At 39.3% G+C, this 576,716-nt stretch overlaps 1 protein-coding gene, 2 long non-coding RNA genes, 1 other non-coding gene and 1 pseudogene across 17 annotated transcripts; 3 read left to right on the forward strand and 2 right to left on the reverse strand.

The window, feature by feature from the left end:
* The first annotated feature begins 13,971 nt into the window (after window positions 1–13,971).
* LOC105499370 (ARF like GTPase 15) lies at window positions 13,972–451,405 on the forward strand. Of its 13 annotated transcripts, XM_024786935.2 has the most exons (8): window positions 14,009–14,128; window positions 40,918–40,935; window positions 43,985–44,041; window positions 123,893–123,961; window positions 153,858–154,002; window positions 171,253–171,312; window positions 216,918–217,126; window positions 448,621–450,570. In XM_024786935.2, exons 3-8 carry the CDS (start codon window positions 43,988–43,990, stop codon window positions 448,771–448,773), a joined length of 690 nt encoding a protein of 229 aa, XP_024642703.1. In that variant the 5' UTR covers window positions 14,009–14,128; window positions 40,918–40,935; window positions 43,985–43,987; the 3' UTR covers window positions 448,774–450,570. The 13 variants fall into 13 exon arrangements, with proteins under 13 accessions (XP_011770222.1, XP_011770218.1, XP_024642703.1 ...); XM_011771919.2 differs by lacking the exon at window positions 123,893–123,961; XM_071098939.1 differs by lacking the exon at window positions 43,985–44,041 and having other exon boundaries at window positions 14,010–14,128.
* Window positions 71,612–81,445, reverse strand: LOC112423180 (uncharacterized). Of its 2 annotated transcripts, none has more exons than XR_011625031.1 (4): window positions 81,331–81,445; window positions 72,371–72,523; window positions 71,853–72,060; window positions 71,612–71,710 (listed from the first exon to the last, which is right to left on the reverse strand). It is a non-coding gene; the product is annotated as an uncharacterized lncRNA (long non-coding RNA). The 2 variants fall into 2 exon arrangements; XR_003013650.2 differs by having other exon boundaries at window positions 71,628–71,710; window positions 71,875–72,060.
* On the forward strand, window positions 421,125–421,228 carry LOC112423202 (U6 spliceosomal RNA). The gene has a single exon (XR_003013676.1). It is a non-coding gene; the product is annotated as a U6 spliceosomal RNA (small nuclear RNA).
* A 23,880-nt stretch (window positions 451,406–475,285) lies between the features above and the next one.
* Window positions 475,286–476,564, reverse strand: LOC105499369 (argininosuccinate synthase pseudogene; annotated as a pseudogene).
* Window positions 476,565–508,628: 32,064 nt separating this feature from the next.
* LOC139363613 (uncharacterized) lies at window positions 508,629–556,080 on the forward strand. The gene is made up of 6 exons (XR_011624287.1): window positions 508,629–508,828; window positions 512,176–512,312; window positions 546,900–546,964; window positions 547,905–548,065; window positions 553,679–553,788; window positions 554,836–556,080. It is a non-coding gene; the product is annotated as an uncharacterized lncRNA (long non-coding RNA).
* Window positions 556,081–576,716: the final 20,636 nt, after the last annotated feature.

Raw genomic sequence — 576,716 nt, forward strand, 5'->3', positions numbered from 1 at the left:
TGGCATGAGACAAAGCTGATATTTTTCCTTGGTAATTCAAAGCATCACTTTCATCTGGATACTTTGTGTGTGGCGTGAAACTTTTAGTCTAGTCGTCTAGACATTATCAAAGTAATATGTTGAATGGAGAACATTTATGAAAATAAGTGACTGGGAGTTTGAGATTCAAAGTATTTCTTCCAACACAGCTATTTTATATAATAATTTATCTGTTATTTTACTTAAAAGTACCGAGAGCTCTACCTATTTGTATGATCCCTACAGATATTTCTGCTATCAAAGAGAAGTGCAGTGACTCTCCATTTATGTGCACTGCCATCTGTCACATAGCGACATAGTGTTGTGTCCACAACGTAACATACAACTAAAGCTTGTACATTACATACCTACCATACAACCAGGCTGGAGGGCAGGCATGGTTTATATCAATGGAAGTGGGCAAATGAACCAAGCAGCCTGTTGAAACATTTGAGAAATTTAATGATTGATCACTCACTTTAGCTGCAGCAGAGGTCTCCTATGGATGCATCTTATGGCTTCCATATAGGTAACACAAAATATAGAGCTTAGTGGCACACAAAGCCAGCTTACTATTCCTGACTTGCCCATCTTACCATTTATTTTGATTCTGAATTACGCTGCAAAGAAGAATCAACAAAGCCATCATCTCTCTATTGCTCTTTATTTTTCCCTTTTGCTTACTTTCCTTTATTTCATCAACATTTTGAAGATGATACTGTAACTCCAAAGTGGAGTAATTTTCCTGAGATCCTTAAAAGTCCATGGCGGAAGCAGGATTCTTCTACTTCTCCAGACTAAGTCAAAAGCACTGTCTATAAAAACATAATTCCTCCAACAAGGCTTTCAGTACAGAGGATAGCCAGCACTTCAGTGTTCAGTATATTTGTTTTCGTTTTATTATTTTTTAAAAAATTATTTAGTTAATTTATTTTTTTGAGATGGAGTCTAGCTCTGTCACCCAAGCTGGAGTACAGTGGTGCAATCTTGGTTCACTGCAACCTCTGCCTCCCAGGTTCAAGCGATTCTCCTGCCTCAGCCTCCCCAGTAACTGGGATTACAAGTGAGCCACCATGCCCAGCGAATTTTGTATTTTTAGTAGAGATGGGGTTTCACCATGTTGGCCAGGCTGGTCTGGAACTCTTGACCTCAAGTGATCCACCCACCTCGGCCTCCCAGAGTGTTGGGATTACAGGCATGAGCCACCTCACCCGGCCATATTTGTTTTTAATCCTTACAACCTTGAAGAAATTACCTATACTGTTGTTAATTTCCATTTTAAAGATGAGATAACTGAGTTTCAGGGGTTAAGTATCCTTCTCAAGGTCACACAGCTAATAAAGCACCTGGGATTGAAATCTAGATCTGTCTTCTGCTAAAGCTTGATCCTAACCATTGAGCTAACTGGATCAGAATTATATGAAATAGCTGTGCCACCACATGTGATTATGGTGTGGTAAGTTAGCCATTACTCTTTAGTCACATGCCTTGGCCCATTGCTTCTTTCAGTTCCTATTAAAAAAACTAGCCAAACCTCTTAGTCTGTAATATTATGATGCCCTTTATAATGCCAGAATGATTTCTACCAATTCCAAATTGCTTCTGTTCTCTGAACTATTCCCCTGGAGGCAGCCTGAGAAGTAGAAAGATATGGTATAATATCTAGCATGCTGTTCTTCCTTGATGTCTTCCAGCAGGTCTAATAGTACCACGGGCACACCATCATTCAGCCATAACGTGTACCAGAACATACACTTGCACAAAGGGAATAAAGAGAAGCCTCGGAGGAATAAGCACGTCCAGAACACATCCATTGACTGAGTGTTTATAAAGAGTGATTCACTGATGTACGTTGGCTGCAAGCATACAGTACTGTCTTCTCTAGCTCTCATTCGCCCAGAGAATTCAACACCACTTAGGTACATGAAAAACCACAATTATGTTAGAGACTCCTGTTTGAAGAAAAGCTTCTCAAGGACAAAGCATTATAATGAATCAGTCTGTATGGCATGGCATTAAACACAAGATGCAGGCAAAGACTTCAAGGTCATGGCAAGGAGACAGGGAAAGCACTGGAAAAGCTTGGCTCTCATGAATGTGTTAGTATCTTTCATGAACCCATTAGTTAATTAATTATTAAGATACTTAATAGTTAATTCTTATGCATTTTTTTTTCTTAATCCTCTTTCTTCTAAGAAGAGATAACGTCAGGTTTAAGCAATTGATATAAAAGTAAACTGTCTCTGGGCCAGGCCCGGTGGCTCATGCCTATAATTTCAGCACTTTGGGAAGCTGAGGCAGGAGGATCGCTTGAGGCCAAGAGTTCCAGACTAGCCTAGGCAACATAGCGAGATCCTGTATTAACAAAAAAGTTAAACATTACGTGGTTCCAGCTACTTATGAGGCTGAAGTGCGAGGCCCAGGAGATCAAGGTTAAGTGAGCCGTGATCACACCACTGCACTCCAGCCTGGGTGACAAAGTGAGACCCTGTGTCAAAAATAAATAAAATAAATAAATAAATAAATAAGTAAAACTGCTTCTGGAGTATTAAACTTTAAAATAATTTATTTTGAAAGCAAAATTAAACCACAAGGATTTCCTCCTTTGTTTAATTATAGGCCTTGCAGACTAGTACTGAATGGAAAGGCACATTTGAAGGGAAGAGCAGAAAGGAGACCAGTAGTATGCCATGATCAATGCATTCAGGAAGGAACGTATTTACTGGTGTGGGTGTGCACAGACTCCCCTAGTCTCCTGCCAAAGAGAACCCTGAACTTAGAATCTCAGTGCTCTGCCTTTCGCTTCCAAAAATGCTTTCTTGCAGTATTGAGAATGAAGCCAATATACATAAAAGGAATTGTGGTAAGGTTCGAGAGAAAAGAAAAAAACAGAGTGATGTGTTCTGTATTGTCACAGAATAAACAAATCAATAAAACACAGGAGAGCTCAGAGGTAGAGTCATGTATGGAAGGCATTTTATGTAGGTTAAGGGTTGGCATCACCTCACTGGAGAAAAGAATGAATTGTTTAGCAGATGGTTTTGGAAACCTGGTTAAACAGATGGACATAATCTCAATTTAACCCCACATACAAAAAATAGACTAAAAATGGATCAAAGACCCAAACGTGAAAGGGAAAGCTATAAAGTTTACTGAAGCTGTGGCCTCTTGATTTTGTGGTAGGAAAGGACTTTTTAAACTTCAGCAGCATCAGCCATTAAGTTCAAAGTTGGTGAAGAGATTACATCAAATGGATTTTGTTCAACTATGGACATCATGGACAATGTTGACAGGTAACAAAGTAGGAAAAGCACATCAGGCATATTGGGATGATTTCCTGTTAGAGGAAGGAAAAGGAAGTAGTTAAGAGGGATTAAAAGAAATAATTAAAGAGAGAGAGGAACCCTGTAGTGGACCAATAATGATAATACAGGGTACTGTGAGCTGAGGTGTCAGGTCCATTCAAGCCTTCGTACCTTGAGTACCATGATAATATGTTGGGAGAATCTCAGGCATTTGGTGAAAAAAAGCTTCTAAACAGCTAAGAAGTGAAGGACAAATAATTATACGGGTACTTTTACAAGTGCTATGGGTCATGCTTTGGACATTTAATATTCAAAATAAGTAGAAAATGGACTCCCTTTTCAAATACTTTATGCCACTGAATAAGGCTTCTTTAAATATGACACTTCAGGACAGTGGCTCATCCCCAGCCCCCACTGCCAATGTATGTTATGTAACAGGCACTGAAGTAGGCTCCAAAGGGGCACAATCCAATGAGACACTGTTTCCTTCCTTCAAGGAACTCCAACTAGTGGGAGAGAGAACAAAAACAGCAGCAGCAGCAGCAGCAGCAGCAGCAGCAGCCAACACTTACATAATGCTTACTATGTGCCCAGCACTGTTCTAATGTACGACATTAACTACTAATCTCAATAATCCAGTAGGTTGATGATGTAGCTATTTGTTTCCTTACCTATAAAATGGGGTAAATAAGTTACAGAGATATTAAGTAGCATGCCTGAGGTCACAGAACTAGAAAGAGGGAAAGCCAAGAGTCAAGCCCAGGCAGACTGGCATCTGTGCTCTTAACCACTATACACAAAACAGTATGGTAAATGCCAACAGAAATATGCAGAAGACTGGCACTTCACTCACAAAAAGGAGGGCACTCCCCTCAAATTAAGAACAGTTAAGAAATGTTTCTATACAGTGTGCTCCATGATTTCAAACATTATTGTTTTAAATCTATAAGTTAAGTTGGGGAGAATTCACATCTCTACAAACAGTCTTTCCATCCATGAACAGCATATCTCTGTATTTTTCTAGGTTTTTAACTTCTCTCAAAATCTTAAAGTTATAACAATTATTCTTAGGTGCTTTTAAAGTTTCTACTTTAAAAGTCATTAAGAAAACATATTTAAAAACACATTTCCTAACTTTGTTGCTATGTAACTAGAAATATAATTCATTTTATATTGATTTTTAAGAAGTAACAGATTTAATTTTAACTTTAATAATTGATTTGTGTTTTACATACACAACCACAATCTTCTGATGAATTGTCTCTTTCCTTCCATTCTTTATTGTTTATATTTCTTCTCTGGTTATACTGTCTGGGTTCTCCAGCATAATGTAGAATAGAAGCTGTGATAGCTGACACCCTTGTCTTGTTTCTGACCTTAAAGCACATTTAAAGTTTCACAACTGAATATGTTTGCTTTAAGTGTTTTTGTAGATATCCTTCATCAATTTGAATAAATTCCCTTTTACTCTTAGATTGCCAACCATAAATGGTGTTATGAACTGAATTATGTCTCTCCCAAATTTATATGTTGAAGCCCTAACATCCAGTACCTTAGAATGTGGCCACATTTGGAGATAGATCCTTTAAAGAGGTAGTTAAAATGAGGCTGTTAGAGTAGGCCCTAATCCAATATGGCTAGTGTCCTAAGAAGAGGCAATTTGGACATACAGAGAGACACCAGGGGTACATGACTACAGAGAAAAGACACAGCAAGGAGGCGCCCATCTGCAAGCCAAGGAAAGAGAGGCTTCAGGAGAAACCAAACCTGCTGAAACCTTGATCGTGGACTTCTAGCCTCCAGAACTGTGAGAAAATAAACGTCTGTTGTTCGAACTACCCAGTGGATGGTATTTTGTTACGGCAGCTCTAAAAAACAAATACCAATGGATATTTCATTTCTAATGGTTTCTTTTTTGTATGTGTTGAGGTGATTCTGATTTTTCTTCCTTAATCTGATAATGTGGAGAGTTAGCTGATTTTCTAATGTTAAGAACATCTGGCATTCCTAGGATAAGCCTGGCTTAGTCACAATGTGTTTTTTTTTTTTTTTTTCTACTTTTCTTGGATGTTTTACAATATTTTTCTATCTGTGTTTGTGAGTGAGACTGATATATAATTGTTGATGTCCTTGATCAGGTATCAAGATTAGTCTAGTTGTTTGAGATTACCTGGCAAGCACTCCCTCCTTCTCTACCCTGGAATAGTTTCAAGTTGGAACATTTTGTTTAGGGAATGTTTGGTAGAACTTGATGATAAACTTGTCTGGCACAGTGCTTCCACATGATGGCTTTTAAATAGTTGTATATTTAATGGTAATGGAACTTTTATTTTTTTCATTTATTGTTCTGAGCACTTGTGTGTCTTTTCACTCTAGAAATGCATGGTCTTCAGTTCTGGAATGTTTACTAGAATTTTTGGTAGCTTCCTCCCATCAATGCCTTTGTTTTTGTTTGCTTTTCTTAAAACATCTAATTGGGTATCAAACCTTCCAATTGATATTTTAATTTTCTTTGCTTCACTGTTCCATATTTTTGGGAGAGCGATTTCCTTAGCTTTCTTCCAACTTTACGAAGTTTCTCTTTGCCTTTAAGTTTTATCCGGTGTTTCCGAGTTCAAGCCCTCTCCAGTTTAACCTCAGGAGTAAATTTTCACTCTGGTCTGCATTGGGGCGGTGACCTGGGTTCACGGAGAGAGGCAGATCAGTGGCTCAACTACTCCTTTTAAAGGTTCACAAGCTGTTTTGTGTTTTCAGTCTTTCCCCCTCAGAGACCCAGGTGGTGCTTATTACTGAACTGATGAGAGTTCTGCAGCAGGAATCAGCTTGTTTCTGGCTGGCTTCCCCTGCCTCTTGAACTTAGCCTTCAGCTTTCTCTGTTCTGCTGCATCAGTTGCTACTTCTCTACCCACTTTCTGTTTTCCTAAGTGGTTGACCTCTTATATGCTGGTGTCTCGTCTTTAATTCTCTGTCTTGGTAGGTCTCTTTTTATTCCTTTACTGGCCTGTCGGGGTGAGGGTGGGGGAGATAAGCAAGTATATTTAATATGTCATGTTTAAGTGGAAGACCTCCATTCATATTTTTACTGCACACCTTCATTGTTCAATACAGTATCCACTACCTGCATTTCTAGTTCTCAATAGCTATGTGTAGCTAATGGCTACCATACTGGGCAGTACAAGCATAGATCATTTCCATCATTACAGAAAGTTCTATTGGACTGTATCACTTAGCACAACCCAGAGATGCCATCCACGACTATCTGTCTAGAGTATGCTTCCCTGTTACTCGCCAGCACATCTCTTTAATTCCATATAGCACTTATCACTAGTTGATATCTTTACTGTCTCCAATCACTAGAGACTTAGCTTTATGTGAACAGGGATAATATTTCTCTAGCATCCCCAATATATAGTAGGTGTTAAATAGGTATGTAGAGTGAATGAATCCATATTAGCCTGTGCAGAGTACATACATGCCTGTCTTTCTCAATTTAAACAACATAGATTCAGAATCACAGTCCTGGATGAGATAGGAAGCATTATTATCTAGATGGAACATGATAGCCACTTTTTTCATTGGCCTTATTTTATAGTTTCTTGTTTCTGAGTTTCTCATTTCCTTGCAAGCTGCTTTGAATCAAGTGCCAGCTTGGATTAAGGCTTCCTTATATGTAAGCCTTAAAAGAAGAGATCAAAATTATAAATCAGGAACATTCAAGACATTTCCAACTGTCAGTGGAATACCTACAAGAAAGCAATTTGAACAGTTTCTATATTATCCCAATGGCTGATGATCTCATAAGAAGCAGGCAAGAAGCCGGGCGCGGTGGCTCACGCCTGTAATCCCAGCACTTTGGGAGGCCGAGGTGGGCGGATCGCGAGGTCAGGAGACCGAGACCATCCTGGCTAACACGGTGAAACCCCATCTCTACTAAACATACAAAAACTTAGCCGGGCACGGTGGCAGGCGTCTGTAGTTCCAGCTACTTGGGAGGCTGAGGCAGGAGAATGGTTTGAACCCGGGAGGCAGAGCTTGCAGTGAGCCGAGATCGCGCCACGGCACTCCAACCTGGGCGACAGAACGAGACTGTCTGAAAGGAAAAAAAAAAAAAAGCAGGCAAGAAAGCAAGTGCCCAAACACTTTTTTGGGATTTGCTTCCCTCTGTAGTTGGCACATCTTTATGCTAGTCTTAGGGACCAGAATGAGGGAGCAATTACACTGGATGGAGCTGCAAATCAACTTCCACCAACACCACATGGTGAGTTGGGAGGCAATAATCTGCAGAGAAGCTCCTAGGTGAACCCTGACTTGCACCAGTTAGACTTCCCCAAATTAAACCATCTATACCTCCTATACCTTGAGCTCAAACACTCATCTTCTTTTAAGTAAATAATGCCTTGTCCCTAATTTGTGACTATTGATTTTTATATGCTGTTTTCCCATCTGGAAAGTTCCCCTCACAAATCCTCCAAGAGAAATTTTTTCTTTCTTGGAGAGTTCTATTAGAATTCCAGAAACTTTGGCAAACCCTCACTGAGTTTTCATCCCTTAAACACTTTAGTAACTCCTCTGGCACCAGGTTGACTGTGTGCACATTTGTATCGGGAAGGCCTTTGTCTATTCGCCTTTCTTTGTCCTGTTATTTCTAATAATTGGAAGTTTCTCCATGGTAGACTCTAGGCCTGCTTTACTTTCTTGTCACATTGATCCCAAGATCTTGTCACTTCCACAGTAGTATAGGTGAAAAATAGATATTCCAGGGTTATGGAAGGAAAATCCTTAACTCTTGTTACTTAGTGTGTGATCTTGGGAAGCTTATTTTATCTGTGATTTTTGCTGTGAGATTTCAGCATGGTGATCACGAGGCCTAATGGATTTGTTGATTTTTCTCCCTCACTTGGAGCTGACCGTGTCAGGAAGTATTAACAAGTATGCTCAGGCAGTGACACATTGACACAATGAGGTTGGCTGTAAATAGTGAGGTCTATGCTCTAAGCAACCAATCAATCTTTAATGGTGCCAGGGCTACATGCAAGGTGTCAAGCCAGGCTGTCGAGGGAGATTCAGACACACGTGTGTGGCAGAAAAGGAGATTCACCATTCAAGAAAGGACCTGCTGCCCAATTGCAATGAGTGTGATTCACTAATGGCCTCTATCTATCTATTAACTCTTTTAGCCCTGCTAACCCCTTTATTTTAGTCCCATAAGGCTCATAACTGGCTTGCAGAATAGGATATTAATACAATCAGCAATGTGGAAATGTATCTACGAGATTAAATGAACTCGCTGGGGTTGGTATTGAGAGGGATTTACATAGCTTCTTGATACTTGGTGCTTGAATGGTGGTTGCTTGTGAGGTCTAGTTACATTTCCCTTGTATGATTATTTACCATTTTCAGTGGATGTCTTATCTTGCTTTAAAACCCCAAGACCCAGCAAAGCCTTTTTGGAAAAGTTGAGTGATCCTTAATCATGGTAGTAATTAGTTGAACTGTATCCCCTGGCTGAGTAAACAGGAGCCTGGAAGGAACAGGTGACCTGCCCAAGTTCATCTAATTAAGTAGTGACAAATCTTCATCATGACTGCCAGAACTGATCTTTGAAAAATAGACATATAAGATCTACTTGCATGAGAGAAAACAAGTTTAAACTGACATGGAGATATTTTAGGTTAAAAACTTCAGAGTTAGCCATTTCACTGAGGGTTTTCCTCTAGTTTGAGTTGCAAGTAGGTCACCATGCTAACAGAAGAAAACCCTATTCTAATTCCAACCTCTGACCTCATTCAATAATCATTGGCTTGATTCCACTTATGAATCAAGTTCTGTTAGCAGCTTCATGTGGGGACACCCTGTACTGATGAAGATCATCTTCTGGGACACAGTGATACTTCGTTTAGGTTTAGGAAGCAGAGAAGAGGACTGGGGTAAATCAGAGGTGGGTGTCAAGACATCCACTGGAGAGAAAGGGAAGAAGGACTCAGGAGAAAATTTTAAAGTCACAGGAGTTATTGGATATGGTAAGTGATAAAAAGTGCCTGATGACCTCTGCAGATCTGACCACTTTTTCTGAAAAAGAAGTGTCCATGATTTAAGAGTCATTATAACGAAAGATACCATCTTTCGGCTATTGAGGAATAATATTAAGGCAAAGATGAGACAAGATAATCATTCCCTACTTTGGCGTTGTGGGGTAGAAGGAAGAAGACTATATAAACTAGGTCAAAACTGAGTATTAAAAGTGCTCGGCTGCCTGTAATCCCAGCACTTTGGGAGGCTGAGGCAGGCAGATCACGAAGTCAGGATACAGAGACCATCCTGGCTAACACGGTGAAACCCCGTCTCTACTGAAAATACAAAAAATTAGCCGGGCACAGTGGCGGGTGCCTGTAGTCCCAGCTACTCGGGAGGCTGAGGCAGCAGAATGGCGTGAACCCAGGAGGCGGAGCTTGCAGTAAGCCGAGATCGCACCACTGCACTCCAGCCGGGTCGACAGAGCAAGACTCCATCTCAGAAAAGAAAAAAGAAAAAAGAAAAAAAAGTGCTCAGCTGGGCGTGGTAGCTCACGCCTGTAATCCCAGCAGTTTGGGAGGTTGAGACGGGCAGATCACGAGGTCAGGAGATCAAGACCATCCTGGCCAACATGGAGAAACCCCATCTCTACTAAAAAAATATATAAAATTAGCTGGGTGTGGTCATGCGTGCCTGCAGTCCCAGCTACTTGGGAGGCTGAGGCAGGGGAATCACTTGAACCTGGAAGGCAGAAGTTGCAGTGAGCCAAGATTGTGCCACTGCACTCCAGCCTGGCAACAGAGCGAGACTCCGTCTCAAAAAATAAAAATAAAAAAATAAATTAAAAAAAAAAGTGCTCATACTCTTTGTACTAGTAAGTCTATTACTAGAAATTATTCTTAGGATAGTAAGATGTGGACAGTTTCACAAGCAAACGTTCACTGTAATATTTATAATAGTAGTAACTAATAAAGGATTTGTTAACACAGTAGTACATTTTTACAATAGTTTTATGTATCCTTTAAACATTTATGAAAAGTTTCAGTGAGATAGTGTATGCGTGATACAAAATTAGTGAAGGCAGTATTCTCCTTGGAAACAACAAAAGAATAGCTGGAAATAACAACTAATATGTTGAATTTTCTGGAAAGTTGGGGACCAAGTTGCAAAAATGCATTTCTGTTTTCATTTCTTGCAAGTTGACAGTTTAACAAAAATATTTCATCCAAATTTGGCTAGCCAGCAGCCTTTATGGAATTTTAGAGTATGGACTGTCAAAATAATTTCTCTTTGCTTTTGACAAGCAACAGTGATGGCCTCTGTATTAGTCTGTTTTCATGCTGTTGATAAAGACATACCTGAGACTGGGCAACTTAGAAAAGAAAGAGGTTTAACGGACTTACAGTTCCACATGACTGGGGATGCCTCACGATCATGGCAGAAGGTGAAGCAGGAGCAGAGACATGTCTTACATGGCGACAGGCAAGACAGAATGAGAGCTCATGCTGGGAAATTCCTCCTTATAAAACCATCAGATCTCATGAGACTTACCACTATTATAAGCACAGCACAGGAAAGACTCGCCCCCATGACGCAACTTCCTCCCACCGGGTCCCTCCCACAATACGTGGGAATTCAAGATGAGATTTGGGTGGGGTCACAGTCAAACCATATCAGCCTCTTTCCTCAAAACCTATGCAGTAAGGCAATTGCCTCATGAGTTTACATGTTTCTTATGCATCTGGAAGAGGGTGATTCTTTTTACTGACAGCAAGGGCAGAACTAGGTTAATGAGATCATGTCTTGTTCTGGATGGCAGTCTTATTTGGCATACAGTATGGTAGGTTGATTAAATGCATTCTAACTTCTCTACACTCTTTCAAAAAGCAGGTATTGAGGCGATTGCTTCTGTTGCTACCAACCCTATCAGCTATGACTGCAGCTTCATGTAGTGGGTAGTCAAGTTAGCCTCTTTCCTCTGTAGAGGCAGACTCATTGACACCTCAGAAAATATATAATTGGAAAAATGTGCTCCGTATGGAGTTCAAAATCTACAGGTTGTTGTTGTTGTTGCTGTTATTTTATAAGGACTCTTTCCTAAAATGCAATATGTGATTTTTTAATACATTACATTGACTACAAGGTTTTCATTGATGCCAGTCATAATGAATGTGCAAATTGTGTGAAATAAAGTGAATATTATGGTGCAGTCTTTGGAACTTTTCCTTGAACATATTCTTTCATCTCCCTGCTTTGGCGCCATATACTAATTCTTAGAGGCAGCAAGAACCACATTGACCCTAATGACCTGTTCAGGACTATCTTTCCCTAAGCTTAACTTTTAAAGGAAAGGCAGAAGTCACCTGCTCCTGAGTGGCTATCCTCCTCCGCAGGGACACTGACAGGCCTCTCAAAAGCCTGATTGGGCTGTAGCTAACACACCATTTATCACTAAGACAATGGACCAAAAGGTGTCTCTTTGCTAACTCAAGCCCTTTATCTTAAAGTGTCCTTATTCACCAGGAAAAGCAAAACAAAGCAAAACAAACAAAAAATGTTCCATGACTATTTCTGCTCATTGAGAGGTTTTGTTTTCCAAATTAGTTTCAAACAAATTGTGCTGAAGAGTATAGGTTTATGGACGTCCATCTCCTCCAAAATCTAGGTGAAAATCTCTTCTAAACCTACATGTGTTTGAATTAAGAGAATGCCAGGGAAAATCAAAATTGGAACTAATGGCACTTTGGGAGACCGAGGCGGGCGGATTGCTTGAGTCCAGGAGTTAGAAACAGGCCTGGGCAACATAGTGAGACCTCGTCTCTACCCCCAAAATACAACAAATTAGACCAGCGTAATGGTGGACACCTGTGGTCCCAGCGACTCTGCAGGCTGAGGTGGGAGGATGCTTGAGCCGGGGAGGCGGAGGTTGCAGTGAGCGGAGATCGCACCACTGCACTCCAGCCTGGGCAACAGAGAGAGTCCCTGTCTCAAAAAAACAAAAACAACCTCCCCAACCCTTCCCGCCCCCCGCCCCCCGCCCCCCGCCCCCTGCCCAAACACTCACAACTCTCTGGTGGTAGGAATTCTCGTTTTGCAGCTGAGCAAACAGGTTAGGAAATTAGACAGCATACGTAAAATCACTTGGCTCACCAACCTACAGCTCCCTCTAGGGGGCTGCTTCGCTCTTATTGGTTATATACACATTTAGGGTTAATGCCACGGTTATCTAACAGAACTGTTTTGGTAGTCTCAGGTAAACTTACGGTACGGAAATTTGTTTCTTGAGGATACAAAAAAAGAAAAGTGTCAAGTTAGGGGGAAAGTAAAAATTCAACTCCTAAAACATGTGTACAGTCAGGCAGTCACTTCATAAAGAGTTCAGTTGATGAAGTTTCACTCTTGAAATTTCACTGTATGTATGCAAACCCTAACTATTAATACAGGTGAGAGCATCCACCTTATCTTCCATTCTCCCTAAGCCCTGAGGGTGGGAATGGGGGGGCACTCCAATCACCTGAGCCTAAGTACATAGCTGTGTCTGGCATGGTCTAGTTATTTATAGCCTCAAAAAAACAAAAAAAAGAAAAGAAAAGAAAAAAAAAAAAAAAAAGCCAGTTTCTTGTCCGATTCAGGCTTTCCCTGCCTAACCCCACTAGCTTAATGCGATGTTGACATTACCAAGAAATGCACAAGTCCCAAATGCATCTTACAGATGTTTTTACCTCTTGAAATAATATCGGGTCACAAATAGTTACTTGTGTGTGTTGTTTTTGTTTTTTTTTTTTTTTTTGCAGAGATTCTCTTGCTCATTTGACTCGGGGGCGTTGGATTTGTGCTGAGTGTAATTTCACTCCAAGCATGCAAACTGATCACTTCCTCCCGTGTGTTTGGGGAGTACAAGTGACTACTGCGAGTCCTCACATGTTTTTCTTTTCCTTTTCACGTGGAGGAAAGCGAATTCTCCTAGGACTGTTTGGCATTCTACGCAGGGGTTCGAAGATGGGTTCCTCAGTCAACTCTGGCTGCGCCGGGGGGCCTGTGTGTACTCAGGGACACCAGGCTGGAATCGTCCGCCTTAGTTTCAAATGATAAAAGTGCGGAGGGTCTTTCTGCCCCTAAGTCGCGTACAGGACTGCCTGTTTACGGGGTACACTTCCACACACTTCTTTCCCGGTGGTGCCGTCTCGTGGCGGCAAAGCCTTTAGGAAGGCTCTCTGGGGAGAGAGATGATCAGTGGCGACCACGCCTCCCACGTTACAGCGCTCGCTTCCTACTGGGGGTAGGCGGGGACACCAAGGCTCTCCAGCCCGGGAACACGGAGTTCAGCTTCGCTGTACCCAACTGGGAAGCTGTAGAAACACAAAACTCGGGCGGCGACAGCACCAGTCGCTTTTCCGCTCTCTTGGCTCTTTCTTCCGCTTGCACCACCCCCACCCCAGCCGCACCGCCCCAACCCCGGCTCCTCCGCTCACCGCACACAAACCCACACCCCCCGCCGCTCCCGCGTTTCTCTCTTACCACCGACTGGGGCCTGCCTTTTATAGGCGCCGCAGCCAATGAGCGCGCCTCTTTCCTTCTGCCCTCCCGCCTGGCCAATCGCCGCGCCCCTTGTGTAATCTCCGGCTAGTCGGCTGCTTTCGGCTATTTTCGCTGTTGCTGGCTTTTTCAGCAGCTGCTTGTTCGCAGCCAGAGACGCTGCTTTTTTTTCCGGGTTCGGAGCCGTTCCGGATGCTTTAGGCTGCCGGATGTCTGATCTCCGGATAACTGAGGCGTTTCTGTACATGGATTATCTGGTAGGTGCATGGCAGGGGTGGCATGTCGCCTCTCGGATCTCGGCGTGCCCGATGGCCCCCTGCCTTGAGGAGCAGCCTTTTTGCTTTCTTTCTTTGGGATAGGATGCCTCTGGGGTTCTTTCTCCCGCAGCCGGCTCGGAAGCCGTGCCCTGGACTCGGAGGGGCAGCCTCCAGGGCGGCGGGTGGTGGAGCTGACAGGTAAAGGTGCGGCCTGGGCCAGCACGGCTGCGGGGGAGGGTCGCGCTGGGGCTGCTTGAGAGATGGGGCGGCCGCGGCGGCGCGTCCCCTGCCCGCGATCGGTTTCCTGGCTTCCCTCTGCGCTCTCCGCAGAGGACTTTCTTTCCGGGGGAGCGGGAGTTTTCCGCTCTCCCTGGAGCAGAACTCCAGGTGCTATTAAAGAGCCATAACCAGAATGGCTCACTAAGTGCCCAGCAGCCCTGGTCATTTGATTGTTATTAAATCTCTAAAGCTATGACCTCGGTCGTGGCGGGGTTTTAAAAGCACATTACCATAAAGCAGACGGGTCTAAACTACCTCGCAGGCTGGTCCGAACAGGACTGAGTAGGGACAGGTATTGCCCCACCATTCCGGTCTTGGGTGCGTGCAGCTGTTCCACTGTGCACGGACTGGAACCCGGCTGTTTAGGCCAGGCTTGTGCTGAGAAGTTTAGGTGGGAAAAGTGTCAGCACAGTGCTGGGACCGAACATCATTTTAAAAATGGACTTCTGTGTGTGTCTTAGTGGAATTATGCGAGCGGAAATTATGTTTCCCCAGAGCTGCTTGTTTGCGTTTAAGGGGATCCTCATTTACAGGGACTGTGTTCGATCCTATATGATTACTTTGTTTACCATGTTGGGCAGAACCGCTATTGCCATGCAGACTTGAAGTAGACGGTTAGAAACATTGACCCTCCTGTCATCTTGTTGAGCACATGCACTCGGTTTTCGACTGCAGAGTCTCTGCCTGGCAGAGATTTGCCAGTGCCTTCTAGGAATTACACTTAAGGCTGTACAGAGAAAGTCTGTGCATGCTTTGATGGCCAAGAAACGCTGGACCGGCTTTGTACTGTCATCTGTGTATTGGGCTTATTTTAGTGTCCATAAAGAAAATGTTTCTCCTAATGCTTCAGAGCTTGATGGTCTTGGTGGGAAAGGATGGTGATTGCAGTTAATGCATGGCCTTGTGAATGGAGCTGAATCTAAAATTCTGAGTTCAAGTTCTGTTTTGTTGTTCATTTGTTGATGGCAGTAACTTCCTTTATCTTTGTGATAAAGGGATATTATTCACTCAGTACTGTAGCTGGTTAAGGGGGTTGTCTGATTATGAACACTCTTCACAATACAAGGTGCCCTGTAAGTTAAGAGAGCTGCCAAAGTGTCCAGAAGATTGTTTTCTAAGTTAAATAACAGATTTAATTTGTAACTTATCTTATATATTACAATACATGGTTTTTGTCTTGCAGTCTGCGTAAATTAAAGCCAAACTTTGTTGGGATAATTACCAAGTAGGAAAGGGTGACATTCTGTACTACTAAAAGCTAATTTTGAATACTTAAATAGTTCTTAAAAAAGAAAATCAGGTGGTTCTGACATTTTATTATTTTCTTTATTTACTGGATGTGTTTTAAATTTATAAATTGCATCACAAAGCCGTCTTTGAGGTGTCAAACCTATCAAAATGATTAGTGAAAACAAAATTGATAACTCTGGTTAATTACTCAGGCTAACCTCTAGATAGGCATAGTCTTTTTTTTTTTTTTAAATTTATTTATTATTATTATACTTTAAGTTGTAGGGTACATGTGCATAACGTGCAGGTTTGTTACATATGTATACTTGTGCCTTGTTGGTGTGCTGCACCCATCAACTCGTCATTTACATCAGGTATAACTCCCAATGCAATCCCTCCCCTCTCCCCCCTCCCCCCTCCCCATGATAGGCCCCGGTGTGTGATGTTCCCCTTCCTGAGTCCAAGTGATCTCATTGTTCAGTTCCCACCTATGAGTGAGAACATGCGGTGTTTGGTTTTCTGTTCTTGTGATAGTTTGCTAAGAATGATGGTTTCCAGCGGCATCCATGTCCCTACAAAGGACACAAACTCATCCTTTTTGATGGCTGCATAGTATTCCATGGTGTATATGTGCCACATTTTCTTAATCCAATCTGTCACTGATGGACATTTGGGTTGGTTCCAAGTCTTTGCTATTGTGAATAGTGCCGCAATAAACATACGTGTGCATGTGTCTTTATAGCAGCATAATTTATAATCCTTTGGGTATATACCCAGTAATGGGATGGCTGGGTCATATGGTACATCTAGTTCTAGATCCTTGAGGAATCGCCATACTGTTTTCCATAATGGTTGAACTAGTTTACAATCCCACCAACAGTGTAAAAGTGTTCCTATTTCTCCACATCCTCTCCAGCACCTGTTGTTTCCTGACTTTTTAATGATCGCCATTCTAACTGGTGTGAGATGGTATCTCATTGTGGTTTTGATTTGCATTTCTCTGATGGCCAGTGATGATGAGCATTTTTTCATGTGTCTGTTGGCTGTATGAATGTCTTCTTTTGAGAAATGTCTGTTCATATCTTTTGCCGAGTCCTCAGAAATAATACCACACATCTACAGCCATCTGATCTTTGACAAACCTGAGAGAAACCAGAAATGGGGAAAGGATTCCCTATTTCATAAATGGTGCTGGGAAAATTGGCTAGCCATAAGTAGAAAGCTGAAACTGGATCCTTTCCTTACTCCTTATACGAAAATTAATTCAAGATGGATTAGAGACTTAAATGTTAGACCTAATACCATAAAAATCCTAGAGGAAAACCTAGGTAGTACCATTCAGGACATAGGCATGGGCAAAGACTTCATGTCTAAAACACCAAAAGCAACGGCAGCAAAAGCCAAAATTGACAAATGGGATCTCATTAAACTAAAGAGCTTCTGCACAGCAAAAGAAACTACCATCAGAGTGAACAGGCAACCTACAGAATGGGAGAAAATTTTTGCAATCTACTCATCTGACAAAGGGCTAATATCCAGAACCTACAAAGAACTCAAACAAATTTACAAGAAAAAAACAAACAACCCCATCAAAAAGTAGGCATAGTCTTAAGGTGAGTGGATGAATGTTTGTGGCCTCAAGGTTACCTTAAAAGCAGATTAATTTATTTGCCAATTTACTAACAGCTTTGTGTCAAATCAACAGGTCACAACTTTGACTTGGCTTTTTTATTTTCCCTGGGCTCAAGGTTACCCTAAAAGCAGATTCGTTTCTTTGCCAATTTACTAACAGCTTTGTGTCAAAATCAGCAGGCCCCAAATTTGACTTGGCTTTTTAGAAAGTTTTACCTGCCATACATCTTAGTTTTACTTTTATATTTTAAAAAAATCATTATTTTGCCACTTTATCCGTCTAAAATTCACAAGTGCAGTGACCAACCCCATAAAAGCCACTGGCTACTCTTTGGAGGTGAGAAAAGAAATCTTAAAGGAAACAGTTTAGTTTTTGTGAGTGTGCTAAGTGTCCCCTGTGAAAAGATTTAAGAAAATTCTTTAGCATTAAACTGGATGGAAACAAACAGAAAAACCATCTCAAAACAAAAAATTAGCCCTCCCGAGATGGCCTTTTTGTGTTCACTTTTGCTTATCGACTTTGAGAGAAAATGATGTGCCACACATTATTCTTCTCTTCCTGTCTTTCGGATTGATTTGCTTGCTTATGCATACTCTGTGTGGTGTTTATTAAAAGCCTTATTTCTGAGGAATAATAATTTATTTGCATCTGGTATCTTATTAAAAAAAATTCCTGAGTTCTTTTACTTACCTTGCAGGAAAAAAAAAAAAAAATGCATCTTTCATTCCAAGTTTGACTCCAGACTTTGCTGAATGGATTAGAGTAAGTTCCCTTTCCATGCACTTGACAAGAATAATGGTTTTTTCAGCAGTATTTGACAGTCTTGTGTTGTTCCTGTTGGAAACTGGAAGAGAGAGCTCTGTGTGTGTATGTATTGTTCATTGTTCTTTGGGCTGGATGTCATCACTTAACCTTTTTATTTGGAGGAGAGTGGAAAGGAAGAGGGGAGAGAAAGGTGGAGGTGCTATTTTTTTTTTTAACAGGATTAATCTTTTTAATAGGATTGAGTTATTAAAACAGATGAAGAAGCTCTACTGATCTTCGAGGTCGCTGTTCATTTCTTAAAACAAATGTTCTCAGAAGTGACAGTCAAGGTGAGGGACAGGGTTAGTACTTTAATATTTAAGACAGGGTTTTATTGATTTCAGTCCAGGGAAAGAATAGAAATTTGCTAATCCTAATCAATTAGATGTATCACCTGGTGCGGTGCCTGACTTGGTTGTTGGCATGTACTAATAGTTAGGGCCCGATATTTTATTTGTTGAATCAGATGCATATGAAATGGAAAGGGAAATTCTGCTTTTTTCCACCAGTTTTTAAACAGAGACAAGATAAAATCTGTTTGGATTAGGTGTTTTGTTCTGGGGAATGCAGGATGTATCCTTTACTCTTAACTTGAAGATGATCAAGATATAATCCGTTTAGCCGGGGTGACAATTTAAACATAAAAATCTGTTTTCCGGTTGATGAGTGATTCTTCCTTGAAGGGCACACAACTTTTCCCCTTTCATGATGGGGTTTAAAGGCCTTGTTTACATCTGCCAGGTTTTTTGGGTAAACATTTAGCTGCTGTCCCAACAGGCAGTATCAGCATCTTACTCTTTCTTCTCATAGGTATAACTAGTAACACAATGTGCAAAGGTTTTTGAATAAGGTAGGAGAAAATAGTCAGGTTAAAATGAAAGAGCAAAACACATTTCTCGAGTTTTCCTGGGAGGTTGGACAAGATCAACTTCTAGATTCCATTCAGTTCAGAATTTTCTGTCTTGACTCATGTGATGGTTGATGTGGAATTAACCTTTTTCCCTTTGTGCCATCAAAACAACAGTGGTAGAATTGGTTGTACTCTGTGTAATACCTGTGATGATTAAATGAGATAGTGGAGGGAAAGCCATTTGTAAACAGTATGTTGCTTTTCAAATATAAAATGTTAATAATTGTGTGACTGGGCAAGGTGGCTCATGCCTGTAATCCCAGCACTTTGCGGGGGCGAGACAGGTGGATCACTTGAGGTCAGGAGTTCAAGACCAGCCTGGCTAACATGGAGAAACCTCATCTCTACTTAAAATACAAAAATTAGCTGGGCGTGGTGGCGCATGCCTGTAATCACAGCAACTTGGGAGGCTGAGGCAGGAGAATTGCTTGAACCCGGGAGGCAGAGGTTGCAGTGAGCCGAGATCACACCACTGCACTCCAACCTGGGCAACAGAGTGAGATTTGGTCTCAAGACATACAAAAAAAGACGTTAATGTATTGTGATTATGTTGCTGATGTTACTTTTATACGTCCTGTAGAATGACTGTTACTGCTTAGTGGTATTGACATACCTTTTAAACTAGTCTCAATTTATGGAAATACTGGGAGTTGTAAGCAACAGTCAGGAAGTCACAAGACTCTTTTAAGATTCTTTTAAAAGCTATGAAAATAAAACCCATTTGAATAATTTATCTATTCAACAAATATTTATGGAGCCCCAACTTTGTGCATGGCCCTGAAAGTCATGGAGGATGAGCCCTCAGCTATAATATCCTCCTTGGCTGCAGGACTGGCAGGTGTTTGGCTCTAGAGGAACCTGTGGCAGGACAGGTTAAGTAAGGCACATAGGGGAGGGGTAGCTTCTGATGTGCTTCTTTGCTTTTTGTACATTTCTCTCATTTTATGTGTTTTATTGTGAACTAAAATATAAACTTAGACTTGAAAATGTGACAAGTAAAAATGGTTGATAAGTCTTGGATGCTAATTGTCAATTAATATTCATTGCATTTGTATATAGTAGCCCCCACCCTCCTATCCAGTTTTACTTTTCAAAATTTCAGCTAACCATGGTCCACCGAGGTCTCAAAATAGGTGAGTACAGTACAATAATATATTTTAAGAGAGAGAGAGAGACCACATTCACACAACTTTTATTATAGTATATTGTTATAATTGTTCACTTTTATTATTAGTTATTAATCACTTACTGTTCCTAATTTACACATTAAACTTCATCATAGGTGTGTGTGTATAGGAAAAAATATAGTGTGCTATTTGCTATGTTAGTTAGTTCTATGACAGCTCAGTACTATCTGTGGTTTTAGGTATCCACTGGGACTTGGAATATATCCCCCATGGATGAGGGGAAACTACTGTACCATGTTGGGGATTTTTTTTTTTTTTTTTTGAGACAGAGTTTCTCTCTTGTCACCCAGGGTGGAGTGCAGTGGGGTGATTTCGGCTCATTGCAACCTCTGCCTCCTGGGTTCAAGCAATTCTCCTGTCTCAGCCTCCTAAGTAACTGGGATTACAGATACTCACTACCATGCCCAGCTAATTTTTATATGTTTAGTAGAGATGGGGTTTCACCATGTTGGCCAGGCTGGTCTCAAACTCCTGACTTCAGGTGATCTACCTGCCTCGGCCTCCCAAAGTGCTGGGATTACAGGCATGAGCCACCGCGCCTGGCCAGTGTTTGGCATTTAATAAGATTAGATTTGATAAGGTTAGTTTAATAAGATTTCTTTGTAAAGACTGGTAGACCTGACCTATTTAGTTTCTTGGTTATAGGCTGTATCTGCCATCATAAAAATTTATGTGTCAGTGGGGAAGATGTTGCAGAGAATTGGGTCGATTCAACAAATCTCTCACCATTTGCAGATAAAAACCAGCTAACTAACCAACAATAGAAACCCATAATGTACTACAAAGGGGAGAGCCCACAGGCACTATGAAATTGTCAAGGATCCTCCTTGAAAAGAGGAGTGAAGGTACATTTGTGATTTCATATTATGTTCAGTTATCTGTGAACTGAACTTCTTTATTGATAAAAAAGTACATTGTTTTAAACTCTGAATATCTATGAACATTGTAAGTTGTATTTATTTTGACTAACTGTAAAGTGATAATGTAGGTCAAACACTTTTTAGTCTAAATGTCGACTGGATTAGGCAGTCACATTAAATATTCCTTTCTTAATAATTTATAAGATAAAAATTATCTGAGCACAATAAACAGATCTACCATATATGGAGTTCACATAGCAAAAATGTTTTGAGCAAATCCATACCATTAGGTAGGAACTTTTCTCCAAAGGTGTTAGGTCTGGTTCCCAAACTTCTGTGGCTCTAGTCTAACAGCATGAGCCCTTGGAGAGGACACATAGGGACCTTGATTCATGCCCTCCAGGGACTTGCATTCTGAAAGATGTCAAAGCCACATGCTTGTTGGCATGTGGGCAGTGCTGGGGTGGGGGGTGAGAGGAGATAAGCATATGAGTTATAATTAGTAGGGCAAAATCTGTTAACATTTGTTGAACACTTACTCTGTGTCAGTGTTCTAAGTGCTTTGCATGTGTCTTAGCATTAAACTGAGACTCAGGGAGGTTGTGTCATTTCCTCAAGTTCACACAGCTAGCAAGTAGTTGAACTGCGCTTGTGGCCCCAGGGCCCTCCCTCTTCATTGCCTTCTACCTACAAGTAGTTCCTTTGTGTTGGGCAGAGGCTCAGGCAGCTTGGTGTTAAAGCAGTTGGGATGCACTCAAAATTTTTAGTATATTGCTTCTTAAGTAAACAGGTACAGAAAAGTGGTACTTGACCACTGCTATGTTAAAGAAAGCAGTGGCCATGAGCAGGCTGGCTGATGCGCCCTTGTCCCCAAGGACTGTGGCAGGTGATTGTTACAGAGAAGGCTGGCTAGGAAGAGAACTATGTTGTGTGCTGGGAACTCCTGCCTTACAGTCTCCTTACCCTGGTCCGTCACTGAGGTGATCTTCAGTATCTAATGTTCCATCAGGTGACCACATATAGATTTTCAGGCAACCTCCTTACTCAGCCCCCTAGTGTCACTTTCAGGGCACATTCCTACCTGCCCCAAGCCCCAGTTTTGTTTCGTTTCGTTTTTCTCCCCCCCCCCACCACCCTCTCCTCCCCTCCTCTCCCCTCTCCTCCTCATTCTTCTTTTTTTCCTCTCCTCTTCTTTTTTTTTTTTTTTTTTTGACAGGGTCTCACTCTGTCATCCAGGCTGGAGTGCAGTGGTGCAATCTCCTTACTCAGTCCCCTAGTGTCACTTTCAGGGGCACATTCCTACCTGCCCCAAGCCCCAGTTTGTTTGTTTCTTGCTTGCTTGCTTGGTTTCTCTTGCTTTCTTGCTTGGTTGCTTGCTTGCTTGACAGGGTCTCACTCTGTCATCCAGGCTAGAGTTCTGTGGCTTGATCTCAGCTCATTACAACCTCTGCCTCCCAGGTTCAAGCAATTATCCCACCTAAGCCTCCTGAGTAGCTGGGACTATAGGCATGTGGTTAATTTTTGTATGTTTTGGTAGAGACGGGGTTTCACCATGTTGCCCAGGCTGGTCTCGATCTCCTGACCTCAAGCGATCCACCTATCTCAGCTTCCCAAAGTGCTGGGATCACAGGTGTGAGCCGTCGTGCTCAGCCCCGTTTCTTTTGAAGGGGTACTGAGACTGCTATGTTCCTTTGCCACATGCTGCCTGGGAAGTCGGCTGTTCCCAGCAGACACTAGGCCATAAGCAGCCTGTTGCTTTTGGACTTCAGCCGGGCAAAATCTCCTGATGGTATTAACTTGATAAAGGATTTATTTCTAAGGTAGACTAAAGAGAAGGAAAGCTTGTTAGGGAAGGTCTTGTAACTGTTGTAGGTGACAAGAAATGGGAATTTCCTCTGATACCTCCCACAAATTAAATTATTGAGGGGTTTTTATTTTGGATCCTGCAGCCCCCTGTGTTATGACGTGGCTCTCCCCTGTTGTCTCTCCGAATGCCCCAGGTGTTTGGATGAGTCTAAGAAGCCCAGTTCTGGTTGACCCTCATTTTCTGAGTGTCTGTAAAGTACCTAGGCACATCTACCTTTAGCAGGGCTGGCTTCCCAGCCGTGCGACCACTGGGTTCAGAAGAGCCCCGTGCTTGGTTTACTGCTCTTTGGTCACTATCCTGAAAAAAAAAAATCTTAATTTTAGAACAGGGCTTTGCGTTTTCATTTTGCACTGGGCCCCACAATTTATAAGGCCAGTTCAGATTTCTAGCACTAAATACATAACTGGCATCTTTGTCTGTAACCTGCATCATTGCTGGTTCCCTGACCATCTGAATCACCATTTTATCACTGGAATCTAGTCTGGTGTCTGGTAAATACAGGACTGTGTACCATTTACAGTGCAGAGTGTTTTACTTGGATCACCAAATTTAATCCTCCCAATAGTCCTGTTAACCAGGTATTGCTGACTTACAAAGACATGGCAACTTAGAAAAGAGGAAACTTGAGACTCTGAAAGGTTGAGTGTTGCCCAGAATTGCATAACCAGGGGAGGGTCAGGGTCAGGGTGTGGGCTTGTCTGATTCTAAGCCCATGGCCGTGAGCATTCTTTGGTGCTGCTTACCTATTATAATTAATAATTATTGGGAGGATGAGTGAGAGAGACTGTGGGAACCATAGATAACAATTCTGGAAACTGAGGCATCACTCGATTGTTTCTGTCACCTGGTTGCCTGTGAGAGGCCCTCTGGGAACTCAGTGACGGTGCAGCTCCCACTGGGAAAGTTGTGTGGGTTTGTGTTTGAGGTGGGAGTCTGCTCACTGATTTTATTTTCACTGATTACCCACTCTCTGCTTCACTGTGCATAAAGGTAGGTGTTCTGCCCTGTGGCTCATGGAGCCACACACTCCTACATGATTTTGATAGTAACTCACCATCTGAAAAGTTGCATTTGCAAGCCCCTCTCATTTATCAAGTTCCTCTGTACCTAGACCTCTCGACTGCTGCTTTCAGAGTTGAGGACTTATCCCACTAATTGTATCCATGTCTCTCCGAAAGGGATTCCCCTGCGTTCTTTTTTCAGCAGGAGAGCTGCTGCTCTGACCTCTTTCTCGGGGAAGGGAATGACAATCTGGAGGCACTCCAGGACCGTTGATTGAGGCATTGGAGGTCTATACCCGTTCCTAATCAGTGTAGACATGGAGTCAGGAGCTAAACAGAGATACAATTCTTTCAGAGTTTTATTTCTAATTATGAATTATTTTAAGCACTCAGAAAAGTACAGAAAATAATACAACAGACTTCTGTGTACCTGCCTTCCTGATTGAACAGGTGTTAACATTTTGCCATTTTGATTTCAAAACTCTGGTGATCTTTAAATGAAAGTAAAGACTCCTGTTCCCTGCATGCTTCCTCCTCCACCCTTCTCAGTGGTGACCACTATCCCGAGGTTAGTAACAGTCTCATGCATGTTTTTGGCTTTTTATCATATATGCATGTGGGTGTAAACCATATATAGTATCATTTTGTGTGCTTTAAGAATTTTATCAAAATTGGAACATAATGTCCTGTCTTTTTAAATTTGCTTTTTTCCCTTTAAAAAATAGTTGAGTGAATAAGACGTTGGTCTGCCCTCAAGGTGCTTATGCTCCTGTAGGATGAAAAATAAACAGTTACATTTTGGGGTAGCATAGTCTATCTGGAGGGAAATAAAGACGACTAGGGTAGCACATGAAAGGGAACCTAACCTAGATTCCAGGGCCGAAGAGAACTTCCCAGGGGAGTCTTTTAACGTCTGCAACATTGAAGCTGAGTAAAGTTGGCCCAGTGACAGGCAGGGCCAGAGCCAGGCAAAAGGAATAGCTGTGCGGAGATTTGGGGGTGAGTAACCCCATGACTTCAAGGAACTCCAGGGGTTCTGTGTTTTTGGAGCAGGGTTTGGAGCAGTGCTAGACATGAAGCTGCAGAGCCCAGCTAGGGTCATGTAAACCCGAAATGTTTGCCTGCAATGATATGGTCAGATCTGTCTGCAGTGCGGAGAAGGATTGGAAAGGGAGGGCAGACTGGAGCAAGACTAGTTAGGAAGATGTCCTGATCCAGAAATGAGATGATGGTGTTCACAACCAGGAAGGGGCAGGAGGGATGCAGAAATGTAGATGGATTCAGGCAACATTTAAGAATTGCCAGAATTTTGTAATTGGATGTGGAAGATGACAACAGAATAGATCTCAGGGATAATTCTTAGGTTTTTGGTTTGAGCATTGTTCTGGTTATCTAATACTGAGTAATGAACCACCTTAAAACAGTAGTTTAACACAATAACAATGTATTTTACTCGTGAATCGGGGGTTGACTGGGTTCAACTAGGCAGTTCTTGTCCAGGATCCCTCATGAAGTTGTAAACAGATGGAGGGTGGGGTCACCTCAAGGCTTCATACACATGCCTGGCATCTGGGCTAAGTACATTTCAACAGCTGGGTGCTGGACAAGGGTGGCCCCCGGGGCATCTCTCTTCATGTGGTCTTTCTGTGTGATGGCCTCAAGATAGCTGGACTTTTCATATTGAGGCTGAAGGCTCACAGAGCAAATGTACCAAGAGAAACTGGCAGAAACTGCCTGGTCTTTTCTACCCAATCCTCAACAGTGATGCAGTGTCACTTTTACTGTGTTCTTTTCATCAAGATAGTCAGAAAGGCATTGCTAGGTTCAAGGGCAGAAGAGAGATATCTCTTAGTGGGAGGAAGGTTGAAGAAATTTTGGACATGTTTTAAAACCACTGTAGGTATTGAGGTGGGTAATGGGGTCATGCACTGTGATCTGTAATCCCGAAGAAATAGCAGGTTGGGTGGGAAGGAGAAGTTTGATTTCAGAGTGCCTGAGTTTGAACTGCTTGTGCAGTAATTCAACTTGAGATTTCACGTAGGTAAATGGAAACTTAGAGGTGAGATTTGGAGATGTAGTTAAAACTAATACCTAGGGCCGGGTGCGGTGGCTCATGCCTGTAATCCCAGCACTTTGGGAGGCCGAGGCGTGTGGATCATGAGGTCAGGAAATCGAGACCATCCTGGCCAACACGGTGAAACCCCGTCTCTACTAAAATACAAAAAATTAGCCAGGCGTGGTGGTGCGCGCCTTTAGTTCCAGCTACTCGGGAGGCTGAGGCAGGAGAATTGCTTGAACCCAGGAGGCAAAGATTGCAGTGAGCTGAGATCGCGCTACTGCACTCTAGCCTGGCGACAGAGCGAGACTCCGTCTCAAAAAAACAAAACAAAAAAAAGCTAATAGCTAACATTTATTGTTACATACTCTAACTATATTATTAATATTTTATGGGAGGCACAGTGCTTAGTGTTATTTATATGATATACATTTACTATTATCATTTTAGAGATTAGAAAACTGAAGCTTAGAGAAATTCAGTGTTGTGCCTAAGATGTGGTGGAGCCAGAATTTGAACCTAGGTCTGGTTAACGTCTGAGCTTACGTTTGCAACCACTTAGATGGTAGCTGAAGCCGTAGCCGTGCATGAGGGCTCAGTTGTGTGGGAAGGGAAAAGACTTGAGGATGCATATGGCCTCAGCCACTGCTGGCATGTAGTACACATGCAGCTTTTATGGGATCACCAAAAGAAAAGGAACCAAAGAGGAGCTTGGCAGCCAGGCATGGTGGCTTGTGTCTGTAATCTCAGCACTTTTGGAGGCCAAGGTGGGAGGATCACTTGGGACCAGGTGTTTGAGACTATACTGGACAACATAGTGAGACCCCTGTCTCTACAAAAAAATAAGATAGCCAGTCATGGTGGCATTCACCTGTGGCCCCAGCTACCTGGGAGGCTGAGGCAGGAGGATCACCTGAGTCTGGGATGTTGAGGCTTCAGTGAGCCATGATCATGCCATGGCACTCCAGCCTGGGTGACAGAACAAGACCCCATCTCGAAACAAAAAATGAAAAGAAAGAAAGAAAAAAAAATACCAACAACAACCAGAAAGAGGAGCCTGGGAGAAAGAGAACTGAGAGGCTGGAAGGAAACCTGGAGAGTGTAATGTCAAGCAGGCTGAGGATAGAGACTTTCCAAAAGGAGAAAGTGGCCAATTTTGGTAAACGTTGACCAGAGATCATGGAAGATAATGACTGGAAAATGACCACTGAATTCATGTCAGTGGTGACCTTGGCCAGAGGGCTGTCATCGGCCTTCTCGGGGTGCCGATTAGTGGAGGAGTGGGAAATGAGGAAATGATGCTGCTCCAATGAATGTTTTGTGAGACATTCACCAGGAAAGAGAAGAGAAAGGGCTGGAACCGGAGGGGCAGGAAGGTTGGGGGGTGGCTTTCCTTCAATGGGACTAGAGATGGTGCAGTGCTGGTGAAGTAGCATGTGAGGTCACTTTGCCAAGAGTGACTGAAATGTGGTCAGGTAGGGGCTTTAGCTGAGGAGGATTGAAGACTACTGAGGGCCGAGGATGACCAGGGACACAGAGGGTTGGTAGTTGTGTGGTGCTGAAGTCACAGACCATGACTTGGTACACATTTAGATGGTTGTGTGATTTCTTTTTTCTTTCCTTGTAGCCTTTGTAGCTGTCTAGATGTAGTTTTAAGAAGGTGGGCAATTAGATTGGTAAGGGTTAGGGTTTTTCCTAATCTAAGGTGAATCCATAGGTAGACAATGGGGTGCGGAAACTTAGTACACTGGTAAGAGAATGTTTGAAATGATAGACTGAGATCTGAGTTATTGGAAAGGAAGGAAGGAACAGCAAATAGAAAGTAGAAGATGGAAGGGACTGGTTATCTTGATAAGGCTGAACCATAAATGTTGTAAGGAGTAACAAGTCAGAAAACTGGAGGGAAAGAAAGTTCAATGTGGTTAGATAATAGGGGTGTGAACTGAAGACTGCAGAGGTAGACTCTCCAAGGGGAGGCCCCAGGGTGCGGCTATGGCTGGCAGCAGGTAAAAGATGGGGAGATCATGAGGCAGCAGAGGAAATACAGCCAAAGTGTCAGATGGATCATCCTCATGGAAGAAGTCACCAGGACCATAGCAGGGCTTGTGTTCGAGTGAAAGACTGAGCCAGATATCAGAAATCCTTAGTGAATGAGGCAGGGTTGGTTGACATCATTAACAAGTAGCAGTAGAGGACACTGGATAGAGTGTATTGTCCTGAGTCTTGAAAGGAGTGGGACGGTTGTGGCCCAAGAGTGGGGGAGGGTGGTTTCAAGGGATTGAGTTAGGCCACAAGATAGAGGGTACATTTAACAGAGCTTTTGTGGATGTAGAGGAGTTTGTTTCATGGTTGAGTGCTGCAGGCTTTGGGTTGAACTCCTTGGCTTCACCAACTATTCTGTGTAACTTTGGCAAGTTAGTTGCCTTTTCAGTGCCTCACTTTTCTCATTAGTAGAGTGAGGACAGTAAGAGGAACCTCCTCTTGGATTTGCTGTGAAGAATAACTGAAATAATACACATACTCTTAGGTTACTGCTTGTTACTTCCTCCTTTCCTGCCTCTTCTTGTTCTTCATAATAGCAAAAAAGCAATCACAGTATTTATATTGGTAGATACTTTCTAGGGGCTTTACTTATTGAATCCTTAAACCAACTCTGTGAGGTAGGTGCTAGCAGTATCATCTCAATTTTTCCGATGTCAAAACTGAGATGTAGAAAGAATAAGGACCTTGATTAAGGAAATACAGCAAGTTAAGAGGCAGAGCTGGGACTTAAACCCAAGAAGTCTGGCTCCAAAGCCCTCCTTCCTAACGAGTACTGCAGAGTTAATGCACCACCAGCACTGTGGCAGAGGGTTCTATGGAAAGGCTGGGGAGGGCGGGTACTAGTGTGAGATGGGCTTGTTGGAAGGGAGGCACAGAGTAGTGTACAGTAAGGATGACCTTAACATGAAAGATGTTATTTCATCTAGCAGTTCCCTGGTTTAGGGAGCTGGGAGAAGATTAGGCCCAGGTTAATTGTGCTACAGAGGGTCCTCGTTCAGATTACTAAACCCACAGCTCAATTACTGGATTCTTAAGACTCTCGGCCTATTTTTTTCTACTAAGAGGGGTTGCACTTCCGGGGGAGTTCTGGTTCCTGGTGAATGGGCAGACTGGACCCCCTCAGGGGACTCAGTTGCTGTCTGGATCTATCACAGGGCTGGATTTCTTTGGAGGGGTCCCTGGGTTTGAGTCCTGCCAGTTTCAGGTTCCCAAGGCAGAGAACTCACAGTTTGAAGTGCTGAGTCCAGAAGCTAATGAAGATGGCCCAGGCCAAGTCCTTTCCAACAGGACTGAAATCTGGTCGCAGGCAGTTGTTGGAGCCTGGAGTTTGTTTTGTTGTGGGCAGCCTGCTTAGGGCTGTTTTGTTAGGGCAGTTTGTGAGGTTAGCCCTCATATGTTATGTCTGGAACAATTGTATAGTAATCTGGATGCATTGTTAGTAAAGCTAAAATGGGCTCTGTGATCCTGACTTCTACCTAATTAAAATGATCAGAAGCATAGTATTGTGGAAATCATTTTTAGTTTTCTCTCCTCCCATTATTTAAACTTCTCTTCTCCCAACCTTTCACTACCAAAACAGAATTCAGGGTCCTTCCAGGGCCACTGCAGGGCTGCCTTAGACAGTGAGGCCTATTAGATGCTGCACAGAAGTGCCTGGCCAAGGGGGCAAGTGGGGCTGAAATCCAGCCCCTGCTTGGCTTGCCCAGATCCCCATTGTGAACTGGCACAGAGGTGCCTAATGTGCTAGCCATGACGCTGCCTCGGGCCTTTGGTGCTGTCTGTGTTATAGGACAGAGCACATTGTGGCATAGTGCAGGGCTGGGTTGCAGGCCTCTTAATATGCGCAGAACCTAGCACAAGTACACATGACAGGTGCTGAGTAAATATTTGTTTGGACCGAGATGCTGCACATAATAATGGTTAGGGGCACAGCCAGACTGCCTGCCTTTGCATTACAGCCTTGCGACTTACCTGCTCTGCAGCCTCTGTGCCTGTTTCCTTCTATGCAAAGTGGGTGTAATGATAGTATTAAATACCTACCTCACAGAACTGAGTTAATGTATATATAAAGCATTTAAAAGAGAGCCTAATTCTGTAAGTACTAGAAAAGTGTTTGTTTGTATGTGAAACAAAGACTTATGGTACTGTTGTCACCAAAAAGATTTAACTCCATTTTGATTCATTTTCTCCATACCAGCCTTTCAAAAATCTCCCTGCCTCTGCTTAATAAGCATAGTGTAGGGTAACTGGGTTAAAGACACTGCAGCTGCCTGCTGGTGTTTTAAGTGGTGGCTATTTCTGATTCACAGGGTGAAAGGCCCTGGCAGGGAAGAGGGTGGCCCACATCTCTCCTCAGGCCAGTTCTGCTTACAGCTGTTATCTGTGTTTGGCCACACGAGCCGACTCACTTTGAACTGACTAGACGAGTTTTCTGAGGTGCTACTCTGGAATTCTGTTACTGTTTGGAGCCTTCAGTTCCTATTTCGTTGGAGTCCAACAATTTGAAAGTCAAGTTTCTGCTTTTGAGAAGCAGAGCATGTGATTTATTGGCTAGCTCTTTTATCCCTTCTTCCTGTATGAATGTTTCCTGAGAGGCAGGGTATGGTAGAGGAAGGAGCATTGAGACGATTTATTGGGTAATGTTGCTGTTCTTGGTCATTTTGAATGTTTCCTGAATGAGACTGGTTCTTTTTTCAAGTTACTGGGCTAAAGTAGAAAACCTCTTGGGATTATTGGTTTCCTCTCTTTGTTTCATTTTGTATAGAAATGTATATTTTATATTGTTCACCAGTAATTTTTTTCAGGGTAACATACTTTTTGCTATGATTTCTTGGGATTTCTATGTGTATTTTAAAGGTTGGGTCATTTAGATGGGATCACTCAATTGCTCCTAGGTTTCCTTTGCACTTCCAGACTCTCAGGGTCCCTACTGACCTGGCCGTGGGCTGTGGGTAGCATTACTTTTTGAGTCTGGAGTGCAGCCCCTCCTTACTATTTCTGTGGGATGCAGGCTGCAATTTTTGTACATTCTGATATTCCTGTGCTAGTGATGTTTTAGTTTAATTATGTCATTATTTGGGCAGAATACCTAACTAACCTTGGGATCTTTGTTAATACCCTTAGGTGAATATTTTCCATTTCATGTCTTCTGAGTTCTTCCGGTTTTATCATAAATAATTAATTATGTGAGCTTAACATTCACTTGGAATAGTTTCATAAAATGGACTCAGTAAAAATTTTGATTCTATGTTGAGAAAGATCTTGCGTTGCTAATTCTTACTTCACATCAGATTCTTTGTAAGAGAACACAAGTATAATGAAACAAGTTGCTTAAAAAGTTGAAATTATAAAAGCTATGCAAGATGTGATGCATATTTTAATACTTTCTACAAAGGTTGTCTTGAATAAACCATCGTAAAAATGAGTGATTATTAAAACATGAAGGAGATGAAGAATCAAGAGTTATAGTAAGCTCACTGATGATTCAGTCTTTTCCTCATCTGTCTTAAAGCAGTTCTTTTCTGTTTCCCCAAATCCAGAGTGCATAAGAGTTCATCTGAGGGAAAGATTATTTATCCCAATTGCTTTATATAATTGCAGTGAGTGATATTAAGACAATAAGCAGTAGCAACAATAACAAATACATATGCTTCTAACACTGAGTGTGAGTAGTATTTTCCCGTGCATTCAAAATTAACCAAGACTTTTGTTTTATTAAATGATATTTTAATCAATGTTTATTTGCCTGAAATGAAACATAGTCACTTTAGGTCCTCGATTTTAATTCTGCTGTGTAGCACTGTGTTAAAAGATGTTGCAGCAAGACAGGGATCTGTCAGGTTTTAAAGTATTCTATAAGGCTGGATTTCAGTTAGTTTTGGGAGAAGAAAAGCCCTACCTTCCCTTCTTCCTAACCATCATCTTTCCTTTTCTGACTTTCCTTACTCAGCAAATACTTCTTGGGAGCTTAATGGTTGGCAGGCATTTGGGCATCCTAAATAATGCAGGGATGACCCTTGTAACTACTGAGACTGTAGCCTATAACACTGAACGTAAAATACATACATCTTTCTTTCAACTACTGAACTCTGACTTAGTAGTTTGAAAGCAGCTGTAGATAATAGACAGGCAGATGGATGTGGTTGTGTTTCAACAAAACTTTGTTGCCAAAACCAGGCAGTGGACTGGATTTTCCCACAGATTGTAATTTGCCAGCCACTGGGTTATTGCATGATATTTTTCATTGGCATTGGAGTTTTGGCTTTTGGACTTGGGGAGAACCTTTAAAGAAGAGCAAGACAGTTTGGGAGGCCGAGGCAGGAGTTCAAGAACAGCCTGGCCAACATGGTGAAACTAAAATACAAAAATTACCTGGGTATGGGTGACACTCGCCTGTAGTCCCAGCTACTTGGGAAGCTGAGGCAGAATTGCTTGAACCCAGGAGGTGGAGGTTGCAGTGAGCTGAGATCGTGCCACTACATTCCAGCCTGGTGACAGAGTGAGACTTCATCTCAAATAATAATAATAATAATAATAATAATAATAATAATTTAAAAAGGATGATCTAATCAGTGGCTTTAGTTGTTTGAAGGGCATAATGTCTTCTATGAGTCTGAGCAGGTCAAGATCACAGGAAGGCCAGGTATTGGTTCAGGTAAAGAAGAATTCTCTTAAGATTTGTTCATCTTCCTTGAGTAGGAAATGACAGAACCGAAGCTGGCTCCCTGCTTGTTAGGGACATCATAGAAAGGAGTTCATGTACTGAGTGAGAGGTTCAAGTAGATGCAAAGTTCCTTTCAACTTTTTCCTTCTAGGTTGGTCCTAATGTATCAGCCAATCTCTCTTCACTTTAGTATGAGTTATTTAAGAAAACATTGTGGTATAGGGGAGGAACTAACATGTTTCTTTTCATTTAGGCAGTGGAGTTTTTTCCAATTAATTTTATGCAGAACTATTAAACAAGTGATATTTTAATGTATTTGACTTTTTACAAGCCTATGTTTATGATATTTACTTACATGTTTATTATTATATATTATCAGTGAGGACAATGAAGCTGTTTTGATGAACACAAAAACTGCATTTAGACATGGTTGAGAACTGAAGGCTTATCAAATAGTTTATTTGGTTCTGCATTTTGTTCTCTTTTTGGTGTAGCATCAAGGAAGAACAGGATTCCAACAGAATCATAGTTGCAAATGTTACAGATTGGAAAGTAGCTCACTGTGCAATGCTGAGCTGATCTTCAGTCAGAAGGCAGAACATAGGTTTTATCACGAGGCTTGATCTCTCCCCCCCACTCCAAGTTACTCTGGCGGCATGAATTATGCGTGGGTGGTTTCCAGTGTGTTAAAATTTTATATACAGTACGTTTGAATATGTTGTTTCTCATTTCAGTCTCTGATTAAAATTCGATTTCTACTTAAAAGTATTTCTTGAATATCCAACTGTCTCTTTGCAACACCGTGTGGGGTTGCAGAGTTGGAAAAGGACTGGCTTAGAATTAGACCTAGGCAGTAGTCTACGTTCTGCCACTTACTAGCCTCAGGCTAGTATCCTTTAGTTTTTTTTCATGTGACAGACAGGTCTGGAAATACCTACATTGCTCTAATTGTGAGCGCTGAGTGAGATGACAGTATAAAAATACCTAGTGCGTAGTAGAACCTTAGTAAATGCCTTTTTTTGCTTCTCTTGTGACTTGTAAGATAAGGCTGTCCTTTTAAATTGAATTGTGTGTGATTCTACTCGATTTCTATAGGTATAGTTACTAGACATTATTCACCATGTTAATGAAATGCTTGGATAGAAACTCTGCCCTCAGAAATGCAAACTGCTCATCTGAAAGGAGTGGACTTACGAGGGGCTATAGCTCACCTGGTTCATGGGTTGTGATTCAACCTTCTGGTTTGAGAGTGAAGGGAGGGCTTTGGAGAGATCCGCTTGCTGATAACAGGTGGAGGGCAGGTGTTTCAGTGGCTTGTTTATCCACACGACACGTCAGAAACATAGGCAATGACTATACTGCCTTTAGTTGTTAGATTTTTATATCACCCTCCACATATCTGTTCCTTTTAGTCCTTAGCACTAAAACCCATTCATAAAGAAGGGCCATGTGCACACCTTTGGAGAAGCAAGAACATAACAGCAAGGAAGGGAGGGAGGGCTTGTGCCACTTGGCAGCCAGGCTTTAGGGATAGCGGTAAGGAGAAAATCTACAAGACTTAGGAAAAAGTGGAATCCCTTGAAAAACAAAAGGGAAATAGGGTGGGTCCCTGGGGACAAAAGTAGGTAGATACTACCACCTGAGTTGGGCACAGGGATCCCTGGGACTTACAGAAAACGCCAGGTAGTTCCCTGAGCGTATTGACTGGGGCTATTTGCCTTCAGCAAGTATGAGACAGTGGTATAGCTGCTCATAGGAATCTCAGAGGTTGGGGTATCAGATACTAAGAGGGCTCAGTGAAATTGGCTCTGAACCCAAGCCCCAGGGGAGCCCAGTTAAGATTCCGTAGGGCCTGGCGGTTGTGACTGGGAGTTGGGTTTCTGTTAAGATTGCTCTTAAACTATGAGATTAAGCAGGAGGTGATAACACCAGATTTACATGTTGAAAACTTGCTCTGGCTGTTGAGTGGAGGATGGATTATACAGGGATCGGATGGGAACTAGTGGGGCCTGTTCAGGAGACTCATCCACATTCCAGTAGTAGATGTGGGTGGCTTGGCTTTGGATTCACTAGGTGTGAGAAATTATCTTCCCTCTGCTAAGCACCTGATGCTTGCTTATTTAATTCAATAGAGTTAGCAGCTTTAGTATTATTATAGTGAACCCTCTGTATCTGCAGGTTCTAGATCTGCAGATTCAATGAACTGCAAATTGTAAATATTTGAACAAAAAAATGTAAAAAATAATACAAAGTAAAAAATACAGTCTAATAATTACACAACATTGTCATTGTATTAGGATATGTGTAGGTTATATGCAAATATTACAGCATTTTATATAGGAACTTGAGCATCCACAGATTTTAGTATCTGCAGAGGGTCCTGGAGCCAATCCCCCACGGAAACCAAGGACTATCTGTCCTTGGATGGATGAGTTTTCTAAAGTGACTTCTTGAATGGTTCAAACTCAGGTTTGTCTAACCTCAAAGCTTACCTTTCTTTTCCCTCCACAGTCAGAAAAACAAGAGGAAAAGTTGAGATTGTCTAATTAATAAGCAAATAGAAATCTTTTGGAACCTTTAAATGGTTGTTTAAATGAGTACACACTCTCCTGTAGTCAGCCTTTTCTTGGCAGTACAATAATTTTTGTGAGTTAATATAGATGTACTGATTCAGTAAAAGGACTTGGCCATTTGAATATTTTGAGGACTTTAAATATAGATTTGACAATGTAGGTATCATGCCCAAAGATGTGACTTAAAAAGATAAATCAATGGAAGAATTCTTAAACAATGATTTCTAAGGTTTTAGTAGAAGGACAGTGCTGAAAAGTTGTGTTCATTTAATTATATTAAAAAGGAATGGGACATAGGGAATAGAAGATGAATTCATACTCGATAATTGAATAAATGTAATTTTCCTTATGATTCTAATTAATTTTGCTCCTAAGTGCCTAATGGACAATGCATGGCAAAGTAGATACCTATCATTATAACAGCATTAAAAATATTAAATATTATTGAATATTAAAATGTTGAGTGAGGCCGGACACAGTGGCTCATGCCTGTAATCCCAGCACTTTGGGAGGCCAAGGAGGGCGGATCATGAGATCAGGATATTGAGACCATTCTGGCCAACATGGTGAAACCCCATCTCTACTAAAAATAGAAAAATTAGCTGGATGTGGTGGTACTCACCTGTAATCCCAGCTACTCGGGAGGCTGAGGCAGGAGAATCGCTTGAACCCGGGAGGTGGGCGGAGGTTGCAATGAGCCGAGATCACGCCACTGCACTCCAGCCTCGTGACAGAGCAAGACTCTATCTCAAAAAAAAAAAAAAAAAAAAAAGTTGAGTGGTAGTTAATATAATTTTATATAATGTAGACTAAAACTTTGTCAGTTTAAACATTGTGCATTGCCAATCTGGACAATATTGTGAGGCCTGGCTAAAAATGGATGTTGTTTATTGTTTTGCTTCAGTTGCTGGCTCTGTTGAGACAGAGTGGTAAGAGAGAAACTTGGATTTGTAATGTTTACTCCTTTAAGGAATCTCAGAGTTACCATTCTGGGTTACAGTATTTGCAGTAAGAAGTTGCAGGAGTTAGTCCTGGTAATGCAGGTGACAGCAGGTGGAGACACCAAGAGTACAGACAAGGCCTGAATGCAAGGCATCTGTAGAAGCTCATGGCAGAGTGCAGCCCCTGGGGCTTCCTGGTGTCTGGAGCCCCTTTATGCGAATGCTTAGAGGAAGTTGTGTGCCTGGAACATAGTAGATATTCAATTAAAATATATATTATGTGTCAATTACAAAGTACGTAAAACAAAATACAAATCTGGAGCTCACTGTGTTTCCTTTTATAACTCATTGAATCCTCTTAGTACCCAATGAAATAGGTACTACTGTGATCCTTACTTTACAAATGACAAATTAAGATACACAGAGGTTAAGCAACTTGCCCAAGCTCCTACAAATAGTAAGTTGTATGGATGGGATTTGATTCCAGAGAGTCTAATACCCAAAGCTGTTAGATTTGCTCTTAATGTCTCCCAGAACTGCTTCTCAATAAATATTTGGGGATTATTGAATTGAGTGTCTAATGCTGTGACTTTTTATGGTAGAATACTGTGTTTGCCTACGCAAGGGGTTTGGGAAGCAAAGCTGTTGAAAGCTTTTTTGGCATCTCTTTTATTGTCTATAATATTGTTAGAATGACCACATCTGCTCTTAAAAATAGCAGTGCCTGAAATCCACCCTCTCCTGCACATTCTCTTATTATTATTATTTTTTTCTTCATAGAACTTGTCACCATCTAAGTTGATTTTATTTGTTGTTTTGTGTGCTACTACCACTGGAGTGTAGGCTCCATAAGAGCAGGGACTTTGCTCACTGTTCAGTCCCCAGGATAGGACATGGCTGGGCACAAAGTAGGTGGTCAATGCAAATATGAAATTGTTTAATTAATGAAGAGAATTAATACCAAGTTCATTGGTGCTTCAGCTTGGGCATCTAAAATCCTTGAGCCTTTCAAAGGAATTGCCGATCTATGCTACACTTGCCACACTGGGGCATCAGTGGTTTAGGGAGTTACAATGCCCAGGCTGAGTTCTTCTAGTTGTTAATGACGTATGGAAAATTCTTTTGCTTGAAGTTAATGAGAAAGGCCTCTGACTTCCTTACAAAATGTGCTGCAGGCTTTCCAGAATCCTGTGTGCTCTTGAAAATCTCCTCTACTCATTATAAATCTGAATTTGATAGGTTTCTGCCATCCATGAGAAGCTGGTGCCTATATTCAGTTTTTATTGCCCATATACCTTATTGTAGGTACTTGTGTTCGGGGAAAAACCTTGTATGTCCAGGTAGGCTACAGAGTCAAAGAGGCTTGTCCAAAGTGTCATTTGTGGTAGGTGAGTGACACTGCATCAGCATGTTTTTCTTTTTTATTGGCCTTTGGCAGTCAGACTTTTATGATTTATTGAATCATAAAATATATGTAAACTGTAAACCTGCTTTACTCAGTTTGTTTGACTTTATTTGGTAGCACTTGCTCATGATGATTAAGTTTGGCCCCCAAGTCCAAAAGACTTGAGTTCAAATTGTGGTTCTGTCACATTCTCTCAACCACTGTATCAATTAGGACTGGAATTGGTTGGAATATAGTGGCTTTGACAATTTCATTTTTTGCTCAGGCAAGTAAGTCCAGAAATCACTAGGGCCCCAAGAAGCGTGTAGACTTTAAGCTTATGGTCCAAAATTAGTGCCAGAGCTCCTGCCATCACTTCTGCATTCCAGATAGCTGGATGGAGAAAGGGCAGAAGAAGAGTGTGCTTCCTTCCTGGAAGACTTGTAAGACTTACTGATTATATCTCATTTACTAGAATTTGATCATACCGCCATTCCTAGCTGCAAAGGAAACTGAGGAATATAATTTTTTAACTAAGAAACAGACTTGTCTGCAACTACACTCAGTCATTCTTCACATACCGATTTCTCTCTGGGTCTACTTCTCTTGGGGTTATTAGCAGGGTTGTTATTCTCCTCTGCTTTGCATAGCTTTTCTTTTTCGTATAGTTTCTTTTTTTTCATACTCGTGGCTTTGTAAATTTAGATTGCCGTGATTCTTCATGGTTATGAAGTTATTTAATAGCTTTGTTTTTGTATTCCCTCAGTTTTATTTTGCACTATGAACTGCTTCATCTTTTCAGTATTTTTCAACTCAAATTTAGGAGAAAGAGAATATGATTAGGTTAGCCTGGCCCTTCCTGCTAGGCCACACCATGGTTGTTGGTCAGCTACTAAGGCTAAACTGCCTGCTAGTTCAGTCAGCTGTGGCATCTTGCTTGTGGGCCTTTGCATCTAAAAGGGTGGGGAGGCAAAACAGACTCTATAATGTGACCATGCTAAGTCCCTGACAAATGGAAATTCCTTTGGCAGGGAGTTAGAGATAAATCTTAAAATGAGGATGTTTTGTATATTGATATGAATACATTTTAAGTAGTATGTAGATTGTCAGTTAATAGTTATCAATAATTGATATCGGACCGAGAAGCAATTATTTGCAAAGTCTAGGAAGGTGTCTAGGGCATGCATTAGCAACCCTCAGGTGCTTGCACATTATGGGATGTTTCTTGCTTTCACTTTTATCTGGAATGCTGTTTTCTTCTTTGCTCCTTTGAACTTGGATAACTCTCAATCTTTTGAGACTCAAAATTCAGGAGATGCTTCCAAGTCTTTCCTGACATGCCTCTAAGAATGAGTTCGATGCCTCTACTCTGTTTGCCTAAAGCCCATTGTGCATACCCCTGATTGTGCTGAACACATTTACCTTGCACTTGTCGGGCACAGGTATGTTTAATTACTGCTTTCTCCTGAACTGGAAGATCACTGATGCTAGGGTTTGGTCTTCTTTATCTTTGTATACTTAACACTTACCTAGAAGTGCTTGCCACATTAAGGATGCTCTGGGCCAGGTACAGTGGCTCATTCCTGCAATCCCAGAACTTTGGGAGGCCGAGGTGGGAGAATCGCTGGAACCCAGGAGTTTGAGACCAGCCTGGCCAACGTAGTGAGAACTCATCTCTACAAAAAAAATTAGCTGGGTATGGTGGCATGCACCTGTAATCCTAGCTATTTGGGAGGCTGAGGTGGGAGGACTGCTTGAGTACAGGAGGTCCAGGCAGCAGCAAGCCAAGATTGTACCACTGCACTCCAGCTTGGGTGACACAGTGAGACCCTGTCTTATAAAAAAAAAAAAAAGCCCTGCAATTTTTTTTTTCGTTTTCTTTCTTTGGACTGAGTTTTAAAATTCCCAGTGCCTGGTCAAAAGTGAAGGAATAAATTCTCTAAGGTAAGTGGTACTCATTATTTTACTCTGATAAGTTAGAAGGGGATTTCTCTCCCTCCATACTTTTGAATCAGAATTTTCAGAACGAGAACTATTCTTAACTTCAGCATTTCAGCCAAAATCTGCCTGGATATTACATATGATTTTTTAGTGATGTTTTGTAGAAGATGGGCTAACATTTTGCTGGATGAAATCTATAACTTCTGATATAATGATTTATGCTTTCATTTGGTTATTTTTGCTAGATGACTTTTCAAATCTCAGGTTATTTCTGCTAGATGGCTTTTCAAATCTTTGTGATTGAATTTCACAAAGAGATCATGTTCTAATGATGATGATTGTTATTTTTTAATAGGGAGAGGAATGATTCCTTTTTGAATACTGGTTGAACTCTTACATATTCCATGCATGGACATTTGTGGATTGCTTGGAAGTATAGATGCTCTTGGGATGCTGTTGGCACTGTTACCACTGAGAACATTTTTAGAAAATGTTGAGAAGCTTTAGCTTTGCTTTAGATTGCAAATGTTTCTCTTTGGGTAGATTATCATCATCCTTTTTCCTAATTTGAAAAAGCTATAAAATATATGCTGAGGAGCAAAATGCTCTACATTTTGTAAACAAATCCTCATTTTATTTTGTAATTAGTTAAAAAAAAATTACTTTTTTCCCATTTGGGGAAAATTACTTTCGAGTATACTAAGGGAGTTGTTAAATAATGCCCTGTTAATGTTTTCAGTGACGATATTAACAGAAGGAGATGCCAGTTCTGAAGTAGGTGGCATTTCCAAGTGTTTATTTCCAATCTGGAGGAGTGACTAAAGCATAATTGACAGACATGACCTTTACTCAGAGAGGATTCCACCCACACGGCACTTTAGCGTTCCCATGTACCTTGGAATGGGTCATCACTCTCTGTATTCCCCATTTATTGCATCTTTGCCTTCAGCCCATTTGTCTGCTATTGAGAGGAAATGCTGGATCTTTGATAACCTCGTTTGGAAATAGATGATCCAAGCTAGGGCCTCATTCGAAGGGGTTTTACTGCTCCCCTATGCCCTTTCTTGTTTTACCAGTTTTAACATACTACTTGCAGGACTCTGAAGAATTGGCTTGGCTGTCTTAACTTTTTAATTTTCATCAAGCAGAATTATAGAGGAGAAGATAATATAACTGTCATCTTGCTTTGCATCAGGATGAGGGATTGCACAGGACATCAAAATTAGAACTGTCAACTATATTGAGTATAAAAAATAGCTCTCTAAAAGAAAATTGTGTTTTTAACCCTCTGATGGAACTCAAATTATACCTTGATATCATTTTTTTGGACTGCATAGTAAATAACATTCATTTTCTGCCATCTTGTTGAAGTTTTGTTTTCTCCTTTATTTTCATGCTTACCTTTGAAATTTCTTAGGGGAAACAACAATAAACTGTAAGTAATCACATTAATTTCAAATTTAGTGTTCTTTTTCTTTTTTCTGTCTTAGGCATTCTTTTTCTATAGACCTCTCTTAAACAGATTGTAACCAATCTGTCTTGTTTTTGACATCTTTTTTGCTATTTTATTACATGAGGCAGCAAAGAAGATGAGATTTGTTTTTGAAATAATATTCTTTACTTCTTCCTCAGGCAAGACTAGATGTAGATTTGTGAGTATCACTGTAGAGGCTACTGGGCCAGAGTTTATCTGGGATAGAAAGTCATTCTTTTATTGGGAATAGTTAACTACTTATCCTTCATTCCAAGTTATGCCTTATGTCTCATGGGTTTACAGTTAAAATAGTTTCTTGCAAATACAGCATCTATACAGGGAAATAATATAATTATTTAAAATTTATTACCAGTTTATATACTGTGATCAAAGGAAGTTTGGTTATGTTTTTAAATATCTCTATGTATCCGACTCCTAGTAATTAGAGGGAAGAGGCCGTTGTTGAGAACATTATTGTTAGAATGAATTTACAAGCTGGCGCAATAGACATGCCACCTGGCCTGAGGTTGGATGTTCAAGGATAAGGCAGTATTTGTAAGGATTAGAGGTTAGAGAGAATGAGGTAATATGGTTAGTCAGAAAAAAAGTTACACAAAATAAATTGAGGGTTTTCAGGGTAATAATTTTAGCAATCCCAACAACAATACTTGTACTTTTTGAGAATATGAGAAGGAGTGGAAAGTAGGTTTTTAGTAACTGAAGAGTAAATATTTCTCCCTCTTTAAAAGATAAAGCTCATAAGAAGAGTTATTCTCTCATGATAGGTGCTAGAGCCCTTTCATATGGCAATGGGGATACCTACTTTTTTAAAACAAATGTTGCTCTCTACTGCATAGGATTAGATCAGGCCGTGAGAGACACACAACAATTTTTAAATAAGTTAGAGGGCTGAGCGCGGTGCTCATGCCTATAATCCCAGCATTTTGGGAGGCCGAGGCAGGTGGATCACTTGAGCCCAGGAGTTCGAGACCAGCCTGGGAAACATGGCAAAACCCTGTCTCTACAAAAAATTAAAATATTAACTGGGCACAGTGGCATGAGCCTGTAATCCCAGCTACTTGGGAGGCTCAGGTGGGAGGATCACTTGAGCCCAGAATGTTGAGGGTACAGTGAGTCCAGATTGTACCACTGTACTCCAGCCTGGGCAACCAAGTGAGACCCTGTCTCAGGAAACAAAAAGTTACAGGTTGATTTCTATTTCATGTACAAAGTCTGGAAGAGGAGGGAATGGCAACTCCACGGTCATTTGCATCTTTGGGTTCTCTTATCTGTATGCTCTACTTCATGTGTCCACTGTTCTCATTGTGCCCTCACAATCCAAGATTGTCACTGGAGCTACATTAAGTCTCTGTTACAGCCTGGAAAAGAAGTAGGAAAGGCAGAAGAGCAAAAAGGGGCCCTTCTCAGAGTCAGTTCCCTATAAGCATCTTTCAGTTACATCTCATTTTGAAGAACTTAGTCACAGGACAACACTTAACTCCAAGAAAAGCTGGTAAATCTTTTATTCCAGGTGGCATAAAATACGACAGTAATCTTTCAGTTGGGGAAAATAACTTTTCCAGCTTACTCAGAGTTGTTCAGTCATTCACTATTATGTTAAAAGGTACAATTTGGGGTAATTTCCAAAGGTAGGTGGGAAGAATGATCTTGGACAAGGTAATGAGCGTTCTTAGTCTTGGGCTCTGAGGACGCCAGGACATGGCCTTGGTTTGTTTTCAGTAGTGTATTTCATTCAAAATAAAACCAATAGTGTTACAGTCATGATAGTAGTAACTTCATAATAGATGTGATCATGATCCCTAGTATGAAATCATCAGCTATTTGTTTAACAATAGCACCATTGAATGTTTGGAATTATTTGAAGGTTTAGATTGAGTTTAAGTGCTTCAGGTAACAGATTGTCTTTTTAGTTTGATTTTCCATTGCTTAATTTTTATTTTTAATATCCATGTATATAGCCTTTGGCTTTCCAATCTTTTCTTTATCAAATTCCTTCAATTATACAGAGTTCAGTTTCTTGTGGATATTGTCTGAAGAGGCAAGAGCCTTTGGCAGAATGGGTCTGATGCGACTTGTTGGTCTTCCTCAAGGACTGCATCTTTGGAAGTCTTTTGGCTCCCACAGAAAGCCAAGGATCCTGTATCTCTGCCTCCTTGCCACAATGGATAAAACCATGATTGCTGAGATTTATGACATTATAAACTTTAGGGAGAAGCTTTAACTTGTCAACAATAAACCATAATAACAGTGTTCGACTGTATAAAGTTAGGGTTATTTTGACTACATACTAATTTAATGTGCTAAAAATATTTCTCTCAGTTGGGGAAAATAACTTTTTCTAAAGAAAGGAAAAGAAACCAGTAGTCATGTTTGGTATGCATGGTTTTGTGAGTGGGCATGTGTTTTAGGAATCTGAATTTGATTTTGGAGTTAGAAGTTGTGAATTCTAAGTTGAGTACTGCCATTGATATTCTGAGACCAAGGACCTCAGTTCTCTGTCAAAATTTAGCCCATTCATAACTTTCAGCATTTAACTATGAGTGTTTCCTTTTTACAGAGTTTTTTTCTATTATAATGATTGTAGACATTTATGATCTAATAAGAATTGAACTGAAAAAGAAGTGCTTAAAAAGCTACTTATAGCAGCCAAATATTTATCATTAAAATGGGATATTAGAGCCAGATTTGAAAGAAATGAAATGAAACCATTACAGTAAGTTACACTCCTTAAATGATGCTCTTGTATTAGAGGTCAAAGTATCTGCCTTATAGTCCCAAGATAAAGCCACATGCCCCAGACTTTATTATCCCTGTCTTATTTGAGTTAGCCTAGAAAACAGACGGAAGAAATTCAGCCACTTGCTCATAAAACAGATGTTGGAATATAGCAGATTGTCTTTAAAGAGGGAAACAAGAGCAAGGGGAATGAAGACAGTTCTTTGGTACAAACATTTTGTTGTAATCTCTTATTCTTATTTTAATCTTATAGAAAATGTCTGAATGTATCCAGATCTCATTTGCTGTTTGTAGAGTTGGGATTTACACGGTAAGCAATGTATATTTTTGTGGTACCACATGTTGTGAAAAATAAGTGAAGACCCTAGTGTTGGAAATCATGTGGAGTGATGGCAATTACCCTCTGCTGCTGATGGGGGTATAAATTTATACAACCACTTTGGAAAGTAATAAAGCTGAACATGAGCATATCTTGTGACTGAGCAATTCTACTCCTATGTATATAGCTCAGAGAAATTGTTGTGTAATTACCAGAAGACCTGTGTAGGAAAGGTTCCTAGTAGAAATATTCATAAAAGCAAAATGTTAGATGTAATATGAATGTCCATCAATAATAGATTGGATTAAATAATTATGGAGTCACGGATTACAATACAACAGCAAAAATATATGAAAAAATGACTGTATGAATTACAGCTTGTAATAACACACCGTGGATGTATCTCACAAACAATGTTGAATGTAAGAAACAAGTCACGGGAAAACACATGGAGTACAAATTTCATTTCTATGAAGTTCAAATGCAGTAGAACTAAGCGACACATTGTTTTAGGGTTACATATGTTGATAAACTATAAATAAAAGCAAAAATTCAGATTATGATTACCTCTAGGGTGGTAGTTCTCAACAAAGGGTGACTTTGCCCTCCAGGGGGATATATGGAGACATTTTTGGTTGTCACAGCTGGTGGTGATGGTGGTGGTATACTACTGTCATCTTGTGGGTTGAGGACAGGGGTGTTGCTAAGCATCCAAAATGTTCTGGTTAAGAATTATCTGCCCAAAATGTCAATAGCGTGAGGTTGAGAAACTGTTCTAAAGCAGTGGAGGGAAGAAAAAGTGCTTTAAAAGTTATAGTGGGCCAGGCCCGGTGGCTCACGCCTGTAATCCCAGCACTTTGGGAGGCCAAGGTGGGCAGATCACCTGAGGTCGAGAGTTTGAGACCAGCCTGGCCAACATGGTGAAACCCTGTCTCTACCAAAAATACAAAAATTAGCTGGGCGTGGTGGTGTGCACCTGTAATCCCAGCTGCTTGGGAGGCTGAGGCAGGAGAATCGCTTGAACCCAAGAAGTGGAGGTTGCAGTGAGCCAAGATCGTACCACTGCACTCCAGCCTGGGCGACAAGAGCGAAACTCAGTCTAAAAAAAAAAAAAGTTATAGTAATATTTTGGTTTTTAACTTGAATTGTGAGCACACAGTGTTTTTTTATGTTGTTCTTTAAACTATATATTTGCTTTATATACTTTTTTGTATGTAGATATTTTACAATACAACAACAAAAATGAATGTTTTAAGATGTTTGGGGATTTTTAATTTTTTTTTCCACCAGCCTGTGTCAGTTGACCCAAATGCCTTGAGCTCATTTCTTAACTTGGGATTTTGGAGATGTATCTATGTAGATGAGCATGAAGGACTTTTCTAATCAGATTAAGTGATAAAATGTCTTGACATTTTCCCTTTAGAGGCCTAGGGAGGGGATTTGGAGACTGTAGATGGGAAATATAGTAACACTTACTTTTAAAGACCAAATTATTTTCTAAGTAAGGACTTAAAAATATTTACATGAATAATCTTGTTTACTCATCTACTTTGTACAGAAGAACATATATATATGTGCACAAAATGCTTAAGGAATTTGTTTAAAATGAATGATGTAAAAATTCTGAGTAAAAGATAGGAGTGCAGCTTGTAAGTTCCTTGAGGGCAGGGAGTCTATCTTGTGTTTGTCTTTATAGCCTTTACAATACCTTGCACAACATCTGGCCCTTGGCAAATGCTCAATAGCTGTATGTCCAATTATATTAAGTTGTAGGGAGAATAATTTTCTGTTTTGCCTTTGTTTGAATATAAGAAAAAGGAGATTTTCTTATGTCTCCTATCACCTTTTGTTTTAGCTGTCTCAGATGAGTATTTGTCCCAGTTAGATGAATAGGTTGCTTGAAAGCTAAACACATTTTTTAGTTATTTTATGTGAAGTTAATTCCTGAGTCTGTTTTCCCAGATCCTCTGAGAAGCAGGTGCCAGGTTGGGATTTGCACCCAAATTAGGGGGATGTTCATGAAGTGGAAAGAGGGAGGAAACCACAAAAGGTAGAGAGAGCCTTCAGACCATGCTGTAGGTCTGACATCTGTGAAGGAAGAGTGGGAAGGAAGGAGGGATGGGGAAGAATTTTACAATGTCATGTATTCCTGAGAAGTCTTGGCTGGACGGATAGGGCTTCCCTAAGCAACGGTGCCTGTTGCTGGAGTTTTGCAACAACAGCAGTGATTCTAGTACCTCTGTACACTTGGGTGCTGGCTGGCAGCCCAACAGAAACACAATGTCTGCATGAATACCATAGTAGACCTGATGCTGTGGCAGCAAGAGGCCGTCAGTTAGTTGTGCTTCTCTAGAAAGGGAGCTCTGACTGGCATATTTCCATGGCTGCTGCAGTAAGCCAGCACAATAAGGTATTTCCATCTAGAACTTGGGAATATTAGAACTGCTGATATCAGAAATTGTATGTATGCCTCTTTGAATACCTAGCACTGAGCCTGGGCTTGAGACCTCACAGGTGTTCAGTCTCTGTTCCTGCTTATTTAATGAAGAAAGGCTGGTCATGGATTCATTCCAAGGCAGATAAAAATCGGCCCTAAAAGGAGAGAGTGTGACAATCTTAATTGTGTCCCACACAAAATTCATATGTTGAAGCCCCGACTCCTAATGTGATGATGTTTGGGGATGGGGCCTTTGGGAGATAATTAGGTTTAGATGAGGTCATGAGGATGGGGCCCTCCTGATGGGATTAGCGCTTTTATAAGAAGAGACACCAAAGGGCTTTCTTTCTCTCTCTCTCTGCCTGCCATGTGAGGACGTAGGAAGGTGGCCGTCTTTAAGCCAGGAAGAGAGCCCTTAACAGAAACTGACCAGGCTGGCACCCTGCTCTGGGACTTCCAGATTCTAGACCTGTGAGAAAATAAATTTCTGTTGTTTAAGCCACCCAGTCTAAGGTATTTTGTTTTGGCAGATTAACACAGGGAGGAGAAAAAAAAAATTCTTGTAAATTACAGCTAACATAAACAAACCAGAAAACAAAAACAAAAACAAACTCTTATTAGCTCCTGTTGGAAATAAATGCTGAGTTATAAGTAAAACAAAAAGTAGAAGAGGAAACCTAAAAAGATTATGGGTTGGTTTATGGGATGAGAAATAGTGTTAGATTGTTGAGCTGAGTTGTTTTTCTAGGTGCTTTTAATGTTATTGCCAAATAGCAGCTAGTTAAATACTTAGAAGTTAAGGAGCAAAAAGCAATATATTTTACATATTAGGAATCCATATCTGAAGTGAACAAGACCAAATTGGAACATATATAGGACAGAGACACTGAAAGCTTCCTAGGTTAAGCGTGTGATATACAGGTGAATGTATGCTACCATTAAAAAGTTTAATAAAGATCATTACTCAGAGACAACAAAGGATATCCAGTGCATGCCGTCCACCTTTCCCACTGAGGTTTGGAGTAGACAGACCTTTCTCCAGACCCTGAAAAGCAGTGATGCTTATTTAAAGGGCCTTAACTCAGGAAGATGTGGCAGGAAACTTAAGGTATAGGTAGAAAAACTTAGACATTATCAGTGGTGGAGATATGAAGGCTTCCAAAGCCCAGAACAAATTGAGACAGAGGGAAGCAGATAAAAAGCAACAAACAAACAAACAAGCAAGCAAACAAACAAAACAATCTTTAAAACCAAGCATCTGCTCCAAGGAGATAACTCTGTACTTACAGCACAGGAGATAGTGTTATTATCCTAATGTAATGTAGGGATGTTTCACAAAGAAGTAATTTAGTTTCTGAAACAAAAGGAGTCCTGTTATATGGATCTGTTTTGGGTCTTAAGCAACATTCATTTGGTTCTGTTCAGGAGGAAGGAGGGGACGTAAATTTAGGCCAAGAGTTTATACTACAATTGTGGTTCTATGATTTTATGAAATCCTGGCAATGAAAACAGGCCATGCTTAAGAATGTGATCTTGAAGTGAACCGTCTACAGTCAGGCATAGATGAGCTCCAGGCCAGAGGGACGCATAAGGGCATTGCTTTGGAATTCTCTTAGGAATGTCAGGGTAAGCATTTTCCAAAGGTGTTGCGCCGAGACTTCTCTGATTTGGGAGCTATAATACAACCATCATGGAGCAGAAGCACAATGGTGGGCAATTAGCTGGTGCCGACAAGAAGCAGGTTAAGGGAGCAGTGATAATTTTTGCTTCTAGTGACCTTTCTGTGGGTTGTGGACCCTTTTGGCCAACATTGAATGGACCAGATGAATGAAGCTAAGGCCAGTGAATCTTGCCCTTCTCCAGGAATGGTACTGTTTGAAGCACACCAAAGCCACAAGGGTGACTGGTTTTCTGTACCCAACAGCTGCATGAACTAAAATTGAAACAAGTGATGGAGGTTTGAACTAAATAATACCAGGAGAATATCCTGCATGGTTACAGATTTTGGTTATCAATAAGAGCTTTAAAAACTCTTTAAATTCTTCTTTGGTCTTTGCAGAAATTATTGAATGTGTTTTACTAGCAGAGAAAGCATTCATCCTTCAAAACAATAACAGTAAAAATGGCATTCAGTTTCATCTTGAGATGAAGAGTCATTTGCTAGTGGGTATAAATCATCCTTTTTATCTAGTTACAAGATTTGCTTGTACCTACTCATATTCAATTTCTGTGACTTCTTTTTTGCTGGGGGAGGGAGGCAGGGGAGTTAACTTTGTGATTACAATAAAAAGACAAAACAATTGTATGTTATTATTAGTATTACTACTGATAATGTTAGTAACAACATTATTAATAAGATTGTATATTATTAAAATTGCTTATTTCCATTTAGCTCTTTAGGTCTGGACAAATCCTACCCTAGTTCCGTTGGGTTATTACAATATACAGTGCTACATGTAAGGACACTGTATTAGTTTCCTATGGATGTTGTAACAAATTATCACAAACTTTGTGGCTTAAAACAACATAGATTCTCTTATAATTCTGGAGGTCAGAAGGCTGAAGTGGGTTTCACTGGGCTAAAATCAAGGTGTTGGCTGAGCTGTGTTCTTTCTGGATGTTCTCGGGAGGAATCCTTTTTTTGCCCCTTTGAGCTTTTAGCAGCTATCTGCATTCCTCAGCTCACGGCCCCTTCTGGCAATGCCATACTTCTAACTTTTGCTTCCATTATCACATCTCCTCTATGACTCTGACACTCATGTCTCCCTCTTTATAAGGACGCTTGTGATGAAGGTGGGCCTACATGAATAATCCAGAAGAATCTCCCATCTCATGATCCTTAATCATATCTGCAAAGTTCGTTTTGCCATGTAAAATAACATATTCACAGTTTCCCGGGATTAGGAAATGAACGTCTTGGGGTTGTGATGGTAATTGACTCTATGGGGGACATTATTCTGCCTACCATAAGCATCAAAGAGGAAAGTATACTTTCCTCTTAGTACAATCTGTCTTAGTACAATCTGTACTTAGTACAGTACAGATCTGTACTTAGATCTGTACTTAGTACGATCTTAGGACTTAGTACAATCTGTCCTCTCCTAGAGAAGAAAGAAAACCAGCATAGCCTAGTTCTAATGCTGGGTGTAGAATGTTGTCATCATATATAACACCAAGGTTAAAAATTTGTCAGATAGATCGGAAGTCTTGCACTCTGCAAATACTGGTTCTAGCAACAAATTAAAGAGCAGATTTAATATATGACCATTTGGTGGGGAGTGGTATTAACTGTACCTGTTTATTATGCCCCTTGGAGATTCCAGCATAAGCATTTATTGTAAACTGTGTGGAATGCTGAGATGTCTGCAGTCATTATAAAGGAATGAAAAACTCTAAAACAAAGTGATCCACACCTTAATTACATAAATTCTGCATAATCATACATTTTAATGATTTGAATGGAAGTGAATTAAGATGTTGGCTTGGCTGTTTTTATAAAGACCAAAATAATAGTAGCTTAAGTAGAATAAGTTTGTCATATAAAAATCCAAGCTGGCCTGGCATGATGGTGTGTGCCAGTAGTCTCAGCTACTCAGGAGGCTGAGCCCAGGAGTTCAAGTCCAGCCTGGGCAACATAGCAAGAACTTGTCTCTAAAAATAGTAATAAAATAATATAAAATTTTAAATTTAAACCAGGAGTCACTTTGGAATCTAGCTCTTTGCTTCATGAGTCAGGAGCTCAGGCTCTTTCTAGCTTGTTGTTCTTCCATTGCCTCAGTGGTCCTGCTCATGTGCAGGCTGCGGGTGGTTCACCACTCCTGTATGTTTGTTTATTCTGCGGGAAAGAGAAAGTGGAGACCAACTAATTCCCTTCTGTGGGCATGATCTGGAAATCACAGACATCACGTCCCCTCACATCCCAGTTGCCAGAACTTAAGGCATGTGATGATACACGACTACCAAAGAAGCTTGGAAAGGTGAACTCTAGTAAGCATCCAAGACTCTGGGGGTTCTACTGCTAAGGGGGCATATAGAATGGATATTGGGGACAGTCAGTCATCTTTTTCACAAGGAAATGAGCGAAGGCAGTTTGATCTGAGATTCAGCCAACAGACGGTGCAGTGTACCTCAAAGACAGTGTGTAGGCAGAGAGTCAGTGTTGCCTGTAGCCATTGTCAGGCACACACTGAATGAGCACATAGTGTGGCAGCAAGACTGGTTTTGTGTTATGTGGCAAATCTAGCTTCTGGTTGGATTGATAATTGAGACTCTATGGGCCAAGATTGAATCTAGTGTTTTCTTTATATCAATATAGTATATGTGTTTTTGCCCACAGGCACATGAACACACATAGTTAGAGTTGTTCCTGGCAGTTTTATTTCGGTGGGTATAAGTGAGGGGTTATATGTTTTATAACCTAGGAAATGAGAGTTTATAAAGGTCTTTTTTTTTTTTTGAAATGGAGTCTCGCTCTGTCACCCGGACTGGAGTGCAGTGGGGCAATCTGGGCTCACAGCAACCCCTGCCTCCTGGGTTCAAGCAGTTCTCTTGCCTCAGCCTCCTGAGTAGCTGGAATTACAGGTGTGCGCCACCATGCCTGGCTGATTTTTGTATCGTTAGTACAGACGGGTTTCACCATGTTGTTCAGACTGGTCTGGAACTCCTGACCTTGCGATCTACCCGCCTCGGTCTCCCAAAGTGCTGGGGATTACAGGCATGAGCCACCATGCCTGGCCTAAATGTTTTCTTTCTTACCTTTAGTAAGCAAAATAATGTTCTCAAGTAGAGTGAGAACATCTGGCTAGCATACCACCTTTCTAGCAGGGGAATTTAAAATTTTAGGTTTAATGCACCTATCGAGAGCCACAAATATCCCTCCTAATTTCTATTTTTACAGTAAAATAGTTACACTGTGAAATACATAAGATTGATAGGACTGCTGTATTTTTCTTTATCATGTTTTGAAATTAGAGTCCAGGCAAGAACAAGATAAAATCTGTTTGGTTTAGGTGTTTTATTCTGGGGAATGCAGAATGTATCCTTTTCTCTCAAGATCAGGGCTTCTCTGCCACATGCCTTTGTTATTCCAGCACAAGTCCCCTTGGGTGGCCCTTCGGTTGAGTCTGACCCAGCATGAGCCCACTCTCTTTCTGCCCCTTAACCTGCTCATGCCCTGGGCTCCTTTTTCTCAGTGACTGGCACCACAGCCCATTCAGCTGCCAAGCCAGGAACTAGACTCAATCCATAGTACTCCCCTGCCTCATCATCCTAGCAGTCCCCAAGTTTGATCTCTCCTACCCTAGTTGCCGCGCCTCTCTGTCATTACCTGGATTCCAGTGCCAGCATTCCTTGCTTAGAAAGACCTAACGGCCTCCTTTGAACTCTAGAGCCTTTCATCAGCCAAAGTACATCTATTGCACTGTCTTAGAATTGCCTGGTCATTTTTCTGTAACTCACGTCTCACTGTAAGCACAGTAAGGACAGTGACGATGTTAGTCAGTTTCTCTGTTCCCCTCCCCCAGCATCTGGTGGCTCTTCACCATCATCATGGTCATGATCACCACTGACATTTGCCGAGCTTTGCTGAGCACTTCTTAAGGGTTAAGCTGTGTCTGTGCTAAGGCTTTTATAGACAAACTCACTGAACTAGGTATAACCTTTTGAAGAAGGTACTGTAATATTATTATCTTCATTTTACTGAGAGGACATGGCGTGGTTAGATGTCTTTTCCACCTGGTAGAGAGAGGATTTTGAGGCAGAATTTGATACATTCTTAGCCACCACACACTGTTGTTATCCGGATAGTAGGTATTCAATATGAATTTATTGAATTTAATCTGGAATAACTTCTCAACATTTTTTGTCTTTTATTCCTTGACATTTTTGAAGAGGCCCAGGCCAGTTGTTTTACAGAATTTCTTTCAGTTTAGATTTGTCTAATTGTTTCTTCATGATTAGGTTAAGATTAAACATTTTGGACAGGAATATTCCATAGGTGACATTGTATACCTCTCAGTGCATCTCAACAGGAGCACAGGGTGCCAGTTTATCCCATCGTTGGTGTTGATTTTTTAAGTTCATAATCAACCGAAATTTCAGAGGCTGGTAATTTCTGGCTTTACCCCAAATTTATGGACTGTACCCTATTTAGAACCTACTATATCTCTTATTTGTTCACTACACAATCTATTTTTTATTGTATCTTTATAGCATGTTTAGCGTTTGGATATGGGACTATGTAAGTTTAGTATGGTTTGCTGAACTTTGGAATGTTTTTATAATCATAATATTTTGATCAAGATGGAACCTTAGAATTTTCCTCTCATTTGGATTAGAATGTTAATTCTATACTAGGTAGTTCTTGTGGCTAGACTGTTGCACTTTTGAAGGCAGATTTAAGAGTTCCACTTCCATGTGGTCCAGCCAGCATTCTTCTGTGTCACTCTCAGAGGTCTCCTTACTCTGCTAGCTGCCTTTACTTTCAGGGATTAATGGTATGAAATAGTGGCTATCGAATTGCAAGCATATTACCACAAGTGGAAAATAAGTTCTAATTATGTATTCTATATTAACTTCATATAGGAAAAAATGATTTTTACCTCCGACTGTAGATGTCCTAATGATAATTTAAAAAGGCACCACAGAAGAGGGAGTGGGAAATTGACTAGCTACGTGAGGATCATCCTTTACAAAGCGCCATTGTGAGGTTTCTTTTGGTAATTATAAATTGTAGCTGTGTGTTTAGGTGGAGAGGCTTTTTTCTTGATAAGAAACATTTGGGGTTATTTAACTTAGGAACTTAAAATACTTTTAATTTTGCAATTTAAATGACATGGTGGCCTTTGATTTTCACCAAGAGTATATCTGATTGATGGAAATTTCCACCCTAGGAATTGTACATTTTTGTGCACTTTCTTTTCATGGATGGTTGACTTTGTTTTCTTGACAAACCTTTAGTGTTTTATCCTCTGAACTAGTACTTTTTTTCTTGATAGGAAGAATAATTTGTTTTTGTCAATGATTAAAAATTATCCTAGAATGCAGTCACTGCCAAGGATGTGGTTTACTCCTATGCATAGTTTGGGGACAAAATTATGTTTTAAACTTTAAGGCTGGGCACGCTGGCTCACGCCTGTAATCTCAGAACTTTGGGAAGCCAAGGCAGGAGGATCGCTTAAGGCCAGGAGTTTGAGACCAGCCTGGGGAACATAGCAAAACCTGGTTTTCAAAAAATTAACAACAACAACAACAACACAACAACAACAAAAGCCAAGAGTGGTGGCACACACCTGTAGTCCTAGCTATTCAGGAAGCTGAGACAGAAGGATCTCTTGAGCCAGGAGTTTGAGGCTGTGGCAAGTTACGATTACACCACTGCATTCCAGCCGGAGCAACAGAGAAAGGCCCTGTGTCTTAAAAAAAATTAAAATACATAAATAAATAAATAAATAAATAAATAAATAAATAAATGTTAAGCATAGCCAGTAGATTAATATTACATATGCAGAGGAGAATCTGCTTGACCCTGGTGATGATTTGATCTTTGCTTTGTAGAACTTAAACTTATTTAAACAGTGACTTAACATATTGCATAAGGTAAATCTGAATGAGAGGTTTATGCTTATTGTATAGTGTGTAGGATCAGTCTGCATCCTCTCTATTCTTTTGGGTTTAGCTAAGGTTCTGGCATGTAGTAAGCACTTCCTAGCTCTTTGTAGACTAAGTTGACATAATAGAGTTCTCCAGAGAGAATCAAAAGGATATATATATATATATATGGTGAGTAGATTCTGTATCCATGAATTCAACCAACCACCATTGAAAATATTTGAAAACAAATTTGCATTCGTACCCAACATGTGTAGACATTTTTCCTTGTCATTCCCTAAACAATGTTTCCCAAACAGGGTAACTATTTACATAGCGTTTGTATTGTATCGGGTACTCTAAGTTATCTAGAGATGATTTAAAGTATGTAGGAGGATGTGCACAGGTTATATGCAAATATGATACCATTTTATATCTAGATTTGAGCATCTGTGGATTTTGATATCTGAAGGAGGTCTTGGAACCAATTCCCCATGGATACTGAGGGACAACTGTACCACTGTTTAGATATATAAGAGGGGATTTATTAGGGGAATTAGCTTATGTGATTATAGAGTCTGAGAAGTTCCACAACAGGCCATCTGCAAGCTGGAGACTGTGGGATGCTGGTAGTGTGGCTCAGTTCAAGTCCCCAGGGCCTCAGAACCAGGAAAGCCAATGTTGTAACTTTCAGTCCAAGGCTGAAGGCCGGGCAAGCCAGGGAGCCACTGATGTAAACCTTGGAGTCCAAAGGCCTGGGACCCTGGAGTTCTGTTGTCCAAGGCAGGGGACGAGATAGAATGACACAGTCACCTTTTTCCTGTTTCTGTACTGTCTTCACCACCATCCACCAGATTGGATGGTGCCTGTCCACATTGAGGGTGGATCTTCCCCACCTAGTCCACTCAGACTCACATGCCAGTCTCCTCTGGAAACACCATCCCAGGCACATCCCAAAACAATGCCTTATAGGTTTCCAGATATTCCTTAATCCAGTCTCATTGGCATTTCAAATTAAGTATTACAGTGGGAATACAGTTCTTTGCAGTAGAGAGAACAGCAGGCCACAGGAGGCTCCGGCAGGTGGCTGTAGCACCCAACACAGACCTAACAGATTGTGTGCTTCCTTTAGAAGGGCCGTGAGGTTAGGGGATTTCTTGTTTTGTTCACTGCTGTATCTCCAGTGCCTAGATAAGTGTCTGGCATGTTGCAAGTGCTTAATACATGTTTGTGGAATGAATGCATGAATGAACAGAGCCCCAGTTAGTGTGTCGAAACCAGGATACACATGCCCCTGGGGATACATGGGCATTCTAAGTTATGGTAGGTAAGCAGTGATAGAAGTCTAAGAAAATCAGTGTTCATTTGTGTGGATTCTACTTTATCACCATCCCTTTCATGACTACTCTATTTTCAGTTAGGAGAGAAAGGCACTACTCTCTCATCCTAAATCTTGGTGCATTGGCCTTGGATATAAAAACCTCCAGGGCATAAGCCAAAGGAAAAACTCAAAATATGGTATTGGTGTTGAGAAAGTGAGTGACTCTAATATTACCAGATAACAAACCATTTTCAGTTCTTTGCTTTCGATAAAATAAAATATACTCAAATTGTCAGCTGATCTTTAAAAATATTGATAATTCATATGTAATTTTTTGTTACATAACTAGGAAGAAGTCCAAAGAATTGAATGATTTCACAGTCGCTAAACTTCTATTCCTATTTTATTTATGAGAGCAGGTTTCTTATATTTTATATCTACATTAAAAAATATGAAAAATAGGAATAGAACTGATGCTGAACTATATGTCATTCTAATGATAAATAATAATCCTCAGGCTGGGTGCTGTGGCTCACGCCTGTAATCCCAGCACTTTGGGAGACCGAGGCAGGTGGATCACGAGGTCAGGCGTTGGAGACCAGCCTGGCCAACACAGTAAAACCCCGTCTCTATTAAAAATACAAAAAATTAGCTGGGCGTGGTGGTGGGCGCCTGTAATCCCAGCCACTCAGGAGGCTGAGGCAGGAGAATCGTTTGAACCTGGGAGGTGGAGGTTGCAGTGAGCCGAGATTGCACCACTGCACTCCAGCCCAGGTGACAGTGTGAGACTCCATCTCAAAATAAATTTTAAAAAAATCCTCTATGTTACGTAAATAAAAACATAACCTACCCATCTCATTAAGAGATGTATTACTGAAAAGTTTTACTTTTTATACTATAATGGATTTATCAACATTTATTGTATATCAATTGTGGACCAATAATAATTTTAGGAACTTAGTCCATAAGAGAAAATTTAAAAATATTTAAAACTTATGGTCACAGGAAATGTAAGTTGTAAGATTTCCATTATATACACAGTTCATTTGTGGGGGAGCATGATAGAGTGATCAGTAAAAGATTTACAAGCATAAAAATATGTGATTGAAGTTCTGCTGGTGTATGGAAAAGATGTGTGAATTCAAGAAAAAATTAAAAAAGGATATACGACTGAAGAGGAGCTTGTTCTTTTTTTTAAAAAAATAAGTAATGTTTTTCAAATCTCTGTGATACTTAGCTTTTTATCCATGTAAGGGAATGATTAACAGTTTTATTTATAAATCTGGATATTTATAACAGGTTGGAAATTATGTTCTTATGCAACTTGTCAAACTAGATGTCATCTTAAAAATGGATAAGTGAGTATAAGTATATAGCTTCAGAATATTAGTGCAGAGGATGCGGGAACAATCAATTTCGAGGTGCACTGCTTTAAAACACAGCTCCAGCCAGGCGCGGTGGCTCATGCCTGTAATCCCAGCACTTTGGGAGGCTGAGGCGGGCAGATCACGAGGTCTGGAGATCGAGACCATCCTGGCTAACAGTGTGAAACCCCGTCTCTACTAAAAATACAAAAAATTAGCCGGGTGTGGTGGTGGGCTAGTCCCCGCTACTCAGGAGGCTGAGGCAGGGGAATCGCTTGAACCCGGGAGGCAGAGGTTGCAGTGAGCTGAGATTGCACCACTGCACTCCAGCCTGGGAGACAGAGCGAGACCCCATCTCAAAACAAACAAACAAAAACAAAAACACAGTTCCATCCCCAGGGAGTGATTCTGTAGCTCTGTGTTGGGATACAGGAATCCACCATTTAATACATATTCAGATGATTCTGCTGCCTAAAAATCTTTGAACACAGATACAGGGAATATATGGAAATTACTTTTTGTCTGCCTGAAAATAGAGCCAGTTATATTTTGCTTCTCACGTGTGTGTGCATTTTATTGTTAGTAATGTGATGGCAAGAAGCTTGCTTTTTTGGGTCATCTTCTATTGCTGCTGCTCGTTGTGTTTTAGTATCTCACATGGTTTTCCTGTAAGTTCATTTCATCTTCTAACTCTTCAAGATAAAAGCATTTTCCTGATGTCTTCTTGAGACTATCACAATTTTGTTATTTTAAAGATGATTTGTTCTTTAGGTTAATTGACTATATTTCTAAATACTGACATTTCAAATCCTTTTATGTTCTGTTTTCTTTTTGCTCAGTGAAGGTTATATGGTTTTCAGCCCCATGTATAAACCGAGATCTGAATATTGAATAACCAAACTTTTAGTTGAAGTAACAGGAACCCACTTAAACCACTAAATACAGACAGAGAATAGATTTTTCCGGTTTCTGGGATTTCTCATGAAATCCAAAAGCAAGGACATACCCATACTCAGGAAGATTTGAAACCAAAACCAGGAGGTCTTAGTGACATACTCTGGGATTTTTGTCTCTACTTTGTGATTTTTCTCCACACATCTACTTCTTTCTCAACAAACTGACATTTTTCCTGCTACTTTGCCTACAAAGCAGGCGGAAGCTGGTCCCAAGGTCATCTATTATGTACAGCCATGGGGAGAGGTCTGCTCTCATTTCCAACTCTGAATTCCCAAGAGGTGGATTTTCCTAACCCTGTTCTAATCAGTTGAGGTGGGATTCTGTTATTCAAATATGGCTGCTATGACTCTGGGACTAGTTAAGATGCTTAGGTTCAAAAGGTGTTGCTGCAGCTGGTAGTTAATGAAGTTAGTCTGTCTCTCTTTCATACATTTTAAGTTCGAGGCAAAGCAGTAAGCCTGACATGGAGCGGTTTAGAACAGGAGATCTGAAATGAAAACTGGATGTATTTAGTAGTTCTGTGACTTTGGGTAAGTCACTTAACATCTCTGAACCTCCGCATTCTCATCTGTAAATACGAATAGTAATAGTTCCAACCTCATAGGGTTGTGGTGGAGGTTAAACGAGACTTAATATGGAACCTGATATATAGTAACTCTTTCGTAAGTGTCAGCCATCATTCTAAAACTCATACACAAAGTCAGTTTGTAGTGTTTTATAAAATGTGTTAAGGAGCTTTCTTTAAGTATGTCTGTCTAAATACAAATGTTTCTAAATATATGGAATAGATGTGCTTGTAAACATAAACAGAAAATCTGACTATAAAAACTTTTGTTTCATTGACATTTTCTTGGCAAACTTAGCTACAATAGTTACATTTTTTATATAAATTTGAAAGAGCATGATAGAAAGTACCATAAAAGTGCAAAATCTGAAATAATTCAGAGTCCCTCTTCAATTTAAAAAGAATCACTGTGATACATTCAATTGCAAAGTGCCTGAATAGAGCTCATAGATGTTGCCATTGGCTGAACCTTATTGCTGGCAGAATTTTTGAAAGTGTACCGTGCTCTTACTTTAATATTTATGATTATTTAAGATTGTTTTTATGTCCCCTAAAATGTCCTGTAAGTGGTCTTTAAAGTGGCAGCACTCGTGCTCAAAAAGATTTTCTTTTAAAGTCAATAACTTTCTAAAGGAAACTAGGTGAGTTAAAACGTCGTGCAGAAGGCTAGACAACCACTACATTCCAGGAAGAGTATTTTGTAAAATACAACGATTGTACTAAAAACATTAAAAGTGGTATTAAAGCAAAAATGTTGAAAGGAATCAGCAAAAAGAGTTGGATTTTTTTAAGGGGAAGTCTGATTTATATTTTTATTTAAAAAAAATTACAGCAGGGAGTTGATGTCATGAGCCATGCTTGAAAAAGATGACCTTGGGGCAAAGATCCTGCAACCAGGGTGATCAGTCGGTTCATTCAGTCAGTATTGAACATTTAACTATGGCATGGTACTTGAGGCAGTTGGCATAAAACCCTAAACAAAGAGAAAATCTCTCCCCTTGTAGAGTTTACATTCTAATGGGGAGAGACATACTAAACAATAAAGATGCTAAGTAAACTACATATCGTATGTTAGATGATAATTGCTTTGGGGAAAAAATAGCACATGATAAAGGGGTTGTGAGTACAGAGGAGGAAGTTGCATTATGAAATAGGTGGTCAAGGTAGGCTTCACGGAGAAGGTGAGATTTGAGAGAAGTCTTGAAGGAGTGAGGGAGTTAGCCATGTGGATATATAGAGAAGAATGCCCCTGGCAGAAGGAACAGCCTATGCAAAGGTCCTAAGACAGGAGCACTTCTGTGTTTGAGGAATTTGTAGGAGCCAATGGCTGGAGCTGAAAGAGTAGGGTGAGTGATTGAGAGAATAGGGGAGATGGAGGTTAGGAAATAAGAGGCCAGATCATCTAGGGCTTTGAGGCCTTTTTAAGGACTTTGGCTTTTGCTCTGAGTGACTGGGGGTGTCTCACAGAGTTTTGAGTAGGGAACAATATTGACTAACTTGCATTTTTAAAGGATCACTCTGGCTGCTGTTTTGAGAATAGACTAACCTAGGGTAAGATTTAAGCTGGGAGGCCAGTGAGGTATTATAGCTATTGTAGAGTTGAATTTAGTTTGAACCAGTGTGGTAGGGGTGGAGGTGACAAGTGGTCAGAATATGGATATATTTTGGAGCCTGAATCAATAGAATTTCCTAGTGGATTGGATGTGGGGAAGAATGAAGAGAGGAGTCAAGGATTCATATGGGGGCTTTTTAGCGGGGAGAAAGGATGTGATTTTCATCAACTGAAATGGAGGATGTATTGAGCAGCTTTCAGAGGGAAGACCTAAAATCCTCAGGAGGCTTGTGCAGTAATCTAGGCAAAAGATGATTAGGTCCTTAATGGTGGAGGGAATGAAAAGGTGGAGACAGAGTCAAGAAACTTTGTAGATGTTCATTAATCAGGTATTCTGTGATATATTGAAGGAGTTGGTAGAGGTAAAAATGGAGAGGTTGGAGTTTAACATGACTTAACAATTTGGTGGTCAGAAGAAATGAGTGGATGCTAATGCTTTTAACTGCGACAGGGGACACATAGAAGGAGTAATTTGGGGAGCAAAGAAGATGATCTTGCAACTAAGTGTGTGAGTTGGAGGTGCCATGTTGGAAATACATTTTTGCAGCCTAAAAGCAGTATTAGAAATGGGGGGTTGTATGGGTGGGGTTGCTGTCTGTTTGGTTCACTACTCTATCCCTGTTGCTCAGAATATTGCCTCATCCAAAGTAAGCATTCAATGATCATTTTTCAGATGGATGGATGCAATTTTGGAAGTCATCCAAATGGAGAGGGTTGCTGTTTTACCCTTTTGGCCTCATTGGTTCAATAGATGGCTTGCTCCTGCTTCCTGTTTCCTTTCTTCGTGGAAACATAGGTTTATAGACAATAATGGGCTAGGAAGCATACATACATGCATCTTCCTTATTATTTTACACTCTATGATTAAAACGCTCCCTTTCCCCTTCAGCCCTTATCTTTTTAAATTGTGTGACTCCCTTTTGTTTTTCTGTCTACACCGTAGGGGGAGAAAAATCTTTAAACAAAAGTTGCTTCATTGTGTCTTACTTTTATCTACTCTTTTTTTATTTGTTAACAGTGACAGTGGTTAAAGGGAGATTCGAACTGCCATTTGACTTCAGGTTTATCTGCACAGGTTCAAAATGCAAATTATTAATTACAGTTGTGTTATTACAAAACCACTAGTGATATTAGAATTCCTTTTTTGCATTTCTAGTTTTTATAAATGAGTAATTCACTTCAGCCTGTGATTAATACTTTAAAAAAACCTCTAAAATACTGTACTATGCTACAGGGCCTGCAGTCTCTGCCTTAACATTTTCCCACCAATGGTGGCAGCAAAGTGGAAAATTTGCCATATTGTTATCCTACTTTCCCACCCCATCCAAATGAATTCAACCTGGATGAGAAGATAAGCCAGAAGTTTTACTGCCCAGTGACTCCCTTTGTGCCTATTATGTTCCCAAATACTTTTTGTTGCTAGTGCCTGGCAAACAGAATTAAAGTGCTGTTCATTCCACTGAATTTCATTATCTGGTTTCCTGTTTAAACCTTTAATACAAAAGAAATACAAATGGAAATTTTTTTGTGGGGAAAAAATAAGTGAATTTAGAAATTAGATAAAACTTTTAAAAGTTTGGAACATGAAAAGTATTTATTTTAATGAGATCATATGAGGAGTACAAGAAGGGGCTCTCAGCTCTGCTTGGCAAAAGGATCAATACACTTTGCCATTATTTCACTTAATAGAGATAGGAGAAAATAATTATTAGCTACAACAAGAAGAAATAACAGAACTAGCAACCTCTAGCCATAGCATATGAAGTAGAAATATAGTTATTAACAAAGGAATGAAAATAGGTAACTGGAGTTTGATCAGTTTTTTAGGGAAGAGGCAGTTTTTCAGTAATAGGTTCTTTGAGAGTCTCAAAATCAATTCCATAAAGGCAGACAGTTTTGTGGATCACAAAGGCAGATTCTGATTCAGGCCCTGCTGTTTAATTGAATGACCTTGGGTAAAGTATTTTATAATCTGGGCCTTCTCTTCTGAAAAACATTGAGTTTGAATGAAATTCTCACTAAAATAACTCCCAGTTGTGCTTCTTAAGAGTCCAGTCTTGGCTATAAAGCAGCATTGAAACCAGAGGTTTACATGGTGGCTTGGATCTTGGGGATGAAAATGTTGTTAAGAGACAGGAATATACATTTTAATCTAAGATTGTGTGTGGGAGGTGGATGGTTTATATACCGAAAGGTTTATTAGGAAAATAGACTTCTTAAATGAGAGGGGTTGAAATACCAGATCCTTCAGAGAAATGGCCCTTTACTTACATGTGAGTATTTATTTCAAATGTTCATATTTTTCCATTGATTTAATGATTTTTAGAAAAGATCTTATATTGAAAACATACATTATCCCAGATAAACTTAGTCTACTAACTAAATAATTGGATGATTAATTTAACTTAGCACATTATCCTCTGGAACACATTAATGTGAAACTTCAAATTGATGAGAACCAAGTTTACCAGCATGTCATTGGAATTTTTGCTTGTTCATTCCTGGATGATATGAGCAAATGACCCCTACCCTCCCGAAAAAACGGTGTGGTCATGGGGGGTGGGGGGAGTGTGTGTAAGATCTGATTCAGTAACCCATATAACAGGTAAGTATGGAAACATTCACTTATCTGTCCTGAGCCTCAATTTTCTGCTGTATAAATATAAAGGACTTGACTAGATATTCTCTGAGGATATTTTCAGTACATATGCTATATCATTACAAATCATCATAATAATAAAACCTAGACTTCTGAAGTTCTCTGGGTTTTTTTTTTGTTGCATATTTAGTCCCAATATTAACATACCCAACATATGTCCAGTTCAGTATGACAAATAACTATTGAGTATCTACTATATGTCATTTAAAGTGGTTGGCCCTGAAAGCAGGACAGCATCTTGACCCTTCAGGAATCTACCGATGATTTTAGAAGACCTTTCTGAGTTAGCTTAATATATTTGAGCAGGGTGACATACCTTATCAAAAATCCTACCTAGTGAATTCCCATGGTTCGTGAAATGTAAGTACTAGATCACTTAAAAACAAACTGTGGTCTATTAATGGGTGCAGCTGGCAAGGAAGAAAGTGTTAATACCTATAGAATATCATAGTCCTGGTGTCTTCCCATAGGATGGATGTGGCAGGCAATGCTGTGTTGCTGTGATGTTAGTGACCAGTTGTGCCATGTCTCTCCTACTGGGTCTATAAGGAAACTCATGGTGAAGTTACCCTCTGTCATTCTCATACTTCCCCATGACATTCTCACATTTCCCCACTTGCAGCCCCTCATTCCTCACAAATGAGAGCAGGACCTGCTACCTACTGGCCTGTCTTCTAGTTTAGATCAGAAGCAGGGGGAACTAATTTTTTTTTCTTTGGCTCATACTGTTAAAGCCTATCCAGAAAAGCATGGAATTTACTCATTATCCAGGCTACATTCCAAGTTCTGAGATTGGGATACCTGGGGGATTGGTGGTGTCAATTAATGATTGAGTATAGGAATGTAAGTGCCAACAGATAGTCATATGACTTTGGACACATTTGTCACTCGTCCTAATCTGCTTCTGTAAAACAAGAGGGCTGGACTGCAGCGTGGAAGATGTCTGTGATTTCTGTGTTCAGAAGAATGCTCCTTGAGTCACTGTAGAGAGTTTCATCCTGTTTAGAGCACTCTGCCCTCTTGAGATAGGAAAAATATGCCTTTTATAAAGAATTTTTTCAAATCAGGGTTGAAACCAGTAGGACTTTTATTTCTTTGTTAAGTGGTAAGTCAGCCTAACTAGAGCCCTATGGTCTCTTGGCATTTATGTCTACGTGGAGCATAGTGATCTTTGAGTTGGGTTAATATGAATGGAGCTTCTAGGACTTGGTCAACTCTTAAATTAGTTCCTGAGGTACCAAAAGTGACACACCAGACTCTGAACAGCATAGACATGTCAAAAGAAAACAATTTGGAATTATGGAATTCATTTTAATGAATCTGTAATGTCAAATAGAGTGGTGACTTAGTACCTGTGTAATTGTTACGATAATGGTTGAAGGAATCATACTTTCATCCTATCTACCCTGGTTCTTCCTTTTCTGCTAGGACAGAGAATCTGGTTTGCATTGAAGCTCAGAGTGGCTCTGAGTAGGAGTAGGACAAAGAAAGAAAGAAGAGTGCAGAGCACAGGATGTCCATTCCAGAGTGGCACTGTTAGAGATGCGCATGCTGATTACCTCACGGTAGCATGGCCAGGGGAACATTAACGTGCTTTAATAAATGTGCTTTCCTCTGAGACTATGGGCTTGGACAGTGGTTTGCATCACTCTTGAAATCTGACACATTCAGGGTTTATTTGGGGAAATTATTTCAGGTTGACGAATGAATTCTAGCATTTCCTGCATTCCTGTTTGTATTAACCAAATCAGTTGTAACAGTAAAAGGGGTGGAAATTCTAAGTGTTTTGGGTAGACATCCTTTTCCATGATTTTTTAAATATTGGGTATCTGTATAACAGTCAAGTTGCTGACCAGGAATGAAAAGGATTTTTGCTCATTGTAAAGCAGTGTTACCATTTTGCTATGATGTTGTAAGACCGTGTGATAATGTTATATACTACTGATTGTCCTATTTGTCAGATAGCACATTACTTGGCCATTCGTTATGCCTGTATGTTCTCTGAGATACAGAAGACTTGTTGTAGTCATTTACCTCCCCTGCAGTGTAGGGGTCTATAGATATGGTTGATTTTTGGATGTCTGAATTTTGATGACCTCCCAACCATGAAAATCTGTTAAAATCCTGGACTGTTTCTTTTTTCCACTCATCTCTAACCTGTTTCTTTCACTTGCCATCACTTCAGGGAATTTCAACTAGTTTCAGTATTGGGAAGGAGAAGATGTGTGAGATAAATAAGCTAATAGAAATATTGAGTTGCTGCAAAATCACATCCTCATTCCTGGAAAGAAATGATTTAGGGATGATTTGTAGTTTTCCAGTTTCCTTATATATCTATTCCTCTGGCATGAATCATCAGGAATGGATGACAGAACTGTTTGACAGCAGCCAACCCCAAGGTTAAGTTTATGTGTGTGTGCATATGTGAGTATGTATGTGTGTGTGGGGTGAGTGAGTCCTGCCTATTCAAATGAGTGACTGCCCATGGTTCACCCCAGGCTATTCTGTTCTTTGTTTAGAGGCCTGATGAATGCTGGGTCCAAGATGAATGATCATAGGTGCACCGTGTTAGGCTCTCTAATCATCCAATCACTTGTAGGCCTCTCTGTCCTAAATTGAGAGCCAAGAGGATAGTTTGGCTGGATTGAGAGTGTCTCCACTGGACAACGAGGGTTGAAATAGCTGTCTAGACTGAATACAGTCTTGCCCCTTTCTTTGAATTGGTCTACATGGCTGTTCGTGTTTCAAAACATGTGTTTTCCTTACAGAGCCTGAGGCAACCACCTCTGGTGTCATGTTCTTCCCTTTCCATGACACTGCCCTTGTCTCCCCACCTCAGCTTAGCCTGGAGGGGCTCAGGGTGGGTGCTTTGGGCCTGTAATCTTCGTGTTTCTTGGCAGCTTTGGCTTGATCACTGAATCTTAAGGAGAGTCTTAAGTTTTTCATTTCATGCCCCTCTCCTTCCATTCCACTTCTGTTCTAGGTGGCTTTCCGTTATTCCAGAGGGCGTTGAGCTGCACTGGGGACTTTTTGCCCCAGCAAGAATTAAGTGCCCTGGGGAATTTGTATATTCTGGAGCTATTCTAGGGACAGTATGGGAATTATATTTGAATTAGGATCAGCTTGTGATCTAGGACTTCCTCCCAAGAGAAGGTGGACTGTAGTGTAGTTCTTTAAGGATTAGTAATTGCTCTTTTCCCAGCACCTTGATTTTCTCTATGATTATAAGCTGCCTCAAATCCCTTAAAAAAATGGGGTTAGACAGACATAGCACATGAATAATGTAAAAACTCGACGTCCCTCCATGAGTATCCATCTGTAACGGGAGGATGGGTTGATTTCTTTTTGAGACAGGGTCTCACTCCATTGCCTAGGCTGGAGTGCAGTGGCATAATCACAGCTTGGCCTCCCAGGCTGAAGCGATCCCGCTACCTCAGGCTTCCGGAGTAGCTTGGGCTTCAGGCACACACCACCATGCCTCACTCATAATTTTTTTTTTTTTTTTTTTTTGTAGAAACAACGTCTTAACTATGTTGCCCAGGCTGGTCTCAAACTCCCAGACTCAAGCGATCCTCCTGCCTCTCTGCCTCCCTCAGTGTTGGGATTACAGTCGTGAGCCACTGCTCCTGGCCAGGATGGGTTGATTTCTAAAGTGCTTTGAGCACAGCAGCCCGTGTGGTTCTGACTGTGTGTCTGACTTAGCCAGTGTCTACAAAACAGTTCCCATACCTCCACTTAAGTATGTTTTGCAAATACAAGGTGTTTTTGTTATGGCAGTAATAAGTCAATACTCCTGTGTTTATATGCAGCTTTGAAAAAAACCAACAGGAAAGCAGAAACCAATAATTGTGGTCTGAAAACAAGTACCTATCCCTGTTTTGCCTCCAGCACTTTCTTTGTGTGGGCTTGGAATAGACGCAGGTGGTATTCACCGACAGGAAACTAGTATCCTCTTCTCTGACATGTAATCAGATACTTGGGTTATTTCTTACCAAACGTTTTTGCATTTGCTTTTAATTTTGAAAGTAATATATGATTAAAATAAAAATACATCAAACAACGTATCTGCTTATTTATGTTGAAATTGGCTCCACATTCCACATGATCACTGGTCCTGACCCTGATTCATAGTGCCTCAGATCCAGAGCCTACAAGCACGACTTGGCTTCCAAATAGGAATTCCTAATAGAGAGAAATTTGGCCCAGTTTATCTTTGCAGCTCAGGTCAGAAGTCAAACGTTGGCTTCCTTAGGGGTGTGTTCCTCTTTGGTGAACTGTTGGCTTTGATCCGTCTGCTGAGCTTGGATTTTGGGGGAGAGAGATATATATATCTCCTTGCAGAGATCTTTCATCTCCTTGGTTAAGTGTATTTCTAGGTATTTTATTTTTTGTAGTTACTGTAAAACGGGTTGAGGTCTCGATTTGACTTTCAGCTTGGTCGCTTTTTGTGTATAGCAGTGCTACTGATTTGTGTAAACTGATTTGGTAAATTGAGACTTTACTGAATTCACTTATCATTGGCAGAGATAGTCTGACATCCTCTTTTCTAACTTGGGTTCCCTTTATTTCTTTCATTTGCTTGATTGCCCTGGCTAGGACTCCCAGTACTATATTTAGCAGAAGTGGTGAAAGTGAGCTTCCTTGTCTTGTTCCAGTTCTTAGGAGGAATTCTTTCAACTTTTCCCCATTCAGTATGATGTTGGCTGTGGGTTTGTCATATATGGATGGATTTTATTATTTTGAGGTATGTTCCATCTATGCCTAGTTTGTTGAGGGTTTTTATCATAAAGGGATGCCGGATTTTATTGAATGCTTTTTCTGTGTCTGTTGAGATGATCATATGTTTTTTTAAAAACTATGTTTATGTGATGAATTAAATTTATTGACTTGAATATGTTGAACCATTCCTGCATCCCTGGGATGAACCCTGCCTTGATCATGGTGAATTGTCTGTTTGATGTGCTGTTGGATTTTGTTTGCTAGTATTTTGTTGAGGTTTTTTGTATCTATATTCATCAGGGAAATTGATCTGTAGTTTTCTTTTTTTTTTTTAACATCCTTTCCTGCTTTTGCTGTTAGGGTAATACTGGCTTCACAGACTGAGTTAGAGAGGATTCCATCTTTCTCAGTCTTTTGGAATAGTTTCAGTAGGGTTGGCACCAATTTTTCTTGAATGTCTGGTAGAATTCAGCTGTGAATCTGCCTGGTCCTGTGATTATTTTGTTGGCTTTTTTTTTTTAATAACTGATTTGATCTTACTGTGCGTATTGTTCTGTTCAGGGTTTCCATTTCTTCCTGATTCAAGCTAGGAGGGTCATATGTTTCCAGGAATCTATCCATTACTTCTAAATTTTCTAGTGTGTATGCATGGGGTGTTCATAGCAGTCTCAAACGATCTCTTGTATTTCTGTGGTGTCAGTGGTAATGTCTCTGTTTTCATTTCGAATTGAACTAATTTGAAACTTCTCTCTTCTTTTTCTTGGTTTGTGTAGCTACTGGTCTATCAGTTTTATCTTTTAAGAGAACCAACTTTTTGTTTTATTAATCTTTTGTGTTTCAGTTTCATTTAGGTCTGCTCTGATCTTTGTTATTTTTTTTTTTTCCTTCTGCTAGCTTTGGGTTTGGTTTTTTGTTTTTTCTCTAGTTCCTTGAAGTGTGATGTTAGGTTGTCAATTTGTGAACTTTCAGACTTCTTGATGTTGGCATTTAGTGCTATAAACTTTCCTCTTAGCACTTTCCTCTTGCTGTATCCCAGAGGTTTTGAAAACTTGTGTCACTATTATTTATCTTGAAGAATTTTTAAATTTCCATCTTGATTTGTTAACCCCAAAATCATTCAGGAGGATATTAATTTCCATGTATTTGTGTAGTTTTGAGGGTTTGGAAGTAATTTTATACAATATTTTAAAATATTTCATTCATGAAACAAAGTTTTGACTGTTTTAGACTACAGCCCATCACATGAGTTCAACTGTGGAATTTTCCACGTGTGGTATCATGTTAGCGCTCAAAAAGTTTTGGATTTTGGAGCATTTCAGATTTTGGATTTTCCAATTAGGTATGCTCAATCTGTTGTTTATACTTCCACCAGCTTAGTATGAGAGAGACTATCCTTTTCTTCACCTCCTTATCTCAACTCTAGATGTTATAATTTAAAGTGAGACGAAACAAAATCTTCACTACCTAAGATAAAGTATCTTGTGGATTTATTGAGTTAATAGTAAGTAATTGTTAATTTGCATCTTTTAGTACCAGTGAATTAAAATTTTTTATGTTTATAGGGTGATTTGTATGTTTTAAACATTCTCCTTTGTTTCTGGCACTTTCCTTTTAAACTTCCCTTTCCAGCCTTTAAAACAAAGAGTAATTGCAAGATTAAAAAAAAAAATGACGTGGAGTAGAGTTTGGAACATTCTCTAAACTAATTATATGTGTGTTCATTTCAGTAACTAGCTTTTCCTGGGAACATAAGTTCCTGGAATTGAAGGATTGGAGTAATGAAAAAACAAGGTTACAAGGTCATGCCTATAATTGGCCAAGGTGGTTAGCTGTACTCTGTCCCATGTTTCCAGATCTTGTCTCTAAACAGGCATGATAGAAAAACATTCAGATCACAACGGGACTGGAGTGAGGATTTAAAAGCGCAGCACGGAGCTGTGAAAGACTGGAAACCAATTTAGAGTTGCTAGTGTCCAAAGCAGAAAGGAGAGCACAGTTGCTCTAATGCAAAAATCAACCTTCACTAATATGATTTGCAAATCCTAAGTTCCTATTAAACTTTATGTAAACAATTTTGTGATAACATTTATCCCCTGCCCCTCTCCCCTGTTGATCTTTTCTGGATGAGGAAAGCAAGGCTGTGCCAGCCACATAACTCGTGTAAGCACACACTTAACAGTGCTTATGTCTCCATCTTCAGGTCAAACCACTTTACGAAGGGCCTACTACATGCCAGACACTAGACAAGGTGCTAGGGAATTGAAAGGACCCTTTTCATAAAAGCATCATGAGGGTCTTTGTGATTTAGAACTCTTGTACTAAAAGAAACTATGCCTTTACTCCTGTCAAATTCTTTATGACTTATGTATTAAGATTAGTCATAAAAGAAAATACAGACCACAGACTATTGCTCTGGCTGGTCCTCAAATTCATTTAGTGGTGACAGAGCCCCTAGAAGTTTTAGCATTCTTCCTGTGATACCTCAAAATGTTAAAAAAATAAGCTTCAAATAGCTAATGTATAATTTTGTCATAAGTCAGACTCCTTATATAATAAAGGGTTGTGTAGACAAGCTATATAGCAAGTACCCAAGGTTACAAAATGTGAGTGCATCATGAAATTGACAACAATCTTCTTAACTATTCTCCTGTGTTAGCTGACAAAGGATCTTCATTATCTGATTTTGGGTAGTGGAATGACTGTTCAAGTCACAGAGAATCAGTGATCCACGGAAACAGTTTGAAGATCCTTCTTTTAATGTGCAAAAGATTTTCTTAATTTTGAAAGAAAATTTGTGCAGAATAGAGTCCAGTTTTTCTGGCTCTATTTCATCACCCCCCAGCTCCTATCTTAAAGTGCTCCCATGTCTTAAGAAACTTGTTAGTGATCTTCAAAGATTGCCAAAATTGGTGGAAGTTCTTTTAGTTTAGGAAAATAATCTCACTGGTTTCTTAACCTTATGTAAGTACTTATAATGTATCATCTGGGCTGGGCATGGTGGCTAATGCCTGTTATCCCAGCACTTTGGGAGGCCAGGGCGGGAGGGTTGCTTGAGCGCAGGAGTTTGAGACCAGCCTGGGCAAGATGGCAAATCCAATCTCTTTTAAAAATAGGAAAATTAGCTGGGCCTGGTGGTGTGCACCTGTAGTCCCAACTACTTGGGAGGCTGAGGTGGGAGGATCACCTGAGCTCCGAGGTCGATGCTGCAGGGATCTGTGATCATGCCATTGCACTCCAGCCTGGGTGACAGAGTGAGACCCTGTCTCAAAAAAAAATCTGATCCCTTAAGTCAATTACATAAGTAACTGTAACTTTAAAATTAACCTATTTCCAGTTTTCTCTTGAGGCTTGGTAGGGAACCCACTTGTGTTTGAATTCAGTGAGTGTAGATTTTCATTTGGTGGTACTTTGTTTTTATCAGTTCTTCAGTCTTCCTAACCTCTACTCCCAGCTCCCTGGGCTGGTGTTGATTACATGGGGTTACATGTTGATTACTTGGGCTACTCTTGGTGCCCTGTGGAAGTGGTATGACCCAGCTTCATAATCCATTATTTGAAGAACATGAGCCCCTTTAAATTTTCAGGCCCAAGAGAGGCATTGGAATGAAATAGCAGTCACGCCACTCCTCTTGAAGCCACTTGCTATTTGACCGCTATGCTGACTGCTGCCAAGAAGCCATAAAATGCCATATACCCTATAGTTCAACAATGTTTAGCCAATAATCAATGTTATTTTTGTAAGACAATGAGAATTCCTGGTGAACAATGATTGTAATTGTCCCCTCTCCTGCTTCTTGCTTTTTAAAAAATACTTGACCTCTCAGTCAGGCATAGTGGCTTATGCCCGTAATCCCAGCACTTTGGGAGGCTGAGGCGGGTGGATCGCCTAAGCGCAGGAGTTTGCAACCAGCCTGGGCAACACGGCAAAACCCTGTCTCTACAAAAAATAAAAAAAATTAGCCAGGCATGGTGGTGCGCGCCTTTGTGGTCCCAGCTACTCAGAAGGCTGAGGTGAAAGGATTGCTTGAGCCCAGGAGGCGGAGGTTGCAGTGAGCCGAGATTGGGCCACTGCACTGCGGCCTGGGTGACAGGGTGAGACCTTGTCTCCAAAAAAACAAAACAAAACAAACTTGTTCTCTCTTGTTTTCTCTGGAGCCACCCCCAAGGCAACTTGGAAGTGTCCCTGGCTGCAGTCTTCAGCCTTGGCCCAAATAAACTCTATATGTTAATTTTGCCTCAGCTTCTTCCTTTTAGACATCATTTTGACCAATCCTGATGGACCCTCATCCTGTGACATGAACCCTGCTGGTGGTTAAAGTGGTGAGAGAAATCTTGTCCTTTGTTAAATGCATGGTATCTTTATTAAAGACTTGTTCGCTGAAACTTCAGAACGTCCAGGGAGCAAAAGCATAGATGAACTTCTAAGCAGCAAGTGTTTTCCTTTTAAAAAGAACAAAATAAGTACTAAAACCTGGACTTCAGAACTTTCTTGATGCTGTTTTGCAACAGAAAGGTTTGAAGAAATGAACTGGATTGCACAAGGTGACTTAATGAGGCAGTCTCTTCCTTAAAGAAAATTTACCTTAGATCCACATTCCTTTTACCTGGAGTGATGTCGAGATCCTTTTACTAAATGTTAAATGCATTCAGGAGTTTCCTAACACATTGCCACCTGCTTAGTTTGGTTTCTGATGTCTGCCTGATGACTCATAGACAGTCTCTCCGGTTACTGTAAGGTCTGTAGCCCTTTGATCCTATCTGCGTGTTGCTGATAGTGTGGAGTATCATTTCTTGTGTTCAAAAGGGAAAAATTGAGAGAATTATAAATTAGTCTTTTTCATTTATTCATTAAACAGTTGCTTGAGGTGGTCCTCTGCTTCACTGGTTGTCAACTTTGATTGACTATGGGAATCCTATGGGCAGCAAAAGGCCAATATCTAGGTCTCACCCCAGGGATTCTGATGTGCTAATTGGTTTGTGGTGTGGCCTAGCATTGGGATTTTTTAATGTCCTCCAGGGTGATTCTATTGTGCAGATAAGGCTTGAGAACCACGGCTGTAAAGCTGATGGTGCTCTTAATTGGGGACATTTCATGCTTACCTTATTAAACTACAGGTGTTCTTAAACAGGACAGTGTGGTAGATACTGAGGAAGATAAAATCTACTTGTTGGAGCCTTATTCTTGGAGATTCTGAATCAGTAGGTTTGAGGTCTTTAGGAATAGCTCCTTAGGTGGCAGTTCTGATGACATCCCTTTGTGAGACACAGATACAGAATAACCATTTAAATAAACTTTAGAAATCTAGTAAGGGTACAGATAAGATGCCAGTACAGTTTATCAGCAGCTTCCGTTTTCTGCCATCTCTGGGTGCTGCAGTGGAAATACCATATTACAAACTGTTGCTGTTGACTAATGCTAATATTCAATTACTTTTTTAAAAGCCTAGCTTTCCTTAATTTAATTGTTTGTGGAAAAACATACTCAACAAACAAGAGTAGGAAAATTAAATGAAAATACCTAGATGTTTGTCAAAAGCCTACAGACGTATCTCTTTCTTTGCATTAAAGTTCAGAGCATGCTTAAGAGTTGTTTGGCCTCCTTAGAATTTTGCAGTGTGTGTTTTATCATAAAAAGTGTTAGCCAGTAATTAAAGCTTTACATCATTGTTTCCTTCTCTTCTTCCTTCTTACCTAAATTAGGGGAGGGGCTTTCAAGTGAATCACTTTCTAAGCCTCTGTGCAAATTAGCAGTGTTGTGTTTTCTTCAGCTTTTCCAAGCCATGCTTAATAATTAGGAAGATAGGCTGATTTAATTTAATATAAAATTTGATTGAAAGCATTTGAAGGTAGATTACTAAATATAGTAAAACTATATTTAGTTAAATAAGGTTAACCTGTCACTGTTAGGAGGTGGACCTTTCTTTTTATAACTTCTTTCAGAGAGTGAATTGTGTTTCAGATAGACTAAAATGGTGACCCTAGTGACCTTCGTTGTGCCTACTTGTAAGTCTAGATCTCTCCAGAGCTGGGTTGTTCTGGGATCAGAAGATGTGGGATTTCCAGTTCATTTCACAGCCAACATGGTTCTCCCTCCAGGCTGCCCCCAGGACCTGTGGACTCTGCTCGTCTTCAACAGCCCTTTGTTATCAGCTCTTGGTGTTCTTTTTGATCCCATCCCTACTACCCATGTCCCTGTATTTCTCCCTCTTTCCACTGTCATGTCTCTCATCAAGACCACCAAAATCATAGACCTTCATCTCTTAGCGACCTTCATTTCTCCTCCTCAGAACTTACTGAACCTTGTTCTTCCCACTTCAGAGACTGCAAAATCAGGTATTTGCTTCTCCAACTTTAACTCAACTTGCTTCTCATCATCATGCTGATTTTGAAAATCTGATCTCTTCCCTGTTCTCCAATTCTGTCAGCCTCACCCACACCTGCTGCTTTTATTTCCCTGCTCAGCCAGAAGCCCTGTGATATGGTTTGGGTGTTTGTCCCCCCAATCTCATGTTGAAGTGTGGTTCCTGGTGCCGAAGGTGGGGCCTGGTAGGGGTGATTGGATCGTAGGGGTGGATTTCTCATGGTTGATTTGGTGCTATCCTCTTGGTGCCGTCCTCATGATAGTGAGTTCTCAGGAGATCTGGTTGTTTAAAGGTGTGTGGTGCCTCCCTCGACCCCCACCTCTTGCTCCCACTCCCACCATGTGACGGGCCTGCTCCCTACTAACCTTCTGCCATGATTGTAAACTTCCTAAGACCTCACCAGAAACAGATACCAGTGCCGTGCTTCCTGTACAGCCTGCAGAACCGTACAGGAAGAAAACTCTTTGCTTATAAATTACCCAAACTCAGGTATTTCTTGATAGCAATGCAAAAATGGCCTGACACACCCTGTGACCAGTCATTGAATATATTCTCCACAGGACTCTTGAAATGCAATCCCAGGCACAGCCACTCTAACTCAGTTTTTCTCCTGGCAGGCTGCCAATTGCTGTGTGACAGAAACCACTAAAGCCCTGTTGGCTGGCTTTGATACTGATTAATGACTTACAAGCTCTCCTGGCTCCTCTGTCGTGCCTTAGGAATTCTGTGTATTCCTTAGACAACTAGGAATTGATTTCCTTCTTTTCTCCTACAGCTGTTAAAGATTTTTTTTTTCATCTTAACCACAGCCACACTTCTCCTTTCTTACTCTCAGAAATGACCTCATGAACTCCTTCACCCAGAAACTAGAGACAGGAATTCTTGCACTTTTCCTCTCCTTCCAGTTTTTCTGTATATTGTTACCTCTCTCTCTCCTTCCTTATTCCCAAGGTTAATTGGTTACCTCTGCTCTTCCCATTCCCTTCTGAACTTTTTTCTGTTACGTTCACTTCCTCTTATATCTTCTTCTGTCTTTTCCTTCTTCATTGACTCAAGTGTCTTCTGTTCTGAAAAATACCTTCTCTGCTCTATTTCCCTGCCATTGCACATTTGACTCTTCCTTCTCTTTACTGATGGACTTTCTAAAAGAGAAGTACATCACCAGTTCTACCTCCACTTCTTTTTTTTAGCCAACTGCAACTGGGTCATAGTTGGATTGTACTACCTCAGCTCAACTAATTTTATATGCATCCACTTCTTCTCAGCCCCCATCCTGTCTACCAAGTTATGACACTACTGATGTTTTTCCTTTGGCTTCCACAATACGCTATCCTAATTTTTCTTCTGATTTTTGGGTTGCTTTTCTGTTGCTCTTCTTCTGTCTCCTCCACTGGCTTCTTTTCCGTCACTGATTCTTTTTTAAAATTTATTATTATTATTATTTTTTTAGAGACAGGATCTCATGGCATTGCCCATGTTGATCTCGAACTCCTGGGCTCAAGTTCTCCCTCCTCGGCTTCCCAAAGTGCTGGGATTACAGACGTGAGCTACCACACCTAGCCGTCAGTCTCATTTTTTAAGTATTACCAGTCTCCCAGTGTGGCCTTTTTCTCTTCTTCTGACTTGAGGAGTGAATTCATCTATTCCCATGACTTGCTTCCTTTGAATACTCATTCGTTCAACATATATACAGCTAGCACCAGGCACTAGCAATTCAGAGATGAGCAAGACAAACTCATTCAGCAAATATTTAAAGAACACCTAGTATGTCTAAGACATTGCTCTGATGAGCTAGACAAAATGCTTGCCTTCATGGAACTTACGTTCTAGTAGAGAAGACCTACTATTAGCAAATAAGTAAATGAAAGGATGTCAGATGATGGTAAGGGCTCTGGTGATTAATAAGGCAGTGAGAAAAAAGAGTATATGGGATGGGAGTCAGAGAAATTTATTTCCCTGTAAGAGAAGAAGCTATAGGAGTAAGCCATGCAGACAGTGGAGGGAAGTCCTTTCTAGGCAGAGGAGACAGTATTGTAAAGATCCTGAATCAGAGCAACCTTGGTTAGTCAGTGAACAGTGAGGAGGCCAAGAATGGTTGCAGGAGAGTGAGCCTGAGAAAGAGAAGATGGAGATGGGTAAGGTTGGTGGTGGGTGGGATAGGATGGTGAAGAGAGATGGTCTTGTTGGTCATGGTAAAAGACAGTTTTGTTGGTTTGACTTTGATTCTGAGTGAGACAACCCTCATGACCTCTCAAAACCCAATTATTTCCCAAATGCTCCATCTTCAGAAACCATCACTCTGGGGGTTGGAGCTTCAACATATACATTTGGGGGGAGATACAATTTAGTTCATAGCAGGTTACTAGAAGCCCTCCATTTTTGATGGTGTATTAAGAATCTGGTCTTTACCATCAGCTTGCTTCCCTTTATTGTTTTTATCTTTTTTTTTTTTTTTTTTTAATCAAATGTGCCCTCATGTTTCAGAGACCTTCCAAAGCTAGGAATTTTTGTCTTCCGTGCTGTAAAAAGCTCCATCATCTTTTTCTCCTTCACATTCACCAAGTCTCCCCATTCATGGAAGTTGCTCTGCTGTTGTTGGGTTTTTATTATTTCATTTTTTTTTTCTGTGACTTGAGGTTTTCATTTTTATAACTGCCCAACCTGACAAGCATTTGTCCATAAATTAATATGTTATATTGAGTAAGGATGTTCTATACACATCAAAAATATGCAGCTAATGTGATATTTGTTTCTCTCATAGACTCACCTGTTTCATTTTTCAGATTTTGAAGGGGAATTTTTGGCCGAATTTAAAAAAATAGGAGAGGACTCTTAATGGTACCTCACAATGTGCCTTTGTTTCTAAACATGTTCAGTTTTTTTTTTTTTTTCTCTCTTTCTTTCCTCCCATTCTTTGTGTTTTGGAGTTTGAAAACAGGGTTTGCAGAGGAAATGGGACAGTGACATTTTGGTTTTTGTTTTGAAGTTGTTGAGTTTAGCAGAGTATGCGTTCATAGGGTGTGAATTGCAGGATGTAGTTCTGGGGTCCTCCCTACCAGCCGACCCCACATCAAGGTTATTCTGGGAAGCCTTATCCAAAGCCGACTATAAAATATGGAGCTGAACATTGTCAAAAGGCTAAACAGGAAACAGATATAAATAACTATTCAATCTTAATTCAGTCCTACCTACTTTCTCACACATATTTTATAATGTGTTTTAAAAAACAATTTCCTTCAAAAAAAAAAAAAACAACTTTAACTCCTTATTTCTAGGTTACTTTTAATAGGAAATTCTTCACCTTCATGACTATCCAGTGGCATCATCCCTTTGGCAGGGGGAAAATTACACTTAATATCCAAGATACAAAAGAAATTTTTGGAGAAAACAAAAATGCAAATTATTTTAATTTGAATTATTTATCTTAGAGCTTTTATCAGGTGCATTTATACAGTCTTTGCTGATAAGGAGCTATAAATCTAATAACTGTAGTATTTCTCAACCTTTTCATCATTATACTTCCCTGACCATCCTGGCCTTTTTAGACATTTTTTTCTTAATCGTCCTCTCCCTTATGATATTTTAATACCACAGAGATACTGTATATATGTTTTATGTACTGTGTGTATATACGCTTTGTATATAAAAAGAGGTTTTGCCTCCCAAGCAGGAGGTGGTAAGTACCTAAGCTTGATGGAAACATGTGAATAAAAGAAAAGTTACCTGAACTTGGTGATGGTCGCAGGGATAGAGAGAGAGAAGGGGGCAGTTTCAAAACATATGTAAGAGATAAAAGCCTTGTCTGTGTATCATGTATGTTGAGTCAGAGAGAAGAAGGAGTGGTGAGGTAGATTCCTGACTCTGGCTGGGTGCCGGGGATGGTGGTGGGCATGAGGTGCTGTGAAGTGGGATAGAGAATTTGGGAGGAGGAACATGTTTGGGGGAGGTTAGTTTTTGACATGTTGAGTTTGAGGCATCCATGGGATGTCCATGTGGCTTTGTACAACACATAGTTTCTATGAGAGTCTAAAGCTTGGGGGATAGGTTGGGGCTATAGAGCAAGAGCTTTGGGAGTGTCTTCTGAAATGTAGGGAGTGGGCAAGTTCGTCGGAGGGATCGTGTAGATGAGAATAGCTTCATGTTAATGAAAAGAAAACCCAGAATAAGGGAGCATAGAAGAGATTGTAGACCCTTATTTGTGAAGTTCACCTTGAGGGAAATATTTTAATTTGACAGAGAAAAAGAAAAAGAGGAAGAAGGGAAGGCAGTTTTGTTTAAAAAAAAAAAAAGTGAGTGAAGATATTTATAGACTTTCTAGGACACACCTAATGTTTCTGGGACATTGTTATGATTTAAAGGATTAAGTCTTGGAAATCTATCAATGACACTTCCCCTGAGTGGATATACAATGAAGAGCTGACAAAGGGGTGCAGTGTTGATAACTCTTTGACCTATTTTAATTATCACATCAAATGGATTCAATATTATCAGAAAGGGGCTTATCATAGAATTATGATGGACTTTAGAAGTCCACACCCTAGGCCAGGCGCAGTGGCTCGTGCCCGTAATCTCAGCACTCTGGAAGGCCGAGGTGGGTGGATCACTTGAGGTCAGGAGTTTGAGACCAGCCTGGCCAATGTGGTGAAACCTCGGCTCTACTATAAATACAAAAATTAGCTGGACATGGTGGCGAATGTCTGTAATCCCAGCTACTTGGGAGGCTGAGGCAGGAGAATCACTTGAACTCAGGAGGCGGAGGTTGCAGTAAGCTGAGATTGCTCCAGTGCATGCTAGCCTGGACAACAGAGCAAAACTCCATCTCAAAAAAAAAAAAAAAAAAAAAGTCCACATCCTCATTTCACAGAGCAAGAGTGCTCAGGACCCAGGGAGCATTTTTGAACTTGCCTGAAGTTACATCATAGCCAGTTAGCAGTAGCACCAGTTGGTACCTGATTCCAGATCACCAGGCTTCTGTTTTGTTCTTTTGTTAATACATCAGATTGTCTCTTTTAAGAGATTTTAAAAATTAGAATTCTGTTAATTCAAAAAGTGTCTGCTCATTTAACCTGAAAGGAGTTTTTAAAATTTTTCACTTAGTCTGATTTCTGCCCAGTTGAATAAGGCAAGCAAGGTGTGACTATTTGTTTGACACATACTATTCCATAGATTTTCTTTTGCATAATTCCTGCTAAGATTCAGTGGTTATTAGTTACAAATCCAGAATTACTAATTTCTTGTGAATATTATAAAACATTCTTAAAGATTTCTTTTAGAGCTTATCTTAGAGAAGTAAGATAAAGGAATAGAACACTATCATAAAATTAAATTTATAAAGATAGTGGGAGGGAAGATTGAAGTTAATGCAGGCAGTCCCAAACATAATTATACCCAGACAGAAGAATATTCCTCTCCTGCTGAGTTGATTCTGGTTCCATAAAGAAAATTTACTTGGGATCATTATTAGAGTATTTTCTTCATTTTAGAAATAGCACACATTGAAAATTAATATTGATATTAATAACATTAAAATTATACTTTTAATATCAAAATTTTCAAATTTAAAAATGCTGAAAAAAACAGCAGTGCTATAATTTTTAATAAATGCTGATGATTAACCTTCTTTTTTTTTATGGTTACCTTTTTCTTTGTTTACTTGATGTGCAGAATTAGGGAAATCATTAATGGTAATAATGATGGGGAGGGACAGTGCTGGAGAGAGGCAGATAGTGTCCGCCTTGGACTCAATTTCCAGAGCCTGGTAGAATGGCCTTTCTATCAAATTGCATTTCTGATTTGAAAGCCCATTACTTTATATTTAAAACAGGAAGTTACGATATTGCTGCCTGTCTAGATGATTCTTTAGCTTGACCTTTATTGTGTTTGATTTTGTGATTTCACCTTTTTTTCCCCTTTTTCAGAAAAACTTTTGGGTGTATATAGGAGAGAATTCCTTCCCGTGTTTTAGGGAGTGGTATTAAAATACATTTATTTTGTTCAGTAGTTCCGTTCCATATTTCCTACAGATAAAGACCCTTTCTGTGTGATTGTGAGATTTTGAGTTTGAGTGTGCTTTCTCTAATGGTATTTGACATGAAAAACTTCATAAAATTCATGAAGCTACTTAATACACAGGTCTGTGAAGCACATTAGTCTGTCAGTTATTTTATACACTCGTTTACTAGTATGAACAGGTAGTGGGTGTTTCTCCTTTGTAAACTATTTTGTACATTATTAGATATGGATGAAATCTAGAATTTTTGCTTATAGGGATGCTGTTTTAGGGACTTCTTATAGAATGATAAAATTGTATTGCTGAAGGAAATGTTCATATTATTACTTAATCTGGTTTTGTCATTTTATGGAAACAGGCCCAGAGAGGGAAGATGACTTGTCTAAGATCTAAGAATTAGAGATTTGTGCATAACTGCTGGGATACTTGCTCTTTGATCTTTGCTCAAATTCCAGCCCATACTTGCTCAGTCCTAACTTTGAGCTTCTTTAGAGATTAGGTCCGAATCTCTCATCCTTACATCTTGGACAAGGCGGCAACAGTCACTTACAAAACTTCGTGTGAAATCTCTAGATCTTAAATGTCTGTGACAAGTTTTAAGAAATTGTGTGTCAAGCAAAATACTTTAGAGGCCAATGGGCCACATGTTTTGGATATCAAGATATTTCACACAAAATTTGTTTTCTAGCTTCTTTTCAAAAATCAGAATTGGGAGGATGTATTCATGAGTGACTGCTGCCCCCTTTGGTTTGGACTCGTTCCTTCAGGTTCATTACATGGTCATCAATAACCACTTCCTTGGTTCCTACTTTGTTTTGTCTGGACTGTAAGCATTTGAATTTTTAGTGTTATAAGAAAACTTAATACTTTGCTATCAGTCACCACCTACATGTGTTTCTATCTGTGCTACAACTTATTAAAAGCCTTTTTTCCATAGCCTCCATTTTGGAGGGGGGGATTTCAACTGGTGCCTAGACTAGCAAGGATTTGTTTATAACACAGTCTGTGCAGATGAGGAGAATACAAAGGGTGGATAATTTCAGCTTGTCAGCTTGAATATGTTATATTTATACAAATAACAGGCTTTTGAGTTTTCCTAGATTACATCTATTTACAAAAGGCTGTAATCAAGGTTTAGCAGCATATTTTCAGGAATTCTTTGGTGCATATTTTCCCAAAAGATATTACCAGGACAGTTTCATGACACTAATAATAGTTTTATAGAAATGATTTGTCATATTGTTTTTAATGGCCTGCCACCTGCTTTTAAAATCTTTTTGAATCTGCCTATTCCTAAGCAGGTAATAATATTCTATTATTGTTGATACTTGGAGATGTAATCTTCAAATAATTAAATGATTCAAACATTGTTGTAGCGATGTTTACAGGAGGATGTTTTTCATACTGTGACAGGCAGTCACATTTTTAGGTTAGTAAGATTGTGTACATCTAGGGATTGGTATTCAGAGCTTGATTTATATTCTCTATATTGAAAAGGTATGAGCAAAGAGTTTTTTTTTCCTTTGTGAATTTTGCAATTTTAATTTCATTTGGAATGCTCTAAGGAGGTGTGTTCATTATAATTTTTGGTTGCAGCCCCAAACTGCAAACTGACCTAGGAAAAAAAGGGGTAAGTGCAGCTTTAGGCAGTTCTGACACGAGTGACATCATTTAGCTGACTTGCTTACCTTACTCCCTTTTCAGGTCCGCCTCATTCTATGCTGTCTCCATCTTCAGACAAGGCTTCCCTTCCTGGTGGCAAGATGGCTGCCGAGAGCTCTGCGTTTGCATTCTGGCCTCTCGGCAACACTTCCAAGAAAATATATTTGTTCCCAGTAGTTTCAACAGAAGCCTTATTTTAGACCCTCATTTCCTCTGATTGCCTTGGCTTAGGTTATGTGTCCTATTCATGAACAGACCCTGTGACCAGGAGGGTGTATGAGACCATAATTGGCCAGGCCCACACCCATGCTCATCTTCGGAGTTTGAGGTTGCTCATCCCGGCCCAAACCACGTGGACTGAGTGGGAGCAATTGGTCCCCTAGGACCAATCAAGGCACTGTTGAAGAAGAAGGGTATAGAAGGCCTTTACCTGTACAGGATTGTAAAAATACTTCCCTATATATTCCCTAAATACTTGTTATTATTGCTGTTACCATTATTAGTTTACCATTTAGCCCTTCAAACCATCTGGATTTAACATGTAAATTATAACTTAATTTTGTGTGTGTGTGTGTGTGTGTGTGTGTGTGTGTGTGTATACAGGTTAAAAGTAATGCAGGAGAAGAGGAGGGGCACATAGGTCCCTCAGGAGGCATTGCTGGGCCATCTTGCTAATTGGGATAGGTAAGGACATCCGGAATTGGGGTATTTACCTAGACTATGTGCAGTGTTTGACTAGGCCATTCAGCCCGATTTCTGTCTTTGTATGTGGCTCAGGCTATAGGTGAGGCTATTCCTTTATACTTCTGTCAAGTCCTTTATGACTTAGATATTAAGATTAGTCTTAAAAGAAATACAGATTCAAAATTATTGTTCTAGTTGGTCCTCAAACTCAATGGATGACAGAACCCCCAGAAGTTACGGCATTCTTTCTGCAACATCCTGAAATCTTGAAAGAGGAGAACATTTAATATGACTTTTTGTCAATTTCAAGATGTGCTCATGTTTTTTAAACCTTAGGTGGTTGCTACATATCTTGTCTACACATGCCTATTATATAAGGAATTGGATTTAACATGGAATTATATAATTAGTTATTTTAAGATGACCCACTCTAATGAGTCATAACAAAAAATTGAATTATGTTTAATTTATTCTACTTAAGAAGGCAGCAAATTATTTAATAAACACTATTATTTTACCTTTCATTGAGAGAGTATTATTTGAGAAGCACATTAAAAATCATGTGGTCTTGGAAAAAAAGAACCTATGAAGTGACTATAATTATCTTCATTCTATAGGTAAAGAAATAAAAGACAAAAAGGCTGAGTATATTACATTTTAGAAAGAATATTCTTATGTAGAGTGGTTTATTTCCTTATGATTCTGAATAATAATGACATACAGGGTGATCTTTTTACTACCACAACCATTGGATGAATTATATTTAGATTACTCTGGTAATCTAGATTAGGGATTTTTTAGATATTAGCTTTTTTTAGGTAATCTAGGTTACCAGGGTAATCTAAATATAATTCTGGTACTGGTTGTTCTCCTGGCTTATTATTTTTTCTTTTTTTTATGGACAGAACAGTATAAACATATGCAGGCTTATTTTTAGTAAAATAGTTAAGAATTGGGACTTTGATTAAGTGTCATTATATAGTATTAAGCGTCATTAATAATTCAGAAATTTGGAGACTTTGTTAAAATGATTGTTTATTTATTGTCAGATTACTGATGGGATGTGAGTAATTTCAGAACTCATTTGGTACCATATCTAACTAGTACCAATTGAGTGTTTTTTATCTGAAGTGCGTGGGATCAGAAGTATTTTGGCTTTTGGATTTTTGCAGATACTTTAACTGTTTGAGCATCCCCAATTCAAAAATTGGAAATCTGAAAACCTTCAACGCTTTCTTTGAGCATCATGTTGATGCTCACAAAATTTTGGATTTTGGAGCATTTCAGATTTCAGAGCATTGTGGATTTTGGATTAGGGATCTTCAACCTGTACTTTGAGAGGATTTCAAATCATGAGAAGGGTCCTTATTGTGAAGGCCAGTCTTTCACATGTTCACCCAGTTTTTTGACTGCCTGGCACAATGCTAGGCATTGAGGATTTGATGGTGAACCAGAAACTTCCTAGTCTAGATGGCAGGGAGTGGGAATGGTGTTGGTAAACTCATAAATGAACACTTGCAATACAGTATGTTAGGCAACACAATCTTTTAGGTGTTGTGAAAAGGACCTAAGTAGGTTTCTGTGCAAGCGTGGATCAAGGATACTTGATGTATCTCACAGTGGGACTTTTGATCCTTTTTAATTTTGCAAGTGTCCCCACTCTACCTGCATGTATGCTCAGACATGTGCTTGTGGAAAATATTTTATAATTTGAAGTAAATTAAAATTTTGATGATTTAATGACACCTTTTGAGCTAACTGATAACTTGAATATTACAAAGCAATAAAAATTATTGGTGATTTTTTTTTTTTTTTTTGAGATGGAGTCTCGCTCTGTTGCCCAGACTGTAGTGCAGTGGTGCGATCTTGGCTCACTGCAAGCTCTGCCTCCCGGGTTCACGCCATTCTCCTGCCTCAGCCTCCCGAGTAGCTGGGACTACAAGCCACCTTGCCCGGCTAGTTTTTTGTATTTTTAGTAGAGACGGGGTTTCACCGTGTTAGCCAGGATGATTTCCATCTCCTGACTGTGTGATCCGCCTGCCTTGGCCTCCCAAAGTGCTGGGATTACAGGCGTGAACCAGCGCGCCAGGCCTGTGATATGTTAGAATTAAGTTCTACTCTCCAGAGAACAACAGCTCAAACAAGTTGGAAAGTTATTTCTGTCTCAGGGAAACATACTTGCAGGTAAATAGTCTAGGGCTAATGTGGGGATTCCTAACCTTCCAGGACCCAGCCTCCTATCTTGTCGCTTCACCATCTGCAACTGTAGCTTAAACATCATTGTCCAAAATGGTTATTTGAGCTAAAGCCATCACTTCCACATTTTAGACAGTAGAAAGGAAGAAGAGCAAAAAATATGCCCCCATTCTTTAAGGAAACATTCTAGAATTTAACCTCTTTTTGTCCTCATATTTCAGAACATAGACATGTGGTCACACTTAACGACAAGTGAGGCTGGAAAACACATAAGTCTATGTACCCAGTTCTCTTACTACAAAGGAGAGGAGAATATATATTGGGGAACCCCTGGAAGCCTCTTCTACAGGGACACAGACTCCCTTATGCCAATCCAGAGAAACCAAAGATTTATTGAGCATTTCTTTCAGGTGATTCTTTACTCACATAAATCTGAAGTGTATCATCTTAGCTACACTAACATTTGGGGGGTGGAAAAGAGTCCTTTCCAACTGATTCATACCATTATTTTACTGTGGAAGAGATACCTGAACTATATACTTCAGATGCCATTTTTAAAATCTGATGCCTAGGATAATAGGGTTAGTTACTTTTCCAGAAAAAAAAAAAAAAAAAGGCATTCATAAAAGGCTTTTCTCTTGTCATTGCCCCAAGGTAAGTCAATTTCCTATCTGTTAATAGTTGTACAGCTAGTCTGTCTTTTTCAGATGTTATAAATTGACCTAAATGTTGTTTCCACCATGGAGGGTGCTAGAGGATGGAGTCAAACACCTTTGATTGTAGAGTCAGAGGGCCTCATCTGAGTCTTGATTCTGTCATTCACCAACTGCTGTATTACTTAGAAGAGTCATTGATGGTTTCGTTCCCCATCAATGACTATAAAAGTGGCACCTTGGTATTTTACCTTAGGATGATTGCTATGGATTAGATTAGAAAACTGTAACTTGAATGTCAAAATGAGTTAGTTCATTTCATCTCTCTCTTTGCCAGTCAAAACATCAGGCCCCAAACCTTTGACAGAGTCAGTCTACCCTGGGTCAAGCGTTCCTGTTTCTGAGGATACCTTTTTAGCTCATGAAATGTGTTGATTACATTCTTTATTACAACAACCTGATCTGTTTCCTTGGCGAGTGATTTGAAAAACACTTTTCATTTAACCTTTACTCAAGGTTTTTCTTGTTCTTTGAAGTGACAGTTGGTCTGTGAAGTTGGCTTAATGTCAAGGTCAGGTTATTCAATCAGAGCTGCTGAAGAATATGAACTTAAGATGGCTTTAGAGATAACCACTCATTCTAGTGCTCTATGCTCCTAAAAAATGGTCTCTGGCAGAGTGATATGGGAAGAAGGGGGCATCCTGCGAGACTCAAGTTCACAGACTTGACTTGGAGCTGGTTTTAGAAGTCAGGAAGGGGTCACTCACTGTTGGCTTCCTCAGGGTTTCAGCAGTTGCTGGGTTTTTTGTTATTGTTTTTTGTGATTCTTGTGTGTGTTAGGGCCAGGTTTAGGGTAAAGAGTATTTCAGGCTCAGAAACTGGAGCTAGTAGTGCTGGGGTCACGTGCAGTGCTGCGCGGGCACAAAGTGTCAACCCCTGAATCTGGGCTTATAAAAAATTGAGTGACTTTGGCATGAAAAATTAAGTGACCGGGTTGCTCCCTCTTTTTCCACTCCCATTTTGTTTTTTAACTTTGTTAAACTCAGGGGTGGGGTAACCATAATGCCAGGAAGGATGTTGGGGAGTTAGTGATATGGAAAGAATGGTCAGATGCTTTCCTTCATCCTTTGAATGCTCTTCCCCGCCCCTAAAAATATAAAGATTTAAAAATTATTATTATAGTAAACATCCTCTGGTACTCTTGTGTGTTTGTTTTTTATATTTGAAATTCAAATCCCTGTGGAATTATTTTAGAGTAAGTAGTGAAGTAGGGATGCAACTTTGCTTTTTCCCCCCATATGGTTAGTTGGTTGCCCAGCCCCATTTGGTGAGTCATCCATCTGTTTCCCGCTTTTTGACATGCTACGTTAACCATAGATACATCATTTTTGGCTAAAAAATTAGTTTTGAAGGTTTGGCAAATTCAAGACAAATTCTACAAAGGATCACCCTCATTTCTTCTAGTCAGCTGAAGTGGTGCCCTCAGGTAGTAACAGTCTTAAAAACACAGTTTACATTCGCTGTACCAGGTTTCAGATTGTGTTATTCTTGATGAGTTTTTACTGACTTTATTAATAGTCTTCTTTCCTTTTAAATAGACAATACTAATTTACATAAAATGCTCCTGCTTTTTAGTTATTCCACGTATATACTTAGATGTATTCCCCCTTTTTGGTGTGTATATTCATCTACCTGTCTAATCATGCATTGTCAGCACACTGTTTCTATTAAGATAATTGTATAATGTTCTAATAGTTCAGGGTACTGCTCTACCAATAGGGAAGTTGTATTAGGTCATCTCATGCTCCTATTAAAGACATACCAGAGACTGGGTAATTTATAAAGACAAAGAGGTTTAATGGACTCACAGTTCCACATGGCAGGTGAGGCCTCTGGAAACTTACAATCATGGCAGAATGGGAAGGAGTAGCAAAGGCATGCCTTACATGGCAGCAGGCAAGAGAGCATTTGCAGGGGAACTCCCCTTTATAAAACCATCAAATCTCGTGACACTTATTCACTATCACGAGAATGGCAGGGGAAAAACCCACTCCCATGATTCAATTACCTCCCACCAGGTCCCTCCCACAACACCTGGGGATTATGGGAGCTACATTTCAAGATGAGATTTGGGTGGGGACAGAACCAAACCGATCAGAAGTAAAAAGAGTGGAAAAGGAGAGCAAACAATTCCTTTGTACACATCATTTTCACTCATGTTCCAATGATGTCATATGGCCATACCTGGCTGCAAAGGAGTCTGGAAACTGCATTCCCTAGTTGTGTGGCTATGTGTCCAGCTAAATTCTATTCACAAGGAAGATACCAAGGTTCAACATACTCTGGTGGGACACTTTTCACTTTAGACAAATGTCTAAATACAAATATTAATTGAAGTAGGCTTGAAAAATAGATAAAAGATTAAAGAGTTTTAATTACTTGAAGAAAATAAGGGTTTTGTTTAAATGCAAACATTTATGCGCTGGGCAATATATGATTAGAGAGTGAAACACTGGCACATTATAAGGGACCAGTAGAATTTCATAGAAGTGTTGACAATAGAAATTTATTTTTGCCCAGTCTGCTCCATCTAAGTTGTTGACTTGAAGATATTGTGTGTTCAGATTAGAATGACAGACGAAGCTTACATATTGTTTCTGTCTTTTCGTGTCTGATGCTCAAATTAAAATTGGGTGAGTGCGCTCCTTAGTGGTTGTAGTTTGGTAATACCACTGATTTGTGTGTGTGTGTGTGTGTGTGTGTGTGTGTCTGTGTCTGTGTGTGTGTGTGTGTCTGTGTCTGTGTCTGTGTTTAGTTTTAGTTCAACTCGGCCACTTCCAGTTGAGATTAATAAGGCCAGTTATTCACTTAAAGTACCTGTATCCATCAGGCTGTGTGGCTAAGGCTAGATCTGTCAAAACGTAAAGCTAGAATATGCTTCCATAACTATGACAGTATCTCAGCACTTCGGAAATTATAGAATTTGAGAGTTTGAAAAGGAAAATAGTTATCCGGTCAGACACTATCAGTTGGAAGGAGTAGCTGTCTCTGCCAGAGTTTAAAAATGGCAGAGAGGATTTTATATACCACTTCAGCTTGCATTATCATCAGGGGAGTCAGACATTGTGTTCTGGTGATAAAGGCATTTCAAAAGTTTTCTTTTCCAAATACCAGTCTCGTGATTTAAAAACTAAATAGCTACATCAAATTTCATATTGTTACTCAAACCTTTTAATGTCCTAGTTGGTGAAATAACAATTCCGTTTCATACAATTGAATTAATTATAACTGTGATTTCTTGAATAATTCCGTATTTGATTATTTTGAATTAAAAATGCTCACAGCATCTTAACAGTATAGAAGTATAGTCAAATGCCCTTCTATTATTTTTGCTACTAATGCATATTCCTTGCCAGAAATAACAAATGTTAATACTTTACTGTAGCCTGGGGTGGTGGCTCACACCTGTAATCCCAGCACTTTGGGAAGCCAAGGCAGGCAGATCACTTGAACCCTGGAATTCGAGACCAGTCTGGGCAACATGTTGAAGCCCTGTCTCTACAAAAATTATACAAATTAGCTGGGCGTGGTGGCACATGCCTATATTCCCAGCTACTTGGGAGGCTGAGCCCAGGAGGTCAAGGCAGTGAGGCATGAGCGAGCCACTGGGTTCCAGCTTGGGTGACAGAGCGAGACCTTTTAAAAAAAAAAATAGTTTATAGAATTAACATGCATATGTGCTCACAAACATGGGTACACATGTGTACATTTTTTAAAACAAATTAGATCATGCCACCCATTATTCTGTGACTACATTTTTTAGTTTAACCATATATTTCAGACTTCTTTCCATGTCATTACATTATTTTATCTGATAAGGTTGTGTGTATTTTTACACTGTTTTTCTTATGTCGTCCTGGAGAAAGATGCATAGAATTAAATCCTTTTAATATTAACATACAGAGTTAAAAGTATACCCCAAGTATTGGTTCTCATCCTTTTCCTTTGAAAAAGGACAAAGGTCCTTTTTCAGATTTTTTGTGAAGGCCATTGGAATGCCTAGCTCGTAAGTTGAGTGTAGTTTGAATATTTGGAAATTGAACTAATAATAATCCCAACTTTATCAGTGTTAATGCTTCTACATATTTGAAGTTATAATTAGTTAAAAAGACATAATTTGAACAGATTATTTTGGATAGCTGATATATAATCAATTCATAGGAATTTAAGAAAGAAGTTTTTTGTGTGTGACCTCAGGTTCACTTTTCCTTTTAGTTATGAACTACATTCAAACTAGATTTGGTTTCACATTTTCTTAGCTCTTTTAAAAACATTATCAAAAAATTAAGATTAATTTCCCTATGCTCATATATTATTATTTTATAATCTGAATTTTCTGGGACGGAGTTGTAATTCTTCTGACAATCCAATAAATTTCTGTTGTGTTCTGTGAGCTTACAAGTCCACTAGAGGGTGCATTTTACTCTTTTTTGACACAGACAGAAATTTAAGTCCATAATTTTGTTTCACTTTCACAGAGCTAGTTGGGTTAACAACTTTGGAAAGCAAAGTCCCTTAAATTCTTAAACATGGACACCAGGAAACTATCATACAAAAACACAATTCACTGATATAAAGCAATCATATGCCTATTAAAATAGTGGCCTTACCAGTGAATGTTATAGTAGGATGCAGAAGAGAGTACGGTGGGGTGGGGATGTCTAGGGAAGCTTCAAGGGCAAGATGGGATCTGTAATGTTCAAACACCTGGTGAAGTCAAACATTTTGGTCTCAGGACCCCTTTACACCATTAATAATTATTAAGGCTCCCAAATAGCTTTTACTGATGTGGTTATTGATATTTAATGTTCTAGCAATTAAAAGAGTGACCCCTTTGAAAATATTTTTTGTTACTAATGCATTTAAAAATAACAATAATAACAGGCCAGCCATGGTGGCTCACACCTGTAATCCCAGCACTTTGGGAGGCAGAGACGGGCGGATCACCTGATGCCAGGAGTTCGAGACCTGGCCAACATGGAGAAACCCCATCTCTACAAAAATAAAAAAATTAGCTGGGCTTGGTGGCATGTGCCTATAATCCCAGCTACTTGGGAAGCTGAGGCAGGACAATCGCTTGAACCAGCGAAGCGGAGGTTGCAGTGAGCTGAGATCTCGCCATTGTACCAGCCTGGCACAGAGTGAGACTGTCTCAAAAAAATAAAAAATAAAAAATAAATAAACCCATTACATGTTAATATGAATAACATTTAAATGAAAAATAACTATTTTCCAAAATAAAAAAAAAATAATGAGAAAATGGCATTGTTTTACCTCTTTGCAGATCTTTTTAATAGAGGGCAGCTAGAGTCTCTTATTTGCCTCTGCATTTAATCTGTTGTATGTTTTGGTTAAAGTATGTGAAGAAAATTCAACCCTACGCAGCTATGAAGTTGGAAAAGAATATATTAATAGCCTTCTCTGATAATTGGGAATAGTCTTCTGTGATTCTATATCTAAACAATCAAATGGTAGTTCCTTAGGAGCTAGTTGCAATGTGGAACCTGAAACCATATCAGTGAACTTATTCTAGTTAGTTATGTTAAAATTCAGTAGTCTCTCTTGGACCTTGAAAGACTCTTTTGCTCAGGCATGACTTTGTAATATTATGCATTGGTCTTGGAAAATATTGGTTCATCTAGTTAGGTAAATCTTCCAAATGTTGACACAATATCAGCCTTGTAAATATGTCAAGTTCATGGTGGCAGATACAAGTTTTCTAAGAATTTAATTTTCATTTGAAAGCTTGAATTTTATCACTGGCAACAAATACTAACAGTTGTTTTCCTTGAATTGACATGCCTACTTCATTTATTTTTAGAAAATATCTGTGAAATACCCAAGTTTGAATAATTATAGTTTGCCTGTAAGTCATTTTTTCAAGTAAAAATGGTGTTCCACGAAAAGAGAAGTTAGGTTCACGAGTACTTTTCCTTGAGACAACCCTTAGAGTTTTACATAGAGCAGAAATGCTTTGTATGTATTTAATCACACAGAATAGTAAGGTGTCAAGATTTAATAAAATTGATAGTTTACTGCTTCATCAAGGCCATTTTTATGTAAAACGCAATGGCAGCTGGTAGAGTTCGGTGCCACCAGCATGATTTGTACTAAAGGGCCAGCAGTTTCACTCACTCACTCTCCATCAGTGTTAATGCAAACACAATGCAAGAAGTAAATAATGTCTTAGTACGAGGACATTAGTTTTGACCCTGCAGATCCTCTGAAAGGGTCTTAGGGACCCTCAGGAGTCCATGCACACATTGAAAACGGCTGGACTAGGAGAAGCATAGGACTGGGTGTCGTGAAGCCATTGCAAACAAGGGTGGTGTATGAGGGCAGGTGTGAACATGAATGTCAGCCAAACAAGGGACTGAGGGTAGGCTCCAGTTCCTGGCTCTTGTGGGAGCAGAGGAAATCAGAAGAGAAAAGAATATGTCTTGAAGGCGGAGCAGACCTGAGAGGTCCCTGAACACAAGTTCTGAGAAGCTCTTTTGTGGCTTTCCTGGTAGGTGGGCATGCATCTTTAATTAAGCACCCCTGCCCTTCTCACTCTGCCCTGTTTCTCCCATAGTTCTACCTATTGGTTCTATTTTTACCCTCAAAGGCAGCATAAGATCCTGCTTTCTCCTGTGCAGCCTTTCAAATATGAACTTAGGGTCTTGAGGTCCAGTGGAAGGGAGCTTCTAATGTCAGAACAACTGGAAACTTTTTTCCATAGATAGTAAGGAGCCATTGCTTACTCTGCCTCTCCTTCTCTTCCTGTTTTTCTGCCTACCTTTTTGAGAATGGCATTTGACAATGATATTTATTGAAAGAGCACTGTGTATTAATAGTACTCTTGGGATATGTTAGGGATGCAGCTGTGAACAGACAGCCTGAGTACCTGCTTTCAAAGAGCCAAGAATCTAGCAAAGGATACAGGCAAATGTGATCAGGATCATGGGAACATTTGGTGAGGGCCTCTAATCCCAGAGGGGAAAGGGCTTGCAAGTGAGATTGCAGGACTTTCTGGAGGAACTAAGACTATGGAGGCTGAGACTTAAAGAATGAGGGGTTAGTTAAGCAAACGGTACAGGGAGCCTAAGGAAAAGGAGAGGGTTCTGGAGAGGGCTCCACGAGGGTTTGGAGGTAGACAGCACAGTGAGCAGTGTGGCCACAGTGTAGACTGCTAAGCGGTCAGGTCTTCACTTGAGATTGGAGAGTGAGTATGGACTGAATTGTGTCTCCCTAAGTTCATATGTTGAGGTTCTGTCCCCCAGTGTGACTGCATTTGGAGGTAGGTCTATATGGAGGGAATTAGGGTTAAATGAGGTCTTAAAGGTGGGGCCCTAATCTGATACTACTAGTGTCCCTATTTTAAAAACACCAGAAAGCTCCCTCACTCTCCACACTCATGCTCCAAGGAAAGGCCATGTGAGGACAAAGTGATCGTTTGCTAGCCAGAAATAGAGCCCTCATCAGAACCTGAACCCTCTCAAACCTTGATCTTAGACTTTCCGACCTGCAGAACTGTGAGAAAATACATTTCTGTTGTTGAAGCCACCCAGGGTTTTGTTACTTTGTCATGGTAGCCTAAGCTAAGATAAGGAGTTACCACCCAGAGAAGCTGATGAGCTCTGTCAGCCTTGTTAAGGAGCTTGGCTTTTATTTTGAGGGTTTTGGGGAGACATCAAAATGTTGTAAGAAGCAGAAAGATTATTCAAGGTGAAGTGTGAGGGATGGATTGACTGGGGCTGTGCAGATAAGAGTGTTATGAGAGAGACAGAGAAGTGGACGTTATAGGCTGGATGAGGGTAGCAGAAGTGGGCAGTGGGGATTGAGAGAAACTTGGTTTCAAGAAACAGTTTAATAGTTTTGTATACTATTGAAAATTGGTGACTGGGTGGGTCAGTGAAGGAGAATGAGGAGTCAGGATTTCCAGGTTTCTAAGTGGGTGACCTTTGTTCACTGAACTAGAGAAGAGCAGAGCAGCAAGTTGAGAGGAGCCAAGGATGCATTTGGTTTTGGACATGATGAGTTTAATGTGTTTTGGGGATATCCAGGTGGAAACATTCCCCAAGCAACTGGCTTATACAGTGCTGGAGATCAGAAAGAGCAGGGGAAAGAGGGAGAGAGAGAAAGAGGAACAGAGAAAGGGAGAGAGAAATGGGCCACTGATCTAGGTAAAAATGTTATTAGTAAGATTTTCTAGTGGCAATGGCCAAATCGGTTAATTCCTCTCAATATTTCTTTCATCTCCTTTTTTTTTTTTTTGCTCACCTACCAAGCTGTTATATCACTCAAAAATAAAACTAAAATAGAAAATACTGCAAAAGCACGTTGTAACTGCAAAGGACTGCACACATTTGAGTAATTTATTATACTGGGATCTAAGGGAAAATACTGGATGCATAGGAACAAGAAAAAGGCCCTAGGGGGTGAGGGCCTGGATGAGGGCGCACAGAGGAAGAAGACAGGATTACAGGGAAGACTTGCTCATACCTCACAGGGGAGGAGAGGGTCCAGATGACACCTTTTCCAAGTCCAGCTGGCTGGGAAAGTGATCATTTCCTTGAGAGAAATGGGAAAATCAAGAGCAGGAGCTGGTTCATTTGAAAGATATATATATTTTTTTGACGTAGCCCCATGGCATTTGAGGAAACTGTATTGAGGCATCTGGGTGTACGTCTTTGGTGGTTGGGAAAGGCCATTCAGGGCATTCTCTTCTTGCTTCTTTGTGCTTTTTTGGTTTTCTTTCTTTCTTTCTTTTCTTTTCTTTCTTTCTTTTTTTTTTTTGAGGTGGAATCTTGCTCTGTCTCCAGGCTGGAGTGCAATGGTACGATCTGGGCTCCCTGCAACCTCTGCTTCCCGGTTCAAGTGATTCTCCTGCCTCAGCCTCCCAAGTATCTGGGACTACAGGCACCAGCCACCATGCCCAGCTGATTTTTGTATTTTTGGTAGAGACGGGGGTTTCATATTGGCCAGGCTGGTCTTGAACCTCTGACCTTGTGATCCACCTGCCTCAGCCTCCCAAAGTCCTGGGATTACAGGGGTGAGCACAGCACTGCTCTAGAAATGTGTTTTGGGCAACGTAAAGTTAATTTTAAACAATGGAGTTTGAATGCCTTTAGGAAGCCATGTTCCTAGTCACCACAGGTCGCGTTGTTCCTCAGTCTCCTTTACTCCCTCTTATTGCTACCTCATAGGCTTAGATTTTTGCCTGCCCTGAAGGCATTTGAGTTTATGAGTCCAGGTTTAAAGTCACTGTGGACAATTTGGCCTCAAAGGGGAGAATGGGAAGTAAGATTGCAGGTGGGGATCAGAATCAGCCAGAGCCAGTTGAGACCAAGTCCCAGAGGGAGCCCCGATAGTGTGGAGCCATGACCACGATTAAAATGTGTTTCATTTTCCAAGATCTTAGCTTGAGATACACTAACCTAGACTCCTTCTGCCGAATGACAATAATCTTAAGATTATAATTGAATTGGAAGAAGCTAGGACAACAACAGGTGCACATCTTAGCACAATCGTTGCTCATAATCTGGCAGAAGGAGCCTAGGTTAGTGTATCTCAAGCTAAGATCTTGGTGACTTGTCTCTAAAACTGTTTCTTAGTAATGTTTTCCTCTTTTAAACTCTATTTTATTTCATTTTATACCAGATCTTCTTAATACTCCAATACAGCAAATTCTGATTTGTGTGCTTGCTTCCATCTCTCTTGTGTCTGATTCTGATGCAGGTACCCGAAGGATTTCTATGGTGTGTCCTTCACCCCACCAGCCACCAGGGGGCAGGCACATTCAGTCAATACTTTGACTATTACCATCTCAAGGTGCATGTTGTAACTGCTAGAGAAGAAAACAAAAATTAAAAAGAAAGACATACTTGAGATCCTATTATGACTTGATGTCGTTAGCCGACCCAGCAGACTTTTTGCTACTGCCCAAGCATTGTTTTCTAGGAAGGCTATAGTTCAGTAATCTAGTGTAAAGGATAGGTCACCATGGTTGAAGTCTTGCCCATAGCTCAGAGAATGTTTAATGAATTGAGACAACTCAGTCAAGCAATGAGTAGTAAGAAAACCTGTGTGACTAGTGACAACCAAAGTGGAGAGAGGGGCCCTTGTATTCCTAGAGTGTCCCAGATGTCCCCCAGAAACACGGGTCAGAATAAACCCCAGATGTCTCTTGCAGACACCTTACCATGCTTCTCCCCACAGGAAACATGTGATTTTCAGGGATGCTATGTTTGGTGCTTTTAAAGTAATACCATGAGGCCGGGCGCGGTGGCTCAAGCCTGTAATCCCAGCACTTTGGGAGGCCGAGACGGGCGGATCATGAGGTCAGGAGATCGAGACCATCCTGGCTGACACGGTGAAACCCCGTCTCTACTAAAAAATACAAAAAACTAGCCGGGCGAGGTGGCGGGCACCTGTAGTCCCAGCTACTCGGGAGGCTGAGGCAGGAGAATGGCGTGAACCCGGGAGGCGGAGCTTGCAGTGAGCCGAGATCTGGCCACTGCACTCCAGCCTGGGCGGCAGAGCGAGACTCCGTCTCAAAAAAAAAAAAAAAAAAAAAAAAAAAAAAAAAAAAAAATAAATAAATAAATAAATAAAGTAATACCATGATATCTCCTTTTAAAAATGCACAGCTTGTTTAAAGGAGATTGGGGAATAAGGAAAACAGATCTCTTAAGTGAAGAATTCTTCGAATCCTTAAAATGAGATCCATGAGACTAGAGCAGTTTTCTTCCTGATTCCTGAAATTCATTAAAGGGAATATTTTTCTTACCATGAAAGTAAAGGTTGTGTTGGTATTTACATGGGCTGGAGGAAAAGGATGAACAAATAAGCAAACTACTTGTGGAAGAGGTTAGAACTATTTCAGATAGCTATACATTTTCATTGTAAAACTTCTATCTTGTCTTTCTCTTGGTTTGAGAAGATGTTGTGGTTTTTTCCAACCCATCCTCTTATCTCCTGCTTCTGCCAGTCCAGTCTCTTCTCAGAAAAGATGTTACTCTGCAGAAAATGTTACCTCGTTCTGCACACGTAGAGACCACTTACTATTTGTACCTACAGCTCTGAAATGATGATTCTGTCACTTTTGATTTCTGTAGACTCTGGGTTTTCTTGTCTTCTCATGAATTGTGAACACACTGACAATTGTTCAGTGTGCTCAGATGTGGAAAACTTGTCTTTTCCTTCAGTTGCAACTGAAGTATCCCTAAGGAATACCTGTTGATGCTGCTTACGTTGCCTTATGTTTTAGCTGCCCTGTGTGACTTTGAGAATGACCCCAAAGTATTCAGGCCTTTCTGAACTGCGCTGTCTCCGGTGCATCTGGCCCTTACAGTGATTCAGTTGGTGGGATTTAGTGGAAAGGGCTAAATTCTGGAGTGGGAGGGCCTTGGTTTCTGCCAGACTCAGTGACTTTGAGCAAGTCTTCTGGCCCAGAAGTCTCTATTTTTTCATTGACAAAAAGCTGCTCATAGTAATACCTGCCTCCCAGAGAGCCTGTGAGGATTAAGAGAGGTGATGGATATGAAAGAGCTGTGTAAAGGCAATGAGGTTAGGTCTTGTGTTAGTCATGCCACCTTGCTTGCTGCAGGAGGATGTGCTGTGGCTCACCTGTGCTTGAGCAAGCTATGGAGGGATCCTGTCACCAGGCCTCCTCCTTCCCCAGTGTATCAAGGCAGCTCAGACAACTTGGCCTCAGTGCTTACAGGAGCAGTGTTCTTTCCTTCTGTTGTTACCAGTTACTTTGCCATGTTGTTTGAATTAGTGTATTAGTCTGTTCTCATGCTGCTAATAAAGATATACCCGAGGCTGGGTGATTTATAAAGGAAAAAGGTTTAATTGACTCCCAGTTCCACATGGCTAGGGAGGCCACACAATTGTGGTGGAAAAGCAAGGGATGTCTTACACAGTGGCAGGCAAGAGAGAACTGAGAGACAAGTGAAAGGGGAAATCCCTTATAAAACCATCAGATCTCATGAGACTTATTCACTACCATGAGAAAAGAATGGGGGAACCACCCCCATGATTCAGTTATCTCCCACTGGGCCCCTCCCACAACACTTGGGAATTATGGGAGCTACAATTATTCAAGATGAGATTTGGGTGGAGACAAAGCCAAAACGTATCAGATATGTTCAGTTGAAGAACAAAGAGTCGATCCTTGATTTTTGCTTCAGTTGAAGACATATAAATAGTGGAATGGCTTTTTCTGCTGGGGATTTTAAAGGTTTTATTCGTTTGATTTTAATAAGACTTAGACTAAAAGCAAGGCATTATTTGTAATGAAAGATTAGTTTTAACAGTCTTTGAAATTAATCTATTCAGAAAGTTATATTTTTTCTGTTTCCCCCATTTTCTCCTCGTTTGGATCTCTTCCTTTTTGTCTAGCTTGGTCTTCTGATATTATCATAGGTAACCACGGCTTCCAGTGTCATGAATGGCTGGAGGTCTGGCCTTTTGATTCCAGGAATTTCTGCATTCCCTTCAATCAGCCAGCTTCAACACTTTGCATGGCCTGGAATTGCCTCATTTCCAAGGATTCAAGCTTGGAGCTGTCTTCCAGTCACAGCCTTCTGTTCTTTCAATTACTCATTACTTCACTTCTTCTAAACCTGCTTGTTCCTCATCTTAAATCCAATTAACGGCCATTTTCCACCTGCCACTTTTCTTCTGTCACTCAGTCTCATCCTTCCTTCTCTGCTCAACCTTCAGGCCTTGACCTCCCCAGTCCACCGTGTCAGCTGTTTGCTCACTGGCATCCTTAGAATTCCTTGCCCTTTTAACTTCTGCTTTGCCCACTATTCTGACTGCCTTCCCACTCCCTCCATGTCTATATCCTAGGCCACTGAAAATCACTGGAGGAAATCACATTAGCCCAATCGCATTGGGCTAAATGCTTAGTATTGATGTGTGCCACCTGCCTGTGCTGGAACCTCACTGCTCCTGGGAAGTCCTTTTAGTTTTCGATCCTTCTTCACCCTGGGGTCCCATTTCCATCAGCTTTCCTTATTTTGCTGGTAATCTTGCTTCCTTTTTCAACGAGAAGGTAGATGGTAATCCAATTGAATTTCTTCAACTCTCCTTTACACCTGAACCTTTGTCTGTATTTCCAGGCTACTTCTCACACTTGCTTTCCGATGCGGTGGTGTGTCCTTACTCTTCCCAAGGTCAGCCTCCTCACTTTGGGCACCCACTCGTCAACTTCAGGGCCTTACACTGTGAATGAACTCTGCCATCTCCTCCCTGCCATCACTCTCTCCCTTTCCACAGACTCTCCTCCTTTTATCCTGTGAGCTACTTAACTTTCCTGAGACCTTCGCTTCACAAGAGCCTCTCGTTCCCTTAGTTACAAATTTCCCAAAGAACTGCCACTTCTTTCTACTGTCACTCTTCACCACCCAGTCATTCCTTAGCCCTCTGCTCAAGTAGTATCTTCTCCTCCTGTTCTGCTGGGACTGTTCTTACAAGTTGGCAAGGACCTCTTTCCTAGTTGTCAAATAATCTACTTCTCACCATCTCCACCTCCTTTGAATAGTTATCCACTCCAGCAGGTCTTAATGCTTAGTACATTTATGCTGAGTGGATGGATAAAGGCACTTTGCTTCTCTCCCCCGGTTCCCATGACCTGATGCCATCTTTTTTTTCTGCTACGGTCTCTCTGACCACTTCTTTTCAGTCTCTTTTTTATACCTGACTGAAAATTTGAGTTTCCCCATCTTGGCAGAAGGATGAAAAATCAAGGAATCTTAATTGAGTACCTACTGTGTGCCAAATGCTGCCCTTTAGGGGCTTTAATTACGTTAACTTGTCTCATCTTTAAAATAACCCTATGAGGTATTTTTTGCCTCATTTTTAGAGAAGAACATTTAAACTTGAGGGAATTTAAGAATTCACCTATGTAACTATTAGTGGGAGAGGAGTTTGAATCCTGTTTGACCCCGGTGACTGTATTTTCCCATTAGATTCACACAGGACTCGGGTTGAAATCACCTTTGTGTTTCTCAGTGCCCACCTGAGTGCTTGTGTATATTGACTGCACATATTTGAGAAGTCAGTTTGTGATACTGCCTATTCCTATGGCTTCAGTCCCTTTGCTTTTTTTTTTTTTTTAAACCATTGGCTTTTAAAAGATCACAAAAAGTAGTATGTGCTGTTGATAAAAATTCAAACAATAGAAGTTTGTTATAAAGTAAAAAAATGAATATTCTCTCCCTTCCCTTCCCACCACTCCCACTCTCAAGGGGTGGTGACAACTATCATTTTTACACTAATGATGTCCAAGTTTTCAAAAAGTTTCAGTCCCTAGATCCCTCTTGAGTTTCACAATCCAATCTCTGAATGTTGAGCCCAGATGCTGATTTATAGTTATTTATATTTTTCCATATAATTTTCTGGACTCACATAGTTGGGCCATTGAAATTCTTTTGGATAGTGGATGTGAAATGCATCAATCAATCAACTAATTAATCTGTAATTCCACCCATGCATGTGTCTGTCCTGCTGGCCTTGCAAACTTGGATTCTTCAAGATTAAATCCTTCTCCTTCTTCCTTCCATCAGTTCCATTTCCTGTGCCTTATCTCAGTTGTGATGCCATCTGCCTTGTCATCCTTGTCTCATCCCCCTTCTTCACATTGCCATGCAGTCAGATGTTATCTCCTTTCAGTTGCGTGAGGGTCACCACGATGCATTCCCACTGCTGCCGTTGGAGTTCAGCCCACATATCCTCTGGCTTGGACAGTTACCCCGGCCTCCTTGTGATTGCCTTCGCTCCTCCTCACTCCGCTCCGCTGAGTCTTAACTTTCTAAAACCTAACTTTCATTGTGTCCCTATGTTGTATCGCCACAAGCACACATCATCCTAATATGATGTAAGCTCTGGCTTGTCTGTTTGTGGATGATGCCCTGAATTTTTATTCTCTTGCTTATACTGATACATACGTCTCGCTCAGAATGCAGCCAACATTCAGGGTGCTGCTTAAATGCCACAGCATTCTTATAACCTGTTCCTGATGTGCCTCCAGTACTCAAGTCAAGGAAGCTCTTCCCAACCCCAGCACTCTCATAATTGCCATTTGTTCTCAGTATTCAGTCCATTCTGCCTTGTGTTAAGTTTGTTGTTCAGACCAACCATGGAGGTAGATTGTAAATTTTTCAAAATGACCGTGTTGCAAGTATTTTTATGCCATTTGATTAGTACATAGTAAGTTCTTAGTCATATGCTGTTTGGATCTATTTTCTTAAAGCTCTGATTTGAGAATCTTAAAATTGATTGTTATTTTCATATTTAGATAATGCTGTTACCAAGTTTATCTGTGAAAGCCCAATAATCTAATAGAAGTTTATGCCTAGTGGGCCAAATAGTTTGTCAGTTGTCAATCAACCTGTAGCCCCTTTTCTGTCTCTGAAGTGGCCTATTTAAAGAGACTCTGGAATTGCAAGTTTCACTCCTAAACCACGGCCTGCTGTGTGTGAGCTCTGAACGCCGCAAGAAAGCCACCGTTACATTATTGAAAATATTCTTTCATAAAGAATTTTAGTTCTTTAAATCTCTACATTTTAACAAATCTGAACGCAGACATCTCCTAGGTGGTCTTTTTTAACCAAGCCATTTTGGACATAATTTTTTTATGTGACGTAAGTTTTAATAAAAAATATAAGTAGTTTATTTATTTATATTTTTGTACATGGTGGCAGGATGGTTTAGTGTTCTCGTGAAAGGAGGAGGGAGGACATTTACCCTTCCAACAGTCACTGCCTTTTGATAACATGATGCGTGATAATTTTAAGGCCCAGTTTGACTGTCAAGTAACTTGTCTCCTTGCCCAGGTGGGCGGATCGTGAGGTGGGGAGTTCTAGACCAGCCTGGCCAATATGGTGAAACCCTGTCTCTTAAAAAAAAAAAAAAAAATTAGCCAGGCATGGTGGCGCGTGCCTGTAGTCCCAGCTACTTGGGAGGCTGAGGCAGAACAATCACTTGAACCCGGGAGACGGAGGTTGCAGTGAGCCAAGATTACGCCACTGCACTCCGGCTTGGGTGACAGAGTGAGACTCCGTCTCAAAAAAAAAAAAAAAAAAAAAAAAAAAAAAGATAAAGGTGCGGGGAAGAGTTTTCCCATTTTTCACTAGGGCCCTCCCTCCAGTTTTTTCCCACAGTAGCTGGGTGGGTGAACAGTTTCCTGCTGCTCCTCCACCCTGGGAAGATCAAGAGAACCCGAGAGTGGAATGGGAAAGAAGGAATCCTCATCCCTGCTCCTCCCCTCACCCCATTCCCTACCTTCCAACAGCACAAATACTTTCATACCATTTAAGGTGATGATTTTACGTACTTGTGTGACGAGCATAGCTTTGATTTATTGCTGACCAGCAGTGTCAGTGTTAACCTAGACGAGAAGCTCCTAGAATACTCTGATGACTTCTGTGGAACAAGTACCACAATGTCCAAACAGGCTGCTCAAGTGTGTTTGTTTGTTTGTTTTGGTTGTGTTTTGTTTTTTATGTGGTGAGTCCTAGCCAAATCATTGACTAAATAGAATCTCAGCTTTGAAGCTTTTGGGGGTTTCCTTTTGAAACACAGTGCCACTTTGTTGCCACACTATTCCTAGATGTTTTGGGGAAAATAATCAGTATCACTTTTTTGAATAAAATCCCAGGTAGCTAACTTAATTATACTGTCTCTTTAAGTTTAAATTTTTGTTCAAAGGACAACTCAAATAACTGAATTGTGCTTCTTAGAAATGTGAGATTCATTGGGGTTCCAGAGAAACTTGCTTTCTGATTCTTTTAGGATTGATATTTCCACTCCAGCTTGGCTAATTTTTACTTTCCATCCTCTAGTATTTAAAATTTGCTTTTAGAATTTATTTTGTTTATGCTTATTTGGCACAGAAAGAGTATTTCCCAAGACACTTAAATTTCTCTTGCCTTTTCATTGTTCAAAAATGTGCCAAACGAAAAGCTGTGTATGTGTGCACACACACCGTGCATGCACACATGTGCATGGGGTGTGTGTGTGTGCGTGTGCGTGCGTGTGCATGTTTCTGGCCAAATGATCTAAAAGTTATTTCTCTGGCCCCCATGACTTCTTTTTTTTTTTTGGTCCTGTTGTAAGCTTGACAGAGATTTTATTTATCCTTATTAAATGTGGCTTGTTTATATCTAGTTCTTTGTGTGAAGTTTATGCTTAAGAAGAGTGGGATTGTTTTGGATATATTATCTCAGAGACAACTGGACTCTTATTAGCCCTTGTCTGAAAATGGGTGTGTGTGTACATGTACAGATGTATGTATGAAGTATGTGTGTGTGTATACACACCCCATCTTCTTGAGTGGTTTCTCAGTTGTAGGATTTGAAAGAAATAAAGGAAAGAAAGGAAAAAGAAAAATCCCTTAAGTGAGAGGACAAAGGAATGCTGTCATAACTGGGCTGGAATTGGAGTTTGTGTTTCATTTAAAATGACAAATCAGCAAATCCCTCTTCAACTATGTTACATCAAGGTGAATTTTCCCTTCATTCTGGACTTTGGACACAATTTGCCTGGACATCTTCCCAGGAAAGCCCCTGTGTAAAACCCCTATTAAAGCAAAGTCATCATAAAATCATTTCATTTCCATAATGCTTGTCTTCTGACCTGTGTGAAATGTACCACAACTCTTGAGGTACATATTTTGAGTCCTAACATACAAGAAAGTTGTTAGTTGTTCTTAACTAGCAAGAAAATTAAAAGTGAACACAAAATTCTTGTATATGCCCAAACTGTGATACAGATTGAAGATAAAAGGTGGAGATTCTTTCCTTCCATATGGTGAAGCAATTTGGGGAAAGAGAAATTAGACTTTCGGCAGAAAGAAAATGTCAGATTTTTTTGGCGGGGGTTGGGGGAAGTGTTTTTCACTCCCTAAATTCTGGAATTTTATTCAGAATTAAAGGGAAAAAAAAAGGACACATGTCTACTGATTTCACTCTTAGGACTTATCTATCTTAGTGCCAGGACTAGAGTCGGCTCTGTGGATCTCACTACGGCAAAGAGGGTGCTTCAGGCGGACTGCATAATTTATTGGTCACCATGAGTTAGTTCCCAGTAAATTATATGACATGTGTTGTCTCTTATCTCTTGCAGGGGAACACTGCTGATTTCAGAGATAAATTAAATGGGATTGACTGTTTAATTTCACTAGTAAACAAACTTGTAGGAAAGTGGAACTAGCACGCAGCGTCCGAAGGTCTCTTAGTACCATGAAACGTGGGATGAGTGTGAAGGTGCTTATTATATGAAAAAATTAAGGTGATTATTATATTTAAAAAATCCAGCAAGAAGAATGTTTCTAACTTAAGACCAGTAATAGGTGCATTTTATGCCAGAATTTTCCAAGGAAATGAAACATGTTAAACAGAAACTTCAGTGAAGACGTGCTCTGGGGAGAAACCAGCTGAGTAAAGTTCAGTAGCTGACTCCACTTAGATAAACCATTGACTCTGAAAAGCTGTGTATCTCTTTAGAAGCTTCTATTTTTCCTTCTTTCATCCACAGGAAAAGCAAACAAAACAGAGGTGGGGGAGGGGAGTGGACATAAATAAATCACATTCATATGCTAAGTCAATTTTTAAGCCAAATCTGATCTTTATGGTGAAGTATTTTCCACATCTGCCAACCACAAATGTCTACATAAGGTAACAGGTAACTTTCTTTAGTGCTATATAATCTGTGAGACATACATAACTAGGCGTTGTAATTGTATGGCAGTTACCATACAGTTGGAATAGTTACATGATTATTAGTAACCCATAAAATAAGGTGGTAGTGTTTTTTTTCTAATAATCTGTTGTAGGAATTTCTTGTTTCCATACTTTTTTAAAGACCATAAAGAATCTTGTTAGGCTCTGACATTCAGTAAGTCATTGCAAAGAAATACGTTTATTCTTCAAGATGCCAATAGATTATCCACTTCATGAAGAAATGAATATTAAATATGGAAGGACACATTATGTCCTTTTCATTTTAGTTCTAGATTTTGCCATATGATTGCCCATGGCTTTTAAAGAACAGTTAGTTTGAGGAATGAACTTTTTAGCCACAGTATTTCTGTGATTTTTGGAAATGTGATTTTTAGAAATTCTTAACCACATTTTGAAATATTGGTAGTTACTGTTGTCATTCTGTTTCTTTTCTTTTTCCCCCTTTCTTTCTCCCTCTCTCTTTTTTGTGACCGGTGCCTCTTCTCACAGATAAACCAGTACGATACAGACTTTTTGTGTTTAAAAACAAAACCTAGACTTACAAAAAAAGTCCCCAAATAACTTGTATTTAATTAGTTTGTAATTTATTTAATTAGTTCCCTGTCTCTTTCTTTGCAGTGATTGTCTTGATTTCTAGTTCCAGTTTTAAAACAAGGAAAATTTTAGGCCTTTCTTGATTCAACTCATGTTGTCCATAGCACACCTCACTGTCCCTACCAAAGAAAGGCATTGAATTTGAGATTTGATGCATTTTAGTCTTTTTTTTTCTTCCACCCTGATCTTCTATATATGGCTGCTTTGCAAAACAGTTTTGTGCAAGCAGACATGACTTAACTCCATTCCCTACATAGAGAACTATTCAACTTTACTTTTATGTGTTTTGAATACTGCCTCATGTGAGACTGTGACAGCAATAAAGTATGCATGGCCAACCTTATTTTAATAGCGAAAGAGAGCTGCTTTTAATTAATAAGTGGATCTCTTTATGTCTGGGGTTTTCGGTTTATTTTGTGGTTCCTTGGAGTTCTTCAATTATGTGGCCTAAAAGGGCTATGTTAGTGCCGACTAAATCCTTTTTAAAATCTGTCATTTACATGTTTTCTGTCTGTAACCTGTTTTCAGATTACTGTCTTAAAAAAAAAAAGCAGTAGCAGTTTTTCCATAAAATGTTAAAATCCATAGACAAAAATTATATATATTTTACATTATTAATGGGATGCAGCATCTATGTACACAATTAGAAGACTAGCTGTCCTCTTCAGCTGCTCCATCATATAGGTTAAGGAGTCTTTATGTTGCATATTTCCCCACTCAACATCTACTTTTAAATTACAAAATCGATAGAACTTGTGTAAAGCATCTACTTGGTATCTTCTTGAGCATTATAGAAGGCTCTTCCCGCTGGTGATGCCATTGCCGTCTTTGGTATGCATGGATTTTTACTGAGTTCCGTCAAATCTGGGATGTCAGTGTGCTCCATGACTTCCCCACCAAGCTAACCCCTAAGGGGTTTTTATGTTACCACAGGAATCCAGTGCCAGACTTGGACCCACAGTGACCCCAAATAAAGTGATTCCTGGGTGGTAATATGGATATTTTATGATTGACATATAAATAAATACATCCAGTCTTGCTTATGAAGTTTTGTGATCTGCTTTTGTCATTAGAGGATGTAGTGAATCTAATTCTGCATCAGGGATACGGGATACAGTGTATTACTGCTTTGAAGGAGATTTGTTGTAGGAGCATGAGCATTCTGTAGCAATAGGCATAGCCGTCGTCTTGGCTGGATGTTAGTAGGAAGTATTCATTGTGTGGGTCACTATATTTTAACAACTCAAAAATTTTTTTAAAAAACCATACTCTTTTTGAAAAGAAAGAGAGAAGATATTAACTCTTTAAAAGTCAGAGGTAAAACCGTGGCCAATCTGAATGTTACTTCTTTCTGGTTACTTGCACAGTGTCTCTGAAGTCTTCCTTGGGGCAGACACAAATAAATGGGAGGTTGCTCTTGGTAACACTCCCTAGGCACTGGTAAAAGTTGTCGGTAGATGGCAGTACTGTTCTACTACAACATTTTTTAATCCCTGCAAATACTGCCTAACATTACATTCCCAGTCTTAATTTTGAAAATGCTTGATTAGTTACATTAAGTAATGTTTGGGTGATTTTTTTTTCTCCCTTTTCAACTTAACAGAATTATAGCCACAGCCTGAAAGAAAGCCATTACTGGTAGACAACATATTCTTAGTCGTAATTTAGTCCAACATAGAGAATGACATATAGAGTTTTAATTATATTTGTAAAATGGCTGTATAAATATATGAAATAGTTAACAATAATGATTATAATTTCTCACTTACTTTGCATCCGCGTTTTTTCCCCTAATTCTACCGAGGGTAACATCTGATCATTATGGTGAATCATCTGAGATGTACATTTGTATGAACATGTTTATTTCTTTTTATTCCTACAGGTCTACATGTATGCCTTGCAAATGGAATACTTTTGAATTCTGCTACAATATCTTGGCATATACAACTAACTTGTAGATGAAGAAAGCTAATATCTTTACAGTTTTTATTTGGAAAGTCAGGAGTAATGCTATCCTTAGGGAAGGGTGGTTTACCTTCTTATATTAGTTTTTTGTAGGTCCCTTAGGAAACATGCATTACAGAAAAATAGGCTGCTCTTCTGTTTGTCTTTGTGATTCAGATTATAATAACTAATTTTCTAGGTTAAATATAACTAACAATCTATGATCACCATTTAAAATGGAATCTTTTACAGTAGATTTGCAATTGGCATGTTTCCTGGACTTCTCTTATTTTAAGATACTTTTAGGGAAGATTTCATATAGGATGGGAGGTGAAATTGGTAGTGTTTTCTCCCTTTTTTTTTTTTTTTAAAAAAAAGAAACAAGCATTGTCCTACTAAAATTCCATTGGAAAAGATAAATATATTTTGTTTTACAAAATACTTTGGGAAGAGAAATCTTCCTTTTAAATCGAACTGAATTTTAAGAAAACTGTGGCTTAACTGTTTATCTCTTGTTTTCTAATTTCTTTACCTTATTTCTATCTAGAATTGTAAAATGATTATTTAGAGACTTAATACAGCTTTTGTTTTTACCTTAAATTGTTTAAAAAACTAAAATGTAATATTAACGTTTTTTCTTCTCTATTACCTTTAAAGGCATTAGCAGGTAGAATAGAAAGAGATGAAACATCTGGGTGCTCTGAGTAGAAGGGTTCTGTTTCAGTTATCATTTTATGCTTAGCTTGTATGGGTCTAAGGTATATACATTCTCTTAACTACTGTATAAACTAGAAATTTTCAGCATAAGCCACAACCTGTGCTAGCTGAAGCATTTAGTTACCGCATGTAATTCCCGACAGATTTTTCTGTTATCTTTTTTACTCACCCTCCATGGAATGATTAGTGCATTTTGGGGATTTAATTAGTTGTGTGTGTGTGTACACATACATATACATATATCCATAATATAGCGACAACTATTTTAACTGCTATAATGTAAAATTTGCTGGTGGGAATTTGCACATAGCTATGCTAAGAATGTGGAAATTTGGGACATAACATATGCAGTGTCTCTCAGCAAACAGAGATAAGTGTAGTAATAACGAATTTATAAGATATTTGTTGGTTATGTTCTTCTATCAGATGCTGATAGACAATATAAGCCAGCCAAGAAGCACATGAGTCAAAGTTACTTTGGAAGTACACAGTGGAATAAAACCCCTGTGTAGTGAGAACTTTCTATTTCCTTGAGAAGTTTGGATCACAGAGTGGTGAGGATGAAACCACTGCTTCTGTGGTTTGCAGTTGAAGTGGTGCTGTTGAGTGATACTTTTTGAAAGAGTAGCTTAACGTTTCGAAGGAGTAACATATTTACTGAAAATTTTCTGTCAAAGTGAAATCCTGGAGACTAGTATTCATTTATGCCTTGTTACATATTTGGGAGACGTAAAGTTTCTTCCTGTTTGACTTACAATAGATTTCTCAAGCAATGTTTCTCTCCAGCCAGCTATAGGATGAGGGTGGACAAAAAAAATTGGCTTTGTTTCTATTTTATGCACAGCCAGACTTGCTCTTATGTTTGTAATATTTAAAGGAGTTCAATAGGAGGCCCTTGATTCTTTGATCTAATGCCACAGTGCAGTTTAATGAGAAAGGTTTTTAATATTGTATGCAATATTGAAAATTTCTACCAGCTCAGACCAATATAATGTAATGTTAGATTTACACCTTGGAACCATTCTTTTATTTCTTGTGATGAATCCACTCCCCCAGTCCCCCACCCCTGACTGAAACAGGTAATTACAAAGGTCTTCAGATCAATTTTTGTAAAGGGGCACCCTGACGGGTACCATGACTGAAGTGTGACATGAGCCTTTTCCAATACAATGGGTGGCCTAACATTCCTCTGGAAGCCCAAGCTCATTAAATATTCAGTTCCTTTTTTCCCCCCTCTCCCCCCTTCGCACACTTAGCTTGAGTCGCACTAAGTCTGGGGTTTCTTCACTGAAGACTTAGGAAAATTGCTTCGAGTTCTCAGATTGAATTTTTTATGTGTATGACTTCATGATAGCATTAGCATGTGCTTTGATCCATGTGTGAATGGCGCTGGGTCGGCGCTTATTGCCATATCCAGATGGTGTTACAGGGAACAAACAGTTGTGTTTTAGGATTTCTCAATAGACTGTCTAGACTGGCCGTGCAGCAGACAGATACAGCCACCCATCAAATTAGCGTTTGTCAGATTTATGGTAATGGTTCACCAAAGCCTTCCTGTCATTGACATTAAGATTTACGCCTCCAAAGTTATTTTGTCTTCCACAGAATATAGCTTGTGATTGCTTGGATTTAAAAAAAAAAAAAAGTTTAAGACAGAAAAGTCTTACTGAATGTGAGCTGTTTCTGAATGAAAAGAAAAATATAAAAGGCATTAAACAGTGGCTGCGGCTTAGGAGCTGTATTGATTAGGGAAAGGCCTCCTCCCCACCCCCAAGCCCCCTCAAGTGATAAGAAGGATGTTCTGCTCTGGCTGGTGTCTCCCATTTGCCCTTGTTGGAAAGAAAAACACGTATGTGGGTGACTATGGCCACATTTTGCCCTTTCATGTTGTTACTCTGTAGTAACGTGATCTGCTGCCCCAACGCGGTGGGAATAACCTTTTGACAGGCAGTATGTCCATTCTCAGTGGAAATGTTTTCCCAAGTCTGGCCAGGCTGCCTTTGATCATACCTCCTTCCAATGTGGGGTCACAGCTACTATGCTATGCAAGAGTCACAAGTTCCTGCGAGGAAAGTGAGAGACATGAGGGTTTAAAATAAATAAATAAATATGACCCAAACCTTCTTAAGTTCTCAATCATTGATATTATGAAGCCAGAAGAATGGAAATGGCCACGGGAAGCGTTCAGGACGTTTCATGTTAAATGTGGTGTGCGTCTTTTTGTGTAAGTGGGTCAGGCAGTGCATTTCACACATTTTCATGTAATGCGGCTTAGTAGTGAGGGTGCATCTCATTCTGGACATGCTGAGGCACGTCTGAAAATGTGTTTTCCTATTGTATGTTGGTGCAAGTGACAAATAGTGAAGAGGCTGGGAGCTGATGAAAACGCTGAGATGGCCACGGAGGACAATATGTAAGGAAACAGGCTTTGCGGAGGTGAAAAGCTCCAGCATTTTTCAAAGGAAGTTCTTTCATCTGTCTGAGAATGGGCATTTGGGGGAAACTCCTGCTAACCCCTTCGGTATGTCAGGATTGAGAACTGCTGCCTGTTCTATTACAGGGCAGAATCCTTGCAGAATTTTTACTGGAAGGATATCTCTTATCTACTCCAGTGGCTGTAGCAAAGTTATGTCAGTTACTGAATAAAGTATTCTCTATGAAATGTGCTGGAGCTGAAGGCTTCTTGTTAACCTGCAACAGCCCCTGCATCTCTGTGTGGTAGTCCCTCTACCACCCCCGCTTCCTTCCTTCTCTCCTTTTTCCCTCCTTCTGTCTCTTCCTCCTTTCCTTCCTTTCTTTTTTGCTCTTGCCATGCAGGAATCATTTGATTACTCTATTTGAGACTGCTATTTTGGCCTCTTTTAAAAGACTTCTCTCTCATATATGTGTTCAAATTTAGTTGTAAGTATATCTTATAAGTTGTAGCAAAAACAACTGTTGCTCAACTAAATTGAATCTCAAAAGATTACATTCTTTCCAAGCAATAAACTGATGGATTTTTTCAGTTTTGTCCATCTTCAGATCTTTGAATATCAAGTTAATGGTACTAAATTAAAATATTTTGCTGCAATGATTTCTTAGAGTGTTAGAGCTTTCACTTAGTTTGTGGTTTTTTTAAAAATAAATTATGACCCATTTATAGAAGATTTTGATTATCTCTGTTATATGGATATAAAACTAGAAGATTTCTCAGAAAAATATGGGAACATTTTTGCTAAACAAAATTTTCCTCCAAAACGTTCTCTCCTTCTCCCTTCCTGCCTCTCTTCTTGTCTTCCTTCTTTATTCCGGTTTTTCTCAAACTGCTAAAAGAGTTATTCATTTGGATTCCTTTTGAAAAGCCTGTTTCTTAAGGAAACTCAATGGTCCTGACTGTCTTTTGATTAATTTCCAGTGCATTGTTAAAAGGGCGGTTATTTGAGAGAGCATCTCAAAAGTAAACCTAATTCCTGCCACCTTATATTTTGCAATGCTTATTTGGGGTTGTGGCAGTGGAGGGGGTGACTCGAGCATCCTCAGTTAGTCATCTAGCTAGAACAGTTACCATTTTGGACTTGAGAACTATTTTAAGTTTGTTGTAAGAAACAGTATAATTTTTATAAGACACATTTATAGTGTTTTAAAAAAGTTAACTACCCTTCTTACACGTGTGTTTTCTTAGAAATTGGAAGGGTTGAATGGAATGCCAGTGTTTTAGCAATGTGTGAAAAGTTATTTGAATAAAATCCTTTTTCTTCTTTGGTTTAAAACTTTATTCCGCCTGGGAATCCTCCACGTTTGTGATTTGAGCTTTACTATTTTTAGAAGGAAATTTTAACTGGATACATTGTGCTATGTTTGCTTGATCAGACAACATGTTTAAAGGAGATATAGGATGTTAGTGTGTCAAGGGACCTTAGAGACATCTAATTTAACAACTTTATTTTTCCAGTTGGAGAAACAGAGGCATGGGTAGCTTAAGTGTTTTGGCTAAGGTCATAAAATTGGGCTGGCAGGACTGCCATTCGGGTTTCTCACTCCTCATCTCCCCACCATTAAATCACTATTTTTAGGTAGCTAATGGTTGATTCACTCTTATTTCTTCCCCACCCCCACCACGAAACAAGCTTAATCTTTCTCAATCTCCATTTGACTAATTAGTTCAAAGCTAAGAAAGCATATTTTCTTTGAGCAGATTATACCAATAGAGAAAACAGAAAAAATAAAGTCCAATAGGACAAACACTGTTCATTGTACACCCAATAACCATTTATCCTTCTTGCTAAAATACCCTGGTCTGAGGCAGCAATGTGTCTAGCCCTAGGCAGTGAATGAACTGTGATTGGTCTAAGCCACTTAGACTCCTGTGTTCCCTGTTTTCTCGACTTCTCTTACAACTAGATGTGGCTGTGTTGTTTGGTTCGGACTAGTGATCTTATGGGGGAGGGGGTCTGCTTGAGGTGCTTTGGGGAAATTTTTTGCTTTCTTGTGAAAAGGGACAGATGTGGCCGAGTCCCCTCTACCTTCCTTTTCCCTTTTCCTCTTCTTAAACAGAAATGTGACAGCTGGAGCTGATGTGCCCTTCTTACTACCTTACAGAAAAGGCCAGCTTCTTTTTAATTAAGTCTCATTTGTTTAAACCAGGGATTGACATTTTGGTTAAACCACTGGTTGGCAAATTATGACCCATTGGCTGATTGCCTATTTTTGTAAGGAAAGTGTTACTGAAACACAGCCATGTATTGACTGTGGCTGCCTTCATGCTATGACAGAGTTGAGTAATTGCGACGGAGACTATATGGCCCTCAGGTCTTAAATATTTACTCTCTGGCCCTTTAGGTTTGGCAATGCCTGTTTAAAGCACCTAACATGAATTTTCTGTTACCTGTAGCCAGACACATTCCTAATGGAATCAACCAATAACCGAGATCCTTAAACCAATTAGTGACTTGGCATTTCTTCCTACTCAAAGTACTCTTTCCTGGTTAAGTAGGTGTGCTCCAGATGAGCATATTCCTCATTTTGGACTTTATCTACTCCTCTTTATTTCCTTCCTGGACTCTCTGATTATCTTTATCATATTCTTTTTAAAAGTAAGATGAGAACATAAACGTGTTTCATTTGGCTGGGTGCAGTGGCTCATGCCTGTAATCCCAGCACTTTGGGAGACTGAGGCGGTCGGATCACCTGAGGTCAGGAGTTCGAGACCAGCCTGACCAACATGGCAAAACCCTGTCTCTACTAAAAATACAAAAAATTAGCCAAGTGTGATGGCGGGCACCTGTAATCCCAGCTACTCATGAGGCTGAGGCAGGAAAATCGCTTGAACCTGGGAGGCAGAGGTTGCAGTGAGCCAAGATCGCAGTACTGCACTCCAGCCTGGGTGATAAAAGCCAAACTCTGTCTCAAAAAAAAAAAAAAAAAAAAAAAAAAGTGTTTCATTTAAGTGCTACCTAAAACTAACATCAGCTCTTTGATATTCTAATCTTTTAACTGTCTAAGGAATTATTTTCTGGAGCTCAGATAAAATTGCCAGGGCTTTCACTCAGTGTGTAGGGTTTATTCATGGATCTTAAAACCTGAACCGATAGAACAGCTCTCCAGCTCCTTGTATTCTGCTCCCAACCTTCCTGTCCCCTCCAAACTTGTTGCCTTTTGTGGTCTGGTGGGAGCAGGAGAAAACCCTGCAATAGCCCCCACTCTGTGACATTTTGTAATACTTTGTGCACACCAAACAAACCACTAACTTGATTTGGGAAGATAAACTGAAAATATATTTCTAGTTCAGTAATAGCTATAATTGGACAGTCTGTCTTTTGAACAGTAAAGATAATCCTAGTTTCATTTTGTGTAAAAGATATAACATCCTCTTATGTGTGACTACAAAAATAAGCAAAAACTACTTATTAAAATATGTGTATTTTCATTTTGTTTGCTGACAGTATCAGGTAGTAATTGCACTGGTTTTGCAGACTATGTAATGTGTTATTGCAGAAAGAGCACTAGATTGGGTTCTAGGAGACTGAATTAACCATGAGTTGTTTATCAACTGAATTAACTTCTCTGTGCCACAGTTTTGCATCTCAAGGAAAAGAGATTGAACTATATGGCATATAAGGTCTCTTTTAATTCTAATATGTTTATACTTGTAAATATTCTACAGGGTGGCTAGAAGCCACTTGAAGATTAGTCAATTCAAATAATAGCAACAGCAGCAACAACAGCAACAAAACTTCCTTTGGAAAATCAACGTACTTTAGTCAGAATGGCCCTTTAATTTTTAAAGCCCAGATGCCTCAAAGGGTTTGTCATGCACAGTTATCCTTTGCTGTCAGAGGACTATTCTGGGGGATAGAATATTATGGGTTAATTTGGGTTCTGTGATGGCCATTTGCAATGCTTTAGCTTGATAATCAAATATAATATATTTCACAATACATTTATCATTTCGTAGAAATAACATTAGAGTTAAGCCACTGTCTTGAAGTACAAGTTTCCAAGAGAATATTCGAAGCAAATTGGTTGGAAAGTGAATGGATTACGGTAAAATAATAGATAATATGCATCATTTTTATTTAAATGTTCTTGCCTTGCTTAAGAAATATAGTTCATGAAAAAGAAAATTATAATTTGATTGGGAGAATTTTATGGTGATGATGCCTGTGTCACAGAATCTTACAGTATATTTTGAAGTGGGTACATTAAAAAATGTCTTGCTTTAACCGAATCCAGCAGCACATCAAAAAGCTTATCTACCACGATCAAGTGGACTTCATCCCTGGGATGCAAGGCTGGTTCAACATACGCAAGTCAATAAACGTAATCCATCATATAAACAGAACCAAAAACAAAAACCACATGATTATCTCAATAGATGCAGAAAAGGCCTTTGACAAAATTCAACAGCCCTTCATGCTAAAAACTCTCAATAAATTTGGTACTGATGGAACATATCTCAAATTAATAAAAGCTATTTATGACAAACCCACAACCAATATCATACTGAATGGGCAAAAACTGGAAGCATTCCCCTTGAAAACTGGCACAAGACAGGGATGCCCTCTCTCACCACTCCTATTCAACATAGTGTTGGAAGTTCTGGCTAGGGCAATCAGGCAAGAGAAAGAAATAAAGGGTATTCAGTTAGGAAAAGAGGAAGTTAAATTGTCCCTGTTTGCAGATGACATGATTATATATTTAGAAAACCCCATTGTCTCAGCCCAAAATCTCCTTAAGCTGATAAATAACTTCAGCAAAGTCTCAGGATACAAAATCAATGTGCAGAAATCACAAGCATTCTTATACACCAATAACAGACAAACAGAGAGCCAAATCACAAATGAACTCCCATTCACAATTGCTTCAAAGAGAATAAAATACCTAGGAATCCAACTTACAAGGGATGTGAAGGACCTCTTCAAGGAGAAATACAAACCACTGCTCAGTGAAATAAAAGAGGACACAAACAAATGGAAGAACATTCCATGCTCATGGATAGGAAGAATCAATATTGTGAAAATGGCCATACTGCCCAAGGTAATTTATAGATTCAATGTCGTCCGCATTAAGCTACCAATGACTTTCTTCACAGAATTGGAAAAAGCTACTTTAAAGTTCATATGGAACCAAAAAAGAGCCCACATTGCCAAGACCATCCTAAGCCAAAAGAACAAAGCTGGAGGCATCATGCTACCTGACTTCAAACTATACTACAAGGCTACAGTAACCAAAACAGCATGGTACTGGTACCAAAACAGAGATATAGACCAATGGAACAGAGCAGAGCCCTCAGAAATAATACCACAGATCTGCGACCATCTGATATTTGACAAACCTGACAAAAACACGAAATGGGGAAAGGATTCCCTATTTAGTAAATGGTGTGGGGAAAACTGGCTAGCCATAAGTAGAAAGCTGAAACTGGGTCCCTTCCTTACACCTTATACAAAAATTAATTCAAGATGGTTTAGAGACTTAAATGTTAGACCTAAAACCATAAAAACCCTAGAAGAAAACCTAGGTAATACCATTCAGGACATAGGCATGGGCAAGGACTTCATGTCTAAAACACCAAAAGCAATGGCAACAAAAGCCAAAATTGACAAATGGGATCTGATTAAACTAAAGAGCTTCTGCACAGCAAAAGAAACTATCATCAGAGTGAACAGGCAACTACAGAATGGGAGAAAATTTTTGCAATCTACTCATCTGACAAAGGGCTAATATCCAGAACCTACAAAGAACTCAAACAAATTTACAAGGAAAAAACAACCCCATCGAAAAGTGGGCAAAGGATATGAACAGACACTTCTCAAAAGAAGACATTTGTGCAGGCGACAGACACATGAAAAAATGCTCATCATCACTAGCCATCAGAGAAATGCAAAACAAAACCACAATAAGATACCATCTCACACCAGTTAGAATGGCCATCATTAAAAAGTCAGGAAACAACAGGTGCCGGAGAGGATGTGGAGAAATAGGAACACTTTTACACTGTTGGTGGAACTGTAAACTGGTTCAACCATTGTGGAAGACAATGTGGTGATTCCTCAAGGGTCTAGAACTAGAAATACCGTTTGACCCAGCCATCCCATTACTGGGATTTATATACCCAAAGGGTTATGAATCATGCTGCTATAAAGATACATGCACATGTATGTTTATTGTGGCACTATTCACAATAGCAAAGACTTGGAACCAACCCAAATGTCCATCGATGACAGACTGGATTAAGAAAATGTGGCACATATACACCATGGAATACTATGCAGCCGTAAAAAGGATGAGTTCATGTCCTTTATAGGGACATGGCTGCAGCTGGAAACCATCATTCTCAGCAAACTATCACAAGAACAGAAAACCAAACCCCGCATGTTCTCACTCATAGGTGGGAATTGAACAATGAGAACACTTGGACACAGGAAGGGGAACATCATACACTGGGGCCTATTGTGGGGAGGGGGGAGGGAGAGGGATAGCATTAGGAGATATACCTAATGTAAATGACGAGTTAATGGGTGCAGCACACCAACATGGCTCATGTATACATATGTAACAAACCTGTGCGTTGTGCACATGTACCCTAGAACATAAAGTATAATTTCAAAAAAAATATTTTTAAATAAATTTACCACTAAAAAAAAAAAAGTCTTGCTTTTCGAGACTCTGTCTCAAAAAAACTCTTGCTTTTTAGAAGAACTACTTAGTAACAAAGAAAAAGCATATTTTTCTTAATTTTACTTGTTATGCCTCTTTGCCTTTTCAGCTTTCATGGAAGACGCTAAGGAAAATAATTTTGATATTGTATTCAAGCCAAATATTAGGACACAAAGAATAAATTAATGTTATTTCTACCATTTAGTCCCTTTTTGTCCTTTCTCAAAGAACTCCTTAACTATTCTGTCTTATTAGCATTCTATAATCCTCTAAGTCACTGTGTATCTTTATATTTTGAAGAGAATGTTGCCATGTAAGAAAAAGATAGCTGTCTTACTTCTTTGAGAGAGAAGGTAGGCTGTGAATAAATAAAAGATAAAAAATAAGAAAGGCTGTCAGTTTCAAACATTCTGAAGAATGTTGACTTTGCAAGTAACTGTTCAAAAATTAGCCTCTTTATACAGCATGTCTGGCCAATGTCTAGGTACAAGAAATGACCTGAAGCGAATGATTTTTTTTTTTCATTATATGGCTTTAAGCTAAAGAAGACCTCAGAATAGTCTTTTAAAAAGAATGATACTACTTGTGCTATGAAATACAGGTATACGTATTTTTCTAATAGTATAAGGGAGACAGAAGTGAATATTCAATTCTAGTCCATATTTCTTGGCTTTTTATTATTTTGTCGTTGTTTTTTTTTTTTTATCAGGGTTATACATGAATATTTTCTAAAAGATCAAATAATCTTATAGAGCCTATTATGTGAAAACCAGTGGTCAATGGTCAACTTCTTCTTCTTTCCCTCCCTTCAAATGCCCTCTCTAACTTCTCTTTCTCTAGCTTTCTCCATTTCAGCTACTGTATTTAGCCTCTCTCTCTCTTTCTCTCTTTATATTTACCTCCATCATTCTAGTTAACATACTTATATAGCTACTTCTTGATTTTTCAGGTTTAGGCATTGTCTATTGGCTTCTGCTTTGGAAATTGAGGGTTTTGCTCTTTTCTCTCCCCATTCACCCCAACACACGTCTTTACCTCCCCCCACTCCTTCATTCTGCCCATGTGGTTAATGTTCTCATTTTGGGTAAATCCATGTGTTTATATTATTATGCCTTTATAAATGCCATTCATTGCTATCATATTAAGATTTCTCCTTTATTCAACTCCACTTTCTCTTGAGTTAGTCATTGTCATATTTTGTCATTTTCTTAGTTTGCTATGTCCTCATCATTCAGTCAATATTCATTCTCTCTTGAGTTATATAAATCTCCTCTTAATAATTTCAAATAGGTATGCTATAAAATTCTATCTAGTTCATCTTCTTGGTGACATTCTCTCAGAGCTTCTGATCTACTCCAATCTGGACTGGTTGTTGACCAGCCCTGCTGCATGGCTGTCGTCTCTGGGGGGCCCCCTGAATTATCATGCTGAGGGGACCCTTTCTTCTGTAAGATGCTTGCTGGCTTCCAGGTCTTTGTGTTCTTTAGCTTACTCCAAAGTTCATTGGAAGTCGGTTTTCTTGAGATTTTGCTTATTGGACTCATGACTGATGGTTTAGTTGATATAGAACTCTAGCTTGGAAATAATTGTCCATCATAGTTTTGAAGTCATGAAGCCATTTATTTCTAAGCTTCTAGCTGTTGCTATCCAGAGCAACATCGTTGTTTTGATCCTGAACTTTTGTATCTGAAGTACTTTTTCTGGTGGTGGTGATGATTTTGTTTTTAATCCTGTTTGGCAATTCCAGTCTTCTGAAATTTCATGGTGTGCTTTGGTGTATGAATATATATGTGTGTGTGTGTGTGTGTGTGCATGTGCATGTATGTATGTATTAGGTTTTCATCTCATTGTATGGGGTAACTGCATACCCCAAGTTAAAAAAAATTTTTTTTCCTGTGTTAGGTTTCTGTCTTTCATATTAGTGACTTTTGTTAGATGCTTGGCAATTCTTGTCTATTTATATTTAAAAGTGGGGCATATGAAGCTAATTCAGAGTTCTGTGTGCAAGAGTGAAATTTACCTACTGTGTGTTTCTCCCATGGGTATTTGGCTGTTTTATCAGAGAGCTCCCAATAAACATACCTTTAGGTTTTCTCTCTTGGGGTGGTTAGATATTCCAAAGAAGAATCTTTCAGGCTCCCACCTGGAGAATGTAAGCCTGGGCCTCCGTGGTGGGGGAAATAAGGGGAAAAAGGGCGTTGGGCTCTCAATATTCACTATGCTAAAGTTTCACTTAATTCTCCTTTTCTGTACATTCCTCCTGCTGTAATATGTGCCTGGTGGTCTTCAGTACAGAAAATAAAAGGTGTAGCCTTCTACCAGGGTGGCAGGGCCAGTTGCCCAGCTCTGTGAAATCAGAGAGAGGATCTAGAACTCTTAAGTCCTTAAAGGCATCTGAACCAATCCTCTTGTTTTTAGTCCCTCCTTCATCCCCATTTATAAGGGATCTTGGATTCCACCCATTCCTGAGCTTCTTGGGAATCCTAGGGAGCAAACTGTCTTGTGGCTTCCCTTTTTGTCACTGCCTGTTTAGAGTCAGCTTCTGGTGTGCTGGACCAGTTACCACTTGTTCTTCTGCTTTCTAGTTTCCAAAATGTTGTGGTTATTTTTTATATCCAAGTATGTTTGTCTTTTCTTAAAAAATGTCTTTTAAAATCATTTTAGTGCAATTTTAGGAGAAAGTGGAACTAAATGACTGTGTTCAACCTGCCACTTTAATCAGAAGTCTTTTCTCATTTGTGTAACTACAGATTGTCTTCTCAACAGGCAGTTTGGTCAGAAAGTGTAGGTGCAGTGTGAACAATTCTGTAGAACAGGAATAGGACTCCATAGAAGTACGCTGTGTCTGTGTGTAGATGCTTATGACTGTCGTGTTTTTTTTTTTCTTTTTTTTTTTTTATTATACTTTAAGTTCTAGGGTACATGTGGATAATGTGCAGGTTTGTTACATATGTATACTTGTGCCATGTTGGCGTGCTGCACCCATCAACTCGTCAGCACCCATCAACTTGTCATTTACATCAGGTATAACTCCCAATGCAATCCTTCCCCCCTCCCCCCTCCCCGTGATAGGCCCCGGTGTGTGATGTTCCCCTACCCGAGTCCAAGTGATCTCATTGTTCAGTTCCCACCTATGAGTGAGAACATGCGGTGTTTGGTTTTCTGTTCTTGCGATAGTTTGCTGAGAATGATGGTTTCCAGCTGCATCCATGTCCCTACAAAGGACACAAACTCATCCTTTTTTATGGCTGCATAGTATTCCATGGTGTATATGTGCCACATTTTCTTAATCCAGTCTGTCACTGATGGACATTTGGGTTGGTTCCAAGTCTTTGCTATTGTGAATAGTGCCGCAATCAACATACGTGAGCATGTGTCTTTATAGCAGCATGATTTGTAATCCTTTGGGTATATACCCAGTAATGGGATGGCTGGGTCATATGGTACTTCTAGTTCTAGATCCTTGAGGAATTGCCATACTGTTTTCCATAATGGTTGAACTAGTTTACAATCCCACCAACAGTGTAAAAGTGTTCCTATTTCTCCACATCCTCTCCAGCACCTGTTGTTTCCTGACTTTTTAATGATTGCCATTCTAACTGGTGTGAGATGGTATCTCATTGTGGTTTTGATTTGCATTTCTCTGATGGCCAGTGATGATGAGCATTTTTTCATGTGTCTGTTGGCTGTATGAATGTCTTCTTTTGAGAAGTGTCTGTTCATATACTTTGCCCACTTTTCAATGGGGTTGTTTGTTTTTTTCCTGTAAATTTGTTTGAGTTCTTTGTAGGTTCTGGATATTAGCCCTTTGTCAGATGAGTAGATTGCAAAAATTTTCTCCCATTCTGTAGGTTGCCTGTTCACTCTGATGGTAGTTTCTTTTGCTGTGCAGAAGCTCCTTAGTTTAATCAGATCCCATTTGTCAATTTTGGCTTTTGTTGCCATTGCTTTTGGTGTTTTAGACATGAAGTCCTTGCCCATGCCTATGTCCTGAATGGTATTACCTAGGTTTTCTTCTAGGGTTTTTATGGTTTTAGGTCTAACATTTAAGTCTCTAATCCATCTTGAATTAATTTTCGTATAAGGAGTAAGGAAAGGATCCAGTTTCAGCTTTCTACTTATGGCTAGCCAATTCTCCCAGCAGCATTTATTAAATAGGGAATCCTTTCCCCATTTCTTGTTTTTCTGAGGTTTGTCAAAGATCAGATGGCTGTAGATGTGTGGTATTATTTCTGAGGACTCTGTTCTGTTCCATTGGTCCATATCTCTGTTTTGGTATCAGTACCATGCTGTTTTGGTTACTGTAGCCTTGTAGTATAGTTTGAAGTCAGGTAGCGTGATGCCTCTAGCTTTGTTCTTTTGACTTAGGATTGTCTTGGCAATGCGGGCTCTTTTTTGGTTCCATATGAACTTTAAAGCAGTTTTTTCCAATTCTGTGAAGAAATTCATTGGTAGCTTGATGGGGATGGCATTGAATCTACAAATTACCCTGGGCAGTATGGCCATTTTCACAATATTGATTCTTGCTATCCATGAGCATGGAATGTTCTTCCATTTGTTTGTGTCCTCTTTTATTTCACTGAGCAGTGGCTTGTAGTTCTCCTTGAAGAGGTCCTTTACATCCCTTGTAAGTTGGATTCCTAGGTATTTTATTCTCTTTGAAGCAATTGTGAATGGAAGTTCATTCATGATTTGGCTTTCTGTTTGTCTGTTACTGGTGTATAAGAATGCTTGTGATTTTTGCACATTGATTTTGTATCCTGAGACTTTGCTGAAGTTGTTTATCAGCTTAAGGAGATTTTGGGCTGAGACAATGGGGTTTTCTAAATATACAATCATGTCATCTGCAAACAGGGACAATTTGACTTCTTCTTTTCCTAACTGAATACCCTTTATTTCTTTCTCTTGCCTGATTGCCCTGGCCAGAACTTCCAACACTATGTTGAATAGGAGTGGTGAGAGAGGGCATCCCTGTCTTGTGCCAGTTTTCAAGGGGAATGCTTCCAGTTTTTGCCCATTCAGTATGATATTGGCTATGGGTTTGTCATAAATAGCTCTTATGATTTTGAGATACGTTCCATCAATACCGAATTTGTTGAGCGTTTTTAGCATGAAGCGCTGTTGAATTTTGTCAAAGGCCTTTTCTGCATCTATTGAAATAATCATGTGTTTTTTGTCTTTGGTTCTGTTTATATGCTGGATTACGTTTATTGACTTGCGTATGTTGAACCAGCCTTGTATCCCAGGGATGAAGCCCACTTGATCATGGTGGATAAGCTTTTTGATGTGCTGCTGGATCTGGTTTGCCAGTATTTTATTGAGGATTTTTGCATCTATGTTCATCAGGGATATTGGTCTAAAATTCTCTTTTTTTGTTGTGTCTCTGCCAGGCTTTGGTATCAGGATGATGTTGGCCTCATAAAATGAGTTAGGGAGGATTCCCTCTTTTTCTATTGATTGGAATAGTTTCAGAAGGAATGGTACCAGCTCCTCCTTGTACCTCTGGTAGAATTCAGCTGTGAATCCATCTGCTCCTGGACTTTTTTTGGTTGGTAGGCTATTAATTATTGCCTCAGTTTCAGAGCCTGCTATTGGTCTATTCAGGAATTCAGCTTCTTCCTGGTTTAGTCTTGGGAGAGTGTAAGTGTCCAGGAAATTATCCATTTCTTCTAGATTTTCCAGTTTATTTGCGTAGAGGTGTTTATAGTATTCTCTGATGGTAGTTTGTATTTCTGTGGGGTCGGTGGTGATATCCCCTTTATCGTTTTTTATTGCATCTATTTGATTCTTCTCTCTTTTCTTCTTTATTAGTCTTGCTAGCGGTCTATCAATTTTGCTGATCTTTTCAATAAACCAGCTCCTGGATTCATTGATTTTTTAGAGGGTTTTATGTGTCTCTATCTCCTTCAGTTCTGCTCTGATCTTAGTTATTTCTGGCCTTCTGCTAGCTTTTGAATGTGTTTGCTCTTGCTTCTCTAGTTCTTTTAATTGTGATGTTAGAGTGTCAATGTTAGATCTTTCCTGCTTTCTCTTGTGGGCATTTAGTGCTATAAATTTCCCTCTACACACTGCTTTAAATGTGTCCCAGAGATTCTGGTATGTTGTATCTTTGTTCTCATTGGTTTCAAAGAACATCTTTATTTCTGCCTTCATTCCGTTATGTACCCAGTAGTCATTCAGGAGCAGGTTATTCAGTTTCCATGTAGTTGAGCGGTTTTGATTGAGTTTCTTTGTCCTGAGTTCTAGTTTGATTGCACTACTGTGGTCTGAGAGACAGTTTGTTATAATTTCTGTTCTTGTACATTTGCTGAGGAGTGCTTTACTTCCAATTATGTGGTCAATTTTGGAATAAGTGCGATGTGGTGCTGAGTAGAATGTATATTCTGTTGATTTGGGGTGGAGAGTTCTCTAGATGTCTATTAGGTCTGCTTGCTGCAGAGATGAGTTCAATTCCTGGATATCCTTGTTAATTTTCTGTCTCGTTGATCTATCTAATGTTGACAGTGGGGTGTTGAAGTCTCCCAGCTTGCGCTGGGAGTTGGAGACTGGAGCTGTTCCTATTAGGCCATCTTGCTCCGCCCCGTTTTTTTTTTTTTTTTTTTTTTTTTTTTGAGTCTTGCTCTGTCCTCCAGGCTGGAGTGCAGTGGCGCAATCTCCGCTCACTGCAAGCTCCGCCTCCCGGGTTCACACCATTCTCCTGCCTCAGCCTCCCGAGTAGCTGGGACTACAGGCGCCGGCGACCGCACCCGGCTAATTTTTTGTATTTTTAGTAGAGATGGGGTTTCACCGTGTTAGCTAGGATGGTCTCGATCTCCTGACCTCGTGATCCACCCGTCTCGGCCTCCCAAAGTGCTGGGATTACAGGTGTGAGCCACCGCACCCGGCGACTGTCGTGTTTTTTAGAAGAGGAAACATTGGGGGTGAAGTAAAATGTCTCTTTTGGAGGGATTTTAAGTGCAGTTTGGCCTCTTTTTAAAATTCTCTTAGTCTCCCTGTGCAGACAGATACCTACATACATTTGCATATTGAAAGGGGCCATGGGAGTTAGTATCATGCCACATCCTGTGCACCTACCGTCCAGTGGCTTCTGTGTCCCTTTTGTATAGGATATTGTCATCATGTGGTGTAGAACAACCCTTCAGGACAAACAAGACTCCTCTCTCTGCTAGAGGAACTTGGGTGCTTTGAGAAAGGAGATTCAGAGAGGATGACAGCATCTCATGCATGGGCATGGGGTTTCCTTTCTTATTTGAAAGATGTAGGGCTCATTGGACTAAATGAGCCTTTCTAGTTACAAATCTTGGTCACTTGAGAATTTTGAAAATGTATTGTATTTTAATTGCTTACTTTTTTACATATGGGCTTTCAATATTCATTATTATTTTGTATCAGAGACATTATTGGAAGTCATTTGAAGACTTCTGGTTTAGGTATGTTCATATCGTTGGCTGCCCTTACATTTTCTTGTGTTTTTTTGTTCTCCTCTTTCCCTGATGGCTACTTCTTGACCATGCTAGCTTTTTCAGTTTCCATGACAAATCAAGTTCTTTTTCCCCTCAGGGCTTACATAACTATAGTTCCTTCTTTATGAAACGTTGTTCTCCTCATTTTTTGTCTGGCTAACTCCTAATTATTTCAGCTAAGATATTTTTTGTTTTCTTATCCCCCACAGAGGGTTTTCCTAACTCTTCATCTAAATATGATCACTTACCTCTTAGATTTCTTTCCCTGTCAGCTTTTTGAAGTATCACGGTATACAATCTGGTAAACTTTTAAGAGACACCCTGTTCTTTCCCTTCACAGTGCTTCTCATTGACAGTATTTCAACATGCATTTCTGACTCTGTTTAATATTGACTTTCCTTCTAGACTATACCTTCCATGAGGGCTGTGGGAATATCTTCCTTGTTCACTATAAATATCTACCTCTTGGTACTGGTGAGTACTCAGTCAATATTGGTTGAATGAATGAAGAGTACCAACTCAGAAAGTTGATCCTACTGGCACCCTTTTCAAGCTTCGAGAAGTCCTAATTATAGTATTTGAGGTGCTGGGATTAGTTTTTTACCCCCTTGCAACTGTACATAAACTATGTAACGACTAGGATTAAACAGACATAGACTTTGGGCCAGATCAATATAATACATTTATTACTCCCACTGTTTGGTTTCTTTTGTTTTTCCTGTCCAGTTCTCTTAATTTGATATCACTAATCTAGATTCTGGGGTTAGAGGAGAAAGGGCCAAACCAGAGGAAGAATAAGGGGGAAGGAGGACAATTTAGTCTGTTCCAGTAGATATTTTTTAAGTATTAAACAGTGTTCATGTCTTCCTTCTCCATTCCCCAGAAAATTATGAATTTGAGGAAAAGGACAAGGAAGTTAGAAGTGGTCATCATGTAACTTTAGTTACTGTTTCTGGAGCAGTCTTTGTTTTTACTGTGCCTTTGACCAGTAGTTCCTAGAGGACAGGAACATGGCTTTCACATATTTAGTCCTCCACAGCAGAATTTCAATTACTTAACAGTTACTTAATTATGGTGGTGCTCAAATAAAATTTGTTGAATGATTAATCATGAACATGGTATCAGGTTTCAGTTGCTGGTTGGAATTCTAGCGTAATAGCTTAACTAACAGAGCCCTCAGCTTCTGGAAGGTTATACTCTAAAGGCAAAGAACTGCTCTTCAGTAAGTGTCAAATGGGCCAGCCAGTAAGGAGAGGCAATGATTCTGGGACATTGGTATTTTGCCAAGGGTAGTCCCTAAACTTTTGTTCTGTTTGGAACAAAGTAACTCGAATACCTTTTTATTCCCTGATGGGTTTTCCCTAACAGGCAGTGCAATGCAGTGGTTATTTATTTATATATTTTTTGAAAGCAGGTTAGACCTGTGTTCAAATCCCAAATCTTGTTAGCTGTGTCATCTTGGGCAAGCGATCTCTGAGCAGATGACTTTAAGTCACAGGGGCCTGATATAAAGCGTATACCTCCCAGGGGAGTTACGAGGATTAAATGCAATAATCCTTCCAAAGTGCTTGGAAAGTACTTCACCCAAAGTGAGAGCTCTTCATGCCATAGCAGTTGTTGGGATTTTTGAGGAGTGTGCAACCAAGGGAGTTAGAAAAGTTCAAGGGAGGCTGGGCGTGGTGGCTCACACGTGTAAATCCCAGCTACTTGGGAGGCTGAGGTAGGAGAATCGCTTGAACCCGGGAGGCGGAGGTTGCAGTGAGCCAAGATTGTGCCACTGCACTTCAGCCTGGGCAAAAAGAGTCAGACTCCATCTCAAAAATAAATAAATAAACAAATAAATAAAAATAAAAGCAAGGGAATTGATAGCAAAGATGATTCTTAGTAAATGACTATACATTCCTCCAGGTACTGCCATGAAAAACAGTGCACAAGCTACACAAATACCTGGATTGGATTCTGAGTGATAACTACTAAATGAGCTTTGTTTGCTCCAAAATCAGTACAATGTTCAGAACTGATCCTTTGATTATGGCCCTTGATCCAAAATACCTAGGGTGTGCTTTTAAGCATCAGCTCCTTTACGTTTTAAACACTTATTCATCTGCACTGAAACGTAAAGAGGTTGCGAAAAAAGTGCAAGATGTGACTGGAAACTTTAGAGAGTTGTGTGCATTATCTTTAGTTTCTAGAAAGAAGTCTGGGCATTGGGTAATTTGTCTGGATTTTAAGAAGGCCACCGTCTGGAGTTAATGTAATTGCCAAGGGAATAATGGAGATTCATATTTAGGCAATATAGGTACAGATGAGCAATTCAAAGCAGTGTATGTCTGCCAAAAGTCTTACCTTATTTATGACAGTTTAAGACTGGGTTCTCAGCAGAAACTTGGAGAGGGAAGGAAAAGTCAAAGTCCTAATTCCTGAAAACATGGGCAGTGCAGAATTCCTGCACGTCTCCTGTGGGAATTACAGCCAATAGAATGGAGTCTGGCATATGTAATAGTTATATGTGATTTGTTTTTCATCATGTGTCTTCATGGATGGAAAAGTTCAGTCTTGTCTTCACCCTCACTGTTATTAATATAATTATCACAAAAAGATATTTTGTGGTTTGGTTAACATTTTATAAACACAGATGTTGATTTCCTCTCTCGAAAAGAAAATTGTATGTAACTTACCACTATGTCCTTTACCACTCAAATTTTCAAAGTTGTTTAGGTGGCAGCTTCCAGATTTTTGGATTTTATAGAACCATAATATTAAAAATAAATAAAAAAACTTTGGCGGGTGGGCAAAGGTGGGACTTAGCCAATAAGGACATTAGAAAAACAACCCTCAGGGACTATTACTAAGTTCAGTTCATGACTTTAATACCCTCCTGCCCCTGCCTGTAGGAAGATTATAATCTTTGAATAAATAAGTCCTTTTAAATTGAAATAAAGGTAGTTTTATGGGAAACAAACCAACCAACCCTTTTTGTTCTTGGTTTTCCTCAGTTCACTATGGATTACTGAAAACGTTATTGACCAACAGTGGTTCCTTACATGGAATGGTACTAGCTGATGGCTCCACACATACATAAAAATGTTGTCATGATTAAAATTATCTTCAAGAATCTTAAAACCAGTGTTACTGAGGGGAAGTAGAAGCTTGTGTGTGTGACATGGAGATCCCCTAAAATATAATTTTATAGAATTGACTTTAGTCATTGGATAGTTTCTCATACTTTCACAGACTTTATAGAAGGAAATAAAAACAAGAGATTATTATTTTTATTTAATTTGTGCTTATAAAAAGACATCAAATAGTGTTAAATATAAAATAGTTGATTATCCAGAATCTATTCCAATGGATGAGAAAGGGGAGTTGTGATGCTGCAAAATATTTTGTTTTTACAGAAGTTGATATTCTTGGCTATATGCTATATAGTTAAGGTTAATGGTGAGTGACCAAGAGAAGTTAAATGTTGCTCAGTTTGGTTTTGAAATATATTAAAACTCTTTGTATCTAATTGATTAGGGATAATTATATTTTCTGTTGGTATTAAAGCTGATTTGTGTCCCCTGAGGTTTACACCAAGAAATGTGTATTTAACAGTGAAGCGGGGAGTGCGGAGCTGAGTATGGTAAGGGTGGAGTGGGATGGGACTTACTTGATTCAGGAGAGTAAAATGAGGCCAAGTTGTGAGGAGAAAACAAGCTAGGATTATTTTAAAGATAATTTGGGAGCTTTATGTAAGTACTTGGAAAATAGGGAACCCCCTGAAATCATGGCATAGAATGGGGAATAATGACATTAACTTTTTCCATCCTTATAATAGAAAAACGGTGCTTCCCTAGGACTTCTGGTATATATTGCTTATGTATTGGATATATTCTGGCACATCAGAAATCTATGAAGACTTTTTTCCATTGATTTTATTCATGAAAGGTGATATTTCAGATAATAATTTGACTTTAGAAAACCTTGTAAATAGGTACAAAGAAAACAACACCCTCCCTTCCAAATACTTTAAGGATAATTACGTATGAAATGACCTTTTATATAACTGGAAAGAGCTAGGTCTTTATTATTCACTGTTTGGCATCCCACTTGTATTAGTTTTGTGTTGCTGATATAACATATTACCACATACTAAGTAGCTTAAAACAACACCATTTTATTACTTTACAGTTCTGGCAGTGAGAAGTTCAAAATGGTCTCACCAGGATGAAACTAAGATGTCAGCCAGGCTGCATTCCTTTTTGCAGGCTCTAGAGGAGATTCCCTTTTCTTGCCTTTTTCAGCTTCTAGGGGTCGCCTGAATTCCTTTTCATTTTCAAAGCCAGTGGTGATTAGTCAGTCTTTCTTACAATGCCATCTCCCTGATTCTGACTCTTCTGACTTCTCCTTTCTGCTTAAGGACAATTGTGATTACATTGAGCCTACCTGGATTAATTCAGGATAATATTTGTAAGGTCAGCTGATTAGTAACCTTAATGCCCCCGGCCATGTAACAGTCACAGGTTCCAGGGGTTAGGATATGGATATCTTTTAGAGGAGCCATTATTCTGCCTACCATATACTGTATCACACAAATTATACAAATATAATTTTTCTATCTTGATTATTCTACAATATGGGTGGTTGTTTCTTAATTACACTTGCCTAAGAAATAAATAAGAAACTTCTTAAAGGGACAGGAGTCATTAAACTTGAGCTAAAGAGAGAGCTCATTCATATGACTTTCAAAATGTCAAATTTTGAATTTATTTGTGCCATATACTCTAGTTGGTACCCATGTTTTTGGGCTGTGAGGGAATTCCTTCTTGCTTTGAATTTCCTGCCAGTTACATAGCTTGGTCACTTGATTTTTGTCCCTATATAATTTTAAATTCTGACTTGAGGTTTTCTAAGAGGCCCTAGTTACTAAAGTTAGGAGGTCAAGGAGATGGTCCACTGTGACTTTGGGTTACATGTTAAAGAAAAATTATTCAATGATGCTCAGCAAAGGCTGGGAAGACTATTCAGGACCATCACCATAGGTATAGGGACCACTGCAATGGGTTCTTGCAGTGCAAGAGGAAAGATTGAGTTCAGTTTCAAATATAGCATGGGGAGGTAGGAATTTATAGCCAAAGAGCAGGGTAGGGGTCAGTGGATGGAAAATTACTAAGAAGAAACTTAAGGGGTAAGGGGGACTCTGGCTAAACCAACCTAACAGGATTCTTGCAGAAGACTGGCTGAGGTGATCAGACATCACCTGGGGGATGGTGGAGAAGGATGATCAAATTAGATATGGGGGTTCTCGCTGAACTGACTTAGCCAGGCTCTTTGCTAAAATGGGATTTCACAAAGAAGTGCACAGATGGTTTAGGAGAAGGTTCGGAAGCCTGACTGAAGTTTGACCAAGCAAAGAATCTTTTTCATATCTCAGACTCTGAAAACACAAAAGCTTATTCCTTTCATGGTGATGTGGTGGGTATGGGGTAGTTGGTGAGGTGTAGAGTGAGGTGGGTGTGGGGTAGTTGGTGAAGTATAGAGTGAAGGAATTGAGAAGGATGGGAAGAGGTGCACCTGGGAAAAGAAACTCAAAGTCATTCATTATGGAGTCAGGACTAAGGCCATGGAGATATTGTGCTCTGGTCTTCTCTCTGGTCAGCCATAGATTTGAACTGAGGGTAAAACCAAGGAAAGCTATTGAGATAAATAGAATCACTCAACTTTTTTTTTTTTTTCTAACCCACTGAATATGAGGGATTTAATTGGAGACGAAGGGCATAGGTGTTATATGTATCGCGATCATCCGACTGAGCTGCAAAAAAGTGGTGAAAGTAAATCCGATTAGTTGAGAAGGTAGGCTTTTTGTTGTTATAACAAGTGACGTTTCAATAAAGTGTGAGAAGAAGCGTTGCAGAAGAAGTATAATTGTGGTTCAGTTTATTGAGTTGTTGTTTTCGCCTATGTGTGATAGAGTATGGAAAGATGAATAAAATTGTATATAAAAAGTTTGTCATCAACAGCTGAAGTGCTTATTGCCAGGTGAAATGTATTTTCTGTGACCTAAGTGAAGATATTCCCTGTATTTTCTCTCAGTCATACCATGAATGTGAGGACAGAGCAACACTGACCTCTGCCTAACTCTTGTACAGGTAACCCTTTTAGGGTATTGTTTATGATTATATCAACTAATTTTTTAGATAATTCTTTTATCATCCTTCCTCGGGTAACGTAAGTACCTCAATTGGTTTGTAAACACTTGTTTCTATAGCCTGTTTCTTAATGCAAGTCATGGCATAAGTTTTTCCTTCTCTAGAGTTTTCATATCTTGGCTGTTTTTCAAAGCTTGAGGTAAGCAAATTTGGATGCAGTGCCTCCAATGAGGACTTGTCATTATGATACACCATTATGCTCTGTGTTTTCTAAGCCTTTTAAAATAGCTGAATGTTTTAAATAAGTGAATGAGCTGCTGTTGTTTGGACTTGCATTTCCCCCCCAAATGTTGAAGTACTGATTGAATCTTGGTATAAAACATGCAGACCTTTTTTATGTACTGTACTGAACAGAGTGCTTGTAAAAAATGTAGGCAGGTAAAAGGATTAGTTTTAATTATGTTCAGAGCTAGTGTGATCATGAAGCAGGGGCACCCCCTCCCGCTCAGGTGCTTTTCTGTGACACTGGCCTTAAGACATTTGCCTGAAAGGTGTGTTAAAAGAGCAGTCATTTAAAGTTCTTTCCCTGGCATTCATGAGATATTTCTCATTACCTGGGGAACACCCAGACAAGTTCATGCTGCTTTTTTACAATGAATTGCCTGATAATGTTGTGTTCTTGCAGCTGAAAGATGTTCAAACAATTTGGACTCTGCTACTACACTTCAGTCTAGTGTGTTCAAGTAAAAAAATTAAAAAAAAATCTGAAAACAAATACCACGAATGTGAAAGGAAGTACAAATCTATATGTTGTGAAGAGCTGAAATGAACATATCTGTTTCCCAAAAATATCTCAGGTGTTTTTACTACTGAAGAATCAATATATATTGACTAGTATATTCTTCAGAGTTTAAAGTTTTCATCCTTTATTGTGAAACTCATATGAATGAAAATGCAGTAGGACTGATGGTTTTTATTTTCTTGTTTTCTTCCATTTCTCATTTGAAGGAGGCTTCTATAGGTAACAAACAATTCTAGCAGAAATATATGTTCACATTTCTGTTTGGAATCCTATTTCAGTTTAATATGCTCAAATCCTTTATTATTCAGTATATCCCACTGCAGCTGTTTAATCACAGTTTTGTATTTTAATAATGAAAGAATAATGAAGAAATAGCATTGAATATGTAAATGCCAAAATCTCAAGTAACAACCAAAAGTTTGTGTTTTCTGTTCTACCCACACCAAGAACAGAAATTTTAATAATTTTTTAAAGTAAGCTTGAACTAGTATGGCATAAATAATAATAATTATTATTATTAGCACTTACTGCTTTATTTCTAAGTCAATACTCTAAGTACTTTATGTTGTAACTAATTTAATCCTGACAACAACTGTATATTAGTCCATTACTGGGATGAGAAAACAGGACCAAATAACTTAGGTGATTTAGCACAGGTGGCCCAGTTTTTTAGGTGATTTGGCAAAGGTGGCTGAGTAAGTGTTGGAGTGGGAATCAAACTCAGAAATCTGGCCTCGAATTTGAGCACTCAACTTCTAAATAGTGGAAAAAGCTGCAGCCTACCATCTCCTGTCTGCTACCAAGGAAACCTGTGATCTTTTTGATGAATATGCTTCAAGATTTGGGGCTTTAGTATGTTCGTCTATCTTGAGAACTTTTGATTCCGTAAAACATATTCTTTAAGGTATTTTCTAGCTCTAAAAATCTAAATTCTATATAGTTTAAAATTAACCATGTATTTAGCCACCAAATGGAGACTGATAAATTTCGGGGTAGGCATACAATATAATTCTATGCTGACATTAAAAAGAATCAGGTAGGCTCCTCTTCTGTTTTGATGAATATGTGCTAGCATGTTCATCAGAATAGCACAGGTTTGCTTGGTAGCACACAGGAGAAGATGGGCTACAGCTTTTCCGCTGTTTGGAAGGGGAGCAGTCAAACTCTACAGTCAGATTTCTGGTCTTGATTCCCACTCCATCACTTATTAGCTGAGTCACCTTTGCCAAATCACCTATTCTTTGGGTCTGTTTTCTTATCCTAAAATGGGACTAATACATAGTTGTCAGAAAAATAATGAGCTAGTTGTATAACTGTATGCATATTATGATTCTATTTTTGTACTAAAAAAAGAAAAGAGAAAGGCATATATATTAGCATATGCATAGAAAAGTTGAAGGACTGAACACTGATCATCTATCTCTAAGAGGGTTGAATATGACAGGACATTTCTTTTTTCCTTTGCACATTTCTGATTGATCAACTTATTCATTCCAAGTATTACTTTAGACATGAGAAAAAAACAGAGAAAAACAAATTAAGTGTGTGTCCTCATACATGCTTATAAGTGGACTAGAGATAACAGAAAAAAGATCTCCTGAACTATCAGAGGTTGGGCCAACTGTCAGATTAGTGGAAAGAGCAAATTACTTCCTTCTTTAGCTTGTGAAATGACTGTGGGGCCTTCAGTTGTTGTTGTAGCTATTTACACTATTGCCATGTTTTGTAACCTTTTAAAATTCTTATGTGAGCTTTTTGCATGATTCCTAATGAATAAAGGATGAATACAGTAAAGTCTGGATTGATTTTTTTCTGTATTTGCATTGATGATAGTCTGAATATAGGATCTATCTTGAACTTTGCTGTCCAGGTATATATTGACCACAGGTGGCTTAATTTGGCTTGTACGTAGTTAAGTACGTAGCACATTAGCAACATTAATTAAGTATTTTGAGAATACAGAATGTAGTGTAAACCTTAAGTGGGGAGAAGTAGTTACGGACCTTGGGCCTTGAGAAATAAGAGTAATATTGCCTGTTGGACAAAAGGAACATAGATTTACTTTCTGAGTAAATAAACATCCTGAGTGTCTCGCGATATCTCCATGTCATTTCCATCTACTAGTAGAGGAGGACTGGGACACCCTACTCTTTGTGGGATACCTCACTACACAGACCTTTGGGATTTTAAGGAACATAAGTAGAAGTCCTCTTGGGAAGTTGGTAAAGCTAAAGGTAAAATTCTCCCGTGGTACAAGTTAGATGAAACAGGGTTCATTTTGTGCCTGTGCTGTATCAGGTATCTGAAGTAGATTCTTTCCAAGCTTAACCTTTCAGACAGTTTTTAATCTATAAATATTGGTGTTTAAAAGTCAAAACCCTGTAAAGTCATTCTACCATTTCTGTTACCTCCCTCCTCTCCTCACTTTACCACAAAGGTATATGTTTCTTTTTTTGCCAGGTCAAAGATTTTTATTAGAGTGAGATTAGATTTTTCATTTTAGGTGGCTGGAAAGTACAGCCAGCTGAAAACTATCAACCATTTAGACTACATGCTTCATTTGAATTGTGTTTCTGGATGCAAGTCAAGTATGACAACTGTGAGTTTCATAACTTTCTCTAGCTTGATTCAAAAATGTTTTAGGGCCAAAATAATTCTGAGGTCTTTTCTATCCTTTCTTGGTGAGGCCCTATGGAGGTTATTGGGGTTAAGACTATGTTGTGGGTCTCATAAAAATGACGGAGAGGTGAGGAGCCTTGCATATTAGGCTTGAATAATCTCTTATCCTTGCCTGTGTTCTCCCAGGAAAGACTTATCTCTTCTTGTTCAAAATGAACATCTCAGTGGGCCCATGCCTCTGATAATAATTTATGTCGTGTATTTTGTTTGCTTTAAAAATGCTTAGGTTCTTCGATTGAAGTTACAGCTTTTAGACAGTATAGAGCTAAATTATGAAGGGGAAACATGTTGTCAAAGAAGACTGGGTGGATAAGAAGGGACTAAAGAAAGTAATAGTCAAAATAATTCCAATGCATGGCGATTAGGATTTTAGTGTTCGCTACCATAGTCTCCCAGGGGACACCCACGTCCATCAGAACTTTCTGTTTTGGTATGTTTTTATTTACAGTTATTATCATTCATGATATCCCAGCCCCCAATTATTCAGTTTGTTTTTTAAAAAGTTCAACCAAGCTTTCTAAGGGACAGCATTAATTTTATAAACCTAGATCTGAGTAATTTATAACAGAGCCATATGAGCTATTTCAGGAAATCAACAAATATTTATTGAGCTAGGTAGAATACATAAGTTGAAGTAGTTATAGTTCTGGCATAAAAATAATGAAGGCTTTATTGTAAAACAATAGGAATAGATTAGAGCACAGGCTCCCAAGCTTTTTGATACCAGGGACCAGTTTTGTGGAAGGCAGTTTTTCCATCGACTGGGGTAGAGGGGATAGATTCAGGATGACACTGTTACACCTCACGTCATCAGGCATTAGATTCTCATAAGCAATCTAGGTCCTTCATATGTGCAGTTCACAGTAGGGTTCCTGCTTCTATGAGAATCTAATGCTGTAGCTGATCTGATAGGAAGTGGAGCTCAAGCCACAGTGCTCCTTTGCCCTCCTGCTGCTCTCCTTCTGCTGTGAGGCCTGGTTCCTAACAGGCCATGGACCAGTACCAGTTCACTGCCTGGGGGTTGAGGTCCCCTGGATTAGAGTATTACAGAAACATTTAAGAGGTGAAATCAATACAAATAGGAGACTTGCATCAATTTTGGACATTGTGAGACACAGGATTGAGGATAAGCTTTGGGTGATGGATTGGATGATGCCGCAATTTACTGAAACAGGAAATAAAGAAAAAAGGAAGAAGTTTCTTTCGTGGGTGGTAGGATTGATACTGAGTTTGGATTTTTATTAGTTTGAGAGTACCGAAGGGATATCTAGATAGAGATGTTTAACAGAAAGTTTAAAAACTCTAGTTTGGCTCTGCAGAATGAGACGTTGAAGCAGATATGGGATTCAGAAGTCATCAGAATAGTTGAAGCCCTGGGAATGGAAGGAATATCCTATGTGAAACATGTCAAATGAAGAGTGTCACTGGACCTAAATACATACCCTTGATTTCTGTCTTTACCACCCCAGAAAGATGGTGCTGGTGAAGATCACCGATATCCTCCATATTCCCAGATACAATGGTTATCTGTGTGTTCTGATCTAACTACTCAGAAGCATTCATCTTAGTGGCTTACCTCCCCCCTCTTGAAACACTTAAGTTTTCTTACTTCCGTGACACTTACGTTTTCTGTTTTTTCTCTCAAAAGACTGGTTTCTCCTCTTGTGTCTTCTTATAAAGATTAGAAAGTAAAACTCTGTCTAGACCCACCCCCACCCCAACTCTTTGTCATTAGCATGACCTTAGTGTTATAATTCTAGAGGAAGACAAAACACAGGAGTCACATAAAAGTATAAGATTTGCCAAATTTAATAGAATGTGATTGAAAAGGATGTATGTTCCTTCCATTCAAGAAAAATGTGGCTAGAATACAGAATTCCATCAACCTCTGTCGGATGTAAAAGGTTAGGAAATAATTCAATAAAACAATTGTAAAAAATCTTGCCATCAAGGGACTTACGTTCTAGTGAGGGGAGACTGACAATAAACAAATAAATAAGTAAATTACTGAGTAACTAAGAAGACAGTAAGTTCTGTGGGAAAACATAAGGGGGATAGAACATGTTGTGGTGGGAAAGGTTGCACTTTTTTTTTTTCCTGACTTTTTTTTTTTTGAGACGGAGTCTCGCTCTGTCACCCAGGCTGGAGTACAGTGGTGCGATCTTGGCTCACTGCAAGATCCACCTCCCAGGTTTACGCCATTCTCCTGCCTCAGCCTCCCGAGTAGCTGGGACTACAGGCACCTGCCACCACGCCTGGCTAATTTTTTGTATTTTTGGTAGAGACGGGGTTTCATTGTGTTAGCCAGGATGGTCTCGATTTCCTGACCTTGTGATCTGCCCGCCTCGGCCTCCCAAAGTGCTGGGATTACAGGTATGAGACACTGTGCCTGGCCCTTTTTTTTAAAAAAAAAAAAAATTATACTTTTAAGTTCTAGGGTACATGTGCAATTTTTAAAAGTGATCAGGGCAGGTCTCACTGAAAAGGTGATATGTGAGTAGAGACCCAAACAACATAAAGGGGTGACTATGAATCATGTGTATTCTAGGGCAAGAGATTTCTAGGCAGAGGGAATGGCAAGTACCAAGGTCCTGAAGTTGGATGTTACCGAGCGTGGGCCAGGAACTGCAAGAAGGCCAGTTTGCTTGGAGCAACTGACTGAGGGAAGAAATAGTAGATGTTGTCATAGAAATAATTAGGAGTCAGGGAGGAAGGAGGAAAGAGGCAGATTTTTATAGGACCTTTCAGTCTGCTATAAGGGCTTCCATTTTTAGCCTGAGTGAGATGGGAGCCTTTGGAGTATTCTGAGTGGAAAAGAGACTTGGTCTGACATATGTTAACAGGATAACTCTGGCTACTGTGCTGTAAATAGACTATAGGGAGGTTTGAGTGAAAGCAGGAAGCCAGTGTGAGGCTTTTGGAATAATCAAAGCAACAGACGATGGTGGCTTAGATTGGGGTGGTAAGGGTAGAGGTGGTGAGAAGTAGTTGGAGTCTGGATATATATTGAAGCTATTGCTGACAGAATTTTCTGATTGATTGGATGTGTGGTTTGAGAGAAAAAGAGGTGCCAAGGATTATTCTAGAGTTTTTGGCCTGAGCAACTGAGAAAATGGAGCTGTTGTTAACTAAGGAGGAAAGTTTCAGGAGGAATAGGTTTGGGATGAGTTATAAATCGTTGTGGGATTTTTTTTTTCAAAAAATTTTTTTTAGTTTTGTAAAATACATATAAAATTCACCATCTTAACTATTTTTAAGTATGCAGCTCAGTGGTATTAAATACATTTATAATATTATATCACCACCATCACCACCATACATCTTCATGACTCGTTTTCATCTTGTAACACCGAAATTCTATACCCATTGAACAATAACTCTCTGTATCCCCCTCCTTGTTTCCTGGTAACTACCATTCTACATTTGGTCTTTATGACTTTGACTAATTCTGTCTTATGTAAGTAGAGTCAAATTGTGTTTGTCTTTTTTATGGCTGGCTGGCTTATTTAACTTAGTCTTATGTCCTCAGGGTTGAAACATGCTGTAACATGTGTCAGAACTTCCTTCTTTTTTATGGCTAAATAATAATCCATTATATGTCTATATCACATTTTGCTTATCCGTTTATTTGTTGATGGACATATAGGGTACTTCCGTGCTTTTGCTGTTATGAATGATGTTGCTATGAACATGAGTGTACAAATAACTCTTCCAGATCCTGCTTTCAGTTCTTTTGGGTATATACCCAGATATGGCATTATTGGATCAGATGATAATTCTACTTTTAATTTTTTGAGGTACTGCCATATTGTTTTTCACAGTTGCTGTATCATTTTACATTCTCCCCAGCAGTGTACAGGGTTCTAATGTCTCCATATCCTTGTCAACACTTGTTATTTTCCATTATTCTGATAGTAGCTGTTATGATTTGAATGTGCATGTCCTCCCCAAAATTCATATGTTGGAACCTAAGACCCAATGTGATGGTATTAAAAGGTGAGGCCTTCAGGAAGTTATTAAGTCTGGGGGCTATGGCCTTATGAATGGGATTAATACCTTTATCCAGTGCTTCCAGAAAACTAGCTAGGCCCTTTTCACCCTTCTGTCTTCTGCCATGTGAAGATGTAGCAGAAGGCCCTCACTAGACACAAACTGCCAGTGCTTTGATCTTGGACTTCCCAGCCTCCAGAACTGTGAGAAAATAAGCTTCTGTTCTTTGTAAATTACGTATTTTGTTATGGCAACAGGAACAGACCAAGATAGTGGCCATCCTAATGGATGTGTTAATAAATGATATCTCACCATAATTTTTTTTTTTTTTTTGAGACAACGTCTTACTCTGTCACCCAGACTGGAGTGCAGTGGGGTGATCTTGGCTCGCTGCAACCTCCTCCTCCTGGGTTCAAGCAATTCTCCTGCCTCAGCCTCCTGAGTAGCTGGGATTACAGGTGTGCACCACCACGCCTGGCTAATTTTTTTGTATCTTTAGTAGAAATGGGGTTTCACCGTGTTGGTCAGGCTGTTCTCAAACTCCTGACCTCAAGTGATCCACCTGCCTTGCCTCCCAAAGTGCTGGAATTACAGGTGTGAGCCACCACACCTGGCCCTCACTGTAGTTTTGATTTGCATTTTCCTGATGATTAGTGATATTGAACATCTTTTCATATACTTAATTAGCCTTTTGTATGTCTTCTTTGGAGGAATGTCTTTTCAAATTCTTTGTCCATTTTTGAAAAGAGGTTTTTTTTTTTTTATTGTTCAGTGTTAGGTGTTCTCTACATATTCTGGACATTGATCTCTTATTACAGATATGATTTACAAATATTTTTTCCCATTCTATGGACTGCCTTTTTACACTATTGACATTTTCTTTTGTTGTACCAAATGTTTTAGTTTTGATAAAGTCCAGTTTGCCTATTGTTTCTTTTTTCATCTGTGTCTGTGGTATCATGTCCAACAAATTATTGCCAAATTCAGTCATGAAGCATTTGCCCTATGTTTTTTCTAAGAAAAAACTTTCTATGTTTCTATGTTTTTTATACTTTTAGGTCTTACATTTAGTGCTTTTATTCATTTGGAGTTAACTTTTGTATATGGCATTAGGTAAGGGTCCAACTTTATTCTTTTGCATGTGCATATCCAGTTTTCCTAGCACCATTTGTTGAAAAGACCATTCTTTCCCATTGAATGGTCTTGTCACCCTTGCCCAAAATCATTTGACCATACATGCAAAGGTTTATTTTGGGGATCTCTATTCTATTTCATTGGTCTATATGTCTGCGTTTATGCTAATAACATGCTCTTTTTGTTACCGTATGTTTGTTTTGAAATCTGGATGTGTGAGTCTAGCTCCAGTTTTGTTCTTTGTTTTCAAGATTGTTTTGTCATTTGTGATTCCATATGAATTTAGGATGGGTTTTTCTATTCCCATAAAAAATTATTTGGATTTTGCTAGGATTGCATTGAATCCCTTTGGTTAGTGTTGACAGATTAACATTATTGTGTTTTGTCTGTGAACATAGGATGTATTTCCGTTTATTTGTATCTTTTTAAATTTCTTTCAGCAATGTTTTGTGGCTTTTATTGTACAAGCTTTTCACCTTCTTGGTTAAGTTAGTTCTTAAATGTCTTATTCTTTTACATGCTATTATAAATGGAATTATTTTCATAATTTCCTTTTCAGGTTGTTAATTATCAGTGTACAGATATGCAACTGACTTTTGGACGTTGACTTTGCCAGTGATATGAACCTATACGTAGAAAACCTTAAAGATTGCACAAAAAAATGGCTAGCTTGAGACATAACCCTTAGGCAAAGAGAAGTTTGCAATTTGTCAGAAATTTAAAATTAATAGGATTAAAAAGAGAGCTGTGGGGTCCTTGTTATGTATTTGCTTTGGAAGCCCTCTAAGAAAATTTCAGGGCAATTGTTTATTCTCACCCTACCGGAATGCCCCCAGATTATGTGACGATGAGGTCTTATTTTAGTATGTGCAGAATTTGTTAAGACTGACATTCTTTGTTTAAGATTTTTACATATCAGAGAATTCTTGCATTTTTCTGGTGATGTCTTATTCCGCTTGTGTAGGTACCAAGTGAGCCCTGATCCTCTCAGATACATTTTATGTACTCTGTTGGTGATGAATATTTTATCTCTGGCAAATATTGTCTCTAATTTGTCCATGAATAATTCCCTTGAGGACCTTGGTATCCAATATTATTGTAATTATAAAATCAATGTTAACACTAAAGTCAAAGAGTCACGAGCATGCCCTTTCTTGCTTATGAAGAGCCATGGGGAGATAAGCAGTCTGTTCAGGATGGAGTCATAATTCCTTGTATAGAATATCATAAATTATTTCCACAGATTCACCAAGCAAATGAGGCCTAATGTCCTTTTCTATAAAACACAAACCTTTACCTAATCCTTTACCTCCCACTCCCATTCCCCAACTGCTTTTTCTTAACATGATAGTTTACTGTGAACTTTCAGGGTTTTTTTCCTTTTGGGAAAGCTGAGTTTGTTAGCCAAGGACCTTTAGTTATTTATTGCTAACCATAAATATGATTGCTCTATTTTTTGTTGCATGTTCCAGATGAGTAGTTTTTTTGTTCTTGTTGTAACAGTTGCTTTACAATTATGGTGTGATTTGCAAATTGGAAAAGGGAGACTTGAAGGATTGTACCTTACTTAGACAAACGTGTTGAAAACCGGAATGGTTTTATTTTAAAAAGAAAGAAATAAAAGAATGGCTAGTCACACATCCTTAAGGAGTTTATATCTATCTACACTGCTAGTGACAAACAATAACTCAGACTGTCCCACTGAGTTTTTGTGTTTAATTAACAAAAGCTAGGTGCTACACATGGCTTCAAGTATGTCCTGTCCCATTTTCTCCCATATAAGATATTGAAGGTGAAAGGAAAGCAAAAATATGCAAGTATGAACTTAAGAACTGCCAGGCATTTGCCTCCTGTACATTCACAGCCAGCCTCATCTTCTTACATGTAATAATTTATCAGTAGGAAAATATAAAGGGAGAAGGGAGTACATGTAGAATAGGAGAGCTGAGTATTAAATAACAAGTGGGACTCTGAGAGGGCAAAATGTGTTTGCTCAGGAAAATTCACTCCAGGTTTTCTACCAGCCCTCATCCTGTCCCCTGCCTTGGTTCAGACTGACTCTTAGCCATTCCCAAGACTCTGGCACATTCTGTCAGAATCAGTCTGTGGAATTGGAAGATGAATAAATATGTTCTGTTTTATGTCCTTCAGTTGTAGTATTAGATAAGTTCTGCTGTCTGTTGGGCCAGTGGACCAAATGTATAGTTGATACTGGTTTTGGCTGCCCTGCTTTGGACAAAATCCCACAAGAACTTGGAATCAGGGTTCCCTCCTTCCATTGCTGATGGTAGGGGGCAGCAGTTTTTTCCTCAACAACTTGGTAGCCAGGGCCCCAGCATGAGACCCAGCAAGGCTTGGCTGGTTAGATACTCCAGCTCAGTGGCACACCGCACGGGGTTGGAGCCTTCTCATGTCATTCTGGTGGCTGCAGTGGAGTTTGGTGCAGGGTGGCAAGCAGTTAGCATAAGTGGCAACTCCTAAACTTACAATAATGTTACCTTGGGATGCCTTGGTTCTTGCCGTTCTTTAGCCTTCTCATCAATTCTGTGAATTATCAGTATACTTCCAATGAATTACTTTTCTGTTATTTGCAATCTGAACCCTGTTTTGTACAAAAGGAAAATGAGGATATCTCTTTTTAAGAAACACTTGGGATGTTCAAGTATCATATTTTCCTGGTAGTTTGAGAACTCCTTTGATAGAGTGAGTGCTTTGTTTGACAAAAAAATAAAAAATAAAAAATAAAAGTCAATGCTACTGAGACTATTCTAGTAAAGCTCTAGTTAAATGTATAAGGCCCATGGAGCCTGTCTAATATCTTCATGAATCTGTATATGGTACTTGTATAATCTATATAATTCGGGCTATAAATTCAAGAAACATAATTTAAGGCATTTGTGCCCATGCTAATTTCAGGGAATAATATAAAGCAAATACTAAAAGCATTAGTAATGTAAATTAAGTCCACATGCTACATTTAATCTTGAAGGGAAACTTTTTTTTTGGTATTTCATTTTCAATAAGTGATTTGTGGGTGCTGAAAGAGATCAGTTGACATCTAATAGGTGACCCCACATAGATCTGCCTTTATCTATGTGTTCAGCTTTTGCTCGTGAAGTTTGACAGTAGTCAGAAAGTACCTCTTTAATAAAGCACACCTTTAAATAACTCTCACAGATTCATTCCAGCTTTTCAAGTGAGAAGATGACTTGAACTCCCACTGCTGCCAGCTCAGCTGTGGATCTGAAATATCCAGCTGTGCCCTCTCTGCCTCTCTCATCACCAATAACAGACTTTGCAATCAGAACCTGTCTGGCACGTGTGCTGATGTGTGAGGCGAGATAGCATTTCGCTCACTGTATTGGCTTCTCCGCGCTAGACCATAGTAAACATTTGTCCTTGTCAGCAGTTAAAGCAATGTGACTTGAAGATGTACAGGGATTATGGACACTTCTGCTCTATTATGCTTTTGTCTAGGTCTACATAGAAATTTATATTCAAAGAGAGTTGATTTAACTGGTAGGATAGACCAGTAATCCTTGAAAGTGTGTTTTTAGGGGTTTTCACCTTTAGAGGAAGAAAAAAATCCAATGATTGTCCCACTATATGTCATACTATGACCTTTTAATTGTTGTTATTATTGCAAACCAAAAGGGCTACCTGTATGTCATTAGCCACCATTAGGATATGGCATATCATATCAGATCTTTGACCAAATTGATGTTAAAATAAGCCCAAATCCTGAATCATCTTTAATTATCTACTGTGAGAAGAATTCCCTAATGTGTGGTCATAAAAATAAGTTTTCTTTGGGAAAACACTATTGTAAGTGAAAAATCTAATATTAGCACTCATGATGATAATAATACCTCTTGATTATTGAGTACTGTGCTGAGCATTTTGTATACAGTACCTTATTTGCTACTCCCAGCAATCCTGTGAGATGATCCCTATTTTCTAGATTAGCTGTCAGTGAAGTAACTTGTCCTAATTGCCATAGGGTTTGATTTCAGGCTTGTCTAACTATGCTTTTAATCATAGCCACGTACATCACTGAGGAGCACATCCGGCCACATGGCTTGGTCAGATACTCATGGTCCAAAGTTGAATTAAAAGTAGTGCCTGCATTCAAGTGCTCTAAGTCCAGCAGGGGAAGATGGATGGCAAATCAACTGTACTTGACAGAATGATAAGTGTTATGACAGTGAAATAGAAAAGGTACTCAGGGAGTTTGGAGAAGGTCATCTAAATCAGTCTGAGGGTCACAGAAGTTGTCTTGCAAGAAATAATCATTGAGCTGAATTTTGAAGGATAACTAAGAGCTAGCCAGAGGAAAATACTGAGGAAGGATGTGTAAGCAGAGGGTCAGCCCCTTTGCTGACATAGAGCAGGAAAGAGAATGGATCAGAAACTGCATGGAGGTGCATATGATTGCCTTGAGGGCCATGTGTATGGTGGGAAAAATAATGATTAATATTATTATCAATTAAGTGTTGTGTGTCAAACCATGTTTTAGCTGTTATAGACATTATTTCACGTGGTCCGCATAATAACTATTGGACACCAGAAAGGAAGGCAAAGGTCAGATCATAAAACTCCTTGTCTGCCTGGATAAGGAGTCTGTACTTTATCCCAACAGCTGTGGGTGGCTATAGAAAAGTTTTAAGTCAGGGGAAAAACATAGTATTCTGGAGACTGAATTGAAGTAGGATAAGACCTGAGCTAATGACACCAGTTAGGAGAAAAGATAGTGTGGTTATCCAAAGGACTGTGGTGATGTCCTGAACAAAGAAAGGCACTGGGGTCCAGGAGGAACGGGGAAATAGTAGAGGCAAAGTTGGACAGATCCATAGGAACTGGTGACTAGTAGAATATGTGGGACTGAGCTCCATCTTTATGGAGCCTAAAAGATTGTTAAGTGAAGAATAGAATAGGATTTCCACTTTTAGAGATTACAAGAAAAATGATTTTAATTTGTTTTCCTTTTTTTTTTTTTTTTTTTTTTGTTATAAGCCTTTCTAGCTTCAGTTCCAAAAGCACAAAGAATGGAAAGAATCTACTTTATTGAGATCTTTCCTCCTAGGGATTTTTGTGGTGATATTTAAATCCATTTGAGGGTCTACTTATGGAACCTAGCGCTCTCTCTCTCTCTCTTTTTTTTTTTTTTTTAAGACATTGTTACTGTTGCCTAGGCTGGAGTGCAGTGGCACAATCATAGCTCCCTGCAGCCTTGAACTCCTGGGCTCAAGCAATCCTCCTGCCTCACCCTCCCCAGGATCTGGGACTACAGGTGCACACCATCACGCTTGGCTAATTTTAAAATTTTTCTTTTGAAGAGATGGAGTCTCGCTATGTTGATCAGGATGGTTTCAAACTCCTGGCCTCAAGTGATCATCCTCCCTTGACCTCCCAAAGTGCTGGGATTACCAGCATGAGCCACTGTGCCTGGCCACCTAGCTCCTTTTAAATGTTTTCATGTCCTGACCCTTCTCAAGTGTATAAAATATAGAAAATGCCCTTGGTAAGGAATGTTAAAAGTGTTTGTGTATTTTTATGCCCTACTTCCTGTTTAGAAATGTTCTGTTCAGGTAATCACCAGTGTTTTCTTTGGGAAAACACTATTGTAAGTGAAAAATCTAATATTAGCACTCATGATGATAATAATACCTCTTGATTATTGAGTACTGTGCTGAGCATTTTGTATACAGTACCTTATTTGCTACTCCCAGCAATCCTGTGAGATGATCCCTATTTTCTAGATTAGCTGTCAGTGAAGTAAAAAAAGAGATTTGCTGTAAAATGCATTAGTTTCTCATTCACTTTCCTTTAAATTGTATTACTTTGCTCTTTAGGAAAAAGTAGTACATGGTCTGAAACTGACCTAGGTGAGGCCCTGATTTGGAGATGTTTGTGAATGTGGCATATAAAGCTTAGGTCTCGTTACAGACATTCACGCCTGGGTATTTTATTGCTGGTTTTATTGCTTAATTCTGTTATTATACAAATTGATTTTTTCCCATCAAGCCATTACAATATGAGAATTAGATTTTTTTTAAAAAAGAAACATTTATTTTTTTACTTAGTTTCCTTTCCTAGTAAAAGAAAAAAATCCTATTCCTATGATCTATTTCCAGTGTGAGAAGATGTGAAATTATGCATAGCTGGGAATTATATGAGAATCTTGAATTCATTTCTTTAAATCTAATCATCAGATACATGCCCTAACTTTTAAAACCTCCCTTTTGGTTCATCTTGAATTCCACATACCGAGACTCTTGAAAGCCACTGATCGGGATGACTGATGCAGACTGGGAGCCACGTGGGCCCCGGGTCTGGTTCAGCGCAGCGGCACTCTCTTCCATTCAAAGTCTCAGATGTCTGCCCCTCTGCAAAGCCGTGAGGCCAATGTCTATAGCTGCTAAGCATGAAATCCCCTGCTTCTGTTTGTTTCTTTTGTTGCCACGAGTTAATAGGGACAGAGACAGGAGACAGCCCAGAACAAAGCAGAAATAATGGAGTATTTCACCCCAAAAAGGAATGTGGATTGAGAAATACAAAGGGTAAGGCAAAGACAGACTTAGTGTCCTGAGGCAGTGTGATGTATTGGCCAGAAGCCTCAGCCCTGGGACAATTCCAGTCCAAAGCCTTCATCTGTGTGCTCCCAGCAGCCCACATGGCTGAAAGGTTTGACCCACCTTCTGTAAAAACAATTTGTTGTTTTTTTTCCCACTAGGGTCTTAAAGGATGACAGGATTTCCACCTCAAAACATAGGTTGCTCTTGGAACATGGAGAAGTCTTCCGTCTGGCAGCCAGGGACCTCTTCACAGCACTCCCTTGCCCTGTTTATTATTTCTCTTGCTATAGATGCCATTTTGAACTTGTTTGCAAGAACCAGTAGTCACCCTAAGACATCGAAGCATATTTGATTTTTGTTTCTCTTCTTACAACTAGAAAGATAGGATTAGCTGAGAGATTGCATGCTCATTATAGACCTTCTCCTTCACGTGCCTTTCTGCACAACCTAGTTTATTCATATATTTTCTCCTATACTCTCCTCCAACATATTTTATTTAGTATTTGCTTATTTATTTTACTTTATTGAGATATAATTTATATACACATATATTTTAAGGTATAACTTATATATGCATATAATTTGAGGCTGTTTCAAAAGAGATTTTTTCCTTACTGCTATGCTTAGGATTGGAAATCTCTGCAGCTCACATGGGCTTCTCTTTTTTTTCTTTTTTCTTTTTTCTCAAGACAGTCTCGCTGTGTCGCCCAGGCTGGAGAGCAGTGGCATGATCTCATCTCACTACAACCTTAGTCCCCCAGGTTTAAGCAATTCTCCTGCCTCAGCCTCCTGAGTAGCTGGGACTACAGGCACATACCACCATGCCTGGCTAATTTTTGTATTTTTAGTAGAGACAGGGTCTCACCACATTGGTCAAGCTGGTCTCGAACTCCTGACCTCAAATGATCCACCTACCTTGGCCTCCCAAAGTGCAGGGATTACGGGCGTGAGCCACCGCACCTGACTGGCTTCTCTTAATACATAAGTTTTGTCCTTTCCAGAGGACAGAAAAGGGTTAAATGAAAGAAGCAAACAGTGTGAAAGAGAGAAGCCAGCAGGACTTTGGTACCCGCTTTTCTTCCATCCCAGTCAATCTCCTCTCCTCTTCCTCCCCTGCTCTCTAATTCAGCAGGGCAAGAACCTTAATGATGCTATTTCTCACCCAACTCCTCTAACTCCAAGAGAGCTGCAGGTCCCTTTTGCCTGGAATGAGAGATACTTTAGCCATAAACCTGCTGGTACAAGTAAAGAAGCAATACAAAGACTTGTATCTTCGACTTCCTTTGCCCGGTGTTTTTCTCTTCAGTTACACAGGCAAACTTACTTAAAGCACTCTTTCACCCCCTCAAAAGAACAGAACACCCCACTTTTGATGCTCTGATCCCTGACTTGAGGGCATGAACCAGGGCTCTGGAGTGGAATAACCCTGACTCAAACCCTAGCTCTGCCATGAACCCCAGCTCTGCCACTTAATAGCTCTCTGGTACATTTTCTTATCTCTGTGTTGCCCTCTATCTACACAGAATGGATCTAAAGTTTCCTTTGCGTGACATGCCCTTGGAAATTAGAGGCTTATCATTGCAGAAGTTTGGAAAACAGCTCAGGAGCCAGACTGCCAGGGTTTGAATCCTGTTCCACATAGGCAAGTTACTTAACTTCTTTGAGCCTCAGTTTCCTCCTCTTTAAATTGAAATCATATAGTACTTTTTAGGGAATGGATACATTAATACCCATAAGTCACTTATATCTGGTGTTCAATATGGTTTTATTTTTAATTTATGAGGACACCTGTCCCCAGTGTCTCCTACAGAGCTCAAGCAACTCTGACAAATCCTGTAACACATTTTGTAGCGTGTTGTATTTTGTATGGGGTTTACATTTTCAAAAGACAGAGCCATATCTGACAGTTACTGACCTGGAAAATATTTTGTTCTAAATCAAGTCATTTTAGATATTTAAGCACTTCTTAATGTTTTACTCATTGAACAATGCTTAGTGTTAGAAAACACGTCTAGAAATTGACTTATTTTTAGAAGCTTTTTTTTCTTCATTATGAGAGTTGGAGAAGGGTCAGAATGAATAGCTGCCTCTTTTTGGTTTGGAAGCCAACTATGTGAGAAATATATCCACTTAAAATTATGGGTGATTTTTCTCTTCCCTTTAGGTACCAACTCATGGATGTTTTGTTAATCTAACAAGTATTTATTGAGTGCAGTGCTTGGCCCCACCCGTGGGCCACATAGAAAAAGACCTGGTGAGCTGTCACAGGAGAGCTTGTGTTTCTGTCTGGCGAGACCAGTATTGAAATGAGAAGGAAACAGTGTGGGGCTTGGGTAGTGTGGCTGTGGGGAGGTCCCGAAGCCGACTGAAGAAAAGTTTCCAGCAACTATACAGAGCTTCAATCAAATTGAAATCATGCTCAGAATAAAATCATGTATTCATGATGAAAAACAGAGCATCAATTGAAACAAATGCCATGTCCCAAAGGGCTGGGAATTTAGCGAAACAGGATGGTAGGAAATACTGGCAATGCAGGGGCCAGTGCCAAAGTGGGAGGATTTTGAGCTGGATTCTCATCTAGGAACACATATTTGTAGGACAACTTTGCTGCTCTGTTTTGGTGCCTGGCCACCCCTTGGTAGCTGTAAAATTAAGCTTTTTGAACCTATAATAGGACCAAGAATGGATATGCCTTTGCGTCTATGTACATATTTCTATCAGCCAGTGAATCTTAGAAAAGAATACATGTGGCTAGTATTAACTGTAGTGCTAGTGTGTGTGCAGGACCAAGAAGTGGAAGAAAGGGTTATTTCTCTCTGAGAAAATTGAAGACTTCTCAGAGGAGGTGCCCTTTAAACAGAACTTTGAGTAGGAGTTTGCCAAGTAGGAAAATAGGGAGGAACTTTTATTCTGTGTGCACAGGAACAGGCTGGCATAGAAACGTTAAGTGCTCAGATCATATGAAGGAATAGTGGTGATTTGGAGGGTAGCTGGAGTCATTAAGGTAGAAATATAGAGGAAAATGAAATGTACAATTAAATGCTTAATTAGTGCTTTGCAATGTTGACATGAGGGGTTATTCATCAAGTACCAATTGTGTACAGTGCTCTGCTAGACCTACCAAATGTCTGGCACTGTTCGGGAAATAAATACCTTCTTTCTGTTCCCAACACAAATGGGGACATTTTAAGATCATCTTGCTGTCTTAGTGCTAGGTCATCAGACTGAAATGCCAGTCCTTATTTTACTCTAGTAATTTTATCATTTGCTTTCATTTCTTTCCAATATTTGTAGTCACCTTCCTTTTTAAGCACATATTTCTAAGGGGTTTGCCTCTGCTTTTAAGCTAATCTATTATTTTGGCTGTTGACTATATGATTGTATGATTTGTCCAAAGTCTACGATATAGTCACTTATTACTGGTGATTCTGGTCTTTGCCCTCTCTCAAGACCTAGGCACACCGTTTCTTCAAATACAGCACTAGAAGTTTGTGGGTACACAGAATGGGGAAACATCCTGTGTCCTGACATAATATGGTAGATACACTGGGTTCTTTTAAAAAAGACCGAGTCATGACTGTCCCCGTGTGAAAAGGCCTGTGAGCTGAAGCAGTCTAGGCAATGGAGACCATGACCTTGGTCGGTCCCCCAGAGGGTATACTTATATTCAGACTGGCTCTGTTCTCTATTTGCTGCTACCAGGGGATTGGGGACGGGTGGTGTGTGTTTAGTGTCTTGGGCTGAAATGGGATAGAATGGAGCATGTGGAGGCTGCTGTGGGCTATTGGAAGTACTACAGTCTGGGCTGTATATTGGGCGGCCAGGCCCTTGTCTAAGGAAGCTAACTGTCACCTAAGATACCTTGGGAAAATGAACATCGTGATGAGCAGTTATTTACCCATATAGTGCCTTTCTTAGTAGCATAATGTATTGCACCCAGGCCTCATAACATCCTCCTGAAGAAAGGAAGTAGCAGAGAGTGTTAAAACGTTACTGGTTAATCATGGGGAAACTGAAGCATGGATAGGTTTATGAGGCTTGAGCAGAGTTACACAATGCCTTAGTGTCTGGCCTGGGAATGAGGCCTGAGTTTGCCGCTTGCTGTCAGGGCTGCCGACAGCATTGTGTTTTGCATTGTATGACAGTGAAAAGGGCTTACTCTTAACAATGCAAGAGCTGCTGTAGGAGACACATACAATGAACTTTGGTACAGTATAGTCTAGAGGCCAAAATGAGTAATTTTAAGTAAATTGACTATAGGATCCAAAGCTTCATTAAGTTTTAAAACAAAAAACAAATGAAAACTCTTTACAGTTTTTAGGAACTGACTCAGAAAACATGACCATTCCTTCCCCATTGGAAGTAGCATACTCTTAAAAGTTTTATCTTGTTGCCTCAAAATCTGACACTATTCCTGTTACCCATAGGATGATTTATTCCGTCATTTCAAATACCTGTTGATTTCTAAGAGTCTGTGATTTATTTAGAAGATTTTGCCTTGTAATAACTATCAATCTAGATTTTAAGTTCCATAGCCTGTGGTTTTGTGGAGAGGCTTTTGTTTTATTCAGTTTTGGTTTGGGTTCTTATAGAACAACTGAAACTACAGAGCCTGGACTTTGAGAAAGAGCTTGGGGAGGTGCAGGGGGAGATGTCACGTTGGATGTCTTTATGTCATTCAGTTATATGATTGAAACCATGGGACTGGAGATGACATCACTGGTGAGAATATAAAAAGGGAAGAGAAGCCAGACTCAGTGGCTCACGCCTGTAATCTCAGCACTTTGGGAAGCTGAAGTGAGTGGATCGCCTGAGCTCAGGAGTTGGAGAGCAGCCTGAGCAACATGGTGAAACCCCATCTCTACAAATAAAAAAATTAGCTGGGTGCAGTGGTGCACACTTGTAATCCCAGCTACTCAGGAGGCTGAGGTGGGAGGATTGCTTGAGCCTGGGATTTGGAGATTGCAGTGACTGGAGATTGCTCCACTGCACTCCGTCCTGGCCGACAGAGAGAGATCGTTTTGAGAAAAAGAGAAGAGAAGGCTGGGCGTGGTGGCTCACGCCTGTAATCCCAGCACTTTAGGAGGCTGAGGTGGGTGGATCCCCTGAGGTCGGGAGTTTGAGACCAGCCTGGCCAACATGGTGAAACCCCGTCTCTACTAAAAATACAAAAATTAGCCAGGCGTCGTGGCGCATACCTGTAATCCCAGCTACTCAGGAAGCTGAGGCATGAGAATCAGTTGAACCCGGGAGGTGGAGGTTGCTGTGAGCTGAGATTGTGCCATTGCACTCCAGCCCAGGCACCGGTCAACAAGAGCAAAACTCCATCTGGAGAAAAGAAAAAAAGAGAAGAGAAAAGACAGTGGAGTAGAATATCACTGCTATCATTATGAAATCATCTTTTATGTCAGAAGTGCCTTAGGTGATCTAGAATAAACAGGTGAAATAGAATGGAGTTGGCTACAAAGTTTTTATACTCTGGATTTTAAAAAGAACATGAAGATGAAATTCTGGAGTGTTTGGCAAAAATATGAGTGATAATGTCATGAATAATTTAAGCAGGATGCTCTAGCAATCAGTTACATACAGTTTCATTCGATATTTTAAGATTTATGATAGTCAGGCCAGCCCTCCTCCAGGAGATAGTCCAGAGGAAGGAGCTGAGTGAGAATGAGGGCCTCTGGAGCAGGAATGGTATCTCTTCTCCTTGAACCCCAAACAAGACCAAAGCAGCCCAGTAAAAGAAACTGTGTGACTAGTTTTATTGTTTGTCCTAATTGAATGTGGAAGACCTTTTCGAAGTCTGAACAGCTGCTAGCCAGTGGCCATCTTTGAGGGAATAGATACATACATAAATAAACCTATCTCTGAGAAAAACTCTCATTCTGAGTCTGGGAGACAGACTTTATAAAAAAGCTTGTAAAAGTCAGACAGTATCAGCCAGCCTTCATATGAATCCACAACACGATGTGTTGGCGTCTAGAATGCTCTTAGTAGTTATGGTCATTAATCTTGTGGGAGAGGGTGTGCTGGAACTAAAGGAAGGTCAGAGAAGAACATCTCATAGGATGAAGACAGACTGAAATAAGTAGGACTCCTCAGGCTTGAAAAGACTGAGAGGAAATACAATTAACGTGAATAAACCCACGAAGAATATGGGTCATAGAATTGTTTACCAGAAGCAGGCAGAACCTCTTGAAAATGGAGGAAAAGTGAATCTAGGACAAAAAGAAGCTCTAATTTACCAAGAAAGTTGATCGTGTACACCAAAACCACTATTTAGGGAACTAGGCTAACTAATGGCATTGAAGTAAAGTGAAAAAGTCAAGGGTTTCTAATTTTGACATTATTTTCTTGAAGCGTGGAGGGCCCAGAGAGCATAGATCAAGCATCCTATTAGTCTCTATGTTTTCTTTTTTCTTTGCTTAGGTAAAATTTAAGTGTCGTTCATTCTTCATTCAACAATTATCTGCTGAGGGTAGATTCTATGCCATGTTCTCTGCTAGACACTGGGGGTACTGAGATGAAGGGGGACAGACATGGTTCTTACAGGCTGGTGACTAATAAGAAACTACAATTGTCTGTGTAATGAATTTACAAAAGCCCTGTGGAGCTTGATGTGAATTGCTAACACAATCTTAGGATTGGAGGAGACTGCCCTGAGGACCGGATGATTAAGTTGAAACCTAAAATTGATGAGGTGTTGGCTAAGTCCAGAATAGGGGAAAGAGGGAACCGCATATTAGATGCCTCAATTGAGGTAAGAGAGGGAATGGCTGGAGGATCTAGGGGAGTGAGGGCAATGAGGCTTGTGAGCTTGGCTGGAGCATATCATGGAGTGTGGGGTAGACCATGGTAAGGGTTTGGGCTGGAGAGCTGGGCAAAGTCACTGGGATGGCTTAAGCACGTATGGTCAGATTTTCTGTTTATAAGCAATCCAGTGGCTGCAGTGTGGAGAATAGGGGGCACAAGCGCAAATATACTGGACCTAGTGGGAGGATATTGATGTTGTCCAGGTGATGATGGCCTGGGCTGGACAGAAGTGGACAGATCCTAGAGCTACTTCAAAGGTCATATGAACTGGATTTGTTGATTAGATGTGAGAAATGAGGGAGAGAGATAATCAAGCTTCATTTACGAGAGTATGACAGCCAATTAGGATTCAGATTTTATCTAAGTGAGATGAATCAACAGACTTTTTTATAGGTCTCTTCTCTCATGATCTCCAGATGACCCAGAAGTGAGTAGATCTGCCTTCTTTCCTCCCTGTTTCCCCCTTTCCCTCTTTCTCTCATGAATCATTCAGGGTCTAAATGTTTTGGGCTCTATAAGCTGGCACATCGTTGGCCCTTATGGATAAGTAGAAAGATCAAAAGCTGCACAAATGATACCCTGTCTCCCAAATCCTCTTGCCTGCCTTCCTTTCCTTTCCTTTCCTTTCCTTTCCTTTCCTTTCCTTTCCTTTCCTTTCCTTTCCTTTCCTCTCCTCTCCTCTCCTCTCCTCTCCTCTCCTCTCCTCTCCTCTCCTCTCCTCCCCTCCCCTCCCCTCCCCTCCCCTCCCCTCCCCTCCCCTCCCCTCCCCTCCCCTCCCCTCCCCTCCCCTCCCCTCCCCTCCCCTCCCCTCCCCTCCCCTCTCCTCTCCTCTCCTCTCCTCTCCTCTCCTCTCCTCTCCTCTCCTTTCTTCTCCTTTCCTTTCCTTTCCTTCCTTTCCTTTCTTTCCTTTGTTTCTTTCCTTGCTTTCCTTGCTTTTTCTGAGATGGAGTCTCACTCTTGTTGCCCATGCTGGAGTGCAGTGGTGTGACCTTGGTTCACTGCAACCTCTGCCACCCAGATTCAAGTGATTCTCCTGCCTCAGTCCCCTGAGTAGCTGGGATTACAGGCGCCTGCCACCATGCTTGGCTAATTTTTTTTTTTTTTGTATTTTTAGTACAGACGCGGTTTCACCACATTGGCCAGACTGGTCCCAAAGTGCTGGTATTACAGGCGTGAGCCACCGTGCCTGGCCCAGATCCCCTTGTCTTTAACTCTTGCAGAGCAAACAGGTTTGTGCAGTGAGCAAACAGGTTTGTGCAGTGCACAAACTATTCTACAGTTCATAGTACCCTGGTTGGTTGACCTGAAACAGAATTTAACAAAGGCCAGAAAGGCAATGGTATATACAGAGACTGTATTTAATGACTTTAAAAATCTTTGTATTTTGAAATAATAGCAGTGGTAAGACCAGAATAAGGAATTTTCCTCTATTCTCTTCACTCAGCATCACTAGTCATTAACATTTTGCCATGTTGACTTTATCACTGTCCTCACCAGATAAAGATGGAGTTGGAGATTTAGAATTTTTCTGAGCCAGTTAATTTTGGACATCAAGACCCTTCACCTCTAAATACTTAGAGGTATTATAAATAATTAGAATATTTTCTCAGAACAATGATTTTTCTTACATAACCACAGTACATTGATTAAATTCAGGAAATTTAACCTTATACAGTACTCTTATCTAATATGCAGTCTATATTCAGTGTTCACTTATTGTCTCAATAATGTCATTTATGGCTTTTTTTTTTTTTTTCCTTCTTGATCTAGGATCCAGTCCAAGATGTACTGCATTTTTATTATGTCTTTTTAGTCTTCTTTAACGTGGAACAGTTCCTCAGTCTTTCTTTGACTTTTAAGAAGTTGGTATTTTGGAGGAGAACAGCCCAGTTGCCTTATGGAATACTCCTTAGATTGGCTTTATCTGGTTTCCTCATGCTTAGATTCAGATTGTGTGGTTTTGGCAGGAAAGCTGTGGGATGATGTCATGCTTTTTGCAGTGCACCTGCCATAGCAGGAAGGCAGCCATGAAGTAGAAAAACATTTCATAACTAAGGATATTAACTTTGATCACTTGGCTAGAGTGGTGTCTCTAGGTTTCACTGTTCTAAAGTTACCATTTTCTTCCTTATAGGTAATAGTGTTATTCAATTACTTTTTAATACTTAGTCAGTCATTGTAAATGTGACTAAGGTTTATTTCCACACTCTCATTTAAAGGAACATTTTCCCCCCTTCTTTTGGCAGTGTTTTAGAGCACTTTGCTGCAAGGGACCACCACCTGCACGACCAGAATATGACCTGGTTTGCATAGGCCTCACAGGCTCTGGCAAAACCAGTCTGTTGTCCAAACTCTGCAGTGAAAGCCCCGAGAACGTCGTGTCGACCACAGGTGGGTACTGTGCTGGGGTTCTGTCCCTTCTTCTTTCTCATCCCAAGATGTCCTGGTTTCCTGTGCAATTTATGTGGTTCCTCCCCTCCCTTCTACTTATAGTTTAATGCTTTAGTCAGTTTATTAATTTTAAACACTGTCTCTTTTTCAAAAAAGATTTGAAATGGATTTAATAGCATTAAACTGCTGTATCCTGCATCCCTCTAGCAGGTCATTTCAGTGGCACTAAATAAATGAAGCTTGGGAAAATATTAATACAAATGAATCCTGAAATCTGGAACTCTGATATATGACAAAATGGATTCATCTTGGGTCCGTGGAGTACTTTCCTTCCTTGAAGTGTCACTCCAGCCTATGTTTCTTGGCCACACACTCCCTGAACAGTAAACTGATGTAGTCTGAATTTTCTTCCCTCGTCATTTTTCACCTGGAGGAAAGTCAGTGCAAGAGATTATCCATCAGCCTTTCCCTATTGCTTCCTGATGGAGCCAAGCAAAGTCAGTCTAGGGCACTGGTTCTCAATCAGGGGAGATTATGCCTCTGAGGGGGACATTTTGGAGACATTTGTGGGCAGGGGTATTACTGGCTTCTGGTGGATAGAGGCCAGTGGTGCTACTAAACATCCTACAATGCACAGGGTAGCCCCCAAAGAAAAGAGTTATCAGGCCCAAAATGTTTTCGGTGTCAAGTTATTAGTGAGAAATCCTGGCTAGGGTTTTTTTTTTTTTTTTTTTTTTTCACTTTCCAAGTGTGTCCTCTTTCTCTTCTGACAATGAAGAAGGAAAGAAGAGTATAAGTTAGAGGAAATAATGGAAGAACAGTTGTAAGAGATGGAGAACAGAGCTGCTGTGCAGAGAGAGCTGATAAGGAAGGAGAAGGGTGAGACGTTGTCTGGAAAGTTGAAAAGATTGTGCATCAGCCAGCTTATTTTGAGCATCTACTATGTGCTAGGTTCAGTGTTAGACATGAGATAAACAATGATTTCAGCATTCCAGGAGTCTCAGTGTACTGGCTGCATGAACATTAAGTTCATATCCAGAAATCGACGGGGCATGGAAGGAAGGGGCATGACAGTGTTGCCTGGACCTGGGGAAGGGAAGGATGCATGATGTGGTTTGCTACGTTAGATGTGAAGTTGATAAGTAGGTCTGGTACAAGAAACAAGGTGAGGGGGTGGAAAAGAAAGAGGACTTAGGAGCAGAGGGGCAGAGTGAAGACAAGGAGTGTGAAACAGATTGGCAACCCCTAGAAACTGCATTTCTGTGTGGCTGCAGTGTATGTTTAATAGAGTGCCAGGAGACAAATTGTATTCAATGGTGGCTGACTCTTAGCAGACCTTTCATACTCTGCTCAGGAGTTTGGGCTTTTTTTGTAGATAGTGCAGAGACATCAGACTGTTTTAAGCAAGGAAACTACATGATCAGATGTCCATTTGAGAAGAATCAAACTGGCCATGATGTGGAGGCTAAATTGTGAGTAGTACAGTTAGAGGTGGAGTCAGAAGATTACTGAGATGGTGCGTCTGAGATGATGAAGGCCTTGGCTGAGGCAGTTACAGGGGGAGGAAGAGGAAGGAATAGGTAGGATACATATTTGAGGGCTAGAATTGACAAAGCCTAGTGCAGTTGAGTTCAGAGAGTGAGAGTGAGAAAGCCATGGCTGTCTCAATTCCTGGCTTAGGTGATGATTGGATGATGGAATTATTAATTAGGATTTCCTACAAAAAGTAGAAAGGATATTGTTGATCAAGAACCTTACTTCAGTTCAGGTCAGCCTTTGCCAGCAAGTAAGCTAGAAAAAAAGTGCAGGTTTTGAGAACTTTTCCGATTTTAGAATTGAGATGAGAAACTGTGGAGCTGTTAAAGGAATGAGACATCGCTTGGTTTTAGGATGAGGGAAAGAATAAGGGGATTGTAATGAGTAGAGAGATCCCAGAGAGGATTAGCAGAGCTCATGTATAGCCTCTTTGCAGGAAGCTGTTTCTGACTACCTTCTTTTCTCCTTGGACAGAACTGAGTACTCCTTCCTCTCCCCACTAGGCATTGTCTGTATTTCTCCCAGTTAGTGCCTGTAGCACTGCTTTGTGTACATGCCCATCTCCCCATCTTGGGTTAGAATCTCCTAAGGGCGGATAGAGCATTGTATGTGGTATTGTATACCCAGAGTCTGGCACAAGGTTTGAGCATGGATACAGATGTCTGTTAAATTAATAAGCAAATGAAAGTAAATTGAATCTATATAGTCCTCTGTCAGCCTTATAACAGCGCTTATATGACAGGTAGGAATCTTTTTCCATATTCTGTTTCTAAATTACCTGAAGATCAAAGGTATGATGACATGGCTATTGTTATACAGCTAGAGATAGGATGCCAGTTCAGGTGTTCACGTGAAGTTTAGTGGTATCCAAGGTTTAGGATTTCTGATGGAAGTATGTACTTTATTGGTTGTTTGTAAAACTGTGAATATCTTTTGACTAATGTGCAATGAAGTTATATAAACTTTATTAGCTTAATTCTTTTCAAGGAAAATAGCTTCTAAAATATGTGTAAGAGTAACGCAAAGTATGCTTTTCTTCACTTACCAGAGTTATCTTTCAGCACTATGGCTGGAGGAGCAGTTTCGAATTACAGTGTAAAAGATTGTCTGTATATAATTTTATTACTTGTAAGTTATGTTTTGTATTTGTTTTTATTACATTTTTTAATAATATGTTTTACCAGAATCATTGTGTGCTAGTTGATTTTCTGATTAATTAATTATTAGATTGGCTAATTTTTTGGATATCAAGCTTCTTTGAGTGGTCATTGTTCTGAACCTGGCATAATGCCTTTTTGGAGGCCTCCTTGGAGGAAGCTGCCATCAAGAAGTTTACACCCAGGTTAGGTAGATAAGTTGTGTATTGATAAAAACAGTTCACATATATTGCTTATTTAATATACGCCAGGCTCTGTGCTAAGACAGAATGTGATATATGGTATACTTAATGGTGTAAATATGAAAGTTAAAAGAGGAGAGTGATCATTTCTAATCTGAAGGGTCAAAAAAAGCTCATAGTTAAGGTTACATTTGAGTAGGGTCTCATATGATGGGTAAGATCTAAGCAGAGAGGAATGGGGTGAGGAGAGTTGGGGATAGAAAGCATAGGTGTATTCAGAGAAAGATTAGTGGTCTTATTGAGTTAAGGCATAGCATGCAGAGATTTAGGGTATGTTGGGATCTAAGGCCAGAGACTAGAGAAGCTGTTGGGGGAGACCCGTTAGATGTAGAGGTGATCCAGCAGGGACAATACTTGTGGGGATGTTACTGCTACTGTAAAAGTGACAGTTATGCTGGATATTCGAGAGGAAAGGAAGATAAAACAATCAAATATGAGTCAAGTTTATAGCTTTGTGTTTTGGTGAATTGTTAAAAAATAAAAAGTAGGGAGAACATGACAGAGAGTTTTAAGATAAAAATAATGAATTTAGTTTGGGGCATGCTAATTTTGAGGTTTGACAGGACATCCAGCAATGATCCAAATGCTAAAAGACAAGCAGACTAGAGAGATTTTGGAGATAGAGAGATTTGAGAGAGAACTCAGTCGTGGATTTGGATGAGATTGTCCAGGGGTAATGGGTAGAAAGCGGAAGAAAGGTGCTAAGCACCAATTATATTTTGTTAATTCATTCCACATTTCACTGAATGCCTGTTATGTGACTGACACTGATTTAAGGACTGAGGATATATCAGTTAACAAAATATACAAACAACCCTGCTGTTTGGAGCTTACATTACAGCATCTGCTTTTGATAAGGAATATAAGTCAGACAGTTCTATATAATATCCTTTAAGTCAAATATGGGCAAGAAATCAAAAGGACCAGTCAAATAAGGTAAACATAAGTCTAAAGTCTGAGAAAGGTCATTGGATGTGGTGACAATGTGCTAATTAATAACCAATGGTAGAAACAGCTTCATTGGAGTATTGAAGTGGAAACCAACCTGAGAAACGAGGGGATGAAGAGCAAGCAAAGGAATTGAAGGGTAGACCATGATTTTCACTCCTTAACTCTTTGGAATATAGACAGTTCTTTCAAGAAGGTGGACATAAAAAGAGAAAATAGTGCTAAGAGAATTTATTTCTATAAGAAAAGGTCTCACGAGCATGCTAGTAGTCAAGAGGTTTAGAGTGGTCATCAGGGGAAAAGGCGAGACTGAAGATGCTCAAGAGAGGGCAGTGAGCCCAAGAATGCGTGAGGACTTGTTGTTCTGGTAAGACGGAATAACTGGAACTGGTTTACTCTCCATCTAAAAGAAGAAGAAGAACAACAACAACCAGCTCATGAAATATACAAAACAACAATTTTCAAGCCAGTAAATACAGTTATCCTTGAGAGATGAGAAACAAATGAGATGTGCGCTGTGATTGTCCCAGCTTAATGCCTTGAGAGTTTCCAGGCTGTGGCACAGTTCCAGAGGGAACTGAGGTGGTGCTCAGTGAACTCCCTGCATTGAAGAGACGAAGCTGAGAGCAAGGGGAGACCAAGATGGCTAAGGTCCATAGAATCGAGTACTAGAGAAAAGAGTTGTAGAGAGAGAGAACACTAGAGATTTTCAGAGGGTCTCCTTGAGTATCCAGCAGAATATTCAATCCATGCATTTGAGGAAACTTCCCAAGGCCAGGGCAAGAACCATCTTAAAGGACTAGAGGAAACAGTGGTTGGTGTTCACACAGGGCTGAAAACTATGCCTGTAATCACCAGATGGACTGGAAAACTTATAACTCGCCAGGAACTGGGTAGAGTACTTGGCAAGGTCAGCCGTAAGTGGTGTTCTACTCTGGACTCACATGACAGATAATATTAGTAAGTCCCAAAACCTCAGATGGTTGTCTAGTAATGGTAATGCATCTCAGTACAAAGCTGTATAGGATTTAAAGAAAAAATATTCATCACTCAACAAGGTAAAATTCACAATGTGTGACAGTCAAAGATTATCAGGCATGGGAAGAGGCCAGAAATCATGATTCATAATGAGAATAATCATCGAATTGGAACTGACCCAGAACTGATATAAATATTAGAAGTAGCAAAGGGGGTCGTTAAAACTGTTGTTATCACTGCATTGTATATGTTCGTAGAGACAATCTGAGAGAGAAAAAAATGCAAAGAGCATCCAGTGAGCTGTGGGACAACTTTAAACCTAAGCTAGGGTAATTTGAGTCCATAAAGGTGAGTGGAAAGGGACAGAAAAATATTTGAAGAAATAATAGCTGAAATGTTGTCAAACATGGAGAAAACTCTACACCTACAGATGCAAGAAGCTCGTTGAACCCCAAACAAAAGGAACATGAGCAAGGCTGGGCACAGTGACTCATACTTGTAATTCCAATACTTTGGGAAGCTGAGGTGGAAGGATCACTTGAGGCCAGGAATTTGACACCAGCTTGGGCAACATAGTAAGACCCCCATCTCTACAAACAAATAAATAAATAAATTAGTTGCACATGTTGTTGTTCGCCTGTAGTCCCAGCTACTTGCGAGGCAGAAGTAGGAGGATTGCTTGAGCCCAGGAGTTTGAGGCTGCAATGAGCTGTGATCACACTGCTTTACTCCAGCCTGTGTGACAGAGAGAGAGACCCCATCTCTGGGGGGAAAAAAAGAGAGAGAGAAAGAAACATGAATATAACTATACCAAGGCACATCATAATAAAATTGTTCCAAATCAGTGATAAAGAATATGGATGTTTAATTTTATGTGTAATTGGCTAGGTCCCAGTGCCCAAATATGTAGTCAAACATTAGACTGGATGTTTCTATAAGGGTAGTTTGGGATGAAATTAATACTTAAATCTGCGGATTTTGACAGATTGTCCTCCATAATGTGGTTTGGCCTCATCCAGCTAGTTGAAGGCCTGAATAGAATAAAAGACTTGCCTCCCTGGAACAAGAGGGAATTCTTTAGTAAATGACCTTTGGACTTGAACTGCATATTGATTCTTTCCTGGATCTCCAGCCTGCAAACCCAAGCTTCAGATTTTGGATTTACAGCAACTGTAATTGTGTGAGCCAATTTCTTAAAGTATTTCTCTGTCTCTCTCTCTCTCTCTATGTATATATATGTGTATATATTATATATTATATATAGATAGATATAAATATATATCATATATGTCTATATATGATATATATTTATCTCTATAAATCTCTATTATAGAATATCTATATATATAAATATATCATATATAGATATAGAGATATAAATATATCATACATAAATATATATATCTGTATATGATATATATTTATATCTATACATGCACCTATATGTACATGTAAATATACATATAAACACACATCCTTTTGGTTTTTTTTTCCTCTTGAGAACAAAGTAGTACAAAGAAAATACCTTAAAAGCAGATAAAAGATGTTACATGAGTAAGAATAAAAAAAAGCTATAAGGAAAGTTTATACCACTAAATGGAAAAATGCAGGTAAGAAGACATTGGAGCAGCATCCAAAAGGGAAAAAACTGTCAACTAATATCCAGCAAAAGTCTCTTTTAAAAAGAAAGTAAAAATAAAGACTTTTTCAGATATACAAAATCTGAAGGAATTTATTGCTAGCAGATAAGCATTATAAGAAATGTTAAAGGAAGTCCTTGAGTCAGGGAAAAAATGATACCAGATGGAAATCTGGATCTATATAAAAGAATAAAGAGTGGCAGAAATGCAAATTATATGGATAATTATATAAGATTTACTTCTTATTATTTAAATATCTTTAAGTGGTATCTCTTTAAACAACGGTAATAACCACATATTATGGGGTGAACAACATGTAAAAGTAAAATGCCTGAGAAAAATAGCATAGAGGCCATGGGGACAAAGGTAAGTACAATATTGGAAGATTCTTATACTATATGTGAAGTTGTATACTAACACTTGAAGGTAGACTGATTAAAGATGTACTATATAAACCCCAAAGTAACCACTAAAATAGCAAAACAAAGAATGAGAACGAAAAAAGCAACAAATGAGATGAAATAGAAGTATTGAAAACAATCCAAAAGAAGGCAGAAAAATAAGAAAAGGGGAATAAGAATAGATGAAACAAATAGGAAACAAGTGGAAAGGTGATACAGTCAAATCTAAACATCAATAATAGTATTAAATATAAATGATCTAGACTCCTAATTAAGAGACAGAGATTGATATAATAGATTTTATTTTAAAAACCAGGCTGCAACCAAATATTGACTTTAAGAATCAAACTTTAAGTATAAAGACACAAATAGGGTAAATATAAAAAGGTGGAAAAAGATACATCATGCTAATACTAGTCAGAAAAAAGCTGGGGTAGCTGTGTTAATATTAGACAATGTAGATTTCAGAGCAATGAATGAGGCTGGGGATAAAGAAGTTCATGATGAAGGGATCATTTAATCAAGAGACTGTAATAGTATTATACATTTATGTACTTAACAGAGCTTAAAAATATGTGAAACAAAAAAAAGATAGAACTGCAGAAAGAAATGGACAAGGCCACAATTACAATCAGCAACTTCAATTTCTCTCAATAATTTATAGATCATGTGGGAAGAAAATCAGCCAGTACATAGTAGACTTCAACAACACTAACAGCTAACTTGACTTGATTAGCATTTTATAAAGTACTCCACCCAGCAACAGAAGACATTCTTTTCTTTTTTTTTTTTTTGGTTTTTTTTTTTTTTGAGATGGAGTCTCGCTCTGTCGCCCAGGCTGGAGTGCTGTGGCCGGATCTCAGCTCACTGCAAGCTCCGCCTCCCGGGTTCCCGCCATTCTCCTGCCTCAGCCTCCCGAGTAGCTGGGACTACAGGCGCCCGCCACCTCGCCCGGCTAGTTTTTTGTATTTTTTAGTAGAGACGGGGTTTCACCGTGTTAGCCAGGATGGTCTCGATCTCCTGACCTCGTGATCCACCCGTCTCGGCCTCCCAAAGTGCTGGGATTACAGGCTTGAGCCACCGCGCCCGGCCTAAGACATTCTTTTCAAGTACACATAGACTATTTGCCAAATGAGGCCATAACCTGGTTTATGAAAACAAGTCTAAATACGTTTAAGTGGCTTCAAGTTATGTCCAATATGTTCTCAGACCACAATAGAATTGCATTAAAAATCAATAACAAGAAGAAAAAAAATTCTCCAGTATTTGGAAACTCACTTACTTCTAAATGACCCATGAATCAAAGAAGGTATCAAAAGAGAAATTATAAAGGATTTTGCACTGAATGACAATGCAACATATTAGAATTTGTGGTGCCTATAAAATGGGACTTTAAGGAATGTTTATACCACTAAATGTCTGTTCAGAAAAGGGCCTCAAATCAATGACCTCAGCTGTCACCTTAGGGAACTAAAAGAAAAATGAATTAAACCCAAATAAGCAGAAGAAAATAAAGATCAAAGTGGAAATCAATGAAATAGAAGAGCCATAGAGAAAATTAGTAAAACCAAAAGCTGGTTCTTTGAGAAGGTCAGTAAAATTGATAAAACTCTAGCCAAACTGATCAGAAAAAATAAAAAAGACACAAGTAACCAATATCAGGAATAAGAAAGGTGACATCAATGTAGATTCTATAAATAGTAAGAGGTTAATAAGGGAATATCATGAGCAACCTTATGCCAATAAATCTGACAACTTAGAGAAAATGGACAATTTCCTTGAAGGACAAACCATCAAGTCTCACTCAAGAAGAAATAGAAAACCTGGATAGACCTATATCTGTTTAAGAAATTGATACCTTTTCTTTCTTTTTTTTTTTTTTTTTTAAGTCTAGTTGGTTTCACTAGTGAATCCTACCAAACATTTTAAGGGGGAAATAGTGCCAATTCTTTACAATCTCTTCCAGAAAATTGAAGAGGAGGGAAAAATGCCCCAACTCCTAAGATCAGCATGAAGCTGATACCAAAACCACACAAAGACATTGCAAAAAAAGAAAACTGCATACCAATAACCCTCATGGACACAGATACAAAAATTTTAAGCAAAATCTACCAAATCAAATTCAGCAATAATATTTTAATAGGATAATATGTCATGACCATGTGTCATTTATTCTAGGAATGCAGACTTGGTTGCACATTCAAAAATCAACTTAGTTCACAATATCAATAAACCAAAAGATGAAACTGATCCTGTGAAGATATGCAAAAAACAAAAACAAAAAAATCTCAGCATCAATTTTTGACAAAAACTCTTAACAAAGTAGGAATGGAAAGGAATTACCTCAACTGTTAAAGGGCATCTGTGAAAACCCTACAGCTGTTGTCACAGTTAATGGAGAAAGACTGAATTGTTTCCTGATCAGATCAGGAATAAGACATGGATATCTGTTCTCACCACATCTATTCAACATTGTGGTAGAGATTCTAGCCAGTAAATCAGGCAAGAAAAATAAATAAAATGGTTTCATTTTGGGAAAGAATAAATAAAAACTTACTTGCTGATGACATGATTGTTAAAGTAGAAAATTTAATTGAAACTACAACTCTTTGCTATAAACTGGAGATGGTTGATGTGAATTAGAACTGATGGTTTCAGAGATCTGAAAAACTGTCAGAAACTTAGAGGATAGCTTTGGCTATTAGTTTTAAGAATGTTGCCCATAAGAATAGAAGCAGATAGGGTGTGGTGGACAACTGTTAGCCAAATATTGACTTCATTCAGATAGATGAACAAACTCCCTGAAAATTGGTAGGTCGGAATGCAGAGGTCCACATATAAGTAAACGTCGTAACTCAGGTAGGATGTTATTAACAAGTGGCTACGATGAAGTGTTCTAAAAGCATAGAAGGAAGCAAAGTTTGTGCTGAGAGGCGCTGATAAGAGAAGGAAAAGCTCTGTTTGCTAGTGTATGGAGGAAGAAAAAGTGTGCAGAGAAATGCTGGAGCATGAAGACTTCTTAACAAAGGTAAGGTTCCATATGATTTACTGAGAGGGCTCTGTAGTGATAAAGGTAAGGCTGAGTTGGCCATGGGAGGCAGGAAGTAATGATGTAGGAGAAAAGGGGTAGATGCTTGTTCTTTGGGCCTGTGTGTTTGTTATAGTGAAAGAAGGAGGGCAAGATGTTGGAGAAACAAGTTGCCGATGGTAGAGAAGGGTTCGCGGATAGGCAGCAGAGGAGGTCCCACAGGCTGACTTTAGTTATCAGGGGATCCACAACTGTTCAGTGCTGGAGTTTGAGATGGACATTGCTGACATCTTCAAACTTACTGCCCAGGTCCAGAGTTCTTTTTATTGTTCATAGCAGGTGCGTGCGTGCGTGTGTGTGTGTGTGTGTGTGTGTGTATAAAAGTAAAGAAGAACAAAGGGGATGGAAGGAGGATACTGAAATAAACAGCAAATTCCAATAGTAATAAAGGTAACTTGGAAAAGAATTGAGGAAGTCAGAAATCCACATGTGTATGTAGACACTCAGTGTGGAAGATGGCAGAATAGCTGGACTAGGCCTCCAATGAATCATTCACAAGGAAAAGATCAAGGAACTTAACTATATAAAAATTTAAAACCATTGGAAAGCTAAAATTAAGATAAATATAAAAAAAATACTGTTGGAAATATTTGCATCAGATATTACAGACAAGTATATGGCTGACCCTCTTAGGTAATTCAACCACCCTTACAAATAACATCTAGAATCTAATAGACACACTATGCCAAGTCTATAAAGAGATAATTCATAAAAAGAATAAATGGCAAACAAATTAATGGAAAAGTTTCAACTTTACCAGAAGTTTAACTTTACTAGAGAATAAATAAGTAAACATTAGTTTTATACTTAAATTTTTAAAATCTGTTTCTTTATGAGATGAGTCAGTGCTGGTAAGACTGTAGTGGCATTGGTATGCACATGTATTACAGGTGACATTATGGTTGTTACATTATGACTGTTATGATATCCCTTTTCTTGGAAAGCATTTTTCTTGGAAAGCAGTTTTTCATATTAAATCAAAAGTTATGAAAATGAAAATGTTCACAGACGTAGTAATTATGCCACTGGCAATTTATTTTAAGTAAGTAACTTAAGGGAAACTATATGCATAAAGCACTTTCTTGCAACATTTTGTATTGTAACTAAAACTTTAAGATAGTTTAAATGCCATACAACAAGGGAGTTGTTAATTACATTATGGTAACTTGATCAAAATAATTATAGGTTAGAATAATATATTCAGTTTTCTATTTAAAAATTAAAAATTAGATTTACATTTATTTTTGAAATTAAACCATGAAAAACTATGCATTTGAATAAAAAAACTGGAGAAAAACTATAAGAGTAACAGTGTACTTTATTGATGTGATTGAATTATGGGTAAAATTTCTATTCTTTTAAATTATTTCTCTATGATGTTTTGAAAATATAAAGCCAATTGAAAATGAAATATTTATTGAAGAGTTTTGAACATTCGAAAAGAGAATCTAATTTCAGAGTTGGTTTCATAAAATGAAAACACATGAGAAGGATGTTTAATTTCAGCAAGGCGAGAATGTCTGCCTTTTCTTCAGAAAGAGAATTCAAACTTTATTAGTTTATTAACTTCAGCAATTTTTCACCTCTGACATGACATAATTTTTAAAAGATACTTAAATTGTCAAAACTCAAAGAGCCAAGAAATCCTCCAGAGAGCAGGACCTGTTGGTGAGGAGAGAAAAATTGAGTAATTTGCACCTTGGTCTGGAAAGAAAAGTGAACTCTATCCAGACTGAATTCCTTTACTGTATATATGAGGAATTTGTTGATAAGAGGGGTTGTTAAACTGTAGATGACATAAATGTTCACTATTTTTTTTTAAAGCAGAGGAATGGAATCTAAAGGCTTAGGATAATATATTGATGCTACATGGAGAATAACCTAGAGAAAACTGAACACTTTGAATTGAAAAAGGTTGAAAACATCTTCTAGGGATATATACCATATTTGAAAAATATTGAAAATGTTCATGAAAATTTGAAGAAGACATTTAAGTGACTTCAGTATTAGCTTCAAATGTGTTAAGCCAACAAGAGAAACAAGTTAGAAAGTCAGATTTTGATATCTTTTAAAGGATTGTGTTTTATAAATGCCAGTAGATTAAATTTCCTTTTATGATGTTGAAATCATAGTTAGAAGAATTTCGTTAGTCTATTGTCCAAACATCACAAAACTGCTGTGGCATAAATCATGCCCTTGGTCCAGGTCAAAGCCACCAGGTCTGTAGAATGTCTTTCCCTTCAGCAATTCTTAGAGTGACCCAGGAATTTCAGAAGCACACAAGTATCTGTGTGTGTGCACTCAGACTGCAGGGAAGGGGAGGAGGGTTCAGTCTGTAGGTCCAAGTGAAATACTTGTGTGTTCCACACAATGAATAAAAATAGACTAACCTTCCTCCCAAAACTAATTTTGTTACAATTCCAGGAATGCTTTCAGTGCATGAAAAACTTCAAATTCATCTTTCTTGTCTCACAGGTTTTGTTGGATTTAAGGATTGCAAAACAAAGACTGAAAGGCTATGCAAACAATTATTTCCCCAAAGAGTTACTAAGTCATATATTTATTAAAAATTTGTGGGGTTAAATCTTAGGGGAGGTTTCAGTCTTACTAATGTAGCTTAGATAGGCCAGGAAAAAATGACTGCGTAACTTAGGTTTCAGCCATCAAATTGTTTGAATGGAGCCTGGGGAGACTTACCCATGAAGCCTTCAGCCAAATACTACAGGCCATTGATGATTGACTCAGTGGTTACTTTTATTTCCTCCTCCTTGTTTAATATAAATAATGGAATCCTAATTTTAGAGGAAATCTCAAAGAGCCAATTTAGTCTTCATTTTGCAGATGAGGAATTCAAGGCCAAGGCAAGACAAAAATATGGCTGGTGAGTCTAAGAGCTGTGGCTCGGACTTCTAGGATAGTCCCTTGTCATGTTAGCACACTGACACCCTGAAGATAGCATCGTAGGACACTTCTTGTTTGAATAAGCAAGAGAGTAGTTACATTGTCATGGATGAGTCAGTTGAACATTTTCCCTCCCTCCTAAGTTGTTGATTTTATTATTTCTATAAAATGTACATTCTAAACTCATGCTATTATTATTATTTCATTAAGAAAGCAATGTCATATGGACCTGAAAACCCTTATTTGGGTTTCTTGTGTTGGGTTATTTATAAACAGGGAGGACAGTAAATTAGTGGGTTTATTAGGCCCATGTGTATTTGGCAAGTTGACTTCACCAGTATTTAGGCTCAAAATTGGACAAAATGGTGTGAATCTCTCAGTTTGTTGGTATATGGAGGAGACACTACAGTGTAGGGCTCGGTGATGAGACCTGGTTTTAAGTTTTGAATATAGCAGTTAGTACTTTTTTTTTTTTTGAGACAGAGTCTCACTCTGTTGCCCAGGCTAGACTGCAGTGGCCTGATCTCAGCTCACTGTAACCTCTGCTTCCCGGGTACAAGCGATTCTCCTGCCTCAGCCTCCAGAGTAGCTGAGATTATAGGCACCTGCCACCGCACCCAGCTAATTTTTGTATTTTTAGTAGAGATGGGGTTTCACCATCTTGGCCAGGCTGGTCTCGAACTCCTGACCTCGTGATCCACCCCCTCGGCCTCCCAAAGTGCTGGGATTACAGGTATGAGCCACCGCACCCGGCCAGCACTTAGTACTTTTGGCAAAGCACTTAATGCTTGTAAGCTTCACTTTCTTCTTAGGACGGTAGTACTGACACTAACTTTAGGATTGTTATAGCAGCTAAATTAGGAAATAGATATTAATACTTAGCGTATTGAGATCCTATTGTGTGCCAAGCACTGACCTACAGGATACACTAGCTTGTTTCTTCATTATGGATGCTTGCAGTCTAGCCAGAGAACAAATATAAAACAAATCAACCCATATGTAGTTACAACTGTGAAAATCACTGAGGAGGGGACTGAATACTGAAAGAACACGGACTCAGAAAAATCAGTCTAGTTCGAGGACACCAGAGAAAGCTTCCCTGACAAAGTAGCTTGCTCAAAGTCAAACAGTTAATCAATGGAAGAGGAAGAATTTGAACCCAGACTTTCTTCCTCTAGAGCGAATGCTGTCTGGTAGCTTTTATTCCTCAAAGCAACTCTTTGAGAAAGGTATTTTGATGCTTTGACCTTTGGTATCCCTCCTAAGTATTATATTAATTCTCCCCTTTGGCCTCATCCAACCTGATGTAAAGGAAAAAAAAAATAGTCTAATAATTTCCCTTCTTGATTGTCCTTCTGGTGAACTGAAAGTGTGACTTCAGATTTTTAGTTCCATTTAATCCTTTCAAATGTTTAGAATGACTAAAATAGAAAAAAACATTGTTTCTGTTCTATAAATAGTACATTTTCTTATTTTCTGGACTAGTCAGTCTATCTAGACTTGGTCTTTTGAACATTAATTACTGAAGCTAAACCATAAAAATAATACGGAGACAGCAACATGGATGACTGTGTATACCTTTGCCGTATAAATCTAACTACACGCGTTCTATTTGGTTAGAAAACATTTATGAGTATTTTGTCGGGACATTTATATGCCTATAAATAACATTGCTGGGATACTTTGCTTAGCGTGAAGTTTTGAAGGCGTTTTAGTAGTCACCTTATTATGAAGACAATCTGCCTGTTGGGTTAATAAACTTCAAAAGTTGTATTTTGCACATAGGTGCAACAATTTCTGGAAGGATATTACTTCCCTTTGAGAGCCTGCATATTGTCAGCTTTTAAGAATCAAAGCAGATTAAACATTGGTGGTGTACTCCATACCGTTTTCTTTTCAAAGTTGAGGCCTGTGCCTGTCCTACTTCTCTAGAAAATCTACACTTGAGTTGTCCTGAGCATATCCGCTAATAGACTGCTTAATATTTGCAGAGAGCTTTTCATTTTGAGGATTTCACAATCATTGCCTTTTAATCCATATAACACCCATGTGAGGTAGGTAGATCCATTCAAGTATCCAACTCTCCTGCAGGCGAATTTCTGTGCCAGCAGGAATATTATGATTGGCGCTGACTTTCCTTAATTTCCCAGAGGCCAGACACCTGGAGAGGCTTTCCTGCAGGCTCAGGTACATGCCAGTGTTCCAGCCACATGGGACTGCCTCCTCTTTCCTCCTGCTCATTTACTAAGATTCAGTGACTTCATGCACCATTAACCATAATGCTGTGCTGACCGTGTCAATCTGCGTTAAGCCCACAAAGGAAGGGGTGTGTTTTCGAAGATTATTAGAGGACCCGATGAACATTTTCCGTACTTTCTGTGCAGCAAACTTCAGCTGTTGACAACTTCATCGCTTCAACAAAAGTACTTTTCCTTCAATGGCAACTTTTACATCTCCAGCTACATACTTAGATTAATAAGTGAGCACCCAGAATCGAGTTTATAATTATATTCAGGCAGGCAGAAAATATGTATACCTAATGATTAAATCATCGATGAAAAAGCATCAATGGAAACATAATGAAAGCAATCATATATTAGGTGCTTATGGTGCACCAGGCACTGTGATAAACACAACACATATATTATCTCATCCTTATAACACCCCTATGAAGTAGATATTATCATCCCTATTTTATAGATGAGAAAGCCAAGCAGGGCTAGTAGGTTGCCCACATTCATAGATCTAATAAATAACAGAGCTAGAATTTCAACCTAGTTCTGTCTGACTCCAAAGTCAGTTCTTCAAACATTATATACTATGTACTACCTTAGGTGGAAGGTAATGTACAGATTATTAAAGTACTGGGATAACATGCAGAAAAGAAGTGCAAAAGATAGGCTGGACTAAGAAGGTGTGTATTGATTCCCTGCTTTGTAAAGCAAAACAAAGCCATTTAAAAGAATTGTTTTTATCCATATAATACTTTATATATTTTTTCATAACTTACCTCAAATGAAAGACTCATAATTTGTCTTCTTTGTTGATAAGTTATTGAAAACCTGTTTTTTAATATTAAAATTATACATATTAAATAATGCTTAAAACCTTAAGTAGAATGGTTGCTCAGAAACTATTGATAAATTAACTGCTAGAAATTCATAGGGCTTTTAATTCAAAAAAGAAATATAAGTACATGGCAAAACATTCAAATGAAACAAAAGAATGTTCCTCCTATTTAAAATTTCCAGATTCCCAGTTTTTCTGAGAGTCATTATTAGCTCTGGTTTCTTGTGGATCCTTCAGAAAGAATCATTGTATATATTTGTGTGTGTGTGTGCGGGTGAATAGGTATATGCACACTTGCATATGTCACAGCTGAATTTATTGTCTTGAATGGTAGTAAAGTTGTAAATATATGATTAATCATAGAACTATATACTCTGAATATATTTTCATAATACAAATCTTGTATTACATGTATTATAAAATGATTGTGCGTAAGTGGATAATTATTGTTGTACTTTTAAGAAAAATAGATATATGACATATTAACCATATCCTTTAAAGAAGATACTAACATAAATACTATGTAATTCTAATATGAAATGGTTATAATTTAAGTACCTTAATTTCTAGGGTTGCTGAGTTATATGTGAGAAAGAATTATAAGACATTAACTTTAAGAATTAAAGTTAGATGCAGAGGTCCTCACAGATTTAATATTTTCTTTGAAATTTCTCTATACTTTCAAATGCCTTTCTTACATCTGATAAAAGTTGCAGAGTGACATTACATATTAAAGAATAAGGCAATATTTTGAAGTAAAGGGGATAGTATTGTATATTGCCGTAGTACACAACTATGTTTTTTGTTTGTTTGTTTTTAAGATGGAGTGTCACTGTGTCTCCAGGCTGGAGTGCAGTGGCCCGATCTCAGCTCACTGCAACCTCTGCCTCCTGGTTCAAGTGATTCTTCTGACTCAGCCTCCCAAGTAGCTGGGATTACAGGCATGTGCCACCAGGACCAGCTAATTTTTGTATTTTTAGTAGAAATGGGGTTTCACCATGTTGGCCAGGATGGTCTCTATCTCTTGACCTCATGATATACCCTCCTTGGCCTCCCAAAGTGCTGGGATTACAGGCGTGAGCCACCGCACCCAGCCCCAACTATGTTTTCATAATGGTAGAAGATAATATTCAGTTATCAGTTTACCTTGGAAATTATGTGTTTCTAGTATAAATATCAGCTACAAAAAGTAAATCTTAACCAGCCTAAAAAGAGAAGATTTGAGCATCGTATTTTAATTTAAAAGTTAAGTTGCTAATTCTTTTTTATGTTTTTGTTTTCTAATTTTAGGTTTTAGTATTAAAGCAGTGCCATTCCAGAATGCCATCTTGAATGTAAAAGAACTTGGAGGTATAACATTTCAAATCATTTCTATGTCCTTAATGTTTATTAATTTGGTAATAATGTATTATATGTAATTCAAACATAATGATAACTTATTCTAGTAGGTGGTTCATTTTTATATTGATTATATATTTCCTAGAAATATTTCCTTCTCTTTGTATACATTTTAAAAATTGTTGAAGAGTTCTAAGTAACATAAACTTTGGGTTTTTTTAATGAATCAAAGAATTACACGATTATTGGCAATTTATGCAGCATACGCATTTCTTTTACTTGTTCAAAAAATTCTTGAATAAAACATATGAAGAGGATTTTAATATCATCGAAAGATCAACTATACGGGGAAATGATTTGTATTTTAGAGTAATTTGTGTTTATACTGCAGGTTTTATTGTATTAGGTCTTTTTAGATTGTATTGGTTCCGATAATCTTTGCCAATAGGTTATTTGCTGGCCAAGCACATTTATCGGATAGGCTGTGCCCCAAACCATACATCAGTCAGTCTTTCATTACAGTCTCTATCTCGCATATTTTGGTTGTGTTTTATGTTAGTCAGGGTCTTAACCCATGTAAATAGATTAACAAAGAAATCAATCAATTCAGTGAACCCACTAAATTCTCTAATGGCACGTGAAAATACTAAGTGCTCTGGAGTTCAGTATGATATCGGTGAGTTTAATGACTTAGAAGAGAGTTATCTTCCATCTCTTTAATCGCTTTGTGATATTGGCCTTACGCTCTTTTGTTTTGTTTTGTTTTGTTTATTTTCCCTTAAAGTCATTCTTACTGTAACCTATTTTTAGCTTGATGAAATTGTAACACCAACTTTATGCCATTTTAATAGTGTTTGGTACCTTCTTATTTTTATCTAATAAAGTATTGGCTGATCTTTTCAGGTGTCTGTTTTCAGTTCACTATATGTAGGACAGGTTCACTTCTGCCAGTCAGTTTCATATTCACTTTTAGCTTTTATAGCATTGATATATAAAATAACCATGATCAATACATTCCAATTTTTCTTTAAGACATTTGGTTTTGTCATTTTGACTCCAAAAATTATAAAACATGAATGTTCTTGTAATAATTTTTCTATGCAAAGTTTTTTAAAAGACTGTGTTCTATTAGGTTGAATATTTTAAATTATAATTGTACTTTTAAGAAAAATAAATGTATGGCATATTAACCATGCCATAGGCTTAAAACCTTAAATACAATGGTTGCTCAGAAACTATTGATAAATTAACTTCTAGAAGTTAGTATAATTTAATTCAAAAAAGAAATACAAATACCTGGCAGAACATTCAAATGAAACAAAATAATCTTTCTCCTATTTAAAATTTCCAGATCCCTGGTTTATAAAAAAATGCTTTTTTGCTTTGTGGCTTCTGGTGGTTTATTCCTTGGTGACAATAATATTACCTATGGATATTTAAAAATCAGAGAACACATTGCAAAAGTCCATGGAATCAAAATGTATGGTTTGAGAATTGTATGGATTTTAAATATGGATGTTACTAAGTATTTTATTTTTAGGTTGGACACAATGCTTTTATTGAACACCTTCCAGGTATAAGAAACTATTGGTTGGTTAATAAGGCATTTATTATATATGATTGAAACAAACAGTAACTGTATGTGGACAGTTTTTATAAAAGTGAACACCAAGGAATTTGTAAGCTTGGCTCTGTGCCATCAAAATTCAGTACAATGAAAGATCAAGTTAGGAGACTAGAGGTGGAAATAGGTCTGTTCTCAGGCAAGGTTTAATTTTGCTGAAAGAGCTGTGCCCTGACAGTTGCTGAAATGGAAATTACAATGGAGAGGAGACCATAGGATTTGGTGGTTATGTTTTAGTTGGTACCTATTCTGTAGTGAGGTTAAGAGATACAGGTAAAAGGCAGAGCCTCAGGGATCAGAGCAGATACAGTCATTCCAGGCTAGTGATACGTAAGTTTTTAGCATGTGTTAGTATTGAAGAGCAAATTTCTAGCTTAAGCATAGATTCTTTTACCTCCTCAACTTTAATAGCTCTGTTTCCAGTTGACAGAGTGTCTGAAAGAAGAGGGGACTTTCTGAGTAGAAGCTAATTGTGTATCCTGTGTCACATGCTTGGGGGCAAGCACTTAAGGGAATGACTTCTTGACAGCTCATTCACTAAGTCATTTCCTCAAATATTTTTTGAGACTAGGTACTAGGTTATGTCTCAACCAGGAACACAGGAAAAGCTAGGCTAACCCATGTAAAGTGTAGCTTTCCTAGGAGTTAAAGTGTATCCTAGATATGAAGGGGATCATCCCAAAATAAGGTGTATGTGTGTTTAGGGGGAATTATGACTGACTGAAATCAAGTTGTCTGAGAGGGAGCTGCTTGACTGAGAATTTCTGGGAGGATAGAATTAAATGTTTTAGGATCAATGTGTGAAGATATGAAGTTTTATTCACCAGTGGAGGGTTGCTCAGAAGACGGGTTAATCAGAGTTCAATCATATTGTCAATCAGAGAAAAATTCTGAATTCAAGGGAGGATCTCAAGAAGATAGGTGGTAAAGATAGAGATTGAGAGCCAGGACAGTGATGAATTCTTAGTGAGGAATGCCCAGGTAGTTCTCCTTATCCTGGGGTTAATTCAGGAGAACAGCATGGCCCCTGTTCTCCCTGTTAATGTCCTTCCTCTGCCCCTTTCAGATAGTTCCAAGGCTCTTCTTCACTCTCCTTCCCAATCTTAAGTTAAATTTCTCACTTCTTCAAAATAGGGAAGCGCATAAACCTGTGTTCATTATCTATTTAGAAGAATGGTATGGGGTGAAGAAACAATGAATAATGGAGTTACACTCAGTGAAAGTCACTTTGGGGAATCTTAATGACAAACTGTGTGTTTGCACTCACAAATATATGTTTATGTGTGAATATATTATATATGTGTTGAATATATATTACTTACATAAATTATTATTTCCTCTTACCAATTTTCTGTTTTGTGAAAGTGTTTTTATATCTTTTTCCTGAAAAATTCTTAAAATTCTCATTCACATCAGTTTCTTTTCATGTAGTGTTTTCTTACTGTTCACTTGATCATTTTACCACAATTAATTATGGGTCTAGCATGGTCCTAGGGGCAGAGAATGAAAGATCTAAGCACAGCCTTCATCTTCAGGGAACTCATCATTCAGTGATGGAGACATTCATGAAAAGAGAAATAGGAAATTAGTGAAAATTTTGAAAATAAAGAAATGAAAGGGAAAATTAAATTAAGTGCAGAAGTACGAGGTAAATTATGACACAGTGATAGTCTAGCCCAGTGTTTTGGTGGGCCATTTCTGTTTTATTATTTTACGAATGCCTTGTTCTGAACTACCTGTCACACCCTCCAGGCTGCAGTGATTATGCCTATCCTTTTGTGAAACTGGAGCTCTAAATCGTCTTCTTCTATTTTGCCCTTATTCCTTACTTTTCAAAACCCCTACCAGTCTCAATCTTTGCAACTTCAGGCCTAGAGAGTAGATGCTATTATTATCTCACAGATAAGATGACACTGTACATGATGATTTGACCACAGTCATTTGGAGCAGGAGGTGGGAATCAATCTGAGCTCTTGTGCCTAACCAGTGCACGCTATAACTACAGCACTTCACCCAGGGCCTGGCACAAGAGAAGTGCTCCCACCTGTTATTTGCTGCTGTTTGTATCATTATTATTTGCAAGATTTAAAGTCTTCACATGCTGGTTTTTTGTTTGTTTGTTTGTTTGTTTGTTTTGTTAACAGTGTGTTGATAAAACACCATTTTTTATTTTTTGAGGTGGAGTCTCGCTCTGTCGCCCAGGCTGGAGTGCAGTGGTGCAATCTCGGCTCACTGCAACCTCTGCCTCCCGGGTTCAGGTAATTCTCCTACCTCAGCCTCCCGAGTAGCTGGGAATACAGGCATGAGCCACCACACCTGGCTAATTTTTGCATTTTTAGTAGAGACAGGGTTTCACCATGTTGGCCAGGCTGGTCTTGAACTCCTGACCTCAAATGATGTGCCCTCTTTGGCCTCCCAAAGTGCTGGGATTACAGACCTAAGCCACTGTGCCTGGCCCTAAAATACCGTATTGAGAAAACATGAATACCTTTCTCTCTGCTCAAAAACATTTATAGGACTTAATCTCTAATTATTGCTGTTGCTTTTATCATTCATTTTCTCTCTCACACTCTCTTATTTAGAGATCTTTCAAGTCAAACTCTTGCTCAGTTATGGTTCTTACTTCCGGTTCTGTAATCCTGCTCCCCTCCTTTGATTTCTTCAAGACTACCTTCTGAATCAAAGTCTTACCTGTGCTTTCCAAACTATCTAAAACTTTCCACAAACATTTCACTGTTATATTCGTTTATTCTTTGTAATTCATTCATTCAGCAAATATTTACTGAGCATGTATTACATGCCAGGCTCAGTTCTAAAAAGTTGTGGTGGTTATAGTGTCAAAACAAGCACTGTTCCTGCATAAACCAGGTAAAAGGTGCCAGGGGAAGCTCTTGGATACTTGACTTCTCCTTAAAGTCAGCTATTACTTCTTAGAAGCCTAGAACAGATATCCATTTAGTCCCTTTCACACCTGAAGGGGTTTTCTAATACCATCCAAGCTATTAGCAAGGCTGGGTATTAGTTCTGATTCCTACGTAGGACTTTTTATAGTATTACTTCGTGAACTTTTTGTTTTCCTATATAGTCTTTTATCCAGGAGGTTTTTGGTGAAGCTAATCTCAATCCCTTCTCTTTTAGTTTTAATTAGTTACTCTACTTGTCTTGCTCTAGATTATTTTATTTTTCTGGATATTGTACAAGATACCTAACAAGAATGCTGAATGGACAGATGGATTAATCTTTAAAGAATTTGCCTTCTTTCTAATGACTTGTTTCAAAGCACAGGCATTCTGTGTGATTCTAGGCAAGTCTACCACCTTCTTGTATCTCTATTCCCTTATCTGTAAAGTGAGATAATAATAGTTCCTATGTCATATAATCCTTGTGAGGGCTAAATTAGTAAATGCAGGTCAAGCACTGAGAGTTTGCCTGGTCTATAGCTAACATTATGGAAGATTTACTTTTGTAATGATCATACTCTGACTTTGTCACCTCTCAATTCTGTGCAATAAAGGACACCTTTCAATAAAGCCTTTTTTTCCAAGGTCAGAGATAACGCAAATCATGTATTGATTTTTTTTTTTTCCTCTTTGTGGTCATACCTCTCTTCCACTTAAACAAGGTGTTACACCTGTTTAAACTGAGAAGCAACTGGAAAAGGCCCTTATTGGAGTCTCTGTTTAGCTACCTAGCATAGTTTTGGCACTCTACATGGGTTAATATCAACTGATCTTGTCCTGCTCTGCCTCATCACCTTTTCTTCTGTTTTCACATTTCACCTGGAAAATCTCTTCTATCGTTTCCTCTTAATTGCTTTCATTTTGTATTTGGCTTATGTACTTTAAGCACATTATGAAAGTAAGTGAAGCATCTGGCATTTAGCTAAGTCGAAAGCAGTTGTCCACACTGCAGTGATGTCACAGCTCTGATAATGTTGCATTTTAGAAATGTCCAGTACTTAAATTTACAAACAGATTTCTGTGCAGTCATGAATGTTTTTCTCTTGATTTTGAAATTGTATGTGTGAATTGATAGAATCCAGAGATGGAAATTTTTAGTTCTTAACATGTTTGGTTTGTTATTATTTATTGATAAGGACCCAGACATCATAATACTCCCTAACTGAATTCTGGAACCAGGATTGGGTTTGTCAAATGACTTGTTTTCTTCCCCTAATATTCTAATGTGTTATGTCTGAATTGTCTCCCCATGCCCCATCCCAGCCACCATCCTTACCCAGTGTTCTGTTTGGAAGTGATGTCTTCACAATTGACATCGAGAAAGGCAAAGACAAGCTGAAAAGCAGCTAGCTGTCCTTTATGATTTAGTATTCATTGCTGCCTGTTGTCAATCAAAAGGGGAAAGTTCATGAAGATTTTTGTTTGCATTTCATTTTAATTTTTTCTTCCTATAAAGAAAAGACAACTTTTTTAGGGTAATATAGAAAGTGCAAGCTGTGTTCATTTACTCATTTGCTTCGGCCCGTGCAATAGTGATTGAATGATTTTTGTGGATTGTCAGCTAAACCTTTTTTTTTTTTTTAAGGTTTCTTCTGTCAGCAGCCAAGCTGTTATATGAAACAGATGTTGACTCTGTCCTATTTCTTTGTTTGCCTGGAGGAATACGCCTCCTCATAGTGAAAGGTGCTGTTTGTTTGTATCCTGCTAGTTATCTCGGGTGCTGTTCATCTGCCCAGGTTATTTGCATTTCTTAATTTCTCCAGAAACTATACAGGACAGGCAACCCAGGGGGCACTGCTGCCTGTTTCTTTTAGTTTCTGTCTTTTGTACACAGGCCATTTGATGTCTTTCACCAAAATAAAACTTTCTTTCTTCAGAGTCTCATTTTATTAAATCTTACTTTAGAGGGAAGAAGGCTTCTTTAATTTTTATCTTATACATTTTCACAGTCCCATGTGTATTATGCATCATCCCCCTCCAGATCCCCACTACCGTCTCTCATTTTTTAAAACTCCAGCTAAATACTTATGAATGTAATGTAATCATTGGCTCAGAGAGTCATGCCACACTGCAAAGCCAGAGGAGATGTAAAGACGATATAAACCAAGAAATTGGTTGGGTATTAGAAAAATAAACAATGTAGGCAGACAGACTTGCAGACGTTATTGTGGCCACATTGCTTTGAGGGACAGGTGGAGTTGCAAAAATTTCTTGCTGGTATAGGAGAAAGCAACTTACCATTCGAAAAGTGTTTTAGACATTTCCAGACATGGGTGTCCATGGGAGGGATGGTGAGAAACCATGTCCCTGGCAAAGGAAAATGACAGCACAGAAGAAGGACTCAAGGAAAACCATGTCCATAGAATGCCTTTGACCTTACTATAGGTAAATCACAGGAGCTACACACAAGTAAATATATATATATTCTGTATTTGTTATATAATTCTAAGGAAGAAATGTGGTTCAGCAAGTAGAGGATACCCTCAAGATCCTCTGCCACTCTCTGCAATTGAATTTCTTGTTGTTATTTTCTTATATGTAAAATGTAAGTTGTAATACAGCACCTCTATTTATTTCCCAAGGGATTGAGCTGAAAGAGAAAATTTTAAATTATCTAAAGCTCCTTGGAGAGATGCTTTAAGAATAGATGGTGGTATTTCCACTAATTCTTTTTGTATTCATGGATCTAGTGTGATATGTAATATTGAATGACTGCAACTTCTTGATATAGTATTGTTTCCTTATCAAGGAAAAGAACCAGGCAGGCCTTTTGGGAATGGGAACAGCCAGTTAACTCCTGGCTCCCTGAGCTGTGTACTTTCTCACTTAGGCTTAGGCTATACTAGGGGAAATGATATTGGTATAAAGCCAAGTCACTTGGATGTGAGTTAAAAGGCCACAGCTATCTGAATTGGTTGAATAGGATCCCAGAGTGGTGGTGTTTAAGCGTTTTTTACACTTGCTAAGGGAAAACTGAGCCAAACAGTCAGCAGAGCCAAATAAATGAATCTAGGGGCCCAGAAGTCTGTTACTGGCTGAGGTAGACCTGACCTTAATTTTTGTTTTCTTCTGGAGAAGTGCCCTAGGAAATTTTTTAAAATTTATCTTCCTAGCCATAGTCTAGTATAGCACTTAAGGATCCACTTTTTCTAAGACTGTATATACATGTAGAATGTTCTAGAAATGATTTTTCCGGCCTTTTGACCCCCCCCCCGGCAATGGGGATCTCATGTGCCTCTGAAGGTTGCTGCTGCACCACTGTTTCCTCTTCAGGGGCCATCAGGCCATTTCGTATCTTCCAACTCTACTAAACTGCCTCACAGAACATTTGTGTTGGGTTCTTAGTTTAGCTTCCTATCCCTCACAAGGGAATAAGTATTTCTGTTTCTCCCAGGGATTGCCATAATAGCAACTAATTTTCATTGTGTATTTAGTTTCAGTGTGGTATTGCAGCAACAGCACTGGAAGTCAAGAGACCAGTATTTTCCTCTTTAACAAAACAAGCCATGGGATATTGGGCAGGGCGCACTTAACTTTTCCAAGGCTACTTTTTTTTTTTTTCCAGCAGCCGAAGATGCTGATAACACTTCTCTTATCTAAGTATAGCATAACTACTTTATTTTTATCTTGAAAGTCATAGTATCTATCTCGCTTTGGCCCCTACAAATCGTAGATCCCACCTCTAACCTCTGTACAGGATTATGTAGCATTGTTCACTCTATTTTTCTTTTATTCTGCCTTCTTCAATTATTATTATTGTTATTTTTTGTACAGTAAACATTTGGATAAGTCTCAAAGCTTTTTGTGTGTATGGTGTGAGGCAGGGTATATACATAAAATAAAAAATAACTAATACTAACTTGACAAAGTTCCTGTGATTCTGGTGTTTTCCTTGAGAAGCATTACAGTTTGGTGTGGTAAGTCCTGTAACAAGACTGAGTATAAGATGCAGTTAGGATTATATAGGAAGGAGAAAGGAGACTTCACAGAGGAAAAGAGTCTAGGAAAAGGGACAGATGAGACAAAAGTCATGGAGATACAGTAAGTTTAGTTTACAGATGAAACAAGACTGGAGAATTATGAATCATTGAAAAACAAACCATAATCTTAAGGATTCACTGTACTGTAGTATAAAATATCTCAGCAGTTTCAAGCTGGAGGGAAATTTGCCAAATTATGACCCAAGAGGCAAGAGTAATGCTAGACCCTTCACACGCAAAAGATTGTTTTGTTATTGTTACTTAATTCATTTCAGTGGATATTTAATGAACACCAACTCCATGCCAGGCCCTGAGGATGCAATCCCTGCCATGCCCAGGTGTGGGTGAACACACACACACACACACACAGAACACACACACACACACCATCCTCTGAGCCTGTTTCTTTGTATACTTTGGTGGTATAGTGATATTGGCCATAATGATTATGGAAGTTCTCAGAAAAACATAAACTTCACTAGATTCCTATAAATGCAATGGCAACTCGACAACTGTTGTAGAGGTAATATGCTTATAGCTATTTATCACTTAACAAACTAGGTTGATTCTCTGACACGTTCAAAGCTGATTAAAATAGATCTGAGTAGCATTCTTTTGAGGAATCAAAAATTTGTTGCATTTAATTTCTTGCGGTCCAAAGTATCGTTGAAAGATTCTACTGAAGATGCTTGATTATTCTAATCTTGAAATTCCCTGGTATTTATGGCATCACTGTGAGCAGCAATAATGAGAAGAATTTATGTAAGGTTAATTATCACTGTTAGTACAAGTATGTGAAGCCCTTAAATTTAAGCAGCACACATGATTGAAAATCGGAAGTTGATTTTTTAAATGTCTTTTTTTATATGTCTTTATATTTTTCCTCCATAGCCAAAATTGTATTTTATGACAAAAATGGTAAGAAAACAAACAAATAACAAATTAAGTCAATAACAAAAATAGATTTAAAACCTCAACAAAGAAAGAAAAGCAAGACAAAGCTTAAGGTACAGACAATGGAAACATGAAATAAAAGAGGAATTCGTCAGGATTATTAATCAAAGGGCTCATCAGAGTTATTAATTGGAGCTCCACATTTGGAGCTGTGCCTTTATTTTTCTTTTCTCCTTGTGTTAACTAGTGGATAGCAGCTGTGTTTACCCACAAACTAAATCCTTGAGTGTGGGTGCTAGACCCAGAGAGGTAGGGCAGTGCCTCAGTAATGTGCTGAATGCCAGGTGGGTTAGAACGCCCACCCACACAGGAGACAAGCCACTTGTCTGTCCCTATTAATCACTGGAAACAGACAATGGTAAACAAAAGAGCTGGCACACAGAGATTCTCAAACAAAAGATGAGCATATAATTATGACACACCACAATGTGAAGAAAATCAGTACCATGAAAGAAAGATGTCAAATGAAAAATGAGAAGAAAAAATATTCCAGGACCTAGAGGTAACAGAGTGATCAGAAGAAGACATTCAGAGAGATGTATTCATGAAAAACACTCAAGCACAGATATTAAGAATTTAAAGTTTGACTTTAAAATGAAAATGTTCATTAATACAACTCACATATAAATTAGGGAAATGAAAGATTGAACTAGGGAATTTTTTTCAGAATGATATACAAAAAGAATACTTCAGAAATGTGGGAAAAAATTCAAGAGACATAGAGAATAGTTACAGAAGTTCTAGCATCCCTGTAATTCTCTTAGAGAAAAGAGAAACTGGAAAGGACAAAATTATCAAAGAAATAGTAGGGGAAAAAGCATCAAATATGAAAAAACAATATTCAGATGTAATGAGCCCTGTCAATTCCAAATATAATTAATAAGAAAAGAACCATTCTTAGAAATATTATAAACAAAAAGAAACTATTAATTACGATTTCTCTCTCTTTCTCTCTCTCTCTCTCTCTCTCTCTCTCTCTCTCACACACACACACACACACACACACACACAAACACGCACGCATGCACACATAAAATAGCTTTATTTCTGATTTTAACATGGAAGATGGCAGGGTCAGGTAAAGAGAAAGAAGCATAAAAGTATACTATGTTCCTTTCTTATTTAGGTTATAGATTATAATTTAAAAAAGAAAAAAATTGAAGTTTATGTGTCTTGAAGACAATTAAGAATAAACATGATAATAAGAATAGGATGATATATTCATAAATGAATTTTTAAGAAGTTTTGAAAATTTACATATTCAGCTCATATAAGAAATTTTCTTAGGGAATGGAGTAAGAGTTCACTGGGATCAAATACAAATTTTGCTTTATCTATATTGCATGAATTTTTTTCCATAACTTTTTTTTAAAAGCATAAAGATTTTTTAAGAAAGGAAATATACTATAAGGAGAAAAAGCAAAAAATATTTGATACATTTAGCAAAGTTCAAGAAAGACAGAAATAAAACAATCAAAAAAGTTGTGATAAATAGGAAACACCTATATCTGTATCAATAACCACAATAAATGTAAGTAGATTAAATTTCCCTTTTCAAATATGGATAGCATAAAATATTACATGTTCAACTATATATGGTGACAAAAGGCACTTATACAAAAAAAAAGATACGTTAAGGTAAAAATACAGAGATAGAAATGATACCCTTAAAAAAGGCCATAAAAAAGAAAGTACTTAAAGTAATATGAGATGAAATAGAATTCAAGGAAAGATCATTAAATAGATTAAAGAAAAAGATTTCATATTGATATACTAAGATGACTAAGTAATCATGAACCTTTAAATATTTAACTACATAATCCTGAACCATGTAAAACTAAAACTAAGAGAAATGTAAAAAAAAGTCAACAGATCCATAATTAGTAGGGAAATTTAGCCCTCCTTATTTGAGCAGACAACAGATCAAATAAATAAAAATATATAAAGGATTTAAATAGCCAATTAACAGACTTGATCTAATTGATAATTGTATATTTTTATACTCAAATGGAAAATATATGTTCTTTTGAATTATCCATAAAATGTTTACACATGTGACCATATTTTGTGTGTTTTCTGGTTAATATCCAGTAAAATTAGAAATTAATAGCAAATAGACAAAAATAATGGCACAGCCAACAAAATTTAAAAGTACTCCAGTCTTGTGTCATGAATCAAAATGGATCCAAGGTCTAAATTTAAAAACCTAAAACGATAAAACTTCTAGTAGAAAACATGTAAGAAAATCTTTGTGACTTTGGGCTAAGCAAAGATTTCCTAGACAGCAAAGCATGATCCATAAAACGAAAATTGGTAAATTGGATTTTTTTTTTCACTTCCAGTAGACTCATTTATTGTCAGATGCTTGCTTCCTTTGTTTAGTTTTAATCCCCACACTATTAACATCGGAGCATGGAACATGTTGGCCTCCTAACAACTCCTGGAACCACAGTCATTTAGGATAGAAAGTAAACAGCATATTGTCCTTATGGGGGGTGATGGGAGGTCAGTGGAGAGGGAGGCCACAGGCATGAATGGACCAGCAAGGTGAGTCCAGGAGAGCATGGGCTTTCACTGATCAGCCCTCGTGGCTCAGTTTGGTCCCCTCTTCTGAGATGTTCTTTCTGACTGATCTTTACTTTGTCTCCATCATCTAGGTTAGCTCCAGGTACCAATGAGATAGGAATTACTCAGTTCCCCAGGCTGTGAGCATCTTTTATTTTTGCCATTAGACTAGCTCCCCCATGTTGCTCCTTAAATTCCTATCTCCTATAATCCAAATTCCCCCATGCCACTCTTTAAATTTCCATCTCCTATAATCCAAATTCTGGCCAAAGCTAATGTCTAATTTAGAAAAAAATGCAGCCGACGGAAGATAGGATCTGGAATCTGGCCAAGCTGTCTTCACACCCTAACTCCTCCACTTACTGTAGCTGTAGAGCTGGTGAAAGTGTAAAATGGCACAACTGCTTTTGAAAACAGTTTAATAGTCTCTGAAAAAGGTAAATGTACACAAATTTGATAATCCAGCCATTCCACTCTTAGGAGAAGTGAAAACTTACATCGACACAAAATCTTATACACAGATGTTCATAGCAACTGTATTTGTAGTAACACAATACTGGAAACAACCCAAATGTCATCAGTTGGTGAATGGATAAACAAATTGTAGTACATCCATATAATAGAATACTATTTAGTAATCAAAATGAATGAACTATTGATACATGCAACAACATGGATGAATCTCAAAATAATTATGTGCAGTGAAAGAAGCCAGACAAAATAGAATAGTGTTCTCCTACTGGGATAAATTTGTATTCTATTTATATAAAATTTTAGAAAATGCAAACTCATGTTTAGTGACAGAAAGACCAGTGATTGCCTGGGAGTGGGAGAAGGAAAATATGGCAATAAGTGAAAGAGAGAGATTAAAAGGGTCATGAGAAAACTTTGAGGTGCTGAATATACTTATTATCTTGATTGTGGTGATGGTTTCATCATGTATACATATGTCAAAACTTGTCCAATTGTACATGTTAAATATCTGCAGTTTATTGTGTGTCAGTTATACCAACTAAAACTATTAAAAATATTTCTATAACTTGCAAAATTAAAAGATACTCTTAATTATCTTCAGTTAAAAATCATTGAAATTGTGTTTTGTGGAGACTTTGGGCCCTTTTCTTGGATTGCTTTCCAATGAAAAGTTATTTTAGACCGATTAAGGTAAAAAAAGCTTGGAAAAAAAAATGAAAGTGACTGGGAAAGCACTCGGAAAGAAAAGGTGTCAGTTTCTAGATAATCATATATAGCTGAATTGTTAAGATTGAATATGTAAGCACTTCAAACTCTAAGATAAAGAAATTATCAAATCAATCAACTTAATGTGTAGACTTTTAAAGTCTCAGTGCTAATAAGAGAAGACAGATTGATCTGTTTGTGTATAGCAGCACTCAGTTAATCATAAAAAAAAAGACAGATTCATTATATAAAGAGTGAGAGATTTCTCAGTATAACCCAGTTGTGGTTCATGCCATAGTGATACTCAAAACCATAGTGATATAACATTTTCTTCCCAACCATTTTGGTTATATTTATAATAACAATTATTCACGTTGGTGATTCTGCATTTGGCAAAGTGCAGATCTTATAGAAAGTAGCAGGTTGGGGAAAAATCGGTAATGACATTAAGGTGAAGAAATATATTAGAAAGCATCTGCTTCCAATATACATTAGGACTCAGTTAATTAAAAAAATACATATGACAGATTCATTATATAAAAAGTAATAGATTTCTCAGTATAACACAGTTGTGGTTCATGCCATGGTGATACTCAAAACCATAGTGATATAACATTTTCTTCCCAACCATTTTGGTTATATTTATAATAATTATTCACATTGGTGATTCTGCATTTGGCAAAGTGCAGATCTTATAGAAAGTAGCAGGTTGGGAAAAAAAACGGTAATGATATTGAGGTGAAAAAATATATTAGAAAGCATCTGCTTCCGAAATACATTAGCATAATTCCTAACTAGACAGTTTGTTGTTTGTGTATGTGTAGTGAAATACCATTTTTTGTTGTTCAAGAATCTTTGCAATTTCAAATCATATTCTTCGGCTGATCTTCTACAAGTCTTACCATATCCAGACCATATCTTTGGTTAAAGTTTTCCATCCAGACCTTATATTGGCATAAAAAGTAATTCTATTTTTCATTTGCGTTATGCCTCATTTCATTTTTCCAAGTCTTGGCAAAATGCCTGGTTGAGATTGTTCTATTTATAATATGCCAAGCGGGTAAAACATAAATATGTTTTCCCGCTCTGTACTTTGCCATCAGTGATCTCCATGGAGTGGGAGCCAGCACTATCATGTTCTTTTTCTTTAAGATAATGGTAGATTTTAAATGTGGGCTCTGTAAGTATATCTATATCTATTTATCTGTCTATCTATCTGTCTATCTATCTACACACACACACACACACACGCACACACATATTTAAACCCTTTATTTCAAAATCATAGTTGGTGGTACAACCAGAACTGGTAGTGAGATTATCATATTATTATAAACAAGTCATACTTTAGGAAGAAGGGACAGAGCACTTGCTGCCTTGTTTTGGTTTTCTTTTTTTTTTTTTTCTTTCAAAATCTTCTAAATTTATTTAGATATCAATTAATCACCCTTTTACTGATTAGACTGAATCCCAGTAAGTAAAGAGAGGCCTACTATAATCTAGGAAGTTAAAAACGCAGAGGAAACTTCTTGGACACTTAGTTGTCAGACTACTGTGGACTTTAAGAATGGAGAGTAGTCAGAACACTGATAGATTTTAAATGTGGGCTTTCTTTGCTGCTACTCTTGTATATGTAGTTGTCTATTTTGCAAACATTTATCAAGTTGTAGGGCTAAATTATCTCTACTGGAGCAGATGAAAACTTGTTTAAATGGTGATTGGTTAAGATCCAAAATGATTATGCTTTCAATTTAGAAAAGTAGAAAAGATGCTTAAAGTCCTTAGGTATATCTCTGAACATTCTTAAAATACTTTTAAAAGTCTTTTTTTTTTTTTTTTTTTTTTTTTTTTTTTTTTTTTGAGACAGGGTCTCACTCAGTTGCCCAGGCTAGAGTGCAGTGGCATGATCTCAGCTCACTGCAACCTCCACCTCCTGGGCTCAGCCTTCCAAGTAGCTGAGACTACAAGTGGATGTCACCATGCTCAGCTAATTTTTAATTTTTATTATTTCAGTAGCTTTTGAGGTACAAGCGGTTTTTGGTTACATGGATGAATTGTTTACTGGTGAAGTCTGAGATTTTAGTGCACCCATTACCTAAGTAGTGTATATTATAACCAATATGTAGTTTTTTATCCCTCACCCACTTCCCAGGCTCCCATTTTTAGGTCTCCAAAGTTCATTGTACCACTCTGTCTCCCTTTGCGTACCCATAGCTTAGTTCCCACTTATAACTGAGAACATATAGTATTTGGTTTGTCATTTCTGAGTTACTTCACTTAGAATCATGACCTCCAGCTTCGTGCAAGTTGCTGCAAAAGTCATTATTCTGTTCTTTTTTAATGGCTGAGTAGTATTCCATATGTATATGTACCACATTTTCTTTATCTACTCATTGATTGATGGGCACTTATGTTGGTTCCATATCTTTGCAGTTGTGAATTGTGATAAATGTGTGTGTGTACAGGTGTCTTCTTGCTATAATGACTTCTTTTCTTTTGGGTAGTTACCTAGTAGTGGGACTGCTGGATCGAATGGTAGATATACCTTTAGCTCTTTGCGAAATCTCCATACTGTTTTCCATAGAGGTTGAACTAATTTACATTCCCACCAGCAGTGTATAAGCATTCCTTTTTGACTTCATCTACACCAACATCTATTTTTCTTGACTTTTTAATAATGGCCATTCTTGCTGGGGTAAGGCAATATCTTATGACTTTAATTTGCATTTTCCTAATGATTACTGATATTGGGCATTTTTTCACATGTTTGTTGACCGTTTGTATATCTTCTTTTGAAAAATATCTATTCATGTCATTTGCCCATTTTTTGATGCGATTGTTCTTTTTCTTGCTGATTTGAGTTCCTTGTGGATTCTGGATATTAGTCCTTTGTTGGATGCATAGTTTGCAGATATTTTCTCCCATTCTGTGGCCTGTTTACTCTGATGATTATTTCTTCGGCTGTGCAGAAGCTTTTTAGTTTAATTAGGTCCCATTTATTTATTTTTGTTTTTGCTGCATTTGCTTTTGGGGTCTTAGTCATAAATTCTTTGCCTAGACCAATGTCCAGAAGTGTTTTTCCTAGGTTTTCTTCTAGAATTCTTACAGATTCTGGTCTTAGATTTAAGTCTGGATCCATCTTGGGTTGATTTTTATATAAATGGAGAGGTAGGGATCCAGTTTTGTTCTTCTACATCTGGTTATCCTGTTTTCCAGCACCATTTATTGAATAAGATTTCCTTTTCTCAATTTATATTTTTGTATGCTTTGTCAAAGATCAGTTGGTTGTATTTAGCTTTATTTCTGCGTTCTCTATCCTGTTCCATTGATAATTTCTATTTTTATTTTTTTAGAGATGGGGTCTCACTATGTTGCCCAAGCTGGCCTCGAACTCCTGGCCTCAAGTGATTCTCCTATCTTGGCCTCCTGTTGGGATTACAGGCATGAGCCACAGTACCTGGATCGAGATCCTCCTATTTTAAAATGTGTGGTGGTACTCTTCTGGAAGAAAATCCTTAATATAATAATAGAGATTTATACATTAGTTAAGTCTTATTAAGTAATTTATAGCATTACAAAAGAATTAGTGGTTTTATAAAAGGTTTCACTCCAAATTTTCTGTAAACATTGAAGTCTCAATACATATTAAGTTAATTGATTTAGCTACATATTTTCCAGACCATTTCTAAGGCATACTTTGATTCTAAGATTCTCTTTTGTAAGTGATTAGTCACTACAATGTTCTGCTCATATTATTTCCTCATCCTACTTTCCTTTAAAAAAACAAAAACAAAAAACTTTCTCTCTTAAAATCCATGTTATGGGATTCAAAGCTTCTGAAACCCACCATGCACAACTATAATATACAATTTAAAGTTCACGTTAAATTTCATTGGGAATATTCTTTATAGGCTGTGATGAAATTAAAATCTTACATACTCCTCCATTTATCATCTGGAACAATATCTCTGTGAACAAGGAACAAAAGAACAAAGAAATGACGGTTACAAGATAATGAAATCTAGTAGGTAAGAGCCTGCACAATTTTGAGATAAAGTTCTTAATATTTACTTTTCTTGTTTTTATATATTGTATCATGATGTCTACCCCAGGTTTATTAGAGAAGCTGAAATATTAACCTTGATTGGCAGAGTCGCTATTATCGTTTTTGTGTAGTAGGCTAGGGCTAGGCCGCCAGTTTAAAGAGGTGTCAACTGAGGAGTGGAGGAAAAGGTTGTGGCATGTCAAGTTATATCCTAAAAGTGTAAAGTCTCATGACAATCCAATGTGAGCCCTAATGCAGAAAATACTCTCAGAGGAACATGTCCTCTTTGCATAGCATCACTGGGAATCTCGTCCAGGGAGTTCAATGGGGCAGGTCACCAGAGGAGGACACAAGGGGCAAGTGCAGGACAGCCATGTGCATCATTTGGCCCATGTGCTGACCATATGAAACCTGCTTTGGGACTGGAAAATGCCTGACATGGCTAACCTAGAATATATCACTTTGCTGGTTCCTGGCACCATCCTTGTTTTTAATGTGCAGTGGCTGCTATTGCACTGTTTGAACATTACTATGCCTTGCTGACTTAGGGGAGCCTGAAGCAAAAAACAAAAAACAAAAAACAAAACAGTTATCTGCTGCAGTTCTAAATCAAATTTTAAAACAACAAAACATTTTAATATCTGTAGCTGGAAGGAAAATGTTTGGAGCTGTGCAACTGGCAGGCAGGAGTGTAGTGACTGAAGAAGAGATGATTCTTGGGCCAGTTTTGGACACAAACTGGACTAAACTTAAAAAAAAAAAAAAAGAAAAGAAAAAAAGAAACCCAGGCAGACTGTCCTGTCTAGCTTCCCAGTAAAGTCAGAGGGGACAGTCCTGGCAGTACTATGGATTTGTATGCTGGGATAGATATAAACAGCAAAACTGTCAGCCCTGTAGCTATAAAAAGAATTATTTTTTATGATGTGTTCGTTGTTTAAGAGCAGGCTGTGAGTTTTGTTTAACATTTAATTCCCATGCAGTTCAAAAACCAGAATTCTATCTTGTGTGCTTAAGCTCTTTCAGATGTTTTTATTGTGTAACATTTTCTCCAGATTCTTCTTTTAATGTATGTTTTTTTTTTTTTTCCTCACAATCTGTTAAAAGATCAATTTGTGTGAATCTTGACACTGTGCTGCTATTTCATGGTTTTAATTTGAATGTGAGCTGTTGCAGCTGGAAGCATATGATTAATGGTACAGACTTGTTTGTCACAAAAACAGATGATATTTTACATTTAGTCAAGATGCATTGAAAAATTGACTTGCTTATATTTTACTGGTTGTAAGTCACATTTTAACTCACTTTTGAATTCTCCTTATAATTTGAATTAATCTTAAACACACAGATATATCTCCCATGATGTAGCTGGCTATTGAAGGTATTTGAAGGATGATTAGAAAAACTGCATATTAAATATACATTATCCAGTAGTTAAGTAGGCATTTTTAAAATTTTTTTGCTGATAAAATTGTACTAACTGAGACAATGAATCTGGGAGTCAGTATACAAAGAGAGTGGGAATAAAGCGTAGAAATTCATTCTTCTTGATGGCTTATGTATTTTTATATACTTTTACAGTTTACCTGAATAACAGGGTGACGTTCCTGATCTCTCTTGCCTCCTGCTGTCTTGAAACTCTGCCCCACATGAGACGCGGCAGTGTCTTCCAGACCCTCTACCATCACTCTGGAACCCAGAGTGGGCTATGGGTGCATTTGCTGCAGTTGGCAGTGGTCTAACCTGTCCTTCTCACAAGCAGTGTCAGGAAAGTTGGGTATGCAGTCTCCTTCGGAAATGAGACTTACAAGTTATTTGAGGCCTATTATAGCATTCTACCTTCCAGCAGTTTTATCTCATAAAAGAAAGTGAAACCATATTTGTTAAATCAGACATTTCTTGCTCAAACCTGTTACACCAAATAAGAATTTGCTGTTTTCAAATCTCTGGCATGTGACTGGACTGCACAGTCCCAAACTGAGTACTTGGATGGTGAGGAAGTCAGTCTCAGAAAGCATGTATGTATGCCATGTTTGAAGAGTTTTCATTATTATCATTCATTATAATTTACTAAAATGGAGCTTTCTGCTTCTTTGTTAAAATAATCTTAGCTCTTCAAAGAAGATATTTTTTCAATATCTTCTTTGGATATTGAAGGATAATTTTTCAATCTAATTATCTTCAATTTCTTCAACTATTTTTCCTATGATGTCGTCTCCAGGTCTACCACTATCCTCCTTGTCTCCTGGAGAAGTGTTAAATTGTGGTGGTCCCTTGTAAAATATGTGCCTAGAAGAATGATGCTATAGATGTGGTCTGACCAGTGATGCTCATCTCTTTTTAGGTTCTCTTTTTCTTTTCATGCCAACAACACAAGCCATAGCACCCTACTGGCCCATGTTGGATAAGCTGTCAAAACATTCAGCTGATTTTAGTCATGTCTTTCCCATTGTGTTCTTCAGTTGATTTTTTTTTATTCCAAGTACCAGACATTACTTATATCTCTATTAAATTTCATTGTGTAAGCGCTGGCTCATTGTTCCAGCTTGTCAAGAACTTTTCGGCTTTTTTCTTTTATCATCCAACATATTAGCAATTCCTTTCAGCGTTGAGACATCTGTAAATATTAAAATAATGTCTTCAGCTTTTTAATTCAATTAAAATATATAAACATGTATCAAACTGTCTACTCTGTGCTATTCTCATGCTCCCTGCTAGAAATAACAAGATGAATAAAATGTAATCATTCTGGCTGGGCACAGTGGCTCATGCCTGTAATCCCAGCACTTTGGGAGGCTGAGGCGGGCAGATCATCATGTCAAGAGATCGAGACCATCCTGGCCAACATGGTGAGACCCCGTCTCTACTAAAAACAAAAACATTAGCTGGGCGTGGTGGCACGTGGCTGTAGTACGAGCTACTTTGGAGGCTGAGGCAGGAGAATCGCTTGAACCTGGGAGGCAGAGGTTGCCGTGAGCTGAGATTGCGCCACTGCACTCCAGCCTGGCGAGAGAGCGAGACTCTGTCTCAGAAAAAAGAAAAAAAAAAGTAATCATTCCTGCAGGGAGCTCACAGGCTATAGGGAATAATAGACATGTAATTATAAAACTGTAATGGAGTGATAATTGCTGTAATAGAGTTATGTGTGAAGTGCTGTGAAAACCAAGGTTGGTTGCAAATCATAGAAGACCTAGCCCCTTTCATGTTGGCACAAATCCATGAATTTGGGGGCATGTCAGTTAAATCAGCTACAAAGCTACCTAACTACTGCCAGCTGATTTCTTTCTTTCTTGTCCAAGGATACTGTAGGAGACTTGTCAAATACTTTCCTGAAATGATCCTGTACTATGGTATTCCCCAAATTGTACCAACCTGGCAAGTCAGTCCAAAAGGAGCTGAGAATTATTTAGAAACACTTATTCTTAGTGAACCCATGGTGGTTCACAATGATCCCAGTTTTTAAATCTGGGGCAATATTTGCCTATCACCAATCATCTGGTAGCTTTCCCATTCTCCGGGGTTATATAACATTGCTCAGAGCAGTTTTGCAGTTACATCTGAGTTTTTCTGCTGTCTTATATGTAATCTGTCTGGATCTGGAGACTTGAGTTAACTTAAAGAAGTTTGATATACTCTCTCCTTCTCCTATCTGCAAATTTACTTTCCTCTTAACTCTTTCCAAAGTTATTCTTTTTATGCCCTCTCTTTTTTTTTTTTTTTTTTTTTGCTTATCTGGTCTTAACATGTTTGCAAGTATAACTTCATTTTAGCCTTTAATTTTTGCCTTTCTGAGAGCTTCATCCTCCTTTAACTGTCTTCCTCTTTAGGAGGACCATTCATGGTCTCCACCTTCTCATCTTCTTCCAATTAATAGGTCGAAATCCTTTCTACAGTCTAGGGTAAATGATCATTTTTGGTAGTATAGTCTCTAGAATAACATAGCAACCGTTTCTTCTTTGATGGTCACAATTAAGTTTGGAGACTTAGATTTGTCATTGTTTTCTTATCCTTCTTTGCTATGAAATTGTCAGCTGAATAAGGTATACATTTCTCAGAACTGAGGACCTTATAGCAGCCACATGTCTAGTGGCATCTGGCTCTGATAGTGTGTCTGTTAATAGCAATATGCCTGCAACCAAGACTGGACAAGTCACGTATTTGGCCATGAACAATACTTGTGTGGGGTACTGCCAGCACTTGCCACTTTGTCTCTCCTCGGGGTTTATTGCTGATCTACCCTCCTCCTTATCGATTCATTTTTATCAGTACATCTGTCAGTACTCCTAACTGAATCTGACTTGTGTGGAACTTTGACTCTTTAATATGGTTTGGCAATTTCTAATGATTAATGATAAAATAATTTAACCTGCAGTATCTATGTCCTTGTTAGGCACTTCCAAGATCTTTTATATGCCCATGTTGTCCTGTGTAATTTGGTATAGATCTGACACTTAGTATTTATCTGATTTTCTTTTAAAAGTGTATGTTTGAATTGAGTTTCTAAGTATTTCCTTAGATTAGATATTAAAAACAGAAGATTCAGGATTAAAACATTATAAGACTCTTGATACATAATATAAAACCACTTATTAGAAAATTTATGTAGATTTACATTCCTATTAGAAATACATTCTATTATCTTTGTTATTGGATCTTTCCTGTTGTTGCAGATCATCGTTTAGATTTTTTTAGGCAGTTGGATAAGTGAAAAATGGTACTATGCTGCAAGATACAGGTCATAAAGACCTTGATGATAAAAACAGGTTGCAGTAAAGAAGCCGGCTAAAACCCACCAAAACCAAGATGGCCATGAGAGTTACCTCTGGTCGTCTTCACTGCTACACTCCCACCAGCGCCATGACAGTTTCAAATGCCGTGGCAACATCACAAAGTTACCCTGTATGTTCTAAAAAGGGGAGGCATGAATAATCCACCCCTTGTTTAGCATCTAATCAAGAAATAACCATAAAAATGGGCAACCAGCATCCCTCGGGGCTGCTTTATCATTCTTTTATTCCTCTACTTTCTTAATAAACTGCTTTCACTTAAAAAAAAAAAGTACCATGTAATTATAATTTGTATTTTTTAAATAACAAATTAAAATTCTTTGTGTTTGTATCTCCTTTGTGTCTATTGATTATTTTTCTCTTAAAAATATGACTAATTTTAGTGAAATTTTGGATCAGAGATTTTGGGCTAATGATTTCCAGGTGAAATTTTGGGTTAAAGATTTCCTTGAGATTTTGATTAGTAATGTTTTAAACTCACTACTAAATTTGGAAAGATTAAAATTTTTATTATATTAAACGCATAAATATATTTAATAAACATTCATTAAATTTGGAAAGAATTAAAATATTTCTTACACTATATTGGAAATATATAATTTCCTATATATATATAAGAATTTAAAAAAATTAATTCTTGGAAAGAATTAAAATATACTATATTTAGTATATTTCTTATACTAAATATTTCTTATACCAGGATGGTCTAGATCTCTTGGTAGTATAAGAAATATTTTGTGTGTGTGCCTGCATGCATATGTGTTTGTGTGTTCATCCATATACATATTGGGATATTTTTCCACGTACATATTGGTATATTAAAATATTTGTTAAAATGGCTGGATTTTTAAATGTTTTTTAATGTATTATAAAAATCTTTGAAAACATTTAAATTTTGTTTCTTATCACCTTATGGAACCATACTTTTCTCGTTAATTATTTTGGGTTTGTATCTGTAAATAATCGTACATTTTCCCCTTGCCAGTGGCAGTACCTCTTACATTAGTTTTCTGCCTTATGATGTTGACTAGAATTTTAAAAACAATACTCAATAATTCTGGTGATAGTGTAGCCACACTAATTTTTATATCCTCTACACCTACTATAGTACTTGGCACATAAAAGTTTCTCAGAAAATGCTGGAGTAAATTTACTTGAATTAAGCAATCAAAGAGCTTTGACTCTAGTTGGTAAACTAAAAGCATTTTACATAAGTAACAATGGTACAAAATAGAAAGTTATGCATGACATTAAAAACTATAGATAATCGACTACTCTGGTTCCTTAGTGGGGGAAAAAAGATTATATACAAATACAGTAAAAGGAAGGGTTTTGTGATACAGGTGGCATTTAATGCAGGCTTAGGAATCGATTATACTTGCAAATATAAAGATAGGAAAAAAGTAGATTCCCAGAAGAAGGAGAAATTCAAACCGGAGGCAACAGCAGTTGAGAAGCATAAAAGGTATAAGGGGAAAACACGAGCAGTTCATTTTGGCCAGTGTAAAGGTTTCATAAATGGTGTGAAAAGATTCAAGGTTAGAAAGGTCATTTGGGTCAAGTCATCAAGAGCCTTGAATGACAGGCTAATAAGCTCTTTGGACTAATGCTTTGCAAGGTTTTTCACATTATCAGACATTGAAAATGATGATATTTTAATGGTATATTAGGATAAACAGAAACTGCTTACTGCTAGAGGTGATGACAAGAGATGGGGAGAGCATGCCCCAGGTCCCACTGGATACCCCAAGAGTTGCAGAGATCTCAGCACTTCTGTAATCCTTCCAAGGCACATCTAAGTTAGGAAGAAGATAAGATTTGTAGTTTCAGATTTTATCTAAACATTTCTCTCTCAAATTCAATTTAAAGCTGTTTTGTGTTCTGCCCATCTTCTCCCCTCCACACATACATACACATCCTTCCTTAGATGTGCCAAATAGGTTTCTAGTTTCCAATTGAACTACCTAGAGTCCCATTCATTTAAGTTTCCTTCAAACCACGGCTTTTAATTGAAAGAAGAGATGATTATGTACTTGTGTCCCCAGTTCTTTAATTTTCTACCTAAGTTTTAGCTACCCAAGACCAATTCTTTATTTCCCAGGTATATATCATTGTATTTGTTTTGCCCTACTTGTTTTTGATTTTATGATCCTTTTGAAGAATAATTATATCTCAGTACTAATGCAACTAATTTTGACATGAAGTTTTCTCAAGATAGCCTGTGATCTCCTAATAAGTTAATAATATATTGTTTCTGATACTTTCAGGGAATTAGTCTATGACCGTCAAATAATAATAAATCAAATTGTTACCTTTTAAAACTGAAAGAGCTACTGTAGACTAAACAAAATTTCTTTAATGATTTTCTATAAAAGGATTTTCCTTAATTAAAGAATTAAGTTTCAATATCATAATTTAATGATGTCACATCTTCACTGGGTGTTGCATTAGCAAAGAGAGTTCCCAGAACATTTTTTAAAAATCTCTCTTGACGTTTAATCAATTATTGAGAATATAAAAATATATTTTGATTTAATATTTTAAAACATTTTATGGTTTTGTTTGTTTGTTTGTTTTGTTTTGAGATAGGCTAGAGTACAGTGGTACAATCATGGCTCTTCCATCTCAGGCTCAAGCAATTCTTTTGCTTCAGCCTCCCAATTATTTGGGACTACAGGCATGTGCCACCATGTCCGGCTGATTTTTTTACTTTTTGTAGAGATGAGGTCTCCCTGTGTTGCCCAGGCTAGTCTTGAACTCCTGGGCTCAAGCAGTCTTCCCACCTTGGTCTCCCCAAGTTCTGGAATTACAGATATGAGCCACCATGGTCCAGCCAATATTTTAAGATATTTTAATGCTGAAAATGGACTACAAACTTTACAATTGATTTTAATTTCTTTTACATATATTGATGGTACTTTGGTTATGTTTTAAAGAAGAATTCTTATCTTTTAGATATGTACCAAAATATTTACAGATGAAAGTATGTAATATTAACGGTTTGCTTTAAAATAATAGAAAGGAGGAAGTGAGTTGAAGCTGGATTAGACAGGATTGTTGGTAATGGCATTCATCAGACTTTCCTCGTTACATTTATATGTTCAAATGATAATAAATGAAAATGCCAGGAATATAATTCATCATTTATTTGATGGACATCAGAAACCCTACAATACTATTGGGAAAGTGGGTGGCTATTGCATGCTACATTAAATCTGAACTGCTGTGCTTTTAATTTCTGTTCTGCGCCTTATTTTCTTTCATAGTTATTATCTCTTCTTGTTTAATTTCTTAATTTCTTGATTTAGTCTCTGTTGTACCTATCTCTTCTTGCTACTGTCTCTGTGCCTGTTTCTGGCAGATTCTCTCTCTCTTACCTCACCCACATAATGATTTACTACTTCTAATATGCTCTGAATAGGGAGCCAAGAAATTAAGTGTGATCACTTTTTTTTCTATGCCAGATTTCTGTGCGGTCCTGAGGGACTTTTAGAATGTTAAGCATGTGAGCTTTAGATTATTAATTTGGAGACATTTCTGTTGGCTGCCTCATGGTTCCTAATTTTTAGCTGTGTTTTGGATAGTTGAGGCATCCTATCAGTGTTCAGATTTAGATATTAAATATTTAGGTTTAGGTATTATACAAACAGTCATGTATGTTGAAAGATATCAGGAGAGGATTGGTTTTTTTGTTATTTTTAATGCAGTGCTAATGATGGTAATAAAATTTACTTATAACTCATTAAAAAGAAATTTAATTTTCCAGTTTTTATTTAAGAATCAAAATAGTAAGGCCAAGTGCAGTGGCCCACACCTGTAATCCAGCACTTTGAGAGGCCAAGGTGGGCAGATCATGGGGTTGGGAAATTGAGACCATCCTGGTAAAACCCCATCTCTACTAAAAACACAAAAAAATTAGCCGGGCATGGTGGCACACATCCCAACTACTCGGGAGGCTGAGGCAGGAGAATCACTTGAACATGGAAGGCAGAGGTTGCAGTGAGCCAAGATTGCGCCACTGCACTCCTGTCTGGGCGACAGAGCAAGACTGCATCTCAAAAAAAACAAAACAAAACAAAAAACAAAAAAAAAAAAACAAAAAACAAAAGAATCACAATAGTAAATATAGGAAATACTTGTGTTGCTCAGAGATAGGCTGAAGCCTAAATGACATAGTGTCATAAATGTATTATCAATTCAGTGACCTGCGAGACTATGAGCTCATGAGTCAGGCAGGGAGTCATGTCTATTTGGTTTGCCACCATATTCCTTATGCCTAGTGTTACGTCTGATACATAGAAGCTACTCAATACATACTTGTTAGTTGATTAAGTGAATTATAATATAAATCAGATGGCTATTTTAAATTCAGCACGTATGAATTGAGTGAAGATTATATGTTGATTCCTATATTAGCTACCTAAAATATCCAGAAAAAATGGCCTCAAAACATAAGTGCAGAAATAAAAGAACTAGGCATGTAAAAACTGATGCTTTGTTATATGTCTAGCTTTTGAAATTGAAGAGATAATCAGTTTGCTCCAGGATCAAAATGGATAGAGAAAGTAGTCTTATAAAAAATAAAATTAAGGAAGGCTTCACAAGGACATAATATTTGGGGTCAGGCTTGAAATACGCATAGGAATTGTCTAGATAAGCCATAAGTGTAGCAGAGGAAAAACAGCCAGAGGAACATCTTAGTCCATTTGTGCTATAGTAACAAAATACCTGAGACTGAATAATTTATAATGACCAGAAATTTATTAGCTCAAGGTCTGGAGGCTGGGAAGTTTGGCATTGGCACTTGGTAAGGGCCTTCTTACCGTGTTATCCTGTGGCAGAAGGCAGAAGAGTAAGAGATTGAACTCACAGCCTGAAGCCTTTTTATAATCAGCATTAATCCATTTGTGCTGGTGAATCCCTCATGACCTAAGCAGCTTCCATTAGGCCCTACCTCCCAACACTGTTGGATTGGGGACCAACTTCCCAATACACGCTTTTTGGGGGACACATTCAAATCATAACAGAGAAATTTTAAAAGTGTCAAAGAGCTTGGCAGTTACACAGGGTTATAGAGGAGAGGTAAGTTGGGCAGTTGACGATTGACAATTAGGAATAAAGGATAAGGGATAAAGAATGACTTAAGATTCACAGTTTCAATCTTGGCTGCTAAGTCTGATAGGGAATTCAAGAGGTTGGGCTGGAAAAGAGTGTGTAGCAAGAATTAGTTTATTTGGGGACAAGTTGAGTTTAAAATATCTGGGGAATATCTAGAAGGGAATATATGGTAGAAGAAGTAAGAGTATGGGTGCTCAGGAGAAAATTAGATGAGAGCGTTTGAACTGAGTGTTTTCATGATATTAGAGGTGGATGAAACAATGTGAGTACAGACTTTCCCAAAGAGGATGTACAACAAGAGAAGAAATAAACTGATGAACAGAATTCTGGAGAATATCAGCAGAAGTAATTCTTAAGTGGAAATCTGTGCACTCTGAGGGTGGAGACTGTGCCCTTTTCTTTTCTAAAAAAAAAAAAATCTCTGCAATACAGCACAGCGCAACACATGGCGCCCGGCAAAGCCTCATAGCAATTTTTTTAATGTTGCTTTTGAAAGAAGTATTTTGAGAATGCAGTAAATACTATTGACTGGGGGAATCATGAGTTGCCAATCAGACGAATTGTAAATTATTATTTTTTTCTTCCTGTAGTTCATTAATTCACATTTGGGAATTTCTACCTAGCTGCAAATTCATTTTAAACTTTACATTAATTGTCTATTACTGTGTAACAATTCACTACAAATTTAGGGACTTAAACAACACACGTTTTATCAGCAAGTTAAACATAGAATTACCATTTGACCAGCAGTTCCACTTGTAGATAATATATACAAAAGAATTGAAAACAGATGTTCAAACAAAAACTTGTGCACCAATATTCACGGCCACACTATTCGCAATAACCAAAAGATGGAAGCAACGCACATGCTCATCAGCAGATGAATAAACAGTGTGATATATCCATGCAATGGAATATTATTCATCCATAAAAGGATCTCTTTCTAATTCTTGTTTTTGTTGGCAGATTTCATTTCCTTGTGGGGGCAGTGTTAGACTGAGGGTCTCAGTTCCTAGCAGCCTCAGTTCCTAGGTGAGAGAATGCACTCAATTCCTTGCCATGTATGACTCTCTAGTGTGGCAGTTTGCTTCATAAAAACTTGTATACTGGGGCCGGGCGCAGTGCCTCATGCCTGTAATCTCAACACTTTGGGAGGCCAAGGCGGGCAGATCACCTGAGGTCAGGAGTTCGAGACTAGCCTGGCCAACATGGTGAAACCCCGTCTCTACTAAAAATACAAAAATTAGCTGGGTGTGGTGGTACGTGCCTGTAATCCCAGCTACTCAGGAGGCTGAGGCAGGAGAATTGCACTCCAGTCTTGGCAACAGGGTGAGACTCTGTTCCAAAAAATAAAATAAAACAAAACAAAACAAACAAACAAAACAAACTTGCTTACTGGGAAGGCAATAGAGAGAATCTGATAGCAAGACAGAAGATACCTATTCAAGGAAGTGACATCCCATCACCTTGCCACATTCTCTTGGTTAGAAGCAAGGCACTAGCCAAGTAAACACTCAAGGGGAGATTACACAAGGTGTCAATATCAAGAAGTGGGGATCACTGGAGGTCATCTTAGAGTCTACCTGCCACAAACATGAAGGGGTAGCCTTCACCATGTAACATTTCTGTGGGGACAGCTTGGGATGACTTTTTGCTGTTCCTAACCTTATTTAAATCCAAAATCACTGAGCACCTATGACTCCATTATGGCAAGTATAAAGAAAGAAAATATGTGGTTTCTGGCTTTATGAAAATACAAAATATGGGTCATTCTAAAGTTTTCTTATGTATTGATTATTAACAAGGATGCATGACCTTAGATTGATTTTTGCTAAGACTATGTTTGTGTGTGTGTTGAATAGAATGATCTGATTTTTGAGGTTTGTAGCAAAATCCTCATTTTTCTAGTTAAGGAAGAGACAAAATCTTGAAGGATACAAACCAAAGGATGGAGGTGTGATGGATAATGCATTTTTTTCTTTGCTATTTTTTTCTGTGGTCAGTCATTTGTATATAAGAAAAAATATTCAGAACAGCAGCAAGCCTATGATAAATGTGTTTAAAACACATTTTTAAAAAATGGACGTTGATCCTATGTCTGAATTACAAGCTTAAGCAGATTAACATACTTTTATACATGTTGCCCTATAACCGTTTCAACCTGTCTAGAATAAGAAGAACATGAAAAAGTGATATCTTCTTATCAGTCAACTATGAAAATAAGTCCTAATCTATTATCAGAATTGTAAGAAAATTCAGCATTGTGGAACCTTACTGGATACCCAATAAATGTGTCTTCTCATGTAGCCTATTCTCTGTCCTCAGGCAAATATAGTTTTTAACTATCCTAATCTAAATAAAATTTAGACAGTAGGTGTAACATCATTCAAATTACACTGTCTCTCTCCCTTTTCTCCTGAGTGTGTTCTTCATGGAAACTGTATTTGGAAGTGAAGTGCTTAACCTCAGGCAATGTTTCAAAGTCATTTGTCTTCTTTTTGGCTAGTGCATTGATCCCTACTCCTTTAATGCAGTGACACTGTCTTTCGTATAACCTTTTCTTTCCAAGTGCTGTATGACACATTCACATTTATATTTTCAAGTTAATTAAAATTAATTTCGTTTTGAGAGTTCCACTTGCCTCTTGAGACAGTAAGATGCATTCCAGAGCATAAGATAGAAGAAACGTGCTTGATGGTATACGTGATGGAGTGGGCTAGTCTTGTTTTCATATATAGTAATTGTGTAAAGAGGGAAGTCTGATCACCTGAAGACATGATTTTAATGGTTCATTCATCCAGCTTCACTGATAGAAAGTATTCATTTAGAATTGTCTGAAATAGGATGATCATGTTACTAGCATCCTCTTTAAAATGGCAATTTCAAGCACAAAGGGGAAGCTTGCTTCTGAGAATAGAAAAAAAGGGACTGTACCACGTTAGAAAGAAGCTCACAGATAAGCAACAGTATTTCAGATAAGAAATATAAAAGAAGCCAGGCGCGGTGGCTCACGCCTGTAATCCCAGCACTTAGGGAGGCCGAGGCAGGCAGATCACGAGGTCAAGAGATCGAGACCATTCTGGCCAACATGGTGAAACCCTGTCTCTACTAAAAATACAAAAAATTAGCTGGGCGTGGTGGCAGGCACCTGTAATCCCAGCTACTTGGGAGGCTGAGGCAGAAGAATCACTTGAACCCGGGAGACAGAGGTTGTAGTGAGCTGAGATCGCACCATTGCACTCCAGCCTGGGCAAAAAGAGTGAAACTCCGTCTCAGAAAAAAAAAAAAAAAAGAAGAAATATAAAAGGAAGAGAGGGTATAAGAGTTTATTTTAGACTATGTAAAAATGAGACTTCTTATCCTTGAATTGATGGGTAAATAGTTTACATAATCACTTTCCATTCGTTCATTAATTAACTTAATCAATAAATATAGATGGCCTGCTCTGTGCCAGATTCTGTATAGATACGGGAGACACAGTGATGAACAGGACAAACGAGAATCTTGGGGTGTTTTATGAAAGTTGATTAGTAGAGCTATGGAGACAGGTAACTGGTGAAATTAGAATGCTTAAGCAAAAGCTGTGAAAAGGCTAAAAAAGTGGGTTATAAACAGTTACAAGAATTATTAAGAAAAAGCCCATTTTGTGCTTAGATTTGTGTTTGCTTTTCTTGTATTCACAAGCCAATTATATTTTATTTAAAAATCTACTTGACAGAAAAAAAGAAGAGTACTTGCCTACAAATGGCACCCCCTGCCTTAACCCATGCTGCCTGAGCTCTTATTCGTGCAACTATGTATAAACCACTGAAAAAAAATGGTACCAATTTTTGGTTATCTGTGCTTTATAACAAAAGAAAGAGAAACGTCATAAAGTATAATAATAGCTTTATATGTATGTGTACGTATACTGTATGTCAGCCTTGTAGGTAATATCAACTCTCAAATGTATGCGTACACGCACACACATGCGTGCACACATGCGGACAAAACCAGTTTGTATTAGTGATCTGTTTTGGCTTTCATAAGAGTGTCACCTGAATATTAACATGAATAAACATGCTGTTTGTGTTCAAGTCTAGTTGAAGACACCTGTACTGAAGGAACATGCGTTTTCATCTGAAGGGGAGAAATTTCTTATTTGGTGTTAGTCAAGGGAAGAAATCTAGACAGCAATGAGAGAGGAAGAAATTGGAGATTATAAAATACTGAGGCTGGCCGGGCGCGGTGGCTCAAGCCTGTAATCCCAGCACTTTGGGAGGCTGAGACGGGCGGATCACGAGGTCAGGAGATTGAGACCATCCTGGCTAACACCGTGAAACCCCGTCTCTACTAAAAAATACAAAAAACTAGCCGGGCGAGGTGGCGGGCGCCTGTAGTCCCAGCTACTCGGGAGGCTGAGGCAGGAGAATGGCGTAAACCCGGGAGGCGGAGCTTGCAGTGAGCTGAGATCCGGCCACTGCACTCCAGCCCGGGCTACAGAGCAAGACTCCGTCTCAAAAATAAAATAAAATAAAATAAAATACTGAGGCTGAAGGTGATACAGGACATAAGAGAAAGTTACTTGAACAGAAAAAAAAGGGACTGTCCCAGATAAAAACTTTGGTTTATTTTTTATAATATTGGTTATCTCAGGAATTGCAGAAAACCTATTCTTTGCCTTTTTTGTTCAGCATCTGGTAGACTTTTACTTCCAGGTACTGAACTAACTTGAGTTAGTTCTTAGTTCAGTAGTTCTGTGAGTTATAGGCTTAAATGGTGGCCAAATAATAATAGTAACGTCCATAACAAAATGACAGTAAACACTTATAAGCAGTTAGCATATTCTATGTACTGTGTGAAAAAAGTTAATTAATCCTCACAATCCTATGAGGTAACTAAGTATTATTATTTTCTTCTCTTTTATTGAGAAGGAAACTGAGGCTTGGAACAATTAAGCTGAGTTTTCATGTTACATGATATGTGGCAGAGCCAGGCTTTGAACTCAGTAAGCCTGACATCAGAGTCCATGCTGTTAATCACTCTACCATCATTCTGTCTTTCAGGGCTGAATCTCACTCCTGAGATTCACTGCTTTGTTTTCAAGGAAAATTGTGTACTGAATTCTGAAAAAAATTAGAAGCTTTGGAAAGTTTTGGAACATACTTGATCCCTAAACTTAGAGCTGCCCAAATTTATTTATGATTTGTAAAGTGCATTGGCTTATCTAATTACAGAATTCAAATTATAATGTATATTAGCTTATGCACATTACAAAATTAAACATTGATGTCACCTCCCTAAAATCCAGACTGTTCCTTTGCCATTCACTATTTTATGCTTGAGCCTGAACATGATGCTGGGTGACCTTCTGTCATCAACAGGGTGACAACAACTAGAACAAAGGGAATGGGGCAAGTGGAGAAGTGGAACTCTCATTTTAGGAGCTCTGATAAGCATTTCCAACAAGAATGTCATAGAGACAGTTAAAAGATGAAAGAACAAATGTAAATGCAATCGTATGTTGTAGAGCAAATATACTTCTCTCAAGGTTTTGTTATGTGAGTAAATATGGTAATAACTTGTTTTGAAGTCTGATTAGTCACAGAAGAAAAAACACTCAAAGTGAGGGATACATTTAATATTCTACTTTTGAGCATCAAGGCTTATAGTATGTGACTCTAATTACACTTCACGCTATGTAGGATGAGACATTAGATGGTTTTTAACTTTTTCCATGAGTTTGTCTTAATCTAGAACCTCTTGCATCTTTGTCAGTTTTGTCACAGGATTGGTAAGTTAAAGTTTCTGATAAAAAAGAAAAAATACTGGTTGGGGAAATTGGCAAGTTGTGCTAGAACGCAGTAGCATTTCTGCAGTATTAAAAGATCTTATTTCACCCTGGGTATGCAACACATATCTTTCTATCAGCCACAACGTCTCCATTTTGGCTCTTCCTAATTTATTGCTTTGGTCAGTGTCAATTGCCGCAAAGCTGTTCTCACTAGCTTTTCTAGTCTGGCCACCAGATTTTCTAGAATACCGCAGAAGTATTTTGCTTTTGGGTCATGCCAGTAGCTCAAGAATTAGCCGCTTAGGGCGGGGCGCAGTGGCTCATGCCTATAATCCCAGCACTTTGGGAGGCCAAGGCGGGTGGATCACAAGGTCAGGAGATCGAGACCATCCTGGCTAACATAGTGAAACCCCGTCTCTATTGAAAATACAAAAAATTAGCCAGGCGTGGTGGCGGCCACCTGTAGTCCCAGCTACTCGGGAGGCTGAGGCAGGAGAATGGCGTGAACCTGGGAGGCGGAGCTTGCAGTGAGCGGAGACCGTGCCACTGCACTCCAGCCTGGGTGACAGAGTGAGACTCTGTCTTAAAAAAAATAAATAAATAAAAATAGCTGCTTAGTAAACATTTGTAACTATGCAAGTTGTGATCACCTTGGCATCTGTGGGTCTTCTAAGGAGTCAGCTGTTGGCTTTTGCAGTAGTATGGAAGGGAACATTTCCCCAGAACTGTTCCCACAGCTTTTTCTTTCTATGCTTTCAGTTTCTCTTGGGTACTGATTCTGTTGGGTATCAGAACAGTATAAAGGTTCACAAACAGGATAGAATCAAAAAGTATCCCAAAGAACATAGGTTAATGTACTTTGTGTTTTTAGTACAGTGCTTAGCACAGGCTGTATTATGGCTGTGTATTTTCAAATACTACTAAAGGACTCTGAGAAAGGCTTAACTATGAGTAGAGTGAAGTTTCACTGTAAATATGTTTAAGGAATTCTTAATATCAGATGTTGAATAAGAGATTCCTTGCAGAACTGGGTATGTACCAGAAACATAAAAATTAGTTGCTAATAACTGTACTCAAGCCACCACCATCAACCAAAAAGATAGATTCTTTGTAGAGCAAAGAATGATTTGCTTGGTAAATTCTACATTCTACGTTTGAGAAATCAGAATAAGTATTCTATAAAAGATTAATTCATTAAAAACTATTGAATTTCCATTATGGGTAATACTGTTAGCTGTGGTCAGAGTATGGTGATGAATCAGACACGAAAATGCACAAAACTCCCATGTGGTTCTTCCAATGTAATCAGGAAGATGAAATATGCATTTAGATTACTACGCTACAGGGTAGAAAGTGTTACAAGGAGAACCAAGAGAAACAGACCAGAAGGTTTTTAGAAATTATTATCAGCTGCAAGATCAGGTAAAGCTTGGTGGAGTAGGCAACATTTGATCTGGCCCTTGAAGTGCATGTAGTGGTTTGAATGTACAAGAACTAAGGGGACAACTCACATGGTAGGAACTCCAGGCAAAGGAGCTAACAAAACCAAATTCATAAGGGTGGAAACCTTGGGTCCAGTCCAGGAGAGCAAAACGTTTTGCTCATTTGTGGAGTATCTAAGGAGATCAACAGAGGAACGTGGCAGCAATGGCAAAGTGGCGTCAGATTATGGAGAACTATAAATGCTAAATCAAGTCATTTGAGAACTTCAAGTTATAAGCACTTAATATTTTTGAGCAGAGTAGTGATATAATTTGACCGAGTTTTCTGGTCAAGTGTTAGTATATTAGTGATAATTTGTGCCAGTTTTCTAGATAAGTATCTTAGTTCATTAGAGACTGGGTAATTTATAAACAATAGAAATTTATTTGGCTCGGTGGGGCTGGGAAATCCAAGTTCAAGGGATCACATCTGGCAAGGGTCTTCTTGCTGCATCATAACATGCAGAAGGCATCACATGGTGACAGAACATGCAAGAGAGAGAGGAGAAAAGGAGAAAACTCCTGAAATGAACCTATTTCCAAAAGAACAGCATTAATCCATTTTTGAAAGTGAAGCCCTTGTGACTTAATCACCTCTTAAAGGTTCTACCTCTTAATTTTTGAAGGGGCATTCAAACCATAGCCACAAGTATGAGTAATTTAACTGAAGCTGTGCAAAGACCAGTGGGAAGGCCATCCTACTGATCCAGCTGGAAGGTGATGAGGGCATGAACCATAGTGAGAACATAAAGGAGGGGCCAATGTCAGAATGCAGGCATGGTCCCCAATACGATTGTTAGGAATTGACATAGAAGATAATGATGTAAAATTGTGTTTGGAGTCACATAGACATCTAGAATATGTGTTGAGGGAGGATAAGGTGAGGAGAAGGCAACTGGCATATCAGCTTGTATGGTATGTAGAACTTTGTTTTCTAAAAGGTAGGCTGAGGACCACCTGCCTTGGAATCTCCTGGAAGGCATGCCATTTAAAGTTCCTGGGCAACACACAATTCAGTAATCTTTCTAGGCCTTAAAGTGTGTGATCACCGGGTTAGAATTCCAATATAATGGTACCGAGGAGATTAGGATGCTTCCAAAGTGGACCTCTTAGTTTTGAGATTGCCCTCCCAATTCCAGCTCTTCTATCTTGGGACTTGAGTCAGCCAAAGTTAGAATAAAGACAGTTTAAAGAAAGACTTTTATTCCTGCTAGAAAATAACTCTAAATTTATGCATAAATTTCAGTAGATCTTAAATGTCTCTTTCTCATATTAAAGACAATGGGTATATGTGCCATGTCAGAAATTAAAGCCATGTTAAACATTTTTATAAAAGAATAATAAACTCATAACATGTTAATATAAATAACATTTTTAATGAAAATAAACAATTTTGAAAACAAAAAAATGAGAAAATTGGGAAATCTTTTTAATCTGGTTAATAGAAGAGGGCTGGATTCTCGTATCTGCTTCTACAGTTAATCTGTTGTTAATATGTTGTTTGGGTTGAAGTACATGAAGAAAGTCTAGTCTCACATAGATAACTCAATAAGGGAGGCATGTTTTAATAACCTTTTTAGGTAACTGTTGATTGTCTTCTTTGATACTACACTGAAATTCTTCAACAGGTGGTTGTTTCTTAATCAGTTGTAATGTGGAATCTGAAAACCGTATCAGCAAACTTTTTGTACTCAGTTAATTAACTTGCATGGGTCTCTCTTATACTTTGAATGTGTTTTTTATCTATGCATGGCTTTGAAACATCATGCATTGGTCATTTTGAAAATATTGGTTCACTGAGTAGAGCTTCCAAGTGTTTACAGATTACTTTATGAATATCTGTCTGTTAATATCACCACCAGTCTCATCACTGAAAAGCTGTCGAACTCACTCAAAACTTAGCAGAAACAAGTTTTCTAAAACTCTAGCTTTTGCTTGAAAACAAATTTTATCATTGACAACAAATACTATCATTTGTTTTCCTTGAAATGACAGGCTTGCACATCTATTTTTGAGAAAATGTCTATCAAATACTCAAATCTGAATAATCGTAGTTTGTCCGTTGAAATTTCAAGTAAAAATGGAGTTGTGTGAAGTAGCTTACAGCTCAAACAGTTGTACAGGTGCTTATTGTCAAATCAACTGTCTACTTTGGTATGTAAGCAAAAATGTATTTTGCTTACTTCTCATTTAGTCACAGAATATTTTAAAAGGTGTGTTTAAGAACTAATTTAATAATATAATAATTTACTGCCGTACTAAGGGAATTCTTGGGTGAAACTGGCCTTTTCTGCCCCTGCAAGTATGTGATTAGTCAAGAATACAGTGACTACTTGTTTGTTGCCAGTACCTCTGTCAGTGCTGAGTACCTTCGCTCACCACTGCTTTCGTACCGTAAGTGAAAATAGCAAATAATGTCTTAGTATAATTATTACCATAGTTTTGATCGCCTGTGCCATCTGAAAGGGTCTTGAAGACTACCTTTTGAGAACCGCTGCTTAACATTGCAGACTTATTGGCTGTCTTCTGCTAAGTATACGGATGTTACATAAACCGAGTCTTAGTTTTTACTTCCAGTAATAAGGATTGTATTTTTTGTGTCTCTGCTATAGAGCCACCAGCAGCGAAACAGCCTAAAGTGACACTTAAATGCTTTTCTTTGGGTAGCTGAGGGAGGCCCTTTTGGTGTCCCAGCCATAACTCCATTTCCATGGGTATCAGAAGCCTTCTCATAGCCTTTGCCTTCAGGGTGAGAGTGGGGGGTCTCTGACTACTGCAGTTTGCTTTGCTTGGGTGCTTTGGGCAAACCAGAAGTGCTGGGAAATTAAAGCCTGCCCTCCTCAACAGCCCTGAAGCCACCACTGATAGGCAAGGGGGCAGAGTCGGGAGAGGTGGCTAAGACGCAGTCCCTTCACCCCTAGCATCTATTCTGTGCTATAGCTCCCAGCGTTCCAGCAAGATTAAACTCTTGTTACCCACAGCGGTCTCTGGCTCCTTTTGTGCATTGTTATCTCTTTCTCTGTTTTACGTCCAACTCTGCCACTGGTGTTTCTTATAGTCACCTCTCAAACTGTTCGTACTGGGGGAATTCAAAATAAGGCAAAATAAGGTTCCTTTGCTGACTATCTTCTAGCTTTTGGAGGAAGGAAGAACTTTTTTTTCTTCTTTTCTCACATTTTCTTATGGTAGATTTCTAATAAATATAAAAATACCTTACTAAACTAATCTTTCAGGTTTTGCAGTTAACCATACATCCAGGAGCGTGGCAGGTATTTGTTTGTGCTTGGCAGTTTGGACTTGGAGGAAGTGCAGGTATGGGTGGGTGGTACTGTTCAACTTAAGTATTAACAGGCAGTGAGTGGGAGACAGGGTCCTTAAGCAACACAAAACCACCTCAGGTAGTTTTCCTCAGGACTCTATAATAATTATTAATTTCTGAATCCAATCTAGACACTCTGTCTGACTTACAAAGCCATCCATATTCTGTTTTCACACTAGCCATTTACTTGTCACTAACTCAGATTTTCTGTTTCACATTCATACTTCTCACTGTGCCCCATAATCCACCTGTTCCTAATTTCCTCCAAGGTTATGCTCTGCTGCCCCCTACTAAACTCGTTGGATGCCTTGTCTTCCCCTTCTCTACAATATCCATCTTAACCATTCTTTACAGCCTATGGCTCTTAAACATGCATGCTTATTTGAATAGAACATTCTGTCCCTTCCCGTTTCACTGGAGCCTCTGACATTTTCTGGGAAGCAGCACCATGTAGTGGAAAAGAGCACATGGTCTTTGGAGTCAGATAATCCAGAGTCTGAATCCTAGATCTGCCACTTATTTGCTGGACTTCAAGCAAAATGCTTGTCTCAATTTTTTCTTCCATTAAATGAGGATAAGAAAGCCTAAAGGGTTAAATGAGATGATGTATATAAATACCTTACAAGGTTAGTTGCAATGTGGTATGTAGGTGTGGTAGGGGTTGGCGATGACTATATGTTGATCATCTTTTATTTCCTATGTGGATATTCACAGCAGATCTCACTGTAGTCTGGGGACTTTGGTTTTCTTCAGCTTAACAGTAACCATTGTCTTTTTGACACTTAGTTTTTTGACTGTTTGAAAAGTGAAATAGGAAAGTACATCTCCCTTTAGATTTCAATCTTTATATCATCTTCCTGATTACGCTGGAAGAACCATATGGGAGTTTTGTGCATTTTTGTGTCTGATTCATCATCATACTCTGACCACAGCTAACAGTATTACCCATAATGGAAATTCAATAGTTTTTAATGAATTAATCTTTTATAGAATACTTATTCTGATTTCTCAAACGTAGAATGTAGAATTTACCAAGCAAATCATTCTTTGCTCTACAAAGAATCTATCTTTTTGGTTGATGGTGGTGGCTTGAGTACAGTTATTAGCAACTAATTTTTATGTTTCTGGTACATACCCAGTTCTGCAAGGAATCTCTCATTCAACCTCTGATATTAAGAATTCCTTAAATATATTTACAATGACACTTCACCCTACTCATAGTTAGGCCTTTCTCAGAGTTCTTTCGTAGTATTTGAAAACATGCAGCTATAATACAGCCATAATACAGCCTGTGCTAAGCACTGGACTAAAAACACAAAGTACATTAACCTATGTTCTTTGGGATACTTTTTGATTCTATCCTGTTTGTGAACCTTTATACTGTTCTGATACCCAACAGAATCAGTACCCAATACAAAGTTTGTATTGACTATTTAGTGGGAGGGCTTAACTTACTTTCCTATATTTTGGCTTGTTTTGTTGTGTGGGTGGGAAAGTCCATAATAAAAGTTTGAGTTTAGATATGTATGTCTTAGTCCTGCCTGAATTATTAGTTGTTTATTTAAAAAAAAAGATTGAGTCTGTTTAAAAGATGAAAAAAAGTCCAAAGAATCACCAATCTAAAAGACCGAGGTTTTGCAGATGGGAGGAGTTTAAAAAGAATTTAAAAGTATTGCGTTTCTCCTCCTTCTCCTTTTCATCTCCCATGCTGGGAAGCATTCCTCTGAAAGTATTAACAATACTGCTGAGGTAACCTGTGTTCTAAGGCTACAACATTCACTAAGATTCGAATACCCATTTACAATTCAAGTTCTCCCAAACTGGCTTGTTTATGGGTCTCCAGTCCCATTCAATTTTCCAGAAGGAATTTATTCTTACTTACTTTTATTTTTTAAGACTGTGGTAAGATGATGGAAAGAGGAGAACAGCTGAACTTCTCACCCTGACTCTTCCACCACCACAGTGTGGCTGGCAGCAGTCTTGGTTGGCCTGTTGCAGAGTCCTTCAGCAACTGCCCTCTGGGGAACCACAGTTGGATAGGGGTGACAGCAGCCCCTCCTATACCAGCAAGGCCTTGTGCTCTTCCTTTCAAAGACAGAATGAGATCTCTGTATCTGCTCCTGTCTTAGTGGTTTCTTGTGGTCTTTTATGTCAGCAGTCACTGATGGAAATGTCTAGAGCGGCACTGTCCAATGTGGTGTTTTAACTTTAAATAGATGAAACAAACTATTCAGTTTCTCAGTGACACTAGCCACATTTCAGGTGCTCAATAGCCATGTGCAGCTAGTGCCTACCGTACTGGAAAGCACAGATGTAGAATATTTTCATCACTGCAAAAATTTTAACTGGATAGCAGTGGTCTAGAGATCAGATTTTCCACAGGGATAACTTTGAGTACCTGTTTTTATTGTTGATTCCTGAATATCCCTATTTTTAAACTCATTGGTTACATCTTTCAAAGAACTACTGTTTTAAGGAACCTATTCATAGCCTTTTAATTTAATATGAGGGAACCTGGCATCTTTTTGCTTGCAAATTGTCCTAAAATTGGCTTGAGTAATAGGCATTTATTGTGCTGACATAATAAGGAGTCCTTATAATGTATGTAGGTGGTTTGTTCTGCTGCTCAGGGATGTGCTTGAGGACCCAGGCTCTTTCTGTTTTCCTATTCTGACATCCTCAGTGTGTAGATATGTCTCCTTCAAGGTTGCTAGAAGGCTGATGCTGTTCAAAGATTCAGCATATCACTCAATGATATCTAAAAACTGTAAGAGAGGTGGCTCTCTTTGGGCATCTCTTTTTATTGAAAAGCTAAGTCTTTTTCAGAGGTTCTCCACAGACCTTTGCAGACCTTTGTTAGGTCTCAGTTGGCCAGATGAGTACTTGGGATTTTTAACCTCTATGATGATAGGCTGGCTTCGCTGTGAGCAGTATAAAGACTGAAATTTTTCTCTGTTTTGTTTCCTGCTGTTTCCTCAGCACCTAGAATGGTGCCAGGTGCTCAGTAAATATCTGTTGGATGGATGTATTAATGAATAATGAGAGGATGTTGTTAACATCTATAGTGTGCCACAGAAATGAATTTACACAGTGAGGACTTGTTATGCTCCTGTGTCCTCCCTCTACTCTTATTGTGGTACCCTGAGCCAGACTCTCCTGGTTGGCCCTCCTGATGAGCTTAGATTCCCAAGTGTTTATTCCAACTTTTAGTGAGGCAACATTGGATGTATAATTAGGACATTTGGCACCACCCTCACCCAGCCCCACTACTGTTAGGACTAACCCCTTTGCTTTTTAATCTGACTGTACAAACCATAGACGAGGTTTGAGTTTGCTCTTTAACCACGTTATGTTGCAATTGTAATTTAAGTGACACAGAGCATGGCATTTTCAGTCATTATACTAAGAGTGGCCTTAGCCTGCTGTAAGACGTCACTTCCTGTGTTTGTTACTTCTTTTGGATTTGGTTTGAGGATTGAGAATGTGGGCATCAGACAGGTGTCCCTAACCTTCCCAGTTAGGCTCACTCCTCAAAACAGCCGGCAGCTGGGTTGATGACACAGCCAATTTTTATTTTAATCTGGTGACTAAACCATGGCCCACTAAGCTGGACTGAATAACTGCATACCACTCTTCACCTCGTTGCTGGTGAAGTGCCCTGGTCTCAGTATGGGTTAGGTTGCTGCTGACCAAAGCCATGTGCAGAAGACAAAAATGGGAATTTAGAATTCCAAGTTCAGTGTTGATGATGAAAGGAATGCTAAGACTGGGCACGAGACTGGGCAGGAGATTAAAGAAAAGGGTCTTTTCACTATTAACATATTATTCATACATTATGTCATATAAGGGACATTTTTTAAAGTTACGGTATTTCTCTTTGGGTTTGTGTGTTTGTGTGTTTGTGTGTGTCTTACTATTTTCAGGTACCATATGTACTCATAAATGTGGCAAATGAAAACATAGTTTCTCATTGAAAGAGTTGACTGCAGAAGTTGAATTTCCAGGTGTCCTGTGTTTCCAAGGGACAAGCTCTATTAAAACATGCAACCAAATTCTCTTTATATCTGACTCACTGGACACCATCTAATGTGTGGACATATTTGCTCTGCCTGCTGTATTTGCAGGCCTCATTGTAATTTGTATTAGTTTACAGGATTTGATGGTTTCAGTTAAGAGGAATAATGGCTTTCTAAATATCTCTTTAGGTCCTAGCTCAGAGACTTGTATGGATGGAATAGGTACTTAATAACTATCCATTGCATTAACCAGTTGGGAAATGTTTTTGGACATATTTCCATTAATGTATGTAGGCATTTACTTACCTTTTGTTCCAATAGGGTTCCATTTCTTTTCTCCTAGTTTATGTGGTAATATAGTTCTTTATTTAGCCTCATTGCCTTTTTAGTCCATGACCTCTATTTCGAGCACATTAGACCTAAATGCATTTATTAGGTGTGTAATCTTGGACAAGTTACATAATCTTTTTGTGTTTTGGTTTCCTTGTTGATAAAATGAAATAGTATTGATAACAGTATTTACCTCATGAGAGTCATTAGACTGTCATGGGTAAGTGATTTAATATACATAAAGCACTTTGAGCAGCCACCATTCATGTCAGAACTACACTAGTTGGTCAGTTGCAGCCATTAGTTGGCTATGGATGCAAACTCAATAAAGCATTCTGTGGGCATTCGTTGGCTATGTGGAATTTACAATAAAGCATGCTGCATTGATTCTTATTATGAAAACTGTGCGCTGCACATCCTTTGTGTTAGTGAAATTTATAACAAGCTTGTGTACAGATACACATGCACACTATTTTTGTTGTTTTAAACACTTACCAGCGGGTAACACTGCCTCCAGTTTTGTCCCTCCAGCTTATGGATGGTTCTCGAGCATATGGGTAGTGTCTGGATGTAGCCTGTACCAGATGCTATTGGTTTCCTACCCAGACCTCCTTTACTGGGCCAGTGCATCCATCTCCCAGCTGCTGCGAGTATTGGCTGGTAATGACTCACACCTGTACCCTTCTCCAGAGGCCTGCCCTTGGCTGACAATAATTGCCCCAACCAAATGTGTTTGGGAGATTATAAGATCATGCCCCATCCCCCTCCTGTTCCCCAGGGGTGGCTAATGACTATACAAGGGTGTAATAGCCCAGCCCCCTTGCCTTTGGACTAGACAACTTCTGTGGTTCAATCCTTGCTGTAGAGTTCCTCATCGCATCAAGCTGAGGCTAGATTTCTGAAACAATGTCTCTGCCTAGCTTCTTCTCCCATTCTAGCCTACTTCGTTCACTTCTAGTTTCTCCTGACAGCACTCCCTCTAAATCAGGTGTACAAGAAATGCCATCTCAGGCTCTGTGTCTAGGGAACCTGACCTAAGATGTTGCTTATCTCAGTACCCCTGCTGTTTTCTTAGTTCCACCCCCACCTAAGCCACTAATTCCCTACACTAAATGATCTCTGGCTTACATTCCCTCTTTATTTTTGTTTTGTTTTCTTAGTTGGACCCTGCTTGATATGCATCAACCCTGCTCATATCCCATGTCTTCACATATTTAACATTGCTCAACATCAAATGTCCATGATCCTCTTATTAAATATATACCTAGTTATTTTTGTGTAGTATAATGGTGAAATCACAGATTTTAGGACCTGAAAATTGGTTTCAAAGCCTTAGTCAATTATACTTCCCTCCTTAGATTGTTGTAAGAATTGTATGAGCTTTTCTTTTTAAAACACTTAGTACCTGGAAGATAGGAAGTGCTTAATAAATGGGAGCTGTTTGGCTACTGATATTATTCTTTCAAGACATTTGCCCCTCTGGGCACCGTGGTGTGTGCCTTTAGTCCCAGCTACCCAAGAGGCTGATGCAGGAGAATCACTTGAGTCTTGAGTCCAGCCTAGGCAACATAGTGAGAACCCATCTCAAATTTAAAAAATGAAATTAAAAAAGAATTGCTCCATTCTGGGTGAAATGCCTATCTCTTGCTCCCAGAAGACCTAATGAGTGCCTCTATGACAGCACTTCATTGTACTCTATTATAATCTTAGAGTTTTCTTTTCTATTTCTCCCAGAAAATATAAGCTGCTCAGTGTCACCAGTGGTGTGTTAGCTCTCTGGGAGAGGAACAGACTTGATATGTAGGATTTGCTGATTTCCATAGTGACAGTCCTTTCACCCTGATTGATTTCAAGCTACCAACAGGATGTCACTGAGCACAGAGTTGGGAAGAGAAGCAAACAGGTGACCCTTGCCAGCCAGGCCACACCAACTCCAGTCCCCACTGTTTCCCTAACACATAACATAGTATGTCAAACATAGGAGCTAGATGTTCAGTGAATGACTAAAATACAGTTATTAACTGGTTAGGACTTGATCATATGCAATAAATTGGTGAAATTCTGTGAAATCTAATTGTCGTTATGTAACCAGTAGCGCCCCTTTTCTACACATGCACACATATTGCCCCTCCTATTCTTGAATGAAAGTAATGAAAGCAGTCACCGTGATGTAATGGGAAGTGCCTGTGCCTTCCCTGGGCAGATTGTCTACCAACTCATGCAAATCCCAATTTTGTGATTTATTAGATACATGACAAGGGATCACTTACTTTACCTCTCTCTGCCTCAGTTTCCTCAGAGAGTTGGACTAAATAATCTCTAGAGTTCTAGTCTCAAATTTGTAAAGCTTAATTAGTATATACTTTTACTCCCTCATTCCCTCAATTTTCATCATTCCAGTACTGAAGTTTGAGTTAGGTGTTGTGCTATATAATGGAAATACAAAGAGGAATAATACATGACATGCCTTGGCAGACGAGATTCTCCATGTTTTTTTTTTTTTATTTTTTTAATTTTTTTCTTGAGATGGTGCCTCGCTGTGTTGCCCAGGCTCAAGTGCAGTGGCACGATCTTGGCTCACTGCAGCCTCCACCTCCCAGGTTCAAGCGATTCTCCTGCCTCAGCCTTAGCCTCCCAAGTAGCTGGGATTACAGGTGCCCAAGGCCACGCCCAGCTAATTTTTGTATTTTTAAGAGAGAAGGGATTTCACCATGTTGGCCAGGCTGGTCTTGAACTTCTTACCTCAGGTGATTCACCTGCCTCAGCCTCCCAAAGTGCTGAGATTACAGGTGTGAACCACCACACCCGGCCTCTCCATATATATATATATATTTAATAAACATCTTATCGTATTGAGACCGTAAGTGCACTCTTGTCGTCTGTTATTTTTCCTCATGAGTTATGAAGCCAGATTCATACAAATGTATCAAAGGCCATGATTTTAGTTTTTCACAACCTTTAGCACTTTGACACATAGAGCTATTGTGCTAATAGCTCTCTAGGTGAAATTAAACAAGGCTGTCCTGATCAGCAAGCAGTTCTGTTAAAAAATATCACCAAGGTAATGTTAATGGTTTGGAAAGAAGCCTTGTTGGATGTCTAGGTCATGCAGCTCTCTGGGTCAGATTCAGTCTCAATTTGTAGAGAGTATAGTTCATTTGAGACTATTAAAGTCTGAATTTTTTTTTTTTTTGAGTTTAAGTCTAGGAGGTTTTATCCTGGTTCTCTCACACATATTTTTATATAAAAGTCATTAAGAATGGCTTAGATACTGTGTCTTCGTTCAAGGCCAAATCTGCCTATTGGCTCTACTGCCTTCTTTGTTCCTATCCACTGTGATCTCTGACTTTTCTAAATTCCTGTTTTAATCCATATCACAGAGTTTAGCACTTAATTTTTAAAAGATACATTGGTTTCCAGTAGAAATTACTGTTGGGAACGTTGCTGAAAAGCTCTTTTTAAAACAAAAATTTGTTTTGTTTTTGACAGGGGCTGATAATATCCGGAAATACTGGAGCCGCTACTACCAAGGATCTCAAGGGGTAATATTTGTATTAGACAGTGCCTCTTCAGAGGATGATTTAGAAGCTGCTAGAAATGAGCTGCACTCAGCTCTTCAGCATCCACAGTTATGCACTTTACCCTTTTTAATATTGGCCAATCATCAAGACAAGCCAGCAGCTCGCTCAGTACAAGAGGTATGTCTCATTAATATGACAACTCTTCGTCTTCCTTACTTGTACTTTTGCTGCCACATTGCAACCTGGAAAAATGCATATAATTAGGAATGTGCTGGTTATGCTGTTTTCAACGTGAAACCTTAGTTTTCGTAGGAAGCAGAAAGCCTGTATCAATCTGTTAGCACTTGTTTACATACCTAACCCTACTTGGAGAGCACAGTTTTCTAGCTATTTAGCAATGGTTAGAAGATGTTTCTGGTTATATTTTTCATCTATTCTGAGAGGCTAAAGGCCTGGTTATTTACTGTTGTTTTAACTTGTGGACTTAGTTCATTCTCTTCTTCAGCTTTTCTAGGAACACATCATGAGCATTCCCATGCATTACTTGCCCTCAGATGTCATGTTCTTGTTCCTCTGAAGTGTTCAACGTTGACTAGGATTCATGGATCCTATTCTGTAATCTGCTAGGCTGAAAATTGATGTCTTGTCTTGCAAATTCCATGCCATCAAATACATTTCAACATGGAACCAATGTTTATCTTCCTCATTTAATTTTATTTCTTAGCTTATATTTCTCCTATAAAAGCATGAGACTAATTGTGGGCAAATAGTGTCTCAGTCAACAGAGCCTCTGATTCATGGTACTAAAGTAATGAGATATGTGAATAGTTTTTAAAACTTAAATTGTAGTGAATTATAATGTAAGTACAGTGAAATCAAAACTCTTGATGTATTCCTTTATACTTGTAACTTTCAGGATATGTTTTCCCCTCTGCTTCAGAAAATTGCGTGCTTCCTCAAGTGATTTTGGAATAAGATGATTGATACGAACAATCTTGCCCTTCAGCCAAGAACATAACATGTTCTAACTCCAGACCTCCCTCACACTTAGCGTGTGACCCACGGCAGATAGCCTTATTCCTTGTGCCTGGCTTCTCACCTATAAAATGAGAATAATGCAATTTATTATGATAAGTTAATAAGATTAATTTGGATAATTTATTTTGAAGTTTAAACACTTAAGTAGAAGAACCATATAAACCAAGTAAATAGAGTTTTCATTCAAATTTTAGAAGCATAGTAAAAAAAAAAAAAAGGCAAGGACCTATTATTCAACAGACGGAGCTTGTGTCTCACTTTAGTTGCCTCATTCAGCGTTAAGTACATAGCATCTTTTAAAGAATAGAGTTTGCAAAATACCTTATAGATAATATTAAGTAATTAAATAAAAAATAGCAATGAAAATCTATTCAGAAAGTCATGAATGTGAAGATCTTCAGCATTATAATGATGGTGTCTCCTAATGTGCTTTTAAGACCTTCGGTAAATCTTTTAACTTCTCAGCATCAGTTTTTCTACCTATAGAGTAGATGTAATAGTATGTTATGATGGGTAGTTTATTATTATAAGGTTGTTTGCTGAGGATGCATTGTTATTCTGCTATTCATTCTGAAAAATCTGGTAATATGTATGTGTGCACTACTATATGTAGACAGTATAATGTGTGTGTGTAATATATACATAATTCATATACATATTGATAAAACATAGATACAAGTTTAACTTCAGATAACTTTATTCAAGTTATTTGCAATATCTGAAAAAAGATTTTCTTTTTGCTTGCAAAGTTATGAACCTGTTTATCTGTTTTCCTTAGACATCATATAATTAAAACTAATGTATCTTTAAACCTAACATATGACTTATGGTTACCCTCCATAGGAATGAAAGATGATCACATTGAATAAAGGAAACTTTTAGCAATTAATTACTTCTGAGTATTCCTTGTGTATGTTGGCTGGCTATCTTTCCTAGGTGAAGAGCAAATATCTTTTTCCCTCTTTTTGTAATTCATCTTTCAGTAAGACTGATAGCTATAAATGTAGTGTTGTCATAGATATGGTCTGAAAATGATTCTAAACTTGTGTATACTGGAGCATATGTGACTTTGAGTTTCCTTTTTATTTGTATCCATTTTAAATTTACTTTTCTCAAAACTTTTGCTTGTAATGGAATTTGCATAATACAAACATGGGGACTGCTTTAAGTAAAGCATTTTTCCCCATGATTAAATAAACATATACCAAACAGGTGCATGTCTACGCTTTAGACTGCTTTAATGGGATACATGGGCAAATTCCATTATAGGTCTTGAAGTTTATGGAAGCACAGTGACATGGTTATACTTACTTTGGGTCTGGCCTAAAAAGAAAGGGATATGTCCTAGATTTTTCCCGTTTCTTGATGACAGAGAAGTTTCTCTGTGTAGTGTATTAAAATGCCTTATTGAAGTGCTCTCAGGAATGTTTTAAGAATTAAATCAATACCTTATTGTTAGCATAAAAATGGAGTTGTGGAACTGAATCTTAAACATTTTGTAAACAGTAACTTTAAAGTGGTTGGGAGCAGGCATTGGTATTATAGAAGAGGCAGTGAAAGATTGAAAAGTGAGCAAAGTCACGTGTTACTAGAAATATATTTAGATAATGGTCGTCTTTTTATTCTCTCTTTCATAAAGGTGTTGCACATCCTGTGCCTTATTGCTGATAAGCATTTTTATTCATTTGCACCTGCTAATTTGTGTATGTTTTATAGAATTTCCCAATGCTGAAAAGATGATGTTTTACTCTGCAAAATACTTGTGAATTTTAGGCAAAATTCTGATTTCTCAGAATCAAGGAAGATGCATTCAACTTACCAAAAAGCACTAAACTCTGATTCAGTTAGAAAAGATAATCAGTCATAAAGGCTATTGATTCTTCTTCTCACTCCATTGAAATTTTTACATTTTATGTTTAATGCAGAAAATGTGCAATAATTTATCCTGTCACTGGAGTGAATCTTTACAAACACACTATTGCTTGATGAGCATATCAGGATACTGTTGACTTTAGAAGTGGGGAGAAGGCAGTGAAATTCAAAAGAGAAAGTTGAATTATCAGTGGGACTCCAAAGAGAATAAAAATCATAAGGAAGTTATATATGTAGTCCCCTCCCTTACTATGAGTTTTGCTATGTGTGGAGCACTGAGTTAAGAAATGAAGACAATAGTTAAAATTACTATATAACCCACAGACAGAGGGCAACATGCCCAATTATTTTCTTGCCCTTTCAGAAGCAAGTGGAGTCTTGTACATTACATATTTTTTCTTTCTGTAAGATACCTGGTAATGACCTGTGTTTAACTTACCAGAATTTTAAGATTTTATGACTTGAGAGCTGATAGTGAAAACATGTATTTTTAAACAAGCTTAAAAAAAAAAAACAACAAAACACTAGGAAAAAGAACACCCTTTACATACTGTCTGAAAGCCAAGCAATTCTTGCAGCAGATGTTTGTTGTATTCACTTTGGGGAGGTGTAGTTACCACAGTTTTCCAGAATTTACTCATATCAACTATTTTTCTCTATAGAAAGCATTCGAGAAAAATTTATAATTTTGTCAAGAGGCCCACTTGATACATTAGGGAAAATTCGGATCTAATTTAAGCGATAAAGCTATAAAATGAGAGAAATCTTAAGGGTAAATAGGTTGGTTTCTCATTTGTATTGAATTGTAATTGTATCTCATTTGTTTTACAACTCCCATAGGAGAGCATACTTCAGTTCTGAAGTTATTTAATAGATCAGGAGGACTTTATGAGAAGTTAAGTTGATATAGTAGCCAATAAATATAATCCTATTTTCCTTCTACACAGTTGCTGATTATGATTCTTTTACCTCCTGTTTTTTAAAATCTTATTTTCATTTTATTGGACATTGTTGTGTCTTATAAAAGGACACGTTTTGTTAACATGAAACAGTCTTTATTTTCTAGCAGCGTCATCTGATGTGATGTTTGTCTATATCCTTAATCCAAAAGTATTTAACTTTTTCAGAAATAGTATATCAAAAGTACAGTGTTAACTATTTGTTGAATATTTTCTATTAAAGTGAATACTAACTGAGAAATAGGAAGACTGTGAAACAGAGTTTTGAAGCAGAATTATAAGGTTGAATGACTCTATTGGTGCCAGGGCCCATTAACACAGGAAAATACAGCCTCTAAATTAGGGTGTCAATATTAAAGTTAAAATTTGTGATCAGGCCATTTCTCAATTTTTATGCAATTTTAATTCAGTTTGTTATTGTGATGTGCATCGACCTTGGTGTTATGTTTGAAAAACAAAATATGCAAGAAAAGTATTTGCAAGTATTTTTGTAATGATATAAACATTACTGGTTTTTTAGACCATGTTTTATTTTGGTTATAAATATTCAGATTTTTTTGAACAATGCATTCATTACTCTGTGTCATGAATAGTTTTTTTTTTTTTTTTTTTTTTTTGAGACGGAGTCTCGCTGTGTCTCCCAGGCTGGAGTGCAGTGGCGTGATCTCGGCTCACTGCAAGCTCCGCCTCCCGGGTTCACGCCATTCTCCTGCCTCAGCCTCCCAAGTAGCTGAGACTACAGGCGCCCGCCACCACGCCCGGCTAGTTTTTTGTATTTTTAGTAGAGACCGGGTTCCACCATGTTAGCCAGGATAGTCTCGATCTCCTGACCTCGTGATCCACCCGCCTCGGCCTCCCAAAGTGCTGGGATTACAGGCTTGAGCCACCGCGCCCGGCCTATGAATAGTTTGTTTATTCAATTTTCGCTTTTTAGTATTAGACATCTTCTGGAAGAGGGTGCTAGTATGTTTCTGTGGTATTTAACTATCACGTTTAATTACAACTACTTATTTATAGGTGATTAGTTCTCCATTGTGTACTTTTTTTTTCTCCTTTCTATGAGGGATCAGAGTTTTGAAAGACTGAAGTTCTTGGGCAATCTGTGTCCCTAGATAATAAACTATACTTTAAATTATTTTATATTTATATTGCTTGATAACAGATCATTTCTTTTTTGGTAATTTTATGGAGTACTATCTTCTCTGACTTCATGTGACAAATCTTTTATTAAAAAATGCAAAGCAGTGTTTAAATCATGTAAAATATTAGCTTAATTTAATACTACTTTCTGTATATGTAGAGAAATATGTTTGTAAAATACTCATTGGAAAGTGTCATCTACTTTAAATCTTAAGAGTTTTCCAAGTGCCTTGACCTGCCTCTTGGCAGCATTTTAGAATACTGATTTGATTTCACATGGAACAGTGTACATACCTATGGTGTGAGCAGTTTGAAAATTCCCCTATGGGACATATACTTATTCTAAAATGATATGAGAGATACAAACTGTTTTTTGCTCATTCCTTACAGATGTACTGCACGCTGTTAAAATAAAATCTTGAGGAAACAATGAGAGGGTTTGGAAGTCAATTTTCCACTGAATGACTCAGCTATCTCTTGAAAATATTTATTTCAAGAGAAGTAAATATTTCTGAATTAGCAATCATTTCATTAGGTACAAAAATGTCATTATTTTAAGTGAATTTTGAAGAGTAACTTTTAAGCTGAAAGTACTAAAACAGCCAGAATATTTTATTTATTATACATTCATTCATTTTTTTCTATATGCATTCTTTGAGAAAATTAATTTTGTATACCTGATTTTCTTGATTCTATGTCTAGCCACCTCGATCTCACTATTTTTTCCTTTGTATACCTGTGTTTCTTGTATCCACCAAGCAATGTGATTAAAATGTGCCTTGTCCACCAAAAGCAAAATTTCCATGAATAAATACATTGTGTAAGAAAGGTCCATTTTATCAAGCAAATTATTTAGGTGAGGGTAACAAAGTAATACATCTCAAAATATGACAATGTATAATAATAAAAGGAATTTTTTTATCTTCTCTTTTAAAACCCTCATTCCTTTCCACTATCTTCCTTTCTTCAGTCACATACATATCTTCATTTTATGTAAAGTGAACATTTTGAAGCCTCTTTCAATTCTTACTCTTTTTTATTCTCCACATCTAGACTTTTCACTGTCTCATTCTCCCACTTCTTCCTCTGCAGTGCTTCTCAGAGTTTCCTAATAGTTTACACCCCCGGAGCTCCTCATTTCTCACTATTTTTCAACACAGAGCAGAAAAAGCAAACTTCCTATCAATTTTTCATGATACCCATATTTTAAAACCTTCTAATATTAAAAATCTTTTAATTCCTTCTGGAATCGAATGAAATTCCATGGATCTTATATGTTAATGTGCATTGAATTCCTTTTTCTTCACTCACTTATGCTTATCTACCACTCACTATTCCTAATTTACTAGGAAAACCCCTGATATGGTTTGGCTGTGCCCCTGTCTAAATCTTGACTTGAATTGTATCTCCTAGAATTCTCACGTGTTGTGGGAGGGACTCAGGAGGAGGTAATTGAATCATGGGGGCCAGTCTTTCCTGTGCTATTCTCGTGATAGTAAGTCTCACGAAATCTGATGGATTTGTTAGGGGGTTCCGCTTTTGCTCCTTCTTCATTTTTCTCTTGCCACCACCATGGACGCAGTGCCTTTCGCCTCCCACCGTGATTCTGAGGCCTCTCCAGCCATGTGGAACTGTAAGTCCAATTAAACCTCTCTTTCTTCCCTGTCTTGAGTATGTCTTTATCAGCAGTGTAAAAATTGAGTAATACAACCCCCTCAAGATTATGTATCACATCAGGAAGTCTTCTTGAATGCCCATGCCTGAGTTGGGCTCTCTCATCTGATTTCCCTTGGCAACCTGGGCTAATCCAAATCGTAATATTGGAATTTTGCCTATAACTTTTCTGTCTACTCCTTAAGGTTGTAAGTTTGTTGAAGGACAGGAATTATGGCTTGTTTATGTCTCTATGCTCAATAAACAGTCAACCCTCCATATCTGTGAGTTTTGCATTCATGTATTCAACCAACCACCGATCGAAAATATTCAGGAAAGAGCACCGTTCTCTGAATTCAACATGTACAGTCTATTTGTCAATATTCCCTAAATAATACAGTATAACAACTATGTAAGTAGCATTTACATTATTAGGTATTATAAGTAATCTAAAGATGATTTAAAGTGTATGGGAGGATGTGCATAGGTTATATGATAATATTGCTTCGTTTGCTATCAGGGATTTGTGCATCTCAGATTTTGGTATCTATGGGAGGTTCTGGAACCCATCCTCGAAAGATACCAAGGGATAACTGTATTTTGTTTGAAAGAGTGACTACCTCAGATTCTTACCACACATCCTTTCTTACTGGCTTCATATCATCAACTTTATCCAGATTTCCTTACTCTCTCTTTACTCAAGCCAATGAATCTATTTTTATCCTTGAATATAAAAATTTTTATTTTCCTGAAACACCAAACCTGACCTTTTAATATTGCTTACAAACCACATCTTCCTCGAATCCTCACCACTCTGACCATGTTAATACATAGTTTTAAAAAGATTCAACTTGTTAATTATCATATTTACAAATGTTTGATTTTATGTTTCTACATTTGCGTTTGTCTATTTGTGGACTTTGTTTAACACCATATCAGGGTACTATTCCCTTTCCAAAATCCCTCATAGAAATTGGCAAGACATATTGACCAAATAATATTCTTTTAATATATTTTTAAATAATTGCCTATATTTATGTTATAGAGCTTATTTTGTTTGCTAGCATCAAAATCTATTTTTGCCTGTTTAGATTTATCACATAGAGACTGGTAACATAATGAAGCTCTAAAGGGAACATAATGACATGGTTTTAAAGTAATGAATTCAATTTATTAAAAACAAATGAGGCCGAGGCAGGCAAATCACTTGAGGTCAGGAGTTTGAGAACAGCCTGACTAACATAGTGAAACCCCGTCTCTACTAAAAATAGAAAAATTAGCTGGGCATGGTGGCGCGCCCCTGTAGTCCCAGCTACTTGGGAGTCTGAGGCAGGATAATTCTTGAACTCGGGAGGTGGAGACTGCAGTGAGCTGAGATCACGCAACTGCATTCTAGCCTGGGTGACAGTGTATGGCTCTGTCTCAAAAAACAAACAAATAAAAACAAAGAAGCCTTTTATTATTACATTAGTGAAACTTAGAAGGATTTTTAAAAATTCTTATATTTAATACGTTTTCTTTGTATACATATTTAAATATTTTATAATAATCATAACTAGTAAAGTTAGAGACTGATTTTATCCAAACAATATTATTTGGCTACTTTCTGATCCTTTTGAAGTAGTATGTATTTGTGTTGTAGTGGTGATCTTCACACTTTATATCTGTATGTTAATATTATATTTTATAAAAATTAGCATTTCATTAATCCTCATTCCACAAAGACAGTGACTGATTTGAGGCAAAAGTTTAAGGTACCCTTTCCTTGTCCTGTAGTTCCTTTCATTTATTTTTTTATTTGCAAAAGAGGACTCAGTCAGTACACATTCCACAGCTTACAAAGTTAATAAAACATTTGTCGAGGTAAATTAATTTGAAAATAGACACATAGTTAATGTCAGTAAGGTGCTTTGAAGATAAAAAGCACAATAAGCGTTAGTTATTATCATTATGATAATTATTATCATTATTATTATTACATAGTGTCTGCTTTAAAATACCCTTGGTTGCTCTGGGATGGCTGAGACTAATGAGAAGGGTTAATCTGTTGGAGTTTATCCAGAACTAAGGATTTGAGACATAATGCACAAATGATTTACTTTTTTTCTTAATAGATCAAGAGATATATTTGTTTATTCCTTCCCCTGAAAAAACAGAAACAAAACTTCCTGTTGATTTTGTAATGCAGAAGCATTGGCACTCATTTTGAATAGTTTTAATGTTTTCTTATATAATCTCTAAAAATATGTCTGAGGAGTAAATACAGGTCTTCTTAAAAGGTTCTGAAAACATAGCCGTTGATTTCTACTTCACTATCTCTGAGTCGTGTGGAGCTTAAAATTATATTTTTATATATTAAAAAAGAGAATAGAGCATAATATGGGAAGAAAATATGAAATCTTAGTTCTTATTATAAAAAAATGAGAAGTTATGTCTTTGGGAAGTTATACAAATAACTATAACTAATTATATAAATTAACCCCAATTAGAATATCTTAAGGAGGAGTCTTGAGATTATTCTTTAGAGAGAAGACTTCAGCATTAAGCAAACTTCTTTGCAAGGCACTGCAAATATTGGCATCACAAGTCACAGGGATGAAGGAAATACTGAAACATTTTGACAGGCGAATGTATGAAAGTCAAATGTACCCCCAGCCTCATAATCAGTAAGGCATTAGTGACATGTCTGAAGAAGACATTCCCTAATATTATTGCAAATTAAGTAATAAAAGACCTCAAGAGAATGAAAAGAGAAAAGGTGGCTGAAGCCAATGAATTACAATTGACAACCTAAAGGCAGTTGAAGAACCAATTGCTAGAGTGATTGCAAAGCTATTCATAATGTGCAGCAGACAGAGCACACCAGAAAGCTGGAACAATGCCTTCAGTTCAGCAATATTGCTTCAAAAGAATGGAAAGAGGGGAACGGGAAGAGCCACTGACCCTGAGACCAATTTCCAGGCAGCTGCACAAACTATATACTGTAATTAAAGGTTTTGACCAGTAATCACAGCAAAGCCAGACTACAGAAGTCTGGGGGAACCAGCAACGTTCATAATGCGGCAGACATCCGTAACTTAAAGCATGGAAAAAACAGGTAAGAAAGCTGGTCCATTTCTGGCAGTGACTTTGAAAAGTTCTGCTGTGTTAGCACAAGTACGAAAATCACATATTTTTGGCCTTGTTCCTCTGAGAACAAAAACATGTAATAAGAGATACCTGCTTTTATCTTTTGCGATGAATAGAATACTCTCCTACTTAGAAACAGGCTTTTTCTCCTTGCCAGTTTATTTATTTTTTTCCTTACCTATGAATTACATGTGCCTTTGATGAAAACAAAGAACTGGACATGTGCAATGGTACATATAATAGACTGAATGCAACTTAGAAGTGGCCACTCTTCCAGTGTACATAGGCTCGGAAATGAACTAATCCACACCTGAGTAATTTGTTTATAGCACCTCTTTTCACTTTTGTTTATTGGTACTTACCATCTCTCATTCTTTTTCTTTAATAATACCTCTTTATATAGAATTTTATATTCAGCCATGATTGTATTATTTCAATAGTCACATAACCATTTCGAGGATTTATATCATGAAAAAAGGTTATCTTAGTAGTTTTGAGTGAAGATTTGATACACACTTTCAATACCAATAAGAAGGTATACTACAAAGGTCTAATGAAGAAAAATATCTTATTTTGAAGGTACCACATAGCTTTCAACTGACTGGGCCTGTTATGGTCTTTGCTGTGTTTGATATCACAGTATCTAACAGTGAAGTGGTAATTACCTTCTTTAGTAGAAATTCCAAGATCTAAATTGGTACACATATAAATCTTTGACAACAAAAAAAATTTACAAGTTTTTTTACTAGGTTACAAAGGAGAAGAGTCAAGTAGGGTTTAATTTTGTTTTATTTACGCTTATATCTTAATATGTTCAAGTATCTGGATTCAGTTGCCCTAAACACAGTATAAATAGAGTTATAGTTCATGCTACACCTGACATAAGATTATGGGGTTTTATAAGAATGATCTATAATGTTTAGATGGTAACTAACTCCATAAAATAACTGGGATTGTTTTCATAAATGAGAATTTAAACCAATGGAGCCTTATGGGAAGAAGGTTCTACATATGAGCTGTGAAATAATTTAGAAGTCACATAGAACAATATAATTTTAGCATGTAGAATTTGTAATGTTTATTTTTGATACTGGTTAGGACTAATTATTTGTCAAGCCAAAGCAATTCTTTTCTGAAAGGGGCCAGAGTGGAAAATCTGGGTAACTTGTGTACAGTTTAGACAAGGAGAACAAAGAAATAATGCAATGAAAATAAGAGCTTGTCAGGGGAATCCTTAGAGAACAGCTGGTTGAAGAATTACAGTTGTTAACTGTACTATAAAAGAAAAATACTCTCTCATCAGGTGTTAGCATATTTCATTGAAGACAATACTGAATAATACTTAGAGGGATCCTGAAAAATAGGCCAAAAAGAATCTTGAGATGGAGGTGTAATGTATATGCACTAAATAGTATTTTTATTACTGTTGTTATTATTATTATGGGAAAGCAAATCATTGTGTCCAGATAAATGCTCCGATTTTCCAAAACATGGCACAAATTGTTTAGAAAGAACACTTTCTTTCTTGTTATATATAAATATTTACATTTTACTCAGTTTTCATATAGTTTCATTTAAAGTGGTATTTATTGGGCCAGGCATGCTGGCTCACACCTGTAATCCCAGCAGTTTAGGAGGCCGAGGCTGGTGGAGCACATGAAGCCAGGAGCTCTAGACAAGCCTGGCCAACATGGTGAAAACCATTCTCTACTAAAATACAAAAATTAACCAGACGTGGTGGTGCACACCTGTAATCCCAGCTACTCGGAAGGCTGAGGCACGAGAATTACTTGAACCCAGGAAGCAGAGGTTGCAGTGAGTCAAGATCACATCGCTGCAGTCCAGTCTAAGTGACAGAGTGACACTCTGTCTCAAAAAATAAAATAGTATTTGTCAAATTTATTGGAGTTAAGTGTAAATATTTGAATTATTTAAATGTTTATTTAATATGTGAATTATTTAAATAAACATCCATAAATATGGAAGTATATGTTTCTGCATATTTTGAATACTAATTTTGCATATTAACTTTGATGTTTTTCTTTAAATATAAGTTGGGACATCTTTCTGTTTTCTTAACCCTGGCTTTTTAATGACTTTTATGTTAATAAGCAAATTAAGTCCATTTTTTAAGTGAAAAAAAAAAATACAGATTTTAAGGCAAAGCATGAAGTCACCAGGCTACTTGAGTAATGAATGGCCTGTTACTGTTAATGGAAATGTTTTTGAGCACTATCGCTATCTTTTTTTCTTTACCAGAGAAGCTCCTTGTTTTCTTTCAATATTAATAAATCTTTTAAACTGTATTAGCACAGTTTTCTGCTCTAGGGAAATACAGTCTTCTTTAATTATTCTGAATATTGTAGTAGCCCTTCGATTAGAACATTAGTTCTAGCAGTGTAGATGCAGAAAATATATTTTGTTGAAGCAATGATTGACTTTTAGGTTCTAGACATTGCTTTTTTATAAAACACTCAATATGAATCTGTGATTTTGTAATTTCATCTGTTAAAAATGGAATACAAAAATTATAATTCTTTCATTACTTGTTTTTGTTTGTACTCTAGTTAGTCAAAATTTTGTCATATGTTTCTTTAGCCATGGTAATGCTGAACTGAAAAAATATACATTCAAAGTTATATCATATTTTTAAGATGTTAAAGGAAGAGATGTGGCTGTAATTTGTGGATTTACTTTCACCACAATTATTTTTATAATAACAACTCTTCTCTCACTCATTTTGTTTACAAATATGCATACATTTGTAAAGAATTGTAGATGAGGTTACTTGATCCATCCTCTGTCAGTTAAGATTGTATGACTAAGGTTCTATAGAAAATGTGTTTCTGGGCCGGGCGCAGTGGCTCACGCCAGCCGATAATCCCAGCACTTTGGGAGACCGAGGCGGGCAGATTACTTGAGGTCGGGAGTTCGAGACCAGCCTGACCAACATGGAGAAACCCCGTCTCTACTAAAAATACAAAATTAGCCGGGCGTGGTGGCGCATGCCTGTAATCCCAGCTACTCTGAAGGCTGAGGCAGGAGAATCACTTGAACCTGGGAGGCCGAGGTTGCGGTGAGCCGAGATCGTGCCATTGCAGTCCAGCCTGCACAACCAGAGCGAAATTCCATCTCATAAAAAAAAGAAAATGTATTTCTATCATTTTCATTTGGATCCCCATGTGATATTACGTAATTTTTAAATCTTTAATCTTATTTTAATAATCAGCATGAATGATTAATAAAGCCATGTGGTGCCATTTTACAAAAAGGTATACAGTGAAAAGTCATTCACTTTTCTACTCAAGTGCCCTGTTCAGCTCTAATTTACAACTCTCAGTCTGAAACCAGGCTGCTTTATGACTCAACTTTGAATGTCAAAAGGTTAGAAATGCCAACTTAATGAATTTTCTTTAGCAGCAAAATGAAACGTGGACTATTTATTAATATAGTCCATATTTGAATTCATTAAATTCCTTCAAATTTAGTGATTTTCCTAAAGATGGTACTTCTAAAACACTTTCAAGAAAATTAATTTTAATAGTTTAAGCTCTAACTTGTTACCAAGGTATGAATTTTTAGCAGTTTACTGAGTCAAATGAGGAAGAAGACTTAGAAGAACCATGTACAGTAATTTCACAATTTATTTGTGATTCCATGAGGTAAACATCTAAGCAGTCATACTGTGTTTATTAATTATTATTAATTATGAAAAATTTCAAACATATAGATAAGTATAGAAAATATCAGACAAACCCATCCAGTTCATTACCCATTAACATGTTAACATTTTATCATAGTTGTTTCAGATCTTTTCTTTAAACAAACAAATCATGAAAGCTGCATTTAAAGCTCCTTCCTTTCCCTTCCTCATCATTTTTGCATCCTTTCTCCTTCAGAAGCAAGGAATATCTTTAATTGACTACATATGCATGTGTCTCTAAATAATATACAATAATGGTTTGTGTGATAAAAATTTATGTAAGTGATGCCTTACAACATTTTAAAAAAATGTTCTGCTGTTATATTTAAGTTCTTTCTGGATTTTTGTGATTATAAACAAAGCTGTTGATAAATATCTTTGTACATGTTTCCTTGTATATGCAAGCATTTCTCAAGTGAATACATGGAAAATTGGAGTTATGGGGTCACATGATATACCCAAGTTTAACTTGATTAATATTTAACTTGGCACTTTGGTTTGGAGATGACAAACAGTAAGACTCGGAAGTCAGAACTTCTGGATTTCAGTCCTTCTTACTGTTGACCATCTAAATTATATTGGGCAAAAACTTAAAAGTCTGTTTTCTCATCTGGAAAATGGGGCTAATCCTAGAACCTACCTCGTAGTGAATGGTGAGGATTAAAGGAGGGTATAGCACATAGAGAGTCTTACTCAGTGTTAACAGTTGCTCCCTACTTTCTTCCCCCTCCTCCTGACAGGGTTGTTATGAGGGTTGAAGGAGTTAATGTTCCATAAGGCAATTATATCAGTGTCTGGTATAGAGTAAATGTCATGGGAGTGCTTTTTAAATACACAAAAGTCAAACAAAAAAAATTTAATTTCGTCGCAAAGGAATATATTTATATCCCTTTGAGGGTACTTGAAGAATAAACTCCAAATGTAAAAAAGAAAACACTGCAAAGCTATAAAGCCCTTACACAACCCTTACAACTTTTGTTAGGTTAAATTATAAACAGTTAACTTATTTTACTTCCATTCATATGTGCAGTATTCCGGGCAGAAGTTTTTTTTTTAATCATTAGCCAATAAAATGTGCTTTTCTCTCTAGTTATGAGGAAACCAGGAAAACCAAATCTTTTGATTTTCACTTGTGACATTTGATACTAAGTCTTGTTCTTTAAGATGTTCCAGATATATCATTCTGCCCTCATTTTTAATATGTCAAGTGTGCAGTACTGTTACATTAGTAGTGTTGTTTTTTCAAAAAGTACAAATGCAAATATAGAATGTTATACTTTGAATAGCGTAGAAGAAATGAGGGAGATGATTAAACAAGGTATAAGCCTACCTGCATATCTTTGCAGCCTCACCAAAACCCAGAAATCTGCCTTTTTATAGCATGTCACTTGTGTGTGCTCCTAACGTGATTGACAGATTGTTGTTTCCCTTCTTTGAAGGCTCAAGAGGTTGCTCGGATTATTTTAAAGTGTATGTCACACCAACTCTTACTCTCAGATTTAAATAGGATCTTGTCAAGCATTAAAGATGGATTACTTTGTATTACTTTTATTGCTTTTCAAGTGTTTTTGGAAACATTTAAAAGTCCTCCTTAAAACTGGATTTCCTAGAATGGGTTTTCTTTGGGGGAAATTTTAAGGATTAGTTGTAGACTTTCCAAAGTCTGAAGTTTAACAACCAACAGGACCTGATTAAAACAAATTGCTTAGTTAAAAAATGAAAACAGGGCAGAAGAGGAGAAAACCCCATCGTATCTCTGTATTCCTTATAATAAATCAGTGTGTTTTTAACAAAAACGAGGGTATGCTTTTTTCCCCCTTCATTCTCAGTTTCTTTTGATCATTGATCTGGGTGACCCCACGCTCAGGGTTTTTTTTCTTCATTTGACATGGACAGATTTTTGAAGTATAGCTCTCCTTTGGGAACCCCGGGCAGTTCCACTTGACTAACCTGTGATCTAATGAGCAGTGATGCAGGGTTACAGTGGCCATTTTGTGTGCTTTGACGGAGGATGGCTAGACAGAGAGTGGGAGAAAGGCGATGTCTGCGGAGAAAAGAGAAGCAGGGGGATCGAACAGTGTGAAAAAGACTTGTTAGCCCACATTAGTTTGCCTGATTTACTTCACAACAGGTCAGAAAAGGCCAACAGCAGGGTTGTCATTAAATTGCAGCGTTGAAAATCCTGGTATTAGAAAGCTTTCAGATCTCTGAAAGCTATTAATTCCAAAGTTGGTTTTCACTTACCTTTGAATCGCAGCAAACAGAGGAGCATCCAGCTTTCCTCAGTCTTACATATATTTATGAAATAATTATATGACCCTAGATTATTTTTTAATGCTATAAGTTTTAAACATCCTTTCATGGTTGGCCTATTTTACAAGGAACTTGGATGTGAAAGAAAAACCAAACCCAGCAAGGTTGTTGTACTTTTTTATGCCCTATGTTCGACCCTTGATGAGGTGCCCATGCTTTCCATTTGGAAATGCTGTAAGAGTGTGTTTGTGAATGTATGTCCTCATAATGGGAGGTAGCTCTGAAATTTGTCCCTGCACATCAGCACCGATGTCTGTGTGTGTATGTATACACCTCGTGGGCTCTCCCTGTAGAGCACAATCGGAATGTTAATTGGTCAAACCAAATTAGATTTTAGAGTTCTTCCTTCTTCCGCCTTAAGCTTAAATGAGTATATTTTACATCTTATTCTTCTTTTAGTCCTTTTAGATGAAAAAGATGGCTTACCAAAAAATAACCAGGTTCTGGTAGCATGTTACCGAGCTTAAATGTTATTATAGGAACCTAAAAGTGATTTACTTGAATGTAAAATTTTCTCTTCTTCACATTCAAAAGAATTTTGTAACTTACATACTACAGTTTTACAGTTATTGATCACAATTATGCTTTTATTTGACTACCATTTTTGTAAGACTAGCCAATTAAAAGTCATCTCCCTATAGATTTAGATAACATTTGGTAGTGCCAGCTTCTTGATTTTAGTTAAGATAGAGAATCTAAAACCTTGTGTTTGAGATAAAAATGGAAGCCTAAACAAATGGCAATGTTATTGGCTGATTGTGGCAGACATAAGTTTGTTGTTTGTTTGTTTGTTCATTTGTTTGTTTTTTGAGACGGAGTTTCACTCTGTCATGAGACTGGAGTGCAGGGACATGATCTCGGCTCACTGCAGCCTCCACCTCCCAGCTTCAAGCGATTCTCCTGCCTCAGCCTCCCGAGTAGCTGGGATTACAGACGCGTGCCATCACATCCAGTTAATTTTTTTCTATTTTTAGTAGAGACGGGATTTCACCATGTTGGCTAGGATGGTCTCAATCTCTTGACCTTGTGAGCCACTGCGCCTGGCTTGTGTTAGACATAAGTTACTCCGTGGGTAGTTGTTGCCTTAGAGCTATAAAATGTATGTAACTTCTTTTCTTTGTGCAATAAGGGTGGACAAAGATGGACTGGCTACTCCTATAGTCTTGATTCAGATACTCTGGCTGTGTTAAGAATAATTTTGTTCAACAGGATAAAGAATTTTGTTCAACATTAAATAGACCAAATTTAAGCCTTACATAGTAACCAATATATGAAGACTTAGCTATAGAAAACTGTCCTGTTTGTAGATAGGCCTGCCTATCTACGAATTGGCAAAAGCAACTTTTTCAAAGATGAGAAATACCTTGGTTCAGAATTTTAAGCATACTTCCATGTTTTTAAAATATTATTAGGCTGGGCATGGTGGCTCACACCTGTAATCCCAGCACATGGGAGGCCAAGGCGGATGAATCACTTGAGGTCAGGAGTTTGAGACCAGCCTGGCCAACATGGTGAAACCCCATCTCTACTAAAAATACAAAAATTAGCCGGGCATGGTGGCGAGTGCCTGTAATTCCAGCTACTCAGGAGGCTGAGGCAGGAAAATCACTTGAACCCAGGAGTTGGCGGTTGCAGTGAGCCAAGATGGCACCAGTACACTCCGGCCTGGGTGACGGGACGAGACTCTGTCTCTAAAAAATAAATAAAAAATAAAATTAAATGAAATGTCATTATTCATTTAACAAAACAACTTGTGTTCATTCTCTTCAAACAATATTTTTTGCACACTTATTGTGTGCCACCATTGTGTAAGGAGGTAGAAAAATGAATAACAGAATGATAGGTACAAAGATTAATAACCTACATATAACAGATAATCACAATATATTGTAAAAGCCACTGGAAATATGTAAAAAGTACTAAGGGAGTTCAGAGGAGGAACTGAAATTAATATGAACTAACGTGAACAGTGGTAAGTGTGTTTCACATACATTGTATCAGGCACTTCTCTTGATTGTCCTGGGAAATGTGGTATTATCTCCTTATCTATTGTATAAATGAAAGACTTAAGGTCCACAAGAATGAAGTAATAAATTATGCAAGATCCAACTTCTAATACTGACCTAAACCCAACTCTTTGGACTTTGTATCATATGCTCTTTCATTCTACCATAACAATCTCCTGTCACTAAATTTTTTTTAAAAAATGAAAACATTTTATTTGATTTTTAAAATGTAATCTAATTTTCTTTTTTTCTTTTTTTTCTTTTTTTTTACTTTGAAGTCTTGTTCAAGTTTTTTTCTCTTTGGATGTTTTTTGCTACTTGGACAGACCCCAGTTGCTAATTTGCAGATGGGCCCTTTTTACAAATGAGCTCAATTGAAATGAGAGTAATATATTGAAGAAACTAAGCCAAGTGTGTTTTTATATATTTGTGAAACAGAGTGGCTATTGTATTCTAGTACTTGGGGGAGAAAGCCTGCTGATTTGGGCTTAACTTACTGCTCTGTCTATCTTTGTTTTCAGAAATAACACAGGACTTCGTTACAGAACTAATGACACCTAAAGCCATTTCTGTAAACATCCAGCTTCCTCCCTAAGCTTTCCTGGCTGTAACCAGCCTTTACCAGCTCTCAACATCCATTCATTCATGTGCTTTTTCATTCATCAGTTTAACAAACAAGAGATGAGAAGGGAAAAGGACAGTAGAAAAGGGTCTTTGGGGAAAAAGAGAACAGTTTAAGAAAAGGCATGAGGCTACAAAACATGTCATATTCTGGTCACTGTTAGCCATTCTATAAAGAACTATAAATTTTCTAAATATGCATCTTCCTATGCATAAATGGGAAACAACTATTACACAGTTTAAAAGGCAACCTTGTTATTAGATAGTAGTTCCTTTTTTTTAATACCTCTTATTAAATTCATGCCCTCTATGACCCAGGTAACATATGATGGAGGAAAGATGAACTGAGATTTTAGATCAACTCATATGACCTCAAAGTGACAGTGAATTCCTAAATCCTTTTCCCTGTGCTATGCAATGCTGCAGGCCCACTGAAGGACAGAGGCATTAGAAAATATATCTTGGTTCTCAGAAGAATTTCAAGTCTTGATTTCACACTGTCTTCTTCTTTCATTCTTATAGTTGTGCCACATCTCTATGTCAGAAGTAGCTGATATTCAAAGAAGGCTACTGATCTAACTTTTATCATGTCAGCAAATATCCATTGGGCAGGTATCTTTGTGTTGATTATTGTTGTATTTATAGGTGCCTAGAACAGCTCCTTAAACATAGGTGCTTGTAAATACTTGTCAGATGAACAAATTTATTCAGTGCTTATGATGGGAAAAACAGTGCATTGTGTCCTGGGTGTAGAGTATTGAGCAGTACAGACCCAGGCCTGGTCATTGTGCAGTGTTCCAAGTGGGCAGTTTTCAGAACTGTTTGCTTTATAGCAAAGTGATAATAATTCTCTTTTAAAGGTAGATTAAAATGAACCATGTAGATAATGGTAATGAATTATTATTAAGGTATTATAGTATTTCTTTAAATGCTTTATTTTATTAGGGCATTTAAGAGAAAATGGTAGTAGTTACTTAAAATACATATATGAATTATATACCCCCGTATCTTTTTTGTTACTGTTATTTTACCTTCATGTGGTCTCTATATCATTAATGTTTATTTTTGTGCTATATTAGATCTTAGTTGGGAATTTCCATGTTTTATTCCTAATTAAAAATCTTTAATATTGTTGTTTTAAAACAGAATTCATGTACTTCTGACAGGATTTAATCAGCAAAATTATTCTTTTTTTCCTCTATATTTTAAGAAATTGAAGTCCTATTAGCTATTGGGAAAATATGGCAATTTTTAAGACAATCCAAATAAAAGACTTTCAAGACTCGACATGGTCTGGTCTAGGAAGTCACAAATTTGGTGAATATCAAAATGAACTGGTATGACATTTGCCAAACAGGTGGTAAATGTCAAAAATGTATCTACTAGCCCAGTATGGCATATATGCATCAAGACTTGAGAACCACTGTGTCTCTAGGGTAATCATCTGAAATGCCTTTCATCTGTTTCCCGAATTGTTTCTCAGACTAAACCCTGTATAGAAACCTTCACTCTGAGACCACACCGAAAACACATCTGCACTTAAGGATGTGGATTTTAAACACTGTGTGTGTTGCATCCACATAAATTATATTTAAGATAATCTGTTTTTATAGCAGACCCTTGATATTCATCAGGATGCATTCTAAACTTCCCAGCAATAGTAAAATCACTTAAATATTGTGTAATAATGGCATTTAAGTAAGAAAAGAGTAAAAGTCATTTTTGCACATTTCAGAAATCACTTTCGTATTTAAAAAGTTTAATAACCCAAATCAGTCTTTTTTCTTTTTTTTACTTTAAATATTTATATTATACTTAAATTATTAAATTGCCTCCAGCATTCGATCTTTGCAAGAAATCCAAATCAGTCATTTAATGGGTAGACTATGTGCAGGAAGCATAGTGTTACTGGAGACCTGCACACATACCTTCTGTCTCTGCATTATGAGAATCAGAACATCCACTAAAAGCCTAGCTCTCTATTAGGGAAAGATAGCAATCAAATAGAGCATTGCTGAATGTGTGCCAAAGTGTGTGCAGGGAGAGTGAGCAGGCTCTGTCACATCCTTACCCTGGGGCCAAATGCTGCCCAAGTTTTCTCGGTTCATGTCAGGCCAGGTTTGGGGTGCTTGCTTTGGTCTTTCAGTGACCCCAGCAGGATCCAGAGAACACCCTGGGCTAGGCATTTGGCTCAATGCCAGGACGCCTTTCATGTTTGAGTTGAGCTATGGAGAATTCACCTTAGAACAGAGCAAACTCCCTAGACAAGACTTCTGTGAGCACTCTACATTCAACAATAGACACCATTCTCAGTAATTACCAAGAATTCAATTACACATCCTTCTCAACAGTGAAGGACTGCATCTTTAACATCAAAGCATGGCTTTGTGTTTGTTCATCACCCATCCTTTATGAATACTTCCTTTATATGTCCACATGTAAATGTGCCTATAATATGTATGTGTATGGGATGTAGCTGTGAAGCAATAAGACTCTTTAAAAGCTATCCCAGAAATGTATGAATGCTGCCTTCTTCTAAGCACAGAGACTTTTAAAATTTATGATATGTTGTTTTACAGGAAAAAATAAGGTAAGTTGAAATGATGTAATTTGGGTCTTCTTTTCCTATTTAACATACATCTAGGTTTGAAAATTAGTATCAGTGTAGGATTTAATAAAGATCAGCCTAAAGATCCTCTGGATGTGAGTTATCTCTAAGATCTGGTCAGAGGTATCTTAGAAACCCAGCCCAGTAAGGGAGAGAGCAGCCTCTTGAGGCTTGGTGCCCTGGTGATTTCAGGACTAGAGGATAGGAGAAGACAAGGAGGAAATGGACCTAAACCCTTTCAGGAATAATGCAAAGATTAAAAGGTGAATAGTCTCTACATCCAGGATCACCTTGAGTGGTTCTCTGGTTATTTCAGTGGTCTCTTTTCTTCTACTGAAATGGTCTTCTGGGTTCGACCATATGAGCCATACAAGAAAATCTCTATTTTTTATTTTTTGTTTGTTTTTTTTAAAATTAAAACATTGTACATTCCATGCTTGGTCACCCATTTAATTAGGAATTTGTCTAAGAACTATCGGTATGTGTTTGTTTCACCCATCCATTTATTCTTATATTCAGTATGGATTGATGGAGCATCTAATTCCATAGGCCTGGTAAATAAAGTGTACTCTTTAGAACAAAACATCTTTTGTCACTGAGGGTATTGACAAGAATATGCCAAGGATTCTAAAGCCAGATGCCAAAAGAATTCCAAAAAGATTTTGGACATCGCTTGGAATAAATACATAGCACAGAGCTTCACCAGGAGACTATATTTGTACGTGTATTTTCAACCTAAACATTCTGGAATGAACGTGTATAGATTCCATATCCTGGTGGTGGTGGTGGCGTGTGTGTATGTTTTCAGTCTGAGCAGTCTGTCTATTAACCACATGTAAGTAGCGAGAGGCAGGAGAGGGAGAGGAATGTGCGGAAATGCGTTTGACTTGGGATGTCTCGTTTTCCAGAATCCCTGCCAAGGGCTGGCAAGCCCAGAAAGGCAGAGGCTGGCACCATTCCCTGCCAGTCTCCGCCCTCTATGGCATACCCCGTCAGACGCCTGTTCTAGGCGTGACCTAGATTCCCTAGCTGATGCCTGGGACCAGCAGGGCCCATTGCATTTTTTTTTTTTTTTTTTTCCTGTGTTTCCTCATCTCTTCATCTCAAGTCCTGCTCAGCCATTAAGTTAAAGAAACGCTCCAAAGTCCTGTGCCAAAATGTGTCTGCCCTTATTCTCAGTGGCACAAGCCCAACTGTCAGTTGACAGGTGGGCACACCACCTGGGGAACAGTTAGCTTCCCATACCAGATGGAGTTTTACTGGTCCAGGAGAAGGCCCACAACTGGGTTGCTGGAACAGATGCTCTGCATACAGTCTCTGGATCTGTTTCCTTCCTCCTCCCCATGCCCCACCTTTGCTTGCTGCATGTGAGCAGTGCCCTGTAGTACTGCTACCGACTGCAGCTCTGTAGCATTATAGGAAATTTCTAAGCTTAAAATTTCTTTACTGACCTTATGTTTGAGTAACATTCTCCAGCCCTTCAAAACCTGAGAAATAAAGTCTCTGAAAAGAGAGAGATGTATAACTATGGAATTTGAATAGTGACCTTAAAAATCATAGGTTATGAAAACATTTATATTAGCATTTGCCAAAAGGTTGTTTGGCTGGCCTTGGGAGTGTTGACACTTTCATTGCCTTTTTCACCTCTCAATAGCACAATTTAGATTAAATTTAATTATGGTAGATGGTAGTACATAAAAGTAGTACCTTTTAGATTTCCAAAGTGTGGGAGAAAAAGATTTTCCCCATGGTCTGATAGATATTCTTGTTTTATTGCGAATAATTGAAGAAAAGTGAAAGTAGATTCCTCTGGTTTTCAACCTAGTACTTAAAAATTTTAGAGGAAACTTAATCTAGAGAAACTCTTGTTTTTCACATAAGAAAATACCAGTGTTTTCAGTCATTCCTTTCAGCCATAAAACATCTGTATTATGACAAATGACTCATCAATTTTAGTGAAAGGAGTCTAATCTCAGCCCTAAGTGTGCTGTGTTGTTATAGCCTCTTGCGGTTGTGTTGCACATATTTCTTGCTACAGTAGTGTTTGTAGAAGTATGTGTACTTTCATTTAAAAGAGTCCCATGGCAAGCTTACTTCTTTTCCTTAGCATTCCAAGGATTTTATAATTATCCTTTTTTATCTTTCCTTTTTCTATCTCCCTCTCTCTCTCCTCCTTTCCTTCTTTCCCTTTCCTTTCTTCTTTCTTTTCTGTGATATGTAAAAGAGGTAAAATGTTTGTAGTTTAAAGAGTAGTATTAGAGCAAATTGCAATGTCTCCACTACCCACATTAAGAAACAGAAATAGAAAACTCCCTGTGCTGATTATTCTCTGAGTCCCTCATTTCCATGAATCCTCTGCCTCCCCACCTAGAAGTAACTACTGTCTTGAATTTTGTGTTGCCTGTTTTTTTGTTTCGCTTTTCAATACTTCTGCCACCCATGTATACATCTCCAAATAATATATGTAATAGCCGTCTTATATTTTTAACTTTATATAAATTGGGAATCATATTAAATACATTCTTCGGTGGTTTTCTATTTTTGTTCGTTATTATTTTGAGATTCATCCATACTCATCTCTGAGGCTATGGTTTATTCATCTTTATTGCTGTGTAATATTCCATTATATTTAGTGTATCACAATTGATTTATTCATTTTGTTGATGGACATTTGGGTTGTTTTCATTGTTTGGATATTACAAACACTGATGCTATGAATGTTAATGAATGTAACATTTGTATATGTGCAACCATTTCTCAATGGTATGTACCTAAGAATAGAAAGAGTTGTAGGATATATGCATATCCAACCTTATTCGGTACTACCAAGAAGTTTCCCCGAGTAGATAAGAATTTCCATTTGTGGCCGGGTGCGGTGGCTCACGCCTGTAATCCCAGCACTTTGGGAGGCCGAGACGGGCGGATCACGAGGTCAGGAGATCGAGACCATCCTGGCTAACACGGTGAAACCCCGTCTCTACTAAAAAATACAAAAAACTAGCCGGGCGAGGTGGCGGGCGCCTGTAGTCCCAGCTACTCGGGAGGCTGAGGCAGGAGAATGGCGTGAACCCGGGAGGCGGAGCTTGCAGTGAGCTGAGATCCGGCCACCGCACTCCAGCCTGGGTGACAGAGCGAGACTCCGTCTCAAAAAAAAAAAAAAAAAAAAAAAAAGAATTTCCATTTGTTTATATCCTTGTCAGTATATGGTATTATCTGGGTTTTAAAATTTTGCAAATCTTTGTGCATAAAGTGACATTTTCTAATTGTTGCTGTAAAATACAAGAAATGTACATTTGTTTTTGTTTTTGTTTTTGTTTTTTTGAGATGGAGTCTCTCTCCGTCGCCCAGACTGGAGTGCAGTGGCGCGATCTCGGCTCGCTGCAAGCTCCGCCTCCCGGGTTCACACCATTCTCTTGCCTCAGCCTCCCGAGTAGCTGGGACTACAGGCACCAGCCACCATGCCCTGCTAATTTTAGTAGAGACTGGATTTCACTGTGTTAGCCAGGATGGTCTCGATCTCCTGACCTCGTGATCCACCCACCTCGGCCTCCCAAAGTGCTGGGGTTACAGGCATGAGCCAACACACCTGGCCAAGAGATGCACGTTTGTATGTTGGTTTATATAGACAGAAAACTTAGACTTTTAATCCTTATGATTCATTTGAATATTATATTAATACATGTCTTCACATATTCATTAGCAGATGAAAATTTCTTCCTTCCTTTTCACGTCTTACTTTGATTACTTTTTCTTGTCTACCTACATTGACTGGTATCTCCCGAACAATTTTGAATAGGATTGGTGACAGAAAGTGTTCCTGACTTCCTCTGGCTTACAAAAGGAATGCTTTCAACAATTTTCCTTTAAGTGTGATGTTTTCTGTGGGATATTTACTTATTTAAATAGATAAATGCCTTTAATCTGGTAGTAGGTAAAAGACATTTTTATAAAAGATATCCTTTTCTATTGTGAAGTGAATTTTATTATGAATGGATGAGGACATTTATCAAATGCTTTTCCATAATTATGGGGAAGATTATGTGATTTTTTTCCTATTAATAGTAACTATTAATGTGGTAAATTACCTAAATTTATTATTTAATATTAAATCACCCTTGTATAGTGTTAGATGTGATGGCTACAGAAGAAATGTCTGAAACTCTTTACCCTTAATTAACTTACAGTCTAATTGGAGAGACAAAACATGATTAAAGAAAAGTTAATAGATGCCACAAGGGTAGATTGTAATTATTTTCTGCATTAATGGGGCTTTGAGTTCAGTTGGCAAAAACCGTTATGGACTGCAGTGGGCTGAGCCAGCTTCCTGGGGGTGGGGGGGTGGTACTGGAGCTGAAACTAGAAGAATGCCTGCTTATCTTTTTACAGCGCTTTGAATAGCATTACTTTGCACTACCAAATTACTTCTTTTTGAGATTCTATCACTGATTTCAAGTAATCATTCATGTGGGACAAGACTCCATATGAATGCTGCTCTTCAGTGAGATTTGTCGCACTTTGTCTGACAAAACCACCTTTAGGATCTACTTTGTTCCCAGCCAATATTTTGCTGCAGCTCAATTTGTAGGTCATTGGTCCCATCCTGAATTTGCTGCTACAAAATTCACTTCCAAAATACTTGGACTTTTTTTTTTTTTTTTAAATAAACTACTTGATTGCTAAGGCTGATTAGAAAAGAGAGCTACTTAAGTAGAAGTTAATTCAACAAACATTCATAGAACACTTACAGTATGAAAAGGACTCTGCTAGGCCTCCATGTAAACAACAAATTATAGCTGCCCTCAGGAAGCTTCCTGTCTGCTAGGAGTTTATGCTTCACTGGGGTTGCGCTGCCCACTGTTGTCCTCGGACACGAACTGATTAAAATACTCATTACTTTTCACATTGAGAATGGGTTTTGCCTTGATTGTTTCATCAGGTTACTCTACCTCTGACCAAGCTCAGAAAATCATTTTCATGCTAACAATGGCAAGGATGGGAAAATGCTTATTTTCAATGGTCAAATAGATGATTTTTTTTTTTTACAGTTTTGTTTTAAAGTACTATGTGTATATACTATGTGTCTTTGTTCTGTTTAATTTCATTTTGCAGGTTTTCTTTTACTTCACATTTTCTGCCATTTTAGTCACATATGTCTAGCCCAGTTTTGACAATCCCATATGACCTCTTCAGTCAGCACTGCATACTTCACATTCCTTTATCTTAATTTATACATATCTTTGTCCTGACAGTTCCCCAATTATAGAATTAATTGTTTTCTTCTCTTGGTCTTTTTGTGTTTTGCTCTATTATTTGCCCCTTCTTTATCACCTTCCCATATGCTTTCTGGAAACAGCCATGTTAGTTGACAGTATATCTTGCTATCTTAACAGGAAAATTTTAATGGAGAGTTCCTAGGATGCATCATATTTTTGTAACTGTACAATCAATCAGCTAATATCCAAAATACAGTACCCTGATTATGCTTATTAATATTTGGAGTCGACTGGGCACAGTAGCTCACACCTATAATCCCAGCACTTTGGGAGGCCAACATGGGCAAATCACTTGAGGTCAGGAGTTCAAGACCAGTCTGGCCAACATGGTGAAGCCTCATCTCTACTAAAAATACAAAAATTAGTCAGGCGTGGTGGCATGTGACTGTAATCCTAGCTACTTAGGAGGTTGAGGCAGGAGAATCACTTGAACCCAAGAGACGGAGGTTCCAATGAGCCAAGATCGTGCCACTGCACTCCAGCCTGGGCAAGAAAGCAAGACTCTGTCTCAAATATATATATATATTTGGAGCCATTTAGTTTCATTTTTGTTGTCTGTAGATGTAGCAGTGTTAATGGCTTCTTCCATTGTTGTCTTTGTGAAAGTGGTGAATACCAATGGAAATGAGTCACATGTTTATATTTTAACAGTCACATGTTTGTATTTTAAAAGACTGGAATATTTGTGGTAAGTGCAGTTGTGGCTTAATACCTCTGCTATTCCTTTTAGCTATCCAAACCAGAGGTGCTACTTCCTGAAAGTGGCAGAATTCAAAGGGTCTAACCATAACATGCTTTTATTAAGGAGATCTAGGGCTGGAAATTGCTAAAGTAGCATAATAATACAGCTTAGTATAGAAACCAGGAGCTGCAGCCCAAGATCTCAGCAGTACCATGTATAGGTTATATGACTCTTGAGTTTTTTTTTTTTTTTCCTTGAGACGGAGTCTCTCTCTGTCGCCCAGGCTGCAGTGTAGTGGCACGATCTCGGTTCACTGCAAGCTCTGCCTCCCGGGTTCACGCCATTCTCCTGCCTCAGCCTCCTGAGTAGCTGGGACTACAGGCACCCACCACCACGCCTGGCTAATTTTTTTTTGTATTTTTATTTTTAGTAGAGACGGGGTTTCACCGTGTTAGCCAGGATGGTCTTGATTTCCTGACCTCGTGATTCGCCTGCCTCGCCTTCCCAAAGTGCTGGGATTACCGGCGTGAGCCACCACACCCAGCGACTCTGAGTTCTTAAACACCTTACTTCTGCTTACCCAGTTTTAACATGAAAATATTAATTCAGCTTTGAACATTTTTTAAATTATTAAAACCACGAAAATTATTTAGCCATAAAGTATGTGTTGACTTTGCATATATAAATTCCTCATCTCTCCCATATGGCTTCATGTTTTGTTTGTCCTACTGTTTTCAAATCATTAAGTCAACTGCCTACAGGAACTTGATTGCAGTTTTTGTGAAAAGCAAACCCAGAGCCTAGAAAAATGAAGGCCAAATTCATTGTACTTATCATTAGGCTGGTTGCCTTGTTTTTTTAACCCATTCTGATTTCTTTTGCTCCTAGTATAGTGGGCCAGTGTGTATTTTTTGGCTGTAGCATGTATGTTTCATAGAGTATTTGTTAGGATTAACTAATAGCAAGTAGAGGAAGGGTTAATACTCTCATTTTTCCCTCCTGTTCTATCTGGAGAGACCATAAAATACACTGCAGTTAGAGTCAACAATCACCACTTGAAGAAATCTCTTCAACACAAAGCCTGATAAAATTTACATCTGGTAAATGTCTATTTAAGCTACTGCGAAACACATACTTAAAAAAAAAAAAAAATGGCCTTTTCATTGCCTCAATGTCTTGAAGGCTTGAGATTGTAAAACACTTCCCTAAAGTTCCTATAAGCAGCATGAGGCTATTTGCCTTTATAAAACTATAGAACTAATAAGCAATTAAAGGGGATTTTGAAAAAAGCCTGTAACTTCCAAAGTGATAAACTATGGAAATATTCATTGGACCTGTCCCAGATTAGCTGAAGTATCCATATGCTAAGCTTATGTGTAGAGGTCAGGTACAGTGGCTCATGGCTATAATCCCAGCACTTTGGAAGGCCAAGGCGGGCGGATCACCTGAGGTCGAGAGGTTGAGACCACTCTGACCAACATGGAGAAACCCTGTCTCTACTAAAAATACAAAATTAGACAGGCGTGGTGGCGCATGCCTGTAATCTCAGCTACTCAGGAGGCTGAGGTGGGAGAATTGCTTGAAACCGGGAGAGGGAGGTTGTGGTGAGGCGAGATAGCGCCATTGCACTCCAGCCTGGGTAACAAGAGTGAAACTCCGTCAAAAAAAGGAAAAAAAAAAAAGCTCATGTGTGGTGCCCGGAGCCATGGGACGCTTAAGAGAGAATATAGGTATTTTAGTCTGCCTGTCCTGGGACCCATCTACCTCTTCTCTTTTCTTCTAAGCCATGGTTACCACCTATGGCACTGACCATTCTCCTAGTGAAAACCTGCCAAAGACAGTGGAAGCAACTGCAATGTTCCAGATATCAAGAACATCTTTATTCTGTATCTAAGAGTACAAGTTAGAAAGTGTTAGCCTAATAAATTTTGCAATAATTTACATATTGATAGCTGAAGGGAATTTTAAAATATTTTATGCACAACTGCCAGATGTTATAAACCACTACTAATAAAAATATTTGTGGTGAAGGACCCCTGTTTCCTCCCTAATTCATCGCCAACTGGTAATTTTAGTCTGTACGTTCAATGACATGAAACCACTGATTATATATTTGGGGGTCACAGCTAAGTCACACTGCAACAAAAATTTCTTAAAAACTTATTCTCAGTTCTGGATTTATTACATTTTGTCCTCGGATAATATTTTGATTTGCTATTTCAAATTGCTTTGCTGTAAACTATAGGAAAGGAGAAGGAAATGAGGCCACTGGGAGTAAAATAAAGGACTAATAGGTAAGATAAATAGAATTATAAGACCTGTTCAATACTGTCAAGTAAAGCCAAAGATTGTTCTGCAGTGTCTTTTGATTCACAGTAGCTTGCTAAGCGTTCTGAAGATCACAGGGTTAAACAATTCATTTGTTCTTATTGTCGTTCTTTCCCTGTTCTGTAGAGAAAAGACATGGTAGCAGTGTCATTTCAGTTCACCCAAAGTGAATGATTTCAGCCTTACCCAAAATGTAGTATTCAAGATATATTTGTTCTATAAATTCAGTGAAGTGGATTCTCAAATTTCATGGTTGTTTTTATTAAAATCTGTGTATACATATACTCAGACATTAGCCAAAGCAATAATATCTGAACCATAAAACAGCCTCACTAAGGATTCATAAATAGGACCTCTCCCACCCAATCATTTTCATATCATGTTTGTCCCTTTAGTAGCTTCCAAGATGATGTTTTTCAACTCCCATTACACCCTAAGAATTTGTTTGGATGAGTGAAATCAGTTGCAGTTTTTTTTTTTGCCAGAACATGGTGCCACACCCTTGGCAGGTAGGCAATGTTGTCTTCATATGTTTGCAGAATTACTGAGCATTAGCACTTTGTCCTCCAGAGAGTATCCAACCCTACCCCTCAGCTTTCAGTGCACTAATGCCACAGACAAACCTAGCTCTGGAGGGGAGAGGGCAATGTGAAGGCTCCCCACAACTTTGTGCATCCTGGGGATCGTACAAAAACAATGGCAGTCTTACAGCTTCTCCCAGGGAGATGTCGAGGGGCAGTGCTGACGAGGAAGGGTAGACTGATTGTTCTTTCTGTTGTGCTTTTTCCCTTAAAAATAAATAAATTTAGATCACTTTAAGTTATAGCCTCTCAATTTTTTTTTTTTTTTTTTTTTTTTTTAGAAAGTCAGTACCACTGTAGTGGCCCCAAAAGTATCCTACTCCTCCACCCCTCTGGGAGTCTCCAGATCTCTAAGATTAGATGAGCCCAAGAATAGTCTTACCCCACCCAGCCACTCTATCAAGAACCATCTGTGGACTGAGAATCTGCTCCTATTCTGAAGCATACGGTGTCCTGAAAGGCCTTCTAGACCCCTTGTGGGTTTGGTTCCACAGGCTGAGAGTGCCAGGCCCACTGGCTAAGCTAATTGTACAAGAGCACTCCAGGGGCCTGCAGTGCCCCTGCCCTTCGCCCCTAGCCTGGCTAATGTCCAGTGGTCCTCCTGGAAGACTTCCTGGTTTCCTCTGAGATGAGACTCCTCCCAAAGACTGGGCGACTTAGCTCCTTGGTTCCCGTGGCACCCTGGCTATGGAATAAACACTGGCAGTGTGGGGATTACTACCCCTGTATAGATCACTCAGTCATCTTCTCTTCTGTATGATTAATTCCCCAGCCTCCTCCCTACTCCATTTAATTTTAGCATATGTATGATAAATCTTCGTTGAATAATGAACAACTGATCACTGATAAACCTTTTCTGAAGTATTGTTGTCCTTTGAAACAGAAGAACTCCCAGATTAAATGGTACTCAAAACGTATTAGATGTTGTGCAGAAATCACAGTTCTACATTATTATAGTCATGTATTATAGTCATCGATTTACTTTAGGAAGTTTGAGTTGAAAGTTTGACAGCTCAGAGAACCAACATTTACATCTATTACTAATAAAGACAGGTACTGCACTGATAAATAGAGTGAATGTATTCCTAAAAGAATCTAAATGAGGAGAAAATGGCATTTTCTCCTTGATTTTAGTTAATTGGTGATATTTTCTCATAAAAAACTTTTGACCCAAAACAACAGTATATATCACATTTAAGTATATTCAGATTCATTTCATTGTCAATATCCAGCCAAGGCACATTTAATTCTTGCACAACCACCCCGCGGTAAGTTAGTCAAATGAGTACTCAATCCCTATTGCATAGAATATTTAAGAAAAACACTTAAAAATTAAAGTGTACCATTGAATCAATCTCAGTTGCATTAGAAGTTCTCCTTAATTCCATTGGCCTCAATTGTTTAAATAGCCACAGTGATACTATGTATTTGCTACACACTCAATGGAATATATGAGCTTTTCTCTTTCCTTTATTCTTTTTTAATTGGAAGGCATCGCTCAAGAAATACAATTCTTTGATTTGTTCTCTAGACAGTAGAAAGACATCATGGTTATTTCTTCCTTGGTAAATTAAGCCCCATTGTCAAACATAACTAGTGAGAAAAATAAATGCATTGTGTGAAATCCTAACCTTTAAACATACCACATTTGCTTACATATTTTTCTTTATGTTTCCCGTATTTTTATTCTAAAATGTGAAGATATGTTGGCCTCGTCTGTCTTTTCATTTTCCCATTATTTTCAACAAAGGTCGCCACTCCTCCAGAGTCAGAAATAAAATGACAAAATTAGTTCAAATCTAGGTCTTTTACTATGCCCAATTCTTCAGCAGCCCCTATTTCCTTAATATCCCATTTAATGGAAAAATTTGACAAATTTGCATATAATCAAAAGGTGATTTTGCACCTGATTTTCCCCCATCTAAATATTGGGCTTGAGAAGGAAAAAGTAGGCCTTAGCTGAAGCTTCATCTTCCTTCTGAGCATTAAAGGTACAAGAGAAATATGCACTCAGAAACAAACGGGAGAAAAACAGAGAAAAAGGAGAGCCAAGGGACTGGTGTGAGGGCTTCTTCCTGTTTTAGCTGGGTAATAGTTGATTAGATGATGTGTCTTTAGTGTATCTCTGGAAAGTAGAATGTATTCAGCTTGCAGCCACAAGAGATACTTTTTCATGATGATAATTTAAAAATGTTACCAGGACTTTTTCCTTCCAAATGTGAGTGTCTGTCTATACACACATATGCATATGTGGTTTTTGAAGGGGCAAAACTTCTAAAACCACAGTGAATATTATGGTGGTTAAAAAAAAGTCAGCCTATAAGGATAAAAATTATAAAAAGTTAAAATTTCCTTTGAAAATCTTTTAGAACTTTCATGCTATAGTTTTCTTCCAACAGTGGAGCATTTTCCTGTTTCTCTTGTTATGCACAAGATGTAGTATTTGATTTGCATTCAAGGGCAGGATGAAAAAGAAATATTCGTTTTTAAATACTAGAATCACACACTGTGGTGGAGGTGTTCTCATCATGAGAAGCCCCCGAGAACTGAGACCTATTGTGGGGATTTGTATTTGTCTCCCTCCCTTTCTCCCTCCCTTCCTTCTTTCCTTCCTTCCCCTTTTTTTTTTTTTTTTTTTTTTTGGTCACCCAGACTGGAACTCAGTGGCTCAATCTTGGCTCACTACAACCTCCGCCTCCTGGGTTCAAGCAGTTCTCGTTCCTCAGCTTCCCGAGTAGCCAGGACGGGATTACAGGTGCCCACCATCACTCCCGGCTAATTTTGTATTTTTAGTAGAGATGGGGTTTTGCCTTGTTAGCCAGACTGATCTCAAACTCCTGATCTCAAGTGGTCTGCCCACTTTGACCTACCAAAGTGCTGGGATTACAGGCATGAACCACCATGCCCAGGCTGTTTTCATACCGCTATAAAGAACTGCCTAAGACTGGGTAATTTATAAAGGAAACAGGTTTAATTGACTCACAGTGCAGCATAGTTGGGGAGGCCTCAGGAAACGTACATTTGTGGCAGAAGGCAAAGAGGAAACAAGGCACCTCCTTCACAAGGCAGCAAGCAGGAAGGAGAAGTGCTGAGCAAAGGGGGAAAAGCAACTTATAACACCATCAGATCTCATGAGAACTCACTCACTATTACCAGAAAAGCATGGGGGAAACCACCTTCATGATCCAGTTACCTCCACCTGGTCTCTCCCTTGACACGTGGGGATTATGGGGATTACAATTCAAGATGAGATTTGGGTGGGGACACAGCAAAACATATCAGGATTCGTGTCTTCCATTTTCAGAACATAAGTTCAGATGGAGTGGTGGTAAGGGACTGTTTCAGTTCTTTCTTTCTCGAGTTTAATATGCTTATGATACAATTCCATCTTTAGATTAGTACCCATAGAAGAATTTATTTCAAACAAATAGATTGAATACTTTTAACTGCTTTGTTAAAAATTTTCAAACTAGGCTAAATGGGCATCCCACAAGAACTAATAACTAGACACAACAATCCTTTATATAATGCATGCTTTCATGAATGACATAGGACATAATTTTCTTTTTAAGTTATGGACCAACTTGTGCCCTTCCCCCAGTCCATATGTTGAAGTCCTAACCCCCAATATGACTATATTTGGAGATAGGGTTTTTAGGAAGTAAATTAAGGCTAAATGAGGTCATAAGGGTAAGATCCTCATTTGATAGAGTTGGTGGCCTTGAAAGAAGAGGAAGAAGGAGTAAAAGAGCTCTCTTATTCCCTGTGTGAAGACACAGCTAGGAGGTGGCCATCTGCATGCCAGGAGAGGTCTCACCAGAAACTGACCATTTGGCATCTTGATCGTGGACTTCCTAGAAAACTAAGATGCTTATAGACTTGAAATTTAGAAAACGTTTGGGTCCCCATCTTCTTCTGATGAATGAAGAGAATTGTCCTCACTCCTCTGTTGTGATATTTAAAGGAGAGGGGAGTTTCACGGCACTCAGCTGAATTTGCTCTGATGAGTAGACTTCTCAGGGTTTTGTGTACTCCCTGTTTGATATTTATATTTTGTGAATTTTGAACTACTTTGAATATGAATATTATTAGAATTTTATTAATACTCAAATACTTGGTTTTAACATGTTTCTATTATTATTTCAGATGAAGTTAAGAAAATCTAAAAACGCAAAACTTTAGGCCTTTTTCTTCTTGGGGACGATGGGGTTTTTCTTGGGGATGATGAGAACATGATACAAGCAAAAATGATTTTATAGCCGTACCTAAATGCTTATGTAAAAAATAATTTACTGGCTGAAATTGTCCAGCCCCAAAGGCATCTTTGAAGAAATTATGCATAAAAATGAAAAGCTTGAAAAAGTGACTTGAATACCATATCATTTGTAACCAGCAACACTGAATGAATTATGTGCTTAGCAGCGATGGCTTTTGCTTCTGTCTCTAATCCTTTCAACTCTTCACCTCTCTCTTGTGCAGTATTTAAAAATTGTTAATCTTCAAGAATATTCTTATTTAACAGAATACCCAAAGCTGTTTCAACTTTAGAATTCCTCTGTCCTATGTTTTATTGAAAACGATTACACTACCTTGGAAGTACATGGTGATTCAGATATACCTAATATTGGGCCTTGTTCATAGAAAGTACTCATAGCATTCATAGAAGGTTATTTCCTAAAGGACTAAGTGATTAAATTAATATACATCCATGGGTGTGTGTGTGTATGTGTGTGTGTGAGTGTGTGAGTGACGGAGTCTCACCCTTGTCACCCAGGCTGGAGTGCAATGGCATTATCTCAGCTCACTGCAACCTCCGCCTCCTGGGTTCAAGCAATTCTCTGGCCCCAGCCTCCCAAGTAGCTGGGATTAGAGGCATGTGCCACCAGGCCTGGCTAATTTTTGTATTTTTAGAAGAGATAGAGTTTCACCATGTTGGCCAGGCTGGTCTGGAACTCCTGACCTCAGGTGATCTGTGCACCTCTGCTTCCCAAAGTGCTGGGATTACAGGTGTGAGCCACCACACCTGGCCTTAATATGCATCTTTAAATTTGTTTTTATTTTGAATTTTTGGTGTTCTAGTACAGTTATATCACTGCCTGTACTCACTGCCCAATTTTCTACAGGTATCTACCTATCTTGTTCATTTGAAAAGAACATTTAGAAAGGGGGATGATAGAATTTTTTTTCTCTTCAATGTGTCTTAATTTTCCTATACTTGAAAATAAGAGGAGTTATTCAAAATAAGTTTCAGAAAATGTTGACAGTATGTAAGTTTGCAAGTGAAAAGAAGGCAATGGAATTTTGCATTAGCACTTAATATTGGGCGCTATTTGCTTGTTACTTGTTTCTGTTAAGATCCATGGTTATATCCAATTTTATTTCAGTTCTTTCTTCTGTGGTTATTGGGTTGGGTGATTTTGATTCTGTTCAACAATGGATGCTTTGAGTAATGAACTTCAGTGCATAATTATCCAGCGAAATCATAGCAAAGGGATGAGATGACAAAAAGCCAACTTATTTTCAGGAACTAAAAATAATGGTATAATATAGGCATTAATACATGCATGACTATTCCAGCATCTGACTTTATTCTGATCATTTATTGTTATATAAATTGTAATTTAAAATTGTAAAATTTTAAATACTTGCTATTAATCTGTAAATCTTGTTTACTTTTTTAAAATAACAGTAAATTAAATCTGATGTTTTAGCGAAATGCACAAATCACTGAATTCTTTTGAATTAAATAAGGTATTGATAGTAATTCATTTAAATAGTTATTTTCCCCTTTTTATCACTTTAGTTAAGCGATACTTTACTACTAAAACAAGCATATTATTTATAATAGCACTTAATCGTAATAAAATTTAATAGTTATGTTAAGCTGATTTTTATGCTATCAAGGTTCACTAAGATAGTGAGTTAACTTATATGTGATTATTTTTATTTATGATTTAATATTTTACACCTATTAAGATGTTTTTGGTATTTGGGAATGATGCTCATTGTAATTGTTTTGTTTAGGAAATGTTCGGTCAATGTTACTTTAGCGAGAATAGTCATTTTAGCTATTAATGTTAGGGAGGTCAGAAATTTTGGAGGATACTCCTGTCTTATACCATCCCATGAAGTAAGGATAGAGTCAGGGTTGAATATTTGCCATGGGCCAGTGCTTTTAAAACTAGTATGTGGAGTACTAGTATGCCTTCTCATATGTGTCTAAATAGAAGTTTAAAATAAAATTTACCCCTGAAGGAGTTACTGAGCTTCCTTGTGTATCATTTAGTGACTTGAAGGTTCTGTGTGTGGTCATTCGTGTTGTTTCTTCACTCATATGGTGTTGGTCAATGAATTATATACAGAGAGTGTAGTACTGCTACTGTCTGACTTGTCATGGGTTCTACACTTTGCTGTTATTCAGACCAGCCCGTGGAGTAAGCACAGGCTATTCTGAGGATTTTCAACTGATAACAATGTAAGCATGCTTAGGAGCAGATGCGATTCAGTAATGAGAAAACCCCGTCAATTTGGGTGTTAGGAATAACTCATTGTGCTTGCTTTTTGTTAAACTTTAGACGGTATTATAATAGACAAATTAAATTAAATTCAGAAGACTCTTGTGGGGACAGTCCTTTAAGTACTGGAAATGCTGTTATTTGGAAGAAATTATTACTTTAGAATTTTCTTAGATTTATTGTAATCAAATTAGCATAACTCAAGAAAGACATTGTCTTCACACATCTTTCCCACAATACTTTATTAATTACATATTTTCAAATGAATGGTGTCTTAAGGTCCCAGAATCCACCAAAGTGTTCACAAACACATCATAAGGTATCCCTTGAAAGGTAGTTAAAAATCAGGTCATGATAGAACTGCCCTACATACCTACCCTTTCTTGAGGTGAAAAACCTCACATCTTTGCCAAATGACAGACAGCTTACCTGGATTAAGGTTCACAATTTAAAATAGAATATTAGAAAAAGAGGCTGAAGCGACTTACCCATTATTAAGGCTAGCTGTTGTTGTACACACTCCAGACTTTATGTGTGCATGTTAATTAAGTAATGAGAACCCCAGGGCAACATTTAGTATAAATGTTTGAACATTTTTCTCCTTAGAACAGTGAGCATCATGTTTCCCCATATAATGGCTGACATAGACAACCAGATTCCTTCAGACCTTTTCAACACTTGTTTGGAAGATTGCTTCCTTTAGAGTTCTTTACATTTATGGCTCCGTGTCTGCATTCATTTTCTAGGGGAATGCTTCCATAAATTTCATAGCCAATGCTATAATCTCTCTAGTGATTAATCTCTGAAAAGTTTAATGAACTGTCTAAAGAGGGTGATTTTCTACTTGGGCCTGGTAAGACACTTTTTACATTGCTTCTCTGGAGCTATGTTTTCTGTGTTATTTTCATGATATTCCTACCACATTTATTTTCTTTCTTTGAGTGGTAGATATCCTTAAATAAACATCACAGTTTGAGAAAGTATCATCCTTCATCCTGTTGCATTTCAGCCAAAAGGAGGTCAGAGTTTGAAGAACTTGAGTAAATGAATGACAATATGTTAACAGACATAAAAAAAAATTATCAGTACTCTTAGTTTCTCCCTGTTAAGTCTTCATTTATGATGATGAAGCACAACTAAATATCTTCGGAGTTACTTGAAACATCCTGGATAGCACAGAATATGTAATCATACGGGAATCTAATAAGAAGTCACCACTCCTTCAGCAACTGCTGAGAGGAAGAATCTGCTTCAGACAGATTATGTGGCAACTACAGTGGTCCAGTGGTTGGAGGCCTCTGGTGATGAGCACAGGAGCCTTTTTAGGAATTACGCTGATGTCTTCCTCCACGGATGTTTTGTACATAGTCTAGGGGATTAAAAAAAAAAGCACTCCTACATTGGACTCTATTAACACTATGAATTTTATTTTTCATTTAGTTTCATCTTTTAAGTGTTGTAATTATACACCTCCACGATCTGTTAGAACTTAGTACCTTTGTAACAAGAGATGTCAGCTAAAAATGTAAGTTTTGGCCTTGGGAAGGTGATTTTTATAGGATTCTTACTTTCATTGTGATTTAATTCTGCAGTGAGGAATACCATCTCAAAGAGTTTCTGTATGTTCTTTGTCACTGTTTCAAATAGTTTATCAGAAAGGCTTTAATATTAATGTATATTATGATATGCAACCATAATTTTTCATCACACTACCTGCTATACTATCCTGATTTCTTAGTTTGCTGTTGAGTGTCTGCCAAGCATTGTGCTGGGTACTCATTTAATCCTCATACCAACTCTGTGGTGTGTGTGTATGTATCATTTCCACATGTACACACGTATATTCAGATACAAATTTATTATGAATACATATAAGATAGTATAATGTGTTAAAAGACAAACGTCAGAGTCAGTGAATAAATCCAGGTCTTTCTGATTCTAGATCTCATCCTCTTACCTAGTCCGTACTCTTCATTTTACCACATTTAATATGGTATTTATTGAGGTTATAGCTTAAATACAAGATTACTACAATTAAAACCCCACATGAACTCTATGGTAGTTGATTGAAAAGTAAATCTATGACTGGGTGCAGTGGCTCACGCCTGTAATCTCAGCACTTTGGAAGGCCAAGGCGGGCAGATTACTTGAGGCCAGGAGTTTGAGACCAGCTTAGCCAACATGACAAAACCCTGTTTCTACTAAAAATACAAAAATTATCCAGGTGTGGTGGTGCACACCTGTTGTCTCTGCTACTCAGGAGGCTGAGGCATGAGAATCACTTGAACCCAGGAGGTGGAGCAGGTGGAGGTTGCAGTGAGCCAAGATCATGCCACTGCACTCCAGCCTGGGGGACAAAGCGAGACCCTGTCTCAAAAAAGAAAAAAAAAAAAAAAAAGAGGAATATATATTATTAACCCAAAGACTGTTTTGTTCTAGCTTCTGTTTTTGCTTTTTGCCTTTGGCTGCTTTGTGAATAAAATCTTAAATGAACATGATAGAAAAATTATGGAAATTAGTATTTGCTAAAACTTCACATCTATAATTCAATATGAAGAAGCTTCACGTCTACCTGGGGAAAGTATATCAGTTTTTTCTCAAGTCTACCTTGTGTGTCTAGTGACAATAACAGATTCCTAGGGTTGAAAGAACCCCCTGTATTTATTCTCCTGAACTTGGCAAAGATCATGAACATTCATTTAACCATCTAAATTGTAAATTCTCTTATAATAGCTTATTTGGACCAGGAGACTTTAACTCATTTAAAGTAGTACAGTATAATGATAGGCCAGGACTTTTTTTTTTTTCTGTATTCAGTGCTAAGAATCATTCTGTCAGATCTGCTTTGGGTTTTTCTGTAAGTGTTTCTCTTAATTTGTATTTCTAGAGTTTTTCTGTTTTGTGGGGATATAAAATTCCTCAGGAGTCTAGGGAGTAAAAGACTAAAGGACATGAATAGTATGTGAAGACTGCTACCACTGAGGCCTAGGGAAGTGAAATACGGGCAAATGGACTCATTTAATTTAAAAATCTTTTTACTCTTTTACCTTCTTGTATGTGTCTTTTATTTGAGCATTTTTTAATGTGACATAACTTAAAAATTAAGCTTCATAGTCAAATAGAAAATATCAAAATTAAGAAAGAGATGTATTTTTCACTGTGCCTCTAATACTATTAAATTAAAATCTCTCTGACTTGATGAATGATAGAAACTGACAATTCTGAAAACATGTGCCTTTTCTTAATAACACAGGCAATTGTCTTTTATTTATTTCATCAGGGAAAGACACTTAAGCTTGCGTAGATTTCAGTAGCTTTATTCATCAAACTTTACAAAAGCAGAAAAGCAGACACAAATTAAAAGTTAAATATCTTTTCCTCTTAGGATCTTATCCTCTTTATTATTCTTCCTTCTTCTCAGTTGTTTATTAGCTTACTCTTGGATTTACAACATTTTATTGGCAATCTGTGGTTTGTGGAGTTTATTAGTCCCAGTCTGTCACTTTAAGAAGGAGGAAAGGAACAGAAATGGATTATAGCCAATATTTTTGAATGTTCTCTAGGTTTTAGGTGCTTAGTTCTCACAAGCACAACGTGAAGTAGGTGCTTGATAATCATGCTCTTTAGATGAGGCTCGGGTTGTAAGCAGTGGACCTGGTGTTTGAATACCAATCTGTACGATTTAGAGACACAGGGTTTCCCACCGCACACACCATTTGAACATGTTATAATCTAGATCTGGTATGTAGTAAAGATGCTAGTCAACAGTAAAATTACCAAATTGGTGAGCTAAAAGAAAGGCTGACACAGAGTGTGAATATTCAGCTATCACTCCGTAAATAAAATAGTTCCACTCTGGTTTTTCTCTGCTGCCAACACAAATGAGACTGGAAGGCAACACCTGGAATGACGGGACCCCACCCAGTCTCCATGACATATCTTGGCATTCTTACTGAAGCTGTTAAGAAGCTTGGAATGCTAGAAAAACTAGGAAGCGGCATAATAGTCAAGATGAGTTTTGTGCTTACAGGTACTGCTACATTCCCACCTGGCTGCTGTTCATACATCCCATTGTAAAGTTTCTTGTTACTGCTAGTTTGAGAGCCACCTTCATGTCTCTTGGCTTTTCTTTTAATCAAGGGGACTGGAAGTAGGAAAACATTTCTTTGGGGCTTAAATGATGTCAGTAACTGGCAGTGGAAAAAAGGAAACTTAATCTGAGGTGATCACAGAGACACTGGTCTTTTCCTTTTATAAGGAGACACCACCAGACTATTTCCATTTGCTTTCCCCAGAGTGTTATATTGTTTACTACTCCATGTAAGCCAGCCATATCTTTAAATGAAAGCATTTTCTAACCAACTTCTAAAGTGAAATGGTAACACTCTCACTTGAAACCTGTGTGTCAGTACATCCCACAACACATGAGTTTGTTTCAGACTTTGAGTCTTCTTATACATGTGGTGAGAAGTTCAAAATTACCCCTTATTTATACAGCCTTTGGCAGTTTGGGCAATGTGTTTTGTCACCTGTTTGCTGTCTTACGAAGAGCTGGAAAGTTTATGAAGAAATAGAAAATATGACTTTGAGCCCTTGACATTTTAAAATAAATGTACATATTGTTAGTGACAGATTGCTAAACTTGGCTTTAGACACTTAGCTGTGTTTCTTGCCAAAAGTAATCCAGATGTGCATAATTTATCCGACTGCCATATGTGCACTGACATGTCGTTCTATAATCAACTGTTCAGTATGGTTACAGTTACATGTTCTTTTTTATCAACAATCTTTTGAAATATCACTGACTTGATAACTTATTTTAAGTTTTAACAACTTCTCAAAAAGTAATGCATAACCAATTTGGCTTTAAACCTGAGTGACCAGACATGTTGAGTGTCTAGAGAAGACATTGACAATCCACATTTCCCGGGGGCCATATGTATTTCAAGGGGGAAAATCTAGGATACCATCTTCAGTGTGATTCTCTTTTGATAAGTGTCTTAGGGGTATAGAATAGAAGATGTATGTACCAAATTAAATTTTGTTGAAACAAAAACAAAGTAAAGTCTCTAACCAAGTAATTTGTTTTGGAAAGGGAGTGGGAAAAGGAAATTTTGATACATATGAAATAAATATGTGGAAACAGGATATTTCATTTTTACCCTAATGCAATATCTTCTGTGTTGTGTGCAGGCCATGCTTGTGACATTCACATGCAGTATGGCACTGTGTTGATTCCCAGGCTGTATCTTTTTGTTTAAGAAAGGCATTTTTTTCCCTTGAGAATTTGAGAGAACGTATGTATGATAGGAAATATTACTTGTCTACTACCATTTCGTAAATTGATACTTAAATATCTCGGAGACATTTAGACCACACGATGATAGCATTTGTACTATCCCTGAGAGATAGTTACCTTGAAACTATGTCCTTGTTTTTTGTGCTTAGTGACACTGAGCCACCATCAAGTCTAGACAGGGGTATTGCCAACCATGTGTGTCCTTGTTTGTGTTTATCCACAGCTGCAATTAGGTTTTTCACACTGTCCCCATCTGTGGAGGCTAGCTGTGCAGTGACCTTGGCCAGTTCAAAATCTGTTCAACCAAGGCCGTGTATGGAGAAAACTGGGAGGACAGATGGTAGGATTGATGACGGGGAGCTGTTTTGTTAGTGATCGTGTCTGATAGTATCCAACCTGTCTTGTACACGGTATGATTTTTAAAGACATATCCTGAAACCTCTTATAGTTAAACAAAAATTGGCCCAGTGTCAGTGCAAATGTCCTGACAACAATAAGAGTAATACAATGGCAGGTTTATGGGTGTGGGATGTCTATTTCATTATTATTATTATAGCAAATGTGTAGCTCTTATTTTCTTTTCCTTTTTTTTTTTTTTTTTTCTTTTTTTTGAGATGGAGTCTCTGTCGCCAGGCTGGAGTACAGTGGTGCGATCTCGGCTCACTGCAGCCTCCACCTCCTGGGTTCAAGCGATTCTTCTGCCTCAGCCTTCTGAGTAGCTGGGAATACAGGCGCCCGCCACCAAGCCCAGCTAATTTTTTTGTATCTTTTAGTAGAGATGGGATTTCACCGTGTTACCCAGGATGGTCTTGATCTCCTGACCTCATAATCCGCCTGCCTCGGCCTCCCACGGTGTTGGGATTAGAGGCGTGAGCTACCGCGCCCGGCCGGGAGCTCTTATTTTCTAATCAGCTTCCACTTTCCCTGACATAGTTCAGTAGGAGGTTTTGAACATTAATGTACCAAAAAGCACTTCTGAACACTAGTGTACCAAAACTTCCTTTGGGACTTCCAAGTTTCCTACTTGAATGCTGAGGTTAGGGCCGGCTTTAGGGGGGGAAAAATCTGATTTAGACTGAACTGTAACTGTTATTTATCTTGCCTGTGATTCCCTGTCACTTTGAAGTCTTATGAGAATGATCAGCTCTTCTTCTTTGAAATTTGAGATGTTCAATATGTATATTTTCAGGCTTCCCATCATTTCTTTCTGATTAAAAACATTTATTTATTGGTATATCTAAAGATACCATTTTAAGCAGACACACACACACACATAATCATACTTAGTCCACTTTCTGTTGCTATAATCAAATACCTGAGACGGGGTAATTTATAAACAAAAGAAATGTATTTCTTTCTTTCTTTTTTTTTTTTTTGAAACAGGGTCTCACTTTGTCATCCAGGCTAGAGTGCAGTGGCATGAGTATGGCTCAATGCAGCCTTGACCTCCCTTGCCTCAAGAAATCCTCCCACCTCAGCCTCCCAAGTAGCTGAGACTGCAGACATGTGCCACTATACCTGGCTAATTTTTGTTTTTTTCTTAGAGACAGAATTTCACCATGTTGCCCAGGCTGGTCTCAAACTCTTGAGCTCAGGAAATCCTCCCTCTTTGACCTCCCAAAGTGCTGCGATTACAGACATAAGCCATTGTGCCTGGCCAAGAAAAGAAATATATTTCTTTCTTTTTTTCTTTTTTTAAAATTTTTTAAATTTTTTTATTTTTTTTATTTTAAGACGAAGTCTCAATCTGTCACCCAAGCTGGAGTGCAGTGGCTCCACGATCTTGGCTCACTGCAACCTCCACCTCCTGGGTTCATGCGATTCTCATGCCTCCGCCTCCCAAGTAGCTGGGACTACAGGCGCTCACCACCACATTTGGCTAATTTTTTTTGTATTTTTAGTAGAGACAGGGTTTCACCATGTTGGCCAAACTGGTGTTGAACTCCTGACCTCAGGTGATTTACCCACCTCAGCCTCCCAAAGTGCTGGGATTACAGATATGAGCCACCAGACCAAGCCAAGAAATGTATTTCTTATAGTTCTGGAGACTGGGAAGCCCAAGGTCGAGGAGCCACATCTAGTGAGGGCCTTTTGCTGGGAGGACACTTTTCAGAGTGCTGAGGTGACCTAAGGCATCACATGGCAAGGGGGCTGAACCCAGAGCCAAACTAACTTTTATAACAGACCTTCCCTTGATAACTAAACCACTCCCATGATAATCCATTAATCCATGAATGGGCTACTCCATTCATAAAGGCAAAACCCTTCATGACCAATCACCTCTTCTCACGCCTGTAATCCCAGCACTTCAGGAGGCGGAGGTGGGTGGATCACTTGAGGTCAGGAGTTTCAGACCAGCCTCGCCAAGATGGCGAAACCTCATCTCTACTAAAAATACCAAAAATTAGCCGGATGTGGTGGCGAGTGCCTGTAATTTCAGCTACTCGGGAGGCTGAGGCAGGAGAATTGCTTGAATCCAGGAGGCAGAGGTTGCAGTGAGCCGTGAGTGAGCCCCCGTACTCCAGCCTGGGCGACTGAGTGAAACTCCGTCTCAGAAAAAATAAAAAATAAAAAAAGCCCTCCCTGTCTCTTAATACTGTTATATTTGAGATTAAGTTTTGTTTTTTTCAGTTTTTCTTTTTTTTTTGAGACGGAGCTTTGCTGTTGTCACTCAGGCTAGAGTGCAATGGCGTGATCTGGGCTCACTGCAACCTCTGCCTCTCAAGTTCAAGTGATTCTCCTGCCTAAGCCTCCCGAGCAGCTGGAACTACTTACTGCTCACCATTTCTCCCAGCTAATTTTTGTATTTTTAGTAGAGATGGGGTTTCGCCATGTTAGCCAGGCTGGTCTCCAACTCCTGACCTCAGGTGATCCACCCTCCTTGACCTCCCAAAGTGCTAGGATTGTAGGGGGGAGCTGCTAAGCCCAGCCAGGATTAAATTTTAACATGAATTTTGGAGGGGACAAAGATTCAAACCCTAGTACATACAATTATGTTTTAGAAGAATTACTACTATTATCATCATTATTACCCTCATCATCCATATTTGTTTGGCTTCACTTCATTAATTTTGAATTAATGAAAATGTTCCAGATTTCTAGATTTATCCAAATATTAACAAATATGTATTTTCACTTTCAGTAATTTTAGAATGTCATATTGAAGTCCCATGATTCTTTAAAAATTTATGTGTTAATATAACATTTTGAAAATGACAGTGCAATTAACAGCAAACATTTATTAAGCATGTGTATTATACTAGGTACTATTTTGCTTTGCATAGCTCTCATTTAATCTACTAACAAGTGGCACTATTAAGTTACCTAAAGTCAGATAGCTAGGAAATGGCAGAGCTGAGCTAAAAACTCAAGCAGTGAAGTGAGCTCCAGAGCTCATTTTCCTAATTACTCTGTCATTTTGTCTCTAACAAATAAAACCAATATTAACATATTGTACTTACTAAGAGCCTGTTCAGGGTATCATTACATTGAGATGGCATGACCCTGATAAGCATTTCAATTTTTTGTACTTGGAAAATTCCAATTAGGTTAAATTTACTGCAGAATCTCTTGTCTGCTTTGTTTTGGTTAATTTTCCAGTCTGATAATTTGCTGCCTATTAATAGGATTTATCTCACCTCTTTCATCTGTTGGTCACTCTACAGGACTGCGATCTCTTTCACTAGGGTTATGTCATATAGTCTTTCATTCTTCCAACAAATTATAAATTAGAGATAAAGAAACAGAAAAGAGATTCAGTTCTTCCCCTCTAAAAGTTCACCTAGATTGGTCCAAATGATTGTGGTTGATTTTCCATAAATGTTAGATACATTGACTTTCTAGAGACTATTTCTGAGGTCTCTGCAGTTGTCCATATCGATTTCTTGAATTGCGCTTTCTGTTCCTCGGTGTTGATGCAATAGAACCCACTGATTGGGTCTTACTTAGCTTCTAAAACTTCTTTGTTCTGCTTTATCTTAATTCACACTCTTCTCATCCCACACTCTGCCTTCACTCTCATTTTCTCTACAGTCTGGTAAAATGGAAAGAAGACAGTTTGTAGTGAGCCATCCTCAGTTCAAATCATAGCCCTACCACTTTTAAATTATGAGACTGTAGGCAAGTTCTCTGAACCATTATTTTCCTTTCCTCAGCTCTTTATTGAAGATTAAATCAGAGAACAAAGTGTCAAGACATGGTCTCTGTCTTTGAAGTGCTGACACTTTAGTGAGAGAGATAGACATACAAACCATTAAAACAGCAAGTGATAAATATCATAAAGGTGGTACGTGTGACATGCTATAAAAGCTTACAGGTGGGTAGTAAGGTTTTGATGAGTGAATGAATGTGTGAATGAAACTTAGGAGAAAGGGAACTGAAATATGACTTCTTGTCAGGAGATTTGGCACAACTCTGGATAGAACATGGTATGATTTTATAAATGTTCATTCATTCACCTAACATTTATTGAGTGCTTACTATGTGCCAGGCAGTGTGCTGTTTACTGGAGATTACAAAGACGACGGTTAGTTCTGAGAGGAAAAAACTAAATTGTTCATTGCTCTGGCTATATTGAGTAAAAGAGCTCTTGAGTTTTCTGTGGTCAAATGATGCAGCGCAAGCATTTCATAGACTGTGATTAGGCCTTCCTTATAGCATCAATAAACCTATTTAAATAGGTTCTTCCTGTAGATATTTTTATTCTGAAATTCCCTTTTTGATGTAACTGAATGAATGAACAAAAAGATGAGTATTTAAACAGCTTTCAGATTTCCTTTCTTTCATGCCTGCAAGCATGGCATGTATACTTACTTTTGTGTAATCTTTAATCAGGTAATCTGTTAGTACAAGTAGTTAAGCTCACAAAATGAGTAGTTTTTAAACAGAATTTATACAAGTGTGAGTTTTAAGCTTCTGGTTTTTATCATAATGATGCAGATACTGAAGAAAACTGTCAGAAAAATTCTCTCTTCCCATCTCTTCCTAAATGCAGTGTAAATAGCAGCATATATTGTCAATCTCAGTAATAATAACACCCATGTGAAGCCCTACTTGCTCAAAGGAGTGAGAAAAAATATTTTGATGTTTAGCAAATGCTATCCCAACAGTGAAAGGAGTGCCAATTTCCTGTTAGATGTTGAAACCGTCATTCCAATGGCAAGTAGTGATTGAAGAAACACAGCCAAATTTTAATCTATGTGTAATTGCAGATATCCTTTTCAGATGTCGTTTTTAGTGAATCTAAGAAATATTTAGAAGGAATTTGCTACTATATTAAGAGACCCTCCTCTCTTACTTAGCGTCTACCCCCATATATAAAATAACCTTCTATGTTGGCGATTATGCTTTAGTTTCTGTTGCTTTTTTAGTAATAATTTTTTATATTTTTTTAATTTCGTTTTTTGTATAGTAAGACAATTTAACATTATCGAATGTGGAAGGCAGAGGAGGAAATTATGACACCATTACCCTATTACAGGATTTTGTAATCTCAGCAATTTGAGGAGTAGTTTTGTGTGTTATAGGATGTTTAGAAGAATCCCTGGCCTCAGTCCACTAGATGCCAGTAGTACCCCCTGAGTTGTGTCCATCAAAAGTATCTCCCAATGTTACCAAATGTCCCCTGAGGATCAAAGTCCCCACCCCACCTGCTCATTTTTGAATTGCCTTAATTCAAAGATATTATCAATTTTGAATGTTCCTGTCAGTCTTCTTTCATGATACATAGATCCTTTTACAGAGCCGAGGTAAGTGTATGCATAGTGTTGTATTCTGATTGTTCGTGTCATACAACATCTAAGCATTTTCTGCTGTTAACTAGGTATCAGATTTAGCACTTTTAAATTAATTCTGTATTGAAATTTTTATGAAAACATGGCAAATGGCCTCCTTATGTATATACTTTTTCTAATTTACATTTTTGCTTTTCATATGTGCACTATGTCGCTTGTGAATTATTTTCCTACCTTTTCTGTTGGCAAGTGGGGGCTTAGGCCTTTCTAGTTCCTTGTGGTCTCTGTTATAGGAGAAAGCACCAGCCTTTGCACTCAGACAGATGTGGATTCATTCCTCCCCTGACACTAGTAGCTTTGTGATTTGGGGCAATATACACCCTGAGAACATCTCATCTTATAAAAGGAGAGAAAATATAGGGGTATCGTGAAGCTAGAAATAATATATTTCGAACATCTAGCAGAGTAAGAACTCAATAACTGTCAGTTTGAAGTAGTGGTAATAATAGTGCGGTTTATATTCCTTATTGATCCAAATATAATGCAGACCACAAAAGTGAGCCACGTACATAATATAAATTTTCTAGTAGCCGTGTTAAAATACATAAAATAAGTGAAATTATGTTCAACATTGCATTTTATTTAACTCATTTTATAACTTTTGCTTGTAATCAGCATTATTAATGAGAGGTTTTACATTATTTTTCTCATGCTAGGTCTTTGAAATGTAATGTACGTTTTATGCATATAGCACATCTCAATTTGTTTTTTGTAGTTGTTGTCGTTTTTTGGTTGTTTCCTTTTGTTTGTTTGTTTGTTTGTTTGTTTTTGAGACAGAGTCTCGCTCTGTTGCCCAGGCTACAGTGCAGTGTTGCGATCTCGGCTCACTGAAACCACCTTGCCTCCTGGATTCAAGTGATTCTCCTGCCTCAGCCTCCTGAGTAGCTGGGACTACAGGTGCATGCCACCACACCCGGCTAATTTTTGTATTTTTAGTAGAGACAGGGTTTCAGTATGTTGGCCAGCCTCATTTCGATCTCCTGACCTGAGGTGATCTGCCCACCGTGGCCTCCCAAAGTGCTGGGATTATAGGCATTAGCCACTGTGCCCAGCCAAGACATCTCAGTTTGTACCAGCCATGCTTTAAGCTGTCAATAGCCAGATGTAGCTAGTGGCTGTTATATTTGTCAGCATAGCTCTAAGCAATATGTGAAAGATGCCAGATTAATATATGTGCATTAATGACAAATTATTACTAAACATGATGGGAATACCTACCTTAAAGATTAGTTTAATTAATCTTAATCTTCCCTTTTTTAATAGCAGAAAACTATTAAAACTCCTTTATTTTGCATTTTACTTCTCAAATTTATTTAATTCTATGGTTGTAGCTAGAAATAGCTTACAGATCCTGTCATTTTAATGTACATTATATCTTATTTGCTATTCAGTTTAATGTTTGACTTAGTTTGTCCAAACCCTTCCATTCAGCAAATGTTTATGGAGTAGAGTTGACCCTTGGTATACTCAGGGCATTGGTTCTGGGACTATCCCCACCCCATTCCAAATCCACACATGCTTGTTCCTGTGGAACTCAAGTATACAAAAAGTCGACTATCCATCTATGAGGGTTTTGTAACCCACTAATACTATATTTCTTTATCTACGTGTAAGTGGACTCAAACAGTTCAAAGCCCTGTTATTTGAGGATCGACTATACTTAATATGTGCCAGGCACTATTCTAAGTAAATGTTTTGTTTTTTGGTGTTTTTTTTTTTTTTTTTAGATTTTTTAGTGCTCATAAAACCTCAGGGAGAACAGTACAAATATTATCCCTATCTTCCAAATGAAGAAATTAAGGCACAGAGTGGGCCAATCACATGCCTGAGGTCACATATCCAGAAAATGGAAGACTTGGGAGAAATATTCAGGAAAACTGGCTGTGTAGCTTCATACTCTCAAAGACTACTGCAACACTGCCTTTTTCTCAATCCTCGTTTCTCTAAGCACAATTCAATTATTTTTACTTGTTCCGTTATTATATGTGGTTAGCCTCAGGACCTATTATTCCCACTGGATGGTCACATTTCCTCTTTGGTCTTCTTTAGCTGCCCTACTATGCTGAAAGCACTGGTGGGTTTTTTTGTTTGTTTAAGGTTGGGGGAACTGACGGGGGAGTGCAGAGGGAGTCATAGGCCACATTATTTCGTATGGATCATGTCCTTTGCATCCTTTCTTCGTTTTGAGAGAGAATCTCATCATTGTATTTCAGTGTCATATTAGAACACTCGTGACAATGTTCTTGCTTGCCCAGTCTGAGTCCAGGCTGGAGAAGGGAAACAGAGGCGGAATAGTGCTTAGTTGTTACACGGCACCCATGCACTTCCGTGGGAGAAAGTGCTGCCTCTGGATTTCTGAAGAAAATCAGAGAAAGAAATGTATTATGTAAGTCTGACTCACTAAGCAGAATGGGTAAGATAAATGGTAGGAAAACCCAAACCAACTTTTCTGTGACCCTGTGTGAAATTCCTCTGTGTGCCCTAAGAAAAATGCTAAAAATGATGTGGTCAGAGTGGGAATGCTGCAGCTCAGAATCAGTATTGGAAGGAGAATTTCTAAGTTTTAGAAAGAAGCTTGCTCACATCATAGGCACTGCTAATGGCCATATAAATATTAATAAAGCTTTAAACACCTCCAAAATTAGCTTTATTTTTACATCAAAAGTGCAAGACATGGAAGTGGTAATTTGTGTTAGTCCAGCAGACACAAAATTAATTGAGATAAAAACAAGATGTAACAGGCAAACCCTTTGGGTGAAAAAAAAAAATGAGTTATTCTAACTCATTTAGACAGCTTCAAGTGAAACATAATAACAAGAAATGAGTTCACAGTATTGAATTATGAGTTTGTCATACATATCCGTGCTCCTCAACACCAAAGTCAAAGTAGTAAAAGCAATTAAATTCAGGTGCTGTGCCATCAAGGTACCGTTGTGCTGTGTGAGAAAGCTGTACCTCATTTAAAGCTTTGGGTTTACTGCTCATCTTACTATATCAGGTAAGCATGCTGCTTTATGTCTGCCCATAAGCTGGACTCAGGGATCGCAGAATGAGTGTGGCTCTGGTGGACACAGGGAAGCATGGGGATAAAGAAGTTCATTAGTTTCTCTAAATCTGTTTTTCCCACAACAGTTTGGCAGCATGGTGAAAACCACCTGCAGAATCCTCATTTCCTAGGAAATGTGTCTATCAAGCCACAGACCCCTTAACTTGTCAACAGCCCATAGTCTGTCAAGGCATAAGGCAGTTGTACTTGGAAGACATGCTGTATCCTCGCGATGCCTTGCCTTGTACGGGATTTATTATCAACTGTTACCCATTGTTTAGGGGTTTTTTCCCCCTCTCTCTTCCTGACATCCTATGCCTCACGTATGAAGAATTTCTTTTTGAAGTTAAGTAAAATGATTCTACTGTGAAAGGATTATTGTGAGAGCTAAGGAAATTAGATTGCATAACTGGGAATTTAAACATAAAAGAAGAAAACAAGCAACTCCAGAGGAACTACTTCTTGAAACTACCATTCTACAAGTCCTGGATATCTCTATCTTTAGCGTCTGCTAAAATTCACATCTTCCACTGGCCATTTTATTTCCTTGCTGTTTCTTTTTGTGGGATTCCTGATGAGGAATGCCATTCACCGTTTTTTCATTCCTGGGCTCAGCTCGTGTTTTCTGTTAACCTCTCCTGTTAACCTTTAACTTTCTTGCCAGGTTTTCTTATGGTATATATATATTAGTCCATTTTCATGCTGCTGATAAAGACATACCTAAGACTGGGCAATTTATAAAAGAAAGAAGCTTAATTAGACTTACAGTTCCACGTGCCTGGGGAGGCCTCACAATCGTGGCAGAAGGCAAGGAGGAGTAAGTCACATCTTACGTGGATGGCAGCAGGGAAAAAGAGAATTTGTGCAAGGAAGCTCCTGGTTGTTGTTTTTTTTTTTTTTTTAAACCATCAAATCTCATGAGTCTCATTCACTATCATGAGAACAGTGCAGGAAAGACTGGCCCCCATAATCCAATCGCCTTCCACCGGGTCTCTCCCACAACACATGGGAATTCAACATGAGATTTGGGTGGGGACATAGCCAAACCATATCATTCTGCCCTGGGCCCCTCCCAAATCTCATGTCTTCACATTTCAAAACCAATCATGCCTTTCCAACAGCCCCCCAAAGTCTTAACTCATTTCAGTATTAACTCAAAAGTCCACAGTCCAAAGCCTCATCTGAGACAAGGCAAGCCCCTTCTACCTATGAGCCTGTAAAATCAAAAGCAAGTTAGTTACTTCCTAGGTACAACGGGGGTACAAGCATTGGGTAAATACAGCCATTCCAAATGGGAGAAATTGGCCAGAACAAAAGGGCTACAGGCCCCTTGTAAGTCTGAAATCCAGTGGGGCAGTCAAATCTTAAAGCTCCAAAATTATTTCCTTTGACTCCACGTGTCATATCCAGGTCACGTTGATGCAAGAGGTAGGTTCCCATAGTCTTGGGCAGCCCTGCCCCTGTGGCTTTGCAGGGTACAGCCTCTCTCCTGGCTGCTTTCATGGGCTGGCATTGAGTGTCTGTGGCTTTTCCAGGCGTGTGGTGCAAGCTGTCAGAGGATCTACCATTCTGGGGTCTGGAGGATGGTGGCCCTTTTCTCATAGCTCCACTAGGCGGTGCCCCAGTAGGGACTCTGTGTGGGGACTCCAACCCCACATTTCCCTTCTGCACTGCCCTAGCAGAGGTTCTCCATGAGAGCCCTGCCCCTGCAGCAAACTTCTATCTGGGCATCCAGGCATTTTCATACATGCTCTGAAATCTAGGTGGAGATTCCCAAACATCAATTCTTCTTCTTTTTTTTTTTTTTTTGAGATGGAGTTTCGCTCTTGTTGCCCAGGCTGGAGTGCAATGGCGCAATCTAGGATCACTGCAACCTCCACCTCCTGAGTTCAAGCAATTCTCCTGCCTCAGCCTCCCAAGTAGCTGGGATTACAGGCATATACCACCATGTCCGGGTAGTTTTGTATTGTTTAGTAGAAATGGGTTTTCACTATGGTGGTCAGGCTTATCTTGAACTCCTGACCTCAGGGGATCCACCCACCTTGGCTTCCCAAAGTGCTGGGATTACAGGTGTGAGCCACCATGCCCAGCCCCAAACTTCAATTCTTGACTTCTTTGCACCCACAAGCTCAACACCATGTGGAAGTTGTCAAGGGTTGGGGCTTGCACCATCTGAAGCCACAGCCTGAGATCTACGTTGGCCCCTTTCCACCACAGCTGGAGTGGCTGGGACACAGGGCACAAAGTCCCTAGGCTGCACACAGCTGGGACACCCTGGGCCTGGCCCACGAAACCACTTTTTCCTCCTCGACCTCTGGGCCTGTGATGGGAGGGACTGTCGTGAAGACCTCCAACATGCCCTGGGGACATTTTTCCCATTGTCTTGGGGATTAACATTTGGCTCCTCATTACTTATGTAAATTTCTGCAGCCGGCTTGAATCTCTCCTCAGAAAATGGGATTTTCTTTTCTATCACATTGTCAGGCTGCAAATTTTTCAGACTTTTTTGCTATTTCCCTTTTAAAACTGAATGCTTTTAACAACACCCAAGTCTCCTCTTGAATGCTTTGCTGCTCGGAAATTTCTTCCACCAGACACTCTAAATCATCTCTCTCAAGTTCAGAGTTCCACAAATCTCTAGGGCAGAGGCAAAATGCCGCCAGTCTCTTTGCTAAAACATAACAAGAGTCACCTTCCACATTTTCAGGTATCTTTTCAGCAATGCCCCACTCTACTGATACCAATTTGCTGTATTATTAGTCTGTTTTCACTCTGCTGATAAAGACACACCTGAGACTGGGTAGAAAACGAGCTTTAATTGAACTTACAATTCCACATGGCTGGGGAGTCCTCAATCATGTCAGAAGGCAAAGAGGAGCAAGTCACATTTTACATGGATGGCAGTCGGCAAAAAGGGAGTTTGTCCAGGGAAACCCCATTGGGAAACTCCCGTGGTTTTTGTTTGATTGTTTTTGTTTGTTTGTTTGTTTTGAGACACTGTCTCGCTCTGTAGCACAGGCCACAGTGCAGTGGCAGGATCTGGGCTCACTGCAACCTGCGCCTCCTGGATCCCAGTTCAAGCAAGTCTCCTACCTCAGCCTCCTGAGTAGCTGGGATTACAGGAATGCGCCACCATGCCCATCTAATTTTTTTATTTTTAATAGACAGGGGTTTCACCATGTTGGCCAGGCTGGTCTTGAACTCCTGACCTCGTGATCCTCCCACCTCAGCCTCCTAAAGTGCTGGGATTATAGGCGTGAGCCACTGCACCTGGGCTTGTTTTTGTTTGTTTGTTTTGTTTTTTTTAATCATCAGATCTCAGGAGACTCATTCACTGTAATGAGAACAGCACAGGAAAGACCAGTGCCCATAATTCAATCACCTCCCACTGGGTGCCTCCCACAGCATGTGGGAATTCAGGATGAGATTTGGGTGGGAACACAGCCAAACCATATCAGTATAGAACGTTATAGAGGGTATCAGTTATTAAGAAAATTGATATTCATTATCACCAATGGTCCAAAATGTTGTGAGTAGCCAGTGTTCCTTTCATGAATCTAAATATCAGCTAGGAAAGGAACTTTTTAACTATTTCCAATATTTTGTTATAAGTAGAATATGAAATACAAGCATTAATGCTCAATAAAACTTTTTTTTTTTTTTACACATTATGGAATTCCATCTACCTCAATTGTGCTGTAGGAGCCAAATAACTAAAATGGACCCTTTCAAACGTTAACTACACAATAAGAATAATTTATTCTCAAAAGTAGGTTGTACATTACTATCAAGCAAAGTGTCCTTCAATCACCCTGCTTTCTCATCCTGGTTCCAACTGCCACTCGGTAGAGGTAACCATTGAAACTTTTGTGTATATCTTTCCAGACCTTTCTGTATTCTTTCTCACGTTTTCTCAAATATTGTTTTCTGTCTCTGTAGTTTTTGTATAAATGCCATAATGCCAATCCATCCTGGTCTTCTAACCAAGTGATGAACAGGTTCATGCCATTATTTAAATACAACTGGTTAAGCTGTCACTTGAACATCGAAGCCCATGCACTATGTTGAATGAAAAATTGGAAAAACACCAGAGGACCCACAAGATGAGTTCTGATCACTTTGTATTCTCCAGGTTGTCTCACTTCACAGTGAAGATCTTGTTGGAATGGAGGCCCTAATCAGACAAGAGTGTTCTAGACTGATGAGCCTTTTAAGCCTACTCCACTGTCATTTCTTAGGAAGTAGCCATGTTATATCACTTGGCTGACTTAATTCGTGTGTTTCTATTAGGCGAAGACACCAATGACCTTTAGTCTATACAAGAAAAAAAGCAATTTGCAGGTACGGATTAAGGAAAAATAGAAGGGTTTATATAAGTGGCTTGGAGACCATTAGGTTATTTAAAGCCTTTCTTGGAGAAGGTGGCTTTTAGACTGCAATTTAAAAAGGGAACATGTTGTGACCAATGGAACAAGGGTGTGCAATTAAAATTATCCTTTCAAACTGTATTCAGAACCTAATGACGTCTCACCAGCCCCAGTGCTTCCATCATCACTCCTCATGTGCAACAGCAAAGGTCTTGAAAGTTCTCCCTGCTTCCCCCTCGCTTCTCTATATGCTATTCTCTCACGGTAACCCGAGGGAGCCTTGAAACTGTAGTTAGATGATATCACTCCTCTGTTCAAGACTCTCCTATGGCTCCCATGGGGAAAAGCAAAAGCTCTATCTGATCTGGATTCCACCACTTCCTGGACTTCATCTCCCAGCTCTCTCCCTGTCGCTCCCTCAGCTCCAGCCACACTGTCCCTCTTCTGCTCCTTGAACCTGACAAGGGTAATCTTACCTCGGAGCTTTTGTGCTTTTCCCTCTGCCCAGATTTCCCCAGAGCTCACTCTCTTGCTGTTTTCAAGACTTTTTCTTCATAGCATGTATTTCCTTCTCACATATTACATATTCATTTGTTTGTTTGCTGTTTATCACAGTTCATGAGAACACAAGCTCCTGGAGAGGAGGATCTCCATTTATTTTGGTCCCAGTTGCTAAAACAATGACTGGTATAAAGTAAGATTCAACAAATACTTGTTTATTTAATACTTAATTCATGTAAAACAGCCAAGCTACAAATTTGGAGGAAAAAAAAGAAGTGTGAGGGATCTTTTAAAAAATCAGACTTGGCCAGGCACGGCGGCTCACACCTGTAATCCCAGCACTTTGGGAGGCCGAGGCGGGCAGATCTTCTGAGGTCAGGAATTCGAGACCAGCCTGGCCAACATGGTGAAACCTCATCTCTACTGAAAATACAAAAATTAACTGGGCATGGTGGCAGGTGCCTGTAATCCCAGCTACTCAGGAGGCTGAGGCAGGACAATCGCTTGAACCTGAGAGGCAGAGGTTGCAGTGAGCCCAGATTGTGCCATTGCACTCCAGCCTGGGGGATAAGAGCAAGACTTTGTCTCAAAAAAAAAAAAAAAAAAAAAAGTAGTCTGAAATAGGAAAAAAAAAAAAAAAAAAAAAGGAACCAGTAAATTAGTGGAGACAGAGGTAAAATGCCACTGTGATTTCTTCACAGTTTCTTGAGATCTTTATATATTATCAAATTTTGGGATCATTTATTTATTTTTGGGCCCATACTGTTTTACTTTACTTTATTCTTTAGGCAGGGACAGAGTCTCACTCTGTTGTCCAGTCTGCAGTGAAGTGCAGAGGTGCAACCATGGCTCACTGCAGCCTCAACCTCCCAGATTCAGGCCATCCTCCCACCTCAGCCTCCAGAGTAGCTGGAGGTAACCTCAGGTGCATACCACCTTGCCTAGCTAATTTTTACATATTTTTTTGTGGAGACTAGGTCTCATTATGTTGCCCAGACTGCTCTTGGGCTCAAACAATCCTCCCACCTCAGTTTCCCAAAGTGCTGACATTACAGGCATGAGCTACTTATGCCCCATCCATAGTATGCTTTAAATGGTGCTGTACAACTTCTGTGGGTTATTACAATTTGACTATGCTACTACATTTATAATGTTTAGTGAATGGACAAATACATCCTAAGGAAAAGAACATGATGGTACTTTTTAAACAATGGCACAGTTGTGTGTTAAAACCTGCCCCATCACCTCTAAATATGTTACCAGTCTTATGGTTTTCATTTTTGAAGGAAAATCATGTTGATGGACTATTTTTAGAGGCTTCAGAAAGAACATTTATTTCTTCAGCTCTGCTCCAGGAATATCAGACAGAAAATACTAGAAAGTTTAAAATAAGCCAGTTCGGAGAGAGAGCAAGATGAACAATGATTAATTTTATAAACATCTTTTATTCCTAAAGATCCCACATTACTTTACCCACTGATATTTATAAGATGCTGTTCCTACTGCAGGCTGACTATAAATCACTTTTCCCAAAATTTAATCTTCCTTTTAAGGTGATTTCTATCCTCTTTTTTCATTAGACTATATATTTTTCTTTCTAAAACTTTTCTTTCTTCCAGTTTATTAATTTGTTATTGCATTATTCTGTTTGTATGTGTGTGTTCATGTATTTTTGTGCACATGTGTGTATGTTTGTGTTCTTGACTATTACCAAAAGCCTACTACGTAAGCAGTTTCTCATTTATTTCACGAAGCTGATCTGTGAGCTAGGTATTTGTACTCCCCCATATACTCAGGAGGGAATTGATGTTTGGAAAACAGTGATTTGCCCAAGGATATGCAGTTATTAAAAGGCAGAGCTATGATTCAAAAATCAGCTATGTTGTGCTACATGGTATGTGATTATTCCGTTACACCATGCTCCCTCCTTAAGTGGCCTCCAGCATCCCCCCTAACCCCACAAGGTGTTGGTTTCTTTATTTGTAAAATTAAGAATTTGAATCAGACTTCTTTTTTTTTTTTTTTTTTTTTTTTTATTAGACAGAGTTTTACTCTGTAACCCAGACTGGAGTGCAGTGGCACGATCTCGGCTCACTGCAACCTCTGCCTCCTGGGTTCAAGTGATTCTCCTGCCTCAGCCTCCCGAGTAGCTGGTACCACAGGGGCACGCCACCACACCCAGTTAATTTTTTATTTTTAGTAAAGACAAGGTTTCACCATGTTGGCCAGGCTGGTTTCAAATTCCTCATCTCAGGTGATCCACCCGCCTCGACCTCCCAAAGTGCTGGGATTACAGGTGTGAGCCGCTGTGTCCGGCCTGGATCAGACTTCTTAAAGGTCCCCACCCCTTCCCCAACCCTTCTGTTAATGGCTTTTATTGTTGGTGATAATAATGGCTACCACTATTGGGTTAAACTCTTTACAAACATAACTTATTAAATTCAGTAACCATATGAGTGTGATATTATCCCCATGTTTCAGATGGAACTTAGACTGATTAAGCAGCTTACCCAAGACCACTGAGTTATCAAAAGCAGAACTCATATGTGAGCCCAGATTTGAGACCATAGTAACCCTGCACTGTTGCACACACTTTCTACACTATGCATACTCCTTTTGTATAATAAGTGTGAAATTGACAAATGTGAGAAAACCTACTCGTTCACTAATTCAATAAACATTTGTTGAGTAGATATAGTTGGTCAAATTCTGATAACTGCCATGAACCCAAAGATGCCCAAAGCTTTGTGCCCGCACCTGGGGAGCCCACAGTTCACTAGTGGGTGGAGGAGGAGAAATACACATGGTAATTATAATACAATGTGACAAGTGTAATAATATGTCAATAGAGGGCCATGGGAGTTAGGGAAGTAATCTCTGATCTGGGCATTGAAGGGTGAATAGGAACTTGACAAACGGAGAGCAAGAAAAAACTGCCAGTGACAGAAGAAACTGGATGTACAAAGGCAAGTGAGTATAATCATACAATGGCATGTTATTTGGCAATAAAAAGGAATGATAGGCCAGGTGTGGTGGCTCATGCCTATAATCCCAGCACTTTGGGAGGCCAAGGCGGGAAGATCACCTGAGTTCAGGAGTTTGAGACTAGCCTAGCCAACATGGTGAAACCTCATCTCTACTAAAAATACAAAAATTAGCTGGGCATGTTGACATATGACTGTAATCCCAGCTACTTGGGAGGCTGAGACAGGAGAATCGCTTGAACCCAGGAGATGGAGGTTGCATTGAGCCGAGATCATGCCACTGCACTCCAGCCTGGGCAATAGAGCAAGAATCATCTCCAAAAAAAAAAAAAGAAAGAAAGAATGATGCAACTGATACATGTTACAACATGGATGAACCTTGGAAACATTATGCTAAGTGAAGAAAGTCTATCATACTATGCCGTTTACTGCAGATGAAATGTCCAGAAAAGGAAAATCCATAGACATGAAAAGTAAATTGGTAGTTGCCTAAGGCCAGGGAGAGGGTAGGGATTGGCAAGAAATGGGATTTGACTGCCAATGATTATGATGTTTCTTTGTAGTGTGATAAAAATATTCTAAAATTGATTATGGTGATTGTCACAAAACTCTGAATGTACTAAGAGGCACTGAACTGTGTTCTTTAAATGCATAAATTGTGTGGTATATGAATTGTATCACAACATGCCTTCTTAAAAAAATAAAAGCTAAGTGGGTGTCCAAGAGCGTGGAATGTTTAGGTCACAGGGAGAAGTTTCGTGTGGCTGGATATAGATTTGGTGAAGTGAGATAGATGAGGTAGGTTGTGGCCATTTGGCAACGGGCCTTTTGCATCAGATTAAAACCTTTACCTTTTCTCTGGCCGGGTGCCATGGCTCATGCCTTTAATCTTAGCACTTTGGGAGGCTGAGGCAGGTGGATCACCTGAGGTCAGGAGTTTGAAACCAGCCTGACCAACGTGGAGAATCTCCATCTCTACTAAAAATACAAAATTAGCCAAGCGTGGTGATGAATGCCTGTAATCCCAGCTACTCGGGAGGCTGAGGCAGGAGAATGGCTTGAACCCGGGAGGTGGAGGTTGTGGTGAGCTGAGATCACGCCATTGCACTCTAGCCTGGGCAACAAGAGTGAAACTCCATCTCAAAAAAATAAAATAAAATAAAAAATTAAGTAAAAAAAACCTTTACCTTTTCTCGTCTAGTATTCTTTCTCTAAAGCTCATCCATTTTGTTGAATGTAGTTTATATTTTTCACTTTTGTGTAATATTTCATTGTGCAACTATACCATTACTTATTTGTCTGGGATATTTGCTTTGTTTCCAGATTTTTCTTTCATAAAGAGTGCCACAATAAATTTTCTTATAAATAATCCACTGGTGCAAGTCTCAGAAGATAGTACAGTACCATTTTTATAAAGCTCAAAAATAAGCAAACTCTCTAAAGGTATATATGCATACATGTGTAATAAAACTGTGCTAAAACAAGGAACGATATTAAGTACAACATTCAGGATAGTGATTTATTTAAGTGGGGGAGGGGTACAGGAAGTAGGGGGGAAGAAGGAGCACAGAGGTTGAGTGTAGGTTACAGGTAATATTCTGGTTTGTAATTGGGTGGTACATTCATAGCTAGTTATTTATTATTAAATAAACTCTATTTTAGAATGACTTTAGATATACAGAATTATTACAAAGATAGTACAGACTGTTTTGTATATCCCATACCCATTTTCCTCTGTTAAGAGTTGGGGGCCATTTATTACAATTAATGAACCAATATTGATACATTGCTTATAACTAAAGTTCATATGTTATTCAGATTTCCTTAGTTTTTATGTATGCTTTTCTCTGTTCCAGGATCCCATACAGGATACCACATTACACTTAGTTTTCACATCTCCTTAGGCCTCACTTAGCTATGACAGCTTCTCAAACTTTCCTTGTCTTTGATGACCTTGACAGTTTTGAGGCGCACTGGTCAGGTATTTTATAGAGTGCCTCTCAATAGGAATTTGTCTGATGTTTTTCTCATGATTACACTTAGAAGGAAGATCCCAGAGGTACAGTGCCACATCATATCATATCAAGGGTATATACTATCAACATGACTTATCACTGTTGATATAAACTTTGATCACCTGCTTGAGGTAATGTTTGTCAAGTTTCTCCACTCTAGAGCCACTCTTTTTTTTTTTTTTTTTTCCTTTATCATACTCTACTGTTTGGAAACAGGTCAATATGTACAGCCATACTTAGACAGTAGTTATGCTTTACTGCCTTTTGGGTAGAATATCTACATAAATTATTTGGAATTATTTGGAATTTTTCTACATAGTAGGTTTATCTCTTCTACCTCATTTATTTGTTGATTTATTCAATTATTTACTTATGTCAGTAGAGACTCATGGACATTTATTTTATACTTTGTTTTCTGTTTGTTTTGTTTTGGGGTTTTGTTTGTTTGTTTGTTTGTTTTTGAGATGCAGTTTTGCTATATTGCTCCTAGTCTCAAACTCCCGGTTTCCAGGGATCCTCCTGCCTCAGCCTGCCAAGTAGCTAGGATTATAGATGTGTGCCATCAAGCCTGGTTTATACTTTGGATTATAATTCAGTACTCTGTTATTTTATTGCTCAGATTGTTCCATTTTTGGCATGGGATGTTCTTTTAGTTAGCTCCTACGTCCCTTTGACGTAGCCTCATCATTGTGTGGTTGTAGTTGATTTTTTTTCTTTTGACTCTTCCTAACTCTGGCACTGTAAGAGGCTCCACACTCATCTTGGGTATTTCTTGCTGCAGACACAGGATCAGCCTTTTATTGAAAAAGCCCTGGTTCCTTTCATTGGAAAATGGAATCAGAAACCAAGATCTGCGTGCCCTGTGTGCTACTGGGGTATTATTGCTTCTAGACCTCAGCTGATAGAGCAAGCTCTGTGTGTGTGCGTGTGTGTGTGTGTGTGTGTGCGCACGCATGTGTGTGTGCTGGCCCATGTATATACATATAAAAACATTTTTATATGTAATCCTCTGTATATTAAACTAAATATGAGTTCATACTGAGGTCTTCAGCTCTAATTCATTCCCATAAGGATCTTTCTAGCATTTTTACCCTTGCTTATCTGCAATCTCTCAGTAAGAAAGATACTTTCTTACAGTAAGAAACCTGGCTCACACTATCCACCATCCATTTACTCAATTGTTTAATTTTAGTATACATATATAATGGTTTCAAAATTAATCCATACCCCTGTGGGAAATAATTCTTATGTACAGTTCCCTTTGCCGTTAGTCTTCCAGACTTCACTTTCTTCCAGAGTTACTTACTTTGCACTTTATACCCCAATACTTTTCAGGGAAGTTGTATATAATGTAATATAGTTAGATTATTTATAATATATTTAGATTGCATTTCATCTTAGGCTCCCCCAACTTTCTAGTTAATTTTTTTTAATTTGCATACATTAAGATTTATTCTTTGTGCTATAAAGTTCTTTGGGTTTTGGCAAATGCTTAATGTCTTACATCTGCTTTTAGAGTCCCAGACATAATAGTTTCACCTCTGTAAAAAATCCCCTGTGTTTTACACATTTGTCTCTCCCACCCTGAAGCCATGGCATCCACAGATCTTGACTTCTATATTTTTGCTTTTTCTAGAATGTCATATAATTGGAATCATACAGTATATAGCTTTTTCAGACTGACTTCTTTTACTTAGCAATATACATTCAAAATGCATCTTTTTGTGGTTTGATAGCTCATTCTTTTTATCACTGAATAATATCCCATCATATAGCTGTACTACAGTTTGTGTAGTCAGTTCTTCTCTTGGAAGACATCTTGATTACTTCTAGTTTTGTAGCAATATAAGGTTGCTACAAACATTTGCATATCGGCTTTGTGTGAACGTAAGTTTTAAAATCAATTGAGTAAATACCTAGTAGCATGATTGCTGGGTCATATTTGTAAGAAATTGCCAAACTGTCTTCCAATATGGTTGTACCATTTTGCATTCTCACCATCAATGAATGAGAATTCCATTTGCTTTGCACCCAATAGTTGTTGGTGGTACTGTTTTGAATTTTAACTGTTTTAGCAAACGTGTAGTGGTATTCTTTGTTTAAATTTGCAATTCCCTAATGTCAGATGATGTTGAGCATCATTTACTTGCTTACTTGCCTGTTTGGTGAGTTGTCATTTATCTTTTGCTCACTTTTAAAAACTGAGATACTTATTATTTATTTTTAGGCTCTACAATTTATGTTTGTTACATGTATTCTTTTGTATATATCAAATAGTATGTTAAACTATTAAAAGAAAGGAACAGGAAAAAAAAGTTTGAGCTGCATGTTGTAAGTGTGAGGGGTGATTAAGAATTCAGACTTAACTTCAAACTCCAGCTTTGCTATTTATTAGTCTTGTGATTTTGAGAAAGTTATATAATCTCTTAGGGCCTCAGTTTCTTCATACTTAAAATGAGAGTAATACCTGCCTCATCTGTTTCTTTGTGAGAAAATCATTAAAACAACAGGGTTAGCTAAAGATCAAGCAAGTGCTGGAGACTTGATGCATACGCCACAAAGGAGATGCTCAATAAATGTTGGCTTCTCATAAGCCCAACAATGGAAAGCTTACTAATTCATTAAGCAAATATTTCTCAAGTGCCTATTCTGTGCCAGGCACCGTGGATACATTCATGGGTCTCTGTGTAGTAGTATTAATATCTTATATCTACCTTTACAGTATCATCAAACTAGTTATATGACTTACAGTTTAAATTACTTTATAGTTAAAAATCACATTTAAGCCAAATTGTGATATTATATTCATAATTTAGAAAGTTAACATAGGGAAAGGACCAGAAGCAGAGGATTAAATTAGTAGACTCTTCTAAAAATTCAGACAAGAGATAATAGGACCTAAAAGATAAAATTGGGAATAGAGAGAAGGGAACAGCTGAAGAGATATTTCAGAGGTAGAATTTCATAGACACGGAGATTACTAAGTGATCACAGGTAAGAGAATGGTGTTAAAGATTACTTTTTCTGGTCATGAAATTTTAAAATACTGGTTTATAAAGCCTTATATTCACTTAGCATGTGTTGATAATCCCCAGTTTTAGACACACTCACATAATATCCCTGGCCAAATTTTCTTTTGCAAAATTCTTTAATTCAGAAGTGCTCCTTCCCTAGCAGAAAGCATCTGAAGAGAAAGTCAGACATTCAGACATTCAAGTCAAGTGGGAAACTTTCAAGATTAATTTCCGGTACTCCCTAGCCACCAAAAATTTTCTGTGTTGATTCTAATAGTTATACTGCAGAGCATTTTAAGAGACAGCACAGTATTCTTGCTTGTCTAGTACAATGGGAAGGTAAGTTTTTGCTCAATGGAGTGATTGGCTCAGCAGCAACAAGAACTGCACAATTTCATCTCTAATTCTAAGCTAAACAGAGCTGAGAGATGATTCCCTTGTGTATTTATAAGTAAGAGTTAAATCCCTCCCATTGTAATGTAGCACCAGATCGAAGTAAACAGACAGTGATTTCAGTGCTAGACACAGCCTTAAGGCAGAAGAAATTACACTGTCATGCAGAGGATATGTAGCTGCTGCTATTTTGGTGCTTGAGTTCTTTGTTGTCACATAGTTGAAGGCAATCCAGATGAGGAAGAGTGTTAACCAACAAAAAGAGAAAATTCCCTGCACATGGCTAGGAGGATGGAGGGGAAGAGGAAGGCTAGTACAGTACCATCTGAACACACCAATAAATGATCTGTGCCAATAAATAGTGGCTTCAACTTGTCTGCCCGTTCTTATTGAAAACAAGTTGTTTAGAAGAACAAAATGCAAGCTGAAGATCACAATTTATATTTCAGGCTAGGAGTGGTGGCTCATGCCTATAATCCCAGCACTTTGGGAGGCTTTGGTGGGAAGATCACTTGAGTTCAGGAGCTTGAGACCAGCCTGGGCAATATGGCGAAACCACATCTCTACAAAAAAATCAAAACAATTAGTGAGGTGTGGCGGTGGTAGGAGGATTGCTTGAGTCTGGGAGGCAGAGGTTGCCGTGAGCCAAGATTGTGTCGCTGCACTCCAGCCTGGGCAACAGGGTGAGACCCTATCTCAAACAACAACAACAAAAACAAAATTTCTGTGTCACCAAATGGTTTGCCTGTCATTGATTAATTTAATTGGATTAGCTTTCAGTTGCTTATAAAATAAGTTAGGGAAAAAATTAGAGTATTTACTTTCTTGATACCTCCAAACCATAGGATATATCCTTTAAGATATATCCTTTAAAATGTATATTTAAGATAAATATAGATAATATGGATTTAAGATACGTATATATAGTGCTGAGCATGGTGGCTCATGCCTGTAGTTCCAGCTGAGGGACTTACTGGGAGGCTGAGGTGGAAAGATTGCTTGAGTCACAGATTTTGAGGCTGTGGTGAGCTATGATCATGCCACTGCACTCCAGCCTGGGTGACAGAGAAAGACCCTGTCTTTAAAACAAAAAATAAGTAATTTAAGAGGCATTATAGTATTTGCTTCTCTATGTCCATATCTTAGGTACACATGTAGACATTATAGGCAGTTACTTTTGAAATCAAAGGACTAATTCTGAACACACTAGATATTTGTTTTACTACCCAAAATGGAAGGTAGAGAAGATTCTAATATAAGAAACATTCTATATTCCCCACCCATGTAGGGATTCTGCTAGTTTCTCAGTAGCTTTTTTCCAATTATACATTTTGGAACTGGGGAAATAACCACAGGATGGGTTCAGGGACCCACTGCACCCACTATGGGACTGACCTGAGCTAAAACTCCTTGATCACCTGACCTCCACTAGCCCCTGCTCTGACTGGTGGGCCACAGTGATGTTTCGGATCTCCTGGAATGTGTCAGTTCAGGGCCAGTAATCCCCAAATATCTGTTTGTTGTTGTTGTTGTTGTTGTTTGTTTGTTTTTTGGTTTTTGGTTTTTTTTCTATAGCATAGTCAACCTGGTAACAGGCAAATGGTTCCTTTGGGGAAGGCTGAGAGAAAGAAATATATAGTATCATAAAATACAGAATTTTGGCCAGGCCCAGTGGCTCACACCTGTAATCCCAGCACTTTGGGAGGTCGAGGTGGGTAGATACTTGAGGTCAGTAGTTCGAGACCAGCCTGGCCAACATGGTGAAACCTCATCTCTACTAAAAGTACAAAAATTAGCCAGGTGTGGTGGCAGGTGCCTGTCGTCCCAGCTACTTGAGAAGCCTAGGCAGGAGAATTGCTTGAACCCAGGAGGCAGAGGTTGCAGTGAGCTGAGATAGTGGCATTGCACTCTAGCCTGGGCAACAGAGTGAGACCCCATCTCAAATATATATATATATATATATATATATATGTATGTATGTATATAATTTTGATGAAAGGTAATTGAGTATGAAAGTAGCATATTTTAAAAACAAATAAGTCCGATGAGGTGGCATGCGCCAATAGTCCTAGCTACTCTTGAGGCTGAGGCAGGAGGATTACTTGAGCCCAGGAGTTCTGGCCTGTAGTGCATCATGCACATTGGGTGTCCACGGAGGGGTGACCACCAGGTTGCCTAAGGAGAGGGGAACTGGCCCAGGTTGGAAATAGAGCAAGTTAAAACTTCTGTGCTGAACAGCCATGGGATTACTCCTGTGAATAGCTACTGCACTCTAGCCTGGGCAACATAACTTTACCCCCTTTCAAAACAAAAACAGAAACAAAACAAAGGGAGACAAAACTGAAATCATCTTTCCTAAAGTAATTTCTAAAAACAAGACGTGAACCAGTAGAGGAGAAAGATATAGGATATATTTGGAAATCATCATATCATTAGAATGACACACAATGCTCATATAACTTTAATATATCTGTGAATAAAAACGCAAGCTCCATTATGTGATAACGAATTAACTCAGGATAACATAATTAAATGCATGACCCATGCCATGTTTATGGTCTTCAATCATGGAAGAATTTATTCTGCCTTGGTAATTCAGTGTGCCTTCAGTGCGTACTGGTTATAGTGAGTAACTGTTGTCTTTCCATCCATTCTTTCAATGTCTCCTGAGAAGATCATTCTATATTCTTTTAGTCTGCAACTCTCTCCACAATTTTTTAATTCAGCTGTGCTGTCACTGTCAGTACTCTACCTCCAGGCCACAGCGATGGTCTAGCGGAGTCCTTTACTGAGGTTTTATATGAAGATGTTATAGTAGGGGTTATCTCTTTTTCTGCTGTGGCTAAGATGATTACTTTCTTCTCTGCCCACCCCCAGCCCCACATCCACCATGTTGCGGGAAGACACGAAACATGCAGTAGGAGAGAATGAGACCAACACAGAGAGACTAGCATGACTGAGCTATTGATTGATTTGTTTTGGCATGCTAGTATCAGTCTAGCTCCACTGATCTCTTTTACATGAACAAGTCAATCTCCCTTACATTTTGAACCTTTCAGTGGAACTACTTCTGACTTGTTTTGTTTAATGCAGTCCCTCAGTACCAGCTGGCTAGAGTATACCTCCTAGAATACTAAATTTTTGATTTCACTCCCTTACTCAAGAAATTCAAATATCCCCACCAGCAAGACCACTGACTTTGTGAGCCAGAGAGTCTGAGGTTGAATTTTGGCTCTTTCACTAACAAGCAAGTCTCTTCAACTCACTGACCCTCCTGATCCAAAGTCCCAGTTCCCGGGATTACTGAGAGATTGCAGCATGACAGGGTAAATGTAAAGCCCTTGATAAAGACTGAGCATGTTGAGCATTCAGTGGGAGTGTTGAGACTCCTGAGCACAGCTGTCCAGGCCTTCCCCATCAGGCCCTGGCCTGCCGTACCATGCTAACCATCCACTCCCTTCCTGACCGAACTCTGTTGCCCCAATCTGGCTTACTTGCTGTCCCCAATAAGCCCTGCATTTTCCCACCATGTGGCTCCCCTTCTGCCCTTCATCTACCTATCTGAATTTAGCCATTCCTTTAAAAATCAATAAAGTCAATTCCATTGCTCTACAGCAATTGTTGACCCATCATTCTAACATGATCATCTCCCTCTCCAAATCCCTAGGACATTCTGTTGCCTCTAGCATTAATCTAGCAGTTAATCATAGAATGTCCTGGTCTTTCCTTTTTTTCCTTCAAACTGGTTTGTATTTTGCATGATTTTTTAATTTTTCAAACACTTTCATTCTATTTTTATTCTCTCTCTCTCTCTCTCTCTCTCTGCTTATATATTTTGAGACAGAGTCTCCCTCTGTTGCCCAGGCTGGAGAGCAGTGGCATGATCTTGGCTCACTGCAACCTCTGCCTCCTGGGTTCAAGTGATTCTCCCACCTCAGCCTCCCAAGTAGCTGGGATTACAGGCACATGCCACCATGCCTGGCTAATTTTTGTATTTTTAGTAGAGACAGGGTTTTACCATGTTGGCCCGGCTGGTCTCAAACTCCTGACCTCAAGTGATCCATCCACCTTGGCCTTCCAAAGTGCTGGGATTACAGGCGTAAGCCACCACACCCAACCCATTCTATTTTTAATCCAATTGTATGTTCCTTATGGTCAAGAACTATTAATACTTTTATTTCTTTTCTCCTTTCTAGGACTTACTACATACTAGTTCAATCAAAAAGAATATATAATTTAGTCAATTTTTATAGATCTGTTTATAACCAGTCTGCATGAGAACACTGAACTATGTGAAAATTTAGATATTTTGAACTATTCTTTTTTTTTTTTTTTTTTTGAGACGGAGTCTCGCTGTGTCTCCCAGGCTGGAGTGCAGTGGCGTGATCTCGGCTCACTGCAAGCTCCGCCTCCCGGGTTCACGCCATTCTCCCGCCTCAGCCTCCCAAGTAGCTGAGACTACAGGCGCCCGCCACCAAGCCCGGCTAGTTTTTTGTATTTTTAGTAGAGACGGGGTTTCACCATGTTAGCCAGGATAGTCTCGATCTCCTGACCTCGTGATCCACCCACCTCGGCCTCCCAAAGTGCTGGGATTACAGGCTTGAGCCACCGCGCCCGGCCTGAACTATTCTTTTTATTACAGATATAATCTTATTCTAATAAGTACCCTTCCACGAGGAAAGAAAGCAGTCATAGGTAATGCAGGAAATACCAATCAAGTAGGACAGAAAGAGAAAACTAAGAGTAATTGATGGTGACTATTCTTTTATTCTGTTTTTAGCATTTCCTTCAAGTGAGTTGGCTCTTTGTAGTCCACTGAGGAATTGTACAGAGAAATGGTGACTGGAATTCATTGCCTTCTGTTGACTGAGAGGTAGATGCTAAGTCATTTCTGAACCTACAACCTTGGCAAGCTCTGCCCCACTCTCATTCTATGACCTAAAGATTAGACAGCCAAAAATGAAATGATAGCCATGTTAAGGTGGCATTTTTTTTTCCTTCTTGATTTCTAACTTGTTTGCTCTAAGGTAAATGATTGCCTGATTACCAAAAATCTCTGTTTGACACATAATAGAATTGCCGTCACATGTTGTTTAAACAATCTGTATCTGATATGACGTGCATCTAGTCACACTTTAACATCTACAATAAATGAATAGGAGACAGAACTAGAATCTTTAGGAGAATTTTGGAGTTCAGTTTGACAAATTTAGCTAAAGGTTATGAAGAAAATACAGTTCTTAGCTCCAGTGTTCTTGTAGTCAGGCCTTCCAAGCAATCAGCATGATTTAGTCCAGCATTTAAAGCAATCAGCTTTGTTATGCAACTATACTTAGAACAAATGGCGGCCCAATTGTGTGTGTGTGTGTGTGTGTGTGTGTGTGTGTGTCCCCCAATTATTAAAGGTATGCTTTGTGTTTTCTGACCAGGGAGCTACTTTATAATACTGGTATTGGGGGTAGGAATGCCATATTTGGTACAGGTAAGGTACAGTGAACCAAGTTTTGACTGTTTCTCAGCAATTACATTTCTGGGAACATTATATAACTTGTGGTATAGCCAAATCCTTGAGCTAAGACGTAGTGATATAACTAGGATTACTGCAATTGTTCTGAGTTGAAGAAACTTCTAAAATGTGTAGTGTGAAATTTGGCTTGCTGAAATCATGGCCAGAGAGGTGCATTTTAAAACAAAACCAATAGGGAAATCTTAAATCCAAAATCACCTTACATTTGTTAAATTAGTTTAAAATAAAATTTTGTCAAAAGGAATAAAATTGTGAAATTGTCCAAGTTTTGTTATATGATATTGGCTAATGTTTGTAGAGATTTAATGGTCACAATTTTGCAAACAAGATATAGACCGATATTTAAAGGCACACAAAAAACTGTTATTTAAACTAGCTCAAGAAAATGATCTGAATATAAAACCTCCTATCTTGGGCACATTATAATTTATAAATATTATGTATGAGGGATACAATGTTTTTTCCCCTAAAAATTGCATATTTACCTTTTTTTAAATTCAAAATGTGTCTTTAAATAATGGCCTGTTTTGGCCGGGTGCAGTGGGTCACACCTGTAATCCCAGCACTTTGGGAGGCCAAGGCGGATGGATCACCTGAGGTCAGGAGTTTGAGACCAGCTTGGCCAACATGGCAAAACCCCATCTGTACTAAAAACACAAAAAATTAGCCAGGCATGGTGGTGAGAGCCTGTAATCCTAGCTACTTGGGAGACTGAGGCAGGAGAATTGCTTCAATTCGGGAGGTGGAGGTTGCAGTGAGCCAAGATCGCACCATTGCACTACAGCCTGGGCGACAGAGTGAGACTCTGTCTCAAAAAAAAAAAATTAAATAATGGCCTGTTTCTAGATTTCAAAGCAGCTTGGACCTGGAAATTGAATATTTGGAATCTATCCAAGTTATGTACTTACAAGAAACTTTTGTATGTTAAAGGCACATCTAATGTGCTTAATAAATTTCATAATCAATAAATGGACTGAGTGAATTAATGAGTGAGTAAACTAGTAGTCATGATGCAATAGGAGTGATGAGATAGAATTTTCTGAGTTTTTTGTTTGTTTGTTTTGAGATAGACTCTCTGTCTCTGTCACCCTAACTGGAGTGCAGTGGCACGAACATGGCTCACTGCAGCCTCAAACTCCTGGTTCAAGCGATACTCCCACCTCAGCCTCCTGAGTAGCTGGGATCATGGACCACAGCATACCACTAGGCCTGGCTAATTTTTTTTTTTTTTAAGAGATGGGGTCTTGCCATGTTTCCGAGGCTAGAATTTTCTCTTATTAAGAGCCTGAATTATTTTAATATTTCCAAGTTTCATGGTCATTGTTTATAAAGTAAAAATAATAGAGCAAATTTGTTTTCAGTGTTGTATTAAATGAAATGATATATACAATATGCTTGATGGTGCTCAGCCCGTGGTGGTAAATGTTTTCTTTCCCTATGATGGAAATGTGGTCTGATACTTGGAGAGACAAATCTAATTTCCATGACTTCTATCATCATGTATCTGGAGATCACTTCCTAAAGGAAATTTCCAGGCTTTACCCATCTCATTGACCACAAGCCCATATTTCCAATTCAAGGGTTGTGAAAAATGTTGCTGGAAAATATCGGGACAGTATTACCATGGTTATTATTACATAATTATCTCAATCTTTAGCAGATTCTAATCCTAGAATGTCAAAGATTACAGGTTGAAAACCAGTGACTACCATTTACTCAGACCCTTATTGAAAGCCTGCTACATCCAAAACACTGTGCAAAGTGTGCTGATAAAAAGATAAGTAAGGCATACCTCTAGCTCTGGGAAGGTAATTGTATATGGGAAAGATGAGCTTGTTTAATACTATTTTAAAAAGTATAAAGTACTGAAAAGAGAGGCATGTATAGAATGGGAGAAGAGAAAGAGCAAATAATTCAGCCTCGGGAATTGAAGAAACAGAGAAGGTTGTGCTTGTTTTAGAGCTCCAAAATATGAACAGGCATTTGCCAGGAAGGGATGAGGTGAAAATAGTGTCTAAAGGCAGGAAGGCATGTAGTTAGTACTTAATTGTACTATTAGAGGTGCCATGATGCCTTGGTGTATCTGAAGCAGTGGTTTTCTAAAGCTATGCCGTTTTAAAAAAATGAATATAGGTTCTTTTTTTAATGAACCTATATACATGAAACGTATATACATGATCTATATATATTAGAAAGAGATAAAAGCAAAGCTGCCTTCTCCAAGCAGGGAGGAAGGCCTAGTGTCACAGCTGCTAGCCGTGTTACACCTTCCCACCCCCGCTTGGTTACACCTGAGGCACTCTCAGGAAAGTTAGAGAAGTGTGGTAGAAGACCATGTAAATTCAGGTGTGTAGACCAGAATATGTCACTTTAGACAGATTGGGCTTTGTCCTATGATGACTTAAAAGTTATCAAATATTTTTAATCAAGTTAATAGCATCAGCTGTATTAGATAACCCTACGTGTTATGTAAGGTCAGTCAGAGTAGAAAGATTGGGGTAGAGACCTGTCAGTCAGATGCTCCAAGAGTGCAGCTATTAAAGGAAGGGCAGAGAGCTAATCTGCATAGATCTGAGTTCTGATTTTGTCTCCTTCTCTGCCAGACTCCATGACCTGTAATTACAGAAGCTTAGATTTCAAGATCTTCCATGTATCATTTCACTGCCTTCCAAATTTAGGTACCCCTCTGATAATGATACCAACAAGATAGGCTGTCACATTACCTAGAACGTTTTCATGATATGACGTATACTTCTTATATTAGGAAAAATCCCATTATTTGATGGTAGCCCTAATTACATTTAGAAACAACAAAATGAAAAAAAAGCAAAAACAAAAACAAAAACAAAACACTCTTTTCTTTCATTCCCAACTAGAATAAATGATCTATTGGAGGATCCTTTTTACCAAACAATCCTTTGGATATTTATACACAGTCCTCAACTCCTTGCTCTGCCTTTTCTTCTTTCTGCAACTCAGAGTTCCCTGATTCAGAGTTCGTGGGTGTCAATTTCAGATTGCTTGCTTTTCTCATTGCCATCTATGGATGCTCTCAATTCCAACTATGAAATGTTGAAAGATGCCATCCAACGCTAAAATAAAGTTCCTCAGAGTTGGGCTGAAAAGTGTACTATCCAATAATGGAACTGGTAACTTCTTTGATTTGGAAGTACTACTCTTTAAAGAAGCATGTGATTGTATTAATAGTTTAATAGCCAGGTCATACTTGTGGCTCATGTAGAGCCTGTAGTCAACTCAGACCCTGGAGCTTGAGCAAGTCTATTAACCTATCCTGTCCTTGGTCCCTCTAGCTTAACCATAAGGGTCACACCTGCCTCCTGTTCATCATAATTATGGATAATATGATGTTAAATTAAATTTATAGGGCAATCTTGTACTTGAAATACAAGGTGACCTAGTTGTTGTGCAGCTGTAGTTTCCAGAAAGACAAAAGAACCATTATCAATAAAGTAATCTATATCAAAGGCATATTAAACAACCTTTGGAAAAAAATTGTGTTTCCTAGGATTTTGCATTCTTTGACCCTTACTACTTCTGTTTTAGCAATAAGAGATTTAGCCTGACTACTCTATAAATAGATTTTCAATTTATATTGCCAGATAATACACAATTTGATGAGACTGAGGATGGTTTTCCTGAGAGGCTAATTGGTTTATATATTATTGTCTTGTATGTATCTCATTTTTTCCTTTGGCTTCCAAGTCTTTGAGGCGTATGTTACTTTGTCTAATAGAATATTTTCTTGGCTGACTTCAGCAAAGGAGTGACCAAGTCTGCTCTACACTTACTGGCAGGGATATTGCAGTAATCACAATAAAATAAGGTCCTGAGGAGAATCTGGCTCAGACAATAGGAGTTACAAAGTAAAAACAAAGACAGATCCTTACTGTTAGCCTTCTACATGCTGGGAGCCGAACAATATTTGATAATCACATTTCCGTATATTTTATAGATGCACTATAAAAACTACACCATAAAAAATTTATAAAAACTGTTATAGAGCAATTTCCCTGCATGATTTAGACAAGACCCTCCCCTTTTTTTTTATTATGTCAATAGCACCTACAAGTTTTTAGAAGATACTTTATATCCTTCACAGGTAGTTTAAAGGAATTACTAAACTTCATTATAACACTGAAGCGCTGTTGGACATGGTGGTAAAAACTGTATTTGGCTTTGAGGATTTAAAAACATAATGAATGCAGTTAGCAGCTCTACTGTGATCAGTCTTATTCATTACTGTTTGTCATGCCTTATTTATACTTTGTGGCAACAATGAATATAGAATCCAAGCTTTTAGGTGCTGCTATTTCATGATAAAACTAAGAGAAATATGACTTTCTGCAAAAATTTTAGAAGTTCTTTCTGAAAATTATGGTTGTATTTTCAAGATCCTATTGTTGCTTTTATTAACAAATACCTTGTTAGACCTGATATTTGATTTTCTCTTCCCACTGGAACTTTAGGTATGTGATAGTTCACCTGTTTAAGTATGAACTTTCTTTTATTAAAAGAGGGACAAAGTGCATTGCTGATATGCCCTTGACCACTTTTTTTTTTTTTTTATACTTTAAGTTCTAGGGTACATGTGCATAACGTGCAGGTTTGTTACATATGTATACTTGTGCCATGTTGGTGTGCTGCACTCATCAACTCGTCAGCACCCATCAACTCGTCATTTACATCAGGTATAACTCCCAATGCAATCCCTCCCCGCCCCCCTCCCCGTGATAGGCCGCGGTGTGTGATGTTCCCCTTCCTGAGTCCAAGTGATCTCATTGTTCAGTTCCCACCTATGAGTGAGAACATGCGGTGTTTGGTTTTCTGTTCTTGCGATAGTTTGCTGAGAATGATGGTTTCCAGCTGCATCCATGTCCCTACAAAGGACACAAACTCATCCTTTTTTATGGCTGCATAGTATTCCATGGTGTATATGTGCCACATTTTCTTAATCCAGTCTGTCACTGATGGACATGTGGGTTGATTCCAAGTCTTTGCTATTGTGAATAGTGCCGCAATCAACATACATGTGCATGTGTCTTTATAGCAGCATAATTTATAATCCTTTGGGTATATACCCAGTAATGGGATGGCTGGGTCATATGGTAACTTCTAGTTCTAGATCCTTGAGGAATCGCCATACTGTTTTCCATAATGGTTGAACTAGTTTACAATCTCACCAACAGTGTAAAAGTGTTCCCATTTCTCCACATCCTCTCCAGCACCTGTTGTTTCCTGACTTTTTAATGATTGCCATTCTAACTGGTGTGAGATGGTATCTCATTGTGGTTTTGATTTGCATTTCTCTGATGGCCAGTGATGATGAGCATTTTTTCATGTGTCTGTTGGCTATATGAATGTCCTCTTTTGAGAAATGTCTGTTCATATCCTTTGCCCACTTTTTGATGGGGTTGTTTGTTTTTTTCTTGTAAATTTGTTTGAGTCTCTTTGTAGGTTCTGGATATTAGCCCTTTGTCAGATGAGTAGATTGCAAAAATTTTCTCCCATTCAACACGATTAATATCTGCAAAATGCTGTTAGCCAGGAAGAATGTGCCATCGGTGCCAGACAAGTCCAAAGACGATTTTAATGCATGACAAAATGTAAAGATAAGAAATATTGAAGAACAAAAAATTAGAATTTGGTCAGAGCTCTTCTGTGAATTACAGGAGAATAAATCCAAAGACGACTAAAGCTGATGCTTGTCAAATGAGTCAAATGTCTAATCTGCCCTTTCTTGTTTAAAATTGGAATAAATGCATTACCATTTCAACCACACAATTTTATAATTTTGCATTCACACTGTATATGATCTTTTGTGGCTTCTTTTCCAGTGGACCGGACAAAAGTTCAAAAGTAAATACATTTTTCAAAATAAATTTCTATCCATTTCTAACTGCATTTATTAATTTATTTGCCTATTTATTTATTTATTTATTTATTTATTTATTTATTTATTTTGAGTCAGTCTTGCCCGCTGCCCGGGCTGGAGTTCAGTGGCACAATCTCGGCTCGCTGCAACCTCTGCCTCCTAGGTTCAAGTGATTCTCCTGCCTCAGCCTCCCAAGTAGCTGGGATGATAGGCACCTGCCACCACACCCAGCTAATTTTTGTATTTTTTTTAGCAGAGACGGGGTTTCACCATGTTGGTCAGGCTGGTCTTGAACTCCTGACCTCAGGTGAACCGCCTGCCTCGGCCTCCTAAAGTGCTGGGATTACAGGCGTGAGCCACTGCGCCTGGCACTATTTGCCTTTCAAAGAACTTTACAGTTCTCCTGACGTCATCGTATTCTTTAACATGTCATTTTATATTATGTTCCGTAGAAAACTCATTATCTAAGAGATAAGTGAGTGATAGAAATGTAACAAGTAAGAATGATTATCTTGTTTTACAAGATATATGTAACCTATTCTACACTTTTTATTTTTCTCTACTATGGTCTTAATTTTCCTTCTTTTCCTCTTTTCTGTCTTCATTTTCATCGGCCTATTTTTGGGGTCCTTTTTCCTTTCTTAAAAGTGTGAACTTCTAAAGACGTGGGCAGCCTTACTATCCCAACCATGTGTCACAAAATACGGCAAACATTGGGTGTATTTAGTTGAGTAGGTGGATGCCTAGGTACATGGGTGGATAGGTGAGTAGATACATAGGTGAGTAGGTAGATATATGAATAGAAGAGTGGACAAGTGGCAACTCTTCCCTGTCACCATGATTGCTGGAATCCCAGAGACCTAGTGGTTGGTCTCCTGTAATCTCTGGCAATCTCAGTGCTTCATTTTGATCACTAAGAACTTTATTGCATCTTAGAGTACGTTGTGAAATTACAAGGCATGGAGGAAGAGCTTGGTGCATCTAACACCTTAAAAAGAATTGTAAAGGCACAGATCAACTCTGTTAACTTTTGTGTCAATATGATGCAAGTTTTTGATTTTTCCAAATGAATTTATAATTTGGAAATGGGGTATGAATATATGGCAATGATGATAATTTCTCCAAAGACAGCAAATGTCTTAGTATCTGATTGTCCCTTATTTTATATCTGTGAATGTTTTATATATATATATAATCTGTGAATGTTGTGTGTATATATATATATGCACAAATAAGACCAGTCTGTTTTATTAAGCTAAAAATTATATTTATAAGTATTAGTTTATCACTTCATCTTATATATAAATTCACAGAGTGAGATGGAAACAAATGGAAGTCTTACTTATATCATTCTAATTTTGATTTATTTCATTGTTCAATAATTCAGTTGCCTTTAAGGTATTCATTGTTTTCAATGTCTTACATGAGGTTTACACTTGGGTTTTGATAGAACTTAGTTCTCTGTTATTTTTGGAATGCCGGTGTTTGGGATTTTATATATGTTTTAACAATTTATCATTATAATTAAGTAAACTTAAGTTCATCTTGTGACCATCACAAGAGTATTGGTAAAGATGCACTTTAAAATAAATCTCCTTATATTTAGTCTAGACTGCTAAGTACTAACTACATCTGCTCTGCAGAGAATCAGATTAGGCCAGGAGAGTCTTCTGTCTTCATTATGCCATTATTGCAGTGCATAATGTTTGGATAAAATATAATTTTCCTGTTAACTCTAAGCAAGGTATAAATAAGCAAAAACTTTTTAGAAATTACAGCAATTTCATTACATTCACTTGTACATGCTCTCATTAAAATATACGTTACTATAATCAGCTATAAATTACTGGGTATTAAATTAATTACATAGGTCATATATATTCAGTTGGCAATTAAAGTATGATTTTCAATTCCAGGTATAGATTAGACAATTAAAATGGATTACTAAATAAAAAATTATTTCTAAGATATGTAATAGTTTGGAGATTAGGATAGATAATCTAATACCTTGATGAAAGGTCCATAATGTTTGCAGAATTTGGAAAGCCTCAAATTAAAATCATTATATTGCTGCCAAGAAACAGTGGAAATAAATGATAGGTATGTTTTAGCTTGTTAGCATACTATGATGTCCCCTTGAGTTGCAAATATATTATTTTTAGGACTATAATGACTCGAATGAAATGGAGGTAAAAACAAATGAAGTTTTAAAAGCGTCTATCATCCACTTTCAGGTGTACTTAAACATTTCATTATTAAATACCATAATCATCCCTGAAGTTCACAATGGTTGTCAATAGTCCTGGGTCAAGCATACTAAAACCTTTGAAATATTTTCTAGAGTGTCTGTTTTTACTCGGCAGGTAAAACCTAATGATAATTAGGGTGGAGGCATTAGACATCACATAAACTTTTTCTAGCTATTGCTTTTTTAGTTCAGTGGCTAGTTTTCAGTGGAGATTAACTTAATCTGTGCAAATAAAAAATGAATTATTACTTTCTTACATTTCATTCATGTATTTACTAAATTTTCTGTATTGGTCATCATTTTTCATAGAAAACTATGTAAACTTTTTCTTTACCTTGGACATATTTCTAAGTTCAGTGTAGTCCAACTAGAAAAATAAACGGTGGAAAGCATAAGGACAGAATATTTCCTGGAAACGTAATAAATACATTCTTTAAAATGTTTGTTAACTTTTTTAAGTGTTTAAGAAATACGCATTTAGTACTTGGAGACGACTTTGCTTATAGTTGAAACAGTAGTGTGTTTTCTTTCAAGGGTAAAAGTTTTAAATATTGTGGGGATTTAGAAAAAAATTTATGGCTTGGTAGGCTCAATATCATTTAAAATCTAAGAATTTCTGTAACCTAATAATAGACTAATTTCTGGCAAATAAAAACCTTTATAACACATTTATATTCCCCACAGTTTTACTTCTCAGGTTTAATTATAAAAGATATAAAACAAGAAAATATATTCTTCCTTATATATGATGAATCGCCTTTATGTAAATTACCATTTAAAAACAAAATCATCCCTTTGAACTTTGTGTCTTTGGATTTATTAAGATGTGCTAAAATTGCTTATCTTTACAACCCCAGCTAAAGCCATTTTTGATATGTAATCTAGTATAGGAAACAAAACACTAAATCTATTTAATTTTGGGACTCAAATTTCTCATGGCAAAATACCATTACATTTTTTACATTTTTGGACTTTAAAAAGTTAGTCATAAATATAATTGATTCTGAAATAATTATGTTTGTATTAGTCTGAAAATAGAGCTCATCTCAGCCCTTTTATTCATCTGCCACATTAAGTATCTGACAATCTTTACAGGTGCTTCTCATTCAGCTTATACAAAGTATAGATTTTTTTTGTCCCCCGCCAAGTGAGTTCACAGGAACAAAGTATGGATTTGAAGGAAAACAGAGTCCTACTCTTGGTATACCCTCAGAGCTCTTATCATATCCGGGTAAACACTGAAGGAAGTGAGGTGTTTGCCTTCAGTCAGTATTGGAATATGTAGAAATGTGGAAGTAGAAATTGGATGGACTATATCTTTTAAATCTTATTTTAAATAAAAAGCATTTTTATTTAACATATTGATATTATTACTGGTGTCAAAAATAAGACTATAAAGTCATTTATTGGATAAATTTTATTTGAAATTTTAAAAACATTGCAAATAATGTGCAGTCACTTTTAAAACTTGTAATTTACTTGAGGGATATTTCTTTTTGAATAATTTGATATTTTTCTTTGATTGCCAGAATGTTTCTTATATCTGATCAAAATCCTTTTTTTTTTTTTTTTTTTTTTCTTTTTTAAGAGGCAGGATCTCACTCTGTTGCCCAGACTGGAGTGCATTGGTGTGATCATAGCTCCCTGCAACTTTTAATCCCTGGGCTCAAGTGTTCCTCCCACATCAGCCTCCTGAATAGCTGGGACTCTGTAGGCATACACCACCATGCTGGGTTTATTTTTTCTTTTTTTAGAAATGGGATCTTACTATGTTGCCTAGGCTGATCTCAGACTCCTAGCTTCAAGTGATCCTCTCACCTCAGGCTAATATTAATTTTATTTTTCTCACTTTGTAAGTAAGTAGGGGAGACTTTAGCTAATTTTTTCAAGTAATTTTTCTTAACTCACTGTTTAATGGACTTGCATTTTAAAAAACTCATCAATTTCTATTGAAAGAAACATAGTTCAAATATGACTCTATTAAAACAAAAAAATGTATTGGAAATAGACACTGTATTGGAAATAGTTCTCATATTTAAAAGTGGGCTTTATCATTACATTATCTTAAGATATTTTTTAAAGATTTGCTAATTTAGTAATTATGTCTAGTTCCTGAATATTCCTTTATTTGGAAAATTTGTGCAAATTTCATTTGACTCATCTTGATTTGGAAAAGATGAGGTATACTCTTCAAAAGAGTTATGTTTTCCCTTTCTGTTACATTTCTGATGACCAAGTATTAATATATCATGAATACATTTAATTAATTTTGACACTGCCTAAGGAAACCTATAAGGATATGTGTTTTATTCTAAAATAATCAAAGTTTTTTTAAATTAATTTTAAAATAAGATGAATCATCTTTTGGCTTACATGTCATTCATTAATCCTGTATGAGAATTTGATTACTGTGTCTGTACATTTCTTCCTCCAGACAGTTCCTTTATTTGATATCATAACTATTCATCAGGATTGAGTTCTTAATGTGAGTTTAACAAACTTGTGAGCTGATTTCATAAAGCTATCAAAAGCGCTTGCGGATAACTGAGGAATATGATTCAGTATGTCTCTGAACTTAAAATGTATTTTAAAAATTTAATTAGCTAACAGGTTTTTTTTTTTTTAATTAACCTATTTCATTTGCTATATTTGTCTTGCCTCTGTTCTCAGCCAGAAATCATTTTCTTTTAAAGGGTGCATGTGTTTTGACTTTTTAGAATTTTAATATTTTAGATTAAGTCATTCAAAAAGTATATTTCTTAGGCCAGGTGTGGTGGCTCATACCTGTAATCCCAGCACTTCGAGAGTCCAAGGCAGGTAGACTGCTTGAGGCCAGGAGTTCAAGACTGGCCTGTCAACACAATCAGAGACCCCTGTCTCTAAAAAAAAAAAAAAAAATTAATTAGCTGGGTATGGTGGCATATGCTTTTGTAGTCTGAGCTACTCAGGAGGCTGAGGTGAGAAGATTGCTTGAGCCCAGGAGGTTGAGGTTATAATGAGCTATGATTGTGCTGCTGTGCTCCAGCCTGGGCAACAGAGCAAGACCCTGTCTCTTTTTTTTGTTTTTTTAAAGTGTATTTCTTTTCTTTTTTTTTTTTTTTTTTGAGATGAAGTCTCGCTGTGTCTCCCAGACTGGAGTGCAGTGGCGTGATCTCGGCTCACTGCAAGCTCCACCTCCCGGGTTCACGCCATTCTCCTGCCTCAGCCTCCCGAGTAGCTGGGACTACAGGCGCCCGCCACCACGCCTGGCTAATTTTTTGTATTTTTAGTACAGAAAGGGTTTCACCGTGTTAGCCAGGATGGTCTCAATCTCCTGACCTTGTGATCCACCTGCCTCGGCCTCCCAAAGTGCTGGGATTATAGGCATGAGCCACCACACCCGGCCAAGTGTATTTCTTTATTAGTTGATGTTTACAAAGTATGTCTTCATACCCACCAAATTATATTTTACTTCAGAAATTTATGTTATGCCTGCCTACAGTGTAGAAATATTTCCAGAAGTAGTTACATAGCAATTTGGTAGGGTGACCACCTTTACTTTAACAAATAGCTATCATATGTTTTGAATGCATTTTATTCACAGTAGTAGATGGGAGTGACTGTAAACAGTTTACTGTTTGTTCTCTCTTGCTGTATTGTCAATTTCAAGATTCATGTGCTTGAAGCTTAGAGGATAAGAATGTTAGTGTCCATAGTGTGGGTATTATTTTTGTAAGCTATTTATTTACTTCAGTAAGAGCTGAACAGGCAGTATCTATGAGTCCTGCCTTACATTCTTATCCTAGGAGTCAAATTAATCCACAACAAAATGGATTAATTTTTCAATTTTAGTGAAAATAATGGGAATGCCTTTATGCTTAAGAAAACACTAGTTACACCTTCTCTTCCTTTTTCAAAATATTCTGGGGGAATAATGACAAGACAACCTAAGACAGACCTTATAAATATTTGTCAGTAAAATTTTAATGATGCCTAAAGTACCATTTCAAACTATTATTTCTGTGGTATTTTCTTAACAAAATATTCAACAACTCTAAAGGATTTCAAAGTATTTTTTTTTTTTTTTTGAGACGGAGTCTCGCTCTGTCGCCTAGGCTAGAATGCGGTGGCTCGATCTCGGATCACTGCAACCTCCACCTCCCAGGTTCAAGCAGTTCTCCTGCCTCAGCCTCGTGAGTAGCTAGGATTATAGGGCAGCGCCACCAGGCCCAGTTAACTTTTGTATTTTTTTTAGTAGAGACGGGGTTTCACCACGTTGGTCAGGCTGGTCGAACTCTTGACCTCATGATCCGCCCACCTCAGCCTCCCAAAGTGCTGGGATCACAGGCATGAGCCACCACACCCAACTAAAGTGATTTCTTTTGATTGATTAAGCAAAAATTTTCTAAGCACTATTTGGTACAGTCTGTACAGTCTTTTTTTGTTGTTGTTCTTTGAGACACAGTCTTGCTCTGTCGCCCAGGCTGGAGTGCAATGGCGCAATCTCGGCTCACTGCAATTCCAACTCTCAGGTTCAAGCGATTCTCCTGCCTCAGTCTCCCCAGTAGGTGGGATTACGGGCATGTGCCACCACGCCCAGCGAATTTTTTTTACTTAGTAGAGATGGTGTTTCACCATGTTAGGCTGACCTTGGGTGATCCACCCGCCTCAGCCTCCCAAAGTGCTGGGAGTACAGTCGTGTGCCACCACGCCCAGCCAGTCTTTTTTATTTTTTTTAAACCTTATATAACTGTAGATTCCAACTTCCACAGGCATGAAAAATACATGCTTATGTACATATATACAGACACACCTACCTGACTCCAAATATGGGGATCAAGTAAAACATTGACCAACATTTTCAGTTCAAGGTGGCCCGTTAATCCAGGAAATAGAGTACAATTAAAATAGAAGAAGAATAGAAAACTTGGGCCATCAGAAAATGTCAGGAACCAGAACTTTATGTTTAATTCTAATTTACAATAAGAGTCAAGAGGTTGAGTAGCTTTATGTATGATTAAAATAATAATACCAAACATTTCTACCCTTAAGTTTTACTTTTGTGCAACAATAATTCCCAAGGTTAAGCACTCTCTTCTCTTATCCTATGGTCTTATAGTCTTATTTGCATTGTGAGAAATTTCTTCTCTTGCCTGTCCGGTTTTTTTTTGTTTGTTTGTTTGTTTGTTTTTTTCTGGTCATTGTACCTGGCACCTAGTATATTCTCAACATAGATGTACCAAAAGAAATCATGAATAAACAAGCCAGGTGCAGTGGCTCACACCTGTAATCCCAGCACTTTGGGAAGCCAAGCCAAGACGGGTGGATCATTTGAGGTCAGGAGTTCTAGACCAGGCCAATATGATGAAACCCTGTCTTTGCTAAAAATACAAAAATTAGCCAGGCAGGATAGTGGGTGCATGTAATCCCAGCTATTCAGGAGGTTAAGGCAGGAGAATCGCTTGAACCCAAGAGGCAGAGGTTGCAGTGAGCCTCGATGGTGCCACTGCACTCCAGCCTGGTCAACAGAGTGAGACTGTCTCAAAAAAAAAAAAAAAAAAAAAGCCAGAAGAGTCTTCTAAATTTTCTCTTTTGAGGATGAAGTCCTCACATGCTCCATTCTCAGCCTTGAGAGGGATAGAGTAGGAGTTTCTAGAGCTTGATTGTCTATCCATGTAGCCAGTATGAGGTGGAAAATGTATTTTCTGCTAATAAGTAGAAAGGCTGCTCTACCTTAATCATGCCAATTATATATTATTTAATCATATCCGACCAGTGATTTGAATGATGATGATGCAAATGTTTTTCTTAGGAATTAGGTGTTTCACAAAATTTCCAAACATCCTTTTTCCTTTCTGTATAACTAGCCCAAGAAAAACTTTGTCATTGATATCACAAATCTAGTATGTGTGTGTTGGGGATTGTGGAAGGGTATAGATGATCTGTGTCATGGGGAAACTGCATTTAGTTCTTGCATTTTGTGAAGCCTCGGGGGAAGGACAATTATTTTTTAGACAACAAAGACAACAAGAGCATGTCAAGCACTCTCTCCATGAATGGTGGTATATTTTGGAATTTGTTTTTTGGTGGAATGGGGCGCATTCAGTTGGGCCTTTATATGATGCAGCTCTGAATAAACTTTCCATAACATAGCTTTATTTCTCAAGTGAATTATATCACTGAAGCAACAGGTCGCATGGTCTGTTCCCTCCAGGGTGGTACCTCTGCAGCTGGGCAAATGTTATCTAGAATAGGACAATCCTCTTTTCTCATAAGTGCCGTGTGTTCTATCTACACTGCTTCTGCACAAGATAAAACTTGAATGTTTCCTTTAAGACCTCTTCCAAAATCTTCCCATCATGAAATAGAATGTCGTCTATTCATCTACTTTGAGTGGCCAAGATGACATTTGAGCTGGTAGTTCCAGGAACTAGATGGCGTTACTTTAATGGTCTGAGCATCGGGTTATCTTTCCCAAAGTGGTGCATAAGAGTGGCTTAAAGGTATTAATTTTTGTCTAGATAGTCTTAAATGTCTGTTTTAGTATTAAAAAATGCTTTGTCGGCACAAAACCTTTTTCTCATTTTGAGTGCCTCGATAATAAAGCTTAAATCTGTTAGTCTTCTAACCATGATCTTAGACTTCGCCTGGTTTGGGGGAGTTTATCTTATCCCAACCTGTACACATGTACCACCTGTACATAGTGGCTTCCACATGTATAGATGTAAGCAGGCTCTCAGTATGTGCTACTTGTGTTTAAAGTGTTTCCAGGTAGCTCCTTGCTTGTGTCACATTCTCTTCTTTTTTTTTTTTTTTTTTTTTTTTTTTTTTGAGACGGAGTCTCGCTCTGTAGCCCAGGCTGGAGTGCAGTGGCCGGATCTCAGCTCACTGCAAGCTCCGCCTCCCGGGTTCACGCCATTCTCCGGCCTCAGCCTCCCGAGTAGCTGGGACTACAGGCGCCCGCCACCTCGCCCGGCTATTTTTTTGTATTTCTTAGTAGAGACGGGGTTTCACCGTGTTAGCCAGGATGGTCTCGATCTCCTGACCTCGTGATCCGCCCGTCTCGGCCTCCCAAAGTGCTGGGATTACAGGCTTGAGCCACCGCGCCCGGCCCACATTCTCTTCTTAAATTTAACATGTTGACCTAAATCATCCTAATCCTTTTAACCATCATCACTTCCTAGTTTTCTCATTAGCTTGAACGGTACTTTCAACGTTAATGTAGCTCTAATATTAGAGCTGATTTTCCTTCCATTTTAGTGCTCTTTGCCCTTTAGCAGGTAGGAGATTCCTTCTCATTCTCGTCTTGATATCATGTCACATCTCTGCTTAAACCCATCAAACCCAACTTAAGAGTTTATGTAATCTTGTTTCTGCTTGTTTGTCTGCTTTATTTTATCCCACTGGTTCCCTCTCTGTTCTTGGCACAAGCCAAACTCACTGCTGCCTCGGGACCTTTGAATTAGCTGATGATGCTTCTCAGAATTACCTTGCTTCAGATCTTTGTATATCTGGCTTCAGCTCTCAGCTCAGGTAGCTTTCTCACATTCCTCAGTCACTCCCTATCACATGTCTCTGTTTCAGTGTTGAAAATGTAAAAAACCAAAGACATAAAATTGGAAAGACTTCTAAATTCTGATCTTATGTCCTTCCAACATTTTCGTTAATGTCCTTTCTCTTAAGAAATGATAGTTATAATATGTAGTCATGTGTTATTTCTATGGAGCAGTCCACAACCTTTTATTTATTTTTTAAAACATTATCCCCCCTCCAAAAACTCTGTGTTGAAGCCCTTATGTGTCTTATACATAACTGCTGCTTTGGCTTTGCTTGTCGTATAGGAAGTATTTTTCCACTTATATCCTGACTCACTTTCAGAAGTCCTTTTTTAAAACAGGGTCTTGCTCTATTGCCCAGACTGGAATACAGTGGCACAATCATAGCTCATGGCAGCCTCAAACTGTTGGGTTCAAGTGATCCTCCCACCTTAACCTCCCAAGTAGCTGAGACTACAGACACATACTACCACACCTGGCTAATTCTTTTTATTTATTTTATTTTATTTTATTTTATTTTATTTTATTTTGAGACAGAGTCTGGCTCTGTCACCCAGACTGGAGTGCAGTGGCACTATCTTGGCTCGCTGCAAGCCCCACCTCCTGGGTTCACATCATTCTCCTGCCTCAGCCTCCCGAGTAGCTGGGACTACAGGCGCCCACCACCACGCCTGGCTAATTTTGTTTTTGTATTTTTAGTAGAGGCGGGGTTTCACCATGTTAATCAGGATGGTCTCGATCTCCTGACCTCATGATCTGCCCGCCTTGGCCTCCCAAAGTGCTGGGATTACAGTCATGAGCCACTGCACCTGGCCATTCTTTTTATTTTTTATAGAGACAGGGTCTCTCTGTGTTACACAGGCTAGTCTCAAACTCCTGGCCTCAAGAGATCCTGCAACGTTGGCCTCCCAAAGTTCTAGGATTACAGGCAGGAGTCACCATGCCCAGCCTACTTTCAGAAGCCGTTTGAATATGAATACTTTATTATTTATATTTCACTGAAGGTATGATATGTGTGTATTTATTGCATATGTTGCATATGTTTAATATGTCTACCATATTTTTAGAGAATGGGGGTTTTTAATACTTCCAAATTGAGATTGTAAACTCTTTGAGAGCTGTATTGTGTCTTCTGTTTAGCATGCTTCTCTAGGTGTAGTACTGGTGGTGGTGGTGGTGGTGGTAACTGTTTTTATAAATTAACCATTTTCCAGACATTGTGAGAAGCACTTAACAAACATTATCTCGTGTACTTCTGACAACCCGAGGAAGTAGTTACTATAATTATCCCCATTTTACATCTGAGAAAATTCCTTAAGGAAGTTGCCCAAGGTTATAGGACAAGTAAAAAACAGAGCTGAGATTCGAACCCAGAGAGTCTGACTCAGGAGCCTGCAATGTAAAACAACTATTCGCTGCCTTCTGAATTACACCTCGAATTCTTTGTAATTTTGTTTTGTTTTGTTTTAGACAGAGTCTTACTCTGTTGCCCAGGCTTGGGTGCAATGGAGTCCTCATAGCTTACCACCGCCTTGAGCCTTGACCTCCTAGGCTAAGGCTATCCTCCCATCTCAGCTTCCCAAGTAGCTGGGACTATAGGTGCATACCACCATACCTGGCTAATTATTATTATTATTTGTAGAAATGGGGTCTTGCTATGTTGACCATGCTGGTCTCAAACTCCTGGTCTTAAACGATCCTCCCACTTTGGCCTCCCAAAATGCTGGGATTACAGGCATGAGCCACCATGCCTGGCCAATTCTTAGTAATTCTGATTGACTACACTTAGTGTATTCAGAGAGAGACATTCATTTCTGCTCTTTGCCTTCAATAGATAGACTGCCAATTAAATGTTGGGTAGAACACATTATTAAAAATCAACTTTTGACATATTGGTAAAAATCTGAGGAAACTAACACTTTGCGAGAAACTTAGAAAATGTTAATGCATTCTTTTTCTTTTTTTTTTCTTTTTTTTTTTTTACTAAAGAGAAGATTCCCCTCAACCTGGTCCATCCCCTTGATGGTGAGTTAAGAAGGTGAATTTTGAATGGGAAAAGAGAAAATTTACTCAAATTAGTGAAAGAGCTTTTGAGGCCCTGAGGTTGTTATGGGACTTAGTATTAGGAAAGGAGTGTAAAATTGTAACACATATGGCCGTGGGGCAGATTGCAAATACTTTAATCTTTTGACCCATTTCGGTTATGGAACTTGGAATGATTCATCATTTATATAAATTATCATTGCTACCCCAAAACAGAAATACTGTTGCGGGGCGTGGTGGCTCATGCCCGTAATCCCAGCACTTTCGGAGGCTGAGGCAGGTGGATCACGAGTGCAGGAGATCGAGACCATCCTGGCTAACACAGTGAAATCCCGTCTCTACTAAAAATACAAAAAATAAGCCAGGCGTGGTGGCCGGTGCTTGTAGTCCCAGCTACTAGGGAGGCTGAGGCAGAAGGACGGCATGAACCCGGGAGGCGGAGCTTGCAATGAGCCGAGATCGCGCCACTGCACTCCAGCCTGGGTGATGGAGCAAGACTCCGTCGCAAAAAAAAAAAAAAAAAAAAAAAAAGAAAAGAAAGAAATACTGTCTATTACTAACTGGTTGATATTGGCATAAGTACACTTTAATATACATATTAATAATGACTCTTTTCTGGGAATGTTCATCCCAAAACACAGGGAATGAGTTTGTTCTCATTGTTTGACCTGAGGGCTAGTATTTGGTTCTTTGATTAAATAAGAGGTCCCATGGAATACTGGGGAGGGGAGGGTATAAGAAAAGGTCCCATGTGCTGCAGATGGCCAGGTTGGATGTGGCAGTTGGTGCAAGCATAAATCAAAATGGTAAAAGTAAAAATGAAACAAAATCAAAAATATTCAACCAGATGATGGGTCATGATTGTGAGGTTGGTGGAATTTTATATAATGTAAAATTCTAGTTTATCCCTTAACTTTTCTACTATTCAGCACATATTTAGGCTTGTTGGTATTCATAGTATACATCTCTTAACATAATTAATTCCCCTTTGGCAAATACGATGTTCTGCACTTCATTTAACTGTGCTGGGCTGCAGAGCCTTAGGGATCACACCTGAATTTCATTATGGAAGTTTAAGTAATTAATAAAGAGAGGAATCTTACCATTCACAATTGCCTTCCGACTGGTTAAGACAAGATTTGATGTAATTTTTTTCAAAAACTTTCTATAAGCACAGCTTTATTGCTTGTCTTGTGTGGCAGAGGGGGTGTGCAAAATATTTGGTCATACTTACTTTCAACAGGATCCTACTGTCTAGAAATCCTGGATAATTCATTTTCTTTTCCCAGTTTCACCTGTTTACACTTTAGAGTATTACAAGCCAAAGGCACTCAATTAAAATTTTAGAAACACCACAAACCCACTCATTTAAAATGAATAGTAAGGGAAGAATAATAACAAAATGCACTTTAGTTAGTCACAAGTGAGGCCTCATATCCAGAAAGAAAATCTTAAGGTTTTCCTTTCTGTACCTTCCATAGCTATGGTTCATGTGGGTTATATCTTTAAGAAGAGAACTTTGCATCAAGTGGTCACACACATCTGTCAGTAGGAACTAGAGAAGATTCCTCCTAGTAACCTTCTGGCAACTCGGTTTACATGTTTCTCACAACCCTCAAATGCCCAGTCCTGCCCCCTAATGTGTAATGTGGCTTATTCATTGGTGTCTCTCCATGTCATTCTTCAGGAACAGGTGTTGTTCCAAAAATAATGGCATAATGGCTGAGGCAATATTTATGATGATGGTAGGCCTCAGCTCTACCCATGTCTCCTGCAGTCCCACTTAGCTTCTGTAACTGGATTACGAAGTTTACTCCTTACAATCTCAAGAAAATTTCCCTTGGCTGTCTTGAATGTTCAGACTCAGAATTATAAATTGAAAGGTATAGGCCAGGCACACTGGCTCACACCTGTAATCCCACTACTTTGGGAGGCTAAGCTGGGAGGATTACTTGAGCCCAGGAGTTCAAGACCAGCCTGGTCAACAGTGAAACCCCGTCTCTACAAAAAATGCAAACATCAGCCGGGCGTCGTGGCGCGCACCTGTAATTCCCAGCTACTCAGGAGGCTGAGGTGGGAGGATCACCTGAGCCTGAGAGGTCAAGGCTGCAGTGAGCTACGATTATGCCACTGCACTCTAGCCTGGGTGACAGAGTGAGACCCTGTCTCAAAAAATAAAGAAATAAAATACATTGAAAGCTATAATTTTGGTATGTGACAGATTATAAGATAGACTTTGATTTTTAGTATGTGATTTTTAGTATATGATTTTTATTCACTTAACAATTATTTCTTGAACACTTAATATGTATCAAAGTTGAAACAAGCTAGTAAGTCTAAAAATTCAGCATAAACTCAGTTACTAATGAAAAACTATAAGGAAATGATTTAACACATGAAATTATTTACTTCTCTGATAAATGGCCATCACCTTGGTACTAAAAATGTATTTAGGTTTTCATGGTTTGTTTTTAGAAATTATCCCATCAAGCCCTCTGCTTCTTGGTAGAGGCTATTATAGGAAGCTGGTTTTTCTAATATTCCTCCCAAAGAGGCACCTTAAGAAATAATAATACCTATGATTTGAAAAGTTCTATAAATATTTCTAAGAAAAAGTTCCAAGAAGATACACACTATCCCAGGCGAGTAAAATCCTCCCGGAAATTATTACTCTTATACGATGATGCTCTAATAGCTTAAAATATTCAAAATCCCTTCCTGGTCAATTTATCCCTGGGAAATAGCTTTCTCACTAATATGATCAGATTGTAACTACCGAAACAAACAAACAAATAACTTGCCAGTAGCATAGGATCTTTCCCACTAAACTGAGGAAAGAAAAGCAGTGATTATCACTTATCACCTTGTATTGCTTTTGTTCAGAAAGAAACACATGTCTTTTGGTTATGGCACTTTCCAATTTTTAAATTCTTGTTCATGAAATGTGATTATGATGTACTAGAAATTCGCCTCAGGTTCTTTATCAGTCCAGCATCTTATATTCAAGGTTCCAATTAATTTTAAGAAATTGAGTTAAATTCTCTGTTTCCTTACAGAATCGCCTTCACAAGCCATGCTCTTTTAGGTTTGCTGTTCTTGGCATGGGGAGTGCTTTCACTATGTGACTCTTGTTTGCTTTTTTTTTTTTTTTTTTGGTGCCTTTGTCTCTCTATAATCATATCATATGTGTGTATTCAACTAGCAGATATAAGAAAACTCAGGTGAGGGTAAACTTAAGTTTTTGGTCGCTATCCTCACTTTCCATTTGCTCCACAAAGAAAGGATTGTTTCATTTCCATTTAGTGGCAGGAAAGTGCTCTCATGTTTTTCTGTAGATATCAAATCAGCCTGGGATTTGGCCCTACTTTTCCTTTATCTTTATTGGTTTTAAGTGAAAGTGTAGAAAATTTATGTTAAAAAATGTGTATATATAACATAAACACATACATACTACAAATACACATATAAAACCTACCTTTATCGTTGTTTGTATCACTTTATGTTGAACCCTTCATGAAATGTTTATTCAACATTAACTTATTTGGTAAATGCATATAAAAATGTTTTTTTCTTCTTGAATTGCCTTTTTAAAAGCCTCTGGATTTTATATGTTATACTTTACTCTGTATTTATATTAACTATATATATACATATGTGTTTGTATCTATCTCTTTTCTTGACACTACAAATTCTTTATTCAGATTATTGAGTAATAGGTTGTTATTGTTAGCTGTTCTAGTTGAATATGAGTAACCATATGTTGTTTAGATATGGGGAAATAGGGTTATGTGTTATGATGAACATAAATACATTCTTCTTGAATATTTGCAAAGTAACTCATAGGCTTGCTTAGGAATCTTCATTATACATGTCATTCCTGGAGACATAATAATTATTTGAATTGAGTTAGTACCATGTCGACTGTAAAATAACAAGAAAAATTATATCAGATATTAATTTTAAAATTTTGTCTTTTTACTAAGTTTTTATACAATACAAAGTATTAAAAATTATGGATAAATCTAACATCACACTACATGTTACCCATGAATTCGATTTTCTTCATAAATCTACAGAAGTACCATTACCTGCAGGTGACTTCATGTTACGTAACTGCCATTGATTTTTATTTTGGAATAATTATAGAGTCACAAGAAGTTACAAAGATAGCTCAGAAAGGTCCTGTGTACTCGTCACCGAGTTTTCTCCATGGTTGCATTTTATAAAACCATATAGTACAACATCCAAGTCAGGAAACTGGTATTGTAGGGGCCAAGGGCAAGCTTCCCCCTTTGCCTTCTGAAGGTTCACTGAAAATCAACTGACAAAAGGCAGATTAATAGGAGAAAAGACATACACATGTATTAACACACACAGGGAAGAATCCCAGAGTGATTAACCTACCATATAGTGGGTACCGATGGTTATATATCCTTCTTCTCAGGGGAAAGGGTGATGGGGAAGTAGGGATGGAAGTAGGGATGATTTTATGAGAGTAGTAAATGATTTTTAGGGGAATTCAGTGGCCTTGAAGAACATGCAGTGGCCTAGGACAAAGTCTGTTGGGCCAGCAGAGCAGACAATGGTTCGTGACAAAAATCTGCTCAGGTGTGTTGACAGACTTCAGTCTCTTCCTGTGATATGAGTTCAGTTAATGAAAATTCAGGGAAGGGACCAGAGGTGATTGTTTTCTTCTTTGGCAAGTCCAGACTTTCAGCAGATAAGGGAACTTCAGAGAGTAACTTCATCTTGTGCTTTGGGAGACACAGAGGATGGAGAGAGGGAAGGGAAGAGGAAGGTCAGAGAGACCTAAAGCTTCTTCTTCAGTTAAGCACATCAAAGTGCCATATTTTGGGGTATCAGTTTCTGAGCCCCAACAGTATAATGTGTACATATAGTTCTGTGTCTTTTTTTTTTTCACATATGTAGATTTGGGTAATCACTGCTACCATGATCAAGATAAAGTCCTACCCCTTTAGAGTCAACCTGTATTTGCCATCTTCGAAAGGCTAGAGCTTAAGTCTGCCATTTCATTTTTTGCTTTTTTGACTTAACCTTTCACTGTTTTGTCTCTTTACCTTTCACTGTTTTGTTTTTCCTGCCTTCCTGAGGGTTATTTGAACTTTGTTTATAATTGCATGTCCATATATCTGTAATATTTTTAAATGTGTCTGTTTAGTTTTTTAGTGTCGTTTTAGGTATTACACTGTATTATAACAACCAATTTGTGTCAACATTTTACTAATTCAAGTCCAATGTAAAAATTATTATCTCTCTATACATCCCTTTACCCTCCTCATTTATAATATAATTGTCTTAAATACTTTTTTATTTTTTCAGTCTAGTTTCTTTCGGTTGTTCAGATTGGGTAATTCCTGTTTTACAGTCTGCAAGTTCACTGACCTGACTTCTCCATCCTGCTGTCGAGCCTATCCATTGAGTTTTTAATTTCATTATTACATTTTTCAGTTCAACGATTTCTACTTATTCTTCTTTACAGCTCCTCTTTGAGAATGTTGAGAACCACATCAGGCAGTTTTAATTTTTTCTTCAACCATCAAACATAATATATCTCAAGAGGAGAAGGGCACAGGGGTGAAGGGAACTTTCCCTCCATTCTTCAAAGGTTCAATAATATGAGTCTCTGGAATAAAGTTGACAATGTACAGATTAAAAGGAGAAAAGGCATACACATTTATTACATGCATATACATGGGAGCCCCACAAAATATGAGACTCAAAAAAAGGCCTGATGGTCGAAGCTTAAATAGCATTTTGAGCTACAGAAAGAAAGAAGGGGTTGGGATTTCTGGTGGGAGGTGGTAACAGGTTATGGGGGTTTGAGGGGAGAAAAGTGTATGATGAACAAAGGCTGTCTTGTTATACGGATAAAGTCTCTCAGCCAGCAATCCTCAGAATCGGTGGTTTTGACCTTTAGTCTCCTTTCCTGTGAGCTTATCTTCTCTGTTTGATAAGATTATAGAGAGGGGGGCTCAAAGCAATTGCATTTCTTCTGGAGGAACTTCCCTTAGTCAGATAAGGGAACTTCAGAGAAAGCACCTTCCTCCACTTTGGGAAGGAAAGGGGGCAAGAGATGAGAGACAGGGGCAGCAGGGGACTGGAGGAAGGCGAGGAGGTCAGAGAAACCTTGATTCAAAGCACTCAGGATGCCAAAGCACCATACTTTGGGATGTTTTCTGAGCCCCAATAATACTTACCCGTATTTTTGCTCTTTTCAGTTTTCTTGATTCCCAGTGTTCCAGAATTTCTTCTTTTGTCATTTCTGTTCCATTTTGAGAACTTTCTTTAGCCATTTCTTTGGGGTAGGTCTGCCAGTGACAGATTCTCTGAGTTTCCCTTCATCTGAGTATGTCTCGATTTCCCCTGCATTTCTGAAGGATATTTTCGCTAAGAATCAGATTCTGCCTTGACAGATCTTTTCTTTCAGCACTTGAAAATGTTGCATCATTTCCTTCTGGCTCCCATGGTTTCTGGGGAGGAATCTGCTGTCATTTTAATTTTTATTCTTCTTTAGATAGGTATCCCTTTCTGTCTTGCTGCTTTGAAGCTTTTTCTTTGTCTTTATTTTTCAGAAATTTCATTATGTTTTATCTTGGCATGGATTTCCATGTTTTTTTCAAATGTTTGAGGTTCTCTAAACTTCTTCAATCTGTAAACTTCTTCAATCATTATGTCTTTTTGACAAATTTGGGATATTTTCAGCCGTTGTTTCTTAGAAGAAATTTTCAGCCACACCCTCTTTCTTTTTTCCCTCTGAAACTTCAGTGACACAAACAAAATCTTCAATTAAGGTCCCACGGGTTCCTGAGGCTCTGTCCATTGTTTTTAGCCTTTTTCTCTTTGTTGTTCAGGTTGAGTAATTTCTCTTGTTCTGCTGAAGAAATTCAGGTACACTGATTCTTTTGTGTTCGCTATTCTGTTATTGAGTCCATCACTGAGCTTTTGTATTGTTCAGTTATTGTATTGGTTAGTTCTAAAGTTTATATTTGATTCTTTACATCTTCTACTTACTGGTGTTTTATATTTTTTCTTTTGTTTTATGCTTCTTTATCATTGCTCGTTAAAGCTTTTTTTTTTTTTTTTTTTTTTTTTTTGGAGATAGAGTTTCACTCTTGTTGCCCAGGCTGGAGTGCAATGGCGTGATCTCAGCTCAACACAACCTCCGCCTCCCAGGTTCAAGCAATTCTCCTGCCTCAGCCTCCTGAGTAGCTGGGATTAAAGGCATGCGCCACCACACCCGGCTAATTTTGTATTTTTAGTAGAGACGGGGTTTCTCCATGTTGGTCAGGCTGGTCTCGAACTCCCAACCTCAGGTTATCTGCCCGCCTCGGCCTCTCAAAGTACTGGGAGCCACCGCACCTGGCCCTAAGCCATTTTTATGATGGCCGATTTTAAATCCTTGTCAGAAAATTCTGATATGTGTGTCTTGGTGTTAGTGTCTCTTGACTGTCTTCTTTTTTTTTGAGACGAAATCTCACTCTGTCACACAGGCTGGAGTGCAATGGCGCTATCTCGGCCCACTGCAACCTCTGCTTCCCGGGTTTAAGCGATTCTCCTGCCGCAGCCTCTTGAGTAGCTAGGACTACAGGTGCCCGCCATCATGGCTAGCTAATTTTTGTCTTTTTAATTTTTATTAGAGACAAGGTTTCACCATGTTGGCCAGGCTGGTCTTGAATTCCTGACCTCCCGGCCACCTAAGCCTCCCAAAGTGCTGGGATTACAGACGTGAGCCACCAAGTCCGGCTGACTATCTTTTCTTATTCAAGTTGAGATACTTCTGGTTCTTGGTATAACAAGTCATTTTCTATCACATTTTAGACAGTTTGGCTATTATTTCATGAAATTCTGGATGTATCTTTTTAAGACCTTCTGTTTAGTAGATGTCCTCTGATACTGCTCTACCTCTTTACTTGTTGGATGGGGTTGGATGTCTGGATTACCCACTAGGTCTTTGTTGGCATCTGGTGGGTAGGGATACCTCATTGTTGCTTGGCAGAGGCAGGAGTTCAGGCTCCTTACCAGCCTTCCCATGATACCCCCACTCTGGGAGAGGTAGGGATTCTTACTGCTCTGAGTATAGTCTCTGCTGACACTGCAGGGGGGTGGCCTTGGTACTGCAAGGTGTTGGTGAAAGTCCTAACTAGTAGGCCTTCTCTAACACTGCCCTTGTAAGGAGGGACAAGGACACATCATTACCCCAGTGCCAGTCTCGGTTCCCCACACAGTCTCCACAGACAGTATGAGAGGGAGAGGCTCACCACTGATTTCTAAAATCTCATTTTAATATTTCAGATATTTCCATTTATAAGTAACTTTAATACTTCATATGTTTACTTTTTTGGTTTTATTTCTTTTAGATCTACAGATATATTTAGTTTTTGTCAGACTCGTTTTAACAAAGCTCAGAGCTTACATTTTTGACTGGTGTTGTAGCATCACATTTGAGAACTGCTAATTTGCTTTTCAGATGTGAGAAGAAGAGAAAAATTGCAAAGTGTGCTGTAGATGAAAGAGTTTAATGCTTTTGTAGATATGTTGTGAAAAGCAGTGAAAGTATAAGTCTGGTTTTTTAAAAATGGAAATAGATGGTGCTTAAATTCCTACTTGATTCTTCAATTTATAACAACCCAATTATAAATATTACTTTTTATTCTAGATTTTTTACAGAATCAAGTGTATGTTTGTATAAGGCTACATTGGCATGAGCATTAGAATGTCATAATATTCACACTTTCTTTTCAAATTTAGGATGTAGTTTATTACATTTCTGGAATTATGCATATGCAGAAGATCTAAATTTGAAATTTGAAAATTTGTAAATACATCAGAGATTGAAATAATTCAGTGACTTCATGGCCCCAATGTACTCAACTGTTGTACAATATGATATTAATTGAAGACTTTTAAGAAATGCTTCCAACAAATAATAGATTTCTAGGTGTAGTCCTCTGTAGTTTTACCAAGCGCTACATTAAGTAGATATGAAGATTCTCAGATCATTTGTTAAGATAAAGCTTCCAAGATAATAATGTAGACCCTCTTAAAAATAAAAACTACCAGAGAATTAATTACTTTAGCCTTATCTCCAAGCAAATGTAAACCTACTTAAACAATATGTCATTTACTTACCTTTGACATATATGGATAAGGGCGTAAATAAAATCACTTGGAAAAACCTTCACAGTTAGATGACAAACTTAGATACTTCTCAACTGGGTTAGGAACATTATAACATAAAAAGAAAAAAAAAAAACCTGTTTATCTTTTTCAGGCTGTTTCAGAAAGTCTTATACTTTATGATAATAAATTCATCAATTTTATAAATACATTAACATGCATATTTTTCATTAAATTTAGTAGTTAAGATGCCAACGCATTTCACTGACAAAAAACTGTTTAAGAATAAAGAACTCAATAGTACCAAGTTAGTAAAGAATCTGATCTTGTTCCTTAATTTAGCTTACATGCATTATCTTAAATTGTGCAGATCATAGGAAAAAAACAACAGCATTGGGAACTAGAATAGATTAATCACTCCGGGTGTTTAGTTCTGTTTTGTTGAAGAAAAGGGAGAAACTTTCTTACATGTTTGTTACTTCTCTTCCCCAAGTTAAGGCTAGACTTTACGGTTTGTTTAGCTGTGAAGGGATGACAGACTTGGGGGATGGTGAAGGGAGCTTAGTTTTGGAATGTAAATACATGTAGAGCTTGCCTCCTTTTGTTTAGCATCTCTTTAAACTAAGACAAAAAAAAATCAGTGAATGAATGAATAGCAGCATGGTGAAATACCTAAATGTTTGAGTTAAAATTTTTGGATGTTTGAAATCCTATTTGGATCCTTTTCCCAGATCACGGTGCATTCATATGCACTCAGCAGGAAACTTCATGGAGATGCACATTTGGGCAGAAGGTCTTTGACGGTGCCTTTTTCTTAACTTGTGCCTTTTCTTCTTTAGAAAAAAAGTAATGGCTTAAGTCTGACTGAAGAACAATCTTTTTTGTATGTTCCTTATAAGAATTTACTTATGGTTCACAGATTTTTACCCACCATCTATGTCTGCAATCTGTGGATTTAAAATAGCATATATCCTACTGCAGACTACAGGAAACGCCAAATTAAAGACTTAATGACATACTGTTGAAAAAGACAAAAGGCACCAAATTATAAATCAATCCACTAAACCTTTAAAGTGAAATTCACAGAAAAAAAAATATATATGTGCATTTGAGCTAATGGTTTTGTAAAGCATTAGAGTTTTTGTGCTTATGTAAACCAAAACACAGGTAAACTTAGTGGTACAGTTGGATTTGAATCCAGATATTTTTATAAAACTATGATGAACATGTGGAATGTGCTTCTTCAGTAGGCACAAACCTAGTGATTGTATGGATATTTCGGTACTTCTAAATGCTGCACATTAAAAAAAATGTTTACCCTTTTTTCTTATTTTAGAATTATTCTGCAAATCCTAATTGTTCATGGTATCTATCTAGTAATGTGGTGGTTTACTAATTTTCCTCCTCAGATTTGCCTTAGTCATACTCAAGTCCATTCCGATTTTCTTGACGTGTAAGGAAGTGAGAGTGTCTTTTGTCTATTGCTTAAGTTCTGGGGAAGAGAGCAAGAACAAGAGACTCTGGGGGTTAATGGAAGGGTTAGAGAACAGATGGAATGGGAAGGAAAAGGAGGCCTTTTAAAAACTAGTTTTCAAAAGACCCTGGTTACTCCCTCTGGCTCATTTTTCTAGCCTTCCCTTTGGGAGGGTTTGTTGTGAGTTTTTGTTATTGTTGTTGTTGTTGTTTCGGTTTGGTTTGGTTTGGGTTTTGTTTTGTTTTTTGGGGGGTTTTTTTTCCACAGAGGCACTGATTCCCCCAGAAACTCTTGACAGAACATGCTCCTTCTGGGTGGTGTGGGAATGTCAACCTGAGCTGGTAACAATGCAGCTAGTAGTGAAGTTATCATCATAATAGCCTAGAGAATCCTGGCTGCAGAGCCCCTGATAAGTCTGTGGAGCTGTATTTGGGACTGGAGGTGAGACAGCTCTGTGCCAATGCCTTAGAACCAGGAGAGCCTGGCAGATGCATACCAAGCTGAAAAGACCAAAGCACATTCAGACCTCACTGCACTTCATGACAGTTCATTTGAAGTTAATAAAAATGACCGGCCGGGGTGCACATGTTTGCATGTGAGTGAACACACACACCATTTTAGGAAAATATGTCAAGCCTAAGCTCTCTCTTGTGCTCAAGGGTGTGATTCTAAGGTCACATATACTGATGAAGATTCCATACACACTATTATCCTCATTGTTGTTATGATGTTTCAGTTTCAACAGAGAGCTGGATGCAACACAGGGCAGAGGTGACAAAGACAGAGCAAATCCAATGCCAGAACTTGAGAAAAAAGTAGAGGACGCACCAGGATTAACATGCTGACAAATTCACTTTCTTTGCTGTTGTCTTTGCTTTTCTTTGGCCTATCATCATTTAGGGAGTTGGTCTTTCCAACCATGAAATCGATCTCTCCATTCTCAGAAATTTGTTTTAAACAAGAGGGAGGGAAATAGATGACAGTATATGCATAACATGGTAGAATATATTTTGAGAAGATATTTTAGAAGATATTATAAGGCATTTGACTCCTCAGAAAAGTCGGAGGGAATGTTCTATATGTAAAGTGTAGCATGAGGAGGTTAACATAGACAGTACTGAGCTGGGAAAATAAGGTTGTATTTGAACGAGGTCTGTAGCACGCTGTGATGAGCTTCTCAGCACGCATCAATAAGTGGAGTCCTGAGGAAGGACATGGAGCCCAATTTTACTGTTTGCAGCTCTTCTAGAGGTTCATTAATTGTCATGCGGCGGGGAGCAGAAAGGCTACATAACTTATGGTCCTAAAGCAACATGAAAATGTGGGGCTTCTTATTTAAAAATAAAGAATTTCAAGGTAGTGACAGCAGAGTGTTAAAGCAAGCGTGGGCCCTTATGAGTCCTGTGGCCGGTGACTGCAAGGTGGCACACCCATGAAGCTGGCCTGCAAGAGGAACCTGTCCCACACTCATTCCATGGCCGGAAGCGTCAATGACTGCCCCTTTTTCACTCTCTACTTACTGTCTCTTTCACAGGGATTTCATGAAGATTACTTGACAGGGAACGACAAACACTTGGAAAAAACTCAAAGAAAGCAAATTATGTATTATACACTGTAGGGGAGAGAGAACTTTCTCTCTACCCTCTGAAGTTTCAACAACCGAGCCTAAGAAATGAACTGACAGACGACAGATTAACAGGAAAAAACCACTTTAATTACCTGTATCCGAAAGGGAGTTCCACAAAATATGAGACAAGGGAAAGGTCAGATGATTTGAGTTTATAGAACATCCTGAGCTACAGAAAGGAAAAGGGCTCAGGCCTTCTGGGTGGTGGTGACACAAGTTACAGGAGGATGAGGAATGGAGTTGTATGGTGAATAAAAGTTGTATTATTATGCAGATAAAGTCTGTCTGGTAATACAGCAGCCCTCTTCCTGATACAGTTACTTTACTAATGTAGATTTATTTTAGAGATAGAAATTTCCTTTATGAAAGTATAGGTTTTCAGAACCAGCTCAAAAGATGCCAAAGAGGTGTATTTTGGGGTTGCACATTCTGGTCTCTCACAGTTATATTTTGGGATGGTGTGTCCTGAGCATCAGCAACACACCCATACACACACCCACACTTCAAACTATGTTTTCTAATATACATAATTATTTAATAAAATAAAGATTGACATAATTAAGGGACAACTAAATGTGTTGTGGCCATCTAAAATGTTTGCCATGTCAATAGTGAAATGATTAAGGTAACATTATTAAAAAGTGTCTCAACTCTAAAGTTCTGTGAGTCTAATATCCATAATCATTTTATGAAGATTTATAATGTAAAAGCCTACCTGATGTTCAGCTTAATAAAAGAGTAACTTATGTATGGATGTTAGGGAGATATTTAAACTGAACATCTGATACAGGTTGAGCATCCCTTATCCAAAATGCTTGGGACTAGAAGTGTTTCACATTTTGGATTTTTTTCAGGTTTGGGAATATTTGTTTTGTTTTGTTTTGTTTTGTTTTTTTACGGAGTTTCACTCTTGTTGCCCAGGCTGGACTGCAATGGCATGATCTCGGCTCACCGCAACCTCCGCCTCCCAGGTTCAAGCGATTCTCCTGCCTCAGCCTCCCAAGTAGCTGGGATTATAGGCATGTGCCACCATGCCCAGCTAATTTTGTATTTTTAGTAGAGACGGACTTTCTCCATGTTGGTCAGGCTGGTCTCAAACTCCCCACCTCAGATGATCCGCCTGCCTCGGCCTCCCAAAGTGCTGGAATTACAGGCGTGAGCCACTGCGCCCGGCCCTGTTTTGTTTTTTTTGAGATGGAGTTTCACTCTTGTTACCCAGACTGGAGTGCAGTGGCACGATCTCGGCTCACCGCAACCTCCGCCTCCTGGGTTCAAGCGATTCTCCTTCCTTAGCCTCCTGAGTAGCTATTACAGGCACCAACCACCACGCCCAGCTAGTTTTTTGTATTTTTAGTAGAGATGGGGTTTCGCTATGTTGGACAGGCTGGTCTCGAACTCCTAACCTCAGGTGATCCACCCTCCTCGGCCTCCCAAAGTGCTGGGATTATAGGCGTGAGCCACCACACCCGGCCTGGGTTTAGGAATATTTGTATTTCACTTATATAGGGGCAAAGGGAAAACTTTCTCTTCACCCTTGGAAGTTTCACTGAGAAATCAATTCAAAAAGGCAGATCAAGAGAAAAGGCACACAAATATATTAACTTTCTCACAGGGCAGAACCACAGAGTGATTATGTAGACCCTAAAGCGGTTCAGAAGCTCAGAAGCTTATATACCATCTTGAGGTTAAAAAAGAATGGGAGGCCAAGGCAGGTGGATCACCTGAGGTCAGGAGTTTGACACCAGACTGGCCAACATGGCGAAACCCCGTCTCTATTAAAAATAAGAAAATAAAAAATAAAATTTAAAAAAGCTAGCTAGGCATGGTGGCATGTGCCTGTAATCCCAGCTACTTAGGAGACTGAGACAGGAGAATTGCTTGAACCCAGGAGATGGAGGTTGCAATGAGCTGAGATCGTGCCACTTCATTCCAACCTGGGCGACAGACCAAGACTCCATCTCACAAAAAAAATAAAAATAAAAATAAAAAGAATGGGGACTTGGGTCCTGGCAAAACAGGTTATGGGACGGGGGACAAGAGGAATTCTATTGAAGGGCAATAAATGATTACTTGGGAGAATGAATGGATGAAGAACAGAGATTAACCTGTAAATAGTTCTCTTTGGGTCTGCTCAGGTGTCCTTACATGTTTGGTCTTCTTTTCTGCAATAGGTACACAATAACAGGGAGGAGAAGAAAAATAGTTGTTCTCATTGTAGGTCCCTTGGGTCTTTAGGTAGAGTGGAAAAAAGTCTCTTCCAGTGTCTGTTGTTCTCCAAGGGCCTTTAATTCAAAATACTCATTATACCAGGGAGCAGTGTTTTGGGGTGAAGTTCCCTATGATCATTCACTTGTTTGTTAAACATCTCTAATCTGAGAATTTGAAATCCAAAATGCTCCAATAACCATTAACTTTAAGCATGATCTTTGAGTGTCGTATCAGCACTCAAAAAGTTTCAGATTTTGAAACATTTCAGATGTTGTAATCACCTAACGGGTTCTTCTTACCCACTGTGCAGATGAAGCCAATTCACTGAGACATCATTATTACATTAGAGAAAGAGTTCAATTATTGCAAGGCAGCCTAGTGGAAGGACGGGAGTTATTACTCAAGTCTGTCTCTCAGAGTTTCAGAGATTAGAGCTTTTCAAGGATAGTTTGTTGGGTGGTGGGGGACAAGGGAATGGGTGCTGCTGATTGATTAGAAGTGAAATCATAAGGGTGTGGAGAACAGTCCTTGTGTGCTGAGTCAGCCTGTGGGTGGGGGCCACAGAACCTGTTGAGTCATGAGTCACAGATCTAGATGGAGTCAGTCAGTTGCCAGGATGCAGGATAAAGAAATATCTCAAAGGACCAATCTTGAGTTCTACAATAGTGCTGTTATTTATAGTAGCAAATGGGGAAGTCACAAATCTTGTGACCTCTGGTGCATTATAGAAAGGTAAGCTATGCCTACATCTTACCAGAATTCAGGCCCCTCCCATAATTCTAATCTTGTGACTTTTCAAAATTAATCTTACAGAGGCAGTTTCAGTTCCTGAACAAGGAAAGTGTCGATTTTAGGGAGCGACTAGTATCGTCATTGTTTCAAAGTTAAAATTTAAACTAAATTCCTCCAATGGTTAGCTTGGCCTGTGCCCAGGAATGAGTGAGGACAGCCAGCCTGTGAGGTTAGAAGCAAGATGGAATCAGTCATGCTAGACTTCTCTCACTGTCATAATCTTTGAGAAGGTGGTTTCAGATTTTTCAGATTTTCTGACTAGGGATGCTTACCCTATATGAAATAAAACTTTCAATGTTTCTCTTGTTCACATGACAGAGTAGCAGTCAAAATACACCCCTGTGATTTGTCACATCTGTTAGAAATGCTGCAGTAGCTAAAGGGATGTTCCCTGGCTTTGGTGAAGAAATAAGTAAACAAGCCAGTGTAAAGAGAAAACCCTGGTTAGTGATCAGAGGCCACATTCTCCAAACCCTACAAGTTCTAGCTTCATGTAATGCCAGAAAGAGAGAGGTCAAAAGTCTGAGAGAACTTTTGTTATGAAAAGTGTTTGTTTGTATTTTTAAAATTTTGGATAACATAATCCAGTGCTTTGGGTAGAAAGGTTTGAGCAATCGGCACCATTTTAATAATGCATTTAGTAGTAGCAATGCATTAACACCTAAAGAGATAGAGTCTAAAATGCAGTTCGTATACACATTTCACAGTCTGCCTGATATTTATTAAGACACACCTTCTTTTCCCTTGATACTTTTTCTCACTATTTCTGTCTCAGGTGGTTACTCATCTCTCCTCACTCTTACATGTAGTGTTTTAAAATTTCATATATGTGCCCAGAGGACTTTTGGCGTTTAAACAAGTTTCTCGACATTAAAAACAAAAAATCTCTTTCTGAGTTATAGAAGTTATTTAGCTCCTCTGACACATAATGCTATATCAGCTTCAGGACAATCAAATATAGCTGCTTTTAGAGACTGCAGAACTAAAGCAGGAGCCGGTCTCTGCATTTTTCCATGACTCACTGATGTACCGAAGGTCTGCGTCTCCTGCAGAATTTAACCCTCTCTCTCCTGAGACTGATGATGTTTTCATAGAATCTACACTTCCTCTTTCAAATGGTGAAGGCAGACAAGACCCCCTAACATTGGGAGCTGCTTTTGATTTGAAAGAATGTAAGTGATAGAGGACTCAGGACATCCTCTTTTGGCTCAAGTATGCATTTCTCAAAAAGAAGGTCTGTAAGGAAAGTGGCAGCAATGATCAGTCTGTTAACACGTCAATAGTTTGCTCCTATGCTACCGTCTGGTTTCCCTTTTCATTGCAAAACTGGCCAAGTTTTTGTATTTTAGTCGAGATGGGGTTTTACCATGTGGCCCAGACTGGTCTTGAACTCCTGAGCTCATGCAGTCCACCCACCTGAGCCTCCTGAAGTGCTAGGATTACAGGCATGAGCCACCGCACCTGGCCCCTCTTTCTTTTACGATTTAAAGATAAAAATATTTTATCCAAGGCCAGGATCACATGCCATTTTAGAGGGGACAAAAACTGAAGATGCTATAGGGAGAAAATCTGTTGAAATACTATTTGAATAAGATGAATATATTTAAATCTAGAAGTCCAGTTACTTGCATTTTAGGGTAGTAAAGAAATTGACCAAGTTTATCAAAACACCATTGGCTATCCATTTTGAAAACACAAAGAGGATTATAAAAGTGCGTTAGGGCCGGGTGCGGTGGCTCAAGCCTGTAATCCCAGCACTTTGGGAGGCCGAGACGGGTGGATCATGAGGTCAGGAGATGGAGACCATCCTGGCTAACACGGTGAAACCCCGTCTCTACTAAGAAATACAAAAAACTAGCTGGGCGAGGTGGCGGGCGCCTGTAGTTAGTCCCAGCTACTCGGGAGGCTGAGGCCGGAGAATGGCGTGAACCCGGGAGGTGGAGCTTGCAGTGAGCTGAGATCTGGCCACTGCACTCTAGCCTGGGCTACAGAGCGAGACTCCGTCTCAAAAAAAAAAAAAAAAAAAAAAAAGTGCGTTAGATTGAAAAAGAGTCCCAAGGTGGATCAATATTTTTAGAAAATGGAGAATTATGCTCTAGAAACCACAGAACCGAAGTTTCGCTACTCTTCTTTCAAAAACCGTTTTCCAGAAATGAGTCTTAAAGCACTCAGAACAAAATGAAATCAAGCAAGGCAGAACCAGCCCCAATTAAAAATTTGACTTTCAGAAGAGTAAAAATTTTGTTTTACCTAACTTTCAAATGGACAATTCACTAAAGCTGGTACAAAATTCGAAAGAGAAAAGGGAACCTATCTATTCCCCCCACCTCATGGACAATGACAGCCTCATTTTAAGTACATTTAGACCAAATAAATGAAAGGAAATCAATAAATGTTACTTTTTTTGTGTGAACAAGACTTTTTTTATTCCATTCTGTGCAAAATATTAATTAAAATTGTAACAATATGTTCTCCATCCCTGTTTGTCAAACTGTTGGTTGCAGCGTGATTAGGGAGTCATGTAAAGACTTTTGTGGATTTCATGTTAAAAAAAAATTAAAAATAACTCAATTGTTATAAGAGAACACACTGTTTTGTAAAAAAAAAAAATCTTTTTTTTGTTGTGCATATGTATTTACACACATATATCCATGTGTACTTGGTCTCAATATCAAAATATTTCTTACAGTGATTTATGGTCAAACTGTTTGAAATTCTTGTGTTTTAATGTTTCTGGTGTGGCTTTTCAGACACTCTGGAAAGCAGAGCTAAGAAATTATTTCTGGTGGCTGGGTGCAGTGACTCACGCCTGTAATCTCAGCACTTTGGGAGGCCGAGGTGGGCAGATCACGAAGTCAGGCGATCCAGACCATCCTGGCTAACATGGTGAAACCCCGTCTCTACTAAAAATACAAAAAATTAGCGGGGCGTGGTGGTGGGCTGTAGTCCCAGTTACTTGGGAGGCTGAGGCAGGAGAATGGCGTGAACCCGGGAGGTGGAGCTTGCAGTGAGCCAAGATTGCACCACTGCACTCCAGCCTGGGCAACAGAGCAAGACTCCATCTCAAAAAAGAAAATTATTTCCGGGGTATACCTAGGAAATGTCACCTCAGTTATAGCCCAGAAACAACTGTGGCCACAATTATGAAGACAGTGTTTACACTAAGACCATGAATGGAACCAGGCTTCTGGATTCAGTAGCCTCTAAATTTAAAGGGGTTTGCCAGTACTTCGGAGATATAAACAAAAACTGTCAATAAAATATTCTTTTCTTTTTTTTTTTTTTTTTTTTTTTTTTTTTTGAGATGGAATTTCACTCTTGTTGCCCAGGCTGGAGTGCAATGACATGATCTCAGCTCATTGCAACCTCCACCTCCCAGGTTCAAGCAATTCTCGTGCCTCCTCCTAGCTACAGCCTCCTGAGTAGCTGGGATTACAGGCATGTGCCACCACACCTGACTATTTTTGTATTTTTAGTAGAGACGGAGTTTCACCACCTTGGCCAGGTTGATCTTGAACTCCTGATCTCCAGAGCTCAGGTGATCCACCCACCTTGGCCTCCCAAAGTGCTGGGATTACAGGGGCGAGCCACCACACCTGGCCCAATAAAGCATTCTTTTTTTTTTTTTTTTTTTCAGTATTTTTAGTAGAGACGGGGTTTCACCATGTTAGCCAGGATGGTCTCGATCTCCTGACCTCGTGATCCGCCCGCCTCGGCCTCCCAAAGTGCTGGGATTACAGGCGTGAGCCACCGCACCCGGCCAATAAAGCATTCTTAAAAGTGTTAAAATATGAGACAAATATTATCTGCTTTACCATTAGAAGTACAACCACCTGGGGGACAGACTGGATCCTGTGAACAATTGAGCTCTCTGGGTCTTTGGGAACTAAAAAAGAGAACAGAAGGGCAAATAGTATATGACACCAGAAGGTATGTTTGGAGCAGGGGTATCTTGTTTTCTGCCATCTACTACCTGTGTGACATTAATTTAATAGTTTGCTTAACCTCACTAAGCCTCAGTTCCCATATCTGTTTAAAACACAAACATGGGCTGGGCATGGTGGCTCATGCTTGTAATCCTAGCACTTTGGTAGGCTGAGACAGGAGGATCACTTGAGCTCAGGAGTGTGAGAGCAGCCTGGACAACATAATGAGACCTCGTCCTATTTAAAATAATAATAATAATAATTCAAAAGAAAAAATAAGAAGAAAACACACATTAGAATTTAAAAACTAGAAAGAGAACACTTACTTTGCAGGATTGTTTTGATGATTAAGTTAGCAGAAAACGTAATATGCTGACTAGCACATTGTAGGCCCTCAACAAAATGTACATTTCTTTTCTTCTGTATGTGAACTCATTGAAACAAACTTCGGCTATAACCCATCATACACACACACACGCACACACACACACAATCACATGTAATCGCAGATGCACGTACCCCTACCTACAGATTTGTAACCATCCAGCCGTATTTATCGAATGTCCTCTAAATATAGCTCTACCAAACTCTAAAATAATTTACCAGTAAGTGCAAATGGCTCTGTGATAAAGAGGCAGCAATTAATACATAAGTGGGTAAGAGTGTGTACTCGAGATCTGCCACCGAAGCCACTGGGCAAGTTATTCAACCTCACTGTTCTATAGCTTCCTCATCTGTAACGTGGTGAAAAAAAATTTTTTTTTTTTTTTGAGACAGAGTCTTACTCTGTCACCAGGCTAGAGTGCAGTGGTGCGGCGATCTCAGCTCACCGCAACCTCCACCTCCCAGGTTCAAGTGATTCTCCTGCCTCAGCTTCCCGAGTAGCTGGGACTACAGGCATGCGCCACCACGCCCAGCTAATTTTTGTATTTTTAATAGAGACGAGGTTTCACCATGTTGGCCAGGATGGTCTCGATCTCTTGACCTCGTGATCCACCTGCCTTGGCCTCCCAAAGTGCTGGGATTACAGGTGTGAGTCGCTACGTCTGGCCGAGAATATTTGACCTTACTGGTTTTTGTGTGTGTGAATTTGAAATTATTATACATAAAGTGCTGGGAATGTTGTCTAGTAGTAAACAAAGTTCTTCCTGTCACCTAAGTGGCAAAGCGATGGCAAGGAAATTGATTACTGAAGGAAGGTTTTCTATGGAAGTATAAAAGTAGCTTTTGTGAGATTTTAAGGTGGAGTTAGTGAGAAACTAGCAGAAAAGATGGAGAGATTTTTATTCACACTTGTGTGACATCGTTAATAGATTCATGTTAATACTCTTCATGTTTAGTTTGGGAAGTCTGTAAGCTTCTTGTATTTAAAGTTGCTGACTGATACACTTGTTTCTAACAGTTTTGTTTTTTTTTTTTTGTATTTCTTTTGTTTCTAATGAAATATGCTCATTAGCTGTATTTTTTGGTGTTTGTTTTTCGTTTTTAAAAGGAGGTGGCACAAGAAAGATGTGTCCAAATTTCTCAAGTTTAATTCCAGGCCAAAGGAGATATATATATATATATATATATATATATATATATATATATATATATATATTTTTTTTTTTTTTTTTTCTTTCTGACTGACATTCTGACATTCCATTCCAGTCCTTTAGACGTTAGACTACAAAAAATTACAGGTGAATTCTTTGGCAGCTTAAGCCTGTTTTCATAGCTCAGGCATTGTTTGGGGAAAAACAGTTTGATTTCGAAGGGAATTTTCAAAATTCTCATGAAAGACCTTCAGCAGAATTGTGGATCTTTAGTGTGCATGTACTTTTCATAACTCCTGTCTATAACAATCCACATTTGTGAGGAATGGCTGGCTGATAAATGTCACCAGTTTGAGGATGTAGGGGACTGTGGTATGTAGCCATGATATTCCCAGCTCATGTGTGGTTGTTGGCCAGATTTGAAGCAAAGAGATACAGCTTCATTCATACTTACATGTCGTTATTCCATTATTCCATTCTCACTGTCACTGTCAGATATATCTTCGACTGTGAATATCACATTTCCCCGCTGTGGTACATTGTATTTGCAACTTCCAAAATGAACTAGTTCATAAACTACATTCTAAGTTGCTCATTCCGAATATATTTTGAAGTCCAGGCCCTCCACCACAGTGCTTCAGGTACAGCCCAGAGTGTTTACACATTTAGTCTCCAGACTAAAGCAGGGCTTTTTCCATTGACTACTACTAATGGCCAATCGTTTTTGCTCAATTTGCATTGAGCTCAGAAAATTATTAACTGTCAAGGCCTGGTTAAAGCCTACTTTTGGGCTTTCTCACAATGCAGAATTTGACTGGTCAATAGAAACCAGTCTGGGTATCTCTGAAATGACAGAGATACTCAGAATCATGAGCAATGAGAGCACAGTTAGAAATTCAGGAACATATATTCCAGGGCAGCAAGAAGAGACCTGTGATACAGAGCTTGTCAACTTTGTTGAAGAAATTTGCAAATATATGCATCTGTTAGCGATCAGTGTCCTGACTTAATAGGCAAGTTTAAAATTACTGATTACGCTGATGTGCTTCTGATTTCTTTTTGCAAAACAGATGAGTAGTTTTTATTCCAAAATTTGTTCCAAATCCTATTTTTTGGCAGTGTGCTAGGTTTAGTCACAGTGTGAATAAAGTGTGCTCTCTATGTCTTGATTACTCTGCCTAAAATATCTCAACACAGTGTACATTTGGTCCCTCTTAGATTATTACAACTAATATTAAACATCAACAACTTTTTCTTTTAAGCTAGTGAAAAAGTTGCAATTGACACTCTTATTACCCTTATGACACCTCCCCAAACCCAAGTTCCTCTTCTCAATTCTCCACTATTTTGACTACTGAATACCCATGCTGTTACTCTCTCTAGGTCACTTCCTTTGCCTCTCAACCATTGCCTTTTGGTTTCGTGTCCCTCCATTAATGTTTAGAGGACAACTGATGTCTTTCATTCATCTTTGGATAAAGGGCACCATTATTAAATTGGCTTTGCTTTATTCCATGTGTGTCCTGGATCTGCCTCCCCTCTTAGTAGCCAAGGACACATTTCTGAGTTCTCTATCTCTATGCTTGCCAAAATGGGAAAAAGAAAACTGTTGAACCTGAAGTCTTGGAAGATACATAACCAATTCAATCTGTATTTTTCATATAAGTAATTTTTTAGCGTCCAGTGACTCCAACCGTGGAAGCTGTGGAGTAGATGAAGAGTTGTTTGCGCCTTATGGCATTTATCTTGGGTATGGTCCATCTGTAATGAATTTGAGTCATGAGATAGAAATCATATCATTATAAAGAGCTTAAAATGGGCCAACACGAGAATCTAGCAATAGTACAAGGTTGTAATGGTGCTGAGAATTTAAGACAGAACTTGACCTCAGTTATTTTCCTTTGGATCGCCAGAGGCCAGTAGCTACTTTTGCCCCTTTTGAGATAAGCATTTAAGGATGTTCCCTCAGCCATTGTTGACTCAAATTAAGCATTGCATGAAGCAGCATTCGACCCTTAGGAAAAGTTAGTTGAGTTGCCATCTTTAGGGATCTAAGATGCTGGAACAGTAAACTTTCAAAAAATGCTTTGATGCTCAGATTTAACAAAAAGTTAAAAGAAAATAAAGCCCTAAAAAACAAACCTAATACACTTATTATTGTTGTATTAGTATGAAATGTTGTTTTTTTACAAGCCTATAAGGAGAGGTAATTATTTTTGTAGCTTTCCATAGAATAAAAAGATTGATACTTTATAGTATTCTGGGAAGCAGATAGATTTTGAAGTTTTGAAAAGATTCAATTGTGGTCATCATGGAGTAGTTGAGAATTGTCTAACTATATTGGAGTATTGACTTTACAAATATTTATCAAGTACCTTCTGCATCCTTAGCACTCTGTTAGGCAATAGGATATGGGGAGCTTGTGATAGAGATGGAAAAGAGAGTGGCTTTCCCCTCAACTATCATATATAATGTAGGTACATAATGCAAGGAAATGAATAAAAGGGAGGGTGGATTAGTAAGTCTAGTACCTAAGCACACACAACCCATTTCTGGGGGAGAGGGTTGCAGGCAGGGCTGGCTACATAATTTGCAGGGCATAGTGCAAAATAAAAATCCCATTGTTCAAAGTCGGGCAAAAAGTACCATTAAAAGTACTAAAATATAAAGCTTTATCCTCTGCTCATCTGACTTCACTTACAAAACACAAATTCAAAGATAAAATTATTAAGAATTTCAAGATAGTAACAGCAGAGTACTAATCTAAGCCCAGAGCCCTTCTGAGCCTGGGCCCCTTTTGAAAGTGGGGCCTCAGGAGACTGCACAGTGGATCACACACTCATGAGGCCAGCCCTGGTACAAAGGTGATTCCTATGAAATCTAATATGTCAGCACTAAACCATTTTTCAAGGAAGGGTTTATATAGAGAAATTTGAACAAGTTTGTGCAGATCAAAATGGATACGTTTTGTTAGGTGTATGTTTTATTCGTTTCCCTTTTTTTGGTTCAGAATTAGGGACAGGGCTTATTTCTTATAAGGGAAGACAGAGACTAGGGTATGAAAAACTCAGAGGAAGTAGCAGACTTGGAGAAATATAGTGATTACTATATGTACCACAGAGACAGGCTGGGTCATTTGTTAAATTTTAGTGCAGGATTTGCCATCCAGGGTTTTGGGACACAGAAATATGGGCAGCCCTTCTCAGGAGGCTTTTTCTAATGGATTGATGTATTTTTAAAATGGAAAATGAGCTGGGCACGGTGGCTCACACCTGCAATCCCAGTACTTTGGGAGGCCGAGAACGGTGGATCACTTGAGGTCACGAGCTCAAGACCAGCCTGGCCAACCTGTTGAAACCCCATCACTACTGAAAATACAAAAAATTAGCCAGGTGTAGTGGTGCATGCCTGTAATCCCAGCTACTCTGGAGGCTGAGGCAGGACAATTGCTTGAACCCGGAGGCAGAGGTTGCAGTGAGCCAAGATCACGCCATTGTACTCCAGCCTGGGCGACAGAATGAGACCCTATCTCAAAAACAAAAAAAAGAGAGAGAAAGAGAGAGAGAGGAGAGAGAGAGAGAGGAGAGAGAGAGAGAGAGGAAAAGAAAAGAAAAGAAAAGAAAGGAAAGGAAAGGAAAGGAAAGGAAAGAAGGAAGGAAGGAAGGAAGGAAGGAAGGAAGGAAGGAAGGAAGAAATGTTATCTTTGATTTTGCTTTAGAGGAACACTAAGGAAAGGGAATAAATTATTGATCAATCAGAACTCAACTTAATCTCTCCCAGGTAGGATTTAGACTGTCAAAGTCCTGACACAGCACAGACTTAGGACTTGGGTAGAACTGCTGTTCTGCTTTTTAGCTGGATGATGTCTTATTAGCTGGGAATTATTTAACCTATGTGGGACCCTCACTTTCTATGTAAAATAAGAATGATAATTGGACTTGTCTCCTAGAACTAGGAGGAATAAATGAATTCATGTATGCAAAATAAATCAGTGCATGTAAAATGAATTAGTATATACAGTTTGTATATATATTTACATGCACGTAGGGCCGGGCACAGTGGCTCACGCCTGTAATCCCAGCACTTTGGGAGGCTGAGGCGGGCAGATCACAAGGTCAGGAGATCGAGACCATCCTGGCTAATGTGGTGAAATCGCGTCTCTACTAAAAATACAAAACAGTAGCCGAGCATGGTGGCGGGCACTTGTAGTTCCAGCTACTTGGGAGACTGAGGCGGGAGAGTGGTGTGAACCTGGGAGGCAGAGCTTGCAGTGAGCCAAGATCGCACCACTGCACTCCAGCCTGGGCGACAGCAGGAGACTCTGTCTCAAAAAAACAAAATAAAATAAAATAAATGTATATTTACATGTACATATTCATTTATGTATACATACTCATATGTGTGTGTCTTAACATAGTGCAGATTCTGGAAATAATATTGGTTCTGTTGGCTTACTGCTACTGTCCCTTCTAGCTGGCCTTCCCAGCATTACTTAGGAGAAACAATATTCATCTTGAAAGAAACACCTGCATCTGTGCACTATATAACCTGTTACCTTGAGTTGCTCATGTGAGAGGCAGCTTAATCACCTATTACCTGTCACTGCAATTGAGACTTGGATTTGAGGCATGCATTTGACACCCTTTTGCTTATTTTTTCTACCCAAGGTGTCTTAATATTTATGACACATCTTTCTACATCAGTTGTGACATCAGTCTCTCCTTTTTCCTCAGTTTCAACCCTTTTGGAGGGTGGCTGTTTGCCTCACTCAGTATAATTTCACTGATTATTCCAGATGTACTCCAGTTGTGGTGAGAGTCTATCCAGGCCATATTGCAGGCAGACGCAATGTCCATTTATTTATGTAGATTACCACCCCCACATGCAGCTAGTGACCAGAAGAAAGGTTTTCAAAAAATTGAAAACTTCTAACATAGAGTTGGTGTTTTTGTTTTTTGTTGGACAATAGGCAGGGGAGAGAATTTGTAGCAGATTCATTTCTTTTCCTTCGCCTAAAAACCTTGCTCAAGCCTCCTCCAAACTTAAAAAAAAAAAAAACTAGAGGAAAAGAAAAGAGTGTTCTTTGAATCTATAATACATCAGTCTGCAGTGTAGCTTTTCTTTTTTGCCAGTTTTTTTCTAAGGAAGACCTTCATGGACTCAATATATATATGAGTGAAACTGCTGTCTCTTAAAGGCCTTTTATTAACTAGCTGCTAAATTTTATGACTTTTTTTTTCTCCCTACTGTGCCCCACCCTTCTCTGCTTCCATTTATTTTATTTTTATTTGTATTTTATTTTATTTTGTTTTATTTTTGAGACGGAGTTTTACTCTTATTGCCCAGGCTGGAGTGCAATGGCGCAATCTCGGCTCACCACAACCTCTGCCTCCCAGTTCAAGAGATTCTCCTGCCTCAGCCTCCCAAGTAGCGGAGATTACAGGCATGTGCCACCGCGCCCAGCTAATTTTGTATTTTTAGTAGAGACGGGGGTTTCTTCGTGTTGGTCAGGCTGGTCTCGAACTCTCAACCTCAGGTGATCCACCTGCCTTGGCCTTCCAAAGTGCTGGGATTACAGGCGTGAGCCACCGTGCCCAGCCTGCCTGCCTTTCTTTCTTTCTTTTCTTTTCTTTTCTTTTCTTTCTCTTTCTTTCTTTCTTTCTTTCTTTCTTTCTTTCTTTCTTTCTTTCTTTCTTTCTTTCTTTCCTTCTCTCTCTCTCTCTCTCTTTTTTTTCTTTCTTTCTTTCACAGGCGTGAGCCACCGTGCCCAGCCTTCCCTTCTTTATTTCTTTCTTCTTTCTTTCTTTCTTTCTTTCTTTCTTTCTTTCTTTCTTTCTCTCTTTCTTTCTTTTCTTTCTCTCTCTCTCTCTCTTTCTCTCTCTCTCTTTCTTTCTCTTTTTTGGAAATGAAGTTTCACTCTTGTTGCCCAGGTTGGAGTGCAGTGGCACGATCTTGGCTCACTGCAACCTCCAACTCCCGGTCAAGCGATTCCCCTGCTTCAGCCTCCCGAGTGACTGAGATTACAGGCCCACACCACCATACCTGGCTAATTTTTTGTATTTTTAGTAGGAACGGGGTTTCACCATGTTAGCCAAGCTGGTCTTGAACTCCCGACCTCAGGTGATCCACCCACCTCAGCCTCCCAAAGTGCTGGGATTACAGGCGTGACCCACTGCGCCCAGCCTTCCACTTATTTTTGAACACTTCTTTTCATCTGAAGTTTCCTTCTTCCTGAGCTTATTTTAGCATTGCACATTCCTGCTTGTTTTACTACATTTCCTTTCACTGTCTTCTTCACTCAGTTTTCTTTTCCTCTCTACTCCTTGAGTATAGACACATACCTAGTGTTGGTCCTACAGCCTTCTCTTCATTCTCTGTTCTTTCTACCTAGGAGATTTCTTCCACTTCATGGCCCCACTCTTGACAACATCTCAGTGTTGATGTCTCTGGCTCTCTTCTGACTCCAGATCCAGATGTTCCCCTGAGTGTGCTTAATGTGAATGCACCAGTGCCCCACTAGCCCCACATCCCTTCAGCATCGTCATATTAAATAAATTCATTATTCCAGTGGGAGTGTACTTACTCCATCTCCTCCCACTCATGTCTGCCCTTTGGGACATCCCTCTTCTGGTTGGTGCTGCCCTGGTTCTCGTTGGCACCGAACCCAATTCCCATGTCTGTCTCTCCTTTTAGACCATAAGCAGGGCCCAGGCCTTTTCATTTTGTAACTGCTGCATGTAGTACAGTGCCTGGAACACAGCTCAGTAAGTAACAAGCTGATTGACTCACTGAATTAATATTGAACGGCTTCTCTCTCACCTCCCAGTTAGTTCTCAAATACTTTTCATGCCCTCATCTCTTATGTAAATATTCCACTTTTATTCTTTTGCATCTCTAACCTTTCCTTTATGTTTCTGCCAGAGTTGTCCTCCTTACAGAAGTGCCTTTCTGTGCAGGGCTGTGCCTTATTCATCTTATATAACCCAAGTGCTGAACCACAGTGCCTTGCATACAGTAGCCACTTAAAGGTATGCTAAATTTGAGTAGAGCTAAGAAGGAAGGAAAGAGATGTGAGGGGTGACAGATTGAAAGGAGGATTAGAAAGATAAAAGGGGAGAAACTAAAGGGCTGAGGCCAGCTAGTCTGTCTGTAAACATTCCATTAGTCCTGGTGTTAGACTGGATGAAAGCTTGTGTTTCTTTTTTTTTTCTTTTTTTTTTTTTTTCTTTCCTGATGTCCCTGGACACTTCTCCTTTGGAAAAGAATGATACATTATTCAAGAGATGGGAAAAGCCAGAGAAATAGGGCTCAGTCCCCCTCACAAAATTCTGGTTCATAGAACCCAGAATTTGGGGGCCAGAAAATGCTTGAGTAGAGCCCAGCTGTCATTCTGCAGACAAGGAAACTGAGGCATGAGGAGGTTAAGTGGCTTAGCAGCTAGCTAATGGGAAAATCAGCAGTCAAACATGAGTCTCTTTCTTCCTCTCCCAGTATATCCAACAATAAATCACATTTTCTCTCTTCCTGGTGGTGCAGGCCAGTATTTAAGGTGAGGGATTATGATTGCTAAGAGACTAGGCATTTTAAAGACCCTTTGTTAATCACAAATTTTTGCAAAGTTTACATCAGGCTCTTTTTAAAGGACTCAGCATGGTTGGAAATAGATTAGTGGTTTTACATTTCTTTTTTTTAAGTGGAGATTTCCATACCAGCATCCCTCTTTTTATTTTCTTTTTAAAATAAAATTGTACTTAGCATAATTAGAAAAACAGATTAAAGTGGAATTGTTCTGGCTAAATTGGAGGTGAGGACCATAAATTCTGCCTGCTGCCCCCTTCCCTATCCACCTCCTTCATCCTGCTCCTAGATGCCCACTGAAGAATCTGAAAAGCTTCTCAGAGAACACTTGTTATCCTGTTAATCAAATGACCTCCAAGGTCCCTTTCATTCTCTCATGCTATGGTGCTGAGATGAGGTAGTCTGTTGCCATTTGGATCGTTACTGAAAACTATCAGGTGATGAGGATTTAGGGAGAGTGAAACAAGAAGTGGTGTGGGAAGGCCTGCTGGTAACCTGGAAATAAAAGGCACCCTGCATTTGCTTTTTAAGAAACAGGAAAAGAGATTGATAGGGCAGCAGAGAGACTTTCCACTGCTTGGAGATTTTGAATGCTGTGGCTAGAGTGATAAACAAAGACGACTCTTAGCAATGGGCACATAATCAAGAAATGAAGAATGAGGAGACCAGAGTTGAGGAGCTCAGATTAGGGAACTCTTCTGAGCTCAGGACATAAAGAAAGAAGACAGACTATTTGGAGAAAAACGTTTGAAAGGTTTTTATGAACTGGATTTATAATGTAAAGGGCAGAACTTTGTTGAGTTGTTTTCCAAGGTTCAGCAAACTAATTGCATTTCAGCATTAATTTGTCAAATGGTAGATGAGATATGTGTTGTTCACCCTATGGAGGTAGTAATGTTGGAAAGAGATCTTGCTGGACGATACAGGAGAAGGAAGGTTTATTCAACGCACAGAATGTCTGCAAGTCATCCAACATCTCTGAACTCTTTCTTCCCATCTGTAAAACTAGGAAGATTATAACTTTAGATATGTTGGCCCTGTGTCCATCCCAGTGCTCCTGCTGCCTTTTGCCTTCCGGTGTAAGGTACAGGTGTAAAGTGTAAGCCTACCATTATTCTTTTTTTTATCTAGGGTCTGTTTGGGTCAGTAGTCTCTAACTAGAGACAGTCCCATTCCTACCTAGGGGACTTTCACCTAACTAGCCTCAGAAACCTATTTTTAGGTAGCAAAAGAAAAACATTTGCCATATAGACCTAGATGTTAGCTGCCTGTCACAAGCTGAAGAGGTGGTCTTTTTTTTTTTTTTTTTTTTTTTGAGACAGTCTCACCCTGTCACCCAGGCTGGAGTGTAGTGGCACTATCTCAGCGCACTGCAACCTTTGTTCAAGCAATTCTCGTGCCTCAGCCTCCCAAGTAGCTGGGATTACAGATGTGCACCACCACGCCCAGCTAATTTTTGTATTTTTAGTAGAGATGCGGTTTCGCCATGCTGGCCAAGCTGGTCTTGAACTCCAGACCTCAGGTGATCCAGCTGCCTCGGCCTCCCAAAGTGCTGGGATTACAGGCCTGAGCCTCCGCACCCGCCCTGAAGGGGTGTTCTAATGTTGGGTATGACCACACATGCATCAGCTCTGTTCTGGTACTTACATTTCTTCAACCAGAAGCTCCCCTCGTAAATGTCAGATTAGTCCCAGGAGACACTAGTCTCCAGTGTGATTTCCCTTGCCATCGTCCCCAGCTAGGAGGCAGAGCTGAGTTTAACTAAAGTATAAGAAAACAGGTTTTTTGCTCACCCATGTAGCTGAACATCCTCCTGAACATCTGCCTGAACATCCTTCTCTGAAGAAGCCAATTAGAATTATTGATAATATATGAACCCCCAGGAGACAAACCTTTTACAAATAAACTGAAAGACAAGGAAGTAAAGTTATATACAGTTATTAAGGAACACTCAACCACTCCTGCTTTTTAAAATCACATAATAAAGCTTTAGCACATTTCATCCTTATTCTGTTTTTGTTTCTGTTTTAAGCTAGAGACTCTTTGGGTCAGTGGTTTCCGACTGGAGAAAGTATTGTTCCTGCCTAGGGGACTTTGGGGAACGTATGGGAATATTCTGATTATCACTATAACTAGGGTCACTGCTAGCATTTTGTGGGCAGGGGCCAGAAATGCCAGGACAAGGCCAACCCCAGAAAAGGGAGAATTATATCTTAAATGCCAGCAGCATCCTCGTTGAAACACTGAGCATTTTAATGAAAATGTACTCTTCCTTTGCCAAAGGTTCTTACTGATAAACTATGATAAACTACTCTTGAAGATGAGTAACCTGTAGCTATTTGGCTTATTTGGACCTTACTAGTGTAACTCTGTTTTCTGACATTGGACACTCAATAAGTATCTGCCAAAATGCTGAGAATTATGAGTAGTGAGTCATCAAATATTTAAAACATATCTCTGTTTTGTACATAAGCAGTATAATCATTTTTAAAATCATTTATTGCACACCCTAATGTAGACAGATATTTATAAAATAGTATTGGAATTAAATGCAACTGAACATGCACATCATTTTTAAAATATCCCCAGTTACTTTTTTTTTCCCCTCTTCTTTTTTTTTTTTTTGAAACGAATTTTCGCTCTGTCGCCCAGGCTGGAGTGCAGTGGTGCAATCTCGGCTCACTGCAACCTCCGTCTCCCGGGTTTAAGCAATTTTCTGCCTCAGTCTCCTGAGTAGCTGGGATTACAGGCACCCACCACCACGCCCAGCTAATTTTTGTATTTTTAGTAAAGATGGGTTTTCACCATCTTGGCCAGGCTGGTCTTGAATTCCTGACCTCGTGATCCACCTGCCTCAGCCTCCCAAAGTGCTGGGATTACAGGTGTGAGCCACAGGCCCGCCCTCCCAGTTACTTTTAAAGAATGTCTTGGCACCCATTAAGAAAAGTAGATGTTTAGACCAGATACAGTGGCTTATGCCTGTAATTCCAGTAGTTTGGGAGACTGAGATGGGAGGATCACTTGAAGACAGGAGTTTGAGACCAGCCATGGCAACATAGTGAGATCCCTGTCTCATATAAAAAGAAATAAAAATAGGTGTTTGATTTGGTGTTTGTGTGTTTTCATTTAAATGGCTCTAATATTAATATTAATGGCATAGGACTTTTAAAATAATTTTTTAAAAATTTTAAAGCAAGGAAGCTGATATATGGCCTACATTTAGATTTGAGTTGCAGTTTTTAAATGCATCTTCACTGTTGGTGGTCTCAGCAAAGTCAGTTCAGACATGGCAGGAGTGAGGGATTGAGAGGAAGAAAACACAATTTCATTTTCCTCATGTTAAATGTACATTATCAAGGATCCAGTTTAAATGTGTCTAAGTTAATTGGAGCCCCTAGGAGCCACTTTGCTAAGCAGCTAATTCAGCCTCTCTTCCCCAGAGAGGATAATTGTTGTTAAAAAACAAAAAAGTAAAATGTGTTGTTTTCTCATGTAATTATGTAACTGACATCTTTATATAATAATACATTTGGGTGGTCTGTCCCTGAAACACTCGGTTTGTTAGGAAACATTACAGTTTCCACAAGTAATCACTTACTCTTAAATATTATGAAAGAATTTGGTATTATTACATTGCATCATTGCATTAGTCAGAAGCTAAACTTTCTAAATGAGTTTGGCACTGGAAAAGGCTTCTAGGTTTTTTGCTATTTTTTTCTCAAATGTCATTATATGAGCTAAAATATTCTTGAGGTGGAATACTATATGACAGAATGTTAAAAAGTAACAAAATACAAATCTGTTAGAGAAGAGAGCAAGGGTCCCAAAGCGGCATCTTTTCAGTAATTACATTGTGATATGCTTATCAATGTGGGTATTCTAGTCTCTTTCAGCTCATTCATTTACCCCCGCCGGATTGGGTTAGGACCCGTGAACTTACTTGCCATAGTGAACCACAAATATGTTGACAATGGACACACTGCCATTAAAATGGAGTTCATTTTAATCCATGTTGGTAATAAGGTTCTGTGACTTGCTGATTTAAAAATGCCACACTTAATGAAACTGGAATTTTCCCTTTAATTCTATTCTTCTGAGACTGTAGACTGCCTTGGTCCTGAGGAGACTCCCATCCCTAATCCCAGATTCAGCCAGGACCTGACTCGAACTAATCATGATGGCTGATTATTCCACCCGAGGGCATTTTGTTAAATTGCTATTACCTAGAATTGTGTGGGAGGCTTTTGCAAAGTAGCAGAGAGAGGAAAGAAAGTGCACAGACAGATAAAACTCTAAGGAGGGAGGAGAACCCCAGGGCAAAAGCAATATGAGGTAAACACGCAGAAAGTTGAAATAGGCAAGGTAAAAGGTGCAGAAAGTTGAAATAGGCAATGTAAGGACAGAGTTTGATTTCAAAGATAGAAAAGCAAATTGTGAGATGATTGCAAAACTGTCATCATCATCATCATTATCTTCATCATTCCTTCTTTGTTTTTTAGAGACAGGGTCTCCTATGTTGCCCAGGCTGGTCTTGAACTCCTGGGCCGAAGGGATTTTCCTGCCTCAGCTTCCCAAAGGCTAGGATTACAAGCATGAGCTACCGTGCCCAGCCCAAAACTACATTCTGTGACTCAATCAGTGGTTTATCCTCAACAGCAAATAGAAATAAATAGGCTATGTTCAAAGGAAAGAAGGGATTTAACAGTTTGGTTCCAAGGCTAATGACTAGGAGTGGGATTATTCTGTCATTAACAATCTGCACTGTGTTTCCTAGAGGAAAATGTGTATCAGGTGAAATGATACATTTCTACTTAACATCCTCCTAAATTAGTGTATTTAGTATCTTTTATTCCACAAAGAAATTGCCACATTTTTTAAACTTTTTTTTTTTTTGAGAGGGAGTTTCGCTCTTGTTGCCCAGGCTGGAGTGCAATGGCGCCATCTCGCCATCTCGGCTCACAGCAACTTCCACCTCCTGGGTTCAAGGGATTCTCTTGCCTCAGCCTCCCAAGTAGCTGGGATTACAGTCATGTGCCACCACACCCAGCTAATTTTATATTTTTAGTAGAGACAGAGTTTCTCCATGTTGGTCTGGCTGGTCTCAAACTCCCGACCTCAAGTGACCCACCCACCTCGGCCTCCCAAAGTGCTGAGATTACAGGCGTGAGCCACCGCGCCCATCCTGTGTCCTTTTCATGCAATGTACCAATACTGTACAGCCGTTGTGCCTGAGTATGTGATACCTTACACATTTGAGATGGATGGGCATCTAAAATGGTAGAGTCAATGGTACTAGATATTAGGTTTTATTGGTACTAGATATTAGGTTTTATTACAACACAAAACTTTAGTTATCTGAGAAAATAATTTTTTTTTCCTAGTATAACCTAAATGGAATCACATGCTAGATACAAATTTGTGAAAGCAAAGGTGAAATTTAATGGAATACAGTTTAAAAATGTATTTGGGTAGGTACTGCCATAAAAGTATTGCCTTTAAAATTGTAACCTAACCTGGAATGACAGTGCTTTTAACTAGGTATAAGATGTGTGTAGAAGCAAGTATAGATTTCCTCCGTGTGTGTTATGTGTATACTGAGCAGGTATTGAAGTCTTATGACCTTGTTCAGTCATTCAGGAAAATGGAAAGTCTACTTGTCTTTAAACTTGTAGTTCCCAAACTCTGTACCAGGGCACCCAAGGGTACCACAGTCAACTCACAGGGGATGTTTTAAATTTTAGAGGAAAACACAGCAATGTTTGATATCTGTCAAGTACCCAGTGAATTACTAGATTGAGGTAGTTTACAGCTTCAACATTAGATGGCGCTACATTCCTTTTGATGATGTCATATCTTTCTAAGGTTGAGTTTTTGGAGGTTAACATGATAAAAAGCAAGTACTGCGTGGCAACAATTTGGTATGGGAAATGAAGGCAACTCTATCCAATCTGATTCCAAGATTTGAGAAGTTGTGCATACCTGAAAGGTATACACATACTTTAGTAAGTAATTGCGGTTAAGAATGAAATAAAAATATAAAAATTTGGGGAACATCTGCTTGACTCTGAAACTTAACTCGGTGTCTTGGAATTGAATCAAACACATCTATAGAAGATTTTGTGAACAGAAGCATACTGCTGATTTTGCTTTGTTCTTCCCCACCTGATAGGGTCAGCTACAGAGCCAAGAGCCAAGGTGTTTACACTCATTGCTTCAATTCCCTTTTTTTTTTTTTTTTTTTTTTTTTGAGATGGAGCTTCGCTCTTGTTGCCCAGGCTATAGTGCAATGGCGCAATCTCAGCTCACTGCAACCTCCGCCTCCCAGGTTCAAGCGATTCTCCTATATCAGCCTCCTGAGTAGCTGGGATTATAGGAACATGGCAACCACACCTGGCTAATTTTTGTATTTTTAGTAGAGACAGGGTTTCATCATATTGGTCAGGCTGGTCTTGAACTCCTTATCTCAGGTGATCTGCCTGCCTCGGCCTCCCAAAGTGCTGGGATTACAGGCGTCAGCCACCGCACACGGCCTGCTTCAATTCTTTTTATATCAGCTATCCAACAGCAAACAGAGACATCATGCCCCGGTTCCCTTTCATTCTGCTTAGATCTAATAGAATCTATATTCCCTACCAAATGTAACAGATGCGTTCCTAAAATTTGACCACAAAATAAGTTCCAGTACATTCAGTTCAGTTATCTCATTGGCTTCCATTTCAAAAATGGAATTATACCCATGTGGTGGGGGTAGGGAGTGAGGGGAATTAGAGTATATGAAAAGACTACATTAAAAGCAAGCATTTCAAAATCAAGCATTCAAAGAGAAAAAAAATGGTGGGTTTTTTTGTTAAATTATTCAGAATAAGCCAAAAAAGGCAAGCACATAATTCACACATTATTTCAAATTTTTAAATTTTTTTTGAATTTTGAAAACAAAATTCAAAACAATTAATGCAGCAAATAAATTAGAGGTGCTTTTTCAATTCATAAAATAATTCTTCTCTTGCAAAACATTCATAACCGGGTTCCCTATGATATAAGCATCCCCAGGGCATTTGAAATATGATTCAATTTTTAAAAATTCTATTTGTACCCAGCATTTTTCAGAAACACAACTTTGGTTTTAAACAAGGTGCATCTAGAAAATGCATCTAGAAAACAAGGTGCATCTAGAAAACAAGGTGTTTCTAGAAAATGCTTTCCCATAGATCTGTGTGTAGAAAGGTTGTATTGCATCTGGAGATCACACTCAGCTCAAATCAAGATTCTCTTTGAACGCACCAAGCTTAGGAGCTAAAATGTCTTGGCTGTGTGCTTGTGTTTAATCCTGTTGGGAATGAAGCTAATTGTTTAAGAATTTACATCCTGGTATGGCTGTTAGCACTTTAAATTGATTTGGTATTTTTAAAAATGTATTTAAGATCTACTTATACTGAGGAACCTGGCTTTCCCTGAACTAAAAAAAAGAAATTGTATTTCCAGATTTTACCTGGCTTATCGTCTGCACAAAATCTACTCTAGGAGCATTCTTTTATATAACAATTGCATTGGGTTTTGCATATTGTCTTTGTAGCAGGGTACATCTATGTCTGTGCTTTCTTTTTTTTTTTTTAACTATTATTATTTTTTTTTTAGAGACAGGGTCTGGCTCTGCTGCCCAGGCTGGAGGGCAGTGGTGTGATTATGGCTCACTACAGACGATCTGGGCTCAAGCAATCCTCCTGCCTCAGCCTCCCAAGTATTTGGAACCGCAGGCGTGTGCCACCATGCCCAGCAAATTCTTAAAATTTTTGTAGAGACTGGGTTTCACTGCATTGCCCAGGCTGGTTTTGAACTCCTGGACTCAAGTGATCCTCTTGCCTTAGCCTCCCAAAGTACTGGAATTACAGGCGTGAGCCACAGTGCCCAGCCTGTGCTTTCTTTAAAATTTTTTCTTGCCTCCCAAAGTGCTAATTACTGCCCTGTTCTTAATCTAGTCTTACACAACAAAGTGCCCTTAAAACTGTTTACATTCCAAGTGCCTTTTGCATAATGGTATCAAAATTCTTTATAAACACTAATTAATTCACACTATTCTGTGGAAGGAGTCGCTCTCATTTTTCTTTTCAAAATAAGGCTTTTGGTTCCTTGGCATTGTGTACCTATCTTCCTACAGAGACAAGTTATTGTCAGTTTATCCAGAGCAGAGAATCAAACCTCGTAGAACTTTATAAACCTCACTTACCATCGAGCTTTACAAACAAGGGGACACACACACACACACACACACACACACACACACACCCCTCCCTGAAGAGTTTGAATGAAGGTATCACACTTCATATTCAACAGTGGGTAGATATATCTAAATATCCTAGAAGTCTATCTCATGCTCAGGGTGATTATTGACTCAAATTCTAAGAGGAGCCTGAGATAAATCTTTTTTGTAAAGCAAGGAATGTTTTTGAAATCTGAAGAATCACCATTTAGTCAGTTACCGGATAACTAGACTTTAAATTGATAACTACACTTTAAATTTGGCCATAGGTGCATTTAACACACAATCATAGAATAACATGATTGTTCCCTTCATTGAGTTGTCTATTATTAATAAATGCCAGATAATTTTGAAATGTTATCTTTTATCCTTCGATAGCTATACAATGTATATTTTATTTTCTCCATTTTGCAGAGGAGAAAATGGGACCCAGGGATGTTAAGTACTTTGGCTGGTGGGTGGTAGAACCAGAATTCCAGCATGGGTCTGACTGACTGCATAGTCTGGACTCTTTCAGTTATCCATTCTCCTCCCCAAATCCTGTTAGATCTGCAAGAGCCATTTAGAGGTTATCTAGCCCATCAGCCTTGCAGATAAGCAAACGAAAACTCAGAGAGACACATAACTTGCCCAAGGTCACCTGGTGTTTAGTTCTTGATGCCTCTGAATAACCTTGAAATATTCTCAATAGATGTTCCATATTTATCTCAGCTGATTGCAGCCTTTCAGAAATTCACCACTCCTCCCCAAAGTTTATACACTAACCATTATGCTTGGTAGTACTTCTAGAATTCTAGGGAACTCATCTATCAGCAGCACCTCTGGACTGGTATTGAGGTTCTCTCTCATCCTCTGTATCCTTACAGGCTTATCTTCTTCAACTGACCTACTTCATGTTCTTGCTACAGTCTAACATTACAATTCAGATAGACAATATGCTGTGAAATTATCTTCTGGAGAGTATCCTGCTCATTTTAGGCACTCAAAATGTATTCAATAATAAATTAAAGATCTTGATTCAATACTAAGTGTAAGTTACCACCCTAAAAATATTAAATGTCAACTCATTCTTTTTTTTCCCTATTCCTAAATGATGTGTATTCTTAACCCTTTAGAAGCTAACATTTATTGGGCAGCTGTTATGCGTGAAGAACTATAATAAAGCAACTTATAACTCAATTCACTTAATTCTTCTAAGAACTTAGGTGGTGGCTATTGTCCATGTAGTTTTTTTCAACTATGAAGTTGAAAATATCTTAGGCTCAGAAAAGCTTTTTTTTTTTTTTTCTTTTTTTCTTTTTGAGACAGGGTCTCACTTGGGTGCCCAGGCTGGAGTGCAGTGGCACAATCATGGCTCACTGCAGCCTAGCAAGACCTCCTGGGCCTAAGCGATTCCCTCATCTCAGCCTCCTGAGGAACTAAGACCACAGGTGTGCACCAACATATCCAAATTATTTTTTAACTTTTTTTTTTTTGTAGAGATGAGGTCTCCCTATGTTGCCCAGGCTATTCTTGAGCTCCTAGGCTCAAGTGATCCTCCCAGCTTGGCCTCCCAAACTGCTGGGATTACAGATGTGAGCCATCACACCCAGCCTCAGAGAAGTTTATTTCTGAAAGGACCCAAAGCTCTATTCTAAATGGAAAGAAACTTGAGCTTCTCTTCTTTTTTAAGAATCATTAGCCACATAATCTGTAATCTCTCTTTCTCACTCTCGTTAAAGATGATAAGATACCCAAGATAATTCAGAATGTGTGAGTTGGTTCTCCAAAAAAAAAAAAAAAAAAAGTGAAAGGGGTCTGGGGATTAAAGCCCAATTAAAAGCTTAAAAGGATTGGGCCTGGAAAAAAGATGGGGCGTGTGCATGTGCATGTGCATGTGTGAGCCTTTTCCGCAAATTATATGGAAGGACGAGGCTAGATCTAGATGAAGGGAAAATGAATACAAGACACCCCCTCCACTCGACTCCATCCAGATGGACTTAATTAAAAGTTTGTCAGCCTGGCTACATAGTTCTGGAAGCAGTTCAATATTCATTTCTACATTTACACAAAATCTCTAGTATACTTCATTGTTAATGTACCTTCTAGGAAAAAGATGACCTTTTCAAAACATAACTTGGACCTCTTGGGCCATATCTTGAAATTATATCATGTTCCTGCCTAGACACCATGGAGGGCTTTCTACTGCCCTTGGGATAACTGCTGACTTCCTTTCAGTCATCTCCACTGCCCAGTTTCCGTCCTCAGTCTCTGTCATTGAAGCCTTAGCCATTCGAGCTCGACTAACTTCTTTTGTACCACCCTACCCCTTCTAGTCTTTCTTTGACTAATCTGTTTCTTTCTGCTTTCTCCCTCTTACTATGTGCATTCCCTTCACTGTGAAAGATGCCCAAACTATAGACCCATGGTTTCTTAGTTTGTTGTTTTTTGGGTTTGGGGGTTTTCTTTTTGTCTTTATACTCTGACAGGTCTTCCATTTTTATGGGCAAAGGTTATTGTTTCTACATTCTTAACTCACATCAATACTATCAGCCCTGGCCTTTCAACCATACCCCCAAATCCTGCTTTTACTATGTGTAGCCCATCTCAATTTGGACGTCTATACACAGTACTTTTCAAGCTTGAATTGCATACGAATTATATGGTGATCTCATTAAAAAGGTCCTGCCTCAGGAGATCTAAAAGGGCCTGAAATTCTGCATTTCTAACACAATAGTATTGCCAGGCAATGCCAATGCTGTTGATCCAAGAACCACACCTTGAGTAGCAAGATAGCACTTCTACATCTGAAAATGACAACAGCACTGGCTCCCCTCTAAAATTCTCTATTGGCATCCCAGAATTCCAGGGTCTGCCTTTCCATGAAGCCCTACTAAATTACACTAGCCCAAATACTAAATTCATATACTTTTGCTATTTAAATCCATAGCCCACAATTAAGATTAAAGTTATATACTTTATTATTCATTATTGGTTCTCATGTCTCATGTAAAGTCTTACCTTTGTCTTAATGTGTCAGTTTAGGCACTGGTACAAGTCTTTCCAAAGCAAGTCAGCATATAATTATTGAAGTAGTTCCTTACATAAGGCATAAATTATATCATGTTCCTGCCTAGACACCATGGAGGGCTTTCTACTGCCTTTGGGATAACTGCTGACTTCCTTTCAGCCATCTCCACTGCACAGTTCCATCCTCAGTCTCTGTCATTGAAGCCTTAGCCATTCCAGCTCTACTAACTTCTTTTGTACCACCCTACCCCTTCTAGTCTTAGATATAAATGTATATTTATTTCTTTTGGGTTCTCAACATTACCGAACATTGTACTGGATATTCCTTAATCCCATCCCCTCTTTGTTTATGATGGTTCCTCTGTTTGCTCCTGAAATCCTGCTCTTGTAGACTCTCAGCCTCATTAGCAAAAGACTCTGTCAGACGTCTTCATTATTGTAGCTCCAGTATGGAACGTGATACATAGCAGATGCCTAATAATTTCTTTTCAGTGACTAAACGAATGAAAACTACAAAGTCCAAATCCTGTCTCTGTGAAGCTGTCCCCTCATTACCCCAAGTTTAAAAATTACTTTCTCTTCAGAATTCTCACAACAATTCCATGTTCCTCATCTGTTTCTTCAGTGTTTGCCAAAGCATAGTCAGAGACCACCTGCATTGGAACCCTCTGGAGTGTTTGATAAAATGCAGATTCCTAGACTATACCCCAAACCTGTATAATCAGATCTCTGGAGTGGGGACTGGCAGTCTACATTTTAACACAGATTGTAGCTCACATTAAAATTAGAGGTATCTGATCTGAACTCTTAGGTCTGTTAGAAGTGCTAATGAAAGCAAAATAACAAAAGATGGTCAAAATTGAAAAATAAATTATTTCTCCCAAAATAATTATCAATTGCCTTTTTGGTTTATTTTTGCTGGTTTTTATTTTCTCCCTAGCAGTATATTGTTTGTTCTAAAATCTTGCCTGAAACCATTTGAAAGTTGAAATCGTGACCACTTGAAAGAATTACAGAACATAGGTAGAAACATGACATTCAGGGTAAACTATATGTTTGAGAGTTGGAGTTGAAAGACGGTGGATAGGTACTCTATTCTTTTATTTAGAACTTCTGGCAGAATTATAAATGAGAGGAGAGGAAAAATAAAACACTAATTGGATGTGGACATGTGTTCTCTTAGTTCCGTGGTTACAGGGAATTAGTGGTGATCAGATCCAAAGACTAGTGACACTAGGTGTCATCCCCAAGCCCCACTGGAAAATTCCTACAGCGAGACATCAGGCAGTGAAGGCTGTCTTTTGAGTGTCTGAAAACAAGAAAATCAAATCTGGGGACCTTTGGATTTGGGGATGTTAAAGTCGAGTATATGGGGGTTAATTTTGTCTGTTGCTCTACTTTTGTGTATATTTGAAAATGCCATAAAAAAGAATGATCTGTTGTATACTCATGTTCATAGCAGCATTATTCACTGTAGCTAAAACATAGAGGCAACCCATGTTTCACTATGTTGGCCAGGCTGGTCTTGAACTCCTGACCTCATGATCCACCCACCTCGGCCTCCCAAAGTGCTGGGATTACAGGCATGAGCCACCTTTGGATTTGGGGATGTTAAAGTTGAGTATATGGGGGTTAATTTTGTCTGTTACTCTACTTTTGTGTATATTTGAAAATACCATAAAAAAGAATGATCTGTTGTATACTCATGTTCATAGCAGCATTATTCACTGTAGCTAAAACATAGAGGCAACCCAAGTATCCATCAGCAGATGAATAGGTAAGCAAAATGTACTATATATACACATGCAATGGAATGTTATTAAGCCTTAAAAAGGAAGGGAATTCTGACATATGCCACAACATGGATGAATTCTGAGGACATTATTCTAAATGAAATAAGGCAGTCATTAAAAGAGAAATACCTTGTGGTTCTCTTGTATCAAGTACACAGAGTAGTCAAAATCACAGAGATAGAAAGGATAATGGTGGTTACCAGGGTTTGGGCAGAGAAATAAATGAGGAATTATTGTTTAATGCCTAAGAGTTTCAGTTTTAAAAGATGAAAAGAGTAATGGTGATGGATGGTGGTGATGGTTGCACAACATTATGAATGTATTTAATAGTGCTGAACTTTACACTTAAAAATGGTTAAGACGGTAAATTTTATGTTGTGTATTTTACCACAGTTTTTAAAAAAAATCTGAGCCCAACCAAATAGGGAGTGAAGATGTGGGAAGAAAGACCTGCTGTTCTTGGAGGAGGGGAGTGGTGGAAAAGGTTGATTATGTAGAATTAGGAGCACCCTTGGTATTGTGAGTACAACATTTGCATGTACTCACTCTCTATGTAAACACATGGGCTAGAATCTGGCTACGTAGTTGTTCCATTCTTGTCAATAATTTAGATAGTAAGCTTTTTACGTAGATAAGTAGAAAGTTCAATATTTAAAAAGTGACCCCCTTAACTAGGTCCTGCTATAATAATGAAGCTGGATTTTACATATTTGAGGGTAAATTGGCAGGATAATTGAAGGTCGAAGGAAGTGCCTAGCTACAGGTTCAGTCCTTTTTAGTTCTCAGTCCTACAAAGATTGCAGGAATCACTTTGACAATGAAGAAATAAGTGGGGGAGTTGGGCTGAATGTATAAATAAGGGTTTTCTCAGTAAATTGAAGGCAGAATAATCTGACCTTAGCAAAGAAAAAAATATAAATTAACACAAGGGGAAAATAAATAGTCAGAAGGTAAGTAAAATAATGTATTTGGCTGGAAATGAAATTATTATGGTAAGTAATAATTACTACCATGTAATACATTGACCTTGAAAAAAGATGGAGGTGGTTATTGTTGATGATGATGTTAATTGTAGAACAGTGGGAAATGGAAATCCTAAAAGGCATCACTCTATCAACTAAATAGGTGTTGGGGCCTCAAAAGAGATTTTTGTCATTACCATTATTCTCAAGCCCATAGAACTGAATTGAGTAACTCTCCAGAACATAATTTTGAAAACAGAGCTTATAGATTGAAAGCAAAGAAAAAAGCAAAAGAAAGGGAAAAGCAAGCAGGATAAGAGAGATGAAGGGAAAACAAGAGCCAGGGTTTATCTGCATCAAATAAGACCACACCAAGAATAGAGTGTTCAGCTATGAGCAACTCAACTCCAGATGTGGAACAGCTGGAGAGAGTTCAGAGGAACGCAGCAAGAAAAGAATTAGACCAAACAAAGAACTGGAGAGCATATAAAAGACAGCAGCCTTTGAGAATGAGTCCACGATATGAGTCCTTTTCTAGTTTTTATGGCAAGGGTTAAAAGGTATAAGAAGTTCTTTTATATATAGTTCAGTTTTCCCTTAATATCCAGGGCAGTCACTCTCCAAGTATGTGAGTGCTTGCAAACAGACCAGAAGAAAAGTTTGTGCACATACCCTGGGTGGACCTTGAGCTCTGTAGTGGGATGGGGCGCGGTGAGGATAAGGAGAGCATAAATGGAAGCTCGGGAAGACAACTGTGGGAGTGCAGGCTGTCCAAATGACCTGACGGCCTGTGGTGGGAGGGTTAGCAGTTCCATCCTTGGAGGAACATTAAAAGTATGCTGAACTGGTCCTAGAAATTTTATTGTTGGGAATCATCCGGAGTCTGGCAGACGGCTGCGTGAGATTACCCTAATGGGTTTCTTCCGTCTATTTTCTGTGATTCATCCACCCTAGCCTACGGCAGTACATGGTTGAGTCACTGTCGAATGCAGATATCTCATTATAAGGGGGAATTAAAGTCTATTAAAAATGATTTGCTGCTAGTCCCAGATTAAAGAAAGTAGACCAATTTACGGTTACAGTAGCCCTGGTCCAAAATAAAATGCAAATTGTCAAAATGTAGCAGTTACAGGGAAACAGGAGTGAACCAGAGTGCACCTTCTCTGGCATTCTTTTTAGAGACTGGAAGGCTGAAAGTGAAATTGCTGAGATAGTGCGATTTAAGCAGCCTTCCCTCACATGCTTTGGAGACCAGAGTCCCCAACTGAAAATTTCAGAAGTTTCTTATAAGGGGCTAACATAAATTTGGAGAGCAGATCCAACATTGAATGCTCTTTTCCTTTAAGATGCAAAAGGATTGAGTCAATTAAAGAAAATGTATTTTTAAAATATACTTATGTACAGCAAAGCACCCTGATAACTCAAAGCAGGTGTACAAGTTTCTTCAGTAAAAATCTAGAAATTGGATAAACAACACTAAATTACCAAATGATTATACAGTCTCTATCTTAACAAAATCTGCTGTTTATTGTCTACATAATACTATACTCCATCCTAAAAAGACTAGGAATCGACTGATTCCATGACTGGCAGTTTACATAAGAAAAACCGCTGGATGCAGTTTACAAGAAAAAAACAAACAACTGCATCAAAAAGTGGGCAAAGGATATGATCAGACACTTCTCAAAAGAAGACATTTATGCAGCCAACAAACATATGAAAAAAAACTCATCATCACTGGTCATTAAAGAAATGCAAATCAAAACCACAGTGATACCATCTCACACTATTTAGAATGGCAATCATTAAAAAGTCAGGAAACAACAGATGCTGGAGAGGATGTGGAGAAATAGGAACACTTTTACACTGTTGGCGGGAATGTAAATCAGTTGAACCATTGTGGAAAACAGTGTGGGAATTCCTCAAGGATCTAGAACCAGAAATACCATTTGACCCAGCAATCCTATTACTGGGTATATACCCAAAGGATTATAAATCATTCTACTATAAAGACACATGCACATGTATGTTTATTGTGGCACTGTTTACAATAGCAAAGACATGGAACCAACCCAAATGCCCACCAGTGATAGACTGGATAGGCTGGGCGTGGTGGCTCATGCCTGTAATCCCAGCACTTTGGGAGGCCGAGGTGAGTGGATCAGGAGCTCAGGAGTTCAAGACCAGCCTGGCCAACATAGTGAAACCCCATCTCTACTAAAAATACAAAAATTAGCCAGGCGTGGTGGTGCTCGCCTGTAGTCCCAGCCACTCGGGAGGCTGAGGCAGAAGAATCGCTTGAACCCAGGAGGTGGAGGCTGCAGTGAGCTGAGATTGCCCTACCGCACACCAGCCCAGGTGACAGTGTGAGACTTCATCTCAAAATAAAAAAAATGATAGACTGGATAAAGAAAACATAGCACATAGACACAATGGAATCGTATGTAGCCATAAAAAAGGATGAGTTCATGTCCTTTGCAGGGATGTGGATGAAGTTGGAAACCATCATTCTCAACAAACTAACACAGGAACAAAAAACCAAACACCTCATGTTCTCACCCATAGGTGGGAGTTGAACAGTGAGAACACATGGACATAGGAAGGGGAACATCACATACTGGTCAGGGGATGGGGGGCTAGGGGAGGTATAGCATTAGGAGAAATACCTAATGTAGATGACGGGTTGATGGGTGCAGCAAACCACCATGGCACATGTATACCTATGTAACAAACCTGCATGTTCTGCACATGTATGTATCCCAGAACTTAAAGTATTAAGAAAAAAAAAAAAAAGAATGTTTAAAAGCCTGGGGATATCAAACAATGGGAAAACTTGGGAGTGTTCAGTCCTGAGCTAGCTTTCATTCCATTTCTGAGGCTTTCAAAGTCATCCAGGTTCTCCTTACTTCCTCCTTACTGTTCCCTCCTGGTTCCAAGATTCCCCTCTTGAAACCTTGCCCTACTCATAAGCCTCAGGTAGCTTCTTCTTGCCTATAAGAAAAGTGTAAGCTCCTTCCCTAGCTTTGAAAATCTTCCATTCTTTCTTTTCTTTCTTTTTTTTTTTTTTTTTTTTTTTTGAGACAGAGTTTCACTCTTGTTACCCAGGCTGGAATGCAATGTCACGATCTCAGCTCACCGAAACCTCCATCTGCTGGATTCAAAGCAATTCTCCTACCTCAGCCTCCCAAGTAGCTGGGATTACGGACATGCACTACCACGCCTGGCTGATTTTTTTTTGTATTTTTACTAGAGATGGGGTTTTTCCATGTTGGTCAGGCTGGTCTCGGACTCCCAACCTCAGGAGATCCTCCCGCCTTGGCCTCCCAAAGTTCTGGGATTACAGGAGTGAGCTATAGCGCCCAGCATGATTTCTTTCAAGAGTTCTTACAGATATCACAAATAAATGTTTTTCGAGTTTTTAAACTAGGAATCCTTATGAGTGATGGTTTTTATAATTGTACTGAAATATATGCATCACTGCTCACAGAGTATCAGTTGCTTGCAGACTGTGTTCTCTGAATCCTGTGTGCTCCTAGAAAGACTCAGCACTAGAGTTTCCACTCTTTCTCACTCTTATTCAATGACTGACCTTCAGGGTGCCTTCTGGCTTACCCTGTATCCAGCATTGCCCTGGGATAAAATTTAATACAACCTAAGGATGACTGTCCTAAGGCAATAATTAATACCATTCTCACATATTCTTTAATTGATGTTTACTAATATTTATTTTCTCATTTTTCACTACCATATTTAAAGTTAAATAATAATGATTAGGAAATTCTGTAGGATTTTTTTTCTGAATCTAGTTATTATATCTTCAGTTTCTTGATATATGGGATTCTCCTCTGCCACTGTGACTAAACCGGGGTTGGCTCTGAAGTAACTGAAGTTCATTTGAATCTAGACCACTCCCCTGTGCAGTCAGGTTCCTTCAGTAATTCCCTCTGGCCAAGGGTGCAGGGCAGTTTTTTTATTGTGTTGTTTTGTTTTTTTGAAACTGGGTCTCACTCTGTCACCCAGGCTGGAGTGCAGTAGCAGGATTATAGCTCACTGCAGCCTTGAACTCCTTGGCCCAAGTGACCCTACGGCCTCAGCCTCCCAAGTAGCTGGGACTACAAGCATGAACCACCATGCCTTGCTACAGGGCAGTTTGAGAGAAGCCTTTGGGTGTATTAGTATGGTGCTTTGATTTGGAGTTTTCTTTTCCTTAAACACTTGAGATGAACTATCTTCATTTTAGGAAACAAGATTCAATGCTGTAATCTTAGCCCCTTGTTACTCTTCCCTCTTAAATCTGAGGGCTTTTTGAATAACTCACAGTCCTCAGTTGTTAGCTCTGTGGGATTAAAAGTAAATTAAAGTGAACAAATGGAGTTAAGCAGATATGGAGAATTAAATTCTGATAATTTCTCACATGTCTCCATCCAGCTCTTTTAATTTAACCATTAGTGTCTTCTGATGAGAAGAACTGTGTTTGTATTCTGGGTAGGTATAGTTTAATGCTTAAAATTGGAGCCTAAAGTCAGGGCTTAAGCATCCATCAGACCTCTGTGTAAATTCTATGTTTGCCACTTGTTGGCTGTGTGTGAACTCTTTCCTCATCTATGAAATAGAGGCCTAACACCAACTTAATTAAAGACTAAAAAAGGTAATGCAAATTAAGTGTTTAGCACAAAGCTGGCACTGCTTTGATGCTACTTTAAAGAATGACTGCAGATTGCTTTTCAAACTAGTACTAACAAATGGGAAAATGGAAGATAGAGATGATGAAATATGTCTTTGAGTTGCTTTGGTATTTTTGCAAAATAGGTGTTGGAGAAGATAAATAAGGAAATGCAAAAAGTATAATTTAGGAATCATGGGTTTATTAGCCAATGAAATCAATAGCACTCAAAGAAATAAATAAACTGTACATTCAAAACAGTAGTTGAAGACAGAAACTAGAGCCAAGACTTTAGGCCAGGTACAGTGGCTCACGCCTATAATCCCAGCACTTTGGGAGACCAAGGTAGGTGGACCTTTTGAGGTCAAGAATTTGAGACCAGTCTGGCCAACATGGTGAAACCCCATCTCTATGAAAAATACAAAAAAAAAAAAAAAGACTTTAAAGACTTTAAACTGTGACTGAGGCAGAGTTGCCAAGCAGATACTGAACAAATTATTTTGGCATCACTTGCTGGGGAAAATTATCCCAACTTTATGTGTCAGTCACTTAATGGGAGGCCGCGTTGGTATAGTGAAGGAGTGGGGTTTTAGAATCAGGCCAGCCAGAATTCTCTCCAGCCCTATGACTGCTTCTGGCACCTCTGCAAAAATAAAGAATAAAAGAGGTTGCTACAGTGTGAGGTTTTTGTTGTTGTTGTTGTTTTGGTTTTGGTTTTGTTTTGAGACAAGGCGTCATTCTGTTGCCCAGGCTGGAGTGCCATGGTATGATCTTGGCACACTGAAACCTAGACCTCCTAGGCGCAAGCGATCCTCCCACTTCAGCCTCCCAAGTACGTGGGACTACAGGCACATACCACCATACCCGGCGAATTTTTTTGTTAATTTTTTTTTTTGTAGAGATGAGGTCTCATTATGTTGCCCAGGCTAGTCTCAAATTCCTGAGCTCAAGCAGTCCATTTACCTTGGCCTCTCAAAGTGCTGGGATTACAGGCGTGAGCCACGATGCCCCAGCCCATGAGCTTTAATGAGATATACATATATAAAAACCTGGTACCTAGGCAGTGATAAATAGATGGTAGGTATTGTAACGTATAATAATCTATGTTTGCTTCCCCTGTTGACAGAGCAAGTTCACTCACTTCTAGATGTGCCGTTCTGAAAGCATAGACTCAGAACAAGTAGTGCTCAGGAGTAACCTGACCCACAGAGTAAAGTGAGAATACTGACTCCCTTGATAAAGACACAACATCTCTTAAGGTAGCCATGCCTGTGTGGTTCTGGAAGTTAATATTCTACCCTTACAAATTTGAACCACTTACTATATGATAATGCTTTATATTTTACACAATGTATTTACAAAGGAGATTCTCGATATATTTTATAAATACACTTTTCTTTTTTTTTTTTTTTTTTTTTTGAGACGGAGTCTCGCTCTGTCGCCCAGGCTGGAGTGCAGTGGCCGGATCTCAGCTCACTGCAAGCTGCGCCTCCCAGGTTCACGCCATTCTCCTGCCTCAGCCTCCCGAGTAGCTGGGACTACAGACGCCCGCCACCTCCCCCAGCTAGTTTTTTGTATTTTTTTAGTAGAGACAGGGTTTCACCGTGTTAGCCAGGATGGTCTCGATCTCCTGACCTCGTGATCCGCCCGTCTTGGCCTCCCAAAGTGCTGGGATTACAGGCGTGAGCCACCGCACCCGGCCTTTTTTTTTTTTTTTTTTTGTAGAGACAGGGTCTCCTTGTGTTGCTCAGGCTGGTCTCGAACTCCTGACCTCGAACTCCTGGCCTCAAGTGATTCTCCCATCTTGGCCTCCCAAAGTTCTAGGACTATAGGTGTTGAGCCATCATGCTTGGCCTGGGATATTTCTTTTATTGCTGTGATAAATGGATGACTCAGGGAGTAGATAGTAAAACAAGTTTTGGGGAAGCTAAAGAGAGATTTTGACATTCAGTCTTTAGAATATCAAGGTGGGCATTAAGATTTGATATCAGGAGGTCTCTTATTCTCTTTGCAAACCAAGTGGTTGCCTGTGACTGAGGAGTTATATCCCATACATACGGATACCATTATTTCAAATATAGATGAGAATATATGTGAATACCATGTGATTATTAAAAATACAAATTTATCCATAAACATTCCTGAATTGGCAGTGACTTAAGCATTATATATTTTCTCAGGGTATGGATACTAAGCAATATACCACTTGTAGGATTTGATTCTTCCCTAGGTTCCATTTTTTCCCCCTTTCTTTACATTGAAATGTTTGGGAACACATGACCTAGACCTTTTTGGATTTAGGTGTTAGCTGGAGACTAAAACCACGAAATAAAGTTTTTGTCTCTTAGATGGTTTTATGCTCGTGAGTCTTTCCTCCTGTTATAGGCAAAAAGCCTCAGACCTTCCACTTAAGTGGTGTGCTTTGTATCTTTCATCTAAAGAACATAAAATACTTCATAAAACTCCACAGTGAGAGAAAGGAGGAAAATTGGTAGCAAGGGGTAGGGAGGCCCGGGGGACTTGCCCAGGGTCATACAGGGCACCAGTGGAAGCATTGCATAGAGAGCACCAGATTCTCCTGACTTGAATTCATTGTTCTCAGACCTTGTTTCCAGAGACTTGATAAGACTTTTCTGCTCTAATTTCATCATCAAAAAGCTTGGTTTGAAATACTTATATTTTGTGCTGGTATCTTTCAAAATACGATATCTTCTATCAGCAGGGTCAATCACTTGGGTTAGTTTGTTTTGGCAAAATTGCATGGACTTAAATTCTGAGGTAATATTGATCTATATTCCATAAAAACTCAGACCAGGTATTCATGACACAGATTTGATGGGAAAACTTACAGATTAAACAGGAATCATCTCAGAAGTGCAGTTATTACTGACAGTCTTTTAGTTTCCCAAGTGGGAAAAATTACTATGCAAAAGACTACTGTGCTACATTAAAACAAAACAAAACACTCTTAGTGGGATATTTTTCTAACCTATGCCTCGAATTTCCTAGTTTTCACATTATAATTTGGAGATAAAAGTTAACAAAACTATTTTGTTAGTCTCTTGGTAATTAATTTAAAATTGTTATAAAAACAAGAACAAATGAAATATTAACTATAGTCCAGAGACAAATCACTACTGGGTATAAATGCTCCAGCAGAAAAATTCATGAAGTTCGTTACTCTTCAAAGATACCATCCTTTGAAGGGGCTGTCCGTCTTCTTCAGGACTAAACAATACCCACATGCTGCCGGCTCCCCACACTTGCCTCCCTTGATCTACGTATAGAACTTTCCTTCTAACTACTGACATTTCTGAACCACCAGCACCACCACCTCAAACTCGACATACCAAAAATTGAACTCATCTGCTCTCAAATGCATTTCTCTTCCTGTTTGTCCCATTTCAGTGAATGATGCCTCCATCGAGTAGTCACTTGGGGCAATCTTCTAGACTACGGTTTGGGGCTGCTTGCCAGCCTTGCCCCTCCACATTTGCCCAAGTCATTTTTTTCCGTGCTGGAAATCTACTCATCTCAGTCCCCTGCTTAAAGTTAAGTGGCTCCCCATATTCATTAGTATAAAAGTTCAAGTTCTTTGGCACAGCATAGAAGCCCCTCCTCACTTATTTTGAGCCATCTGGCTCATGTGACAGCCCAGTGAAATGTTGTAGTTTCCTAAATGGGTGGTGTCACTACCCTGTTCTTGGAGCATGTGCAAATATTATTCCTCCTACCTGCATGTACTTCCTTTCTACTCTAGACTCAGCCCTAGTGCGTCTTTGACCTGCCGCTTACTCAGCTATTTTGGTACTCGTGTGGTTGCCTCTCTCCCCTGCTACCCTACCCCACTAGACCCTCAGTTCAGGGATTATGTCTTATTTGTGTTTTTGCTGCCTGTACGGCCTAGTATCTGGGACCTTGACGGTGCCTAAATAATGTTTATTAATAGATGAATGAACTAAGGAATCAGGAAATCAATTTCTTTCCTTCCGATAAACAGAACATTGATGGCACACAGGCTAAATCCAGGAAGTATGAATCTTTAATCCTAAAGGTATCATGAGTCTGTGACAATGGGTAGCTTTCCTTGATGGAAAGGTATGGCCACTTAATATCCTTTTTGCCATCTTTATTATTATAGCTACACAGCCAGATGACATATGCAGAGCCAGGGATCCTGGCCAAGCAGCTGTACTGATATTCCTAGACCTATCAGCAGCCTTAGTCAGGTCAGGTCAACATGTTCTACTCACTCACCCACCTGCAAGCCTTGTGGATGGTTGTGCCTCAACTGGCTTTGGTCCTTCCCCAGAAGAATCATATGACACTTTTTTCTTTTAATTTCTTCAGTTTCAGATTCTTTCTCAATAGGACCCTTGGCATTGCCATGCCTCATGGGCCTCGATGCTCCTAGTGTCTTTCCAATGTCAAATAAAGTCAGCAAGTATTGCCAAGAGAGGGAACAGAATTAGATCTGAACATTCCAGTCCTTAGCATGCTGCTGCTTACTGCCCTACATCATGTCCATGTCAAACATTAACCAAGGATTTAGGGTGCCCATAAAGGCCAAGATCCTTGAGAACTTCTTAGAGGAGTAGTGTAACAGTAGAGGACCCTTTGTAAGTTATTTGTAGGCAAGCTCTCTTCGAATACGTGCTTAGATTAATGAAACTGAGCTATTTCCAACAATGGACAGTCACCAAATCAAGTCCCAGCTTGCTGTGACTAGAGGTGTTCTTAGTGACAAAGCTAATTGGAAGCTGCTGGGAGATCCCTCAGACATCATTTCTGCCCACTTATTTCTTGTCCTTCTCTTATGAATTGATATGGGAGAAAGGTTACAGAAAAAGATGGAAATACTTAGAATGGGAAGGAGGAAAGACTGAGGTTGTAGGAGTAAGAAAAAAAAAGGTTAGATTTTCAGGCTGGAGTAGAGGATATTGGTTTCCTGGTAATCAGGCCCACACAACCACCGCTCTCAGCCCTGCTCATACACCAGGGTTCCCCTCATGCCTCCTTCACAGCACTTTTGTTTATATCTCCCTGAGGTGCACATAACCAGATGCCTTTCTGTACTGTTGCCGCCCACCTTCTTATAACTGATTACCACCTCACAGACAGAAGTGGAATGGGGAAGTTCAGTAAAGAAGCCAGAAGATTTTTTCTCTCCTAGGTCTTGGATACATCCCCAATGATTATCAAGGACTCTCTCAAGATTCAACCAGATTTTAATTAATTCTAGAATTAGAGTTGCCTCAAATTCTGTGTGCAGCAAAGCAGAAGTTAAGTCATTAATCCGTTAATAAATTGGACATTTAAGATCTATAAGGACATAGCTTTTTGTTCTTTATTTTATTAACTATTAGAACAGTGTCATGTTTATTAAATATTTGTTGAGTGATTGAAGTACACAAATGATGTTAGACAAGAAGGTAGGCTAAAATTATCTAATATAGTGACCTTAAGAATTCTGCCATTATTTCCAATATCTATGCTTTTGATCTTTGCTCACAGATACATGATTTCCAAGCAGAAAACTATGAGTACAGAGAAACTTTTGTTTGCTTTAAAAATAATTAATGTCTCCCTATATATGGGAGAAATTTCTCAAAGGGGCAGGCTGTGTTTTATAGATTACATTTAAGGTCAGATTATTGAGAGGAAAAAAAAAATCACCTAGTAACCTCATAAAAATGTCATTTTCCAGATTAAGTCGCAAGTAAAGGAGACTTAATTGACACTCCCAGGCACTTAAGCCACTTAGCTGCCCAGGCACTGCCTGTGCTCACTTTCTTCTCCAGCCAGATCAACCTGGTCAGTGTGATCCAGGTCTAAGGCAACTTGCCAAGAGGTGGGTACATGACAGTAGCTCGCTAAAGGGTAGGCTGTACCCAATTTAAAAATCAGTTGAAAAGTTAACGTGGGATTTGTTTCTGTGGGAAAACAGCGTCTAGCTTATATGAAATGTTATTTATGTGGAATCAGTTTCCCAGACAGACCCAAAACTCTGTTATTAGTCTCTTGTTTTCTTTTTTCTTCTTTTTTTAATGACAGGGCCTTGCTCAAAGTCAACATAAAAATTTAAAGACTTTATAATATGCCCACAAATACAAAAGGGAGAAATAGTTGAAAATAGCATTATTTATGCATAATATAAATAAAGCATTTATATTTATATATATAAAAATATATACATCATTTCAGCTTATACCTTTTAAAAATGCCCGCTCACAGAAACTAAAACATCGTTTAACCTCAGTTAACTTAAGTCCGTGTATTTTTGTTTGTTTGTTTGTTTTTAATACAGGGTCTTGTTCTACCATGCAGGCTGGAGTACAGCGGCGCAATCATGGCTCACCACAGCCTGCTGAGGCTCAAGTGATCCTCCCACCTCAGCCTCCCAAGTAGCGAAGACTGACTGTAGGTGTGTGCCACCACACCTAATTTTTTTTTTTTTTTTTTTGAGATGAAGTTTTGCTCTTGTTGCCCAGGCTGGAGCGCAATGGCTTGATCTCGGCTCACTGCAACCTCTGCCTCCTGGGTTCAAGCAATTCTCCTGCCTCAGCCTCCCGAGTAGCTGGAATTACAGGTGCCTGCTACCATGCCTGGCTAATATTTGTATATTTAGTAGAGACAGGGTTTTACCATGTTGACCAGGCTGGTCTTGAACTTCTGACCCAGGTGATCCACCTGCATCAGCCTTCCAAAGTGCTGGGATTACAGGTGTGAGCCACCATGCCCAGCCTGATTTTTTATATTTATTTATAGAGACAGGACTTCACTATTTTGCCAAGGCTTGTATTTTTTGATGTTAAAAAACTTTAAATGAAGTTTCTATCTGCTGTAAATTTCTGTTTTCTGTTTATTTCTTGGACCTTTATACTTAGATTTCTCATACTCGGCTGTGCTTATAAATTGCAGTCCCTTAGCCATCACTATCATTGTCATCACTAGTAAATAATACTCATTTAGTGCACTCATGCTTTTTCTATAGTGGTTGCTCCAAATAACATCACAGTTGCACAAACAAGCTGGATACGATAGAGTAAAAAGTATTTAATATTTTTAGAAATTTGTCTTCAAGTATCTTTAGGTCCTCTCAAACACAATAATAAGGAAACTCTGCTAGTATGGAACTTGAAATCACTTCCAGTACATAACAGAAGGGAAGAGACAGACCATCAAATAGCTTTTATTCCTATATGCTCCTTGACGTTGAAATCTTAGTACAATGCTGATATTGGAGGGTGAGACTAATTCTCATTTGTGATTTAACTGTTTAAACAGGTTCATATTTTATGTTCCACGGAAAATGCCTTGACCTGTGATGTTGGTAAGCCTGTATAATAATAAGACAATGATTTCTGGCTCAAAGTCTCTAAAAGAAGGTCATAATTATAATGTTTTATATTAGTTTGGATGCGTATGAAACTGACACAATTCAACTGTTTTTGACGTACAAAAAAAGAAACAAATGTTACCTGGTACAACCTAATATTTGCTTTGTAAAGCAAGCATAGGAGATATCTGTACTAAGAGCCAGAAAGATTAAATGACTTGTTCAAGATAACAAGGTTAACAAATAGCACTACTGGAATTTTAAAACCCAAGTTTTCGGACTCAAAGTCTAGCATATCTTCTACTATAATATACTGTGCTTCTGGGGAACAAACTAAAATCATCAAAATAATTGTGGTATTGAAAATGTGATCCAAAATAAGGGAACTGTATTTTTTTAGGGAGGAAGAATGACTGTCAGTATGGGCAGGTGATTAATCATCTGGGAAATTTAAAAGTATGAAGAAAGCTTTGCTTTGCCTAATTATTTACATTCATGACCCAAGAGATTTTTTTTTTAATTTCCACTTTTTTCTTTTAACTTTTTCCAAATTTATTAGGAAATTCCAAGCCTTTACAAAAGTTGAGAGAATAGTGTAATGAACCCCATATATCCATCACCAATTCAACAGTCAAAAACTTATGGATAATCTTTTAAAATCTATATTCACACAAACTTCCCTATTCCACACTGGATTATTTTAAAGCCAATCCCAAGTATCATGCTATTTCATCCATAAATATTTCAGTATGCATAATAGATGATTCCTAATCCATCTTTTAGGCTTATTTGGGAAAATGAACGTTGCAATTGTTGAGAAGCAAACAATTAAAAACCTTTAAGAAATTCAGCAAAGCATATGCAAGGGCTGTTTAGAGCTAAAAAATTGCATCACATCAGCAAGAATTCAGTTACCAAATCTTCCCTTTCTGGCCTCTCAGCATCAGATACTAGCTGTAGGTATGCCAAGGCATGCATAAGGAGATTTGTTATTGAGCACGTTATTTAGAGTGTGTGTGCACCAAATATGAAATTTAACTTGTCATCCAACTCAAGTAATGAAAGGCCCTCCTTTTTTTTTTTAATCACTTCATGTGGTGTTTGTGTGTGGATGCCTTTTTAAGAAATAGCTGTGTATAAATGAATGAGGATAATGTACTCAATAATTTCTAGTCATATAACCTGAATGTTAGTGCTGCAGAGACAGCATTAGTCACTTCTGAGTATTTTTGTTATTATTCTTTAAATGCTTTTGTTGTCTAATTGGAAAACTGGTAAAATACTATCATTTTCCAGATAAAGTTCTTGGCAAGTTTTCTCTCTTTCAAACCCCCTAGGACAGTCCACAGCTCCATGAAAACATGAGTCAAATACATTACAAATTTCCCAAGGAGAATCAACATCTTTTCCAGCTGTTTGGATAGTCTGTCTAACATCTGACCACAGCCCTCATCCCCCGGTATTGTTCTGGGCTTTTATACTTTAACTTTGATTTGTTCAATGTTATAATTTAAAAATCGAGCCAATAGTTTGAGTCTTCACTTTTTTCTTTAAGACTTATAACTCTTATCATTTATTACTTTTAACAATTATAATTTTTTAAAAATGCTAGCCACAGAAGATACTGTCTCCTTAGGCACTTCTCTTTGACAGTGCAAAAATTCCTTCTTAATGCTATCAAACTTTTCTCTCTCTTTTTTTCTCCCTAGGTATTTTTCTATTATTGATAAAGTGAAATGTCTCCTAACTATAACATCAAAAAGAGCTAAACTTGATCTGATTGATTAGTTTCAGGTTTTCTATTTTAAATGTCTCTTGGCACTAGCCAGAGTGTTTTCATTTATTCAGAAGGAATGCATTTGTGATCATTCCGATTAATCCCTTGTCTGTTTTGTCTGGCATCTGTGTGAAACTCGTTATAATAACTTTAAAGTTTGGCAAGCTGTACAGTCATCTGCCCAAGGTGGGATGGAAAACTTTCAGGGCCCAATAAGTCAACTTGTCCTCCAGCCTATCTACACAAAATCGTCTGTTGCGTTGAGTTGTCTTTGTAACCGTTAATAACATTTGATGAGTAGTTCAGGGCAAGAAGGTAAAACCAAGCATCTGTGTCATTAAGAATGGATTCCAGAGTTTTGAGGACCAAATATCAGCAAATAAATATAGAGGTCTCTCTTTCTCTTTCTCACCCACTCATTCTTACTCTCTGCCATAGTGTTCAGGATGAGAGAATGGAAGACAAGTAAGCTATTAAAATACCTGGAACTTTGTTTAAGCTTTATTCAAAGAAAACGTGATTTTGGTTTCAAATATATGGTAGAAGCTGAGTGATATTTTATGGATTTTTTTGTACCCTCCTGGAGTTGGCACAACCAGAAGACCAGTACACCATTCAAAAAATAATTATTGAAACAATTCAGGAACTGTTATGCACTAAACTCGTTGAATTATGTTTAACAGTTTTTATTTTCTGTTTTCATTGGCTATCTTTTATCTTTTTTTAACTAAAAAATGGAAATTTATTTCAAATTTTTTTGCAGCCATATTTGATATCATTTGGGGAGAGTTTGCTCTCAAACTTCATCTATAGCCTGTGAGATATTAAACTAGATGCCTACTTGTACATGCACCACACTTTGGACACTTCTTCCGAGGTTCTCCCTTTTATCCAGCATGCAACCACCTTTACAGTATGCCAAGAGACATACTAGGTTTGGGGATGTTAAACCACATTTTCATTTACATATGCTCATGCAATAAATGCAAAGTTCATCTTAATTTATGGTATTTTAAGTGCCCCAGCTCATGTTCCTATCACAACTTCTCGATTAAACATGGGATTTTTTTCTTTTTTTAACAATAAATAGTTTTAGCCACTTACATTTTTATTATTGAAACAAAGTTTCTCGTAACCTTCTTATTCCAGAATATTCTAGGCACTTAAGGAAAATTTTCAACTCACAAAATTCAGAGATCACTATCCCATTGCATGCTTTGTAGTGGGTTTTGTTGAGACCATAAAGCAGAAATAAATTTTTTTAAAATATTAAGCATCGAAAATAGGAACAGACCTGGTTTTATCTGTTTGATAATTCTCTGTGATTCACCAGAACATGTTTCTAAATTATTTAATCTTTCTCTTTGTTCACTCTGCATTTTGCTCCTGGCAAAATGTGCTGAAGTCACTGTTGTCACATGTTTTTAATTTTTGAGAATCCATCTTTCTAAGATAGACACAGAAAGAAAAACTAACTGCACAGAACACCACATTAAGAGAGAAGTAGTTGAAGTTCTGCCATGAATAGTTACCAAAAAGAAAAAAGTATGATACTATTTGGCCCCATCTTCCTAACTAGGGAATTCAAATTGTTGAATACCTAATAGTACTTTTGCAAATATTTCAGTTTTTAAAAAATATGCTGTGGTGGACAAAGCATGTCTGTTATGTAAACATACAGTTACTAAAGACACTAGCACGTATGTGCCTTTTCTTGTTGTTGTTGTTGTTATTTGTTTGTTTTTTGAGATGGACTCTAGCTCTGTTGCCCAGGTTGCAGTGTAGTGGTGCCATCTCGGCTCACTGCAACCTCCACCTAGCAAGTTCAAGCAATTCTCCTGCCTCAGCCTCCCAAGTAGCTGATATTACAGGCACCCGCTATCACGCCTGGCTAATTTTTTGTATTTTTTAGTAGAGACGGATTTTCACCATGTTGTCCAGGCTGGTCTCGAACTCCTAACCTCAGGTGATCCACCCACCTCAGCCTCCCAGAGTGCAGGGATTACAGATGTGAGCCACCACCCCCAGCCTGCATATTTTAAAAGATATAAGATGTGCCCAGGTAGCAAAAAATGTGTTTAAATGCCTGCCCTATATTGGGCCAGGAGCGATGGCTCAATCCTGTAATCCCAGCACTTTGGGAGGCCGAGGCAGGTGGATCACAAGGTCAGAAGTTCGAGAGCAGCCTGGCCAACATGGTGAAACCCCATCTCCACTAAAAATATTAAATGAATGAATGAATGAGTGAATGAATGAATGCTCTATATCAAGAGATAAGCCCCTCCAAAGACTGCAGTCCCTGAGATCACTAGGATGCTGCTAATTGTGTAGGACACAGCAGCTTACAGTAAATATTGCTTTCTGGCTACTTTCTTACAATAGTTGAAGTTACATCTAATTTATCAAGAAAATGAGTGTGTATTTGATCTGGCTATTAAATGATGCTGCTCAGTTTTAAGATATCTTCATGAACCCAGTCTCAGTGAAGATGTTTCTGTATTTTAGGGTTTGTTTGGGTTTTTTGGCCTCACCCTCCCACAAATGTTCAAAACTAGCTTGGCATTTTAAATATCTGTGCTTTTATGTTAAGTCTTAGATAATTATAAAATAGAAGAAAAATTAAGAGCAAAAAATTAGACATGCCAGGTTTCGCTATCTTGTTGAAAGTGATCGATCATCTGAAAGCTATATTAATTTATTCAGACAACCAGTTTTGTAGAGTATCATTTTACATCATGGTGCATATAATTTCACTTCAGCGTACTAACTCTCTCCTATATTAAAGAGACGAAACCAGAACCCTAAGGTCAACTTAATGCCCCCAAGTTGCCACTCACTTCTCTCATTTCTCTAGTCACAGCCAGGCTTCTTGAAAACACTGTCTATGTCTAACCTCCCATTTTGTCCTAATTCTCTAGCCCTGGAATCTGGCTTTTCACCCTACACCCATCACAACCAGTGAACAATAACGGTTTTTTTACAGGACTACTTCTTTGGTATCACATTTGGTCCTCACTTCTCTATTTCCCTCCTTCATAGCTTCTTTGGCCCCACATTCGATTGTCTAGTTACTTGTCGCGGGCCTCCTCTGTGGATTGCTCTTCCTCCACTGCTTCTTACATGTTGATGTTCCCCAGGATTCATCCCCTGGCTTCTGATCACTGGGCAAATCTCCCAGCATGACCACATGTCCTACCCTGGTTTCAGCCTCACTCCCATGCAAATGATTCCCAGACCTGTCTCCTGAAGGCAGCTCTGTGTGTCCAGCACCCTACTGGACACCTCACAAGTCTTAGGTTAAATGTCCAAAACTGGATCCATTTTTATCTATTGTTTTTCTTCCTACTGTTCCTATTTTCCCAGAGGCAGTGAATAGCAGCACCAACACCGATTCTTATTTTCTTTGTGATCCCTTTGCCTCCTCCCATATCCAGTTTCTAAATTTTATCAAGTTCACTATAGCCTTCATATCCTCAGACTAACCACTTTTCTCTCCATCTTCATCACTGAAATCTCTCATCGGCTTTTGCCTTCTCCCATTTGGCTTGATCTTATCACTCAATACTTTTACATGCTTTTATTGTCATTCTAGCGAAATTTTGGAGAGAGAAGAGATAACTTGTGTGATGAATTCATTGTGTGTACACGGAAGTCTAAGCCAGCTTTAAATTAAAACATTAATGTTTTGGAAAAGTTAGAAAATACAAATAAACAAAAATTTTTAACTAAAAAAACCTCAAATTATAATATACTGAAGACTGACTCTTCACTAATATTTGTCTATATTATTGCAGATTTTTCCATTCCAATATGTATGACTATTTTTAAGGGGGATTATAATATGTGAACTGACTTATATTCCAGTTTAGCATGTACCTACTTCTTTGTTGATAATTATACACCTGCAGTATCATTTTTTCATGACATTATTATATGGCTGCAACACAGCTTATTGAACTAGTGCCCTAAAGGTGGATATATAGGATCTTTCCAACATTTCATTATTATAATCAAAGCCTTATTTGTACATCTTTCTGTACTTGTATATCTAGTTTCTGAGGACAGATTTCTGCATGTGGAATTTGTCTCACATATTTGGGGGGATGCATTGTTTTAGGGCTTTTAAAATAGATTGCCAAATAGCTATTGTTTGGGAAAAGCTCTCAAACCACCTTTTGTCTCTTCTCTTACACCACCACAGTAACAGTCGTCAACACGGAATAAGACTTCTGTGACCAAATGTGTGGGTTGCTTTCCAACACCAAGTGAGCAATTAATTCTGCAGTGGCCTCCAATTCAATCCCACCACTATCCACCTGGAGATAGTGTCAGATCCCACATGCTGGGGTTCAGTCCCCATGATTGTCCCGACAGCACACCAGTTGCAAGTCCAGGTCTCCAGAACTTCTGAATTACCAGCTCAAGTTGGGGTTCCCACGACTCCCACTTTTGGTTCTGTTAATTTGCTGGAGCAGCACACAGAACTCAGGGAAACACCTACTTACATTTACTGTTTTATTATAAAGGACATTACGAAGGATACGGATGAAGAGATGCATAGGGCGAGGTATGAGGGAAGGGGCGTGGAGTCTCAATGTCTTCCCTGGGGTACCACCCTCTAGGAGCCTCCACATGTCGAGCCATCCAGAAGCTCTCCGAACCCTGTTCTCTTGGGTTTTTCTGGAGGCTTCATTACGGAGGCATGATTGTTTAAACCATTGCCACTGGTGATCAACTTGCTCTTCAGTCCCTTTCCCCTTCCCTGAGGTTGGAGCATGGGGCTGCACATTCCAGTCCTCTAATCCTGCCTTTGTCTTTCTGGTGACCAGCCCCATCCTAAAGCTAGCAGTCAGCGTTAGTATACCAAAAAGGCAGCCCTTTGGAGATTCCAAAGATTTTAGAAATTTTATTTCAGGAAATAGGGATGAAAACCAAATATATATTTCACAATATCACAGCTATCCAAAGTATTAATACCTTTTAATACACTGTCTGTAGCAGAACAAGAGTTTGTCTATGTTCCCTATTCCCACGATAGTAGTAATTATTTTACATTTTTATCCAACTGGATAGAAGAAAAATGGTATCTCAGTCCATTTACTTCAATCTCAGAAAAGTTTCTAAAATGTTTGGTTATGTGCTTGTCAAACCCACAGTAGATCAGAAGCAGGAAATTTGGAAGAAGAAAGATTCACTGATATAGTCAAGTCCACTGGCAGCAGTGTGAAATAATAACAGACAGACCAACAGTGAGCAAGGATACAAGAAACCCCTGCCCCCCCCAAAAGAAAAGAAAAATGGAAATAGAATCCCAAAATGCACACACAGTCCATGGCCTACTTAATTCAAGGCCCAAAAACCCAACTCTCTTCTGTGGCCTCTAAGACTTCCACTGCATCTCAACACAAGTCCCCTAACCTCAGGATTTTGAAATCTTACAAAGAGCAAAACCTTGGCTCATAAAAATAGTAATTAATTAAATGTTAACTGTTGTCAATCAGTTGCAGATTGCTAAAATAATATTCTTTGTTTAACCTTTTACTAAAATAAAGCCTTTAAAATGCTTACACTATGAGTTGCAGAACTTCAACCTTCCACTTATCTTCTTCCACCAAAATACCATGAATAAATGTTGTCCTTTTTTTTTTTTTTTTTTGAGACGGAGTCTTGCTCTGTTGCCCAGGCTGGACTGCAGTGGCCGGATCTCAGCTCACTGCAAGCTCCGCCTCCCGGGTTTACGCCATTCTCCTGCCTCAGCCTCCCGAGCAGCTGGGATTACAGGCGCCCGCCACCTCGCCCAGCTAGATTTTTGTATTATTTAGTAGAGACGGGGTTTCACCGTGTTAGCCAGGATGGTCTCGATCTCCTGACCTCGTGATCCGCCCGTCTCGGCCTCCCAAAGTGCTGGGATTACAGGCTTGAGCCACCGCGCCCGGCCAATGTTGTCCTATTAACCACTATATCATTTGATACAAGAAATGTATTCTAAGGCCTCTGCGAGGTCTGGAAGAAAGAATGCTTCTGGCAGGTGTGATACCTAGCTTTCAGTTGAGTGAAAATCTACTTCTTTGAATCTCTCCAGAGTCAAGATTAGAGGGCCTGGGCAGAAGTTAGAGGAGGCAGATTTCTAACAATTAGGACTTTCTGACAAAGATTTTCTTACGAAATGTTTTGCAAACTGGCAGGCCTCCAAGGCATCTTAGTGACCGATAAATAACAACTATGTTTTAGAGGAAAGAAAAACAAGGTGTACATGGAGTAAGTGGCTTACCTTCAGGAGTGGGGTGGGAGTATAACCCCAGCTATCCCAACATTTCATCCACTGCTCTTTTACTTGTAACAAGGTACTCCTCAGCCAGTTCTACATGGCTAGAGTGTTAGCTCTGGAATTCAGTGTCTAATCATCAAGGATGTTGTAGAAAGGATTTCTGCATTAGGAAGAAGTAAGATTAGAAGAATATGAAAATCCCTACTATCTCAAGGAGGCTATCAATTTTGGTTTAAGTAACTAAGTGTTTAAAACCAGTATAGAAATACCTTCAGGCATCTTTCTCAAGGGAGAAGATACTAATCTTTTTTTTTTAAAGGAAAAGTAGAAAGTGAAATGACAGTGGGATATTATACTAATTTATTTTAGTGAGCCCTTCCTGTAAAGTGAATATTCTGTAAAAGGGATGACAAATGAGTGTCACCTCCTGTCCAAGATGGGGGAGGGACAGGTAGCACTTGCTGAGAAGCACTCTGTGGCCACAGCCAGGCTCCTTGGGGGAAAAGGCTTCAGTCTTCTGCACAGTTGGCCTCAGCTGTGGGAATAGGTGGCCCATGTAGTTACCATCTCTCTTCTGCAATCTTCAGATAAAAAGAGAAATTACAAGGTCAAATCAAGGGAATCTTCGTATTGAGAGCATTTAAAAATAAGGCAAATTTATTGCTGAGAAGAAATAACTATTTCCAGAATTCTTGTGGCAATCAATTATCAAGGAATGTAAAATATTCAAGTTACTCTGTGTGTGTGTGTGTGTGTATGTGTGTGTGTGATGGAGTTTCGCTCTTGTTTCCCAGGCTAGAGTGCAATGGCGCAATTTTGGCTCATTGCAACGTCTGCCTCCCAGGTTCAAGCGATTTTCCTGCCTCAGTCTCCTGAGAAGCATTGTGTCCACCACCATGCCCAGCTAATTTTTGTATTTTTAGTAGAGGCATAGTTTCACCATGTTGGCCAGGCTGGTCTCGAACTCCTGACCTCAGGTGATGCACCCGTCTTGGCCTCCCAAAGTGCGGGAATTACAGGCTTGAGCCACTGCGCCCAGCCTCCACTTACATTTTAGAGTCAATTTTATATTCTTGAATTTTCATTTGGTATGAATTTCTTTTTTATGAAATTCATAAAATTGGGTCAAGAAATAAAGCTGAACCTTGCCTTTCATGTCAGAAGACCCTATGAGTTTCTGTGCTGGATCCTACTGGGAAACACTGTTTTTCACCCAAAGCAGACTAACTTAAATTCTTCAGTTCCAGAATAAGGCTTTCAAGATGTATTTTTGCCATGCCAAAGTCTGCAAAAGTTTTGGAAAGCCACAATCATAATGTGGAAATCTGACAGTCTTGCACTGTGATCTGCTTCTTTGGAGATAACATGTTCATTGTTCACTTGAGAAAGGGGATAAATGTGCTAATTAGGTAGTAAACATCTACTGTCAAATTCTTCTCATCCCTTATTACCTTTTTGTCTATATCCTAGGAGACATTCTTTTCTATTTTTTCAGACCTACTGTTAATACTGGGGTAATAGTGGCTATAGATTAATAGCAGTTCACATTCATGTGGTACTATCTAGGTGCCAGGTACTGGGCTAAATGTTTTCTTTTCATTACTTCATTTAAAGCCTGGAGAGTTAAGTAATTTCTCTGAAGTCAAATAACTTGGAAATGAAGAAGCTGAGATTAGCTTTATAGGCCTCACTTAAAAAAAAAAAAAAACTTATTTTGATAACTCTCTTTTAACCACTGCCTTCTGTCTCCTTTCTTCTGATATCCATAGGACAATTGTCTTCATAATTTAAAATTCAAAATTTTCATATATCCTTCAGACCTTTGATCCAGTTTAAATGAACCAAAGTTAAATGATGAAATCTGTTCACATCATTTAACTAGAACACTACTATGAATTATTTCTCATTACTTTTGAGGAAAATAGAATATACATTTACTATATATTTCTGATCAATCCTTGCATAGAGATGATGAACAAATATTTTGTTTTTGAGATTTCACAAGCTGATTCAGATAGATTTCAAAATGAAACTTGCTGTTCAAAAAGTGACACACACAACACTCTTGTATGGTTCCAATTATTGATACCGGGCTGGCTTCCAACTCCCAGGATCATTCTTATGGAAGATTCTATAGCAATGACTGTGAATTGTTTTCTCAGTGAATTAATGTTGTTTGGTAACATAAAGTTCCAGATGTATTATATTATACTTAATGGTAATTACTTGTGTAAATCATGATAGCCCCAGAGATGGAGTACATGGGATAGCATACACAAGTGTAGTTTATATTTACATCATACTTTTAATTTTATCTGCCTGTTGATTAAAAGTATTATGGATATTATGGTCTCCAACTGTTTGCTAGAGTACAAGTTGTCCAAGGATGTTAGGGAACAATTTGGTAATACCTGTCAAAATTGTAAACGCACATTCCCTTTGATCCTATACTCTTCCTATCAGTAGTTTTCCCTAAGAATATCCTTGTGAAAGTACACTAAGCTATGAGTACAAAGATATTCATTGAAGTGTTGCTAATGATAGTAACAAACTGGAATAACCTAAATGCCTATCAGTAGGGAACTGGTTGAATTAATTACATTACATCTGTAGTATAGAACTCCACATGCTCCCTGAAAAAATATGGGCTGCTATCGAAAGACCTTCAGGATAAAATAGTCAAAAAACACAAGCTATAGAAGTCTGAACAATATGCGTTGTTTTGTGTATGTTTTTCTGCAAATAGACATACATTAAATTAATACATGCCAACACGGACTTCTGTAACATAAAAGATATTTTGTTCTGGAAGGAAACAGAAATATAATACATACAATTAAGAATAATTAATTTGTCGAGTGAGACTGGGATGGTAGATGATCATGAGGCTTTTATCTTGTGTTTCATGCCTTTCTCTACTGTTGGAATTTTGTAAACCTATGTGTGTATTTCTCACCGTTTTGAAAATTTAATTTTCACTTCGACCATTTGGATGATGGGATTAGGTACAGCTTCTTTCTTTTAAAAGTGGTTTTTGCATCACAAACAGCTGGTAACTTTTAAAATATAAAATCAATGGAAATGATTTTTTTTTTTTTTTTTTTTTTGAGACAGAGTCTCTCTGGCACCCAGACTGGAGTGCAATAGCATGATCTTGGCTCACTGCAACCTCCGCCTCCCAGGCTCAAGCAATTCTCCTGCGTCAGCCTCCGAAGTAGCTGGGACTATAGGCATGTGCCACCACACCTTGCTAATTTTTTTAATTTTTAGTAGAGACGGGGTTTCACCATATTGGCCAGGCTGATCTCGAACTCCTGACCTCAGGTGATCTGCCCCCCTTGGCCCCCCAAGGGAATAATTTTTTGTTGTTTTTAAGATCACATGCTTGATCCTTGTGGATATAATTATTTCTAAAGTCTGTGACTCTACTTATTATTAATGTTTTTCCTAATCCAAACAGCGATTTAAAAAATTTCAAGCCTAGGCCGGGCGCGGTGGCTCAAGCCTGTAATCTCAGCACTTTGGGAGGCCGAGACGGGCGGATCACGAGGTCAGGAGATCGAGACCATCCTGGCTAACACGGTGAAACCCCGTCTCTACTAAAAAAAAATACAAAAAACTAGCCGGGCGAGGTGGCGGGCGCCTGTAGTCCCAGCTACTCGGGAGGCTGAGGCAGGAGAATGGCGTAAACCCGGGAGGTGGAGCTTGCAGTGAGCTGAGATCCAGCCACTGCACTCCAGCCTGGGCGACAGAGCAGACTCCGTCTCAAAAAAAAAAAAAAAAAAAAAAAAAAAAAAATTCAAGCCTAACCATAACATTTCATATAGAAGCAGTTATCCTAATCCCTATTTATCTTTGGTATTCCCCAGTCCATGACTGGATGTAGATAGAGAAGTTGTAAAGGGAAGGGCAGATGCCTAGAGCCCTAACATTTGGACCATGCGATACAAGGACAAGATACAAGAAACCCTGACAAAAACAAGCCTCTTCTGTTTCCTGCAATGATAGGTGCTTTAGAGAAGGTTACAGATAAAGACAGCCTCAGGATCCCACCCACAGTGTTCCAGAAATGTGACCTGATATCTTTTATTATGTGAGTATAAAAGGCACAGATGATTGAAAGTGGAATACTCTCTGAGCTGGGAGTTCAGAGACCGGAGGTCAAGCCCCATCTCTGCCACTCGCTGTGACATTGGAAGAGTCACTTAACCGTCACCTCTGCAAAGAGGTGAAGTGGCTACTTATCTGGCAAGAAAACAAGTCAGACATATTGATATTTATGTGATGAAATTTCAGTCTTGCAACTTGGGCACCTATTTTACAACACATCTTGATCTCTGTTCACTTAGCAATACAAAATAACCACAAGAGAGGTCAACCTTGAACTGAATGCTCTTGTCACAGCAGAATAGAAAGGAGGATAGACTATCTCTGTGTCATTAGGTATTCTGAAATCTATCCTTAGATTAAGTTAGAGCCCAGGAAATCTTTGTACCCTAGCCTCATTGGTTTGGGCCGTAAGATTCTTTCATTGAAGTACATTTACTTTTGTATTGACCTGAGTTGTCATCAAGGGTCACAATAAGAAATTCACTGTTAAAGATACATTATTTCATTTTGTGTTTTAGTGTTCTTGTTTTTAAATGTCCAAATGTTAATATCCCTTTAGAATATGCACCAGGAAAATGTTTATCTCTTCTACCAGCTAGATTTGCTTCAGCTTGTGAGATAATAAGAAGATGATGTATCATTGTACATACTCATTTGCCTATCTGAACCAATTTCTACATCTTTATGTTGAAGAAAATAATATCCATTTTAATCTCTTTAACTTTCAAACCTATATCTTCCGGTCAAGCACTTTTGCCTGAACTGTAGACTTACATATCTATCTGTCTGCTTGACATCTCTACTCATTAATTCTTTCAACAAATATTTACCAAGCATCTACTATATGTCAGACACTGCTGTTCATGATCAGGACAAGCCATGTGCCTATCTTGGAACTTTCAGTACAGTAAAGGGAAAAAAATAGTAAACAAGATAACAAAGTAAAATGTGTCCTATGTTTGATAGTGATAAGTGCTAAGTGGGGGGAGTTATAATGCAAGAAGAAAGGAAAGAGAGTTGCCAGTGGGGCAGGGAGTGAGGAGGGAGGAAGAATGCAATTTTGGATGATCATGAGCATGGAAGGCCTCACTGAGAAGGTGACAAATGATCAAAGACAGGAAGAGGTGCAAATCAGTGCAGAAAGTAGTAGGAATAATAAGTGTGTAGGTCCCAAGACAGGACTGCACCTCTATAGCTAGTGCCAGAGGAAAAGAGGCAGATTATCATTACCCCTTTTATCCTAGCAAAAGCAACCCTCCCGGTTACTCTCTCCCACAGTTACCTTAGCATATCTTCTACATAAAATGTATTAGAACCTGAAACTAGGCTCTTTGTTTCTTTATATATATTTATCTATATATATAGATATATAGATATAGATATAGATCATCTCCCACACCAAAATATGACCTCTATGAAGGCAAGGATTTTATGTTTGTTTTATTCTCTATTGTATCCCCACTGCCTAGCACATAGACAAAAACTGCCCTTGGGGGATTTTTGCTCCTTTCTCCGCCCATAAATTTGCATAGGTATTATCTTGGCAGTCATTTGGCTTAACTATGCATCTTTTATTAATATTATACATTTATTAGCCAATGCATTTGAAAATAAAACATAATTTTTTAAAAAACTTAAAATTGTAATAATTTTTACTGTACTTTAAATTTATTGAGACTTGTTTTGTGGCCTAACATACGATCTGCCTTAGAGAATGTGCCACATGCACTTGAGAAGACGCTGTATTCTGTTATTGGCTGGAGTGTTCTGTATATGTCTGTTAGGTCTAATTGGTTTATAATGGTGTTCAAGTCCTCTATTTCCTCACTGGTTTTTCATCTAGATATTCTTTTTATTATTGAAACTAAGGTATTGATGTCCCCAGTTGTTACTGCAGAATTTTCTGTTTCTTCCTTCAATTTTGTAAATGTTGGCTTCATGCACTTTGGAGCTCTGATATTTGGTGCATATATGTTTATAATTGTTATATCTTCTTGATGAATTGACCCTTTTATCAATACATAATATCTTTTTTTCTCTTGTAAAACTTTTTGATCATTTTAGCTGATACTATTTTAGTCACACCAATTGTTTTTTTTTGTTTTTTTTTGTTTTTTTTTTTTTGAGACGGAGTCTCGCTCTGTCACCCAGGCTGGAGTGCAGTGGCCGGATCTCAGCTCACTGCAAGCTCTGCCTCCCGAGTTTACGCCATTCTCCTGCCTCAGCCTCCCGAGTAGCTGGGACTACAGGCGCCTGCCACCTCGCCCGGCTATTTTTTTGTATTTTTTTTTTTAGTAGAGACGGGGTTTCACCGTGTTAGCCAGGATGGTCTCGATCTCCTGACCTCGTGATCCGCCCGTCTCGGCCTCCCAAAGTGCTGGGATTACAGGCTTGAGCCACCACGCCCGGCTTCACACCAATTGTTTTTTGGTCACTATGTGCATACAATATCTTTTTCCATCCATACAGTTTAACCAATGTGTGTCTTTGGATCTAGAACGAGTTTCTTATAAACAGTATTTGGTTGGATCCTGATGTTTTTTACTCTATTGTGCCAATCTCTGCCTTTATGTTGAAGAGTTTGATCCATTTATACGTCAAGTAACTACCAACAAGAATCTTAACCTTTTTGCTATTTGTTTTCTGTATGTCATTTTTGTCATTTCCTCCAATACTGTCTTCTTTTGTGTTTTGTTGATGCTTTAGTGTAGTGTACTGTTTTGATTCTCTTTTCCTTTTGTAATTTTTTTAAGATGTTTTCTTAGTGGTTACTATGGGTATTACAATTAATGTCCTAAATTTATAACAGTCTACTTTTACTTGATACCAATGTAGTAGCATATACAAACTCTGCTCCCGTACAGCTTTGTTCTCCTCCTCTTTCTGTTTTACTCATAAATTATATTTATATATTTTGTGCCCGGTGACGTATGTTTAAAATTATTTAAATGTTTTTTGCATTTGTCTTTTTTTTTTTTTTTCTGAGACAGAGTCAGTGGCACAATCTTCACTCACTGCAACCTCCTCTTCCCAGGCTCAAGCAATTCTTCTGTCTCAGCCTCCCTAGTAGCTGGGATTATAGGCAGCCACCACCATGCCTGGCTAATTTTTGTATTTTTCATAGAGATGGGTTTTCACCATGTTGACCAGGCTGGTCTTGAACCCCTGACCTCAGGTGATCCACCCACCTTGGCCTCCAAAGGTGCTGGGGTTACAGGTGCGAGCCACCATGCCTGGCCACATTTGTCTTTTATATCATGTAGAAAATAAAAAGAGGAGTTACAAATTTAAAATACATACTAGCTTTTATATTTACCTGTTTGATTACTATTTTTCTTTTTTTGAGACAAGGTCTCACTCTGTTGCCCAGACTGGAATGCAGTGGTGCAATCATGGCTTATTGCAGCCTTGATCTTCCAGGCTCAGTTGATTCTCTCACTTTATCCTCCTGAGTAACTGGGACTACAGGCATATACCACCATACCCAGTTAATTTTTGTATTTTTTGTAGAGACAAGCTTTTGCCATGTTACCCAAGCTGGTCTCAAACTCCTGGGCTCAAGCAATTCACCCAAAGTGCTGGGATTATAGGCATAAATCACCATGCCTGGCTCCATTTGGTTACTTTTAATGGCATTCTTTATGTCTTGGTTATAGCTTTGACTTACTATCTAGTGTCCTTTCATTTCAACCTAAAGAACTCTCTTTAGCCTTCTGGTAAGGGAGGTCCACTAGAAGCAGACCTCCTCAGTGTTTGTTTTTCTGGCAATGTTGTAATTTCTGCTTTATTTTTTAAGGATGGCTTAGTCATATATGAAATTTTGGGTCAACATTTTTTCTTCTTTCAGCACTTTAAAAATGTTCTCCCCCTCCTTTTTGGTCCCCATAGTGTCCAATGATAGATATTCTCTTAGTCTTATTGAAGCTTGCTTCTATGTGGTAAGTTCCTTCTCTCGTGTGTTGCTTTAAAAATACCCTGTTTCAAAATTCCTTGGCTTTCAGTAATTTGATTATTAGATGTTTTGGTGCAGATCTCTTTGCATTGATTCTTGTTGGAGTTCACCAAGCTTCTTTGACTATGCAGATTTGTCTCTTTTATTACATTTGGGGAGTTTTTAGCCATTATTTCTTCAAATTGTCTTTTTCTTTCTCTTCTCTTCTGGGCGTCCCATTATATGTAAGTTGGTACAATGTCCAGCAGGTCTTTTAGGCTCTGGTCGTTTTTCTTCATCCTTTTTTCTTTCTGCTCCTCAGGTTGGATAATTGCAGTGGACTTACCTTCATGTTCACTGGTTATTTTTTCTGCTTGCCCATATCTGCTGTTGAATCGCTCTAGCGAGCTTTTTATTTGAGTCATTGTAGTTTTCAGCTCCAGATTTTCTATTTGGTTCCTTTTTGTAATTTCTATCTCTTTATTGATAGTCTCTATTTGTTCATATGTCAGCTCCAGATTTTCTATTTGGTTCCTTTTTATAATTTCTATCTCTTTATTGATATTCTCTATTTGTTCATATGACATTCTCTTGATGTCCTTTGGTGCATTGTGTATGGTTTCCTTTAGTACTGTGGGCATATTTAAGACAACTGACCTAAAGTCTTTATCTAGTAAGTTTAGTGCCTTTTGTTCTCAGGGAACTTTCTATTAATTTCTTTTGTGAATGGACCATACTTCCTCTTTCTTTGCATGCCTTATACATTTTTTGTTTAAAATTGGACATTTTGACTTTTATAACATGGTAACCCTGATAATCAGTCTTTCTTTTCTTCAGGGTTTTGTTGTTGTTGTTTGCTGTAAGCTGCAGCTGTTTGTTTAGTGACTTTTCTAAACTATTAAAACAAGGCCTGTATTCTTTATCATATGTGGTCTCTGATAGCTCTAGTCCTTTAGCTTCTGTTCAGGTAGTGTTCTGAAAGAGATTTTCTTGAATGCCAGGAGCCACAAGCAAGAGAGAGGAAGTGGGATGGGGGAAAGAAAACCTCTCAGGTCTTTTTTGAACGTATATGATGCTGTGGGTATGTGCATGACTTTGTAAATTCTCCAGTATGTACAGATACTTTTGAATGCCCTGTTTTCTGAAAAATAAAAAAGCTTTCCTTTCCATATTTTTGGGACTCATATGCCTCAACTTTAATCTTTTGTCCTAGGCAGCTGCAGAGTTTCCACCTTGAATGTATTTTGAGCTAGGTGAAACAAAGTTCTTCAGGTAGCCTCTAGATAGGTTAGAAATGACAAAAACAATTCTTTGCAAATAAGGTACATTGTGCAGCCTTCAGAACCAGGCACCAGGGTCCCACACTGGAAATCCAGACTGTTACCTTTAAGACTGTTGCTGAGCCAGGAAACAGATTTGGGCCAGAACATATGCAATTGTTATAGCGCTTTTCTACCATTTTTAAATTGCCTTTCTCTTGATTCAGCATTTGCTTGGTTGCTGTAAACCTTTGTCTGTTTTCTAGAGTTCTGACAATGTTAATTCTGAAAGCTTTTTCTTGAATTTTGAATGTTTCCTTGGGAGATGGGGTGCTTGGAGGTGACTACTCTGCCAGTTTTGCTAACATCACTTTCCTGCTCTTCTTTAAAATGTAAGTTTTAGAAGTGTGTTTTATTTACCAAAACATTCTTTCTTAAACTGTAAAACCTATCCCAGTTTTGGAGTTTTAATTTCAGTTGTAATCCTAATAAAATACTGCTGTAAGCTCACAAGGTATGCTTTGCAAAATATTTATATATTTATAAATCTCTGTAAAGAGGGAATGGTAAATCTGACTGGATTATCTTGGCAGAAAAGTGATTAGTTCGAAAATTTTATCCTTTTCTAAAATAACCTAATTGTTGTTGAAGGAAGAAGATTATTGGGGTATCAGGATTGAATGGAAAGGTGTAGAGTCTTCCAGCTGTGCTGCTATCTTTCTTTGTCTTACAATCCTTAGCTGGAGGGGCAGGTTCTTTAAGGTCTCCATCTAGTATGGCACATGAAATGTGCTCAATAAATGTTTGTTAGATGAACTTCAAGTTAACTAAGACATTGTTATAAAGTTAATCTAAAGCAGGAGATGTACATTTCAATGCTGGAAGGAGTATAGAGACTTTCACCCACAGAACTATTTCTTAGGCAGATTCCAGAAAGTGATGTTGGAGTATGGCACATATGTTACCCAAGAGCTAGTGCAACATGGAAACACTGGAGTGGAGGTCAGAAATTAGAGCGATGGCCGGGCGCGGTGGCTCAAGCCTGTAATCCCAGCACTTTGGGAGGCCGAGATGGGCGGATCACGAGGTCAGGAGATCGAGACCATCCTGGCTGACACAGTGAAACCCCGTCTCTACTTTAAAAATACAAAAAACTAGCCGGGCGAGGTGGCGGTGCCTGTAGTCCCAGCTACTCGGGAGGCTGAGGCAGGAGAATGGCGTGAACCCGGGGGGCGGAGCTTGCAGTGAGCTGAGATCCGGCCACTGCACTCCAGCCTGGGCGGCAGAGCGAGACTCCGTCTCAAAAAAAAAAAAAAAAAAAAAAAAAAAAGAAATTAGAGCGATGCTCTTTTCATAAAATAGTTTCCACTTAAGAACTGTTTTTAAAAGGAATATGTTCTTTCCTATGCAAAGAGGCAGTGTGGTCCTAGTTAACAGTATGTTGGAAGCAAACTTTGGATAATGATGCCTAATTTTACTGACCGTTTGAGTATTAAATGAGGCTATCTATGTAAAATATTTGATCTAGAGGCCTAGCACTGTGTGGATTCTCAGTAACCTAACCTCTTTACATGAGTCCTTAAAATTGAATATAAGTTTCTACTCGCTTTCCAGGTTATCAAGCATTTGGTGTGAAAGGAAACTGTTCTGTGGTAGATATGAAATGGCTGGGAAGTGGAGACGGCAGGGACATTATGTTCAAGGAAGGTGATCCAGTGAGGAATTTGGCTATGGAACATGGAAATATTCTTAGAAAGTAATTACCTTATTATTCTCCTTTTGTTGTATTAACTGCTTAGCTTAATCACCTCCAAATATTGAGAAATCAGTATACAAATTCTACACCTTGGCAGAGGGCTTGGATCCCAAGACAGAGGAATGTATTTGAAGATGATGGATAGAGAGGATATATACAGCAGCCTTACTGAAGTAGCTGGGTCTTCCTTGCCTGTATGTCATACCATGATTCTTTAAATGTTTTATCCAGACTAAAGGATGCCAGGACTGATTCCCAAACATTAGGATAATTCTACCACCTAGAGGAATGCAGGAAAGCTCCCCTGTCTTTGGTGATTTTTTTTTTTTTTTTTTTAATTAGAAGATGAGAAATGGCTTATATGGAACAGAGAAGTCTTTGGACCAATACATATTCAACTAAAGATCTGAAAATCAATAATCTCAGGTTTTGAAAATGGAATGCTATTCTTACACCATATGTTTAATGTACATCTGCATAAGGTTAACAAAAATCCATTACCATCTCACTACTTAGTCTGAAATGGAAAACCTAGTGTTTTTAAGTGATCATAGATAATTCATTAAAGCATAAGGCTCCTATGTAATAATTATTGCTTGTCACTTTTGAATCAACAAATAGATATTATGATGGATCAGAGAACTTTTGTTGTATCTGTATTAATTATGATTGCCTCATTAAATGTAGAAAATGTTTACTCTCACATTCCTTCGGCTGACACCTCCTCTTCCTTCAGGTGTCAGCATTACAAAATATATTTCCCACGCCCCTGCCCCTGCCCCTACCCATCCCTACCACCTTTGCCCTCCACCCTCTTCATATGAAAAGGTGTTCCTGCTTCACACCCATAGCACACTGACCATCAGTAGCACTGATCACAACCACAGTTGGTTAAATTTTGTGTAATAAATTTTCTAATGAGGATTTACCTCAATATATTCTCTGCTTCAAGAAATAGTGATATTAGAAAAGGATGTATACAAACAACTCAATCTACTTTACTGTATAAAAAGTTCACTTATTTACAGAAAATTTATATGTAATATGTATTAAGATTATCTGAGCTCCCTACTAAATAATAATAACCCCTTACATTTGCATGGTGCCTTATACAAGACACCAGGTGTCTTGTATATGATCCTCCTTAATTCTTCAGAGGTAGATAGAATCTCAATTTATTTTATGGATAAGAAACTGAGACTCAGAAAGGTTAAGTAAGTTCCACAGGATCATGGAGCCTCATAATTTGCAAATTAAGGCCTCCAATCAAATCCTAGTTTTCTTTCTATACCCCAGCTGCAGCTTTTAGTAATGGTCTAGTTCAGCATACATATAAATATTTATAAACATTGTGTCACTGTTCTGAATGAGTATATCTTACTATTTTGACTATTTTATGACAGTGGAGCTGTGTAATAAAGTGGACATTTGCAGAAGTTTAATCTACAGCCGTTTTATATTCCCTCTCCCTCTGCTTTGAGATTTTATCCTTTGCTAGCAACAACATTCTTCTATAACAACAAATAAAGCAAACATTTTCCTATTTGTCTGCAAATAAAACAGGTTTAGGGATTATTTGCTCTTTTCACATACTGAAACACACCTTGAGTTTCTTTTTATAGACTTTACTTTCTACTGACACTGTGAAAGCCCAGTGCTGTTTCTTATTTGAATGTTTTATCATCTGACACCTAATAATAAAAAGTCATTGGCACAATAATAGAGTTTCATCTTTCTTAAAGTTTAAAAATGTTTAGAAATTATTTCATTTCTTAAACTAAAATTGCAGTAGAATTAAGTATTTCCCTAGAGAGGTAAAGATTGAAATTTGAAAGTAAATTGCTACTAACTTTGAGCCAATAAAACAACTTTCATGGAAATGATTTTTTGCACATGCATTTTTTTTTTTTAATGCAGTGCGAAAACCAAGGAGTATCATATAAAACAGGCCCAAGGCACATTTTGTACCTAAACTAAAAATTACTTTTGTGGCCTTTGACATATCAAGGAATTTTGCTATTATAATGCAAGCATAAGATGAAATCTATTCAACCTTTTGGAAGTTTAAACATAAAAAACAGTTATTGTCTGTGCAAGGACTCAGATTCTTTCACTCTTCTTTTTTGTTTGTTTGTTTGTTTTTGTTTTTTGAGACGGAGTCTCACTCTCTTGCCCAGGCTGAAGTGCAGTGGCATAATCTCAGCTCACTCCAACCTCCGCCTCCCAGGTTCAAGCAATTCTCTGCTTTAGCCTCCTGAGTAGCTGGGATTACAGGCACCCGCCACCACACCCGGCTATTTTTTTTTATTTTTAGTAGAGACAGGGTTTCACCATCTTGGCCAGGCTGGTCTTGAACTGACCTCGTGATCCACCCTCCTCAGCTTCCCAAAGTGCTGGGATTACAGGCGTGAGCCGTCACGCCCGGCCACTCTCTTCTTTCACACACAATTTCCAAAATCACAGCACAGATTGTCCAAAAAACATTTGTACTAACAGTTTTGTTTATGAAATTTGAGTTATTCCCCAAAGTACAAAATGTAAAAAAAAAAATTTATTTTATTTAAAGTCTAAGAGAATAGTAAAAATATATAATGTGGCAGCTAGTAAGGAAGCAACAATGGTTATAATTTTAAAGCATAAAGCATAACACTCAAAAAAGATTCATGGAAAAACTATAATTTTATCTAGTTAATATATTTACAAAGCAATAACTGATATTTTTAGTGGTCATTATATAAAAAAATATATAGGGAAGGAATAAGTAAGGTTTTCCAAAAAGTTCTGTGAACGTATTCTTGTGTTCTGTAGATCAGTGCTTTTAGAAAATTTGTGTGATCTAGAGAACACAAAGAATACCTACACAGAACCATCTGCAGACTGGTGCCAGTCCACAAAATATGTTTGCGTATGCAAGAAGATAAATACAGAAATTGAGAGTAAGCATTTAGGAAATTTATAGCAATCTGACATCTCTGCAACATCCAAAGTATGTGATTTTTGTATTCTACAAAAGCGTAGCTCAGATCTATGATGGGTTAGAAAACAAATACTCAGAACAAATCAGCTCCTTCACCACAGATGGTATTTGAAGTTCTGATCAAGCTCATGGTCTGCAAACCTTTTCTCTAAAGGGTCAGATTGTAAATATAGGCTTTGTAGGCCATACTCAAAGTCTCTGCTACTCAACTCTCCCATACCCAGCTGCAATAGACAATATGTAAACAAATGAGTCTGGCTGTGTTTCAGTGAAACTTTGTGGACATTGAAATTTGTATTTCATCGAATTTTTACGTTCTTAAAATGCTAATATTGTTTTGATTTTTTTTCCCCAGCCATTTAAAACTGTGAAAACCATTCTTGGCTCTTGCAGGCCATATGAAAACTTAGGCAGTGGGCTGGATTTGGCCCTCAGGCCAAGTTTGCTGACCCCAAGCTAGATCAGCAGTCCAGCCATCGTCAGGAACAGATGCTGTTATTTCTTAGTCTCAGTGTTCCCGTCTGTCTCTGGGATTTTAATTGCCACTTGCTTTCACTCTGCAGTTTGGGTTATTATTCAAGAAATACCTTAGAGCACTCATAATGCTTAGAACATTATGTTTAATAAAATCCAGAAGGAAAATGTTCCAAGTATCTCACTGTGGGAATACATTTTAGGATTTACTATGACCTACTGGTTTACATGAACTTTGCTTAGAAAAAAAAAAAAGGCATGGAGAAGCCTGGGATGGAAGATCTCTTTATCGTGTGCATAAAAGTAATAATAGGCTATTTTAATTTGTGGCCTGGAATGGGTAGTGATAGAGCATGAGTTGAAATTTTGCTTCACGATTACCCTCAAATGGAGAAGTAATCTGTTTCAATGGTAATCAAATGACAAAAAGCTGTCAGTAGATTGTGTGAGCTTAGCCACCAAAATAGAGAATTTCTCAGATTCCCCCTCTGGCTCAGGTCCTTCTTTTCTCCTACTGTTAACAGAAACTCAAACCCCAGCTCCTCCCATAGTTAACCAGCCATCATGACATCATCATCTTTCTGTTCTTAGCAATTTCCATCTGGCTTAGTAGAAGTGGTTCCTCACTACCTTGAGCTCAGTCTTTTTTTTTTTTTTTAATTTTTGTAGAAACAAGATTTTACTGTGTTGCCCTGGCTGGTCTTGAACCCCTGGCCTCAAGCACTTCTCCCATCACAGCCTCTGAGAGTGCTGGGATTATAGGCATGAGCCACCATACCCAGGCCGCCATTTTAAACACTTGAGTACTACATACTTTCACTACTTGGTGGATCTTGCACATAATCATCAAATTACAACATTCATGTTTATGGTTTTACTTATTTATTTTTCACATTCATGTAGTGCCTTTTTTTTCTGCATCACTTAACATTCCAACAAATATCTTCACGTGAACTAAGCAAGTCATTCTGTTAGCACAGTGACCTTGAGCAAAGGCACTTTCCTTCTTCATATGCACTTGTTAGTCTTTAGTCCTAAGTTTTTGGTCATGTTTAGTTTGTTTGTTTTTTCACTCTTCACATATGGAGCAGTCTTTTGGAAAGAGTTACTTGTAGTATTTCAAACTCGGAGAAACCTTTCATCAAGTTGATAAGTTCAGTGTTCTGAGCTATTACGATAGACTCTCCTGTCAGAATATATGTTCCCTTTTTGTTCTATTTCAAAATATAAGAGGTTAACTCTTGCAGGCATGCCACGGTATTTTTGGATTAAGTCAAGCCCTCCAAAAAAGTTAGAACCATGAAACAAAACAGTGTTTAAGAAGACACATCCTTGGAATATGAGCAAGCCCATTAATGCTATATTTTGAGTAAAATGTGTTTGATCTTACGCATGCTGTCTTCCATGTCATCATTTCAAATGATGAAGAAACTACATCTCCTAATATTTGAGAACAAACTGCAAAAGTTGGTCCCTTGATTGTATTATAAATCCGTAAAAGATCCATTTTCAAACACAGCAACTTTTTAGGCAACTTCCTGTTTTCCACTTGACAATAGAAATCAAACTATTATAAGCACTGCCTTCATTATTCATATTTAATTACACAGTGGCTTATTCTTCATTATTTTAGTGTATTTGCAAACACTCTAGATATTGAGTAGAGTACTGGTTACAAAGCTAGTCTATAAACAACATGAAATGAAGAGCCCTGACTCAGAAATCTAGAGTCCTCCATAATACTATATCCAATGGGAATTAAATCATTGTATTGTCTTGTGAGTCTTGAGGCGTATTTATCTCACTAATGTTTATCAAGCACCTTCCATGTGGCAGGCAGTATGTGGCTCTTATTTTATTTAGCAGTATCTTTTTTAAGATTATAAATTTTTTTGTTGAATATTATTTGCAATCAGGGACACTTCTAAACTTAAGGGAAAACTTTACGACTAAAGTGCCAGCTCCCTTCAGAATGTCAGTGAAGGTAATGATTTGCGGTTCTGTGTGTATATGAGTTTGTTATAAAATCCTTCAGCTCTGGGCTATGTACATGTATGTTTCAGCAGCATGTCTCATTAAATCCTTTAGTCCAGTACTTCTCAGTGAAGTGAGTTCTGATCGATGTGAAGGAATACTGAGTGGGCACAATTTTGGCTCTTGTTCTGAATATTATTTGTGCTTCCAGAGAAGTATTTTAGCAAGTGTATGACCCCTGGTTAATGAAAAGTGTTAAAATATATCAAATAAACTGTCTTAATTGTTCTTTTAATGAAAATATATGTCCACGTGGAAATAATAATTTCACTATTTTAACAACTGTAGTTGTTTTGGAAATTTGTTAGATAAAGGCTCCAACGGCATAAACTAATGGTTTTATATTACCAGATTGCTTCCAGATTTCTCTTTTCTGTTCAGTGAATAAGAATAGTGTATAGGATCAAATTTCTAATGCTTTTCTCTAGGAGAACCACTGTTACACAAATACCGAATTTAACACTACAAAATAGACATCAGGGCAAATTTTACAAGACCTATCAGTTCATTTTTATTGTTTTCTTCTGTAGGTGGTCATATAGAAGACCAAAAGAACCATAAAACACTGTTTTTACATATATGATGGTGGGAGTTAGGTGGGGTAAAGTTTACTAATATTTGCTAAGGAACCTACTACTAAGTTCCAGCTTCATTTTGGACACTTACATTTGTTTGTCATTATCTGTCCTCCATTCCCAAATTGCCTTAATTTGTATATCATCGTCTTACATATTCACTGTCATTATCTCGAGTTTCCAGGGGTTTTTGCTATGTCACTATCTTTTACCTGTGCTTATTCTATTTCTTTTCTTTCTAATTTGTTTGTTATACAGTGTTATTGTTTTATTGCTTGTTTCCTTCTGCAACCTCCCTTTTTATCTCATTGTTCTTTCACCGGTGTCTCATTTAATTTATATTTTCTTTAATCCTATAGTGTAATGCACTCATGGAGATTTTTGTGGGGAGGTGGAGAGGGCTGTTTTCTTCTAAACTAGATTCTTGCTTCTTTCCCAGCCCTCCCCCTTTCTTTCATTTTTTTCTTTGCTTTGGGAGTCCTGCTTAGTTGTCATAGTCTTTTCTTTTTGTAAAACTTAAGTTGAATATGAACAACTCACTCAGGATCTTTTCTTCACTCTCTAATGTTGGTGAATTGTCCTTGTCTTGCTTTTTAACCTTTATTAGACCATGCGGTCTTGTCCCAGAGCTGCATTCAATTTGAGGAGTCGACCTGAAGACCCACATGCTGGAGATGAGGTAGAGTTAGTTGAACTGGGCTGTGTGCTGGGATCCTACAATCCCAGTTGTTAGTAGGATCTGGGCTTTGCTCTTCCTCAGTAATTGTATTAAATGCCCTGCCTCAGGGTTTGCTCTACATATTCACAGATATATCTCTGGAGGAGTGAGATATGGGGCTTTGGATTATTCCTCCAATTCAAAGAGGTGCTAGCAAGCCATTTGTTTGATTGGTTTTGGATAAGAAGGTCAGCCCCAGGTGTCTCCTTCCCTTGCCACACCCTGTGTTACCCCCAGCAAGTGTTTTGTTGTTGTTGTTGTTGTTTTTGAGACGGAGTCTGTCACCCAGGCTGGAGTGCAGTGGTGCGATCTCGGCTCACTGCAAGCTCCGCCTCCTGGGTTCACGCCATTCCCCTGCCTCAGCCTCCCGAGTAGCTGGGACTACAGGCGCCCGCCACCTCGCCCGGCTAGTTTTTTGTCTTTTTTAGTAGAGACGGGGTTTCAGCGTGTTAGCCAGGATGGTCTCGATCTCCTGACCTCGTGATCCGCCCGTCTCCACCTCCCAAAGTGCTGGGATTACAGGCTTGAGCCACCGCGCCCGGCCTCCAGCAAGTGTTTTTATCCCTTTCCAGCTAATGGAGAAAGGAGAAACCTGCATGCTTTTACCATGGCATTATAAATCCACAGACAGGGAAGGGAACCTCACCTGGGAATTTTCTGCCTTTAATTCTCCTTCTCTCCCAGCCCTCAACACACACACACACACACACACACACACACACACACACACCCACCCTTTTTTATTGTTCTCATTGGCTAGACTTTTGTTTACTGTTTAAGATCTACTAAACTCTGATACAGACTAGCGAACCTCATGTTAGCACCAACTCAGATTGAACACAAATGGCAATTGGCTATCTCCTTCCCTTCATCCCAGCCCTTGTCCTTGTTTCATTAGCTCTGCAACAATAAGATCCCACGTACATGATTGAATGTGTTAGACTCCTACATACAGTGTTATAATAGAGTTTGGCTGTAATTAATTAGCTTTGCTTGATTATGACTTATCTCCCTTTTCTTTTCCTTTCCTCCCAGGCATAAAAAGCCAAAATGGTGAGTTGCGATTTGCTTTTCTGTGTCTGAGGAGATTCCTGTGATGGCGGGAAGAACTTTTACTATGGACAGATTTTTCCATCTCCTCCCTGGGCTGCCAAAATGCTAGCTTAGATCCATTTTCCCCAAATTGGGGGCTGTTTTCAGGAATTTGGCCACCTAACTTTCCCACCTCCAGTGCAATCCCTTTTTACCTAGGAATCTTCTATTCATGGGCACCCCTTAGACAGATTATGGTATGATGTTCTCCTTAACTTAGGTGGTCTCTGGTAATATTTTTGACTTTTTTTTTCTTTTAACAGTGATTTTAAGTTTATTCCATTAGGGGAACGATTCTATAATCTGGCTTTATTTATTATGTCTTTTTTTTTTTTTTTCTCTTGAGACCGAGTCTTGCTCTGTCACCCAGGCTGGAGTACAGTGGTGCAATCTCAGCTCACTGCAACCTCCACCTTCCAAGTACAAGCAATTCTCCTCCCTCAGCCTCCCGAGTAGCTGGGATTGCACGTGCATGCCACTACGCCTGGGTAAATTTTTTGTATTTTTAGTACAGATGGGGCTTCAGCATGTTGGCCAGGCTGGTCTCAAACTCTTGACCTCAGGTGATCCACCCGCCTTGGCCTCCCAAAGTGCTAGAATTACAGGTGTGAGGTATGGTGCCCAGCCTATTATGTCATTTTAGCCCAAAAGTTCTGTGCTAGGCACTTCAGGTTTATGACTTTTAATCTTTACAGGCCTGCTCAATAAACCATAGCGATATGATCCCTCATTCATACATGAGGAAACTGAAGTTTGAAAGAGTGAGGGTTCCCAATACCACACAGCTAAAGGGTGGAATATCAGGGTCAAATGCAGATGGATCTGTCTCCAAAGCCTGTGGTGTCTCCACTTCAGTGCTGCCGGCTCGTGCTGCTGTCTGATGCTGGGTACCTCAGCAACCCTTCTAGGCTTTAGCTACTTCATCTACAAAATAAGGGGCCTGGTCTGCAAGGTCCTTCCCAGCTCTAAACTTCTATGTTTATGGTTAGTGGAATGAGAACACTACATTTTACTTTAACATAAATTTACTTGACTTTACATTTAATTGGAATGGCCATATATTTCAAGTTTAAATATATATTTACATATTTCTGCAGTCGGGAATTTTAGATTATATAAACCTTTTTGTTTTTGCAACTCATTTTTCAGGTGCTTTGGAATTTCACTGCTGTTCTTTTTAATGTATGGTGTTTGCAATTGTAAAGTTTGGAATTTTTATTCAAATGTGAATTTTTTTTTTGTTTTTTTTACATTATTCTGTCTTGGTTTAATACTTCTCAGTGTGCTGAGAATGCCTGAGTTGGAGGTAGTTTGAGAAAGTGGAGCAAAGCACAACTAAATAACTCATTTGGAGGTTAAACCTTCACCCTTGACCTAAACAAACTGAGTTAACGAAACAAAGATTACATTAAGGAGACTACAAACCCCTGCTTCTACAAGTTTATAATCTAAAAGATAAACTGTCTGATGTCAATGTACGTCTAAACTCACGTGTACATACTCAGTAAACAACAAATATGTCCGTGTTCACAGCTGCAACGTAATAGCGATGTAGAAGCTAGTACAGTGGAAATAGCGATTGTCTGTTAGATCAGGAAGTACAGAACATGAAAAGCCACTGTGGACAGAATGGATCATTTTAGGAATGAGGTCACATGAGGCCTTTGAAGATGGTTTAGTAGAGACAAGGGAGCTGACTCACATCTCTCTCAGCCACTCCAAGCTTACTCCTTAGTCAAGTGCTGTTTAGCCCTCTGCCCACAAGATTGCAGCCTCCTTGATCTGTTGCCCAGGAATCAGTATTTGTTTTTCACTGCTTCCTTTCTAAATGTCAATTCCATCCCAAAGATGGGATCCTTAGAAGTATTGAACCCATATCGGCCTGTCTCTGCATAAGGTAACTTAATTGGGCTACTTCTAACCATGCTTTTCTCTATTTTGTTTATTTGGTATTCTTTGAGGACATTGTATGTGCCAGACACTTTGCTAGGCCTTAGGTATATAGTGACGAGCAAAAGAAATAGTAGTTAAGCTGATAATATTTGTAGTGGATCAGAAAATTAGCAATTCTAGACAAGCAGACAAATAATTAGCAAAGAAATCAAGGAAAAGGGCTGGGCGTGGTGGCTCACGCCTGTAATCCCTGCACTTTGGGAGGCCGAGGCGGGCGGATCACGAGGTCAGGAGATCGAGACCGTCCTGGCCAATACGGTGAAACCCCGTCTCTACTAAAAATACAAAAAATTAGCCGGGCGCGGTGGTGGGCGCCTGTAATCCCAGCTACTCGGGAGGCTGAGGCAGGAGAATGGCGTAAACCTGGGAGGCGGAGCTTGCAGTGAGCCGAGATCGCGCCACTGCACTCCAGCGTGGGCGACAGAGCCAGACTCCATCTCCAAAAAAAAAAACGAAATCAAGAAAAAGGATAAGGTACTAGGATAGAAAATAGCTGAGAGTGCAGTCGGGAGCTACTCACTAGGTGATCATGTTTGTTGTTGTTCGTTTTTTGTTTTTTGTTTGTTTTTTGAGGCAGGGTCTCACTCTGTCGCAGGCTGGAATGCAGTGGCATGATCACAGCTTTCTGCAGCCTCAACCTCTCAGGCTCAGGTGATCCTCCCATCTCAGCCTCCCGCATTCTACCACACTCAGCTAATTTTTTGTATTTTTTGTAGTGATGAAGTCTCACTGTGTTGCCCAGGATGGTCTCAAACTCCTGGGCTGAAACGATCCTCCTGCCTCGGCCTCCCACAGTGCTGGGATTACAGGTGTGAAAAACTGTGCCTGGCCAGGTCATTTCTTTATTTCATCCCTTTTCTCATATATTCCAAGTCTCTTGCTCAAGCTGTTTAACCACTCCCTTGTGGATTTTTCCTAAAGCCCCATATCCAGGCTGTTTGTCTACAGAGTTGACACTTTTAAACTCCTTTTAGTTAAAACCCAAGTATTTGTTCAAACCCTGTTGTGTTTTTGGCTCTGTGCCAGACATGGTGGTGTTTACCATATAGTTCTAAGGCCCTGTAAGATCCCTAGAAGTATCTTAATTCATTTGCTATCCTTCACTTGCTGTGATTTTTATCTCCCATACCCATATACCATGGGGTCCAGAGTTGAGATGAGTGTCTTTCTTGTTCCTTACTGCCACTTCCAGACCATTTATCTTGAAATTAAAAATTCCATTTCCTTTTAATTTTAAGCCATTGCACTATTCTACCTGCTACCTTTCTGGACACATTTTGTACAGCTTCCCGTTGATTCTGCCCATCATTCATAGGAACTTTTGAGCATTGGTTTGAAACCCCTTCTTCCCATGGCTGTCTGTCATTCTTGGAAACTCCAGCTCTCAGGTAGAAAATTTTTCCAGCTTTGGTTCTCTTAGTTCCTTGAGCACTTTCCTTCCAACAATCTTTCACTCTACCTCAACCACCCACTCTTCTCAACCAGACTTGGCCATTATAAGTAGCTGTACCACCTGTGAAACCTCATCTTTAAGCACTGTCTTTGACAATCCCTGTCTTTTCAACTCACTTACTCCATACCTGCATCAGAAAAACTGACCATGACAGGAGGAAAAGCCAGCAATACTACTCCTGACTGGCTTATTAAATTGATGACCATAAGGCTCAAGGGGCTCCGAATTTTCTAGTAATCTTAGCTGGTCACTTCTCTGGGAAGGACTCATTCATAGTTTCTCCTCCTCTCTCAAACCTCCAATATCCCTTCCACCTTCTCAATGGATGACCTCACTCTCTGTTTCCCTGAGAAAATAAAAATCATAAAAAAAAAAAAGAAAGAAAGAAAGAAAAGAAAATCTACTAGCCCTTTGCACACACTTTCTTACCATATCCTTTTTCCTTTCACCTACTGAAGTTACATTTTCTTTCTGGCATCATCAGTTTGTTCTTCTCTCTAGTGAATTATTCCAATCAGGATACAGAATGTTAAAATTATATACATAGCCCATAAAAGTCTTTTAAAAATCCCTTCTTATCTTCCCCAACACCCCTGCCCACTCCCCACTGACCAGCCCTCCTCCAGCAAATTTCTTTCTTGGCTCTGCAAGCACATACTTATAGTAAAGCTCCTGGAGAGAATATTTATTCTCTCTTTCTTGCCTCCATTTCCTCTCCTCCCATTTTCCCTCTTGAAGCCACGCCAATCAGTTCTCTCATGACTCAACTGCTACACAATCCACAGCAGATCCACCCCTCCTTCCTGAAGCACTTTCATCACTGGCGGCTACTTATCATACACATGTCCTGACTTCTAAATAGTGGAATACGGGCCTCATTTTTGTTTTTATATGTCTTCTCCACCTACACTCATATCCTAGGTCATCTCACCTTTCCCATGGTTGTTTTGTTTTGTTTTGTTTTGTTTTAGATGGAGTCTCGCTCTGTCACCCAGGCTGGAGTGCAGTGGCATGACCTTGGCTCACTGCAACCTCTGCTTCATGGGTTCAAGCAATTCTCCTGCCTCAGCCTCCTGAGTAGCTGGGACTACAGGCATGGGCCACTGTGCCCGGCTAATTTTTGTATTTTTAGTAGACACAGGGTTTCACCATGTTGGCCGGGATGGTCTCGATCTCTTGACCTCATGATCCACCCATGTCGGCCTCCCAAAATGCTGGGATTACAGGCATGAGCCACCGCACCTGGCCCTTGGTTCATGGTTTGGAATACACCAATGATGCCTATAAACTAATGAGTCCCACATTTAAATCTCTAGCCAAAGCTCTCGACCGATTTCTAGATTATTCCCGTGCTTCCACAGCTTCTAGTGCCACTGGTATGTCTGAAGCCATCTTACATTTAAGGTCAAAAGATTCATGAAGGCCCCACACAACTCAAACCCAACTTCTCCTCCAGTGTGTTTTCCATCTCAGTCAAAGTAGCATCCTTCCCTCCCTTCCCCACCCACCCCGCAATTTACCCAGTTCCCTGGCCCCCGTTTCTCTCAGGGCCTACATGAGCAAGACCAGTTGGCTTTACCTTCAAAATATATCCTGAACCTGTCTACAGTATTACCACCCTAGTCCAAGCAACCTGCAACCATTCCTATCTGGATTCTTGTAACTGCCTCCTACCTGGCATCTCTGCTTCCACTCTTGCCTCTGCCCGCCTCATAATCTTTTCATGGTTTTTTAAATAAGTAAATCAGACCATGCCACTTCCCTTCCCAGAGCCCTGAGGTGGTTTCTCATCATTAGAATAAATAGCTCTCCTGATCCAGGCCTTGCTTAGCTTTCTGACTTCCTTTTCTAATGCTGGAGACAGTTAGAGGTTAGCACCCTGTGGAAAGGTGGGCCCTCTATTAGGTGGAGGGAAGGGGAGGAAAGGGAAGAAGGGAGGGAAGAAAGCGAGAAAACACCAACAACTCAAAGAAGAATCACCACATAAACAACTGTGCCCATCAAGAACATGCATCTTGCCTGCTGTTATCTAATAGTTGAGATGTGAAGTGGACTGGCAAATTTGTGGGTTTTCTCACGGAGAATTGACCTAGGTTGATAGTCATTCTGCCAGAGCCACTAAAATTTGTAGTTTCTGAAAAGACTTGTTTTATTTGGCAAAACCAGAATTGGGCATCATTTATCTTCATGCACTTAGTCAAAGCCCTAGAAAAACTTTTTTGACTCTTAAGAAAATGATCTAAACCCAATAATCCAGGCCGGGCGCAGTGGCTCACGCTTGTAATCCCAGCACTTTGGGAGGCCGAGGCAGGTGGATCACCTGAGGTTGGGAGTTCAAGACCAGCCTGACCAACATGGAGAAACCCCGTCTCTACTAAAAATACAAAATTAGCCGGGGTGGTGGCACATGCCTGTAATCCCAGCTACTCGGGAGGCTGAGGCAGGAGAATCGCTCGAACCTGGGAGGCGGAGGTTGCAGTGAGCCAAGATCACGCCATTGCACTCCAGCTTAGGCAAAAAAAGTGAAACTCTGTCTCAAAAAAAAAAAAAAAAAAAAAACCAATAATCCTTGCTTCGTTTATTTTTAATGACAGGCCCATTCTGTAGAGTTTTTCTGTATGAACTTGCCCAAACTCCTGTAAAAAGAAAGATCTACCTTGGATGTAGAAATTTATTTATTATCTGTTTCATTCTGTTCTTTTCTGAGAACAGCAAGTTTCCCACGTAGTTTTGTATACATAATCCTTTTTTTAAAGGATTGCAGGCACATTTTATTGTGAATTTGGCCATGGTTTAATGATGCATAATGTTGGATTTCTTCATATCTTAAATATTTAAAAAAAAAAAAAAACTTGTACAGAAGTAAAGGGAAAGGGGAAGAAGGAGAAAAGTAGAAGAAAAGAAAGACTAATGCTTTGGTTTAACAAATAACATTGTGAAATAAACCACTGATATTTTGTAAGGTAAAAATCTTTCAAATCTACTCATTATTATAATAATAAGTAATAAAATATTCATTTCACAGGCAGTTCAAAGGAACCCCATTGACTAAACTTGGTAATTAATTGGTAAGCTTTAATGGACAATATAATAAATATTTTTCTTGTAAAAGCTTGACCTAGTACAATTTTCAGTGAAACAGTTTGCTTTTACAGAATAATAAAACTACAAAGACATTTTGAGAATTAAGTCAGCTGCATGATGTGATCATTAAGCTATTTGCTATAAAATGTACATTCAAATTATTAGAAGTTCAAAAGAATTGATGACACATTAGAATTGTATTTTCTGTTTTTCATATGAAACATAAAAGCTCTAGAAGTTATGGACATAAGTGAAGTATGCATGTTTCCTTCTCTCCCTTCTTAAAAAAATCCTTAATTGTTCTCTGTTAAGCGTAGAAAAATACCATGTGACTTTTGTTTCTTCAGAAAATTAGGAATAACCTGTGGGCATTTAAGGTTATACTAGAACATGCATAATGAGTGAATTCCTATTAATTCCATGTTATATTGAGGAAAAATGCTTCAAATATATATAACTTCCACCAGAGTAGTTGGCTTTTTCTTAGCTATATTTGGAACTTTGATTACCACTCAATCTCTTTCAAAGTTTAATTTTATTAAATTGCTTAAAGGTAGAGAGAAAAGGTTATGGTGTTTTTCTTTTTTCTTTCAGCAAATTAAGAAAATACAAATTTGCTACATGCCTATGGGAATTAAGCAGTATCATAGCACTGGTCGGTCTAGTTTTAAAAGTTCAGGAATGCCCGGCGTGGTGGCTCACGCCTGTAATTCCAGCAATTTGGGAGGCCGAGGTGGGTGGATACGAGGTCAGGAGGTGGAGACCATCCTGGCTAACACGGTGAAACCCCGTCTCTACTAAAAATATTAAAAGATTAGCTGAGCGTGGTGGCGGGTGCCTGTAGTCCCAGCTACTCGGGAGGCTGAGGCAGGAGAATGGCGTGAACCCGGGAGGCGGAGCTTGCAGTGAGCCGAGATGGCGCCACTGCCCTCCAGCCTGGGCGACAGAGCGAGATTCCGTCTCAAAAAAAAAAAAAAAAAAAAATTCAGGACTTTATTTTCAAGCAAAACTCAGAGTTTTTTGTTTGTTTGTTTGTTTGTTTGTTTGTTTTTGTCTGGGTAACACCTAAGTTGCAAATGTCTGCTCATATTTGCTTGAATCTGTATTTGATTTTAGTCTTTTATTAATCTACAGATTTCGCTACTTGGCCGGGCGCGGTGGCTCAAGCCTGTAATCCCAGCACTTTGGGAGGCCGAGGCGGGCGGATCACAAGGTCAGGAGATCGAGACCACAGTGAAACCCCGTCTCTACTAAAAATACAAAAAATTAGCCGGGCGCGGTGGCGGGCGCCTGTAGTCCCAGCTACTCAGGAGGCTGAGGCAGGAGAATGGCGGGAACCCGGGAGGCGGAGCTTGCAGTGAGCCGAGATCGCGCCACTGCACTCCAGCCTGGGCAACAGCGTGAGACTCCGTCTCAAAAAAAAAAAAAAAAAAAAAAAAGAAAATGAGCACAGAGTATTTTGGAAATGTGATTTGATTTGTTAATTCTTTGTACAAGAAAGTAAAAATATTTATCCATACATGTGGTAGGGAAGTTCCCTAAAGCAGGCATATAGTGCTATAGTTTAATTGCTCACTAAGTATTCTGGGTGTCACAGGCATTATAAGCCAGTTTAAAATTTTGATTTTCTTTTTAGCGGAATGTTAACCAAGGAGAAATATGAATAAACTCCTTTTTTAACCACCCTCCCCCACAAAAGACTAGAAGAGCCACACAAGTAAAAGCAAAATAAAACATTTGCATGTTTGTACGTCCTTCTAAATGTTGAACCCCATATTAGTTGAGGGTGTTGATTTTAACAAGCCTCTGCATCAAGAGAAGACTAACTTAGCATTTTAGTGTGATGTATCTCTCATAATGAACACTGTTATTTCCACACTCATGAGAATGAATACGAACACAGATATGACGTTGACATGAATGACCACGGAAATTGTTTACCCCAGAGTAGTGACGATATTATGGTTAAACTGGCTGTGCACTGTTTGGCCTGGGAAGTTCCTTAAAGTGTTTCATACCCACTTCACCCCACCCCACTCCACCCCGTTTTTTGGTGTGTGTGTGTGTGTGTTTTTTTTTTTTTTTTTTTTTTGCCATTTCATAGTCTACCCTGATCACATAGATTTGGCACATCATGGTTGGTGTTAGTATTATTTTGATACAGTTAGGTGACTTGGTGACTTCATCATTGCGTGACCATCACAGAGTGTACTTACACATACCCAGGTGGTAAAGCCTGCCTGCTACACTCCTAAGCTATATGGTAAAGCCTGTTGTCCCTAGGCTGCAAACCTGTACAGCATGTACTGAATACTGTAGGCAGTTGCAGCACAATAGGAAGAATTTGTGTATCTAAACACAGAAAAGCCATAGTAAAAACTATAGTATTATAATTGTGAATGCCCATTATCATATATGCAGCCTATCCTTGACTGAAATGTTGTTATGCTACACATGACTGTGCTTATTTGGCACGTCCACGTAGGGCTTTTTTCTCAAGTATTAAATGTTGTTTAAACTACTGACATAAGAGTTATGCTAGACAAAGAAAAACTAGTGTAAATATGATGAAAACCAAATGAGACTTTTTAAAACTCCACATCAGGCTGTGTGTGTGTGTGTGTGTGTGTACGCGCAGGCGTGCACATGTGTATTTTGTACTTATTCCCTGATAACCTTTTATCTCTCAGACACTTAATTTGTCATTTAGGACATCTGTGGTTAGGAATGGAAGGCCCATTTTGTAATTGGTCACCATGCCAGAGGTGAAAGCCATTGACACTGAGCCCCCAGGGATAGAGAATGCTTGGCAGGGCTCGCTACCAGTGGGTGTTTTTTCAGTTCTGTCAGGTCTGTGTTCCCTTGGGGGAATTTGTACCCAAAGAGTATTGAGTTTTTTCTGTTGATTTTTTCCAAAAGCATGTGTTTTCTGCATTCCTATTTTATGGTTCCCTGCAAAGGAGGAACAGTTTCTTTCCTTATTTGGTTTGGATTTGATTAGCAGCATTTGGGATTAGTTTAGTCTTTTTAAAGTAAAACAAATGATAGGTAGCAGAGGGTGGTGGAAATCGCACTGGGCAAGGAAACAGGAGACCAGAATTCTGGTCTCAACTTTTCCCTCTAGCCAACCCCAGCAGAGGAACTCTCACTGCTTAACTGGCTCTTGTCCTCAGGTTATATGCAGATAAAATGCATGCAAAAAATGAGAAAACTGGATAGTCTCAAAAGAATTTCAAAATTCTACATTCCTTGTAATGATAATGACAGTAACAACAACCGCAAGAGCAGTTATCAGATACTTTAAACACATTGTTTCTAATTCCCACAGTAATCTTGGAAGTTTTGTTTGTTTGTTTGTTTTTCAGATAATAATGCAAAAGTTTGCTCAATATCATACCAATAGCAAGTGGCAAAGCCAGGATTGAAACTCAAGTTGGTCCAGACCCAGCAATTACCCCAAGATTCTGATTATCTAAGCTAGACAGTAGTGTCATATATATGCATATGGGTTTTAGACTCAGACATCTGGGTTTAAAACTCAGGTTTACACTTTCTAGCCGTGTGACCTTGAGCAAATTGTTTAAACTCTTAGGATTGCTAAACTGTGAGGCAGGCAAAATCACAGCTACATCATAAAGTTGGTGAGGGTAAATGCACAAAAAACATAAAGTACGAAATGTGAAAGTGTGAAACAAATGTAGCTTTGGCCTCTGCTGCTTATTTATAATCATTATTTCTAGGAAAAGAGGCCTAATATGAAGATAGATAGATATAGTTTCATTGTGTCAATATATGTACCTCTCTCTGAAAACTAATTCTTTCATTAATGATTTCATTTTCTTTTTTTTCCTTTTTCTTCTCTGAGATTACAAATAAACCTCAGAGGCAGGGCACGATGGCCCACGCCTGTAATCCCAGCACTTTGGGAGACTGAGGCTGGTGGATCACCTGAGGTTGGGAGTTCAAGACCAGCCTGGCCAACATGGTGAAACCCCATCTCTACTGAAAATGCAAAAACTAACTGGGTGTGGTGATGCACATCTGTAATCCCCGCTACTCAGGAGGCTGAGGCAGGAGAATTGCTTGAACCCAGGAGGCAGAGGTTGCCGAGATCACGCCACCGTACTACAGCCTGGGAAGCAGAGTGAGATTCAGTCTCAAACAAAACAAACAAACAAACAAAAAAACAAACCTCAGAGATTATATGGATCTGTGGTTGTTGTTGTTTACTTTGGGGAAATATGGCTGTCAACATGCAAATCAGATGTGAATAAACTCCTCCCACTCCACACTTCCAAGTTTACCCAGGAATCCAGAAAACCTTGAAGTACATTTCAAAGGATTCTTCTCAATAACTCATTGAGAGCTTACAATCTGCTGGGTACTATCCCAGGCACTGAGGTTTTGGATATTTCCAGTTGCCTCTCTGTAGGGAAATGTAAAAGTCCACCAACTCTACTGAAACAGAATAATGTGTGCAAGACACCTCTAAAGAGGACAGGCTTGCTATTATATGCTTTAGTCGGCTAGTAGCTGAATAGTATTCTGCTGTTTATTTTATTTTTTGTCAATAATTTAAACTTATTTAAGTCAAGAACTTATCATTACTTCCGTCCTGCACAAACATGTGTCTGCTGGTTGGCAGATACTGCTCCTGGATGAGGGTGGGTGTAAAGAAAGAGCTCCTTCACTAAGTGGGAAAGTAATCCAAGAAAAAGTGTTAGGCTGTGAGTATGTTTACCATGAAACAAGTAGCACCCAATTGGCTTGTAGTATTTGATAGATTTTTTTACATTCATTTATTGATTTCATTATTTACTCTGAGACTACTGTGTACCCAGCAAGTGCTAAAGGAGTCTTCATTTTGATCCTCCCTCCTCTTTTTATCCCTGTTTATTCTTCAGTTCCATGTCTGTCTTTATTAAGGACATTTCTGAAAAATGCCACCTCTGGGAGAGGGCTCTGGATTCACCCATATGAGAATGCTTTTCTGCATAATTAGCCGAATTTTATAAAATCGGATCATAGCAGTCATTGTACCAGTATGCTTTATCTCTGTGATGTTACCAGCTTGAATATTGAATTTGAGGCAGTCACCCTTCCTAAAGAAAGATGTATACTGTGCTTTATGCATCATCACTGAAAGAATTTTGCTTTGAAGCCCAGTGTGAACACTTAATTTTTATTTGCTATTATAAAAGAGTCTCTTTGAGCTGACAAATATGAAAATATGACTGTGATTTGGGCAGGAGTCCAAAAACTTTAGAGAGAATGATGCTTTTATCTTTTGAAAGTCTTTTGACTACTGCATTATTCTATTAATAGATGGAGAATGGGTAATAACATCCTTCAAGGCCTCCTTCTATTGCAACTGGTCTTCCTACACACTATAGGGAAAAGATGTATGTGTCTAGTGGTAAGAGTTTAATGTACATTTATTTAAATCTCCTGTCTTTGGGCAGCTGTCAAGTTTATTTAAGAGCTCTGCGTAGCCAGGTTTCTATTTTTTTTCCTCAATTTATATGCTGTCCTCCCTAGAATTTCAGTTAAACAATAAAAATTATGCTTTTAAGTTGATATGTGGTTACATACTTAAGATTTCTCATGAAATGACAGTAAGGAAGCCTTGAGCTAAATGGCAGCTTTCCCAGCATCCGGGAATTCTGCATTTATCTTTACAGAGTCTGTGGATATGTCTACCTCCAAGTACAGCAGGAATATAAACGCAGTTTATCTCATTATATTCTGTTGTAACAAATAATTAAAGATTTTATAAAGGGTTAACATTCCAAAGGGAATATTTTATAGACCAGCTGTATGCATGTACTGAGCATAGGAAACATTTCTATAAACATCTATCAAAAAGTCTTTTTTAAATAGCTATAATAATGTCAATATTTCAACAGAACCCCAGGTGAAATCTAATGGTATCCTTTTTATGAAAATTGTGAGAGTAAAAGAAAAATTATTTTACCAATAGTGACTGATTTTGAGTTAGAGCTTAAGAGATTCTGCCCACACAGCAGTCATTTACATAACCTTGGGAATCTTGAAAATCTGGATTCAGCCCTTGGTCATTGCTATTTAAGCCAGATTTTGCAAATAACCTGCAGGTGTCATTGGGAAAATATGTTATATCAGCTGTCATCTTCTAAAACTGAACTAAGCAACTTAGAAGAAAGCATAGATTCTCATTAGGAGAAATCCTTAAACCTAATGAATATTGAAGATAAGCTTTTTGAGTGTTCATTCTAATGTGTCTGAATGCTTTTTCTGAATCTTTTTTTTTTTTTTTTTTTTTTTTTTGGAAACAGTCTCACGCCGTCACCCAGGCTGGAGTGCAGTGGCACAATCTTGGCTCACTGAAAGCTCCGTCTCCCAGGTTCATACCATGCTCCTGCCTCAGCCTCCTGGGACTACAGGCGCCCGCCACCCTGGCTTATTTTTTGTATTTTTAGTAGAGACGGGGTTTCACCGTGTTAGCCAGGACGGTCTGGATCTCCTGACCTTGTGAGATCTGCCCACCTCGGCCTCCCAAAGTGCTGGGATTACAGGCGTGAGCCAGAGCAGCTGGCCTTTTTCTTCATCTTTTATTTTATTTTTATTTTTATTTTTATTTATTTATTTATTTATTTATTTATTTATTTATTTTGAGACAGAGTCTAGCTTTGTTGCCAGGCTGGAGTACAGTGACACAGTCTCAGCTCACTGCAACCTCCACCTCCTGGGTTCAAGCGATTCTCCTGCCTCAGCCTCCCTAGTAGCTGGGATCACAGGCATGCGCCACCACACCCAGCTAATTTTTGTTTTTTTGTTTGTTTGTTTGTTTTGTTTTGTTTTAGTAGAGACAGGGTTTCACTGTGTTACGCAGGATGGTCTCGATCTCCTGACCTTGTGATCTGCCCACCTTGGCCTCCCAAAGCTCTAGGATTACAGACGTGAGCCACCGCGCCCAGCCCTCCATCTTTACTGATAATAGAAAACCTTTCTCCGGTGGTTGAGATCTGTGAAAGAACGCTATTCAAACTATACCTTCCCTATGTCCTGTGTCTTTTTTCCTTCGAGATTTGATTAATCTCTTCTCTTAGAGAGTAATGCTACCTATACCCCCTTGCCCTGACCTTGGAAGATTCTTGGAGAGCATGAAGCACAGTTGGGTAGGGTTGTTGTTTTGTGGGGAGGCTCTAAGGTTTGTCTCAAGAAATAATGTCAAAAGAGAACTGCAGAGATGCTTTGTCCTATTCTAAATAAAAGCTTTTCATTTTATTTTTGTTATAAACTAAAGTGTTGACTCTGTGATAACTATGGTCTTATATTTTCATGCTTATATGATTTCTTTCAAATAAGCCCTATTGTGCCCAGTAAATTTGGAGACATTTGAGAGATGACGGGGATTACGAGAAAGGAGATTATTGGGGCTTTAATTGTCCTTTGCCCCAGCTCTTCTACATTTTCCCCTGCAATTCCTTGAGCGCCTTCGTCTTTGAGGATCTCACATTTAACCTCTATTTGCAAATCTCTGTTCCCTGTGGCCTGCTTTGCTAATGCCAGCCACTTGCTCAGATCTCAGAGGCTTCATTAACTTCACACGGACACTGTGTCCAGTGTTACCTATAACCAATATAGCAGTGAATGATAAAGACCACAAACATTGGCTTTATCCTGCTTTCTGTTTCCAAATTTGGCTTTCACCCAGTACTCTTGATCAAGGCACGGAGTCTTCCAGAATGTTTATAATTTCATAGTACCAATTCATTGGCGTAAATTCATTCCTCAACCCAGATGGTGATCCGCTTAGAAGGTTTTTTTCTTCCTTGCTTATTTGTCATTTAGAAAGCCTGGGATTGGGAATAGTAGGTCCATTTTGTAACTGGTCTTTGTGCCAGAGGTAAAAAACCACTGGCAAGGCTCTCCTATGAAGGGGGAGCTGTTGGCAGGGCTAGGGGCTGGTGGGCGTTGCTCGGTTCCGTTTGGTTTACACTCCCTGGGGGGAATTTGTACCCAAAACTTTTTAAGTTTAGTTTTCTACTGCCTTCTCTCACCTTCCCCAAAAGCATATGTTTTCTGCATCCTTTATCCTGATTCTCTCTTAATAAGCGGAAGTTCCCTTCCTTATAAGGTTTAAATTTGTTTGAAAACACTCGCGGCTATGATTTTTCTGTAATATAGCAATATGTGGGCACTGAGGCTGTCCCTTCTTAGTTTATCGAGTTAATACAAATTGCCAGTTTACAATATTAAGTTTTCAGACCCAGCAAGGTGTGAACTAATTTCTAGAAACTGTGCATTATGTAAAATAATCATAAATGTGAGTGGCAGCCTAAGGCCAGTAACTGATTTAGGGTAGGCCTGGCCTATCCTCAAGTACTTTTTGAATTAAATAACTACTGTGCCGGATGGGCAGGGAATATAGATGATATATAGGTCCCAAGCCCAAACCTCTAGCCTACAGGCTTACTTGAAAGACCGTTATTGAAAAAAGCAAACACAAACAAAACCTACTTACTGGAGTTGAGACAAAGAGAGGCTTGTGGGCTAACATAAGAAGAAATGAAATATCTGACCCCTACTTATTCTCATTTTGTTTGGTTTTAGTTGAGTATTTGTGCTGTTGAGAAAGTAGCAATGTACTATGTGGGAAAAGGTACATAATTTTTTATATTATTCCTATGGTAAATGGTGAAAGAAAGTAAAGGTGCCAAAGATGAAAGAGTTAGGATTGGCACTAATAAAGGTGTTGACTTCTGTGGCTTCCTTTAGGAGGAAGATAACAATTTGGTCATGCCTGCCTAACACTGAGACTCTTCTTGAAGCTTAAATGTGATAGTAACAAAGAAAAGCCAGCTTTCTAACGATTTGTAAGGGACCGCATCAGGCACACCGTCTACCTTGATGGGATTAAATTACTTAATTTTTCCTTAAATCTTTCAGGAAAATAAAATGACAGTAATTAGCTTTTTTTTTTTTGAGAAGGAGTCTGGCTCTGTCGCCCAGGCTGGAGTGCAGTGGCCGGATCTCAGCTCACTGCAAGCTCCGCCTCCCGGGTTCACGCCATTCTCCTGCCTCAGCCTCCCGAGTAGCTGGGACTACAGGCGCCCGCCACCTCGCCCGGCTAGTTTTTTGTATTATTTAGTAGAGACGGGGTTTCACCGTGTTAGCCAGGATGGTCTCGATCTCCTGACCTCGTGATCCACCCATCTTGGCCTCCCAAAGTGCTGGGATTACAGGCTTGAGCCACCGCACCCAGCCCAGTAATTTGCTTTAAATGGTAACAAACTGGTTGTGTCTATGTACATCTTTTCTAAGTGGTAAGAACATCATTTAGACAATAATTGGTATAAATAGCCCCTGTATCATGCAGCATGTGGCCTATTGGGCTAGGAGCAGCAACCCTGGTTGGAGGAAAGATGAAATTGAGGAGATTTTTTTTCCCTACATTTTTTCATAATAATACATATGCTGTTTGCTAACAGCATACATGAATACTATATAGCTATCGTTACTCTTTTCTTCCTCTTTGTAGACCAAATAAAGCTTACTTTATACATTTGTGTTGATAAGGATTTAATTCTGAGATTATTTATAACCACCATTTATGATTGATGAAGGCATTAATTTAACCTTTCCCTTGACTGAATTGTTAAGAACATTATCATGTATTCTTAGGAATCCTTTATAGATAAAAAATAAATAAAATCATGGAAGGTGAATCCAGTGCCCAGAATTCCTCAGAGAATCTGTAACACAGTCTTTCCAGTTAGCTAAACTACTTCTATTTCAAACTGATTTCATGAAATTAAATTGGTATATATACAGCTTAATTCCCTCTACCAATCTGCATCTTTCTTTTCCCTAGGGAATCCACTTGAGTTAACAGTGTCCAGAGATCTGATGCTGGATAATGTAGAGGAAACAGTGGTTTCTTCCTTAGCTTCCTGTTCATAGGAATGTCCTCTCTAGTCAGCATGTGCATTAATCGACCTCTGAAAATATTTCCCCTGGAGCGTTAGGCAACCTAGAGTGTGTTCTGTACTGACTTCACTTTGAAATGATCTCTAATCCCAAAACAATACCTCTGCCCCTTTCTAATAAATCTCTCTCTTACACCTAGGAGAAGTGATGTCTATTTTTACAGAGTATTTATCAGGCTTATTGAAAGTTACATTATATGCAGAAAGGTTTATCCATGGATGGGAAATTTCATCTCTTTCAAGTGACCCTTTCCTTCTCAGACTATTTGGTGAGATCAAATTCAAGCTGCCCCGATGATACGCTCTCAGGTGACCAAGAAATGTTGGCAGGTTTTTAGTAACAGGAGGAGAAGCCATAGGCTGCTTGGTTAAGATGGAGGTCTTTAGGTAACATTTAAGAGATGAAATAATAAAAGGTGTGTCTGTCTCTTCACTTCCCCTCCCTGGTAGCCAATCACAGTATATATCGGATGGGAAGAAGCAACTTGTGTGGGTATGTGATTTTTAGATTTATTATGAAAATGTTTTATTGGTTATTATCATATAAAAATTTTACTTTGAGCATTGCTGGTAATCCATCTTTGTTTATGCAAGGCTCTCTGGGTATTTAATATCATTGAACCTTAATATGAAACTCCCTATGAATTATTTGGCTTCTCATTAGTGTTTAATATAAAAAGAACCTTTAATAAATGATCAGCCCCTCCTAAGAAGAGAGCATAAGTAAAGCGAGCACTTCAGGTTAGCAGCAAGTGTGCCCACACTAAACTCTCATCCTTGGCTTTCTTTCCTTTTCTGCAATAGAAGAGTCCAAGCTTTCCTGTACCTTTATTTCCCATTTGCATTCTGGCACACCATTGCCTTGTAGGGGGGACTTTGAGGAGCCAGATTAGCAGGTATATCTACCCTGATGGTGTGACCCACATATTTATGGTAGTCCACTGGACCTTTCACCCTGTCCCCCATGACCAAGTTCCTCAACACTGCCATGCATGAAATACTTTGCTTTTATAATGCTGTCAGATAAGAGAATTATCTTTTTGGAACTAAATGTAATAGAAGGGCATTAATCTTGCACAATAGCAGAAAAGCTACTTTTAAAATTGTTACCTATTTCTGATTCAGTTCATTGGTAAAAATATTTATAATTATTATTTGCTAGCATACATGGGTAGTGGACAAGTGATAGGGTATTATAGTTTTCACTATGCTCATCTTTAAATAACAGTCTTGGAGTAGTGTAAAGGACACACAGTTATCGTGACTTCTGTTTGACCCATAAGAGAAATGCATATTCAGGTTGTACTTTTCTCAAGTAACTATAACCACCAATACTTCACATAACTCTTGACTTTTCAGGACAGGGCATTTAGCTTTAAAATACTCCCATTGAGGGAAAAATAATATTTACCCTCATTTCCTCCGTCTGTCCCTTTTCCCTTCTATCTAACCAATCTGCATGCTTTTATGTATTCTTTTTTTTTTTTTTTTTGGAACTTATTTTCTATCTGGAATGCTTATCTAAACAAAGAGTTAGATGGCCTTGATAAGTGAAACTAATGGAATCATTTCCCTCTAACTTTGTAAAAACTTTAAGGATTATCTTTCTTTAGTTCTCTGTATTTCTGTTTTAGAAGAAAAGAACAAAATTTCAGAAACAAGATTATAGTGCTTTTGCTAAAGTATAAATACGTGGGCCCTATACAAACTGGCAAATTCATTAGTCTTAAAGCAGACCTCCAAGCTATTGTGGGTGTTTGGATGACACCATTTTCACAGTAGGAAATCATTTCATGCTGAATGTGGAATCGGCGTTGGTTAACGCAGTGAGTTTTATGTGGTATAAACACCTGGAAGTGAGAGAAGAGACAGCACAGAAGCTCTGTGGGAGCTCTGCTGAGCATTGTATAATATTCTTGAACCAATCACCCGACAGCCACTTCCTGGAATAACAATGTCCTTGTTAATTTTTTTTCAAGTTTATCCCATAAATATGTCCATATACTTGAGGGCGGGGGGATTCATATGAATGAACATTAGGGGAGGGGGAATGATTACGAATGAATATCAATATAATTAGTAGAATTTGGGTACCTGGCTCTATTTGTTTGTAAAAGTCCTCAGAATGGAGTCTCAATTTATGCCTCACACTTATAAAGGGTATTTGGCAAAGCCTCTTCCTCTCTTTAACCTGAAGCGATCTGCTGAATTTTAATCCTTTATCTACACTTCATAGCAAGGTTGGAGAATTGGAAGTAAAAAGAAAGATCTGAGGAGCTGAAGGATCCTTTTAGAAAGATCATGGCTAGAACAGTGACACTGATTTTCTACCAAAATGCCTACATTTACTTTGCAGTTAAAAAAAAAAATAATCCAAGTGCTAATCCTAAAATCCTACCCTCATTTAATATCTAAACTACCTAAGCAACCGTAAATCATACCCTTCTCCAGGAAACTTTTCTGGCATTCAAAGTCAGCTATCCAAATCTGAACTCTAATCAAAAGTCCATCTCAAATCCTATCTCCTCCATGAAGACTCCAGTAATGTTAGTTACCATCAGTCGGGCTCTGTGCTGAGAATGAGGGTGGAAGTCAATAATATTCACTGACATTTATGCAGTACCTCCTACCTGCCAGGCACTAAGCTAAATAAATTCCTTACCTCTCACCTAGTCCACACAATAGCCTTAAAGATACATGTTATTATTAGCACCATTTTACAGGTGGGGAAGATGAAGCTCAGGGTGGTTAAGGGAAAGGAACATCGAGGGTCACAGAGTTAGTAAAGGGCAAAGTCAGACTTTGAACCCAGCCTGTTGGGAGTTGAGAGACCACTTCCCTACAGACTGCCGTGAGTTGCTGCAGCCCTCGTTCAAATAATACATTTTTGATTCAGTGATGCTCAGTTTTCACCTCACTGTACTTAATCCTTCATCCTCAATTTTTTATGTTATTTTTGAAGTCTCAAACACAGCTACCAAGACCCTAAGCTCCTTGTCCATACCATTTTTCAGAAAACAGAACATGGTCCTAGACATATACATAGTACGTGTGTGATCAGTACTTACAGGGCTGCACTGAGTTGATATGGACGGTGCCAAAAATTAGGGAAGGAAATTTGATGCAGACCTAAGGAAACTTTATTCCAAAGGCTTCAAGAGGTGATTGTAGAGGAGGTGAATTGGGACCCAGGGCAGGTGCTTAAGCAGGAAATAACAGAGCCAAATGAATAACCACTTATGAAAGAGAGTTTTTAGCTGAAGGGTGAAAAAGTAAGGGCAGTGCACGTGTGTGTGTGTGTGTGTGTGTGTGTGTGTGTGTGTGTGTGTATCTGTCCATCCTCATTTGTGACTTGGCAAGGCACAGAGCTGGGCAGGAGTCAGATGGACAGACATGCAATATAGGTAATGTCAAGGCTCCATTCTTCAGAAACATGAAGCTGATGAAGTTATCAAAAGAGAAGGATTTAGAAATTTGAGGAATTCTGACCATCTTTGCTGTGTTGAGTTCCTATTCACGCCCTTACTGCAAGTTAGAAAATTAACAATTAAATGCAGGGTGGAAATGGTTGCACAACAATGTGAGTGTACTTAATGCCACTGAATTTTACACCTACAAAATAGTTGAAATGGTCAATTTTATGTTATATATATTTTACCACAATAAAAATAAAATTAAAATGGAGGAAGATATTGGGGCTGGAGAGGCTTTTGGACTTTATTTTTTTTAAAAAAAAGGTCTTGGTGACTGAAGGTATAACCAAATAGTTCAACTTGTGAGGTCTTTACCTTGAGGCATGTTGTATTCTCGTTCTGCTGAATTTTGTGGGGGGTTTTCCTGGCCCATTGAATAACTTCCTTTGGAAACCTATTCCATAGGTCCATACAGAATAGTATCTTCTAGTGAACCAAAGTAGAAGGAAAGAAGAGCATGGATGGCAGAGAATCATTCTCATGAAGCTGGGTGGCAGAAGGATTTCTGTAAGATTGGATATCGGTTTCAGCTGTATGGTTTTTTTGATTGGTGTAGAACAGTTTGAAGAAGGGGAAGCCAATCACTGTCAATTTGCTATCATGTCAATTCCTTTCCCTTCTCCCATCAACTGCATTGCCCAGGCTCCCTGACCATTGTGCTTCTGATTTGCTCTGGCCAGGGAGGCACAGACAGAATTTTGAGGGGAAGAAGGACAAGTATGGGAGAAATGAGAGATATTGTTACCTGTCTGTGCTTTGGATGAAGTGGCTGGAGTGGGGGACTTTTTCCCACTGTGGCTGCATGTCCTCCATGGTTTCATCTTCCCACTAGACAGCCCTTTCTTCCATGGTCCCAGATTCCACTGGGCATTTCTCATTTGAATGTAATTCCTTCCCTTTTCTGTAAATTTATAAATATTGATTGAGGTATTTGGGGCTCCCAAATTACCTTGTATTTGATAAGAACTGAAAGAAAGAGCAGCAGCTATCAAAAGGAAAGAGCCAAATGAATGCATATGCCTCCTCCTTGGGAGAGAACCAAAGTCCCTGTGCCATGGTCCCAGGTCTCACCAGAGGGCCCTGACTTCTATGATCTAGTAAAGACACCTCCTCCCCACATCCCTGCAGCCCTGTGGGCATTAGTGGCTTCCTGCAATCTCTAGATGACTTTATTATCTTGGTTGAGACTCTTAGTACTCTGTCACCTGTGTAACCAGTTTTCTGTATTACATTCCTTAGCTTGGAATAACGGGAGTGGTTTCTGTTTGCCTGATACAGTAAGATACTTGGATTGTGATGATGTATCTTCTTTAGATGTTTTTAAAATGTCTTTCTTTATTTCAGTGTATAGTTAGCAAAAAAGAAGGAAGGAAGGAAGGAAGGAAGGAAGGAAGGAAGGAAGGAAGGAAGGAAGGAAGGAAGGAAGGAAGGAAGGAAGGAAGGAAGGAAGGAAGGAAGGAAGGAAGGAAGGAAGGAAGGGAAAGGAAAAAGGGAAAGAAAGAAAGAAAGAAAGAAAGAAAGAAAGAAAGAAAGAAAGAAAGAAAGAAAGAAAGAAAGAAAGAAAGAAAGAAAGAAAGAAAGAAAGAAAAAGAAAGAAAGAAAGAAAGAAAGAAAGAAAGAAAGAAAGAAAGAAAGAAAGAAAAGAGAAAGAAAGAAAAGAAAGAGAAAGAAGAAAGAAAGAAAGAAAGAAAGAAAGAAAGAAAGAAAGAAAGAAAGAAAGAAAGAAAGAAAGAAAGAAAGAAAGAAAGAAAGAAAGAAAGACTAGACAAGACAAGACAAAGGACATAGAGGTTCATAACAATATATAATTGGTAGACCCTAACCCTTGTTTCAGTCAGAGAATTCCTCCTATATTTACAACACATATTTAAATTCTTTGTAAGATATCATTTGAAAAACAGATTTCACTGCTTAAAAACAAAGGTTTTTTGGCTTTTATTTTTGTTTTTTTAAAGACAAGGTTTTTGTCTGTCACCCAGCCTGGAGTGCAGCGGTATGATCAGAGCTCACTGCAACCTCGAATTTCTCAGCTTCAGCAATCTTCATGCCTCAGCCTCCAGAGTAGCTAAGACTACAGGCACATGCCACCATGCCCAGTTAAAAATATATATATGTGTGTGTGTGTGTGTGTGTGTGTGTGTGTGTGTGTGTGTGTGTGTGTCTGTGTGTGTGTGTATAGTACAGATGAGTCTTGCTATATTGCCCAAGCAGGTCTCAAACTCCTGACCTCAAGCAATCCTCCCGCCTTGGCCTCCCAAAGCACTGAGATTACAGGCATGAGCCATTGTACCCTTCCCCAAACCTCACTTAATGTATGAAAGGCCAGGTACAGTGGCTCATGCCTATGATCCCAGCACTTTGGGACATCAAGGCAGTTCAGTCCAGGAGTTCAGGACCAGCTTGAGCAACATAGCAAGACCCCGTCTCTATAAATAATAAAAAAAGTAGCCAGGCATGGTGGCATGCAGCTGTGGTCCCAGCTACATGGGAGGCTAAGGTGAGAGGATCAGCTGAGCTTGGACATTGAGGCTGCAGTGAGCCATGATTGCACCACTGCACTCCAGCGTCGGTGACACAGCGAGAACCCATCTCAAAAAATGTATATATATATAATAAAAATAGAATTATGAAACTGTAGGTTTTTAGATGTCCCAAGTTAGGAATTAGCATAAGAACAAACAAATTAAAATTCAAGAAAAATGTTGAAGTATCTGCAATATAGGACAAATAAAGAATTTTTTTTATCTTGAAAACTGAAGCTTGGGAGGAAACATTTTATTAAAGGCAGTAGAAGGAGACTTCTGTGAAAATGCTAAAAGACGCTTATAAGCACCTTTTGAAGGAGTTGAATTCTTTATTGTGTCTAATATGTGTAACTTAACAGTTTCTAATTTAATGTAATTCCTTACCTTCTCTGTAAATTTATAAATATTGATTGAGGTATTTGGGGCTCCCAAATTACATTGTATTTGATATGAATTGAAAGAAAGAGCAGGAGCTATAAAAAGGAGAGAGCCAAATGAATGCATATACCTCCTTCTTGGGAGAGAACCAAAGTCCCTGTGCACCCTTGTTAGGCCAAAGACAGTTTGGTTGCTGCCCAGAGTTGGGAGGAGGGACAGGGGGAGTTCCGGTGAGCAGCCTTTGAGTGAGAAGGAAAAATGAAAAACAGTGTGGAACTGGCACTGAGTAGAAAGAAAATTGGACTAAATGTTAGGAGTCTAGGTTCATGCCCTCAACCCTCCTAGCCAACTTTGGCTTTAGTCATTTTCAGTCTCCTTAGCTGTGAAATGAGAGGTTGAACTAGATGATTTTTGAGCCCTTCTGGCTCAAAAATTCTGACTCTAAGATCTTTTCCATATCAGTTCTTTGGAATGAATCTTATTTTCAATTTATCTAAACAGTTTTCAAGTGCTGTTTAGAATAATTAAAGTAACACTAAGAAAGGCTTGAAAAGTAATCAACAAAATTGGGAATATCTCCCATAATGTGGCTTGTGTGACAATCTGCTAAAATTTGTTAAGCTAATAAAAGTAAAAGACAACACCAAATGAATGCTTTTTAAGAAAGCGAAGGAGACATAATGGCAACTTTCCAAAAGCTGCTAAAGCTCTCAGTCTGCTCCTCCCAGCTGTTACTTCTCAAGGTGCTCATGGGCCTTCGGAAATCTGACACAATGTGAGACAAATACCTTTCTCCCGACACTTTTATTACCTCCTTTTCCTGAAAGTCATAGTCTAACTCATAGTCTAACGCCAGGAAGAGAACTTATAGTCATGTCTCATTTATCTTCAACGTTCTGCTTTCTAATTGAAAATTTTCCTTCAGTGGTTTTTCAAATCAGATCTTAAGCTTTAATTACAAGTTGTTGTAAGTCTTTTAACTTTACAGTGTTTACCTGGTCTGAAAAATAATGAAGTTTTTAAAAATACATTGCTTAAAAATAAAACTTGATAAGTTTTTTAAATATTATGAGATTTTTATTTTGACATGCTCAAGAATATACCAGAACTGAAAGAATTTCATTTAGGTTGAAAAGAATCAGTTTAGGTTACTAGTAAAGGAGATGCCTTTAGGTAAATCATTCTTATTTGAGAAAGCTTTGTGCACTTGACAACCTACTATATTTGTGCATCCGATGACATCCAGCAATTATACAGGATGTATAATTCATCTCTAGTACTCAAAGATCATTTTACCAAGTAGCCTTTCACCAAGAAGGGGACAATGGGGTGAGGACAGGGAACAGCCTGCCCCTCAGAAGCAGCTGCATCATATTTTATGCAGATGTAAATAAAATTTTATGGTCTTCAAAAATCAGACCACGAATACAAACTTGTGTTTCAAGTTGGAGAGGCAAAAGGACCTTGTTTCAGGTGTGGGAGGTGATTGTTTGTTTTGAGTTTCAGGAGTTCCGTCCTGGCTGACCGTTACCAGTGGCAGCCGTCGAAGACCGGGGCCCGAATGATGAAGGGGCAGTCACTTTCCAAAACTTGCTTGCCCTGAGTTTGAAGTTCCCTGTCTCTTGAGAAGACTTCTTTAGGGTATATAGACTCGCCTCAAAAAGGCCACTTTTTAAAAATCATCAAAATAAATGAGAGCATGTATAGGTCACTGGTATTTTCTGTAGAAGTTTCTCAGAACATATTCTGTATACACTGGTTATTCAATAAATGTCAGTCAGTCAGTCAGCAGCATTTATGGAGTGTTGCTCTACTTGAAATGCTCATAAAGGGAAGTGAAAGTGCTCAAGGGAATAGACAGTTTTCAGATTGTTTTCCTCTTGTGTTTCTGGTTCAGGATCTACACAGCTCAGTTGTCAGCACAGATGGAAAAGTGGCTGTCCTTTTCCTATGGAGTTGGTGTTCACAAGTCAAGCAATATTCCATCAATGTGCATCACTACAGATGTACTACTTGTTAAGATATTGACATACTAGCTAGCCCATCCATTTGAATGCCACCCGTTTCCTTCCCTCTGGGACCTCTTGGGCTGCTCCACAATTCCACAACCAAAGCAGTAACTCCTGGCTTGGTAGAGAGCCTCTAGAACTGCACTACAGCGCTGCCACCAACATTCATTCTGGTTTGTTAGTGTCCATAACATACCCCATCTTTAATATCTTAAATGTTCCCCTTGTACTAAACATTATCTACACAGAAAGTTAGGGGACATTCAAGAATGATGCCTCAAAGCTAATACAGTCATTGTCATTTAAAAAATAAGACATGCAAGGACTATTTGAACTGGAACAGTGATTTTTTTTTTTTTTTTTGAGACGGAGTCTAGCTCTGTTGCCCAGGCTGGAGTGCAGTGGCCGGATCTCAGCTCACTGCAAGCCCCGCCTCCCGGGTTCACGCCATTCTCCTGCCTCAGCCTCCCGAGTAGCTGGGAGTACAGGCGCCCGCCACCTCGCCCGGCTAATTTTTTTTGTATTTTAGTAGAGACGGGGTTTCACCGTGTTCGCCAGGATGGTCTCGATCTCCTGAACTCGTGATCCGCCCGCATCGGCCTCCCAAAGTGCTGGGATTACAGGCTTGAGCCACCGCGCCCAGCCTGGAACAGTGATCTTTTTATGGTGAACTATTGGATTCTTCTCCTGGTCCTAGGGCAGAGACCAGGCCTAAACCTTGTTTGTGTCCTCGTTACTAAACACAGGCAAGGGAACAGTGAATGTTAATTGAACTAAACAGAGCTGAATATAAACTTCAGACTTAAAGGAGAAAATGGAAGCTGAGATGGCCATACCAGAAATACAAACTAAGGCATACCAGAAGACAGTCTTTTCATTACCAAGTGGCTGCCAGCTGAGGGTCAATAATTAACTGACAAAACACATGGTGCTACTCTACAAGTTAAGTAAAACAGGAAGTAGTTTGATGAGCAGATATTGATGGATTTACCTTGTCGCTAAGGTACATACTGCTTTCAAGGTGTACATTAACTTTCGGTGTATAGCTCTGGTATGTCTGCAAAACTGAATTCTAGAACTGAATTAGACATTTTTTTTGTTTTAAAAAGGAAAGAAATCTGAATAGCTCAGGGTTGAGAAGCAATGTGATGGCACGTAGTGATTGTCAAACTGCTCATTCCTGGTAACTCCAGCCTTGCTTTAGTCAGAGCAGTCTGCTTTTAATGATTTTTTGCTTTGTTTTGTTTTGAGACAGGGTCTCTCTCAGTTGCCCAGGCTGGAGTGCAGTGGCGCAATCTCAGTTCACTGCAGTCTCTGCCTCCTGAGTTCAAGCAATCCCCCCACCTCAGCCTTCCAAGTAGCTGGGACTACTGGCACCCTCCACCACGCCCAGCTAATTTTTGTGTTTTTAGTAGAGACCGGTTTCGCCATGTTGGCCAGGCTGGTCTTGAACTCCTGACCTCAAGTGATCCGCCTGCCTTGTGCTTTTAGTATTTTATACGCATTATTCTGTCACTCACTGAGTGAAATCATCTACAAAAATTAGTTCTTGTTAATTTTTGCTACTCTTCATTATAATTAATGGGAAAATAAAATGTTTCTATTACTGAAACGTAAGTTCAAGGTTAAAAGGGGAAATGGCCATCACATAGGTTTTTGTACTTCCATAGTTACAGTAGCTACTGGGGGGACAGTAGACTACCATGAGTGAGAGCATGGGTCCTGAAGTTTCACCGAGCAAGGGCAGAGTGTCAGTTTCTTCACCTGTTAGCTGCTTGCTCTTGAACAAGTGACTTACCTTTCTGAGCCTCTGTTCCTATATGAGTTAAATACAGGTGAATACGTTACCTGACAGAGCCGTAATGAGAATTAAGTGACAAAACGTTTCTGTATTAGAGTAATACAGTTGCTATAAAGCCTACAATCTCGATGGCTTGCCACCGTAAGTCACCTCACAGTCCAATATGGTCAGTGGGGTCACTCTGCTCCTTGTAGTTATTCAAGGACCCTGATGTCTTCTATCTTGTTCTGCTCTCCTCTAGGTCCTTGGGGCTACTTTATTCAACCACTTATGAAAAGGGAGAGAAGGACTGTGCACACAAAAAGGGGACATCACAAAAGTTTAGTTTGAGCCAGGCCTGGAGGTTGTGCACATCAGTTGTGCCCCCACTCCCAGGACTCAGTCACCTGGCCACAGCCAACCCTGGCAGAAGCTGTGAAGTGTAGTGTAGCTTTTTGCTGTAGAAGAAGAGGAAGACATGGATATTGCTGTGCACTAGCAATTTCTACCACAGTTATCTAAGGCACTTACCACAGTGTCTGGCATGTCGTAAGTAGGCAGCTCCTTTTTTTTTTTTTTTTTTTTTTAAAATAGAGACAGTCTTACTATGTTGCCCAGGCTGGTCTCAAACTCCTGGGCTCAAGGGATCCTCCCTCCTCAGCCTTCCCAAAGTGCTGTGATTGCAGGCGTGAACCACCGCACCTGCTGGCAGATACATTTTTTAAAAAATTCCGAAAGCACCAGGCAGCAGCCACAATGATGCTCACCATTTGGCAGTTGCTCAATGACTGTACAAATTATCCGGAACCCATAAAAGCACTCACTTTGTGTTGAAGAGCTATTTTTTTTTTTTTTTTTTTTGAGGCGGAGTCTGGCACTCTTGCCCATACTGGAGTGCAGTGGCGCGATCTCGGCTCACTGCAAGCTCCGCCTCCTGGGTTCACGCCATTCTCCTGCCTCAGCCTCCCGAGTAGCTGGGACTACAGGCGCCCGCCACCTCGCCCGGCTAGTTTTTTTGTATTTTTTAGTAGAGACGGGGTTTCACCGTGTTAGCCAGGATGGTCTCGATCTCCTGACCTCGTGATCCGCCCGTCTCGGCCTCCCAAAGTGCTGGGATTACAGGCTTGAGCCACCGCGCCCGGCCGAAGAGCTATTTATTAACAAAATGACAAGAACATATATTATGAGAGGCAACCAAGAAAGATATACACCAAGTTGAAACCAAGAATGAAAAACATAGTGTGAGACCCTTTCATCATGTCTTCAATTACCTTCCAATCCTACCTATATGGGGGGAAAGTTTCTAAAATTGTGCTACTCTACCAAAAATAAAATAATAATTTGGGTAACATAGACCCCCAAAAGTTATGAAGGTACTTATGGGAAGGAAGGATTGTTCAGGGCTTTAGCATGAGACTTTCATTTTTTAAAAAATGTTATTCACAAATTACAGCTTTCTATTAAGTAGTTATAAATTTTATTCATAAAACTACCAATTTTTGAGCACCTACTCTGGGCAGTCACCGTGCTAAATACTTTACCTACATTTGTGCCCAATCTATACCCAAACCCTTCAAAGACAGCTGTTATTCCCTTATTTAAAAAAAAAAATTAGGAAGTTAAAGACATTTACTGTCTCATCAGTTGAAGATTACATGATTAGAAAATGGCAGGACAGTGATCTTTCTAGTTCAAGTTGCACAGCTCTGATAAAAGGAACAAAAGCGACAACTCAAACATCAGTGTCCCTGGTTGCCATGAGAAGCGAGTGGGCTGATCCAAACACATAGTATTCCAGGACCCAGCATGGAATAGTAGGTGCTCAATAAAGGTTAGCTCCGTCTGCCACCCCTTGTTCCCTCCCTGTTGCCATTCAATAGAAATAGACCATGGCAGCAGCTGCTGCAGGTCTTTCGCCTTAATCGGAGCTGTTTATTCCAAGTGCACACACAGGCATACTCAAACCTTTCCTTTTTTTCCTTTCCCATCCTGTTTTGTTTCCCTCAATCACTTTCTTCCCACTTGTATTATTGTTTATAGAAAGCACTACGTTGATCTTTTTTCTTGTCTTCATAAGAAAGGTAAATGTATTTATACTCCTCTGCACTCCACTGGAGTGTGAGTTCCCTTGGCAGGAGCACAGATAATTTTACAAGGGGTAGCTGGTGTTACATTTGTAGATTCTACCATGAATATTTACGGTTCTGCAAACAATTCTGCATTCATTTCAATGGCTTCCCTGATTCCTTCCAAGTTGAGAAAATCTGATGGGGAGGGCTTTGCTATTTACTACTCAGTATATTGGATAACACCTTTGGCACACACCTCTTAGACTTACGATGTAGTATTTGAATTTGTTAAGGAAAACTGTATGACTACTGATCTTTGCAATATGGTTCCTGTTTTCACAGAGATTGGCAGTGATCTATAACAAAAGCCTTGATAGGGAGGTGTTATGAGGGGTGTATTATGTCCTGTACAGTTGCCCAGTGAATGCTCACTTGCACCTGGTGTTTATAAGATAAACCACTGAATTTTTCCTTCCCAATGAAAGACAAAACCAGTGGAGGAAACAAAAAGTCCAGTAGAAAGCCAGAAGTTAAAAAATAATTGTATATCTCCTTGTACTAATTTTAATTGTGTAATTAGACTGTAGATTTGTGTTGTTACTTTTCAAGTTTAATGGACCTTCAAAAAGAATGCAGTTTTTTTTGTTTTTGTTTTTTTTACTGTCAACCTCACCAAATTACAAGATATGTTTCAAAATGTCATCTCTTTTTCTTCCAGATCCTCAGACTCTTTTATTTCATTTACTAACTGTCAGACTCTTTCATTTCGTTTGCTAACTGTCAATGGTCTGTGTGGCATTACCTTAAAACTAGATTTTAGGAGCTTCATATTTATTAGTGTGCAGTCCCTATTTGTGTTTTTTAAGCCTGACAATGTTGGATAATTGTTGAAATTCTGCTGAGTTTGAGAAGCTTTATTTTCCATGTCCCCCCAAATCTAAATCACTCTCATCTCTCATTATCACATTTATGTAAATATTTTTAGATTATTACCCAATTGCCAGATACCTTTATAATGTCTGATTTCCGGCTGGCAGCAGTGACTTACACCTGTAATCCCAGCACTTGGGGAAGCCAAGGTGGAAGGATCACTTAAGCCCAGGAGTGCATGACAGCTTAGGCAATATAGTGAGACCCCCCATCTCTACAAAAAATAAATAAATAAATAAATTAGCCAGGCATGGTGGTGCATATTTGTTGTCCCAGCTACTCAGGAGGCTGAGACAGGAGTATTGCTTCAGCCCAGGATGTCAAATTTGCAGTGAACTATCATCACATCACTGCGCTCCAGCCTGGGCAACAGAGTGAGACCCTGTCTAAATAAATAAATAAATAAAATCTGCTTTTTCTAAATTGGTTTTCTATATTTTCCTTCTCTCGACAACTTATCTGCATTCTTTCTTAATTCATTAGTAGTTATACACTTGGGCATCTAGTGTTCTTGGCTGTGGTACAGATTGAAGCCTCAGCTATCTCATGGCCATATGCTCTTATTGAATATGTCATATGATTTCTAAGAATGGGAAATTCAGAGCCTCTTTGAGCCTGAGTGTAAGATAGATAACTCAGAATATGCAGTATGTGTAAGCACAATACTGCCTTGTGTCTATTTACAAAAAGTGTTTTGAGGAATGCAGCTTCAGTTTTGATTGCCAATGTATTCCTGGCAGACTCATAAATTAGGGAGCAAAAGAGCCCCCTTCACCCCCTCTGGTGAAGGAGTTTGATAAATGAGGGATTAGAGCAATGTTAAATCCTTCTAGAGGCAATGCAAAGAAGATATCCAGCAGCTTGAGTATCAGAAAAGGTTAATCTTAACTGCTCTTCTCAAGCCAGAGACTTGAAGAGCACTGTTTCCTGAATCAATAAGGATTTAAGGAAATAAACTGGTCGCATCTGTAAAAAGAGATCTGTTTTCTGATGTGTCGTCCCCAGAATGGGAGCAGGAGGTGGGGTTGTTTTCTTAAGTTGTCTGCTCTGTGAAGGCAGACACTTTAGATTTTATGTGTTTAGTTAGTGCCTACGGAGTATATGTAGATGCCTAATAAACTGTGATGATAGTGTGGAGGGATTGAGGGAATGTTCTCAATTTGAGCTTCTATTTCTGAAGAATGAAACCCTTGTCGAAAAGGTGTCTGTATCTTATCTCCACTAGGGGCCCATCCAGACTTGAGCCAATGGAGTAATTCTCCATCAAATCTTCTGTGTTCAAATTCCTAGGAGAATTTTTTGATGATTCAATCTATTGGTATGTTTCACTAACCTTCATATCTGAAGTGATATCAGAGACACACTTAATGAGTTGCAGCTCTCAAATAAGTTGCTACAATTGGACCTAAAAGGCTTTTCTCAGGCAAGTCCAGATATCCACTTTCCCTTATCTGCTTACTTTCAGGGGCCTTCCAGAGAACAAATGGCTGGTGCTTTTCCAAAAGGACAGATTTTCCTATCTGATGCTTTTGTTCTCCAGCAAGAAAAGAAAATGAAAACTGTTGTCTTTCCCTAGGATATTGAATCCAGAGTAAACTGAAGCTTTGTGTATTTCTTTTGTAGTGGTTTCCTTCATATAAATGTGAATAGAGTGATTACTGAATATCAGAGGTCTGGGCTAGAGGTAAGCCATCTCTTTGATATGCAGAGCAAAATGAAATGGTAAAACATCAAATGTTGGGATGTTTGAAAGAATTTCCTACATGACTTGTCAGGTCTTAATTTGCTCAGAGTAATGCCTTGGGCCTTCTTGTGTTGTTAATAGCCTTTAGGGGAAATTATGTTGGAGCTGTATCAATCATCTGGCCTTTTTCTTGTTTCATATAAGATTCCCTGTACCCTTATCTTTCTCTCAGAATATTCTAGATTAGCTGTGTATTTGCTGGGCAGGCTTGGTAGTGATGCCTTAGAAGAACATGTTTCCTGCCCCTGTCTTAGTAGGCACTTTCCAAATAATAATAATACTACTTTGTGTTCTGAAACCTAATTTTCTTTCTTTCTTTCTTTTCCCCCAACTTTTATTTTAGGTTTAGGGGGTTACATGTGCAGGTTGTTTTCCTTGCAGCAAGTAAATTGTGTGTCACTGGGCTTTGGTGTACAAATGATTTTGTCACCCAGGTAGTAAATATCATACCCAATTGGTACTTCAAGTCTCACCCTCCTCCCACCCTCCATCCTCAAGTAAGCCCTGGTGTCTATCGTGGAACCTAATTTTCTATTTCTTTTTTTTTTTTTTTTTTTTTGTATTACATTTTGACTCTTCACCTGGACACAGCCACATTGAGATTAAGGTATTCTCTGAATTAAATCTGGTCTGGTATTTTATGAGTAAGTTTTATAATTTCAGGCCAGGTGCAGTGCTTCACTCCTGTAATCTCAGCACTTTGGAAGGCTGAGACAGAAGGATCGCTTGAGCCCAGTCGTTCAAGACAGTCTCTCTGCAAAAAATAAAAATAAATTTAAAACCCAGGTGCAGTAGTGTGCGCCTACAGTCCCAGTTACTCAGGAGACTGAGATGAGAGGATCGCCTGAGGGCAGAAGGTCCGGGCTGCAGTGAGCCATGACCATGCCACTGCAATTCAGCCTGAGTGAAAGAGCAAGACCCTGTCTCAAAAAAAAAAAAAAAAAAGTTTTAGAATTTCTACCTTGGAATAGAAGCCAAGTTGGGAACCAAGAGGTTAATCACTTAAATTCACCTGACAAATCAAAAACCAACTTGAAATCAAGTCGTTTCTCTTTCTTGCTGCAATGAAATTTAAAATATATATTGCCCTGGTTAAGACTATTTGTCTTGGATCAACATCATTCTAAAGAAAAAGGGTAAATTTGACAGGGATGCTTATTTTACATTTCTTCCCTTCACTTTGAGGGCGGTATCAGGTCTTGTTTGTCTTTCTCACAGCACAGTGTCTTGTGTGGGATAAAGCCCCCAACAAACTGAATTAATAAAAACTATAGATCCTTCTGTCCAGCCTGTTTGAGGAAGTATTTGTGTATCTCCTCCCTCCAGTAGTTTGGTTTGGTCAGCTCTGTGCCCAGCATCTCTGCTCAGAAGGCAAGGACAAGGGAGGGAATGAGGGACTGAAATTTCTTTGGCTGACCTGCTGGACGCAGTGGCTCACGCCTGTAATCCCAGCATTTTGGGAGGCCAAGGTGGGTTGATCACTTGAGGTCAGGAGTTCGAGAACAGCCTGGCCAACATGGTGAAACCCTGTCTCTACTAAAAATACAAAAATTAGCTGGGCATGCTGGCATATGCCTGTAATTCCAGCTACTTGGGAGGCTGAGGCAGGAGAATTGCTTGAACCAGGAGATGGAGGTTGCAGTGAGCTGAGATCGCACCATTGCAATCCAGCCTGAGTGAAGTAGCAAGACTCTATCTCAAAAAAAAAAGAAAGAAGGAAGGAAGAAAAAGAAGAGGGAGGGAGGGAGGGAGGGAGGGAGGGAGGGAGGAAGGAAGGAAGGAAGGAAGGAAGGAAGGAAGGGAGGGAGGGAGGGAGGGAGGGAGGGAGGGAGGGAGGGAGAGAAAGAAAAGAAAGAAAAGAAATTCCTTTGTCTATTCTCATTAGCAGCTCATTCAGTTCCATTCAGTGAACACTCTGAGCATCTGCCCCACTTCAGGCCTTGCTCCAGATGCAGGATTTGCCAAGATGAGTGAGAGGGTCTGCTTTGGGCAAAGCTCTCTGAGCCTTGAGGTCTGTCTTCATCCCAAAGAATTTGCACTCTAGCAGGGAAGAGGGGAAACGAATGGACGAATGTTTATGTATCACTTGGGTTGAGGGAGCAGTCAATTATTCAGGGAAGGGAAAGCGAGGAAAGCAAACAAGAGAAGTGACAAGGGAAGGGAAGGAGGTTCCAGAATGGATCGGGTGGATAAGTAGCAGTCTTGAAGTGTGAAAATTAATACATGGTATATTTGGGGAGACAGCAAGCACTTTAAGGCATAGTTTCAAGTAGGGTTGGGGCTTAAGTTGTTTAAGTGAGAGGAATTTTTTTTTCTTCCTTAAGGCTTTCTACACGATTTAGATTGTGAATCTTTGGAGGATAGACTGCTATACCACCAAGCTTTCCTCAGAGAAGGAGATCAAAAACATTGGGAGATTTAAATGTAATGAACTAATACAGAACTATAAAGTGTGTGTGTGTGTGTGTGTGTGTGTGTGTGTGTGGGCCCGTGCACTTGCTAATTTCATTTCCCTTTCCTTTTCCTATCCACTCTCTGGCATATATAAATAATGAACTGATTAAAACACTCACAGAAGGGAAGAGGAGATAGGAAGAAGAAGAAAAGTTTATGTTCATTCTAAACTCTCAGATGCTGTGATTTCAGGAGGGAAGAGGCTGTTTATAAATATATACACACATAGAATAGTTATACTTCACATATATATAATAATTGTAATTCAAGATAGCGTGAATACTTGCAATGATACAGGTTAAATGCCATTAGAGTGATAAAAGCAAGGGACTCCAGGATCTCAGAGAAGGAAAATCTCACCTTCAGCTATTGTGATTAGAGATTGAGAAGTAGCATTTGAATTGGGTCTTAAGCACAGATAGAAATTTAGTTGAGGTCATGGTAGTAGAAGTGCCAGGTACTATTCTGAGCACTTTAATATTCTAATTCAGTTGAGCCTCACAATGAACTTGTGATATAGGTATTATTGTTCTTGTCATTATTATTATACCCATTTTCCAGATTAGAAAACTATGGCCTAGAGAGCAGTTAAGGGACTTACCCAAAGTCAAGCAGTTAGTAAGTAATAAAGAGGGGATTGGAACATAGGTAGTTTTGGCTTCAGTCCAGTTAACTAACTAAACTACCACTCACATGACACAGGACAGAGGGCCTTCTAGGAGAAAGAAATGTCTTGGACAAAGAGCTCATATTTGGGAAGGGCAAAGTGAGTTGAAGGAGTGACTGAACTCAGTTTGGCTAGAAAGTTAAGGCGATAGGATCTGTGAGTATTGAGAGATGACAACCCTGCTTTGTTTTGTTTTGTTGAGATAGGATATCACTCTGTTGCCCATGGGGAAATGCAGTGGTGCAGCCATGGCTCACTGCAACCTTGCCCTCTTGGGCGCAAGCAATCCTCCCACCTCAGCCTCCCAAGTAGCTAAGACTCCAGATGCATGCCACCATGCCTGGCTAATTTTTAAAAAAATTTTTTGTAGAGACGGGGTCTCACTGTTGCCTAGTCTGGCCTTGAAGTCCGGCCTCAAATGACCTTCCTGCGTCAGCCTCCAAAAGTGCTGGGATTACAGGCGTGAGCCAGCATGCCTGGCCTGACCACCCTGTTTTGAATTGTAGACTTCCCATGCATCTTCCTGCTTCATCTTCCTAGTACTTTATGCCATTATCACATTTATTTAGTCTCTCTTCACTAGAATGTAAGTAGCTAGAAGTTTGGGTTTATTCTGCTTTGTTCACCGCTCTATCTTTAGTCTGTAGAAGAGTATCTGGCACACAGTAGGTTCCTGTTGAGTATCTGTTGAATGAATGAATGGCTAAGTTGAATCCAGATCGCTGAGGGTTCCACAATACTCTACCAATCTTTAGCCTCTTGGGGACCCCACATGATATGTGGGAAGCCATCAGTCAACCTTGATCATATCAATGTGTCATGTGTCCGTTCATTCGGTGCTGCCCTTTGGAGGAGGGGTGCTGCAGGATTATAGTGGAGAAATATAAAAACATTGAAAGGATTCTGTGGTTTAAAATGCTTTGTTCTACTTGCAGTACTCTCAAGGAATGGCTGCTGATGTGGACTGAGTTGTAAGGGACTTCAGGAGGCATTGCAACAAATCTCATCCCAACCCTACTATAAATACCTAAAGTTACATACTGTTGGATTTCACTTCCTGTTATTAATCAGTGTTTTTCATTGAAACTCACTTTTTTGTTGTTAGCTCAGTATGCAGCATACTAGCTAACAAGCACATATTTCTACTGTATACAGGCTCTCGGACCAGACCACCACCATTGTGTCTTGCCTCCATAGGTTGGACATATTCTTTAACCTGTCTAAGCTTCGGTGTCCTAGCTTTGAAAAATGGAATAATAATAGTACTTTCCTCAATGGACTGACATGAGGATTAATGAGTTAATATATATATTTTTAATCTTAAAAGAGTGTGTGGTGCTCACTTTGGCAACACATATACTAAAATTGAAATGATACAGAGATTAGTGTGGCTCCTGTAGAAGGATGACATGCAAATTCATAAAGTATTCCATTAAAAAAAAAAAAGTCTGACACATAGTAAGGTATATAGAGACTTCAGATTGCTGGAAGGAATTCTTGGAAAGGAAGGTGAAAAAGAAATAAAGGCAGATTTTATTTATCTCACAGTTTGGCCAGAATCCTATGGCTAAAGATACCTTAACTTTACTGTTTTTAGATTCCACCATCACTACCCTGAAAGATTATTTTGGAGAGTGTTGTTGGATTTGATCATGTGGCATTAAAAATGCCAGATGACCGTATGTTCTCACTCATATGTGGGAGCCAAGCTATGAGAACACAGAAGCATAAGAATGACATATTAGACTTTGGGGACTTGGAGGAAAGGGTGGTGGGTGGTAAGGGATAAAAGACAACACACTGGGTACAGTGTACACTGCTCAGGTGATGGGTGCACCGAAATCTCAGAAATCACCACTAGAGAACTTATTCATGTAACCAAACACCACCTGTTCCCCAAAAGCCTATTGAAAAAAAGAAAGTCAAAGGTACTTTGGAGAAACAAACAATTAAAAAAATGCCAGATGACATCTAACATCTGATCTATAAGACAGTAAGAACTGGACAGTCCAGTTCAAATCCTATCACCTGAAAATATCACAGTCATGGGGGGAAGGAATGAGGGAGAGAAGGAAAGAAGGAGAGAAGGACAAAGGAAAGAAAGAAGGAAGGAAGGAAAGATTCTGAAAAAATGACGTTGTAAGCATCATTCATTTTATATAATAAAACAATTGAACAGTCCCTTGGATTTTGCTGTAAGGGACTTGACCTACTGAAGAATTTTTTCTTACTGTGATATTCTTAAAGTTTTTTAAATGAGTGAACTTAAGTTGAAGCTTCTCATACCAAGACAATTCTGATAAAACTGGAGTCCACGCTCCATGGTAAAATTAAGCAGCCCTCAAAATAGTAAGAATGATTGGAGATTGGTGGCTTTCAGTGAAACTTGGTGTATTCTGTTAAGCAATTATGCCAAGGGAAGAGATAATTGAATGTTATTGTTCAACTCCAGATGGAGATATTACTTTATTTTTATTTTGTCTGTATAGTCCACTGCTTCTGTCTACAAAGTATTTAAAGTGACTCACATGAAAATAGTAATAACAAAATATTGAAATACAAGAAGATCAGAACAAAGAGAAGGCAACTATAATAATGCTCAACCCTACTCCAGTTAGTGGAATCACTTTTCCAATTGAGTTTCCTATTTGTTGCTCTGGGTTTTTGAAAAATGAAAGGGCAGGGGAATCATGATCTGTGACATATTATTTCTCATTATGGAAAAGAAGGAGAGTGTGTTTTCCACAGGGAAAATAAAAGCTGTTCGAGCATAATTCTAAGAAGACATTTTCTGTAGAAGACATTGGGTGATCTGATGAGTAATTCACAACATTGTTATAGTAAGCGTAGTTTTGAATTTCTTGTGTCCTTTTCTTAAGGTAGCATTAAGTAAGGCTGAGACCCTAGTATTAAAATGCCATAAAGTGATTTGGTAGCCTTCAGCAGGATATACTTGAGCTTCATTCAAGGATAGCATTAGACATCCTATAGAAGAAGATGGATGATCTGACCCTTTCAATGATCTTCTCTAAAGATTACTTCTCCCAGGAGGTCTGATAAAGAGCAAGGAGTTGGAGATTTTATTTCCTGTCCAGGCCTGAAGAGCTGGTGCCACTAATTATGGAAAATCCACATATAAACATTGCAGCCCTGTGGGCAGTTGTTGGATTTTCATTGTGAAAGTTAAGAATCCTGCGGGTCTTCTGGCCTGCCTGAAAGGTTGCCCACCTTCCAGAAACAAACTCTTATAAATTATTATTGACTTAAAATTTAAATCCCCAAAGTGCTTAGATAAGATAAAAATCCATATTTCTTAACTATGATGGTTAAAAAGCAACTATATTTATCTGTGTCACATAAGTAGATACTATTATATGAGGAGAATGTTTATATTGTCAGCTATTGTGTGCTTCACATTCATACAACTCATGTTTATCAAGCTTCTACTGTGAGCCAGATTACCCTCTTGGATGTGTCTCTGAATACAGTGTATTTTTATTTCCTTAAATTCTCTTTCTGCTCTTTGTTGTGTTCGTGTGTATGTTTTTATGTTTTTATTTTATTTCACCTTTTTTTTTTTTTTTTTTTTTTTTTTTTTTTGAGGTGGAGTTTTGCTCTTGTTGCCCAGGCTGGAGTGTAATGGTGTGATTTTGGCTCATCACAGCCTCCGCCTACCAGGTTCAAGCGATTCTCCTGCCTCAGCCTCTCAAGTAGCTGGCATTACAGGCATGCACCACCACGCCCAGCTAATTTTGTATTTTCAGTAGAGACGGGGTTTCTCCATGTTGGTCAGGCTGGTCTCAAATTCCCGACCTCAGGTGATCCGCCCAACTAGGCCTTCCTAAGTGCTGGGATTACAGGCATGAGCCACTGTGCCCAGCCTGTATGTTTTTATTTTATTAGTTTTTTTAAAATACAAAAACTATAGTCACTTATTGTTTCAAGTCCAATTGTTCAGAGATACATAAAGATATGTAAAGTTAATCATCTTTTTCCTCCTTAATCCCCAAGGTTATTATCCAGTGTTATCAGTTTGATGTGGCTTCTTCCACACCTTTTTCTGTGCTCAAATAATTTTCTTAATTGTTCAGAGCATGTGTCTAAAACTTCAATGTATAATATTAGTGATTTTTTCAATGGAGCCATATTTATTTTTGCTGGCAAGCAGGAGCAATTTTCCCCTAATTATAATTGATTTTCTATAGTGTACTTGTTTGTTTGTTTGCTCTGTCTTGAGGGAAGGGAGGGGAACATTGTTATTACTCTCCTGAATAATTTAGAAGCTGAAGACTCCACCTATGAATGGAACTTTTCCTGTTCTGAACAGGACCAAACTTGATGGGATATGATAAGCATGTATTTTTCTTTTTTTTTTTTTTTTTTTTTTTTTTTTTTTTGAGACGGAGTCTCGCTGTGTCGCCCAGGCTGGAGTGCAGTGGCCGGATCTCAGCTCACTGCAAGCTCCGCCTCCCGGGTTCACGCCATTCTCCTGCCTCAGCCTCCCGAGTAGCCGGGACTACAGGCACCCGCCACCGCGCCCGGCTAATTTTTTGTATTTTTAGTAGAGACGGGGTTTCACTGTGGTCTCGATCTCCTGACCTTGTGATCCGCCCGCCTCGGCCTCCCAAAGTGCTGGGATTACAGGCTTGAGCCACCGCGCCCGGCAGTATTTTTCAAATGATGTCATCTTCCATCCGATGTCAACTTTTGTGTATATAATACAAGTTTAGATGCGCTTATTAATTTTGAGACTAGCTCCAGTGTCACAGTATCAAATCTGAATACATCCTACACACCCTTCTCAAAAGTCAACACTCGAATATCCTTTCATTGATCTTTTGTCAAATAGGGAAGTCATCTGGTTTATGGTATTACTTCCTGTGCATTTAGTGAGTGTACAGAATCCCAGGAACAGCATGACCTAAAGTTGCAAAAAAGAAACATTTTGAAATCTGAATACAAGTGGATCCCCCCTTATTGACGGAGGATACATTCCAAGGCCCACTGTGGATGCCTGAAACTATAGATAGTACCAAACCCTTTACAGTTGTCCCTCAGTATCCATGGAGCATTTGTTCTGAGACCTTTCTCAAATAACAAAATCTGAGGATGATCAAGTCAGTGAAAGAAAATGGTGTAGTATTTGCATATTACCTATGCATATCCTCCTATATACTTTAAATTATCTCTTGATTCCTTATAATACCTAATATAATGTAAATGCTACATAACTAGCTATGCTCTATTGTTTAGGGAATAATGATGAGGAAAAAATAATTCATTACATGTTCAGTACATGTGCAATTTTTTTTCCAGTGTTTTCAATCCACAGTTCGTTGAATCCACAGATGTGGAAACCACAGACACAGAAGGCCTGCTATACATATAGATACTTTATTTTTTTCTTATACATACATGCCTATGATAAAGTTTAATTTATAAACTAGGCACAGTAAGAGATTAACAATAGTAACTAATGATAAAATAATTGTAACCACATGCTGTAATGAAAACGAATGTGGTCTTTCTTTCTATTTTTCAAAATATCTTTTTATACTGTACTGAGGAAAATGAAACCGTGAAAAGCGAAACTGTATGTAAAGGGGGACTATTGTCTATAGTTATGACATCATTTTCATGCCTGTGATGATGCTTGAGGATGAGAAGTCTGAAACAAGATAGTTAACTGTTGAAAAAATAGGACTGCTTTATGTGGCAATCTTAAATAGCAATGGTATCTGAAACATTTCTAGATGCCCAAAGCAATATCTGAAATACTGTGTGTAGAGAGGGTCTCTTCCATATTTGAACTATCGGGCATTGCTCACACAGAGAGTAAGAATATATTAAGGAACTCTAAGCCAACCTTTCAGCCTTCTTCTCCATGCCCATTCCCTCCAGTCTACCCCCACCCAAGAAAACCAGATACATACATGCTCACACACACACTTGTCAAAATCTTGACTCTTAAACCTGAAGACCAGTAATTATAGATATGTGTCATGTATCAGTAGGACATCACTACAAGGTATGTCTAAGAAAGCCAACTTCAGTATTCCCATTTTACAGATGGGAAAATAGATGGAATGTGGGAGGAATAGTAACATGGAGAAAATAGTTTCAAGGTCTGGTGGCCATGTAGTAGTTAAATGAAAAGTAAGTTCCCTGCTAGGAAGCCGTACTTCTTGCTAGCCTCAATGAAACCGTGTAAGGATGGCCATCCTTGCATGGAAACTTAGAGTAACCTGAAGGAAGAGGCAGCAGCTTCATCGCATCCAGTTGGTTAATCCCCTCTCTGTCAATCACCTGCGTACAAGCTGAATAGACTATAAATTCACATTTCTGGAGCCACATGGTCAAAATAGCACTTTATATTCAGTGTGAAATTCTTAAAATGAAACCCAGCTGGCAGATGGGAAGGAGTGGGGTGGGGAGGAATATTGAGTGTGCAAGGGTTTCATGATTTTCCAGAGAGCTTTTTATGCTTTGTGCAGATATAGAAATATTTTTAAACATCTATGATGCAGCACAAATGAATTTCTTTAAACTATGAGTCTAATTTATAATAGTTCATAAAAACCATTAAGATAGCAAGCCATTGCAAATTGAGACTTGCCTATAAGGACAGAGTGATTTGCTCATTTAGGGAACTCTTTTAGATTCCTCCATGAGTATTAGTTAATATGTTATGTCTTTTAGTGCTTTGAATAAGTCCTTTGCTTAATAACATACTTTGTGAGAAAGCGAGAGGAACAAGAAAGAGAATAGTGAGTTCAGTTCACTTCCATATCCACCTCATGTGCAGAACTTCTCCCCATTATGTTGTACCTCTTAATTGCTTCCATTTCTTTCTCTTTCCTCAGGTTTTGTAGGAGGTAAACCATATCTTGGTGATTTACAGGGCCAGTGGTCATGCTGGAACCTGTCAAACCCCCATCCCATAGTACAATGCTTTTTGTTACTGATCCAAGCCCTGCAACCTACCAGATACATTTACAGATTTATCAAATCAGATTGGCAGAAGGTTGTCCCTTCTTATGGTACCAAACAGCAGTTCAACCCGTAAGTAGGTTACTACATATTTGGTGTCTGTGACTTCATATGTGAAGTCAGAATTCAGGTATTTCAGCGGCTGCAAGAGATTTCAGCATTTCCATATGTTTTATGAAAGCTATAATTGACTTGCTAAAAAGTGTGCAGGTTACATGTGTTGTATGGATAGATGAGAAGCTACAGTCAAATAGGCAAGGAAATCCTGATTTCTCTTAGAGCCACATCTTTTCCTTTTTTTCAGTGAAAGATTAGATGCTGTGACTAGGCACCTAAGATTTACAAACCCTATTTCAAGGACTCTGACGTATAAGTCCCCTTATGCTAAATGTGATGAAGACAGGGTATCAGGAACTAAAAGTAAGTTTGTGGACACATAGAGGCAAATGCCATTTACATGTATCATTTAGTATTATTTTGTTATTAACACATCTAGTTAAAGATAGATCATTGGTACAGGCTATCATTTGTCAGGCACTGGAATTATATGATTTTTGTTTTTAAGTGCTATTCTGGAATTGGCATTTTACCAAAGGAAAAATGAATTTGATAAGGATGGGAAAGAAACACATGATAATTTCAAGGTAAAATACGACTATTCTGCAAAGCACTAAGATTACCTGTTCTCTAAAGAAATGTAATGTGGAAGATTGTAATCAGGGCATTGGCTAAGAAAAGCACAGGACATTTTCTTGGTGGATATACTTTATAATATAATTCTGTCTCTGTTCTGGGTCTAGAAAATTGGAATAAGTTCTATTTAGAAAATATTTTACAAATACTTTCAGAATAACATTATGTTTAATATTTTAACTAACATTATATTTAGTAACAAGGTTTTCAGTTATAACCATAATATGCTTTCATAGAGATGTATATTTCTATAGGAAACTGTAGGGGTGTGGGGGTGTGCACATGAGTGTGGATTTGAGTATTTTAATTTTATTTATTTATACTCGACTCACACAAAAAAGGATTTGAGGTGATAGACACTAGTATTGATTCTGACAGTGGACATGCTTTTATGTAACACTCTAAACTTCAGACTGAAAGTGGGTGTTAATGACTTCCCCTCTGAGAATGCTTTTGATTCAGACATGATGAAAAGTGTGACTGGAAATTTAGAGCAGAACGTGTAGTTAAAAGCCCACTCATCTGGCCTGATCTGAACTGGTAGTTGCACAGTTAATCAAGAACTGGCTAAAAGGCCAGGCACGGTGGTTCACACCTGTAATCCTAGCACTTTGGGAGGCCGAGGCAGTCGGATCATCTGAGGTCGGGAGTTTGAGACCAGGCTAGCCAACATGGCAAAACCCCATTTCTACTGAAAATACAAAAATTAGCTGGGCATGGTGGCAGGCACCTGTAATCCCAGCTACTCGGGAGGATGAGGCAGAGAATTTCTTGGACCCGGGAGGTGGAGGTTGCAGTGAGCCGAGATTGTGCCACTGCACTCCAGCCTGGGTGACAGAGTAAGACTCTGTCTCAAAAAAAAAGGAACCGGTTGAAGTGGGAAAGTCATTGAAAATAAATAAACAAATACATACACACACACATACACACACACACACACACACACCCAAATTATTTATTTATTTGTTTATTTATTTTTATTTTAATTTAAACATACCAAAGGTACTAATCTTTTAATGTTGGGCCAAGGCCTTTTATCTGAATGTGTGGCCACTAATCAGAGTTGTGTGTTATATTTCTTTTATTAAGCAGCCATTACCTATGAGTTTTCAGCTTCTGTTTCTTTAAAATGGAACTATAAGTTAAAGATACTTGGGAAGCAATCTGCATCTTTCCCTCTCAGTCCTTTGTAGTTAGTTTATCTAAATCCAATCCAACAGCAGTTTGGTTTTAGTGACTCACCTTTATTAAGTTCTTTGGACCATTCCATTTAGTTTTTCATAGAAATAGAAATTCTCAAGTTCATATTTTATCTGTTGGTGTCACATTTAATTATACTACTTGATAATAAATATGATTGCCATCTTGAGAGCTGTGAAGCAACCTAGGAACAGAAATGAGCAGACATACTAAAAAGCAGCTCGCCAGTTGTCAACATCCATCGGCTAATTACCATCATGCTGGGTGGCGTGTCCACTGGTCACGAACATTCACTGTGTAGGCAACATCAATCATTTGTCTTGTACCAGGACAATGAAGAGTCAGTTGATCCGAGGTGATTAGATGGAGACTAATCAGTAGATCTTTTATCATAGCTCTATGCGCTGTTGTTTTGAACCCAACTATAGATTTGTCCTTATCTTTGGCTGCTTTATATTTAACCCATATATTGCCTTCTGTCCCTCCTTCAGATTAGTTATATAGCAAATGTTATTATTGCTGTGTTACTTTCTTTTCCTTCATGTCACTTATTCCTACCTGACTTTACTTAGTTACTTGATATCTGTCAATCTCGCCGACTACCATGTAAGCTCCATAAGGACCAGGACTTGTTATGTTCACCTTTGTATCCCCAGAGCCCAAAACAGTGACTGTGTAGACTGAGTGAAAGGTGGCTACTTCCTTGGCACACTTGTTTCAGCCCAATTTGGTGTACTGACTTGGCCCTCCAAGATCTGCTGATTATTCATTTTGAGCCAGAAAGAAGCACGGAGAATAAGAGCTGTCGACCTGTGATGCTCCTAGACGTAACTCCTGGTCTACCCTCTCAGTCCACTTTCTAAATCTCCTCCTGGTTCCAGGGAGTGAGTCTAATGGTTTGTTCTGCTAAACTGTGGATTGAATCATTAACAGGGATTTGTTCTTTGATTTTTGCCTTAGAAGATCAGTTCAGAGCAAGGTTTTTCAATCTTGGCATTATTGACCTTTCGGGCTAGATAATTTTTTGTTGAGGTGAGAGGGGAAGCTGCCCTATGCATTGGAGGATGTTAGCCACGTCTCCCTGGCCTCTACCCACTAGATACCGGTAGTAACCACCTGCTGTGTTTCCCCACGCCCTGTTGTGACAACCAAAACAATCTCCAAACATTACCAAATGTCCCCTGGGAAGGTACAGTTGCCTTTCCTTTCCCTGGTTTAGAACTAGTGTTTTAACTAGTCATGGATGACAATTACGACCCAAGGCCACACTCCCAATGCTGTGGTAAATCCCAGTCAATGGCTTTTTGAACCTTTATTTCTGGTGTTCTCTTTGTGTCTGATTAGAATGTTCTTGAGACATATCTTTCACAGGCTTTATACTGAGCTCAACTAGTCCTGTGTGGGATTTTTTGGCTAAAATTCCTCAGGACGGATTACCACTTAGCTTTTCTTTAGATGGCCTGCAAGTCTCTTTCCAAGCTCATATTTCTCAGTTGCCAGGATATTAGGCTCCTGACTGTATTGCCAGCAGGGAAAGAAATTCTCTTCCCGTTGACTAACATGGTACCTGCTTACAAGCCCATTTGTTACCTGTTGTCCTTGCTCAGATGTGCTATCGAGGCTTCTGTCAGCTTTTTCTGCCTCAGCTCCCTGCCCCTCTTTCCCCTAGTTCTACATGCCTTCCTGTTTTTTCTTTTCCTTCTGGTGTTTCCATGGTGGCTTCTTGCTGTAGCCAGAGGACAAACTGCTGACAGGCACATCCCTTGAATATCTCTGCATCTGGACAGGGCCATTGGCACCCTCCATTGGTGGCAGAGCGACGCGTGGCTTGCCATATTTGTCTGTCTCCTGTTTATGGCCCAAGAATTTGAATCTGCTCCAGCATCTAAATGTTGTCGTTGTTAGGACAGAGTGCTGCCATAGTACCACAAGGCCAATATTAAACATGTTTATTTGGGTTCCATATATTAACATTTTGATTTGTTACTACTGCTGTTGTTTTTTCATACCCGACAGCTGCAAGATTGAGACAGGGGACATATATTCCATTACAAAAGCCAAATAACCTTGTGTATATAAACTGTTTTTAAAAGGTATTTGTGCCTGTAACAGTCTGTAACCATTGACAAAATATATTTCTCCCTAATATTTTGTCGAGTCAGAGAATCCCTTGAGTTGGCCAATTGACAGTAGTTTAATAAAGTGCACAAGGGGTGCCAATATTGGATAAGCAGGGAAAATAGCTAGACTCGACAAAATCAAATCACGTTCTCCTGGTTGTCTGATCAGGTAGCAATTGTTTGACGTGTGTTTGTGGCACGGAGCCTTGTATAACAGAAAAAGTTGAATATGAGGTGTGGCCAAAAACCCATTTTAAAATATACAGTAGATTTTTAAGAAAAGTCAGGAAGTGAAATAGAATCAGGAATTGTTCATTTGTCAGCTAATGTTAAGTTACCTCAAATGTTTTGTAAGGTCTTAGGGGGATGAAATTTGATGTTCACTCCGAGGAAAATGTTGGATTTGAAAAATACCAGGCTCAGGGGCTTCTTCCTCTCATGCTATTTTGCAGAATAAAAGGCTATGGTGGGAAAACATTGTTTTCTGTAACACAAAAGCATAAATTCTCAGCACTGGAATGTCCTCAGAGCACATCTAGCCATCCCAGTCTTCTAGCAAGGCAAAGGAGGAATAATCCAATTGTGTTGAAACATTTCAGTTACTGAGGCAGACACAATTGTTGGTAATGACGAGTTGTTTTTCTTTTTCATATACTCTTTAACCTCATAAAATATGGAACTCATATCTTCAACCTGCACTTTGTAACATCAGGATGTGCACCCACCCACCCACCCGCCTAGCCATTTCAATATGCACACTTAATGGGTATTAAGTTTAAAAAAAAAAAAAAAAAAAAAAACTTAAAAGAATCAATTTCATGGTGAATGCATCTAGTTAAGCAAGCCATTTAAACAACATTTTACTCGTGTGTAGCAGACCATTTTATAAGATACTGATAGCTTTACAAGCCTGTGTTTCAGACAAGCTAATTGGTTGTCTCTGATATGTGTTTGGGGCTTTCACTCATTAACTCCCTTTCCTGTCTAGTACATACTTTGTTAGCTTGCAGACATATAGGTAGGACTCTTCAAACAACCTTATTCTGTTGCCAGGAGAAATGTTTTCATTGAAAAGGTTTCTTCCTACTTACAATATTTGCTTTCTTGAAATGAAGGCAAATTATAACCTCATATTACCCCAAAACGGAAGATACAAAATCAAGTAGAATACCCTAAAAGTACTTGATACCAAAAATGAATGCTCTTTTGCAAGAGTGGAATGGAAATGATTGACAGAAAGGAAGGAGAGGAGGAGAGGAGAAAAAGGAAGAGAACATGATGTGCTCTTGAACCTGGCTGCCTCTGTAATTAATGACTATATTATATATGGTATTGAGAAGTCTGCTGCTTGCACCTGCATGCAAAGACAAGTGTACTGATGCTTCTCTTTTTACATATGTCAGGGCTTTCCATTCTCTGAAATAAGAATTAGATGCTTTGTTTGGACACAGATTAAAGGAATAGCTCAAAACATAAGTGTCCTATGTGGGTCTTGAGATTTCTGGAGTGGTTCTCTTTTCCAGGATAGGTTGTTTACTTTTCTGTTTGCAACACGATTCATTGCAGCTGCCCGTAGGCATATGTGTAATCATTTGAACCAATTAGATCTACAGTTTTGAAACTCTTCATGTAAAATACCACCTCCTTCATGAAACCTTGGCTTGATTCATCGGGAAGACTGGTAACTTATCTCCAATCTTCAATTTTCTTCTTTTACTAACATTTTAACATGGAATGAAATATAGTACGTATTTTGTTGTCTTTTTCATCGTAGCTCAGCTCTTTAAATCTATTTTTTCAAATAAGTATCCTCTTTGTGTCTCACATTATATTGAGAATGCTAGAGAATACAATTTTTTTTTTATTGTCTATGCCCTCAAGAAACTGAGGACTCATACACATGAAAAAAATAGGGATAATTATCCAAGTCTGGATTATGCTGTAACTGAAAATGAAGTTCACCAGAGACTTGTGGAGATGCTTCATCTGCATTGAGTCTTGATAGCCTAACCCATTAATTTATACAATAATTATTTATAATGCCTGTTATAAGGAGTGTATAATCGTTCCTATAACTAAAAAGCTCATGGATTGCAGGCCTTTGGCATAGCTTGATTCGGGGATTTGTGGTTCAGTCACACCTATTTTTCTGCAGTTTTCTTGGCTATTTCTTCATGTATCAGCTATCTTTCAGCATTTGTATCCTGCAGAAACTACCTGGAAACTGAACCTCAGCTTTGATGACCTTATGAACTTCTGAATCCAGTGGGCCCACAGCAGCAGGGGATATTTCAGTTTTATAAACAAATAAATCCTCTTCATCTTTTTAGGCCGGTTTAAGTTTGGCATACTGTTGCTGTCAACCACGGGCCTCTTCAGTTACTGATAATTTGGTACTAGAAGGGGTTGCTGAATTAATTCTACCAAACATCAACATTCAGTTACTCATAATTTGGCACTAGAAGTGGTTGCTACAAGTGGACTCCAAAATGTAGAATTGGATAAATAGATGTAGGGAGGAAAAAAGTAAGGAGGACTCTTCTGTTGCTGATTTGTAAGGTTAGGAGTCCTATCCGCCGGGTGCGGTGGCTCAAGCCTGTAATCCCAGCACTTTGGGAGGCCGAGACGGGCGGATCACGAGGTCAGGAGATCGAGACCATCCTGGCGAACACGGTGAAACCCCGTCTCTACTAAAAAAATACAAAAAACTAGCCGGGCGAGGTGGCGGGCGCCTGTAGTCCCAGCTACACAGGAGGCTGAGGCAGGAGAATGGCGTAAACCCAGGAGGCGGAGCTTGCAGTGAGCTGAGATCGGGCCACTGCGCTCCAGCCCCGGCGACAGAGCGAGACTCTGTCTCAAAAAAAAAAGGAGTCCTATCCGCTGATTGAAAAACAGATCATTTACATTTTTTCTTGTTGTAACTTTTGGAATATGTCATTAACTCTTGTGAGTACGCAAACAATCAAAATGTGAGAGAGACATAATCCAACTGGATTTTATTTTTAACACCTATAAGAGGTATAGCCCTGCCAGATAAGAAAACAAGGAAAATAATATGGAACTTCATTTGCTTGAATCAATCAAAAAAGCTAGAAATTGAAACATAATAATATACATGGGGGTGAGGTCTAACAGAATGCTCTTAAAATGCTATTAAAATTAAATGTTTGTTCAACCTTAGGAAAGTAGAGGAAAAAAGAGCAAAATAAACCAAAACAAACAGAAGAAAGAATATAATAAAGATTACACTAGAAATAAGTGAAATAGAAATTAGGAAAACAATAGAGAAAATCAATAATACCAAAAGTTAGTTTTTTTGAAAGATCAATAAAATCGACAAATCTTTTTTTGAGACAGACTTTTTTTTTTTTTTTTTTTTTTTGAGACAGAGTCTCGCTGTGTCTCCCAGACTGGAGTGCAGTGGCGCGATCTCGGCTCACTGCAAGCTCCACCTCCCGGGTTCACGCCATTCTCCTGCCTCAGCCTCCGGAGTAGCTGGGACTACAGACGCCCGCCACCACGCCCGGTTAATTTTTTGTGTTTTTAGTAGAGACGGGGTTTCACCGTGTTAGCCAGGATGGTCTCGATCTCCTGACCTCGTGATCCACCCGCCTCGGCCTCCAAAAGTGCTGGGATTACAGGCGTGAGCCACCACGTCCGGCCGAGACAGAGTTTTACTCTGTTACTCAGGCTGCAGTGCAGTGGCACGATCCCAGCTCACTACAATCTCTGCCTCCCAGGTTTAAGCGATTCTCCTGCCCCAGCCTCCCAAGTAGCTGCACTACCACGCCTAGCTAATTTTTTGTATTTTTAGTAGAAATGGGGTTTCACCATGTTGGCCATGTCTCAAACTCCTGACCTCAGGCTATCCACCTGCCTCAGCCTCCCAAAGTGCTGGGATTACAGGTGTGAGCCACCACGCCCAGCCAATTTGACAAATCTTTAATCAACTAACAAAGCAAAAATGAAGGAAACTTAAATTATTAAAATTAGGAATGAAAGAAGAGACACAACTACCAACCTTGCAGAAATAAAAAGGGACTGGGTGTGGTGGCTCATGCCTATAATCCCAGCACTTTGGGAGGCCAAGAGGAGGAGAATTGCTTCAGCCCAGGAGTTCGAGACCAGCCTGGGCAACATGATGAAACTCTATCTCTACAAAAAAATACAAAAATTAGCCAGGCATGACGGTACACACCTGTGGTCCTCGCTACTCAGGAGGCTGAGGTGGGAGGATCACCGGACCCTAGAAGATTGAGGCTGCAGTGAGCCATGATAATGCCACTGTACTCCAGCCTGGGCAACAGAGTGAGGTCTGTTGTCGGGGGGAGTGGGGGACGGGCAGAACCCAAACCAAAAAAAAAGACATTTAAAGGACTATGAGCCGGGCGCGGTGGCTCACGCCTGTAATCCCAGCACTTTGGGAGGCCGAGGCGGGCGGATCACAAGGTCAGGAGATCGAGACCACGGTGAAACCCCGTCTCTACTAAAAATACAAAAAATTAGCCGGGCGAGGTGGCAGGCGCCTGTAGTCCCAGCTACTCGGGAGGCTGAGGCAGGAGAATGGCGTGAACCCGGGAGGCGGAGCTTGCAGTGAGCCGAGATCGCGCCACTGCACTCCAGCCTGGGCGACAGAGCGAGACTCCGTCTCAAAAAAAAAATAAAATAAAAAATAAAGGACTATGAAAGCATACAATAAAAAAAAAAATTGTTTGCCAAATAATTAATCTAGATTAAATGTAGAAATTTCTAGAAGGGTACAAACTACTGAAATTGACTCAAGAAGTAATAGAAATCAAAATTAGACCTAAAACAAGTAAAAACATTGAATTACCCTTCCCATCAGAAAAGCCCAGGACGCTTGCTTCACTGCTGAATTCTACCAAATGTTTAAAGAATTTTTACCAATTCTCAAGCAGTTCCAAAAAATAGAAGAGGAGGGAACGCTTCCCAACTCATGCCACAAAATCAAGATTACTATATACCAAAACCAAAGACATTACAAAAAAGTTAAAGACCAATATTCCTTGTGAATATAGATGCAAAACTCTCTCAACCAATACAGTTGACCCTTGAACAACATGGGTTTGAACTGTGTGGATCCACGTATATGCAGATTTTCTTCTGCCTCTGCCACCTGTGAGATAGCAAGACCAACCTCTCTTCTTCTTCCTCCCCTCAGCCTACTTAACATGAAGACAGTGAAGAAGTTTATAATGATCCCCTTTTACTAAATAAATAGCACATGTATTTTATCTGCCTTATTATTTTACTAATAACATTTTATTTTATCTAGCTTATCTTATTATAATAATATAATATACAAAATATGTGTAATTGGCAAGGCTTCCAGTCAACAGTAGGCTATTAGTAGTTAAGTTTTGGGTGACTTAAAAATTATACGTGGATTTTCGACCGTGTGGCTGTCAACACCCCAACCCCCATGTTGTTCAAGGATCAACTGTACTAACAAATGAATCCAGCAACATATAAAAGAGAATTATATATATGATAATCAGGCATAGTTTATTTCAAGATATAAAGTTGTTTCAACATACAAAAATCAGTGCAACACATTATATTATCAAATGCAGGAAAAGCATTTGACAACATAGATTTAACACATGACCCAGGAATTCCATCCCTAGATATATACCCAAAAGAAATGAAAACATGCGTTTATACAAAACTGCTCATAAAAAGCAGCATTATTTATAATAGCCAAAAAGTAGAACCAGCCTAAATGTTTGTCAACCAATAAATGGATAAACAAAATGGGATATATCCACACAGGGGAATATTATTCAGCCATAAAAAGGGATGAAGTACTGATACATACTACAATGTGGATGAACATTGAAAACACTGTGTTAAGTGAAAGAAACTAGATACAAAAGACCACATATTACATGATTTGATCTATATGAAATGTCCAGAATAGGCAAATCCATAAAGAAATCAAGTAGAGTAGTGGTTGCTAAAGGCTGAAGGAAAGTGTAATTGGAGGATGACTATTAATGGTTTGGGTGTTTTTCTTTAAATGACAGAAATGTTCTGGAATTAGATGGTGATGATGGTTGCACAACCCTATGAATATACTAAAAACAACTGAATTGTATGCTTTAAAAGGATGAATTTTATAGTATGCAAATTATCAGTAAAAGAAAATGGAATATCTGTAGAGCAAGATGGAAAGGTAGTAAAACGTGTGCTAAAGAAACATAAAGTCCAACCAAGTAGTGGAAGAAATTATCTAGAATCTTAGGCAGGAGTAACACTTCTGTGAGTAGACAGTGAAGCAGGTAAAGATAACTTGTATCCAGCAGCAAACAACTCCCTTTGAAGACCGAAGTTTTCAAAGAGTTGTTACAACAACTATTTTTTGAAAGGCTTGTCAATGAGTATCCCCAAAAATTTTGATTGAAAACCAAACCAAGTTCAGGCTGGGCGCAGTGGCTCACGCCTGTAATCCCAGCACTTTGGGAGGCCTAGGCGGGCGGATCACGAGGTCACGAGATGGAGACCATCCTGGCTAACACGGTGAAACCCCGTCTCTACTAAAAACACAAAAAATTAGCCGGGCATGGCGGCGTGTAGTCCCAGCTATTCGGGAGGCTGAGGCAGGAGAATGGCGTGAACCCGGGAGGCAAAGCTTGCAGTGAGCCGAGATGGTGCCACTGCACTCAGACCTGGGCGACAGAGCCAGACTCCGTATCAAAAAAAAAAAAAAAAATTATCCGGGCGTGGTGGCAGGTACCTGTAGTCCCAGCTACTCCGGAGGCTGCGGCAGGAGAATGGCGTGAACCCGGGAGGCGGAGCTTGCAGTGAGCCGACATCACGCCATGGCAATCTAGCCTGGGCGACAGAGCGAGACTCCGTCTGAAAAAAAGGAAACCAATCCCAACCCAAGTTCAATTAGATGGGGACCTCAAGTTACATGGAATTATAACCCCTTTCATTTGGGATGGCAAATTGTTTCCTTAATGAAAAGGAAGATTTACCTTTTTACTGTAGAAGATTTAACATTAAGAGTATAAAAATGATTAAATAGGCTGGGCGTCATGACTCACGCCTGTAATCCCAGCACTTTGGGAGGCTGAGGCAGGCGGATCACTTGAGGTCAGGAGTTCAACACCAGCCTAGCCAACACGGCCAAAGCCTGTCTCTACTAAAGATACCAAAATTAGCGGGGCATGGCAGTGCACACGTATAAGCCCAGCTACTCGGTTGGCTGAGGCACGAGAATCACTTGAACCCGGGAGGCGGAGGTTGCAGCAAGCTGACATGGTGCTATGGCACTCCAGCCTGGGTGACAGAGCAAGACTCTTGTCTCAAAAAAAATAAAAATAAGTAAAAATTAAAGTGATAAAATAACCCCACAGTATTAATACTTTCAGTTAAAGTATATGTTACACATAGATCAAACTGGTAGATTCTCTTTGTGATTCTAATTTAGAATGTACCAGAACTTGAGAGTCATTGAATTTATAAAATTCATGGAAAAAAAATTTAAGATTCTCAACCACTTCGGGATGTTTTGATTGTTAAACAGCCGAAATGCTTAAAAAGAAAACTGACTATATTAAACTTACAAATGGAATTATAAAATGAAGTTAAAAATGAACTTAGTTTATAAACAGACCTAAAGAGTATTCAAAGTCACCATAAATGTAATTGTTAAAATTGAATAGCTATGTAGATAGAATATTAAATTTTTTTTTGTTGTTTTGTGTTTTGTTTGTTTGTTTGTTTGTTTTTGAGGCGGAGTCTTGCTCTGTCGCCCAGGCTGGAGTGCAGTGGCCGGATCTCAGCTCACTGCAAGCTCCGCCTCCCGGGTTTACGCCATTCTCCTGCCTCAGCCTCCGGGGTAGCTGGGACTATAGGCGCCCGCCACCTCGCCCGGCTAGTTTTTTGTATTTCTTAGTAGCGACGGGGTTTCACAGTGTTAGCCAGGATGGTCTCGATCTCCTGACCTCGTGATCCGCCCGTCTCGGCCTCCCAAAGTGCTGGGATTACAGGCTTGAGCCACCGCGCCTGGCAGAATATTAAAATTTTTAAGTGTAACATAAAAACTTGAGGAAAAGCTAGGCTTCAGATGTTGTAAATTTAACAAACTGTATATTCCTTTTCAAAACTGCAAAGTAACAATAACTAATTGCTGTACAGCAAAAGTCATCCTCAAGGGCACCAAAAGCCTCAAACTAACAGGTCACTGATCACATGCCTAATGGGGAGCAGTACTAGGGGAGTTGGTAAGAAAACTTCCTGTGCCCTGGCTTGTTCTTGTGGTCTTTAACAAGTCTCTACATAGAGGAAAGAAACACAGGCTAAACACAGAGAGGAAATAAAATATGGCTTTCTTTAATGAGAGATGACCCTGCTGCCGGCTTGGCTACAATTCAAAGCATCTGAAGTCGTAACTGGAGCCCGGCCAAGTTGGAAAACCCAAATCCTCTGTCCCACTAAAGTGTGAACTAAAGCAGGGAAGAGGAAGTATAGCAATTTGAGGTCAAACTGAGGCACAGAAAGCCTGATGCCCCAGGCTCCTCCCAAGCACTCCTTGGGCCTCCCTGCTAGAAAAAGCAGAAGGCTACAGAATGCTTTAGGCCAGGGGTTGACTTTTTATTTTCTGTAAAGGGCTAGGTAGTAAATATTCTAGGTCGTGTGGGACATACCATCTCTGTGGCAATTACTCAACTTTGCCACTGTAGCATGAAAGCAGCCATAGATAATACTTTAAGTAAAGGAGTATGCTGAGTTCTAATAAAACCTTATTTTCAGGGAATTTATGGTGCCTGGGTGATGGGGAGGCAGCCAACAATGGCCTCTGCGACTAAGACACCTTCTATATAATTCAAAAGTTGCTTCTATATAATAAGCGATCCCCTTGAGGTGATAGGAGGACGTCAGCTTGGTCTTAAAAGATGAGAGAGTATTTATAGGCTGATCCTTTCCACCTGTGGATGGAGGGGCCTTGGGTTGGAAGCAGTCATTGGAGCAAAGGGCTGGATGCACGAATCCCTCAGGCTGTAGAGGGCCTGATAGAATAACTGGAGTAGAGAAGGGTACAGATATGGGAATACTGGATGTCTTTCATTAGTCCCTGAAGGCAAGAAGCACCCATATATGACTGTGCCTTTCACAGTGGTTATCTACAAGTAAGCTTTTTGGATAGAAGAATAAAACAAGCCCCTAAGGTATACCAAAAATAACAATCAAAAGAAAAAAGACATGTTTGCTCTATACTTCCTGGTAGTCAGATTAAGCAAAAACGAGAATGTTTTCCAGATCCTAGGTCCTACCACCAAAGCTAATGGGATCATTTTGTTTGGCTATTCTGGGACATAGTGAGTTCTCCCACGCATTGGAAGACTGGGTTTCTACACAATTATCGTCACAACAAATAACATCCTATACATAGCAGAGGTTACTGACTGGGGAAGAAGATTTATAGTAAAAGCGAGGCTCCATTACAGGTGATTACCTGCAGTTATTTGTCTGGTTTTCAGTTATTCAGGTAGGCTGCACTGAACTTTAGTATCCTTAAGAAAGAAGCATCTTATGAGAACTATACTTTTATACTTACTGTCTTTTGGAAATAAATATGCACTCCCAAAGTAATATTGTGATATTAGTTAACATCAAGTCATCATTTTCAGGTCCTTATTAAGCACTCAGTAAAAAGTAAATAATATCCATTCTGTGTTATAATATTTGGGGGACTGTGGCAAATTGGTTTTTTATTTGTATCATTTATTTCTGCCTTGAATGACATATTTAGTACCTTTCTAAGGATTTCAAAATCCTGCAATGAAAAGAGGAACAGCTGGTGCTGCTCTCTAAACTAACCTTTCTTTGAACAAGCTGCCAAGAATGCACTCTGAAGAATCTTAATGATGCCCTGCCACTTTATCTTCAGACCCTGTCCTGAAGCCATGGCGTGGGCATGGCTTTCTCTGACTTTGTTGAAGGTTACTCAGTTAAGCCGGCTTCATGAGCCTCTGTAATGAAGGCAGCAAAGCTGGAGGGCCCTTTTGCAAATACACATACAAGATGTATACACTCAGTAGTGTGATGGTAAATGTAGCTTTTTTTTTTTTTTTTTTTTTTTTTTTGAGATGGAGTCTGGCTTTGTTGCCCAGGCTGGAGTGCAGTGGTGCGATCTCGGCTCACTGCAAGCTCCGCCTCCCGGCTTCACGCCATTCTCCTGCCTCAGCCTCCTGAGTAGCTGGGACTACAGGCGCCCGCCACTGCACCCGGCTAATTTTTTTGTATTTTTAGTAGAGACAGGGTTTCACCATGTTAGCCAGGATGGTCTCGATCTCCTGACCTTGTGATCTGCCCGCCTCGGCCTCCCAAAGTGCTGAGATTACAGGCGTGAGCCACCATGCCCAGCCTAAATGTAATTCTTTAAAAAGAAAAACAGTCCTGATTTGTTGTACTCGCAGGTTTCTGTGGTATAAATACTCAAACCATGGCCACGTTCATGACTTATACAATTTGACATCCGTGTACCTGGAGTTGGAAGGAGAATGCACACAATCAGCTATTGCCAGCCCTATATCAGTGGACCCCACCATACCACTGAGAAAAATTTCAATGCAAGTGTTTTCCCCCAATGTGACATGTTCACACAATAGGTCTATCTACTCTAGTGATTGAAGAAAGGTGCTAGGACATAGACAAGGAAAGTCCCATTCTCTTTGTAACAGTCATGGAAAAGGTCTTACAAAATTTTGCCTCCATTCAGTCTCTCTTGGCATCCTATTAATTGGAGCAAGACCATACTTTTACCAGAGAGTTTAAAACCAGTATAGGCAGGGCACAGTAGCTCATACCTGTAATTCCAGCATTTTGGAACCCAAGGCAGGCGGATCACTTACAGCCAGGAGTTCAAGACCAGCCTGAAAAAAATGAGATAATGTCTCTACAAAAAATAAAAAATAAATTTGCTGGGCATGGTGGCACACTCCTGTAGTCCCAGCTACTTAGGAGACTCAGGTGGGAGGATTGCCTGAGCCCAGGGGTTCGAAGCTGAAGTGAGCTATGATTGTGCCACTGCACTCTAGCCTGGGCGACAGAGCAAGGACCTATTTCTTAAATTTAAAAAAAAAAAAAGTAATAATAATAATAAATAACAGAGCAATGTGAATCCATCTCAAAACCATGATTCCTATAGATCTCTGAAAAATACAGGCTATGCAATGGACACTGTGTATTTAAACTTACAAGAAAGCAGTAATAGCTGCACGTGGTTCGCGACAGTTAACAGTCAGGTTCTCTTGTATCATCTTCCAGCTTTCCCTTCTCCCTGTCACATCCCACAATTGTACTTCTTTTTCCTGGCCTTTTGTATTTGGTTTGAGATCTCACTCAGTCATCTTCATTAGCTGACTTACCACTATCAGTTTGAAGGAGCTAAAGTTGTCAGCCTAGACTCCTTCATGAGACCTGGTTCCTTTTCCAGAGATGGAGAAAGAATGTGCCTTTATTTTTAAAGTTTATTTTAACAGTCTTCTATCCAGATACTTTTTATTCAAATTGAGTTCTGTGATTTAAGAACTAGTCTAAGTAATCATATCCCTCTTTACTGGAATCCATTGCTTTTCTGCCTTCCAGTGGAAGTAAGTCCAAGTGCTATAAATAAGTGAAAAAGCCCTTAGTAAACTGTGCAGTATTAAACAGTCTTTTATGATCACTAAAAAGCCCAGGGGGGAAAACCCTGTACTCTTATAATACAAATGATGAGGACAGTGCTCTTCTCAGGCCATTGCGGTTGTTGTTTTGTTTTCGGTTTGCAGCATCCTGTCCTCAGTGGAGCCCCATTTGTTGGCACCTGGGGTGCTGGCACCCGAGCTGCCTTCCCACACTCTCCACAGTCTCGTTCAGGACAGAGCAGCTGAGTGAATGAAGTTATGGGAAGCCAACTTTTAGGTCAAAACTTTCCAAAGCTCCTTAGATAGATCCCGACCCCACCACAACTGCCTCGCAGGCTTTAGAAGGGTCAGTTATAATCCACTAGTTTTTCACAGAGGGAACATAGGCATTGTGTGTAGCGGGGCATCTGGGGGAGAGTGAGAAAGCAGATATCCAGCTGCCATCTCCAGTGGTGACTATGCAGAAAAAATAAGCTAATGGCCCCATACAGGGTGAGAGGTACCTGTATTTCACATGGCAAGAGCAGCAGTTCCCAATGGGCAGGACCCCCCAGGGAATGTGTTGGGCTTGGGAGGGTGCAGGTTGTTTTCAGTTTTAGCAATGACTGGTTGTTGCCAATGGCATTTAACTCAGTAGAACTAGGGGTGGTGTATTCTATGATGCAGAGCAGAGTCCCACGCAGTAAGGAACCGTCACACACCCTGGCTCTCCATGTCTCACAACACGTTCTTGTGGGTCAAAGCTCTGTTTATAAATATCTGAGCTGAGAACCTGACTCTCTTTCACACACAAACACTAAGTAAACCCTTCCTGGTCTGCTCTGTCCCCCTGCTCCCCAGAGTGCTTACAGGAAAACTAGGTCAACTCTGGGCACACACTACTGGTTTAATAACAAACAGGAAAAACAAGCAGCCTACCATTAGAAATAAAATGAAGTTTGCAGGTTTTTAAAAAGGAAAGACCTGTTATTGAAGTTCAAAACTGTTCACATGCCTTCTAGACATTTAGTCACACCAAATTGGCAAGAACTGAAAGTCAAAATTTTGAATCTCAAGTGAGGGCATGATAGGGAAATCAGAGAGCATCATTACCCCATTAGAGATCCTGGAACTAGGAAAGGATGATACTGTGATTTCACTACTCAAGGAAACAGAAAGGACATCTCCTACCCAACGAGTGGGTCTCCGGTGCTATGTAACGTCTCTCAGGTTTAACAGCTGCTACAAACATTAGCAGCAGTGAGATGGTGCCGAGTTGTCTCTGTTATATTGGGACTTTACAGTAAACGCGATGTGTGAATAATGGAATGCAGTCATGCCAATCAGCCGGCAGTGGCATGAGTGGAGAAAGGCTCTGGTGACAGGGCTAAAATAGGTTGGCTGCTGGTGGTAGCTTTGTTTTCCTATCTCTAGGGTGGACACATGGCTACTAATAAATGCCCACTCTCTGTGGCTATCCTGAAAATAGCTAAATGACCACAGGTTGTCAGACAGCTGTATTCTGATGTCATTCTCCCAAGTGCCGTCTCCAAAGGCCAATGTGAAACAATCACTATCTCCTTATTCAAGAAGTTTTCACTTAACCATGCTAGTTCAGCAACAGATAAAGTAGTCAAAAGACTTAGGTTCATGTTCTCTTCAGTCATTTTTAAAATGTTCATTTTGATAAGTAAATGACCTTAAAAAAATGTATGTCCATCATAAAAAATAGATCCTTGCATCACAGGCAGTTTTTTTTTTAAACCTTAATAATAATGTCAGATGTTAAGTATATGACTTACGTTGTTCAAAGTTAAACACTATTCTTTAAAATGTATACATCAACATATATAAAGACAAAAAAGCAATGGTGAGCAATTCAAATGTGACTGTAATTGTTACTGTAATAATATAGGGAAAGTAAAATTTGAAGTTCAGATCAGATCAATGTAAGATAACAAAATAAAAACGTTATCCTAGGCCAGGCATGGCGGCTCGAGCCTGTAATCCCAGCACTTTGGAAGGCCAAGGTGGGCAGATTGTCCTGAGGTCAGAGTTCAAGACCAGCCTGGCCAACATGGTAAAACCCCGTCTCTACTAAAAATACGGAAATTAGCTGGGCCTGGTGGCAGGCACCTGTAATCTCAGCTCCTTGGGAAGCTGAGACAGGAGAATCATTTGAACCCAGGAGGCAGAGGTTGCATTGAGCCGAGACTGCTCCATTGCACTTCAGCCGGGGCAACAAGAGTGAAACTGTCAAAAAAAAAAAAAAAAGTTATGCTAAAAAAAAGTCAGAATTAGAACATAAAGTCCTCATCTTCTCCTCTCTGTACCAGAGTATTTGTTTTTAGAAACATGAAATTCCAAGTAATGAAAAGCTAATAGATGTTCCAGCAACAGTCACTCACTGTACTTAAATATTAGTGAAATGACAAAACTTGTTTATAAATTGATATCATAAATGTAGAGTTGTATGGAATCCTGTGGATGCCAGTGGAGTGAATATGGCAGCATTAGATACCCACTTAGGTTATGGATCTGAAAATCTCGAGTTACCCAGCCATATTTGTCAGCTTAACACCACCGGGCCCCTTTGTCTGATGACCACTCTGTCACTGTAACCTCCACTTCGTTCTCATGTTTAGTATTCAGCAGGAACAACTTCTGAAGCATGTCTACCTTTAGACATCTGTATTATCTTCCATGTGTGCCTGTGTGATAGACTATATTTTCAGTTGCCTAGAAACCAACCTTTAACAGACAGCTGAACTTCACTGTTTTATGTCTGGTAGGTATTGTAAAATATCACATGTTACTGATATACTTTGTGATTATTTTAATCCAACATTGTTTTCAAATTAACTGTAAATATGCTACCAGGATCAATTCTGTATGATTTTTAAATTAACCACTCAGAGGAAGTATTGTTAATGAGATGCCTTCCTGTTATTATTATCAATTATTATTTTAATATTATTGAATTTCTTGTGACCAGCCCTCTTCTCAGTCATTAGCAATACTTAAAATGCTGTCCTTTTGGATTTGGGTTTATAAAATGTAGCAAGGGCACAACTTCCTTTATGTAGTAGATTTTGGATGTTGCATACTTCAGCTGATGGGAAGCATTATTGATCAAATACTAGATTGCATCGTAAGCACAGTGGTCCCAATTTCTGAGCTCAGTGATACAACCTGCAGCCTTACTTTGTGGCAGAAGCAACAAGATCGACAGCTCTGATTTTCAGTTCTTTGGAGCAGCCCCCACCTCCTTCTAAAGGTGGACTTAGCCAGGGTTCCCTACCAGTCCCTCCTCCCTACTCTTTTTTCTCCTGTTGGCCAATGGCCCCCTGTTCAGCTAACTGGCACTTCTTCCCTCTGCAGGGTTGGGTTGGTCCCTGATACTGGTCTTTGCACCAGAGAATTTCAGATTGTCTTGGATGTCAATTGTTTTCAGTGCCCTAAAGAAAACAAGCTGAAAGAATGGAGTTTGTGTTTTCAGTAAGCAAGAATTCTCTTAAAGCTGGGCATGGTAGCTCACACCTATAATCCCAACACTTTTGGAGGCTGAGGTGGCAGAAGCCCCTGAGCTTAGGAGTTCAAGACCACCCTAGGCAACACGGTTAGACCCCACCTCTACAGAAGATTTTTTAAAAATTATCCCGGTGTTGTGGCATGCACCTGTGGTCCCAGCTACTCGGGAGACTAAGGCGGGAGAATCGCCCAAGCCTGGGAGGTGCAGGCTGCAGTGAGCTGTGTTCATACCATTGCACCCCAGCCTGGGTGACAGAGTGAGACCCTATCTTAAAAAAAAAAAAAAAAGAAAAGAAAAAGAAAAAAGAATCCTCTTAACATGATTTATAAAATACCTTGGGCAAAAAATTGTTCTGAAGTTGTGTTCCCATTTTCTGATCTGCAAATGAGATGCTCATAATCTTCAGAATCAGAATTAATGAGGATCTTGTAATTCTCACAGGTTTTTTTTGAAAATTAGTGTTTATTAGGAACTTGTGGACATTGATAAGAAGGCTTTTTGGACACACTTGAACTATAAAATGTTAGCATATTTCTGGTTCCTAAATTAGCATAACAGCTTAGTATTTCTTATATAGAGAGATAGATGTCTTCTGGCTTATATGAAAAAATGTACAAACATATTAAACCAATTGGGATGGCATATCTCTACTGTCAACAAACAGTAGTCTGCACTGGTATTGGCAAAATAAAACCGTATTTGAGAATGGCATTTAAAGTGGAGATACTTTTTTTTCTAGGTCAAGTATTGACTAAGGTAAGACACTGGAATTTTTCATGACATATGAGATTGAATGAAATTTGCTAGCCAAGAGCATCTTTGAACAGTGTCTCTTTTGATGTTGCTACTGACTGTGTTTGATGTTATGTAAAATCTTGCTGGGCAATAAATATAATGTTCTAGTTTTGTATGATACAGTGTGTATGAGTGGGGAGCTTCCTGAATTTTGTGTTTTATGATACCTTTTGAGAGAAGATCATCAATACTTCTAGAAGCCATAATAATTTGCTATTTATTCACAGCCAGGAATTGGTAATACTAAATGCCATTAGTCAATATGCTGGCCAATATAGTAAGAGTGACTTGTGACTTTTTATTTTTTATTTTTTTATTTATTTTATTTTATTTTGAGACAGAGTCTCGCTCTGTTGCCCAGGCTGTAGTGCAGTGGCACAATCTCGGCTCACTGCAAGCTCCACCTCCCAGGTTCATGCCATTCTCCTGCCTCAGCCTCCCAAGTAGCTGGGACTACAGGCGCCCACCACCATGCCCGGCTAAATTTTTTGTATATTTTTTAGTAGAGATAGGGTTTCACCCTGTTAGCCAGGATGGTCTCGATCTTCTGACCTCGTGATCCACCTGCCTCGGCCTCCCAAAATGCTGGGATTACAGGCATGAGCCACCACACCCGGCCGACTGGTTATTAATTGAACAGGTTTTTAAGCACATACCTGTTATAAGTTCTTGCTTTTTCCGTCCCAGAAAATTCAGGACTGAAAAAGAAAAAAAAAAAAAAAACTAGAAGATTGTATTCATATATGTAAATTTATGTAAGTTTGTATATACATATAAACATACATACACGCAGTTTCTATCCTTTCCTAGAAAACACGCTATCAAAAACTAGCCGGGCGAGGTGGCGGGCGCCTGTAGTCCCAGCTACTCGGGAGGCTGAGGCAGGAGAATGGCGGGAACCCGGGAGGCGGAGCTTGCAGTGAGCTGAGATCCGGCCACAGCACTCCAGCCTGGGTGACAGAGCGAGACTCCGTCTCAAAAAAAAAAAAAAGAAAAAGAAAAAAGAAAACACGCTATCATGTCCCAGAAACAGATACTAGAAATTTAAGAGAGAAAGAGAAAAAGATTATTTAAATTAGATTTTTGTTGTGTTATGTGCTTGATGGTCAAAATAATTGAGTCTTGAGTAATCAATATAGTACATACTGTAAGTCGTCACCAATTTAGTAAGTCGGCAAGTGAGATAGTGAAAGCTACTCTGCTAATTATTTTGATTAAATTGAATCTTTTGGTATCTGCAGTGTATCTTACCTGGTGCCATAGTGCAAATAATTTTTTCTTTCTTTTTTTTTTTTTTTTTTTGAGACGGAGTCTTGCTCTGTCGCCCAGGCGGGAGTGCAGTGGCCGGATCTCAGCTCACTGCAAGCTCCGCCCCCCCGGGTTCACGCCATTCTCCTGCCTCAGCCTCCGGAGTAGCTGGGACTACAGGCGCCCGCCACCTCGCCCGGCTAGTTTTTTTGTATTTTTTTTAGTAGAGACGGGGTTTCACCGTGTTAGCCAGGATGGTCTCGATCTCCTGACCTCGTGATCCGCCCGTCTCGGCCTCCCAAAGTGCTGGGATTACAGGCTTGAGCCACCGCGCCCGGCGCTCCGACTTCATCAGACCTCCCATGCTGCTAAATGTATGGGTGGAATGGTGGCTTGCATGCAGATCATTCACCTCTAAAGAAAACACTCCCAGGTCACAATATCTAACCCACATTATAACAACAGCTGTGAACAGACATCCACACTGCAAAGTCGTAGGCATCACAGTTCGTATAAATTTCGCCTTAAAATTCCCCTACTTTATCCCTCAGAATTTTGATATGAGAAAGTTTCTGATATAATTAATAACCTATTTATCTTTATTTTTTCCTCTTAAGATCAAAAAATATTTTGAACTTGAACCACTTGCACGTGGAAAACGCTGGATTCTGCAGCCCTGCTCACTGGACGACATGGATGCACTGAAAGACAGCTTCTCTCAGCTGATTAATTTGTTAGAAGAAAAAGACCATGAAGCTATAAGAATGTGAAATCTGACAAAGAAAACAGGCTCCCAAAGGCCTTGAACCTACCATGTTAGTTTCTCATTTTAATTTTATTTTGGTATCAAGACTATATTGGCTTCAGTATCTATTTTTCTCTGGTCATTTCAGACTCTCATCTCTCTATTAAAGTGAATATTCTGTAGATCAGATGAATTATCATCGGCATTAACGTCAAGTACACACTACTGAGAGAGAATTTATTCTCTGTTTACCACTAATTATCTTCACCGCATGTCTCTTCCTTCTGTTGTTCTAAGCATCTCTTCTATACTCTATGCTAAAACGGATGGAATTCATGGCTTATGGAAATCAAATCCCTTTTGAAGAACTCAAAAAGACTCACAAGACCTTGATCATTTTCTCTGGGTTTGGGAGTGGAGTATTATGTGACTGGGACTCCACAAAATATGTATATTATTTTCAAGATCTCTTGGGGGTTTTGTTTTATTTTATCTTACTTTTATTATTATCATTATTATTTTTTGTATACTGAACTTATAGACTATGAGAGAAAAGTGAGCATCAAAAACTTAATTAATCCCCTTATCAGGAAGGAATATCCTGCCATAGTAAAATTAGCTCTGAAGAGCTTAAAGATAAGTTGCATAATGTTTTCTTGATTACATCTGAAGTCTCCTCTCTTTGAAGAGCAAAGACATTGTTTCCGTTTCTGAGAGCAGTTAGAGGAAACTTAGGTACAATGCATGCATCACAGACTGCATTTGACTGAGTGGAGTCTTCAAATATTTTTTAATGGATAAATGAGCCTGCATAAAGTCAAGCTGCAATGTAACATAGATATCTTTTTCTAAAAACTTCAAGTGTTTGATTAAAATAGAGAAAATAATTTTTAAAATAATAGATAAAAATTTTAAAAACAGCCAGGAAAAGTATAATTTATACTGGTTAGGGTTTAAGCTGGCATGGATTTGACAAAGATAACAAAGACAGAATCATCTATATATTCATTCATTACATGCTACTATAGTTTGTTGGAGTCTGTTAATGCCTTCTAGTAGTTAAAGGTTTATCAGTATTTCTATTATAAACCTCTATTTTCAGGGGTTTCAATGTACCCTTAAAATTGTGCTGGGGCTGCAGCAAGTAAATAATATTAGGACTCAGATTCAGTCTTTGGAACTAGCTTTTTTCCATTTAATTTAAATTATAAAATTGCATAGGGATAAATGTACAGTTTTGCTAAGGTTTAGCACCTTTGATCTTTTCTTAATCAGGAAAAAAATCTATGCATATTGAGGTTCATAGATGAAATATTCTTTGGCATACTTTGTAGACTTTGACCACTTAAAATACTAAGTGGCCAAATGATTTAAAAAAAAAAAAAAAACTGCTCCCTACACGAGTGATAAAAACATGTTTGTAACTTTTAAGTAAAATAGACTGATACCCAAATACCACAGACTCACACTATATTATAGAATGACATAATACCTGGTAATTCTCCAAAAGATAGACTTCAGACCCTTAATGCCATTTAAATATAGTTTTTGTGGTTTAATCTTGTGAGTAGATTGTAATGAAATCATTACCTTTGAAACATCAAACACTTCTTTAAGCTTTTTTTTTTAATGCCATGAATCAGGAAGGATCCATAGTGATTCATATACAATTTTGTCTGCAGCATCCTTGAATATTTTTAACACTGTGTAATCCGTGAGCAGCACAAAACTTTTATTCTGATGACCAGTTACACAATTCCTGTTTTTATTTTGTCCTGTTGTGCTCACCTTCTATGAGAAATAAATGATTATTAGGCCTTGCTTTCCCTGCAAGTTCATTAAATGTAGAATGTTGTCTTTTTAAGGCACCGTGGCTGAGTGCTCCTAAGCCATCTGTTAAATGACTTCCCGTGGTCTGTGTGTGTGTGTGTTCATGTGTGCGCCAGTGATGGGCCTCTCCTCAGACCCACGACTGTCTGCAGCGTCTCAGCCGTCAGAATGAAAACATTATCAATCAGTACCCAACAACAGCTGTTTTTGACAAGTTTCTGTCTGACGCCTAATGCTTTACAACTGTCAATAAGGCTCCCTCTTTGTCTAGCAGGTCGGAGCTCGCCGTCTTGCTGCTTCCGCGAGGCATCCTGTCCTCGTAACCCTAGAATTTGCCATGTTTTGGAAATCCACGTGGGGGTGGGGTGGGGCCTGAAAGGGTGGGGATGGGTGGGTAGGTGGTGGGGGCGGGTGGGATGGCTGGGGGTGGGAGTGTAAGTCCTATTCCTACTTTCATGTAAAGTGCCACAGGTGTCTTGGTTTGCATATTCAAATATTATACAGGAAAAACAGTCTGTTATGTATTTCTTCACCTAGCTTCTTGTTACATTTATGGACGTTTCCAGTTTTTGTACCTTCTTAGCTAAAGCAGTTGCCTTTTTGTAATGGCAATTAATTTATATGGTAAAACTTTGTATCCACTGTAGTTGACAGTATTGGTTGCTAATTAACTGCCATATTGCCCTGTCTTTCAATTTAAAAATACTGTACCTGTACTTAAAGGCTAACAGATTCATGTGGACATTTACCAGGCAAGACCAGCTTGTATTGTCCATGATTTCTATGATTTCCACTATCTTCAAATGAAAAATAAACGCTGAATAGAATTGATGTTTTCAGACTAACTCCTTTCAGCTTTAGCATTTGGGAGTCCCAGATTTCCGTTTACGTTTGTGTTGCCTGTTTGTCTCCAAAATAAGTTCTGCTGCTCTTGGGCCAAAACAAATGATTAATTCGCATTTCCTTTGAAGCCATTGTGAAAACCTTAAAAGAAAAAAACAAAACAAAACAAGAAGCAAGTATCTTTTCCAGTTGGTTTGTCTTCAGCAGCAATTTACTCTCATGGAAGCTGTTCCGTCAGAGTGTGTGAACAGTCTCAAGATATTATTACAAAACATCATCCTTCAATCAAAGGATTATTTTGTAATATTTGCTGTTAACTAGAGTAGCAAAGTTTGGTGCAATGAATTATTTCATTTAATGGTGATTGATGCTGTTGTTAAGAAATATTTTTAAGTGACTCAAGAGAAAATACTGTGCATTTACAGATCCGTCCTTAAGGATGAAAGTATAAAAAAAGACAGTAAGAAAGAAAAATCAAGTGGTAGATAGATGGAAGAAGAGAGAAAGAAAAAGAAAAAAAATACATAATTGAAAATGAAAAACTTAAATCCCAGCTTTTGCTTGCTCCCGATTGCAACATTATCATCACTTAGTATTTGAGTACACAGAGAGTTTGCAACGTTTCACTTCCAAGCTGGGATCTAACCTTCATTCCTAGGTTTATTTCTAGGGTAGGCAATTAGCAGTTATCAACTTCCTAAGCATCTCAGTCCTATCCAAGTAAATGTGAACAGAACTGTAAGATTTTGAAGCAAATGGGGTTTCTTCATCTCCAGATTGCATATTCAGACTTGAATGGAAATCTAATATTCGTGCCTGGCTTCATCCTCTTTATAACTTTAGAGTGCATTTTCATTAACCTCCTGACCTAATGGTGCAAACAGAAATGAAAAGGTATGTGGGGTGGTGGGGCTGGAAGTGAGAGTTGCCCTTTGGGATCCCTCATTTTCAATGCATTTGGAAGGGAGGGTCTGTCTTTGTTATGCAGAAACTTTAGAATGTAGAGTCCCTGTCTTGTTCCCCAGCCTGGGTCCTGGAGTTCATGCTGTAAAATGCATTACCACATCATGTTGGGAATTCCTGGCTCCCAAGGGCTCACAGCTTTTGGTCACCAGTGAATCAGCATGATTAAATTATGTGCATCTCAGGGTTAGATGTTTTTCAACTTAGATGCATGAAGTGACTGATGAGCCCAAGGTTTGGCACCCTACCCCACACCCCCTTGTACTAATTTAGGAACATGAAAAGGATCCCTTAGAAGCCTCAGATGGGTTGTCATTTTCCCCTCCCCTTTCCTATTCTCTTTGAATTAAAACTTTAAGTGAAAAACTTGTAGGCCGGGCGCGGTGGCTCAAGCCTGTAATCCCAGCACTTTGGGAGGCCGAGACGGGCGGATCACGAGGTCGGGAGATCGAGACCATCCTGGCGAACACGGTGAAACCCCGTCTCTACTAAAAAAAAATACAAAAAAAACTAGCCGGGCGAGGTGGCGGGCGCCTGTAGTCCCAGCTACTCAGGAGGCTGAGGCAGGAGAATGGCGGGAACCCGGGAGGCGGAGCTTGCAGTGAGCTGAGATCCGGCCACTGCACTCCAGCCTGGGAGACAGAGCGAGACTCCGTCTCAAAAAAAAAAAAAAAAAAAAAAAACTTTTCTTCCACCCACAGTCTCATCGGATCTGGAAATTCTGACTTCCCTTCCTTGGGGTTCATCTGTTTGTAACAACTTCTCCATAATGTGACTTACTGTGAAACCAAGCAAAGAAGTTAAAAGTCATGAAGAAGAATCTCTCCAATATGCCCTGTCTAGCATCTTCCTTTCCTTACGAAACAAAGAGAAATTCAAAGCCCATGATTTTTCTATCAGATTTTTCTCTATAATCTCATCTCACATTCCAGCTCTGCTCTGCGAAGCATATTGTATTTGTCATGCGCGTCCGTGTGAAGAGACCACCAAACAGGCTTTGTGTGAGCAACATGGCTGTTTATTTCACCTGGGTGCAGGAGGGCTGAGTCCGAAAAGAGTCAGCGAAGGGAGATAAGAGTAGGGCCGTTTTATAGGATTGGGTAGGTAAAGGAAAATTACAGTCAAAGGGGGGTTGTTCTCTGGCGGGCTGGAGTGGGGGTCACAAGGTGCTCAGTGGGGGAGCTTTTTGAGCCAGGATGAGCCAGGAAAAGGAATTTCACAAGATAATATCATTGCTTAAGGCAAGGACCGGCCATTTTCACTTCTTTTGTGGTGGAATGTCATCGGTTAAGGCGAGGCAGGGCATTTGCACTTCTTTTGTGATTCTTCAGTTACTTCAGGCCATCTGGGCATATACGTGCAAGTCACAGGGGATGCGATGGCTTGGCTTGGGTTCAGAGGCCTGACAGTATTCACTGGCTCCTGGTTTAGAAAGGCCAACTACGGTGTTCTTAGGCTTAGCCTGACCCTTCCCTTTCTTGCTCTACTTCTCAAGTCCTGACTGTACACAGGAATTCCCATAGGGCATTCTGGATGAATAATCACTTTCTACAAGGGAATAGTGTGGGCCTGGTAAACTTCACTTACCATATCTGCCTTGTAAGTCACTTGTACCCTGCTTGGAGAATAAAGAAAGTGGTTTCTAGATGTAATGCCTTGCTAGACTTAGCCAGGTTTATAATCCAGTCCAACTCCTTATTCCCACTGCTCCAGCTAGACATAGACCAACGTGGGTACAGCCATTCCACTGCACTTTTAAAAAACGATCTTCTGCAAACTACTAGATAATGGTGAATTCCCTCTTTCCTTCTTTCTTTTTCAAAAATATCTTCCCTTTATCTGATGCTCTCAAAAAATCCTACATGAATGTTTCAGCCTGGTTTTTTTCTAGCAGCAACATTTCAACCATGGAGGTGAGTTGGCAATGTAGTCCCCAGAGATGCTAGCCTGGCTCAGACCCAAGGGAACAAATCAAAATAAGCCTTGAATAAGCACCAGGTTCCCCAGACTCTCTCATTTTCCTCTTTCTTCATGGAATATAGGGAGGCGGAGGGAGCTGGTTATTTCAAAAAGCCTAAGATCACTTCCATCACAGGCAAACCCCTCCTGAAAGTGTGAAATCCAGCCTACAATGGACTTTCACTGACAAGTGATTCATTGAGACAAAGGCTAGAGTTCCAGCATCAAACAGATGTCAGACAAAACACCAAACGCCTATAAATGATTGCTTTGCAAGCAAGGGAATGACTGGAAGACCTGGCCTAATGATGTACCCCATGTCTGGACAAGCTTACAGAAGATGGGGGTGGAGGGAGCTGGTTTTAAACGGAGTCTGTGAAGAAGGCTATTTCTGGAGAGAGAAGTAAGACCACAATTCTTACCTGAGAGGTTCATGTTGAAATGAATGATTTCTGGCCAGTCTGCATATAATTCGTGTAAAGGTAAATCAGAAAAATGCGTGTCCAGGGCACCTCGAAGGCCAGAGTGATGTGGTATGACATTAAATCATTAGACATATAAATATTAAAAATGAGAAGATTTTGTTAGAATGGAAACGGCTCACCAAAAGGCAGAGAAAAGAATGCAAACAGTAAGTCTGGCTGTCATTCTTTGTAATCTGGAGCAAGTCAGGTTTGTCTCTGGACCTTCTCCAGTTGTTTTACAACTTTCTAGACATGGAGTGCGTCAACGCAACACTTTTATTAAGCAGCTTCAACAGGGTTTTTGAGATGACAGCTTGTCGGGATTCAACTTAGCATTGTACAGTTTTATTTCACAATTGGAACTTTTGGTTTTAATACTTTTAGGAATTCATTAATGCAACACGCTTTTTGTTGAACACCTACTATGTACCAGGGATTTATATCTGTAAATATGACATACTTAGTCTTTGTCTTTGTAGGACTTTAATTCCTATAACACCGGTTAAACTGGATTATTTTTATGACCATAGAGAATTAGATGGGGTGAGGGATTTTATTATATTAAAATTGCAATTTCAGTCTCTAGATTTAAAAAAGTTTGTTCTTGGTCCTATTTTCTGGTTTTTAGCCCTCCTAATTTAGAATTGTTTTTGAATGCTGTTTGGCTTCTGCGACCATTAATAAAACTAAAAATCTAACCATAGTGAAGATCTTGCCTCTTTTTAAGCATCTTTGTAAATAGAACCTTGTAAAGCTAGTACCTTTTCTTTTGCTATTTTTCTGCTACAACACTGAAGCATGTGTCTAGCACACAAAGGTGCTTCCAAAGTGCAAAACCAAACTCTTGTCAATTACCTACTGTTCTTTTCATCCTCTCTGTATTCAAAGGGCTTTGCCTCCTCTAGAACAGCCTTGTCTCATCCTGTCTGTTGATCAAACAAATGACTTATATTTGAAATGTTGAATGTTGAATCTGCAAGAGGAAAATTCTTATTCAGCAGTAGTCTCTTGTGTTTTATTCCACCTAACAGTTAAGGCTGTTGCATGTCTGCCACGATTCACATGCCCAGACAGAGGCAGTAACCTATAAGCATATAACCTGCTGGGTTTTTGTTGTTGTTGTTATTGTTCGACCTAGGAAGGTAGCAGTGAGTTTTAACTGGGTTTCAAGAGGCTGCTTTGATTTTCTGTCATCGAGGACCGGGAACTTGGAGAGACCCCTTTACACCATGATTTATTCCAAAATGGTACTTGGGCAAAGTCGTTCCTTTAGCAGGAGTTGACACATTTTGAATTTAGAACACTTTTACAAAATCTATACCAACACTGTTCACATTTCCTTGAACACCTAAAGGCCATATTTTTCCTGTTCACCAGTCTTAAGCCCCATGCTAGATGTGACCCTTAGAGAACCATGACACATCCCTTATGCTGTTTACTGGCCCAGATGTTCAGGTCAGATCACAAAAGTTAACTGAAATAGAAACCTCTCTATTTCCATTCCATTTGTTATTTTCAAATCACCCTATTTATTTATTTATTTATTTATTTATTTATTTATTTTTTGAGACAGAATCTCTCTCTGTCTCCCAGGCTGGAGCGCAGTGGCCCGATCTTGGCTCACTGCAAGCTCCACCTCCCGGGTTCAAGCAATTTTCCTGCCTCAGCCTCCCGAGTAGCTGGGACTACAGGCATCTGCCACCATGCCCAGCTAATTTTTGTCTTTTTAGTAGCGACAGGGTTTCACCATACTGGCCAGGCTGGTCTCGAACTTCCCACCTTGTGATCCACCTGCCTCAGCCTCCTAAACTGCTGGGATTACAGGCGTGAACCACCGCGCCCAGCCAGAGTCACCCAAATTTTTTATTTTTTAATTTAGGATTTATTTTTTAGAGATAAGGGCCTATGTTCCCCCAGGCTCGCCTCTAACTCCTAGGCTCTAGCAATTCTCCCCTGACGCGGCCTCCAGACCAATTTTCAAGTAAAACAGTAGGATCCAATGAAGTCATATAATATCAGCGATTAATCAAAATGTGTGGTTTGTAATTGGGTGTCTGCTCCTAATGAAATAAGGGGCAGTTGTCATCAGCATCTGCTAATGTCACAGAAGCAACCAGGCATAGTTACGTGCTTCCAGATAGAAGTGTAAAATACCACCGAGGAAGTATTCGTGCCAAGAAATTGAACCTGAGTCTGATCAACCCTCTGGATCTAACAATTTGTAGAAAATACAGAAACAGAGGAGTAGGTTAAATGACACATGGTGACACAATAATCAAAATCCAGACTATTGAAAATTTAACTGACAATGAGCTAGTTTACTAAATGGCAAGATGGAAAAAAAGAAATGGAGGAAATCTGTAGATTAAAAGGATATGAAGAGCTCCATCAACCAATTACAGAGTATGGGGCTTATTTGGATTATGTTTCAAACAGGCAAAATGTAAAAGAATAAAATTTGAGACAATTGGAGAAATTTAAGCACTTGTTGAATATTTTATGAATTAAGGAATCCTTGATTACTAAGCTCTTTTAGGCATGATAATGAAATTGTGGTTGTGTATTTTTCTAAAGTAGTCCTTATTTATTAGGGGCACATACTGAGATCTTTATGGATGAAATATTATGATGCTCAAGATTTACTTTGAAATAATCTATTAGGTGGAGAAAGAAACAGAAGTAGGTGGGGATTAGATGAAATAAGATTGTTTGTGAGTGACAGCTGTTGAAGCCAAATCATGGTGAAGGAGGATAGTGATACCTTGTTTTCTGTCTCTAAATGTGAAACTGACATTCCCCTACCCTCTTTTATGCCTCTGAATATGTAATGACATTTTTCCCAAAAAGTTTTAAAAGAAAGAAAGAAAAGAGAAAATGAAGAGAGTGAAAAGACAAGCCACAGAATAGAAGATATTTTCAACACAAACCCAAGACTGGATATTTATTCAGAACTCTTGTAAATTGCTAAGGAAAAAAAAAAAAAAAAAAAAAAAAAAAACACAAAGGAAAAATTAGCAAGCAACTTGAACAGGCACTTCACAAAGGAAGAGGATATCCAATTGGTCAGTAAGTTGATTAGTAGTGAGGTGCAAATAAAAACTACCATGAACTGGCACTGCACACTCACCAGAATAGCTAAAATTAAAGATAACACCAAGAAAAAGAAAATAAGAGGAAAAAAAAAGAAATGTGTCCATCTGGCATGTTAATCAGCACTGAAAATTTGTGTCCTGACTCCAAGATTGAGGTTTGTAGCATGGTGACTAATCCCAGTGTTTGGAGTCACCTAGAATTGGCTTAGAGTTTGGCTGGACTCCTTGCTAGTTACATGACACTGGACATTTAAATGTTTGTGTTTCAGTTCTCTTGTCCACAGTGGAGATCACATGCCTTCTTCACAGGGTTATCATGAGGATTAAATAAAATCATGCACATAAAGTGCTTCTTATGGTGTCTGGCACACAGGAAACATTCAATAAATGGTGACGATGATGATTCCAGTAATGTCTGTTTGAAAGCATCTTTACTTTGCATTTCCGAGGTAGAAAGCTCTGCAAGAGCTGAGGTAGATTGGGAGGTGCAAATGGTGAGGTTTTACAGCCAATTAATTTATATAATGGCTACAACAACATTGGTCTTGGAAACCCAGTCTCACTGGTCATGGAGCTTTTGTAGATCAAGTAAATACACCTCCTTCCAGTGGCCTCAGAACTTCCATTTTTCATCATTCAACTGCCCACACATTGATTTATTCGTTCAACAAACACTGATTGAATGTATATTATGTGCAAGGCATTGAGCTATATGTATTAAAGAAAGGTAAAACCAAGTAAATTTAATCTGATATAGTGCTCAGGACTAAATATTTGCTATTTAAATATGATTATTTCTTCAGAGGTCATTGGTTCTACTTTCTGTGTCATCATTCACTTAGAGTCACAGAAGAACAATGCTTATGTCTCTTTGTTTTCTTTTAAAATCTACAGCACTCAATAACAGAAAATCTCATAAATATTTGTAAATAGCTAACCACCTCAAGTTGAAGACAAGGGTTCCAAGTCATACATTTTAAAATATTGGGCTGGGATTACAAAAAGGTGAGCTTTACCATCAATGATTATAAAAGAGATTCATGTTCATTATGGAAAAATACAAAGGAGAAAATAGAAAATGACTAATCCTAGAAAGAATCACATTAACATTGTGATGCATATCCTTTTAATTTTTTTATGTGCTTTTATACAATGGGGGTCATACTATGCATATTATTTTGGAGCATGCTTTTTATTTACTAATATATTAGAAGCATTTTCCATGCTGTTGAATTTTTTCCTAAAACATGATTTTTAATGGCTGCCTAGCACTTAGCAATACCATTATTGCACTGGCTCCATATTGTTGGATATTTGGATTTCTGTTTTAAACGTCTTTGTTTAAGAATATTTATGCACATTCCTTGATGCTTTTTGTAGAATGGATACTTACAAGTGGAACTCCAGGGTCAAAAATTGTCAACACTTTGAAAGTTTTTAAAACATAGTTCTCAAGTTGCCCTCCTGAGCTGTAACAATTCATAATTCCTACCAGTGATTACAGGCTGGTTCCCCTATTTCTCTGTTACCTGTGACTTTGGGCTATGGAATTACTTTGATCTATCCTAATTTAATAGGTGAAAATGAAATCTTGTTTTGGTTTGCTTTTCTGATAACCTACATTCTAGCTAGACTTTACACAAACAAAACAGCTTTGGTCATCATTTTCTGGGGAAGTGGGAGAACTGAAAAATATTTAATTCTTTTTATTTTTTGAGATGGAGTCTCACACTGTCAACTGGGGCTGGAGTGCAGTGGCATGATCTTGGCTCACTGAGACCTCCGCCTCCCAGGTTCAAGTGATTCTCCTTGCCTCAGCCTCCTAAGTAGCTGGGATTACAGGCACCCGCCACCACGCCTGGTTAATTTTTTTGTATTTTTAGTAGAGATAGGGTTTCACTGTGTTGGCCAGGCTGACCTCAAACTCCTGACCTCGTGATCCGCCCACCTTGGCCTCCCAAAATGCTGGGATTACAGGTAGGAGCCACTGCACACAGCCAACAATATTTAATTCTGTGCACTAAATTGTTTTACTCAAACACTTCCCTTCCACCTTTACATGATGTTGACCACATGATAGTTATGCAATATATGTTATATATGTTATATATGTTTTTGTAGAGTGGAAAGACACAAATAAACACTATGTACTTGTGATGAATCCAGTGTAGAAAATAAATGTGAAAGGAGGGGGAGAAAGCAAAAAGAGTAGAGGTGCAAAAGAGGCAGAGATCTTACATAGTAGTCCCTTGCCCATAAGGAGAGAATGAAAACACAAAGGGGAGGGTAGGCTGAAATCAAATTGCGGAGAGCCTTGAATGCCAGGATGAGGAAATGGGATGAAATGTAGTGGGCAGTGGGGGCCCACTGAATGCTTTAAAGAAGAGCAGCATAATCAAAACATTTACTTAGGGAAAGCAGCCTGGGCAGAGAGTGGGTTGAAAGGAGAAGCTCTAGGGTGGTCACAGGTAACAGGAAGGCAAGGAAATGTGTTAATATAAGAGGTGTAGCAGGAGAGCATTTGTCAAAAGGAACAACAAAATGACTAAGGCCAAACTGAAGAGCTGAGGTAATGAAGAAAGAACATGAAAACCAGCCTCCTTGACCTTGTTACCAACCCATTGCTCCACAGCCCCTCAGTCCTGAACAACCAACACAGGCTTGGGATGCCTCTGGAGGTGATTGGGTGAACCACATGATACTGGCAGATGAGCAAAGGTTCTGCAGGGTGCTATTCCCACCCACTCATGGAAGAGTTCCAGAGGTCTGAGGAGCCCCACAAGCTTCCCAGAAAGTGCTTTGTTGAACACACTCTAGTTGCCTCAGATAATGAGATTTAATTATAAGCCAATGAATAAACCCACCAACAAATAAAGTGGGCAGGTATCCATTTCTGAGGCTGCATGACTGGGCTGCTGGGCTAACAGGAACTGCATATTTCAAGAGGCAGTAGGACTTTATATCATCCAACAACAGCTAGATGACAAAAACTTCTCTACTAGTCATTATCCCATTCAGGTGCAGCTTCACAGGTGTGCAACCTAGTACAGGGGTCTCCAACCCCAGGGCCACAGATTCACCTGTAAGGAACCGGGCCTTACAGCAGGAGGTGGACAGCAGGAGACCATTACCCGTGAGCTCCACTTGCTGTCAGACCAGCCGTAGCATTAGATTATCACAGGAGCGTGAACCGTATTGTGAACTGTGCATTCTAGGATCTAGGTTGCATGCTCTTTATGAGAATCTAATGCCTGATGATCTGAGGTGGAACAGTTTCACCCTGAAACCATCACCCCTGACTCCTCTCTCCCACTGTCCATGGAAAAATTGTCTTCCACAAAACCAGTCCCTGATGCTAAAAAGGTTGGGGCCCACTGACCTAACGCATTCACACAATGTCCTGTGTTCAGAAGGGCCCTGTGTTTGGCTTAATGCTCTGCTGTCAACATCTTGGAATTCTTCGTAAGTTTATGATAGCACTTGTGTTGTATTATAAGTAAAGTCCACAGGGCAATGGAGCCTTCATGCAAATAGAGGAGCTATTGCAATATGCATGTTCTTGTCTGCCTGTTCATCTACAGCATTTCCAATGTCCCCTGGGCACAGAATTTCGGTGAATGGGCCCGTGATGCGCAAGAGTTCAGCAAGACTCAAAACAGTACAAAGTAGTTGTGTTGAGTCTATCACCAGAAAGAGAGGACACTGGCATCCCTCAGAGGCCATGCTTTCCATCTGAACCTGAACTTGTTTCAAATGCAGAAAGAAGGCAATGGCATTCTAAGAAACACCAACAAGCAAGGCTGCCTATCACATCCCTTCTAATCTGTTTAACTTCCCTGTATTAACCAACCTCTTACACTGAAAATAATGCCATGGAAAGAAGGGGAAGACAGGACAACCCCTAGTTCCTGTTCTTTTCAGTTCCTTCCTTACTTGTCGGTAGCCAAAAGTAGAGTGTTGGTGTAATATGCATGTATCAAGAAGTCAAATAAAAACAGATGAGGCTGGGCACAGTGGCCCACATGTGTAACCTCAGCACTTTGAGAGGCCCAGGTGGGTGGATCACTTGAGGTCAGGAGTTCAAGACCAGCCTGGCCAACACCATCAAACCCTGTCTCTACTGAAAATACCAAAATTAGCCAGACATGGTGGCAGGCACCTGTAATCCCAGTTACTCAGGAGGCTGAGGCATGAGAATCACTTGAACCTTGGAGGCAAACGTTGCAATGAGCCAAGATTGTGCCACTGCACTCCAGCCTGGGCGATAGAGCGAGACTGTCTCAAAAAAAACCCAAAAAATAAAAAACAGATGAGTTAGTTTTGTGCAAAATACAAATGTACATATGAGCTATAAAATCTCAATTGTGCAATTTCAATGATTCTGCTTATGAGTTACAACTGCAACTGGCATTTAAAACTGACATTACACAGTATAAAGATGAATGGTAACATTTATGCTAATAATTTTAATGTGTCATTTTTCTTGATTTAGAATGACATTGGCTAGCAAATAGAAATAACCGTGACTAGGCAAGATCAAAACCTTGGAAGAAAAGAAAAAGCTTTATATCAATGTCACTTTTTCCCAGTTTTTTGAACAAGGAGTCCCACATTTCCATTTTGCACTTGTCTCTGCAAATTGTGTAGCCAGCCCTGTCCTCAATACACATATGAGCTCTGAAACAAGTTAACTGGGTTTGAATTTCAGCATTGAAATTACTTGCTGACCTTGGGCAAATTGTTAAGCTTGTCAAGGCTCAGTTTCCTCATCTGTAAAATGAGAATATTAACAATTTTTTTTAAAACAGAGTCTCACTCTGTCACCCAAGCTGAAGTGCAGTGGCATGATCTTGGCTCACTGCAACCTCCACCTCCCAGGCTCAAATGATCCTCCCACCTCAGCCTCCTGAGTAGCTGGGATTACAGGTGTGCACCACCATGCCTGGCTAATTTTTTTTTTTTTTTTTTTTTTTTTGTATTTTAGTAGAGACAGGGTTTCACCATGTTGCCCAGAGTGGTTTTGAACTCCTGAGCTCAGGCAATTCACCCGCCTTGACCACCCAAAGTGCTGCGATTACAGGCATGAGTCATCGCACCCAGCTGGAATGTTAACAATTCATACCACATAACCATAAGGTCTTTATATGGGTTAAATGAAATACTCTAAGAAAAAAAAAAAGAATAAAAAACAAAGAAGAAAGAAAGAAAGAGACAGAGAGAGGGAGGGAGGGAGGGAGGGAGGAAGGAGAGAGAGAGAGAAAGAAAGAAGAAAGAGAGAGAGAAAGAAAAGAAAGAAAGAGAAAGAAAGAAAGAAAGAAAGAAAGAGAAAGAAAGAAAGAAAGAAAGAAAAGAAAGAAAGAAAGAGAAAGAAAGAAAGAGAAAGAAAGAAAGAAGAAAGAAAGAAAGAAAGAAAGAAAGAAAGAAAGAAAGAAAGAAAGAAAGAAAGAAAGAAAGAAAGAAAGAAAGAAAGAAGAAAGGAAGGAAGGAAGGAAGGAAGGAAGGAAGGAAGGAAGGAAGGAAGAAAGAAAGAAAGAAAGAAAGAAAGAAAGAAGAAAGAAAGAAAGAAAGAAAGAAAGAAAGAAAGAAAGAAAGAAAGAAAGAAAGAAAGAAAAGAAAGAACACTTAGCACCTTGTCTGCCCAGTAGTAGATACTTAATAAATACTAGCTCTTACAATGGCTATAGTATGGTAGCTCTTACACACTAAATTGCTAGTTACTGCAGTTGCTCATCCTGGTGTCCCACCATATGATGATGCTGATACAACATTGCTGTATACTCTACTTTGCCTGCTGACCTCCCCTTAGCTGACTTCCCCTTTCTGTGATGCATGCAAACTGAGAGGGAAGATATGCCAGTCATTCTCTAGTGCAGAGCACTCTTGTTGGACTGATCACTTATAAGTCTCTGCCATCTTATAGATGCAGGTTCCAGATAGAGCACCCATCCTTAGTCCCATCGACTATGACCAGGATAGCAGGGTCACATGGTACAAAGCATAAGAAACTCCTCGAGGGAGGCCACAGGGGCATGGGAATCCCTTTGATGCTTCCCAGCAAGGGGCAATGTAATGAGCAGGTACCTTGCTCTGGTAACCCAGGACGAAGTCTGGCTGCCCTCTAAGATGGTTTTTGAAAGTTTTGGGAATTAAAAAAATAGGTCCTTTTAATGATTTTGTTGTCTATTGGGGATCAGGAAGATGCGTAAGTACACTTCCTTAAATACAACACAATCTTGAAATCATAACACTACCTTTTAAATGCACAGAAAAAAAAACTACACATTGATATTGACATTATACTCTTGACATTGAAATAGCATTACTCCAGCAGACGTCCTGCGAGGCTTCCAAGGGCATGGTTTCTAGACAACTGGCCAAAAAAAAAAAAAAAAAAAAAAAAGCCTGAAATACTCTTAGTGTAGATTCCTGGGCCATGCTCCTAGATCTACGGAATCAGAGTCTCTGTGAATGGGAGGCCTTAGGAGTCTGTATTTTAACAGGCTCCCCAGGCAATTCTGACCATCACTATTTTTAATTGTTTGTGGGCAGCAGAAGGCAGAAAAGGGTGAACAATTATGAAGGAGAATTCAGAATAGGGAAATTTGTTTTTTCTAGGTGCTAATAAACTCAACCCGAGACAGGTGTGTTCTTCCTGAAGTTGCTGTTGAGCATTGCCTGGGAGTTGGAGTGTGTAGGTCTTCTGTAGTCTTGGGGCTCTGTGTGCCCTACTGCTGTGTTGCCCTTTGGAAAAACCCTTCTACAACTGGAATGAGGATTTGGATCTGAGGAAGAGGAACAGGGTCATACTGAGGACTCTGAAGAAAAACAGTTTATGACTCAATGGAGAAGATTATAGTATGCTCTAAGCCAACAGACATGAAACTATGTTATACCTACCCTTGTGTTTTAGGAAGATGTTCCAGTGGGCACAGGACAGGAGAGTTTTATGGAAACCAATTTCTAGATCTTCAACTCACGTAGGTATTTGTTCCTACAATTGGTTTGCCAGAGATTGGGTCGGCGTTTTTCCCCTTTGCCTTTCCTTCTTCTTCACAACCCATCTTCTCCCACTTTGGAAAAGAAAGACCTTTTATCGTCCCTTGGAATTGATCAGGCCACCAGTGACCTGAGAGCTGAAAGACTGGCAGTGTTATGGAAGGAAAAGCAACTGGCAGAGTGACTCTCCTGAGAAGAAATTAATGCTTTAACCAAATGCCACTATGCACTACAACAACCTTCCATCCTTATCTTGTCTCAAAGACTCCTGATAACTTGCATTTTTGCGGTTACTCTGGCCAAATCATCCAAGTTATCTGAGTGTCAGATAAAAGCAAAGAACAAGGGATTCTCAAATTTTGAAATGCATTCAGATTAGAATGCATTCATGACCCCACCACCTCCTTGCAGTAGACAGGGGCTTGTCATCCTAAGCAGGAAGAGGGGACTTCCTCTCCCACTTCCATACAGTATCTACAGTATGGGGCTGGAAAAGTCGTTAAAAGCATTAAAGGTATTAGGGGTGTTTACTCCACATTCCTATCTATCTACTGGCCAATTAACATGATTTGCAGCTGAGAAAATAATACGCTTCTCCATCAGAGATAAATAGGGTCCCCAAACTGTTAAACAAAGGGGAGGGGGCAATGATGTTTATAAAAGTTATTGCAAACAAATGAACTTCAAAAGGAGCTGTGGTGACAGATTCTGTTTCACAGGGTCCTCTCAATTCTTCTCAGCCTCTCAAGACCCTTCCTCAGACTCAGCTGGGTGTTTTCACCACTGGCCTGCTGCTTCGAGATGTAGTGCAATGTGTGGAATTAATCTAGTCCACAGCCTAGCCCTGCTCTGTCCAATACAGTAACTATTAAACACTGGAAAGGTGGCTAGCCCCGACAGAGGTGTGTGTGCATATAAAACACACATCAGATTGCAAAGACTTAGCACAAAAAATGTGAACTATCTCAGTTTTAATTTTCATATTGGTAACATGATAAAATGGAGCTATGTTGGATATGTTGCGTTAAATAAAATATCTTATTAAAATTTATTTCACCTGTTTCTTTTTACTATTTTGCACTGTGGCTACTAGAAAATTTAAAATGGCATGTGCCTCCCAGTGGTGGCTCACATTATATTTCTATTGGACTGTTTATCAGTCTGTACTATGGGTTGAATCTCAGGGACAGGTTGATGGGGATGTGGAAGTCCAGGCCTGATTGGTAAGTGGAGTTGGGGCTGGCAGTGACCCCTCTTGCTGAAAAGAGGTACATTTGTGACAATTGCAGCATGTGGGGCCCAGGCTAACAGATTGTAATCCTGCCTTCCTTCTGGTTCTAATACTTAACCTCAAAGGAACCTTAATATTTAAACCAAATGGCATGTGAGATTTCAGTAAGCTGATGGATTGCTCTCCACTCAGCCATTTGAGAAATCCTACTGAGGTCTCTGCACAGCTGAGTTCCAGTTGCTGCCATATCCCAATGAAAGTCTGGCACAGCACTGATGAGCTGATGAGATTTTTTTCTCACTTGTTTGATATTAAATAGGAAAGTCTTTCGAATTAAAGTTTACAGATAGTGTGAAAATTGGAAGTGTGAGTTTTAGCTGAGCCAACTACAGCAGATCGAAAGACTGCAGTTGCCTGCTGGTGAGAGAACAGTGCTTCTGGCTGCCATTGTTAGCTCCACCACCACTTTGGGGAAGTGGGAGCTGGTTGCCAGCTTACTGCTTTCCAGAGGTGAATCACTCATACACTGAGTCCACCAGGCTTATGCTATTGTGGGTACAGCTCTGTTCTAAATATCATTACCCATGACGGCAACAACTTACTGGCCTAAGCCAAGAATGTAGAGCTTTTGGATGATGAGGCTGAGCGCATTTCGAACTTGATGCCAGATATGATGCAAGGCCTCTGCATGGGTCCCTCAAATAATAATGACAACAACAATAACAATAACAGCATATACATATGGAGCACTTACTCTGTGCTTTAAATATGTTAACTCACTTCATCTTCAGCCCTAAAAGCAGAAAGAGTTTTTAAAAATATTATTCTGTTTTGTTGTTTTGATTTGTTTTTTAAGTTGCCTAAGGTGACATAGTAAGTGGTAGAGCCAGCTGCAAACCCAGGGTTTCTGACCAAAGCCCACACTCAGAACCACATTGCCATTCTTACAGAGGATAAATATTAAAATCTCAGCAGTGATTGTCAGAAACAGCAAAATGACAAATTAGAACTTCATCAGTCATTCAGGGGGACATTGATTCACATGTGTGTGAATCAGTGGCCCAAAGGTAAATGCTCTTTATTCCGATATGGCTTTTTGGACAAAAAGAACCAGATCAGGTCTCTAGTAAGGATACTAGTGACACAGACCTACCTGAGAATGGCTTCCAGAGTTTATCTTAGTAGAATCTTCCTAAAATCGGAGGTCACATGGCATAGACAAGGCAATCTTTATTTCACTATGAAACTCTTTCTTCAAATAAAATCATATCCTTAGATTAAATGTAGGTATAGAAAGGGGAGCTACTCAGACCTCCATGAGCGCATCTTTTTTTTTTTTTTTTTTTGAGACAGAGTCTCACTTGCTCTGTCACCCAGGCTGGAGTGCAGTGGCGCGATCTCGGCTCACTGCAACCTCCGCCTCCTGGGTTCAAGTGATTCTCCTATCTCAGCCTCCCTAGCAGCTGTGATTACAGGTGCACACTACCATGCCCAACTAATTTTTTGTATTTTTAGTAGAGATGGGGTTTCACCATGTTGGCCAGGCTGGTCTTGAACTCCTGACCTCAGGTGAACTGCCCACCTCGGCCTCCCAAAGTGCTAGGATTACAGGCATGAGCCACCCCTCCTGGCCGAGCTCATCTATTTCAGCTGTGGTACGTACTGTGGTATGGCCTTAGGGAACCACACACAGCCCACTGGCCATGCCAAATAATGCAAAACTACCAGGGAACTGGATTAGGAGATCTAGAGTTGAATTCTACTTCTGCCACTTAACCACTCACGTGGGCCTCACTTAGCATTTGTTCAGTCATTCCTCCCATTAGGTAGCTAGATTCAACCACAATTCCTTAGAAAAATAAAGTTGATCAAATTGAGCTTTCCTAAAAAGAGTCTTCTCTCAGTCCATGTGTGAAAAAGGATGTGTCTTGTCTTACTGGTTTTTGTTTTGTTTTGTTTTGTTTTGTTTTACCAGACCTCTCTCTCTTGAATTGGAGTAAACAGCCAATCCCTAAATTGAACTTTCACCTCTGACAAAGTTCCTTGCCTTACCAACTCCCTGTGGAGGGTGAAGTACACCATGGCAAAGGTTCTCCAAATGACTCTTTCCTGAAAAGAAACACAGAGCAGTTGAAAAGAGCACGGGGAAATCAGAGATTGAGCAAGGATCGAAGAGGAACTGAGAGCTAAATGCACCGTGGAGCTGCCCCCACAGTCAGTAGACTTTTTAGAAAGGCAAAGGAATTTCTTTTGCACACCCCTTCCCCAGCCATAAACTTCCTTTTCTTTTCCAAAATTCCCAAGAGGACATATCAGGAAGGGGGTGCTGGGAACTTTTGGGCTCCATGGAGAAAACTTATTTTTTTAAATTAATATAAAGTGCCTATGGATGGATGAACAGAAAGAACAACATTTGAGAAGGTTTTAGAATAAAAGAGAATCCTTCACTTAGCTGAGGAGCTTATAGAAGAACAAGATCAGAGCTACTGCAGGATTATCTTTCTACTTCCATTGTCCTTGTACCGGGCTGTCATATCTGATGCCAAATTGGAACAAGTGGAGTTTACTACATGGTGTCTTTCATGTGGCACCATGATCAAGACTGTCAAATCTACAAAAACAAATATATATATAAAGCCTTAAAGCATGGGTCCTGATTTGAGGGGTTGTCTGGGAATTTAGACATAGAAAACTGAAACAATGCAGGGTGATGAGAGGAGCTACGATAACTTTTTAGGGTACATGGGCTGTCATTCAGAAAGTGCACATGCTCAGTTCTCCAGAAGGATTTCAGACTATGATAAGATAGATGGAGAGTTGTGTGGTGTGTTAGGTGCTGGCCAAGAGGGATACCTAAAGCTTCTGTCCTCTTAGAGTGCACACACTTGTTCTTCACAGATCCCTTCTTGGCTTCCCATGAACTGGTCACCCTTTTTATGGATCTCATTAACCCTTCTGGGCCTGTCATGTCTTACTTTTCAAAGAATCACTGTTGGCTATAGTACATACAGAGTCTCTTCAATAACTTATCTAACCCTTGAATCTTTAACTTTTAAGTAACTTATTAGGTTTGATGCAAATAGAGGGAGAAACTGTGTTAGCCTGTTGTCAGTACGCTGTGCTGAGGACATTCCCCAACATGTGTTAATTCTGCAGCGCACTTAACTTTTCCAGATGTGGCTGGCTGGGCTGCCAAGTTGGTGACATCGCAGATGAATGGCCACAGCCTCACTGTAGGCAGATGAACATGGGTACCTTTGATGTGATGGGGTGACTCTTTTCATCTATTAGCCAGAAGGAAAAGCTATTTTCTTCTGTAGAGTTCTCAGTTCACTCCCACCTCAAGAAGACCGTATAATCCTCAGCATACTCTAGCACTCAGGACTGGAGTCTGGGGCTCTCATCCCTACCCACTGAGTGTGTAGCTAGTAGCTCCTGCCAAGTCAGAATAAAAATAATCCAAGGAGAGCTTTAAGAGAAGCTTCAGAGAAGGCTGTTGTCTTAAAGGGGGATGCTATTTCATATATGAAAATGGTTGCATTTTACCTGTTTAATCAAATGTCATCCTAAGCACACAAAACAAGGCACCCATGTCGTTTACACAGTACATATATTTTATATTCCCTATATCCATATCGTGCATACACAAATTTCAGAGTATAACGACTCTCCTATTCCAGGGAGGAAATCAGTGATGATCAAAATCTAAGGAAGAGAAAGAGTTCTTTAGCCTTCCATCTTCCTGGCAGATAGAGATAGTAAAAGAAGTTTCAGGTTTTCTTCTTCAACAGGATGGGAACCTTCTTCAACAAGAAGGAGAACATATACATTACAGCCTTGGTTTAAAATATGCTCCATTATTTGTATGTAGGCAAATGATTGAACCTCTAGACACTTTGGTTTCCTCATCTGGAAAACTGGTGTAATACTCACTCTGCAGGAATATGGTGAGAGCAAAGATCACACATATAGAACCACACTATAATACTTGCCACATAATGGGTCCTCCATGTTTGTAGCCATTTGTAACAGTATAATGGAAATCCTTTTTCTGCTTCTAGTTCAGTACAAGATTCATGAGACTGGTCATTAATGAGCCTATAGAAGCTTGGATGTTTAGAACTTACATTTGGAGCTGGGCGCGGTGGCTCACGCCTGTAATCCCAGCACTTTGGGAGGCCGAGGCGGGCGGATCACAAGGTCAGGAGATCGAGACCACGGTGAAACCCCGTCTCTACTAAAAATACAAAAAAAAAATTAGCCGGGCGCGGTTGTGGGCGCCTGTAGTCCCAGCTACTCGGGAGGCTGAGGCGGGAGAATGGCATGAACCCGGGAGGCGGAGCTTGCAGTGAGCTGAGATCCAGCCACTGCACTCCAGCCTGGGTGACAGAGCGAGACTCCGTCTCAAAAAAAAAAAAAAAAAAAGAACTTACATTTGGGCCGGGCACGGTGGCTCATGCCTGTAATCCCAGCACTTTGGGAGGCCAAGGCGGGCGGATCACCTGAGGTGTGTAGTTCAAGACCAGCCTGACCAATATGGAGAAATCTCGTCTCTACTAAAAATACAAAATTAGCCAGGTGTGGTGGTACACGCCTGTAATCCCAGCTACTCAGGAGGCTGAGGCAGGAGAATCACTTGAATCCGGGAGGCAGAGTTTGCGGTGAGTCAAGACAGCGCCACTGCACCCCAGCCTGGGCAACAACAGCAAAACTCCATCTCAAAAAAAAAAAAAAAAAGGAAGCATCAAACATTTGAAGGCTGATGCAAGGCCCACAACACAGAATTTGGTAAGGCTAGTGACTATTTGAGGAGGATTATCTTATCCCAGCCTTGTTCTCAGATTGACAGTAAATTAAAAATTATATTTGCAGGCTGGGATCAGTGGATCACACCTGTACTCCCAGCACTTTGGGAGGCCGAGGAGGGTGGATCACAAGGTCAGGAGTTCAAGACCAGCCTGGCCAAGATGGTGAAACCCCGACTCTACTAAAAATACAAAAATTAGCCAGGCCCATTGGCAGGCACCCGTAATCCCAGCTACTTGGGAGGCTGAGGCAGGAGAATCACTTTAACACGGAAGGCGGAGGTTGCAGTGAGCCGAATTTGCACCACTGCACTCCAGCCTGGGCGACAGAGTAGAGTGAGACTCCATCTCAAGAAAAAAAAAACAAAAAACAAAAACAAAGCACTATGTTTGTAAGCATTCAATTTGGGAAGGTTAATTGTTAAAACACACACACACACACACACAGATTGTTATACCTTATTAACAATTCACTCTGGAGTTGGTTCTTTTAAACTGAAAATTAAAATTGCACTGTGATTCTTGTATTTTATTTAGATAAACTCAGGGCCCTTGCAGTTAGGATACATATGTTATCTTTGAAAGCTTGTTTGGGTATAGTGAAGTTCATAAAGACCTAAGGAATCATAGTGGAAAAACAGTTTCAGAGTATTGTTTAGCAAAATTACTTTTGTACCTGTGTTTCCCTGCAAAAGAGTAATTGGGCTCAGTCAGGCACGGTGGCTTATGCCTGTAATCCCAGCACTTTGGGAGGCTGAGGCAGGCGGATCACTTGAGGTCTGGAGGCGGATCACTTGAGGTCTGGTCTTGACCAGCCTGGCCAACATGGTGAAACCACGTCCCTACTAAAAATACAAAAGTTAGCCGGGCATGGTGGTGGGCACCTGTAATCCCAGCTACTCAGGAGGCTGAGGCAGGAGAATTGTTTGAACCTGGGATGCAGAGGTTGCAGTGAGCCAAGATCATGACACTGTACTCCAGCTTTCGGGACAAGAGCAAGACTCCATCTCAAAACCAAAACAAAACAAAAAGAGTAATTGGGCTTATCAGATAATATAAAGTCTTTGTCCAAAATGTTTTGTGTTTAATGTGGAGTATGGGAGTGTGACTCAGCTCCTTCAATGGGTAACAATAATAAACAATGATACTTCTCTCTTCTCTATTAAATCAGAATTACCAAATAGAGAGTTGAAAGGCAATAGAGAAATCTAGCGCAACATCTTCACTTTATAAATAGGAAAACAAAGACAGTGGTAGATTGTGTTCTTTCTTCATAATTATTCGTTTCTTCTCACCCTCACCATGCTTCCCTACCCCATTGCCCATAAGCTTGGCCAACAGAACATGGGTGGATATGGCGTTTGCTTCAGAGCAGAAACTTTAGATGCAATTGTGTGGCTTGGTTGGGTTCTCTTATTTCAGTCCTCCACCAGGAGAAGAGCATATCCTGTGTGCTCACCTTCAGTGTGGATTTTGGTATAAAGAAAAGCTACAACCAGTCCTCATCCTTTATGTAATATGACCAAGAAATAAATGCTTTTCTAACTTTTTGAGACATTAGGGTTGCTTGTTTTATTTATTTTTCAATTTTTATTTATTTATTTATTTTTCCGAGATGGAGTCTCGCTCTGTCGCCCAGGCTGCATTGCAGTGGCGCAATCTTGGCTGACTGCAAGCTCCGCCTCCCAGGTTCAGGCCATTCTCCTGCCTCAGCCTCCCGAGTAGGTGGGACTACAGGCGTCCGCCACCACGCCGGCTAATTTTTTGTATTTTTAATAGAGACAGGATTTCACCATGTTAGCCAGGACGGTCTCGATCTCCTGACCTCGTGATCCGCCCACCTGAGCCTCCCAAAGTGCTGGGATTACAGGCGTGAGTCACTGCGCCCGGCCTGGGTTGCTTGTTTTATAACTTAACTTAGTGAAAACTGACTAATATGATGGCCCAGGAGGTTGAAATGACTCACTCAAAGTCACATAGGTACTGTTACACCACCTGAGTCAGAACACAAATATCCTGATCAGAAGTTCTCTAATAGACTTCAGCTTAGCAGGCATGTCTCCCAAACCTGGTAGTGCTTGGCACAAAATAAGTACTCAATAATTATGTTGTATGAATGAATCAATGATGAATGAAATAGGAACTAAAGTTCCTATTGAGCTGCTTCTATATGTATGTAGTTTGGTACTTTGTCACATAGCTAGGAAGTGACAGAAACAGAAACACCTACACTCTTTTGAATTCCAAAGCCTGGGTGCTTTCCACTGCTCCACAGTTTCTTTGCTGGAGATAGAAATGACATTTTGGGCCATTTATGGGCAATTGAAATATATACAACAGTGTGACAGCAAGGCCCCTCAATAGCTTCCCACACCATAAGTGACAGCCACTGGCATGCTAGGATCAGGCCATACTTCTGAGATGCCAGTTCCTTCAGTCCTCAGAGTGTGGGAGTGCAGTCTGGGGCCAGTTCCCATGGATGGAGAGCAGCCTCATTACTCTGGTATGCCATGCAATTATTATCATTTTATATATGTGATGGAAAATGACATTAAAAAATTAGGGACACTGGGCCGGGCGCAGTGACTCACACCTGTAATCCCAGCTCTTTGGGAGGCTGAGGCAGGCAGATCACCTGAGGTCAAGAATTCGAGACCAGCCTAGCCAACATTGTGAAACCCTGTCTACTAAAAATACAAAAATTAGCTGGCCGTGGTGGCACATATCTGTAGTCCCAGCTACTTGGGAAGCTGAGGCAAGAGGATCCTTTGAACCTGGGAGGTGGAGGTTGCAGTGAGCCGAGATTGCACCACTGTACTCCAGCCTGGGCAACAGAGAGAGACTCCGTCAAAAAAAAAAAAAAAAAAAAAAAAGGAAATTTAGGGACACCCTCAGTGAGAATTAGTAGTTCTGGGTCAATCTAGCCACTTTGTGGATACATTACTTTTAGAAAACCTTTTCAGCCAAATTTTCACTGGATCCTGGCTTTACTGTTTTGTTATACACATTTTCCATTTGTCTTGAATCCTTCACTTACTACATTTTATTGGAGTTTCTGTAAATCACCTTAAATTTCTTGTAGAAAGTCAGAAGCAATTGAGGCAAGTTTCAACGGTAATTACAGATGAGTGTATTGAGTTTATTAAGCTGGGAGCACTGACATATGAACAAAGAAACAGAATGTAGTATATATACATAGCGGAATATCATTTAGCCTTAAAAAAGGTCCATGCTACAAGATGGATGAACCTTGATAACATTATGCTAAGTGAAATAAGCCACAAAGAGAGATATGCTACATAATTCCACTTATATGAGCTATCCAGAACAGTAAAACTCCTAGAAATAGAAAGTAGAATGGTGGTTGCCAGGGGCTGGGAAGAGTGGTGAAATGGGCAGTTTTTGTTTAATAGACAGAGAATTTTTGCAAGCGGAAAATGTTTTAGAGATTGCTTGCACAACAATGTGAATATACTTAACATTACTGAACTGTACACTTAAAGATTGTTAAGAGGGTAAATTTTATATTATGTGTATCCTATCTCAATTTTTTTTAAAAAAGAACATACAGTAAAATTGAGCTATTTACTTTAAACAGAGGCTTCAATGAAGCTGTTGCAAGATGTGCTATTGCTGTGATGTTGGAAGCATGAAACATACTACCTGACTGCTACATTGTTTCTTACAGTGAATCACAAAGTCCTGTTGATTCTCCCAGCAAAACATCTTCTGACTAGGGCTGACTGCATCATTCATGGAGTCCAGAGCAAGATGAAAATTCAGAGTCCTTTATTCAAAAAGCAATACTCCTAAAAGTACCAAAATATAAAGTTTTTTCCTTCATTCTATGTAAAAAGCTTGTTTTCAACTTGCCATGGTGTTTTTTATTTGCAATTTACTATCTTTCTAGGTAAAGAAAAATTTAAACTTCAAATTTTGCCATTAATTTTTATAATGTACAAGGCCATTATTAAATACAAATATAAAAGCTACCTTTTATATGAAATTGCCAAAATAACACAGTTTATATTTTGTAGTTCACAAATGCATTTGAGTTTCAGGTTCTTACCAGAACAGTGAAAACACTGTATAAAAGGAACTTACAGGCTTTTCTTTTTTTTAATCTTTTAATTGTTATTTTATAGCTCCCGACCACAGCTGCCCCCCACCCTTCCCTTCGATGACAACGTTTGCAGGCTTCAGGGGGACCAGGGAACAAAGCTGGGGCCTGGCAGCCCCACTACGCTGCCAGCCGAGGAGTACAAGTCACAATTACAAATTATCACAACAATTAGCTCCTGTACTTGGGGAATCGGCAAATTGAAGAGGCCCCAGCTCCTCATTGTACAGGGGGCTATCTGGCAGTGACCTTGCTCTGGAGATGATGATATTCCTTCAGCCTGAGGATTCTTTCAACTGATGTTGATAAACCCAGTGGCATCAACTGGCTCATAATCACCCTGCATGTTCATGCTGACCGGCTCCTCGTTGTACAGAGACAGTGGGGACTCCTGGCCAAGAATGTACACCTGGACCTCGAGGACGGACACCTGCACTTTCCCTTCCACTTGCTCCTGGGACTTGGCGATGCGGTGGCGGACAAATTCACACTCAGGGCTGTGCCAGAAACCGGTATACACCAGCTCAGCAAATTTCAAGCCCAGGCCTTGTTTGATTTTGTGCACTTCCCGGTCCATGGTGAAGGCCTTGGTGTCTAAATGAGCATGGTAAAGGATGGTGCCTGCTGGGGCCTGTTGGATACCTCGGGACTTCATTTCAATGAAGCAGTTCTCCACGATGTCAATATGGCCCACATCCTGCTTGCCTGCGACTTCATTCAGGTACATAAAGAGCTCCAAGGAGGTCTGGTGGATGGTGCCATCCTTGACGTTGGTCACCTTCATGGGGACCCCTTTTTTGATCTCGATCTCGAGAATGTCGGGAGTATTGGGGGCTTTGGCCGGGTCCTGGGTCTTTGTGTAGAGACCTGGAGGTGCTTGGTTCTTGGGGTTCTCCGGGATTCCAGCCTGGTAGCTGATGTGCATGAGGTTCTCCTCCATGCTCCACGGGCTCTGGGGAGTGACTGGGATGGGAATCCCATGTTGCTTTGCATATTCCATCAGGTTATTGTAGCCCTTGAGCTGGTTGTAGAATTCAGGCGTCTTCCAGGGAGCAATGACCTTTATCTGGGGGACCAGCGAGTAGCAGATGAGCTCAAACCGGACCTGAGTGTTCCCCTTTCCCGTGGTGCTGTGGGACACATACTTGGCCCCCTTCCACTGGGTGATTTCCATTTGTTTGCAGGTGATGCAGGGCCTGGTGAGAGAGGTGCCCAGAAGGTAACGGTCCTCATACAGTGCGCTGGACTGGATGGCCAGCCAGATGAACTCCTCCACAAACTCCCTGCTGACATCCTCAATGAACACCTTTTTAGCCCCAAACTTGAGTGCGTTCTTCCTGGCTTCCTCGAAGTCTTCCTTCTGGCCTATTTTGGCCAGGTAGGCAATGATGTCATAGCCTTGTTCCTTCAGCCACAGGAGGATGCAAGAGGTGTCCAGGCTGCCACCAGAACCACGGAGCCTTTGCTGGACATAGCGTCTGAGATTGGAGGCATGAGTTCCTGGCGTCTGGAATCTGTCTTCACCGTACAGTGAGCTACTCGGGTTCGGGCAGCAGTGGCAAGTGACAGAGCAGGCAGAACTCACCTGTTTTTATATGCACCGCTTCTAACACTTTCTACCTTCGGCTCACTGATGAGTCAAGAAGGACTTCAGAAGGCTTTGAAAGAAGGATACTCAAGAGTAAAGAAGAAAACAAAACTATGAGTTGCCCTACCCTCTCTCTTTTCTCGTTTGTCATCATTTTCAGCATACATGGTTGACTGATACAGGAAAGTAACAAAGGTGAGAAAGGATGTGATAGAGTTCCTTGTTAGTTCATGTTTCTTAGAATGTCCTTGCCTTCTTTCTGTGTTCTGACCAAGACTGAACAGAAAGCGTGGCTCCTCAGGTTTATCAGAGCGTCTGCTTACTCAGTCACAGAAGTAACACGCTTGCCTTGTACTCAATTTGTATCACACTGAGCTCCAATGCATTATGGGTCCACTGGGATTCTGTGCTTATGGGGCATCTTGAATGTTCTGTGCACACGGGGAGGCAAGGGATGGCAAGGAATGACAGAACAAGATTGTGCCTGTCTGCTCATGCACATGGTCCATTGTCTCATTGAACTTCACTTACAAAATGCAAATTTATTAAGAATTTCAGCACAATGATAGCGGGGAATTAAATGAAGTGCAGGAGGCTTTGGAGTTCACAAGCTCATGAAGTCGGCCCTGTTTCTGACTCCGAGATGGCTTTCCATTCCCACAGCCATCATTCTAATTTCAACTTTCCTTATCTTACAACTCAGGGATCAATAGATTTCTAAACTGGTTTCCTGACTTGCACTTCCTTCTCTTCTATGTATCCTATAAATCAGGGGTCCCTAATTTACAACTTGTCTGGGACCCTGGGCCAGTACCAGTCCATGACCTGTTAGGAACCAGGCCACACAGCAGGGGGTGAGCAACAGGTGAGGGAGCATTATGGCCTAAGACCTTCCTCATGTCAGATCAGCCATGGCATTAGATTCTTGTAGGAGCGTGAACCCTATTATGAACTGTGCATACAAGGGATCTAAGTTGCATGCTCCTTATGAGAACCTAATTCCTTTGACACCATCCTCCACAATCTGTGGAAAAATTGTCTCCTACAAAACCAGTCCCTGGGATCAAAAATATTGGGCATTGCTGCTTTAAATTGTTGCCAGTTTGATTTTCCTAAAGCAATACTTGCACACATGACTTCGCTGCTTCAGTCCTTCAGTGGCATCCCACTGTCTATCAGGCTCAAACTCTTCATCACAAAATTCAGGGCCTTCCACATTCTGACTTTAAGTCAATTTTTTTTTTTAATCTTTCTTTCCCTCTGCACACTTGATCTCTATCCAGATGCATCCAATCAAGCGGAACAAAGGTATTCCCCAGTAGATTATGTCAGAGTTTGGAACACACTACCCCAAACTATGGCACCTGGAAACGGAGAAAATGGCAGACACAGAAAGGTTGCTTTCTGACTTTCCCCCATCTTTCTATGTGAGAACTGGCCATAAAGGAATTCTCCGACCTACCTTCCCTGAAGTAGGTCCTAAGACCCTCATGTGACAACTGTCCTATCCTATACCCAGAGGAAAGGAATGCTACCCAGACAGGCCGTCAAGAATCTGAACAAGCAGGCCTTGCTGAGTTCCCTTTAGTTTATTACCATTAGATCACACCCTCTTTCCCCTTTTTGTCCAGTCACATTTCTACATGTCTCCTTCTTCATCAAATGTAAGCATAAAAAGACAGTTTTTCCAGGGCCTTTGGATCTTTATTTCTGAAGCCTCCCATGTCACATACGTCTTGGTTGAATAAATGTGTTATGATTTTCTCTTGTTACTCTGTATTTTATTAATTGGGATGCTAGCCACACCCTTTGTCATGGGTGACGAAAAAGTATTACCTTTTCTCCCCTACAATTGCTAACACCAGTTGTGATGGTTAATATTAAGGGTCTACTTGATTGAATTAAAAGACGCAAAGTATTGCTGCTGGGTATGTCTGGGAGGATGTTGCCAGAGGAGATTAACATTTGAGTCAGTGGACAGGGAGAGGCAGACACACTCTCAGTGTGGGTGGGCACCATCCAAGCAGCCACTATTGTGGCTAGAAAAAGCAGGCAGAAGAAGGTGGAATGAGTCAACTTGCTGAGTCTTCTGGCCTTCACCTTTCTCTCCTGGCCGGATGCTTCCTGCTCTTGAACATCTGACTTTAGCTTCTTTGGCTTTCAGACTCTTTGACTTATACCAGTGGTTTGCCAGGGCTTTGAGGGCTTTCCACCACAGACTGAAGCTGCACTGTCAGCTTCCCAACTTTTGAGGTTTTGGCACCTGGACTGAGCTACTACTGGCTTCCCTGTTTCTCAGCTTGCAGATGGCCTATCGTGAGACTTCACCCTGTGATCGCATGAGTCAATTCTCCTTAATAAACTCTCTTTCATATATACATAAATCCTATTAGTTCTGTCCATCTAGAGAACCATAATGCACCAACCCATTGTCAATATAATACAGCAAAATCCAGTTCATTCCTCAAAGCCAGATTTTACTCTTCAATGAAACATTCCTTAACCACCCCAGCCCACAGTAATCACATTTTTTACTTCTAGTAGGCTGAGTAATGGCCACTGAAAGACATCAAACCCTGTTCCCAAGAACCTATAAATGTTACCTTGTAAGGAAAAAGTGTCTTTGCAGATGTGATTAGGCTAAGGATATCGACATGGAGAGATTTCCCTGGGTTATCCAGGTGGGCTTGGATATCCAATAGTTAGTGAAAATACTATAACATATCCAATAGTTAGTGAAAATACTGTCTTTTCTCCATTGTATTGTCTTTGATTTTTTGAGGGGCTGCTTTATTCTGTTCTATTGATCTATTTGTCTGTTCTTTTACCGATATCACATTGTGTTGATTACTGTAACTTTACAGTAAGTCTTGAAGTTGGGTAGTGTCCGTCCTCCAACTTTTTTCTTCTTCAATATTGTGTTGGCTATTCTGAGTATTTTACCTCTTCATATAAAGTTTAGAATCAGTTTGTGGACATCCATAAAATTTACTGGGGTTTTGACTGGATTGCATTATTTTTATTTTTATTTTTTTTTGAGACGAAGTCTCGCTCTGTCACCCAGGCTGGAGTGCAGTGGCGCAATCTCGGCTCACTACAAGCTCCGCCTCCCGGGTTTACATCATTCTCCTGCCACAGCCTCCCGAGTAGCTGGGACTACAGGCGCCCGCCACCTCGCCCGGCTAGTTTTTTGTACTTTTAGTAGAGATGGGGTTTCACCGTGTTAGCCAGGATGGTCTCTATCTCCTGACCTCATGATCCGCCCGTCTTGGCCTCCCAAAGTGCTGGGATTACAGTCTTGAGCCACCGCGCCCAGCCGACTGGATTGCATTATATCTATAGGTCAAGTTGGAAAGAATTGATATCTTGACAATATTGAGTCTTCCTATACATGAACATGGTTTCATTTCTCAGAGTTTTGTAGCTTCCTCATACAGATCTTGTACATATTCTGCTAGATTTTTACCTATTTAATTTTTTGATGTGCATGTGTAAATTGTATTGTTTTAAGTTTGAAGTTCCATTGTTCAGAGTTGGTATATAGAAAAGGAGTTAAGTTCTGTATAATAACCTTGTATCCTGCAACCTTACTATAATCACTTATTAGTTCTAGGTTTTTTTTTAAATCAACTTTTCTGACTTTTCCACATAGATGATCATGTAATCTGTGAAGAGAGAGTTTCATTTTTTCATTTGCAATCTGTATACCTTTTATTTCTTTTTCTTGTTGCATTAGCTAGTATTTCCAGTGTAATGTTGAAAAGGAATGGTAACAGGGGACATCTTTATCTTGTTCCTTGTCTTAGTAGGAAAGCCTCTAGTTTCTTGCTATTAAGTATGAAGTTAACTATAGGTTTTTGGTAAATATCCTTTATCAATTTGAATAAGTTCCCTTCTATTCCTAGTTTACTGAGAGGTTTTATCATTAATGGATTTTGAACTTTGAAGTCAAATGCTTTTTCTGCAACTATTGATATGATCATGCAATTTTTCCTTTTTAGCCTGTAGACATGATGGATTGAATTAATTGATCTTCAAATGTTGAATAAACTTCGCATACTTGTGATAAATCCCACTTGGTCATGGTGTATAATATTTTTCATGGGCAGTTAGATCTGGTTTGCTAGTATTTTACTGAAGATTTGTGCATCTATCTTCATGAGAGATACTGATCTGTAGTTTTATTTTCCTGTGATGTCTTTATTTTATTAAAGTATCAGGATGGAGGATCACTTCAAGATGGCCAAATAGGAACAACTCCAGTCTGCAGCTCCCAGCGCAAACAATGCAGAAGATGGGTGATTTCTGCATTTCCAAATGAAGTACCTGGTTCATCTCACCGGGACTGGTTAGACAGTGGGTGCAGCCCACAGAGGGCAAGCCGAAGCAGGCAAGTTGCTTTGACTCACCTGGGAAGTGCAAGGGGTTGGGGGATTTCCCTTTCCTAGCCAAGGGAAGCTGTGACAGATGGTACCTGGAAAATTGGGACACTCCTACCCTAACAGTGCACTTTTCCAACAGTCTTAGCAAATGGCATACCAGAAGATTATATCCCCCACCTGGCTCAGCAGATCCCATGCCCACAGAGCCTTGCTCACTGCTAGCGCTGCAATCCAAGATCAAACTGGGCTGGGGGAGGGGTGTCTGCCATTTCTGAGGCTTGAGTAGGTAAACAAAGCAGCCAGGAAGCTTGAACTGGGTGGAGCCCACCACAGCTCAATGAGGCCCACCTGCCTCTGTAGGCTCCACCTTTGGGGGCAGGGCATAGCTGAACAAAAGGCAGCAGAAACTTCTGTAGACTTAAGCGTCCCTGTCTGACAGCTCTGAAGAGAGCAGTGGTTCTCCCAGCATGGAGTTTGAGCTCTGAGAATAGACAGACTGCCTCCTCAAGTGGATCCCTGAACCCTGTGTAGTCTAACTGGGAGACACCTCCCAGGAGGGGCTGACTGACACCTCATACAGCTGGGTTACCCTCTGAGACAAAGCTTCCAGAGGAAGGATCAGGCAGTATCCACTGGTGATACCCAGGCAAACAGGGTCTGCAATGGACCTCCAGCAAACTCCAACAGACCTGTAGCTGAGGGACCTGACTATTAGAAGGAAAACTAACAAACAGAAAGGAATAGCATCAACATCAACAAAAAGAACATCCACACCAAAACCCCATCTGTAGGTCACCATCATCAAAAACCAAAGGTAAATAAATCCAGACTATCATTGATGGACATTTGGGTTGGTTCCAAGTCTTTGCTATTGTGAGTAGTACTGCAATAAACATACATGTGCATGTGTCTTTATAGTAGCATGATTTATAATCCTTTGGGTATATACCCAGTAATGGGATCGCTGGGCCAAATGGTATTTCTAGTTCTAGATCCTTGAGGATTTCCCACACTGTCTTCCACAATAGTTGAACTACTTTACACTCCAACCAACAGTGTAAAAGCATTCCTATTTCTCCACATCCTTTCTAGCACCTGTTGTGTGTTGACTTTTTAATGATCGCCATTCTAACTGGTGTGAGATGATATCTCATTGTGGTTTTGATTTGCATTTCTCTGATGACCAGTGATGATAAGCATTTTTTCATGTGACTGTTGGCTGCATAAATGTCTTCTTTTGAGACGTGTCTGTTCATATCCTTTGCCCACTTTTTGATGGAGTTGTTTATTTTTTTCTTGTAAACTTGTTTATGTTCTTCGTAGATTCTGGATATTAGCCCTTTGTCAGATGGGTAGATTTTCTCCCTTTCTGGGAGATGCAGTATCTTTTCAAAGAACCAGCTTTTTGTTTCATTTATCATTTATAATTTTTTTTTGTTGTTTCAATTTCATTTAGTTCTGCTCTGACCTTGGCTATTTCTTTTCTTCTGCTGGGTTTGGGTTTGGTTTGTTCTTGTTTCTCTAATTCCTTGAAGTGTAACCTTAGATTTTCTTTTTTCTTTTCTTTTCTTTTTTTTTTTTTGAGACAGAGTTTCACTCTTTTTGCCCAGGCTGGAGTGCAATGGCGCCATCTCGGCTCACCGCAACCTCCGCCTCCCGGGTTCAAGCGATTCTCCTGCCTCAGCCTCCCGAGTAGCTGGGATTACAGGCATGTGCCACCACCCTGGCTAATTTTGTATTTTTAGTAGAGATGGGGTTTCTCCATGTTGGTCAGGCTGGTCTTGAACTCCCGACCTCAGGTGATCCACCTGCTTCGGCCTCCCAAAGTGCTGGGATTACAAGCATGAGCCACCGCGCCCGGCCTAAACCTTAGATTTTCTATTTGTGCTCTTTCAGACTTTTTGTTGTAGACATTTAAGGCTATGAACTTTCCTTTTAGCACTGCCTTTGCTGTGTCCCAGAGGTTTTGATAGGCTGTGTCACTATTATCATTCAGCTCAAAAAATTTTTTAATTTCCATCTTGATTTCATTTTTGACCCAGTGATCATTCAGGAACAGGTTATTTAATTTCCATGTATTTGCATGGTTTTGAAGGTTCCTTTTGGAGTTAATTTCTAATTTTATTCCACTATGGTTGGAGAAAGTACTGGATATAATTTTAATTTTCTTAAATGTATTGAGGCTTGTTTTGTGGCCTATCACATGGTCTATCTTCAAGAATGTTTTATGCACTGATTAATAGAATGTATATTCTGTGGTTATTGGGCAGAATGTTCTGTAAATATCTGTTAAGTCCATTTGGTCTAGGTATAGTTTAAATCCATTGTTTCTTTGTTGACTTTTTGTCTTGATGACCTGTCTAGTGCTGTCAGTGGAGTATTGAAATCCCCCACTATTATTGTGTTGCTGTCTATCTAATTTCTTAGGTCTAGTAGTAATTGTTTTATAAATTGGGGAGCTCCAGTGTTAGGTGAATAAATATTTAAGATTCTGATACTTTCCTGTTGGACAAGGCCTTTTATCATTATATAATGTCCCTCTTTGTCATTTTTAACTGCTGTTGCTTTAAAGTTTGTTTTGTCTGATGTAAGAATAGCTAATCCTGCTTGCTTCTGGTGTCCATTTGCATGGAATGTCTTTTTCAACCCCTTTACCTTAAGTTATGTGAGTGCTTATGTAATCTGGAAGGCAGCAAGTACTTGGTTGGTGAATCTTATCCATTCTGACATTTTATATCTTTTAAGTGGAGCATTTAGACCATTTACATTCAACATTACCATTGAGATGTGAGGCACTATTCTATTCAATATGCTATTTGTTGCCCTAATACCTTGGTTGTTTAAAAAATTATTTATTGTGTTGTTCTTTTATAGGTCCTGTGAGATTTATGCTTTAAGGAGGTTCTGTTTTGATGTATTTCAAGGATTTTTTCAAGATTTAGAGCTCCTTTTAACAGTTCTCATAATGCTGACTTGGTAGTGGCATATTCTCTCAGCATTTGTTTGTCTGAAAAGACTCTATCTTTCCTTCATTTATGAAACTTAGTTTCTATCTTGGTTTCACTGGACACAAAATTCTCAGCTGATACTTGTTTAAGGAAGCTGAAGATTGGGCCTCAGTTCCTTTTAGCTTGTGCAGTTTCAGCTAATAAGTCTGCTGTTAATCTGATAGGTTTAACTTTATAGGTTACCTTGTGCTGTTGTCTCACAACTCTTTTCTTTTTCTTTTTTTTTGAGATGGAGTCTTGCTCTGTTGCCCAGGCTGGCGTGTGGTGGTGTGATCTCGGCTCACTGCAACCTCCACCTCCTAGGTTCAAGTGATTCTCCTGCCTCAGCCTCCTGAGTAGCTGGGATTACAGGCATGCACCACCATGCCCAGCTAATTTTTGCATTTTTAGTAGAGATGGGTTTCACCATGTTGGTCAGACTGGCCTCAAACTCCTGACCTCATAATTCGCCTGCCTTGGCCTCCCAAAGCTGGGATAACAGACTTGAGCCACTGCACCCAGCCTTGCCTCACAAGTCTTAATATTCTTTCTTTGTCTTGACTTTAGATAACTTGATGACTAGTACCTAGGTGATGATCTTTTTGCAATGAATTTACCAAGTGTTCTTTGAGCTTTTTGTATTTGGAAGTCTAGATCTCTGGCAAGGCTGGAGAAGTTTTCCTTGATTTTTCCCCCAAATATATTTTCTAAACTTTTAGATTTCCATTCTTCCTCAGGAATGCCAATTATTCTTAGGTTTGTTCATTTAACATAATCCCAAACTTCTTGGAAACTTTGTTCATTTTTTAAAAATTATTTTTTCTTTGTCTTTGTTGGATTGGGTTATTTCAAAAACCTTGTCTTCGAGCTCTGAAGTTCTTTCTTCTACTTGTTCGATTCTATTGCTGAGACTTTCCAGTGCATTTTGCATTTCTGTAAGTGTGTCCTTGATTTCCAGAAGTTGTGATTATATTTTTATTTATGTTATCTATTTCACTGAAGGTTTCTCCCCTCATATCTTGTACAATTTTTTTTTTATTTTCTTAAATTGGACTTCACCTTTCTCTGGTACGTCTTTGATTAGCTTAATAATTGACCTTCTGAATTCCTTTTCTGGCAAATCAGGGATTTCTTCTTGGTTTAGATCCTTTGTTAGTGAGCTAGTGTGATTTTTTGATGGTGTTAAAAAACCTTGCTTTGTCATATTACCAGAATTGTTTTTCTGGTTCCTTCTCATTTGTATAGGCTATGTTGGAAGGAAGATCTGGGGCTCAAGGCTGCTGTTCAGCTTCTTTTGTCCTATGGGGTGCTCCCTTGATGTAGTACTCTTCCCCTTTTCCTAGGGATGTGGCTTCCCAAGAGCTAACTTGTAGTGACTGTTATTTCTCTTCTGATCTAGCCACCCAGTGGGGCTACCAGGTTCCAAGCTGGTACTGGCAGCTGTCCGCACAGAGTCCTGTGATGTAATCCATCTTCTGGTCTCTCAACCACGGATAGCAGCACCTGCTCTGCTGGAGGTGACAGGATTGTGAAATGGACACTGTGAGGGTCCTTCGTTGTATTATTTTTGTTTATTGCACTAGTTTTGTGCTGGTTGGCCTCTTGCCAGAAGGTGGCACTTTCAGGAGAGCATCAACTGTGGTATAGGGAGGATCATGTGGTGGCCAGGGCCCTAGAACTCCCAAGAGAATATGACCTTTGTCTTCAGCTATCAGGGTGGGTAGAGAATGACCATCAGGTTGGGGCATGGTTAAGCATGTCTGAGCTCAGATTCTCCCTGGGCAGGGCTTGCTGCAGCTGCTGTGGGGGATGGATTCCCCAGGTCAATGGAGTTATGTTCCCAGAATTATAGCTGCCTCTACTCTGTCACACAGGTCACCAGGGAAGTGGGAGAATGCCAGCAGTTACAGGCCTCACCCAGGTCCCATGCAACCCAAAAGGCCAGTCTCACTCCCATCGTGCCCCCAACTCCCAACAGTACTGAGTTTGTTTCCAGACAGTGGGTGAGCAGGTCTGAGAACTTGCCCCAGGCTACCAGCCTCTCAGCTGAGAAACAGCACAAGGCTTTCAAGTTTCACACCTCACCGCCTTCCCAAGTCTGCACTTCAGATATACCCACTCCCTCGACTTCTGTCCAAGAATCTGCATTTTCAGTTGGAATTGTTACAAAGTTTAGCTGAAGGTTTTCTTTTCCCTGTGGTCTTTTCCCAGTTCCTCTGGCAGTCCTCCCCAGTGACCCCTGTGAAACAAAGTCTGAGTTCTTTATTCTTTTAGTCTATCCAGTTTTTTACTTGTTGTTAGAATTGAGTGGCTACTTTTTTTTTTTTTTTTTAATAGAGATGGAGGTTTCACTATGTTGACCAGGCTGGTCTTGAACTCCTGGCCTCAAGCAATTCCTCTGCCTCAGCCTCCCAAAGTGCTGGGATTACAGGTATGAGCCACCGTGCCTGGCTGCTTTCAAGCTCCTTGCATGTAGAACTGAATATATTCATTGTCTTTTAAATATTACTTTTTTCTTCACCGAAATTAGAAATCCCTCAGAACACAGAATTGTTTCTCTCTGATTTATCAGCTTTTCTTCTTCTTTTTTTTTTTTTTTTTTTTTTGTTTTTTGAGACAGAGTCTTGCTCTGTTGCCCAGGCTGGAGTGCAGTGGTGCAATCTCGGCTCACTGCAAGCTTATCAGCTTTTCTAAAGCACCTTGCATAGTATTAAGGTATAATTTACAGAAATTAATAATCTCCCTTTTTAAGCGTATAGTTCAATGAGTTTGCCAAATGCATACAGCTGCGTATCTCCATCACAATCAAGATCTAGAATATTGCCTTCACCTCAGAAGATTTCTTGTGCCTCTTTACAGTCAATCTCTTCTTCCTACTCCTAGTTTTTGGCAACCACTGGTCTGATTTCTGTCCCTATAGCTTTGCCTTTTCTAGAATTTCATATAAGTGGAATTAAACAAATGTACCTCCTTGTTTCTGTCTTTTTTCACTTAGTATAATGTTTGTGAGATTCCATCTATTTGTATGTACCGGTGATTTGTTTCCCTTTTGTGAATGTACCACAGTTTGTTTATACATTAACCAATTGGTGTATATTTGGGCATTTTCAGTTTGGGGTTATTATAAATAGGCTTATATATAATTCATGAACAGGTCTTTGCTATAAATATTCACATTTACATCTTTGTATGGATATGTCTTCATTTCTGTTGGGTAAATACCTTGGTTTAGGATTGCTGGGTCATATGGTAAGTGTATGTGTAACGTTATAAGAAACAGCTTAATTGTTTTTCCAAAGTAGCTCTACCATTTTTACATTCCAAACAACAAACTACAAAATTTCAAGTTGCTCTGCATTCTCACCAAATCTTCATATGATTAGTCTTTTAAATTTAATTTTAGCTATGTTATATGTATGGTAGTATCCCATTATGGTTTAAATGTGCATTTCTCTCTGGCAAATTATGTATCAAGTATCTATTATGTATTAAGTATCTCTCAGTGTGCTGATTTGCCATGGGTATGTCCTCTTTGGTGAAGTGTCTGTTAAAATCTTTTACCTATTTTTTTAAACATTAGGTTTTTCCTACTAGTGAATCAAAAGATATATAAATATACATATTCCAGAAATCCTTTATCAACTGTGTTTTGCAAATATTTTTTCCCAATCTGTGACTTAACTTTTCATTTTCTTAACAGTGTCTTTTAATGTTATATCTTGATGAAGTCCAGTTTATCAAGATTTTCTTTCCAGGATCATACTTTTTGTGACATTTCTGAGAAATCTTTGTCTAACCCAAGGTCACAAGAATTTTTCTCCTGTATTTGCTAATGGAAAGTTTTATTTTTCTTATGGAAAGTCTTATACGGTTGGCTCTAACATTTAGGTCTATAATCCATGTCTAGTTAATTTTTGCATATGATTAAGGAAACATATACTGTTTGATGTGTACCTATGTGTCCCAGAATACAACCATCAAACATCTAACTCAGAAACAAAAAGACATACTTTCTAGAATGGAGACCAGAGCCCTGTAGGAAAGCTTGAAATTATTTTTTGGAGAACCCACATAGGAACATGTCTTCTATCATTTGGGAAGGGGATGGGTGAGAATTAGCATAGCTTTGTTATTTAAAGGTTTGCATTTCAATAAATTTTGAAATTATTCAGATCACAAATGCTATAGGAGAGAAAAATACTCATGTGATCAACTAGATTAAGAACTCTTCTCTGGATATTCTTGATTAACTGACTAGATGTTGAGAAAACTACAAACCTGTTTCATTATCTGTGAAATGGGTGTAATCATACTTGACATGAAGCTACTTTACAGGTTTGTGTAGACCTGTTGAGAAATCTTGTAGAGGGGCCATAAGGATCCCAAATTTAATTGTGATTGTTGCTAATTATACTAATTCTTAATTTAAAAGGCCTGCAGATGACATCAGTAATAAAAGGTCCATTGATTTGCATGTGTTGTGAGCATATTAATCATAATTATTGCTTTGGCAGCCACAATGTCTAACTCTAGAGGCGTTTATTCCATTAGTGATTCATTACTTTCAAAGTACTATTCTGGTAATGATGAGTCTGTGTTACAGACCAAGGCCTTATATGATGAAATGTCATTGTTTTGTGGGATTTATGACTCCTCTCCCATGGAAGGCAACCTCAACATGACATGCCCTCAACAAATGACATAGTGGGTTAAAATGAGGATGGGAGAAAATGATTTCAGTTCAAATGCTGGATTTTTTTCATCCTGGGAGCAGGTGCCTTCCCATAAATATTTTCCTGAAATGGAAGTTGCCATGGGAAATGGGTTGGTGGTTTAGATATCAGATTAAGGGACTGGCAGCCAGGGGTCTGGATCTATCTTTGTGTCCAAAAACCCAAGGCAGTGGCAATAAATACATAATTCCAAAGGGGTGATGTGGCCTTGAACCTAAACCCAACAAAAAGATAAAGAGAACTGCCCTCCAATGACCATTGTTAAACACTTAGCATTTTGTATTTGTGACATGCTTTCAACCTTTACTTACTCTTCACTGCAGCCCTGTGAATTAGGGCAGGACTCACAGTTGGCTCACAGGGAGAAAACAGCCTCCAGGAGGTGGTAGTCAGGGTTTCCCTCTCTGCTGGGCCTTTGGTCTCCACTAACATTTTGAATTATGAAGTATGAGTTTTTGGCATTCAGAGGAGCCAGTTCTTTTTGTTTTTGTTTTTGTTTTTTTTTTTTTGAGATGGAGACGGAGTCTTGCTCTGTTGCCCAGGCTAGAGTACAGTGGCATGATCTCAGCTCACTACAGCCCCTGCCTGCTGGGTTCAAGCAATTATCTTGCCTCAGCCTCCCCAAATAGCTGGGATTACAGGCGCGTGCCACCATGCGTGGCTAATTTTGTGTGTGTGTGTGTGTGTGTGTTTTTAGTAGAGATGGGGTTTCACCATGCTGGCCAGGCTGGTCTCAAACTCCTGACCTCGTGATCCACCAGCCTCAGCCTCCCAAGGTGCTGTAATCACAGGTGTGAACCATTGCGCCCAGTAGGACCCAGTTCTTTTGGTGAAGTTTTTTCCCCTCTGAACTTTTTAGTATAAAAAATATTTAAAATATTCAACAGTAGAAGAAAAGTTATAGTAAACTCCTATGTGTTCATCTTCAACAATTACAGAGACATGGCCAATCTAGTTTTATCTAGGTCACCCACCTTGCCTCACCCTGGTGAATTATTTTAAAGCAAACCCCAGACCACATATTTTTTTTTAATCTGTAAGTTTTGATCACTAAAAAGTAAGGATTTTCTTTTAAAACAATTATCACACATAAGAAATTGCCAGTAATTTTTTTTATATCCAGTCAATTACTCTAAACATCTCATAAATATTTTTTCTTCAGTTTCTTTATTAGAATCAGTATTCAAGTTAAGTTCCACACATTACAATTGGTTAATGTCTCTCAAGCCTCCTTTAATCTAGGGGTTCCCTTTTGTGATTTTTTTTTTCCTCCTCACAATTTATTTGTCTAAAAAATCAAATCTTTTTTTCTTGTGAGATTTTGTTCTGCATATTGCTGATTGCATACCCATAGTATTTTTGGCTTTTCTTTTTTATTTTTGCATACCCATAATATTTTTAATAATGTCATTTGTCCCTTGTGTTCTCTACAAATTGGTGGTTGAATCTAGAGACTTGATCAAATTAGGTTTGATTTCTTTTCCCCCTAAGAGTGCATCATGGTGTTGGATGCTTCCATCAGATGGCCCTGGGCTTTTCATTAGCAGCCATCAGTGACTGTTGTCTGGACCCGCTAATTAATTACAAGTTGTAAAATGGCAATGTTCTTTTTTTTATTTTTTTTGAGACAGAGTCTCATTCTTATGGCCCAGGCTGGAGTGCAATGACATGATCTCGACTTACTGCAACCTCTGCCTTCTGGGTTCAAGCAATTCTCCTGCCTCAGCTGCCCAAGTAGCTGGGATTACAGGCACCCGCCACCACGCCTGGCTAATTTTTGTATTTTTAGTAGAGACGGGGTTTTGCCAAGTTGCCCAGGCTGGTCTCAAACTCCTGACCTCATGATCCGCCTGCCTCGGCCTCCCAAAGTGCTGGGATTACAGGCATGTGCCACTGCACGGCCAAAATGGCAATATTCTATCACATATTAGCTGGAACACTTCTATAAAGATACAGTTCCCCTCGTCTACTTTTTCATTACCCAGTCATACAGTTTATATAAGTCAGAATAAATGCTTGATTTTTTTCCCTCATATTTTATCAAAATATTGAGTTAGTTCTTTAGTATACTCCAAAGTTATCCAATTAGGTTTTAAAATTTTTTAAATAACAATATAGGCGGGCGTGGTGGCTCACACCTATAATCCTAGCACTTTGGGAGACCCAGGCGGGTGGATCACGAGGTCAAGCGTTCGAGACCAATCTGGCTAACACAGTGAAACCTTGTCTCTACTAAAAATGCAAAAAATTAGCCAGGCATGGTGGTGGGCACCTGTAATCCCAGCTACTCGGTGAGGCCGAGGCAGGAGAATCACTGGAACCTGGGAGGCAGAGCTTGCAGTGAGCCAAGATTGTGCCACTGCACTCCAGCCTGGGCGACAGAGTGAGACTCCATCTCAAAAACAAAAACAAAAAAACAAAAACAAAACAAAAAAATAATTCTCTGGATTTAAACATGTCTATTTGTTTCACTTCATTGGAATTATTATGGTTGATGCCCAAATTTTCCCATATTTGGCTAGTGACAGCCCCTTCCAGTTGGCTTCTGAGTCTTCTTGACGTAATTTCTGTGTTAGTTTCCTAGGACTGCTGTAACAAATTCCACAAACTGGGTGGCTTACCACAGAATGTATAGCCTCACAGCTCTGGAGGCTGGAAGTCTGAAATCAAGACGTTGGTAAGCTTGGTTATTTTGGGAGGCTCTGACAGATAATCTGTTCCATGCCTCTCTCCTAGCATCTGGCCATTGCCACAATCCTTGATGTTCCTTGCCTTGTGGATATTACTCCAGTCTGTGTCTCCATTATCACATGGCATTCTCTCCCTCTCTGTGTCTGTGTCCATATTTCCCTCTTCTTATACAGATACCAGTCACTGGATTTGGGCCCACCCTAGTCCAATATCACCTAATTTTAACATGATTACATCTTTAAAGACTCTATTTTCAAATGAGGTCACATTCACATGTACAAGGGGTTAGACTTTGAACACATATTTTGGGGGAACACAATTCAACCCACAGCAGCCCCAGTAATCTTTGATGGGTTTATTGCTTTCTGTTAAGACAAAATGTTACAGACTCATTTTTTATATTTCCTGTTGCAGACCCAGAATTGACCCTTTTAGGTTGGAAATGATATTTAGGGACCATAATCTGAGCACTGGGAGTGCTCGTTGTTACTGGATTAGTCATCACTTCCAGGCCTTTGCAAAGGACAGAAGTTGGAAATGATTTTATTTCTTACAGAAAAAATACATTATAAATGTATAACTCACACTTCAAATTCAAATATTAGACTTTAAGACTTAACCCCATCAAGCTATCACCTATTTACCTTTTCTCACATTAGCAAGTCCTGGTTCTCAATGATACAATATAATTATTCTTTTTCTGCTGGGCACAGTGGTACGTGCCTGTACTCTTAACTACTCAGGAGGCTGAGGCAGGAGGATTGCTGGAGACCAGGAGTTCCAGGCTACCCTGGGCAATGTAGCAAGACCTCATCTCTCTAAAAAAATTATGTACAATTACTCTTTTATTTTATTTCATAACATATACAGTACTGTCTAAAAATAACAAAACTAATGCTACTACAAACAATATGATTACTAAACATAGTTTAATAGTTTAAAAATTATCTTTGTAATTCTTTTTTTCCTCAGCACACATTCCAGTCAGGATATACACTAAAATTATTTCATAATGAAATAGTTTTTCTGTTTAGCTATGCTATGCTACCAGTTTTGTGGACAGTTAGGTCATTTGTTCTCATTTATTTTCAGTTTTTAGGGATTGTCTTTTGTTAATAGACTTTCGATTTTAGAATACTTTTAGGTTTACAGCAAAATTAATAGGAAGGTACAGAGATTTATAACATATCCCATCCCTACATATGCATAGCTTCTCTCATTATCCATATCTTCCACCAGACTGGTACATTTGTTACAGTTGATGAACATACATTTACACATCATGATCACCCTGTAATAATTTTTTGGCCAGGCGCGGTGGCTCACACCTGTAATCCCAGCACTTTGGGAGGCTGAGGCAGGCAGAGCACGAGGTCAAGAGTTCAAGAACAGCCTGGCCAACATAGAAACCCTGTCTCTACTAAAAATACAAAAATTAGCTGGGCATGGTGGTGCCCTCCTGTAATTCCAGCTACTCAGGAGGCTGAGGCAGGAGAATTGCTTGAACCAGAACCCAGGAGGCAGAGGTTGCAGTGAGCTGAGATCTTGCCACTGCACTCCAGCCTGGGCTACAGAGCAAGACTCTGTCTCTAAATAAATAAATAAATAAATAAATAAATAAATAAATAAATAAGTTTACATTAAGGTTTATTCAGTATTAAACACTGCATGGGTGTGGACAAATGTACAATGACATGTATCCAGAGGGTTGTCTTTTTAAATTAAATTTTGCTTTTATAAATATGTAAAATATTTTTAAGAGTTTAGAGTTCCACAGCCGAATCTACAATGTGAGGTATAATCATGGAAATCTAGCTTTTATGCCTGTATTCTCCACCCTGTCCCCTCCTTCTCTTAGAGATGATTATTAAAATGTCTTACGCTTCCATTTTTGCAAAGTGGTCAGAACTTATTTATTGCTCTAATAGTTTTTTACTGCATTCATTACAATTTCCTATGTACAATATAACACTATCTGTGAATAGAGATATAGTTTTACTTCTTTCTTTCTAATTTGGATGCCTTTTCTTTCTTTCTTTCTTTCTTTCTTTCTTTCTTTCTTTCTTTCTTTCTTTCTTCTTTCTTTCTCTTTCTTTCTTTCTTTCTTTCTTTCTTTCTTTCTTTCTTTCTTTCTTTCTTTCTTTTCTTTCTTTCTTTCTTTCTTTCTTTCTTTCTTTCTTTCTTTCTTTCTTTCTTTCTTTCTTTCTTTCTTTCTTTCTTTCTTTCTTTTCTTTCTTTCTTTCTTTCCTTTTTGTCTAATTGCTTGATTTGAATCTCCAATATAATCTTGAGAAGAAGTGGCAAGAGTAGATATCCTTGTGGTGTTCCTGATCTTAGGAAGAAATATTTCAGTTTTTCACTATTAAGTATGATGCTATCTGTAGGTTTTTCATGAATCTCTTTATCATAATGAGTAAATTCTCTTTTATTTCTATTTTGTTGAGTGTTTTTATCTCAAAAGAGTGTTGGATTTTGTAAAATGCTTTTCTGTGTCTATTCAAATGATTATGTGGCTTTTGTTGTTTATTCTATTGATATGGTGCACTACATTAATTGATTTTCAGATGTTAAACCAACCTTACCTTACTGGGATAAATCCCAATTGGTCATGGTGTATAATTCTTTTTATATTTTGAGGGGTTTAATTTACAGGTATTTGTTAGGGATTTGTGTATTTATATTCACAAGAGATATTGGTCTATAGTGTTCTTTTCTTGTAATGCCTTTGGTTTTTTGATCAAGGCAATACTAGCCTCATAGAATGAGTTGGGATATATTTCCCCTTTTTTGTGTTTTTGGAAGAGCCTTTTCATTTTATACATACAAAATATGTGTCCATATTTTTGTGTTCTCATTCCTTTTTATAGCTTTATAGTACTCCACTGAGTATGTGTACCAATGTTTATTCAACCAGTTCTTTATTTGAATTGTTTCCAGTCTTTTGCTATTAAAACACAGACTGCAGTGACATCCTCTAATAATATGTGTTTTTATTATTTTTCCATGTGTTTCTGAGGTACAGTTTTCAGAAGTAAGATTGATGATTCAATCTTACTTCCACAAGCATAAACACTTGTGGAACTGTGCTAGATATTGCCAAATTCCCTTCTGTAGGGATTGAACGATTTTGCATTTTGTTAAAAAGAGTCACAGCGGCCGGGCGCGGTGGCTCAAGCCTGTAATCCCAGCACTTTGGGAGGCCAAGATGGGTGGATCACGAGGTCAGGAGATCAAGACCATCCTGGCTAACACGGTGAAACCCCGTCTCTACTAAAAAAAATACAAAAAAACTAGCCGGGCGAGGTGGCAGGCGCCTGTAGTCCCAGCTACTCGGGAGGCTGAGGCAGGAGAATGGCGTAAACCCGGGAGGCGGAGCTTGCAGTGAGCTGAGATCCGGCCACTGCACTCCAGCTTGGGCGACAGAGCGAGACTCCGTCTCAAAAAAAAAAAAAACCAACAAAGTATCCTGCCTGTTTTTTTTTTTTTTTTTTTTTTTTTTTTTTTTTTTTGCCATTTTAGTAACCATGCTTATTGAGAAATGGTGACCCTATATAGTTTTAATTTGTATTTACTTCATTATGAGTGAGTTTAAGCATATTTTCATATGGTTAAGGGCCAGATTTTTCTTTATGAGCTATCTGTTCATATCTCTGGCCCATTTATCTACAATATAGTTGAAATTTTTCTTCTGTTTTTAGAGACTTCTGCATATTAAGGGTATTAAAAACCTTTGTCTGTAGTTTAAATTGCAAGTATATTTTCCTTGTTTAACATTTTAAAAATAATTCTTATGGTATTTTCTCCTACTGTGCAAAAGGATTAATTCTTAATTTTTGCAACATATCCTTTACGTTTCATTTCTGAACTAAGCACAGGCATAAGATTCACTTAGAAAGAACCCTGATTCAGAGCAGCCCAAACCCAAAGAAATCAGTGGCTGAACACCCAGACCTCACACTAATGACTCATTTCAGAGCCACTGACGCCCATCTGTCTTTCTGATCATTATTAACACAATTGTTCCCAGGTAAACCACAGATTTCCAAGTAATATTTCTTTCTCTTACTTAAAATCTATTTTCCTCACAGGGCTCTTGTTGACGTGGGTGGATGAAAGTGATAATGTCAGAGAGTGGACAAGGAGGAGGATCCTGAAAGAGGGAAAGCTTCGGATAGAGCTGGGGGCCCCCAAACAGTGCAAAATGTGGCTGACAAACGTATTTCCCTTTAAAGCCACTGCTATGAGAACAGAGAGATGTTTTCTTAAACTCATATCCCTCTTCTTAGAAGCTACTTGTGGCTTTCATCGGGGCTTCTTTTTTTTTTTTTTTTTGAGACGGAGTCTCGCTCTGTCGCCCAGGCTGGAGTGCAGTGGCGCGATCTCGGCTCACTGCAAGCTCCGCCTCCCGGGTTCACGCCATTCTCCTGCCTCAGCCTCCCGAGTAGCTGGGACTACAGGCGCCCACAACCGCGCCCGGCTAATTTTTTGTATTTTTAGTAGAGACGGGGTTTCACCGTGGTCTCGATCTCCTGACCTTGTGATCCGCCCGCCTCGGCCTCCCAAAGTGCTGGGATTACAGGCGTGAGCCACCGCACCCGGCCATCGGGGCTTCTTTTGCAGAATGAAACAAACATATCAGGTCTTGAAAGTGAGAATTTCACAGTGTCATGGATAATGCTGTATTTCTTTTATTTTTATAAAGGCAGTAGGCATGCTGACTATTATGTAAAGGTAATAGCATAGTAGTCCACATTTCTGTCTCTTCACATGTCCTGTTTGCTTGGCAGGTGAAGTCAGTCAAATGAACTGTACTCATTTCACATATTTGGGTTAATATACTTACTTTTTACTTGTTTTTTTTATTAAATCATGGAGTATTTTAAAAAATATTTTTTTAAAAAATTCAAAAAGTAACATAACAGTAACCATGTATGTAACCTCCCCCAATTTCTTAACTCCAATTTCTACATGAGGCATATGTTTTAAAATTAAACTTCAAATATTGGCTCTGAACAACTCTCTGCATTACAGTAAGTTATGTAAGTTTATATAAAATGTGTCTACATATATATACGTATAGATATACAGTGTTTTTCCATATAGGTTTGGATAAAGTTGGTAGGGTGCTTTAAGTCTCTTGATGCTACAGTAAGTTATATAAATTTATATAAAATATATCTATACATATATTTGTATACACATACCATTTTTTTTCCCATATAGATTTAAATGAAGTTGGTAGGAAGTTTTAGACTGTTAGTTCTACTTTGCTCCTGATAATTGGTTTCTATCCTATATCTCTGCAGATCTTGTCATTTTCCCTTCATTTCATGACCTGCGAGAGAGGACGCATTGGGCCTAATTTCTTTATTTATTTAAACCAAACAGGCAGTTGGTTTAGGAACAATGTCAGACAGTACTCAACATGGAAGACAAAGAAAGGGTCCTGTATCTGGTTATAATTTAGAAGTGGTGCCATTAATTTTAACATACTCCTTTGCTACTGAGTTGTGTTGAACTTCCAGGAATCAGCTTTATCTCTACATAGGAATTTAGATGGCTAGTATTCAAAATGTGCAAGCAGGTTATGATTCTGACAAATTAGTTCACAATTATTTGGCTGTAGGCTCTGCCCATATTGCATGCAGAGCAGCCCTTACCAGGACACTAGAAGAGTTTTATAGCTTAAACTGATTTAATTTAAAACAAATGGATTCATGTGATTATCTCAACCACAAATATGTAACACAAGGTGTCATATATTTAAAAGGCAAGAGGAAATTTAGTTATGTAATTTTCAGACCATTTGAAAGAAAGGAACTTTGGGAAGAAAGAGAGGAAGAAAGGGATGGTGACGCCAGTTTGATTATTTTCAAATACCACAGCTGGACTCGGATTTGTACAATAAGGGTATGTTGAGTTGTAAAGGACATTAGCAGAAATCTAAGTTCTGAAATACCACATGGAGGAATAAATGAAATGGCTTCAGACACCGGGGAAACTTCAAAATTCATTCACTCTTAATGTACCTTATTTTCTATAGGAAAATTTCCTGATTTGCAAACTCTATCAGAGAAACATCTAGATAGGAAAAACAGTGTTTTGATCACTTTACTCATTTATTTGGTTTCTGATATGGTTTGGCTGTGTCCCCACTCAAATCTCATCTTGAATTGTAGCTCCCATAATTCCCATTTGTTGTGGGAGGGACCCAGTGGGAGATAATTGAATCATGGGGACAGTTTCCCCCATACTGTTCTCATGGTAGTGAATAAGTCTCACAAGACCTGATGTTTTATATGGGGTTTCCCCTTCCACTTGGCTCTCATTCTCTCTTGCCTGCTGCCATGTAAGATGTGCCTTTTGCCTTCTACCATGATTGCGAGGTCTCCCCAGCCACGTGGAACTGTGAGTCCATTAAACCTCTTTTTCTTTATAAATTACCCAGTCTCGAGTATGTCTTTATCAGCAGCATGAAAACAGACTAATAAAGTTTATATTACTGGCTACTCATGCACTCTATTGCTATTCCAATGTCTGTGCATTCCATATAGACTAAATCCTGTGGTAGTAATAAAAATAGCTAACACTAACTGAACTCTTACTATGTCCTGAACATTGTTCTAAGCACTATTTCCTCACTTAATTCCTATGACAAGCCTGTGAGACTGACATGATTATGATCTTGCTCTTGCAGATAAGGAAGGAGTAGAGAAGTTAAGTAATTTGCCTAAGATAAATATCTAGAAAGTTGTTTTTAGCCATTATACAATACTGCCCTTGCAAGCATACCAAACACCTTGTGACAAATGCCTTGTCATGAGGACTTCCAAAGACCAGCTGATTTTGAATAAATATGTAGGACTAAATATTTTAGAACTATTAAAATAAATGAGATTCTCAATAAGTGTGATGACAGGTTTTTAAAGCATTCATTTAGATGTGTAAATTTTAATACATGTGTTTGAAAACCAACCCCATTTCTGAATAGTCACACCTTGTATAATAGATTTATTAAATTAAAATGTACAAAAGTACCCACAGTTGACATTTTCACCTGTAAAAATTGCAATTCCATATGGTTCCATGTAATACTTTTGCCACTATTGAAAAGATGAAGTATCATCTTTTCTTCTCAGAGATCTGAGCTGTTTGTCAATCCATCTGACAATCATCCTATTAGTTAACTGTGCCAAATGCTATATCAGTCCTGGGATCATAAGCCATGCCTCTTAAAAGCTTTATGTCTTGGGAAAAGTTACTTCTCTCAGCATCAATTTTATCTATAAGGTAAAAATTTTAATACTTGCCTCATAGAATTATTATGAAGATCAATTGCATAGTGTAAGTTAAAAGTTCAATCATATATGCCAAGTACTTAACAAATGGTGGCTATTTTTATTATTGTTGCTTATTTTACTTCTTTGTTAACTAGCATATCACTAGACCATCATTACAGAGATGTTGGCTTTATTCCCCCTAAAAGCAATTGGCCGTGTGGTTGGGGAATAGGTGCTGGTATTGCCTTGGTAGGTGATATATGACCTTAAAAAGCCTGTGACTTTTTGTCAGGCTATAGTGTGGTAATGAATTTTCCCAGAAGTCTATGATATCTGCTTGTCATCTTGCAAGTATGTGTGTGAGCTTCAAGAGCAAGCTTGTCAGCATACAAAAGTTCCCAGATGGCTTTTCAAGGACTTTGATGTCTGCAATCTTTGATTTGAATGTTCCCCAGAGATCTGAGAGCAGATTTCTTGTATCCTTAAACATGGCTGTGCAAAATTGAGCAAATAATTGGCCTAGTTTAGACCATTTTGTTAAATGACAGCTAGATTCATGGCAGCAAGAGCAGCTTCACATCTGATATCATTGACTGAGCCATGATCCACTGGCCTTGGGAGCTCTACAAACTTCTCAGGAGAGCCTTGAAAGAGGCTAACCAGGTTTGACCTGTGGTCAGCTGGAATAAAAGTTTTAATTGAACAATCTTGCCTGTGAAATGCATGCCAGATTTTGTCCTGCTGCAGTCAACTGCCTTGATTCTTGAATAGTTTTATTAGCTTCACCCATAGCTGTAACGGATTTGAGATGACAGTTTAGGAGCTGCAAATATTGAGTCCTGGAACACAAACACACAGTAAAGTCAGCCACAGTAAAACAAGACTTAGGGCAACATGACTCCCTCAGCTGGCTTCCTGCAGAGAATGCAGGCCAAAAGGAAAATTATCCTTACCTCTGCATGGTGGGCCCTTAGCCATGGAAGGGAAAGAAGGGTCTGAGTCTTAAGACCTGGAGTGCAACAAAAAGTAGAGTTTGGCTATCAGAGACTACTGTTGTGAGAATGGCAGGCACTACAAAACATGAGTGTAGCCTCAATTCAGGGCATGAAATTGCTTTTGTTTGCTAATCTTGTCTCAATATTCAAAGAATACTATGCAAGAGGTACCTTGCTCATGTTGTATAAAGGGTTAACTAGAGATTCACTTTGGGGGAAAATGTGTTTTAGTTGTTCTGAAGCCTCTTCCGGCTTCTTTACTGCTATGTTCTGATATAACCTTAGTGCCATCCAAGGCAATAAATAGTAAAGGAGTTGGGGTAAGTCCAGTGATTTTTCCACAGCATCTTTCATTGTAAGTATGCCGGATTTTAAAAAATGAGACTCCATAAACCACATCATCACAGAATCCTGTTGCCATCTCTGGGGGGTTTTGGAGTTCCAAATGCTTGCCTTCTTGGACGGTGCATTGATGTGGCCCTGGGGACTGGTTAGAGTGACTAAAACGAATCCTGGCACTGGATCACCTTGTGGCTGAGGTGAAATGGGGATCTTGTTTTCAAGAGGCTGGAAGAGAAGAATTCAGAGGAAAGGACCCGAGAGGAGACCACTCACTCTTTGGAGCTTAGGAGAGATTGACCTTGACCTTCTCAATCTTCAGACCTTAGAAGCTCCTTGCTGGTCACACATGTTCACATCCATCTTGGCAGCCCGAACCCCCAACGTCCTTGGAAATTCCTAGAAGTGTAAAGACCAAATCAGTCCCAGGATGTTGGCAGGATTCAGTGTGTTACTAAAAATGGGCCCTTGTGGATGAAGACTTAAGCATTTTAAGTGAAAAATGAAAATAAAATTTATGTAATTATTAGTGACTCCAGTGACTAAAGTTGTTCTGAAATGGTTCATTACCAAAGATTGAAACAGGGTCACAGGAACGCTGCTTCCCAGTGAGAGAGAAGTGTATCTCCCTGCAGCCCCTATTCCTCCCCCAGTCTCAGCCAAGAGTGACACTGGGGAATATTCCAGAAAACTGTTCATGGGGGTTTGGATTTACAAGCTTCATAACTGTTCTCTTAACACTGCAACCCACCTTTGCAGTGAGTGATTCGCAGCCACAGCCTCCTAGCTAATTTTGGGTCCTTTCCCAAACACTAAATAATGGGATGGGGATAGAAGACAGTTTCTTTTCCAAAGTGCAGAGGCGGGAGGCTGGATGACTGCTCCAGGAGCTGGTCTAGCGCCAGCCCCTGGCTGATACCTGCTCTGGGGCAGTGTGCAGAGGCTAAGGCCTGGATGGAGCTGGGAGGTGGGAAAGCAGTTTTCCGTGACAGCCTCCCTTATTCGTGGCTACCCTCCTCTCAGCCAAAACTATTTCCTGGTACCTCTCTCGGGGTTGCAGATGAGGAGCAGTTGGATCATTTGATTAGCTTTTTCCCAGAACAGGGAGCCTCACATCTCTGTTTACTTCCCAGTGAGTGCAGGAGGAGGCCCAAGAATGGGGCGCCTTCTGGGGCTGCTCCTGAAACAAAAACCGCCCCAGAGTCAGCCCTGGTTTTGCTAAATGTGCCACATTTCCCACATCAGGTTGACACCTGCTGACCCTTTCCAGCCTCCTTACTCCTGGGGAAAATACTTCCGGGTGGTCCCACTCCAGCTCTCCTCACCAAAAAACGAAACTTCCTTTACTACTCACAGATCACCTGTCTGGATTTTTGCTTTTGTTTTTAATTGTGGTAAAAACGCATAACATCAAATTTGCCATCTTAACTATTTTTAAACATAATTCAGTGTCAACTATAATCACATTGTTGCACATTGGACCTCTAGAACTTTTTCATCTTGCAAAACTGAAACTCTATATTCTCTGAACCACTGCCCATTTCCCTCTCCCTGCAGCCCCTGACAATTACCATTCTACTTTCTATTTCTATGAGTTTAACTACTTTAGATACCCCATATAAATGTAATCATACAGGATTTGTCTTCTTGTGATTGGCCTATTTCCCTTAGCATAATGTCATCAAGGTTCATCCATGTAGTAACATGTGACAGGATTTCTTTTGTTTGTAAGGCTAAAAATCATTTCATTGTGTGTATGTACCACATTTGGTTCATTCATTCATATGTATATGGAGATTTAGGTTGTTTTCACCTGTTGGCTATTGTCAATAATGCTGCAATGAACGTGGATGTGTAAACTTCTCTTTGAGATCCTGCTTTTGATTCTTTTGGAAACACACTGGAAGTGGGATTGCTGGATCATAGGGTAATTCTATTTTTAATACTGTAAGGAATCTGCATGCTGTTTTCCATAGCAACTGCACAATTTTATATTGTCTGAGGGTAATTTTGAAGTGCCCTGGGCATAAAGTTCAGGCCTCAGGCTTCCACTCTTGGATTCATTTTTGATATTCCTACATTCTTTCCACATCACCCACCCATAGCAATTAGTTGTAGCATGTAACCTTTCTCCAAGGTCAATCCCACAGAGCAGGGAACAAACAGCAGACCTTACCCTGGTCCCAAGTGTACGTAAAACATGGACTTTTCATTTCTAATCTGATGCTACACTGGGTCCTTACCATAACAGGCAAATGCAAGCACTCAGCTCAAACACCCTCCATCACCACATGGCCCTTTCTGGAGCCTCTAGCACTTCCCTTCATGTGGGGTGAGGTTCCACTGCTCTTTAGTGTCATTTAGTAGGCATTTCCCATCCTCATGCCTACATTAAAGGCAAGCCGGCATCTCTGGCTCTCTTCCCTGTGGTGGTGATGGCTCGTTAAATGCCTCTTGGTCACTTCTGTGAGACAGCCTGGCAGTGGAGGAGGGACAGCGGTTTGCTGGCTGCCCACCCATGCTGAAGGGCTCTGATCTTTTACAGAAGAGCCCATCTCTTTTGTGCTCCAGAAGAAAGAGTCAAGACTTGCAGGGCAATTGTAGGACTGGTTTCCTTTTCCTAACTGGCTCTGGGTGACATGGTTTTCTGGTCTAGGAGTTTATACCTTTGATGAGATGTGTGTCTCCTCTGCTTCCCCTGGCCCCGACTCAGACGCCCCTTTAGCCAACTCTAACACACACACACACACACACACACACACACACACATGCAGACAAACAGAGGCACCAAAGGTTCTTGTCCACTCCAGCCTGTGGTTTGCTTTCCAATCATTCATTCCATTCCCAGCTTCTGACTTGGAATTTGGGCCTCCAAAAAGGAAATAAAAGGTATAATTCCTTAAGATTAGCTACCAATTTTTTTCATTCCATTTTGTGTTCACCTTATTTACCAAAGTCACTGCTGGCTTTATATGCAAGCAGAGAAGTTTTTAGAGCAATTAGACATGCCACAAAATAGCTCCTTTCCAATTTGCATTGGAGCAAAAAGCCAACATTAGATAATCATTTCTTTGGTTTTGAATCACCCTTTCCAGTTTTTTTTTTAAAATGCAAATACACCTACTGGGAGTAACAAATTGCCACTAACCCTTTACTATAATTCAGTTTGTCAGACGGCTTCCTTCTGGGGCAAGTGGGTAGGGAAATGTGAAGGCTTGAATGGGAGAAAAATGCAGAAAATGGAGTTGGGAGAAACATTAACAAATTCCACTTATTTCCCAATTTTTCCTAAGATCAGCTTTGTATATGTTTCAGCTAGAATCTCATGAATCTTTGTATTTCAGTGCTTGTCTATTTTAGGAAAAATTGATTGAGCAAGTCAGCCAAATCATTCCTGATGTCTTGATTTTACAGGCTGGTACCATGTTATGAAATATTATATGGGAAGGAGGCATCCCTGAATTTGTCTGTTTGTCTCTTGTCTCTAATTAAGTCCATGTGGATCCCATGTGACTTCAAAGTATGGAGGCCATGTTGACTTTTTTTTTGGTGGGGGGGAGGTATTTTTCCTTTAATGTGTTGGTCTAATTAGAGAAGGAACAAATCAATACTTGGATTTGAAAGTTACATACAGAGGGGAAATTGGCCTATAAACTGTGGAGGGAATATATGAGCTTTAACATCATCAAGAAGATAGTTCCTGGTATTAGTTCAGATACTTTTGGATGAAAGAAATATAAATCAATCTGAGCTAGTTTAAGCAAAATGTGGTGGGGGGTTGGTATAAGAGGTATCACATGGAGCCCAAGAGCAGGAATAGCTTGTCAGCAACCCAGGAGTGAAGTTGGCCTCTCGTTTCTGCTACTCTCAGAACATCTGTTTTTCCTTTTCTCTCTCTCTGCAGACCACCTTTCTCTAGTTCTCTGGTCACATTGCAGAATGTGGTTACCCCAAGGCTCCTAGATCAACATATTATCTTCCCAGTCACATGAAGATTAACTAGCTATTAATTAGTCCTAATTCTTGGGAGAAGGAACCTGAATCAGGGTCTACAGTGGCCTAATGAACTATAAACAAAGGGCAATTTTCACAATCTATAAATGTGGGTGCTGGGGGCTTACTCTGGGCATCAGAGATACCTTCTCAGAGAAGAAGCATGGTCCACATGCTGAGCTTTCAAAAGAAAATGAGCCATAGTTTTCTGTGTTTACTGTTTGTAACTTTAATGTCTCCAGGTTTTGTCAGCTATAGGCACAAATAGTCACATCATGCTCATAACACCAGAATAATAGGGGACCTCAAACTTCACACAAATGCTGCCACGGGTTTTATTTTATTTTATTTTCATCTAATTTTTTGAGACAGGGTCTTTCTCTGTCCCCCAGGTTGGAGTGTAGTGGCATGATCTTAGCTCACTGCAACCTCTGCCTCCTGGGCTCAAGTGATCTTCCCATCTCAGCGTCCTGAGTAGCTAAAACTATACGCACATGCCACCAGGCCTGGCTTTCTGGCTTTCTTTTTTTTTTTTTTTTTTGAGACGGAGTCTCGCTCTGTCTCCCGGGCTGGAGTTGCAGTGGCTGGATCTCAGCTCACTGCAAGCTCCGCCTCCCGGGTTCACGCCATTCTCCTGCCTCAGCCTCCTGAGTAGCTGGGACTACAGGCGCCGCCACCTCGCCCGGCTAGTTTTTTGTATTTTTTAGTAGAGACGGGGTTTCACCATGTTCACCAGGATGGTCTCGATCTCCTGACCTCGTGATCCACCCGTCTCGGCCTCCCAAAGTGCTGGGATTACAGGCTTGAGCCACTGCGTCCGGCCTTCTTTTTTCTTTTTTTTGCCACTTTGCCCAGGCTGGTCTTGAACTCTTGGGCTCAAGCAATCCTCCTGCTTTGGCTTCCCAAACTGCTAGGATTACAGGCTGTAGCACGGTGCCCAGCCAGACCAAGATTTTTCTTTAGTGTTCTTCCAAGCTCATGAATGGTCCACTCCAGCTGAGTGCACCAGATACCTCAGTTCCCCACCAGGTATTACAGTCTTTGCCACTATTCTGCTGGGCACCAACCACAACAACAGGCCAAGTTTGATCTTTCACTAAGGGTGGCCATATATTTCTAGCTTATGCCTGTTGTCCTGATATAATTGTTAATTGTTAATAGCACCCTCTTTTATTCTCAGAAAAGCGTAATAAGTTTTACAATAGTCCCAGGCAAGGAGGTTTTTGTGAATCCTCTGTTAGAGAAGCTCCCAAAAAGCACCGTCTGTGCTCTCAACATTTTATAGAGGGGCAGAGAAACCCAATTTTAAATTTAGAAACCTAAATTAACCAAAGGGAGGGCTATTGATTGATTGATGTAACCAAAGTAGGGAAAAGGCAGTGGGTAGAGCGCCTCAGCAACCACTGGATTCCAAATGTTAGAGAATTCGCTCCTTCTCTCTTCATTTTTCATTTTCTTTTTTTTTCTTTTCTTTTCTTTTTTTTCTTTTGGTCTCTGTTTCTCTGTGTTAAATTTATTCCCTTAGACTTGTCCCCATGAGGCTGGAAGCTTCAACATTAACACCAGCCCTGGGCCTACATCCTCAAAGCTTCAGAACCACAAAACTCAGAGGGCTCTTACTGGGAATATCTTAGGGAAGAGCCTATTGACTATGGTTGGGTCATATGTGCATCACTGAACCATTCACTGTGGCCAAAGTATGAGGAACTATGGTTGGCAGCCCCATCAGCATCCTACTAAAAAGAGGACAGTGCTGTTCCGGGTGAACAAAACAACAAATGCCCACCACATAGATCTCTTTCAGTGTTTAACCTTCAGCCGATTTTCCCCATTAGTGAGTCCTGAGTCCAGTTGGGGAATGTCATAAAATAAAAACAGTGGGTGGTTCAACATTCCTCCTTCCCATTCTACAACTAGGATTTTTCTAATTGGGGCAAACTCTTCCTGATCCTTGATCCCTTCACTCATTCAGTAGCGTCCACAGTTCTTATGCATGTTGGCTTGGTTAGGCCACCCTAGCTGTTCACTGGACCCCCAGCGGTGGGCATAACTTAGGAACAAGCTTAAAGATATCATTATATATATTAGCAAAACCAAACAGGATTAGGGAAACATGTACATTACATCCCAGCCCAACCCTGAGTAGGTTCTTGAAATTAAACCATATGACTTATTAGACCTACAATTTGATTCTGAAGACAAGCCAGTGGGATTCATACTCAGGGTAACAAACCCTTCCCTCTGTGTGTGTGTGTGTGTATGTGTGTGTGTGTGTGTGTGTGTGTGTGTTTATAAACCAGGACTCAAATGGTACATTTTTTGGCTTCAGGCCCAAATGTTATTCACAGAAGAGAAAAGCTGATTCCTGCTCTGATATAAACTTGAACATTATTTTTCTGTTCATGGAAAATTCTATTTTTCTTTAGCATTGCTACTTAACCAAAAGACTTTTAGAAAATTGCAGCAGTGCTTTGAAGTGCTTCATGAAGTTGAGCTATTTCAGGCCTGTTCAAGAATAGGTTGTATGCCAATGTGGGTTTGCCATATATGCAGTGGATCTTCCATATCTGCAGTGGTGTTTTGGTTGACATTTAGGATCTTTTCAAGCTCATGGTTCTGTTTCATGAGTACACAGATGAAGCCAATTCACTTTATATGTGAAATCTACCTAGTTTAAAATTCCTTTCATCTCCTCTCAAACACATTTGAGAAAATCATTACAAATCAAGAGGCCAATGTGAAGCTTAAAATATATTTTCTTTTTTTTTTTTTTTCTTTTTTTTTCTTTTTTTTTTTTTTTTTGAGACGGAGTCTCACGCTGTTGCCCAGGCTGGAGTGCAGTGGCGCGATCTCGGCTCACTGCAAGCTCCGCCTCCTGGGTTCACGCCATTCTCCTGCCTCAGCCTCCTGAGTAGCTAGGACTACAGGCGCCCGCCACCGCGCCCGGCTAATTTTTTGTATTTTTAGTAGAGACGGGGTTTCACTGTGGTCTCGATCTCCTGACCTTGTGATCCGCCCGCCTCGGCCTCCCAAAGTGCTGGGATTACAGGCTTGAGCCACCGCGCCCGGCAAAATATATTTTCTTAAATGTCCTTGAAAAAGAGATTATGCTTTGGACATAGTGTTTTGGACTAAACCAGGAGGCAAACTGCTGAGCATCCAGAAGCTTCTAGAGGGGACAGCATTGTAGGTTCATTATGTTTGGAAAACAGTGGCCTGGACTATTTGTATGCAGGTGGGGATATCCCCTTACTGGGGAGTGAGCACTCATCCTCAAAGCCATTTGCATGTTCTGCACCTTTCTGAACCCTTCCCAGTGCCAAGTCCAAAATGAGTCATGAGACTGACTGCATGCACCATATGGTAAACCTGAGAACCATCCCCCTACTGAAGGACGCACACCAGGGCATGACTTGTTTAAGGCTACACAACTTCTGCCGAAAGATGACTTTGCCACGGCTTTTAAACATATGACGCAAGTTTTGTGCTGTGAAAAGTCTCCACTTAGAGTTTAAGTATTTTTGTTCAGAGGGATAAAAGAAAAGAAAACAAGCACATAAGTCCTAACACAGGGCCTGTTTATAGCAATGGATGAGGCAGGTCTCACTCCCCTTACTACATCCCCGACTGCTTCTAGCTGCATTAATTAGCTTAAAGGGGCTTCAGGGCTAGTAGGTAATGAAAACAGCCATACCTTCTGCAATTATTTATATAGAACAGTTACTTAGCTTCCATTTTTATGCACCCCTCATGGTACTGACTTTCCACTTTCTGTTTTCATTTTTAGAAAATAAGTTGCTATGAAACTTACATCTATTGACTTTGAGGATGCTTCTAGAAAATCATTTGAATATTTTTAAAACCAAAGATTTCTATATTTCTGCTAACTTTTTAAAGAGGAGTCCAAGTCTGAGAGAGACAAAAACCCAACTCTAATTATATCTGTGGTGCCTGGGAGACATCCCCAGCTTAGATGAATAAATGTGAAAAGAGAAAACAATCATAGGCAATTAGCTGGGTCTTGGCTTAATGTCAGCAATGTATCCACTGTGAACCTCAAGCCCTCCCCACTCTGTGGGCACCAGTCTCCCTCCCTCCTTTCCTACCCTCAGTCACTCTTCCAGTTAGCAAAGCAGAGAAGGCCTCTGACTCGTATTGTTTCTCTGGAATTAGGCGCGACAGTCTTTTCCAGTGACTTCTTAAAAGTCTGTCCCTTCTTCTGGTCATCATTGTATTCTGCCCCCTGTCCCCTCCCCATGCACACCTCCCCCCCACCACAAACCCACGCCTTGTTAAGTCATTTTACTGGAAAACTGCTTGGCACCGAGCACCTCTTCTTTCAATTATAGCAGCTTTTCAAGGTCTCATTGACCCACACAGAATGCCACTGGCCGAGTGTAAGTGTCAGAGAAATACATTTCTTTTAAAACACTCTGCATTTCTACTGCAAATACGAACCCTCCCCAAGTCCATCACATCTGGTGATAACCACTGTCAGGCTGGAGAGTGGACTCATGGTGCTCTCAGGGCGACCTCGCAGGGGCTTGGCCTTGGCACCAAGGGGAGAGCCTGATTGGCTGGCTGTTTCATTGCCGGGTCTCTGAGGGCCAATCAGGATTTGCATCTCAGCCACCTGCTTTCTGAGGCACACTGAGCAAGATGGCCGTCTCATCGTGCTAAGGCTTGCTCCTGGAGTTCCCATCTTAGCCCTACAGCGGGACATTTTGCCACCACCTCTTTGTGTGTTGGGAAGATGACATCTTTTCTTCTCTTCCTGCTTCTCTGATTGGTGAGTTTGAGATGGAGAAATGGACACGTGCAGTTCAACCCCTTCCATTCTCACTTTCCAAGAAGCAAGCTTTCTCTGTCTCTGGAAGTTTCCTGGGACTGGACTTTGTCTTGGCAAAGGGAGAGCCTGCAGTTTGGTTGGGAAATGTTAAATAGGGCTGTGTGAGAAATCTTAGGTGCAGACTGGGGCTCTTCGTCTAGCTTTATCAGCAATAGAGCAGACATTCTTGGCCCCAGCTCAGAGCCCCAGCCTCCCTTGTCTACCTGTCAACTGCTTTGGGGCTTGGAGCAGAAAAGCAGGGAAGTAATTGTCACCCTCTAACTCCAGCACTGCCCTCAGGAATGAAGAGAGGAGCCAGGGAACTCCTGCGGGAATTCCCTGAGAAGACCACAGGGATATAAAATATAATGAAGTGATGTGGGGAAAAAAATTGATAAACCAGCATGCAGATTGAGGATGAAACTCAAGGATACAGGAAAGCTGAATCTCATGTTTTTCTCTTAGGAAATTCCTCTCAACATGTGAAACAGGAAGACTGAGGGTTTCTCCTAGAGTTGTTGAAAGAATGGCACTTTACAGAATTAGTTTCATGAAGCGTGTGAAAGGGAATCATCTGTTAATGCACCATGAAGTCATTATTAGAGTTTTCTTAGAATACTACCCAGGCGCTGGTAGAAATTGATTTACACAAGTGTTCTTGTTGCACTTGAAGCAGAATTAGGAATTTAGCTAAAACTTTTCAGATACAAGAGATTAGACCTGCAGGAGAGGTAAGAGAATTTGGTGGAAGCGGGAAGCAGAGAGCACCTTGACTAATTTTAAGAGCTCACCCAAGGCCAGTAGTTTTCCACCCATTAGAATCACCTAAGGAATTGCGGAACAATTCCAACATTTGGGTTCCTTCCCACGTCATTCAAACCAGACACTCTGGTGATGAGCCAAGGAGTCGGTATTGTTAAAAACTGCCCAGGTGATTCTGTCTGGTGTGCAGCTGGGACTGAAAAACAGTGTCCTAGTAGGCTAAGGAAGCACTGGTCATCTGTCCCTTGCCTTTGGGAGCAGCCACAGGTGATGGTGATGATGGTGGTGGTGGTGGTGAGTGGGGAATTTACGTACTCTTTCTTCCCTAACGAATCTAAAGCTCTGCTACTTGAAGGGTGGTCCCTGGACTAGCTGCATCCTCACTTGGGACCTTGTTCAAAAATGCAGAATTTGGGGCCCCACCCTAGACCTGGACCTATTGAATTGGAACTGTAGTGGGGAAATGTTTCTTGAACTTTAATGCGCATAGGAAACACCTGGGATCTTGTTAAAATGCAGATTCTGTTTCAGTAGGTCTGGGGTGTACTCCAAGGTCCTGCATTTCTAACAATCTCCCAAGTGATTCCAGTGCTTCCAATCCACGGACCACACTTTGAGCAGCAAGGCAGCTGAGGACTTGGAGCAACCACAAATGGAAGTTGCTCAAAGAGCACTGCTCCAGCTTTGGACTGCTCTGTAGGAATGGTGCTGAAAATGTTGCATGGTGCATCTTCAGGGACATAACAGACACTGAAGATTTTATAGGAGTGGCTGCCATTCCCAGAACAGTCAACAGTAATTACCACCATCAGGAGATGCTGTTGCTGGGAACTTCCAGGAACTGCCAATTGGAGCTGGCACCAAAGGAAACTGCAATGGGAGAATCGAGTTAACAAGACTGCTTAGCAAGTTGGAACCCTCTCTGTATTCCACCCCAAGTCACACTTGAGAATGAGGGAATTGGCTGTTCTTAATCACTTGCTATCTGGAGGAGAGAACCAGTCTTTCCATATACTTCACACTGAAATTAGATAATTTTTCATAAGATTCCTCTTGGGGCTTGTGTATTCCTTTACTCCACATATATTTTTGAGGATCTACTTTGTACCAGGTAGTATGCTAGGACTTAGATTTGAATGTTTAGAAACTGAGTGAGGCTCCAGCCAGCAGTAGACACCTAGAATTGCAACTCAACCCTCATTGGAGAGGACACTGTGGCTTGAGAGAAGGTTATATTGGGATAGTGTCCATAAACAACTTAGCTATTATATAAACCTTGGGCCTAACATCAGTTGATGTCAATTTCGGAAATAAGACTATATATGATTCATTTGGAATCAGGCACTGGAAAAGCCAATGCTATTACTGGAAGGAATTTGACACCACTGAGCTACCCTAGGATAAAGGCTAAGTACACAATATTTTGCAATGAAATAGCAGCCATAGAAGATATTGTATGACTGCACTGGGGGTTTAGTACTATAACCAATTTGAGAATTTGGGAATGATTCAGTTCTGGGCAGGGGATGTAAGTGGGAGCTTGAACCATGGGCTGTATTCCTCCTCTCCATATGGAAAGGCTTTGCCTATATCATTTAGGATGTCCTTTCCCATCCTGCCCTTTAAAGCAGTGTGCTCAGAAGAGGTATTGCTGGCCTCCAGAGATCTCAAACACCCTGCAGATAATGTTTCTTGTGACTTTTATAAGGCCAAGGGCTTCCTATTTGAAGAGCTATGCTCACCTGTTGTGAAGGCAAGAAGACGTCTCAGTCAATATGTACTCTAGTGACCCAGAAGCAGGGGAATGTCAAATAACAAAACAATTGCTGATCAGGAGTTCTGAAACCTCAGCTTACCCAGGAACACAATAGGAACTCATTAGCAGTAGCGACCCTAAGGGGAAGCCATTATAATCCTCACCCCACCCCCACCCCACCCTGCAAAGATATGTTAGAATCCACAGCTCACCAATGTTAAATGACTCGAATAAAGTTACAGGGTAGTAGAAACAAGTGGAGAAGAACAAAGGTTTTCTGACTTCTAGTACCAGAGAAATTAGAAATGCTTAAGAAACAAGAAACTGCAGAAGAAAAAGACCTGTCATTATAGTTGGGGGTGTGTGTGCAAAAGGAAATATGTAATCATCTCAATTTGAGGGACCGCCATGTGTGGGCAAACACAACAGACTGAGAAGTTACAAAGGAGATGGAGGACCAAAGGAGTGTGCAATATAACTGGAAATAGGACAGATATAATGGAAATACACAATAACATAAGTCACATAAGCACAAAATATATACCTAAGTGATGACAGCTGTATAAGGAGCCGGGCAGCGTAGGGGAGAGAAGAAGGCTCAGGGAGGTAATTGGAAAAGTGTGTGGGTAGAAAGGAACTTGATAGACAGCAGCAGTGTTTGCATCTACCCGAGGAAAGGCACTTGCTGCTGAGACAGGTTTAAGTAAGTTCCCCGGGGCCAAGATAGAGTCTTCCAAAGGGCTCTGAGGTTCTAGCACTGGAGAAAGTAGAGCATGAAATTGCCTTCCAGGGACAGTCTGGTTGGAAAGGGAGTAGGAGAAATAAGAGAAGGCTCCGTTGTAATATACAAGATGAAAGGAAAAGAAAGACAAGTAAAAGGAATGATCTGAAACCACCTGGATACTGGAGCACAATTGTGAGAACTGGGTAAGAAGAGTCCATTTTCTTACCATCCCTTTTTCCCCCTTTCCAAAGCATCCTATATTCCATTTTGGATTATTCTTGATAAGTTTCCTTTCCTGTTGAATGTGCACTCCAGCTTGATAAATAGGCATTTTTAATATAGCTGCTGGATCCAAATTGAAGGGGGGAATAATCTAGCAAAATATCCACAAATTAGCTGTACTTCCTTTTGTAACATAAGGCAGCTCTATTCACTCACCTGAGATGGGGTGGAAGATCTCACACACTGTTCTCTGCTTTCCTTTTCTGCTTTGTTCAGAGACAGAAGATGTAGGTACTCTGCTGAGCATGGAACTCCTGGCTCCCTCCTCCACCTCAACATATGCTTATTCAGGTAGAGCCCAGCTGGGGACTGACAGTGGTAGAGCATTGCTGATTTAGGTTCCTCACATAAAGCACTGTAGACAAGGGCAGAGACAAAAATCTCTGGTAGTATGCTTGCAGGGGATCTGAGTTTTTAATGTATTTGATTGGTTTAGCATGTCGAAGATCAAGGCTTGGAAGCAGGGAAAAAAATTACACATCTTTCCAGCAGAGCCAATGTAATGCTTGCCTGCGAGCAACCAGGAATTGTGCTGTATGCTGTGCACACCTGTCTCATAGACCTAAGGTAATGGAATCTGCAATCCAGTGGACCATGGAACTGCTTGAGTTCTGGGCACCGTCTGTGCCAGCATGCCTGCTGAATCGGTATCTCTCAGGAGGGGGCCAGAAATCAATCTCACGCATTCCCCAGAGACCTTTAGAACTATGACTTAGAGGGACTGTGTAATAATAGAAATGACTTACTGGAAGGATAAATTTTTAGAAAATAGTTAAATACATTTTTAGAAAATAGCATCCTCAATAATACATGACTTTAATGAAACAAAAACAGAAAGCCATATATGGGACACTGTGAAGTGAAGGGCTAATAGTACAACAACCATACCACATGATACAACATGAAAATGAAAATGTTGAGAAGAAAGGGAACTGGGAGTGGTAAAATAGGACTGCAAGGAAACAACACTTGGAGTAGCACAATTTAAATCTGCATCAGAGTAATAAACAGCAGAACTAACAGGGTAGAATTTAAATCAGTAATGTGGAGGATAAGCCTAGAAATTGTTCCAGAAGATAGTGAAAAGCAGGGGAAAAGAAATACGTTAAAATGAATAAAGAAATGGTGGGTAAGAAAGTATTATTCAAAGGATGCAGGGAGCCAACCAAGAACTGCAGATTTCTTTTATTAAAAAAACCCTAAGAAGTTAATTGCTTCTCAACCTTTGGGCTAAGATTAAGTGTAAAAACTAGAGTAGTTAGAACAGAAGCAATAATCATGATGAAAAAGACAACTTTTCCAGGAAGAAAAAAGTTCCTGAATTCATAGATGAGAAGGGCCCCCTTGGTTCAGCCAAAGAATATTCTAAAAAAAAAATAAAAAATAAAAAATCCAACAAAACCTTGAATTACAAGGATAAGTGAATAAATCTGCATGCATCTAACCAGAAGAATATAACCACAAATGAACAAAATCAGACAAACTTTCAACTTGTTTATGCAATTGTAAATGCCAGAAAAATAATGGTGCTGTGTTTACAAGATGTTGAAGGGAAAATTATAAACTAAGAATATTATACACATTGTTTTTCATCTCTTAAGGCAACAGAAGTACACTTCTAGACAAAGATTTCAAAAATATACCTCCTATGTATTTCATCTTGAAAAAATCATTTGAGGATGTACTCTGGCTGACTAATTGATGAATTAAAATTAAGATCCCAAGAAGAAAGAAGCAAATCCTAGTATAAAGACTAGCAGGGAGAATTGAAAATGGCAAAGCAAAAAGTTTTATCTATATAATTGTAAATGAGTTGAAGCTTGTTGGTCAATTCCACTCCAAACAATATTGTCTTCAGTTGCATGGGCTCTGGTATACTAATAATGCAAATTAGTTCTCCCTAAACTGTAAGCTGGGAGAGGGCAAGGGCCATGCCACCTTATTCACCACTTTGTCTCCAGTGTCCATTCCTAGCTTGTAGTGATGTTTATTAAACATTTATTGGACTTCCTACGTGAGTATTCTTTTAAACTCTCAGCAGACAGGCCTTATGAATTCTATCATAACATTCTGGCTGGGAGATGGAAGATTTTGGACAACAAAATGAGGGAAGAGAAATATTACAAAACTGTCAGAGGAGAGAGCAAACTCCCCCACTGAGCCAAGTCATCTTGCCCTCTTTTCTTCATCAGGAAAGAGGCGGTAGTTCTAAGAGACCAAAAAAGTCATGTGCCTGTTTTTATAGGCACCAAGATGTAGTAAGTTCTAGTTCCATTCCTCTGAAGATAGGGGTGGGAAGAGTCCAGCCTGTCTCTAAATAGGACAACTATCAAGCCTCTGGCTGTTTCTCAGATTCTGAAAGGCCTTGGGGCATGGGGGAAGCATAGAGGGTGTGTCCTGAGCCCAGAGTGGTCCAGGGAGTGGCATACTCCTTTCCTACAGACTCTAAGATCCCATTCCTCAACTACCTATCAACAAGTTCCAGGTCATAAATTCTCGGCAGTTTCTGGAAAAGGAAGTGAGGTACATAGGTGTAAGTGATGTTGTGTGTGGAATGATTTTCACCACATTTTTCAGCGAAGTATGCTCATGAATGGTCTTCATACTAAGAGTCGGAACCCAAGCCTAGAAACCAGGGAAGAGGAAAGATACGTGTATGTGTAGAAGGCATGGGGCAAGAAGGAACAGTCATTCGTGTACCTTTCCCTCAGTGCACTGAAAGAAATGCATTCAGGCCGGGCGCAGTGGCTCATGCCTGTAATCCCAGCACTTTGGGAGGCGGAGGTAGGTAGATCAAGAGGTCAGGAGATCAAGACCATCCTGGCTAACATGGTGAAACCCCATCTCTACTGAAAATACAAAAAATTAGCCAGGCATGATGGCGGGCATCTGTAGTCCCAGCTACTCGGGAGGCTGAGGCAGGAGAATGGCGTGAACCCAGGAGGCGGAGCTTGCAGTGAGCCAAGGTTGTGCCACTGCACTCCAGCCTGGGCGATAGAGCGAGACTCCGTCTCAAAAAAAAAAAAAAAAAAAAAAAGAAAGAAAGAAATGCATTCAGAGAGCCAAGGAGAAATAGGGACAGCCAGGCCCAGGCTGTGAGCAGGTTCAGGGAGTCTCACTTAAACGCAGTTAAGTCGTAGTTGCCTTCCACACCTCATTTCACTTGGTAAGAACAAGCAGTCTCACAGAAGCAACTCCACTCCATTAATAAACTTAGCAGGGTTTATCAAGCATGTGTCAAATATGGGACATTTCCATACTGGGAACTAAGGACAAAGACACAATTCCTTGTTTTTATATGTTTTTTTCTATTAAGATATAGGAATGGCCACCTCCACCTTATTCAGTTAAAAGAATGACTGCTTTTTATTCTTGAAGACTTGATCTAGATGTTTTCTCTTTGTAGTCGCTCCTGACCTCCAGTCCCTCTTTTGAGCCCTCCCAGATTATTGTAGGGATGTAGGTGGAAGTAAATAAACTTGAAAAGGTGTGCCAGACCTCAGGAGTCCTTGGAGATAGACATGGAGGCTTGTGTTAAAAGTTTGTTAGAAGGTTTTCACTTTGAAGTTGAGAAATTCAGGCCAGTGAGCCAAGGCATGAGAGATGTAACCAGGTTTTGTTCATGGGGGCTCAAAATCAAGGGCAGCCGATGAAGTGACAGAGAGAACTGGCTCAGAAATCTGAGCAGCAGCAGCTTGCAGGTACTTAGATGGGTGGGAAAGGGGGACTCAACTGAGGTACCAAGGGGCCCCTCTGCACACACCAACTCTCTCAGTAACCATTACGGTCTATCCTTTGAAAATAACACAAATGTAATGTCTTTATATTAAAGCTAAGATTCAGCCTAGAAGGTGAAGTTTGACATTGAGGATGAATGCCACTTAGTGCAGTAGTTTGTTTGTTTGTTTGTTTTTTGTGTGTATTTTGAGATGGAGTCTCACTCTGTCACCACGCTGGAGTGCAGTGGTATAATCTCGGCTCACTGCAACCTCCGACTCCCTGGTTCAGGCGATTCTCCTGCCTCATCCTCCTGAGTAGCTGGGATTACAGGCACATGCCATCACGCCCAGCTAATTTTTGTATTTTTAGTAGAGACGGGGTTTCACCATGTTGGCCAGGATGGTCTCGATCTCCTGACCTTGTGATCCACCCACCTCAGCCTCCCAAAGTGTTGGGATGACAGGCATGAACCACCACACCCAGCCCAGTGCAGTGGTTCTTAATCCTGAAGACACATTAAAATAATCTGAGACATTAAAAAAAAAAAACCAATCCCTGGACCCACCCCAAACTAAATAATTCAGATCTCTGGGCATGCAGACTGGGTGTTGGTATATTTTTAAAACACTCCCTGGCTGACTCTAATCTCCAAAACTCTAATGGAAGAGAATTCGGAGGCAAGTAGGGGGCCTTGCTGCAAAATGTGGTCTCTATATCAGCATCACAGGGAGGCTTGATGGAAATACAGCCTCTCAGGCCCCATACCAGACCTACTGGATTAGAATTTGCATCTTAACAATGTCCTCAGAGCATTTGTAGGTACTTTGAGTATCACGATAGAGTAATCCTATGCAAGGTTTCAGCAGTGACTTGTTAAAATACTCCAGAATCAGAGAGCTAGAATTGATTTTAGTCACTGAATTCAGAGATCCCAATGTCCCCACAGGAATCAGGCAGAACAGTGAGTTAGGCAGGCCTGCCACCCCAGCAGCTCACATGGGCCTTGAAGACTAAACAAAACGAGAGAAGGTAGGGAGTAGTGAAGACAGGGGGAAAGCACACAGTTCCACTAGAGAAGGAATCTGACTCCGCTCCAACTTTGATTCTGCTGGAGTTACAACTTGACTCTAGCTGTTGTTTCTCTGAAATTTCCTGTTTTTTAAATGTTGGCAACTAATTTATGTCTTAAAAGTTTTTTCTATAGGTGTGATGGTTAATTTTAGATCTGATTTTACTGGGTTAAGGGATTTGGATTTGTGTCTCTACCCCAATGTTGGTAAAGGGACCTGGTGGGAGGTGATTGGATCATGGTGGCGGACTTCCCCCTTGCGGTTCTCATGAGAGTGTGTTTGTTCTCACAAGATCTGGTTGTTTTAAAGTGTGTAGCACCTCACCCTTCTTTCTCTTACTCCTGCTCTGGCCAGGTAAGATGCATTTGCTTTGCCTTCTGCCATGATTGAAAGTTTTCTGAAACTTCCAGCCATGCTTCCTGTACAGCCTGCAGAACTGTGAGTCAATTAAACCTCTTTCTTTATAAATTACCCAGTTTCAGGTATTTCTTTATAGCACTGCAAGAATGGACTAATATACCAGGTCGCTGGTAAAGCATTATTTTGGTGTCTGTGAGGGTGTTTCTGGAGGAGACTGGCATTGGAATGAGTGAACTGTGTAAGGAAGAGCCAACCTCACTCCAAGTGTGTGGGCACCATTTAATCCTTCGAGGGCCAGAATAGAACAAAAAGGCAGAGAAAAGGTAAATTCATGTTCTCTGCTGGAGGTGGACCATCCATCTTCTAGAGCCCTTGGACATCAGAACTCCAGGTTCTTGGGCCTTCAAACTCAGACTTATGCCAGTGGCCTCCTAGGATCTCAGGCCTTTGGCCTTGATCTGAAAGTTATACCATCAGCTTCCTTGATTCTCAGACATTTGGACTCCGACTGAATTACACCACCAGCTTCCCTGGTTCTACAGCTTGCACGTGGCACAGGATGGGACTTCTTTACCTCCATAATCACATGAGCCAATTCCCATAATAATTTCCTCTTACATATCTATAGATATTGACATATCTACATATATATCTGATTGGTTCCATTTCTCTGGAGAACCCTGATACAATGGGCAAATCACAACACACTGAGGACAGATTATACCCAAGGAATACCATTAATCTAAAACTCTTTCATATTAAAGATAAAGAAATTGTGTCTAGTTTTCTCATTCTCCACTTTCAGGAGAGAGTGACTCCAGTTTAAGTATCATTTAAATTTTCCACTTTTGTTTTAGGTAGTAGAGAGCTGCTGTCTTACAGAATTCTACAGCCACTGAAGGTGTAAGTGGCTCTGAGTGGGGGATCAAGAGGGGTTTCTCTGGAAAGACAATGAAGAAACTCAGATTCAATATCCAGATGTGTTGTTTTTGGTCTACCAGAGGGGCAGACCAAACCATTTCAGTTGACATTTCCTTCAACACCAGGCTTGTTTTGGGAGTCTGGGCCAGGTGACAATGTTGGCACTAAGAGCTTGTTTTCCCAATTGGAGTCAAAACATTTGCTGAGCAACCCCATAAATTGGCTAGACAAAAGTAAATAAGAAGAAGAGACATGGGGTAGGTGAGGTACTACATGGCCCTGTGTGAAAAGAAAGTTGGAGGGAAGTACCCTGCAAAAAAAGGCTGAGAGACAAGATGCAGGGATGGCTGGGCCAGCCAATTAGTCAACATTCAGCATTCATTCATCCCTCAACAGCTATTTATCATGCATCTGTTGTATCCCAGGCACAGCTATAGATACTAAAGATACAACAGTGACCACAACTGACCAAGCACCTGCCCTCATGGAGCTCACACCATTTTTCATGTGAGCATCCTACATCTATGAATCTTTATTTTTTTGAAACAGGGTTGCACTCTGGCCTAGACTAGGGTACAGTGGCATGATCATGGCTCATTGCAGCCTTGATCTCCCTGGGCTCAGGTGATCCTTCCAACTAAGCCTACCAAGTAGCTGGGACTACAGGCACGCACCACTACACCCCATTAATTTTTGTGTTTTTTGTAGAGGTGGGGTCTCTCCATGTTGCTCAGGCTGGTCTCGAGCTCCTGGGCTCAAGTCATTTGCCCACCTCAGCCTCCCAAAGTACTAGGATGACAGGCCTGAGCCACTGTGTCCTGCCCATTCCTGCATCTTAAATATCTTTGCCTCCCATCTGAATATCACAGCCAGCATCCTATTTTTAAGCCATACTGCTACAATATATTTACATCTGATATCATTTTCACATTAACCATCCTGGACCTATGAGATCTTGACAGTTTTTGCTCTTCTCAAAAACAAAGATCCTGATACCACGATGGTCATCACCAAGATTCACAGTCCTGTGAGGTGGGGTAATAGCTACTGATATTAGTATTTGTTTCAGATTGTAAACCCAGGAAAGTTGGAATATATCAAGGAATTTATTATCTTGTCTTCTTCACCTTAAATGGAATTTTTGGGTGTTTCATTCCAAATTTTTACCCTCTGTGATTTCTATATTTAACTTAGTGGTCATCTTCAGTCTTTGAGCTTTCTCTTGGTTGGAGGTTTCATTTCATAGTATCTCAGTTAAAATACATTTTATGGTAGGTAGTAACTTTGTCCTAATTGTATAAGCACTTTAGCCTGTTAGAAAGGGCAATCACAGTTGCCTTAAAAATGAGTATATTGGGGGCGTGCCCAAGATGGCCGAATAGGAACAGCTCCAGCCTCCAGCTCTCAGCGTGAGTGACGCAGAAGACGAGTGATTTCTGCATTTTCAACTGAGGTACCGGGTTCATCTCACTGGGGAGTGCTGGACAATTGGTGCTGGTCAGCTGGTGCAGCCCGACCAGTGAGAGCTGAAGCAGGGTGAGGCATCGCCTCACCTGGGAAGCACAAGGGGGAAGGGAATCCCTTTTTTTGCCAAGGGAAACTGAGACACACAACATCTGGAAAATCAGGTAACTCCCACTCTAATACTGCACTTTACCAAGGGTCTTAGCAAATGGCACACCAGGAGATTATATCCCACAACTGGCCCAGAGGGTCCCAGGCCCATGGAGCCTCCCTCATTGCTAGCACAGCAGTCTGAGATCTAACTGCAAGATGGCAGCGAGGCTGGGGGAGGGGTGCCCACCATGGCTGAGGCTTAAGTGGGTAAACAAAGCCACCAGGAAGCTCGAATTGGGTGGAGCCTACTGCATCTCAAAGAGGCTGGCCTGCCTCTGTAGACTGCTCCTCTGGGGACAGGGCATAGCTAAACAAAAAGCAGCAGAAACCTCGGCAGAGGTAAATGCCCCTGTCTGATAGCTTTGAAGAGAGCAGTGGATCTCTCAGCATGGAGGTTGAGATCTGAGAACAGACAGACTGCCTGCTCAAGTGGGTCCCTGACCCCTCAGTAGCCTAACTGGGAGACATCCCCCACTAGGTGCAGACCAACACCTCACACCTCACACAGTGGGGTACCCCCTGAGACGAAGCTTCCAGAGCAAGAATTAGACAGCAACACTCACTGTTCAGCAATATTCTATCTCCTGCAGTCTCCGCTGCTGATACCCAGGCAAACAGGGTCAGGAGTGGACCTCAAGTAAAATCCAACAGACCTATAGCTGAGGGTCCTGACTGTTAGAAGGAAAACTGACAAACAGGACACCCACACCCAAAACCCATCAGTACGTCACCATCATCAAAGACCAAAGGCAGATAAAACCACAAAGATGGGAAAAAGCAGGGCAGAAAAGCTGGAAATTCAAAAAATCAGAGCACATCTCCCCCTCCAAAGGAACGCAGCTCATCACCAGCAAGGGAACAAAGCTGGATGGAGAATGACTTTGATGAGTTGAGAGAAGAAGGCTTCAATTGATCAAACTTCTCAGAGCTAAAGGAGGAACTACGTAACCAGTGCAAAGAAACTAAAACCCTTTGAAAAAGAATGGATGAACAGATAACTAGAATAATCAATGCAGAGAAGACCTTAAGAGAACTGACAGAGATGAAAACCATAACACGAGAAATATGTGACAAATGCACAAGCTTCAGTAACCAACTCGATCAACTGGAAGAAAGAGTATCAGCGATTGAAGATCAAATGACTAAAATGAAGCGAGAAGAGAAGTGTGGAGAAAAAAGAGTAAAAAGAAATGAGCAAAGCCTCCAAGAAGTATGGGATTATGTGAAAAGACCAAATCTATGTCTGATTGGTGTGCCTGAAAGTGATGGGAAAAATGGAATCAAGTTGGAAAACATTCTGCAGGATATCATCCAGGAGAACTTCCCCAACCTAGTAAGGCAGGTCAACATCCAAATTCAGAAAGTACAGAGAACGCCACAAAGATACTCTTTGAGAAGAGCAACCCCAAGATGCATAATTTTCAGATTCACCAAACTTGAAATGAGGGAAAAAATTTAAGGGCAGCCAGAGAGAAAGGTTGGGTTACCCACAAAGGGAAGCCCATCAGACTAACAGCAGATCTCTCGGCAGAAGCTCTCCAAACCAGAAGAGAGTGGGGGCCAATATTCAACGTTCTTAAAGAAAAGAATTTTCAACCCAGAATTTCATGTCCAGCCAAACTAAGTTTCATAAGTGAAGGAGAAATAAAATCCTTTACAGACAAGCAAATCCTTAGAGATTTTGTAACCACCAGGCCTGCCCTACAAGAGATCCTGAAGGAAGCACTAAACATGGAAAGGAACAACAGGTACCAGCCACTGCAAAAACATGCCAAAATGTAAAGTCCATCGATGCTAGGAAGAAACTGCATCAACTAGTGAGCAAAATAACCAGCCAATATCATAATGACAGGATCAAGTTCACACATAACAATATTAACCTTAAATGTAAATGGACTAAATGGTCCAGTTAAAAGACACAGACTGGCAAATTGGATAAAGAGTCAAGATCCATCAGTGTGCTGTATTCAGGAGACCCATCTCATGTGCAGAGACACATATAGGCTCAAAATAAAGGGATGGAGGAAGATCTACCAAGCAAATGGAAAACAAAAAAAAAAAGCAAGGGTTGCAATCCTAGTCTCTGATAAAACAGACTTTAAACCAACAAAGATCAAAAGAGACAAAGAAGGCTATTACATAATGGTAAAAGGATCAATTCATCAGGAAGAACTAACTATCCTAAATATATATGCACCCAATACAGGAGCACCCAGATTCATAAAGCAAGTCCTTAGAGACTTACAAAGAGACTTAGACTCCATACAATAATAATGGGAGACTTTAACACCCCACTGTCAACATTAGACAGATCAATGAGACAGAAAGTTAACAAGGATATCCAGGAATTGAACTCAACTCTGAAGCAAGTGGACCTAATAGACATCTACAGAATTCTCCACCCCAAATCAACAGAATATACATTCTTCTCAGCACCACATCGCACTTATTCCAAAATTGACCACATAATCGGAAGTAAAGCACTCCTCAGCAAATGTAAAAACAGAAATGACAACAAACTGTCTCTCAGACCACAGTGCAATTAAATTAGAATTCAGGACTAAGAAACTCAATCAAAACTGCTCAACTACATGGAAACTGAACAACCTGCTCCTAGGTGACTACTGGGTACATAACGGAATGAAGGCAGAAATAAAGATGTTCTTTGAAACCAAAGAGAACAAAGATACAACATACCAGAAACTCTGGGACACATTTAAAGCAGTGTGTAGAGGGAAATTTATAGCACTAAATGCTCACAAGAGAAAGCTGGAAAGATCTAAAATTGACACCCTAACATCACAATTAAAAGAACTAGAGAAGCAAGAGCAAACACATTCAAAAGCTAGCAGAAGGCCAGAAATAACTAAGATCAGAGCAGAACTGAAGGAGATAGAGACAGAAAAAACCCTCCAAAAAAATCAATGAATCCAGGAGCTGGTTTTTTGAAAAAATCAACAAAATTGATAGACCACTAGCAAGACTAATAAAGAAGAAAAGAGAGAAGATTCAAATAGATGCAATAAAAAATAATAAAGGGGATATCACCACCAACCCCACAGAAATGCAAACTACCATCAGAGAATACTATAAACACCTCTACGCAAATAAACTAGAAAACCTAGAAGAAATGGATATTTCCTGGACACTTACACTCTCCCAAGACTAAACCAGGAAGAAGTTGAATCTCTGAATAGACCAATAGCAAGCTCTGAAATTGAGGCAATAATTAATAGTCTACCAACCAAAAAAAGTCCAGCACCAGACAGATTCACAGCCGAATTGTACCAGAGGTACAAGGAGGAGCTGGTACCATTCCTTCTGAAACTATTCCAATCAATAGAAAAAGAGGGAATCCTCCCTAATTCATTTTACAAGGCCAAAATCATCCTTATACCAAAGTCTGACAGAGATACAACAAAGAAAAAGAATTTTAGACCAATATCCCTGATGAACATTGATGCAAAAATCCTCAATAAAATACTGGAATACCGAATCCAGCAGCACATCAAAAAGCTTATCCACCATGATCAAGTGGGCTTCATCCCTGGGATGCAAGGCTGGTTCAACATATGCAAATCAATAAACGTAATCCAGCATATAAACAGAACCAAAGACAAAAACCACATGATTATCTCAATAGATGTATAAAAGGCCTTTGAAAAAATTCAACAGCCCTTCATGCTAAAAACTCTCACAAATTCGGTATTGATGGAACATATCTCAAAATAATAAGAGCTATTTATGACACCCCATAGCCAATATCATACGGAATGGGCAAAAACTGGAAGCATTCCCTTTGAAAACTGGCACAAGACAGGGATGCCCTCTCTCACCACTCCTACTCAACATAGTGTTGGAAGTTCTGGCCAGGGCAATCAGGCAAGAGAAAGAAATAAAGGGTATTCAGTTAGGAAAAGAAGAAGTCAAATTGTCCCTGTTTGCAGATGACACGATTGTATATTTAGAAAACTGCATCATCTCAGCCCAAAATCTCCTTAAGCTGATAAGCAACTTCAGCAAAGTCTCAGGATACAAAATCAATGTGCAAAAATCACAAGCATTCTTATACACCAGTAACAGACAGAGAGCCAAATCATGAATGAACTCCCATTCACAATAGCTTCAAAGAGAATAAAATACCTAGGAATCCAGCTTACAAGGGATGTAAAGGACCTCTTCAAGGAGAGCTACAAACCACTGCTCAGTGAAATAAAAGAGGACATAAACAAATGGAAGAACATACCATGCTCATGGATAGGAAGAATCAATATTGTGAAAATGGCCATACTGCCCAAGGTAATTTATAGATTCAATGCCATCCCCATTCAGCTACCAATGGCTTTCTTCACAGAATTGGAAAAAATTGCTTTAAAGTTCATATGGAACCAAAAAAGGCCCCACATTGCCAAGACCATCCTAAGCCAAAAGAACAAAGTTGGAGGTATCACACTACCTGACTTCAAACTATACTACAAGGCTACAGTAACCAAAACAGCATGGAACTGGTACCAAAACAGAGAGATAGACCAATGGAACAAAGCGGAGCCCTCAGAAATAATACCACAGATCTGCGACTATCTGATATTTGACAAACCTGACAAAAACACAAAATGGGGAAAGGATTCCCTATTTAGTAAATGGTGTGGGGAAAACTGGCTAGCCGTAAGTAGAAAGCTGAAACTGGATCCTTTCCTTACTCCTTGTGTGAAAATTAATTCAAGATGGATTAGAGACTTAAATGTTAGACCCAAAACCATAAAAACCCTAGAGGAAAACCTAGGTAATACCATTCAGGACATAGGCATGGGCAAGGACTTCATGACTAAAACACCAAAAGCAATGGCAACAAAAGCCAAAATTGACAAATGGGATCTAATTAAACTAAAGAGCTTCTGCACATCAAAAGAAACTACCATCAGAGTGAACAGGCAACCTACAGAATGGGAAAAAATTTTTGCAATCTACTCATCTGACAAAGGGCTAATATCCAGAACCTATAAAGAACTCAATCAAATTTACAAGAAAAAAACAAACAACCCTATCAAAAAGTGGGCAAAGGATATGAACAGACATTTCTCAAAAGAAGACATTCATACAGCCAACAGACACATGAAGAAATGCTCATTATCACTTGCCATCGGAGAAATGCAAATCAAAACCACAATGAGATACCATCTCACACCAGTTACAATGGCAATCATTAAAAAATCAGGAAACAACAGGTACTGGAGAGGATGTGGAGAAATAGGAACACTTCTACACTGTTGGTGGGACTGTAAACTAGTTCAACCATTGTGGAAAACAGTGTGGCCATTCCTCAAGGATCTAGAACTAGAAATACCATTTGCCCCAGCCATTCTATTACTGGAGATATACCCAAAGGATTATAAGTCATGCTGCTATAAAGACACATGCACAGGTATGTTTATTGTGGCACTATTCACAATAGCAAAGACTTGGAATCAACCGAAATGTCCATCAGTGACAGACTGGATTAAGAAAATGTGACACATATACACCATGGAATACTATGCAGCCATAAAAAAGGATGAGTTTGTGTCCTTTGTAGGGACACGGATGCAGCTGGAAACTATCATTCTCAGGAAACTATCACAAGAACAGAAAACCAAATACCGCATGTTCTCACTCATAGGTGGGAATTGAACAATGAGATCACTTGGACACAGGAAGGGGAGCATCACATACTGAGTCCTATTGTGGGGAGGGGTTGGGGGGAGGGATAGCATTGGGAGATATACCTAATGTAAACGACGAGCTAATGGGTGCAGCACACCAACATGGCACGTGTATTCATATGTAACAAACCTACACATTGTGCACATGTACCCTGGAACCTAAAGTATTAAAAAAAAAAAAAAAAAAAAAGACTGTATTGGCCAGGTGTGGTGGCTCATGCCTGTAATCCCAGTACTTTGGGATGCCGAGGAGGGTGGATCACGAGGTCAGGAGTTCGAGAGCAACCTGGCCAAGATGGTGAAACCCCATCTCTACTAAAAATACAAAAATTAGCCGGCCTTGGTGGCGGGCTCCTGTAATCCCAGCTCCTCAGGAGGCTGAGGCAGGAGATTGCTCCAACCCAGCACGTGGAGTTTTCAGTGAGCTGAGATCATGCCATTGCACTCTAGCTTGGAAACAGAGCAAGATTCTCTCTCTAAAAAAAAAAAAAAAAAAAAAAAAAGGATAATTATAGGTTTGTGTGATAGAATCTTTGTTCAGTACATTTTTTTAATCAAGAAAGAATATGAAGAGCAATAGTTGTTTGTGACTGACTAGAAGCCTCCCTAAATTTTCATTCTTTGCATCTGTAGAGGTGAATTTCTCTGAACAATGCTATTAATCATCATTGCACGGATTAATGTCTGCATCCATATAGGCAGCAGTAAATTACTGAAATGATTTTCCCACTGAGCATTAATAATAGATGGAGTTACTTTTTCCAGGAATTCACTTTATTTTTCCCCTTAGTATTTCTAGTTTATTCAAATTCCTTTTTTTTTTTTTATTATGCTTTAAATTCTAGGGCATATGTGTACAACGTGCAGGTTTGTTACAGTGGTATACATGTGCCATGTTGGTTTGCTGCACCCATTAACTTGTCATTTACATTATGTATTTCTCCTAATGCTATCCCTCACTCAGGCCCTCACCCCATGAGAGGCCCCAGAGTGTGATGTTCCCCTCCTTGTGTCAGTGTTCTCATTGTTCAATTCCCACCTATGAGTGAGAACATGTGGTGTTTGGTTTTCTGTCCTTGTGATAGTTGGCTTAGAATGATGGTTTCCAGCTTTATCCATGTCCCTGTAATGGATATGAACTCATCCTTTTTTATGGCTGCATAGTATTCCTTGATATATATGTGCCACATTTTCTTAATCCAGTCTATGGATGGACATGTGGGTTGGTTCCAAGTCTTTGCTATTGTGAATAGTGCCACATTAAACAGATGTGTGCATGTGTCTTTATGGTAGCATGATTTATAACCCTTTGGGTATATATCCAGTAATGCGATCACTGGGTCTAATGGTATTTCTTGTTCTAGATCTTTGAGGAATTACCACACTGTCTTCCACAATGGTTGAACTAGTTTACACTCCCACCAACAGTGTAAAAGCATTCCTATTTCTCCACGTCCTCTCAAGCTTCTGTTGTTTCCTGACTTTTTAATGATCGCCATTCTGAATTGCATGAGATGGTATCTCATTGTAGTTTTGATTTGCAGTTCTCTGATGGCCAGTGATGATGAGCATTATTTTAATGTGTCTGTTGGCTACATAAATGTCTTCTTTTGAGAAGTGTCCTTTCCTGTCCTTTGCCCACTTTTTGATGGAGCTGTTTGTTTTTTTCTTGAAAGTTTGTTGAAGCTCTTTGTAGACTCTGGATGTTAGCCCTTTGTTAAATCGGTAGATTGCAAACATTTTCTCCCATTCTGTAGGTTGCCTCTTCACTTTGAGGGTAGTTTCTTTTGCTATGCAGAGCTCTTTAGTTTAATTAGATCCCATTTGTCTATTTTGGCTTTTGTTGCCATTGCTTTTGGTGTTTTAGTCATGAAGTCTTTGCCCATGCCTATGTCCTGAATGGTATTGCCTAGGTTTTCCTCTAGGCCTTTTATGGTTTTTGCATCTAACATTTAAGTCTTTCATCCATCTCGAATTAATTTTTGTATAAGGTGTAAGGAAGGGACCCAGTTTCAGTTTTCTACATATGGCTAGCTAGTTTTCCCAGCACCATTTATTAAATAGGGAATCCTTTCCCCATTTCTTGTTTTTGTCAGGTTTGTCAAAAATCAGACGGTTGTAGATGTGTGGTGTTATTTCTGAGGGCTCTGTTCTGTTCCATTGGTCTAACTCTCTGTTTTGGTACCAGTACCATGCTGTGTTGGTTACTGTAGCCTTGTAGTATAGTCTGAAGTCAGGTAGCATGATGCCTCCAGCTTTGTTCCTTTGGCTTAGGATTGTCTTGGCAATGTGGGCTCTTTTTTGGTTCCATATGAAATTTAAAGTAGGTTTTCCCAATTCTGTGAAGAAAGTCATTGGTAGCCTGATGGGGATGGCATTGAATCTACAAATAACTTTGGGCCATTTTCACAATATTGGTTCTTCCTATCAATGATCATGGAATGTTCTTCCATCTGTTTGTGTCCTCTTTTGTTTCGTTGAACAGTGGTTTTTAGTTCTCATTGAGGAGGTCCTTCACATCCCTTGTAAGTTGGATTCCTAGGTATTTTATTCTCTTTGTAGCAATTGTGAATAGGAGTTCACTCATGATTTGGCTGTTTGTCTGTTATTGGTGTATAGGGATTCTCGTGATTTTTTCACATTGAGTTTGTATCCTGAGACTTTGCTAAAGTTGCTTATCAGCTTGAGATTTTGGGCTGAGATGATGGGGTTTTCTAAACATACAATCATGTCATCTGCAAACAGGGACAGTTTGACTTCAACTTTTCCTAATTGAATACCACTCATTTCTTTCTCTTGCCTGATTGCCCTGGTCAGAACTTCCAACACTATGTTGAATAGGAGTGGTGAGAGAGGGCATCCCTGTCTTGTGCCAGTTTTCAAAGGGAATGCTTTCTGTTTTTGCCCATTCAGTATGATAGTGACTGTGGGTTTGTCATAAATAGTTTTTATTATTTTGAGATATGTTTCATGTTTACCTAGTTTATTGAGAGTTTTTAGCATGAAGGGCTGTTGAATTTTGTTGAAGACCTTTTGTGCATCTATTGAGATAATCATGTGGTTTTTGTCTTTGGTTCTGTTTATGTGCTGGATTACATTTATTGATTTGCATATGTTGAACCAGGCTTGCATCACAGGGATGAAGCTGACTTGATCATGGTGGATAAGCTTTTTGATGTGCTGCTGGATTTGTCTTGTCAGTATTTTATTGAGGATTTTTGCATCAATGTTCATCAGGGATATTGGTCTAAAATTCTCTTTTTTTTATTGTGTCTCTGTCAGGCTTTGGTATCAGGATGATGTTGGCCTCATAAAATGAGTTAAGGAGGATTCCCACTTTTTCTATTGATTGGAATAGTTTCAGAAGGAGTGATACCAGCTCCTCCCTGTACCTCTGGGAGAATTCGGCTGTGAATCCGTCTGGTCCTGGACTTTTTTTGGTTGGTGGTCTATTATTTATTGCCTAAATTTCAGAGCCTGTTATTGGTCTGTTCAGAGATTCAACTTCTTCCTGGTTTAGTCTTGGGAGGGTGTATGTGCCTAGGAATTCATCCATTGCTTCTAGATTTTCTCTTTTATTTGCATAGAGGTGTTCATAGTATTCTCTGGTGGTAGTTTGTATTTCTGTAGGATAGGTGGTGATATCTCCTTTAGCATTCTTTATTGGGTCTATTTGATTCTCCTCTTTTCTTCTTTATTATTCTTGTTAGCAGTCTATAAATTTTATTAATCTCTTCAAAAAATCAGCTCCTGGATTCAATGATTTTTTTGAAAGGCTTTTTTGTCTCTATCTCCTTCAGTCCTGCTCTGGTCTTAGTTATTTCTTGCCTTCTGCTAGCTTTTGAATTTGTTTGCTCCTACTTCTCTAGTTTGTTTAATTGTGATGTTAGGGTGTCAATTTTAGATCTTTTCTTCTTCCTCTTGTGGACATTTAGTGCTATAAATTTCCCTCTACACACTGCTTTAAATGTGTCCCAGAGATCCTGTTACATTGTGTCTTTGTTCTCATTGGTTTCAAAGAACATCTTTATTTCTGCGCTCATTTTGTTATTTACCCAGTAGTCATTCAAGAGCAGGTTGTTCAGTTTCCATGTAGTTGAGTGGTTTTGAGTGAGTTTCTTAATCTTGAGTCCTAATTTGATTGTACTGTGGTCTGAGAGACAGTTTGTTGTGATTTATGTTCTTTTACATTTGCTGAGGAGTGCTTTACTTCCAACAATGTGGTCAGTTTTGGAATAAGTGCAATGTGGTGCTGAGAAGAATGGATATTCTGTTGATTTGGGATGGAGAGTTCTGTAGATGTCTATTATGTCCACTTGTGTAGAGCTAAGTTCATGCCCTGGATATCCTTGTTAACCTTCTGTCTTGTTGATCTGTCTAATATTGGTGGTGGGTTGTTAAAGTCTCCTATTATTATTGTGTGGGAGTCTAAGTCTCTTTGTAGGTCTCAAAGGACTTGCTTTGTGAATCTGGGTGCTCCTGTATTGTGTGTATATATATTTAAGATAGTTAGCTCTTCTTGTTGAATTGATCCCTTTAACATTGTTTAGTGGCCTTCTTTGTCTCTTTTGATCTTTGTTGGTTTAAAGTCTGCTTTATCACAGACTAGGGTTGCAACCGCTGCATTATTTTTGCTTTCCATTTGTTTGGTAGATCTTCCTGCATCCCTTTATTTTGAGCCTATGTGTGTCTCTGCATGTGAGATGGGTCTCCTGAATACAGCACACTGATGGGTCTTGATTCTTTATCCACTTTGCCAGTCTGTGTCTTTTAATTGTGACATTTAGCCCATTTATGTCTAAGGCTAATATTGTTATGTGTGAAATTGATCCTGTCATTATGATGTTAGATGGTTATTTTGCCCCTTAATTGATGCAGTTTCTTCCTAGCATAATGGTCTTTACAATTTGGTATGTTTTTGCAGTGGCTGATACTAGTTGTTCCTTTCCATGTTTAGTGCTTCCTTCAGGAGCACTTGTAAGCTGGGCCTGGGGGTGACAAAATCTCTCAACATTTGCTTGTCTGTAAAGGATTTTATTTCTCCTTCACTGATGAAGCTTAGTTTGGCTGGATATGAAATTCTGGGTTGAAAATTCTTTTCTTTAAGAATGTTGAATATTGGCCTCCACTGTCTTTGTGCTTGTAGAGTTTCTGCCAAGAGAACCGCTGTTAGTTTGATGGGCTTCCCTTTGTGGGTAACCCAACCTTTCTCTCCAGCTGCCCTTAACATTTTTTCCTTCATTTCAACCTTGGTGAATCTGACAATTATGTGTCTTGGGTTTGCTGTTCTTGAGGAGTATCTCTGTGGTGTTCTCTGTATTTCCTGAATTTGAATGTTGGCCTGCCTTGCTAGGTTGGGGAAGTTCTCCTGGATAATATCCTGGAGTGTTTTCCAACTTTGTTCCATTCTCCCTGTCACTTTCAGATACACCAATCAAACGTAGATTTGGCCTTTTCACATAGTCCCATATTTCTTGGAGGTTTTATTTCTTTTTACTCTTTTTTCTCTAAACTTCTCTTCTTGCTTCATTTCATTAATTTGATTTTCAATCACTGATACCCTTTCTTCCACTTGATCAAATTGGCTATTGAAGCTTGTACGTGTGTCACATAGTTCTCATGCCATGGTTTTCAGCTCCATCCAGTCATTTAAGGTCTTCTCTTCACTGTTCATTCTAGTTAGTCATTCATCTAGTCTTTTTCAAGGTTTTTTAACTTCCCTGTGATGGGTTCAAACATCCTCTTTTGGCTCGGGGAAGTTTGTTATTATCGACCTTCTGAAGCATATTTCTGTCAACTCATCAAAGTTATTCTCCATCCAGATTTGTTCCATTGCTAGCAAGGAGCTGCCATCCTCTGCAGGAGCAGAGGTTTTTAGAATTTTCAGCTTTTCTGTTCTGGTTTCTCTCCATCTTTGTGGTTTTATCTACATTGGTCTTTGATATTGGTGACTGACAGATGGGGTTTTGGTGTGGACGTTCTTTTTGTTGATGTTGCTGGTATTCCTTTCTGTTTGTTAGTTTTCCTTCGGACAGGCCCCTCAGCTTCAGTTCTGTTGGAGCTTCCAGGAGGTGACCTCTAGACCCTGTTTACCTGGGTATCACCAGCAGAGGCTACAGAACAGCAAATGTTGCTGCCTGATCCTTCCTCTGGAAGCTTTATCCCAGAGGGGCACCTGGCTGTATGAGGTGTCAGTTGGCCCCTACTGGGAGGTGTCTCCCAGTTTGGCTGCTTGGAGGTCAGTGACCCACTTGAGGGAGCCTGTTCTGAGAGCTCCAACACTGTGCTGGGAGAACCACTGCTCTATTCAGAGCTGTCAGACAGGGATGTTTAAGTCTGCAGAAGTTTCTGCTGCCTTTTGTTCAACTATGCCCCGCCCCAGAGGTGGAGTCTATTGAGGCAGCAAGCCTTGTGGTGCTGTGGTGTGCTCTGCCCAGCTTGAGCTTCCTGGCTACTTTGTTTACCTACTGAAGCCTCAGCAAGGGCAGATGCCCCTCCCCCTGCTGGGCCACTGTCTGGCAGGTTGATTTTAGACTGCTGAGCTAGCAGTGAGCAAGGATTTGTGGGCATGCGACCTGCAGAACCAGGCAGGGGATATAATTTCCTGGTGTGCCATTTGCTAAGACTGTCGGAAAAGCGCAGTATTTGAGCAGGAGTGTCCTGTTTTTCTAGGTACAGTCTGTCACAGCTTCCCTTGGCTAGGAAAGGGAAATCTCCTGAACACTTGGTGCTTCCCGGGTGAGGTGACACCCTGTTGTGCTTCGACTTGCCCTCCCTGGGCTGTACCCACTTTCCAATCAGTCCCGGTGAGATGAACCAGGTACTTCAGTTGGAAATGCAGAAATCACCCATCTTCTGCATCAATCACGCTGGGAGCCGCAGACCAGAGCTGTTCCTATTTGGCCATCTTGGAATGGACACCCCAAATTACTTTTAACCATAGTGACAATAACAAAATTCTACCCCATCTGCTTAATCTGATATACCCACAGAGCCCCATAATGTCTACTAAATAAGGGGTCATGGTGTCTGCACATTGCTTCTTATAGGGTTTGAGGTGTTGAGATTGTGGAATTCATTCTTTATACGTCACCATTGCTTTACAAGGAAAATTGGTGCACTACCTTTTATTGCCTGTTCAACTCCTTATCCTATGCTTTCTTATATACAGCATCGCTCATTCCCTCCGAGAACTCTGCCTTCTTCCCTTCAGCCCATTACCAAGCTTGGTTTCTTGCCTTCCTTGAGGGTTTTCTTATATAGATATTATTCCTAAGAAATAGTATCAGTGCTTTTCTGGAGAGCAGAGGCTTGAACCCAACTCATAGTGTAGAACCAGGCAGACACTGCTGGCCTTGTCTGCTGACAAGAAGAACCACAGATCCGGGGATTGAAACGAGATGTATATACCCTCCAGGCCCTGGTCAGCTAAGGAGGACAGCTAAGAGACTACCTTCTTTCTCTGTGCTGGTGGCAAGCTAGCCATACTGATTGGGCAGCCAGAAGCCCAAACCATCTGGACAGTCTTGGACTCCCAGACTGGTTGGATCTAGGTCTCATAACAAAGAGTATCCCCAGGCAAAGTCATGAGGCTGACTGTGGATTCCTAGGAGCAGAGACTATGCCCTATCTCCTTGGTATCCTGCTTGGCACAATGCCTGGCACATCAAGATCCCTCAGTGGATATTTGCCAAATCTTTAACTAGATAAGATTTTTTTCCATTACTCCTGGTCACCCCACACAGCCCTTGGGATTGCCAGGCATCTGTCTGTCCATACCTTAAGAAAGTGGGCATAAGTCATCATCACTTTGAAGTTTAATAGGTCACCTCTTCATTCTTGGAGCTTTTTTTGTTGTTATTTCTGAAGAGGAAGACAAATGTTTAAGTAAAGAGTTTTTTTTTTTTTTTTTTTTTTTTTTTTTTTTTTTTTTTTGAGACAGAGTCTCACTCCATTGCCCAGACTGGAGTGCGATGGTGCACTCTCAGCTCACTGCAACCTCCACCTCCTGGGTTCAAGTGATTCTCCTGATTCAGCCTCCTGAATAGCTGGGATTACAGGTGGCTGCCACCACTGGCTAATTTTTGTATTTTTAGTAGAGAGGGGTTGGTTTCACCATGTTGCCCAAGCTGGTCTCGAACTCCTGACCTCAGGTGATCCACCCGCCTCAGCCTCCCAAAGTGCTGGGATTATAGGCATAAGCCACCATGCCTGACCTTGGATACTATTTTTTAAATAAGGAGACAAATAGCCATAGTGACCAGACAGTTGAACTCTCTATGTGTCTTTCCTTGCAGGAAACGTTCATGGTGCAGTAGATATTTTTGGTTGCATTGTGTGTGTAACAGCAATTTTTGTAATTAGTAGAATTCTGATACATTCATGTGACTCTGTGTTTTAGGAAAGCTGGGCCCATCCTCAGGACCAAAAGGCAATTATTCTTGACTACTCCAAGTTGATCATGGTGACTGCATTCTCCTTGCTGACAATTGACTTAGAAAAATATTTGGGAACAATTATGACTCGTAAGGCACAAAGGTAAGATTTTTGAAAAGGGATGGGGGGAGGCCTGGGAAAGTTTTCTTGTTGACAAAGAAATATCATTCTCACTATGGACTTCACATTTTGTTGTGCGAGGTTGCTATGGTGAAGGTCGTTGTCACTGTTTTTTGACCATAAGGAGACAAGCTAGAGGACCAAAGCCAACACCCTAAGTATTGCAGTGTAGAATTATGACAAGAATCTCATCCTTGCTGATGTTGTCGAGCCCCTAAATTTACCAACCCTAGACCCACGGTACCTCAGACTGCTCCTCCTTTGAGAAAATGATACTCTTTAGTTTTTAAGCCAGTTTTGGTTAAGTCTGTTACATACAGCCAAAAAATAAAGATGAGGAAGCCAACTCTCATCAGGAGATTGCCAAGTGGGCAAATATTCAGACTGAAGGGAGTCAGTTGAATACTTTCAATGGCAAATAGTCCATAGATCTCTGATGCATCCATTTTTCCATAGGGTCAGACAGTCAAGTCTTCCGGTGAGCTGTCTTTTTCCCTGGACTCTGCACAGTACACACTGCCAAATTGAAATCCTTTTTTTTTTTTTTTTTTTGGAATTTAGGAATCTTTTGAGGGGATTTAAGCCCTGAGAACTAAGGGATTTCTCCCAGTCTTCTAAAGTCACAGTCTATTTAGGACTGCCTCCTCTGTCTGGTGGATGCCATGGCCAGGGTTCTGACATACCTGTCTTCCCAGCTCTCCACACTCTGGGTATGGGGAGGCACAAGGAGGGCTGAGAGAGAGGCTACCACTCCCTCCATCCCTGACTCCAGGGGCCACAGCCCTGGACTGTCAGCTAGTGGCTTTGCTTGCACATAGATGCTTTCTTTGGGAAGAAATAATTTTCTCTCTTGCTCTCTGATAAATTTCCTTTAAATTTGTCTCACTATGTTTAAGATCTTTTATCACTACTGGAAAGGAAATTGGTGGTTTCAGAAACTCTACTTGTACTTTTAACTCAATATGCCTCCTCCGTATACACTTTTGGGGACCTGCTTAGTTTCAAATGACGTAAGAGTAAACTGTCCTTCCCAGGCAAGCGTTTGTTGATGAATATCAGCTAACGTGAGACCAGGTAGGAAACAGGATTTAGATAGCGGGATCTGAGCATGAAGACAGTGGCACTTCCCGTGAGAGGAGTCGCTTATGAGCCTCTAGTTGAACACTGCCCTTCTACAGCTGGAAAAGGGAATCAGTTATTGTGAATCAAGCAAAGACTCATAATGGCATCTTAAAGATGAGAAAAGAACCCCCAGTTTGGTAATCACATATAGGCGTTACAAGGCAGAGAAGAGCCCAACAAAAGGGACGTTGATCATTTATGGAAGTGGATGTAGCAGGGAACTATGCTGAGATGCTGAGAAGTCACTATTTCCTGGGCAGCACTGACAGCTTTTTGTCTGTCCTGTTTCAGGGAGAGAAGAGTTATAGTCTAAGAAAAAGAAGTCATTGCTCAGCTCTGAGTTTCAAAATAGTTTTTAAGTTCACAAGAGACGTAGTAATCTAAAAGTCAAAGTGCTTTTGACTTGTTATTACTAGGCAGGCTTTGGTGGGAGAGAATTTCCTCTGGGATTCCAAAATCTAGTTTTTTTATATCAAGAGCTAAGGTAGAGAACTTACCACATAGAGTTTATACATTAAACTTAATGTAGGAAAGAATGCATGCTGACCCAAGTACGGGTGTACAGTTCATACAGAAAGATGAAACCCTTCTCTGGGCAGATGGAGTAGGGAGAAGATGGAAAGAAAAGAGGACATTCAGATGCTGATATTAAACATTGCTCCCTGTCAATCTCATAATTCAGCACACTCAGGATGAAACCTTAAGGGTGAAAACAGAAACCGTGTTAAATAATATATTAACATGGTTAATTACACGATTCACACATTCAACAGATATTTATTGAGTGCCTTCAAAGTACCTGACACTGTTTTAGGTGTGTGACCTATATCAGCGAACAAAACAGTGATGCCTGCCCTCCTGGAGCTCATATTCTAACTAAGGAAAACAGATATAAAAAATAAACATAATAAGTGATTTAATATGATCTGGTGATAAAAAAAACATAAGGATTCAAAGCTAGATTGGAATTCAAAACCTGCACTCTTAACCACTACACTATAGTTTTTCTATTTAGTTTTTTGACCATGGGAAATCTACAGAGAAACTTCTCATTATTGATGCCAAACAACTGGGTCTGAACTGTTTCTGATGTGAGGGAGACACATACGTGTAACATGTCTTGAACATGATGAGAATCACCCACGAAAATACATAAAGACGAGAAATGGCCCAGGGGAGGCCACAACCCAGCTGTGCATCCTGGAACCTTAAATTTCCTCTATGTTTTAAACACTGCTTTTGGAAAAGGAAGAGACACCCACAAATTAAATCCAAATGTCCAAAAAAAAAAAAAAATGGCCTGAAGAATGAGCAATGGCATACATCTGATTTACACCCGTGTCAGCTCCCTAGGAGAGCTGACCTCAGCTAGACCAGCCTTCATTCTGCAGGATCTGGCTGTTTGTAAATGTAAACCCACTACTCAGTCACTGCCTAATATTGCAGGGGCTTCCCGAAATATTCATTTGTATTACGTTGTTCTATTTTCTAAACTCACAACTGAGAAAATATTTAATAAGCAAAATTACTCATAACATACAATTTTATCCAAATTTCTTACAAAGATTGTCTCCTCCACACTTCAGCATCTAGTTGAAGCCACCAGGAATGAATTACTGTTGTTATAAAACGTGTAAACAATTAATATATGAGATTCTCATTCATCTTGGCATCTGACAGGCTCACCATGTATTCGAGGGTTCATGTGCATATACACACACACAACATGGAAGGTGCTTCCCCCAGAGTGGGTGACCATTAATGCAGAATTGAATTGTCAGTTTTCTTTGCTTCACCATTCAGCCTAAAAAGATTATCGCACCCTGGAGAGAATAATTGTCTGTAGATATGTAGCACATGTATTGGTTTGGGGTTGGGGTGCATGGAGGGAGTAATCTATCCTCTGATATGGTTTGGCTGTGTCCCCACCCAAATTTCATCTTGAATTGTAGCTCTCATAATTTCCATGTGTTATGGGAGGGACCCAGTGAGAGATAATTGAATCATGGGGGCAATTTCCCCCATGCTGTTCTCCTGATAGTGAATAAGTCTCATGAGATCTGACAGTTTTATAAGGAGTTTCCCCTTTCACTTGGCTCTCATTCTCTCTTTCTTGCTGCCATGTAAGATGTGCCTTTTGCCTTCTGCCATGATTTTGAGGCCTCCCCAGCCTCAAAATGAGTTCGTTAAACCTCTTTTTCTTTATAAATTACCCAGTCTTAGGTATGTATTAGCAGTGTGAAAACGGACTAATACATCATCCTTCCACAGATATGGAACATGATTCAGGCTTGATTAATTGTAATTCCTTCCCCTGGCCATGGAGATTGGCTCAGAGATGGACACAGCATCTTAGCCAGGCCAGCAAGAATCTTCCAGGACTTTTGGCATTATCTAGAAAGAGGTTTGTTCTTCCACTTGAGCCACTAAGCTGGTGGAATGTGAGCCTGGAGTTTGACAACTTTGTCTCCAAGTGTTTCCACCTGAGGACAAAGCAAGGAGGGTCTTGAGAGGTCACTTGAGACTCTGGCTATTGCTTCTTCTGAAGCTAGATGGCCTTCCCAGTGATATAAATTAATACATTTCCTTCTTTGCTTTAACTAAATTGAGTTTCTGTCACTTAATACAAAATCAGTGCTAATACATGATGATAAACATATGCTGCCATTTGTTAGTATCTACTATATATATATCTCCCCAGTGATATAAATTAATACATTTCCTTCTTTGCTTTAACTAGATTGAGTTTCTGTCACTTAAAACCAAATCAGTGTTAATACATGATGATAAACATATGCTACCGTTTGTTAGTATCTACCATATGCTAAGCACAGTGCTAGGTACTTTACATAGAGTGTCTCACAGTTGTACTCTTAGTTGGGTAACATTCTGTTTTAGAACAGGAAAATAAGAACAAGATAGTAAGATTAAGCAGCCTGTACAAGGGGTTATTAAGTGGTTCAGGCTCCCAAGTCCATGCTCTTTTCACCCTATCCTGACAGTAGGCAATAGCCGAAGCATGGTGGGAAATGGAATTGGCATCAGAAGAGTGAGTCACTTAGTAGTGACTTTGGATGTTTATTTACTTATTTCATAATACCTCATGAAGTAAAGAATATGAACAAGATTGGTAAATGATAAGTCTATGCCAATTATTTTTTTTAAAAAAATAGCTTTATGGAGATATAATTAATATACCATATAATTTACCTACTTAAAGTCTACCATTCTGTGGGTTTTAGAATATCCATAGATATGTACAGACCTCACTGCAGTCAACTTTTGGACATATTTCTCACATCAAAAACCCTGTACCTTTTAGCTGTCATCCCCACCTCTTCTTATTCCCCTACTCCCAACCTAGCCCTAAGCGACCACTAATCTACTTTCTGTCTCTATAGATTTCTTTATTCTGGATTTGCATATGAATAAAGACATATAGTATGTGGTCTTTTGTGGCTTCTTTCACTTAGCATAATGTTTTCAAGGTTCATCCATGTGGTAGCATGTATGAGAACTTCATTCCTTTTTATTACACCAATGATTCTTGACCTCTCTTGGGATTAAGGGGTCTTTTGAAAATCTGCTGAAAGCCAAACATTCCTCCCCCTGCAAACATACATATGTAACAGTTTCCAAGGCTTCCTAGATCCCTTGAAGCTCATTCATAGAACTCAGTATAAATGTATAAACGTAAGTATCTCTAGAAGTCAGACAAGACTTTAAATGGCACTTCTTTTCAATGTGCTGTACTCTCTATGTGTGTGTAACTCTGGCCAAAATAGGCCCCACTAAAGCAGTATCTGTAAGGAGACAGCTTGCCTGGGAACCTAGTCCAAGCAGGGCCACTGGGTACACACCACCACCACCACCACCAACAGCTGCAGAAGTTCTTGATGGACTTTAGGAAGATACAAAAGGATTAAATGAGAATGACTAAACACACTATGAAATAAGAACTGTGTGCAGTTTACTATATAATAAACACATACAGTATGTTTGTGTAATAGGCTATAAATGATATACAAAGGCTTCTGGCAAGAGTTTCCAATTCCTCTTCACTAGTTACTGGTGAAATCTTATCAGGTGTGGCTGAGAAAATAATCTCTTTTCTGGATGAGTTGGAGTTCTGATGATCTGTGGTTTCCCACACTGTCCTTGTAATCTAGCAGCCTGTACTTGGAATGTGTGGCTTCTATATATCCGGGCCATTGGTACCATCAAAGAATACTTCTTATCCAATAGTTAGTATGGTGGCTATCAGATAATTGAAAAAATTGGTTTAAGAGGAGAATTACATAAGAAAAATATATGTATTACCTTTAACATTTTATTTTTACTTAAAATATATTAGGTTCATATAAGCATATGAAGGTGTGAATAGTCTACTATTTCTGACATTCCAAATAGAACTTTCATGGGTTACAACCTGAAATGAAGATCTTTATTTCATACAGTTTTTCTGATCAGGGTTCTAAACCATTTTACTTGCATTATCAGCTACACCCATATTGCATCACCTATACTTTTTTCAATTTTTTGTTGTTGTTGTTGTTGTTGAAGTGGAGCAGAACTTAAAGGCATTTGCTCTAGAATCTGAATACAGAATCTGTTTCTAGGTTTTTTCCCCTCTAATTTTTTTTTTTTTTTTTTTTTTTTTTTTTTTTTTTTTTTTGAGACAGGGTCTTGCTCTGTCACCTACGCTGGACTGCAGTGTTACAATCTTGTCTTACTACTGCCTCAGCCTCCTGAGCTCATGTGATCCTCCCACGTCAGCCTTCCAAGTAGCTGGAACTACAGGCATGCACCACCATACCCAGTTAATATTTGTAATTTTTGCAGAGATGGGGTCTTCCTATGTTGCCCAGGCTGGTCTCAAACTCTTAGGCTCAAATGATCCTCCTGCCTCGGCCTCCTAAAATGCTGGGATTACAGGCATGAACCACCACAGCCAGACTCTCTGTTATAGTTGTCTTGTCTATACCTAATCTGATAGCAACTTTTTCTTTAGAGACTCCCCTCTGTTGAATCCTTCCAAGTTTTTCTTTTGTTTTTTGTTTTTTGGAGATGGAGGCTCACTCTGTCACCTAGGCTGGAGTGCAGTGTTGCTATCTTGGCTCACTGTAACCTCCACCTCCTGTGTTCAAGCAATTCTCTGACTTCAGTCTCCCAAGTAGCTGGGACTACAGGCACACACCACCACGCTCGACTAATTTTTGTATTTTTAGTGGAAATGGGGTTTCACTATGTTGGCCAGGCTAGTCTCGAAGTCCTGACCTTGGATGAACCACCTGCCTCGGCCTCTCAAAGTGCTGGGATTACAGGTTTGAGCCACCATGCCTGGCCGTAAACTAACTTTCATAGAAACAACTACCATTTTGCTCTCATGTTTCACTCATATAATTTCAAATGAATTACATTATTACAGGAACAAGGCCAGGACACAGACTCTAAAAAGTGAAGTCTTGGTAAATCTACAGTTCAGTTGGTAGATCCAGAAGTAGAGAAGTATAGTAGAAAGAAGCCTACTAGCTACTAGTATTAAGAGATAAAATGAAATATATACATGGAATATATGTTATATTATATATAATATAGTCATATATAGGGCTTTGACTTTAATACAATATGTACGGCTGTTCTAGGGGGCTGTGTAATAGGTTTCTAAATGTGCATGTAAACTAAAATTCATAATTCATATTTGAAATATATACAGATTCCTCTTTTTTTTTTTTTTTTTTCGAGATGGAGTCTTGCTCTGTTGCCCAGGCTGGAGTGCAGTGGCACAATCTTGGTTCACTGAAACCTCTGCCTCCCAGGTTCAAGCAATTCTCCTGCCTCAGCCTCCGGAGTAGCTAGGATTACAGGTGTGTGCCACCACGCCTGACTAATTTTTGTATTTTTAGTAGAGATGGTGTTTCACCACAGTGGCCAGGCTGGTCTCAAACTCCTGACCTCAGGTGATCCGTCTGCCTTGGCCTCCCAAAGTGCTGGGATTACAGGCTTGAGCCACCACACCCGGCCCAGACTCCTCTCTTAAAGGAAGCCTTTGCAGAATTCTTTTCTACTACAACGAAATTCCTCCTAACATAACTATTAGCATAGCTATTAAAAATCATCAAGTTGGTCAGTTACCTTCAGTGGATTTCTTCCTAACTACCCTCACTTCACACTGCTCATTCAGGTCAGACCTGTCAGGGATGTATGTGCCAAGACCCACCTTCTCAGGGTGGGATGTGATCCTCACATGGCTGTCTTGCATGCCTCTGCCCTGTCTTTGTGACCTGAGGCATCTTCACGGTTAATCTGTCTACAGATATCAGGATATTTCTGCTTCTTTTCAATCTTACTATCACCACCTTGGTCCAATCTACCATTGTCTCCATTCAGATGTCTGCAGACTTCCTTCCTGTTTCCCAGAATCCTGTCTGACTCAACCCAACACATTCTTTTTTTTTTTTTTTTTTAAATACTTTAAGTTCTAGGGTATATGTACACAACATGCAGGTTTGTTACATATGTATACATGTGCCATGCTGGTGTGCTGTACCCATTAACTCGTCATTTACATTAGGTGTATCTCCTAATACTATCCCTCCTTCTTCCCCCCATCCCATGACAGGCCCCGGTGTGTGATGTTCCCCTACCTGTGTCCAAGTGTTCTCATTGTTCAGTTCCCACCTATGAGTGAGAACATGCAGTGTTTGGTTTTTTGTCCTTGTGATAGTTTGCTGAGAATGATGGTTTCCAGCTTCATCCATGTCCCTACAAAGGACATGAATTCATCCTTTTTCATGGCTGCATAGTATTCTGTGGTGTATGTGTGCCACATTTTCTTAATCCAGTCTATCACTGATGGACTTTTGGGTTGGTTCCAAGTCTTTGCTATTGTGAGTAATGCCGCAATAAACATATGTGTGCATGTGTCTTTATAGCAGCATGATTTATAATCCTTTGGGTATATGCCCAGTAATGGGACGTCTGGGTCAAATGGTATTTCTAGTTCTAGATCCTTGAGGAATCGCCACACTGTCTTCCACAATGGTTGAACTAGTTTACAGTCCTACCAACAGTGTAAAAGTGTTCCTATTTCTCCACATCCTCTCCAGCACCTGTTGTTTCCTGACTTTTTAAAGATCGCCATTCTAACTGGCATGAGATGGTATCTGGTATCTCATTGTGGTTTTGATTTGCATTCTCTGATGACCAGTGATGATGAGCATTTTTTCATGTGTCTTTTGGCTGCATAGATGTCGTCTTTTGAGAAGTGTCTGTTCTTATCCTTTGCCCACTTTTTGATGCGGTTGTTTTTTTCTTGTAAATTTGTGTGAGTTCTTTGTAGATTCTGGATATTAGCCCTTTGTCAGATGGGTAGATTGCAAACATTTTCTCCCATTCTGTAGGTTGCCTGTTCACTCTGATGATAGTTTATTTTGCTGTGCAGAAGCTCTTTAGTTTAATTAGATCCCATTTGTCAATTTTGGCTTTTGTTGCTATTGCTTTTGGTGTTTTAGTCATGAAGTCCTTGCCCATGTGTATGTCCTGAATGGTATTGCCTAGGTTTTATTCTAGGGCTTTTATGGTTTTAGGTCTAACATTTAAGTCTTTAATCCATCTTGAATTAATTTTTGTATAAGGTGTAAGGAAGGGATGCAGTTTTAGCTTTCTACATATGGCTAGCCAGTTTTCCCAGCACCATGTATTAAATAGGGAATCCTTTTCGCATTTATTGTTTTGTCAGGTTTGTCAAAGATCAGCTGGTTGTAGATGTGCGGTGTTATTTCCGGGGGCTCTGTTCTATTCCATTAGTCTATATCTCTGTTTTGGTACCAGTTCCATGCTGTTTTGGTTACTGTAGCCTTGTAGTACAGTTTGAAATCAGGTAGCATGATGCCTCCAGCTTTGTTCTTTTGGCTTAGGGCAATCCAACACATTCTTTACATGGCAGTCACAGTGGGTCTTTCTGAAATATGAATCTGATCATATCACTTTCCTTTTAAAGTGGATTCTTCAGCACTTCTCATTCACTTAGAGACCAGACTTTTCAACAGTACCCTTCAGATCCTTTGTAACATGACCTCTTCTACCCTTCCAGCCTCCTTGTGTCACAATACTCTTCACTCACTCACTATGTTCTAGCTATTTTCATCTTCTTTCAGTTTCTTGTGTATCCTATACTCTTCTTTACCTCCAGATCTCTGGTTCCTTTGGAACATCACCTGCATTGTCACTCACTTGTCCCAGGGAGCCCTTCTCTGACTGCCCCCTGGCCCCAGCCTAAACTCCCACAGCATCCTATACTACCCCCTTTTTAATGTTCTTCAGATGGAGAGTTCCTAGTCCAACAACTGACTCTCCCAATAGACCTTAAGATCCATGAGGGCAAGAGGTATGTTTGTTGTGATCATTACTGTATCCGCAACACAGTATCTGACACTCAATAGATGCTAAAAATTATTTGTTGGATCAGTAAATGTATATCACACTCTTCTCAGTTATTTATCTTTGAATGGGGGTCTCTTGGTAACGCAGAACCCTAACCTGTAAGCACCGAAGTAGGCTAATTAGTAAGGAACCTTTTCATGCCCACTAGATTACAGTGGGGAACTAGGAGCCTTGCACGCCACCAAGAACACATTTTGAATTCATTTCTTCCCAGTTCTCTTATCTTTATGTCTCAAATTCATCGACCTGTCTAAAGAGTCCTGGGTTCATTCTCTTGAGAAGGTTCTGGGGGATTCCATAGTTTAATTTACATTTGTATCTGCCACTTGTAGAGCCCATTAAAGATAAAATGACAGTGGCAAGAACATGGCTGTGGAGAAACTGCCTAAAATCTGCCAGTGATTATAGCCAGAGTGACTTCAGTGTTTTTTTTTTTAATGTTTGGATCTCTTGGTTCTCCATGAATGTAGTGACCTTGTGGTGACTTACACCTTTCATTCAAAACTGACTTAGAGACAACTTGGGTTTCAAAGACTATAGCAATAACTTTAGATGTGGGACTTGAATTTCCTTCTCTGTGTGCTCACCTGTTTTTTGTTTATAGCTACACACATTTTTCTTTTATTTTTTTAACCTGGAAGAGGAGAGGCATTGTTTCAGATATCTCAAACAAGGTTGAAAAATGTCTACAGTCAATTCCCAGGAAAAATGACCCTTTCTGTCTAGTAGTCTCTCTTATTTTAGTTCCTTGTATTTATATGAATTTCCTTCCTTCTCTTGTACTTCTTGATTTTCATGAAATGTGTACCCGGTACCTACCTGTTCATGAAATCTGTACTCAGTATGCTCTCTGGCCAACTACTTCCCAGTCCCCTGAGAACACAGCCAGTCACATTTCGGAGGTATGGAGAAGCATCTCCTCTCTCCTGCCATGCAGACTGACTTCAGTCTCCTCAACATCATTTCAGTCAACTCTAGTCTTAGGCTTTGACATAATGTAACCGCCCAATGTGTTCACCTTGCCAGCTGCCTAGACAGAGCTGATTTATGAAGACAGGGGAATTGCAATAGAAAAAGAGTAATTCACAGAGCCAGCTGTGTGGGAGACTGGAGTTTTATTATTACTCAAATCAGTCTTACTGAGAACTTGGGGATCAGAGTTTTTCAGGATAATTTGGTGGGTAGGGGGGTCAGTGAATTGGGAATTCTGATTGGTCAGGTCTGAGATGAACTCATAAGGAGTTGAAGCTGTCCTCTTGCACTGAGTCAGTTCCTGGGTCAGGGTCACAAGACCAGATGAGCCAGTTTATCAATCTGTGGTGCCAGTTGATCCATTAAGTGCAGGGTCTGCAAAATATTTCAAGCACTGATCTTAAGTTTTGCAATAGTGATGTTATCCCCAGGAGCAATTTGGGGAGATTCAGAATCTTGTAGCCTCCAGCTGCATGACTCCTAAATCATAATTTCTAATCTTTTAGCTAATTTGTTAGTCTTGCAAAGGCAGTCTAGTCCCCAGGCAGAAAGGGGGCTTGTTTTGGGAAGGGGCTGTTAACATCTTTGTTTCAAAGCTAAACCATAAAGTAAGTTTCTCCCAGAGTTAGTTTGGCCTATACCCAGAAATGAACAAGGACAGCTTGGAGGTTAGAAGCAAGGTAGAGTTAGTTAGTTCAGATCTTTCACTGCCTCAGTTATAATTTTGCAATGGTGGTCTCAACAATGTGAGGCTGTATCTTTAAAAGAGAAGGTAAGTCACAAAATAAAGTATAACCTTATATTTGCAATGATAATTGAAATGAGGTTGCTTTGGTATAGTGAAGACTAATTTTTCACTTCATTTTCCATTGTAGGGCCATCAGTAACTTCCTGTATCTTCTTTTTAGCAGACATCCTTGACCACAGAGGAGAAACTGGCAATTTAAAAACAGCCAGATATCTGGTGCCATTTCAAAGTCATAATAGAGACCTGTGATACCTTGCTGTAGTGTTAGACTCAGTTTATGTCTTCCATCTTCCTTTGGTAGACAGAAGAATTAGTCTGGTTTATGATGAATTTTGTATATGTTTACTGGAAAGTGTTCTGCCTTAAGGACACTTTTCTTTTTTATTTATTTATTTTTATTTATTTTATTATTATACTTTAAGTTCTAGGGTACATGTGCACAATGTGCAGGTTTGTTACATATGTATACATAGAAACTTTTCATCATAGCCAAAAGCACATTGCAGGAAGATGCCCTGCGAAGACCTGTGTGTGCTTGTAATGTGGCAAATTTCAGACATCGGAGAATGTGGCTTTCTCTTGTGTTTGAAAGTGCAGAGAGTTTTATGGATTCCCAGATGCCAGGCTAAGGACGATTAATATATAGTCTGTTCGCCTCAATCATCTCTAGCTATTCATCACCCGATGATACACTCAACCATGTTCATGAGTTTAAAGAATCAGAAAGTGAGAAAAGGGTAAGGGCAAATGATCTGAAATACATCAATGGAAGCTCATTTCTAATTGGTGCTATCGTTTAGGTTTATGACAGGTTCTTCATAAACCCCTATGTGTGTGTAAAACGCATCAGAGACTTCTCACACCAGACCAAACCAGACTAGACAGAGTTATTTCACACAGTAATCACCAAACATTCCTATCTTTTGAATATAAGGAGCCAATCTATTGTAACCTCCTCTGCAAACACTATTGTATTTATTCTTTCTCTTTTAATGCTTTGCACTTAACCTGAATGGCTTCTTTTATGTGTTCAGTTTGACAGAACAGGATATAGAAAGCATCATTTGATTTTTAAATTTCCATTCCTGGGTAGATGTTTTAGTTATTAAAAAAATAGCTCAACCCTATTTGTTTGAGACATATATGCAGGTAAATGGGTACATCCATCTATCTACCTATCTATCTATCTATCTATCTATCTATCTATCTATCTATCTATCTATCTATTTATTTATTTATTTTGTCCTTCTGTCTCCCTGTCCACATTTGTGCTTATAGATCTGTGTCTCTGGAGATCCATTCGCTCAGCCATCAGATTAAGCAGACACCCATGGTTTACAATGGTAAGCAAGCCCATGTAGTTAAAAAAAAATGTTGGTGAGCGGGAAGAATATACAGGGGTATGAGTCTGCACTGAACAGAGCAGGAGCAGCTTGCCCAGGGAAGTCAGAGTCACACCAGGGGTGTGGCGGGAGCATCTACCACAGGACGGTTGTGTCTGCCAGGGTCACTAATTATTTTGCAGTCAGAAAGTGCCTGGTGAAAGGCTTAAAGGAGAAATTCAATGCAGTTTCCTTTTATCTGCCTCTCCAATTGATGTCTATACAGAGCAAACAGGGCTCCCCAAACACGCCAGTCTGTTTCAGATACACAAGATTAAGTAGCTAGTGACATTCAAGACCAATCGGCCCACCCAGGAGGACTGAAACCAGTGGAAAAGCTGTCAGATTTCGCCTTTTCTCCATTAATCTTAAGCTTTTCAGTGGTGCCAGGTCGCATCTCCATCAGACAAGCTGCGAAAAGTGTCCTGCAACTTTCTACACCCCCAACCCCCACACCAAGGAGAGTAACCCTTTCATTGCTGAGCTGATCTCTTAGGATATAGGGGATTCTTTTCACGGCCAGAAACAGATCTTCACTGATTCCACTGCTTTTCAATACTGGAGGAAGCTGGAAGCAGAAAGTGGGGTCCTTCTTCCTTACAAGTGCGTAGCTGGTCCACTCCCTGGAGGCTGTGCCACACAGACCCCAGAAATCAGCTGCCCTTGAGAAGAGATGGCTTTAGGGGTGACCGTGAGACAACTAAGGAAACAGGTGTTCCCCTAGTAGTCTGGACGTTTCACCTACCTGACACAGTGCGTGGAAGGAGAGAGGGAAAGCTAGAGGGAGGGAACGCAGGGAAAGATGAGAGAAAAGAAGAAAGAAGGTGCAAATAAAGAGAATGAAGTGTGAATTTGTAATGGTCCTTTCCCCATGCCTCATTTTAAATCCCTTTGGAAGCAGGTGATGACCTGGGCAAGAGGTCGCCAATAAGGAGCAAAGGGACCCGCCTGCCACTCTTAAGCACAGTGCCTCCTGAATCAGGATTTCCAAGGCTACGGCCGAGTGCCTGACTGGGGGCTGTGTGTGCAGATGCCACGAGACGGACAAGACTGAGGATGCAGGCGAGCATTTCTCGGTGCAGTCAGGGGTGGGAGAAGCCTGTGGCTTCCAGAAACCCAGCTTTGCCTTTGAAGGCAGAACTCAGAGAACTGCTGGCTGGAGCGGGCCAGGGTCTTTTCCTCCTTTCTATTTACCCCTGAAAGCCTTTTCTGTGGTGTTTATATCACTGTCAGCCTGAGTCTACCCCAACAATAGGTGTCTGAGACAGCTGTGGGCCCAGTTCCTACAGCTGGGGTTGATTTGTACTAGCAGGTATAGACTGATCCCGTTCAAAATCGAAACTCTGGCCTCAATAAAATCTTTCACAGCTCATATAGTTTTAATACACACACACACACACACACACATACACACACACACACACACACTCTTAGTTACAAATCACCCATTCTTGAGCAGCATAGATCACTCTCTGGATGGGTTATCTTTATCTTGCTCCTGTTAGTAGGTGTGTGCTTCCCCCAGCTCCCACCCCACCCCAGATGGCTGCTGGCAGCAAGGCCTCAGCCTGTTTCCCATGTGCAGGGATTATAAAATAGACCTCTGGGTGACTTGTTTTAGGGCAACTTTCCGTACAGTGCCTAGACTCGTTTAAATATCTTTTATTACATCGAAGAAGTCACCCTCCACAGCAGTCCTGGGGAACCAGGCCATCACCCAGAGTTATAGCATCACTTATATATTAAAATGTTAATAAGCATAAAACTATGCAAAGGTAGACTTGTGGTGTTGTCAGTCTCACCTCACCTGTAGGGAACAAGGGAACAGATGTGCCACTGTTGTGTGTATTAATATCTTTTCTCAAAGGAATATTAACCCAGAAGGAAACAAATAGGCATAATTATATCTAGGCATAATGACATATATATTGAATACTACTACTTTTGTCAGTATTATGCAACCACATTTATCCTAACTGACCATTGTTGAATACTTTGATAAACACCCGCTAAAAAAAGGTGCCCAGCACAAGACTGTGCATAGAGTTGATGCTCAATAATTTTCCAATTTATTATGTGCATGTCCTGACTAGTGCATTCATTATACAAAGCACTTAGGTATTTGTATGGAATGTAAATTCTAGTATCAGCATCATCAACCCTCTAATATTACAGTTAAGAAAAAGATAAGGACTCCCACAAAGGGAACTTAAAACCCTGAGGCCAGGTGTTTTGTCTAGGAATTTAACAGAGGCTTTGTGTGATAAGAGTCTCTCTAGGAAGGGCCAGCACTCAAGATTGTATTACCATTACAATGGCAAAAACCGCAATTACTTTTGTGCCAACCTATATAATCACCCTGTACGGCTGCAGTCCAGTCTGGGTTGCGGGGCCAGCAGATCATGCTGCTTAACATCTACTCCATAGCATCTCAAACTGAGGACACAGGAGATCCCAGATAGGTAACTGGTGAAGGAATTGAATGAGCATCTGAGAAGGTAGCCAGCTTCTGGACACAGGTGGCCAGTAGGATATCTACATAGGAGCAGCCTCTACTACTTTTTGCTTTTAAATGTGTGAACACATGTTGGCATTCTTGCAGAAATTCAGAATTGGGCCAGTACTGCTTCCTGTTAAAAGGAGAAAGCAATCACTCCTTGGCTGCTGGTGACTGGGGAAGAAAGGTGAAGGGCCTGACTCTGCCATGTGTGGACCTCCCCACACAGATCCTTACACAGCAGGTTGCTACAATTGCCTCCTCGCCATAGAAAGGGAAGAGAAACAGGGCAGCTTTCTTCTGTCATCTCTGTCTTCATCACAGGCCCTCACACTGACAGCTACTCAAAGGGCTACTGTACCTTGCTAACCAAACTCTTGGACCCTTCCAGGTGGATAATAAGATATTATTTCTTGATCACTCCATATAGGATTTGTATGTTTGGGCATATGTGAATTTAATATCAGTGTTATAACTTTCTCAGTGACTTCCAGAGAAATCTATGGTTTAACTTTATTTGTATTATGAAAGGAAAAAAGTTGTAAGCAGTGTAGATTTAGAAATAAAGCAGTGGGAGTGGAAAAGCCAGCAGCCCAGCATCACTTGTTTAAAACTCTTTCTACGATTGTGAAGAACCTGCATTTTTCCAGAACTTGTCTCTTTTACCTCCCTTCCACCTCATTCTATATTTTGACCTTTCATGACCACACCTCCTACCATCTTTATAGTCTATCTTGTGTGGGTAGGGACCTGTTTTGGCCAGATCCAGAATCATCTGGCTCCTTCCCTTTCTTGGTTCTTTTTACTTTACATATTATTCTGAGCATGGCTCACCCCTCAGCTCCCTTCTTACCTTCTCCTAATCATAGTCAGGACAATTATTGTCAGAAAGAACATCTAGTTTTAATCACATTGAAATATGCAGTAACATCCAGTTGAATAATTTTCAATAAATCTCTACTAGGAATTGAGCTATTTTTGCCCTTAACTTTCTTGATAGCTTCCTCAGATAAGCAGCTCATTTGAAATAAAATGTGTTGGGGGCATTTGGAAACCATCCCTGCCCTCAGCATCTTCTAGGCCAGGCCTTGACTTCCAAGGCTTATCATAGGCAAGTTAGAAGTTTCAACTGATAACTTGATGGGACAGGAACAGATGGGGCAGGGCTTCCAGAAAAAAGACCTTAGCCAGCCTGGAGGCAGGGGCCTGGGGTCCTCCCTGAGGTTGCTGATACAAGTTGGATTCTTTATTGCTCACATGAAACAGCCTTTATGGTCCACACACTGGGCCTCCACAACAATGGATTTTCAGTCAACAATCTGAGGGGGTTATGGTATTTGTTAGATGCCTTAAATGTATATTTTCTGGCAAAATCGTTTCTGTCAAAAGTCAGGATAAGTCAAGGGATATTCTTGAGGGGAATTTAATGCAATGGAGAGGCTTTCAACATTTCAAAAAGTGTTGGCAGTAAAACATTTGTTCATAATAAGACATGAACATTTAAAAATATTTAAAAGTGCATTTGTTTAGTTGTCAAGAAGTGTTTCAAACTAATTGACTCAGTTGGATCTGAAGAAGTTAATAAAAGGGGTTTTGGAGGGTGAATATGCCCAATCTGAAACACAAGTGACTTTAGGAACTTGCAAATGCTATCCCTCTGTTAAGCACCTAGATCACCAGAAAACTTCATTTTTGTATTATATTTCTCTGGACCCCTAGAGACTCAACTTTACAGAGTTAGTCTTTAAAAGAGCTTGAGAGACTGGGTGTGGTGGGTCACTCCTGTAATCTCAGCACTTTGGGATGCCAAGGCGGGCGGATCACCTGAGGTCAGGAGTTCGAGACCAGCCTGGCCAACATGGCAAAATGCCATCTCTACTAAAAATACAAACATTAGCCGGGCATGGTGGTGCTTGCCTGTAATCTCAGCTACTTGGAAGGCTGAGGCAGGAGAATCACTTGAATCCAGGAGGCAGAGGTTGCAGTGAGCCGAGACTGCACCATTGCACTCCAGCCTGAGCAAAAAGAGCGAAACTCCATCTCAAACCAAAACCAGACAAGTTTGAGATAAGCTATGGGGGTTGTGGGGGTGGAAGGGAGGCGGTATAAGAAAGACGCCGCTCTCTTTCTCTCTCTTTATATGTGTCTGTGTGTGTGCACTCAGAACTGCCTCAGTGAAGTTGCTTACTGCCTCATACCTAAGTATAGTTCAGGAGCAAGAAAATGTTTGTCTAGCCTCCCCTGAGTAGACATCAAGAATGATAGAATCCACTGTGTTTTGCCTTAGACTTGAGCTTGCTAGCATCTAAAGCCAGGATTTGGGCTCCATTGCTGTTATCTTTCTTTGCCAGAGCTTCTTGATATGATTTCCCCCTTTGAACTTGCTCTTGGTCATGCCAAGGTACTGATATATCTGTTCCAATGCTTGTGGTGACCTTACCATCAAGACTTTGCATGTTATCTGTGGTATATAGAGTGTAAACATGCTAGGAAGTGTTTGGACGGATTGGAAGGATTCTGAAACCACTTCTTTTGCTTTAGAATAAAAAACATCCAGAACTCTGTGCTTGTGGAGTACCTGGAGAACCTTCCAGAGGCCCACACAGAAAAAGACCTTTGATTTGGTCACTGGAACTGCTCTCAGCATACAATGGTCCTAACCTTTGGCTGCTCTGCTTCTTTGACTCACTTCCTGACCCAGACTTCCATTTAGAAAGGAAAACTATGTTTCTGGTCTTTTCCCAACAGGCTGTTCTGCCTGGTTGGCTGTTTAAAGATGTGGTGCTTTGTGATGTGTTGCATCTCAGGGCATCTTTGAGGCATTTCTCCTGACCACCCTGCTTGCAGCTGCCTACTTCCTCTCCCCTTCCAACAGCTGTTCTGATGTCCTGCTGTCATCCTCTGTGTGTACAGCAGACAAGCAGTCTCGCTGCAGCTAGCATCCATCCTGTCAGTGTCGGTGGGCTGGCTGCATTCCAGGACATGGGTAGAGGGATACAAGAGGACAAGCTTGGGAACCAAATGTTGGCAAGGGAATGGAATGAACACAAAGCCCTTTGCTAGTGATCATCAAGGAGGGGTGATAGGAATATCTCTCTCAGTTGATGACCTTTGAATTCTCAGTCTCTGGAAGAACTTTGACATCCAAGGAGCCTTTGTGGGCTAATGTCCTCTAAAAGGAATCTTTGTGTGATAGCGTCCTCTAAGGGCACATGTTTTCTTTAAAGGCTTGTTGTTTTGCAAACTCAGAAAGGTTTCTCCTAGCTCTAATAAGCCTGTGGCTTCCCAGCAACCTGGACTTAGACCCTGTATATTCCAAAAGCAGTGATCATAGAATTAGACAAGCGAAGAAGCTAATCCGATGGTGTACATAGTTTGTAGCGTGTGTTAAACTTCAGGGTGAGGAATGTGTAAAGTGGAGAAGAAGTGGCAGCTTATACCTTCCTACCCATCTTTCAGGATGAACTGAGAGTACTGATGTTCCTTTCCTTTCAAAACTGGCACAAGGAAAATTTTGGAGAAGAAATTGGAGGTCATGCCACAAATCCTGAGCTGGGGAACCACATGCTGCGGTGGAAATAGGAGCACAGAGGCTAGATTTCCAGGCCATTTTGCAGTGGGAGGTGGATGGGACATTGTGATAGCTTTAGTTTTCAGGAAACAGAAAGGAGAAACACAATGGGAAATGGTGAGACAAATGCGATTGACATTTGTCATTTTTGGCTACCTAGTATATGAACTACCTTTTGTGTCTGAGAAATTTCCTCTCTAAAGACCAGAGAACCCCCGTTCACTAGCCCTCCCTGCAGCTCAAGTGTCGGTGTGTACCTTAGGGTGGATCCCTCAGATGCACCACCCCAGCCTTTGAACAGGGAGCCAGTGGCACAAAGAAGCAGAAACAGGAGAGAACCCATTTGGTTGTAGTGGGGGCAATACTGCCAACATTCAGCTCCCTGGGTTCCATGGGAACTGGAGAGCCTCACTGGTCTTGGGTCTCTGCTCCCAGCTGTCTTCTAAGCCCAGTGTTCTTGAAGAGTTTGTGAGCTACCTCATATCCTTTGAAAAAAGTGTATATTCTGCGTAAGTCAGACATAGTTTCTGTTGCTGGCAAAATGAAACTTCAAAATGAAACCAGAGCTGCCTCTGACTCTCACCCCACGTATTTGGATCAAACTCAGATTTCCTAGAACAGCAGCCTTCTGATGCCCAGGCCTCAGTTCTGAACTTTGGAGGCTACAACCTGGCCTGCTTATAGACGGGGGACCAAATGAAGGTAAAGAGGAGATGGGTGAGGAGAGGACCAGGTGGCAGGGACATATGATCTGGTCAGGGAACAAGAGCAAGCAAGTGGCAGCACTAAGGGTTCAACACAGGGAGGGTCTGAGAAGACTGAGGTGTGGGCAGGGAGGCGGGCATGGTTTGTGACTCTGCTAGATTCAGAAGGTTGAGGATGAGGGACTCACCCTGAGTTGTGTTTGCCCAGGAGGCCCGACTGGCTGAGCAGGGCAAGCCCAGGGTAAACAGAGAAAAGCATGCCAGTTTTCTAGATGAGGAAGGCAATGTGTCAAAATCTCTCACTTTGGCTGAATCCTAGAAATAAAAATGGGCATTAATGAAAACACTGTTCACATTTGAGTAAAGTCTGTTGTTAATAACAAAATACCAGTGTTTCTCCCAGTGGAGAAAAGCAGAACTCTACGAATGACCATGTTCTCTTCTTTCCTGTGCTTTGGGGGCTAATGTTGATAACTGGGGTTTAGCACATTAAAGAATAAGCCATGCAACCCACCATCTGGAGAATCTATGCGATTCCCCTTCAATCGGAGCTGACTGTACACACACACCTTGAGACCTAAGCAATCTAATAGCACCAGATATTTCCGTAGGAAGCAAATTAATTAGACATTTCTCTAAAGATATAGTCCAGTTGGGGTTAAAAGTTGGAAAAGTTCTTTGTAGTACTGGGGACAAAGGAACCAAGGTTGTATTTGAAGCAGAGAGTGGTTGAAATTACGGCACAACCTGCAGGCCAGGCAACATTCTGGAGTCTTTTTTTTAGGCTAAGGATAGGTGCTTGGTTACCCAATTGCTGGAATTAGTACTCCAGCTACCTATACAGCCCTCCAATATTTAGAAGAGTGGCCCAGGTATTAGGAAGAGCATGGCAGAGACTTATGAATTTTCAGAGGTAGAGGAATTCATTAATTTATCTATGCATTTGACAAATACTTATTAAACACTTTATATACTTTCTCACCATGGAAATTGAGATAATGCTCTTATTTAATCCACACGATAGCCTGAGATAGATCTATTTGTTATCCTCATTTTACAGATGAGGAAACTGAAGCAACTGTTCAAAAAGAGGATATCAAAAGGGACAGGCATTGATGATGTTATCAGAGCTTCTTTCTAGGGAATCTCAGCCTCACATGGTGGAGTATGACCAAAGGAAAAAAATAGGGCTCTCCACATACTTTCTTGGCAGTCAATGAGGGTCAGGGTTGATTTTGTATCCCTAAAATGTCACATGAAGTTCATAGGCACTTCCAAAGGGGCAGTCTAGCAAGTAAAAAGTAGATGTGGGGCTGTGTGGAGTCTATCGTTTGGGTAATCTTTTTCAAACAGTAGGAATATACCAGCTTGTAAAGATTTGCCCACTTAGCTTCAAGTCTCTCTGAATACATTTCCCCCTGCTCTATGAATAGATGAAGACATACAAATGGAACTCTTTTGATATTCTTAAATGAAAAACATGATATGGAATAGCAGATAAATACAAACAATTTCTTATCCAGCGAAGAGCTCCAGAAATATTTTGACTTCATTTAAAACAGTTATATAAATATGTGCTGGTGGATTTTTTTTCTAAACCAAATACCCTGAAGGATTTTAGTTGTCTATATACAGCTTCTTGCTTGTGGAAAATGTTGACTTCCTGGTTATTTTGACTTGTTGTGTTCACCTGAAATTTTGCTTTTGCAAAGTAGCTTTTCTTATGGTTCAGTGGCATTGCCTGTCCAGTGACAGGAAGTGATGTTCTTATTGGGACTAATACGTGTTATGGCCCTAGAACCAGCAGAATCTACCCCTGCTTTTTTCCACATTCTTCTTTCTATAGAAGAGAAGGGAATGGGATTCCACATGGCATTCACTGCTTTGGGCATACCGAGATTTCGTTGCAAAAGGAGAAACAGCACCAGCAACTAAGCATGTTAGCCCATTTTATTTTACTCCTTCTATGATTCTTTGCCACTTAGCAATGCCAGTCAATTGATTTGGGACTGGAAATACATTTCTTCTACAATCTTCTAGTTTTCTTTTATAAGAACATAACTTTTATCTGATACTGTTCCCCACTACTCTCCTTTCAAATGTAATATTTGTGTCAGTGCTTGAAAGTGAACTGAGTTGAGTTCTCATGGCCCATAAAAGAACATATTCAAAATGTATCATTTTCTTCATGTCACAGATAAAAATAAGATCATTAATTGTATATAAAATTTCCATATGATTAAAAAATTTTAATTTTGCAATAATTTATGTTAGATTTACATTAAAGTTGCAAGGAAGGTACAAAGAGTTTCTGTATGCCTTTCACTCAGTTTCTCCTAATGTTAACATCTTACATAATCATGATACCATTTTCTTTTTTTTTTTTTTTTTGGAGACTGAGTCTCGCTCTGTCGCCCAGGCTGGAGTGCAGTGGCTGGATCTCAACTCACTGCAAGCTCCGCCAATCGGGTTTACGCCATTCTCCTGCCTCAGCCTCCCGAGTAGCTGGGACTACAGGCGCCCGCCGCCTCGCCCGGCTAGTTTTTTGTATTTTTTAGTAGAGACGGGGTTTCACCGTGTTAGCCAGGATGGTCTCGATCTCCTGACCTCGTGATCCGCCCGTCTCGGCCTCCCAAAGTGCTGGGATTACAGGCTTGAGCCACCGCGCCCGGCCCATGCTACCATTTTCAAAACTGAGAAATTGACATTGGTATTTTGCTATTAACAACAGACGTTACTCAAATGTGAACAGTGTTTTCATCAATGCCTATTTTTATATCTAGGATTCAGTCAGGATACCACAGTGTATTTAGCTCAAATGTACTCTACAACTTTATCAAATTCATGTATTAGTGTTAACAATTTTTTGATGGAGACTTTAGAGCTTTCTATATATAAGATCATGTCGTCTGCAAGCCAAGAACAGTTTAATTTCTTCCTTTCTGATGTAGGTGCTTTTTATTTCTTTCCTTTCCCTGATTGCTCAAGTTAGGATTTTCAGTACTATGTGAAATAGAAGTGGCAAGAGTGGAGATCCTTGTCTGCAACCCCCACCACCCAGATTGAAGCGATTCTCTTGCCTCAGCTTCCTGAGTAGCTGGGACTACAGGCACGTGCCACCACACCTAGCTAATTTTTGCATTTTTAGTAGAGACGGGGTTTCACCATGTTGGCCAGGTAGGTCTTGGACTCCCGATTTCAGGTGATCCACCTGCCTCAGCCTCCCAAAGTGCTGGGATTACAGGTGTGAGCCACCACCCCTGGTTGGTTTATGACACTTTTTAATGTGCTGTTGAATTCAGTTTGCTAGTATTTTTTTTGAAGACTTTTGCACCTATGTTCATCAGGGAAATTGGCCTGTAATTTTCTTTTCTTCTAGTATCTTTGTCTGACTTTGATATAATAGTAATGCTGGCCTTGTCCAGTAAGTTGGGAAGTATTTCCTTCTCTTTAGTTTTGGGAAAAGCTTGAGAAGGATTTGTATTCTTTTTATTATTTTGTAGAACTCAGCAGTGAAGTTATCCAGTCCTGGGCTTTCCTTTGATGGGAAACTTTTTATTTTTGATTCAATTCTCTTATCCATTATTGCTTTGTTCAGATTTTCTTCATGATTCAGCCTTGATAGCCTGTATGCGTCTAGGAATTTATATTTTTTCTACGTTTTCCAATTCGGTAGTGTATAATTATTCATAATAGTCTCATGATTATTTATACTTTAGTTGTAATGTCTACTTTTTCATTTACAACTTTGAGTCTTCTATTCTTCGTCTATCCAAAAGTTTGTCAGTGTCCTCTTTTTGAAAAACCAACCCTTAGTTTCATTGATCTTTTCTGTTGTTTTTCTAGTCTCTATTTCATTTATTTTTGTTGTGATCTTTATTATTTCCTTTCTTCTACTAACTTTGAGCTTAGTTTGTTGTTCTTTGTCTAGTTCCTTGAGGTGTAATATTAGCTTGCTTATGTGGCCTTGTTCTTTTTGATGTAGGTATTTACTGCTGTAACCTTCCCTCTTAAAAGTGGTTTTGCTGTATCCTGTAAGTTTTGCTGTGTTTTATGTCTACTTTCATTTATCTTAATGTTTTTTCATTTCTTTTAAAATTTCTTCTTTGACCCATTCATTGTTTAGGAAAACGTTGCTGAATTTCTATGTATTTGTGAATTTCCCAAAATTTCTCCTGACACTGATAGGTACTTTCCTACCATTGTGGTAAAAACATAATACTTGATATGATTTAAAACTTCTTACATTTTTAAGACTTGTTTTGTGGCTTAACATATGATCTATCATAGATCATATTCCATGTGTGCTTGAGAAGAATATATGTTCTGCTGCAGTCATATGAAATGTTCTATATGTGTCTATTAGTTTTATTTGGTCTAAGGTATAGTTTACATTTGATATTTCATTACTGATTTTCTGCCTGAATGATGAGTCCGTTGCTGAAAGTGGGATGTCAAAGTCCCCCACTATTATTGTATTATAGTCTTTCTCTTTCTTCAGATCTATTAATATTTGATTTATATAGTTAGGTACTCTGACGCTGGGTGCATTTATATTTACAACTGTATATTGTCTTATGAATTGGCCTCTTTATTATTACATAATGAAATTCCTTGTCTCATTTTACAGTTTTTTTTTTACCTTAAAGTATATTTTATTTGATATAAGTATAGCCAATCCTGTCTCTTTTGGGTTCCAGTTGCATGGAATATCTTTTTTTCGTTTCTTCACATCTTCGGTTTGTCCATAAAGGTGAAGTGAGTACTTTATAAGCAGCATGTGATTGAGTCCTGCTTTTATCCATTTATCCATTCTATGTATTTTAATTCAAGAGTTTAATTCATTTACATTTAAAGTAATTATTGGTATGTAAGAATATATTACTGCCATTTTATTGTTTTTTGAGTGTTTCCTTGATCCTTTGTTCCTTTCTTCCTCTCTTGCTGTTTTCCTTTGTGATTAGGTGAGTTTCACTAACAGTGTGCACTGATTCCTTACTTTTTATCTTTTGTGTTTCTTTTTGTTGTTGTTGTTGTTATTTGTTTTGTTATTTATTTATATTTTTTATTATACTTTAAGTTCTAGGGTACATGTGCACAATGTGCAGGTTTGTTACATATGTATACATGTGCCATGTTGGTGTGCTGCACCCATTAACTCATCATTTACATTAGCAATATCTCCTAATGCTATCTCTCCCACCTCCCCCACCCCATGACAGGCCCCAGTGTGTGATGTTCCCCTTCCTGTGTCCAAGTGTTCTCATTGTTCAGTTCCCAACTACGAGTGAGAACATGTGGTGTTTGGTTTTCTGTCCTTGTGATAGTTTGCTGAGAATGATGGTTTCCAGCTTCATCCATGTCCCTACAAAGGACATGAACTCATCCTTTTTTATGGCTGCATAGTATTCCATGGTGTATATGTGCCACATTTTCTTAATCCAGTCCGTCATTGATGGACATTTGGGTTGGTTCCAAGTCTTTGCTATTGTGGATAGTGCTGCAATAAACATACATGTGCATGTGTCTTTATAGCAGCATGACTTATAATCCTTTGGGTATATACCCAGTAATGGGATGGCTGGGTCAAATGGTATTTCTAGTTCTAGATCCTTGAGGAATCGCCACACTGTCTTCCACAATGGCTGAACTAGTTTACAGTCCCCCAACAGTATAAAAGTGTTCCTATTTCTCCACATCCTCTCCAGCACCTGTTGTTTCCTGACTTTTTAATGATCACCATTCTAACTGGTGTGAGATGGTATCTCATTGTGGTTTTGATTTGCAGTTCTCTGATGGCCAGTGATGATGAGCATTTTTTCATGTGTCTGCTGGCTGTATAAATGTCTTCTTTTCAGAAGTGTCTGTTCATATCCTTTGCCCACTTTTTGATGGGGTTGTTTTTTTCTTGTAAATTTGATTAAGTTCTTTATAGGTTCTGGATAGTAGCCCTTTGTCAGATGAGTACATTGCAAACATTTTCTCCCTTTCTGTAGGTCGCCTGTTCACTCTGATGGTAGTTTCTTTTGCTATGAAGAAGCTCTTTAGTTTAATTAGATCCCATTTGTCTATTTTGGCTTTTGTTGCCATTGCTTTGGTGTTTTAGTCATGAAGTCCTTGCCTATGCCTATGTCCTGAAAGGTATTGCCTAGGTTTTCTTCTAGGGTTTTTATGATATTAGGTCTAACATTTAAGTCTCTAATCCATCTTGAATTAATTTTTGTATAAGGTGTAAGGAAGGGATCCAGTTTCAGTCTTCTACTTATGGCTAGCCAGTTTTCCCAGCACCACTTATTAAATAGGGAATCCTTTCCCCATTTCTTGTTTTTGTCAGGTTTGTCAAAGATCAGATGGTTTAGATGTGTGGTATTATTTCTGAGGACTCTGCTCTGTTCCATTGGTCTGTATCTCTGTTTTGGTACCAGTACCATGCTGTGTTGGTTACTGTAACCTTGTAGTATAGTTTGAAGTCAGGTAGTGTGATGTCTCCAGCTTTGTTCTTTTGGCTTAGGATTGTCTTGGCAATGCAGGCTCTTTTTTGGTTCCATATAAACTTTAAAGTAGTTTTTTCCAATTCTGTGAAGAAAGTCATTGGTAGCTGAATGGGGATGGTATTGAATCTATAAATTACCTTGGGCAGTATCACCATTTTCACGATATTGATTCTTTCTATCAATGAGCATGGAATGTTCTTCCATTTGTTTTTGTCCTGTTTTATTTCATTGAGCAGTAGTTTGTAGTTCTCCTTGAAGAGGTCCTTCTCATCCCTTGTAAGTTGGATTCCTAGGTATTTTTTTCTATTTGAAGCAATTGTGAATGGGTGTTCACTCATGATTTGACTGTCTGTTATTGGCATATAGGAATGCTTGTGATTTTTGCACATTGATTTTGTATCCTGAGACTTTGCTGAAGTTGCTTGTCAGCTTAAGGAGATTTTGGGCTGAGATGATGGGGTTTTCTAAACATACAATCATGTCATCTGAAAAAGGGGTCAATTTGACATCCTCTTTTCCTAGTTGAATACGCTTTATTTCTTTCTCTTGCCTGATTGCCCTGGCCAGAACTTCCAACACTATGTTGAATAGGAGTGGTGAGGAGGGCATCCCTGTCTTGTGCCAGTTTTCGAAGGGGATGCTTCCAGGTTTTGTCAATTCAGTATGATATTGGCTGTGGGTTTGTCATAAATAGCTCTTATGATTTTGAGATACATTCCATCAATACCGAATTTATTGAGAGTTTTTTTTAGCACGAAGGGCTGCTGAATTTTGTCGAAGGCCTTTTGTACATCTATTGAGATAATCATGTGGTTTTTGTCTTTGGTTCTGTTTATGTGCTGGATTACATTTATTGATTTGCGTATGTTGAACCAGCCTTGCATCCCAGGGATGAAGCCGACTTGATCATGGTGGATAAGCTTTTCGATGTGCTGCTGGATTTGGTTTGCCAGTATTTTATTGAGGATTTTTGCATCGATGTTCATCAGGGATATTGGTCTAAAACTCTCTTTTTTGTTGTGTCTCTGCCAGGCTTTGGTATTAGCATGATGTTGGCCTCATAAAATGAGTGAGGGAGGATTCCTTCATTTTCTATTGATTGGAATAGTTTCAGAAGGAATGGTACCAGCTCCTCCTTGTACCTCTGGTAGAATTCAACTGTGAATCTGTCTGGTCCTGGACTTTTTTTGGTTGGTAGGCTATTAATTATTGCCTAAATTTCAGAGCCTGTTTTTGGTCTATTCAGGGATTCAACTTCTTCCTGGTTTAGTCTTGGGAGAGTCTATGTGTCCAGGAATTTATCCATTTCTTCTAGGTTTTCTACTTTATTTGCATACAGGTGTTCATAGTATTCTCTGATGGTAGTATGTATTTCTGTGGGGTTGGTGGTGATATCCCCTTTATCATTTTTTTTTGTGTGTGTCTATTTGAATCTTCTCTCTTTTCTTCTTTATTAGTCTTGCTAGTGGTCTATCAGTTTTATTGATCTTTTCAAAAAACCAGCTCCTAGATTCATTCATTTTTTTTTGAAGCTTTTTTGTGTCTCTATCTCCTCAGTGCTGCTCTGATCTTAGTTATTTCTTGCCTTCTGCTAGCTTTTGAATGTGTTTGCTCTTGCTTCTCTAGTTCTTTTAATTGTGATATTAGGGTGTCAATTTTAGATCTTTCCTGCTTTCTCTTGTGGGTGTTTAGTGCTATAAATTTCCCTCTACACACTGTTTTCAATGTGTCCCAGAGATTCTGGTACGTTGTATCTTTGTTCTCATTGGTTTCAAAGAACATCTTTATTTCTGCCTTCGTTTCATTATGTACCCAGTAGTCATTCAGGAGCAGGTTGTTCACTTTCCATGTAGCTGAGTAGTCTTGAGTGAGTTTCTTAATCCTGAGTTCTAGTTTGATTGCACTGTCATCTGAGAGATAGTTTGTTATAATTTCTTTTCTTTTATGTTTGTTAAGGAACTTTACTTCCAACTATGTCGTCAATTTTGGAATAAGTGCGATGTGGTGCTGAGAAGAATGTATATTCTGTTAATTTGGGATGGAGAGTTCTGTAGATGTCTATTAGGTCTACTTGGTGCAGAGCTGCATTCAGTTCTAGGATATCCTTGTTAACTTTGTGTCTTGTTGATCTTTCTAATGTTGACAGTGGGGTGTTAAAGTCTCCCATTATTATTGTGTAGGAGTCTAAGTCTCTTTGTAAGTCTCTAAGGAATTGCTTTATGAATCTGGGTGCTCCTGTATTGGGTGCATATATATTTAGGATAGTTAGCTCTTCCTGTTGAATTGATCCCTTTACCATTATGTAATGGCCTTCTTTGTCTCTTTTGATCTTTGATGGTTTAAAGTCTGTTTTTATCAGAGACTAGGATTGCAACCCTTGCTTTTTTTTGTTTTCCATTTGCCTATGTGTGTATCTGCACGTGAGTTGGGTCTCCTGAATACAGCACACTGATGGGTCTTGACTCTTCGTCCAATTTGCCATTCTGTGTCTTTTAATTGGAACATTTAGCCCATTTACATTTAAGGTTAATATTGTTATGTGTGAATTTGATCCTGTCATTATGACATTAGCTTATTATTTTGCTCACTAGTTGATGCAATTTCTTCCTAGCATCGATGGTCTTTACATTTTGGCATGTTTTTGCATTGGCTGGTACTGGTTGTTCCTTTCCATGTTTAGTGCTTCCTTCAGGATCTCTTGTAGGGCAGGCCTGGTGGTGACAAAATCTCTCACCATTTGCTTGTCTGTAAAAGGTTTTATTTCTCCTTCACTTATGAAACTTAATTTGGCTGGATATGAAATTCTGGGTTGAAAATTCTTTTCTTTAAGAATGTTGAATATTGGCCCCCACTCTCTTCTGGCTTGTGGAGTTTCTACCAAGGTATCTGCTTTTAGTCTGATGGGCTTCCCTTTGTGGGTAACCCAACCTTTCTCTCTGGCTGCCCTTAACATTTTTTCCTTCATTTCGAGTTTGGTGAATCTGAAAATTATGTGTCTTGGGGTTGCTCTTCTTGAGAAGTATCTTTGTGATGTTCTCTGTATTTCCTGAGTTTGGATGTTGGCCTGCCCTGCTAGGTTGGGGAAGTTCTCCTGGATGATATCCTGCAGAGTGTTTTCCAACTTGGTTCCATTCTCCCCATCACTTTCAGGTACACCAATCAGATGTAGATTTGGTCTTTTCACATAGTCCCATATTTCTTGGCGGCATTGTTCATTTCTTTTTACTCTTTTTTCTCTAAACTTCTCTTCTCACTTCATTTCATTCATTTGACTTTCAATCACAAATACCCTTTCTTCCAGTTGATCGAATAGGTTACTGAAGCTTGCACATTTGTCCTGTAGTTCTCATGCCATGGTTTTCAGCTCTATCAGGTCATTTAAGGACTTCTGTACATTGGTTATTCTAGTTAGCCATTTGTCTAATCTTTTTTCAAGGTTTTTACCTTCTTTGCGATGGGTTTGAACTTCCTCCTTTAGCTTGGAGAAGTTTGATCATCTGAAGCCTTCTTCTCTCAACTCATCACAGTCATTCTCTGTCCAGCTTTGTTTCATTCCTGGTGAGGAGCTGTGTTCCTTTGCAGGGGGTGAGGCGCTCTGATTTTTAGAATTTTCGGCTTTTCTACTCTGTTTTTTCCCCATCATTGTGGTTTTATCTACCTTTGGTCTTTGATGATGGCGACGTACAGATGGGGTTTTGTTGTGGATGTCCTTTCTGTTTGTTAGTTTTCCTTCTAACATTCAGGACCCTCACCTACAGGTCTATTGGAGTTTGCTGGAGGTCCTCTCCAGACACTGTTTACCTGGGTATCAGCAGAGGAGGCTGCAGAAGAGTGAATATTGCTAAACAGCAAATCTGGAAGCCTTGTCTCAGAAGGGTACCCAGCCCTATGAGGTGTCAGTCTGCTGCTAATGGGGGGTGCCTCCCAGTTAGGCTATTTGGGGGTCAGCGACCCACTTGAGGAGGCAGTCTGTCCTATCTCAGATCTCAAACTCCGTTCTGGGAGAACCACTACTCTCTTCAAAGCTGTCATACAGGGATGTTTAAATCTGCAGAGGTTTCTGCTGCCTTTTGTTTGTCTATGCCCTATCCCCAGAGGTAGAGTCTACAGAGGCAGTCAGGCCTCCTTGAGCTGCGGTGGTCTCCACCCAGTTCGAGCTTCCCGGTGGCTTTGTTTACCTACTCAAGCCTCAGCAATGCTGGGCGCCCCTCCCCCAGCCTTGCTACCACCTTGCAGTTAGATCTCAGACTGCTGTGCTAGCAATGAGGTAGGCTCTGTGGGCATGGGACCCTCCAAGCCAGGCATGGGATATAATCTGGTATGCTGTTTGCTAAGACCCTTGGAAAAGTGCAGTATTAGGGTGGGAGTGACCCTATTTTCCAGGCGCTGTGTGTCAGTTTCCCTTGGTTAGGAAAGGGAATTCCCTTCCCCCTTGTGCTTCCTGGGTGAGGCAATGCCTCGTCCTGCTTCAGCTCTCGCTCGATGGGCTGCACCCACTGTCCTGCACCCACTGTCCAACACGCCCCAGTGATATGAACCCAGTACTTCAGTTGGAAACACAGAAATCACCCATCTTCTGTGTTGCTCACAGTAGGAGCTGTAGTTTGGAGCTGTTCCTATTTAGCCATCTTGGAACTGCCCCTTCTTTTGTGTTTCTATTAAATATTTTTGTTTTCTGGTTACCATGAGGCTGACATAAAACATGTCATAGTTACAACCGGCTGTTTTGAGATAATAACTTTGATTGCATGAACACATTTTGCACTTTTATTCAACCCTTCTCAATTCTTTTGTTGTCACAACTTACATCTTTTAATATTGTGTATCACATAACAAATTATTGTAGTGATAGTTCTTTTAAATATTTTTGTCTTTTAATCTTCTTACTGAAGATATAAGTGATTTATACACCACCATTACAGTATAAGTGTATTCTAAATTTAGTTTGTTTGTTCCTTTTTTTTTTTTTTTTTTTGAGATAGAGTCTTACTCTGTTGCCCAGACTGGAGTACAGTGGCATGATGTTGGCTTACTGCAATGTCTGTCTCCCAGGTTCAAGCGATCCTCCTTCCTCAGCCCGCCTAGTAGCTGGGATTACAGGCACTTGCTACCACGCCTGGCTAATTTTTGTATTTTCAGTAGAGATGGGGTTTCGCCATGTTGGCAAGGGTGTTCTCAAACTCCTGACCTCAGGTCATCCACCTGCCTCGGCATCCCAAAATATTGGGATTACCGGCATGAGCCACTGCACCTGGTGGGCCATTTCTTTTACCAGTGAACTTTATACTTTCCTATTTTTTGTGTTACTTAGCATTCTTTTCTTTCAGCTTGAAGAACTCCCTTTAGCATTTCTGGTAAGATGAGTCCAATGGTAATGAATTCCCTCAGCTCTTGCTTGTCTAGGAAAGTCTTTATCACTTTTTCTTTCCTAAAAGACAGTTTTGCCAGTTAAAGTATTCTTGGTTGAGAGGATATCCCCTCCTCCTGCCCATCCAGCATTTTGTAAATATGCCATCTACTCTCTCCTGGCCTATAAGGTTTCTGCTGAGAAGTCCACTGCTAGGCTTATTGGAACTCCTTATATGTGATATGCTTCTTTTCTCTTGCAACTTTCAGGATCCTGTCTTTGTCTTTAATTTTTGGTAGTTTGATTATAATATGTCTTGGTGTAGTCTGCAATTTTGTTTGTATTGAATCTGATTAAAAATCTTCGACCTTCCAATATCTAGATATTTCTGCCTTTCCCCAGATTTGGGAAGTTATTTGCTATTATATTTTTAAATAAACCTTCTGACCCTTTGTCTTTCTCTTCTACTTCTTGAACTCCTATAATTTGAAACTTTGCTTTTTTGATGCTCTCCCATAAATTCTATAAACTTTTAAAATTCCTCTTCTTTCTTTTTCCTTTTGTTTCTCTGACTGGGTAATTTCAAATGTCCTATCTTTGAGCTCACTGATTCTTTCTTCTGCTTCATTGAGTCTGTTATTGGGGATCTCTATGGAATTTTCAAGGTCGGTTATTGTGTTTTGTTAGCTTTCAATTTTTTTTATAGTTTCTATCTCTGTTAAACTTCAAATTTTGTTCATATATTGTTTTCCTGATTTTGTTTCATTGTCTATCTGTATTCTCTCATAGCTCACTGAACTTCTTAAAGATTATTACTTTGAACTCTTTGTCAGGCAGTTTGTAAATCTCTGTTTCTTTAGGGTCAGTTTGCTGGTGCATTATTTTGTTCCTTTGGTGGTGTCATGTTTCCCCAATTGTTCTTGATCCTTCTGGTTATACATCAATGTCTGTGCAGACTGGAAAACTCTTTTTCTGGGAAAACTCTCCACCAATCAGTCTGTCCAGAGATTCTGGGCAGGGTTTCTGACATGGTCTGCAGGTGGGCTTGTGCTGGAATCTTATGGTGCCTGTGTCAGCAAGTAGGTGGGCCTGGTGCCTCTGTCTCTAGGGCTGGGATTGGAGCCTAGATCCACTGGGATGGATCTTTTGATTGAGTCTGCAGGAGTGGGCCTGGAGCCTACAGGGGCCAACCTGAAGCCTGGCTCTGCAGGGGTCAGCCTGAAACCTAAGTGTGCAGATGCTAACCTGAAGCCTGGGGATATGGGGTCATGCCCAGTCCTGGGGGTGGTTTGGAACGTGGGGCTACTGGGGATGGCCTGGCCCTGGGATGTTCAGATCAGAGCCTGAGTCTGTGAGGGCTGACCTGGTGCTGGAGTTTGCCTGGGGTGGGGCCACTGTGGTGGGCCTAGGGCTTCTGGGTCCAGCCCATTCCTGGGGCCAGTCTGGAACCTGGAGCCACTGGGGTCAGCCTCGTTGTAGGGGAGGCCTGGAGGCTCAGTCTGTGGGAACTGACCTGAAGTCTGGGGCTATGAGGACCTGCCCGGCACTGGATTTTACTGGTGCAGGCCCAGTGATGGGGTTGAAGGCAAAGTCCAGTGCTCACTTCCCTCTATTTCCTCCAGGTATCTCAATTTACATTGTGCTACCTGGATTCGGGAAGGGATGATGTGAGTAATGTGTAACTGTCTTTCTTATCCTCTTCTATGCATTGTTTCTTATTTCTGTGTTATACCCAGGTGCTGTAATCTCCTAATTTCCTCAGCTCTGCGAAGGTATTTTTATACATGTTATTCAAATTGATGTTTTCTGGAGGAATGAGTGCTGGAGAGTCCTATGCTGCCATTTTGCTGATGTCTGTACTCCTGTTTAGTTATTGAAATTACTGATGTGGTTTGATTTATTTTTAAATTTTAATGTGTGAGATTTTATATATACACACACTGCTTTTTTTCCCCCTTCTTTCTTGCTGTTACATAGATTCATTAAGGTTTTCTTATTTTGTCTTTTCTCCCTCTGCTAGTTTAGAAGTCTCTTTTTCCATTATTACAATATTGTTCATTAAAAAAAATGCATACTTGTCTTAACAAAGTCTAAAGTTAATATTGCTTCTCTCCTCCTGAGAGTTAAACTATTCACTAATCCCCATCTTCCATATTATTGTTGTCTAATATAGTAGTTGCACCTTGTTTTCAACCCTCTCAAATTAGCCCTTATTTTTATTAACAGTCAATGCTGATTTATATATACTTACAGTTACAAATGTATTAATTCATCATTGTTCCCAGCTTCTTCCTTGGTTCTTAAAAAAGGTCATGCGTTAGTGGTTCCTTCAGAAAATGGTTCTCAAACTTTGCTTGAAACCTTATTCATTTCTCTCCAGTCTTGAATGACAAGTATAGAATTTTGGATAGTTATATTTTATCTGCATTTTGAATAAATTTTTATATTATCTTCTGGCCTTTGATGTTGCTGATAGAAAATCTATTTTTATTTTTATTATTTTTAAGGTAAGAAATCTATATTTTCCTTCTGGTTGTTTTGAAGATATTCTTTTCTGTTTGACATGTCTAAATGTGAATGTCTTTGTATTTATCCTATTCAAGACCTATGCTTCTTCAAACTGAGGACATATCTCTTTAACCATTTTGAAAAATTCTCAAATATATTATTTTCAGGCCAGGTGTGGTGGCTCACCCCTGTTATCCCAGTACTTTGGGAGGCCAAGGCAGGTGGATCACTTTAGGTCAGCAGTTCGAGACCAGCCTGGCCAATATGGTGAAACCCCATCTCTACTAAAAATACAAAATTTAGCTGGGTGTGGTGGCAGGTGCCTGTAATTACAGCTGCTCTGGAAGCTGAGGCGGAAGATCGCTTGAACCTGGTAGGTGGAGGTTGCCGCAAGCTGAGATTATTCCACTGCACTCCAGCCTGGGAGACAGAGTGAGACTCTGTCTCAAAACAGTTTTTTATATATATAATTTTCAAATATTCTATTCTTTCCACAACTCTTGTGGCATACATATTGAGTATTTTAAGTCTCTCCTTCTTTTCTTTTAATATTCTTTTATATTTTTGACATCTTTCTCTCTCTGCTTCATTTTACATAATCCTCAGATAGATCCTCAGATCTATCTAACAGTTCACCAATTCTTTCTTCAGTTTGTCTAATCTGCCTGCTGTTTAGTCTTTCTATAAATGTTTTTTCTTTGTTTCCAAGTCTTTTCATGTATAGAAGTGATATTTAGTTCTTTTTCACGTCTTTATATTCTTTGTACATAGTATTTTTTAAAGGTTCTCTTCTTTTTTAAAATCACCATAATAATTATAAACATAGCTATTTTATATTTTCTTTCAGAATTTTCTATTATCTTCAGAAACTTTAATGCTAATACTTGTGTTTGTTGTGTCTCCTTATGCTATGTGCTTTATAGTGAACTGTATCCTCATATAGTTTAATTTCTTTTCATTATGAGTGCATCTTTATCAGTGGTGTGTGTGTGTGTGTATGTGTGTGCATGTGTATAGATATTCAACATGCCTGGGTTGTAAAGATACTGCTACAAGAGGAGTGTCAGTTGTTCAGGATTCCTTTGAACAGTAATTTCTCATAGAAGCTCTCCTCCCCTAGAGCCTTAGGCAAGTTTATCTCTATTTCTTTAGATTGGGAGTGTAGCCCTTTTCATCATTTCAAAGAAAAGGCAGTCTTTCCAGGGTTGGAGGACTTCAATTCTAGATTGCCATCATCTGTAGGCCCATGACCTCATTTAATCCCATCTGAACATTAACACTTTCTTCCTTCTACCACCTTATGTAAGGAGCGTCCCAGCCACTGCTGACAACTCAAGCTATAAGTTCTTCTTTTGTTTCTGGCTGAGGACTTGTCTTTTCTTTTTTCATTCAACTATTTAGTTAATGTTTTGTATATTTTTTTTCTGATCTGTTTATGCATTTATAGCTGAAGAAGGCTGTCTCTTACCTCAATCTGTATTTTGTGGAAACTGAAAATTCCCTAATTATATTTGCATGAGTCTTACCTCTCTTTGTACCTATTGTTCAGACTATTTCTAAAATGTCTAAATCTTTGTGAAGCCTTTCTAGTTTTTTCAAAAGAGTGTTTTTATACAAATAGCTAACATTTAGTGAGAACTATGTACTTGACTAGAGTCTAAGCACTCTACATATTCCATGTAATCTTCACAAAATTCTGTAAGTTCATTCATACAATTATTATCCTGATTTTCAGATGAAGATAATGAGGCATTGAGAGGATACACTTTTTCAGGGACACACAGCTATTGAGTAATGGGTGCTAGGATTTAAATCCATGTCTGTCTGTTGCCAGTGCCCTAACTCCCGATGCGACTAAGTCTTTAAGGAGGTAATTACAGTTAAATGAGGTCATAAGTGTAGGGTCCTAATAAAACAGGACTAATATCCTTATAAGAAGAGAAAGATACCAGGAGTACATGTACAGAGGTAAGGCTCTGTGAGGACACAGTGAGAAAGTGGTCATCTACCAGGCAAGGTGAGAGGTCTCTCCAGACATTAACTCTGCCGGCACCTTGATCTTGGAATTACAGCATCCAGAACTTTGAAGAAATAAATTTCTGTTGTGCCACCAATTTGTGGCATTTTGTTATGGCAGCTCTAGCTAACTAATACATGCTCCTTTCCTTTCTACCACAAAGTATTTGAACACTTAATGTATAATATTCTATCTAAGCAAAATACAATTCAAGCAAGTGTATTAGTCCATTCACACTGCTGTAAAGATACTGCCTGAGACTGGGTAAATTATAAACAAAAGAGGTTTAATTGACTCAGTTCTGCATGGCTGGAGAGGCATCAGGAAACTTATAATCATGGCGAAAGGCAAAGGGGAAGCAAGACACGTCTTACATGGTGGCAGGAGAAAGAGAGACAGTGCAAGGGAAACTGTCACTTTTAAAACCATCAGATCTCATGAGAACTCCCTCACTATCACAAGAACAGCATGAGAGAAACTGCCTCCATGATCCAATCACCTCCCACCATTCCCTCCCTCAACAGGTGGGAATTACAATTTGAGATGAGATTTGGGTGGGGATGCAGAGCCAAGCCATATCACCAAGTAAACACTGAAAACAAACTACCCATCAATCAGCCTGAACTATATATACAGTGAGGAAATTTACATTATTGTGACATAGAACATATCAACAGTGTAGCCAGATACATTCAAAAGCACTAAATTATTTCTCGAATTTTGAAGTTACATGGAAATCCTTCACATAGCAAGTATTCTGAAAGGATGAAAACTAGAAACAAGCAATTTTCATTTATAGACATTAAAATAATTATTGTTTAATAAGTCACTGAGAATTAAACAAATTTAAGATTTCATAAAAGTAAATGGATGTTCTCTTCTTCACTTAGGGGCTAGTCCAGTGTACCAGTGAAGACAGCTGCCTTTACGTGCATATATTTTGAATATAAACTATGTGAGCAAGAATCTGACTTCTAGCCAGTCCCTGGTCATGGAAATCAGGCCTAACATATGTAGAGACATTTATAGCTTCCCTTCAAGTTAGAGTAATTTAGGTTCTGTTGATTTGACTTACTGCTAAGAAAGTTTCTTCACCAGAGAGCAACACTTGTGTGTTCTTCAGAAACACAAGCCATTTCTACCCAAAGACTGTGATTTGCTTTGCACTGAATGTAGCTAGGAAGAGAAAAACTCCAGTTTCTTTGTTCTAAGACCAGAATTGGTTTTGAGTGGGACTTGAATGCTGGTGCTGTGTAGCTAGAATAGAATACATGCCAGTAGCTCACATTAGTAAATTGTCTCTGGTGAAGATGCTCTTTCAGGTGGGAACATGTTTTCATGAAGAAGGAAATGTTTTTCTTTTTGTAAATGATGGAAAGATTTCATCTTAATCAGAAATTTTCTTAAGCTTGGGCTTGCTTTTCCCTCTTTGCTCTGTGTCCTAGTGATGCTCTGCTGCAGAGGCTCCTGGGTGAACTTTGGTCTGTAGTAAACACTCTCCTGCCACTTCTCATTTGCTCTCCACGTCATGATTCCTCTGGCTGCTCCTTGCTTTTCTCCCTGGAAGCTGGTTCTCAGAAGCTCTGTCATGTTTTTCTTTACTGCTTGTTGGACACCTACAAGATACTCCTGGGCCAATAATTTACAAGACCAAATGACATAATCCTTGACTCCAAGGGCTAATGGTTAATGCCTAATGGCCTCAAAGGCCTGAGCCAACTGGCAGGAAAATGACATTTGTGTTCTTCTGGAGTGTTTATACTCTCCAGAGCACTGACTAGTCCATTGACATGGTCTACATCTTTCCCCTTTAAATAGTTCACAATGCAGCACCAAGATTTGGTAATGGAGCCAGATCTAGCTTAGAGGGAGCTATCATTTGCTCTGAGAAAGACTCTTTGTTTTGTTTTGTAGCACATTTTCTGTGGAGGAGAGGGCTTCGAACACAAGTCCTAAATAAATCTAGACAACAATCCCTATACAATAAGTAGAAATTATGGTCTCTATCAGCATTCATGAATAATGAGGCAGATATGTGGTATGATTTTGAAAGTGATTTTAAAACTCCTAAACAAATACTCTAATCCCCTAAATATGATGCTCCACTTGCCCCAGTGCCTGATTTTCTGCCATGAGTTAGCTAAGGAAACAGATTGGATAATGAGAAGCCAGGTCATGCTAGGGTGTTTTGGACACTTAGGCCTGATCAGAAAGTGGTAAGTAGATGATTTTTTGTTTTTGGAAGGGAGGGATTGAAGGTGGAGTTCATTTGAGCAGGGAGTTGGTAGGCAGGTAAGTGGTAAAGAGTAAGGAAAGACACAAAAGGGAAGAAGAAAATATGTCAACAGGCTAGAGTAAGATCTTTCAAAGGCTTAAATGCCAGAAATAAATGTAAAAATATTTATAAAACACAAAATATTAAAATAGTTTTTTTTTTTTAACATATTCTGGTTGCAACATTCTAGAAAGTACATCCAAGCTGAATAAACTTTTCTCTTTTTCACTGGTCCTCCCTTGCTGATGCTGTCACCCAGGACTAGGTCAGCGTAGTGGGCATTCATAGAAGGGAAGTGTGTCTGCTGATGTACAGGACACAGTGTAGGTCCACAAGCGCTGCGCAACATGTAATTCCAGGGAGTCCCGTTCAGAAGGGCTATGATATGAATGGCTGCCCATGGAGTCATGCAACATGGAAGCCCTAGGATTCAAGCTCTGATTAAGATTGACTGTGCTGAACAGAGTGTAGTCAGAAGCCTCTGCCATGGAATCACTAGAGCACTTGTTAAAATGCAGATTCCTACGGGTTTAAACTGGGTGGGAGTAAAGGAGAGCTGGAATTTCAATATTAAAATAGAATTCTTGAGCTCACTGTCTACACATGGTAACTACTTTTATGTGAAGTTATTACCTGCTGCTTCCCTTTTTCCCCCAGGAGAGCTCCAAGTGAGAGAGGCCTGAACTTCTGCTCTGGGAGCCAATTCTGGCATGGCCTGCCCCAGCATCTGGTCAGCCACCTGCAGCCATTCCATATTCTGACCTAAGCCAAAAGAGCACAGAACCCATGTCAAAGAGCTTTATCAGGAACTCTGGAGGACAAGGTTTTAAGATTTGAGCCTCAATTCCAGCTTTGCCACTGAAATAGTTTGGATATTTTTCCCCCAAAATTTCATATAGACATTTGATCCCAGTGTTAGAGTTGGAGCCTAGTATTTTTTCCCCCAAAATTTCATATTGACATTTGACCCCAGTGTTAGAGTTGGGGCCTAGTAAGAGGTGTTTGGATCATTGGGGTGGGTCTCTCATGAAAGACTTGGTTACCTCCCCATGATAATAAGTGAGTTCTCACTTTATTAGTTCTTGTGAGATCAGATTGTTTAATAGAGCCTGGTCTCGCCTTCCTCTTTCTCTTTCCCCTTTTCTTGCCATGTGACATGCCCGTTCTCCTTTGCCTTCCACCATGATTGGAAGTTTCCTGGGGTCCCTCAACAAAAGTGAAAGCTGGTACCATGCCTGTGGAACAATGAGCCAAATAAACCTCTTTTCTTTGTAAATTACCCAGACCTAGGTATTCCTTTATAGAAATGCAAACTGGCTAAAACATCTAACTGTATGGTACTATTTAAATTCATAAAATTTCTCTGGACATATTTTCTTGTGTGCTTGATTGGAGTTTAAGTCAGAATGCAACTTCCACGCCTTGATCTAAACCACCTCTCTTTTTTTAATTATGAGGGTGAAAAAAGTACACCCCATAGGTCCAAAATTCAGAAACTCTTGGGGACAAATGTGTTTTGAATTCAGAATCTGTTGTGTTTTTTTTGAAATATAATATAATGTGTATATATTATGCAGTACCTTTAACAGGGTCTGAGCAGGATCTGTAATTAAATATGTTAATTATTTCTATAGCAAAATATGTGAATGTTTGCCATTAATGTGATAAAGCTATAGATAGTCTTCATTCAGGTTTTGCTGCCAAATTAGATATGTCTAAAACTTTGAAGACCCTTCTAGATTTTAGAACATTTTAATTTTGGAACTTTAGGATAAAGTATTGTAGACTTTTACTAATGCCAGTTGTTTTTGTTTTGCATAGAATTGTTTTATTCAAGTCAAATTTACATAGCGTGAAATACACAAATCAGTATATAAGGCTTTTGACAAACACATATACCTATATAATGCACACTTCCATCACTCTATAAAGTTCCTTTCTAGGCAGTTCCCATCCCCACTCTCTAAGAGACAACCACCATTCTGCTTTTTCCCCAAAGACTAGTTTTGCCTGATTTGATAAATGAGCTCATATACCATAGTATTTATTTTATAAATACTATGTATCTGGCTTCTTTGACTTACATTTTTTAAGTTCTTCCATATTGTTGTGGATCAACAGTTAATTCTTTTTTTAACTACTCAGTAATATTTCCTTATATTAATATACTGTAAATTATTGTCTATTTTTCTGTTGGGGCTAGTATGAAGAAAACTGTTGTGATAATTCTTTTATTATTATTATTATACTTTAAGTTCTAGGGTACATGTGCACAACATGCAGGTTTGTTACATATGTATACATGTGCCATGTTGGTGTGCTGCACCCATTAACTCATCATTTACATTAGGTATATCTCCTAATGCTATCCCTCCCCCCTACCCCCTCCCCACAATGGGACCCGGTGTGTGATGCTCCCCTTCCTGTGTCCAAGTGATCTCATTGTTCAATTCCCACCTATGAGTGAGAAAATGCAGTATTTGGTTTTCTGTTCTTGCGATAGTTTGCTGAGAATGATGGTTTCCAGCTGCATCCATGTCCCTACAAAGGACATGAACTCATCCTTTTTTATAGTATTCCATGGTGTATATGTGCCACATTTTCTTAATCCAGTCTGTCACTGATGGACATTTGGGTTGATTCCAAGTCTTTGCTATTGTGAATAGTGCCGCAATAAACATATGTGTGCATGTGTCTTTATAGCAGCATGACTTATAATCCTTTGGGTATATCCCCAGTAATGGAATGGCTGGGCCAAATGGTATTTCTAGTTCTAGATCCTTGAGGAATGGCCACACTGTTTTCCACAATGGTTGAACTAGTTTACAGTCCCACCAACAGTGTAGAAGTGTTCCTATTTCTCCACATCCTCTCCAGCACCTGTTGTTTCCTGATTTTTTAATGATTGCCATTCTAACTGGTGTGAGATGGTGTCTCATTGTGGTTTCTCTGATGGCGAGTGATGATGAGCATTTTCTCATGTGTCTGTTGGCTGTATGAATGTCTTCTTTTGAGAAGTGTCTGTTCATATCCTTTGCCCACTTTTTGATGGGGTTGTTTGTTTTTTTCTTGTAAATTTGATTAAGTTCTTTATAGGTTCTGGATAGTAGCCCTTTGTCAGATGAGTAGATTGCAAAAATTTTCTCCCATTCTGTAGGTTGCCTGTTCACTCTGATGGTAGTTTCTTTTGCTGTGCAGAAGCTCTTTAGTTTAATTAGATCCCATTTGTCAATTTTGGCTTTTGTTGCCATTGCTTTTGGTGTTTTAGTCATGAAGTCCTTGCCCATGCCTATGTCCTGAATGGTATTACCTAGGTTTTCTTCTAGGGTTTTTATGGGTTTAGGTCTAACATTTAAGTCTTTAATCCACCTTGAGTTAATTTTTGTATAAGGTGTAAGGAAGGGATCCAGTTTCAGTTTTCTACATATGGCTAGCCAGTTTTCCCAGCACCATTTATTAAATAGGGAATCCTTTCCCCATTTCGTGTTTTTGTCAGCTTTGTCAAAGATTAGATGGTTGTAGATGTGTGGTGTTATTTCTGAGGCCTGTGTTCTGTTCCATTGGTCTATGTCTCTGTTTTGGTACCAGTATCATGCTGTTTTGGTTACTGTAGCCTTGTAGTGTAATTGAAATGAGGGAGCGTGATGCCTTCAGCTTTGTTCTTTTTGCTTAGGATTGTCTTGGCTATATGGGCTCTCTTTTGGTTCCATATGAACTTTAAAGTAGTTTTTTCCAATTCTGTGAAGAAAGTCAGTGGTAGCTTGATGGGGATAGCACTGAATCTATAAATTATCTTGGTCAGTATGAATGCCAGCTCTTGTATCTTAGCTAAAGCCTGTACGTTTGATACATTATACATTTGTGAAGTTTGAGGATAGAGCATTGAAGTGGAATACAGGTGCCAGTGGGCCACAGCATCATGGTTATGAGAACAGTACTGCAGCTTAAGTTCACAAGCCCTGTCTTGCCTCTAATAGACTGTGACCTTGGGCAAGTTTATTAACCTCTTTGTACCTCACTTCTCCCACCTGTAAGTCATAGAGTTGTTGTGAGGGTGAAATAATCTATTATATTTTAGGCACCTAGAAGACTGCTTGGCACATAGTACTCCACAGGTGTCAGTTTTCCTTATCCTAGGAATTGTAGTAACTTGTTTTATTTGCTTATTTGTATGTAGGGGTGGGGCCAGGGAGATGAGGTCTAGAAAATGAGAGATTATTTGACAGAGGGCACTGGTCAAACCATTCTCCTTCTTGTATTTGTCCTCCAGTCCTGCTCCAGGTATACTGTTTGGTAACCC

This window comes from Macaca nemestrina, chromosome 6, assembly GCF_043159975.1.
Source record: "Macaca nemestrina isolate mMacNem1 chromosome 6, mMacNem.hap1, whole genome shotgun sequence".
NCBI classification, from domain to species: domain Eukaryota; kingdom Metazoa; phylum Chordata; class Mammalia; order Primates; family Cercopithecidae; genus Macaca; species Macaca nemestrina.

Excerpts from the sequence above, each read along its gene's own strand:
- LOC105499370 (XM_071098933.1), top strand. The coding sequence starts at position 84,415 with ATGTGGTCACACTTAACGACAAGTGAGGCTGGAAAACACATAAGTCTA. Across the intron at positions 123,962-153,857 it reads ATATCTACCTCTTGGTACTG|TGTTTTAGAGCACTTTGCTG; the intron begins GTGAGTACTCAG and ends TTCTTTTGGCAG. Across the intron at positions 154,003-171,252 it reads GAACGTCGTGTCGACCACAG|GTTTTAGTATTAAAGCAGTG; the intron begins GTGGGTACTGTG and ends TTCTAATTTTAG.